Genomic DNA, 470,118 nt, shown 5'->3' with positions numbered 1-470,118 from the left:
AGTCCCATACTGACTCGATAGGTGCAGAGAACAGTGTCAAATAGCCGTGTGTGTATAGACTATCCTGTCGCAAAATGCGGTTAAAATCCTACATGACATTAATAGTTTGATTAAGGTGTTTACATGTCTGTACTGCACTTCAATAATGCGACTATACTCCACTCAGGCTTGTAGCCCGGGGGCATTCAGGTGGTTCAAAAGACAAAGGTCCAGAATTTGTCCCATACACCACATTTGTTCTTTATTGACTGCTAGGTTTTAAGACCAAGAGGAATCCTTTGTTGGGTGTCGCATTGGTGTCATATCAGCTAATAAGTTTTTGTTCAATGCACAAAATTATTTATGTGCAACATTCAGCTGTGCAAGAACACACAGTCTGACGTAATTGAAGTCATTTTTCATTACTGTATTTTTACTGTACTTTTTGTTTCTTATTTTCTACTGTATGTAGTTTTTAAATAGAGAAATTATTTTACAAGTAACTTTTATTCTACATCTTGGACTTTATTCCTAAAACAAAAAATGACCAATGAAAAGGTGTGAAGAATCAAAAGCGACCCATATTAAAATGAATCTATCATTTTGTCCATTTTCAAATGTGTTTTTTTTGGTTATGATGACCATCTGACAATCCATTTCAGCTAAAGTAGTACTTGAATGTAAAACTAAAACGCAGTATTTAAATCTCATAAAAAGCAAAAAGGTCCACCCCTTTCACAAGGCTGGTTATGGTCCTACCACATGTCTTAATTTAATTTCTGTTTAGTTCGATTATGACCCTAATCTGGTTATATTCATAAAAAATCTCTGTTTACATGGTAGACTCTTAATCAAATTATTGTCCTAATCGTATTTAATCGAATTATTGGTGTCGATGTAAACATTCTCAATGATCAATACAATGGTTTCAATACCATATCAACTCTTCCAAGGCTTCTTTAAACTGGATTTTTGAAAGACCTTAAGTCCAATTCTCCACACTGAGCACTAACACTGCTGTTTTAGGAGGGAGTTTGGGGTTAAATGAACATCTAATTTATTGTAACCAATCCGGCACGGTCAGTTTTGTGGCCTGAAAAATGAACAGCAAAAAATGCCCCGAGCAAACGACAGAAGCTGAAATCTCTTTCAGGCCAGTCTAATCTATGCCTATCCCTATCAGCAGACCCCCAAAAACATCTTCATAATGGATGAGTTTGCTGTTTCATCTCTTTAGCGGTGGCATGTTGTAGGGCCTAGGAGAGGCACTGGAATGAGTGCTTTGCATGCACTGATGTATAATTCAGTAAGCTCCTCCAGAAGGAAAGTTTGTTCCCTGGTCCTGCTAGGCTAAGCCAGGGCCCAGTGACGTCCATATGTGCACCACCGACCCTCAGGTAAAGAACATTATCGTGTCAGGGTGCTTTTCGCTCTCTTTCTCTTTTTGATTTGAACACATTTGTTCTCCATTTCCCTTGCTCTTCTAATCTTCCCTCTCTTTTTCTCTTGGATTTGGCAGTATCTTCTGATGGGCCGTCTCAAGAGTAGAGAGAGGGCACACAGTGTGATCCCAAGGCAGTGGCCTACTGGTCTGGGGGAATTTGGTTGGAATTGAGTCATAGCTTACAGGTCACAGGCCTGTGATAAGACGATCTGGATGATAAGACACAGGAAGTGGTCATGACACTCAGACAGGGTCCGTGTTGGGAGATGGAATCCATTAGAGGCCCATTACAGTGTTGTGTTTGTATTGATTTGTCTCACAAAAAGGGTTTGAATGGTCTCTTCTCTTTGGGTCTCACCAACCAAAGATGAAGAAGAGGCTGAGAAAGGTGGAGACGCTTGAGTGTGATTGTATGACTGTAGAAGAGTGACCTTTGGAGTCCCACATCTAGTCCCGACTTCTGTTGCGCTTCTTAAAGAAGAAGAACGGCGTTTTCTGTGGCGGACCCAACAGCATTGGCACCTGGTTCTTATGCGTGATCCGTATCTGCAGATAAGAAGGGAAGATTACTCTCTGAAGAACAGCAAATCTGAACAGTTGGTTAAATCCTTCTGCTTGTTAATTTACTCAGTCTTTTAAACAGTTGTCTTGCTCGCATTTGGCAAACGAGCTGACAGAAGTCACACATGTCCAGATTAACGGGCACAAATTTGAGAACGTGAGAGCTGACCTTGAAACTGAAATAACATCCTATATTCCCCTCTGCACAGTTGGGCAAATTAGAGAGGACTAAAAGCACAGCGGCACACTTTTTATAGAGTTTGTGCTGATGGAGAAGTATATATAGCAGAGGACATTGTGCTGGAGCTACGTGCAGATGGAAAGCTGCATGTTTATTTCACTCTCCTAATGACATAATCAGTCAATGGCAGTGTGTGACATGACAGTGTTTTAATTAACAGTCTGCTCGCTGGGATGGTTGAATGTACGAAGCTGAAACAATATGGAGGAGACTGTTTTCTGAGATAGAAAAATGGTTGTATCCTGAATTGATTGGGTTTGAAAGCATATTGGGTGATTATGTATCTTATACTGTAAACCCCACTGTTGTCATTACTAAAGATATTAAGTTAATATAACTTGACATTACTTAAAATAACAAGTTTTGGCTTTAAAACTTAAAACAGGTGTGTTTAACTTACTCATTAGGCAGCAAAAACTCAATTAATATTTTATGTTCTTTGAACTAAACATTTAAATTCATTTCAATGATTCACCATGTCTCTGTTTAAAATGATTGGTTGTGCTTGAACTTCTGCCTTGACCGTCGTGCTGATTGGTTAATATATGACACAAGGTGGTCATTTTGCTTGTTAGAAAAAGAAAAGTTAAATAAGTAAGTAGATATTTAAATGCTTATAAATATTTTTCTTAATTGATAAACATTCAAGGGCGACACGGTCACACGGTAAGTAGTGCTGTCACCTAACAGAAAGAAGGTCGCTGGTTCGAGTCCCAGTTTGGTCATTTGGCATTTCTGTGTGGAGTTTGCATGTTCTCCCTGTGTTGGTGTGGGTTTATTCTGGGTGCTCCATTTCCCCCCACAATACAAATACATGCGCTAAAGGTGAATTGGGTAAGCTAAATTGTCCGTAGTGTATAAGTGTATGTCCTGGTCCTCCAGGTTAGGGTTGAGCGTTTGGGATAATGATCCAGCTTGTAAAATTAGTTACGAAACCAACATGGTGCTGCTAAATATCAACTACAATATAAACGACCCTGGGAGTATGCAAGTAAGTAAAGAATATAAAAGTTTTGCATTATATAGCAAACAGTATGTGTGTAACATTTGTTTTTTAAATAAAAAGTCTTAAAATGTAAACAACTTATAAAAAACATCCCATAATGTAAAAATACTTTGTCATTTAATAAGAATATATTATTAACTTAATTAAAAAAAAAAAAATGTCAGATAGAACCTTATAATTTTAAGGTGACGATCTGTACTTGAACATTTTAAGTAATTTGTAAATAAACAATTTATGTTAATTCAATGAAGAGACCACATTTGGTCAACTTGATTTCATGAGTTTGTCGATTTCCCATTACATGAATTAACTGAGAGAATCACTTTCCTCAAATCGTTTGAGTAGCCTCAACTTAATAGGTTTACACTGTACGATTGGGTTTTATTTGTATGACTTTACTTCATGGGATTTTTAAGAACTGGCAGGTTCAGCAGTCTCTTCCAGAATCCAGAATATGCATGTATTAACATTCTTTGGTCATTTGGAATGTAGTATAGCATAATCATTGTGGTGCAATTTGCCGAACCAACAAAACCACTGGCAGGTTCAGCAGTCTCCAACCAACAAAACCAGCAATAAAAATAAAGAAAAAGACTGGATGTTACTAGCCAATTCATTTTGAGTTGCAATATGTTCTATAACCTGATATTGCAAGCAATTCCAAGGTCATGCATATTATCTCTAGCAATTGCATGAAATACTGCCATGCAAAAGCAAAAAGGTGAAAATAAATGGACAAATCTGAAAAATCCATGACCGTCATAAAATTGTGGGTAGGTATACTGAGTTAATTAAATCATTTTTCTAATTGTCTTATTGTCAGTGTCACATTTATAAATACATTTGTGGGGCAACTACATTTTTTAAAGTCACTTTTGATGATGATGTTGATGATGACTTTCACACTCTAGAAAGTTAAAAGTTTACCAAAAACTTCATATTCTGTTCTCATTTACTCTAGCTTTACTTGGTCCAAACTAGTTTCTTTCTTTGTTTGAGTTATTTTAAAGACAGGCAAAAACCTGTAACCATTGACTTTTATAGTATATGTTTTTCTTACTGTGGATGTCAATGAATACAGTTTTTGATCTTTCTTTAAAATATCTTAATTAATGTTCTACAGGAAAAAAAAATGCAAACAGGTTTTATTTAAACGAAAGGTGAGAAAACAGATTATATATATTAATTTATAGGTGACACAGAGGCTCAGTGGTTAGCACTGTCACCTCAAATTAAGAAGGTCGCTGGTTCAAGTCCCGGCTGTCCCAGTTGGCGTTTCTGTGTGGAGTTTGCATGTTTTCCCTGTGTTAAATGGGTTTTCTTCCAGGTGCTACGGTTTCCCCCACAATCCAATGACATGCGGTACAGGTGAATTGATTAAACTAGCTGTTCACAAGGTTGTTATAAATGTGGCCAATATCAGATTTCCAGTGTGAACAGATCATGATCCTAAACTGACCTGTATGTGCAAAAGTACAATTACGGACAGCACAAAATGTCTAGTTATGCACACAATGTGTGTACTTTATGAAGTACGCACGTTGTCAGATTAAGTTTAATATGATTATTGCACTTTTCACAAACAAATGTGGTTTATTTGATGAACTGTAGATGGTTGTTCTGCTACTACTAATGTGTATTTTGGCATTTGAAACCTAAAAAAAAGGCCTCTTGTAATTCAAAACACTGACCATGTGTGGCTTTGTGCGCATCTTTCTGACCACTGGTGAACTCATCAAGAGTAATGAGCAGCTGCAGATTGACCTGTGAAGGCTGAGTTTTTATATTCATATCATATTCATATCATAGTCTTTCATATTTGGTTCTGTTAATGGATTAATTATTAAAGTGAAATCCAGCTATTATATGTAGGCCAATGTGCTTTATTCAATTAATATTTATGCAATTTTTTTGGATATATTTTTTATGTTAAATTTAACTGAACAATATTTTTTTAAAGGTAAATGGTTTATGTTTGATTAACAAGTGTCAGTTTTGCGTAAATGCCCATTTTCAAAATGAACAACTCTTAATAGTAAAGTATTTGCCCTGTGTGTCATTCTACTATGCTGCTGAAGAGCAGATGATGTCGATCGAAGATTATGTAAAAGTCACATAAAATCCTACATAACTGATCACACTGCGGTCTGAAACATCGCAGTCGCCACACAACATCATAAGACATTAATATTAGGTTAGATCGTGACGTCAGGTGATTAAAATTCAATTTCTAGAGAGCGTTGTAGAATGTTATTTCGATGTCCAATAACGATATCAAATTACATTGATATTTGGTTGATTTTAGGTTGTGTTGGAAAGTGACCAAAATCTAACATCTGATACATGTCATAGTGGTAACGTCCACACAACGTCAAAGTGTAACATGATTAGACGTTGATATTTGGTTGATGTTAGGTTGATTTTAGGTTGGACGTTGGACATTTCCTAACAAAATTCAACATCCTCACGATGTTGGGGTACAAAGTCAATATGATGTCAGGGATCAGATCTGTATTTATTACTACATATGAAAGTGGCACAAATCTGAATTGAAAAGATTAGATTCCATGTGGTTTGGGCTGTTCACACTGTCACAACAAAAACAGATCTAAGTAACATAATGTCTGTTGTGTTGATGCATAAAATCTTTCTTAATCCTTTTGCACTTGTAGGGGAGAACAGTAGTGTTTACAAGCAAAATACATTTTTATTGAATTGTTCACTGTGGCAAACTGTTCTGAACTCCTGAACGAAAATTCACTTTGGCTTCATTTTGTTCAAAATTCAATCTGAGATTTGACTTGAAGGTATTAAGGCCTTTGGTTCTGTTTATTCACATTGTCTACTATGGCTTATGAAAGAGTCTGTGTTTCCGAAATTCAAATAAAAGAGTAAAAGAAAGCAAAAATCAAGTGAGCTGACCGTGCATGGCGGCTGCATCCACGGCTCTCCATCAATCTGCATGGGCAGCAGTCGGGACGTCCTGCGGACAGAGAGACAAGTAGAGAGAAAGAAAGACAGAGCTGTTACGGGTCAGGTCGTTGACCAGGCAGAACGCGGGCACGAGGCTCCTATACAACACTTTTCCTGGACGGCTCTGAACACTGCACTCTTTGTTCCCACAGCTTGTTCCCAGCCGGGCCCCTTACTCTCTAAACCAACACACTCACACAGTTCAGCACCTCCGTCCCCATATGAACACAATGTAACAAAAAGTTAGTTTAGTCTTTTCAGCAGGGCCACCACAAGTTAAAGCAACACCGCATGGGAGAATGACAATGATGAATGCCCTATTAACATCCATTACGGAAAGTATGAGGTCGCAGGCAGACCATCCTGTGTACAGGTGAGGAAACAGCAGCAAGAATTGTGAATAAACTCCTCACTCTTAAGGTCATTATGAGGGTTTAATGGAGCGAAGCAGGCCGGGGAAACACAAACTTGTGAACTAGCAGCTCAGACGTGATGAGTCTCCAACGGTTCATTAGCATACATCAGGACTGAGCAGTGTGTGTGTGTGTGTTTAGACATGCTACAAACATCATTATTCATCAGTGTGAGGCATCTAGAAAGTTAAAGCTGTTGGCAAAGCGAATGACAGCAGGTCAAAGGTCTGATTTATAGGCTGCATTGGCCAAGAGTGGACGTCTTGCAGAGGGGGAGGGTGTAGAGAGACGTTTCAGAGCCATGGACACAAGTGTTTGTCTATGAGCTGGACAAACACTGAACTCTTAGTCAATGTGTATGTGGATGGGCATGAACTGCTGACCTGATGGTGACATTGGAACACTGTGCAAGGCGCCGTCCAGCACTCTTCAGTCCTGTATAGATCTGACCCATTTCGATGGCTCCTTCCAAACCCACCACCTCCAGAAGCTGATCGCTTAGATCTGTTTATCCAGAAAAGAAGAAGACGGAGAGATTCTTATCATTCATGTATCAGCTTTTGCTTATGTGTTTTTACTAGATTTCCTAAAGAGAGAAGACAAAAGTCTTGTCGCCTAGCTACGTTTTAGGAACAACAAATAATAACTTGACCTATAGTTAATCATTTGGTATCAGAAATGGCTTATAAGAGAGGCAAAGGCCTCTAGATTATGCTTATTTTAACAAAATAAAATATGATCATGCCTTGATCTTTAATTATTTAATTAGGACAGTAACGTCTGACTTTGCTTAGACAACTTAACAGAAATTATGTACAGTATAGAATATAAGCTCATGGTGCAGTGGAAAAAGAATTAATATTGTGTATGACTCCCATGAGCTTGAAGGACTGCACCCATGCTCAATAATGTTCATATTTGGTGACTGGGCTGGCCAATCCTGGAGCAACTTGACCTTTTTTGCTTTCAGAAACTTTGATGAGGAGGCTGAAGAATGAGGAGTGCTATTTTCTGCCACTTTTCCAAATGATCAACTAGAAGTCAAGTTATTATTTGTTGCTCCTACAATTGGGATCAATGATAAGACTTTTGTCAGGTAGTGTATTTGAGTTGGTTACAAATTTTTGGAGTACAGTTTTTGACATCATTAAATGTTTGTAAATAGTAGATGATGCTATTTTTAGATGAACTGTCCCTTTAAGGTAACCTCTAAATACTCCAAAAGATGCTGAGAAATCAATGTAGCTATGGATAATTCTAATGTTAAACATAGAATTTACAGCAAAATATTTATAAACAGAATATAACTGGATCTATATCACATCTGCATCACCACATAAACACTAACACTAGGAAAGTAAATCAATAGTTTGAAGCATGAAAGAATATGTCAACACAGGCTCATTGGAAATACATACCTCTACAAAACTACATACGTACTTCAATATGTTTGACAGCAGTTTCTTGTTAAAACGAATGCTACAGGGCAGTAAGACATAGAGGGATTTGTTCCTTTTCACACTAATGATATTTATAGAGGCTTGTATTGACATTTTTTCCCACACAACACCAAATAAATACAGCAAAACAACTTAACAATGTTCATAGTTTAGACTCTGTTTTTCTGTCATGGTCAGTTTGCTCAATAGCTCACTTTGTTCGAGTCCTGTGTAACTAATTTGCGAATAGAGAAATTAAAGCTATGTAAAATCAAGGTAAAACTATGTGGTTGGGGTGCAATTTCATCTTGTGTTTGCTTAATAAAAAAACTGTTGGTTAGGTTTAGCAAAGAGTTTAGGTTAGTGGTTTGTTTGGTGACCTAAATGACATATCAAACCTTCTAGACCTGTACAAGAAGAATGTGTTTCTGAAACATCTAACAAAATGTACAGTAACATTTTGATGGTCCACTTGAGTATCAGTAGACTGTCTGCTTAACATCTGTTGATACTGCTTCTTCAGCAGACATTTAACTGACTATAAGAAACTTTGCAAGTACATCTCAACTTACACTAACCCTAACTCACTGTAACCCCAACCCAAATCCCCAACCTAACAGTCTACTTATAATCTAATGAGTATTAGTTGGCATAGATGTTCAACAATTGGACTATCAAAATAAAGTGTGACCAAATGTACCCTTAGTAATGCATTTCAAATTTGCAAAATGTGATTATTACTGAAATCAATTACTGAAATATGCACTGAAACATACCTGGCACAACGTACTTTATGTTTTTGCATAAATATAGACTGAGGCACGTATTTCCAATGAGCCTGGTTTGAAAAATGAGCACAGATCTAGAGGGTAAGAGCTGCTGAGGTCGGTGGTTAAACTTACTAGTAGGCTAAGCTTTAGTAAATGCTTGTAAAACATTGTTATCCCTTTACCCACTCATTAACTTTCTCTCTCACACACTAGCAAACTAGGGTCATGACAGCAAGTGTCCTATATGCGCAAACACACACACACACTGAGGAAATGACTAAATGTCTGTTGCAGAGTAGGAGAATCAGGCCAACTAAATGAGTGATTTATAAAAGCCTCTTTATTTCATAGAAGGCCTCCTTTGGTGACTCATTATTCAAGAGCCAATGCACTCAAATCAGTGCATGATGAAGAGGATAATACATGTAATTCTGTTTCAGGAGTATGAAACTCCTGCTAATTGAGGGATCTAATGTAAATTTAGCATTAATTACTCTTTTATTTTTAAATTAGCATTTCAATTATTAAATTTTCCAGTGTTCATTCTGAGTTTTTAGTTATGTTGTCATAATTTCATTACTTTCCATTTAAATACACATTTATTTAATATTAATATTAATTAATATTTAATATAAATATTGCTAATATATTTTTACTTGTACCAATGTATAATCAGTTGCCAGGGCCTGTAGTTTTTTTATTTCATGTAATATATACACACACACACACACACACACACACACATATATATATATATATATATATATATATATATATATATATATATATATATATATATATATATATATATATATATATATATATATACACACACACACACACACACACACACACACACATATATATATATATATATATATATATATATATATATATATATAAAATTTAATATTTTATATAATATTTACACTATAAATGATCATTTATTCATTTAGAAGGCAATTTTATTTAAACATGAGGCATACAACAAAAAATCTTAAAAGGAGTTATACTTTGTATAATGTACACTTTTCTTTCAAGTGTTAAATTTTTAAATTTTCATGAAAGAAAGCCACTGTTATATCCAAGAAGCTATAATCCTAAGAGACGAGTGCTGATCTTCCTGCAGTGCAATTCTGTTCAATGGTGATCTGAGTCAAATCCAATCAAATCCAACACATTCCTGCTGTTTTCTGTTATGAAGCACCTTTTCAACAATATATTGACTTTTGTTATGCATAACAAATCATAAGTAAGGTCATACAGTATTTGAATTTTTAATTTAGGTAGAACTATTATCTTATCTAAACATATATAATGGTGTTTAAGACTCATGCATTGTCAAATTATACACTTCAGTCTGAAAAAAAGGCACCAAGGTCCATCATATTTCACCAAATCCAACTCATTTGAACAAATGTGGCCTCAGGATTATTTGACTCCAGTGTTCTTATACCATTTTCAAAAGTGAAAATAAAACAAAACCAGATGAGAAGACACATGCGCTGACTCTAGAGTAGAGAACTTGAACTATAAAGTCATGGTGCAGTGGAAAAAGAAATATTATTGTGTATGACTCCCATGAGCTTGGAGGACTGCATCCATACATCTCTGCAATGACTCAAATAACTTGAAAGTGTTTTTGCAGGACTCCCAGTGTTCATCAAGATTCTTTATATTCATCTTTGAGGCCTCCTTCATCTTACCCCAGATATGCTCAATAATGTTCATGTCTGGTGACTGGGCTGGCCAATCCTGGAGAACTTTGACCTTCTTTGCTTGCAGAAACTTTGATGTTGAGGCTGAAGCATGAGAAGGAGCGCTATCCTGCTGAAAAATTTGCCCTCTCCCATGGTTTGTAATGTAATGGGCAGCACAAATGTCTTGATACCTCAGGCTGTTGATGTTGCCATCCACTTTGCAGATCTCTCACACGCCCCCATACTGAATGTAACCCAAACCATGATTTTTCCTTTACCAAACTTGACTGATTTCTATGAAAATCTTGGGTCCATAAGGATTCCAATAGGTCTTCTGCAGTATTTGTGATGATTGGGATGCAGTTCAACGGATGATTCATCAGAACAATCTACCTTCTGCCACTTTTACAAATAATAAATTAGAAGCAATAGAATTATACAATATATATAATATCAATGGAATATATATATAAAATCAATGGAATGAGGCATGCTACTACTACCCTGCAGTTCACAAGGCCGCATGACAAATCTTCTCTTTTACAATAGCTGACCCACATTCCTAGACAATCAGTAGAAACTCTCGCACAACATCCACACAACCCAGAATTCATCATCAGTTCAAGCCGAACACCCACTATGAGCGACTAGTCAAAGAGATGTTTTCATTTCACCCATGCTGGATCTGCCTTTAAAACTCAAAGCTCATCCAGTCTATGATTAACACAAAGGTCTCTGATGTGTGACATGTACTTAAAGGCACATCTGCAAACAGCTTATGTTTACTCATCAGTCCAGAGAGGCAGAGCTAGTGTGTTTAGATGAGGCTATATATGTTGTTTAAAGAACTGTAAACACTGTTAGTTATTTTACAATGTCACCCGACAGAATGCAGGCCCGTTTCTGCAACCCAGCAGGAAACTGATGCCTAGATTATTCCTGTCTCTATGACATCGAGATTTGTGCAAGGATGATGATGCAAGTTCAAGCTCCAGAAAGTCACTTACAACCAATGCTGACTGGAGAGAAGTAGTCAGACTTTGTTATACAAAAAAAGATCAAACAACTAAAAAGACCAGTTGTGTTATCAACTTAACATATTTAGATAAAACATTCATATTTTTTTTTCCATACTACTGTGAACTCCTATGAAGACTATATCATATATATTTTTACATGATTTACAGAAGACACCTAATGAAATGCCATTTATTCTGACAATAGTTTACACACCAAAGTATACTACATATAATACAACCATATTTAAAACAAGAGCCATTTTATAACATGTTAAGGATCACTGTGCACTAATTGTATACTAACTATACACTTAGCGGCCACTTTATTAGGTACACCAGTCCAACTGCCCGTTAGCGCAAATTTCTAATCAGAAGCATGAATCCATCCTGCCTTGTATCAACAGTTAAGGCTGGTGGTGGTGGTGGTGTAATGGTGTGGGGTATATTTTCTTGGCACATTTTGGGCCCATTAGTACCCAATTGAGCATCGTGTCAACACCACAGCCTTCCTGAGTATTGTTGCAAACCATGTCCATCCCTTTTTTTGACCACAGTGTACCCAACTTCTGATGGCTGCTTCCAGCAGGATAACACACCATGTCATAAAGCGTGAATCATCTCAGACTGGTTTCTTGAACATGACAATGAGTTCACAGTCCTCAAATGGCCTCCACAGTAAGCAGACCTCAATCCAAAAGAGTACATTTGGGATGTGCTGAAACGGGAGATTCACATCATGGATGTGCTGCTGACAAATCAGCAGCAACTTTGTGATGCTATCATGTCAATATGGACCAAAATATTTGAGGAATATTTCCAGTACCTTGTTAAATCTATGCCACGAAGGACTAAGGCAGTTCTGAAGGCAAAAGAGGGTCCAACCTGGTACTAGTAAGGTGTACCTTATAAAGTGGTTGGTGAGTGTATATAAATATATTAAACCTTTATACTTTCCAACTATTCTTAAAACCATTAGATTTAACCTGATTGTCAGGAGTCGTTTATTAATTTAACATGTATACACAATTTAGTATAATGATATAACCTTGTACAGATATTTTAATGAGTATGGATCAGAATAAGTGTAGTTTCATTTGTACATTTTCCAAAGGTTATCTCAAACAATAAAGTAGACATACAGTTGAAGTCAGAATAATTAGCCCCCCTTTAAAATTTTTCCCCCAATTTCTGTTTAACGAAGTAGATAATAGCTTTAATAACTCATTTCTAATAACTCATTTATTTTAAATAATATTTTACTAGATATTTATCAAGACACTTCTATACAGCTTAAAATGACATTTAAAGACTTAACTAGGTTAATTAGGTTAACTAGGCAGGCTAGGGTAATTAGGCAAGGTATTGTATAACGGTGGTTTGTTCAGTAGACTATTAAAAAATATAGCTTAAAGGGGCTAATCATTTTGTCCTTAAAAGGAAAATAAAAAAAAATTAAAATGCTTTTATTTTAGCCAAAATAAAACAAATAAGACTTTCTCCAGAAGAAAAAAATATTATCAGACATACTGTAAAAAATTTAATTGCTCTGTAAAACATCATTTGGGAAATGTTTAAAAAAGAAAAAAAAAATCAAAGGTGTCTAATAATTATGACTTCAACTGTATAATTACCTTTAATATGCCTCTAGTGCAAGTTGGCCATTCATTCCACTGTGGCGACCCCTGATAAATAAAGGAAAAGCCGAAGAAAAATGGAAAATAAACGGATAATTGACTCCTATTCATATGAAATCAAAAATTTTCTCAAAATTTACACCAAAATGGAACAATTTATGAACTGACAATGAACAGTTGTGTTTTTACTAACAATGGTTAATATAGAGAAATAAATACTATATATCTAAAATAAATGTGCAACTATAAAAATTGAATAGCAAAATTTTACAAAGTCTACATTATGCGTATTATCTGTTGTGTCAGAACCACATGCAGTACAAAATAACACACTGAAATGGGAAAAAATTATTCAGTATCACTGATATTGTAGGTTAAGATAATAAATTCAGCAGCTGTGAATATTGCATTTACACAGGAAGTAAGTCAGTGAGTCATTTTCAAGTTTAAATATTTTACAGAGCACATTTCACGGCACAAATAACAAAACCTCCTGTGGACATGCAGAGAAGTTCTAAACTGCGCAGAGACACTCCAGGAACTCAAAATCTCTCAACAAAAACTTATATCTGGGAGGAACTTTCTTTAAAGGGGTGGTTAATCAGATATTTTTCAATGTTTGACCATCTATAATGCATGTTAAAAGAAATGTTACATCTAGGGGTGGGCTTTATGTTGTGTTGAGCTGTATTTTACTGTCAGGAAATTTGTCTTGGACTCAGTCCACAAATAACAAAAAAGACAACACTTAACATTTACCAACAACAGTGACATTTAAAAGTACCATCAAGGTAGTTTACCATTTAAAATGCTAATGGATACCGGTATAAATGACTCCTTGTAATGTTACCTTTACATAAAGGAACTTTTATTATGTAGATTTTAGGACTTGTGAAGTCACCAACTCAGGAAAAAGCTTCTTGTGGTCCCTTCAAGCAATTTGCTGTGGGCCTTAAGAAGGAAAGTAAGTAAAGAAAACTTCCCTTTGCGTTGAACTTTCTAACTCGTAGCAATTTTTCTACAAGATCACACACTAACTAAAGTGAAATAATTTGAAATAATCAAAGAGCGCTTTATTTAAGTCCTTCCACATTCTCCTCTTTGTAATATTTTTACACACTGTCAAGCCTCTTGATAGTTTTCAGCATGTGGTATGACCTGTGAATCTCTTTTGTTGAGTCATGACCTGGCTGAAGAGAAAAAGCTGCCTGCCAGTGTTTATAAAGTGTTTATTGATTGATGAGGAGTGGAGAGGTCTGAACCTGCCTGACTATGCAGCTTTGCCGGGGGATATTGTGACTCTGCTCCTCTGAAAGGTCAGACAGGAGAGGTTTGCTGAGAGGTGAACATACCGTATGTTTTGCTTGGAGGGCCGCGAAGAGCCCCAATAGAGAAATCCGTGCCTGCTATTCTTTATCCACCTCCAAAATGGCACTATTTGACAAGCATGTCAAAGATTCAGATGCTTCCTGAGCTGTACACATCTACACAGCTAATTTCCTAAAAAAAAAATTATAGGACTGAGGTTTGAAAGAATAAAAGAGGCAGGTAAAAAGTAAAGATGTCCCGATCAGGTTTTTTTTTGCCCTCGAGTGCAACAGTAAATATTTTTTTAAAATCTAATATTAAAACAAATAGCACCTCAACTTAAAATACCTGACAGGCAATCCCAAATTTACATATCTCACAGTTTACTATGGCAACATTATCATCAACTTCATAATACCTCCAGACTGAAGACATACTCATGCTTTCCACTTCAAGCTGCTTTTGTGTTCTACTTAGCCATTATTTAACCAATAGCGTCTCAAAGTGACGTCATGCTGCACACAGCTGTTTCTGTTTATTATATATTCAAGTCCTGAACGGGCGGTAAAAGCCAATTCCGATCAAGTCCGAAACTGCGTGAATGGGCCCTATTTATGTGATGGGATCTGGACATCCCCAGTAAAAAAGACAGATTAGGAATTAAGGACTGATACTGTATAATGGTTTGAATGATGGATGACTCTCCAACACCCAAAACAGCAACAATTTCCAGCCTAACATGGACTATATACTCACACAACTCTGCAAATAATCCACCAACTTGTACAAAATTCTACATACAACATGACAACTTCAAAACACTATGCAATTCTGAGTGTGCCCCACACCAGTAAGTGGGTTTGACAAACCACCTTTGGAAAACACACTCTCTTTGTCATCTCTCTGACTTTTTACAGTTTTGCACATGTGCACCGGACACTTTCTTACAATTACTCCATATTAAAAAAAACAAACAAACCCAGAAAACATTTTGAATTTATAAAGTGTGCTTCACACAGGTGAGTAGGCTTAAACCACTTGTAGAAACACTCTTTTCTCTCTCACTCTCTCTAAGGCCCAATCCCAATTCTATATTTGTATAGTTGTACACCTTGGTTTTGATCTGACAAATATTAGTTTCAAGGTTTATCTAGCTCTTCCCCTTAGCCCTAGGCCTTCAAGATAAAGAGAATTGGGGTAAGTGGAAGAGCTAAGGGCTTACTCACACTATGCTATCCGAACCGTGCCCAGGCCCGTTTCCCAGATTGTTTGTGAAGTGCGAGTTCTCTGAATTAAGCTCAGGCATGGTTCACTTGGCCGGCCCTGGCCCGGTTGGAAGGGGTGTGGTACGCTTATTGACCTTATTCTAAAATGCGGAAGTGCGCCTGTTTTCGCGATTGTCTTAGAACTTCCGATTCAGTCGCCTATGGGAGAAATGACTAGGAATAATAAACGGCAGAAAACGTCAAACTACTTGCTCTACAAACAAATGTTTGCATGACTATACAGACCAAGTAGAATAATATAACAAGAAAATATCAAATTGCAACATTAAGCAGCGTAATGAGCAGTTTTTAACATCAAAAAATGAATGAAAGTGAATGAGACCGGAAGTCTCAAGCCAAAAAGATTCATATGGCAGCGCCCACTTGTCGGCGGAGAATAAGGTGAATAGTGTGAGTGTAAAACGTGCCAGAGCCCGAAACTGAAAACGAGTCATGACTTTTAAGGAACTGTTTGATTTGCATTTATTTATCATTCTTACTGTTCGATGAAGCAAACTGTCATAGATTATTAAAGATGCAAACCCCTCACTGCACGAAACCTGTACCTTCAGCAAACCTCCTAATTTTTGCAGCATGAGGACTTTATGATTGTTTATGAGCATCAAAAGAGGCAGATCTTTTTTGTAAAATATTTGACTGTGAGTCTGTCACTGCATCTCAAACGACTTTAACGATATAAAGAAATCTCCACTGAGCTGAGCGCTTCTTAAACTTACAGGCCCGAATGTAATGTGAGTTTGGGTCGTCAGGGGAGACCGGAGGGCGGACAACCGTGCTTTGGCCCGGTTCAAGGCAACTGTACATAGTGTGCGTACACCCTAAGGGGTAGAAGTGGAATTAGGTCAAACAGTTCCTTTGTGTAATTAGCAGTTCGGTTTGATTCACTAAATGCCCCCTCAATTGTAATTTGGTTTGGACAAAAGTGTCTTCTAAATGACTAAATGTAAATGTACATATTTATTACCTGTTTAATAAAAATTATATGTCATTTATTTAGGTAAAATAAGCATAATCTAGAGGCTTTTGCTTTTCATTAAAGCCACGTCTGAAACCAAACGATCACTTAGAAGTCAAGTTATTATTTGTTGTTTCTAAAACTTGGATAGGCGACAGGACTTTTGTTAGTTAGTGTATACGATTTGTATGGACCGTGGGAGGAATTGGTGCTCTTATGTTAGGTTTCTGACCAATCTATGGACTTTTCTGATCTATGGTCTTATTGTTTATGATTTAATTAGATGCACTAGGTTTTTAGCAGTGAGGAAAATAGTTCAAAGAAAAATTATTAACAATTTCACACTCAAGGCCTTTGGTATTTCAGCATGACAGTTTTCAGCTTGTGATATTTTCAGCTTTTGTGGGGTCGTGACCTGGCTGAAGAGAAAAAGTTGTCTGCCGGTATTTATAAAGTGTTTATTGATTGATGAGAAGTGGAGACAAAACACCACGGCACAGGAAGAACGCAGGAGAAACAGCAGAATTGACGCAAGCCAAGCATGACAAAAAACAACAAAGTGAACTGAAATATTAAAGGGAAAGTTCACCAAAAAATGAATTATTTTACACAAAATAATAACTATATCAAACAGAGGAGAACATACTAAGTGAGCCAATATGTAACCCTAGAAACAAAGGGAAACAGGAACTAATGCAGTTAAAAATATTTTTTCACCTAATTCTAAAGACTATTTGTGGAAACACTTTAATTTGATGATCCATTTGAGTATTAGTAGACTGTCTGCTCAATGTCTGTTGGTGCTGCTCCTTCAAAAGACATTTAATTGACTAAAAGAAACTTTGCAAACCAACTAACTGTAAACTAAACCCTAAAGCCTTATTTTTAATTTCCCCTGGCGCTGCACCTCTGGTGAGAAAAGTATGCGCGCACCTCACGAAACAGACAAAGCTTTTATACTTGATGCGTTCGCCGTTGTGATATTTTTTAAAGCGACAGGGGATGATCATAACAAACCCACCATAAAGTCAGACAGATAAACAAAGTAGAAAGTTTCTGGAACTACATCATATCATTAATATTATTGATGATTTTTAAACTAATTAGTTTTATCATTTTAATAAATTATTTTAATGATTATAAGAATTTTTTAACCATTCAAGATTATTTTTTTTAAATCAAACTTTGTTGCATCACTTGCTTTTGGTCATATCTCAGACAGTTCTACCTATTAAAGTTTATAAAAATATGAATGACAACAGAACATGGGTTGCTCTACAATATATTTTTATCAGGGAAAGAATAAACCATTATCCCCAATGAAGCCAAGAAAAACAGAGAATCAGTATATTGTAAACTGGTAGGTTCAAATATTCTATTCCAGTGATCAAAGAAGCAATTTGTTACTTCATTTTAGTTTTGTAACAATTAAACTAAAGCCTATGAATGGTGGAAAAACATAGTCTGTAATATTAAAACCACCCGGGTCTTCACTTTTGCAATGGCCTCTCTTTTTGTTTTTAACTAACTTATCCTTTAAGTTTTTCTAAACTTTTTAACAAAACACTTTCCTCTTTTCCCACTGTTGCAATTTTTAGCCAATAATTTTAGTCCATTTGGTTATTCCTATGATCATGCATGGACGGATCATAAAGTGTCTGTACAGTGGTGGCGCAGAGGATAGCACGTTCGCCACACAGCAAGAAGGTTGCTGGTTCGAGCCTGGGCTGGATCAGTTGGCATTTCTGTGTGGAGTTTGTATGTTTTCCCCCGAGTAGACGTGGGTTTCCTCCGGTTGCTCCAGTTTCCCCCACAGTCCAAAGAAATGTGGTACAGGTGAATTGGTTAAGCTAAATTGGCCGTAGTGTATGAGTGTGAATGAGAGTGTATGAATGTTTCCCAGTGATGGGTTGCAGCTGGAAGGGCATCCGTTGCGTAAAACATACGCTGGATAAGTTGGTGGTTCATTCCGCTGTAGTGACCCCAGATTAATAAAGAGACTAAGGCGAAAATAAAATGAATGATTTATATTCAACTCAAATCAAATGCGGCACCGCACATGTACGAATCTCAAAAAATGTAATGCGCTCAGCCAGCCGAAATCATGTTGCATGCACATAAAGCGAACCTTCACAAACGCAGCGATGATGTCACATTGGCCGACCGCACTCAAGCGAACGTGTCAAGTTTAAACCGGGCGTCACCCTAACCCCAACCTTACAGTCTACTTATAATCTAATGAGAATTAGTTAGCATGTAGATGGAATGTAACTTAAATTTAACAAACGGACCATCAAAATAATGTGTGACCCAATTTTAATTTAGTTTTGTTTATGTAGTTTTAGTTCAATTGTAAATAAGAAATGTTTTCTTGCCAAAAAGCTAAAATAAAATCTGTCTATTATGTCATTTATTTATTGATTTTTTTAGTTTTTAGGTTTACAAAATCAACTGATACTGTTTAAAAGATGATTTATAATTTTAAGGCTAGTACAAAGAGGACAGCAACTAACTGGGAATCAAGAAATATGGCAAGCCACATTTAAACTCAATCTGCTGTTTTATGCCATTTTCCATGTGTGTGTATTTAGAGTTGTTCGTTTTTTTGGCAAACAAAATATAGTCAAGGGGCATATAGACAAGGCGGCTCAGTGGTTAGCACCGTGGCCTCACAGCAAGAAGGTTGCCAGTTCGAGTCCCGGCTGGGTCAGTTGGTATTTCTGTGTGGAGGTTGCATGTTCTCCCTGTGTTGGTGTGGGTTTCCTCCGGGTGCTCTGGTTTCCCCCACAGTCCAAAGACATGCGGTAGAGGTGAATTGAATAAACTAAGTTGTCAGTAGTGAATGTGTGTGAATGAGTGTGTATGGATGTCTCCCAGAACTGGGTTGCAAATGGAAAGTCATCCGCTGTGTAAAACATATGCTGGGATAAGTTGGTGTTTTTTTTATTGCACTGTGGTGACCCTGATGAATAAAGGGACTAAGCCGAAGGAAAATAAATGAAGGAAATAAAAATGTAGCCAACCAGTTATTATGAAAATTCTATAAATCATTGTAAAAAGACCATTAATAATAAATTCACATATGATGTATGCTATATTCAACTGTGTACTTACTGTCACTCTTGTCTTTTGTTTCATGAAGCAAACATATTATTATCAAACACGCTGGGCCTTTGCTCTTTGCCCCAAAAGCAGCGAATAAAATAATAATACAGAGAGGGAGGGGAAAAATTGACGGGAGCCTTATTTTCCTCACGACACAAATGTTTCCCGCTCTGTCAGGTCTGGGCTTTCTTATTTCAGGCAGCGCATCACAGTGAGGCAGCGCTAAGAATAGCTCACAAACGCCTTCTTATGTAACCGTGTCAGAACGCATTGTGTGGAGGATATTAAGTGCGGGATGAGCAGGGTGTTGGAGGTATAGAATGAAATGACAGTGATGTAAACAAATTATATGACCATGTTTATTATAGAAAATAAGCTATAGTTGATCACTGCCATTTACTACTGTGGAAGCCCTTTCAAATGAAGTCAACATAGCATTTAAGACTACCATTCTGAAAGTCACTAGCACAAAAATGAACCTGCGTGTAAAGCTCTGGACATATGTGCACACAGGTGACTAATATTAATTTGTCTCCGAGTTGTTCCTGTCTGCGGTCACCTTGTGCTTGCTGACTAGAGTAGAGACCCGATGCTCTGCAAATCTTTGGAAACCTTCACTTACAGGTAGAAAAGTTTGAAATATGCAAGCTAAGCTGTGGTATTTTGTTACCAAAAATCTTCTGCAATTCAGAACACTGGTCCAGTCAAGCTAAAGGAACGGTTCACCCAAAATTTAAATTTAAATTCTGTAATCATTTACACACCCTTTACTTTAAAACTTTTTTGAGTTTCTTACATCTGTTAAACACAAAAGAAGATATTTTAAAAAGTTGTTACCTTGGAATTATAAGGTTCTATCTGCTTTCTGAATGATTTTGAGATAATGAGCTTCAAAGTTTTTTTTCATTCCATATGTCAAACAGCATGTGTGTAAGATTTTTATTTTATTTTTTTTAAATAAAATGTAAACAATGTATAAAAAACATGCCATAATGTAAACAAGTTGTCATTTAATATGTCAATAACTCAATTTTGACAAAAAATGTTAAATGGAACCTTATAATTCTAAGTTGTCAAGTGCTGGAAAGTGCCAGCATTCAACATTCTTCAAAATATCTTGTTTTCTGTTCAGCAGAAGAAAGAAATCCATTAAGGTTTAATATTACACGAAGGAGCATAAATGATGAGGTAATTCAATTTTGGTGTCATAAGCTAACCTTTTAAGTCATGTTTATTTATAATAAACAAAGATTGCAAAAAAAAAAAAAAAAAATGAGGCAGCTTTACAGCTGAAAAAAATATGGCAGTGTTATATATTAGATATAACTAGGGCCAGACGGAATCTGCTGATATTTTTTGCTATTTCTGCACAGAAGTTTGTTAAAAATCTGTGGATTATGCGGAATGATTTTGGGAGTATCATAACTAAAACCTTAATATATGAAATAAAAAAGTAACCTTATTTTAATGTTTACAATGCAAATATAATTAGATCCACTTTATTTGGTAAACAAAGCAAATCTCTCATAAAATACATCTACTAAAATAAATCATATAAATATTTTCATATTGGTCAATAATTTTACTGAAAATAATTTAAAAACTGAATAAATATAAATTTACACACGTTTACACAAGTAAATATACAGAATCAATGATGAGCTAAAAATCTGTGGAATTCTGCGTGCACAGATTCTGTGTAAGCCTAGTTATAAGATATAATGTATATTGCAGGGGTCACCAACATGATGCCCGTGGGCACCAGGTAGCCCGCCAGGTTCACATGAGTTGCCTGCGGGCCTGTTCTAAAAATAGCTCACCATAGCACCACATATGAGTAAGCTGTATCTAATATTTTTATAGGTATTCTTTTTAAATCACACTTGCATTGGTGTAAATTTGAAAATTACTTTAATTTATATATTTAAAAAAAACTTTAAAAACAATTTCAGACAAATGAAGTGTTGCATATTGATATTTATCTAACTTGTTAAATCATTGTTGACAACTACTGTGAGAAATCATTAACATGATCAATGTCTTCACATAGATAAATATTATTAATTATTAATAATAACATATAATTAAAAGTAAATTAAGAAAAATGTGTTATTTAATAACTGGTAGCCCTTCACAATAATCGGTACCCAAGAAGTAGCTCTCAGTTTCCAAAAGGTTGGTGACCCCTGGTATATTGAATGAATATTGATTAACCAAGGAAATGTTCTATAAACACCACCTACAGGCAGGGAGTGAAATTGCATTTTCATTTACCGTCTACTAGTTTTGTACAGTTCTTATGCTGTTCACACCTGATGCGGCAAAATGTTCACGCTTCTATTTATGTGCAAATAGTGCAATTTATCTGCGCGTAAATATACATATACGAGAACATTTTGAGTTTACTCTTTTCATTCGTGTGTCAAATTTCATTTGCGTGCCAAATTCACTAAACAATAGACGCAGATTTAAGTCATGGGCAGGGCTTCTGTCTGCCCGGTGACACTAGCATTGATGTTAAATGGCTAACATGGAATTCATTGAGGGAATATCTGTGCTTTATGAAGGCTGAACAGCGTCAATTCGTTTGGAGCTTTGTCTGAGTCTACTAGATCCTTTCAGAGGTGCACCCAGCTCTGTGAGTTCATCAACTTCTCCAGAAACTTCCCCTGGATCATGGAAGCTTTCAGCGATGCCTCAGACTAAGCCGAAACCAGTTTGATGAACTGTTGTCCAGTGGATTTCCCCCCGGGAACACCAACAACAGGCGCTATGTCACAATCACTCTCCTACAAGTCAAAGCTCATGATTAGTTAACATGGCTCGAATGTCTGCTGAAGTTCAGATTATTCAACACCACAAACACTCAACTCGCACTGCTTCATTCGCGCAAACCACGTCATTCACGCCATCTCATTCACGTGTTTCGCACCGCAGGATGTCTATTCTCGTCTTTGGATTGACTTGACATGTAAATCACTTGCGATTGACGCTTCATCCTTGTCTGGTGTGAACGCAGCATTAGACCGTATGTTTACTTCATATTTTATGTATAAAATAACTTAAATCACTAGACTGTTAATTTCTACCAAACCCCTAATACGTACTTGTAGATAGGGCTGGGCGATAATTTGATTATATCGATTAACTTGAGTGTGAAATTCACATCTACTTGTCTGAATGAAAAACATTTTCACCTTTACGTGTTGCTCCTCTCTGCGCTCCAATGAGAAAACTGCACGAAAAACTGCACACCACATCTTGAATTTTCTTCAACAGTGAGAAGTAATGGAGAAGACATTTAAAATATAAGACGTGCATATAAAAATGAAGTGTTGAATTGGAACATTTCCAGATAAATTACGTGACCTAGCTGCAAAGACGGTAAATAAAAACACTGACAAAACTCGCTTAGTGCACACTAATCTACCAGATGGAGCGACCCGATGCAAATAAAATGTAACCCACTAGCCCAATGTGTGTGAGAATAGATTTTTTTGTGAAAAAAAATCATGATTTAAAAAAAAAGGCTATATCGCCCCGCCCTACTAGCAGATGTCTGACATCTATATAGACTGAACAAAGACAATAAACCACAACTGTCTACTTATAGACTCGCCATAGACCAATGGTAGGTATTTACAAGCTGAGCACTTCCAGAAAGTTTTTTGAAACTCCTCAAAACAAATTCCCAACAAGTTTTAAGTTTTACTGATTTATTCTAAATCAACATTGCACCAGCTCGTTCTCTGACTTCACTCTGAAATACAAATTCAGGACCAATCAGAAGACAGAAAACTCTCTATTTCAGGTCTTTTTCTAATGAGAAGGGTCTGTGGGAAGCATCATGTGTGAGGACAGCAATTATTTCTTGTTTTTTCTGGTTCCCTCTGGCCTGTGCTGTCCCTTTGGTGTGTTGGGCCAGCAGAAGAGCAGGCAGATGGTGTAATGGTGGTGTGGTAGAGGTGCGGGGGTGGATGCTCTCTTGGCTCATGGACGGAGCAAGAGAGTTACCACTCAGAGCACAATCCATGGTCCACACTTACAGCTCATGGTCAACCAGAATGAGCATTCCTCCGCACTTCTCCTGCATTCTTCCACACAAAGCATTTTCTTTTGCACTCTTTGTGAGCACATGTCTTTCCCAAGGTCTTCTTTTACAATCTATAAGGCATTCTTTTTCCCTGAGACTTTCTAATGCACTCAAACATCTCTTGGTCTTTCCGTCACACTCTTAATTTCAAGTGTATTTGTACACTCTCTAGACCACATTAGTCTTAACTTAGCATGCTTTTTGATCAGGCTCTCTGTACTATTTGCTCTTTTTTTCAGCTCTTCTTAAGCATACTTTTATTTCATAGATCTTTATTAAGTCTTCTCTGGGGATGAATTTGCTAAATATTCTTTAAGGATAAAAGTGTTCTGCTATTTTTATTCTATTTTCCAGCACATTTCTACTTCAAAGGATCAAATACTGAAATAGAACTGTGAATATATTTGAACTCTGAACCACTGTCAGCGTCATGTACATTGTGTGAGCATGAGAAAATAGCTGCAGTTCATTTAATAGACATCAATGTTGCTAATAACATGGGTTTCTATATTTGGCCATTTACATTAAGCATTTACGATGAACTTTCAGCTGTCCAGATGTCATTCAATACTTAAGGTCAACTTCAATGATATCACCAACTGATCCAGATCATCTCTAAAGGGGGTTGCACACACTGGACGAGAAATACTATGATATCCAGAGATTTGTCTGAGCCCTATAGGCAAAGCTCTGCAAAAAAACCATGTCAGCGCATTAATAAAACCCTTCAAATGACCCACAATCCCTTGGTTTCTTTGTTCTTTTAGAACAGATGATAGTAAGTTGGAAAAGTCAGCAATGCAGTTTCAATCAATGGATCAACTGTGCTTACAGACTTTAACAAAATTTTGAAGCTATCATTGTACAGACTGCCAAAAAAAGTGAACAGCTGTCTCTATTACAACCAGTCATTTTGCTGAATATTTTGCGACTCATTCCCTCTGAAGAAAGTGTGTTCACACTAGAAAGTGACGTAAATATATACACTCTAGGGAGGATCAGGTTTTGTTGTATCTACTGCACAGTCTTTAACATTTGGGCACATTGGTTTCTATGAATATACAAACGAGTTTCTCCCACAGTTTCTAAGAAAACAGGGACATGGTGCAACTTATATTCCTTTTTTCACTTCATTTTAAAAGCTTAATTAATGCAAGGTCTGACTATTAAAACTGATTTACTCATGTTGTTATAAACTAAATATTACACAGCTACCTCTAAAAATAAAAGATACACACACTGTAAAAAGTTTTTTTCAAGCAGTTATTTATCAAATTAATAACATGTCTGTCAATTTAGTACAAAATTATTTGTTTTATTTTTCAATAAATATATATTTTAGTTCACAACATGATTAAATATAAATATTTTAACCAAGACCTCAACTAAGACATATTTGTTTAGATGAATGTAAAGGCAAAGCATTTATATTAAACACAAGCTTGAGTAGTCACATGCTGTGCAGCTCAACGGACTGTGAGGATTGTCAAGGAAGCACTGGATGGTTTTGAAGGTGAGTAAAATTCTATTGAATTAGGCTGATAATGAATATAAATGCTTAATGTAGACATTTTGCACTAAAGAGTTGTAAAGTTAAGTTAGCTTTCCAGTTATCTTCTATTATTGTGGAAGGGTTTTAAAAATGTTCCATACAAATGGTATGCACTACCTGACAAAAGTCTTGTCGCCTATCCAAGTTTTTGGAACAACAAATAATAACTTGACACGATTGTTTGGATTCATCTTCAACGCCTCCTCCTCCATCTTACCCCAGACATGCTCTATAATGTTTATGTCTGGTGACTGGGCTGGTCAATCCTGAAGCACTTTAACCTACTTTGCTTTCAGGAACTTTGATGTGGAGGCTGAAGTATGAGAAGAAGCGCTATCCTGTTTAAGAATTTGCACTCTCCTGTGGTTTGCAATGTAATGGGCAGCACAAACATCTTGATACCTCAGGCTGTTGATGTTGTCATCCACTCTGCATATCTCTGGCATGCCCCCATACTGAATGTAACCCTAAACTATGACTTTTCCTTCAACAAACTTGACTGATTTCTGTAAGAATATTGGGTCCATGTGGGATCCAATAGGTCTTCTACAGTATTTGTAATTATTTGGTGTGCAGTTTAACAGATGATTCATCGAAAAAAATCAGCTTTCTGCTACTTTTCCAAATGATCAACTAGAAGTCAAGTTATTATTTGTTGCTCTCATGACTGGGATCGATGACAAGACTTTTGTCAGGTAGTGTAGAATGGCATGCATTTTTGCAAGTTTGTATTCAATTTCGTCTGTTTTGGGGCCTTTCTGCTCTCTTTCTCAAACACTAGCTCCTGCTCTGCTTATACAACATATTCCTCATGACACACTTCATCGTCGTTCCTCTTTTCATTAGAGGCGTTCTCATTATGTCAGTATTGTGACATGTCTTAAAACAGCCTCATGCCACGGCAGATATTTTACAATCCATGCGACAAGCTCAAATGAACGATAGGTGTTAATTTTTTCATTGTTCATCATTTCATAACTTGTCATGACTCACATAGCAGAGTGGGCGTTGTTCAATGAGAGCTTTACTGATAGTCTGCCATGCTTCTCATGTATCACAGACTCACTGTACGGATGCGCAGTCGGCACATGCTCCATTCACTGACGCTCTGCATGCAGAAGAGCTCGCCAGTCTCCCAACCTCTGTTCCCATGCCATTCACAAACAAAGCTCCTCTCACAAAGCAGGCCAACAATCACAGCTCTCATGACGCAGATCATGGGAAAGAGCCCCTCGGGCCAGAAACATCTTCAATGATTTCGAACCCCCGAGGGGTGAGAGCCACTCTTCAAACGTCCATCACTCCTGCTAAAGCGAGAGCAAAGCTGTCGATTGGCTTTTCTGGCCGCAGTGGAAAGTGTCCCTTTCGTCCACTGAGTCACCGTGTTCCCACAATGCTTTTTGGGTGGAGAGTTTCACTTCTATTCCTGTCATGTGCGACGGTGGTGAGGAAACACAGCACAAATCATCCGTTCTGTGTTTACGATGCTCAGAGTGTGTGTGCGTGTGTGTTTTTGTTTGTGGGCTGTAACAATGAATGGCCCCAGTGCCCTGAAATAGACATCAGCACGAGGCAGTGTGTGGCAAGATCGCAGTGGGAAGGGTGGAGCAACTTGTGTACTAGCCATAAAGAGAAAGAAAGAGACGAGTTAAAGGGTGTGGGAAGCAGGTGAAAGGACATAATGTCCCTCTGTGACCCTGAAATAAAAAGAGGAAATAGGAAGAGCCGGTTTGAGATAAGAAATGTTGAGTTGCTGCTTAGCACACAAATACATCCTCATTATTTCTGGTATTCCTAAAGTGTTCAAACATGGAGAGCCAACAGAAATCTTGAACACTCTGACTATGATTAATGTTTTTGGCAGAAATGAACCTCCTTTCTGCCAAAATAGACATTTATTGTGATTAAGCTGCTTTTTCCTCATAATTATTTCATGTTTAAATTGAACTCATTACCATCATATAAATCAATCTCATCAAGTACCGTATGTTAATTCTAGAACTCATTACTTTTAATAGAGCCTAAATGTTTAGACATAAAATACAGGCCTAAATAACAAACTTTTAGGCTACAGTGTATATGATTTTGTATTTTCAGACGCTGCAACTGAATTGGTATTTAGAGACTTTTGTTACTAACATTTTACCAACTATCTTTCATGGTTTACTTTAAAAATGTATTTAAAGTCAATAAAATTAAAAAGTTCACTAAAATAATTAAAAGAATGAACTAATTTGGAAATATGAAATTATTAATGTTGCTCAAATGAAAAACAAACATTGATTCCAGTGTTCATTTTGACAGCAGATTTTGATTTAGTTGCAGTCTTTTGGCTAATATTCCTTTTTAGTTTTAGTCATATTTTAGTTTTCTGAATCATTTTAATTTTAGTCTAGTTTTAGTTGACAAAATTTCTGAGATTTTTGTCAACTAAATTGATTCTACTCCTATGATGATGTAATCGCATCCCGCATATAATGTAGATCAGTTATTTTCAAATGTGTGTGTCTATGCATCACACACCAACATTAATTGTCATTGGATGTTTTCAAAAAAAAAAAAAAAAGTTCCTCAATCACATTCTCATCTAATTTTTATTAGACTTCTGTAGTTTCCGTTGTTTGTTCATCCTGAAAATTATGACAAAATTTTTTTGTCAACAAAATGAACATTGATTCATTCATTCATTTAATTTGATATTTATTTTTTATTTTACCATTATTTAACTAGGAATTCTCATTGAGATGTAAAATCTCTTTTACAAGAGAGAACTGGCCAAGGTAACAGCCATTCAGTAAAACAATTTTAAAAATACATAAACACCACGTAACAACAACATTTTATCAGTAACAAAAACAATCACATGCTTCCAATACTGCTCTCTATATAATGCCTTTAAATTCACAGAAAGACACAATTTTATTTAGTTTTAAGTAGTGGTGGGCCACCATTGACGTTAACGTGCTGCGTTAACGCAAGACTCTTATCGCGCGATAAGAAATTTAGCTGTTAATCTATTCTCAAAGTTGCGTTGGGAGCTGGGTCTATTCTACGCAAGCTATTGTGGCTTTCACATTTATATTTTAGCGCGGATGTATACCTTACCGGTGAGCCGTCTGACAAAAAGTGCCCTTCTGAATCAGATCAGCAGGATGCCTGACTTTAACTGTAGTTCGGCAGTTTCTCTTTAACTCATAAACATTTCATTCATTCCGCCGTGACAAATGGGGTATTAGACGCAAATAGGTACTGGTGAGAGTGTTATGCAATTTAATAACGGATGCCAAATGGAAAGAAAATAAACCTCCGCATTTCGCAATGTGTGTGTGTGCGGTCCTTTACTGACAGCCTCATGTGTGGATCTTGTCGGTAGTATGATTGCAGTGTTTACTTCAGTAATGTAACTAATATATGCATACTTCACATGTCTTAATTCCATTTCTGTTTAGTTCAGTTTTGACTTTAGTCGGATTAAGGTCAGCAAAAAAAAAAAAAAGAAAAGAAAAAAAAGAAAGAAATTCGCTGTTTCGAGCTTATGTAGGCCTACAGTTCAGAATTCATGTTTACCTAAATAAACAGTTAGTAAACATGAGTGAATCTTATTGGACATGATTTATTTTCTTCAGCAATTATCCCAGTAGAGTTTCTCAAGCAGTTTGTGATGCATTTTGGAAACCGGAGATGAGCCACTGGTCTAATGCGCCACCTGGGTTGAGAAACCCGTTTTCAAAGAATTATTATTTAGGTAACACACATACTCTGAATGCCTTCGGCAGAATTCAAATGAGCATTATTAGTTTAGATTAATTCTGAGATTAATCTAGATTAAAAAACTTAATCTATGCCCACCTATAGTTTTAAGTCTTTTTGCTAATTATTCCATGCCCAAGGTGCACAACAAGAAAATGCAGTTTTTCCCAGCTCTGTATAATCTCGAGGTATATTAAAAAGCAAACACTTGGAAGAGCATAGCTGGTAATTCCCAGAGCTAAAACAAAGAAGAGTACAAAGATAAGCTGGATTTTTACCTAAAATAGATTTATAGATAGATAGAAATGGTGTAGTGGTTAGTGTGTCGACACATGCACTCCAGTGCTCGTGGCGACCTGAGTTCGATTCTCGCCTCATGGTCCTTTGCTAATCCTTCCCCTCTCTCTGCTCTCTATGCTTTCCTGTCAAAACTCTACACTGTCCTATGCATTAAAGGAGAAAACTCCAAATAAGTAATTATTAAAAAAATGTATATTTATACCATTAATATATATACCAGTGCTGTTTTCTGCGTACAGCTAGTGATGTCCAGCCCACCATCTCATAAAATGAATTGAATACAGGATTTTGTATTTGAAGTAAATTTTAGTAAAGCTTGATATACAAAATCAAGCCTTGTTATAAGATGCCTCATACATGTATAATATATCACCATAATTAAGCACTGATAAAAAAGTAGTTTCTAATTTAAAAAAAAAAAAAAACTAAAATTAGATTTATTTCTAAAATAAAAGCCAAGATTCTGTATCAGTTTACTAATCAAATGAGCAATGTGTACATTAAATAAATGCTTATCATCAATCCAAATACCTGAATACACTAATTGTTTTTCCATCAGATGTAAAAATACTGTGTTAAATGCAGATTTATTCATAAACGACACAAGAAATGCCTGTTTATTATGGCTAGAATAAAACGCAAAAGTGTGCTATTTTACTCTTTTTACCTTTTTCTCAGGTTTATACAGAAAATATTCAGTGCTACAGGCCTAACAACACCCTTGCTATTGCAGCAGTCATACAAGACATCCATTAGGAGCTGAGTCATGTGGAAATGATTGCGTATAGTGGGTGAGAGGAATTCTCTATTCACATAAACCTCAAAATACACTCCATAGAGAGGTGGAGATGAGGTCATGATCTTACAGAGGTAAACAGCAAGCCACTTTCTCGGAGCGTAACTCGTGCCGTGCGAACGTGTGGAGAGAGCCGCCATCACCTACATGACTGCTGAGCTCTTATGCTGAACTAAATAGAAACAAAGTCTAAATGTTAGCCTATAAGCAAGTAAAGGAATGAGTGATCACAGTTACTTTGGATGTGATTAAGCCACAGATCTTTACTGTATGTGTTGTATGGTTGAGTATTTGTGCCTGAAGGCCAGTTAAAGATTACTGATATGAGTCACACAGCAGCCCACTCTTTGTCTCTGTTTGTCTCTCTATCTGGCTACATTTACACACGTGCATTTGCTTTTAAAAATCTACAAGAATTTCTGCAGTTATTCCTGACTTCTAAACTACTCCAGTGTTTTTGACCCTTAACAATGGAAACTTTTAGAGTTTCAGACCCTGTTTTATTTGGAAAACACAAGAAAGCACATGCTGTATGTTTTCTTAACTCTTGTGTGGCCTTAGAATTCAGGACTCGTCTTTGCTAAACATCTAAAATAAGCAATGCAATTTAATTTAAATTCTCAAACCTACTCAGTATTTACAAAAAACTTCATCATTAATCTCAAACCCTGTGAATGTCTGGGTTTTCCTTCGTCGGTGTGCAGTATTTCACCAATATTTAATCAGTTGGCACCACTCATTTTTGACTAAAGTGTAGCAAGACAAAATTCAAAAAAGTTAAGCAGCAGATTCTTAGTGTTTTCTTATACACAAATAAATCTAAACATCACAGATGCAGCTGATATCTTACCATTACCATTACCTCTATGAGTATTTAAAGTTGTTTCCATGTTATAAAAATAGCAAAAACTGTAATCACCACTGAGCATCTTGCATGCAGACAATAAACCTTAGCAATAAGACTACCTTGGCATTGCAGCCTGCACTCTCACACACAAACATGCAGGAGTTAGAAAATATTACACAGCACAATTGAAATGGTCAGTCGCACTGCTCTGACAAATGATGGTGTTTTATATATAAACTGAAACTAGAGTGAAGAACAAGGCATTTTTCCTTAAACATATTCATACCGTAACATTTGGTTGTTTAATTAAACAGAAATAACAATAGTAGTGATTACAAATTTAATAAAAAAACAAATGTATCATTTAAAGAATCTGCCGTCTGTGTATTTTTTCTCTCTCTCAACAAAATTTAATAAATCATGTTGCTTTTAATTAATACTGTTATAAAAACTTTTAACTCAGTTTTGAACTTTAATTATATAATTTTTTATATGTAAGATTTTGGTAAAAAAAAAAAAAAACCTTTAAGTTCCAATTACCATTATTAACTACTGGCTTATTACCTACTTATTATTAAGTTATTTGGTTGTTTATTAACACTTGTAAAGTATGCCTTATTCTACGTCCCTAATCCTACTCAGCATCTAAAACCAACTACTACCATAATAACTATTAAGCAGCAAATAATTAGTTTATTGAGCTAAAATTCTTAGTTTATGGTTTGTTAATAGCAAAAAAACTTTATCTTAAAATAAAGTGTTACCAAAACTTGTATTTTGTTGGGTTCTGAATGCAGGTAACATTTACAAGATTTTAAGCCCATTTAAATGACCCTTTTTAGTGCAACTTGTCTATAAGAAGGCCCATTATTAATTGTGTTTATTTAATGATTATATATACAGTTAAAGCCCCCCCTGTTTATTTTTCCCAAATTTCTGTTTAACAGAGAGCAGTTTTTTTTCAGCACATTTCTAAACATAATAGTTTTAATAACCCTTTTGTAATAACTGATTTGTTTTATATTTGCCATGATGACAGTAAATAATATTTGACTAGATATTTTTAAGACACTTCAATACAGCAATAATATATATATATATATATATATATATATATATATATATATATATATGCTATTTATATTATTTATATATATATATATATATATATATATATATATATATATATATATATATATATATATATGCTACATGTTTATGCTATACATAGGTGCTATATGATTCTAGTCATGCTGTGTGAACACACACTTTATCTGAAAACTGTTAAACACCGTGTGTAACTGTGGGAGAATGACACTTCAATACAGCTATAATATATATATATATATGCTACATGTTTATGCTATACATAGGTGCTATATGATTCTAGTCATGCTGTGTGAATAGACACTTTATCTGAAAACTGTTAAACACCTTGTTAAAATGAAAAGCACTACAGTAAACATAGCCTCTCTCTGTCTCTCTCTCTTTCAGTCTCTGCACTGAAGCTCAGTTTAGAAGGGCCAGAGTTTCTCCATGGTAACAGGATTCATGTGAGTTCAGTCAGCGGAGTACAGAAGAGCGCGCACACACATGCACAGACACACACACATGCATAAACACACAGAAACAGATCAAAGAAAGGGAGAAGGAACAGGTGATGGACACACAGGTCATCAAAAAGACAGAGGTGCCTTAATACATCAGAGGGCATTTCAAAATCAAAACTCTGCTCTCAAAGGTCACGACCGCCATTTACTGACGTCACTTCAAAATAACAAAAACAGCAAAACAAAAACATCTCAAGGGTCTCACTTCCCACACAATGGTCATGATGGCTTTAAAGGAGAAGCCCATATATGGGCTTGACTATAGGCAGACAGGCAAAGCACAATTTTTGCAAGCATGTGCACTTCTGCACATACACTTCACTGCCACTGGTGGGATAAACTGAACTAATGAACGGTTAAACACTTGTATGTAATGTCAAAACCACAGTTTTTTATGTGCATATGGAATCACATCATAGTAAAAAAGCAAAAATATGTGAGGAAAGACACAACTGAGAAACCATTTTTGAGATTGCAATTATACAGTAATCAACATTTAAAGTGGATCAAACCTTTCACCAAAGTTATCCTTTACTATTAAACAACACCCATTTGTGTCTTTTGACCCCCATATTACAGTTCACTTAACAAGTGTAAGTGCTCCATGCTGCACACAGGCACGATTCGGTTGGCTGGCATTGTGAAAAAGTGGGCCAGAGCATGCTTCGGTTTGGCTCAAGCACGGTTCATCTGTAGTGTGAGTGCAAATCATGTCCGAGCACGAAACTGAAGATGCAAAGTCACTTATAAGAGACTGTTTCATATGGATTTATTACTCATTCTTACATTTCAATGAACATAAACATCACAGTTTATCAAAGATGCAAAGCCCTCACTAAACATCAGCAATACATGCAGCACAATGACTTGCATGAAAATGTATGAGCGTCAAAAGTGAAAGATTCAAGCTTCTGTCACTGCATGCCAAATGACTCAAAATAAAATAAAAAAAACTATGTAATAAATAAACTCATTCATTCATTCATTTTCTTGTCGGCTTAGTCCCTTTATCGATCTGGGGTTGCCACAGTGGAATGAACCACCAACTTATCTAGCAAGTTTTTACGCAGTGGATGTCCTTCCAGCCACAACCCATCTCTGGGAAACATCCACACACACATTCACACACACACTCATACACTACGGACAATTTAGCTTAACCAATTCACCTGTACCGCATGTCTTTGGACTGTGGGGGAAACCGGAGCACCCGGAGGAAACCCACGCAAAGGCAGGGAGAACATGCAAACGCCACACAGAAACGCCAACTGAGTCAAGTATCGAACCAGTGACCTTCTTGCTGTGAGGCGACAGCACTACCTACTGCGCCACTGCCTCGCCCCTAATTAATAAACTTTGTAATATATTTATTACATATACTACACAAATATCCTTCTAGTTCTTAAACCTGACTGGCTAATAGCCATGCAATATTCTACTAGCTTCAGCCCTTTTCCCATCTGGTTGTATCACTCCTCCCTCAACCTGTTCCACGTAGAATATATATATGTACTACCTGACAAAAGTCTTGTCATCGATCCCAGTTTGTAAGAGCAACAAATAATAACTTGACTTCTAGATGATCATTTGGAAAAGTTGGAGAAAGTAGATTTTCAAATGATTCATCTGTTGAACTGGATCCCAATCATCACAAATTCTGCAGCAGACCTATTGGAACCCGCATGGACTCAAGATTCTCACAAAAATCAGTCAAGTTTGGTAAAGAAAAAATCATGGTTTGAGATTCTCATACAGTACATTGTTTTGATCCTTCTCATGCATTACTTCAGTCTCCACATCAAAGTTCCTGAAAGCAAAAAAAGGTCAAAGTGCTCCAGGATTTGCCGACCCAGTTACTAGACATGAAGATTATCGAGCATGTCTGGGGTAAGACGAAGAAGGAGGATTTAAAGTTGAATCCAAAGAATCTTGATGAACTCTGGGAGTCCTGCAAGAACACTTTTTTTTCCAGCTTTCTAAGGGAGTCATAGATAATATTATTTCTTTTTTCACTGCACCATGACTTTATATTCTATCCTGTACATTATTTACTTTAAGTAACAATAATTTTGTCTAAGCAAAGTCAGACCTTACTGTCCTAATTAAATATCTAAAAGTCAAGGCATGATCATATTTTATTTTGGTAAAATAAGCGTAATCTAGAGACCTTTGTCTATCATATAGGCAACTTCTCAAACCAAATGATCAACTAGAAATCAAGTTATTATTTGTTATTCCTAACACTTGGATAGGCGACAAGACTTTTGTCAGGTAGTGTATATTAGAAAGGAAGTATGTATTTATATATATATATATATATATATATATATATATATATATATATATATATAATTGCAGTCTGAAACTGCCTTTGAACTCATGAGTTTTCAATCTTTCCGTAACCTTTCCCTTCACCAAGTCTCTCTAAGCCAATCCAAGGACAAACCTTTTGTATGTTGAATAAAAAACTGCAGCTTAGAGCTATACACACATAGATAGTCTAGTTTCCCCTTGTGTATATCCAACTACCTTCACCTTGAATGTTCAGAAAAATTCTAATATTATATACTGTGAGAAAATGATGACAAATGGTTACTTCCTTTGGACAAAACGGTGGCCTGATGAAGGAAGCTGATTCACTGGCACCTGAAAAAGTCTCTGCAGCTCTGACCTTGAGAATAACAGTGGATCTCTGACTGAGACAGCTGATGGTGACGCCAGGGTCCCGCAGGCTGGCGTCACACAGCCGAACGTAGTGACTTTTCCTCCCCCGAAGGACACTCGGTAGGATGGTGACACAAGCCTCTAGAAGTATGGGATCTGGGAAAGCTGCTGCTTCTGTCAGTGAGGCGCTGACACAGATATCGCTATCCCTTAATGCCGATTAACACTGCTAATAGTGCTTCACACTCTGGGATACGAATGCAGGAAGTCCCAAAGCACAGTGATACCGAACATCAGAGTAACGAGCAGCCGGAGAGACTCGTGCTCATTAGCGACGGTTAAGAGCAGATGTGAGTCAGAGCTGAATGTGAAACTGCTCCACATGGTGCGCTGATCAACCAAAGATGGCCAGTAATTTTGAAATGTATTAGAAAAGGCAGGAAATCAGAGGTTTAGGTCAATTTCGTCATCAGCTTTTAGATGAAGCAGCCAGAAGCAATTACTGAATTTAATTACTGCATGTCAAAGCTTTTAAGAATATTTAGCAGGAAACTTATGCTGTTTCAGGAATCACCCCCTATACCTTTAAATAGTGCCATATTTGGAAGAGCAGCCATTTCTAGTGGTGCCCGACACCATAGTGAAAGTTCATAAGTGCACTCATTTAATCCCACAATGCACCACGTAAACTCCATATACACTCGGCAGCTAGATCTCATGAAGAAACGTAACTATTTTACGTTTTGTCAGTTTAGTGGCTAATTCATATGAGATCAGTCATACGAAAATGTATAATTTTTAAAAGGAGGCATTGCACCAAACTACACCCCTAAACCCAACCTAGGCTCACTCTGAAAATGTACCGCTATATGCATTTCTGGAAAGCGACAAATACGTCCCAGGAGGAACGTTTTTTTTTCTTTTTTTTTTTCAGTTTTTGTTTTCGGGAGTCCACCAGAGGCCGCTGTGTGCGCTTTTTAAGATCTCAAATTTCACTTGTAAGTACCGTTTGGCGCCTGCTGTTTTCCCGTAAATCCACCAGAGGCCATTGTCGACTGACTGACTGAATGACCGATCCACTGACTCACCCTCCTCCTTCCCTAAACCCAACCAATAGTGTTTTTAACAGCACCGATTGACCTGTCCACCCACTTCCCTAAACCCAACTGACAGTTTTAAAAAGTAATCCAGAAAAAGAAAAGCCCTCGCCTGGTTTTTCCACATTTTGAGATTTTACCACATTCTCACCCTGTTGTTTACTTTACATTTGGCTTTGGTTTTATCTTACCCGCTTTCTGGAACCGTTCTTCACCAGACTTGAAACCGTCGTCGTGGTCCAATCCTCTTTGCATCTCGAGTCCATCAACATACATGGAAAGCTAACTAAACAAACTGGTAACAGCGTGAAATCTGTCCATACGGAGGTCAGTGGTCAGCTGGTAGATGCTAAAAGAAACAACATCATACTGCCCTGTAGCTTTCGATTTAAAGACAAAATGCAGCCATACGTGGCTCTGTCTACATAATTCACAATCTCCAGAAAAGTATATAGGGTTACATTTTCAGAATGAGCCTATGTTGCCTAAACCCAACCATCATTGGGGAATGAGCATCTTTCAAGGAGCATCTTTGAACATTCTTACTAAATTGTACAAATGAGATTGTACGAATTCATATGAATTAGCCACTATATCAAAAAGTTACGAATTACCATGAAAAAGTGTTGGAGAATACCCATAATGCACTGTGACACTGTGTCCTGACCACATGCAACACGATTCCATTGACAAGCAATTGGCTGTCAGCACCAAATGCGACATGACAGAAACATTTAATTACCAGCCACTGCGCTCCCAATGAAATAGCAAAGGCTTTTAATCCAATGAATACATATTAAACCTCTTTAACATTACTAATAGGCTACTGAGTGACTAATGTTGAGTCACAGTTCAGACTTTCATCTTCAAACCATCTGCTGGTTACTTTATTTTCAAGATCTGAGGTGAACTATCTGCTGCTGCTTCTTTCAGTAGTGTGGCCTGTCATGTAAATCGCATGTAAACTCACATTGGTAGCATTTAACACTGAATGAAGCACATAATCTGTACTTGAGGTGATCATTGTCATTATTTGCTGTTGTTCAGCTGTGATGTTGTGGATATAGAAAGCATTTCGAAAACAGAATTGTCACCATCGCAGATGATTACGTCAAAAACTCTAATTAACATGGAAAGATAAAGTACCCTTAATTGTGTGTTGCGGCGCTGCACTTCATGTAGGTGGGACATGGTGTGAGAGGTAGACCACAAGATGTCATTCCTCAAGTATTATTTAGGACCACCCGGAGGAAAATCACACAAACACGGGGAGAACATGCAAACTCCAGACAGAAATGTCAATTGGCCCAGCCGGGACTCAAACCAGAGTTCTTGCTGTGAGGCGACACTGCTTACCATTGAGCCACTGTGCCGCCATGATAGAAATCAAGTGTTAAATAACTATAACAGGGTCTGACCAAGAAGTTTACAACCTAACCTGATTAATCAGGGATATATCAACCAGCAAAGCACAAACAAAACAACATCTCTTCAAGTGCTCGTATTCACTCACTCATTTTCATTCACTTTGTCAAGTGGACTATATGAGTGGATTAATGTAGGGAATAGTGAATGAGGGTATAGGGGTGATTTCAGATACAGCACTAGATCATATTCAGAAGTCTGACTCACCTTGCACACAAAACTTGAGCTCCTTGGCATCGGTGACAGTGCTGCCAGTCATTCTCTCTGGCACCTTCTTACTCATGCGATTGTAATTGCGCCTTTTCTTGGTCTCGCCCCACAGGTTAGAGCCCCCGTGCATGCTGGGAATGTTGAGCACAGCGATGCCCTCCAGAGATGTGCTGCTGAGGTCCAAGATGATGCCATCACACTGGCAACACAACACAGAAAATATTAAACATTTCTGCATATAAAGAAAGTAGGTACAACAAGCAATTTTTTGTATTGGAATATTTGATATGCTTTCTGTAATAGAATTGAAAAGAAGTTCAGTTATTTGATACACATTTATGCATTTCTTTTTAAATATATTTTTAAAACAGTTTTTTTTTAATAGACAAGGAACAGACAGACAAACCCATCATGAAACAACAATCTGTGCAAAATGGAAAGCAAAGCATGAAACATGGAAAAATGGCAACATACAAGACATCTGACCTACAAAAAGACACAGCAATGGATGTAAAGAGAGAGAGAGAGAGAGAAAAAAAAACGTACAAATCTTCAGAAATTAAACAACACTATTAGTCTTTATGGTGTTTTAGAAAAAAAAAGACTGGATCCCACATTTTATCAAAATTTCGCAAAGTTCCAAGAAGTGTCGTTTTGTCAGCAAAATAATATCAAGAAAATCTAATATAATTGATATAATATATTAATTAAAATAATTAAATATATATATTCATTCATTTTTTTTTTCGGCTTAGTCGCTTTATTAATCAGAGGTCACCACAGCGGAATGAACCGCCAACTTATCCAGCATGTTTTATGCAGTGGATGCCCTTCAAGCTGCAACCCATAACTGGGAAACACCCATACACACTCATTTACGCATATACACAACAGAAAATTTAGCTTATCCAATTCACCTGTATTGCATGTCTTTGGACTTGCGGGGGAAACCGGAGCACCTAAAGGAAACCCACGCGAACGCGGACAGAACATACTCCACACAGAAATGCCAACTGACCCAGCCGAGGCTCGAACTAGTGACCTTGGTGTGAGGCGACAGCACTACCTACTGTGCCACTGCCTCGCCTTAAATATATATCTTTTTTCTAAAAAAAAAGATTTAGAAAATAAAGATTTTTTGATATATACCTAAAATGTAAAATGAGCAGCAATAATTTAAATTTGAACTTATTTAATGCATCTTTGAAGAATAATAATAACTTTTTTTTTAATCGGTAAAGTTTTAACTATTTTTTCTTTAATGGATAGAAAAGTGTAGAGAACTGACAGGGGAGCAGAGAGGATTGGGAAGGGGAAGGATTGGCAAAGAACCTCAAGCCAGAAATTGAACTCAGGTCGCTGTGAGCACCTTAGTGCTTTATGTCTGCACACTTAACCACAAGGCTTTGGCGTTTACTAACAATATTAATTTTTTTATTTAACAAAAAAACTAACAAGGTTTACAATTCAAATAAAAAAACTGTTTATTAGTTCTACCCTGAATGCCCATAATAGTTTTATTACATTAAAAAATGTACGTTAATGACTTCATATAATATGATATTAAAACATTAAAAGCTTTTTGCTTAAGCATTTGATTTATCATTTGGGTAGTTTTGAGAGTTTGATTTATTATTTAATCATTTAGGTATTTAAATTCTGATTTGAATTTTGTTAGAAAAAAGCATAAGAATAAGGAAACTGATGTAAATATGACGTGACAAAAATTTTATTTAGTACAGTCTTATAACTACAGTCAATGACCACATTCAGTAATTAAAGAATTCTTGTGGTTCCAGCATTAAAAACAACAACAACAACAACAACAACAACAACAACAACAACAACAACAACAACAACAACAACAAACAACAAACAACAAACATCAAACTGTAGAGCACTAATATATACTGCATGAGAAAAAATAGTTCAAATCGTTCACCCATAAAGGCATGATAAACCATAACATGTATTTAACTAATGGGAGTGCTGCATCAATAACAATCACATTCCAGACATGAGAGATGTGAAACTGGCCTAAAAATGCCTCCAGGCGATCCAAAAATAGAAATGCTGTACAGTATTGTATGATGTCAGAGACCACCCTGAATCAAACGGTGGGCGTCAGTACAGTGGAAAAATACACAAACTTCAAAAGACGAACACTGACATGTTTACGACATAATCAGATGCCTCAAACTGTGTGAGATCCCACACAAGAGAGGGAGAAGGAAACCACTTTCATTCCCTAATGTGAATTCCACAACTCCTAATGTTTTCATTTCTCTTTTAATTTCAGAACTGACCATCTGAGCCAAAGTCCCTTTAGGACAAATCAGTTCACTCAGTAAGCATGTGGGTAACATCCCCAAGCAACTATTTAATATTTACTGTTTCATGCTTTTATTATTATTATTATTATTTTAATAAAGTAATGCATTAATGTCAAGCCAGCGAAACATATAAAGTTGAAGTCAAAATTATTAGCCCCTCTGTTTATTTTTTTTACCAAATTTCTGTTAAAATGAGAGAAGATATTTTCAACACATTTCTAAACATAATAGTTTTAATAACTCTTTTCTAATAACTGATTTATTTTATTTTTTGCCATGATGACAGTAAATTATATTTGACTAGATATTTTTGAAACACTTCTATACAGCTTAAAGTGACAAGTTATTGTATAATGCTGGTTTGTTCTGTAGACTATCTAATAATTTTGACCTTAAAAAATTAATAACTGCTTTTATTTTACCCGAAATAAAACAAATAAGACTTTCTCTAGAAGAAAAAATATTATCAGACATACTGTGAATATTTCCTTGCTCTGTTAAACATCATCTGAAAAAAAAATATATATATAAAAAAATGAAAAGGGGGACTAATAATTCTGACTTCAACTGTACATGCATTTAGATTTGAGAGTATTTGTATTGGGCATTAAAAATAGATTTTAGATCATGTTTTAAATACAAGATATATTAGGTAGGTCTCGAGAGCTACACCTGGTAAAGAGGCAAAAAAAGAGACGGAGTGGTGGGGGTGTTCTTTCAAAACGAAGATAAGGTAGTAGGGCAAATTTGGTCTATTTGTTGTAAGCTTGAATCAATCTGATTGGATTATTGCTGATTACGGATGAGAGGCCAGCCACGATCAACCATATCACGTGCTCCTCTCGAAATTAGTTTGTAAAACTTCACTTATGAAATTAAATCAATTTAAATTAATTAAAGCTGTGAATTGCAAGGTACAAAAATATGCATTGAACATTGCTATTATTTATTTATTTTTAAATTATGTCTTGTTAATATTTGAATTTATGTCATTTATTTCTATAATAATTTTCCCAATTTTTTTTTACCATCTGTTGGATTCCCTATGTTTCAATATTTCATAAGTTTTTATGTTTACTTTAATTTGATATAGTTTTTTAAATTTAATTTTGATTACATTTAATTTTTTTTCTTTGTAGTTCAAACAACAACAACAACAACAACAAAAAAACAATAAATATAATTTAGAAACAATTTCATTTTAAAACCAGAAATACTCCTCACTGCCTGTGAAAGGCCATTATTCATTATGAACATGCAACCACGGGCACAAACTGGTCAGTGTGAAAGGATCACATGCTGGGAATGCTGTCAACAGTGTTCGCCTGCTACTGTTTGTGTTCAGATAGACGTCCTGAGGTTTTCCCTCAACACTGACGGTGCAAGAGCAGCCTGAGGTTTACTGTAGATACTGTCGTCAGCTGCATTCACCAATCACAGTTTGTTGAAGGAAGTGTTCAGTGGACACACTGACCCGGCGCACAGCTAAAAGACTGTGAATGTGGCTGTATATAATTACAACATTCGCTGTAAGCTAAAACAGGCCACTATTGATAGGCTGAATGTCCCGAACTCACCTCCACTTCAATAGTTTCGTTCAGCTTTTTACAAGTGGCTGAAATGGTCTCTGTGGTGCCGAACTCAAAGTACCACAACTTGTTTTTCATCCTGAAGAGAGAGAACAAAAATAGTTCAACGTTAAACAAAGGACTTAAACACGTTTTACACTCAGCCAATGAAATCTATTTAGTGGCAAGAACATGAATATCAGAAAATGGTGTGTGGAATGAATCTGATTAATAATTCACACTCATGAATATTCATACTCAGTGCTTAAATAAGTAAACATGTTTTACGGTTCTCATGAATCAATAATCGATGTCATGCATTAACCTGGAGATCAATTGAAGACAAAATTTTTAAAAAGTGGTGATGATCTCGTCATATTAATGACACGTATACTGAAGTGGTAAAAAAAAAAGAAAAAAAAAGATGACTCATTGTGCAGCTGCTCTATCACTGGAACAACAAACAAGATTGCGTTTACATACCCTGATGCTAATGCAGGCGTGAAAATAAATATTATGGGATGAACAGAGCCTTGGGCTGTCAACGGACAAAACAGACATCCACTCTCTGATCTAACTATATAAAAATATAATAAAAACACCCAAATGTTCATCATTTGCAACAACACATAACATAGATTTACACATGGTGTTTTTGATCAGTTTAGAAGCCTCAGATTCCACGGATACTTTACAAGTGAAATGAATACAAACCTCAAATCTACAACTTGCATTTTACAGTTAATTGATGTGACTCAGCCTACACTCTCTAAAGTATAGGTTTGTGAGCTGTCACTGGGGTGGTACCTTTTCAAAAGGTACACATTTGTACTTGAAGGATCCATATTTGTACCTCAAAAGTATATATTAGTACCTACAAATTTTTCAGAGGAACACTTTTGTACTTTTTAGATATGAATATGTACCCTTTAGGTATTGATATATACCTTTTAGAAATAATAATAATAATTCCTTACATCTTACTCTTAAAACACATTGGGGGGGGGGGGGGGGGGGGGGGGGAATATAATTACGATATGGGGAGAGCTAGGAGGCCATAATGGACAGACGCCAGTGGGCAGATTTGGCCAGGACGCCGGGGTTAAACTCCTACTTTCTTTCTCAAAGGACATCCTGGGATTTTTAACGACCACAGAGAGTCGGGACCTCGGTTTAACATCTCATCCGAAAGACGGCACTCACTGAGCAGTATAAAGTCCCCGTCACTATGCTGGGGCATTAGGAGCTACACAGACCAAAGGTTGAGTGCCCCCTGCTGGCCTCACTAACACCACTTCCTGGCAGCACCCTAGCTTTCCCATGTGGTCAGCCATCTAGGTACTGACCGGGCACAGCCCTGCTTAGCGTCAGTGGGCAACCATGTGAAAGATGCAGAGAGCTAGCTGCCGGTAAAAGTCTGTACCTTTAGATACAAATCTCTACCTTGTGAAAAGGTCCCACCTCAGTGACAGATTACATACCTTTATTTCTGAGTGTAACACATAATTTTAAAATGTATTTACAAAAACATACAGTAAACAGGCTGATATACTTACTTAATATTATCTAGAAGGATAATAATGACAATAGAAGTTCAAATATTTCAACTTAATGATAAACTGAGTGTTTTTCAACCATTACACGTTTATAATGAAATAAATGCTGTAAACATACCGGGTGATACAGTATCTCACATGTCACAGACACATCATGACTTAACAAGCGGACTATAGAGTGGTGCCAGAGACACTTAGAATGCAAATAAAATGTACATGCAAAATTATTTTGTAGTGTTTGTAAATGCACAGACTGCTTTCAAACTTGATCATTTTATTATGAAAGGTATGTTGAACAGCAAATTATCATATTATAGTGATTTCTGAAGGATCATGTGATACTTGAGGCCCAATTGCAATTCTACCCTTTAGCCCTTCCCCTTACTCATGCCCCTCGTTTTTCTTGTTTACGTTAAGGGGTGTCCCAACCGCTTTAGCTTGAAGGCGTAGTGCTAAGGGGAATAATATCAAGGGATAGCCCTAGTTGGAAATTTTCCAGGATCACTCTTGACACAAGCTACTGCACATAGAAGTCAGAAGATGCACAAATCTGTATTTTTTGTTATTGTCACAAATTTTGACAACAAACAAGCAGGTGTTTTAGAACTTTCATAATGGCGATCGTGTTTTACTGTCATGCTTTTAAATAACCCACTAAAATAAAAACTAGTACATTTCGCTATATATAACTAATAATAACTCCTGTATAAGAGTCCAACAGCATACTCTCACATCTGACACTTGATAACACTTGAATCCCCTGTCGAAAAAAGTGTAATGGCTGGGAAAGAGCTTTTTACAGTGTCTGCTTGGTATGATGTTAATGTTGTTTTCTTGTGTTTATACAGATGGAAATGGCTAAAGTAAATGCACAGTACACGTTAATCATAAGATGAACATAAAACAAAAGTTTCTATCTAGAGTTACTTTCAGGGACTTGACACTTGTAAACACTCGCTCCAAAGGGTCTACGCGGCTCTCGATCACATCCACACTCAGCGCTACCAAGCCGACCAATCACAGAGCTTGCAATTTGCGTCGTTGTGATGTATAGTTACATTTTTGAGAGGTGCGTGTGTGCGTCGCCGACGGCCATGGTGAGGGCTATGTGACCACGCGAAGGCTACGTGTGTGTGCATACATGTGCACTTGAGGCAGAAGTATAAATCAGCCTTACCTTATCCCTAGGTAAGGTAAAGCGAAGGGTAGAGGTAAGAAATATAGAATTGGGATTGGGCTTTAGAGTAATGATGCTGAAAAATCAGCTTTGACTTAACAGGAAAAAAAGTAGAATTTAAAAATCTAGACATTTTAGATTAAATGCAGCATTGGTGAGCATAGGTGTCAAAAAAACAACAGAGTTCTATTTTAAACTAGGCATGGGCTGATATAAGATTCTGACGGTATGATAACCTTGGATAAAAATATCAAGGTTTAATGGTTTCACTGTATTGTGATTACTGCTCCAAAATATATTCTTTTTAAATGTCTGGGTAAAAAACAACAACTTTTTTCCTCCTTTGAACACAATATATTTTATTTTGAGAAGCATTTTAAATATTTTGGAGCAGTAAACGTGTCAATCTAAATAATTAAAATGAATTATTGACTTCTGCTGTCTTCATTTGTTTAAAAAACACAGATTTCTTAACAATTTAAAACAGCATCTTTAGATATCTTTTCTGTTGGAGATACTGTTGTGCAAAAAATAATTATAAAATAAACAAAAAATATATATACATATTAAATTAAATAAATAAAAAATCCTACACATACCCTATTAACAGTATAGCAGAAAATTTTAAAAACTTGACTCTTCCAAACCTTGGTATACCTTGAAAACGGTTTTCGTCCCATGCCTACTTGGAAAAAGATGTGTTTTGCTACTTAAACTATTGCTGTTCCTATTAATTCAATTAAACGGCACAAAATGGAGTGCTTCATTTTTTGATCTGAGGTTTTGGTTAGGGTCAGGGAGTCTAAAGGCCAGTTTATTTTGTCACCCATTCCCCTTCTGAAATATTCAAACTCTACAAGCACTGCCGAGGCAGACAGGTGTGAGTGGACATGAGTGACAGTGAACTTGGCATCAGCTTCCATAGAGAAACCAGAGTCTCTATCAGCAACCTGAGCACAATCTGACATTAACACAGCCTATGACATCGAGAGGAGCCAGACGAGGACAGCACACTGAGCACATATACCACACACCCTCCACTAACACACTCAGAACATATAAGCAAGAAGGCTGTGAAAAGGCTGTGTTTTACCTTGATATGTTCAATATATTAACAAAAAAACTGACGTTGAACTCCAAAAAATTGAGTTTTTTGTTCCGAAAACCTTTTAAACTCTCAGTGGTGATATACTGCTGGTATTGTCTGATTGTAGTTTCAAAGGCTTTCTGACCCAACTAAATTCTTCAATTCTCCAGCTGTGATTCCAGATGATTTTTTTTGTCCACTCGAACTATCCTCTTAACTGTGTTTGGACAAGACCAACATGTGCGCTCTTCAAAGCTCATTCATAACACATAGAACTGACTTAATTATTGGCCTGATGTTGGAAATGGGCATATTCTGTGTTTTGGATGTTTTCTTAAAGCCACTTTCAATTTTGAGAAGCTCAATAACCTTTTAAAATAAATGTAAATTAAATTAATACAATATTAATAAAAACCTGCTCTTATTGAGAACAAAAATCTGCAAAAAACACAGTTTTATATACAGTTGAAATTAGAATTATTAACCCCCCTTTGATTTTTTTTTGTTCTTTTTTTAAATATTTCCCAAATGATGTTTAACAGAGCAATGAAATTTTCACAGTATGTCTGATAATATTTTTTCTTCTGGAGAAAGTCTTATTTGTTTTGTTTCGGCTACAATAAAAGCCAAATAATTTTTTCAATAGTCTACAGAACAAACCATCTCTATGCAATAACTTGCCTAATTACCCTAACCTGCCTAATTAACCTAGTTAAGACTTTAAATGTCACTTTAAGCTGTATAGAAGTGTCTTGAAAAATATCTAGTCAAATATTATTCACTGTCATCATGGCAAAGATAAAATAAATCAGCTATTAGAAACGAGTCATTAAAACTATTATGTTTAAAAATGTGCTGAAAAAATCTCCTCTTTGTTCAACAGAAATTGGGGAGAAAATAAACGGGGAGGGGGCTAATAAATCAGGGGGCTAATAATTCTTACTTCAACTGTATAAATAAAACTCTATAATGGCTCGTTTCCATCAAGCAGTATGATCTGATACAGTACACTACATTTAACAAGTATTTTTGTTTCCACAGTCAAAAGTTACGAATGATACCAAAATAGTGTATAGTGTGCCATTTGGGACACAGTGAATGATTAGTAGTACCAAGTATGGTGTAAATAAATTATTAATTATTAAGTTCTTAAATGAATGAAAACTGAATTTGGACTATGCAGTTGCCTCACAATTATGGCCCTGTTAAAACAGAAAGTCATGGTAAAACAATTTCCTGTTTCTAGTCACCAAGGTGTACTAAAATAATTTGAATTGATCAGGTTACCACACATATATCCAATAGCTTGTGTTAGAAAATAGGAATCAATAATATTTGTCTCTTTTTCTTTGAATCAAACAATTATTTGTATAGGTAATGAAAGAGTCATTTATTAACTGAACCTCTACTGTGTGTGAGATGCTGTGCATAGTAATTAGCATTTTGCAGAAGTAGATGAATGCTGGTCCAAAATTAAATTCAGAAACTTCCTGTCTGAAGAAATGTGTTAAAACTGAACACAGAGGACAAAAAGTTTTATGCTTTTTTTTTGTTGTGCAGAAAATTCATAGAAAAAGAGGACTTATGTCTGGGGTGTGGCCAATGGAGGAATGAACTATGAGTGACAAATGACAAATTCCACTAAACTCCACCTGTTAATATCAGCTGCCTATATAAGTTTAAGTCAGGAAAAGAAAGGTGTTGCGCACCTCCTTAATGTAACTTTTGCATTGCATAGATGATAACAGAATTCTGTGAATCCAATTATTCATTTGTATCCAATAGATTGTTAAGATTTTTGACATTGAAGAGAAACCTCTCCTGACCTTTTTTCTTGAACACGCATGGAATTAATAATATATTCCAACACTTGTTTGCAGGAAGCGGTATGGTACAGTACTATTTGGTAAAGGTAAACCTGCCAGGCTTGCTCTTCCACTGCCAGTACTACCCTTACTTAATTATACCATACTTGGTACTACTAATTATACACTGTATCCCAAATGGCACACTATACACTATGCACTATTTTGATTTCATCCACAACAGAAATATTTGTTTACAATAATGTTTCTGACCATACTGCTTAAAGCATATGGATACATGGATATAGAATATGGATATGGTGCTCAATGGATATGGATCAATGGATATAGGTGCACATTTGCACTTTAGACACTTTGGTCATGTTTACACTAAGATCTTGATGCCCAATTCTGATTTTTTGTCCATATCTAATAATTTTGCCCGTTTGTTTACACGTTCTTTTAATTGTGACCCATATCTGATTCATATGCTTACACTTGCCATACAATTAATGACGACACGTATGCGTAAAGGCGGGTTCTAGCATCTGCGTCACACTAGCCATGATGGAAGAAATTATCTTGCTTTTAGCTTTGCGAAATATGCAAAGTTCGCCTAACTTTTTTTGAGGTGGAGGAGATGGGAAAGGGCCATCCTTACAGCTTGCGCCTATGGTTTATATATGGTGTCATCCACAATTCAGAGAAATTTGTGGGTACGAGAGAGATCTCAGGTCTGGTGGGGGCAAATATTTGGGGTGGGGTTTTATTTCCACATATGAAGGAGGCATGAAACCGATCTCTGAACATCCGAATGCATACATTTTTTTTTCTTGTTTACACAGTCATAGAACAGAGCCGATCTGTGTCAAATATGAGCAAAAAATCTGAATTGGGTCACATTTAACTGGCAGTGTAAATAGGGGCTTTCTTGATCTCTTGGAAACATTGTGCATTTCAAATTATGCTTCATTCAGGTGAGTGGGCTTGACAAACCACCTGTTGAAACACTCTTCTCTCTTATGCACCTCACACTTTATGTAAACTCCATGGTACAAGAACTCAATAAGGAAAACGATGTTTACTATAAACGAACCACAATCATGTTGTACTGATTGCTTCAACCTTAAATGACTCTTGCACAATATTCACCTTTAAGAATTTTCTTGCACAATATCCAGCACAACATTGTTCATTCCCTGTAAAAGTACTTTTATAGCCTGTCTTATGTGTTAGTGTTAGTTAAGTATCTTATAGTATATGTTAAGTGATAATTAATTTATGTAGCACCATTGTCCTGCAAGACACAACATTTCGATCCTCTGTATGTTCACACAAGTAGTGGAATGACAATAAAGCTCAACTTGACTTGTCATAATAAGTCATAATAAGTCATAATAGGATTATTTTATATATATATATATAAAACTGTTGTTTGCAGTCTTTTTGTTAATATTTTGAACAAAATATCAAGAAATTTAAGAAAATACATTTATACTTTCTTCTTCATTCATATTTACGAAGGCTTCCAATAATAGTGGAGTGCACAATATGAGCTTAAAAGAAGAAAAACAACCTGACAAGACCAGGGCTCTATCAATTCTCTCTGTACTGTAAATGTGTTGCATTTTCACATTGGTTTTGAAACAGGGCAATTTACACTCATCAGATGGTGTCAACCAGTGACAAGGCCCTGCAAAGGGTTGTTCTGCTGATAATGACAACACCACTGTTTGCATAACAGACAATGTGCATTTGGGTCTATGCAGCGTCCACAAGGGATGGACACAGAGCGAGCAAACATCACTATCAACTATATAAGAACCTTAATCTGCTCAGGCACAAGAGTCACAAGTGATAGCTATATCTTGAAGCTAATAATGGCATAGTGTATTGTAAAATTTACGATTTTTATATCCTTGACAAAATAAGTACTTTTTATAGAGATATAATTTTCCCCCCTTAGAATGTTTCAAGTTTAAACCTGCGTTTTCTAATAATTCATGCAAGACCACCACTAGAATATCATATATATTCTATAATAATATAAATTTTGAAACATTGTAGCAATCATTTTTAAAACAAGAATTGCATGATAACATATAAAAAAAACTCACAATGCAGCCCCAAAATACGCATTAACACATTAATCTATTATTCAAACCATTAGGTTTGACACATTTGTCTGCAGGAAGTGTTTAACTATTAAAAATATTATAAAGTTAGCACTGTCCCTTGTATTGTATGATATGATATTATTCATTCATTCATTCATTTTCTTTTTGGCTTAATCCCTTTATTAATCATGGGTTGCCAGAGCAGAATAAACCGTCAACTTATCCAGCATATGTTTTTACACAGCGGATGCCCTTTCAGCTGCAACCCATCTTTGGGAAACATCCATACACACTCATTCACACTCTTACACTATGTACAATTTAGCCTACCCAATTAACCTGTACCGCATGTCTTTTTACTGTGGGGGAAACTGGAGCACTCAGAAAAAACACACAAGAACGAGGGGAGAACATGCAAACTCCACACATAAACGTCAACTGACCCAGCCGAGGCTCGAACCAGCGACCTTCTTGCTATGAGGCAACAACACTACCTACTGCGCCACCGTGTCATTGTATTATATTATATTATATTATATTATATTATATTATATTATTCTAAGTTGAATGACAACTTAACTAATAATAATATTTTGTACCTCTATTTTCACCCAAATAGTAATATAATTGTACAGAAATCAACTGTAATGTAAACGTAAACAACATAATATGATGAAGAGTAGCCCTGATGTCTTTCTCTTTGTTTTATTGAATTAATTCAGATTTGACAGTTGTTTATATGACAGTGTTTTGGATTATTAACTCAGTTTGCCAAGCTGTAATACAATACAATAACAATACACATTCCCATACACATGGGAAAACCACTCTCATACAGGTATGTCTCCAAAGCTCTGCCCACCTCTTCCTCAGTTTACACTCCAGTAATTTGCTACCTTCATTCTGTCAAATTAAGGGATTATGAACAGATTTGAGATCACAATTAGACCCGCACTGCGTTCACAACAGGGTCAAGCTGCCTAACCTCATTAGCTACCATCCATCTGAGAAGCTCTGAGAAAGAAAAAAAAAACAATTAGCCATGGTTACTCTTTTTCCTGGTAGGAGAATCATAACCTTAGCATTTTCTGTGCTATCAATTGCTGCCTGACAAAAGTGAGGATTCGAGAGACTGAAATTATCTTGACTAGAGTTAAAGGGTTAGTTTACCCAAAAATGACTTTTCTGTAAGAATTCATCTTCAGAACACAAACTAAGCTATTTTAAATCAAAGAGCTCTCTAATCCTCCTTATACATCCTTCATGTATAAAGACATTTCAATTCCAGGATAGGAACCAAAAACATTTTTAAAACATTTTATGTGACTTCAGTAGTTCAACTGTAATCATATGAAGCTCTAAAAACACTTTTGTGCTCCAAAAAACTGTTGTTTTCTCTTCTTCAGCAGGAGGTTAGGGTTCGCTTTTACTACATGCAGCACAACACACAAATATTTATATTAATGAAAACTTTTATATATTTTCAAAGCTATTTAAAGCTTATTTTAAGCTTAACTCTTCTGTAGTTACATTGTGTAATAATACCAACAGAAAATGAAAAGTTACTACTTTCAGTGCCCCTAAGGATAGGAACTGTGTGCCATAATGAGAGAATAGTTCTTCAATGAGTCGGGACCATTGCTGTATATGGAGGAAGTGAGAGCTCTCAGATTTCATCTAAAATACTGCGGTCACTCAATAATCATATATATATATATATATATATATATATATATATATATATATATATATATATATATATATATATATATATATATATATATATATATATAATTTCAAATTTTGCTCATCAGATGGAAAAAAATGTTTCATCAAAAAAATACTGTTGCTCTGAGCCCTTACTCTACATTAACTGTGTGATTTCTGCAATTATAACCATTGTTCTTGGTGTGAACAGTCCTTTATGTTAGAAATCAGTATACAGAGATGCAGATGTTAGGGGTCAGTGAACCAACACATTCCTCAAACACAATCACAAACACACACCCTGCTGCTCATCGGATCCAGATAAGCATCTCCTATAATCCCTTCAGAGGCTGATGACTTTTTGACCCGTGAGCTGATCTGGCTCTGTATCACTACAGCCATCAGTCACAACGCAGATCGGGCCTACTCCTGCTGATGGGGATGCAGATACTGCCTTTGACTGACAGCACATATCAGAGCCAATTTCAGGGAGAGGGAGACATAGATGGAGGAGGGCATTTGGGGGTTAAATATATGATGTGATGAGTCTTTTGCGATGGGAACAAGAGAAGAAAGCCTGAAGTGTGAACATATCCCCTGTAATCTGGCATGGCTGAGCATTAGGACAGTGAGGTCGATATGATTGCTTTCAGTCAGAACGATCTCTACTGTCAACAAGTTTGTGGAGAGTTTTAAAAATTCTTTCTTTAATGCTTTGTCTAAAAATATACTGTGCCTTAAATAACATTTAATAATAATAATAATTTGTGCTACAATTAATGTTAATTAACATTTAGAAATATTTATTTTAAATTACTTTTTCTTATCCCATTTATTGATACTATTTAACTAATTTAGTTTAGTACTAATACTACAAAACTAATCACTAATCAAGCAATAATATAATATAATATAATATAATATAATATAATATAATATAATATAATATATAATATAATATAATATAATATAATATAATATAATATAATATAATATAATATAATATAATATAATATAGCATTTATAAGTAACATTTATAATAATAAATCATAATATATTAAGAAATTATAAAGTAAACATTATTTTATTTGTAATTTTACCTGACTTTTATTTAAAAATTAATTTGATAATAGCAATTTTATGTACAATACAGCTATACACTCACCGGCCACTTTATTAGGTACACCTTACTAGTACTGGGTTGCACCCCCGTTTGCCTTCAGAACTGCCTTAATCCTTCATGGCAGATTCAACAAGGTACTGGAAACATCCTCAGAGATTTTGGCCCAAATTGAAAGGATAGCATCACACAGTTGCTGAGGATTTGTCGGCTGCACATCTATGATGTGAATCTCCCATTACACCACATCTCAAAGATGCTCTATTGGATTGAGATCTGGTGACTGTGGAAGCCATTTAAGTACAGTGAACTTATTGTCATGTTCAAAAGAAACCAGTTTGAGATGATTTGAGCATTATGACATGGCGCTTCAGCAGCAATACTCAGGTAGGCTGTGGCGTTGATACGATGCTCGATTGGCACTAATGGGCCCAAAATGTGCCAAGAAAATATCCCCCACACCATCAAACACCGCCACCACCAGCCTGAACCACCGATACAAGACAGGATGGATCCATGCTTTAATGTTGTTGATGCTAAATTCTGACCCTACCATCTGAATGTCACAGCAGAAATTGAGACTCTTTAGACAAGGGGTCACCAATCTCGGCCCTGGAGGGACCGTGTCCTTGCCTCAACACACCTGCCTGGATGTTTCCAGTATACATGGCAAGGCCTTGATTAGGGTTTTCAGGTGTGTTTGATTAGGGTTGGAGCTCAAAGCTGCAGGAAACCGGCCCTCAAGGAACAAGTTTGGAGACCCCTGCTTCAGACCTTTATCGTCTTGACCATGTCTACCAGCCTAAATACTCTGAGTTGCTGCCATGTGATTGGCTGATTAGAAATTTATGGTATAAAGCAGTTGAACATGTGTACCTAATAAAGTGGCCGGTTAGTGTATAATTAAATCAACAACAACAATATAATAATAATATTTGCTGAATGCAGTCAATTTCTATCTGGTTATATAATAATCATAATAAAAAATTAATAATAATAATAAAATAAAGTCTTATTGTTCATTTATTTATCAATTTAATATTCTAATCATCATTATTATTATTTAATTTAATATAATAGGTTGGGTCAATGGAAACTTTTTTCAGCAGTTCATCAAGTGTTAAGCTCACTCTGTTACTCTATACACTATAGTGTAATTCCTCGTAGCTCCTCAGTGTGTCTGTTTATGTGTCTCGTGATGTATGTGTGTGGGATGGAGGGTCAGGGCAGGGGGTACGTTCTGTCGGGCTGCTCTGTTGGCAGCAGTCAGAGACAGTGAGGAAGGGAAGCGTATATTTATCCCTCTTCACCGTGGATATGAAGCAGCAGGACCTTCAGCTTCCAGAACAGAGGCACGCTGGGCTTCAGCTGAGCCCCACAAACACACACATATGTGCACGCAGAGGGACCTGCGCACACGCACACATACGGTATCTGCACTAAAATACATACACACCCTCAATCACATATACATAACCTAGACACCTTCTTATGGGTTATGAAACACATGCGGACATGCTGAGCAGACAGACGGCAGCTCAGGTCATGACCATATTTGGCCTTTTCCTCTGTCGGTCATGTGATTTGAGGAGCTATTGTAACAGTACGCTTTCATCTCATGACATTTATTATCTTAATCAACAAATTTAAGCAAGGAAGAGAAAAATGATTGGAAGCTGGTGGGGGAGAATTCAAGAAAGAAGACTTGTTTTTGTTCTTTCAATAATATCTTATATATAAAATAAAATGGCATTTATGTTCAACTTTAAAGCAACTTTGTCTGGTGTTAAAATATGCTAAGCATTTTTTTCTTTGAACCCTTTTTCATTTTATTTTGTGATCATTGTGATAATTCTGTATATATTTTTTACATAATTGTTTGCAGATAGGTGTATTTTTCATTGGAATTGTAGCATTTCACCATCATTTATTTTTTGTGTTATCCTTTATTCTTTTGTATATTATATTATATTATATTATATTATATTATATTATATTATATTATATTATATTATATTATATTATATTATATTATATTATATTACATTATATTATATTATATTATATTATATTATATTATATTTTATTACATTACATTACATTACATTACATTATATTATATTATATTACACTTACTGCCACTTTATTAGGTACATCTGTCCAACTGTTCATTAACGCTAATTTCTAATCAGCCAATCACATGGCAATAACTCGATGTATTTAGGCATGTAGACATGGTCAAGAGGATCTGCTGCAATTCAAATCGAGCCTCAGAATGGGGAAGAAAGAAGATTTAAGTGGGCCTAAATAAAGCGAAAGCACAGGACAGACTCACATTTTTATATATATATATATATATATATATATATAGTGCATTTTACAGGTTTGACACGCAAAGCAAATAATCCCTTTTGTAATGTTTCTGCTTTTGAGCGCAGCAGGCCCTATTAATTAAAATTATGCAATTAGAATTATGCACAATAATCATCACACACAACAGATTTGCTATTTTGAATCAGCTTGTGATGCGTCTCCAAAAGCATCATCTTAAAAGAAAGGGAAAAGAAAACACTAATGTTTTACCGCAGGACAAATGAAAAGCAGACAAATGTGTTTTAGTGCACAGCAGATAATGGCATGTGTAATGGCATATTTGATTTTTATAGTGCAAATGACATGCCGCAGAGTAAAAAGGGATGTCTACCTGACCTCAAATAACTCTGAGTGAAAAAGCCCAGTGCTTTTCACAGATCAATGTGAAAATACAGTACTCTAACTGACTTGTCTGCCCAGCACTTACATGTTGATGATCAATCAATGGCTCTTCGAGGCAGAAACAAATGTATTTTAATGCACCCCCAGTCCTCACTAACAGCTGCACACAATACCGTATCATAGGGGCTTTATTCACAAAATATCGAATCTTCATTGGCATAAATCCTTCCACTGAGGGGTTTCCTTTATTAATTCTACCATGACAAGTACAGTGTAGCTTTAAGCATTGTTTACACTTGACTGTTTTAGTTTTAAAAGAAATAAGGCATCTTTCTGTGAAAATAGAGCATTTGGAAATCGCTGTTTTAATTTGAAAATGAAGGTGTTGAGTTTCAGTGTGAACATGCAGCAAAACAAAAACTTTTGAAAACTGAGATGTGGCTATCCACAGCCACTCTCTGGCTGATTGTGTAACATTCCCTGTTTGTCAAGCCCCCTCACATATGACCATTACGCAACTGGTAGACAACAAGTATGGATGCCAGCACAATATGCGCATGGCCAGTGTGCGAGAATGATGTCATGTAGATGGAGATAGTTTTTCTGACAAAGTAGTGAAAATGGCAGTCTGGGCGGGAAGAGTTTTTTAAAAACAAAAATGCACTAGTATAAATGATAAATGATAATGACGTATATGTAATCGATGCATAGTTCTCAAAATAAAATATTCTGTCATCATTATTTATTTAGCCTCAAACTGTTTGAGATTTTTTTCTCTTTAACGAAAGGGAAAATATTTCAAAAATAAATAGTGAAAAGCAGTAGCCACTGGCTTCATGGTATTTTCTTCTCCCTAATATAGATGTCAATCACTGCCCATTACCAGCATTCTTCAAAATATCTTCTTTTGTTTTCAGCGGAGAGAAATAAAAACACCATAAAGATCTGGAACCACTCACGGGCATGTAAATGGCAAGATCATCTTTTTTTTTTTAGTTAATTAAAAAGAAAAAATAATAATTAACTATTCATTAAATGGCATGTGCTGCAAGACCAATGTCATTCAACAAAGAAAAGAATGTCTTTTCAGACCTTCAGATCCAATATTATTAAATAAGCTTGCACAATTTACATACAAACAAGCAGAGATGCAACCGAAAACAATATGATGAAAAGCTGCTATCACTTCTGCCGTGAGTATTACAAAACTACAACAGCTTATGTGGTTTTGTGTTAGAATCAAGAGGAATGTTAAGAGAAATTTGCAATTTCTATAATATTTTAAACCTTTAAACCAGAGATGTCTGAACTATGTCTGCAGGCCCAAGGTAAGCCTTGATTTGGCCAACCGGCCTATCTGAGAAGTTAGTAAGAAGGATGGGGAGCATTGGGGAGAATACTTTTAACAGAGATTGTCATTTTTAATCTAACGTGAACATTTTATAGTTGAGCTACAAAAAAGCAAACTGAACTCAATCGTTTCAGTTAAATATTGTAAATGAATCAGATTTTTAATAATGTAAATATCGTCTCTCAATGAATAGAGGACGGTGCACAAAACATTGCTAAAAAGCTTGACTTGTGTAGCTATACGGCACACCATTGTGTATTAAATGGGTTTGTTTTTTGTTTTTACAGTAATAAGTTCATTTTAATATCCTAATTTTAAATATACTGCATGCATTAGTTCATATAAAGTTTTTTTTATATTAGGAAATAAATTAGAAAATTACTCATGGCAACTTTAATGTAATACAGTTTGCATTATTACCTTCAGCCCACAGCCCTCAATCAAGTTTGGTGTTTGGCTCTTCATAATAAAAAGTTTGCCCCTGCTTTAAACTAACCTTGCAACTTTAGGCCCCGTTTACACTAGTACGTTTTAGTTTTAAAACGGCGTTTTAGAATGAAAACGATCCGCGTCCACACTCGCGTTTTACCCAGCGTTTCTGAACTGCTCTCCGTCCACACCAAAACGCTGAAAACGCACATCACGTGACCACACAGACGCTCTCGGGCAAGCGCTGCAGCCCATGTACCCAGATGAGAGCTCTGCTAGTCGGACTTCTCATCAAGCATCTCCCGCTGGATCTAATCTCACTATATTTATTAAACGGGATATTTCATTCATCTTGTTGTCTTTATCTAACGACATATTCCCTGACTTTGGGCATTGGAATCTATTACTTGTTCTCAGGTAACGTGTTTTGGCTGAGCGCAAAGATAAGTTAATGATTAATGTAAGCACGTACATTCTGTATATTGACTTATCGCTTGCCTTTATTTCCTATAATGTATAAACTTATTGTATGTTATACTTTTAAAATGGCCATTATCGATTCTTAAAACTGATACTCAGCAAAAGAGAGGGGATGTTTCGTATTTTCACTGAAATTGAAAGGAGGCAGTTGTTATCGGCTCCGTTTTGTTATAAATATCCAGACAGTGAAGATGACGCTCATCTTATACAGCACGGCGCCTCAACATGTCTGCTGTCTAAGTTGCTAATATTAAAATGAAAATAGGCAGTTCCTTAAATCATGTTTACATTTTATTGTTGAGAAAGTGAAACAACGAAGCCAGGGTGATGTGAATGAAGTTATAAAGTACACTGTTCCCTTTGAAGATTTACCCGTGTCCTCGGTATAGTCTGCTTTTCCATATCAAACTGAGAAGAAGAGACTGCAGCCTTGATCAAACTTGCGAAGTCTGAACTTACACGGAGAAGATTCAGGACTGAACTGTGTGTTAGGCTACTTAATATTCAGGAAAAGCCCCAATCAGAGAGGCGAACGTCTGCAGCCCCGCCTCCGTTTTCAGATGTCTCCGTTTTCCATCATCCACACTGAGACGGAGCAGCAGCGTTTCAAAATGAAAACGGCCTCTCCAGCGTTTTCGAAACGCTCCGTTTTCGGCGCTCGAGAACTCCGGCGTAGTGTGGACGGTTGGCGTAACCGTAGCAAAACTTATGCGTTTTCAAACTAAAACGCATTAGTGTAAACGGGGCCTTAGACAGCTTTAAAACTCGTCTGACTAGTACACACCTGTAATGTTTAGGAGTTACGTCAGTAGGCAGAGAGTAGGTCGTCTTTAGTGGCAGTTTTTTCCAACACATTTGACCACATGAGCATTTACAATATGAAAGGATTCCAGGAAAATGTGTTTTTTATTTATCTCTTAATGTTTTTGTGGACAATCTGAAAACATTTCAAAGTCAGCTTGAAGCTGTATTTTGCATCGTAAACATGTGACTGGATCAACAAAGCAGCCAGGTTTAGACCAGGCCAAAGTGTGGGAATGTAATTCACTACAGTATTAAGAGAAACAAGAGCCCCCCATGTGCTCCACTATGTCTTCAGCTTTGCCTCTCACCTTCTTGCCATTGTTTGCTTGAGAAGCTGACTGTCCACAGAACAGGCATTGTTATTATAATCAAAAAGACAAAGACATCTAGGAGGGCTTTTTTTTCTTTTCTTTGAGGCAATTTGACACCTCTTAATCTAAAGCTTCCTCTGGCTGTCCCATTGGGAGGAGTGGACTCAGAGCCTCAGGTCCATTGTGCACTGGCGGTCATTAGCACCTGGGCTGCGGGTTCCCTGTAGACGGCTACTGATGCAGATCATAGAGCGAGACAAGTCACACATATTCTCCCTGCATATCACACATCACTGTGGGAATGTGTGGATATTTACACAAGCAGGTATATATAAACACACTTGACCTCTATTTGCATTTTACAGGCAAAACATAATATACATTTTTTTTTTCCCCCCAGATACGACTAGATTTTAGCCTATTTGGCCTCCATGATATAGATGGAAATCGTCTGTTTACTGGGGAGTCTTAATCTATCTATTTGTATCTGTAACTCAGGTCCCGTTCAAACATCTCGGGCTCTATTTTGACGGTCCATGCGCAAAGCGCAAAACGCAGGGCGCAAACACTTTCAGGGCATGTCAGGACGCGTTTTTGCTAATTTAAGGACGGGAAATCTGCCTTGCGTCGCGGCGCATGGTCTAAAAGGGTTGAGTTTATTTTCTTAATGAGTTATAGGTGTGTTTTAAGAATAAACCAATAAGAGTCTCATCTCCCATTCCCTTTAAGAGCCAGCTGCGTCGCGCCAAAAGCGCATTCGCTATTTACAGGACGCAAAGTAAGTCTAAGTGGAAAAAATGAGCATTTCACTAGCAAACAGTTTACAGTTAACAGTTTTTTAACAGAAAACTGTTAAACAGAGCATCTACTGCGTGAGAATGAGAGATAATGGATCACTTTCACTTTCGCTCTTGGATAGGGAAACCTTTACGCACAGACATCAATTAGTCTATAAATAAATAATTATGTTTGTTAAGCGCAAATATTCCTTTCCAAACTATTTCTAAATTCAGTTCTAATTTCCAGCAAACGAATAAATGAATAATAATAACAAAATGTGCTCAAAAACCTGAGTTATATCATAAAACACATGCTGTGCCTCATATGGTCTAAAACCTGACAGGTGGGCAAATCTAAGCTTGTTTTTAATAAAACAAATATAAATATGGATATAATAAATAATACTGCTAATAATAATAACATTATACAAAAGCAAATTGTTATGAATTAACTGAAAAAGCCGTGATTTTTCATATTTATGTAGGCTAGAAAATAATATGTTTTGTAATATTTTAATCCTTTATATTTATATCCTATATCTATTCTTACTATATCCTATATATATCTTTAATATTTAATTTTTTTCATATGTAAAGATATTTGCCTATTGCTCTTCTGTGCGTATTAAGCAGTGCGTAAGCGAGGCGCAACTCAGCACCGGAGTTTAGACCGGGTTTGTTTTGGTCTATTGAAAAATCTATTATAGTTTCTCAAAATAGCAACGCGCCAGCGGTCCGTCTCAGAACGCCTCCCTTTTTAGACCAGAACGCCTATGGGCGCACAAATGAGCGCTAATGCATTTGCTATTTAAACAGCGTAGCGCAACGCCTCAAAACGACTCTTGCGCCAAGCTGAAACTACCAAAAGACTATTGTGCCGCGCCTTGCACCACACTGCGCCGGGTGTATGATAGGGCCCCTGAAGTTAAGATGCATTTTGGTTGATCATATCACAAAGTAAATGAGAGAAAAACAATCATGTTGGACTCAATTTGATCTGTTTTAATTTGTTACTTTGCCCAAGTTTGAACATTTTCCAGTTTTATTTCTATTTATACAACAGTTCTGTCTGGTTCTCAAATCCGATTGGCTGATAGCCGTAAGATTTGGCTTTAATAACAGCACTCATATAGCCTCTTCACCCTTGTCTATTACTTCGCCCTTATAGAGTGACAGCAGATGAATAAGCTCACAAATATTGCAGCTGTTGGTCAACATAATATACTTGAGGCTTTTTTTAGGCATAAATGTAGTTGTTTAGATTGCAACTATGCAGTGTTTTTTTAATGAGAGTGCCTACTTTAAATATTTATAGTTTTGGAGATTGACAGAGTTCGTGGCCACCAGCCTTTCATACTAAGCAGAGCAAAGATGGTTGACACTCCACAATATGGTAACAGAGACCGCATAATAAGTCCTTTGAGGAGAAAAACAGCGTAAATATCAAATAAAAGCTGACCAATTCATTCTAAAAGAGGTAGGTGATAATCTAAGTCGATTTCTTTCTCTAGTATTTTGTAGTGCTGTATTTATACCATAGTAATTCTAGTTTTTTGAATGCGAGATGGAACTCACATATCAGAAATGTACGCATTTTGTGTTGGCCACTCTTTGTATAATCCTGAGTTACTTCTTGGTTAGCCATCTATTTGTTTCTAATGCGTCTCCTGTTTTTATTACTGCAGACTAGTTTGGTAAAATGAAAGAAAGAAGAAATGCCCGCACGTGTTTAGCATTTTTCCTTATTGAAAACACAACAGTAAACTGGTAGTGTTTGCTTTGCTTTTTTTTCATGGTTAATTATTATGATAGCCCAATTGCAACAGAGAAATACTAAAAAATCTATGTAGACTGATGGTGTTTCACACCGTTCAGCCTTAATAATCCTAAAATGTGAGCAAAATCACCTTTTTTGTTATCACTTTAGACATTACGCTAGAGAATCATTTAAACACTAGCTCTAAAGTGACATTGGTGAAGTAGCAATGGTTTATGCTGTTCTGACGTCAGCTGCAGATCACGGCGGAAGAAAGTAGTTCCTTAAGGCTGATTTATACTTCTGCGTCAAACGCTGGCGTATGCTACGGCACTGACGCATAGCACTTCGCCGTGGCCGTCGCCGTCACTGACGTGCACCTCTCAAAAAATGTAACTACACGTCGCAACGACACGTATCGTAAGCTCTGTGATTGTTCGGCTTGGTAGCGCTGACGAGTCTGGGCGGGACCGAGAGCTGCGCGAATGGCGCAAGCGATTGTTTACAAGTGTGGAGTCCCATGAAGGAGCTCCGGATGTAAAAGTTTTGTTTTGTGTTTACCTCATAGTTAAAGTTGTTGCACGTCCGCCGGTTCCTGCCTCAAAATAAGCGAGTTTGAGCCACTTGTACATCCCGGAAGTGTTCAGGAAAAGCAAAAAAGCAGAGAAGAAACTCGACACAGAGGAACATTTACACCTTACTGCCAACTAGAGTTTCGGAAGTGTTAATGCAGACCAACAGAGACAGCGTGCAGAAGTATAAATGCACAGCCATGCGGGTTGCCTGCGCCTTGGGTTACGCCGGGCACCTGACGCAGAAGTATAAATCAGGCTTTAGGAGTTTTAGGGTGCTTTCACACCTAGACTTTTGTTTCGGAACCTGGCACGTTTCCCCAGTTAGCGCAGTTTGTTTAGCATATGTGAATCCATCAACCAAGCTCAGATTCACGCCAAAACAAACGGTCTGGCCTAAATGAGGTGGTCTTGGCTTGACTGAAATTAACTCTGGAGCAGATTGATTGTAGTGAGAAAGCAATACGATCCGAACCAGGCTATGTCACAGTGTATTATGGATATGTAATAGGCATATATACGGCTATATGAAGAGAGAATTATGAGTAAGGCAGGATGTCATTATACCGGTAAATGTACGTTTCAAGTCAAATGCGATCAAACTGCAATCTTTTTTTTTATATCTGTTATTTGTAAAGCCTATAATGCAAAAGTCAACTGCTCTGTATGAGAAAGTCTTACCTCTGATTTATATTTGGTGACAATGTCTGAGGGCGTCACCATTCAAAATTAAAGTGCAGCTTTTCACTAATATTGTCTGCTGCTCATCGTCATAAATTAAAATAAGGACGCATGACAGCTGAGCGGGACTCTGCAAAATAAACTCTGAAACTCTGACCATGTAAGGAGAGTTTACTCGCAAGTGACTTGTTTTAGCTAGTTTGGTCCGTTTAGAAAACTTGCCTTGTGAAAGTAAACCGCACCAAGAGCAAAGAGCAACAATGTAACAATTTTAATCCCTGTTTCGGAACAAAAGAATCGATCTACAGGTGTGAAAGCACGGTTAGGGTACTTTCACACCTGTGCATCGATTCAGTTGTTCCGAAACAGAGATTAAAATTGTTACATTGTTGCTCTTTGCTCTTGGAGCGGTTCGCTTTCACACTGCAAAATTTCTAATCGGACCAAAAGAGCTAAAACAAGTCACGTGCGAGTAAACTCTCCTCACATTGGTCAGTGTCAGGGTTTATTTTGCAGCGTCCCGCTAAGCTGTCAGGAGAGGTGGTGGTTTGGTGGTGATTGACAGGGTGCGCGTGCGCGACGTGTCTGAGGAGAGATGCGGTGGGGAGGGGTGAGAAGGGTGCGCGACAATGTTTATTTGAGGACCGGGAGGGAGACGCGAGATTACTGGGAGATCATCACTCGTTTGCGGGCATCCGGAGACTCGCGAAACTTCCCGCCATACTCATAATTCTCTCTTCATATAGCCATAAGCCTGTTACATAGCCATAAAACACTGTGATATAACTGCGCTCGGATCGGATTGCTTTCTCACTGCAATCGAACCGCTCCAGGGTTTGTTTCAATCGAGCCGAGACCACCTCATTCAAGCGATCTCGGAGCGATTACTTTGGCGCAGAACAGAGCGCGATTGCCCTGTTTACATATGCCAAACGAACCGCGCTAACTGGGCAAACGAGATACGTTCCGAAACAAAAGTGTAGGTGTCAAAGCACCCTTAGACTCTCTGTGTTTGATTTAATTTTTATACACACGATTAAGCTGTCGAACTGTTCTATAACCACAATTTCACACTCGTAGCAGTGCGACATGACTTTATATCATCTCTAACCACTTGCATGCCTCCCACCAGTGGCGATATACAGCCATATTGCGCTGCTACAAGTGTGATGATGCTTATTTATTTTCTGATGTTTTTCTACAGAGTGAATTTGTTCATTTAACATTAGCCTGATTTACATACAGTAACATCTTATTTAGTAAAAATATGGTGCAAATGTATTGCTTTTCTGATTGTTAGTAGTAATTAGTCAGTGATTTTGGATTCCTTTAGTGATAAAGGAAAAAAAAAACATTTGTTTATAATAAAAAAACATCTAGGAGAAATGTCTTAATGTAGCATGATTCATAATTTGAAGCAGTATGGTGATTAAAGGTATAGTTCACCTAAAAATTTACATTTACTCAGTATTTACTTTCACACAAGTGGTTTTAAACCTTTGTGAGTTTCTTTTTCTTTTGAAGACAAAAGAAAATAATCAGAAGAAAGCTGTAAATACCCTTTGACATATAACTATACAATCAAAAATACAAACACTATGAAAGTCAATAGTTACTGGTTTCAAGCTTTCTTAAAAATTTCTTCGATTGTGTCCAGCAGAAGCAAGAAACTCAAACAGGTTTAGAACAAGTGACGGCAGTCTCTAAAAACGTATAAATAATGTCAGATATTTCAGTTTTGGGAAACTATCACTTTAAAATTGTTATCCTTTTCATCAAAGTGCATCATTATACAGGTTTTTTTGTGCCAATTTCTATAAGGGTGAATTATAACAGCTGGACAGAAACGTCACATAAACAGGTTCATAAGGATAAATCATGCAACTCCATGGCAACCATCATTTATGTACCATCTGGTGGCACGATGCCTCAGAGAGTGCATCCTCAAATCCTAAAAACGCAGAGAACAGCCCTCATTAGAAAGCCATAGATTGGCAGATGCACCGACCAGATATTCTAAATCCGCAGAACAAAGCAAAGCAGATGAAGCATTTGGTTTGCCAGTGTTTTGAATTGTGCTTCTGGCTGACTCACTCTGGGATTAAACACTCAACGGTTTAAATGGACTGAGGACATAATTCCATTTTGTCTTATTTTAGGTTCTCTGTCAGTTCATCAGATAAAGATAAATTGCAATCGAGCTGCATGTGACTAAACCTTGCAACTGTGGAGAAACCATGTGGGTATTTGGCATCACGTTGCCATGCTTATAATGCACGGTGGAAATCTAGGCGCATTAATTATGAATGACCGAAACATTAACCAGTTAATTCAGCCAGGCAGGTTCCATAATTCAGATTGTGTCATTATGGACTTATTTTTGAAAGTCATTAAAAAGCGCTGCTGCTGTGACAGTTTTTCCACTCTAATATGGTAAACTGAGTGATGGTGGGTGTGATTTATCTTTATATAAGCCCAGCATTCGCTATTGTACAGCAGAGCTCTGAATACAGGACACATTCTTCGTTGAACATGACCTGAGTGTCACTACTGATTCAACACACTTCCTGCAGCATGGTTTTAGATTCTGTTAGCAGAAAGACACTATAAAAAAACATATTTGAATGACACAACAGTTAGTTCTGGTTAGTTCCATGCTTGAGCACAGGGACTTTGCACTGTTTATATTGACAGAAAATTTGCCAGTCATTCTGCGAACACAGACAAACAGTGTTGGGAGTGATGCATTACAAGTTATGCGGGTTATGTAATAAAAAAAAATAATAATATTTGAGTTACTTTTTTTTTTTAAATTGTAACTCTTTTTTTAAATTAAAACAAATTACTGACTTAAAATGAACAAAGTCACGTTGAATCACGCATTCAATGAGAGAATGCATTCATTATTTTGAACACATCGAAGAAGAAAAAAAGTCTGGTGCTTTAAGACAGGAAGACTGTGTTCTACAGGTGGTTTGTCAAGCCCGATCAACTGTGTGAAGCACACTTATGCACCATATCATTATGTGATTGATTGTGAGCATGCTTGACTAAAAAGATAGGTCTTTAATCTAGTTTTGAACTGAGAATGTGTCTGAGCCTCGGACATTAACAGGAAGGATATTCCAGAGTTTAGGAGCCATAAATAAGAAGGCTTGACCTCCTTTAGTAGACTTTGCTAATCTAGGTACTACCAGAAGCCCTGAGTTTTGAGATCTTAAAGAGCGGGTTGGATTGTAGCAAGGCAGAAGGTTGGTTAGATAAACAGGAGCTAGATTATTTAAAGCTTCATAGGTAAGAAGCAATATTTTATAATCAATACAGAACTTAAAAGGCAGCCAGTGTAAGGAGGATAAAATTGGGGTGATATGATCATATTTTCTTGACCTGGGAAGAACTTTGGCAGCGGCATTTTGTACTAGCTGAAGTTTGTTAAAAGAGGATGCTGGGCAATCAGCAAACAGAGCATTACAGTAATCCAGCCTAGAAGTCATAAAAGCATGGACTAGGTTTTCTGCATCTGAGATGGATAGCATACTTCGTAACTACTTCGGTTTTTGTCACATGGGATTTGTGACCTAAATTTTTACTTTTACAGTAGCACTAATGCTAACTTTGTATCCCTTTAATTGCAGGTTGTGTTGTAAGACCTGCTGTGTACAGGATTTTGGCCCAACAAGTATACATTCTGTTTTATCTGAATTTAAGAGAAAAAAATTGTCGGTCTTCCAGACATCCTTAGCATCCTTAATACATTCACTTAGCTTAGACAATTCAGACACCTCATCAGAAGAGGAAAAGGGGATTGTCTGAATTGACAATGATTTTACTTAACTGATAAGACAAAATGTACAAAAGTAGCAAACAAACTGCTTTAAACTTTCATTATTCTGTATATATGGCATGTATAGCTCTGGGATCAGGAAGTACTCTGAGATAACAATATTCTACATTATTCTTTACGTGTGTTTTTGAAAGGTAAATGAAGGTTACATAGAGTGTTGTTATATGTGAAGCTCTTCTATTTTAAAGTTCTGAAAGAGATTAAGCCTCAGCAAAGGTAGGGAAAAGTAATGCAAAAGTAACTCAAAATGACCTTTACGCATTATTAAAAGAAACTAAGTAATACAACTAGTTACTTTTTGGGGAGTATCTCGATATTGTAATAAATTACTTTCAAAAGTAACTTTCCCCAAAAAGTAACTTTTTTCACTGCAGACGAATGGTGTGATACAAACAGCAGAAAAGCAATTGTATTAAAATGCTGGTTAATATTTTTGGGGCAGTAATTATTTTCATGAAAAAAACTGAGCAGACCAATATTACAGTTCTATGTTTTGTCTAAATAAATGAGGTTAAAGATCAACCTTTTAAATGCTGAAAGTGAAAACTTTCACAAAATTACATTTTCAGAAATTAGAATTGATTTTCATACTGGCTTAAGATACATTTGAAGTTGTTATTCAATTATTAGGATTTGAAATGACAAATTAACTACAAGTTGATGAGGTAATTTCGTGAACACAGGTGAAATGAGCATGGATAAATGAATAAATAAACAAATTTAAAGTGTAAAAACTAATACATTTCAGACATATGTACTTTAATTAATATACAAACTGCCATCCCAGCAAGCATTTTTTGTTTTTAAAAGATGTCTAATAGATATTTAATAGACATCTAAACAGCCGTCTTGACTAAAACAAGGCTAAATTTACTGTCAGTGAAAATCTAATAGACGTCTAAGGACAGGCCAAATCAAATAAACAGAAAGGAATGTCTACACATATAAAGTCTGTCTAGTCTGCCTATTTGACGACTAGTGTAGGTTTTGGCTATTCTTAAATATCTATAAGATTTTTACTGACAGCACAAGATTAGTCTTGTTTTAGCCAAGCTGTCTACATTTAGATGTATATTAGACGTTTATTAAACACAAAATTGCTTGCTGGGAATAGAATTTATTCTTGTGACAGTATAGTTGAATTTGCCATTGCTCCATCTTTAGAGTCACATGACTCTTAAAAAGTCAGTATCACTTTATTTTGATGGTCACTTTAATGCATTTAGTTGAATTTAAGTTACATTGCATTTCCATGCCATCAAATTCTCATTAGAATATAAGTAGACTGCTAGGTTAGGGTTGGGGTTAGGGTTAGTGTGAGTTGAGATTTACTTGCAAAGATTCTTATAGTCAGTTGAATGTCTGTTGAAGGAGCAGTATCAACAGATATTATGCAGAAAGTCTACTAATACTCAAAGGAGAAGTGATTGGCATGTAGTTGAAATGCAACATTTAGTCAACAAAATGTGCATTAGGGAGCATCTAAATAAAGTTTTACCAAAAAGTCAGTTTAATATTCTGTTTTGGTGCTCAATAACTGCTTTTATTATAAATTATTAGAGTTCACAAATGCCTTTTTATATAGACAGAATAGTGTAAAAGTCTAGATGAATGCTTCAAATGAGTTTTGTGAAGTTTTGTGAGGGTTTCCTAAGGGTGCACTGACACTATGCTATCCGAACCGTGCCCATAAGGCAAAATGAAATGTGAGTGCACACTGTCGGGGGTAAAGAGACAATCATGCTTCTGCATAGTTCAAGGCAACTGTACCTAGTCTGAGTATACCACACATTTAAAGTCATTATTTCTTTGTTATGAAATCTGAAATAAAGTATTATTAGACTTTTAATTTAATGCCTGAAAAATAGTTTCTGTTTTTTCACCATACACAGGCCTGGAGCACTCTTGAAACTGCTTGTCGAATCATATCAGATAATCCAACTAATAATTGTTCTCAATATCTTATGAATCTCAATATTTATGCTGCCTTGACGAGTTTTATTATTGAAAAAAAATGACTGACAATCTTAAATGTCTACAGCCTTACCAAGCAGGAACAATAACACTTAACAAAAAGCCTCATTTTTACACAGTGCTTTGCAGCCAAGGGCTACGCAGGCTTTTACAGCATTCCTCAATAGCGGGAATAGAGAACAGTAGAATAGACTTAAAGGAGATCCACATCAAAGGGAGCTCAAAACGACTACTGTAAAGTGCACCAGGGGCTCAGAGGGGCTTTCTACAGAAAAAAAAAAAAAACATCATACTTTATGGAGCTGTTAGAGCCGACCTAAAGTGCTGTTCTGGGGTCAGCTTTAGCAGTTTTCCTTTTACTGCTGGAAGACTGATGGATGCTTATTGTAAACTACAAATATCTCTGAGCAATGATGATTTTCACTACTGCCTTTTCTCATGCTGTATTGCCTCGCTAATGTCATGTTGATCTTTTGTGCCCGCTCATCTCAAATGTTTCTCTCGCTTTCTTTCCCATGATGACACAGCTTTTAGTAGAGGGCTCAGATTAGAGCATTTTTTTTCTACTCTTTCACTCTAAACAGCCTTCTCTAATAGGTACATGACCGGTTTACTTTCCACCGCTGAGGCAGAAACAAGTTGCATAACATTTAATTAAGAACCTCCATTCAGACTGATACTTGACTGATATACGCAGAGTCTGCTTGAGCTAGCAAATAAATGGAAACAGTCAGTCAGGTGCAATTGTGCTGCCATAACAACCAGTGGTGATTCATTTGTGCCTTAAAAGACGTCTTTTTGAAGGTCGAATTTCAAAAGTACCCTTCAAAATAATTTTATGTAAGGACACTGAACTGATAGAGGAAAGAAGTCTAAGTGTGTTTAGACATCTGTGAAAGACATTGAAAAAGAAAAAGTCAGCTCATGATGCAACAAAAACCTCTTCGCTAAATGGTTCTGTCAAGCCCTGTTTAGTCTACAAGGTTCAGTCATTGTGTAAGATTATGTGATTTTGTCTAGATAAAATCACGATGACTCGGGTACAAAAAAAAAAATCACAGACTACACATTGCTTAATCTATGATGCACATTCTGTCATCAAGAATTACATTCACAGTATTGGCAGTGTTGGGCAAGCTGCTTGAAAAATGTAGTGAGCTAAGTTATTAGCTACTCTACTTAAAATTTAGTCTAACTACACTAAACACTACCCTCTGGGAAATGTAGCAAGCTAAGCTATAAGCTACTTGGAAAAAGTAGCTACATCTGAGTTATTTTTGCAATTTTCATGTTCCTAACCATATCTTAGGGATCAATAAATATGTCAAATAGGCATAATTGTTCAGTTAAATTATTTACTGCAAATAATATGCTGCACTAAACAAAAACAAATTATAGTATACAGCAAAAACAAAAAAGTCCAATAAAAGGAGGTGTTACACGTTTAAAATACTATAGTAAATTATAGAAAAGGGAAATATTTAGGAATAAGCGTTATATTGAATATTCAATAACAACTTCTCATCAATGAATTACACCATAAAACAAAAAGAGGAAATTGTTTTTCTCGCTATCATATGGATTTACTTTCATCAACTAGACACGGGCTTCACAGCTCTGTGAATGTCGGTGCCACCATATTGATCCGCGATAGGTAAATTTAGCTTGTGTGGATGCTATTGTGCTGCTTGATTTAAAAAAATAGCTTCGCTACTGAAAAGCTATTTGATTTACAAAGTAGCGACGCTACCGCCACGCTACTGAGAAATGTAGTTAAGCTAGTAGCGTCACTACTTGTAGCTATGCTACTGCCTAAAACGAGTATATAGAATCACTTTTTAATGATCGTGTAGTAAAATCAATAGTAGCCAATTTTTGGACTTGATTTTGGATTTCAAAACTGATGGATTTCACCACCAGTGATGCTACCCTAATATAGATTTTAAAGATACGTTCAACCCAGGCTCATTGCGGATATGTACTTAGGTCTACATTTTTGGGGACAGGGAAATACATAACCGCAGATACTTCTGCTCGCAGTCTTTGTTTTTGCAAATCCACCAGAGGCTGCTGTGTACACTTTTTGATGATCTCAAATTTCTCTTGCGCATCCTTTTCTCATGTAAATCCATCAGAGAGTGCAATATATTCTTTAGCTGACCAGGGATGTGTTTCCCAAATAACAACATAACTTGTGGCTGAACTACCTAAGTACGATGCATCGTTTGGGAAAAGAATGGTGTAGTGACGAGTGTTTTCCAAAACTATAGATGATGCAGAACCATCATTTGAACCATGTTAGTTACAACGTAAAACTTTCATAAAGCCGTTCTAAACGTGGTGGAGTAACAACTTCTTTAGAGAAAAGCCCCATACTTTTTTGTGCAAATTATATTGTTTTACATGCACACGCATTTAAGATCCAATATTGACTTGGATAAAAACATGCACTCGTTTTCATATTAATTTAATTACACATAAACCCTCTTCCCTCAACTCAACCAGTAGTGTTTTCAAAGGCAATGCAAAAAAGAAAAGTTGTCGTGGCCACACGTTTTAAGGCTGTGTTTATTTATTTATTTTTTTGCTTTTGTTTTACCTGGTTTCTAGAACCATTGTTCGCCGAACTCGAACCCATTATCGCGCTCAACTTTGCTCTGCATACAAGTTCATCGGTGTATGTGGCAAGCTACTGGGCAAACTGGTCACATCAGAAAAGCTATCCATTTGGAGATAAGCAGTCAGCGGTAGCTTGAAAAGAAACAGAAGCCATTGGCGGCGTCATACCAACCCCACAGAGTTTGTTTTTCAAAGGAAATGGAGCCAGGCGTACCACTGGGTACATAATTTGCAGTCTCCAGAAATGTAGACAGTGGTACATATTCACAATGATATGTACCCCTGTGTTGCTTACAATGCTGTTCAACATACATAAATCCGTTAAAATCTAAAAAAAAAAAATTATCAAGGGTTTCATGACCCTTTAATAACCCTGCCGTAATGTATTAACAAACTAAAGATTTGCAATTAAGGAATTCAAACTTTGCTTTGCCCTCAAAGTGAGTGTACCAATATGTGTGCAATGTCAAATGAATCTTTTTTTAATATGAAATATGGATAAAAAAATCCACAAAAATTTGAGTGAAATTTGACGAAATACGCTATATGCACAGCTAGTGTTTTTCAGCCAACGATAAAGTTCCAGTGAAATGTTTATGTGACTATTTTTAACTTCATACGGTTGGATTTACAGCATTGATGTTGTAATGTAATTAAAATACAATCAGTTAAACGGACTTCAGCATTCATTTAGTCGTTCATGGGTAAAACAATATGAAAGACCATTTAAACGCAATCGCTGTCAGTAGCAGCAGGCTAGCACAGAAACTTGTCCAGTCTGAGATATACTTTATATCATATATCAATCAGGCAGTGAAGATTGATGATTTTTAAAGAAATAAGATCTTAAATGTGGTGATTTTGTAATGGTTAGACAGCTTACCATAAGTGCTTGGGCTGGTTGACTGAAAATGAAAAGTCTGTGTACACACAGTATATATCCCATTGGTCAGAATTGGGTGGGGCAATGAAGCATGAGTCAGCAGAATGCTGTGTCACTCATTATTTGTTATGACTGAGTTGAACACAAACTTAGTGAAGATATTAGTGGCATGTCAGATGTTCCCCATTCACCAATTTTACCAATTATTTCCACCTTTCGTTTCATTTGCGTCATTCATCTGGCGACTTTTATCAATTTGCCTTTTCTGCATATGTTGATTTATAAATATGCATCTTCTCTTACCTGCTGTTGAACTTCTCAGGATGTTTTTCTCTCATCAGATGGAAGCGATGGGCTATGGATGCATCCTGAAACAGAATACAGAGTGTTCTGGTTAAACAGGTTAACTGCTTCTCTCTGCTGTACATATAACTGTTGTCGGAGAGCCTGTCCTAAATCAAATTTTCAGGACTCAGAGGAAAACAGCAGCCCTGGGCCATACAGCACAAACATAAAACTGTTCAGACACGGCCCAGACCTTCTGGTATGCACTAATCACTCTTTAACTTTCAATATATTATTTCTTATGAAAAGGGCTGTCTTTGAAACCAAACAATTCTCCAGGTCTTCACCAATAGAACGGTATCAACAACATATTTACATTTTTAGGACTAAATCATAAATATACAAAAAAAAAAAAAAAAGAGATTATATATATATATATATATATATATATATATATATATATATATATATATATATATATATATATATATATATATATATATACATACATACATACATACATACATACATACATACAGTATATATATATATATATATATATATATATATATATATATATATATATATATATATATATATATATATATATATATATGTGTGTGTGTGTGTGTGTGTGTGTGTGTGTGTGTGTGTGTGTGTGTGTGTGTGTGTGTGTGTAATACAAATAATTAAGAATAAAGTAAATATGACTGGCATTAATTATATAACTGCACTTCTATATGTACACTTGCTCAGTTTGTTTTCATGAAATGCAGATAGAAAAAAAACATTTAAAAAGTGTGCATGAATTCATTTGAATAGTGAGTGCTGATTTTAATTAATAATTGTTCTTGAAAAATGAATTAAATGTTATATTTGCTATACTATCTTGCACTATCTTGGCAGGGTTTATCTTTTTATTTATTTATGCAAGTTCACTAGGACTGTTTTTTTTTTTATTAAAAGTACAATACAGCAGCAATGTTGTTTAAATATTACTTAATGGCAAAGCTAGATTTTCAGCATCATTGCTCAAGTCTATCACATGATACTTCCGAAATGATCATTATGCTGAATTAGAGCTTAAGAGTAACTTAGTAATTTAGTTTTATTATTATTAAAAACATAAAAATTAGTGTGTATGGATGTTTCCTAGTACTGGGATGCAGCTGGAAGAGCATACACTGCGGTTCATTCCGTGGATGAATAACAGGACTAAGCCAAAGGAAAAATAATGAATGAATGAAAACAAAAGGCTTAATTTACAGATTTGACAAATTGTCTGATGGGTGGACTACCTGTGTAAGCTTCTTTCTTCTGTTGAACACAAAAGAAGATGTTTTGAAGAATGTAGCTAAGAGTATGAAAAAGAGTAGACATTGACTTCCACTTAATTTTTTTTTCTGACAATGGCTACTTTTTTTCCAACATTCTTGAACATCCGGTATCTTGTTTTGTGTTTAACAGATGAAAAAAAAAAAACATTTGAAAGCTTAGTGTGAGTAAATGTTGAGGAAATTATTATTTTAGGGAGAACTGTCTCCCTGACCAACAGTTGGTTTGAGTTCTCTTCATTTATTGGGTTTTACTGTGCTCAAATTGCTTCATTGACTCAAATGGATTAAGTTCACAGTACTCATTAGGATTTGTTTTTGATATATATTATTTATTATAATTTTTTTTTATATACAAAGACTTTAATTACCCACACTGAATTACTCATTCTAATTTTTCTAAAGTTGTGCATCAAATGAATCTAAATAACCAGAAATAAACAAATTACAAGACAAACAGATATAAAATCCTCATCTTTTTACTGTCTGCTATTCTGTTTTATACCAAAACAGCAGTACAACACAATATCACAGAGCGTTTAAATGGAAACATATGGTCCCTGTTTAAAGGGGTGGTTTTCTCTCTAGAGCAATAAAACAACCATAACAAGAAAAGGAGAGCTGTTCAGGTATTAACAGGGCTGTGTTTGACATCAAGAGCATGTGTGAGATGTGTCTTTCAGCTCTGTTACTGTGGGCTGAGGGGAAGACAAACTACTCTATTCTGCAAATTAAAAAAGAAGAAGAAAATACAGTGAGGCTGTTGAAAACGGGTCGGCATCATCAAGAAAAAAGGTTTTCCAGGAATGCCAGAAGAAGAGATGAGGGGGAGGGTGAAAGTAGTATACACTAAAGACCAGTAATAAATAGCTTATCAAACTAAGACATGGGACATTAAAGCTTTTACACAGGTAGCGTGCACTTCATCATTGCTTCCCTGAACAAAGCCATTCCAGGGATTTTCTAGACAGGTTCCTGGTAGTGGATACTTCTGTCAGCTTAAAACATGGTTGATGGCTATTTAAGTACTTCTAAATACGGGAGAAAGAAGCATCCCACATTGAGTATGACCAGCAAGCTGCCTGCATGAACAAGAGTACACATTTATAAATCAAGCTTCAAATTATTTAAAACTGCATTTATTTGTATTAAATATAGATTTATTGATTAATTAGACTGAATATGAATAATATAAGATTAAATAACTCTCTGAAAATACATTTTCTTTTTTTTCTGACACGGGCAGGTGTAAATGAGTAAATGGGACCTAATCTGTCATGGCATTCAAATGTGTCTTCTTTGGCCACTTTTGACCACTTCTCTGATGAAATAGGGTCTGTGAATGGGTGTATGTACTGTATAGCCCTATAGATCAGTGGTTCTCAAAGTGGGGGTCGGGGCCTCCTGAGGGGTTGCAGGAAAATGAAAGGGGGTTGCCTGGTGATTTTTCAAAAATCCATTTATTTTTATTAAACCATAAAAATTACCATATTTTATCCATAACCTACTGAAGAGAAAAATCGTCGTTTATAGTTACTATATACTATATAGTTACTTTAGTAGCTTATAGTTACTAATTCTATTGAATTGCGACCCCTGGGGTAAATACATTATATTGAAGACACAGCAATAGCGTCAGATGCAGCAGATTGATTTTATAATACCAGGTTAAACTTTCTGGCACATTTACAGCCCTGACATACATTGAAAAAACTAAACGAAGAATATACTTGGGTCTATTGGTGTGTGTGCGCCATTGCATGCAAGGTTTCTGTATTTATAATCACCTCTGAAAATATTGGGGGTCGCAAGTCACTGGCATTGTCATTTTGGGGGTTGCGGGCTGAAAAGTTTGGGAACCCCTGGTTATATATATCAGTGTATATCAGTGTAATTAGCTATACTGTGGCAAATTTACAGTTCATTTTGCTGTGGTAATGAGTGTGTTTTTCAACATCTTTACAACAAAAATAGTAAATCAAACACATTTATTGAATACTTTATAGACTGAGCAATGTAAATAAAAATAAATCATTAAATATTAGGCTTATTTTAGAACACCAAACATAATTATATTGATGGTATTTTATTAATGAAATCATTATGAAGATCAACGGGAATTGATCACACAAAAAGACTGATCATCCAAAACATGCAGTATCATCCAAACAACATCCCTGTATTTTGCTTAGAATGCAATACAATTACTATTATTACATTAATGAGGTAAAATAATCACACAACTGTAAATCACACAAATCAAACATACCAGTTCATCACATGCACTGCATGAGAGATGCCATTTGAGAAGAATGAAAGCTATTGACAGCCTATTCGATAGGTCTCAGGCTAGAGTTTTGTAAAAAAAAAATCATGTTGCACCGGTTATGTGTAGTTGCAGGTTTTAGATGAGAAATCCGTTAGAGCTAATTTAAGCTAATTAGCTAAACTAATTTAGTTTGAACTAAGCTGCCAAATGGCCAGTTTAAAATTTTGTTACAAAAAAAATAGATGTTGCATGTATATATGATTTATTTGTATAATTCAAAATTTTTCAAAAAGTTTAGACATGAGTATGCTGCCTATATTTATGAGGTCCAAGGAACGATTCCAGGTTTTGATGAATAGGCTACTATGATAATGCTTTACATTTAAGTACAATCTTTTAATAGCACATCTTAATTTACACGTTGACATTGCACAGTGCAGTGTTCATTTTCAAACTATTTATAATGTTTAAATTGGCTGACAATAATAAATATTCTTAATAATAGGAACTGATCTGCCACGTTTTTGAACTGTGCAGACCTGTAGCCTCTTAATTAGGCCTACTATGCTACTTTTTATTGTGAGGTGGTACTAAAAAAAGTTTGAGAACCACTGATCTAGACAATTGAACAAAAAATTGCGTAAGGAACCTATTAATATTGTCCTTAAAATGGTTTAAAAAATAAATAAAATCTGCTTCATTCCTAGCCGAAATAAAACAAATGAGACTTTCTCCAGAAGAAAAAAATATTATTGCAAATACTGTAGAAGATTCCTTGCTTTGTTAAATATAATTTGGGAAATGTTTAAAAAAAAAGAAAAAAAATCAAAGGAGGGCTAATCATTTTGACCTTTAACTGTACATCACACACATAGACAAACAGTTTCAGGAATTATGCTGTGGAACTTAAGATGTAGGACAAGAGGTATCAAAGTTCATTATTAGTGATTTGTTTGAGTCACTTACCCCTGCTTTAGAAAAAACTAACCAAAATGACCACATCGACTACATCGAGGCTATTTCTCTGTCAATTCGAGTGATATAAACTTCAGTTTCCAAGCACCTGAAGGCATCTGACAGCACAAGTGATCAAACAGTGAGTGGTTTAGCAGGAACCCAGAGCAGAATCCAGCATGAGGAAAGCAGCCTTGATTAAAATCAAAGCAACACCGTGCAAACGCAGCAGCTAATTGATGAATCAGGTCTGCAACCGTAACTGATTATTTCTATATTTACACACACACACATAAAAGACAGAAGATCTCAAAGCCACCACATCCTTCAGCTAGACCCTGAGTGCACTGACACACACGTAACACCTGTCGCAGGGTTTCGCTGTGTAATATAACGATGGATCTCACCGTGTCGCAGACTCAGACAGGGAGGAAGTGTGCGAGGGTGAGATTCTCAGGGTTTGATAGCTGCTGGCACGTTGATGAAGCCGCGAGCGGACGGCTCTACGTTAACACCTGTGCTGGCTTCCTGCCTGAGCCTGCAGGTGCTGCGCGTCACATGGGAGAGAGTACAGGAAGAGTGAGGGCATAGGAGGTGACATGAACTTGCAGCCTGCACACATCCAGACCAATGATGCCCAGAGCTTTAAAAATGGTCCTTGATTAAGATTTGTCTATTTTGTTTTTTACTTTAGTCACTATGTAATTTTGCTGTTTAAGCATAAACAACATCTGCAAAGTTACTATAAGTTCAATGCAAAGAGAGATCTCTCCTTTTAACAGAATTCACTTTTTGAGGCCTACAACAAATGGCTAAAAGGGACAACAAGCTCCTTCCTGGGTTTGTGACATCATTAACCCCACAATTGACATAATCCCCACCTCCCGATGTGATGTTTCCTTTAGCACGCACTAGGCTGTTAGCCATTCAGAACAAACTGAGCAAGCTGAACAATCAGATCCCATTGTTATCCTCCTTACACTGGCTGCCTGTTAAGTTACATATTGATTATGAATATCGCTTCTTACCTATAAAACTTTCAACAATCTAGCTCCTGTTTATTTAACCAACCTTCTGTCTCACTACATTCCAACCCGCTCTTTAAGCTCTCAAAACTCAGGGCTTCTGGTAGTACCTAGAATAGCAAAGTCTACTAAAGGAGGTTGAACCTTCCCATTTTATTCCCAAACTCTTGAATAGCCTTCCTGATAATGTCTGAGGCGCAGACACACGTTTTCAGTTCATAACTAGTTTAAAGACCTATCTTTTTAGTCCAGCATACACACAATGCATCACATAACAGAATGATACATAAGTGTGCTCCACGCAGGTGAGCTGGATTGACAAACCACCTGTACGACAAACTCCTCCTGTCTTAATCCACCTGACATTTTGTAAGAAACATTCATATGCTTTACTACTATTTTCATTTCTAGCACTTCATTTGTGCATCTCGTGTTTAATGAACAGCAGCCAAGCTAATTATTTCTTCTTTTCTTAATTTCCATCTGGGGATACTCATCCCGAGGCCCCTAGAGATTATGCAGCACCATTGATGCAATCCAAGACGTGAAGAAATTATGCAAAGGTCTCCATAATCCTGGACAAGGCCGTATCCTGAGCAGATGCTGTAGCACTCATGGGGGAGCAGAGAGCCTGAGACTGATTCCTGAAAGACCACAGTGACAGGCGAGTCTTTGCATTGACCTACTCACACCTGCAGTTCTCCACAATAGACGTTCAGTGTTCTGCAGCCTCCAGTGCCTAGACTGCAGCTCTGCACAAGAATTTTGGCCAAAGGAGAAATGGTCGTGGCCAACTGAGCCTGGTTTCTCTACGTTTTTTTTCCTTCACTTTCGTCAATCGGTGAAGTTTGTTCCTTGCCACTGTCACCACTAGCTTGTTTGGTTTGGGACTTGTGAAACTGTGCATTAATCAATTTGCTTTTCAGTGTATGGACTTTCAGCAGTCAAATTTAAACCACACTGAACTAAACTAAACTAAAATTCAACTCTGAAAACTGGACTGACAGTTTCAATTTACAAGAATTCTATGTTAAGCTGCTTTGACACATTGCAAAAGTGCTATAGAAATAAAAATGAATTTTGTATTTCTGAGGGAGAACTAAAAGACAATTTTTAGGAGATTACAAACGTTGTAGATTATTGATAAAATATATGATTAAATTAAAACTTGCCAGTAAAATTTAACAGTTACTGCAATTTAATATCTTAAGATTTCTACTTAGCACATTTAGTAAGTTTACTTTAACAAAGATTTAGTATTGCTGAATGAATGTGCTGTTCATTGGTAGGGCATGATACCTAATCTATCATCAAATACATTAGTGTTTGTATAAGTAAACTTAACTAATTAAGCTGTTAATATGGAGAAATGGAGCGCAGTGGACAATGACAAGCAGTTGCTTGGCGATTTCCAAAAATCCAATTCATTTTTATCAAACTATTAAAATGACCGTATTCTATCTATAACCTACTGAAAAACAAAATAGTAGTTAATATTAGCATTGTTAACATGTTAATATTAAACATTAAAAAACAACATGCAAATAAAAAGCCATCTTTTAATTTAATTGCGAACCCTGGGGTGATTTCATTATAATAAAGACATAGCAATAGTGCAGATGCAGCAGATTGATTTCATGGCACCAGGTTAAACTTTTTGACACCTTTACGGCACTCACATACATTAAAAATAATACAGGCCATGGAGGATGGTCTTCAAATGGCATTCTCCAAAATTAAACGATAAATATACTTGGGCCTATTGGTTTGTGTGTGCCGTTGTGTGCAAGGTTTATAAATTTATAACCAACTCAGAAAATATTGGAGGTCGCAAGTCACTGGCATTGTTATTTTGTGGGTGGCGAAAAGTTTAAGAACCCCTGCATTAGAATTTGAGTAAGTTAATATTAAAAATTATGTAAAAAAATATGTAATGCTGAACAAAGTCATTGTTCACCATTAGTTCATGTTATAGGTAACTAATGTATTACCTAATATGTTAATATATGTGGTTAACATTAACACATAATAAATAAAGCTTAACAGCTTAATAGTTGTTACCCATTGTTAATTAATACAACCTTAATGTAAAGTGTTGCTGTAGGTATTACATGTGGTTTGAAACTTATTGTGTGAATATGATAAATTCTCTGTACCACGTAAATGTGAGATATACAAAATGCACACGTACCAAATTTGCCATCTATTCTGTCATGTGACCATGGTGTCAATTGTATTGCTGCACTTCCATTCAAAAATCCTCCCCTGTAGCCTTACGGGATAGTAAAATATCTGCCACATGCACACTTCAGAATGAAGTCAGAGAAGTCAGAGAAAAAAATCTTTAGTTGCAATTTATAAGCTAAATTTAAACAAACAAGTTAAGTTGAACATTACTAAATTCAATTTTATTTGTTGGTTTAAATGTAGCCCATGGTTTACAACCATTTTCCTTTAAAAGTTTTGTAAGTGCAATGAATCGTTTATTATATATCGTTTATTGTATAGTTTATTATTTTTTTTTTCAAACAAAAACATCACTGTACACCCTAACAGCAATTTGATGCGTTTCCCCAATTTGAACAGACTTTGTTTCAGTGGACATACATTAACATAGCCAGTAATTTATCTCAAGTCAATAGCCTTTGGCAGGTGTGGCAAAATGTTTTGCCCGCACTGCATTCATTGAGTTCTGCATAATGGAGTAATTTATTATTTCTTCCACCCCTGCTGAAGTCTATCCACACCTGTTATTAATGCAGCCAGTCAAAATATGACAGAATTGATAATGTCTACATGACATTAGTCGATGCAGAGAAAGCTCATGCAGGTGTTCCTCAAACTGGCACGTGTGAAACTGGAGCAGAACAGGATGCACTGTACCGAAAATCACAGTTCTGAATACCATGACCAACAGCAGCACTGCAGGACGCCACACTTTAAAGAGAAGCACTGATAATGACAGAAAAGCTCTGCTCTTCCCTATTGACCGTGGTCTGGGGTCTTTTGCAGTTTTAATTTAATTACGAATGTATTTTATTAAATGTATAAATGTAGGTTTTTAAACCTGTTAAAGGATTTCACGGTACGGTAATACCTCGGTATGAATGTCACGGTACGGTATTTATTGAATCATTTACAGGAAAAAACAAAACTTATGAAAATACTCCAAAAAAGTGCCAAAAGTGTCAATGACATACAAATTAGCCATCTATCTGTAAGCTTTGAAACAGGAACTTTAATTTTAATAACAAAAAACTATTAAACCATGTAAAAAAATAAAGTTTCAATTTAGTATTGTTGAAAACTCATCACATTCAACATTTAATCACACTCAGCCCATCTACCCAGATGAGAGCTCTGCTAGTCGGACTTCTCATCAAGCATCTCCCGCTGGATCTAATCTCACTATATTTATTAAACGGGATATTTCATTTATCTTGTTGTCTTTATCTAACGACATATTCCCTGACTTTGGTCACTGGAATCTATTACTTGTTCTCAGGTAACGTGTTTTGGCCAAGCGCAAAGATAAGTTAATGATTAATGTAACCACGTACATTCTGTATATTGACTGATCGCTTGCCTTTATTTCCTATAATGTATAAACTTATTGTATGTTATACTTTTATAATGGCCATTATCGATTATTAAAACTGATATTCAGCAAAAGAGAGGGTGTGTTTCGTATTTTCACTGAAATTGAAAGGAGGCAGTTGTTATCGGCTCCGTTTTGTTATAAATATCCACACAGTGAAGATGACGCTCATCTTATGCAGCACGACGCCTCAACATGTCTGCTGTCTAAGTTGCTAATATTAAAATGAAAATAGGCAGTTCCTTAAATCATGTTTACATTTTATTGTTGAGAAAGTGAAACAACGAAGCCAGGGTGATGTGAATGAAGTTATAAAGTACATGGTTCCCTTTGAAGATTTACCCGTGTCCTCGGTATAATCTGCTTTTCCATATCAAACTGAGAAGAAGAGACTGCAGCCTTGATCAAACTTGAGAAGTCTGAACTTACACGGAGATAATGCAGGACTGAACTGTGCGTGTAAAGCAGGTCGCACACCAGAAGCGACGCTCGGCGGCGCGCCGCGCAGCGCCACGCAGCGCCATGTATTTTAGAATTCTAATCATAGGTTTCTATCAGGATACACACACCGGCGGCTGTCGGCGGCGCCCGGCGACGGCTCAGGACGCAGTTTTTCAGCCGCGCCACAGAGCGCCATCTGATTAGTTTCATGTTAAATATCATTCGAATGTGCGCGTCTGGTGTGCGATACTTTAATCTGTCATGTACGCGCCGTGTCGCGGCGCCAAACGGCGCTTCTGGTGTGCGACCTGCTTTAGAGTTTTCCAGCTCTTTTCATCCCCGCTTCTAGCAGCACACTCCATTTCCGCATTACTGGATCTGTAGCAACAACAGACCGCATGGGATGATGGTCAAGCATGGGCTGATGGCAATTGTAGTTTTCGTTACCTCCCGTTCGCTTCATTCGCCTGAGCAAATTTTCTCAGAAGACCTATAGTTTTACCGAGTCATGCGACTTCGGTAATATCGAAAAAAATTAATATTGCGGTATGACGGTATTTACAATACCGTTACATCCCTAGTAATCGGTTACACTTTATTTTAAGGTGACGTTGTTACTAAAGTTGGGTGTAATGCGTTCCAAAGTAGCACCTTATTGTTTTATAATTACATTTTTGGTGAACGCAATAATGTAAATAATTACATTCATTTGAGTCATTTGATTACAGCTACTAAAATCAATGTAATTGCATTACTTACGTAACAAATGTAGTTTTTAAATCATGTTTTCCTTTGTAACATCAGTTGATAAGCATGCGCCTTTAAATTGCTGGAGAACGCAAACTGAAATCGTTGCTGTCGAGAGTGGCTGCTTCATAAAGTGGAAATACAGACATTACTTGATTTCAATGAGCATAAAAACAAAAATATTACTGTGAAATGCATTCTATGTACAGTCTCTAAAGAACTTTCCACTGCTTATAACTCGACCAGCAACTTATTCAAGCACTTGAACAGAAAGCATTCTATGACAACACTTGTCACCAAGGAGGACACTGGTGCCCAAAAACCAACCCATTCTGAAAATGTACATCTTTTCACAAATTCACCAGAAGCCACTGTATACACTTTTTGAGATCTCAAATTTCTCTCCCGAGTGCCTTTGGCGCATGCTGTGCTTTGGCGCATGCTGTTCTCTCGTAAATCCACCCGAGGCCGCTGTCGACTGACTGTTTGACTGACTAAATGACTGACTGACCGACCGATCGACTGACTCCCCCTATCCTAAACCCAACCAATAGTATTATAAAAAGCACACATTGACCCGCCCACCTACTTCGCTAAATCCAGAATTTAAAAAGCAATTAAGTAAAAGATAAACCCTCGTCTGATTTTTTACCACATTCCCACCCTGTTATTTACTTGTTAATTAAATTTTTTGGCTTTTGTTTTTGTGTTAGCCATTCTCTGGAACCGTTCTTCAATGGACTCAAACCCCATCATTATGTTCATCTACTCTCTGTGTGTTAAGTCACAGACATACATGGTAAGCTAACTGAATAAACTGATAACAGCCGGAAAGCCATCCATACAGAGGTAAGCTGTTAATCATGAAAAGGAACGGCATCAAACTGCCCCGTAGTGTTCATTTAAAAAATTAAATGCAGCCATATGTACTTCTGGCTACATATATACATACATATCACGTCATTTGTGCGCGCAAGTTTATTATTTGCAATAGAGGCACATGGCTTGCAAGCGCATATTTGGAGCATATATTGCTCGAACTTGCATTTTCCAGGCACACCAGTTAAAAAATGCAAATCACGCGACAATAACTGACCAAATCAGCTTCTTTGTGAGGTTAGTGAATAAGAGATTTTTACGTTTTTAAGTCTTTTGAATATGATTAGCTGCTGTGATCAGCCCATTGTAATGTTTTTTTTTTCAGTGAATATTAAATTACCAAAAGAGCTGCATTATATTTGTATTTTTATATGTATTTTTACATCCTTTTAAAGTAACTTTAATGTAAAGTAATTAGTAATCTGATTATTTTTAAAATAAGTTATTAGTAATCAGATTACAATATTCCAGTAGTAGTTAGTTATTTGTAACCATTACTTTGTAAAATAACTTACCCAACACTGGTTGTTACAGTCTAACTATTCATTTAACTAGTGAGTAATATTAATTAATTACAGATACTTACTATATGTTTGGGGTTAGAATGTGTGTTAGGTACATGTAATTATATGCATAATTCATTGTAATTAATTACTTTAGAAAGTGCATGGAATGTGTAACTACACTTTAAATTAATGTTACCAAGTAATCTTTCATGCAGCTTCAATATCGCTGTCATGTAAAGTGGGACACTAACAAAAGGAGTGCAGATCCAAATGCAAGTTTACTAAACAGAAGGGTCAGGCAAGAAACAGCCAACACAGGAGCAAACAGATACAGCAATCCAGAGACGTGGTCAATACACAGGCAAATGGTCAAAACGCAGGCAGCATACAACATAAACAAACAAACAAGGCGAGGGTCAAAAACAGGGCAAAGCAAGGCACGGAAAGGGAAATGTGTCGTAATGTTCACAGTGATATAACAAGACTCAGCCCTGATGTGTGTGTGTGTGTGTGTTTGTGTGTGCGCTGTATAAATAGTCCTTGTAATCAGTTCATGTGCAGCTCCCAGCCGTGAGTGTGTGTAATCTACCAAATGAGGATCAGGTGCATGTAAGCGGTGCATGACTGGAACCTGTAGTCCAAATATCGGTGGAATTGTAGTCCTTTAGCGATTTGCATGTTTACAGGCAATCTGCAGCCCCTAGATCGCTGGTGATCATACTGTATGTCGCAATAAAAGCTTCAGCAATGTGAATTTTATGCCTAATTCACGCATATCAATGAAAGTCCTTGATCAGTTTCAGAGTAAACTATGTATATTTTTATTTTTCAAAGGGTTTAGCTTCCCAGATACAAAAGTCCTGAGGGACGCTATGCTATGATTCAACCCAAATGGTGTGATTTGGAAAAAAAGGGACACCATGTCCTCTACTGAGACGTATCCTGTCCCTATGGAATGAAACTGGAGGCTTAACTGTTCTTGGCTTCACTATCTCAACAGGCTAAAGGTTGTGTATCGTCTCAAGAGATTGTATCATATACAGTTAGAAGGCTTCTGCATATGCACGGACAAACTTCAAGCCTAAATTCTGTCTAATAACAGATACTGTGCACCAGGGACGATGTATCTGTCGATGAGGTGAAGAGGTGAAGGGTATTTAGCGAGGTGATATTCAGGTCACCGTGACTAGTGCGTCCACTGCAGGTTATTGCAGCAGTGAGTCAGTGTCCATCTGTGCTCCTGTCAGCACGGCCGAGGCAGGTACATATGGGACGTATCTGGAGCACGTTCTTGTAAAAGTACACAAAAAAAGTGCAGGAGAATCATGTTTATGAACACATCTCTGAAGCGCATGAGCTGAATGGAGAGGTGGGCCCTGTTTTCCTTCTATCTTTAAGACTGGCCAGGTGTCACTCAGCACGGCCATTCATTATGGTGGTAACCTGGTCTGATTCTGGCAGCCCAACACTTCCTGTCACAGATACTTCCCATGACCTTCAGTCCGTGCCAGTACTACAACCCTCCAAACACACAAATACACACACATGCACAAACATATGCAGGCTCTAAAATAAACACTCTTATCATATAGATAAGGTTGAACCATCAAATAAATCATTCAAATGGCTGTTTGTTTTGCTACCTGGTGAGTTCTTCACAGCAATATTATAATACCATAAAATTGCCACTTTTTACATTTTCAGAAGTAAGTAATAGTAAAAAGTGTGGTACTGGGTAAACATCTGAGCTGAGAGTTGTACTGTAACTAAAATTAAGATGTTTTCACATTCTCATTTGTCCACATATCAGTTTAAAAATTATTATTGATAGTTTTTCTAGGAAAATAGTTGGAGATACATTACGCTGGTTAGAAGAAAGAAAGAGTTGCATAAACAAAAGCGTGAAGAATTTATGATGCAGCAACTTTCCTTTTGACCTCATGCACATGGTAAGGCAATTTTGGCTTATTCACAAAATATTTATGAATTATTCACTTTTTTGTGCAAATTTTGACTGCTACATAGTTTTAAAGGGCATGTATTTTACCCCTTTTTCAATACTTGAGATGAGTCTTTTTGTCTCCAGAATGTGTCTGTAAAGTTTCAGCTCAAAACACTCATCGGATTATTCATTATACCTTTCAGAAGTTTGTAATTTTTCAGCTCTGAGCATCTTGTGGCCTGTGCCTTTAATGCTAGTTCTCCCCGCCCACCTTTCACACGTGCATGTCAGAGTGTGCCTCAATTTCCACCTCGGCTGCGTCAGATAAACAGCACAGTGACAGACACAAAGGAACCAGATCTCATGTAACGTTTGTGAGAAATACTACAGTAAGAACTTTCTCAATGGTTATTGATTTATTTGTTTTGGAGTTAATTCAAGCTTTTCTGCAATGGACAGTTGGAAGCTCAGTTGGAAGGGTATTCCAGAGTTTAGGACCTGCCACTGCAAAAGAGTGATCTGCTTGTATCTTGACAGAGGGACTTCAAACAGGAATTGGTCAGCAGATCGCAAAGCTCTGCTGAGTTTGTGAATGTGCAAAATTTCACATAAATAAATAGGAGCAAGGCCATTGATGGCTTTAAAAACAAACATCAAAAGTTTAACATCAATTCTAAACTTAACAGGAAACCAATGAAGGGAGTAGAGAATTGGTCTGTAATCTGTTCACTTTTCCAACTGTTAGTTAACATGCAAGCAGCAGCATTTCGCATAAGCTGCAAACGATGAAGACACGACTGGTTAACTCCAACATAAAGTGCTTTACAGTAGTCCTAACACAAACTAACAAAAACATGGATGGCTTTCTCAAGATCAGCCTTGCTCAGGGAGGGCTTGACTTTGGAGAGAAGGCGAAGCTGAAAAAAGCTGGCTTTAATCACTGAATCAACCTGCTTATCAAATTTTAGACTACTGTCTAGTTTCACACCCAAGTTTTTGACCACATGGCTGAAGCAAGAAAACTGAGCCAGATGCACTGGAGATGAAATGGTTTACTTCTTAGAATTGTCAAACAGAATACACTTGGTTTTGTCTTCATTTAGGCAGAGAAAATTAGCCATCTCTTAATATCATTAAAACATTTGCTAAAAGAATCAAGTGAATCTAAAAAGTTTGGTGTAACAGGAATATAAAGCTGTACATCGTCAGCAAATGAAAAAAGACTAAAAGTGATTTAAAATAAGTGAACCTAAAGGCAGCATGTACAAGGAAAACAAAACAGGGCCCAAAATGGATCCCTGAGGCACAACACAGGTTAAAGGGGAAGGAGATGAAGAGAAGTCACCAACCATAAACTGAAAAACTGCGACCAGGTAAATATGAGTTAAACCAGTCTAACAGAGCCCCCTGAAGCCCAAGCTGCTGGGCCAACCATGAAAGGAGGACTGAGTGATCCACGGTGTCAAATGCAGCAGTAAGGTCCAGCATGACTAACAACACAGGTTTTTAGCATCAAGGGACAGGAAAATATCATTTTGAATATCATTTCTCAAAGATGTGATTTCTTTCAAGAAAGGAGTGCAGCTGAGTAAAAACAATGACATGATTATTATCACTACTAAGACATGTAATACGCTCCGGTCAATCAATTCGGTAGTTGGGGAAACCACACTCCAACATCACGTTGTGCCTCAAAATGGGGGGAATTTGGATTGTCAAGAAATTAAAAAATAGAGACTTGTTGGCTTTATATCACCCCAATTTGAATGTGGACACACTACACCTACACACAGTTCTGTCCAAACGATGCTTCCAAAAGATGATTTTCATTATAGGTGCCCTTTAAGTCTTGCATAATGTATTGTGAAGGTAATAAATCAGAGTATACTGATTAAAATGTATGATCACACTTTATTTTGATGGTCTGTTTGTTGAATTTAAGTTATATTGCATACATACAACTAAATCTCATTAGATTATAAGTAGATTGTTAAATTAGGGTTAGGGTTAGTGTAAGTTGACATGTACTTGTAAAGTTTCTTATCAGTTAAATGTCTGTTGAAGGAGCATGTCAATATATAATAAGTAAAAAGTCTGCTAATACATAAATGGTTCATCAAAATAAAGTTTTGCCAAATGTACAAAATAAATAAAAGTAGAAAAGCAAAAGAAAAAAGAAAAGAAAAAGAAAAAATGCTTCTAAATTTACACCGCAGAATTCCGTCATCATAATATGAATAGGGTCTCCTGAAAAAAAGTGACTATTTAAAAAGACCTTAAAATAAGCATGAGCAGTCCTGCTGTCCCATGGCAGTATGAGTGTGTCATTGGAGATGAAGGTGTGTATGAAACCACACCAGTGAGAACATGATGGCAGCGGGGCAGATCTCCAAACACCAGTACCACGGGGAGGGTGACAGACTGTTGTTGATATCAACAGAGGTGCTTCGATTTCAACTCCCAGGCCTAGAGATGCACATGGAAATATGTCTTTACTGGCTGCTGACGAGGTGTGTTTGCTGGCCTTAATTCCTCCCGAGGATTCTTTCCAGGGTGAATTAGATCCTATAGCAGGGCTGCAATGTCATACAAAGATGTCTCAGAAATCAGACTCACATGAATGCGAAACACCGCTCTCCCCTATCAGTTGGTTTGGGGTGAAAGGTCATGCAAAGAAGTTTAGCAGTTGAAGACTATAAATTACACAAGATCTTGTCACTTGCACAGATTTAAATAGGAAAAAGTGTAACTGTCAATAGGGCAAATAGACCCTTTTTACAAGACTGTTAGGACGCGTTTAATGGTCATCATCAGGCCCGGATTGGCTAATCGGGAGGACCGGGAGAATTCCCGGGGGGTCAAACTGTTTTTTGGCCGGTGTCCCTAGCCGCCTGCACTTTTTTATTTATTTATTTTACCATAGCCTTGCTTTTTTTATCATTTTTTTTACTGCTGCTCCACTCTTTTTATTTATCTTCTCGCAGCTCCAACAGCAGAATGCAGCATGCATGTTAATGATGACGTAATTATCAATCGACTCCCAACAGTGGCACCTTGTTCAGCAGAAAAATCATTTGTTAAAAGATACACGAGAGATAAAAAATTGAAAACCAGCAGCAGCGAAAGTACACCACATGAAGACAATGAAACGGCAGGTAAGATGACGTTAAGCTAGTTAGGAGGAGTGCAAAAAAACAATGTCTACAAACCACCGTTATAGTACCAAACTTTTTCTTGTACTGTAGCTCATCAGCAGCAGCTTCTTGTCCAGTTTGCTGCTAAGAGTGAAGAGTCAGGCCCCGTAACGTTACCAAGCATCAGTCATTGAGTGAATGTAGGAATTTAAATTTACAATAATATTAATAAATATTACACCTGCTGAATAAAAAATGCACTGGCTGAGACAATTAATAAAATCAGATGTTTATAAATTACTAATAAATCTGAGTTAATCAGTTGATCAGAAAGCGAAAAAGAAGGAAAAAAGATAAACATATAAAATGTCTGGCCGGTCTAAGGCTTGAAACTCTGGGCTGAAAGTGCTGAAAAGGAGTCTCACTCGAGCCCTGGTCATCATAATCTTAAATAAATCTGAAAGTTTTTAATATTTGGATTTCTTTAAATCGTATGGCCATTATATGCATTTATAAATGTATTATATCATCTTTGTGCCAACTTACAAAAAACGAATTATATGAGTGCAAAAAACTAATTATATAATATGCACTGTGTTTATAATGCAGTGTCTACAGGGCTGAAAATACATTTGATGTTTTTCTTTCCTCTGGCTGCCGTCATCAGTCTCACACTATTTTTTTTTTCTTTTTCTGAAAGTCTTGATAACACCATCGTGGAATTTTTCTTTTATTGTTTTAGCAAACAGGATTGTAAAAAAATGATTTGTTGTACTCTCACATTCACTGCACTTTAAGTTTACCCAACCATGACACCTTCTGCTACTGAGAAACCTGGAATTGTAAAAAAGATCAATGAAAACCTGTCTACTAGTACAGGAACCAATCATAAATCGCTTTAGAATCGCCATCAAGACCAAGTTGTGAATTACTTCAGAAAAGCAACATGATCAGATGATCATTATCCAGAAGATGATAATGCGTAACATGGCCATAAATAAGGTTGGTGTCGTGATCTCGTTCCTTTCGAGTGCGCATACGCATTAGCTCGGGAACCTGAAAAAAATGCAGATTTTATTTGATTCAAATGTTTAGTTGTTGTTTCATTTTATTGGTGATTCCAAATATGAAATGTAATCGTAAGCTTGGCAAACAATTTTGGAGAATGATGTTTACCCATTTAGAGAGAATAAAGTATGCCTGAGCATATCCATATTATTAAGATATTGACTGTCCATTAATAGAGTGATCTTGTAGTATGATCTTGCATCCATAATCCTACCCAAAAACTAAACCCATCTTCTACCTTAACTATTAATAAACAGCTACAGTTGAAATCAGAATTATTAAACCCCCTTTGATTTTTTTTTCTTTTTTTAAATATTTCCCAAATTATGTTTACCAGAGCAAGGATATATTCACAGTATGTCTGATGATATTTTTTCTTCTGCAGAAAGTCTTATTTGTTTTATTTCGGCTAGAATAAAAACAGTTTTTAATTTTTTTTTAAAACATTTTAAGGTCAAAATTATTAGCCCCTTTAAGCTATATATTTTTTCGATATTCTACAGAACAAACCATCATTAGACAATAATTTACTATACTATCCTAACCTAATTTACCCAGTTAAGCCTTTAAATGTCACTTTAAGCTGTATATAAGTGTCTTGTAAAATATCTAGTAAAACATTATTTACATTATTTATATCAGGACAAAGATAAAATAAATCAGTTATTAGAAATATGTTATTAAAACTATTGTTTAGAAATGTGTTGAAAAAATCTTCTCTCCCTTGAACAGAAATTGGGGAAAAATAAACAAGGGGGGCTAATAATTTAGGGGGTTTAATAATTCTGACTGTAATTAGTAGATTATCAAGCTAGTAGTGTTAGTTAATGATTTGCTAATACTATGAATTGTGATCTAAACCTGTTACCATTTTTGTATTGTAAATTGTCTTGTAATTGTCTTGTATTGTAAACTGTAATGTATGTCATCACAAGAACAAACACACAACCACATCTTCCACTAACAGACATAAATGTATATATTTGGGTTCCTGGCAAAAATGGATCCATCTATAAAATGCTGTATCGATTCTATTCAGAGTTATTGTATTCAACCACTGCTTATGATTCAATGTATTGTACAGGTAAAACTCGAGAAAAGTGATGAGAAGCACAGAAGTTGCACAATATGCTGCTATTTGTTTTTGTTTAGAAGGCAGTGATTCACCAATGTTCATTTTGCTTAATCCTTAAGAGATCTAAACCCTTACATTACACATGAACATAACTCAAATCACATACCACGGAGTCAACTTGAGGGTGATAATATTATGACAGAATTTTCACGATTGTGGAAGGAGTATCCCTTCATAACATTCCTTTCCTGTTCACTTAGCTATTAGTTCAGCTAGAGTGAAAATGAGCTCTCGAACTATCACAATTGATGAAATACGTAACCCTGCTAGTAGCGGCCCAAAAACTACAAATGCCATGGCAACCACTGTTGATAGTGACTGGAATATGTTGAAGGCTGAAACAGCATTACTAATGATTACATCAGTGCATGAGTCACTGCACTGCTTTACTCAGGTGTCAGTGGCGCCCGATGCGGAGCCATCTGTCCTGTCCTCCTGGACTCCCAGCACCATGTCCCTCTACTCCAGTGCCATGCCACGCCACACTGCACCACAGGATCGTGGTTTTACCTTACAATTCTGCTTGCATCATCTAAACACTCCATCAAACCAAAACAACTCGGCATCAGTCAACATGTATTAGGCTCTGCATAGCATTTAGGAATAATCAGTTATCAAATTACCAACTTTACATGCAGAAGTATTCTGTAGTTTACTTTTAATTTAACAGTAACACTTAGTTGTTCCATATTGCAATATATAATCACATAATAGCAATGGTCTCCTACATATTTAGCCATTATAACTGCTCCTATTTCCATTTTTGGTCTGAGATTGCAGAAGCATGGTTTGACTAGGAATGTACACTTTTCACCATCATACTGATAATTATTTAGTCATTCGGCAAAATTACAGTTTGAACCACTGTAAATAAACACCATCCTTACGATATACAAATTTCATTTGTGAAATAGTTTAAAACATCACCACCTGGAACTGTAGAGATAAACAGAGTAATGTTTGGATATTTAGAGTGTAGGCTTAAAAAAATCACATGAGCACATTTGAAACATGTGAACATATATAACATGTGGAACACACACAAAATTAGTTGTTTTGGAACATATTTATGCAAAAAAAAAAAAAAAAAGATGTATCACATATTTTTCACAAGAAAATGTTCCAAAAACACTTGGTTTGTTTGTGTTCCACATGTGCTTCATACGCGTCCAAATTTCCAAACATAACTGCTTATCTCTGAATAGTGTTTCACAAAATTGTGTTTCAAATATGTTAGTAACATGTGTAGCTCATGTGATATTCATGTTCTACATGTAATTTTAACATTTTAAGCTCATGAAGCTTGTCTGTAAGGGTAAAGTACCTGACAAAAGTCTGGTGTCAATCCAAGTTTTGGTATCAGATGCGGATTATATGAAAGGCAAAGGCCTCTAGATTACGCTCATTTTACCAAAATTAAAAATGATCATATCTTGATTTTTAATTAAACAATTAGGGCAGTAAGGTTTGACTTTGCTTAAACAAAAGTCTTGTCACTTAACATAAATAATGTACAATATAGAATATCAGGTCATGGTGCAGTATAAAAAGAATTAATATTGTGTATGACTCCCATGAGCTTGAAGGACTGCATTCATACATCTCTGCAATGACTCAAAAAACTTAAAGTGTTCTTGCAGGACTTTTAGAATTCATCAAGATTGTTTAGATTCATCGTCAATGCCTCCTCTTGCATCTTACCGCAGACATGCTCAATAATGTTGATGTCTAGTGACTGGGCTGGCCAATCCTGGAGCACCTTGACCTTCTTTGCTTTTAGGAACTTTGATGTGGAGGCTAAGGTATGCGAGGGAGCGCTATCCTGTTTTAGAATTCGCCCTCTCCTGTGGTTTGTAATGTAATGGACAGCAAAAATGTCTTGATACCTCAGGCTGTTGATGTTGCCATCCAACTGCAGATCTCTCACACGCCACTATACTGAATGCAACCCTGAACCATGATTTTTCCTTCACCAAACTTGACTGATTTCTGTGAGAGTCTTGGGATGCAGTTCAACAGATGATTCATCAGAAAAATCTACCTTCTGCCACTTTTCCAAATAATAAACTAGAAGTCAAGTTATTAAGTTGTTGCTCTTACAACTGGAATTGACGAAAAGACCTGTCAGGTAGTGTACATTTCAATTCCTAAGTTTGGCAGATGCAATAATCCAAAGTGATTTAAGTTGCATTAAAAATTTATATTTGTTTAGTTGCATTCCCTGGGATTCAAAGATAATAGTTTATACTTTAAGCACATTCAATGCAAACACTGCTTACAGTTTCAGTTGAGGATACAGTCAAATCAAATACTCTGTCTTTCATCTGCCGAACAAAAAGATATTTTGAAAAATCATGAGGTTCATAATAATTTTAATATTTTCATGTCCCAAAGATGTTCATTCACTCATTCATTCTTTTTCTTCTCGGCTTAGTCCATTTACTAATCTGGGGATTAATAAGCGGAATGAACCAACAACTTATCCTGCATATGTTTTACAAAGTGAATGCCTTTCCAGCTGCAACCCATCTCTGGGAAACATCCATACACACTCATTCACACTCATACACTACGGACAATTTAGCTTACCCAATTCACCTGTACCACGTCTTTGAACTGTGGGGATAACAGAGCACCCAGAGGAAACCCATGCGAATGCGGGGAGAACATGCAAACTCCACACAGAAACGCCAATTGACCCAGCTGAGGCTCTCACCAGCGACCTTCTTGCTGTGAGGCGACAGCACTACCTACTGCAGCAGCGCGTCGGCTGTCCCAAAGATGTACGAGTCTAAAAGCTTTGGAATTTCGAATAAATAAAATAAAAATATAAAAAAATATATAATACATTTTAGAGTAAACTATTACCTTGACCAACCAAATTCTAAAATGCACAGTACTACTAAAAACAAAACATCTAATTCATGAGCCTGTGTTTTCTTCCTAATTTTTTTTTTATTACTGTCTTGTGAGAACTAACCTCGGTGCCAAGCCATGCAAAGACCCACATGGCACAGTCAGTCCACCCACATCACAAGACTCAGGGTTCACAGTATAGGCCATTGTCCATTCATAGTCAGCACTCCTTCATGTTACCCGGCCTCTTCAGTCCAGCACACTGTATCATCAGACAGCCTGACCAAAAACAATCTGCTGTGTCTCTTTGCAGTGCATTTGCATTTTAATTGGCACAAGCTTTAAAGGTGCATGCTATTTTAAAGCGTAATATTTTGCTACAATTCCACAAGACTAATATAAAATAAACAAACTTTAAAATAGCTCCCCTTTGAATTTTTTTTCTTTTTGAAATATTTCCCAAATGATGTTAACAGAGCAGGTATGTCTAGTAAACAAATTTTCACAGTATGTCTGATAATGTTTTTTTTCTTCTGGAAAAAGTCCTCTTTGTTTCATTTTGGCTATAATAGAAGCAGTTTTAATTTTTTAATGAACCAATTTAAGGTCAAAATTATTAGCCCCTACAAGCTAATTTTTTCCGATAGTCTTCAAAACACACCATCGTTATACAAAAAATTGCCTAATTACTCTAACCTGCCTAGTTAACCTAATTAACCTAGTTAAGCTTTTAAATGTCACTTTAAGCTGTATAAAATTATAAAAGTGTCTTGAAAAATATCAAGTCAAATAATAATTACTGTCAAAAGGGTGGCTAATAATTTTTACTTCCACTATATTTATTTTTTTTTTTTCTTTAATTTTTTCTAGAATTATCATTAGCACCCTTCAATTACAATTTCCTGAGGCTTCTACAACAATAACTCATGCAGTGCATATCATTGGCTGATTAACACACATACCGTATGAGAGACAGTGGGACTCTTAAGCCTGGTTACATAACAGCCACAAAGTGTACTTGTTTTCATGCCACCTTGTGTAAAGCTTATGCCTCCTGCCACTCTTCATACCCATTTCAACCAGGTCAGGTGGTCTGTTTCAGGTCGCGCCACTATTTCTGGCCATTCTAAATGTGGCCTGACTACTTGGCACATTTCAGTGCGATATAACAGAACTCATCCAGCACACCTGGGATTTGGCGGATCATAATAGAATATTGGACATTTTTCAGAAATGAAAAGCAGACTTACTATTTATAGCAGCAGTTTCTAAAAACAGAACAGAAATTAATCATTAGCTAAACAAGATGAGGAAGATGGGCTCATGGAGATCGTGCCAGAGAAAGAGCAGAGATTCATCCGTTCATAACCGCCATCCATTGCCTCTGTGAATTTTACATTTCTCTAACTGTACAATTGTAGAAAGTTCTTGATCTATTTGTAAGTAAATAATTTCTTATAATAATAGACATTTGGCAAAAACATTTGTTATATAATCCCCACAAGTTGCTTTATATAAAGGAAAAAAAGATTGTGTAAGCACTTTGTGAAAGAAAAACCGAATCGACATTTAACTGTTCTTACAATAAACGCTTGATTACAGCAACAACTTGGGATGTAACATTTGAAAAGAAGAGGGTTGCTAAGCAACTGTGAGTGAGAAGGAGAATTCAGTGCAATAATAGAAGAGTCACAGGCATGAAACTGTTTCAGACGCAGCAAATCACATCAGCAAAGTTTCAACATGTTGCTGTTTCTCAGATGATGCTGATTAATTTCAGTGCAATATGACAAAACAATAGAAGCTTCTTTCAAAGAACATTTTGTATTCTGCTTATCTCAGAAATGCCAGTAATTATCTTGTGTATCTCACAATCCTATAAACACACAATTGTGATGTTGAGAAATACAATTGTAATTCTGAGGGAAAACATTAAAATTATCATCCAAACGGAAAATTCGGAGGAAAAAAAAGTAAATTATGAGAAATAGTTTTGAGAAAGCCTATAAATTTGCAATTGTGAGAAGTACAGTTAATTTATGGCAGAATTCAGTTTCTTTTCTTTAAATAAAGTCAGCAATACAAAAAAATAAAGTCAGAATTGTGAGATAAAAAGTTGTAATTACCATCTTTAAGCTATTTTATTTGCAAGGCACAAGCTAGCTTCTATAGAAAACAAAGTTTTATCAGTTACATTTAGCCGCATATAGGGATGTAACGATTCACCTGACTCATGATTAAATACAACTCACAATTCACAAATTTAGTCTCAAATTTTTAACAAAATTTGTTATTTTGTTATTATTTTATTAACAAAATTGCTATTTTAAAAACAACCCAGCCCCCAAAATACAAACTAAAGAAGACTTATTAATATAAACAAAATAAAACGGTGACTGGGATTTTACATTTTTAAAAAGAAATATCAGCTTATCTTTGATTTTTGGCATAAGCTGGGGTCTTTGCACATTTACAATGTCCCCCACTGATGAAGTCTTTCACTGGGGACTGAGATGGCTGGTGTGGAGAGGTAAGCCTTTCCTAAAGCAGAGAGCAGTGCGTACAGAGGTGGTCAACAGACCCTCTGATCCAGGCGACTGGCCACTGGCATGAAACACTGATTATGAAATGACTAATTATATAGTAGGACAAAGACAGAAGTTGAACGTGATTATGAAGGTGATTAATTAATATTACTTCTGTAATTAATTTGTATAAATATCAGTGTGATACACTTAAAAATAGATAATTTTGAACATTTTTATATATTCAATAATAATAAGAAAATGATTTAAATATGTATGAACTAATTTAAAAGGCTAAAAATAATCTAATACCTGCTTCTGTAACAGATTTCTCTTTCAGTCACTTTCATTAAAAAACACTGATACACCATGTAATCTCCATAGCATTCATCAGAGTAAGCAGAGCTGCAAATCATCTGTGGCCTCATGTATCAATGCTGCGTACACACAAAAACTTTGCGTACGCCAGGTTTCACGCTCAGATTCGCTCACGTTTGGATTTACTAACGATAAACAAACGTGTTTGAGTGTTTCATACATCTGAATTTTTTTCTGCGTACGCACATTTACAGCTCTGTGTGTACGCAATGTTTTAGTATGATTTCCACGCAAGTCTTCGTACATGAGGCCCCTGGTCTGCGTGGTTTGGCTTATTAATAGTGTTTTTGTGTATAGACGTCTGTGATAGCAGTTTTTCACTGTGCATCATATTTGTTGTTCTGTTAATCGAAGTAAACGTGTTTATGCAGTATTTGCACACAGTTTGTGTTTGTCTGCCGAACTTCACCACTGTCATTTTACTCTGCCGCCCCACCTCTTGCTCACATGCAGGTAAAGTGAGTCTGGGTTTGTAAACACAGCGCTTTGTTCAAAAAATGTCTCACAATTCGTTTAACATTTCGTCACATATTTAAATCGATTTTCAACTGACTCACAGTGAATCATTACATCCCTAGCTGCATACATACACACTTACTTATTTTTACATCCTATAGGGAGTTAGAGATTCTGATTGATAAATGTGCAGAAAAAAAGACTAGAGAAGATTTCTGTGATTTAATATTTACATGTTTGTTATAAATACACACTCAGGAGTCTCTTTGAGCTGTAAGCATTAGTGAAAAAGTGTATAAAGTTCTTACCACTCCGATGGAGAAATAGTTGTTGACTATGCTGTAGGGCACAGGGTCACCCTTCTCTTCCTTATCATCAGGGACAATGTCAATGTTCCAGCGGTCAAGAAGAACCTCAGTGCTGTGCTCGATATCCCTGAGGAACTTGACCAGACTTCCTCCTTCATAACCTGTCAATCACAACACAGACATGGTGTCAATATACACAACTTAAAAAGACTAAACTTTTAAAAAGACTTAAAAAGACAAACTTCATAAGTTCGCATTTAGATACTGCTTGACGCTATTAGCAGGTTTGGCATGCTGTCCCGTGACAGAACCCTGAGAAAATTGATCCGCCTGCTAAATAAGCATAAAAGGGGGCCTGAGATCACGTAGGTCTTGAGAGCTCCCCCTGAAAAAGGGAGGAAGAGGAGGAGATGGGGTGAAAGGTGGGATTCTTTAAAATGAAGATAAGGTAGTAGAGTGAAATCTGTCTATTAATTGTAAGCTTGAATCAATCTGATTGGACTATTGCTGATTACAGATGAGAGACCAGCCGTGATCATCATTTCACATGCTCAAAATTAATTAGTAAAACTTTACATATTTTCCTCTGTTTCAGCCACAGGCTTAAAGAAATGCACAAAAGTTGGTTAGTGTCTATGAACAACAGTGTGCAAGTGTCCGAACACAAAAATAAAAATGTAGCTTTTTCTCGAGCATTTCAGTATGCAAATATTTTAACTATAAACACAATCCACCTATAATGAAAAAACTGTAATAAGTCATATTGGTACTCCATGGAAGTGATGCTTAGTTGATGGTTTGTATACACAGTTCTAACTTTGCTATCCCGTTTTGAACTATGAGTTTAGACTATCAATATCTAATGATTTAAACAATTATTTCTTCACATTTAGACGCTTAGGCCAACAGGGCAAAAACAGGGCTTAGATTAAACCAGGACTAGGCCTTAGTTAAATTAGGCTATTTAAGCCACATTTATAAAAATGGCCTTAGTAAAATATAATACTGGTGTGCACCTGGAGATAAATTATGACACTGACATATTTTAAGACATCTCACCGCAAGTAATTTTGAGTTGATAAAGCTCAAACATGCTATTTAATCTTGACTAGCCTTAAACCTTATTTGTTAAACCAGGGGTTAGTGTTTTTTCAGGCACTGAGTTTTGTCCCTTAGTTCCAGTGAATGGAACTCTTGATGCTTCAGCATACCAAGACATTTTGGACAATTTCATGCTCCCATCTTTCTGGGAAGAGATTAGGTATGGTCCTTTCTGTTAAAACATGAATGTTTAGGCTCATAGCCAGCTCAGTGAAAGAGGGGGACTTTTTTTGCAGTTATTCACCTCATTTTCTATTTAATTAGACAGATTGTCAATTTTTGATTTACTAAAAATATTTCCTTCAGATTTATAATAAAAAAACATGATTTTTTTTATAAATACAAAGTTATTACATCATATACCATTAGAAAAAATGCAGCCTGTTGTCATTTATTAGACAAAAATGAAATTTGCCAACACATTTGGCCATTTGAATAAAAAAAATTCAAACATAATAATAATAATAATAATAATAATAATAATAATGAAGAGCTTTACGATTTTTTTATAGCCTTTCTTGTAATATTAGAAAATTCATGGATCACAACAATAACTTTAATAATGGTCCCTTTTGGTGCTTCGGACCATTTTACTGGTCAATTTTTCCTTTCATGAATAAGGTCCAAGATTTAGAATAAAAGTTAGACTACTTGTAAAAGTTTTTGTCTATTTAACTTACATCATATTCTGAATATTCTTAAAACCTTTGATGGGTTATTTGGACAATTTATGATGGCCTATCAGTCAAAAAAAAAAAAAAAAAAAAAGAAAATAGTGGAAAAAAAACTCTGGATCAATGGCCAATTCTGGACCTCTGTCAGTGGGGAGTGGATTTTTCGACCCACCCAAATCACTTATGGCTACGGGCCTGCTGTTTGTGTTAGAATTGGGACTACTTAGAGAATATTTGATTTTTTATTTTGCCTTTAGAGGAAACACAATTATTTATGGCAAAGTTTAAATCCTGTCTGGTCAGCACACTTTATTAGGCATTAGATTAGCTGCTAATTTGTGGCTGTTTGAACAAATTTGACCACAAGCATCTACTTTACATCACAACAGCAATCTGATTGTTCTTGATCAAAAGTCTGAAAGTGGTCAGAATTGGACAAGCTTAAAAGTTTTAGACTTTATATACACCTTTATTATGAGTCATACACTTGCAAATAGATTGATCAAAACAGTTTAATAATACAGTTTTGGGGGTTATTAAAATAAAATTTCTGCATCAAGCTGTACACAGGGCCGCAGTGGGTTTCATTTTAGAACCTTGTCCAAAAATGTCCAATTAATTTCTCCCCCAAAACTCTATTACATCTCCTATGGGCTAAACACCGTGACCTAGGAGAATTTTGTCTATGACTGGCAACCTTTCCAAATAACTGCAATTTTTTCCTAATGGACACAGAAGCTACTTCTTACATCACCATCTCTTAACAAGGGCCGCATGCTGTGCGTCAGGTGGGGATATTGACTCTTGCCTGGCAACCCAAAGAGCAAAATATGACATGTGATGACAACCAGGTGCCCGCTGTGCTTTTCAGGACCAGACATGCAGACAGTTCCAGCCACATGTTACATGAATATACACTCACATGTTGCCTCTTCATTGTCTACAGGTGAAACGTGTTTTAAAGTCAATCTACTTACACGGAGAGAGAGAGAGAGAAAAAAAAGCCTACCATGCAAATCAAATTAAGAAAGCATTCAGGCAAAATCTTACCCGCTCAAACAAACCACGCACATGCTCACACAGGAAACACCAATTAATTCGGCAGCCTCAACAAGACCATCCACACCTGTCTTACAAGCAGACGCAGGCTCACTGATGCATATCAGTCTATCATAACTTACTGAAAAAAGCCACATATCTAATCAAGAACGCATATATGTAATCACACAGGAATAAAAGAGTGCAGGCCTCTTGCTTCTTAAGTGATTGGCAAGACCATATATACACACTAAATATAAAGTTCTTTTATATCTTGTAAGGAATGGCTGTAACTGACTTATTTTTTCATACCAGCTGTTAACAGTGTTGTTGTCCTCTACCAAAATTAAAGCTGAAATAAAATAAAATCCAAATATATCAACATTTAGAAATAAATAACTAAAGTAGCAAAAATGAATCTAAAATCTAAAACTAAATGAAATAGAAATTTTAAAAACACAAAATATATCTGCAAAAATACATAAAAATATGAAAGCGAATTGATTATATGAAGCCACTAAAATGATAGACTTTCCTGAAATAATAATCATTTAGTTATTAAATGTCATTTAGTTAACCTCATTTTCCAAATTTTCTCTAAAAAATGTAGTGAATTTTTTGGATTCAATGAAATAAAGTAATGAAATGAAGTACTGAATAAGAATTTTCACGCTTGAAATACAAAAGCAAAATAAAAAATTACTCAGTTGATACATTCCAAATATTCAAAAGCTTTGATAATTTTAGGAGATGAACAGTGAGACAGAAATCTTTATCTAATGAAAAATTTGAGATCTACATTCTCCTAGCTCTCATTGACATACTCATGAAAGCTTATAAGAGTACAAATGATGGCCAGTTTGTAAACAAATCACTCTTTTGACGTGGTGTAGGGTGTATATTTAGTCCTAATATTCAATAACAACGAGAGTAAGCTGTACAGTACATGTGTGATCAGTGGAGAATAGTGATAGAGAATAGAATACTGGTCTGTGTAACGGCGTGCATGGATGAGTTTGTAGTTCACCAGCGATCTTGCAAGAGGTGATCGCTGGTGATCATGACAAATAAGTGTATTTATGCACGCACACTATAATTTCTGTTTTACTCCATAGAACTCCATTTATAAATATTAAATGTTTTTTTGCCCAGGCAAATCTAAAGGGTTAATGCTTCCAAAAAGTGAGCAACAGTAAAAATGAAACAACAGGGAAAACGACCAACAGTCAAAAATGCATGAATAATTGGTGTCATTGCTTTGCAATAATAAAAAAAATTGTTATAATGGAAGACAATAAAGGCAAAAACAGGCACGAACATAACGAAAGGGTAGTCAATTTGAACAGTACACAAAGGTTAAAGAACTGCTTTGTTTTTTTAGTGTGTCAAACCTTTTTTAACTATAACCACTAAGAAGCTATCTATTTAATAGTGTTGTCAAAACTGGCCTGAATGATTCATTTCTGACTCATCTTCATTTGTTCAGTTGACAAACACACTGGTTTCAAGTTGGAAACATAATAAAGACTGCTTTTACAATGCTTTGACATTATTCAGATGTTCTCCTTTCGTGCTGATGACAAATGAAGCCAGGATTTACTTTTTTTGTGAACTACCTTGAAGATTGGTGTGATGAAAAACACAGAATCACAATCCTAGTTTCGAGTGTGGTCTCAGCAAATCCTGCTGCCTCATTCATGTGACTGGAGCTAACTATGATGAAGTTTGATTATTACATTCTGACCTTCTGTACAGGGCTGTGCGTACAAATGTTTAAAAGAAAGCAGCCTCAAAGTCCTTTTGAAGGGTTTACACAGTATTGTATTCAGATTCAAAGAAATGAAAGGCTAATCTCAACATGAGTGGTCCTGCAAAGGAAAGCCCTTTAAGTTTGGTTTCAAAGGCCTTCAGTAATTCCCTCCAGCTGCTGATAGACAGTCTTGTTTTATCCTCACCTCCACCCCAGCGCAGACAGCGGGCCAGATCATTCCCCGTCCCCAGTGGCAGGATCGCAACCGGTGGATGACGAGCAAAACTGGCCTTATCTGAGGAGAAACAAAGAGAGCTATTAAAGGTGCTGTGTCATTTTCATGTTTTAATGTTTTTTTTGTGCAGAGTTCCTTGAAAAAAGTAAACACTGGGACTCAAAACATTGACATACAGTGGCAACGTCAGAGCAACCTTTATTTCTACAGTATGTTTGGGGTGGGGATATTTGTTTGGCCTAATGATGAAAGATATGGGAGAAAACCTGTTTGAAAACATCTGGTTTGAATTTTGTTGCCATTTAGGGTTCAACAAGGGCATCGTTGGTATTACTATAAATTAAAGTAGATATTTAAAGTGTAAATTTTATGATTATGTTTAATGCATTTAAAAGAATGTACACCGCTGTTCAAAAGTTTGATTTTGGTAAGATTATTTCATGCTTTAGATATATTATTCTCACCAAGGCTACATTCAATTCAATTTAATGTAGTTTATCTTTATTTCTATAGCGCTTTTACAATATAGATTGTGTCAAAGCAGCTTAACATGGAAGTTTTAGTAAACTGAAACTGTGTCAGTCCAGTTTTCAGAGTGGAAGTTCAGCTTAGTTTGGTTTAGTAATTTTCACTGCTGGAATTGTATTGTAACAACATTGCCATCCAATTATTATAATTTTTTTGTATTTTATACACTTAGTGTAACAGCTCTGCTGAATTTTAGTGTCTCATGAGCATTCAGAAATTATTCTAATATGCTGATTTGATGCTTATGAAACATTTATTATTTTTATTATTAATATCCGGGTTGAGTTGCCATGGCATTTCTTTTCAAACGAAAAAAGTTCAAATGAATAGCATTTTTAAAAATGTAATAAATTTACATGATACATTTGTTACAAAAATACATTAAATATAAATTACATGAAAATGTAAATTCAAAATATAAATTGTGTAACAATTTAAATACATCTGATGTCATGATACTCAATGCATTCCTGCTTAATAAAAGTACAAAAGACAATAAAAAAGACTGATCCCAAACTCTTTGTTTTCATCCACTGCAATACAACGACTGTAAATTATTACTTTGGAACTGAATATATCCTATATGTATCCCATGTTTAAAAAACAACCCTCCTTGACATTTACAGTGAGATCATTTTGGTTAAAACAGAAAAACAATGAGATAAGACTGTGTACTTACAAAATTTTTGGATGTTTTTTAAAACTATTTTATTGTTTGCTGAGGCAAAGAATATTTTTTTATTTAGTTAAAATAACCAGTCAGCAGTGTGTTATAAGTGAGAACAGCATTTAGATAAATTTGAAAATATGTGTATTATACAAATCTACAGCAACTTTGTGATGCTATCATGCCAATATGGACCAAATTCTCTGAGGAAGACTTCCAGTTCCTTGTTGAATCTGTGCCAAGAAGAATTAAGGCAGTTCTGAAGGCAATAGTACTAGTAAGGTGTAACTAATAAAGTGGCCGGATAGTTTATTATGTAATATTGAGAGATTTCAGTCTGTTCTTCCATTTGACTCGCAAACTTAAGGCAGATAACATTGGCTTTTGTGGTCTTCACACATTATTGTGAATCATTCCTATGTAACATTAATTCACAATAAATTTGTTTCTTTCTCTCTGAAGCAAACAGCAGTGTGTGCTACAGTATCGGCCGAGCAGAACCAACATGATGAACTGTATGTTTCTGTCCTCACGCTGACTGTCCCTGTGTGGCTCATTGCTGTGTGCACAGGGACTGCGGGGACGTTGTTTTCAGTGCTGGTCCGTATGGCGTGATGCACTGCCTAACCGCAGGGGCTCTCTGAGTAAGCGACAGCAGCAGACATTTTTTTATACCAGTCAAACTCGTGTGGGTGAACAACAAAAAAGTACTGATCGCAGAGCGGCTCTCTTTCAAAAGCTGCTCCTAAATCTTCAATTTAGGGCCGTCAGGAAGACAAACTCCCACGTGTGTCCCTGTCCTCCTCAATTTGCCAGGCTAAAGAGTCTCTGAAGGGATAAAGAGCACATCCCTTCTGTTCTGAGTTCAGGTTTTAGCACGATCGGCCAATTGCAATTTTGAGCCAAAGGTTTGGAAACCAAGCTGATTCTAAATCAGCTTTTAACAGTGATATCTGCCACCGCCCACACAGGTTCCTCTCCAGCGCTCGTCCATTAACATCAATACGGCTGTCAGAAAAGGGAAAGACAGGCCATTATATCTCTACTGTTAGCCTGCATTCACTCATATGAGTCAACACGCTTCCTAGAAACAATGATTTGTGAACAATTTATCTGACGGTTAAACGTCATGATTATATGTGCCTTAAATAAGAGCCAACCTCATTTCAAGGACCATGTGAAAGGACGTCCTTATGTTCACATATTTGCAGATTCATTCACTGACATGCTTTATTGATTTAGGATGTGATGCAAACAGCAGCAAATATAGAATGCAGTCAAGCCATGCAGTGCATCCTATATATAAACTTGAATGCAAATGTTGGCCTGTTTAAATAATGACTCCAGCTTTTCATACTTAAAGTAAGTATTGATCTGTTTTCTTGTTCACTTACTTGTTCAATTCAAACCAGTTCAAAGTTGATTCAGTATAGATCATAAACAGTGTCAGTTAAGCCAAAAACATCATTTATTCAACAACTGTGATTCAGCTATAAATCAGCACTACAGAAATCATTACGCCATCATTTAGTACAGTAAAATTCTCATGCAATAATGTCAGTGGTAATAATATGACTTAATATTAAGGGCTTACTTTCATAAACCTGCTTTTGACAAAAAAAAAAGCTACTGTTAGAATATATTTAATAAACAGAGAGACATTAGTGTGGACACAGTGATTTTTGTTGCAACTTAATTGCATTTGCATTAGTAGAAGTTTCCCTGCTAGATGTAAATTTAAGGGGACTTTTAATATTAATAATAATAATAATAATAATAATAATAATAATTCCTAACATTTATATAGCACTTTTTTGAGCACTCAAAGTGCTTTACACATAGGAGGAAATCAGTATCCAGCTGGATGACGCGACGGCATTTACATTGCGCCAGACCGCACATCACACAACAGCTGATTGGTGGAGAGGAGACTAATTATGATATGGGGAGGGTTGGGAGGCCATGATTTGGCCAGAATGCCGGGGTGAAAACCCCTACTCTTTTTCGAGGGACATCCTTTTTAAACACAAAGTCAGGACCTCAGTTTGACGTCTCATCCGAAAGACGGCACTCACTGAGCAGAATAGAGTCCCCGTCACTATACTGGGGCGTTAGAACCCACACAGACTGCGGGTTGTGCGCCCTCTGCTGGCCTCACTCACACCACTTCTGGCAGCAACCCATGTGGTCTCCTATCCAGGTACTGACCGGGCGCAGCACTGCTTAGCTTCAGTGGGCGACCATGTGAGAGTTGCAGAGAGCTAGCTGCTAAGTGCTAAGTTCAACATTCTGTCATCATTTACATACTTCCAAAACTGTTTGACTTTCTTTCTTTTGATGAACACAAAAGAAAATATTTTGCAGAAAGCTTGAAACTGATAACCATTGACGTCTATTTGACTTGCTTTTCCTACTATGGATGTCAAAGGTTACCGGCTTACAACTTTGTTCAAAATATCATCTTTTGTGTTCAATAGCATAAAGAACCTTGTTGAGATTTGGACCCACCTCAAGGTGAGTAAATAGAGTAAACGTTCATTTTTGAGTGAACTATACCTTTAATGGGAGGGGAGTGTTTAAAATAATAATGCTTGCACTAATTTGCTTTGTTTAAAGAAGATACACTATGCAAATTTTTCTCAGGTCAGGTCAAAGAAACCTTTGAACATTAGCTGAAAAAAACATTAGCCAGCTAGCTCTCTGCAGCTCTCACATGGTCGCCCACTGAAGCAAAGCTGGGTTTTGCCTGGTTAGGACCTAGATATGATTAAAGGGCACCTATTTTATTACTTTTACAAGATGTAAGATGAGCCTTTGGTGTCTCCAGAATGTGTCTGTAAAGTTTCAGCTCAAAATATCCATCAGATTATTTATTACAGCCTTTTGAATCTGCTTATTTTGCAGTCTGAATACATTAGCTGTTTTTGTAGCCTGTGGCTTTAAACCCAAAGCAGCTGAAAAAAAAAACAATGTTCTGTGGACATGTATACATGTTATTATAGAAACATGGTGCCTGCCAATTAATTTGGTGGGTGGGGAAAACCGCACTCCAACGTCACATTGCGATGGGCCTTACAATCACCGGGATTTGGGTCCTCTTTTAACGTCAGTACTAGAGCTGTGCGACTAATCGAAATCGAATCACAATCACGATTTGAAACGTTGTGATTTAGCTCATCGCAAGAGGCTGCGATATAAAATATATTCTATTTAATTTCCCCCACGCAAGAGCAAATGCATGACTGCCAGCTGTGTGTGACAGTCTTACTAGCACATTGAGTGAGCACACTTTCCTTGAGTCCAATTGCACAACCGAACTATGCAGAACACCCACAATAAAAAGAAACAAACAGGAAAGCTCAAACGAGTGGGATGATTGCGTCTGCTGCTTCAAAAGCATTAATAGACTTATTAATATCAAAGAAAAACAGCACGGCAGTAATATGGGAACATTTTGGTTTCGCAGACACCAAACAAAAACAGGTCATTTGTAAGAGCTATCCCAGAATTGTTCCCACGGCACAAGGAAATACATCATCTAGCACCTAAAAAAGCACCACAGGTGGCTAAAAATATATTTTACTTGTTCAAACTACTTAACTAAAATGAGCTGAAACAACACAATTCTTGAGACTTCATTGGGACAACTTAATTTTTTATGTTCAATCCACATAAATTTGTTAAAAGTGTTAAGTAAACTTAATCGTTTTGTGTTGGAACAACACAAATGAATTGTGTGGAACCCTGTATTTTTTACAGTTTCAGAGTTGTTTGCTAATATAAGCTAATATCTTTTTAGTTTAGTTACTTTTTAGTTCCTTTTTATAACTAACATTTACTGCATTTTAGCTAGAATAAGCTACAATCCAGATTATTGAGCTGAAGCTTGACAACAAATAATCGCAAATCAAATCAAAATCGCATTAGCTGTAAAAAAAAATGTAAATAAATAAAAATAGATATTTTCCCCAAATCACACAGCCCTAGCACCAACAGTATGATGAAAATCAACTTTTGTAATATGTTTGGACAGACCTGTGTGTATGTATAACAGGAGTGTCCAAACTCTGGGCCAGTGTCTTCGAAAGGTTATCTCCAACTTGCTTCAACACACCTGCCAGGAAGTTTCTAGTATATCTATTAAGAGCTTGATTAGCTGGTTTGGGTTTGTTTGATTAGGGTTGGAGCTAAACTCTCCTGGACACCGGTCCTCCAAGACCGAGTTTGGACACCCCTGATGTATAGTGTGTCCACAGTCAATATAAAATAACATCTGTCCTTATAAAACGTCTTCAAATATTAATTATGAAAGATAAAATTAATTTTTAGTAAACCAGAAATCACTATTCTTTTTCGCAACAGAGCAGCTGAAATGCAGCTGCATTTACATAAGTCTAATAACTCATTTGTGCTCCTCATGTGAGCCTGCTGTTTGTGCCATTTATGCATGTACTGTGTAACTGCAACATTGGTCTGATGGTCTATTAAGTCCATGTACCACTGTTAATTATTACAGCTTAGGAAAGCACTGATGCTTATATGTACTCACCAATACAGTCCAAAATCCACCCCACTGATCCATCGCCTCCACAGGCCAGCACACGGAAATCAGGCACATCTCGAAAAAAGTTGAGCCTGGGAGATATGGAAACAATGGGATGCTGAATTTACTATCATGAGTTTGGATGAAAGATTTTCTTGGTCTTATAATTAACGTGATCCTGTGGTGTGAAAAACCTTGCAGTAAAGCACTACCCAATAATCTACAGAACTGACAGTATTCTCCAGTGGCAGCGTACAGTTTGTTCTGAAGGACGCCACATATAGCATTTGTTTTTTCATTCACTGTCATGGGAACAAATCGCTGGAACTGAAAAGGCTCCTGAAGGCTCAACAAACAAGATGATTTTTTTTTATTTGCTACTGTATTTTTCACCCACGTTTGACTGTTACAGTGTGTGTCCTTACATAAACCCTTCATTTTTCTACCTATTGTTAATGTGCTGGCTTTCCTCAAAACACTAATTTTTAATTTATTTCAAACTATTATTTTTACTGAGATGAGTTTAAACTTATGGACTGCTTGATAATTATCAGTATCTTTAGACTTATGATTTATAGTTATGAGTTTTAGTAAAACTTAACTTGGATTTTATTCTGTAAGCTACTGATGAAATTTCTTCCAAATTTAAAATCATAAAAATGGTGCCTTTTACAGCATTTTTATATGCTTAATATCAAATAAAAATGTATGTTTTAAATTATACAATATCACAAAAAAAGAGGTCATGTTTATACTTATAACCTTACCACAATACCAATGTTTTAACATTAGAAGACTTAAAAAGTCAATATTTGGTGCATTCTTTTCAATCACAACAAATGAAAACATTTCTTAATTTTACCAATTGTTATATTTTTTGGATGAATCATATCTCTTTTTTTTTTCCCCCGCTGGTAAAGAAAAAAAGCGGAAAAGACCAGAAAGAAACACAAAGTCAAAGTCGACTAAATAATGCCACACCACACAAAATTGAGACGAAACTAGAAACTGAAAAGATGTGTGCAAATGTGCTGATTTAGAAGCATTTTTTGACATTGAGATGAAAAGTTCAATTTGATATTGTTGAAAAAGAAACTACTTAAACAATGTAATAAATTAAATGGGAGTTTGCATGTTCTCCCTGCGTTCGCGTAGGTTTGCTCTGGGTGCTCCGGGTTCCCCCACAGTTCAAAGACATGCAATACAGGTAAATTGGGTAAGCTAAAGTGTTCGTAGTGTATGAGTGTGTATGAGTGTGTGTGTTGATATTTCCCAGCGATGGGTTGCGGCTGGAAGTGCATCTACTGCGTAAAAACGTGCTGGATAAGTTAGTGGTTCATTCCGCTTTCCGAATTAATAAAGGGACTAAGCCTACAAGAAAATGATTGAATGTATGAAAGAATATATTAAATGTGAAATTTATTTGTGTATTTATAGTCAGTGAAACATTCTTCAGTATTTGTTAAACAACTAATTTGCTCATTGTCTATTTTCTATTAAAATCTTTAAATTTGATATTAGGCCTTGAAGACAAATAATTAATTTAATTCATGGGGCATATAATTCATTAAAAATAATTCAATAGTTCATATAAAGCATACAATTCAATAAATTTGACCATATTAATGACATAAAATTAACATCAGCACTGGAAAATATGTTTAGCACAGCCTTGTGTGCTTAATTTGAACATCCTAAACATTAAATAAATGTTATAAAAAGCAAAAAAAAAAAAAAAAAGTTTTTATTAAATTAATAAGCAGACTGATTGTATTCCCTGAAAAGTAATGCTTCAATTAATGATCTGCCAGATAGAACCTTACAATTCCAAGCGGGAAATGACTTTTCAGAATTAGAAGGTTCTATCTGCAATTGCCTTGTTTATTTTACCCCAATTTGCAAATTGAGAAGAATTTTGATCATTTCCACTTAGAGTACTTTTAGGGTCTCTGTCATGTTAATGCATGAAAGAGAACTGTTACACACTTATTGTTTGCTATACGGAAAGCAAAAACTTTGAAGCTCAATATTTCAAAATCATTTAGAACGCAGAGAGAACCTTGTAATTCCAAGGTGACGAGTTTACAATATTTTTCTATAAAATTTGTAAAAAAAAAAAAAAAAAAAAAAAAGGTATCAGATCTTTTATGGAAAGAATTATTATAAATGTATCAACTGTAAAGACAGCTTTTTCAAAGCTGTATTTTTTCTAATTATTATTACCCAGTTTCGTTAAAGTAAGTAAGTAAGTAAGTAAGTAAGTAAAATTTACTGATCATTTTAAATTGAAAATGATTTAAACACTATTGTAAGGTCCGTAGCCTAAGGGAGTTTAGTAGGTTCAGAAGACCCCCCCCAGCTAACAAAGGTCCAGTATTGTTCCATACATGAGCTTATTTGTCCTATTTTGTCCTATATTCCATCATAAATTATCAAAATAACCCATCGAAAAAAGCCCAAGCTGAATTTGCTGCAAGAAAAGTTAACTTTCACTGAATTGTTGTTATAGAGAAAACATTTTTATAGGTAACTTTTATTCTTATTCTTCAAAGAAAAAATTACCAATAAAAAGATGTGAAGCACTAAAAGCTATTAATCTATTAATACTAATAAGGCTATTGTTGTTATTCATAAACTTTCAAATGTAATTTTTTTTTACAAGAGAAGCTAGACAAATGGTGATCTATCTATCTATCTATCTATCTATCTATCTATCTATCTATCTATCTATCTATCTATCTATCTATCTATCTATCTATCTATCTATCTATCTATCTATCTATCTATCTATCTATTTTTTATTATTCACATGGCCAGATTCTGAGACTAAGGAAGGTTAAATGTGCTGGTCAGTTTGTTTTTTGCCTAAAAAAATTACATTAGGCCACGGTTTTAGATTTAAAACTTTAACAGAGTGCTGTTTTCCCCCTAGTGATACATCATAAAATAGCCTAAAAATAAGTAGCCTATTCTTTCATTTTTTTAAAATTCTAAATCTTTAGAAAATGTTTTAGGTACATCAAAAAGTGTGACCATCTGACAAGCTAACCCAGCAAACAAAATGTGCTTAAAATCACACTAAATTGCAGTACTTAAACCTCATAATTAAACAGAAAATGTGTCGCATAACTGCAAAGAGATCACTTAAAAAAAAAAAAGAACCAGCCCTTTCGCCAGGCTGCCTACGGACCTGATTGTTCTGCGTATACATTTATAATACAGTACAAACTTTTACACGTGTACTAGCAGTTGATTGGTTGTTGCTAGAAGCTCTGACCGGACTACATTGTGTTTTATTAACATGTAACCCAATCCCTGAACCTACCCTTCATAGCATTGTAAAAATAGCCATCAATGTTGCATAGTGTCACAAAATCTATGCTATCCCCTCTACACTATACCCAGTTGATCTGCATCTCTCCACTGTGCTGTAGAACTGAACAGAACAGAGGCTGAAGAAGACGTCACCCTCTGCTGGTCAGGAGCAGAACTGCAGTACATGGATGAGTCTAGGACATATCCTGCAAATTTACGCACATGTGGGATCTACTGTAACACTGAACGCAATAAAGCAGCAGAGCATTCACACAACTGTCTGAAATATTAATACTGTGTAACCTGTTTTGATGGGCTCTGACAATGCAGTATGATTTATGCATGCAGGACAAGAGCAAAACAGAAGACTAAATGTGCAACATCATTTACAATGAAAATGCAGTCAATTGGATTCAAGCCGTATAGCTTATATTTCTTACTGTATGGCATATAAATATAAGCAGTATATAAACAAGAACATCCTCAACATGGATGCCCATTAAAGTTCGATAAACAGAGAAACAGGAATTATGGCTGTGTGAATCTGGACAGACTTGGGCTGGAATCGTGTTTCAGGCTGTTTAAATGAGCTCTGCTCCAGATAAATTTGTAATGTTCCAGTGCCGTCTGTTAAAAATGGCAACAAACGCTGCTGTTGTAGAGATGGGCTTTGCGTAAACAATTCCCTCTCCAATGACACGAGCAACAAAGAACAGACACTTGAGCAATCTGTGTGAGTGTTATTCCATATAAATCCAAAACAGACTCTTCAGTGCTCTTTTGACCATTGTTCAGATCCCAGATCAATAGTTTTAAAATAAGAAAACTATATTCTTCTAAATTATCCTTTTTCTCAGAATCCTCTCTGCAGTTTCAGTAATTTCACTTTTATGGTAAACAATATGTTCTTTTTAATGCCTTTAATGTGAAATAACCTAACATAAACATAAAATGTTGAAATAAATGCAAATTTTATATATAACAGGTCTGTCTGGTTCTTGAATCTGATTGGTTGATAGCTGTGATTTATTTAATTAATATCAGCACCCGTACAGCCTCTTTACCCTTTGTGTATTACTCCTCCCACTTACAGCCAGCAAAATACAGACACAATTGACCTTATTCTAAAATGCGGAAGTGCGCCTGTTTTCGCGATTGTCTTAGAACTTCCGTTTCAGTCGCCTATAGGAGAAATGACAAGGAATAATAAACGGCAAAAAACGGTCAAACTACTTGCTCTACAAACAAATGTTTGCATGACTATACAGACCAAGTAGAATAATATAACAAGGAAATATCAGTTTGCAACATTAAACAGCGAAACGAGCAGTTTTTAATGTGTTTTAATGGAAGTGAATGAGACCGGAAGTCTCGTGCCAAAAAGATTCAAATGGCAGCGCCCGCTCGTCTGCGGAGAATAAGGTCAATAGATCTAAAGTTTAAAAGATGCTTGCTCAGCTGTTTAACTGTCAGCTTATGATTTCAATCCAAGGTGTAAGAAAGTAGGGTTTTTGAGACTTTTTTAGGCCTTTTTAAGTTTTGGTTTTGAAATTGAAGACATTTTAAGACCTTTTAATATAAAGTTTATTGATTTATAATAAAGCAAAGGGAATAAAAATGTATAATACCATTCAAAAGTTTGGATATGGTAGATTTTTTGTAAATGTTTTATTGTATTAAAACATATCTTATGACATTTTATAACTCTATATGATTTTGCAATGAATTACTTTTTATCAACTATTGTGATGACAACATTGAATTTTCAAAAGCCATTGCACAGCCTGTTCTGTGGTCTACAATTTTGTGGAAATGCACATTTTTCAATTCACAGTGTCATTATTGCAATTTAATCAGTTTAATGCCTCCTCAAAAAGTATCCATTGTAAAAAAAAAAAAATAAAAAAAATAAAAAAAATAGAAACCCCAAACTTTCAAAGAATATTGTTTTATCAAAACTTTAACAAAATTTGTTTGTCAAAAAGACAAATAAATAAATAAAACAAATAAACAGATGAATAAACTGTCTGTTGATCCTTGATCTATATGCTTCTGATTAGCTTAAGTGCTTAAGACTAAGGTAAATATGGTCATAATGCTGTGCTTGAGTGAAATCAGCAGTCACAGAACCCCCCATCCCCCCACCCCCCCATCTCTCTCTCTCTCTCTCTCTCTCTCTCTCTCTCTCTCTCTCTCTCTCTCTTTTAGTGTTCTCTGCTGAATGAGCAGTGCTCTGGTCGTGACTACAGAAGTGTGGTGGGAGGGAGATCTGGGACGAAAGGTTACAAACGACCACTGCTTAGCTTTTCTTCTGTATTTCTCTCTTTCTCTCCCTTCCTGAACCGCAGGATGCTGAACGGAATGTACTCTTGTGTTTTGAGTGGGTTTATACTATGGATGTAAGTGTACTTAGTGGAAGTGAGAGTGCAAGAAAAGATCTTTTCGATGTGTGAATTAATAAATAAAAAATATGTTTAAATTGCTTTCTGAGTGTTTATTCTGTTTTGTCTTTAAGTTCATCAGAGGTAACAGAAGACCAATAAAGACATACAAATGATAGTTTTTATAAATAAATATTACATAAATAACATAAACTTATTTTAAATATTGTATCTTAAAGGTACACATTACTACCTTAAAAGTCCAAAAATGTCACTTTTAAATAGGTACTGCCTCACTGATATCTTAAGTACCTTTAATTCAAAGTATAGTTATTGTGTTTACTAAGGTAAACAAAATAAATTTATTAGAGTACTTATTTCTTTGTTAATATTAGTTAATGAAATTCATATTCATATTAACTTATAGTGCTTTAACAATACATACGTAAATTTTGAACTATAGTAAACATTGTACAAATATTGTAAATGCATTAACTAGCATTAACTAAGGGACCATTATTTTAAAGCAACACCATGTGTTACTCTGATACTTTGAACGCACACAAGAGAACCAATCAGGATCATCTCAGTCAGCCTAAAGTGCATGACACAAAAGCATTAAGGGCGTGTCTGAATACCCCTTTTTTGCTCTTTTAAGGATGGAAAAATATTGTCTGCACCACAGCGCATAGTCTAACAGGGTTTCACTGATTCTCCTAAAGAGTTATGGGTTTGTTTTGAGCATAACAAGCATCAAACCAATCAGAGCCTCATCTCCCATTGCCTTTAAGAGCCAGTTGCGTCACGCCATGCTGCATTTGCTATTTACATGGTGGAATTTGTAGGTGGAAAAACTGAATGGTTCACTTGCGAGAAAACAGTTAAACAAACCATCTGCAGTGCGAGGATATAGAACGAGCCTCCTTCACTCGGCCTCTTTACTTTCTCTTTATCTTTGACTTTTTTACTCCTTTACTTTTGTGGATAAGGAAGTTTTGTTGTATGCACTGCACTGAAGACATCCATTAGCCTACATATTTAATTTTGTTTAAATATGATTTGTTTCAAAACTTTTTCTAAATTCAGTTCTAATTTCCAGCAAACGAATAAATGAACAATAATAAAGAAGTGTGGTCAAAAAAACAAAGTTCTATCCAAACACACGTCCGGATTTTATCCCTCATATAGTGACAGCTCCGACTGCTATACTTTTGTTTTAATAAAGTAGTTATTATTGAAACAAATATAAATATGCATATAATAAATAATACTGCTAATAATAATAACATTATACAAATAAAAATGGTCATGATTAAACTGTAAAAAGGCTTTTTAATAAAATAATATTTTTTGTAACATTTTAATGTAATTTTTTTTTCATATGGGAAGATATTTGTGTATTGCTGTACATCCTGTGTGTCTTAAGCAATGTGTAAGCGTTAAAACCCACATAGGCGCATAACTAACTTGCTCTGCGCTGGACTTTAGACCTGCGTTTAGATTGTCAATGGTGCGGTCTATTTCAATTCTTCAAAATAGTAATGCACCAACAATGCGCCTAAACACACCTTTATTTTAAATCAGCACACCCATGAGTCCACAAAGTGCCACAAATGGATTTGTTATTTAAACAATATGGTGCAAAACATGAAAATTAGGGTTGCGCTGGTCTGAAAATAGCAAAGAATTGCGACAAAAACCTCTTGCGTCTTAATTCATGCCTCTAAGAGTAATGTGTTTGCTGTTTGTTTCAAACTAATCATATTAAAATGAAACAACAAAATTCTTGATTTTTGGAGGGACAACTTTAGTTTTATGATCAATCCATTTTAAAATTTTAAATAACTAATAAACGAACTAAATTCCTTCATGTTGACCCAACACAATAATCAGTTGTGTTGAACCAAGCAGTTTTTAGAGTGTACGATGAAACAAATGTCCAAATTTCCAAACGAATGTCTCCTGAGCTCTGAAATAGCAACGTCTGAGCAAAAAAATGCTTCTTCAGGAGGGATCTCAGCAGTCGGCTTAGAATTAGATCAGACATGGGGTGGAGTACGTGCCAAACCAGTGCTTGCACAACATTTTTCCAGTGACTTACGATGGCACAGCAGCGGCACTGTCAGATTCCTCTACTGTGCTGCAGCTGAAACGACCCAGAGCTGGTCCATTGTTAGAGATGTGTATGGGTGATGAGGCTTTAGTACAATGTATTCACTTAAAGAGGAAGCCTCGTCCTGACTGACAGACTCACAAGAACACTGAACGCTTGAATGAATATATCTACACACCAGGGGGCTGCTTGAGTCATAGTAAATGTCTTGCAGGGCTCTCAGAGTCAGCTCCACTTTGCGAGTGGTTCCTCTTTAAGACTTGTTGATTGCAGGTTGGCTCACTTTATTGCAGGTTTGTAGCAGCAAAATGATAAGAGAAAGAGGGAGTCGTGCCAGAACAAAACAACGAGAATGTCAAACTGTTTTTGAGCAATTCCGTCATTACTCAAAAACTGTTTTTGTTCATGCACACTGAAATCTGACGGTGGCTTTTAGTTAGACTTACCCAGCCATAGGTCCTCCTCGCTCCAGACTGTACACCTGTCTAGGGTTAAGAAGGTACTGGAATTTCCGCAGCACCCTGATGGAGACAGATTGGGACAGAAAAGCATTAAAAGACTCACAGAGAGGAATGACATTTTTAAATGTGTAATCACTTTGAACTTTCCATTATGATAAAGGGCTTAAAGGAATTGTTCACCTAAAAATAGAAATTCTGTCATCATTTACCAACCCTCAAGTCATTCCAAACCCGAACACTTTCTTCTGTAAAAAAAGCAAATGATGAATTTTTGAATGTCTTGGCCACTTTACACAACACAACAGAGATGACATAGGTTTTAAAAAAGGGCAAGAAAGACATTAGTGTTATTAAGGATAGATTTTTTAAAAATGAAATTAAATCAGATTACAATTAAAATCCACTTTAACCTGAATTAAGTCAACCAGACTGAAAGGGTGTTGTAGACCTAAACTTACCCGACAAAATGAACACTTGTATTAGATTCAGATCACGTTAAACAAGCTGTCACCTTGAAATAATAAGGTTCTATCTGTGTTTAGCAAACAGTGGTGACACAGTGGCGCAGTAGGTAGTGCTGTCGCATTACAGCAAGAAGGTCGCTGGTTTGAGCTTCGGCTGGATCAGTTGGCATTTCTGTGTGGAGATTGCATGTTCTCCCTGCGTTCGCATGGGTTTTCTCCGGGTGCTCTGTTTTCCCCCACAGTCCAAAGACATGCGGTACAGGTGAATTGGGTAGGCTAAATTGTGTATGTGTACGTGTGTGAATGAGTGTGTATGGATGTTTCCCAGAGATGGTTTGCAGCTGGAAGAGAATCTGCTACGTAAAACATGTGCTGGATAAGTTGGCGGTTCATTCCGCTGTGGCGACCCCAGATTAATAAAGGGACTATGCCGAAAATAAAATGAATGAGCGAATAGCAAACAGTATGTGTGTAACATTTGTTTTTTAAATAAAAAGTCTAAAAAAGGAAACAACGTATAAAAAAGCATCCCATAATGTAATAAAATTGTTATAACCCAATTTTGACAAAAAAAATGTCGGATAGAACCTTATAATTCTAAAGTGACAATGTTTTTATAAAATGGATAGCTTCTGCCCTTTAATCTGATTGGGCGAGCAATGTTCTAAGCCGTAAAATACTCTTCAAACTTACAACCAGTGACTGTTGCCTGGCAATCATTCTGCTATCAGTACTGAGCAAAGAAACGGTCTTATTTTGTGAAGCCTGCTACGTATATGGACTGACTATTTTATAAAAAGCAATAAGCCATGTGAAGCCATGGTTTACATTAAATTTATTACAGCTAAGGAGGTTTTTCCACTCAAATGTCATGCTATGCCTCTTAGCTGTTATGAATTCACATTTTTTTGGGCTAAATGATTTATACTATGTCTGGCAAAAATATTATATTAACATGTTATGTCTTATGTAATGGCCAGTAGAGGAGCCCAAAGATTTATTAAATTTAATATTAAATGTAAATGTAAAACTAATAAAGCGCTGTGATTTACATGTCTGCTTACTATACATGAATTACCTTCACTGTGACCTTATCACAAGGGTTCTGTACATTTTTGTATACATTTTTAGAAAGAATCTGTAACCAGAAAAAAGGAATTCAGACTGTAAATTAATGCATTAAAACGTATGTGAAAATCAAAATGTTCTGTAAATCTGTTCATGAATCAAAATCATATTCTTCTCTTGTTTAATTCACTGACCCTTGTCGCAGCAAACAGTTCACTGGAGGTAAGGATTATTGTTATTGGATTATGCGACAAATAGAATACAATTTAGACATTTGAAGCATTTGCATGGCTGCAAAACATGGTTTAATTGTTTGGAATATGTTTCGAATGTCAACTTGGCATTTTTATGGTGGCTTACCATGCTTGATACAATAACTTGTATTCAACTGTATACACTACCTGAGAAAAGTCTTGTCACCTATGCAAGTTTTAAGAACAACAAATAATAACTTGACTTCTAGTTGATCATTTGGTATCAGAAGTGACTTATGTGAAAGGCAAAGGCCTCTAGATCATGCTTATTTTACCAAAATAAAATATGATCATGCCTTGATCTTTAATTATTTAATTCGGACACCAATGTCTGACTTTGCTTAGACAAAAGTATTGTCACTTAACAGAAATAATGTACAGTATAGAATATAAGGTCATGGTGCAGCAGAAAATATTATTGTGTATGACTCCCATGAGCTTGGAGGACTGCATTCATACATCTCTGCAATGACTCAAAAAACGTATCAATAAAGTCATCTAGAATAGCAAAGAAAGCATTCTTGCAGGACTTCCAGAGTTCATCAGGATTCTTTGGATTCATCTTCAATGCCTCCTCCTTCATCTTACCCTAGACATTCTCAGTAATGTTTATGTCTGGTGACTGGGCTGGCCAATCCTGGAGCACCTTGACCTTCTTTGCTTTCAGGAACTTTGATGTAGAGGTTGAAGTATGCAAAGGAGTGCTATCCTGCTGAAGAACTTGCCTTCTCCTGTGGTTTATAATGTAATGGGCAGCACAAATGTCTTGATACCTCAGGCTGTTGATGTTGCCATCCACTCTGCAGATCTCTTACACGCGCCCATACTGAATGTAACCCTTCATTTCTTCATCAATATTGACTGATTTCTGTGAGAATCTTGCTCTATGCGGGTTCCACTAGGACTTCTGTGGTATTTGTGATGATTGGAATGCAGTTCAGCAGATGATTCATCAGAAACTTTTGCCTTCTGCCACTTTTCTTTACAGAAGTCAAATTATTATTTGTTGCTCTTACAACCAGGATCAACAATAAGACTTTTGTCAGGTAGTGTATTCATTAGCAAGGCTTGTGCACTGTAATAAGGATTGTTCAACTTAATAAACAAACTTCTAAACAAGCTAAATTTTGAGAAATCACTGTGGACAAAGTTAATGCAAGCAGTCCCAAGGAAGCTGTGCAAAGTTTGAGAGTGTTTTGAATATGAGGTGGTTTAAAGTGTTTCATACAATGTTTCATGAGGGCAAACCCCATTTACAGCATGTTGACAGATGAGGTAAAGTATGCTGTATTTAAAACTAGAAAATCTAATCAAATTCTTTCTATAGTCTTACTTAGATCTAGTTTGTAGTCTAAAATACAGTATAAGACTACAAAATAGATATAAGACTATAGATAGAATTTTATTTGATTTTCTCACCAATAGTGAAAGTTATTTTTTTCTCATTAATAGCTGTTCACACACTTACAAAAAGTAATTAGCACATACTGAGGTGTAGACTATTTAATAAAGGTAAAGTTGATGATCCACATAACCATCAACAGATTAAAAGAAACAAACTCATTCCACTCATTTGGAGAACAGAAAATAGTGAAAAATTTGGAATAACAAAAATTTACCACTTAAATTTAAAAATAACAATTGTCTTCCCCCCCTCTCAGTTAATCAAAGAAATAATCACCAAAAGCAGGCTGCAGCTTTTATGTTGGAACAACACGAGGATGAGTAAATGATGACAGAATGTTCTATTTTGGTTGAACTGTTCCATGAAAAGACCCACATATGGCAGAACGATATTTGTCATCGTTCCTCTCCATTATGATAAAAATCCAAACGAAGTTGAGAATCAATGAAGTCAAAAAAGGAAGAAGCACACATACACAGATTGCATGCTGTTGCAGCAGCGCTCCTCGATAACCTTCAAGTAATAAAATGATTATTGAGGACTCTGCAATGTCCTTCACTTCTAACTGCATTAGCTACTCTGCCCGTTAGTATGCAAAGACGCAGAGAAAGAGAGAGAGGAAAATAAGACAGGCTGTTGGTTTGAGGTGCGTCACAAGCTATGCTTTTATGTGGGGGTGATAATTTGAGCACTTATCAACACTGAAGGCTTCATTCAATCCCTATGCAAAGAACAAAAGAGCGCAGTCAAGTGTCAAGTCCGACCAATGAGCTTTCAATATGCTGTTCAGGGTGAACATGGTGGAAAAAATACACTCGGTACAGTATGATTCAACGGTGATCACTCTGTTCCTTTGTTTGCATCAAAGAACCACCAAAATGGTCTTTCTTTTTTGGGGCCAGGGCAGTGATCACGTCTTTGTTTGAGCACATGTCTAATAATGGAGGATAATCGGCCAATTAATGGTATTTAAAACGATGTTGCTATGGTGATGCCAGCACAAAATCCCAAAACTGGTCTCCCGAAGGACGATGGGTGGGTGGTGAGAGCTGAAACAACACCCACATTCTTCCTCCTTAAACAGCATTACTGTCTCCTGCTTGCTTTGATGGTATTTAGGACACTGCCAGCAAGCGAGAAAAAGAGTGGGACTTTTGTTGTACATGTCAATGCAGATTCTGCTGACTTTAGATGGTTAGACAAATCCTCCATTTTGACAGCAGAAGGTTGAGGAATATGAAAAATGATGATGTAACAGTTTGAGTTTTATAGATGCTTACCTCTCACCCTGCCGACCACCACTTTTAGGATTAACCAGCACAAGTAGGGGATGGGTTCCGGGCAGAGGGGTGATCTTGAAGACAGAGAAAGAGAAAAAGTTACACACACAGACTTAGGTTAGACTTTATTTCCACATTTTCACTGCTGATTTAAATTAATTTTGCAACTACATGGCAATGATGGCACTTTTTAGTATTAGCAGATTGTAGACTTAAAGGGATAGTTTACACAAAAATGAGCATTTTCCTCACCATTTACTCACACTCAAGTGATGCCAAACTTTTATGAATGTCTGTTTTCTGTTTAACACAAAACAAGATATTCTGAAGAATTTCTGGAAACCTGTAGTCATTGATATCAGTATTGGGAATAAAAAACAAAAACAAACTTGAACTCAATGTCTGCTCCAACATTCTTTAGTACAGTTCAAACAGGTTAACAAGTAAAGGGTGAGTGAATGACGGCAGAGTTTTCATTCTCAACAATAAAATGAAAATATGACTTCAATTTTCCACCCTCTGACCATCCAAAACGACCTTTTTCTTTATTAAAATATGTGAACTAAAGGTTGATTCAGTCTTACTTCAGTATTGGAACACATTTCAAACTAAAACTGAACATAGATTTTTGATTAAATATGACCCTGATGAGTGGGGCAGGGCCAAGAGCTGGGGGAGTGGAGTAAAAAAGGAGTTTCACCTGTGTGCCACACAGGTTTCTAGTCCCACCGAGGAGCTCCTGAAAAGAGAGTGATGACAGTCCAAGAGATGACCAGTCATGGGATAATTTGTATTTAAGTTTTATTTGTTTTTGTGACAGTCAACTGTGAAGGGCTGTAGTTTTACTTTTGTTTTTGGTTTATATAATTATTAACAGTTTTTAAGCATCCATTAGTTAATCCCTGAGTATGGAGTTTGAACCTCAGTACAAGTTTTTTTTCTGTGCATTAAGATACATTAATTGTTCACTCCAAAAATAACAGCATGAGCTAATAAAGTAAAAAGTGTCAGTTGTGTTTCATAATGACTTTACAGATTTGATCTGAAACCGTGGTTCTTGGAGATTCATAAAATTCTAGTTAAAGAGATAGTTCAACCAAAGATGAAAACTAACTCATCATTTACTCACCCTAGCAGGGTATAAAATCTTTAGGGGGTTATTTTTTTAGTTTTTTCCTTCTAACTTTTCTTCAAAGGTAATAAATGGTTACCTGTTTTCAGCTTTCTTTAAAATATTAGGGGTATCAAAATTGTTTCTTCGATGAGGCAACGGTTCCTCTCCTCTCTGCTGTTACAGCAATACGTCTGGATACAGACACAAGCACGTGTCTGCAGAGCAAGTTTCTCCTTCTATCATAGATCAGCTGTGATCACTGCTGCCGCTTATCAGTGTCACTCATCGGTGTACAGCACCAGATCATTAGAGCCAATCACAGCCCTTTCTGTTGAGCACTTAACCAATCATAGGGGTGTAAGAACTCACTTGACAAAGCTCAGAAAGCGAATGGGATATTCACATTTGTTTGTTGCTATAAATACTTATGCCATTCTGTGAATGTACTTGAATTTTTAAAGGTATACATTTATCTGTTTTATATTAAAGGACAAAATTCAATTACAAATAATATATAATATATATTTATACATTTTAATACAAGAATTCTTGTGCTGTGAAGTAAAATATAAAACTGTGGATGAAAAGCATCGCCAATGCACCGTGATGTACCGAGATATCGAACTGAATTGTATCGATTGCATAATAATCCTAACCCACCGTGAGACCATGTAGGTTCACACCTCTACAAAATATCATCTTTTGAGTTCAAAAAAAAAAAAAAATAAAGATGTCAAACAGGTTTGATACAAATAAAGGGTGAGTAAATTATTTCATTTTTGGGTAAACTATCGCTTTAAAGTTATTAGCACATTAAGATCAAACAAACATACACATGCAAAACAAAATAAATACATATGGCTGAAGTGAAACCATCTGTGCTAAAACTGAACATTATTTACAACAATGTAGCCATTAAAAGTACGTTTTATAGTGCTCTACTGACTTTTTGCATTTTATGAACCACCAAATATCCTTTTTATGGATCTACTGAAGCAAAAATCACCTTCTTATTGGATGAACTGAGAATAAGCAAATTAATAACAATGTTTTGTTAATTTTGTCTGAACTATTCCTTTTATATCAATTTTTAATTTATAATCAGTCTTTTAATTATATGTAAGTACTCCAATAACATTTAGTTAACCTGTAGTACAAAAGTGAAGTCAAAAAGGGACCATCAAAATAAATTGTTATACAGATATTTTTAGTCTTCTAGGGGCTCACTTGCAGCGCCTGTCCATCACCGGTGAACTTGAAACACTGGCCGGTGTCCTCAGGACTGGTACTTGGCGATGATTCACCTTCACCTCTTTTGACAGCAGAATGACGGTCCTACAGATTTAGAGACATTACAGTATACATCAACAAACAGACATGGAGTAATACTCGTGTAGAGCCAAGACAAAATGACAACACAAATGTAATTTCAGGATAAGCCTGGCTTTTTTCTCTTTAATTTTAGCAAGCTTTATCATTGTAATATATTATAGGTCATTCTACAATGTTTTCGGATTAGTTCTTGTTATCAAGTTCATGCAACCATTTAATATTTTGGGATCAGTAAGATGTGCAAAACAGAGTAAAACATAAAAAATAAATACATCATAGTTTTCATAACAACATTAAGTAGTTTTTTCAGCAACTTTTCCCCAAAATTTATAATTAGAAATTATTCATGAGCAGCAAATCACCACCATTTTCAAAGGATCACAAAACAATGAAGACTGTAGAAATGACTGTCATCACAGTAATGAATTCTTTCAAAAATAGTGTTCAAAGGATTAGTTGATCCAAAAAATGAAATTTTACTCATCATATAATGGACCCTTAAGTGCTTGTATACTAAAAATATGCGCAGAAGATCTGTCACCAGTGTAGTGTTCTTTATTTAAAAAAAAAAAACTATTAATTTGAAGGTAGTCTCAGCAATTTGGAAAAGATCTCTTACAATCCACATGCTTAAAATTGCCATTCCTGTGGATAACAATGATTTTAGACCAATTGCTCTCACGTCAGTATAATGAAATGCTTCAAAAAGAATATGGTGTTAGTGCTAAGAGAGAATATTAGTAATCAACTTGATCCACTTTAGATTGCATATAGCAAAGGAGTAGGTATATGCAATGCCATTAATAGTCTGTTGCACTTTGTTTTAAGTCATCTAGATAGCCCTGATGCATGTGCACGTGTACATATCTTTGCTTTTACCTCAGCGTTTAATTCAGTTCAACCACATGTTTTTATTAGGAAACTAAAATAGTTAGGAGTAAATCCTACAATTATTGAATGGTATTGCTCCTTTTTAACAAACCGAACTCAGGTAGTCAGAGTAAATAATAGTTTGTCCCAAATTAAATATAGTAGTTCTGATGTCCCTCAGGGTTGTGTGAGCTCATCACTTCTGTTTACTCTATATACTAATGACTGCTTAAGCAGACAGCTACATAATTTTATTTTTAAATACTCAGATGATACAATAGTTTTAAGCTTGCTGGAAAAATAAGTTTGCCGTTTGTTTATTTTTCTGAAACTAATTAATTTGCTGTGTGGTGTGATGAAAACTTCTTAAAAGTTAATACGAAAAAAAAGGAAATAATCTTTGATCCCAAGTATGATGTCGAGCATTTACCAGTGTTTGTACATAAGAAATCACTCGGGTACAGTCATACAAGTATTTGGGGATTTATATGGATAGGTCTCTAACATGGGACACTGGATCTGTAAAAAGCTTTACAGAAGACTTTATTTTCTACGAAGGTTATAGTTATATGATGTTGACAAGAATATCATGTAATTATTTTATCAGGCTGTATTTGAGGGTGTCATCAGGTATGATCTATTTACATGCAATGGAAATCTTTCTGTAATCTTCCAGTATTCAAACACTCTGCGAGCAATGCACTCTGAATGAAGCAAGACAAATTCTAAACAATCCACCTCATGTACTCTTCCTATTTCATGATCTTTTACCTTCTGGTTGAAGATACAGAACCTTCCGCTAGTAGCAGAACAGACTTAACAACTCTTTTTCCCAGTGTCAATCAGACTATTGAACACTGATGGATAGTGTGCTTATGTTTTTCTTGTATGTAATTCTTTTGCATATTTGCTTATTTCTCTGTGAGTCCACAAAAAATTCCCTTTAAGGGACAATAAAGTATACAAACAAGCAAGCAAGCAAAAAAACAAACAAACAAACAAACAAACAAACAAACAAACAAACAAACAAACAAACCTTTTTTAGTTTCCTATTTCTGTAGAACATAAAAAAAGATATTTTTAAAAATGTTAAAAACCTGTAACCATTGAACTCCATAGTATGATAAACAAATACTAGAGAAGTCTACAGATTTCCAACATTGTTCAAAATTACTCATTTTGTGTTCCACAGAAAAACCAAGCTCAAGCAGGTTTGTGACAAGTTGAGGTTGAGTAAATGATGAGGGAATTTTCTATCTTGAATGTCTGTGTGAACTATTCTTTTAATTTCACAAAAATCATAGAAATTTTATCTTGCATATCATTTACTTTAAGCTGATGATGCACTCAAAACAATCAAAATATCATTCATTCATTTTCCTTCACCTTAGTCCCATTATACATCAGGGGTCGCCACAAAGGAATATAAAAATATAAATATAAAAATACCTTGTCCTGCCTGACCAAATTCTATAATGCTTAATCTATATCATACTTAAACAAACCTACAGCAACAACTGCATTAAATGCTATTAATAAGCAGGAGTTTATTGAGGAAAGGTTCTATTGTTGAATGTGTATTTGCCTACTCTTGTTACCATACAGAATGTAATATTTCATGTGCATTTTGTAGACGTAATAACTCTCTGAATTGTGATTGTTCATCTATAGATAACAATACCTACACACTTTCTAAATAAATATTTTATGATTTTAAACATGCTGGACTTCTGGCTATAGAACATAATTTGTTGTTTTGGGTTCACTGAATTTAATCATAAGTGTTTACTGGACGAGACTGAACTTACCAACACAACAGGGCAGATGTACGACGGCAGGAGTGTGTGATCTCTTAATGGACCACCATCACACTCAGGCTTCATATTGGATGCACACTTATTATGGAGCTGGAAAACATACAAATATAAACAAGGAATGGTGGTGAAACACACATCAGCATATTGGAATGAACTGGATCATGTGATTTTCTGTTTTATCCCTGCTAATCGGACACTAAGAAGACTTTAGATGTTAGGATCAAAGGGGACAGCGGGACCTGTACTTGATATTAGATTAGCTGCATTTCTAGAGATGAAACTGTCAAGAAAGCTGTAGGAGAAAGATGGTTCAGGGTGTGTGCAGGAGCATATAATGTGATAATAAAAATCATTATGCAGGAGAAAGCCTTTGAAAGAGTGATAAGTGCTGGCACTTATCTTTATTACCAGGGCTATCGTAAAACAATTCAGTCATGTCTACTGATTCTGAATGATATGAAAGCTTATTAAAGGACGCCACCAAGTGGCATGAAGATGTATTACATAAAAATAGGCTTTTTTGGAAAAAAAACAGACAAAATAATAAATTCAATATTGCTTATTTTTGTTCCTGAAATTTAGAAATGTTCTTTTTTTTACAGTCTTTGCTTGAGGTATCTTACACAGAAACAGTATTATACATGAATACAGTATTAAATAATATCAATAATTGAAGGTCTCTTTTGAATTTTCTACTTCTGTGGTTGCAAGGAATAATACTAAAACTAACGTAAGCATATACTCACAGTGATTTGACACCAAACACAGTGAAGGCCTGTCAGACCTTGATAGCACTTGATACTGCGGTGACATTTGTCACATTTTGCTGAGGAGTTGCCCTCCATCCAAACATGCTGCATAGCCTAGAGAGAGATTAAGAAATGTGTTATTTGCTGAGAATTATTTGTAGTTGTGATGCCTCCATATTATTAAACAACTGTCATTATTTGCAAATTACATGTAAAAACAGAAACAAGATTGACACAAAATGTCTTTAAGCTTCACACAAGATAGTGCTAAAGAAATTATAGCAATCAGTGCATGAATGTACTAAAACAAAAAGAAAGAAATCTTCACCACTATCAGTTTAACCCACAGAAGATAAATAGTATTTAATAGTTACATTAAAAACAACAATCTGCAAATAAAAAGCCATCAGCCTTTCTTTTTTTCATTGGGCTGCAACTACTGCGATGTTTAGAATCAGAATCAGAAAGAACTTTATTGCCAGGTACAGTATGTTCACACATACGAGGAATTTGTTTTCGAGACAGAGCATCTACACTGCAACAAAATTACAGAGACAGGACAAAAAACAGATAATAAATATATTTTAAAAATAGCATTGACTACAAATATACAAATTGACAAGTGTATGTACAGGTACAATTGAATTATATAGCATCCTGTTTATTTTTTCCCCAATTTCTGTTTAACGGAGAAAATATTTTTTTAACACATTTCTAAACATAATAGTTATAATAACTCATTTCTAATAACTGATTTAATTTATCTTTGCCACGATCACAGTAAATAATACTTTACTAGATATTTCTCAAGGCACTTCTATACAGCTGAAACTAGTACACCCAAATTTATGTTATAGAAAAAACTATATATATATATATAGTAAAATGTTGAAATTTGTTGGTTGTGATTTTTTTTGGCAAAATTTTGCTTGAATGTAATTGTATTATACATACAAACATATTTAATTGTATGTTTGTACATAATTGTATGTTTGGTTTAATAAATCTGTTTGTTTAATTGCAGCAAAATATATTGCCTATGTTCACTGAGAAATAGATAAAAACATTCATTTTCAAAATGGGCTGTACTCAATTATGCTGAGCACTGTATACAGGCCTCTTGGTGCGCAATGTTTGTATGTTTATAACCACTTCCAATGATAGTCGGGGTCACCAGCCACTGGAATTGTTGAAAAGTTTGGAAACCTCTGATTTAAAGCAGAACTACACATCACATATGTGTCGATCACACATAACCATGTTTAGTTATGCTAATTTTGTTGCTGTTGTTTTTTTCGAGTGCGAGTTTACATCTCTGTTGTATTTACAGTAGTTTCTACAGAGGTGTTGCATGATCTCACTCTTTAGTCATAATAATAATATAGTCTTTCCCCCCTCATTCTCAGTACAAAAAAGAGATGTCACACAGGATGTTCTCATAACCTTCTTGACATGTCCACAGAACATCACTTTGAGCTTAAACCGAAAGTAATGGGTCTGGGAAGTTGCCTTGGGTGAAAACGGAGCTGGGCTGCGGTTAGCAGATAAAATAACCATAAAGCAAATCTTTTACCAGTAATAGCAAACTGTGTGTTGTTAGAACTACAAGCTCTGTGCTTAACAGATCCATCTGGGATTCACAGTTTCACAAAACAAACCAAAAAAAAAAAACCTGTCATCTGATTAAGAAAGTGTTGCTCCTCGTTGCTTCACAGAAAACATTCAACTGTGAGGAAGTGTTAATTTGTAAGCATATGGTTGTGTTTTTGCACTCACATTGGTGTGTCTGCGGGACTTGGCGTAGGTGCTAATGCAAGGAGCAATGTCTTTGGACACACAGCGCTCGTGGACTGTGTACTTGCATACTGCCAAACAAAAGACGGGACTGTGAGAAATGAAGCAAGGCTGGAGGCAAACTAAAAACTACACACACCCTGGATTGACACATAAGACATGTAATTTTAGAAAAGACAAACAGACATACTAAACAACTAGTCACAAGTAGAACGAATGATATATACTGTGAAACAATATATAGTAATCGGCATATTTAAGTTCACCCCTCACAAATCTATCTTATAATTTATATTTTTTATAGGAAGCTGTACAATATTATATTTGTACATATACCTTAGATTAGTCAGTACTGAAGCCAAATCTGGAGTTTATCTAACAAAATAACGTAAAATAATGGTCTAGAAACTAGTACACCCAAATGTATATGTTATAGAAAAATATCAAATACAAATTTAAAAAAGAAAAAAAAATCAATAGAAGCAAAAAAAAAAAATGTTTTTGCAATATTTTGCTTGAATTTAATTGTATTATCTTTCAATTTCCTACTATGTTTGGTGACTAAAATATTATTTTAATAAATATATCTGTTTAATAAATCTGTTTTGTTTAAATGCACTAAAACACATTGCCTATATTCACTGAAAAATGGAGAAAAATATAAATTTTTAAAATGTAGTGAACTCAATTATGCTAAGCACTGTACATAAAACAGATAAATGACAAAAAGGCAGAGATAAATAACAGAAAAAGGCAGACAGAAGAAAAAGACAACCTAAAATAATGCAGGCAAATACATAGATGGAAAGTTAAGTACACACATACATAAAAGTACCTAGAACTATAGAAAAACAGACACACAGATACTCACGTGCGCAGCAAAGACCCTGCTTTCGTACTCCTAACAACATGGTGTGGCAGTAATTACAGTAGGCTGGCTTGTTGAAATGCTTCAGTTTCCATATATGCTGCCCATCTTCCTGTACATTCTGAATGTATGTGGAAGAAAAAAACAAAATGAAAACCCAACATCTTCATGTGTTGTTTCCTCTTTAGAATTCACAACTATGATACAAAACAATCCTTGTTACACATGTTCCATGTACGTACTATTGTAATTACAATTAAGGTGCTCTATGTACTGGGTGGGCCATTTATATGGATACACCTTAATAAAATGGGAATGGTTGGTGACATTAACGTCCTGTTTGTGGCACATTAGTATATGTGAGGGGGCAAACTTTTCAAGATGGGTGGTGACCATGGTGGTCGTTTTGAAGTCGGCCATCTTGGATCAACTTTTGTTTTTTCATTAGGAAGAGGGTCGACACATCAAACTTATTGGGAATTTCACAAGAAAAACAAAGGTGTGCTTCACACCATAGAAAATTGCCTTCACATGACCCCAAAGATAAAAGTCTAAGGGGGTCAGATTGGGAGACCTTGGGGGCTATTTAACTGGCCCACGACAACCCACTTTTCAGGAAACTGTCCATCTAGGAATGCTCGGACCTGACACCCATAATGTGCTGGAAAAACTCAGGGAACGTGCCAGCTTCAGTGCATAAAGAGGGAAACACATCATCCTGTAGCAATTTCAAATAGCTTACCCAATTCACCTATAGCGCATGTCTTTTGACTGTGGGGAACACGAGCACCCGGAGGAAACCCATGCGAACACATGGAGAACATGCAAACTCCACACAGAAATACCATCTGACGCTATGAATGCATGTTACACTTCCGACTGAACCATGTGTTTTCTTTTCTTATAATGCACAGAGTTTTGAGGTAAGGCACATTTTCATTTGCCATTCACTGACAATTGGACAGTCTCATCCAGTTCATCAAACTCCATCTTTAAAATTTAAATCTAAATCGGAATAAAACTGTCTCCTTACAAAAGCTGGCTTACATTGAAAACATATGATTTGATTCACGCCTTCTGATTGGTTCTTGAGATATAGCGGCTTTTTCTTGAGATATAGCGCTCAAGTGGTGTTTAGAGGCTTTTGCAAACAAACTGTTATTTGTGAATGGGCTGAAATTGGGATTTAGATGATTTGAAGCAAACATATTTGTTAAATATGTGCCTGAAACATTTGCTCAATTTCAGTAGCTCATTTTTGGCGGAAGTAAGTGGCATCTGAACTCTTCATATGTTTTTTGATATTTAAAAAACATCTGAAAAACAATGCTAAAGTCAGTTATTCTTCTTTCAAAATGTTTTGGTATGAGTAACACCGCCCACTGTCACTTTACCCAATTATATTTAGGCCCCCAGGTTGCCTTGGGGAAAAACAGCATATTTCATTTTAGTCATGAATGCCACTTTAATGTACTGTATGTGGACGTGGCCAAAAACGCGACTTCTGGAGGAAAGTAGAAGCCTCAGAAATGAGACTACATTAGGTGTTTTAAGAAATTAACAGATACAGTAAAATTTTAATGTGCACATTAGCTTACATTGTAAGACTTAATTTTTAGGCACACTTAATCCTGTTGGTGTTATCAATCTGGCAACCTGTCAGTGTGTACAGTGAAAAAAAACCTCCCCGATATTTAGATTTTGGACTTTAATATCTAGTTTAACCACTAGGTGTCAATCCTACACACTGTACCTTAATTAGGCATAATTACATGAATCTAACCCTAAACCTAACCTACATTTTAACCATAACCATATACTAAGTACATGCAATCGATTCATTATAGTAAGTAGTCAAATGAACAGTTACACTGTAACACAGACACCTTAAACCGAAGTGTCAACTTATTGTTTTCTTACCGTCTCCATTCCCAGCAGTACCAGGAGTGGTATGGTGGTCATTCCTCCTCGAATCCACTCTTCTAGTGTTACCGTCCCATCTCGGTCATAGTCAATCTCCTCCATCATCTCCTTTAGAATCTGCAGTATCACACACAATTAAAACAGGGACAATATTATATACAGTAGGTTGCACCATAGTGCATAATAAGGCAGCCTAGTGGTAACTGTTAAAGTGATTCATACTGGGCGCAGTTCTGTAGAGTCCCATTCCAGGTATTCTGCTACATGGACCATCTGGTTTATTATGCGGTCCAGCTCCTAAATTGAGAGGCATCAATTCTTTAGACATCATAGACTTTTCATAGACACTCTTTTTTCATTTAGCCTGATATTTATAGCTCCCTCTAAACACCAGGTCAGAAAAGATCAATACTATTGCAAGACCATCTCTAAATCACCAAAGCCTTGCAGAATAGAAACATAAATCTATTAGAGGATGATGGAAATATTACATCTAGAAGAAATTACAACACTATATAAAGTGAATGCATAGTTACAGTCATAAAACCGGAATTAACTGTAAAGTGACATGTCTCAAAATTTAGCATATTTTGAGTTAATAAATCAAAAGAAGCACTGCATACGGAATTAAAATGTGGTATGGACTAGTGTTTGCAAGTATTAAACAACAAAATGACTACTTGTAAAAGAAGTCTGTATTTTCCGCATGTTTGTGTGAATGAAATAACTACTTCATATCATCAAACATAAAAATTTACTTTAAGACATTGCGACAGAAGAATTACTATTACTATTTTAGTCAAATGAACCTAAAGGAGTCACACGATTTGCTACTGTTTTAATTTGAACATAAATCAAATTATATCTAAATATATATATATATATATATATATATATATATATATATATATATATATATATATATATATATATATATATATATATATATATATAATTATATTAATAACTATAGATATAATTAAATTAAATAAATGAATAAATGAACAGATAAATGAATGAATGAATAAATAGATACATAAATAGATAAATAAATAAATAAATAAATACATACATACATACATAAATGAATAAATAAATAAATAAATGAAAAAACTAATAAATACATAAACAAATAAATGAATAAGTAAATAAATAAATTAATAAATAAATGAATGAATGAATAAATAAATTAATTAATAGATAAATAAACAAACAAATAAATAAATAGATAAGTAAGTAAATAAATGATTAAATAAATAAATAAATAAATATATATATATATATATACACACACACACACACACACACACACACACACACACACACACACATATATATATATATATATATATATATATATATATATATATATATATATATATATATATATATATATATATATATATATATATAAATAGATAAACAAACAAATAAACAGATCAATAAATAAATGAATAAATAAATGGATAAATAAACAAACAAATATATAGATAAGTATATAAATGAATCGATATATAAATGAATAAATAAGTAGATACATAGATAGATAGACAAATATAAATAAATAAATAAATAAATAAATAAATCGATAGATAAATAGAAAAATAAATAAGTAAATAAGTGAATAAATAAATAAATAAACAAACAAATAAAAAGAATTAAAACACGCCGACATTACAGAAACTACAAATACTGTAATAGAGCTCTGAAAAATCCCACATTGAATGTGTACTGTGCATTAACTCATTGTTGTCAACAAGATCTAAACAGTGTCAAATGACTTCAACAAATATAGAGAAATTAGATATTATAACAGTGATGTAGGACTTACCGAACTGTCCAGCAGACCGTTGCCATCTGTGTCGTACAGCCTGAACATGACTTCAGGGTGAAAGAAACAAAAGATAAGACAGCGTATCTTTTTGAAGTGTTGGAAACCTTTGTGAAGTGCAGAACCCATGCTAGCACCTGAAGCCCAGGTTATCTATGAGCACAATAAGGCAGCTAGCGAGGATTAGCTTTGAGCAGAAATAACTATCAATGCTAAAGAAAGCTTGGCAACACTAACTCCAGGACATTTAAGGACAGAACTGGAGGTAAGCTTTTACAGAATGAGCGAGAATGATTCTAGAAGTCTCTGTCACTTTCACTCTCTATGTGTTTACAACAACTAAAACGCAGAACTAACAAAGATATGTGCTTTATCAATTATACATTATTAGTCAACGACATATTCATGGAATCAAAAGTGAGAGACAGCCATAATGATAAAATTTCTATTCTATAGAATTTCTATTCTTTTGAATATTCTTTCCATCAAAGAACTAAAAGTACTAAAAACATTTTTCCTGAGCCCCAAAATTAGTATACTACTATTCAGTGTTGGGGGTAACGCATTGCAAGTAACTTGTATGTAATAATAATACCTTCTAAGTAATGAGTAATGTAACGGATTACTTTTAAAAAATAAGTAATAATATTTGAGTTACTTTTTTTTGAAAATGTAATTAAGCAATTAGCTTTTAAAACATAAATAGCTGAATAAAATTAAAGGAGTCTTAATGAATTATGTCAAATCGCTATTTTGAACACATTGAAGAAAAGGAAAATGGGATTATAGTCTGAATGAACAGTGATTTTTACTCGAGACAAATAGTCCAAAAGTTGCAAACACGTTGCTTTAAACTTTCAATAATCTGTATATATGACATGTATAGCTCTGGGGTCAGGAAGTTCTCAGATAACATTATCCTAAATATATTATTATATTATTCTGTTTTTTAAAGCTAACTGTAGGTGTAGGTTGTACAGGGAATTGTTAATTACAGAGCTCCTCTATTAAAAAATAGAGTAAAAAATAAGTTCTGAAACAGATCAAGCCTCAGCAAAGGTAAGGAAAAGTAATGCAAAAGTAACTCAAAAGTAACGTAACGCATTACTTGCCATAAAAAGTAACTAAATATCACGACTAGGTACTTTTTTGGCGAGTAACTCAATATCGTAATGTATTACGTTCAAAAGTAACTTTCCCCAACACTGATACTTGGAGTTGCCATCATAAGTAAATAACATTTAAAACAAATATAAAGCTTGTTTTAAAGTTATTTTGAATGATAACAATATTACTGTATTATTATTTTTTTTTTAAAACAGCGTTGATGAGCTTGATAAAAATAATGTTGTTATACTTTTAAAAAGTGTAATGTAACACAGAATTTAATTTAATTTCATTAACTTGTTTGATGTGTGGGATTCAAGATAAATGATTTCACAAAGTAACAGAAATAGAATGTACTGTTCATATATTTAAAAAATACAAAAATGTTTAATATGCATTTCAACCACTGCAGCACTTTTAAAGAAAGAATATGAAGTCTATTAAATAAAATGACAGCCACCAAGAATGAGATGACTAATAACATGATTTCTGTGCTTTGGCAAAACTAGGTTGGGTAACATAAACTACAAACTATTTTTAGAGTTTTCTATTGGAACTTTGGCAATGTATTAATTATTGATGAATTGTTGAGAAATGTATAAACCATCATACTTAAACCTATGAACAAATAAGCAATTAAAATATACATTTTAAAATAATTTCTAACAAAGATTATGTATTTGACTAATTTACAATCAAACTTACACTCAAGCTTGTCCTCTGGCGTCCCTCGCTCTAGCAGGGACAAGTAGCATACAATGTCTTTAAGGAAGACCACTTGGGGCGATGGAGAGCCTTTTTGTGGAGACGGACTCCTCCGGAGGGATGTACGATTCTCAGATTGATTACGCTCTGAAAGAATGACAATTATATCAGTCCTATGAGTAAACACAACATAAATCACATCCAAATAATTATGTGTTCTACAGGAAGTGCAAGACTTTTTCTTTAGTTAGTTTGATTTTAATTATTCATTTACTTACTCAAAATATATTATAATGACATTATTATATGCATATTTACTTCTGGCTTTTAAAAAGGTCATGAACTGAAAAATCTGAATGACAATCTTTTGATATATAATTGTTATTGTACAATAAAAACTCATGCATGTTTGAAAACTCGAATTTTTGTTAGTTTAAAAACAGCTTATATTGAAGAAAATTTTTCATTAGGTCTAATGTGCCTCTTGTGTCCAGACGTTTTGCCTCTGTCCACACTATACAGCCTATAATGGTTCAGATAATCATGATACCTGACCATTCATATTCACAAAGCAAGTGCAAATTTTGCCGGCATCATTACTCTTGCTATTTAGCAGCTGTGTAATGAGGAAACTATATGCAATAGTCCAGAACACCAGGCAGAGAGTGATTGTAGATGGCCAAAAGTTTGTATTTCAGTCCATCTATATCAGAGGTGCTCAAACTTTCTCCTATAAAGGAGAAAGTATATAAAGTATATAAATAGAGGTTCCTTTAAATCCTATTAACTAATGCAGTACCTTTTGTAACATTTAATAAAAACATAAACAATCCCATTTATTTATTTATCCCATTTTGCTCGCAGATACCTTATGCTATGTCTTTATCTGTCAAGTGACAGTGTTTACATTTGAAAAGTCGGATTCATTTACAACATTTCAATGCATCATTTAATTTCAGTTAACTTTTTAAGTAGCCTAACAATTAAACAAAGAAACAAAAGGTTACATTAAATTCGAAACGACAATCTCTGTCTTTTCAGATGGGATGACAGGCCAAATCAAAGGTTACCATGGGCCAATTTGAAAATGCTCTGTTGTCGTGGGTTAAAGATGCTGAAGTAGTGTGGACACCAGGCTTACGTGTTTTAAAACAGTTTAAACACAAACTGCACTTTAAAATCAAAGCATTGACAACTTTAAATATGCAAAACTGTGAGCCAATCATACAGTAGCCATTGAGTTATGAGTCAACAATCTGCCACAACAATTCAAATGATGTGTTCTGATATGAGGGGTCAGAACATGATGACATTAAATAAAAAGATGATATTATAAGTAGGAAACTGTGCCAAAAAAATTCCGTCAAAAAACACCTTTACATTCTTATTCAGACCTATTTTTTTTAAGTAAAACTTTAGTTGTGAAAGGGATCCAGGACCCTCTGGTTATACATGCACATTGTGCAAGATTTGAAAACCTGTGAACAAACACCTGTGCCTCAGATCAGACACTCTTGGCATGGATTACATGTGTTTTATTTGTGTGATGAAGATCATGATTGAGACCTGGGGAGAGGCGCGGGGAGTTGGAGGTCTTGGAGAGAGCCAGAGCATTGCTGCTACTACTGCTGCCCGTTGGGGGTTTAGGCTGTGTGCCGGGTGAGCGGTGGGGGCCTCTGGGTGTGTGGCCCCCTGTGCCTGAGCGCTGTGAGGAGGAGCGGGATGAACACGGTGATGTGGTGGCCCCTGAGCCTGGAGTGATGCCCGCTGAGCTCTCAGCTGTATGACGGCTCATCGCGCTTAGAATACTCTTCCCATTCATACCTAGAAAAAAAAAAAACAAGTGCAAAAAGACAGGAACATGAAGATGAAAATATGAATTAAGACAAAAAGCAACAGAGCGTCATACTTATAAACACTCAAACAAATTGAAACTGGGTCTCATTCACTAACTGAGTATAAAAAACTGTGCTTGAACTCTACAACACAGAACATGGGTTGTAAAAATTAATCAAATTTCAACTTAAAACTAAGGAAAAATGGGCAACATAGTGGCTCAGTGGTTAGCACTGTTGCCCACAGCAAGACGTCGCTGGTCGCTGGTTGAGTCTCAGCTGGGTGTTCGCCCCCTTTTGGTGTGGGTTTCCTCAGGGTGCCCTGGTTTCCCCAACAGTCCAAAAACATGCGCTATAAGTGAATTGAATGAACTAAATTGGTCGTAGTGTATGTATGTGGATGAGAGAGTGTATGGGTGTTTCCCAGTACTGGGTTGCAGCTGCAAGGGCATAGATGTTTAAAACATAAGCTGAATAAATTGGCAATTTATTTCTCTGTAGCAACCACTGATGAATAAAGCTGAAAGAAAATAAATAAATGATGACTAAAGAAAAATGTAAATATTTAATATGTCAATATAGTTTTATTTTATTTTATATATTACGTTTAAAAATATTTTATGTAATTTATACAGCAATTTCTCCAGTCTGCAGTGTCATAAAAGGATTCTGTTGCTTTATTTTTTTTTCTTATCAGGATTGCTAGAATTCAAAACTCAAAAGAAAAACATTTACTTTACTTATGTGTCAATGGAAATATCTTTATAGTCTTGTTTGATTAATTTAATCCTTGCTGAATTAAGAATGATTTTTTTTTAAATAAACACATACATTCATATATTAAAACTTAAAAATGAAAACTACATTTTAACATGACTAAAATTGTATTTTTTTATATTGTTAACTCACAAAAACATCACAAAAAGTTTGCAATTTATTTCAAATAAGGTTTTTCTACTGACATTCGTGTGGCTCCCTGAGTTTAACATTTATTGAGTTTCACCTGCTTAAATGGGATTCATCAGCCTTAGAATTAAATATAAATTTGTGCATGCATTTTATCAATTTAGTGAGCATTTTGCATGAGGAACTCTTCTGTTTACATTAATAAGTATTTCTGTACACACATATTGGAACAATCTACCAGAAATGTACATTTTTACTTATGTAAAACGTGACAGGGCCTGACTTAAGCTTGTCGTCCTCCAAAAAAATCATACAAAACATGCATAAAATCATACGATTCATTGATAGAACGCATCCTTGATCACTGTCAGCTTCTCCGTCAAATGATGTCTCTTTCGAGTCATAGCGTTACAGATGTATTGCACGCATTGTGACTGACAGAAACACAGAGACCATTGTACATTTATTTGTATTATATATTTGTTGCATTTATTTGTAGAATTTATGTATAATTTCACGTTTTTAATCAACTGATGTGAATGATAACAACTTTAACCTCCTATTTCTGAAGTATTTTTTTTTCTAAATAACAGTTTGTATCATAACAAAAGTATTGAAGAGGTAGGTTCCATTAGGCTGAGGATAAGGACAATGACAGAGTTTGTACAGTGTAAAGTGTTTTTAATAAAGAAAAAATAATCTGAGAACCAAATGAAAGACATATTCCTTCATAGAACAATTCACAGAAATCAAACATCAGTCCAGATTACAAACTTTTGGGATGAAATACTTTTTGCTTACTGTATTATGTTTTTATTTCAGGCACAGATAATGCATGTCTCTGGTAGAATGTCCCTATTAGTAAATGAGACCCACTGTTCAGAAATTATATTGCTTATTACTGGTCAGTTCGCCCATGTACACGTTTCTTGGAGAGTTTAATTGGTAGAAACCAGAACAAGTAGAGTGACTCAGGGCAGAAATGTGTATTATCACACAAGATATTGAGGAGGAAGCTGATGGCATTTAGCAATTACTGACAAACATTGTGATCAACACCGCAGTGACACAGTGGTTGACCTGATGATACCATAGATGAAATCACATCTATCACTGACTGCTTTGACTGACATCAACACAAATAAACCAAAAGTGCTGCCAAGACACATCAAGACGACACTAAACAACACGGGGTGAAGTTTGAACACGCTTTGAAGGGAGTCACAGCAAGTCTCTGGCCAGTCAAATCACACCACGCTTGCTGTGATACCTGTTATGGGTGCACAGGCCACTTCTGTCTGTATAGAGATGCCTGCATCAATGGACTTGGGCTCTGCAGACACAGAGGTCAAAGTAAAGAGTGAAGTGGAGCAGGAGTAAAACAAGACAAACAAAGGAAATGGTTCCAGGCTTATTTATGAGAGCAGTCAGTCAAGACAGATTAATATGACAGGTTTATGACTGGTACAATGAGTGTTTACTACTAAAATGCACCAATTATGCTACTCTAATGATTCCTATATTGGAGATCTCTTACACAGGACTGACACACACCAAGTCGACAGTCAGCTGATGGGCTTCACTAGGTCATTGCATAGCGTCGGTGTGCCTAGTTGCTCTGATTTGTTGTTGAGAAACCAATCAGAGTGCTCTCTTCAGCGACGCAGATTCTACCCCCCCCCCCCCCCCCCCCCCACCACAGGTTCTGCAGATTACAATGTCCCGAATTGTGATTGCCAATCTTAAAACTACCGTAATGGTTTGTTTTGGTTCAATTTTGAATTTATCCAATCAACGCAAAGGCCGGGGAACCAGAGTGAGTGCTCCGACTTGGCCCCCCTGGTCCCACAGATTCTACATGCTGAATAGTAGATCCTATATACAGTTGAAGTCAAATTATAAGCCCCCTTTTGATTTTTTTTTCTTTTTTAAATATTTCCCAAATTATGTTTATCAGAGCAAGGACATTTTCACAGTATGTCTGATAATATTTTTTTCTTCTGGAGAAAGTTTTACTTGTTTTATTTCGGCTAGAATAAAAGCAGTTCTGATTTTTTTTAAAACTATTTTTGGGTTGAAATTATTAGCCCCTTTGAGCTAATTTATATTTCCATAGACTACAGAACAAGCCATCATTATAGAAAAACTAACCTAATTACCCTAACCTGCCTAGTTAACCTTTTTAACCTAGTTAAGCTTTTAAATGTCACTTTAAGCTGTATAGAAGTTTCTTGAAAAATATCAAGTAAAATATTATTTAATGTCATTATGGCAAAGATAAAATAAATCAGTTATTAGAAATAGGTTTTTAAAACTATTATGCTTATAAATGTGCTGAAACAATTTTCCCTCCATTAAACAGAAATTGGGGGAAAAAAAAAAATCAGGGGGGCTAATAATTCTGACTTCAACGGTAGATCCTTTTCACAATGACATCATGTCACTTGCTCCTGTTAGCAACGTAGTGTATTTTTAGCTCCGGTTTACCTTTGAATGAATGGGAGACTTCTCTATTATATATTATAATATAACATTGCACATTGTGATTTAATGTGACCTTTAGACAGTATCCTTCCGCCACGTACTGGGTGGTTTTAATTTTATATCTGTATACCTTTTCCCCCTAATTAATAATAAGTTACAAATTATTTAATAATCTAATAATACTGCATTAAATCATATAATTAAAATGCAGTCTTCTTATTGTTAGAAAACAGCTGTAGTGACAATCTAACCATATCTATAGTAAATATCAAGCTGACTGGGTGAGTTCTCTATGGGGAGTACTGTAGGTGGAAGTAAATATACATTCGCGTGGAGTGAAACCAGACACTGCATGACATTGTGAAAAGGGTCTATTGGGCCAACGAGCTCTGATGTTAACCCGATTCAGCATTTAGAATCAGTTTCAGCTGAAGAGAGCGCTCTGATTGGTTATTCAGCAAGGAATCAGAGCATGAGAACAAAAATTTAAGTGAGACACCCAAGTAAACAATTCAAGAAGGAACTCAGAAAAGCTGGCTGTGTTTTGCTACATTTCTCAACTATTTGCAAACCAATGTATAGTTGAAGTCAGAATTATTAGGCCCCCTGAATTATTAGCCTCCTGTTAATTTTTTCCCCATTTTCTGTTTAACGGAGAGCAGATTAAAAAAAAAAACATTTCTAAACATAATAGTTTTAATAATTAATTTCTAATAACTTATTTGTTTTATATTTGCCATGATGACAGTAAATAATATTTGACTAGATATTTTTCAAGACACTTCTATACAGCTTAAAGTGACATTAAAGGCTTAATTAGGTTAACTAGGCAAGATAGGACAATTAGGCAATTTATTGCATAACAATGGTTTGTTTAGGAGAACATCGAAAAAAAATTATAGCTTAAAGGGTCTAATAATTTTGATCTTAATTTTTTTTTTATAAAAAATGCTTTTATTCTAGCCAAAATAAAACAAATAAGGCTTTCCCCAGAAGAAAAAATATTATCAGACATACTGTGAACATTTCCTTGCTTTGTTAAACATCATTTGGGAAATGAAAAGAAAAGAAATTCAAAGGGGGGCTTATAATTCTGACTTTAACTGTATATTTTTAGATTATCAGACAAATTTACATGAGCAAATGCCTCTACGGTGGGTGGAAATTACTGTGATAATGTCACTAAATGCTTTGTCTCTGTATTTTATCATCCGTTTTCCCTTTTTTAGATTGAGAAAACAGACTACTGTTCCTCACAGGTGCGAAAAGACACATCTTCTAGCACAGATGCAGAATGTCATCTTTCATTTTTAGTCAGCTACTGTCTGCCCGGTGTCCAACACACTTTTTTATCTAGTTTTTTATCTAGTGTTAGTTGTTTGGTGTTGATTTGGTGTGTCTCAGCCCTTAGATCTATCCAAGGTAGAAAAAAAAAAAACAGTTTAAATTTTGCATAACATAAGCTAAAGCATCAGCTAGTTTCCTAAACTCTTTGTTCAAGCATTCGGTTTCTCTAAACGCCTTCTTTCTAAAAGACTACTCTGGTTTGATTGGTGGTCAGATAGCCCAATCTGTTGTGACTGGTCTACTGCTTGCAGTTTGTCTAAAACAGCATTTCCAAATGCCACTTCTCAAAGCTTTCTCAGCACACAATAAAAACTACTCACAAACCAAACCCTTCCAAGCCTCAGAGCGTTTTCACAAGCAGCCAATGAACCATTAGTTAAATGACGACTCAGTTCAGAATCGATTCTGGAGACAAAAATTCCATTTGTTCAGCACTTTAATCTTTGAAACTTTGCAGACCTTTTACATTCACAAACAGCTTTTTTACACTCTCCATGAAATGTTATATCTGATAAAAGCATAATGGGGTACTTATTATTTTGAAGAATGCTGGAAACCAGTAGCCATTAGCTGTTTCCAAAAGATGTGAATTAGATTTATTCACAAAACTGGAATAATGCACAAATCATTTGTGAATAAATTACGTAAATACTCTAGCAAAAAGAAAAGTGGAATTTGCTGTTGTAGAAGAAGCCAATTTAGACATTTTTCTTATACATTAAATGACTTGCACTTTAGAGGATGAATACAAAATGCAATGAACGTGGTAGCTTTTAGAAGCGTTTGGGAGCACAGCTGGTCAAGACAGTTCTGGGAGGTAATAATACTGAACCACTTTGATGACAGACTTTGGCTAAGGCATTTTAGAATGACCAAAACAACATTTTAGATGTTTTACAATGTGTTCGGTCTGCTGGTTTGCCCATTAATGTCCTATCGTGCCTATTTTTATTACATGATCTGTTAAACAAAAAACAAAAACAATAAATCAGATAAAAAGTTTATCATATTATTATTCCATAAAGCATTCAAATCTATGTGCAAAAATATAGTGGATGGAAACAAAGCTACTGACTTCCATTGTATTTTGATTCCCTATAGATGCCAACATGATTTTCCAACATTCTTCAAAATATATTATTTTGTGTTCAGAAGAAGAAAGATACTAGGGAACTACCTGAGGGTGAGTGAATTGTAAATAAATTTTCACTTTGGGTGAATTATACCTTTAATATTCATTGACTGAGTTGCTTTATTAACAAAAGAGTTACAGAAATCCCCGGCTGTGCTATGTTTTGCCAGTCCTGAGAAATCTTGGCACTAGATGGCACTGTTGGCAATCAAACTATTCCTCTTAATTACCTCAGGTCAACAGTGATAGGAGTGTGATTCAAACAAAAGGCCACCAGCATCTTTCCTTAAAATTGGAATCTTTCATCAAATCAGTTATTTTATCTAGTCTTGATAAGTAATAGCTCAGAGCCACAAAGTTTCTAAAAGGCAGACAGCAGGTTTCTCTGTGTAACACAAATGAGTGTGGGTCTCCAGATGCAAACAAGTTTGTTTTAGTCAGAAATAGTCTAATCTAATGCAAATGATAAAATAAGGTATTATCCAAGAGTCTGGCATCAAAGGTAAAAATGCTATATTTTAATTTAATACACTGTCCCTTAAAAGTTTGAGGTAATAACAATTTTATTGTATTTTTTTAAAGTAAAAATGGATCAGACTGCTTCACAGTGACAGTGAAAGATTTCTTTAAAGCTTTCTATCTACTTTTAGAATTTTATAGTTTTTACAGTAGGTTGCCCACCTCTTGGTTTATTGACAGCAGTGCTGGAGGTGATAACACAGAAAATTAGTGATTAGTGACCACAAAATAGTCCAGAATAGCAAGTATTTAATATTTTATGTATTAAGCCTTTAGAATTTTTAAAGAAAAATCGTTGAAAAGTTCATTTTAATTGTCACCGTGAGGAAGGCAGGTTTTGCCAAAATATGTAGGTGCAGTGCAAAATAATTTTTTAATAGCCTAATAAATAATTTTTATATTTTTTAATAAATAGTTAATAAAGTTTTTTTTTTACTTTTTCACTTACTCTCTGAGTACCTTGGATTTTAACTGTATTTTTTAATTATATTTTGCCCTTTTAACATTCAGCTAAATTAGAATTAAAGACACGCTGGAGTACTTTCTTTGAGATTTTATCAGATTTGTGTGCGTTGAGCATCATTTAAGACAATGTTAGCTCTTTTTGGCTTTAATTATGGGGAAAACCAGATAATTTTGACCTTTTGTCAGCTAATTTCATCTTCCGGTTTTAAAATAATTTTTGGGGCGGGATCAAAATCAGGAACAGAGCACGAACCTGCTAGTGGAGTGATGACATGTCGATTTCTCATTATTATTCATGGCTGAGTTTTCTTATCCTATGAGAGAACTTTGCTTCTTAATTATTTATGACTGCACGTGTTTTCAATGACAGACTAATATGGACAGACCACTCATCTGTGACGCGCACGACATGCAGTATTTAGCCATTCATGAATGGTCGCAAGTGTTTATTTCCATGATCCACAGAGTTAGTTGCATAGCTTTCTCTGCTATTCTGTCAGGGCCTATACAGCCAACCTATTTGTGTGCAGCAAGCATTTTTGTCAGGAGAGCTGTACAAGAATTGGAGAATGGCAGACTTTATCTTTTATCAGTTGAGATTGTTACCATTCAGACACATTGCCGCGCTGCTGTGCTTGCACATGTTTAAAATCCCCCAGATTACCGGTAGGGCTAATGGTTGGAATAGATATGGAAAGAGATCTGCTCCTGTCCATGTTTTCTGCATTCAGGGCCAAGATTTAGGAAGAGAGAAGTCCTCCAAATTTATAGTGTTTATGTAAACATGATTTTTTTATAATTATATAAAAAAATTGTGGTTATATTTTATATGAAATTACGAACAGCCTATCGTATATGTAAAGACTTTAAATTACGTTTTATTTACCATGTATCGATCTATGATTGGCTCCTGTACTAGTGGGAGAGGCTTCATTCACCATATATTCATTCACTATTACACTTTTCCCCATTCAAAAACATATGAGTGACATGTCTTGTGTATCCTTTAGTCTTTGGGTAGACTTGAATTGAAAGAGGGGTGTTTCATGAACCTTTAAAACATAAAGCCCTGAACAACTTAAGTATGTCATTTCAATTTTAAATAAATACATTGTAGAATGATTTAACAATATTTCATCCATATTTCATCATTTTATTTTGATACTTTATTCATTGTAATATGCTTTCTAAGTATTTAAAGTCACTCTCATTTTGACCCACTAGCATTTATGACAAAAGGTGTTTCAGCAGTTAATAATTCACAGCTTTTTTTCAGAACCCAATGACACTATCAAATTGAATATTTCATCCAGACCTCCACAATAAGTCATTTCGAGTGTAAAGTCATTTGAATAGACTATTTACCCAGAATTCCTGCTCCAGCTCGAGAGGTGTCAGGGGAGCCTTCTCCACCATTCTTGCTCTTGAAGGAGGTGAAGAGGTGTTTGCACAGTTCCTCGGGGATGTCATTCTCCAGGTAGGTGGTCATGAAGAGCTGAAAGCCCTCATAATCGATGGGCTGCAGGAGACAAGAGGACAAATGATGAGAAATGTGAAGCAAGTGAGATGAAATAAAGCCGTGAATAAGCAGCTCCTGCTCCTTTATGTGTTCAGCAGAAAGAATGTTCCTGTCTCAGGGCATGAATGACACGCTCAAGCATTTCATTAGGACACACAGCAACAAAAATACAGAGGGAGCCCACTGACACACATTGAAGTACAGTAAAACACATTTATATTCTGCTCATAGAAGCAAAATCATCAGAGGTTACACTCTAAAAATGCTGAATTGTTTCAATCCAGATTTGAGTCAAATTTAAACAAAGGGTCTGTTTACAGCAGCTCACTTCATGCGTTTTCTCTGAGCGCACAGCTATCTGATTTGTGAAAACTGTTTAATTTACATTTGGCTAAATGGATATGAATCTGAATCTAATTTTTAAATAGGATTTTATAGGTCATGTCAGCTAAAGCACCGAAAATAAATAATTTTATATAATTCTAATTTCTTTCCTTTTTTAAATATTTCCCAAATGATGTTTAACAGAGCAAGGAAATTTTCACAGTATGTCTGATAATATTTTTTATATTACTTTTATTACATATCATTAAATTTAATATTTTTAATAATTCTTCTGGAGAACATATTATTTTTTCAGCTAGAATAAAACAATTTTTAGTTTTTAAAAACAATTTTTTAGGGTCTTAATTATTAGCCCCTTTAAACTATATATTTTTTCGATAGTCTACAGAACAAACCATTATTATACAATAACTTGACTAATTACCCGTAACCTGCCTAGTTACCCTAATTAACATAGTTAAGCCATTAAATGTCACTTTTAAGGTGTACAGAAGTGTCTTAAAATATCTAGTAAAATATTATGTACTGTCATCAAAGATAAAATAAATTAGTTATTAGAAATTAGCTATTAAAACTATTACGTTTAGAAATGTGTTGAAAAAAATCTGCTCTCAGTTAAACAGAAAATGGGGAACAAAACAAACAGGGGGCAAATAATTTATGGGCTTTAATAATTCTGACTTCAACTGTATATATTTTACAGTATATAATTATTATTTTGTATTATTATTACTATTATTATTATTAACAGAAAAGCAAGCTATAAATATTATTTGCAATACAAATTATTTTATTTGCAGTTTTTACAAAAGGATTTGTGCTTAACTTAGGTTCATGTAAAAAACAAAAAACAGAAGGTACTGTCATTATAGGCCTAAATGAAAATCTATTTTTGTTGAACAAACATGTGCAAGACATGACTCAAAACTGTAAAGGGGTTACATTAATTTGCATATAACCTACTCTTGGGAAAACTAAACGTTGTGCCCTGTGAACAAAAGAAACATATATATATATATATATATATATATATATATATATATATATATATATATATATATATATATATATATATATATATATATATATATATATATATATATATATATATATATATATATACACACAGTTGAAGTCAGAATTATTAGCCCCCTTCAAATTTTTGCTTATTTTTTAAATATTTCCCAAATGATTTTTAACAGAGCAAGACAATTTTCACAATATGTCTGATAATATTTTTTCTTCTGCAAAAAGTCTAATTTGTTTTATTTTGGCTAGAATAAAAGCAGTTTTTAATTTTTTAAACACCATTTTAGGGACAAAATTATTAGCCCCTTTAAGCTTATTTTTTTATATCCATTGTTATACAATAACTAGCCTAATTACCCTAACCTACCTAGTTCACCTTATTAACCAAAGCCTTTAAATGTCACTTTAAGCTGTACAGAAGTGTCTTGAAAATTATCAAGTAAAATATAATTTACTGTCATCATGGCAAAGATAAAATATATTCATTATTAGAAATGAGTTATTAAAACTATTATGTTTAGAAATGTGCTGAAAAAAAAATCTTCTCTCCATTAAACAGAAATTGGGGAAAAAATAAACAAGCGGTCTAATAATTCAGGTGTGCTAATAATTCTGACTTCAACTTTATATATACATATATATATATATATATATATATATATATATATATATATATATATATATATATATATATATATATATATATATATATATATATATATATATATCAAGTTTAATGTTTTGATAACTTCATGTGTATTTTGGGTGCATTCAGTTTTCAATGGTGGTATGAGCATCGTCTGTTACAGTGACTGACTGTAATGTAATGTACTATAAAAATGTCATTTGTCATTTCATTTTCATAGGACAGATATGTAGATGCATTGGTTGCAGAATTTTAAAGCAGTTAAATGATTTAAAGGCTTCTTATTAGATATTACATCATTCAATGCGATTATGCATGACTTTATGGAGAGGTTTTTGACTTTACTTAAATGCTTTAGTTTAGTGTACTTGATCATTTTAAGGCAACTGGTTTCCTAATTTTTTCCTAGTAATGTGAACACTATTAAGAAGTTACTATTCGAACTAACTATTTGAGTCAACGGTACTGAAGTTTACTTTATTAAGAAGTTGTAACTACAAACTTTAAGTTATGCTGACTTAAAATAAATACACTACATATACATTTTAAGGCAATAGCTCAAAGTTGTTAATACATATAATTGTCAGTCAAGATTACTGTAATGTATTTAGTTCAACAAATTAATGTTCTTAAACATTGGGTTTACTTGTGTATATATTCTACAAACACATTCATAATAAATTAACTGGACTTTTATTAGTGGGAACAGCTATTGCTTTTACAGTGTTCAACCTTTTAACTACAGTTTGCTTTAACAACATGTGGTGCAACCGAAATAGCAACAAACATATAGTTACAAACAAGCTAGTAGTTAATAAGTCCCTATTGTGTGGACTTTACATTCCAGTTTGAAAAAGAATTTATGAACAGCTCGTGCAACCCTGCCCTAGTCTTCTAACAATAAGATAGCTCTCTGATCAGAAAACAAATACATGAAGTGACCAGATATAAACAGCTCCAAAGAGTCACATGTCTGTACTGTACCTTCCTTTTACTGATCTGATTAATCTGTAATTTTTCCCTTGTTAAAATAAAATTCCTCTAGTCTTCCATCTGATCTTGAAACAACCCAGTATTTTTTTTTCGGAGTGTGCAAAAACACCATGATGAAGAGGCTGTTAATACATTTTAAAGTAGCACAGACACACAGCTCACATTGAAAAGCCCCGGGCACGACCTTTGACCATCAGGAGACATTATTGCCCACTTTCTGGTTAGGCATGCAGTCTGTAGACACACTGAACCACAGAACATGCAAACCCAGAAGTTGACAGCTTACTTGGTTGAGCACATCTTGCTTCTGTGTGGCAGTCAGAGATATATGGAGAGGGTAGAGGAGAGACGGGTTATATATACACTGAAGCGCTGGTTTTGTGCAGAGAGATCAGTGATCGGTGTTAGCTTTCAGATCCTCTGCTCCTCTGACACTCAATGAATTCACATATTCCATCTTCAGTGCTGTAAAACGCATTAGTTCTCTGCTTTAGCTTAATGCTGTTTTGCAGGTTCGGTGGCAAGAGAATCACCTGGTCAATGTGCATAATAGGGGTTTACTATTTTAAGGTAGTAATTTGCTTTTGGTAACAAAACGAAAGAGAAAAAAATAAAACTGTACAATAAAAGATTTAATATGGGACAGCTTTTTAGCCTTTAATTAAAGCAATTGTACTGATCAGTACTGATATAAGGGGTTGGTAAGTTTGCTCGCCAAGGGTTACGCTACGTAGTATTTTGAAGAATGAAAAGTTCAAAATATTCAAACATTTATTCTGATTAGATATTCTTTTCAAAATTTTGCTGTTGTATTTTTAATAAAAAAGTTAAACACATATGCACACATGCATACATACTTTTGTAACAACAACATACTTATAAATAATAGTACGTATAAATGTATATATTTTAGCCATAGTTTTGGCCATGCAATATTATTGAACATGAAAACCGCTTATCAATCGATACCAGCAAAACTAAGTTGTGCTGAAAATAAAACCAAATTATATAAAAAACTAAAAGAAAATAGAAAATATAAGAAAAAATTAATTTAGCTATCAAAAACAAAACTTGAAAAAGACAAACAAAAAATAAAATATTAATTAAAACATAAATATAAATAAATATATAAATAATTATAAATATATAAATAAAAATGAATCTAAATATATAAATAAAGATAAATAAACAAACAAACAAATAAATATTCAAATAAATTAAAAATATAAATAAATATAAACAAATATATATATATATATATATATATATATATATATATATATATATATATATATATATATATATATATATATATATATATATATATATATATATATATATAATTAAATAATAAATAAATATAAATAAATAAATAAAAATAAATAAATGTAAATAAATAAAATTAAACAAACAAACAAACAAACAAACAAACAAATAAATAGATTAACAAATAAATAAACATAAATAAATAATTGCAATTAAATAAATAAAAACTATATAAATATAAAATATATATATATATATATATATATATATATATATATAATTAAAATAATTAAAAATAAATAAATCAATATAAATAAATCAAATTAAACAAACAAACAAATAAATAGATTAACAAATAAATAAACATAAATAAATAATTGCAAATAAATAAATAAAAACTATATAAATATAAATATAAATGTAAATAAATAAATAAATAAATCATGCATACATACATACATACATACATACATACATACATACATACATTCATACATACATACATACATACAAACGAAGTCAGAATTATTGGCCCTCTTTTGATTTTATTTTCTTTTTTAAATATTTCTCAAATTATATTTTACAGAGCAAGGAAAATTTCACAGTATTTCTAATAACATTTCTTGTTCTGGACAAAGTCTTATTTGTTTTATTTCGGCAAGAATAAAAGTAGTTATTCATTTTCTCAAAAACATTTTTGGGACAAAATTATTAGCCCCTTTAAGCTAATTTTTTTTTTTTCTATAACCATCGTTATACAATAACTTGCTTAATTACCCTAACCTGCCTAGTTCACCTTATTAACCTAGTTAAGCCTTTAAATGTCACTTTAAGCTGTACAGATGTGTCTTAAAAAATATTAAGTAAAATACCATTTACTGTCATCATGGCAAAGATAAAATAAATCAGTTATTAGAAATACGTTTTTAAAACTACTATGCTTAGAAATGTGCTAATACAATCTTCCCTACATTAAACAGAAATCGGGGAAAAAAATAAACAGGGGCACTAATAATTCTGACTTTAACTGTACATACAAACATACATACATACTGTACATACATAAATACATACATACATACAATAGAGGACAAAACAGTGAGCATGTCTGTCATTTGTTTACATGTTTGTAACATTTTAGTGAAGGATTCAGTAGTGTAAGAGGTGACTGCATGCAAAGCTGGACAAGGCTTGAGGGTCTGCAAACACTGGGCAGACGCACAGCAAAAACAGGAAGGTAAGAGTAACTGAACCCAAATGACTCACTTTGTCTCGGTATTAGCAAACATGTTTGTATGTTTTGGTGGAGTGAGTAGCAGTGTAACAGCCATATCTGTAAGAGGAACTTCCTGTCTGACATTCAAACTTGCAGAACACAGAAACTAAGGCAGTATCAAGTAATGCAAGAAACAATGAACAGTTTATTTAACCTTTCCCTGCCGCCACAGAGACTCTTCCTTTGACAAAGTTTACAGAGTCACTGTAATTAACCTGTTAACTCTCTTCCCCTATATTAACAACATAAATGGTTGTTTTACAGGAATGCTTTGTAATAAAAATGCAGAAACATTGAATAGATTATTAAATGAAGTGAAAGAACTTTTAAATTTAAACAGTTAAACTCTTATAGTAAGGGAAATGTATTATAGGCATTTATTTACAAATATAAATATTGCACAAAATAGTTTTGAATCTATAATTGCTATTAAATGAGATCAGAGAGTAATACCAATTGATTTTAGACATACATGCTATGTTATAATGACGTTGATACGAAGCATTTAAAACAGTAATTGCATTTTATTTAAAAAAAACTGGGAAAATGCAATTTGTATCCAATGATGACTGTTCCATCTGACCTAAAACATTCTGTTGTTGTGCCTCTAGACTGGAACAGAGTGTGTCTGTATGCATGTGCTGCACATATGGTGTGCAGCTAATATTCATGAAACCAAACTTCATTCAACCAAGTGAAAAGTATTTTAACACTAAATCATTTGTGCCCTGTATAGTGGACTACAGTTTTGTGCAAAAGTTTGGGCACCCCTGATAATCATCATAATTTCAAGCCATAGTCTGCTGATCCTACAAATCATTCAGTCATTGTTCTCCTGAAACATCCAACCCTGCCGTAACTTCAGGCTCGTGATTGATTCTTGAACATTGTTCTTAAGAATCTGCTGATACTGTGTGAAATCTATGTAACCTTTAACTCTGATAAGGTTTCCAGCACCTGTGCTTTCCACATATCCTCACAGCATGACGGACTCTCCCCTATATTTCATAGGGAGCAAGTTCTTCTCCTGGAATGTTGTATTCAAATTACAAATTGTCTGTGGTTGTGACTAAATAACTTGATCTTAGTTTCATCTGTTTACAGCAGGGATCACCAAACTTGTTCCTTGAGGTCCGGTTTAGAGATCTGCGCGGGACTAAATTTTGAATCCCGTTCCCGCCAGGCTTCAGCCCAAACCCGACCACTCCCACTTACATTCAGCATTTGTTGTACCGCTGCCCGACCTGCCCCATTTTTTACCCGCCGTGCCCGTTCCCGTTAATGAGATACATACGTGTGCTCGCTCACTCGGGAGTCGGGAGCGATATTGTTAGACCACCCGCTCCAGTCCAAAATTAAACCAGTTACCGACCGCTCCCGCGCTTCATTCAGAAATCTGGTCGGGTCCCGTGTCTCCCACGATACAGCCACGGGAATGCAGAACTCCAGTCCGGTGTCCTGCAGATTTTAGCTCCAACCTTAATCAAACACACCTGGACAAGCTAATCAAGGTCTTACTAAGTATACTTGAAACAGCCAGGCAGGTGTGTTGAGGCAAGATGGAGCAAAACCCTTCAGGGCACCGGACCTCCAGGAACGAGAGTGGTGACCCCTGGTCTACAGTATATATATATATTTTTTCCAAATGATTCAGGCTTGTCCAGATGAACCTTTGCATACCTCAAACGACTTTGCTTGGCACAATGCAGAAACATTACCCTTCCATTGAGCTGTTCTTTGTGAAGAGTGTGCTCGACTGTTGAACAATGTACAGTTCATTGACATTATCAGCAGCAAGATGCTCCTGGAGCTCTTTGGAGGTGGTCTGTGATCATTCTAACCATTCTTCGCCTTTGCCTTTCAGATATCTTTCTTGGCCTACCTCATCTTTCCTTTACAAGAACTGTTTCTGTGGCCTTACCTGTTCTTACAATATTTCTAACTGTGAAGATTTTAAACCTTTGTGATTGCTTTTTGTATCTTTTTCCTAATTCGTTTGATAAATGATCCTAGTTTTTAGGTCATTATGAAGTTCTTTTGAGATTCCCATGTTGCTACTTTCTGGAGTCACTCAAATCAATTTTGTGTTGTAATCAGTCAGCATCAAGTGACTACAGGTTTTGAAATCCACACAAAAGAAAGGGTGCCCAAACTTTTGCACAGCCTATTTTTCAGTTTCAATTTAATTTCACACATCTCAACACTGCTACACTACAGATTTCTGTCTGAAAAACATAACCTAATCTAGCTTTCTCTAAAAACTGTATGGCATATCACATTACTACGCAGTCACAGAGGGGTGCCCAAACCTTTGCATAAAACTCCATGTGTCATTCACCAAATTAACATTCACTTTATAGAAGACAGTAATTATGTGAGCAAGAACAGGAATATCAGCCACAGCTCATGCGTGTCATCAAGCCATCTGCTTGTGCTCACTACAAATGTGCAGAACTGTTTGCCCAGGCTGTGGATTTTAATCTCAAAAACAGGTCACCATTGACTTGCATTTTAACAATCGCCAAGGACCAAAGGTTTAGGTAATTGTTTTCTTTAATGTTCTACTGAATAAAAACTTTACATCTTCAATGGCCTGAGAGTAAGTAAATTAATTGAAATTTGACTTTTTGACACATATACTGTACATACAATGCAGGTGAAGTTTTCTTCAGATTCTAGACTAGAGAGCATTTGATTGGACAGAATATTTAATGAGATGCAAACATGCAGAGTGACATAATAAAAAATACCGAGCCATATTTTTGGATTTGAGAAAATTAAACGGTGTGAAATTTTATTGTTAATTTTTCAAAAATAATAATTATAAATTGTGTTTTTATTTATTTAAAATGTTGATGTTTTGCAAAACATTAGCTTATAGATAACCTTGACTCACATATTCTCTTTAAAACTTTTTGAACAATACGAAATTTATGATTATAAAACGTAAGAAAAGGAAAAAGCAATACAAAATGTGCACCAAATTTACTATAGACAAGCAATTGAAAGATGCTGTAGTGAAGAATATTTACAGCCCAGGCGAAGTCAGAAATTCAATCTGGGCTGTACAGATGAATGAAATACAGCGCTCTGTCACTGTTAGCACTGATGGCATGTCACCTCTATTTTGCAATCCTTCCAAGTTTATGATTTAAAGGTGGTGAACTAATGAACAATGTGAAGCATGCATTGTCACACCACAGCCAACCTGGCGTCAGCTTCAGACCCATTAAGTGCCATCGGTGCTGATTCTCTATTGATTCAGCCGAGGCTCTGGGTCACAACCTGTGGCGCCAGACCCCGAGCAGCCTCTTATTTATGTCAGTGCGGAAGAGAGCGGAGAAATATAATGGTGACACTCCATAAAGCAAATTATAGATGCGGCTGCCTGCTGGCTTTGTTGTCATGGCAATGTGATGCATGGGCTTTATGATGTCAGCGAGGACCTTCTCTAATAGCAGGCGATATCTGGCCACTTGGTTTCGGGGAGTGGATGACTAAGCATTTCCTGTAATGACTTGAGGCCTGAGTCAGGTTGTATTGGTGTTCTGTCAAGTCACAGCCAGAGGCTTCGCTGCCTCTAAACAGATCATTTAATCAGGTGAGATCACGCACGGCCCGCACTGTCATTACATACCTGCTCAGGGTTGTACTTGGAGAGGACACCATTTCCGTGAAATTCTTCCAGGACATCTTTAAGCTTCTTGGAGGAATCTGTGCAAGAGAAAAACACATTACAGGGAAAATCATTGGATATGCAGTACAGCTGTATACAGCATGTTGTGTAAGTGTAGATCAGCCTACAATACAGCTCTGGAAAAAATGAAGAGATCATTTCAATATGATCAATATTTTAATACACATGGGTAACACTTCACAGTTAGGTTCCATTTCCAATTCTTCTATCCCCTTAGCTCTGTCCCAATTCTCTTTAGCTTGAAGGCGTAGGAAAGGACTCCATACACCTAAAATAGAGATCTTGCAGGACCACACTGGAAACCAAATTACAAGCTACAACGACTTCCATGTCTGCACATGGAAGTCAGGAGATCCACAAATTAGAATTTTTGTCATTATTACAAATTTTATAACAAACAAGCACATGTTTTAATACATTCATAACAGCGTTCGTGTTTTATCATCATGGTTAAAAAAACAAAAAAAAAACATTAAAATATAAAACCGCTAAATTTCGCAATCTATAATCACTAATGTGCATAGAATCTGAATAGAATCTGTATAAAAGTCCTACAGTACAACATACTTTCACATTTGACACTGGAATACCCTGTCAAAAAGTCTAGTGGTCAGGAATGGGCTTTTTACAGTGTCCGCTATAATGTTGATGTTGTTTTTGTGTGTTTACAGAGATGAATATGGCCAGAGTGTAAATGCACAGTACAGTTACGATCTTCATGCTACATTATGACATTATATGATAACATGATATATGCCTTCACTGATTTCCTGAAGATAAATTTCAAATTAAAACGCAACTGGAACAACTACAGCAGTCGTGATCGCCAATCTCATATGAAGCAAGAGATCTTAGGGGTACATTTTGAGGGGAAGGGGTACAAAAATAGAATTGGGATTGGCCTTCAGGTCATCAATTAACTAACATGAACAAACAATGAACAACGTAGTATTTATGAATATCTGTTAACATTAGTTAATGAAAAAGCAGTTTATCATTTTGTGCTACTGTTTTTAACTGTTTGGTGTCAACTTGTAACTGAATAATACATACGTTAGTGAATGGTCCAATAAGCCGTTTTCATTTCTTTTAGCTTAGCCTTTATTTGAAAAGTTAATAAACGATTACGGCTCAAAACGGCTTTTTAGCAAAATAGAGCCCTTCAGTTTCATACAACAGCTGTCAGGCTTGATCTGTTATGACCACCACATGGATGTACTTTGTTCCTTAAATAATAAGCATACATTTAAATTTTAATAATGCATTAACAAATGTTGAAATATAACTAATACATTCTGTCAATAAAATAATTAACATTAACTAATGGAACCTTATTGTAAAGTGGTGAAGTACATTAATGTGTTAAAATATGGAATATTCACATTGACCTACTGTCATTTATGCAAATACATGATCTAAATGATAATATTATTTTAAATGAAATAAGTGATTACACATATGAACATATATTAGTAGTAAATGCAGTCAAACATTAATAACTTGTTTCCTTCTTTTATTCTCTTTCAATGGAAATATTTACATTCTCTAGATTTTAAAGATTTGGGCTCATCATTTAAGGTTTGATTTAAAGTGTTTAAAATTTACAGCCTAAATAATTACTTTACAAAAGACTAGTCTTTGCCTTCTGAACTTTTTTCATCTAAAAATACAAGCAATAATCAGCTCAACAACTTTTGCCAATTTACACAATATTACTGTTTCTTAGTCAACAACTCATTTAATTAGAATATGTTCTGAAGTATTAATTGACGCTTAGTATGCTTAAGACAAGAATAATAAATAGTGTAAAAAAATAAAAAAATAAAAAATAAATAACGGAAATCTGTTTTGTTAATTACTCCACTTAAGGTTTAAGGCAGGGGTGTCCAAACTCATTTCTGCAGGGCCGGTGTCCTGCAGATTTTACTCCAATGGCACCTTCTCTTTAGCGTCAACACTCCTGCAAAGATGTTTCTAGAAAGCCTAGTAAGAGCTTGATTAGCTAGCCCAGGTGTGTCTGATTGGGATTAGAACTAAACTTTTCAGGACACCGGCCCCCCAGGACTGAGTTCGGGCAAGCCAGGTATAAGGTTTATTTGTTCTTTGCATAGCAATGCCAAGATTAAATTTTTGCAGAAATAGCTGTACATCTATATACATTAATACAAAATACCAAAAAAATTAAAATAAATAAAAGCTAAATGAAATGAAAATTAAATACAAAGTTGCACAAATAAATAACCAGCATCCCCTTATTAAAGATCAAAATGGGTTAAAATGCAATTAATTGAAAGCCCCTAAGTATCCAACAGTCTAATGCCCAAAGGAATGGTGGAACAAGTACATGGTTTTGCCCTTGTTTTATATAGTGTTTGATTTCTTTGCTTCCTGAGGAACCAACCATTATTTTCACCTTTGTTGGAGGAAGTAGATCAAAAAGAGGATGATCACTCTGTGCCATTTCTTGTATTAATTTCATGGTGGCTCGCTCTCTTGTAAAACTGGTTAAGGTATTGATATGTTTGTAAATTTGTGGATGATTTTTCTTACTCTCTTTAGCAAATTACCCAGTGTGTATATACAGTTAAAATTCTTAAACCCCTTTTGATTTTTTTTTCTTTTTTAAAGTTCCTAAATACTAAAAATATGTTAAACAGAGCAAGGAAATTTTCAGTATTTTTTTCTTCTAGAGAAGTCTTATTTGTTTTATTTCAGCTAGAATAAAAGCAGTTTCATTTTTTAAAATCTAAAACCATTTAAAAATTATTAGCTCCTTTAAGCTATATATTTTTTTCGATAGTCTACAGAGCAAACCATCATTAAACAATAACTTGCTAAATTACCTTAACCTGCCTAGTTAACCTAATTAACCTAGTTAAGCCTTTAAATGTCACTTTAAGCTGTATAGAAGTGTCTTGAAAAATAAAGATAAAATAAATCAGTTATTAGAAATTAGTTATTAAACTATTATAGTTAGAAATGTGTTGAAAAATTCTTCTCTCCGTTAAACAGAAATTGGGGAAAAAATAAACAGGGGGGCTAATAATTCAGGGGGTTTAATAATTCTGAATTCAACTGTATACATATTTAATTTCAATAATGGGCAGCACAGTGGTTCAGTAATTAGCACTGTCGCCTCAGGGCAAAAAAACCTGCTGTTTCGAGTCCCGGCTAGGCCAGTTAGCATTACTGTGTGAGTTTGCATATTCTCATGATGTTTGCTTGGAAATTCCTCCGGGTGCTCCGGTTTCCCCCACAGTCCAAAGACATGGGGTATATGGAAGTGGGTAAACAAAAATGGCCATAGTGTATGAGTGTGTATGTGAATGCGAAGGTGTATGGGTGTTTCACAGTACTGGGATTCAGCTGGAAGGGCATCTGCTATAGGTAAAATATTTGCCGGAATTGTTGGCTGTTCATTCCACTGTGGCAAACTCCGATAAATCAGGGACTAAGCTGAAGGAAAACTAATTAAATAACTAATAATTTCAATAATATTTTACAATATTACTAGTTTTGCTGAATTTTCTCATATAATTGCAGCCTTAGTGAGTGTAAAAACTTATTTTAAAAACAATTAAACATCTTTTGTCAGATTTTGGTATGATCGATTTGATGCAAGGTGCTGTGGTGATTTGTAAATGGCGATGGGAGTCACAAGGCACAATCATGAGTAAAAGCATCAGCATCACTTTGTGAGCAACAAACTGAGCAACCAGCAGTAATAACAAGCAATCTAAAAATGATCCAAATTATCTGACTATAAAAGTGGAATTAGATTCTGCAAGTTGAGGGCATTTGCAGCAAGACAAATAAGTTAGATTTTTCTAGACATGTAGACAGTAACGTATTGAATGTCATTTGAAAACCAACATTTACTGCACTTTTGTGTTTCCCAGTCTGAAAGGATTTATCAATCCATTTATCTATAAATTATTAGTTTATCATACAATTTTGGTGGGTCTGATTGCAAATAAATTACATTACTAGCATATATCATCTGTAAAACAAATTAACAATGCATTCAGGATTTCCCCCAGACACAACAAATGCCATATGATTGCTCTTGGCTCGCTAAATGGTGCTTTACTGTCATATTGCCTGATTTCTTACCGTATGGGATTATTATGAGGCCCTTTCATTAGCAAATTCACTTGAAACAGACAATGGGTGTGTTTCATGAGTTTAAACACTGTAAATGCAAACCCAAATGAAATGTAGTTGAAGCTTCATGCATCGTTCTCCATAACATTTTGAAAAAGGACCTTGCATTTGCTGTCTAATATTGAAAACATTAGATGTATGGTGCAATCTGACAAAACAGGCTAATTAAGCGGGATAATAGCTGAGCAAAATGTCACCAAAGCTTATTAGCATTAGGACTGGAGAAATGAGCCTGCTGCCCCAGGCTTTTTATTTTTCTCTAAGCCTTAAATTGATTGTTAAAGACTTGTCTTCTGACTGCTGTCTGTGGGCAAGACAAGGTGCTTTCCTCATAAAAGATAATAATCTGCCCAATATGGAATTAATTTCGGTGTCATTGACTCTCTATCTTTATTAACATTTCTGAACCACATATGCTCAGTCAGTTTTAATCTTTGTAGGATTTTTAAGAAAATCTGCATTTATTGGTTATAAAATAACAACACGGGGCAATGCGGTGGCACAGTAGGTAGTGCTGTCGCCTCACAGCAAGAAGGTCACTAGTTCGAGCTTCGGCTGGGTCAATTGGCATTCTGTGTGGAGTTTGCATGTTCTCCCCGTGTTCGTGTGGGTTTCCTGTGGGTGCTCCAGTTTCCCCCTCAAGTCCAAAGACATGCTCTATTGGTAAATTGGGTAAGCTTAATTGTCCGTAGTGTATGTGTGTGAATGGAAGTGTATGGGTGTTTCCCAGTGATGTGTTGCAGCTGGAAGGGCATCAACTGCATTTCACGAGTTTACACTTGCATTCGTTTAAGTATAAAGCATATTTGGCGTGCTGTCCGGGGGGAGGGCTCTGAGCTCGAGGAGACACCCCAACTCGAGTTATTCCCCTTATCAGGAAACAAAGAGGAGTCGGGATTCGAGCGAAGTATCTAGCCCAGCCCCAGAAAGCTCCCCCCGGGAATGCAATGCAAGAGGTGATGTGACGGGGTGGTGAAGTGATGCTAAAGTCATGAGATGCTGAAGGTAAGACAGCTTTGGTATATATAGTGGTTGCTCAAGAACTGATATGATGATGGAATAATCGTCAATGACGTATTCGATACTGAAATTTCTGTGCATGCTCCTCCCGAAATTTGTTTACAAAACATCACTTCACGAGTTAACACTTGCATTCATTTAAGTATAAAGCATATTTGGCGTGCTGTCCGGGGGGAGGGCTCTAAGCTCGAGGAAGACACCCCAACTCGAGTTATTCCCCTTATCAGGAAACAAAGAGGAGTTGGGATTCGAGCGAAGTATCTAGCCCGGCCCCAGAATGGTCCCCAAAAAACGCTATTTGGTTACAGGTATGAGTGGTCGCTGCCCTAGCGGCAGTGTGTAATAAGGTGTGTGTCTCCCGTAGGAGCAGTCACTGCGCTTGCAGTGGTGCATAATTATGAGGTGTACGTCTCCCGTAGGAGCGGTCACTGCGCTTGCAGTGGTGCATAATTATAAGGTGTACGTCTCCCGTATGAGTGGTCACTGTACTAACAGTGGTGCATAATAATAAGGTGTGTGTCTCCTGTATGAGGTATGAGTGGTTGCTGCCCTAGCGGCAGTGTGTAATAAGGTGTGCGTCTCCCGTAGGAGCAGTCACTGCGCTTGCAGTGGTGCATACTTATGAGGTGTACGTCTCCCGTTGGAGCAGTCACTGCATTAGCATTGGTGCATGATAATAAGGTGTGTGTCTCCTGTAGGAGAGGTCACTGCACTAGCAGTAGTATGTAATAAGGTGCGCATCTCCCGTAGAATCAGTCACTGCGCTTGCAGTAGTGCATAATGATAAGGAGTGTGACTCCAGTAGGAGCGGTAACTACGCTTGCAATAGTACAAAATGATAAGGTGTGTGACTCCTGTAGGAGCAGTCACTGCGCTTGCAATAATACAAAATGATAAGGTGTGTGACTCCTATAGGAGCGGTAACTGCACTTGCAGAGGTGCATGATAAATAAGGTGTGCGTCTCCAGTGTGAGCGGTCACTGCGCTAGCAGTGGAGCGTAATAAGGCCTGTGTCTAGAGTGGAAGCAGCCACTGTGCTTGCAGTAGTACGTAATAGGTTGTGCGTCCCCAGTGAGAGCGGTCGCTGTGCAGCAGCAACCTTATAATAGAACTCCTTGAAGGGGTTATTGACCAGGATTAGGAAAGGTTTAGGGGTTGAAATGGTAAAAAGGGGGCAATGAGGGGGCAGTGCATTTCCACTGACTTTTCAGTTTAATTTCTGTGGAAATTATGTGGCCCAGGATCACGGGTGGAAGCGAAAGAGAAGAGTGGAGGGGCTGCTGGCGTTAGTGACGACAGCGGAGGCGGCCTCGCGCTTGGCTTGCCACGATAGACAGTGTTGACGGTGATACCGGTTTTAAGACGCAGCACCGGTGACATCACTTTTTCACCGTGACACCGTCCCCCAATTTTTTTTTTTTTAAGTATTCCTTTTTTTATTTAAATATTTATTTGAATTAAATGGGAAACATAATTCTAAATAATTCACTTAAGACGAGAGCATACACTTTAATTATCATCTGAACATAGCTACAATGCATCATATTTCATTTATCACATCAAGAGAACGAGAGAAGTCGAATTTACAGAAAGAGAATGGCGGACGGATAAGTGTCAAAACGCAATGCAAAAGCGCCTGTTTGGCTATATTTTGGGTTCAAACCAAATGCAAAAAGAGAACCTGAAGACGTTAATGAGGCAATCTGCAAACTTTGCCTAGCAAAGGTGGCAGCAGTTGGAGGAAACACAACTAATTTATACACTCATTTTCAACACTTGATGTTCAACTATGTGTGGGTCGCGGGTAGATAAAATCAATAGCCATAAATACGCAACGTATACTCTCATTTTAAAAATCACGCGACCATCATCTCACAGTTTAATAATAAATTATCTTTTTTATTTAGGCTAATAAAACAAGAGTGATTTAGCAATGCCGCGCCATTAATAAGCAAACTGCAGAGAAACAAAGCAACTATTGCGGCAACAGTCGTGAGCACTTTTTCTGAAGTTCAGCTCTTCTTTTTTGCAATTGATTATTATGCGTTTAATGTTAAAAAAATCAATAAAGAATAGGCCGACAAAAGTTTGGTCTAACCTGTGTGTGCGCGCGTCTTTTATCACTGAGGACTCTCTCTTCAAAAACCGAAAGTTGCTTTGTCTGTCTGGCAATATTTCGGCTTTTAATAAATGAAAAGTTAATTTAGATGAGTCAATATTAAAAATTGCAATAAAGTAACTGAGACGTGCGGCCACACATCGAATCTAAGGTCTGATCTAATCTCTCTCTGTCTCGCTGCCATCCAGCACAGACGTCTACAAATAAAGTCGCAAAACCTAGGCTGGTACCAGCTGACAGGTAGAATAGCTGAAGCCTTTACGAAACCTGTCAGAATACAGCAATGAAATTAACAGGCATAAATGTCTTTGAGCCAGAAAGTCTATCTAGGATATCTGTCAAAACGCAATTGAAGCCATGGAGGAGTTGTGTAGCCTTTAAATTATATTATTTCTAATAAAATGAAAACCAAAATAAACTATTCATTGCATTCTTCGTTTGATAAAAATAAAGCCTACGTAAAAAAAAATAAAAAAAAATCAAAGGGTGGCTAGTTTGTTGTAATGTGTTTTAATATTAATAAAAAATGCTGCCTTAAGTTTAACGGTTAGCCTATACACCGTCAATAGGCAAACTATTTAAAAAATATTATTTTACTGTGTACTGGGTTATAATCTATATTTTACAATAAAAACTAAACGTAGCATGTCTCGCTGTCATTCAAAACATGTAATTCATAACACACCAGAGCTGTGAACCTATCCAGTGTGTTAACTTAGGGCGTTGTAGGTCCATTTTACTGCACACCGAACTCCAAGGGAGATTATGTTACTCGATAGACAACATTAACTTGAGAGATTTAAAAAATAAAAGGTATTTTTTAAAAAGGAACTAAACGCAAATCTGCAACAAATAAAACTAAAAATAAAACCTCTTGCCAGTGCTGTGTGTATTCCGCCACTGACAGCGCACGCCCTTATGCAGCGCCTGTAACTGCCGCTTTTAAGAGAGATCAAAGCTGGTATCATAACCAAAAAGCAAGATCATATAGTTATAAATATTCCATTACAAAAGTTTCGAAATATTAATACATTTACATGTTGTTTATTGAGATTGTGTGATCTGTATATGATGTCTGAACTTTACAGAAGCTGTAAACTGACACGTGTGCAGGGATGTTTAGCTCTGACAAGGCGCTTTTATTCAGCCTGTAGTCTTTACATTTTTTTAAATAATGTTACATTTCTTAACATTTTCATTATTTTTTTTATTTATAGTTTATATATAAAATGAGTGCCATACATAGTTTATATATATAAAATGAGTGCCAACTTGTTTAGATGTGATCATTATGCAAGGATTATATTTCACATTCGGTTTATTCTTCAATAGCCTATAGATTCGTTAATAATGTTTTTTATAAACGGATTGTTCATAAAGACTAAGCTGTTAATATATAATATAGGCGTTTATGATTGTTATTTGTATGGTTCCAACTTCCACAGTTTTTTCAGCCTGTAGCATTGTTGTGTTTTATTCGTTATGTTAATAAAAGTTATGTGTCGTTTAATAACAGTGATTTTTATTTTTTTTTTTTTAGTTTTCTTTTTGTTCATTCAAACAATTGACGCCGAATTGGCAACTCGCGGTGGCACTTATGTCGGGGCCTGACAGAAAGTTGGGGACTAGAGCTGTTTGCGGAGGCATGCTCGCGCTACTGATGACTCTAGGATCACGGGTGGAAGGAAAAGAGAGGAGAGGAGAGCTACCAGCGCTAGTGACATCAGCGGAGGCGGCCTCACGCTGGAACTTGCGTTGGGGCCTGAAGAAAGTTGGGGGCTAGAGCCGATTGCGGAGGCATGCTCGCGCTACTGATGGCCATAGGATCCCAGGTGAAAGGAAAAGAGAAGAGAAAAGGGGCTGCCGGCGTTGGTGACATCAGCGGAGGCGGCCTCACGCTGGAACTTGCATCAGGGCCTGAACAAACCTGGTTAATCTGCAAGTGCAATGAAGGAAGAGTTCGCTTGTTAAGTGGTGACCTGTTGGTGACGTATGTAATACTGTTTCCGGGTCCAAGCCACCACTCATTTGAGTTGAGAAATTTATTCGCTTATGATCATTATAAATTCTTATCACACAATAAAGTTAATTTTATACAAAATCAGTGTACACAACCATGGCTTGCTGCATAACAAATACCAAAATCTTAACAATTTATAAAAATTAATCACTTTCTGCCCGTCAGATATGAGGTGTGTACGTATGTATTGTGATAGTGATTTCGAAAGTATTAAATCGCTTGGTAAACATTATAATTAACTTTTCATGAGTCTCCCCGTGCAGTAAGTTGAGAAATTATTTGTTTGTGATCAATTTTAAACATATTACACAATAAGATAGTTTTATACGAAGTCATGTTGTACACAACCATTTTTGGGCTTGCTGCATAACAAATACCAAAAATTTTAACAATTTATAAAAAATTAATCACTTGCATCATGTATGAGGCATAGGCATATGTATTGTGATCATGATTTTCGAATCATGCAGTTGAATAGAGCGCTTGGACCCGGAAGCTGCTTCGCATGACGTCACACTCACGAGCGGATAGGCTTGTAATTCTTAAATTTGGCGCGCCAAGAGCAGGCATTGCGGGCGCTATTAAGTGGAAATGTTCCGTGCCTGGGGGGTGGATGAGGCTGAAGCGGAGACTTGCTTGCGCTGTCATGGCGAATTGGCCGATGGTGGCGCCTCGCCTGTAGAGCGTTGGCCTGGCACTCGTTTGATCTGGGTCGGTGGTTTCCAACTGGGGAGCGGTATAAAAAATTAATAAATGAAAATAACTAAATAAGTAGACTAAATGTAAATTATATGGTTACTCTCAAAGAATCTTGGGAAAATTACCTTGGTGTTAGTATTGCAAATGTTCTAAAGTTGTCCTCATTTGTCAAAGTTCTGGTCCAGTGTTTTTGATACACTTAATGAAGCTATTAACATAAATCTAGACCCAAACCCCTTGACAGCCCTTTTTGGTATTTCAAGTTGACCTGACTGTTGCATCTCACCAGGTTATTGCTTTTTCTACTCTTTTAGCTAAACAAGCCATTCTTATCAAATGAAAACAGGTACTTCCACCATCACATAACATGTGGATCCAAGAAATTTTTAGCTGCATAAAACTTATTAAGATGTTTACTTGCAGGATCTCAAGACATGACATGCAACCCTGTTTTAGACTATATCAAAGGATTACCCTGTTCAGTTGATATCAGCTCTAATACACAGTTAATAACTAAAAAGAGGAAATATTGAATCCTTAATGTGAACTTTTCTTTTTTTACACTTATTGTAAACTTGCTCATTTATTGTTATTATTTTTAACTTTTTTCATTTTAAATTTATAATACATTATTAATAAAAAATTTAATATATTCATAATAATTCATTCATATTCATTCATAAATTTTAATTATTTTATTTTGAGGTGATAGTGGGAAAATAACTATCAACAATAAAGTCTGTAATTTTGTACTATGTACGTATGGTCTTGTTAAACACACAAATAATAAAAATAATAAATATTACATATTCACTACAAATCTGCATTTTTTTTTAAATGTCAGTAAAATTAAAAATATTTAAAGGCAAAAAAGGTTTGAATTGTATTCTGTTTTTCACACATATGACTTTAAAAGGGTTAAAATATAATGTATTTTAGATTACTTGTATGACTTTTTTGTTTTGAAAATTTGTCACTATATGAACCATGATTGTACAAAAAAGATTTTGTAAAGACTTCAGCATCGATGTTTGAAGGGAAAAAATAGCATGTTTGTAACTGTTGTAACTGTTTGTAACTAATCCAAACTTCCAAAATAATTTTCAAATCATTCACAGCACTATAGCTGTAGGCTACAGGCACTGGGCAGATTGACAGACACTTGTGATTGAAAACCAAACTGCAGCCACTCTTTAATCTGAACAAAATGAGTGTACCATAAACAGGTAACACCCTAAATAAATTGCTGTGGTGATTTCTGTGTTCGGAAAGACTGACATCACACTTTTATTATAACTCAGACAAGCTGTTAAAGTTTAGAGATCAAAAAGAAAATCTCAGTTTTTTGGACAGGAAAATTTAAACATACATGATTCATTAATAATTTAAAGAAATACACCAAACTGCTAGTGGCTACTGCTTGTAGTGAACTCATCTCCTTGCTGACAGACCTGTGTTTTAATAGTGGAAGATCTTATTGTCACGATTGTGACTGGAGTTTTAATTAGCAACTTATTATGAAGAGATGACAGTAAATCCATTGATTATTAATGCAACTGGATCAAAACAACCAAGTCCTTAGCAACTAGCTAAGCTTACACATTGCTCAGTGGTAAGAACTTCCCTTGAGGACAGCCTATTTTGTATGAGAGATGTTTTTTCGTGTGTTTTTCTAGAGTAGTTACATTTAGCCACAGGGTAATACAGTATATTGTTCCATTTACCTCACAACTGTCACTGAAACCAGTCAGAAATGTTATATATAAGGCTAGGATATAATCTTACAACCTTTAAACTCTTATTTTTATGCTGCTGCTGTTGTTGTTGTTTTTTGTACTGCAACTTTGTTTCTTTCTCTATTTCCAATTGAGTTAAATTCTTGTATGTATATATATATATATATATATATATATATATATATATATATATATATATATATATATATATATATATATATATATATATATATATATATATATATATATATTTATATCCTTCCCAATGTGAGAGACAGAATCTAAAAATAAAAATCCATAAATCACATAGTATTATTTTTTACCAATTTGTTTGTAAACTACTGTGTCAAATAAGTATTTGATCACTTGAAAAAGTTACATATTTGGTACAGAAGTCGTTGTTAACAATTACAGAGATCAAACAGTTTCTGTAGTTCTTCACCAGGTTTACACACACTAGAAGGGATTTTGGCCCACTCCTTCATGCAGATCTTCTCTAGATCTGTCAGGTTTCAGGGCTGTCACTGAGCAACACAGAGTTTCAGCTCCCTTCAAAGATTTTCTATTGGATTTAGCTCTTGAGACTGGCTACTCCTTGATTTTCCTTGCTTTGTGCTTTGTGTGATTGTCATGTTGGAAGACCCAGCCACGACCCATCTTTAATGCTCTGACTGAGGGAAAAACGTTTTTGCCCAATCTGTCACAATACATGGCCCCTTTCATCCTCTCCTTTATACAGTGCAGTCGTCCTGTCCCCTGTGCAGAAAAACACTCCCAGAGCATGATGTTTCCAGCCCCATGCTTCACTGTAGGTATGGTATTATTGGCATGATACTCATCATTGTACTTCCTCCAAATATGGCGAATGGAGTTAAGACCAAAAAGTTTTACTTTGGTTTCATCTGACCACAGGACTTTCTCCCATGACTCCTCTGGATTATCCAGATGGTCCCTGGCAAACTTCAGATGGGCCTTGGCATGGACTGACTTAAGTAGGGGAACCTTCCTTGCGATGCATGATTTTAAACCATGACGTCTTAATGTATTACTGATGGTAACCTTGGAAACAGTGGTCACAGCTCTCTTCACGGCATTGACCAGCTCCTCCCGTGTAGTTCTGGGATGATTTTTAAACATTATTATCATCATTGATACCCCATGAGGAGAGATCTTCCTTTGGGCCCCAGTCCGAGGGACATTCACAGTCTTCATTAGCCTCTTCCACTTTCTGACAATTGCTCCAACAGTTGTTTTATTTTTACCAAGCAATTGCCCCGTAGCCCCGTAGAAAAGTTCCCCGTAGAACTGTGAAGTTCTACAGTTTTGTCCCTGAGTCTTTTGACAGCTCTTTGGTTTTGTCCATGTTGCTATTTAGACTTTTGACTGACTGTGATGTGCACATGTGTCTTTATGACAGCTAAAGACCTCAAACAGGTGCTACTAAATAACAATCATGAGCAGAGTGTAGCTGGATTATTTAAAAGCAAAATAACAGGTCTTTGAGGGTAAGAAATATGGCTAAAAAGCAAGTGATCAACTACTTATTTGACAGTAATTTACAAAAAAAATTGTTTAAAAAAATCATCCAACATGATTTCTGGATTTTTATTTTTAGATTCTGTCTCTGAAAGTGAAAATGCACCAATGATGTAAATTCTAGACCCCTCCATGATTTCTAAGTAGGAGATATTGAAAAATCACATGGTGGTCAAATACTTATTGCTCTCATTATATATATATATATATATATATATATATATATATATATATATATATATATATATATATATATATATATATATATATATATATATATATACAGTATATATATATAGTGAGAGCAATAAGTATTTGATATATATATATATATATATATATATATATATATATATATATATATATATATATATATATATATATATATATATATATATATATATATATATATATATATATATATATATAAGCTGTGTTATAGCTAGATAGACCTGGCAATTCATTTGTTAGATGCAGTTAAGTTTAAGATTAATGCCTCATCTCACACCTACTGAATTCTTAATGGAAATGTGTCCAGTGTCCCAGAATATACTCCACATAATGCAAGTGCTATTTTTACAGGCATTATACCTTAAATAAGGCATGCTGGCAGAGTTCAGACTGAGAGCACTTCTGACTGATTATTCAGTCTTCACAGTTCTTCAAGGGTTTTTAATCAAATCTGTTACCAGGGGTCGCCCCCAACCAAAGAAAAGTAATTATCCTGACTTTATGAGTATTTAGATTTATTACCAGCATCATACAAGCCAATTAACCTCACAAAGCACAGATACATGCTCCAATTGGAAATTTCAAGCTAATTTTACAGTTAACCTCTTAAAATGGCGCAAAGGTCTCTTTGGAATTCATATTAGCCTGTGCTGATAATCACACAACAAAAGAGGCTATTGTATGTTACTATGTCTATCATTTTTGTCTATGTTTGCGAGAATGTCTGACAATTTGTATTTTATTTTTTATTGTATTACAAAATATTAATTAAATATGAATTCATACATATTTTAAATGAATACTTTTTACATTGACTATTACATAAAGCCAGTAGACGAAAGCATTTCAGCTAGGGCAGTTGATTGTGAGGAAGACATTCTTAAGAAATAAACTTCTTGAAAATATTGAAACCTCGTATAGCCTCATGCCACATGGTTCAGTGCGGATTAAAAGCAATATTTAACCATCTTCTGCACTGACAAAATTTTTTTACAAAAAGATATTTTTATACACAGTACAAAATATGATTTTATACAGTTTATGGAGATGATGATGCAAAAGACTCAAATCAGTACTTGTACACTGTTTTAAGCAGCGACTGACTTTATACATTCACAGCCAAGTCTCAAATCCTCATAAACTCATTCTGTCACTTTCCTTTGGCTTATTCTCTGCTTTATCAGGGGTCACCACAGCCAATTCCACTGTGAAACATATGCCAGAGACAATTACTTTGGCATATGTTTAACCAGAGAATGCCCTTCTTCTGCAACCAAGCATTAAATTACAACTCACAGTTCTGTGTAATACCCATGCACATTCCCTTCATACACTATGGCCAGTTTTATTTAATACAACTCACTTACTGTATTTTGCATGTTTTTGAACTGTGGGGGAAACCAGAGCACTACACGAACTCCACACGAACAAGTGGTGAACATGCAAACTCCACAAAGAAAAGCCTCGAAGAGGCGACCTTCCTGCTTTGTGGCTAATGTGCTAACCATGAAGCCACCATCTTGCGATCGCTCATGAACTCATTATAAAATAAAAATTCTGTAATTTAATAGTTTGATGACTCTCAAGTTTTTTTTAAACCTGTTTGAGTTTCTTAATGCCGAGTTCAGACTGCATAATTTTAGCCCGCCGGCAGGTTTTGAGAAATCATGGGTAACAATCACACAGTGTAAACTTTCAAAGACGTGATCTGAGAGAATTGCAGATGAGTCGCCGACACCTATCAGATGTTTGTCATGCTAAATATCTGGAGTTGCCACTAGTATGGTATCTGCAGGCCAGCGGAAAGTTGAAGGAGAAGTTAAGGTCTTCTTTTCGGTCTATTTGGACCCAAGAAATGCAGGAAAAACTACTGTAAATTTGACAGGAGCAACTGTGTCTGTTTGATGTGTCATCTGAGCAATATCACAACCAGATCCAAAAAGAAAATGTTAAGTGAGAAATTGCAACACAGGCTTATTCTGAAAATGTCCTGCATATTATATAGCCGGAGGTACATATGGCTGCATTTCATTTTTTTAAGCGAACGCTACGAGGCCATATGACGTCGGTTCTTTTGGCGCCTACTGGCTGACCACTTACCTCCGTGTGGAGGGCTTTCCCGCCACAACCAGTTTGTCCAGCTAGCTAGTCGTGTACGCTGGCTGACTTGAGACGCAGAAAGGAGTTGAAAACGACAACAACTGGGTTCGAGTCCGGGGAAGAGCGGTTTCAGAAATCAGGTAAGACAAAAACAGAATCCAAAAATTAAAATGAATGAGTGAACAACAGGGTGAGAATGTGGTAAAATCTGAAAATGTGGTAAAAATCAGACGAGGGCTTTTCTTTTCCTGGACGGCTTTTGTAAACCATCGGCTGAGTTTAGGGAAGTATGCATTATATCACGATATAATGTTCACGATTGATATTTATCATGATATTTGAAATAAAAATTTAAAATTAAACTGAAATGCAAATTTTACCAATAAACTATTTTTTATGTATTTCTTTTGTTTCAACTTGTTAAACTGAACCTTCTTTAATAAAATAAATTAAACAGGCCTGTCTCTGGAAAATAAAACAATTTAAAAACTTCTTAAAAAATATTATTGAAATGACAGAGTGTCACCGACTCGGTCCCAGACATTCCCCTCGCTGGCCAGCAGAGGCCGCCATCTCCGGACTTCTAGCATTACATCATCCACTTATGCTGATTGTGCACACACCTGTCCTGAATCTGGTTAACGACCCACGTACCCTACTTAAGCCGCACACAAACACTCAGTCAGTGCGAAGTCTTGTTCAGCCCCGGCCAGCATTACTGAGCGTTATATCCAGCCTGATCTCCTGTGTACGACTCCAGCCCGTTTCTGACTTTGCTTCGCCTTCTGCCTGCCCACGACCCACGCCTGAAACACGGACTCTGATTCTCACTGCCTGCCCTTGACCCAAGCCTGCTACACGGACTCTGAATCACGCCACTTGCCTTTGATCCATGCCTGGTAACTCACTCTGTGTCTGTTTACCGTCATTCCTGAAACCATTACTACTACTGTGGATGTGTGTGTGCACCCAGGTGCATATTGTGTGTTTGAGTGAGATTGTGATAAATAAATACTGCATAATGGATCCCTCCGTGTCAGTCTCCTCGTTACACAGAGACAAAATTAAGGAACAATTTAAGTAAAGGTGCAAAAAAAAAAGCTTTCTATTCAATTGAATTTAACAGTAAGAGCTTAAGGCTTTGCTTGGTCACTTGCGTTTTTTGTGTGTGCAAAAAAAAATCCACATTTCCAGGTATTTAATTAATATTTAGAGATATCTCTAATTACAATTGTGACTAGTCAAAACTCATTTAGAGATATCTGCAAATATTTTTCAATGGAAGTCAATGGAGGAATATGACTAGTCATAATATATTTGCAAATATCTCCAATCTGATTTCGTACTAGTACAATTGTAATTGCAGATATCTCTAATTGTCATTCTGACTAGTCGAATTATAATTATGACTAGTCAAAATATAATTAGAGATATCTCTAAATATATTTATGGATAGTCAGAACAAAGGTTTAAATGCTAAAACGGCTTGCCATACGCGTGCGTCTAGTCCGCCCTCTGTAGAAACAGCTCACGGTCAGCTCACGTCATGTGTGATTTTGCGGCCGCAATTACATCATTATATGAAGACCGAATGATATTTTATGGTGAATTGTACCTTATAAATACAGTATGTGACTCTTTTAACACCATTAGAAGGTATCCATGTCGCTGTGCAAAGTATGTAAATCACTGTGAAGACTTTAAAACTTAAGATGTTTGACCCAGTATGCGTGTCAAAAAGCGGACGAGTCTAAAGCAATGACTGTACAACCGAAATGTTGCCAGACGTCTGATTTTGAGAGGATGGGCCATCCTCTATTTCAGCTCCACTCATCTTGGTCTGCTAACATTACTGTGCTGCAATCTGAACTCACGTGTGACAGGAGGTAAAACTAATAAGAGAAAATGTACGTCATATCGTTATCAAATCGTCATAACGCCACGATGCATATTGTGACATTTTTGCATCACAATAAATCGTACAACGATAAATCGTTACACCCCTAGTACTTAATAACAAAAGATATACTATGTGACATCACATTGTTTCAGTGTCACTTCTCACGTGTGTTTGGTTGCGAGACAAATATTAGTTTGCAGACAGAGACAAAATTGTCAGCGATTCTTCCTATTGTAAAGTCATGCAGTGTGAAACCCCTTGTCGCTAAACCATCTTGCAGTGTAAACGCAGCAGCGATGGAATTTCACGTTTAGGATTAATCCGCGGGTCACATTTGTTTCGAATTATGAGTTGTTATCTATAAAAATAAAGGATCAACTATGATCCACAACACCCTTAGTTTTAGGAAACATAAAGACAGCTTGACTTTAATCCCTCTTTGTTGCATGGTATTTGGAGCAGCTGAGCTGAGTACACCTTCATGATACCTTAACCCAGAATTAGTGCAAACTAAACTTAAACCTAACTACCAAGCCAGCTAATGGCTTCATGGTTTCATGATACAGGCCCCTGATGAAGCCCTGCCAGTTCTACAACAGAAATCAGCTAGAAAGAATTACTGAAAGCCATTATAATAATAGACATGCTAAATTAATATCCGATCCCGCTTTAGCATCCAGTTTCACTTTCTTTCCTCCATCAAATCAATAAAACCACTCCATATCTCCTCAAAACTGTAACATCATAGTTCCTTTTCAAACATAAGTAAAGTGCCAAGTAGGACCATCACTTTTTAATATGTTATTGAAAAATTCATATGCCTGTTTAGCTTAGAAAGTGGTCTGCATCAATAACTGCATTAAACGTTGATAATCAATACTGATGTAGAGAGAACTAGCAACACATTGACACGCGCTACGTCAATATAGCCTACATTCCCAGCAGTGCATCCTAAAAGTCCAGTGGGTCATGGCAAATCACTTCCTCCTGAATAATATATTGAGCAAAGCATTCGCACAAACGAGGGAGATGAGCACTACAGTTATCGAAAAGCAAGGCCAAGGACCAACTAAATGGCCCGATAAAACCTCCCATCCATCCTTATTCCCAAAATCAATTGCAATCACCTCATCCAGGGGTCAGAAGAGAGGGTTTGTCTGCACTCAAGATACTCACACTCACTGTACTGCTGTAGTTGGGAGAATTCAGCTGGGCTCAAACACACCCAGTCTCCCATCTCGCCGATCAGGGCAGGAGAAAACAGGCCGATCGTCCTCAGGTCAGGGATGAGAAGGAGACACTATGATCTGGCATGGTCACATCTCCTTCTATTGTGAGCAGATGGCGAATTGGCTTCCCCGACGTGAAGTTGTGAAAGGACGGAGCGACGTGAGGAGCAGGACGGTGTGAAGGAGAGGTGCGTCGTGCCACCGGTTGGAGCAAATGATGACCTGTCAACCAGCGTGATCTGTAGAGAGAAAGGGAAAGAAAAAACAGATTTAGAGCACTCTCAAAGCTGACATAAAGTTATCGACTCATGTCAAGCATATTTATTACAAGGTCTATGAATGTAGCAAATGGGCCAGTGACAACAATGCCTGTGTGTCTGATATATCTTTATTGTTTCTCCAAGAGAGATCAAATGGAGATGAAATTTAGACTATAGGATGAGTTCTGGTTTTCCATATGAGTCTCTGTTTTAGGCCGGGGAGTTTTTTGGTGGATTGAAATATACCATGCCTGTGAATGTTCTGAATATAGACACTCCTGTGGTTTCAAAATTTTTACACAAGACAGTCCTCCTGCTCCTGTTGTCTTTAAAGGGCCATGAAACCCCCGTGTTTTCACACCTCTACTTTGGAAAAAGTCAGAAAAGTGGGCGTGTCCAGCTCTGTTTAGGGGGGAGTGTCGGAGGAACTAAAGTGGGATGGTGTGGGAGTGTCTATTTGGGCACGCGCCAGTTTCAGAGTCAAAATACACACACACAAACACACACACACACGGGAGAAAGTGATGGTGTTTACATGGACATCTGTAGTCGAATTGTTTGCCAAATTATTAAATGGTGGACTTTAACTGCAGTTTGGCTCTTTCATTCAGGGAATTCATTCATGTCCCTCGTGACAATTGAGATATTTGATTCGAGGAACTGCTCTAAGCGTATATTTTTCATGCAATGTTTGATACCGCATGGCGAATGACTCGGTGCAATAGTTAACTTGCACTCGGTGCAATAGTTAACTTAGTTCGATACGAACAAACTGAATAAACAAAGAGCACTGGTCGCTAACTTACCAAATCTGTAGAGACAGGACAATCACCAGCAACTAGAGCCGCGTCTTTATTAAGAGAAGACTACAAGCGAATCCGGATCTCAGCGTTTGCAGATGAGAACAGCTCTCAGGTAAACAATAATCCTCCTTAGACACGTAAGTTATTGTTGTCGAGCGTCGCGTACACTGTTAATCCACACGGTTTGGTTATTACTCAGCCTTACTCATGCATTAATGCATCACACTGTAAGACGTAATAAGACACACTCTGGTACAGGCATCCAGTCTGCACGCTGGAATACAACGCTATTATATCGTGGCCGCGACGCAGCTTCAAAAATTTGTTTCAAACCAGAAGTACGAATTTGCTTAAAATACTGCAAAAACAACCAATTTACACTTTTTAGCGAAATATAGGTGTCCTAATAGTGTTTTTAGCAGTGTGGGACACATATACGACTGTCAACAGCTCAAAAAAAATGTGTTTTGGTGTTTCGTGACCCTTTAAACCTTTTAACAGTCTTTGAACTAGGTATTTAGTAATCTTAAAAAAAGTAAAAAAAAATAAATAAATAATGAGTAACTAGGTTGATTAGGTTAAGTAGACAATATAGGTTGATTATTAGGCAAGTCATTGGACAACAATCAAAATAATCAATAATAGAGCCAATCAAATAAAATCATTTATATTTCATTCATTCATTTTCTTTTCGCCTTAGTCCCTTTATTAATCTGGGGTCGCCACAGCAGAATGAACTGCCACTTTATCCAGCATGTTTTTACGTAGCGCATGTCCTTCCAGCTGCAACACATCTCTGGGAAACATCCACACACATTCATTCACACACATACATTACGGACAATTTAGCCCACCTAATTCACCTGTACCACATGTCTTTGGGCTGTGGGGGAAACCAGATCACCCGGAGGAAACCCACGTGAACGCAGGGAGAACATGCAAACTCTACACAGAAACTCCAATTGATCCAGCCGAGGCTCGAACTAGCGACCTTCTTGCTGTGAAGCGACAGCACTACCTACTGCGCCACCATAGTTTTTTCTGTTTTTAAAGAAATTTAATATGACTATAAATTGATATTCTATTTTTATGCTATTAATATCAGCCCTAAATATCCTTTTAATATAAAAATTGATTTCATTTCAGCAAAACTAAAAGAAATGAGACTTTATACAAAAGAAAACATACAATAGGGAAATTTCCTTGCTCTTTTAAGCAGCACTTGGGAAAAGATTGAAAACGAATACAAGTATCATATAGGAAGACTAATCACTTTACCTTCAACTGTACCTGTTTTTGTGGTAGCTGTGATTACTGTTTAAGTTTAGTCTAAATATGTCTGTTTATATTCACTCATCAATGACATGCATACATATCTTTATTCATCATACGTTTATGTATATGTAAGTATGTGCATACCGGGATATTTGCACAATATCTCATTCATTTTCCTTCGGCTTAATCCCTTATTTATGAGGGGTTGCCACAGCGGAGTGAACCACTAACTATTCAAGCATTTGTTTTATGCAGCGGATGCCCTTTCAGCTACAACCCAGTACTGGGAAACACCCATACACTCTCACAATCACATGCTATGGCCAATTTAGTTGATACAATTCATCTATACCACAAGTCTTTCTACTGTGGGGGGAAAACCAGAGCACCCAGAGGAAACTCAAGCTAACACTATGAGAAAATGCAAACTTCACAAAGAAATGCCAACTGGCTCAGTCGGGACTTGAACCAGTTGCCTTCTCACTGTGAGGCGACAATGCTAACCACTGAGCCACCATACCATCTGCACAATATTTGCTTTTGAGCAATGAAAAGAGTCTAGAACATCTACAATTTATAAAATTATAGTTATTGTAAATGAAGTAAATTATTTAGCACAAAGGAAAACTAAATCTTTTTATGGACTACAACTTTAATTTTAGCATGCAAACATATGAAATGCACTAAAAGCTCAAAGGAAATTAAGTATGCAGTGACTACAATACGTGCAGTTGTGAATATTTCATTACTTACTCGCTGTATGTGGCCATTTTACGTCATATACATGATTTTTCTCTTATATAGAACACACAGCTGAAACCAGAATTATTAGCCCTTCTAATAATAAAGAAGATTTCTTTTAAACCCATTTCTAAACAATGGTTTTAAAAACTCATTTCTTAAAACTGATTTATTTTATCTTTTTCATGATGCCAGTACATACGGTAATATTTACTAGATATTTAGGTAACACTTTATTTTGATGGTCTGAGTAGTAGACTGTCTGCTTAATATCTGTTGATACTGCTCCTTAAACAGACATTTAACTGACTATAAAAAAACTTTACAAGAACATGTCAACCTACACTTACCCAAACCCCAACCTAACATTCTACTTATAATCTAATGAGACTTAGTTGGCATGTAGATGTAATGTAACTTAAATTCAACAAACGGACAATCAAAATAAAGTGTGCTGTTATTCTAGTGAAAATAAAACAAATAAGAAGTAGAAAGAAGTAGAAAGAAAAAAAAAAATGATAGTAAATACTCAGAAAAATTCAATGCTCTGTTAAACTTAAATATTATATATATTATATAATGTTGTATTATAATTATATATATATATATATATATATATATATATATATATATATATATATATATATATATATATATATATATATATATATATATATATACATATATACACACTACTATATATATAATAATATTATAACTACATGGTTTCCGCTGCATTTATTCTTCCATGACGGGGTGCCACACCAAAATTCATTCCCGCCACGGCTACATTACAGCTTCTCATTCAAAACAATCAGTCGTTGTTGTTTTTGTTTTTTTAATAGTTGGTTAGAAATCGCAACAAAACGTATTAAAAGGTGAGTGAATTATAACAGTGCAAACTTTTCTGTAACAGAAGTCGTGCTGTGCGTTGTTTAACCCTTTAAGGTTACATGCTGTCTGACTGACTGACAAGGCTGCGTGATGCGTAAGCCAGCAAACATGAAGTAGTTTTCAGTTATGATGAACACAGTTTCCATAATTATATTTTATAGATAAAGGTCTATGGTTCTGCATACAATGACTTTATCCATCTGGAGATTATAGCCGTTTCACATCTGCATTAATGCCATTCTGTAGGTCTATTGGAGACGTTCATAAATATTTAAATCTACTAAGTGTTGGAGACATACAGGTACTTGTTACATAAATGCACTAAACCATACTTCAGCAGCATTTATTTGAGAGCGCACAAAAAAATATGCACTTAAGCAGCGTATATTTGAGGGAGCGTGCAAGAATTTTGTGCATGAACAAAGAAATCAGCGTGCAAGCAAAGATATTCGCATGCTCTTATGAATGCGATATCCATTTGTAATACTGTGTTCACAGCATTTGTCAGTGAAATAACGCCATAGGTAGTTGGAAGATCTGTGTAAAAAGCTTACCGCCACAGCTAGAAAAAATTTGAGGAAACACTATATATATATATATATTGCATTTCCCTTTCTTCTTTATAATTTCCCTTTTTGATTACAGCAATAATTAACGGCTACATTTCTCTCTTTTGTTTACATTTAAGAGATTACACAATAAAACAAACGAAAAAACATGAACTTGAATATGTATTTAAACCAAACACAATAGAAAAGACCACTACACAAAGCATTTTCTGAGTAATAAATTTTTACTCCAGGGAGCCATGATCAAAACAATCTTGTTTATTTTGCCTTTATTTTTGACAAGGTGCACAAGTCGTACTGTTTTACCCTAAGTTGGACATTTGGTTCGCTCCAGTACACCCAGTTAAAACCGCATAGCAGCGCTTCTCCATAGAGTTCAAAGGGCCACTCAGCAAATGACTCACATGGGCCTGGCCTGCTTCTGTGCTCAGCACGCCACAACAATCAATGTGCCTCTCTCTCTCTGTCTGCTGAATACTCTCTTTCTGACTCATTTCTACTCTCTCCTTCTGTCTCGCTCCCTGTTCGGTCACTCCCAATGAGTTCGAGCAGAGTGAAAGATCAACAGCAGTTTGCCAGCACATCCATGGGGAGGGAAGAAACGGACAAAAAAAAATGCGCATGAGAAACTGCCATGATGAAAAGAGGAAGAGACAAAAATCAATGGAGTTGATAGGGCTGCAATGAGTTACAGCATGCCAGGGAGTAAGTTCATGCCCAGTGGTTTAAAAAGCACACAGTGACGTTTGCAGTACAGAAGAAAAAAATGAGCTAGAGGGATGCTTGAGACAAGTAATTCAAGCAAATTATACTATGTCATGTCAAAATCAACAAAAAAGGGTAATGCTTTAGATTGGGGAACATATTTTGCCTTCAATAAACTCTGTAGTTGTGATTCATGTTTAAGTATGCTGGGGAATCTAGAAATGTTTTCTGGTTTTCTGGTGACATAAGCGTTGTCAGTTAGTAAAGGGATACACAATTAGCAGCAAAAATGAGTTTAGATAGATTTGCTTTACTAAAAATGCAGCAAGTAAAACAGTAAATAAAATTATTAAAAAGTAATGAAACATCTACAGTACTTGATTTTAAATGTTGCTTGAGATTCTATTCAAGCAAATGAACTTGTGCACTATACAGTTCTTACCAGGTCTAGAAAATATGACCATATCACCCCAATTTTATCCTCCTTACACTGGCTGCCTTTTAAGTTCTGTATTGATCATAAAATATTGCTTCTTACCTATAAAGCTTAATGTAAAATAATCTAGCTCCTATTTGTCTAACCAACCTTCTGCCTCCCTACAATCCAACCCGCTCTTTAAGATCTCAAAACTCAGGGCTTCTGGTAGTACCTAGAATAGCAAAGTCTACTAAAAGAGGTCAAGCCTTCTCATTTATGGCTCCTAAACTCTGGAATAGCCTTCCTGATAATGTTTGTGGCTCAGACACACGTTCTCAGTTCAAAACTAGATTAACTAGATACCTATCTTTTTAGCAAAGCATACAAACAGTGCATAATCTCGGGTCAGGCTGTCTCCTGAACAGATGCTGTGGTGGTCTTGGAAAAGCGGAGAGCATAAGTCTGATTCCTGAAAGACCACAGTGACAGACGAATCTTCGCATTGATCTCATGGGCCAGCCTGAACACCACTGGTGACCTCCTCACACCTGCAACTTCTTCATGATGGACGTCCAGTGTTCTCCAACCTCTGGCGCCTGGACTGCAGCTCTGCACAAGACTTTTGGCCAAAAGAGAAATGGTCGTGCCCAACTGAGCCTGGTTTCTCTCAAGGTTTTTTCCTTCACTTTCCCATTTGGTGAAGTTTTGTTTCCCACCACTGTCGCCACTGGCTTGCTTGGTTTGGGACTTGTGGAGCTGCGCATTGATGGATTTGCTCTTCAGTGATTGCACTTTTAGCAGTAAGAATTAAACTACACTGAACTGATCTAAACTGAATATCAACTCTGAAAACTGGACTGAAGCAGTTTCGATTTACTAGAACTTCTATGATAAGCTTTGACACAATCTACATTTTAAAAGTGCTATAAAAACAAACATGAATTGAATTTAACTCAACTATAAAACCAAGCATGTTACAGAATTAAAATCCTTCCAGGAAATTTGCCCTAAACCATGCTTTTAAAAACAAATTTTTATGAGTACTGTCAAATTATTCTATTCGAGTCGACAAAACAGTAAATTAAATTATAATACCACGTAAATACTTTGTGTACAACTGAAACTTAATTCAAGTACATTTCTGAAACATAGTTTCTGTATGTAAAATGCAGAGATAGGGGACTCGAGTCACATAACTTGACTCAAGTCAGACTTAAGTCACAAAATTTAGGACTTGAGACTTGCTTGACAAATATCCAAAAGACTCGACTTGACTTGAACTTGAGTGTCATGGCTTGAGACTTGACTTGAACTTGAGTTAAATGATTCGAAATAAGTCGTTTTTGTTAAATACACAACCGTTTATTATATATTACATTTAAAAATGAAACAAAACCGAAAGTTCTAAGTCACGCATGCGCAGTATTTAGTTCAGAAGAACCGCTTTAAATGATTCATTAGATTCATTTAAAAGATTCATTTGCTATTAGGCCATCAGATAATGCAGTGATGAATAACGGAAGGCGCTCCGCCAAAGATAGCCTATTTTACGGGTTCAAAGATTGCAAACAAGACGGCTAATCAAAGTTTATACTATTTAGTATACTTTACTTGGGCAGGCCATCTAAGTATATTTAGTGACACAGTTTTTACAGTTATTATCATTGTTCTACACTGTTTTGTATCCGCCCAAACATCCGCGATCGATGTAGTGGAAAATCCTCTCCCGTTACTCGTTTCCTTCTGTGCGTGCGCCCATGAACTGTCAGCATCCCTGCCCTGCAGACCCAGAAAGAAATATTTGTGACTTAAAAATTCATCTGGCCAGGTTTCTAAATGTCCTAAATGTCCAGAATTTGACTTTTGCTTTCTAAAGTTGTCGTTCATTAATCGTATGTGTTTTTGCATTTTTATATTTACGCCTGCTTTCGCTTGGCTTTGCAGCTGACTGCTCACACAATCGCGAGAGAAACATAATTCATTCTTGAATCTAAATGACCCAGAATAACTTTACTGTATACTCGGAGAGGACGAAATGACTGGTCTAAACTGGCTGCAAATTATACCTACACCATTAGTAGTAGAATGCATTTGCCTTCTTTAAATAATCTGCACATTTAAATCTTGTAAATATGATTATTTATGAATATTTTTAGAGATATTCTATTTTTATTCTTTTTTTTGCCATTTATTTCTCATTTGCTTTAAATTTTATTAATTTGATGATGTCATTAGGCTAATACATAGGCTATTTCATATACATATCTAAAATGCTTTTGCAATCAAGTTTGCTTTGAACTTGAAAGAGAGAGAGAGAAGCAGATTTGACCTGTGAGCATAGACTGTAAAATATATGGACGTAGTATCCGTGACGTCACCCATAGGTTTCTAAAGAGCGCAAAAGAAGCCACAAGTAGGCGCGGCCAACCGTCACCATTTTGTTCGCACCCACGGCGGGATACCAAACAAGGGCAAAGAGGCGGAGAGTCGGAGCTACAGAAACCTGCTGGCATTTAGTTTAGACCTGGTTCAGACACACTTTACTTTGGGAGAACGCTTAATACTTTATCACCTGTGACTCGTTTGTATTCTGACCACTTGTGCTTGGTTGTATACTATATCAATAAAGTGTTTAGACTTTTAAAAACACTGCTGTAATACATTGAGCCACTAAACACTGTTCTTATGGGGTTTTTCAACAGGAGGAAAACAGGAACAATTACTTCCAAACACTTCAGATATAGTCTGTGTTAGTGAATGTAAGACTATTGATGAAATCCAGCATAACACTGTATGACAATGCTTCAGATGACTGTTCTAGAGCCTACAGCTAATCAATCTGACAGATTCTGAAGTGCATTACAGCTCTAAATATAAATATAAACGATAAATGATCTTAAATAAGACATATACATGTATAGAGATGGTATATAAGTATATAACTTTACTCACATGGGAAACGGAGGCCACGTGAATGGTTTGTGAGCACAATTAAGTGCACTCAGCATGCCATGCCATCTAATAATTGTAGGAAACAAGTCCAAAAGGCAGTTGACTGTGTAAAGCCACATAAAACAACACAGAAATACGATAAATATGCCGAGTTCAGTGGCTAATCTGCAGGATTCAGCTGAGGTGACGTGACGGCGACCAACGAGACCTAGCTGTCACTCAAGTGGCCACGCCCTTAATTATGCAAACTTAATATAACTTAATATAAAGGAAACGGATGAGTTATAAAAAAATTCACCCCCTCACAGTTGTCATGAAGGGTAATATTAGCTGTATTAACCAAAATCTTTTTTTGTACCAGGCTGTAAACACCTTTTTTTATGCTGTAAAGTTGGCCATTCTAACAGTGGGCTCAATTGAAATTTGCTCTGTTTTGGAGCCAGAAGCGGCCAGGACTAGCGGAATTTTGGATGAATTGCAGTTTTAGTTACTTCCGTATTGGCTTCCTGAGGGAGAGCGGGAGATTGCCGCTTGCCTGTGTGCGGTGCACATGCATTGCTCCTGAATAGGTAAGAGAAAATGAATGTTTTTTTTTTTTTTACTTTAACCCACTGAAAGTAAACAGTGTATAAAATTGTTAAAATAAATGAAATTATTGTAAAAAAAAATTATATGTTTTGTTTGTCACATATAGATAACTATTTATGTGATGTGGGTAAATAGTGTCTTTCAATGCGGTTACCATTGCAAGTATATTTCAAACCTGTGAGAAACACTGATAGTATTGTATTTTTAATATTTAACGTTTATGTTTTTGACATGTTAGGAGTCAAGTTTATTAAAAAAAAAAGATTGCATTAAAACAATATGTTAAATGCTATATTCCAGTTTTTTACTCAAATGCATTTTTTTTAAACTGTCGGGGGGAAATGAAGAATTAAGTTAGGCAAAACAAGAAACCATTTCAGACCATGGATCTCAAAACCATGTCTGTAACGTATGTGTGAAATGGGCTATATATATTACCTGGATTCTAAAGGTTCAAAATTGCCTTTAGAGTTCATTCTTAGCAATTCATATTTATAATCAAAACATTTTTATTGGAGTTATTGAAATGTACAAAATGTCTTCGAGGAAGATGATAATGTTTTTTTGTAATAAAAGAAAAAATATATCATTTTGATTCAATAATTTTTCCCCCCAAAATTGTACCTGTGCACTTTAAGATTGGTTTTGTGATTTAGGGTATCATTTAATTAAAAGTATAATATTTTAATGGCTTTGAAGTTAGCACACGCATTATATATATACTGTGTTAGATTGATTTGAATGTGACTTGCTAGACCAAGCTACGACTTGACCTGACTTTAAATAAGCAGTGACTTGACTTGACTTGAGACTGACAAAAATTGACTTAACTTGCGTGAGACTTGAAGGTTATGACTTGAGACTTGCTTGTGACTTGCACATGTGTGACTTACTCCCACCTCTAGTAAAATGTAATTAAATTGCATTTACCCAGTAAAATCATGTTATTTAACTGATGTCATATTTTGTATGGTTAACTGTTAGTTAAAAATAGCACCAGCACATCTGCATGTTCAACAGATTTATTTAGTTTTCCTAAGCTTGACTGTTAGGGTTTGACTTTGTGTAACAAATTACAGCCGCACAAGCAAAGGAAGCAAAAACTTATAAATGGATGACAGAATGAAACCACCAATAAAGTTCAAATTACAGCAGTCAGTTGTAGGTAATGAAGATAAAGATCTTAGTGTAGGTGAGGGAGTAACTGTATTAAAACACAGAGAAAGGCAGAGATTATTAATGAGTGGAATCTTGACTGTTATTACTCATATATACTCAAAATGAATCATCCAATTCAACTCAACTCAACTCTCTGCTTTGTCTACACAATTGCACTTTCTTGAGAACAGTGAATGGACAAAGAGATTAAAAGTGCTGTTATTGTGCCTAACTACTTGATACCACAGTTCTAAACACAATATTAGTTACACAATACATATTGGTATATATTTAATGTATTAAAACATTACTTATACATCTGAGCCAATGTAATCACAAATGTGCATACTGCTTAGAGGGAATAGTCAAGAATTCAAATCTCTGAACATTAGCATGACAGAAAGGGAATCTCTCATAGAGATGTCTCTATAGGGCTGCACGATAAAAAAATAATTAAATAAATAAATCTTTCTGCGATACATATTGCGATATTAAGTATAATTTTACCAGATGATGGTAAATGGCTCAATATGGTAACAATTCATAATTTTAGGACAATTTTTAGAAAAGTAAAATATGCTAAAATTAATATACTATATTAACTATATATATATATATATATAACTATACTATACTATATTATAAGTAAAATATGCATAAAATATACTAAAACAATCACAAACGTTGATAAATACAGTACAGCAAAGATACAAACTAAATAAACAGTATGTTATGGATTTATGGAAGTCTAACAGTATACAGTGCAACATGTAAAATGAACCAGTATAGTCTTCACTGTGTTTATACATAAATACAATTACAACTAAAAGTTACAAACATTGCTCATATCCTGCAATGTGACTATTGCAGATTGCGCACATTGCGATATCAATGCTGAATCGATATATTGTGTAGCCCTATTCTCTATGAATACAAGTATATGGTTTACACATTATTATTACCAAGTACTTTTTCTTTTAAAGTATATATATTGTACATAGTAGGTCTGATGGATTTTAAAAGAATAATACACAGAATTACATGGCACTCCTGCATAAAACTCATCAGCAAAACTAAGGAAACAAGATGCTAATTGAAAAATTGCTTTAAATTAATTTTGATTACCGACGGTTATCTTTGTATAATTAAATGATCGGTCCAATAATAAGGAATCATGCAAGCCTGTCTGCTATTATATGGAAATAATAGAAAGACTAGTAAGAGAGTAATAACCCATCAAAACATTGACATTATAGTATTCTGTAAGCATAGAAATGTTACAAAAGAAACCCTTTAGAGACGTCATTGATTTTCCTCCATAACTCATTTGTATTCAGAATGATTTGTTGGTGCATATACAGTATCAAGGGCATATTTTCTGTAACCATTTGTGAATTCAGAGCAAACTTTCTTTTTCTCTTGTGGAAAATTTCACACACACAGCCAAAAATAGACCTGAACTGTTCCTATGGGACACTGTCCAACGCAATAGCTCTGAATTACACACAATATTTTTGATTCCCAAAATTAAACTCTCCTTTCAGCCAGCCAAACATGACATCAATACACATGATCTAGGATAAATAATAGAAAAATGTGTCATAACTGTACTAATCCACTTGATAAACATGTGCCAAATCATTACAACAACACTGTAGCTGACAAAAATAGTTTGGAATTGAGCCCTAGTGCTCAATAGTGAGAGGCTTGAATTCTGGCTACTGTTAAAATGACTCTTATCCCACACTTAGATTCACAATTAAGCAAAGGTTAGCTACAATTTGCAAGGTGGATTAAATAACCAAGCTTATATTTTTTTATATTTCGCAAAGCTTTAGAGTGAGATTAAAACATTCCTCTGTGTGCTATTCTGGATGGGCTAAGAAAAAAGACTAATGTTCCTAAACAAAAAACATGTTTTAATTCATTAAACTACATTTAATACCTGTTACATCTTTACTCTGCATTCCACTCTGTCTAGTATATAGTCGTGTCCACACAGGCTTCAAAGTGCACTCAATCGTGGATGAGTGCAGATGGGCTGCGTTCCGCTTCACTTTTATATAAAGTCCCGAAATTCCCTAAGGATTTAGCCTCATGGGAATCCTTCCTGCCATTCTGAAGTGTGTTCCACTTGATGAAGTGGATAAGGGAAGTTTATATGGACTGATCCTCAAAAACCTTGAAATTTGGAGGGGCAAGTATACTCATCTACACTTCTGATGCCTTGAGATGCCTTGTTAAATCTCAAACTTAAGTAGAGGAGAGGTTTATTTTACTTAAATTGAGTGAATGAGCTATCAACAGAGTAACCTATTTTGCTTACGAGTTGTGTTGTGGATGAAATTATATTGGCAGATATGTACAGTATTTTGTTGTATTTTGAAGCTATAATGTAAAGTTAAAAGCAGTCATGAATAGCAAACTCTGCATAAGCAGATGTCCTATCGCTGAGCTTTAACTGCAATTTTTACTGAAGAGAAAGGACAACACTAAACATAGCGTTGTCCTTTCTCTTCAGTAAAAATTGCAGTTAAAGCTCAGGGACATGAAGCTTAAACATACATTAAATACAATACTCATAAGCTTACAGTTTTACCTCAAATTACCTCAAATTACAAATTTATATGACACATTTCACAAGAAATGTGATGAATTGACATAAGGTACAATTAAACATACCTCATTCCGCTTCAATGTGGCGCTAAATAAATTTATCTTTTGTATATCCTGCATTTTGCATTCTGACGAGCTCTAAAGTGGTGGTTGAGTTGTTGTTTAGTGACGTTTTGAAAACAAACTGGTGGAGCTTACTTTGACTTTTGCTATGGAGTAAAACGTTTTAAACCTTATAAATTGGCAGTCATAATTTTCTAAAACTTTAAAATTTGTTGAATGATTACTATCAGATTGTTTTTTTTTTTTTTTTTTTTTAAGAATAATTATTTCTTAAAATGTTTTTTTATATTATACCAATCCTGTTTGCACTAGTTTCATTTCCCTGCTACCTTCCAAACAATTTAAAGTGAATATTTTATGTCTGCTAAAATACATTAGAAATGTAAATTTATCATTCACCAGGCCACCCGCAATCCTTCCGGTGCTCCCGATGACCAGTCTGCAACAATCACTAGAGTGTGTATTGTCAAAGACTGAACTGTTGCTTGTACTTGCACTGCAGTGCACTGGTCTACAAGCCCTGCCTCTCCTCTTTAGGAAGGTTCTTGAATCCCCATGATGACAAACATTATGTCATGCTGACAGTTTGTGCACCACACATTTTTCCATGTAGGAGGTGAGAAAAAAAACAAATTCCTTGCTGTCTGGAACACATCATAAGTATACTTTGGCTTAAGTTTTTTCATGTCAAGCTTTTTAATATGCCCCCACTTCATACTCTGGAGAAAATCAAACAGAATGCTTTTGCCTCTGAAATCCAATTTATATGTGTGTGTGTGAATTAAGGTTATCTATAAGCTAGAGACAGCATTCACATTTAGAAAACCATACAAAACTTCTAATTTCTCACTTCAGCCAAATGACTTGCTGTGTATTTAAGCTCCACCGTAAAAAAATAATAATTATTATATATATATATATATATATATATATATATATATATATATATATATATATATATATATATATATATATAGTGCATCTGGGAAGTATTCATAGCGTTTCCCTTTTTCCACATTTTTTATGTTACAGCCTTATTCCAAAATGGATTAAATTTATTGTTTCCTCAAAATTCTACACACAATACCTCATAATGACAATGTGAAAAAAGGTTTTTGAAATAATTGCACATTTATTAAAAATAAAAAACCTGAAAAATCAGATGTACAAAAGTATTCACAGCCTTTGCTCAATGTTTTGCTGATGCACCTTTGGCAGTAATTACAGCCTCAAGCCTTTTTGAATATGATGCCACAAGCTTGGCACACCTGTCCTTGGGATTTTTTGCCCATTCCTCTTTGAAGTACCTCTCAAGCTCTATCAGTTTGGATGGGAAACAACTGTGTACACTGTACAGCCATTTTCAGATCTCTCCAGACATGTTCAATAGGATTTAGATCTGGGCTCTGACTGGGCCACTCAAGGACATTCACCAAGTTGTTGTGAAACCACTCCATTGATATTTTGGGGTGTGCTTTTGGTTAATTTCTTACTGGAAGATGAACCGTCACCCCAGTCTGAGGTAAAGAGCAGGTTTTCATACAGGATGTCTCTGTACATTGCTGCATTCAGCTTTTCCTCTATGCTGACTGCTCTTCCAGTTCCTGCTGCTGAAAAACATTACCACAGCATGATGCTGCCACTACAATGCTTCTGTCACGATCACCAGTGATCTAAGAAGATCGCTGGTACACACTCACATTCACATGAACTACAAATCCGACATGTTATGGACTATATATTCAGTCATGCAACACACACACACACACCTGCTCCAACTCATCATTGGTTGCAAACACTCACACAGCTGAAGTTGCTTAAAGACTGATTACTTGGACTATAAGTATAGCACAAACACACACAATGTTGCTGAGTATTGTTTACTGTATAGTGACATTACAACGTGTTTCCTTTGTCTTGCTTTGCTGTGTTTTTGATCCTTGTCTCGTTTATTTGTTTAATCTTGTTTGCTGCCTGCCTTGTGACATCTGCCTGTTATTTTGACTACAACTCTGGTTTGCCCCTGTATTGACCACTGCTTACCTGACCTTGCCAATTAACCTGTATTTGTCAGCGTTACTTCACTGTTTTGAAAAGCTAACATCTACACATTTTTCTATGTTTCACAGACAAAAAAAAAAAAAAAAAAACTAGAAGCATATAGTTAAGAAATTAATTTGATGAATTTATATTTAATTTAAACCATATTATATTATATTATATTATATTATATTATATTATATTATACAGAGGGTCATCAACACAAGTAATGCAATAAACATTATTTATCAAAATGAGATGAAACAAACATGTAATGTACAGTACATAACTGATAAGTAAAAAAAATAAAAATAAAAATAATAATTGCAACAAATAAAGCACAAAAAACAAAGCATCATCCAGGGAATTCCGTGAAATTTTGTTATTCACTGTATATATAAAGGAAATTAATTTAGTTAATGGGTTAGCTTTTTTTAATACCCTTTTTACCTTTAAAATGACTGCCATTTTGTTTACAGTGTTTTCATCAAAATTACTGAGCAATCACATGCTCTCTAATATCTAAATTCATCACAATTGCATTTTTCTGTATGGTGAATGGCACATAGAGGGTAAGCAATACAGACAATGTAAATATGCTTTCCACTATGGTAAATTAAGTCTACTGTCAAGTGAACCACATGAACACAGTCTGTACATACATAGCTGTGTGGTCTTATTATGGCACGACAGTTTGAATTGGATCATATGCGAGTTGGTGCAGGCCAAAAAACATATCAGACCAGTTTGAAGTCTACACTTCATGCTGTATTTTAAAGACATCTTAGCATTGCATTTATAGACTGCAGCTATCATGAGTCAAATGTACTTTAACTCAATGACACTGATTTGCAGATTTGTGATAGAAACTACATTTTCTCAGATATTTACTTTAAAAAGGAGAGAAAATTCCATCACGTCAAACAAAGCTGTGCAAGGTACTTCATTGATAAAAAAAAAATGTCTATTGAGAAACAGTTCTAAATTATTGAATGGTGCAATATTATATAAAGTTCATCATTATGATTGGATAAACATATAATGTCAAAACATTTATTTCCATAATGCTTTTACCAGCAATCACATTCCAATCACCATTTAAAGACAATGAATCAACAGATAATTTGTGACAAACAAATGAGTTATGAATTATCAAAAAAAAGAAAAAAAAAGAATGAAAAGAAAAAAAGAAAAAAAGAAAGAAAGTAGATCAGTGTGTACGTGTTGTTTTAATTGTGGTTAGTATGTTCTCACCAATTAGGACATGTTCCTTAATTCAACACTCCAATCAGTCAATCAGATTTATGGGATCATTTTAGAGTTTATGTTAAGTTTAGGCTTAGACCAAGACAGCTAGAGTTATGTATTTTCACACCATTGTTATCGAACTATAAATTCCCCTATATTGGGAATAATTTACAGTTAGGGTTAGGGATTAGGTATGGGTTATATTTTCCAACAGGAATGATGTGGATCATTGATCATGTGGATGTGTGATTAACTTGTGGAGCTGCTCATCGATGGATTTGCTCTTGCGTTCAGACTTTCAGCAGTGAAACTTAAACTAAACTGAACTGAATTAAACTGAACTTTAACTCTGAAAACTGGACAGACAGTTTCAATTAACTAGAATTTCAAGCTGCTTTGACACGATCTGCATTGTAAATAGACTATAGAAATAAAGATAAACTGAATTGAAAATTGAACATAAATGTTAGTCCAGGGTTTCTGCAGGATTCAGCAAGCTAAATTTAAGAATTCTTAACACATTTTTAAGACTATCATGAATGAAATTTTAGACTCGTACAGGGCAAAAAGCTAAGGAGTTTTCCGAATGGCCCAGTTGGAAAAAAAAATGTATATGCCCTATCAAACTTTATAATTAAATACATTTAAAAATACCTTCATAATAATTAATAATTTTAAAAAATAAAGCTTTTAGTTAATTCTGAGCAAAATATTTTAAGTATTTTAAGTTGTCTACTTACACTTTATTTCAACATAACCTTTCTGACAAAAAAAAAAATTGAATGATGTTTTTAAGGTTTTAAAACCTATAATAAAATAAATGTCTGCACAACAGTCTGTTATGGTCAGCTTCCTCAGCAGTAAATACATGGAGAACTTTTAAACAAATGTTATTGTAAGGAAAATAATTACACCATTATGGTTCAAGTTTTATTGAGATGGATTGTTGGTGATTGAATGGGTATTGGCCAGATTGGGTAGCTATATATATTTCTTTATTTAACCAGATAAAAACCCATTGAGATCAAGATCTCATTTACAAGTGTGACCTGGCCAAGAGGTCTGCAACACATAACTTACAAAAAATAATAATCAATAAAAAGTAAGATAATATAAAAATACAGTTTACAGTAACATTATAGTGTGTTAAAAACACATTCATTGAGAAATTTACTGTTGTTGTTTATTATAAAGGATAGAGCAAAATGATTTATTTGGGATAAGCTCAGACATTTTTTGTTTTGACTGAAGAGTAATGCAGGACGAGGGGGTGGAATGACTAAAGGGTCGCCTCCCCATTTCAGTTCGAACCCAGGGAACAGTCAAATAATAAGATTCACTTAAACGCGGCATACTGGCTTTTTGACTTATGAGGAAGAGAACTTGGGTATAAAGGCACAGGAGCCAGAAGAGCCTTGTAGACCTGAGTTATCCAGTGGGTGTACCTTCTTACATTCTGAGAAAGCCACTCAGCTTTGGCTTACAGTTCACAATGGTGAGTTAGTATACGCCAGCCTTTAACAAACCTCAGAGCGCTGTGATAAAGACAGTTTTAAAGGCTGAAACCATTTGGTTGAAGCATACATACATCATCACCATATTCAATCAATGGTAAAAATGTTGCAGACACCAAATGTTTATGAGGTTTAGGAGAAAAGCAGGATCCATTTCGATAGTAAAACCCAAGCTTATCTCTTAATTTCTGAACCAATATTGCTACATGTGCTTTGAAGGAAAGCTCCTGAACAAGTAAAAAGCCTAAATACTTATAGCTGGACAGAAACTTATTGCTGGATAGCAAGACCCTATTTAAGTCTTTTTAAGGCCTAAAATTTTGTCTTTGAGATTTAAGACATTTTAAGAGTTTTTAGGACACCGCGGACACCCTGTAATTCAGGATCACATGCTACTTGGCAAAATCAGACCCACCTGCGTGTGTGCTTTTAAAGTTACTTAAAAAAAATGAAAGATAATTTTCCAGTGGAATACAATCGCAAAGTCTATATGGTTATTCTCACCCCTAAACCAAGCATGGGCCAATTTGCATAAATATTGAATTTAAACAATCAGATATTGATTTGATGGTTCAAAAATCACCTTTAAACGTTTAAAAAAATGCATCTGTTGCTGTTTATCTAAAAAAGTAGGGATGTCCCGATCAGGTTTTTTTTTGCCAAATCTGAGTCATTTGATTTTGAGTATCTAGCGATACCAAAACCCGATCCGATACCTCTCTAATACATAAAAAAGAATAAAGAGGCGTGAAGAAACAGATCCAGCATGTTTCTTATTTTTTATTTTTAATATATTAATATATATTTTTATTTAATTCACCTTATTTTAACATTCAACAACTCTGTTAACAAACAGAGCACTTCTTTGAGGTAGCTTGACCAATCAAGTAATATATAACATAAATTCTTCACGTTTGGACTTTAGTGCAACAGTCAAAATAAAAAAACAATTCTAATATAAAAACAAAAAGCACCTCAACTTAAAATACCTGGCAGGCAACCCCAAGTTTACGCATCTCACAGCTTACTATGTCAATGTTGACATCATCAACTTTATAATACCTCCAGACCGCAGACATACTCGTGCTTTCTGCTTCAAGCTGCCTCAGTGTTCCACTTTGCTGCCATTTAACCAATAGCGTCTCTGCAACAAAGTGATGTCATGCCACAAACGTTGCTGTACTCTGTGTCACCCCATTACTATTGATGTGTCATAAAATAATGAGAATATAGACAGAAGTGATGCCTGTAACAGTAAGCAGTCACCGGCCGATTACCCTCACATGTTTTGGTCATGTTCAAAATTAACAACCTATTGGTCTAATACTTTTAAAATTCTTTCTCAAGCTCTTAATATAAGCATCACTCCTGACCCTGGCTGCCCTTTTTGGTTATCTTCCAACCCCAACTACACAAACATCACGACACGTCACTGCCTTTACCACCTTACTCGCCACGCGCGCAATTCTCCTCAAATGGAAACATGTGTCCCATCCATCATCAGAACACTAGATTAAAGAGGTTCTTTATTGCATCTATCTTGAGAAACTGAGACATTGTTTTAAAGGATCACTGAACTCCTTTAACAAAACATGAAGTCCCCTACTGTCAGTCATTGAGAACCTTTACATTTCAGGAACTGCTGACTAGAATTTCGAAAGGGAGAAAGAGAGACTTCTAGTTTTTATTTTACATTTTCTGCCTCTGTATTTACTCATATATTTATTTATTTATTTTTTTTTTTTGTATTTATAATTTTTTCAGTTGGCTTATTATTTATTTATCAGTGTCTTGATTTACCGTTACATACTTATTGAAGGCCTCAGAAAATAGCGAGGGGTGGGAGATGGCAGGGATGGTGCATAGGAGGTAGAAAAGTGAAGTTTGATTTAGAAGTTCTACAATTTTTTTTTTTTTTTATTGCTATGTATTTCATGTCATCTGTTTGCTGATAGGACTTCTGTTTTTCATAAACATTTGTAACTTTGTATAATATCTGAAAAAAATGCAATAAAAATATTGGAAAAAAAATAATAATGAGAATATACACACACACCTGTGCATATATATTTGAGTCCTGATTGGGAGGTAATGTCCGATTCCGATTGAGTCTAAAACCACGTGATCAGGCCGATTTCTGATCACATGATCTGATCTGGACATCCCTATAAAAAGACTACAGCGCCATGGGGTTTGATCATGTTATTGTAGAGCCTCAAACAGACAGGCTGAAAATTTAGCTGTAGCGAGGTGCTATAATAATTTCCTGCTGCTAGAACACTGTAAGAATCAAATCCACCTGTTCTGCTCTTATGAAACGAGACATGCTGTACTGAGTGCTGAAGGTGGCAAATGGGATGTAGAGTGAAGGTGAAAAGGTGAAGAAAAAGAGACACAACAGAGGACAGAAACTCTTAAGTCATAACCGTCAAGTGAGATGAAAGTTTTGTGGTAAAAATTTTTATTCTAGTATCACCAGACATCGGAAAATGTTTTTGATCCTCCCACCATGCAAACTGCCTTGCACTAAAAATGTTCCTTCCTGTGTGGGTTTCCCTCATTGCTCATAGTATTTTCTGCTGATATGCCTCCATGTTATTACTGTGTAGGACAGAATTCACTAATAGGCCAGTTAAGAAAACGTGTACATTAGGGGAAGGATGGAGAGACAAAGTTAATGGCCGTGGTGTGTGTGTGTGTGTGTGTGTGTGTGTGTGTGTGTGTGTGTGTGCGCGTGTGTGTCTGTGTGTTAATGGGCTGCTTAAGCCACGTGCTGATCAACAGGATGGGGCCTCCCCTCTGTGCTGAGAGGGATTCTGTTTGCTCACACAGTTGCCTGGCAACCTGACGTCATAAGTTTGCAGCAAGGAGATGAACTGAAAGCTGTTATGGGTTTCTGCATGTGTGTGTGTCGGTGCATTATGGGTTTTTGTGCATGCATCAGTACACAAAGAATACAATAAATATTCAGAAACACATTCAGAACACTATTACACAGAATTCTCATATGTCCTTAAATCTGATACATAAAAATATTAAATAAGCTATTAAAGATGTGACTTGATCTATTTACAGAAACCAATTTCGAAGTGTCCATTTACTGTATACTCACAAAACATCTTAATGGACTACTAATGCCAATTCATTAGTACACTGCTTTAAAAAATCTGGTATAAGTAGAACGGCCAAAATGGTATATGGGTCTGTATACACTTAATTTTAAAACTAACAAACTAACTAACCACCCAACCAACCAACCAACCAACCAACCATCCATCCATCTATTTATCTATCCATCCATCCATCCATCCATCCATCCATCCATCCATCCATCCATCTAGCTAGCTATCATCCATCCATCCATCCATCTGTCTGTCTGTCGTATACAGTATAGCTAGCTATTGTCCATTCGTCCGTCTGTCTGTCTGTCTGTCAGTCTATCTAGGTTTCTTTGTTTCCAACTTGATCTCCTCACTATATGTCTCCTCTCTGATGTCAGATGGTTAAAATCGTACCTTTTGATACTAAGATTAGGCTGCAGACATAAGAAAATGGTCACAGTAAAGCAATATAATCTGAATTATTGATGTGTCCTCTCACAATCCCAACAGTTGAACAAAACTAGTGTGATTTTCAAATTATTGGTAACATAGTTCCAGAATCCTTCATGCAATAATGTAAACAACTTACTCTAGATACAGTATAACCCAAGTGTTATGCAAAACCAACAATGTGCAATGTTTGTTTTAATATTATCCATTTTTATTTGGCTTAGTCTTTTATTTATCATGGGTTGCCACAGCGGATTGAATTGCCAACTATTCCAGCATATGTTTTTTATGCAGCAGATGCCCTTCCAGCCACAACCCAGTACTTGGAAACACATAGTGAATGTCTTTGGACTGTGTGGGAAACTGAAGCATGCTGAGAAAAACCACGCAAACACTAGGAGATCATGCAAAATAGCCCAAACGGAACTCGAACCAGCAACCTTCATTCTGTGAGGCAATAGTGCTTACCGCTTAGCCACCGCGCCACCATATTATTAATAATAGCAAATAATACAATAAAACAATAATATGATAATAAACGTTCTGTTTGACTTGGAGTTCAGCAATACACAAAAACGACAGTATATCATATCAGTCACTATTAGATGCTGTTATTGTGGGAAGCTATTTAAAGTTCTTACACAAATGGGAAAAAAATATATACTACCAACAATTAATCTATTCAAGTTGATCCACTGAAAAAATGCATTTGCTTCTGCATTTGGAGTGGAAGTCCTTCACTGTTGATGTCAGTTCGACAGCTTCAGTCGTATTATTTTTAAACACAGCTCTCTTACTGTTAGTCTGCAACGGGGGAATGATTTGCAAAAAGAAAACATCACCCCCTCATTTAATATTTAATTAGAGTTTAAAGTACATCAACATAACAGAAAAGAAATTATGAAAAAAAGTTTAAGCAACTTCTGGTTTATGTGGAATTCAAGAATGATATGTATAATAATAACAATAAGGAAATAGATCTAAAAATATATAAAACAAGAGAGTCTGTCACAGTTATAAAAACAAGTATACTTATTTGCAGCAGACTACAGCAGCTGGTTTTGCAAAACTAAGACAATAAACATAATAAAGATGTTAGCTAACACAACATTGCTATCGTTTTACACAAACCAACACATTTCCAACATTGAAAAGTAACCCTATGTTTTTTTTTTTTTTGTAATTTAAACTTTTTGTACAACCCTAAAGCTGTTTTAGGGGATCTATAAAAATCTTCTAAACACTATAATTTGGATTCACTTTAAAAAAAATTCCAGCTGACAAACAACAAAAACATTGACAGCAAATTATAATCCATTGTGCTTTAAAGAATGCAACCTTTAAAAAGGCAGACAAGAAAACTCCAGCACGTGCTTGTAATAAACAGGAGAGTTATCATGTCTTGGTGTGGATGCTACCGTACTACTGTAGCTATTTTTATGGTTATCTTTACATAGTTGTCATTGTTGGTGTGATTGGGTCTTAAATCACTGGTTTGGAAAAAAAGATTCCATTGTCCATATATGAAGTGATCTCTAAATGGACTCCAGTTAGACATCATAAATTATGTCAAAGCTGTGGTGCAGTGCAGGACATATATAGGAGCTGGTGGTTCATGGGAACTCAGGTTCAGGGTTCTCTCAGCTACATATTCTTGTCTAAACCGCACCATTCCAGTATAAATAAATGCAAAAATGCTCGGAAATGAATATAAACTATGTGACTCATGATCAATAAGATTTTTTGCAGAGTCAACATTTCTTACTTGCTCAACTACAAAATAAAATACTCATAGTCAATATTAAATTAAAAAACTAAACTATTGATGATTAATAATTGATGTATTATTAAAAACGTATCAATATTTTATATTAGCAATTTTGCAACAAATAAACATGTTGTGTATGTACCTCTTATAAACAAGTTTATCACTTCCAAGTTTATTGCAAATCATTTGAATAGTTTATTTATTTATGTATTCATTAAGATTTGTGTTTCTTAATCACATTACTGAAGAACAACCAACACAACAATGGAGAACAAACAAACAGGCATGTTTAAGATGCCTATTTGTCTGTCACACCCATTGCAGGTCATTCAATGAGCTGGTGATCTGAATCAGTTAGGTTAAGGTGACATGGAAAATGTGCAGAGCTGGTGGTCCTCCAGGAACAGGGTTGAGAAACACAGAGCTAGATGATGCTACTGTAGAGACTCTGAGGAAGATTTGGGGATGTTTTTGAAAAGATCCTTTTGAAATTAATACTGATTTGTATTGCTGCTCGATTTTGGGAAAAATCATAATCTTGATTATTTAGGTCATAATTGTAATCACGATTATTCAAAACGATTATCAGTTGAAGTCAAAATTATTAGCGCTCCTGAGAATTTTTTTAAAATAAACATTTCCCAAATGATGTTTAAAAGAGCAAGGCATTTTAACAGTATTTTCTGTAATATTTTTTCTTCTGGAGAAAGTCTTATTTGTTTTGTTTTGGCTAAAATAAAAGCAGGTTTAAATATTTTAAAACCTCTTTTAATGTCAATATTATTAGCCCCTTTAGGCAATATACATTTTTGATTGTCTGCAGAAGAAACTACTGTTATACAATGGCTTGCCTAATTCCCTAATTAAGCCTTTGAATCGCACTTTAAATTTGAATGCTTGCATTTTGAAAAATATCTAGTAAAATATTATGTGCTGTCATCATAGCAAAGATAAAAGAAACCAGTTATTAGAAATGAGTGATTAAAACTATTATGTTTAGAAATGTATAAAAAAAATCTTCTTTCCATTAAGCAGAAATTGGGGGAAAAGGGTTGCTAATATTCAGGAGGGCTAATAATTCTGACTTCAACTGCATAATTACAGTTATTTTCCTCCCAGCAAATGAAAGAAAAATAAAATACAATAGAATAAAAATATGAAACAAACTGTGCTTCAAGCATCTACTGTAAGAAAAACACTTTAGCTACAAAGGTCCTTCAGTCAAGAGCAGTGAGGGATTTTCTCCTTCTTTCTCCTTGTCACTTTAATGGTTTCTCTTTCACGTGTCTTTTGATCTTCAACTCGTTTGTTTATTACACAAATGAAGGTTAAAATGAATAATTAAACACCACATTTTGACACCTATTTGACCATAAAAGTGCTCACATTAAGATGACTTTAGATGTGTGTGCGCTCTGCTTGTCACAGAGTGTGAATAAGACCAAACGCTGACCGCATGCTTTGACTGTGTGTGCGCAACGCACACACACACACACATAAGCATGCAGTCTTTCAAGCTTTTAAGAGCAACAAATGTGTACAACTGAAAAAGGGGCGGTAAAGAATGAAATAATCGTTTATCCTGATTAATGGTTTTTCATAATCGTTAGAAGCCAAAATCGAAATCGAAATCAGATTTTCGATTAATTGCACAGCCCTTCTGATTTGGTACTAAAAACTTGAAATCTGACTGATATTAACGTAAAAAAATGTTGTGGAGCTTAATATTTGTAAGTGAAATTCATAAGATATTTTTTCTTCAGAATTTTTGGGTGAATAGAAAGGTTAAAGATGTCATGGAATGCATAGATCGAATACATTAAATTGTACTGTGATCTCAAAATAAAAGGTATATAAGGTATGTGCAAACATTCGCCTGAAATGGTTTTACAGGTCCATTTCCAAGCCTAAGAATTGGCTCTAATATAATATGGTTGGTTTTGACCATTTGGAAGGGTCATGAATATTAATGAGTTTTGACTCTTCCACAACTCATGCTAATGAGTTTGATGCTCACACAAAGACTTACAAACATATACACGTAATACAAATATTATAACAAATTGAATAGATTCCTTGTTAAAAGACAATCTTAAACTCAACTGGTGAAGAAGTTTATTTTAGCTAAAAGGATTGAACTTTACTTATGCCAACAGGAAAAAAAATGGCTTTCAAAACAAAGAGTCCCACATACATGTACATACTAAGTATAAAACAAGCTTAAATAAACTTTTAAATTTGAGGGAAATTATGTGGATCATCAAAGTGTGTGTTTCGTTCTGATTGACATGTTTTAATTAAAATTTTACACACAGGTTTACAGTTTGTAATTTAAATGTACTGGGGTGCATTTCTGAAAACCATCATTACCTAACTAAGGTCACAAGTTGCGTTGTTACAAACATGGTTCATTAATTTAGCATTTCCCAAATCAATCGTTCCAACGAACATTCGCAAACTGTGCTGCAAACTTGTACGTTTCCAACCACAACTGTAGTTAGAAGCATAGTTTCTGGCTGTGTTTTATTCCCAGTTATCACCAAACGCCTTCTTTTTTTTCCCCAAACGTTCTAACATTTAAACTACTATTGACCTATTATTTAAAAGCGGAATTTACATTACGGCTTCAAAGCTTGGGAAAACAAAAATGTATAGCATACGTTAATGCTTTTAATTTACAGTAGGTTATTTATTAAGAAATGTATCTGCACTATATAGCGATGGGTACGGAAACTTGGTACTTTGTCGGTATCGGTGCTAAATTATAAAAGACCGAAGTATCGATAAGCTCTGACGTTAATGGTTCAGCTATTAGTACTGGATAATTATTGCTTAACAAACATTACATAAAGTTGCATAATTTAACTGACCAACCTATTCTAATTTGCGATATTTGATTTTCGTCTGCACAATTGGCAATCTTATATGAAAAACATTTCTGTCGAACGCATCACATCTTCACAGCTCTCGGCTGTGTGTGCGCACTAAAACAATTATTTTCCTTCAAACCATTGTACATTCTTTTACAGGATTTTTTTTATTTAATTGTTTTACAATAAGGTTTTTATTTTATAAAAAAAAAAATACAAAAAGTACTGATTAGAGAACCGTTAAAGTAACAAACCAATAAGTAATATCAATACAGAAGCAATACCGTTAAAACCTTATCGATACCCATCCCTAGTACAGTATCTGTATCCGAGTAAATGGTTTTTTTTCCAAAACTAATATTGGATATTTTAAAAAATGCATGTAAAACAATATAATTTGCACAAAAAATATGTTTTTTTTTCTCTAAAGAAGTTGTTACCTGTTTAGAGCATCATTATGGATGTTTTACATTATAACTAACTTCAAATGATGGATCTGCGACAGATCAACAAGGTTTCGGGAAACACTCATCACCTCATTGTTGTTTTCCCAAATGATACATTTTACTCTAATAGTTCAGCCACCAGTAATGTCAATGCTTGGGAAACGCACCCCTGAACACAAGATATATCCAGATTTTCAACTTTTTGGCACCATTAATTAAACTAATTACTTGAAACACAAATAATTCAAATAATTGTAACCTTCAATAAATAAAATTCTACATGCTTTAAAAAAACGTACCAACCCTAACATTTTGAACCATAGTGTAAACCATAGTGTATGTAATTGCAATACATTACAAAAAGTAAAATATTTATGCTTGTATGACATGAACAGGACCAGTGAACACAGAATGAAGTAAAAAGCTGTATAAAATATCTTGCACACACTGAATCCTTACTGTTGCACCTTGAAGGTGTTTTTCCCTCCTGAATCACAAACTAGTCGAGCTCAAGCAGCTTCATCTAGATCAGACTGGGACACAGAGCACTCTGTCCAGCAAGAGACTTGTTCAGTGAATGCAGATTTTACCTAGAGTTATATGGCCTCTCAGTCCCATTAAACAGTATGAGCCTCATTATTCTCTCTCTCCATCCGCTCTCTCCTGTCTAGCAGTGAAGAAATGCATGTACCTTATTCCATTTGCCTCTCTGTCTCCAACTGACACTCCATTATCCTCCAGCCCTGGAGTATTTATACCATTCCTTCACATCCTTTTCTCTGTAGCCATCTATATTAGATCTTTCTCCACATTTCTCTCTCTTCCTCCCCCACTTTTCTCCAAACCATACCAGCTTTGTCCGTGATGCATCTCCTTTTCATGTAAAATTGATGTGACCATCCTTTTACAAGAACTGCCTTATATTTCACTCTTTCTCAGATCCATTATTAAACTCTTTCTGATGTAATAAGTAGAGGAGTTTGCATCAGACTTGTAGAAACGAGCAATGTGAGAATGATCATTTGTAATGTAGGCACAGCTTCAGTGTGACAGAGATGTGATGGGCTTCTGCACGGCCCACGATGGAAAAGAACTTTGTGAATGTGAATCAGTGTACAGATAAAACAGAAAAGTCAGCAATTGAGCTGTTGATACTGGCCTACAGTATGAGCAACTTCTCTCGTTTTCTGTCCTCCTCGCAACACACCCTCTGTGCCAGACGCAGAGTTTCCTATATCTTTATTAATCATATTTGTGTCATTTGCTAAAGCACTACAGGAAATTATTATAAATGGTAATTAGCAATAGAAAATCCACTTGGCCACCCGCCCTGTTCTAGTACTGTCACGACCTTCCTCCCACTGAACATGAAATGTTTTAACAACAATTAAAGAATGGGCTAACCGTATGCCTGTTCTGCTCTGAACAGTTATTTTAGTAGCACTTCATTTTATGCTGCAGTTCCATATGTACATATAGAAAATTACTAAGTATTAGACCTGAAACTACCTCAAACCTAAAAGAAACCCATGTGGTAACCTTATTTCATAAGAATACTTAGATAAATGCAAATACACTGACTAAAGACTTGTTGTTGATCCCAGTTGTAAGGGCAACAAATAATAACTTGACTTCTGGTTGATCATTTGAAAAAGGGGCAGAAGGTAGATTTTTTTCAACGAATCATCTGTTGAACTGCATCCAATCATCACAAATACTGCAGAAACCCCATTGGAACCCGCATGGACCCAAGATTCTCACATAAATAAGTCAAGTTTGGTGAAGGAAAAAAATCATGGTTTGGGGTGACATTTAGTATGGGAGCATGCAAAAGATCTGCAGAGTGGATGGCAACATCAACAGCCTGAGGTATCAAGACATTTGTGCTGCCCATTACATTACAAACCACAGGAGAGGGCAAATCTCTTTAGCAGGATAGCACTCTTCCTCATATTTTAGTTTCCACATCAACGTTCCTGAAAGCAAAGGTCAAGGTACTACAGGATTGACCAGCCCTGTCACCAGATCAGAACAATTTTGAGCATATCTGGGGTAAGATGAAAGAGAAGGCATTAAAGATGAAGCCAAAGAACCTTGATAAACTCTGGGAGTACTGCAAGAATGCTTTCTTTGTCATTCCAGATGACTTTATTTATATGTCATTTGAGTCATTGCGGAGATGTTTGGATGCAGTCCACCAAGCTCATGGGAGTCATACGCAATATTAACTCTTTTCCACTGCACCATGACTTTATATTCTGTACTGTACATTATTTCTGTTAAGTGACAATACTTTTGTCTAAGCAAGGTCAGACCTTACTGTCCTAATTAAATAGTTAAAAATCAAGGCATGATCATATTATGTAAAGTAAGCTAAATCTAGAGGCCTTTGTTTTTCACATAAGCCACTTCTGATACTAAATTATCAACTAGAAGTAAAGTTTTTATTTGTTTATTTGTTTTTCCTAAAACTTGAATAGGCGACAAGACTTTTTTCAGGCAGTGTCAATGCACACTAAAATAAATGGATATTTCACAAACTGTTGCACATTAGCAGAACAAAATACCTGAATCTTTAGATAACCATAATCGATAGTTGCAACAAAGGCTCATAGTGAAAACGTACCCCCGTATACATTTCTGAAGAGCACAAATTATGTAGCTAGAACTACGAATGGCTGCATTTCGCCTTTAAAACAAATTCTAAGGCGTGGCACGATGCCGTCAAAGGCTTCCGTTTCTTTTCCTGCAACCAGCTGACTGATTGGTCAGTCAGTCGGTCAGCCAGTCAGTCGACAGCAGCTTCTAGTGGATTTACATGAAAACTGCAGGAGCGAACAGCACTCACGAGAGAAATTTGAGATCTCAAAAAGCATACACAGCGCCCTCTGGTGAATTTGCAAAAACAAAAACTGCAAAAAAAATGTACCTTCTAGGAGTGGGTTGGATAACAAGGCAATACACATTTGTGGTTTATCAACGCACAAAAATGATAGTTCGGATTTAAATTTATATACAGAGTTGGCTGTTGCAGATGTGGTAAGATATGTAAGTTTGTACACTTATGGAAGCACAATATGCTAACAAATTACTTTAGCTCTAGAAATATCGTGCTCCCATTGTACTGCCTTCATTTACTTGGTGCAGGCGGTTCCTGGTTCTGTGTCTACAAATGTAGATGACATCTATTTATTACAAAAACAACTGTTTTATTAGTTCACAACAGTGGAGACACATGAAATCTGGTGCTAGCTCCCTAGTTCTGCAACACTAGCTGGCTAGACAGACAAATGTGTTTCGTTATGAAGAGTCACTCAGGATCAATGTGTCAGTGAGTAACTGTCTGCATCTGTGTTTTGTGTCTGTGCACAATACTTTCATATGAGTGTGAAGACCTCCCTTCAATTAATTTGCTACTATAGACTAACCTGTTTAAACCTTGCTTTTGCTTAAAAAATCCCTTTGGTTCATTCATTCCTATTATTCACATCGATTTACCATTAACACTGATCTTTTATGAACAAAAATAAGCAACCATTTTGTTACCTTTATAACTTTTACCTATACAATTCTAACATAAAAGAAGATGTTTTGAAGAAAGCTGAAAATCTGTAAACTATTGACTTCCATAGTAGGAAAAACAAATATTATGAATGTCAGCAGTTACAGGTTTTCAACATTTTTCAAAATGTCTTCATTTATGTTTGACAGAAAAAATAAACTCATAAAGATTTGAAACAAGTAAAGGGTGAATAAATTTACTGAAATGTTTATCTTTAGGTGAACTATCCCTTTAACTCTACATTTACATCTGCATTTTCATATTGTTAATAATATAGTTATAAACAAATATTCAGCAATCAAAACACACCATGTTTTTTCTTCTATGAGCTTCAAGTGAGAGGCCAGTTTGTGTCAGTGAAATGACATTATCAGGTCTCCTCCAGCCACTTCCTCACAGTTTGATAATGTGACATCTTTAGCTGACACTTTGTCAGAGCTCTTTCTGACAGCTTTATGCCAAACCACAGAGACGCTGTGGAGAAGTTGAGACAATTTTTTTTTACCCCGTACCATATCAAGCATCGGCCTGTGACAAGCAGCGGTGGGTGGCTTAGTGAAACTGGCTGATGAGCGCCAGAGTTGCGACCCAGTCACGCCATTTAATTTCTTAAGAGTTTCCGTTTATGGATTTTAGTATTTTTGTGCCCCTCACTAACCTCCCATTCCCAGCTGTTTGCCCTGTCGCTTTCGTCGGATAGTTCATTCATCACAGCTGCTGTCTGTGTGAGTCTGTGCACCGTCCCGCTAGAGGAGGGTGATGTTTTTGCTGTGGCTGGACAGCAGTGCACTTCTCCCTCTCTGTCTTTATTACTTTTAGAAGTACTGTCCTAATTTGGCAGTGTTCTTCCACACATGGAGAATAGTGGTGGTCATAATCAGATAAGGACTATGAAATCTTCCGGCTGAATTATTTAAAATACTGTTTTCATTAAATTTCAGGTTTTAAGTTCTAGCAGCAAGGTACTCTGTGATCTCTTTGAAACAGTAATAGAAAATTTTTTTTGACATTGTATGCATTTTGGGGGGCAATGGGGAGGGGGGAAGGGGAGACATAAAATGGTACGTAATTAGTTTTTCAGAAAGTGTAGAACTGTTGCTAATTTTACTGTTTAAAGGGTCATGAAACCCCCCTCTTTCAGTTCAAGTCTACCTCAGAATTAAAAAAAAAAAAAATGTTCCATGATGGTCATGAAGCTCTGCGAGCAGAGGGAGGAGTGGGTGTGGCTGGGAGAGCAAGGGCAAAAGAGGAAAGCAAACTGTATGAGCAAATCTGTATGATTTTAAACATGTGCGAACACAGCAGCACGGATAAGCGATGTGTCTGAATGGTAACAAACTCAACTGATAAAAAACAGTCTGCCACTCTTCAATTCTCGTACAGCTCTCCCGACAAAAATGCTTGCTATACACAAACAGCTTTTCAAAAACAGCGGGGAAAGCCATGCAACAAATCGTGTGGATGATGGTAACAAACACATACGACCCCTCATAAATGACTGAATACTCTGTATTTAGTCACGGTCTCATAGTTTGTTAGGTCTGTATTCGAAAAGCACATGCAGTCATGAATAATTAAGAAGCAGGGTCTTCTAATTGGACAAAAGAACTCCGCTATGAATAATAATGAGAAACTGATGCGTCATCACTCGGCTAGCAGATTTGCGCTACTTCTCTGATTTTGATTCAACCCCAAAATTAATTTTAAACTTGAAAGATGAAATTAACTCTCAAAAAATTTCAAAATTATCCAGCTTTATCCACAATTAAAGCTAACAAGAGCTAACATTGTCTAAATTGACACTCACCACAGACAAATCTGTTAAATTCTCAATACTTGAGACTCTACTTGTCTAAATTGACAGTCACCACACACAAATCTGTTAAATTCTCAGCACTTGACTACTCTCAGTACTTTTTTGAACCTTTAAATTGAATGTACAGTACATGCCTTGTGCTCACAGAAATACTGATTTACACTTCCCTTCATGTGTTATTGTTGTTTTTATTAGTAGTAGTAGTATTAGTTTTATCATAATTTTTGTAATTATGGAATATGTATTTATTTTAAAAAGAGTGCCAAGATTTACACATAACCTGAAACCGCAAATTTATGGATATAACTACAAAATTTTCCTCCAAATAAATACGCAGCACTTCAATGTTCTACATTTAAAATGTTCAAAAAAAATGTTAATTTATGAAGGATCATGTGAACCTTCATGGTGAAGGAGCTGCTGGTATGTTGGCACCGCAAGAATAGATTACATTTTAAACTAAACATACATTTGAAAAATTGGTACAATGAATTTAAGAATACTAAAAGTGAAAAACAAGCAAAGATATTAAGATGGGTTAAACATGATACTCAATTTAAACCAGCAAAACTAGATCTACACTTTAAACAATGGAGTTTGCAAGGCATGACATCCTTCTGCCTCATCACTACTAATAATGAATTAGAAAATGTTCAACAACTTTCGAATACATATAACTTAGATAAACAAGATACTTTCAAGTTAGAGATTATTTCAATAAAAACATACAAGATTTTGAAGACATAAAAACAACAGTAGTGCAGGTATTTATAGATAGTTACAAAAATCAAGAATTTAGTATCAAGAATTTATTCCTGTCAGACATTAACAAAGAAATACTCAGCAATGTATATAAAACAGAAATGGGAAAAGGAACAAAATAGGAGTGGTTAACTATTTGGGAAACACATATGATCACAATTAATTCAGATTCATGGAGAGAATTTATTTGGAAAAAGGTTCTTCATGACACCTAAAATAAAACACTTTCAAACTAGAGATCAAAAAATGGTGAATGCTGGAGAAAAGTGGAAATGTATTGGCTGATCATTTCCACATATTTTGGGATTGTAAAATTAAACACACCTATTGGCAAGACTTGAATAAAGAGATAAATGCAATAATGGCATTGAATCTGGAATGTAATTTTTAAACTAAGTACCTGGGAGTTTACTCTTCAAAAATAGCCAAAAACAATGCATATCCTCTTGATTCTCTGCTAACAACTAACAAAAAGGCCATAACAAAGAAATGGCTCATGGAAGATCCTCCATCTGAATGCCATGATATTGTAAAAGAGGTGTATGATATAGAAGTACTGACACTTTTCTTGAGACTACAAGCCTATAAAATTTTTGTATACTGGGATAAATGGCTGAAAAGAAATGTAGTGCTTTAATTTTATTGCGGTGCTTTTATTTATATATCTGGAGCCTGTTGATTTTTGATACGTAAACCTCTAACAAAATTTTATATAGCAACATTTTATCAACCATAAATACTTATGTAAATAAAATTGTATTCGGTGACCTTTGACACTTGCATTGTATGTCTTTTAATATTTCTATTTTCTTTTGAAAATGTATTTTTTTCTGAACTGTTTTGAAAAAAAAATTAAAAGAAAAATAATTAATTCAATAAATAAATAAACATACATACATACATGCATACATAACATTATAAAAATGTTTTAATACTCTAATTTGACTCAATATAAAATACTTTAATCTGATAGATATTTTGAATTAGCTTTTATTTATTTTATTTTATTTTTTATCTTTTTTTCAACTTTTATGTTTCTACCTTTATTTTTTGTTTACTTTTAGCCAATCTACTCCTACTATTACTTCATCAATAATAATTTATGGTTTTAACATTTTCTAAGACCTAAGGTTGCAGGGCCTAAAACATACATCCATTTTGGACATTTTTAATAGTTTCTGCTAAAATTTAAAATAGCATTTGCAGTTATTTTATGAATATATGTACACCAATAACCCACAAACTTACAATACAACCTTGCTTATATTTTATTGCTGCGAACAAGCTGCTGAAGAAACACTGGAACTAAAAAAAACATCACGCCAGAACACTCAACTTGAGTAGAAATTTTGTCTTACTGATGTATGCACTAGGGGCATTTAGGCATGGATTTTCTTCTGGGTCTTTTTTGGTATTGCTGTCTGTACAAAGATGATTTTTTTTCCTATTGATTTCACAGAAACAGAATCATCATAGCTCCCCATCCAGGCCTAAGAGAAGACATGAGCATTTAACCGGTATCTCCAGATCCCTTCTTTCTGATACAGCTTCATGTTTTCTTCTCTCTCATCAAGCATTCCTCAATAGCTCTCTAACTATGAGCTGCCACAAAGTAATCTGTATGATGTTCACACAGATATAATTGCTTACAGCTGCATTTACCACTTACAGTACGCATAGAAAAGTGTATGACTGAGATTTAGCATAATATTATTAATTGTCCAATGTAATGGCTGGTAAAACAGTACAAAAAAAACAAAAATTAGGCAATGCAAAATGTCTTAAAAAAGGCTTTGGATGATGTGGTTGACCATGAAAAGTGAACAGTTTATTTTCAACACCTTTTCTTAGTAAATGTTTAAATGATGTAAGGATGAATGTTAAAGTGAACATATAGTTAAATATATACATATAATAATAATAAACAAATTTTAATTATATAATAATAAAAAAAAATAAAAAAACTTTTTTAGAAGTTCTAATCGAGTCCCCAGTGCATCTACCCAAAAACATAAAAAATGTTGATGCCAATCACCTAGAGGGTAAGTGCGCCAACATATAGCACTGCGGTGCTCATGGTAACAGTAACATGAGTTCAATTCCTGGTTCAAGGTCTTTTGCCAATCCTTCCTCTCTCTCTGTTCCCCACAATTTCTTGTCTTTAGTCTCACCTGTTCTTTCTAATAAAAGATGAAAATCTTGTATTATCTATATTATCTAACCTAATATAAATGTCTTATGATGTTGTGTGTCTGCAGGGTTCACAAACAAATTCTGGGGACACCGATTTATTTTATATCTTACAAAAAGGGGCATAATACAGTGGATAAAATAAGTATTGAACAGATTAACATTTCCCCCAGAAAACCTACTTCTAAAGGTGCAGTTGGCTTGAAATTTTCACTAGATATCAGTAGCTTACCAAAGCAATCCATATATAGAAATAAAACAAAACTAGTTTGTTTAGAAAATAATTTGTGTGCAATTCAATGAAAAGACACAGAGGAAAAATCATTGAACACATGAAGAAAAGTAGATATAAAAAGGCATGGAAAGCTCAGACAGCAGATAAAGTCTTTCAGAAGGCAACCTTTCCCTTTGTCAGTGCAAAATGAATAATAGCTGCTTCAGTCCCAACACATAAATCAAGCTGAAATTAATTAAATAATTAAAGCTGCTAGTATGGTCAGCCAATTACCTGCCTTTTATTCAATATAAAATAAGAACTAAAGATCAGAATTATAAAACGAGATCCACGGAATTATCAAGATTTTTAGACGCAGATGAAGTACGGGGGCGGGGGGCGGGAGGGGGGTTAGGAGCACCTGGGCAATGGTTGCAACGCTATTTTCCATACAAGAGGTTTCTTAAAGCTGTCATAATCAAAAAAGCTATTTATACGAAATATCAAATTTAAATAGTTCAGCAATCGCTTCTTGAGTCATTCCATACACAACTCTTTTTTTCAGATTTCTTTTTGTTTGCTTTGGTATGTTTAAATTATATGGGTTTTTATTATTTATTATATTTTTTTATATATATTTCCAGAAAAATCAATTATTTTATCAGCTGTAAGTCCCCTTTAATGTTGCACAACAGCCTTACACAAAATGACAGAAAACAAATCTGTGTCTCAAATTGGTATCATGCAGCATTCAATTACACATCCATCACTTTTGAAAATATATATATTTTTCATTTTTTTTCCAGCTCATATTTGCAAGAACATAGAATAGCAAATAAATTGAGCCTTTCCCATTCCTTAGGTGACCCTCTGAGCTGAAAAAGCATGAGCAATCTTTTCCTCCTTCCCTCTCTCTTCTCTCTTCTCCTGGGGCCGACATGCTCAAAAAATCCTGCGAGTATTTACAGAGGGGTTGGATGTCATGGCAACAGGAGGGTTTGGTTCGAAATTGCAATGCAATGACATGGAAAAGCCAGGCAAGACCTGCCCTGATTCCCAGCAGAGGGAAACCTACTGTCCTTAAATCCAGACTGAATGTTTCTGAACATCATGAACAGAGCACTGACAACGTGACCAAAGAAGATACGACCTAAACGATCCTTTTCAGATTATATGAAACTATATATATGATACTATACATAAAAATATAAAACAAAATTTTTCATTATTACCACTTTATTAAATGAAAACGACCTATGTAGTGTGTAAAGTAAATGAAAACATCCAGCTGAGGGTTAAATCTAAAAGTGTGCCATGTTTAAAACTATTGATTCTTAAGCAAAATAGTCAACTCGGAGTCGAATAAATGAATGGTGCTGGGTTCGGATCTTTTGCCTGAACGCATTGACATCAATATGGTACATCACCAAATATGAAGTACCGGTTCTGGTAAAACAAGAATGTACCTTTCGTCGGACCTGTGCTATTGAAGGAAGGACCAGCAGAGGCTACTATGAATGAGACTTTGTCAGACTTTGACAGGGACTTTGTCAGTAACTGTTATAGTTCATATGGATCAGTTTCTCCTTCCTCTGGATCATAACACACAAGTGTCATTAAAATTGTTGCCCCAGTTTGTGTAGTTTGCAAAATATGTGTTTAATTGTGTGTTGTAACTTGTAATTGCTCCGAGCGGCTTGTAATCACATATCTATTATAGATGAGTGCTTGTACTGTATCGCTCAGGTTAAATCTTTAAAGAGCTATTCACATTTTGCATCAAAAATCATGTTAAAAACGCAACTTGAGCATCTTCCTTCCTTCCTACACATGTGCGGTGTGGTCATTTTTAAAAATAGTTCAGCTTTTGCCACTGTGTGGATTAATACTGAATGTGTCATTGTTATTACTTGGGCGTAAGGTTAAGAGTACAGTAGTATGCCGGTGTTTAACTGCATTGCTTTGTTGCATTCCTACATTGGGCCCTCAAATATACTGTATGCTGCTTCATAGCCGTGGTCGGCATTTCTCTGTCTCAACAGACCGGGTCATCAGACCAATCACAGCAGGTTAACTTCACGCAAAGGAGGGGTTTGGGAGCAAATTAATTGCTGAACATAACAAAATATGATCTTTTATAATGCAAAATAGGAGCTCTTTAATGCTAATATTAGTACATGGTTGCAAAAACAACAGTAAATTAACTAACACCAATGTGTGCAAATACCTACTTGCGAATAAGAAAAGGAAATGCTCTAAGCTACTGAAAGCCACAGGTTAAGAAATAACCTGTCTATAGCACTTTATATAGTGTGTCAAACCAGCATTACAGAAATAAACAGGAAATAATCAACAATAAGGTACAAACTTTCATCAGTGCCAAGCAAGTTCAATATAACAGGCTCATTAAGATCAGCAGAATGTTTAGTATTATGTTACTGATAAATAGGTCCACAGGGAAACTGCAGGGAAAAGTCTATTTATTTACTTGTGTGAATGTGTATAAATTTATAATAATTCAGTTTTTAAATTAATTTGAGTAATATTCATTCATTCATTTTCTTTTTGGCTTAATCCCTTTAATAATCTGGGGTCGCCACAGCAGAATGAACCACCAACTTATCCAGCACATGTTTTACACAGCTGCCCTTCCAGCTGCAACCCATCACTGGAAAACATCCATACAGACTCACTCACACACATACACTACAGTCAATGTTAGCATACCCAATTCACCTGTACAGCATATCTTTGGACTGTGGGGGAAACCGGAGCACACGGAGGAACCCCACACGAACACGGGGAGCCTATACAGGTCACACTTTACAATAAGGTTCATAAGTTAATTTTAATTAATGCATTTACTAACATGAATAAGCAATGAACAATACATCTACTACTGTATTTGTTCATGTTAGTTAACGTTAGTTAATGAAAATACAGTTGTTCATTGTTCATGTTAACTCATGGTCCATTAACTAATGTTAACAAGCATGGACTTGGATGTTAATAATGCATTAGTAAATGTTCAATTATGATTTATAAATGCTGTACATGTGTTGTACATGAAACGCATTAACTAATCAACCTTATTGTAAAGTGTTACCAATATACGAATTCCACACAGAAATGCCAACTGATCCAGACGAGGCTTGAACCAGCAACCTTTTTGCTTCTTGCTTCCTGAACGTGCTACCAACTGCACCACCGCGTTGCCATTTGAGTACTATTATTGACTAATATAAAAATGTTAATATGATTTACTTACAATACAGTTTGTAAAGTAATTTTTTCTGTATTTTAGTTGATATATCATACTGTATGAGAGATCTGCTTTGTTATTAAGTGGATCTAATTGGATTTGCATTATAAACATTAAATAACAGTTTAAAAATTATTATTTTTTATTTCATATTTTATGTTTTAAGTTCTGATTAGGGATGCTCATTTCAGTTAATTTTGCTAACCGACAACCGCCGCTCATTAATCGGTTATTAACGGTTAACTGGTCAGAATACTAATAACTTTTTTATTAAACAAATTGACATGACTATTTTGTGTCTGACAAATTAAATATTGCATTTTAAAATACTGATTTATTTTTATATGCTAGCATATTAATAATAGAACAGAACAACAGAGCATTTTCACGCACCTGTAGTGTTTAGCACAGAAGAACAGAATAAACTAAATAAAATGAATAAAATAAATAGGACTGCCCTAAATAATTTTTCCCTTTTATAATTAATTTTTATATTACAAATCGAAAACACTGACTGATTCTTTTTAATAACCGGCATAGGCTACTTTTTTCTAATCATATTTTTGTCTTCCGTCAAATAAAATAGCAGACTTCCTCAAATCACCTGCTCCACAGAAAATATGCCTTTATTTAATGCCCCGCTGTTATTATTATAATCACAAAACCTTTTAACACTTTTAATAGAAATCATTAATATAAAGAATATGTCCTGATATATGGTTTCCTTTCTCTCTCTCGCGGTTCAAGTGCGCGCGCTGCGTGATGAAAAGTTGTTGAATTTTTGTAAACAGTTTTGTTGTTTAAATATGATTTTGCATTAATGTGCATACATGCTTTATATGCTGTAAAATAAAAGGTAAAGCCTATTTGTTGCGTTTATGATGCAGATCCAGGTCAACATCAGCGCTTTTTTTGGCATCAACACGTCTGTTTCAAACAGCAATATTCTTCTTCCATTTTGCTTCTTTGGCAAATGTGTCTGTAGCCACGGGTTATAAGTTATCGTCCCGCAAAGTTAAATATGTCTTGCAGTAAAACAAGAGGCCAACCACAGCTAACGTGCTTTTTTTTTCATTCCAAAAACGCGAGGCACACCTCACTGACTTTATGTTGACAAGGAAAAAAGAAGAGAAGAAGCGCGGTCCTCTTATGAAACGACTGAATCAGCTGGGTATCAATTGTGCAAAAGTGTTGCTATCTGTGTTGTTACAATTGTATTATTTAATACTATTGTGATATTCAAGATTTGTACATTCATACAGCTCAGGATAACTTAAAACAGCGATTAGACCTTCAGAGCGGCATTAATGCGTCCTGAAGTAAAGCGAAACGGCTATAAACTCCAGCAAGATAGAGTGATTATATACAAAGTCATACTTTATCTTTAAATAAACTATAACTATAGAAACTGTGTTCATCTTAACTGAAAGCTTCTGCGTGTTTGCTGGCCTCACGCATCGCGCACCTGTCAGTCAGTCAGCACGTAACCCCAAAGGGTTAAACAGATAGCGCACAGCACTATACGGTTACAGAAAAGTTTGCGCTGTTATAATCCACTTAACTTTTAGTACGTTTTGATGCGATTATAATCCGCTATTAAAAACAACAACAACAATAACTGAATGTTTTGAATGGGTAATGTGGCCGTGGCGGGATGCATTTTGGTCTCCGCCATGGAAGAATGAATGTAGCGGAAACCAAGCTCTTTAAAAGTTCTCTGTAGTTGTCTTAACTACACAAACTGCTGCTCTGGGATGAGCCGCGTGCAAAAGATGCCCCTCTTAACGCAAAGGCACATTCAATCGGCCCCTTATGCAGTCAAACTAAAAATATATCAAATAATAATTTTAATCGTTTAACTGATAGCATTAATCGGTCACAAATGCACCCTTTCGGTTAACGGTTAATCGATTATTTTGAGCATCCCTAGTTCTGATACTCCCAAAATCATTCCATATAAATCCACAGATTTTTTTTACAAAATTCTCAGCTGAAATAGCAAAAAATGCCTGCAGATTCTGTCTGGCCCTACTGATAAAACAGTTTAGCTCAGTATGAGTGTAAATGTTAAAGGATGTGATTGAACTGTAGCTTAAAGGTATAGTTCCCCAAAAATGAAAATTGACTCATTTATTTACTCACCCCCAAGAGATTTAACATCCTTATGAGTTTATTTTTTTCTGTTGAAAACAAAAAATTCATCATTCAAATAACCAATGGCTTCCATAATAGGAACTACTGTAGAAGTCAATGGTTACAGGTTTGCAAACATTTTCAAAATATCTTATTTTGTGTTCAACAGAATAAAAAATACTCAAGGTTATTTGAGGTTAGTGAGTAAATGATGAGAGTATTTTCTGATTTGCGTGGCCAATCCCTTTAAGCCAAAGGTGGAATTATAAAATCCAAGTGCCAAAAATGCTTCAAATGACAACATTAGGACAAATCACTGTGCTTTTTGACCAGACAGGAACATATTCATCTAAGTAAGAGCAGCATAGTAAAGTTGAGAGACAAGCCAAAGACAACAGTGTGATCAGTGTGTGTTTATTCAGGCTCTCCTTTATTGCGGATTCCATTAATATACTCTGTGGCTGACTGCTGTTTTTGACCTTGAGTAGTGTGTCATGAGTAATCTTTTCACTTTCATACACGTGTGTCTTTTTATAATAACCGAGAGCATGCTTCATTACTGAGTAAAACACCACAAACGTGTACACAAAACATCCAGCCTGCCCTGTCTGAGGAATTCACTAACATGGATCACATCCTCAAGCAGATATACTGTAATGAAAAAAAGCTTCAGCTGGGTAAAACATACACACAGCTCAGAGATCCTGTTGAGACGTGAAGACCCTGTGCCTTTGGTGATTACATGATGAGCCATAATTAAGCAAGCCGACTGGAGATTCACCAGCGTCCCCCATCCACAGCACAGCACAGGTTTGCAAAGAGAATGAATCATCGCACACATCGAAATTGATTGCATTCCCTCACAACAGAGATTGTGGGCTGCCCCGGGGCATCAAACAAGATGCCAAACAAACCCCGTTGAGCTGTATTTCCCACCCGTATCAACAGAATCCATCTATCCATCATTCGTCGGCATTGATCTCTCAGCTGAGTGTGAAATATAAACACCATTCGCACCCAACTCTGACATATCAGGCAAACTATGACAATGAAGACCGTGAAAAAAGCGCAGCAAGCAGGCAACATCCTGCACGTAAACTCCACAAAGCACAGGAAACACTGGTGGTGCAACTGAGACAAAAACCAATGCATAGATAAAGCGCACCAATTCATTTGAGTTCAAGCTGTCAGTGTTGACATAAGAGAACAGACACGGTGAGTGGAAAACAAGGGATGTGCACATAGACAGAGAGCAGAAAACAGATGTGCATTAGAGAAAATGGACAAACGGTACCCTACCTCTGCTTGTTCAGGTGACGGTGTCCGTCAAATGCTGATCTGAGTGCTGTCGGAGGACGGACAGGCTCACAAACAAAACGCTATAGGGAGCAGAGCTCAGGCAGAGCTGGAAGCAGCTCAGTCAGCGGCAGAAACATCCCTCCCCTTCTGCATGAATTAATTAAAGCTCTCCCTCGCTCTGCCTCTCGTGATGATTCTTCAGTGCTGTACACAGCGCTGGCTGTAGCGGATGAAAATGTCCCTGCACTTTCTTTTCTGACAGGCTGTTTACAGAGCGCTCTTTGCCGTGGCTCTGCTTCTCTGTCACTCTCTTGCTGTGCACACGCTCGCTCTCATCAACACTGCAATATCAATGTGCTTCTCATAGGGACAGCCCTCCCCCTGGTGAACAACCCTAACCAAAACAGTTAGTGCATATCCACAGTCTTTTTTTTTTTACAGGAAGCAATATAATGTAAACAAAAATGCTATACTGCCCATCTGGAAAGAAAAATAAAACAATGTAACATTTTAAATAATTTGAACTTTTGACTGATTTTGAAAACAGCTTTAAATTGGCTTTTAAATTTTTGGTTTGTTTGTTGTTTGCTCATTAAATGTACTTAATATTAAAGTTAGATATATTAGTCTTTCATGTCTCATTTTACAATTCTATAGGTCACGTGGTATTTGTGTTAAAAAACACTTGTGCCTTTTCAAATTTCGCAACTTACATTAAAACAGTTGCGTCAGTTCATCAATCTGCAGAGTTTGCAGCCACGTTTGTTTATTTTAAATAACATTCAGTTGTTCCACCAATGGTTTTCTTCTCTTTAAAAGATTTTAACCCTTGTGCACTGTTCAAATTTACTGCCCTTTTTATGTTAAGGTTGAAAACATTCACTAAGGCCGTACTCACACTAGGTACAGTTGCCTCGAACCGGGCCATAGCACGCTTGTCCCCCTTCCCGTCTCCCCTGACGGCCCGCACTCACACCACAAACGGGCCTCGGCTAACTTACGTCATTGCTGCTGCGCTGTTCAGTGAGAATCGCTCTCTCACTCAGCAGCACAGTGGAGATTTCTCTAGTTATATTGTTTCAGTCTTTTGCTATGCAGTGACATGCAGTCAAATATTTCGCAAAACAGTCCTTAGGGATGCTGTGACACTCAGTCAGATATTTCGCCGAACAGATCGGCCACTTTTGGTGCTCATAAACAATCATAAAGCTCTCGTGCTGCAGGAATGAGGAGGTCTACTGAAGCCGCGCAGCTGTCGTGCAGTGAGGAGTTCTCGTTTTTAATAAACTACGGCAGTTTGAGTTCACTGAACAGTAAGAATGATTAATAAATCCATATGAAACAGCCCCTTAAAAGTCACGTCTTACTTTCAGTTTCGGGCTTTGGCGCGTTTTGCACTCACACACAAGCGTACCGTGCCAAAGCCCAAGGGAACCGCGCTCAGGCACACCTCTTCCAACCGGGCCAGGACCGGCCAAGTGAACATGCTTGAGCCAATTCAGCGCACTCACACTTCTCAAACGATCCGGGAAACGGGCCAGGGCACGGTACGGATGGCATAGTGTGAGTTGGCCCTAAATTAAACTGCTGTAAAAATGAATCAGAATTTATTTATTTATTTTTTGGAATAGATCTGTTAATCAATCTCAGTCCTGATCAAAACTACTAAATGTTTTAAACAAATTGCAGAATTTTAACTTTTTAATTGCCAAATTCATATATTATGTCAATGATTTGGTTAAAAAAAAAAAAAACACAAAATGATGTATTTTCAATATAAAAAAATAATTGTGGACTGGATTTTTTAAACCAACCTTTTATCACAGTATGGACATGTGAACAATTAGTAACAACATTAGCTTCGATGCATTGTTAGATTTTCATTTATTCTCCCTAATTTACTGTTGGTGGCTGTTTTTGCCTCATTGACTTCCATTATAACCACACTTAATGGTGCATAAATACACAGTCTCTGTTTTTGTTTATTGCATGTAGTTCTGAGGGCTCAGTTGCATGTTTTGATTTTCTTAGGCCCATCAAAGTAAGTATGCAAAGATCACTTTCACACACACTTTAATTTATTGTTATACTCCAAATAAAATCCAGAAAGTAAGCCTTTTTTGCACAGGCCTATCTAAAGAGTTAATGGTGCCAACTGATGATCAACAGTAAAAATGACAAAATTTACCTCTTCCCAACTGGGAAAACCACCAACAATCAAAAATGCATGATTATATGATGGCATGGTTTTGCAATCAAAATAATGTGGTTATAATGAAAGTCAACGGGGCAAAAACAGCCACCAGCAGTAAATTAGGGAGAAAATATGAAAATTAATCAAAAACACTGCATCAAAGGCAGTGTTGTTTCACACGTCCAAAAATCCAGTCCACAATTAATTTTATATTAAAAACACATCATTTTGTGTGTGTTTTTTCACCAAATCTGTGACATCATTTATGAATTTGGCAATTAAAGAGTTTAATCTTGTAATTATGTAAGCAATTTAGTGGTTTTGATCAGGACTGTGGTTGATTAACAGATTTATGCAGATTTTTTTATATTCTTAAAAAACTTCAAAGCATTTTCTTAAAATATGTGTAAAATAATATTTGCCACCAAAAATCATTCTGCTAGCTGAAACATAAAAATGGTTATGGCATAATTAAGACCCTAAATTCCCCCAGAGTGTTGAAAACATCCCTAACAGTACATAAGCATTTTCTGGAGCCACATGTAATAATGTTGTTTTGCCTGTATATATATATATATATATATATGTATATATATTCTGACATTAAAAGTGCCATTAGCCATACAAAGGACCAGCTAAAAACCCACTTTAATGTTCTACAGAAGAAAAACAAGAACTTACATCTTAGAAGGCCTGAGGGTTTGAGATGAAACAATATTGGGTGCATCTCTTATAGCACTGCTGCGCACCGCTATTTGTTTGAATCTTATTTCATATTCTCTTTCAGTCCCTGGGCAATGAAAACCATTCTATTTGAAGCATAACAGGGCATGCTATTTTGCTCTCTTCTATTCTTATAATAAATAACATGCTATATAACCCTTCTTATTTTGTGGAGCCAAATACAACCACAAAATTTCATCATGCTACTATTATATGTTCAAGTTAAAGTTCACAGTTATTTGAGATCAACTGCAGATCTATAATTACTGTATGTACCACTCTAACCTCTAGGTGGGAAAGCATAATGTGGCTGGGGTTCACAATGCAGTTCCACAACAATCAAAGCCACTGTTCACGAACACAAGATAACAAAGATCTAATGGCACTAAAAAACAACCCATGATGGTTCCTGAAATCGGAGGACGACTGTAGATTATTTAACAAAAAGTCATTAAAGACTCCATACAATTATAATGAGAGCTTTTTTAGGCCTTTAATCCATGTCTTTTAACATTAAGGTTGTCTACTTGCTATTAAAATTATGCTGACAAACATTTCTCGAATACGTAATTATGCGTTGAAAATTTACATTTGTTCTCTTCTCGGCAACATAATGCTCTAGATCAGAGTTGTCCAAACTCAGTCCTGGAGGGCCAGTGTCTTGTATTTTTTAATTCAACTCCAATTAAACACCTGAAGCAGCTAATCAAGCACTTTCTAGGCATGCTAGAAACTGGTGTGTTGGAGGAAGTTGGAACTAAACTATGCAGGACACCTGCGCTCCAGGACCAGGTTTGGACACCCCCACTTTAGATTAGGGGTTTTCAATCTGTGGGGTGTGCCCCACCAAGGTGCGTCAGCACCTATTAAGGGGGGAGCGAGAATTTGAGGTGTGCACTCGAGTAAATTATGATGAGGATTTTTATCCGTTTACTAGACTCAATCTGAATAACGTTAGTTCCACAACTATCAGGCACCTATAGAGTTTATGCGTTCGGTTAAAATAAATGCAAATAAAATGAACCAGGTGCTTTTTAAAATGAACGACTATGAATGTAAGTAAAACCGGTGAGCTGTCTGACAAAAAGTGCTAAATCAAATCAGCAGGATGCCCTTCTGGATCTTTCACTTACTTCGAAGACACTACTGACTATGTTTACAAAGACATCTGTAATCTAGTTATTTGCCTAAATCTAAATTAGACAATAATATAATCAAGGTGTTTATGTAACCAGGCTATCCAGGTTTCCCAGAGTCTCATGTAATTTTGGGTGTTACATCTTTAATTTTTTTAATTTAACTGCAGTTCGGCAGTTTCATTTTCACTCATTAATATTTCATTCATGCTCCTATGACAAACTGGGATATTAGACACAAATATAGAGTAAGGACTGGTGGAAGAGTATGGTTTTGGAATGCAAATGGAATTTGATGGAAAGAAAAAAACTTCCACAATTTGTGATGTGTGTCTGCGGTCCTTTACTGACAGCCATGTATGTGCATCTTGTCGCAAAATGCAGCGAAAAGTCCAACATGATGGTAATAGTTTGTTTGACTGCGGTGTTTACTTCAATAAGGCCACTAATATATGCATACTCCACATTAAAGTCAAAGTCAAAGTCAGCTTTATTGTCAATTCAGCCACATGTACAAGACATACAGAGAATCGAAATTGCGTTACTCTCAGACCCAAGGTGCTTAACATTAATATAAAATATATATATAAAAAATAGTAGAGTTTAAGAAAAAAAAGAAAATGTACAGTATATACATTGCACATAAATGTGGTCTAAAAAATATACATATGTAATAAAAATTGTAAACAATACAGTGACATTAAGGGCAATCATCCCTATGTGACATCAGCAAAGATCTATTGAGTGTCTCTCTACTGTACTCATAGAAATAAAGGTTTCAAAATGGTTTTTTTTACACTGGTGCCAAAGAGGAACAATTTTGGGTTTATACTGAAACTAAACTAACATTTGTATTGTTGGTGTACAGAATATTTTAATAATCTAAATTAATCTAATATTGTTAATATAATAAAAATCTAAAAAGCCAAGTCAGTATGAACTGCCTATTAGAGACCAGTTTCTGTTAGATACACAAGGTTGCTAAAGGTTTGAATATGTATTAATGAGTTGCACTCATTACAGAAAGCTTGTCAAAAGCCTGATTAGGGCTGGGTGATATTGCAAAAAAAAAAAATAGAAAAAAAGATCACAGTATCATTATTAGTTTATTATCATTATCAGTATCGTTATTGAACACATGTCTTAATTCGATTTCTGTTTAGCTCAGTTATGACTTTAGTCAGATTAAGGTAATCAAAAATCACTGTTTACCTGGTAGACTCTTAATCAGAGCATTGTCTTAATCATATTAAAATCTTATTAAAGTATTGTTGCCCATGTAAACATACTATATGTTCAACTCAACCACACTGTCTATTAGCAAAAGACATCAGGCCTAGTGCTGGGTGATAAAATCGGTATGGGTATTTATTAACCAAACACCATTGTCAATATCGATTAAAAAAAGTTTGATATCGATATGATGGCTATAGTTTTATTAAAATGTGTTTGCTGAGCGTGAGCCTTGGAAGGAATGGTGTAAGTTAGTCATTTCCAATGATAGCCCAGCCACTTGCTCCCCATCTGAAAGATTTTTAAAACTAATTTTGACGTCCAATTTTTGCAAAAATGAAAGGACATTGAATTGTGCACTTTTTAACTCGAAAGCTGCTAAAAATGCACTTGTCACTTTAAATTAATTAAATTGCCTTTCTGGCCAACATTGTATATACTTTTTACTTGAAATCAATTAGAAATTGCACTTGGCACTTTATACGCACTTCTAACATTGTATTGTTGTTATTTTTAGAATTGTTGCCTTTTTACCTTTTTATCTCTTCTTGTTATTATTGTTGTTGTTTTCAGACAATTAGGACTATTGTATTTTGTACAATGACAATAAAGATTCTGATTATGTCTTTCTTTTTTCATTCTTCTATAACCTGTTTTAACATATTTTAATCTGTTTTTATTTTTCATATTTGTCTCTTTTATTCCTGTTTATGTAATAATAATAATAATAATAATAATAATTCCTTACATTTATATAGCGCTTTTCTGGGCACTCAAAGCGCTTTACACAGTGGGGGGAATCTCCTCATCCACCACCAGTGTGCAGCATCCACCTGGATGACGCGACGGCAGCCATTTTGCGCCAGACCGCACAACACACACCAGCTGATTGGTGGAGAGGAGACAGTGATGCAGCCAATTGAATATGGGGATGGTTAGGAGGCCATGATGGACAAAGGCCAGTGGGCAGATTTGGCCAGGATGCCGGGGTTAAACCCCTACTCTTTTTCGAAGAACATCCTGGGATTTTTAACGACCACAGAGAGTCGGGACCTCGGTTTAGCGTCTCATCCGAAAGACGGCGCTCACTGAGCAGTATAGCATCCCCGTCACTATACTGGGGCATTAGAACCCACACAGACCGCAGGTTGGGCGCCCCCTGCTGGCCTCACTAACACCACTTCCGGCAGCAACCTAGCTTTCCCATGTGGTCTCCCATCCAGGTACTGACCAGGCGCAGCCCTGCTTAGCTTCAGTGGGCGACCATGTGAGAGTTGCAGATAGCTAGCTGCCGGCTAAAAAATGAACTGTAAAGCGCTTTGAATTGCCACTGTGTATGTAATGTGCTATATAAATAAACTTCCCTTGCCTACATTAAAGTTTGCTTTGATTGTTCAGCATTTACACTTTACCATTGGACACACTTAACATTTTATTTACCAAGTTTAAGAGTCCCTTTAACACTTATGTTTACTTTATTATAAAGAGATGAGATATTTCGTTTAAATATATATATATTTTTTGACTATTAAAACTATTTACATTGGTATAATGTTTAATTAAAATGAAGTGGGTAAATAAAAATAAAATCCTAATATTTCTAAAGGAATTGTAAAAAATATTCAATAACGATACTGATAATGATAATAAACTAATAATGATACTGTGATCTTTTTTTTTTTTTTTTTTTTGCAATATCACCCAGCCCTAATCAGGCTTTTGACAAGCTTTCTGTAATGAGTGCAACTCATTAAAACATATTCAAACCTTTAGCAACCTTGTGTATCTAACAGAAACTGGTCTCTAATGGGCAGTTCATACTGACTTGGCTTTTTAGATTTTTATTATATTAACAATATTAAATTAATTTAGATTATTAAAATATTCTGTACACCAACAATACAAATGTTAGTTTAGTTTCAGTATAAACCCAAAATTGTTCCTCTTTGGCACCAGTGTAAAAAAAACATTTTGAAACCTTTATTTCTATGAGTACAGTAGAGAGACACTCAATAGATCTTTGCTGATGTCACATAGGGATGATATAATAGTCCCTCAAAGGACGATGGGATGAGACCGGTGCTTATCATCCGAATAGGGAAATAAGCTCTAGCACCATCGCTCCATCACTTAATTTGAAACGCAGACAAAGGGACAGAAATAGCCTGGGAGAGCTCCTCCTCTGCTTCTATGATCAGAAGCAGACTGTTTTTGTCTGGCCGGACTTTCACCAAAGTATGCCATCCCCTTTTCATTTTGAAAAAAAGAGAGCAATCATGAAATATCTGCTCCAAAAGACCTTTTTAGGTAAGTGGTTTCAATCAGAGGGCATGATCCGACCCTGAAGCCTGTGGCCTGCTGAAGGACACTGAGTGAAAAAAAGATCACACTCTTTCCAGTGAAAAGGCCAGTATTGAGATGAGTCCTTATAATGAAGTCAGATTAGTGTGCATACAGTAGGCAGTGTTTAGGAAACGTGCAGGAGTGTCAATGTTTGTGTTTCCACCAACAGAGCCCTGAACTTAACAGCAGAACCACACATGCTTCTTGCAACTGCACAACTGTGCAGAAAAGTCATAAAAACCCAACAAAATGTGTCGGATTCACATGGCGAAAAACAGACTGCACACAATATGTTTGAAAAGTTAGGAGAAATGCATCAGGGAGAGGAAAATTTATGCCGGTCTACAGGGCTGCGAAATGTGTCTGTTCTTTGTCTAGTGATGTCTCTACTAGTGAGGGGACTTTCCCTTTTGCTGTTAGAGAAAAAAGGTGTTGCCTTGTGCCAGCAGAGCATGTGCTTTCACTTCCTGTCTCTACCTTTTGTCCTCCTTGCTTCAAAATACAGTGAAGGCAACACTGGTAAGAATCAATGTGCTACGACTGCATGTGTACTTTACAATGAATTTGACATTTTCTCAAACAATAATATAAATATATTTCAATAATGAATAAAGTTACCACAACACCTAATATAAGACTGTTCAGTGCGTTTGCCTGTCTCTTTGTAACTATTTTCAGGAGCCACCAAATTAGGTCAGAGGTCATGGAGACCTCAAGTGGAACTGAAGGGCTTGATGATTGAAAACAACTGTAGAACTGTTTTCCTATTTATATTGCTGTGTTAATATTGTCTAAAGGGATTTTGATATAATAATTATTATTATTATGTATTAATTCTGTTTAAAGTTATTTTACTTTTTATTCAAGATAGACTTTTTGTAGTAAGGATACAACTGCCTGAATGTAGATTATACCGGTTTTTAACCCGTTTTGATAGACGGCTGAGAGTACACTCAGCCTTGGGTAAGAAACAGATTGTATGTTAAGTGTGAATGTATTCTATTTGATTGTGGATTCTTGTCACAGGTCTGGAGCCAGCTCTAATCAATCTAGTGGATGTCTGACGTGTATATGCTTCAGATATTGTTCAGAATTGTACGCACACACACACACACACACACACACAGGGAAATTTTTCTAGTCTATCTGTGTTTTAACCAATCAGGTTAAAACGCCTATATGCACGATGCAGTTAATGACATTATGTGAGAGTATGATTGATGTGTATTTGTGAATGTAAGGAGAGCAGCCTAGGATCTTGTTGCAAATAAACTTCAGTAAACTTTATTTATTTAAAATCTCTCTTTCCAGCTCTTCTTCATCTGACAGACTGGTCATTATTAGGGGATAATCATGTTTATTTGAGTTAGTGTTTTTATCTGTTTCAATTAATATATTTATCTGACAGTAACCGTCCTTAGACCAGCATTAAGTAATTATGTTTCCATCCACCTATTTATATAAGCATTTTGGAATGAGTAGGATACATTTTTATTCGGATTAGTGAAAATGTGCATGAACTAAAATGGAAACACATTTCCTGAATAAATTCCAGAATGCTCATCAAAAAGTATTATTAATTGATCATATGATAACAAAATTGAGTGTGATGAGACAATTCAATTCATGTTCATTTCTATAGCGCTTTTACAGTGTAGATTGTGTCAAAACTTAACTTAGCTCAACATAGAAGTTCTAGTAAATTGAAAGATGTCTGTTTAGTTTTCAGAGTTCAGTTTAGTTCAGTTCAGTGTGGTTTAAATTTAACTGCTGAAAGTCCAAACACTAAAGAGCAAATCAATCGATGCGCATCTCCACAAGTCCCAAAATCAAGCAAGCCAGTGGCAACATTGGTGGGGAACAAACTTCACCAATTAACAAAAGTGTTCTCGTTGACTCATTGGAAGGAAATGGTGGTTTATTTGAAAATGTTTTATGCAATAATTTTCTAATTAATCTAATTTTCTAATCTAGTTTTACGCAATAGTTTAATTCACATCTTTGAATAGAAACTATTTGTAGTTTACATTTTTTATTTTTTATGTATTTTCTGTTTTCATTTTATTTAAAAAAAACACACAAACAAACAAAAGCAAACTAAATGAAGTTTTAGTTTACTAAGAGCATTATACAATGGGGGAAATAAATATTCAACTCGTCACCAGACACCAGCTGAAATCTTTCAGTATTTCTTAAGCAATCGTCTGCCCTTTGTTATTGTAATTTAATATTAACTGCTTCAGTCCAACCTTTACATTAGTAGGATGATGAAAATAAAACCAGAGTGGACATTTCAGCAAGACAGTGATCCAAATCACAGCCAAGGAAACTCTCAAATGGCCCAGCCAATCACCTGACCTAAATAAAATAAAAATACGAAATAAAGATCAGTTTGGATAGGTGAAACGCACAGAACCATCAAGATTTTTACACTGTTAAAGTCTGTGAAGTATTCACACCTGAGCAAATTATGTGACTTCATTCTCCATATGAGAGGTGTCTTTAAGTTGCCTCCACCAAAAAAAGCTTATACATATACAGCAATACAAAAAGCAATACATTTAAGTAGTTTACTATTTTCAGAACAATTTTTATTCAGATTTTGTTTGTTTTGTTATAATTTTATGTTGGTATTGTTAGGGTTTTTACCAAAAATCTGGTTCGATATCATGTCATGTTTCTGCTCCTTTACATTTTTTTTTTATTTTTTTTTTAGAAAAAAAAAACATAACTTGTTCAATTTTCCCCCACTGTATTTTTATTTTTTCATTTATTTATTTGTTAAGTCTACAGAGAAAAGAAAAATGCAGTGAATTCCTTTGGCCACTATAATTGTATAGTGTAAATATTGTGAAATCTTAATTAATAGCACCGTTAGTAGCCATTTTTAACAAAACTCAAATTAAATATCAATTTATAGCACATTACAATGCTTTGATGTTTAAATTAACATTTAGCATTCAATGATTTATTTAGTTTAGATCTTTGTGTCTGTCTTTGCAAAATGAGCAAACAGGAATAGTGTTCTCAACTGCACAGAGCTGAATCTGTGAGTGAGTGACCCTGTTGTACATGTCTATGGGGAGGACAGCAGGGTACAGGCAGAGAGACCCTCACACACAGATCCAGAGGGACAAGAGAGAGCCGGGGGGTGGGATTCACTAGCTATTTTTATCTCTCCGGCTGTCCCATCTCCCCAGTGAGCGGAAACACTGTCCTTCGCACCTAACCTCTGAGTCCACGGGGACCGGTCACCTCGTTCTCATCATGAGAGCAAAAAAAAAGTAAAGCGTGTCTCGTTTTTTTTTTTTCCTTTTACAGTGCAGTGATGCATGAATCAGACAGTCTGGAGCACTATACCAGCTGTAAAACCAAGACTGTTCATGTTCTTATATCATCGTATGTCAGTTAGTAAAAATTGCCTTGTTGCACGTCTTTCAGAGCAACACAGAGGGCTATACTTGCACTAAGTGTGTGTGTGTGTGTGTGTGTGTGTGTGTGTGCGTGCGTGTGCGTGTGTGTGTGTGTGTGTGTGTGTGTGTGTGTGTGTGTGTGTGTGATGTCACTGTGTAGGTGTGAATTGTAAGACATGCATAAAGTAAATGCCTCTCCAAATCCCTCAACCAGGTAAGTTATAGGAAGTATAAAAATAGACGCAGCAAAACCAAGAGCCCTGATAGGCTGACAATACTTTAAGGAAACCAAATGAAATATAATATTTTTTACCAGTAGATGAAGGTCAGTTTAATTTTAATTTTTAATTTTAATGTGCACTAAACAGCAGGTTAATCTCATTGCTTTTACTTTTTTGCAGTTTTTGTTGTCCACAAATCCACAAGAGGACGCCGTGTATGCTTTTTCAGATCTCAATTTTCTCTTGCGAGTGCCATTCGCACCTACTTTTCTTACGTAAATCCACCAGAAGCCACTGTTGACTAACTGACTGACTAACCAACCAATCCATACCCCACACTCCCCCTTCCCTAAACCAAACCAACAGTATTTTAAAAAGCACCTATTGATCCACCCCCTTCACTTAACCCAACCGCAATGTTTTGAAAAGCAATCCAGAAAAAGAAAAGTCCCTGATTTTTACCATGTTTTCAGATTTTACCACATTCTCTCCCTATTATTTACTTGTTTATTTTATGGCTTTTGTTACTGTCTTACCTGCTTTTTGGAACAGTTCAACTCCGCTCTGCACCTCAAGTCAGCCAACATACGTGTCAAGCTACCAGACACTGGTAACAGTGGAAAAGCCATCCATAAAGAGCTAACCAATCAGCTAGTGAGCAAGAAAAAGAACGGCAACATACCGCCCCATAGTGTTTGTTTTAAAGACGAAATGCAGCCATACATAACTCTGGCTACATAATTGGTAACCTCCAGAAACGTATATAGGGCTATGCTTTTAAAATGAGCCTATGTTGGAAATGTTATGTGCAGTATTGTTTTGTGCATATGTTAGATTCGCAGCCTCTGTTTACGCAAACTCGCTTCATTGACTCTTACATCATGAGTCAAATTAATGATGCCTTTCACTGGTTTTCACTTCAAGTTAAGACAAGTAAACAATGTTCTTTTGAGCTTTATATTCATAAAAAAAAATCATATTACCGCTAGTTAATTTTTTTCTGAAAGACCATGAGACTGGAGTTGACTCCAGAATTTTGTTTTTATCAGTCAATAAAGCAATTAATTACATAAAAAAATTATTTATTTTAAAATCATAAAATTTATATCACAACATTACAGTACTTTTTTAAATTGATTTTTTTATAAAAAAAAATAAATATGCCTACTTCTTAAGCTTAGGACTTTTAAAGCATTTTTTAAAAATCGTACACATCCCTTTTTTTAACAACATGAACTGTTATTAAATGAGTAAACAAGAATTGAAGTACTGAATATCATCAGCAACAGGAAGCGAGAAGTTCTAATATAGAATCAAAATGTATAGTGTAAACACTGCAATAATTACACATTTCCTCACTATTAAGTAGCTACAGATGTGGAAACTAAAAAAGCAAAAAGACTGATTAGAAATGTCCTTATGGCTATTTTAATACACATGTCTGGCCTATAACTATTTTTTTCTCTCTAGTTTGAAAAAAAAACACCAGTTACACAACCACCAGTGGTTTCAGTGGACAAACAGTCCTGCATTAATGCACATCCTAGAGTGTGACAGACAACCATGTGGCTCCATTACTTCTCTGCCCCATAATGAGATCCAAAGCTGCATCACTGGGCTGGCAGGCTCTTCCCCAGAGACACAGGACAGGAAGAGGGGGAGGAGATGAAGAAGCACAGCATAAAACAAATATAAAAAAGCTGACAAGCTTACGTTTCACAAAAAAACATCAGACGTTTCTAAGAACATTACAATTGCAATTATTTGCCAACATCAACAAAGATCTAAAAAAAGAGAGCAGAATATCCTGCTTTGAATTTGCAACCACCACTAAATAAAACAATTACAGCTTTTAGCGAATAAAGAAAATGTCTCGATAAAGCACTCTTATTCAAACAGAATCACAGGTACTTTGAAAATTGGCTAATTTCTGGCAACACCATAGTGCAAAACTCTTTCACACATTCACAGCCTGAAACTGCATGTTACTGACACCCACCCACTTGCACGTCTAAAGGTCACCCACACGCGGTAAAAAACCCACTGCATCTTATTCTTTTTAACTTAACAGGACAAACCTAAGAAACAGACTAGTTTCCAGTGAGCCACCTCTGTTTTAGGGCAGTTTACAATATATTTTACGTTAAAAGCAGATTGAGAATAAAACACACGTGCACCAATGAGCCATTACGTCATACTGTTCTTGAAACATGTCTGAATGTATGTAGGCAAACAACATATATAAACTGTATATAAACCCAATAGAATGTATGAAATAATAATATTCTTAAGAGAGTAGGCAAAAATGAACAAGATGTACATCTTAAATTCTGTAATGAGCACATACAGCATGCAATTTACTATTGAGTGATGCCATTGAAAGCATAAGTGAAGTAATGGCTTGCCTCATGTCCTGAGGTTAAACTTTGCAATCACTCCACAATGTCATGACCTGTAGTGTCTAGTCAATTATAACCCCTAATTGAAAGATTCTGCAATTTGACTATTGCGAGTTTGCACATTGCAATATTGATGCTGAAACAATATACATGCTGTGCAGCTTTAACTGATGCAAAATGACGATCTTTATTCATCATTGTGTAAACAAGTGTAACTAAAAATATCTTCTTGTTACAACCTAAATGAGCAGAAGAGCATCTCTAAACATATAACACATTAAACCTTGAAGCAGATGAACTACTGCAGCAGAAAAGCACAACGGTGACGTTCTTGTTACTGTAGCAAAGAGCAGGAAACTGAGGACATCATTTGCATGGACTCAACAAAAATAACAACAGAAGATTCAAAAAGAGTCTTCTGATGAGTCTTTATTTTGCTGTGACATTTAGATGGTCTTTTCAAAATCAGGCATAAACCACATTAATTCTTTATAGTTTAAAAGCCACATCCTACCTGAATATTATAGCTGATTATGTTTATCCATTTTTGACCACACAGTACCCATCTCTTGATGGCTATATGCAGCTGAACAACACCCCACATCACAAAGCTTTTGAATGTGGTGAAGTGGGAGAGGCTCTTCTGTTTACGACAGCCATGCACACATTTGCAAAGAGCTCTGGTTTCCTTTACAGGGACCTCCTGCTCTAACTTTACCATTTCCCTTGATGCAAGCAACAGCACTAGCTTTACTTGATATGTAAAACCCTCCCATTCAGTTTGAAGTTGTGACATTATATGGATTTCATGCACTTCATTATAAACAGACTCCGGGAATAACACCAGCACAGCACTGACAGGGAATCTATTTGCAAATCTATGCCCTGACTTGAGAATCAATGTCTCTGACAGCTTCTTGATGAATGTTTAACATTAGCGTTACTACGCACACCGTACATGTTCTACCACCTCTATTAGCATGCAAATGCACACAGTATTCTACCTTCAAGAAGCAAGGGAATAACTCTCACTCATATGTTTCCATCTTGAGAGGTTTGTCTTTAACCTTTAGACTGATATTAATTACATAAATATTTGTGGAAAAAAAGATGTTATATAGCGCATTTACAGTGTATGGCCATACACCCAAAGCATTTCACAATCATAAGGGTGGTCTCTCCACACCACCACAAGTGTGCAGCATTCACCTGGATGATGTGACGTCAGTAACAGGACAACGGCGCCAATGCGCTCACCACAAACTAGCTTCAGGAAGTGGAGAGACAGTGATAGAGCCAATTCGGTGGATGGGGACGATTGGGAGGCCATAATGGTAAGAACCGAAGGAGGGAGTTTGGGGGACACCTGGGTTACACCTCTACTCTTTTAGTGCCATGGGATTTTAACATCTCATTCGAAAGATGGCGTCCACTCACAGTGTAGTGTCCCCTTCATTTTTACTGGGACATTAGGATAGAGGTCTGCATTTTCTGCACTTTTCAAATAAAACATTGTAGTGTTCAGTAACTCGAAGAGAGAGAGATAGTGTGTGTGAGAATGAGAGAGAGCGTGCGCATCCGCCATGGTGCTGTGTGTCACTTGTTATAGGCTGTCTGGACTCTGTAGCATAGAGCTGGGTGTTTTTTTGAGAGGCATATTTAATCGCTATACATTTTACACTCTTCCTTGGCCCAATATATACCCTGCTATGTGTATAGAAAGAATGCTGATATGATACAGTTTATGAAACCAAAATTGGTAGTTGGCAAATACATTGAGTGGACATGTTTGTAAATCTGACATTGAAAGAGTCAGTGCTTCACCAGCCACAAACCTCACAGCACGTCAAGCGGCACTCATGTCTCATCACAAAGGGGTAAACAAATCTGACATTTAGCCTACAATCCGTGCAGAACCTACACTTTTATCTGTTATCTTTCACTTTTGGTAGTACACAATTTTAACATGAGATTTTGAAAACCTAAATTTAGCAGGAATGGTCGAGTTGGGTCGGGTAGAAAAGAGTAAATATACTCGCAGTTGCAGTTGGGAGCGGAATAAAACCTGGCGGGAGAGGTACTAAAAATTCAGTCCCACGCAGATTAGGACTCAAGCAGACCGCAGGTTGGGTCCCCCTACTGGCCTCACTAATATCACTTCAAACAGCAACCTTTTTTCCTATGTGGTCTCCCATCTAGGTTCTGACCAGGCTCCGCCCTGCTTAGCTTCAGTGAGTAACTGGTCTTGGGCTGCAGGGTAATGTTGATATGGCATAATACAACCAACTAAATATAAAAGCTGATGAAACTGATTCACATTTGCTAAAGGCACAAAAAATGAGGAAAGAAAAGAACCAAAAAAAGTAATAAAATTTTTAATTCAAATCTGAACGTCTACCACAATTTAACCATGGTGAGCTATCATGCCCACATGTCAGCTTTTAATAATTCAGCATTAGGTTTAAATAATTCAATTTGGATTTCAAAAGTAGATATTGCATTTGAAAATTTAAGGACATGAGAAATGATTGCAGCTGGGGCTCTGAATGTCTGATTAGTTTTGCTGAATGCAGCATCTGACACATACACGATTAAACTTTAATTACCTAATAAACTGCACATCCACTTAACAGACTTTAAGGATTTTAATACCACATAATAATACAGCCTTTTCATTTAATCTCTCTTTATGCACTGTACAATTACAAAAGAAAAAATTATCATGATTTCAATTCAAAAATCTTTTCTTTTTTTGCCTTAGAAAGCTCCAGGTTGCACACTTGGGATCTATCAAGTTGCTATAAATAGATGACTAGGTAGTTCATCCTTCCCTGATAAGCACTGTTTGCTTTCGCAATAAAACAAACTGGGCTCAATGAGCTCCAGTACATTATTACTTTTCCACAGCTGCATCATTTTACTGCATGCCTCAAGCAACAACCTCTCTGTTTGCTCACAATCACGTGGACTGGTAAGGTAATTGGTTTTACTTTCAGAATAGCACTCACTGTGCAGATGGGTTTTAACCCCTACGAGAGGTCTGGCGGAACTTGTGTTTATTGAGGCAGATCCTACTGCGGCAGTGAGAAAATCAACCATGTTAAGCATCTGCCATAAGAATAATCTGGGCTAAATAAGCAATGGATGGAAAGCAGGGGTTTAAGACGGCAGGAGGCACAGAACAATCTGACTCAGTCTGGATGTGAGGGTGGGTGTAAAGAACAGGGTTTTCAGCAGGACATCACTGTGCAAAGGGACAAACCCACTGACACCTAATCATTACACCCACCACTGGCAGATATGCTGTTACTGAGGGTGGAAATAATTAAGTGGAGCTGGCAAGTCAAGAAATGCAATTTGGGAATAGCTTTTCAAAGTGCAGCTTACCTTGTGCCTGTGGTGGAGCAGCGGAGGCGGTGCTTTCCTGTGGTGTGCGCCGATATATCACTGTTCACTTTCTAAAGTTGAACAAGAGAGAGGAAAACCATACTGCTTTTTGATGTCTTGCCACTGAAAAAAAAAAAAAAAAACTTTGGAACGTTCCCTTACAAAATGAAAGGCTGAGCTGAGTGTACATGCATTTCAATTCCTTGTTATATTCTGCATTTTTAATGAACTGCTTCATTGTTTAATAAGCTGCTTGGTCTGCTTCCATGGAAGTACGGTTGTTTTTCTTTGTATAGGGTCTTAAAAGGACATCAATTAATAATTGAGTTCAGTTTGGTCTGCTCGTCATGTCATGCACAGTAACTAGAACAAAATGTACCTATTAAACTGATTTGAAGTAAACAGATTAACAATACAAACTGCTTGTATCTATTGTACTTAAAAAGATTGTTTGCTGGTTTGATTGTTAAGGTGGCAGGAGGCACAAAAACTGCTTTAAAAACTTAAATTTATGGTACGTATATTACATGAATGACAATGTCATCAAAACAATCCCTGTTGTCATTTTGCATTCCAGGCTGGTTGGCGATGCCCCTTTGTCATGACCTAAATGGTTTTTAAGCAACACATTCAGGAAGACCAGCTGAAACAGAAAAGCAACATAGGTTAGCTTAGAATTGCCAAACAATTCTTTTTTTGGGGGGATGTTGTTAGATTAAAGAAAGCCTATGATGAAAATAATTTTTTGTAAGCTGTTCAGACAGAACTGTATGTAGGTATAGTGTCCACAGTACAGCTATAAACAGGCCAATGAAAGTTAGGCCCGATAGGGCCCAAGCCTGACAAAATTCGGCCTGAGCCCAACACGTACATTTTGATTGAAAGCCCAAACCCGTTTACAGCCAGACAATATTTAAATGTGCACATGCACAAAGCTCTTTTGCCATTTTTCAAGAATGAGTTTTCAAGAACAAGTTATACAGGTATGTGTTTTAACATAATTTATTCAAAACAAATGTATAGGCCACATAAAAGTTGAAACAAACAAATAAAATGTCATCAGTAACATCCTAACATCTTAGCACTATAAATAGATGTAGGCATACACTTAGCCACTCAATTGGCCAGCACACCAATAAAGTCTTTTTAAGGCAACGGTGAAGCTGAAAAATTAAAGAAAAATGCCAACAATTAGCCTATATACTCTGTCTACATTAAGCATTTATGGTTTAATTAATATTTAGTTATAATTTGCAAGTACTTTACTCCCCAAGATTAGACATTGTAAATGTGTTATTTTGGAGGAACACTTTTTGAAATAACTGTTGCTTTAGCGCAGTCCTGCGCTCACTGATGGTGCGCCCAGCAGCACTGAACAGACTTTCACTGCTGCTGCTACTTGCAGGAATGCATAGTACTACTGATCAGGCTAAGTTTTGGGTAGGAGTGCTTGTTCATCTTCCACCAGGCAAGAACATCCATTTCATTTCATTTTCAATGTCGCGAGTGACCTCGTCCTTTTCTTTGTCAGCTTGCTGTACATTTTCCCATTCCGCAAAATTCGCTCTTTTTGACTTCTCTATCATCATTTGCTTCACCATTGCAGAGATGGGTTTTGATGTTGTAACAAATGATTTGATTAATTTCTCGCACTAATCGAAATCGCCGATGGCCGACAAACGTCGCAATGCTGAGCCAGCATCGCGATCCATCGCCCCGTCCCACATTTATATTGATATATAACTTAATTTTTGCATGTCATCTTAATAGCAATAACGGCCTTTTCATGTGCTGTGTTAAATGTTACATATAGCTGCCGCTTGCACGGCTGACAGCATCGTGAGGATTAAATGAAGGATTATACAGAACCTCTCACGCTTAAAATGTGTAGATTCAGTGGCAAACACTGTTACCTGCAAACCACCCCGTCCCAAAGACTTTACAGTGAATGGCTTTTGTCATTTTCATAGCGGACTGGAAACACTGGAAATCTTTTATCCACTCTTGGAAAAGTGTAAATAGTGGATTAACATTCAGCACATGATCGCTAATAAGATGTGCCATTATTAGTAACTGTAGGTAAATCAGTCAGTGTTATTTTCATTCTCTCACCTTCAGCGCTTCAGCTACATTTTCGAGGTGTAGCTCCTGTCATCTGAAGGCAAAAAGGCATTGACTGAGTGATTGACGGCTGACATTAACTAATCATTCGCATTCAGTTCTAGAGCAGTGAGCCAATAAGAAGAGCACAAAGATGGGGCAAGTACTGCAGGCTTTTTTTTTTTTTACTTCAGCAAGTCCACAATCACAGAATAACTGTTTTAATCTATTCCTGAGTGCTGAGTTTGGTGTTTTTAGGTGCAAAGACGCATTTTGCATAAATGTCTCCTAAATCTCCAACCGAACTCTCGTCTCCTCCACCAGCTGTGGGAAAAGCTACTAGAACCACACTGATCACTGTGCCTATTCATGCCAGAGTCCCGCGGCAAAAAAGTGACAGGTGGTCATTTGTTTGTAACTTTATTTATTTTTGGTTTGGTTATGGGTAAAGCAAAGACCATGTGGCTCAGGTAGTGAAAATGGTAGGCTACAATTAATTAATTCAGTATGAATTAATTAATATTTAGCAACCAACCACTCCCCCCGCCAATGACGACGATGGCATCATCCATCGCGATGTTTCACATTAGACATCGTACAATGCCAAATTGGTCAACATCGCCCAACCCTAATCCAAATCCCTACCATTTTGAGGCCCCTGTAATGTGACGTAGGACTGCAGTTTCCCTGCCCACCGAATTGATTGATAGCTACGTATTAACATGTCTCTGTAGTAAAGCGTATAATCATATTAACCAGACAGGACAAACAACCTGGATTATAAAAGACGCTTCAATCCTGGTTTGTGGACATTAAATCAGGTTTGTTTTGTACATTGTCATGACAAGATATTTATACAGCAGTGAATTTTATTGTGCGTGTGCATGAACTTCATAACAACGTTGTGTTTGACTCATCCTTCTCATCAACTACTTAACTCCACAAAAAATACATTAAATAATAATCACTGGGAAAGTTCTTACTGTAGTATTTCTCACAAACATTACGTGAGATCTGCTTTCTTCATGTCTGTCACTGTGCTGTTTATCTGACACAACTGAGGCTGAGATAGAAGCACACTTTGACACGCACGTGGGAACGGGGGGCGGGGAGAACTAGCATTAAAGGCACACGCAACAAAACCAGCTACATGGTGCTCAGAGTAGAAAACTCCAATATTCTGAAAGGTATAATAAATAATCTAATGGGTGTTTTGAGCTGAAACCTTACAGACGCATTCTGGAGACACAAAAGACTCCTCTTAAATCTTAAAAAGGACATAAAATAGTGTCCTTTATGAAACAAAGCACACAGACAGAGAGACACAAAAAATATCCAAGAACTACATTCCCTGACAAATGAAACCAAGTAATCATTTAACTTGATCCCTAACAAGCAACATCAGAAAATCAAAACATTTCATATAGCAACCGATCATAACCGAGGGTGCTCAGCAACTATATTAGTTAATGTTGCTCATGCTGAATTTTTTCTTATTGTGAATGATATAATTACTACACCATCTAGCTTAAAATGAAGCCAAGGCTAGTCTGGAAAAGACCTTGTATTCACGTAAGAAATATGCAATAATAACAAGAAACCAAAAGATCATGTCTGCTAATGAGCATGTCACGCGTATGTCATTAGAACATTTCCTAAAAGCATTTCCTTCATTTCCCTCTCCCTATTATAGCCATATTCCAGCTGCCCTGTGTTTATATCCACCTTGGACACCTCTCCTCCTTGTAAATACGGTGCTAATGTTATTAACATGCCTCCAGGGCTAATTACAGAGAACTTAATTAGCAGCCAGAGGAAAAATAAAAGGCAACATCAAACCAAATGATCCAATGTGTTTTCACTGCCTCGATTTTACAGGTTTACCAGCAGTGAATTCATTAAAACAACAGAGGCAACTTATAAAGTTATGTTGATACAATTATGATGCTCAGGTTTTAATGTAAGCACAAAGCAAGGGGAGAAAAGAACAGAATGAAGTCCAAACCCAATGACACATTGGCAGCTTAGTGATAGAAACCTCCAAGATATCAAAGAGGCTTGAAATGCTAGTAAGGATTTCAATTCACAAAAAAGAAGCATAAGCAAGTGTATTTTAGCCACAATAATTCATCTTCAAAGATGATGTTAATGCCAATGCCGATGATGTTAATACTATTTTTTTTTATCTTTTTTTCACAATAAAATGAAAATTACCTAATTTATTCTCTCTTATGTGGTTTAAAACTTTGAGTTTCTTTTTCCTGTTGAACACTGTGGAAAATATTTTGAAGAATGCTGCTTGTTGTGACCCATTGAGTCCCATAGTACAAAAAATACTATGCAGACCCAAACTGCTTGTTTTTCACGATTTGTTTTGTGTTTTTTGCGATAAAAACAACTAATTTTGTGTTGTGGTAATTTCCAGAAATTTGCAAACAATTTTGGGTCCCACTTTATATTAAGTGTCCCTAACTACTATGTACTTACATCAAAAAATAAATACAATGTACTTACTGAGTTTATAATGTATTTGAGAACACTTGTGGTGCTTTTGAGTTGGGATAGAGGTTGGGTTATGGACAGGTTTGGTGGCATGGGTAGGTTTAAGGGTAGGTTAAGGTGTAAGGGATGGTCAACAGTGTATTTACAAATGTAATTACAAAAGTTAATTACAGATGTAATTACATACATGTATTTAATCAAGCATAAGTACATGGTAAATACATTTATTTACACAATAAGTACATTGTAACAAACTATTAATTACTATGTAAGTACATATTAGTTAAGGCCACTTAATATAAAGTGGGACCCAATTTTGTGATATAACAAAAAATAAATAAATAAATAAATAAATAAATAAATAAATAAATAAATATATATATATATATATATATATATATATATATATATATATATATATATATATATATATATATATATATATATATATATATATATATATATATATATATAGCCCCCCTGAATTATTAGCCCCCTGTTCATTTTTTTTCTCCATTTTCTGTGTAACGGAGAGAAGATTTTTCAACATGTAGAGAAGATTTTTTTTAACACATTTCTAAACATAATAGCTTTAACAACTCATTTCTAATAACTGATTTATTTGATATTTGCCATGATGACAGTAAATAATATTTGACTACATATTTTTCAAGACACTAATATACAGGTTTATTAGGCAGGTATATTAGGCAGGTTAGGGTAATTAGTACAATTGTATATATATGAAGTCAGAATTATTAGCCTCCTTTGAATTTTTAATTGTATAATGTAATTAGTTTATGTAAAACATTGTATTCCCCTCATTGTCAGTGTAATTTTGCTTGCCTGATTTGTTTGGAATGAGGAAGCACAGGCAGTGAGTTTGTGTAGGGAAACCTTACTGTGCTGGCACCTTCCTCCAGTGTCTCAGCAGTTTTTAATTAAAATGCTCCATTTGTGCCACCTATGCTGGTTGGCTGAGACACTATAAGAGAATAAATTGCTGCCCTCATTTCTAGGCAGATGGCCAGGATTTCACATTTTGCAGCCTTTTGTTAACATTTAGGGGAAAGACATACAATTATTACAATTGACTTACAGCGATGTTACTGTCTTTCAAGCTGCTTTAACTGATGGCAAGCTCCATCGAGGAAATGATACATTTGTAGCATTTTGAACATTACACTGCTCAAATTTTATATTTAATTTCTGCATTACCAATTGAAAAAATTAAATAAAAATCAACAAATATTTAGCTTTAGTGCAAATAATAAAATGCATATAAAGGTCAAAATTATTATATCTAAATTATCTGATATTTTCTTAATTTATTATTAATAATAATAATAACAACAATAATAACAACAATAGCAATAATAATAATAATAATAATAATAATAATAATAATAATGTCTTCATAGGTTTCAAAAACAAAGATTTTTTTTTACAATTTAAAATGGCTTTTAAAATCTTTTCTGCTGGAGATACTGTTGTCCTTAAAAACAAAAAATAAAAATAAATAAAAAATCTAACTTATACCTTAGGAACGGTAAAGCAGAACATTTTGACAGTTTTAAAACCCTGAATTTTTCAAACCGCAGTATAACTTGAACACGGTTATCGTCCCATGCCTATGTACCACAAGTATTACCAATATTGAATAATATTTAAAAAAACAAAAAAGCACACATCATCTACTGTATATCCTAGCATTTTTATCTGCAATTTCAAGGTGCAGTAGGTCATATGCCAAAATGTTAACGGTTAGCATAATAGTTTTGAAAATACACTCCCTCCCCTGCTGTCCAAAAACATGACTACTGAAACGCGCACCGTAAAGATGACAATAGACAATCCACTAGATCATGTCACTCGCCAGTTAGAAAACTTTATAGTACTTTATAATACAATTATAAAGAACTATATAACAAAAAACTGTATTATATCTAACACGTTTTCAGTTGTTTTGCAAGCAAAATGTCATAATGTGCAATGTTTCATACATGCAAGTATCGCAGGTCTCACTCTCTTACGTGCTTTGTCCTAAAGCAACTATAGTGGTTGGCTGGCGGCGTGCAGGAATTACAGCAGTTACTAAGCTATACTTACATGCTATTTCAGACTGAATATTCAGAGTAGCATGGTGAACAATATAGGGAGCGCGTCATAGTTTGTCATTGTTCACAAATGAAGCTATGTCAATATAAAACCAACTTCAGCTAAGTAAAGCAGGTTTAGCGGAATATCGATATTCACTCATGTTTTGTTGTTAAACTAAATAAAAATCTACATTATCTATTCTGTAAAAGGTCCTTATGAAACTGAAAATAGTCACATTAACGTTTTGCTGGAAGATTTCAGTGGCTGAACACCACTTCTGTGCATATAACTCATTAAAACACAACAAAATCAACAAAAGCTTTGCAGGACTAAAATAGTTTTAAAACAAAACATTCCTTGTCTAAAATAAATACTTCAGCCATGCTGTCGTCCTTCCACCACTGTGCAAAAGTAACTCCAATATTATTTTGGATTTTAAAAAGCTTTGATTCAGCATTTGTTTTTACCACTGTCACTCTCTCATGTGCATGTGAACGTGTGTGTTCTAGGGTTGGACGATGTTGACCAATTTGGCATCATACGATGTCTAATGTGAAACATCGCCATGGACGATGCCATCGTCATCATAGGAGGGGGTGGGGATGGTCGCTGAATATCAATTAATTCATAACAAATTAATTAATTGTAGCCTACCGTTTTCATTAACTGGCCCACATGGTCTTTGCTTTACCCATAACCAAACCATAAATAAATAACGTTACAAACAAATGACCACCAATCATTTTTTTCCGCAGGACTCTGGCATGAATAGGCACAGTGATCAGTGTCGTTCTATTTTTCATTGTATCGTTCCATTTTTCATTGTTTTTACTAAAAAATCCTCACCGCATGCGCAGATTTAGGAGAAATTTATGAAAAGTGCATCTTTGCACCTAAAAACCGCAAACACAGAACTCAGGAGCAGATTAAAACAGTTGTTATGTGATTGTGACTTGCTGAAGTTTAAAAAGTCTGCAATGCTTGCCCCGTCTTTGTGGTCTTCTTATTGGCCCACTGCTCTAACTGAACGTGAATGATTGGTTAATATCAGCCGTCAATCCCTCAGTCAATGTCTTCTGCCTTCAGATGACAGGAGCTACAACCTTAAAAATGTGAAGCGCTGAAAATGAGAGAATGTAAACTACACTGACAGATTTACCCACAGTAATAACTTAAGGCTGATTTATTGTTCTGCGGCAAACGCCGGCGTATGCTACGGCGCTGACGCATAGCCCTTTGGCCATCGGTGTCGCTGACGTGCACCTCTCAAAAATTGTAACTACACGTCGCAACGACGCGTAGCGCAAGCTCTGTCATTGGTCGGCTTGGTAGCGCTGACGAGTCTGGGTGGGACCGAGAGCCGCGCGAATGGCGCAAGCTGACGCGAGCCCAATGGAGCGATTGTTTACAAGTGTGGAGTCCCGTGAAGGAGCTCCTGATGGAAAGTTTTGCTTTGTGTTTACCTCATAGTTAAAGTTGTTGCACGTCCGCCGGTTCCTGCCTCAAAATGAGCGAGTTTGAGCCACTTGTACATCCAGGAAGTGTTCAGGAAAAGCAAAACAGCAGAGAAGAAACTCGACACAGAGGAACATTTACACCTCACTGCCCACTACCGTTTCGGAAGTGTTAATGCAGACCAACAGAGACAGCGCGCAGAAGTATAAATGCGCATTGGATGCGCCGTGGGTTACGCCGGTCACTTGACGCAGAAGTATAAACCAGGCTTTATTAGCGATCATATGCTGAATGTTAATCCACCATTTACACTTTTTCAAGAGTGGATAAAAGATTTCCAGTGTTTCAAGTCCGCTATGAAAATGACAAAAGCCATTCACTGTAAAGTCTTTGGGACAGGGTTTGCAGGTAACAGGGTTTGCCACTGAATCCACACATTTTAAGCGTGAGAGGTTCTGTATAATCCTTCATTTAATCCTCACGATGCTGTCTGCTATGCAAGTAACATTTAACACAGCTCATGAAAAGACCATTATTGCTATTAAGAGGACATGCAAATAATAAGTTATATATCAATAGAAATGTGGGGTGGGGCGATGGATCACGATGCCGGCTCAGCATTGTGAAGTTTGTCGGCCATCGGCGATGGACGATGGCATCATCTATTGGCACAACCCTAGTGTGTACGCGCAAACGGCGGATCTGTCTGCATAAACAGGGGTGTGCAGATGTACAAATCTACATTTTATGACAGACATTTTGAGCTACTTATCAGTATTATGAGAATTATCTGCCTTACAAATTTTAATTGTATGAACATTTTTTAGTTTTATGACCTACCTAGAATATAAAAATACATAAAAAATCATTTAGATTAATCAGTTCTATCGGAATGTAAAGAGACTTTCAACCAGCACCATAAAAACTGTTTTTGAAGAAAATCATCTACGGCATCTATCTATTTATCATCTATGAAATATTATCTATCTATCTATCTATCTATCTATCTATCTATCTATCTATCTATCTATCTATCTATCTATCTATCTATCTATCTATCTATCTATATATATATATATATATATATATATATATATATATATATACAATTTATTATTTATAAAGCCAATTTGATAAATGTAAATAGTTAAAGAATTCAAGAAAAAAGAAAAAATAAGTTTGCAAATGAAAACATTTGTTATTCTGTAAATGCCAAATAGTACTATTTTTATTTGAAATTTAAAATAAATTTCACTAGACAATATAAATGAATGAGGAAAATCACCTCATTTATTTAGTATCAGAAACTGATCATCTTGAAGTTTTCGCTTAATTTATTGCCACCCTGCCCCCTCCAACAAACACACACACACAAACACACACAAACACACACACAAACACACACACAAACACACACACACACACACACACGCACACACGCACACACACACACACACACACACACACAAACACACACACACACACACACACACACACTTCAGCTTAAAAAAATAGCAATTACTCATTCAGTGAAGCATTTTCTTGAGGCCATTTTACACTACCACACTGCATTTAACACAATTAGCACCTCCCCTTGACATTTCTCTGTTTCTCTCAAAGGCTTTCCTTCGGTTGTCACACTTAACCATGGCCCAATGTTGACAATGTTCTATATTTTACAAAGGGTTTCCTCTCTCATTATCTCTAGCCAGAGAAAGGTCAGAGTTTCTTTGTTGTTTTTCCTCACACAAAGACACTTCTACAACAGTGTTGCGAGACCTTCAACACAAATACAGAAGCCTTGGAACATTTGCTTGCCATCAGCCATCGAAATAACGGTAAGCACTGTGGGTGCTTGTTGACAGCCCAGACAATTATACTCCTTACTGCCTCACATCACATCATCAGCTATGTACAGCAGTAAGTGCAGATTACTGCGTTCCATGAACACGAGAGATGACATCTCATGGACATCTTTCCTACTCTATTCCAAAAGTACATCTACAGTATGACAAACCATACCAATCAAAAAAGTACAATTTTGGGAAAAATGGTTCTAAACAATACCAAACTAGGCTTCTTTGATTTGTAAAAACATAGCAGAAGCAATTTGGTCCTAAACAGAATCCTTTTAACATTAAGGGTGTAACAATTTTCAAACAAACAAACAAAAAAACAAATAAATAAATAAAAATAAATAAAATTAAAAAATAATACAATTATGGCATGCCTCCCTACGTTTTCAACCGTGATACATCTCATCCACCTACCCCACCATCAAGCTTCCAAAATGAGCGCCCGCACCCCTATTTACCACCCTCCACTCATACAGGACATTAAAACAGGGCGGAAAGAAAATATTTATTTACATGAACGAAACTAATTTCTGTGTATTGGAACTGGGCTTGATGAATGATACAGAATGATCCAGATAACTCTGGAGCCAATGAGAGCAAAGTTTATTTTTTAAAACACAGATGTTTCAATCAAATCTATTTCGCTTTCAAGAGTCATCAAAAGCTCCAAATTAATGAGGATGCCACATATAATCGCAGCCAAAGTAAAAAAAAAAGCAGTGTAAACACAACCTCGCATGAGAAGTGTCTCCCCATAATGTGTCTGTCAGATTAGTGGTCGATTATTATTAGTAATTAACAGAGATTATTTGTGTATTTTATCCTAATATATGCATGCAGCATAGAACTTCTTAAAAACAAAACAGCAAGATGTGTTTAATTTGTAAATAAAAATGCTAAAGAAAGCTACCTCATGGGCGGCATGGTGGCTCAGTGAGTAGAACAGTTGCCGCAAAGCAAGAAGGTCACTGGTCCCAATGGCTGGGACTCATATGACTGCGTGTGAGAAAAAGAAAGTGTATGGGTGTTTCCCAGTGCTGAGTTGCAGCTGGAAGGGCATCCGCATTAAACATTCCTTAGTAATTGGCTGTTCATTGATAAATCAGGGACTAATCCGAAGGATAGTAAGTGCTTTATTTTCATTAACTAACATTAGCAAAGATTACTAAAATGTATTGTTCGATGTTTGTTCATGTTAGTAAATACTTTTAAATACTACATGATACCACAAATAACTTGTTTACAGTTTACAATAATGCTAATTAGGCATCCTCAATTAGGATCTTCAAATATACCACATGTACCACATGCAGGGCGATATCAACCATGTCTCAGACTATGCGCTGTATATGGTATACATTAAAGCTAACCGATACTGGAAAATATGGGATTTGCCATATTGTTTATAATGATATTTCCTGATATAACTAACTTTAAAAATATTAATTAATATAATGATCATCCTAATAATCTAACAAAAATTATGTCAAGGTGTACTTCTCTGTGATATGGATATTGCATATACTCTTATGTTTGTGATATTTTGCTGCCCTAAGAAAAATGTGTTTTGCAAATAAATTGCACAACAGAATTTGCCATGAACTGCCTTGGTGATGTAAAAGGCTCATCTATGAATTTCAATACAAACTGACCCTCTGAATAACAGTGCATCTTGCACCCTGAGCAACTGAACATTCCCTGAATGATCACATACGGTGATTACAGTGCAAAGATGAGAAGAACATACCCCTGAATCCTCAAAGGTTTCCTTTGCAAGAGTGCATTCATTTATGGAAAAAGAAGGTTCTGTTGTTATGAAAAAAGTCTAAATTATACATGGCATGGAAACTTTAAAGACATAGGTCATGTTTAAGGTCAGTTGTATGGCATAGATACCAATCTGGCTCATGCTGTTATGACAACGCCAGAAGAAACACTGTGAATGGATCTGTGCCTGTGTATATTGTGTTTAGTATCAAGAGACATCATTCTGTCAAACACTACTGAATATCCATGAATGTCCTAATGCAGCACAATACTACACTACAAAAAATCTGCACATCAAATCGACAACAAAAATGTTGCATGGAAAAAGCTATTTGTTTGTCCTGTTGGAAGGATTTCCTCCATTTGAAGCTGTGGATGTATTAAGGAGAAGGGGGCTGGTGTGTCATTCTTCAGTCATTGAAATGCAGAGAGCAGCTTAACTGCACTGTGCAGAGGAATGATGAAATAAGAGCTAAAAATAGCAACCTCCCAGGATCCCCCTTTGCCCAGCACTGTAAACACCTCATTCTGGAGACAGTCCTGGGAAAAGCACTACACGACTAAACCTTAAAAAACAACTGTTCTCGTTTTTAATTTATGCATTTCTTACACATAGAAAGCTTTTGCAAATATAAAACAACATATTTTTCAAACATAATAAAAACAATTTAAATGGTGACATTACTACATGTGTGGACCGCATTAAGAATAATGATGCTGTTTAGCTTGTATTGTTACTTACAAAGCTTTTTACAGGGTGAGAGTTTGCAATTCATGCCAAGGTTACAAATGCATGCAGACAGTACATGCAGACATTTTTATTCTTCGTAATATCTTAAATTGTTTTTCTCAATTTATGTAAAGTTCCAGCATTAAATTATTTCCAACGCTCTTTCAAATTCAAGCGAACCATCAAAACAAATTAGGCTACTTAACAGCGAGGTAAACAAATGAAAATGCTTTCGCAACATTTTGACCATGAATCAAATCGCTAGTTGAAGTCCAAATCTAGCACCAACCATGTGATATCAGCATAATCTCGATTAACTAATAAAGGTAAGAACCTACCCACGGATCGATTCATTGTGTCCAAATCTCCCCGCCGATCTGGAGTCGTGACTCAGGCTGTTTCTCAAAACCTAAAGCGACCTGCCTACCTAGAGTCATCATGTGCACGTGCAGCATCAGAGGCATCGTATCAGTCAATGGACGTTTAAGATGCAGCTCCATCGCTCGTTCGTTCAAACGGGGGAAAGCATTATCAGCTTTATATTTTTATCAACCTTCACAATATTGTGGTTTTACAAAACAGTTATTTGTTAAATGGTCTGAATAACTGATAATTTCAGTCATTATAAGTAGCGAAATTCATCTCCATGTAAAATGGCAATGTATTTCTGTACTTAAATTAGCATTTTCCATGTGCAAAGTTTGGAGGAAAAAGGAAAATGAAATTGTATAATTTTCATTTGCCATCCATTTCCAATCACACAATAATTGTAACGCGTTTTAAATTGCGAAATAGAAGTGATAGGTTAACTCTGCGTGTGAAAAGCAGAAATGTTAGCAAAACGATCAATTATGTTAGTTCTGCAAAGTGAATTTAGTCATGAGTTTTCGTCATAACGGCGTATATATTTGTGGTGAAATTCAGCCTTTTTTCCAAAGCATTAAATGTGAATAAGTGGTTTAAATGTATTTTTTTGCATTGACACTTACTGACGTTTTTGGTGTTGAATGTGCAGTCGATGAGGTTTTGAAAATATGATCAGGACTGACCACGCCCACCATCCGTCAATCATTGCTTAAAAGCGGTGATAGGCGAAAGTAGTCGCGGCTCCCTATGGTGCATCCTACGGTGTAGAAAATGTAAATACAAAGATAGATCTGTAAGGGGCTATAAATAAGTTATTTATGATGAGCATAGTGTTTTTGAGACAGACCGTTCAAATTTAAAAATATGCCGATGGCAGAGCTCCTTGAATTTATTAGATGAAATACAGGTTAAACAGGTGTTGGCGTTTCTGAAAGTTTGATGCGCATGTAGAGAACAAGTGCTATGCTGCAGTGTCTTGCAGGATTTTGTTAGATTTCTGAAGTCGCTGCAAATGGAATAGTAATTTTATTTTTAAAGAGATAGTTCACCCAAAACAATTTACTTACAACTCGAACAGGTCTGTGACAAGTCAAAGATGACTAAATTTAGTCATCTTTGACTTGTCACAGACCTGTTCGAGTTTCTTTCTTCTGTTGAACACAAAAGAAGATATTTTGAAAAATCCATAGTTGTTTCTCCTACTGTGGATATCATCATGTTTCTAATAATCTTCAGAATTTCTTCTTTTGTGTTTGACAGAAAAAAAGGATAGTTATACAGATTTAAATCTAGGCTGCATGAGAGCAAGTAGATGGTAGCCTAAGTATTTTTTTCTATCCCACAAATTAAATAAATCTACTTAAAAATTAAATGAAATAATAAAATACACACACACATACGCGCACACGCGTTAAAATCACTTGTAAAACACATTTGAATGCACATGGAACATGGTTTTGCAACATTTTCATCTGGATACAAGTGATCACATAACTTTTAACATGAGAATGTTCTAAAACCACAAATTTTATGATTAATTAGCACTAAAAGAACATTCACATTTAACCTTTATTTATTTGTCAATTGAGAACCAGTTCTCATTTACAATGATGACCTGGCCAAGTGGTAAAATAAAAAAGCAAAGCAGCAGGGACAAAAAACAATAAAATTTCACTAATGCAAATAATAATATATAAAACTATTAAAAAAAACAAGCACATGGATCTTGTATTGACTGGATTGAACTTTTAAAGGATGATAGTGGAATAAAAGTGTTGAACTTTAAGGTTTGCAGCAGATGATTTCAAGCATCAGCAGCAGAAAACTGAAAAGAGTATAGTGACCAAATGAACTGCGAACTTTGTGTATATGTGTTTTATATACTTTTGTGTATATATGTTTTTGATAGTTAAAAAGTGACTATAAATATAGTGGAGTTTTCCGAATTAGAGTTTTGTAAATGAACAGAAACCAATGAATTTGTCGATGTGATTGAAGAGAAGGAAAATTCAATAAACAATACAGTGATGGGTATTAAATGGCTCACCAGTAACAAAATGAATTGCTGCATGGTACTGAAAATAACATCCAGTTTGTGAAAGAAAAGTTTTTGAAGCTGATCTGTAAATTAAATCCCCATAATCCAAAATTAGCATTACTGTTTATTTGACCAAAAGGTGCTTTAAAGAGTGTGTAGAAGAAGATTTGTTCCTGTAAAGAAATCCAATACAGGGTTTTACCTTTTTGAGCACTTCATGACAGTTTACCATCTAACCAGATTCCAAGATATTTTTAGCAGTCAACATAATCACTTTCAGTACCGTCCTATGAGGAAATATTAGGAGGAAACTCAACGTGTGGTAAATTTATATTTCAAACCATACATTTTGTTTTATCAGTATTTAAATCTAAATGAAGATTTTAGGCACCTGATGCTTGCATCTTGCGTAAATATTGTGGACAAATGGCATAACTATACTAATACTTTAATAAAAATTAACCAAAAAGATGATTCCAACTGACCACAATTACAGTGTGAGCTGGGGAACAATTATTTTTAGTAACAGTGTTTCATCAGACTGCTGTTTTGTCTTGCAAAGGAACAATGTAATGTTATGACTCACCACCGTAAAAACCTAAAATTCTCCAACCATCATTTTTAAGGACTCCAACATTTTTTTTTCTCTCTCCAAATGATAGGTGGTCGTGTGGTTTGAGTTGAGATCTTGTGACTGCCAGGTTTAGAAGGCAAGAATATTGGTTACCATGGAAATATTTTCTCCTGCCGACGTCATCACGCAGTCACTCTGGTGGATCCTCTACTCCAAGGTTTGTTGTTTATCAAGAAGAGCTAACAGCGCCTCCTAAGTTTACAACTACATACTATCTTTGAAAAGTAGAATTTGTAAAACAAATGTCAAAGTGTTTTAAAAAGGTCTGATGTGGCCTGTTTAATATTACACTGACTGTACTCTCCCCAAAGCTGCAGGTATACAAGACTGAAATACATTTTTGTAAATACACAAATAGTACATTATAATGATAACCACTTATATAATAACAAAGTGAAAGGAAGTAAGATGCACCATTGGCAGTGTTTTGTTATGAATATTCTGCCCTCCTATGGTGAAAATGCAAAGTACAAGCAAATCCAAAAATCTACTGCATATTTTTATTCTATTTTATGTATATGATAAAAAAATTATGTGACAATGGCTGCCGATTACAGGGATTATGAAACTGAAGTATGGTAGTAGGAGTTTAATTATTTAGGGATTCAGAAGCCGCCTGTATTTGGAACAGATTTTATGGCAGCCCTAGGTGGGTCATCCAATGTACCTCAGGCCGAGGCCCATAATTAAGATCCCAGCATGCTGTTCTGAGCCAGGTGTACCACCAGTCTGCCTGTCATCACCAGAAAGAAGAGAGATTGCCTTTAGCGCACCCCTCCAGCCTGTTCATCTAATAATAAATCCAAATTTTCACCTGAATTTTGATCAATCTTGATGGACAGAATTATTAAGGTTAAAAAACTAATTGTTTAATGTGGATAATGCTCTTTTGTAATTTTACAGTATGTGCACCCAGATATCAAGTGTGAATCTACTGCCTTTAAATTATACTCATCTCAAAGGATTCCAGGTTTTGTTTAATAATTTATACTCAGAGAGGGTTAGGATACAGGCAATTAGTCTATAGCAATTTAATGAGATTATAGGAACTGCATGGCCTTATTTGTTAAAGAGTCAAGATTTTACTACCACTGGTTTAATAGAAAGCTTTTACCACAAAGTACAGGCATACAAACTTTATTCAAATCTTTTTTTTTATCTAACCTTCTGCTATCATTGTACAGCGTTGTTGGATTTTACAGTGCCCAAGGCAACTATTTAAATATTATTACTGTAGAAACATCATGGCTTTTGTGTAGATGAATATGGTGTTTTCTTTTCTGTACCCCTGCCCCCTCTTTCCCCTCAAACTCATCTCCTTATAAGGCAGTTGTCTTGTCTGGAAAGTTTATTTTTACATTCTTTTCCAAGGATTAAAGTAATTCTTTTCAGCTGTGGACCTGTATTACAGACTCACAGATTTAAAAATAGCCTTTGAGGAATGTGATCCTGAAAGCAATAAGAAAACTCATAAATTATGTATATATATATATATATATATATATATATATATATATATATATATATATATATATATATATATATATATATATATATATATATATATATATATATATATGTGTGTGTGTGTGTGTGTGTGTGTGTGTGTGTGTGTGTGTGTGTGTGTGTGTGTGTGTGTGTGGTGCATTTAAACAAAATAGTTTTATTAAACAATTAAGAAATAAAAGAAGAGTTTGGCCACCTAACATATTTAGGAAATTAAGCTTTTAGTGCTAGTTCTACCAGGAAGACCCAATGTCAAGTCACTCAATCAGTTCCAACAAATTGCCAAGAGACACAAGGAATATAAATTGTCCATTTATTTCATTCATTTGGTTGCAGGTACCAACGCAGACGTTCACCCACCATCCTTCCATCACCAACAGGTTGGCCCTCTCCGTTCCTGCCTTCTTCCTCGGCAATCATATCTAGAAAATCTTCCAATTCAAGCTACAGGGTCTGCCAAAGAAATCCGATGTTTTGTTAAATTATACTTTTGTCAAATAATGTGCATCAAAAAAAGTAATTCAATATCATATTTATCTCCCTGGTCTTTCTGGTAGAACAAAAACGATAATACATTTAAATTCAAAAAAGTTATTGCACACAAAAACTACAAACTACAAAATGTTATATTGTTATGTTTCACTAAATTTCTCCTGTTTATTAAAATTGTATATAATATTTATCCTAAAAATATCCATTTGTGTGTCCTAATGTTCACTTAATTCTTCTGTTGAACACAAAACAAGATATTCTGAAGAATTTTGAAAACCAGCAGCTAATAATATTACATCTTTAAAATATCTTTGAAATATTTTATTTTGTGTTGAACAAAGAATGAAACTCAAACAGATTTGGAACACTTGGAGAATGAGTAAATGACAGAATTTTCTTGAGTGAATTATGCCATTACAAATAAAATCATAATTATTGGCTCGCCAAATAATGTTTCAGTTCTTTGTGTAAATTCTATAATTATAAAACTATCTAAAAAATAATTATAAAACTATCTAAAGAACTTTTTTTCTGCTTTGTGCAAACAAAATGTCCTCTAATTATTAAATGTTGTTCAATGGAAGCATCAATGATAATAAATAACCTGCCATTGACAATTGCATTATATTTGAACTTCTTTAGATGCCTATAGCTTATAATTAACCCCTGCCAACTTTAAAGATGTCTCCATCTTATAACAGGGCTTTACCATTGCAGCAGGGGTGTCTCCACAATGACCTTGCAGTTCCCAATGATAACTGCCAGCTAATTAACACCTGCGCATACATTGCCAGCCTGTTAACTCATAGCTGTACCACATGGTAGCAACTGATGAATCTTGCACAAGATGCAAAATATTAAAATAACTGAAGCAGGCGATAAAGATAGAACCCATTGAGAGCTGATATGGACTACATTTTTTCACCTTCTTCCTATAATTTCCCTTTGGAAAATCACTGGGGATAAAAATACTGATTTCTGTGAAAACTCTTTTGATTGTGACTGTTTGTCAAGTAACTCTTATTGCAATAGTTACATGTTAGGCTGTAAGGGTTAGAAGAATAAGTTGAGATGCACTTTGTCAGTAGAATGCTAGATGACAAGTGACTATCAAATTGAAGTGTTTAAAGCAGATATTAAACAGAAAGTACAATTATACTCTAATGACTGAAGTAACTGCAAAAGAGTCTAAATTGTCCAAAGGAGACCATTTATCAGTATAAAGTGTTCGCAGGGTTTCACATAAAGAGAAGTTTGGGGCAAATAATGCCCCACAAATTCAAGATGCAAGGATGTAAAAAAAAAAATTCCCCTGCACAAATTTACAATTACAGTTTGAGCTCTGGTAGGTCTCAAGAAGTCCCCTGCTTGTGAACATGTTAGGAATAGCAAAGAGATATAGCTGGCAAGGAGTTTGTCTTAATCATGATCCTCTCAAAATTAGTTTATAAATAAGCGTGCAAAGTGATATGTTAATAAAAAGTAGCCAGCCCTCGGCACAAAAATTCCACAGACTCCCCCCTAAAAAAATTGAAGACTGGAGATGGGGTGATTAGTAAAACCTTAGTGATCTCAGAACTGAAGAGCTGGTGGGTGAAGAGTGAAACGTTAACAATCTTCAAACTGAAGACCGAGAATGGGGGGTTCCAGGGCCCTTTTCCCCACACTTACTACGCCCCTTATTTATACATTTGTACAGATATGTAAGTGCATCTAAGCATGATGTAAGAGATTAATTTAGCTGTATACATTTTCCTGTGAGCTTTTATTTGATTTTCTCAGTCTAGACTAACTAGACTATACCCAAAATATGTGTTGTGCCATTTCGCTAAACACAAAAGCACATTATTACCCAAATTATTAAGAAAAACAACATCTTCTTTAGTAAAGGTAGATTCCACATGCAACTTTCCAAGACACTTCAGGACAATGCAGGTTTCTTGTATTTAAAGAAGTGGTTGCAGCATATCAGCAAATTAGTTACATTCCTGCGAAAAAAAAAAAAAATTCTATCATGAAAATTTTGCAGGCTTTTGATCAAATTCATTTAACCATGGAAGATCAAGTTGTTGCATGTGGTGTGGCTTTGCTTCACTTATCCAATATGTCCATATGTCTGAAATATTCTGAAGCAACAATACTGTTTTGTATTGTCCTTATAGATGTGAGAGATGTGTTTTTTTTTAAGAAATGCACATCAGCATCAGTAACTTACTTTTTAAAATGTATGTCCATGTAAGAAAACATTGTAAATAATTGGAAATTTGGCGACCTCAATAATCAAACCTATGGGTCAGAACCAAGTTCACAATACTGTGTAGTCTACTCCTTTCCAGCGGTGGACTTCAACATTCCGATTGCTTGCTGCAGAACAGCATCAGAGCTCATTGACTTCCAAAGTATTTGTTTTCCTTCTATTTAAATGGTTAAAGGTTTCTTTTGTGCTCAACAGTAGAAAGAAACTCAAACAAGTTTAAAACAAGTGGAGGATGAGCATGGGCGTTGTTAGGCCTATTTTCTATATTTTTTCTCAGCCCCCCTAAAACTTTTACGATTAGCTCATAAACTGTACACTAAATTATCGCCTCAGTCCCCTTTAAATTTGATAAGAAAACAAGAATTCAGCTTCTTCCTGTGTTTTGTTTTTCATATGATCAGCAAACCACAGCCGTGGGCAGCGGAAGAACGAGGTGTGTGTTATCATTAAACTGTTATAATATCTGCTTATTTGCAGTTCTTTGATATAGATAACCTTGTATAACTTGTATCTTAATGTCATGGAGGAGCAGTTGGGTTATCTCGGTGTTCACCTCATCAGCACAGCTGTTTCCCCCAGCAAAAAATGTAACTCTTAACAAACATTTCACTAATTTTATTTCAAAATGAACTACCAGTATTAAACACTTTACAGTTCATGTGCCATTAACTGTACCATTCAGTCTTGCACAGAAAGGATTAAACACAGTGACAGAACCATTTAGAGAATGTACTCGTTTTAACTGTCATTTAATCAGAAAAGTGGCAGTTTATTTATTTAATACATGGAAACAAAAATGCACTTGAATATAGAAAGTGGTTTTACCACAGTAAACAGGTAGGTTGAGCCTAATTGGCTTATTTAAAACTCAAATGGTTATGCCTCTCTCTGTAATACCTTGGAAAACTATTATACAACCAATATTAAACATTTTATAGTGTAATACTACTTAATTACTACTTTTAAATGTAATATTAAGCTTTATATATAATCGACCCTGGGGATGAGTAATGATGAGAGAATTTTCATTTTTGGGTGAACTATCCCTTTTTAAAAAAATGATAAATACGACTGCCACAAGAGGGCGCTGTCAGGCTAGTAGAAAAAGCACCGTTTAACTGCTAGTAAGTGAACTTTGTGAACTCCTTTCATTCAAAGCTGGATGCCAGTGGAGGAATCTGGATGCTGCCCTGTGGGCCCACCTTTGAAAAAGTGCTTGCTAGGGGCCTCTGTGCAGACAAAAAAGAGAAGAAAGAAACAAAGGGAAAAACCCTTTTGTTTCAGCATACCTTGTCCCTCTCGGGCCTGCATCAGCATTGTGGACATTTGGGTATGTGCTGGACACTCACTGGAAAATCACTAGCGTCATCAACTATTGTATGGGGAGCTTTAGCGGGGACTATTGACCAGCAACTGCCCACACAACCCACAGCTCATGCTCTCCGTCTGTGTAAACACACAAGCATTCATTCTTTTTAACATACAAATGCTTAAAAACATGTGTGGCATTTATATTCATGTGAACAGGTACTAGAAGCAAAAACAAAATTCCTGAAAAACAAGCGTCAGTAAAAATAAATGCTCGAAGAGGCAGTTTTTAAAGCATTTTAGTCTCTTTCATCATCTCAGTTACAGTATGTACAACATAAACTCAAGTGGGTTTTTGTGCAACTGCATTTATGGTTTATATTTTAATTCACACTCAATTTTTTTTTTTAGGGTTGATATTAGACCACTCAGAAACTTTGAGCCAACAGAGGGAAGTATTGAGCAGCAGGTGGTGAAAGCTATGAGACAAGAATTATTGAATCAGTTACAAACTCACATACACTGTATATATTTAACTTTATTAATCAATGAGATGTAAGATATGTTGATATATATCAACATGTCTTACATCTCATTAATTATATATATATTCACTTTGCTTATTTTACTTTAGGAAAATACTTTTATTTTGCAAGGAAGTTTGCAAAGTTATAAATGATGTCAAATTTAAATCATATATGTTTTTGATTTAGCTTTACATCAATTAATCTTAAAAAAAAATTATCAAGGGTTTCAAAAATAAATAAGTGAAAGCAGTTTAATTTTTGCTAGGCGACGCAATGGCGCAGTAGGTAGTGCTGTCGCCTCACAGCAAGAAGGTTGCTGGTTTGAGCCTCGGCTGAGTCAGTTGGCTTTTCTGTGTGGAGTTTGCATGTTCTCCCTGTGTTCGTGTGGGTTTCCTCTGGGTGCTCTGGTTTCCCCCACAGTCCAAAAACATGCAGTACAGGTGAATTAGGTAGGCTAAATTGTCCGTAGTGTATGAGTTTGTGTGTGAATGTGTGTATGGATGTTTCCCATAGATGGGTTAGGGCTGGAAGGGCATCTGCTGCGTAAAAACGTACTGGATAAGTTGGCGGTTCATTCCGCTGTGGTGACCCGGATTAATAAAGGGACTAAGCCAAAAAGAAAATGAATGAATGAATTTATGAGCTGAGCTATTTTAAACATTAATAATAATTAGAAATGTTTATTGGATACCAAACCAGCATCTACATTTTGAAACATGTGAAACTGCTTTGCATTTACAGCTTTGCCATTACAGAAATAAATAAAATTCCATTATAAACCATATTGAAATAATAATAATAATAACAACATTAATGAAAAAATATAGAAAAATAATAATTATTATTATATTAATAACAACAGCAATAATAAATAATATATTTAAGAGACTCATTTTAATTAAGAATATTTTAAAATATGAATGTTTTACTTTATTTTGATTACATAATAAACTCTTTCTAACACAAACTTTTACAAAAGTAGAGTATTTATTTATTTTTCCTTCTTATTATTGGTATATAAATACTTTATGTGAAGACCAGCTGATTGTGAGAGAAACAAAATAAAAACGAGGAGACAGGAGATTCAGGTGAGCTCAGTGTCATTTTTTATTAAATATTTAAGGAACAAACAACTACACACTGAAAGACCTAAAAGTCCTGAATACGGCGGATGGAGCCGACAGTAGGATGCATGGCATTCCAGTCAGTGAAGCAGCGATACTCGCCTTTCTCCAACAAGTACTGACGTCCCCTGTAGTTTGGATGCTCAAAGAAAATCCAGGCTCCATCCAAAACATTACAGGAATGGACCTCGCGCTGACGGAAGCGGTCATAGAGAGAGGGCCAGTCCTCACTGCTCTCCATGGTCTGACCCTGGAAGTCAGGCCGCTCATACAGACGGATACGGAAAGAGCCAGTATGCTACAAAGGAGAGAGTTTATTCAAGAACCAACACAAATACAGTTATTATTTTGTAGGACATTTAGAAAGACAAGATGAAGCAAGTTTCATAAGCTTAATGCTAAACTATGTGATTGATATCTGTGCTTTAGATAAATAACACAGCTTTTATGTCCAGATGATCATATCTAAAGGTTCTTAAAATGACACCCATTGGGATAATAGTCAACAAAATACATATTATTCATGTTGTTAGAGAAGATTGTTGCTTAAGCCAAACCATGTTTTGCTGGGAACAATAAAAGTAATTCTAATCTGCTTTATCTAAGTGCCAGTTATGAATGATTGGTGAATGATTAGTGACTTTTGTTTTACTTGAAAAGAGGAATACAAATCACTATCAGCCAAAGCTACAGCTGTGATGCATACACCCATGGATGACTTACATTTCGCACCATACGGCAAGACCTTATAGTGTCATTGTAGCCCATCCAGCGCTGATAATCAGGATATTCTCCCCTAGTTAGGATGTACTGAAAGCCCATGTAGTTTGGACGCTCATACAAAACCCAGGCCCCATTCTCGACTCGGATGGAGTTACAGCGGGTGAAGTGGGACGACAGCTCTGGGCAGTCCAGGCTGCACTCAAAGGAACGTCCCTGAAAGTTTCTGTCCTCATAAAAGACAATCTGTGTGGAAGAAGATGCAGAAACAAAGTTAAACCAAAGAGTAAACAGCAGAGCCAGGTTATGCATGCAAGATATTTCATACTTTTCCCATTCTGTCCATGTTTTTGGCTAATTTCATTCCTGCATTTGAGGTATGCTGTGAATCAAAAGGGCAATGAGCGAGATTTATATGTTTCACATTGAGTTGCTCTGCCAGGCAAATCATTGTTATATGAATGGCTACACCAATTGCATCATCAACAGCTGATACTGCGATTGTTTCTAGACTGTTCCTGCATTAATGCACTGGCCATTGTATGGAATCCTGACCCGTTGTTCCTGCAATGGCTGAGTCTAGAAAATATTTATTGGACTAATTAAATTGTTTTCCAGCTGCCGGTCCTGGCATAGTTCAAGCAGCACTGGCGTCCAGCCACAGGCTCATATTGTATGAGGGATAACGCATCTTTTACAATGAACCCATGCATTTGTGTATGGACAACCCACCCCGAACTCTGGTTTACTGTTGGACAACAAATTGACTTAAAGTTGCAATTAAAATTTAACTCCTTTAATCTGCAAGCCTTTTAGCTTCTGTTAACATTTTTTTTCTGTAAAGACTTCTATGAAAACATCAGTAAACTAAGATGGTTTACAAATTGAAAGATTAATAAATAAAAGTTTTCCTGTCGTTTTCAATGGCAAGATTGTGGGTTTAATTTAAATGGAAGGCAAGAACTGATTTTAAAAAATGTGTGCCTTCAATGCAATCTAAGTCACTTTGAATAAAAATTTGTGTGATTTTGAAGCCATAAAGTTGTTTTAAAAAACCATGTACAGAAAATAATTTATTCATAACAACCTCCAATAAATGTTGCATCTACAGTTGAAGTCAGAATTATTAGCCCCTCCTGTTTATTTTTTCCCCAATTTCTGTTTTATGGAGAGAAGATTTTTTCAACACATTTCTAAACATAATAGTTATAATAACTCATTTCTAATAACTGATTTATTTTATCTTTGCCATGATGACAGTAAATCATATTTTACTAGATATTTTTCAAGACACTTCTATACAGCTTAAAGTGACATTTATAGCCTTAACTAGATTAATTAGGTTAACTAGGCAGGTTAGGGTAATTATGCAAGTTATTGTATAATTTTTGTTTGTTTGTTCTGTAGACTATCTAAAAAAATTTTGCTTAAAGGGACTAATAATTTTGTCCTTAAAATGTTGTTTTTTTTTAATTAAAAGCTGCTTTTATCAAAGCCGAAATAAAACAAATAAGACTTTCTTCAGAAGAAAAAATATGATCAGACATACTGTGAACATTTCCTTGCTCTGTTAAACGGGGGATAATAATTCTGACTTCAACTGTATGTGCTTACAATCGTCTGTTACCTCTTTACTAAGCTTCAATGGATTTTTATGTATAATTAGGTAAGATTTTTTGACTGTCAAATCCATAATTATCAAGCTTCAGCCTATGCACCATAAAAAATCCTTACCTCTTCCAATATGGCCTGATACTTCAAAGAACTATCAGTCCAATCTTATGAGGAAGCGTAACTATTTTAAATTTAGTTAGTTTAGTGGCTAATTTGTATGAATTCTTATGAGTTCAGTTTTACGAAAATGTTCGATTTTAAAAATAAGGTGTGGCACCAAACCCCACCCCTAAACCCAACCATTAGTGGGGAATGAGCAAATGAGATTGTACAAAATCATACGAATTAGCCACTAAATCATAAAGTTACGAATTGCTGTAAGATTGTGTTGGAATTATTGATATCTTCACTTCCTCAGCATGTGTAATTTTAACAAAAGACCTCGGAGATGACCTTTAACAATTGACCTTGGAGATGGTGTTCTTTTGCACATAAGCAAAAGACTTTGGCTCTAGATTGAGAACAACCCTGATCAATTTGTGATTTTTATCATCCACAAAACTGCCAGGCACATGTTTCGAAATTGTTCGAATCCTATTTTAGTCATAGACATTCTAATATAAAAAAACAGTTTTAAACAGCTTTTGTAAGACCTGTTTTGGGTTGACCATATTTGCTGTTTAGGTTTAATTCATGTATGAGATAATTGCATTATTTGCAACAGTTCAAGCTGACATCTGTTCCAAAAGCTTAAAACATTGTTCCCTTCTATAGAAATATATGGTGCAGCTTTGGATTTTTAGTAAAGCTTACATTTGTAGATTGTTTTTCAGTTTGTTGTTCAGTCTTGAGGTGTTAATGTGTTCAATATATATATATATATATATATATATATATATATATATATATATATATATATATATATATATATATATATATATATATATATATGGGCCATGAATATATATTATGAACAGCAGCTAATTATTTTCTTTGCTCTCTATTTCCACCAGGAAATGTCTATACCGAGACCTCTAGAGTGTGCAGCACCACTTAATCAGATCCATGACCTGTGAAGGGATAATGCTGATCATCGGAGGACTTCGAGGCCAACACATACACCTAAAACACAAATATTTTATTCACCATGTAGACATAACATTTTTTTGGAATTGCAGGTTAACTATGTTTATATATGATGTCTGCTCTATACACAACTTCTTAACTTCTGATTTTGCTTGTAATTGTAAAGCTGCTTTGAAACAATAATTATTGTGAAAAGCCCAACAAAAATAATTTGAACTGAATTTAATGAACTGAAGTCAGAAATTGCAAAAAAAAAAAAAGTTTTGCACTTGTGTTGTTAGTAGATTTACCTGTCAGTACACATTTTTTATCATGTTTTTTTTTCAGTCTAATATGACAATATAAAATGAGCTGCACTGTGAAATGCTTTTGCATTAATTTGCCATGTAGTTGCCCTGTTTAGCTTACAAAGAAGCATGCTATTCACACTGTAAACAGTGCAAGCTACTGTAGCATCAAATATAACGAACAACAAATACCTTATTCATATTTAGTGGATATACAATATTAATGAACGATTTGTAAATATACATAATTAAGAATGTCCTGTCATTGGGTAAAAACTGTCCTCTGAAAAAACCTTTTGCACATAAAATAGTTTAATTCATAATTTTTAATTTATGATCAATGGGTGTTTTAGGTTTAATAATCTTTTTGATTTGCATCATGGGATCTTTTGATCTGACCGTTGTAACAATTGTCTGACATAATATATTGTCTAAAAAAATAACCTTTTTGCTTGTTTTATTGATTTACAGATATATTTTATTCAATATATTGTTATACATTTTACACAACATAGAGTTGAAATGATATTATCAGAGGTTGATGGAGCAGATAATAAATACTTAATGCAATTAAAAATCAGAAATGTGGGAATGTGGGATAATTTAACATTAGGAAACACTGTGAAAGGTTTGCAGATATGAAGACCCAATTACAGCAATGAATAGAGAACAAAGTGTTTATTGACAAGGCACAGTCATATAACCATGCAATGACAAAGTCCAAACAAGTGCAGGAACACAGGCAACCAGTTAGGCAGGAATGAAACAGCACAGGAAGGAAAGGAAGTCTGAGCAGCATTAGATAGACCCAGGACTTGAAACATGATGATGGAAATAGCAGACAGGCAGGCCACGGAAATCCCAGACTGAGCAGAAAAAAAGATGCAGGAGAGGACTGGAAACAGAACAAAACTAACAAACTAGACAAGACAAAATGCAGACAGTAAACAAACAAAGAGTAAAAAAGGTAAAGTAATATGGCAACACTTTATTTCACAATTTATGCAATTAATTACTGGCTTATTACCTGCCTGTAACTGTGATATTAACATTTTTTGGTAGTAATAATGTATGATCCACCTACTAAGTATTAATAAGCAGCTAACTAACAGTTTACTGAGTTAATAGTCTTAGCATGAGCTGTGACTTGAAATAAAGTGTTACCAAAATAATACTACTAATATAAAATAATAATAAAATTGATTAAATTATATATTTTATAATATAAATCGCAGTTTTCCCAGTGTTGGGTTGCAAATAGAAGGGCATTCTTTGCATAAAACCTATGCTGGATAAGTTGGCGGTTTATTTCGCTGTGGCGACCCCTGATTAATAAAGGGACTAAGCTGAGTAGGAAATGAATGAATGAATTTATATTACAGTAAACATACAGTATTTTCACAAATGTACAGTGGATCATCTGTAAGATTGGTGTGCAGAGATGTGAAGATAAGAATAATTGCTTTTGATTGGCTTTGTTACACTTTGTAATTTCTTATACATTATTATTGGAAAAGTGCTAGAGCTTTTTGTTATTGTTTGTATGATTCCTGTCCGAGTTAACTCTTCATAGGGTTTGGGTTTGAATCCCAGTACTCATTTGAATTCAAATATGAAAAATCTTACTTATAATTGTACAATTTATGTTCAAAAGATGCAAAAACATGTATAAACTCACTAGCTGTCATACACTGCTTTAAAAAAATAAATGTAGCTGTAAACCAGCTTAAATAAAGAAAAACTCAAAGGGAATGCCTCTTCAAATATGTTTATTTTTTAAAGCTTTTCAGTAGTATTAGTGAGCAATTTTCAATTTATCAGTCTGTGGTGATCTGGCGAATAGAGCCCACAGTGGGATGCATGGCCCCCCATTCAGTGTGTCGTCTGTACTCTCCCTTCTCAAGGAAGTACTGACGGCCACGGTAGTTTGCATGCTCGAAGAACACGCACGGAGCTTCATGAACTTTGCAGGAATTGATCTCTCGGCAGAGGAAACGTTCCTGAATGGACGGGGTGCTTTCTGTCACTTCCCATGTTTGTCCATCAAAGTTGGGCCTCTCAAAGAGTTTGAGCTTCAGATCTCCAATTACCTGGAGGAAATAAAAATCACATTACTGTGAAAGGCCTAAGCACACTGTTTACTTTTGAATACCGACTTACTGAGAGTAATTACATGTGGTGCTGCTAGACTTACATGCCTGACTAGACGACAAGATCGGACACAATCGTTGAAGCCAATCCAATGTTGATAATCTGGATATTCTCCTGGACCCAGAATATACTGATAACCCATATAGTTTGGCCGCTCATACAGGACCCAAAAGCCCCCTTTTACCCTTGCAGAATTGCAGCGGCTAAAAAAAGAATGAAGGTCACTTGTGTCTCCCTTGCACTCATAGGATCTTCCCTGGAAGTTCCTGTCTTCGTAGAACACAATCTGAAAAAAACATCACTGGCAGTTAAATGGTGCAAAAACATTGTGTGAGAATGAGGGACAGTAAGGGAGACAGAGGCACTTACACTCTCAGTAGCCATTGTCAGAAATGTTGGATGGCAAACTGTGCTGTAGTCTATTTATACCAGCCCCAAACAAGGGCAGAGGTTGTAAAAAAATTTAATCAGCCAATCAAAAAAAAAAAAAAAAAAAAAAATCTAAGCTAATTTTATTGTTCTAAAGCACTGAATCATAGATTCGTTCAACAATAAAATTGTTAGCACCAAGCATCCTAACCTCAGCCAAAGAACCCCAACCTCGGGATTGTACAACATGCCACTACACACTAAACTACACACCATCAGCCTGATTTTGGCACTATTCATTTGACATAAGGGGTATCAGTGGTTTGCAAACAACAACTGTTTGGTCTTAATCATTGACTTTATTTTGTATAGTGCAAGATCTGAGATGCTTTACAATGTCCTGACTGAAAAAAACTAGCATGTTTTTAAAATTTATTTTCGGTCTTTCAAGACCACCTGTTTAAACAGTATCCATAAGGTTTCATCTGTGACAATGACAAATGGGAATACAGAAGCTCTTTCGAACAAAGCTTTGAGACATTGTAAATGAAAAACAAATTATGATTTTGGCAATGATAGGTGGAAAAAAAGTTTCTTCGAGCATTTGCAACACAATACATGCCAGTATAATGTTTCTTTGAAGTTTGCTAATGAGCAGGTCAGCTAGAAATACATTGTTGATGTAATCAATACAATTCAATTGTGAATTTTTGAAGCAATGCCATAGCAATATTATTTTGGATTCCTAAAAGAACCTTTCAGTGAGTACTTTTATCAGTGTGAGGAACATTTTACAACCCAGGCTCATTCTGAAAATGTAACTTTATATACATTTCTAGAGAGCGCCAAATACATCCCAGGAGCTATGTGGGGGGGGGGGGGGCAGCTGTGTATGCTTTTTCAGATCTCAAATTTTGTGTCATTCGCGCCATTTACTCACGTAAATCCACCAGAGACCGCTGTTGACTGACTAAATGACTAATTGATTGACTGACCCACACTCTTCCTTCCTTAAACCCAACTAATAGTTTTTCCAAAAACACAGATTGACCGGCCCGGATTTAAAATCTATTCTGAATGTAACTAAGAGCCAGTGTAAAGACCTGAGGACAGGTGTGATGTGCTCTGATTTCCTGGTTCTGGTCAGAATCCTGGCCTGGGTGAGCTGCAATTGTCTGACTGTCTTTTTGGGAAGGCCAGTGAGGAATCCATTACAGTAATCCACCCTGTTGCTGATAAAAGCATGAACAAGTGTCTCTAAGTCTTCACTGGAAACAAAGCATCTAATTCTTGCAATGTTTTTGAGATGTAGTATGCTGATTTACTAACTGCTTTGACATGACTATTGAAACTCAGATCTGACTTCAGGGTCACACCAAGATTCTTGACCTTATTTTTTGTTGTTTAACCCTTAGTGCCAAGGTATGCATTTACCTTGAGAACCTTTTCTCTGTTCCCATACATAATGACTTCAGTTTTTTCTTTCTATAACTGAAGAAAGTTTTGGCACATCCAATTGTTAATTTCACCTATGCATTGGTAGAGGGTGTCAATGGGGCTGTAGTCATTAGGCAGTAAGGCTAAGTAGATCTGAGTGTCATCAGCATAGCTGTGGTAGGAAATTTGTTTTTTTTTTCTCATTATTTGGCTCAGAGGAAACAAATAAAGGTTGAACAGGAGAGGTGCCAGAATCAACCCTTGTGGGACTCCATATGTCATGGGTGTCACCTGTACTGACATGCTAACCTCTCCCTTCAAGGTAAGATCTGAACCATTTGGGGACCATCCCAGACAGCCCAACCCAGTTTTCCAGCCTATCCAGAAGTATGCTGTGATTGACAGTGTCAAATGCAACACTGAGATCGCACAGTACCAGCTCTGTTAGTTTGCCTAAATCTGTATTTAGGTGTATATCATTGATTATCTTTATAAGAGCACTCTCTTTACTGTGATGTGCTCTGAAACCAGATTGAAAATAAACAGGCAAACAGTCAAAAGGCAAGCAGCAGACAACGTAAAACAAAACAAAGCAAGGTTTAAACAAGGAAGGCAGGGCAAGGAAAATTTGTATTAATGTTCAAAAAATGGTTCAACAAGACTCAGCACAGATGTGTGTGAGTGCTCTCTTTATAGTCTATGTAATCAGCTCATGAGCGGCTTCAGCTGTGAGTGTTTGCAATCAGACAGGATCTAGGCCAGGTGTGAGTGGTACATGACTAGATCTTATAGTTCTTCTGCTGGCAGATTTTTAGTTTGTTAGCGAACGGTGTGCTTAGGTTGGAACGCTGGTGATCGTGACACCCTTAAAATTAGTTTAAAAGACAAAATTCAGTCATACATATTTCTGGCTACATAATTTGCGGTCGAGGCGATGCAGTGGCGCAGTAGGTAGTGCTGTCGCCTCACAACAAGAAGGTCCCTGGGTCGCTGGTTCGAGCCTCGGCTCAGTTGACGTTTCTGGGTGGAGTTTGCATGTTCTCCCTGCGTTCGTGATGGGTTTCCTCCGGGTGCTCTGGTTTCCCCCACAGTCCAAAGACATGTGGTACAGGTGGATTGGGTTGGCTAAATTGTCCATAGTGTGTGTATGTGTAAATGTGTGTGTGGATGTTTCCCAGAGATGGGTTGCAGCTGGAAGGGCATCCGCTGCGTAAAAACGTGCTGGATTAGTTCATTCCGCTTTGGTGACCCCGGATTAATAAAGAGACTAAGCCAACAAGAAAATGAATGAATGAATAATTTGCTATCTTCAGAAATGTAAATAGGGGTACATTTTCTGAATGAGTCTATGTTGACAATTTAGTAACTCAAAAAGACTTTGTCAACTTTAAACAACCTTGTAAAATGGAAAGGTTCCATGAATGATGGAATAGTTCTTCATGAAACCATCGAACCCAATTAAAAACCTGTACAGACAGCCCTTTTATTTTACAGCCATTAGAGCTTCACAATTCTTTGACAGTGCCTGGCACTTTTAATATTGCTTGCTAATAACTACACTACAGATATAAAGCGTGCATTTGATCCAAGATGTATCATGTTGTAGTTGGCTCTTTAAAAAAATTGGTGTGGTAAAATTTACTAAATTCTTTGATGTATATATATATATATATGATGTATCAGACAGCAAGCATGACACAAGGAAAAAAAATGTAGTTTAGAATTACTATTTAATTAATTAATTAACATTTTTAGATTCTTTTAGCAACTAAGAATACAATAACACTCAAGTTTCCAGTTTTGGTCACACTTTCATCAGTAAGATGTTCTGCAATTATTACATTATGACCTATTGGCGTAGACTTTTGCAACAGAATCATGGCAATATCTTATTAATTTGGTAACAGCTCCGCCTACTGATCAAAAGTAACTGTACTGTAAACATTTCTCCTTGACATTTAAATCATTCAAATCTTTTGTAATTGCAAGACAAGACAGCTGTCTTTAAAACATATTCACTGCTGACTCTAAACTTAACTAGTAATTCGCAGAATCTTAGATTCAGGTCTGAGCTGCTAAGTTAAAAACACACCTGAAAATTTCAATAAGTTCAATGCAACGCATTTATATTTGCATAAAATCTAAGCAAACATAGTTTTACATTATGCTGAAAATATGTTACTAAAATAGCATGCTTCTCAAAAAAGGACAAATAGTGTAAAGGGTGCAGTAAAAAATGTCATCATTACTTTCATCTGCATGTTTATACTGTATGTAAATACTTTCCGCACACTGTACAAGTGGAAGTGTTGAAATAGCTATAGTTATGAACAAAAGAAATATATAAAACATATACATATACTATACCTGCAGCTGTCTATTGTTAGAAAAATAAATTCTCATATGTAATTAATTTCACAACTGCTATATTGTTAACATGGTCACACTTTACAATAAGGTTCATTTGTTAATGTTAATTAATGCATTTACTAAGATGAACAAACAATGAACAATACTATACATTTACTACTGTATTTGTTCGTGTTAGTTAACGTTAGTTAATAAAAATACAGTAGTTCATTGTTAGTTCATGTTAACTCATGGTGCATTAACTAATGTTAACAAGCATGGACTTAAATGTTAGTAATGCATTAGTAAATGTTCAATTTTGCTTAATAAATGAAGTACATGTGTTGTTAATGATTAGTTTATGTTAGTAAATCCATTAACTAATGAACCTTATTGTAAAGTGTTACTGTGAACATAATAAACAGAGCAAACAGGCTAAAAAATGAAAGGGGAGCATCTAATGATAGTCTTGTATCTAAAATGTATGTGATAAAATAAATAACTATTATTTTAATTAATTAGAAGATTTTTGTTACTTTAAGGAATTCGTTTGACTTTGTAACTCCTGCCTGATCTGATATCTGTGCTCTTTCACTCACCCACTCACTCACTCACCCACTCTCTCTTTCTGTTTGTCTTTCATTCTGTTTGTTTCATGTAGGCTGTGATAGCACAATTTAAATTAACAAAAATCACAGACCTGCTTGATCATCAGGTTCCAGGGTATTTGAATGACAAAAACCATTATCAGCCTATAAAGTATAAAAGGCAACGGTCAGACAGACAGCAACTGGACAGAATCCCACGAGGACTAGCAAACATGGGCAAGGTATGTATTGAGTTTATTTACAAATAAGTTTTAGATTATGTTCAATATTAAGCTCTAATTACACAAGTAATGCAAACAAAAAGTAATAAAAATCTTTTCTTGGTAGATCATCTTCTACGAGGACAGGAACTTCCAGGGTCGCTCCTATGAGTGCAGCACTGACTGCGCTGATATGTCTACCTACCTCAGCCGCTGCAACTCCTGCAGAGTGGAGAGTGGCTGCTTTGTGGTCTATGATCGTCCTAACTTCATGGGAAACCAGTTCTTTATGAGGAGGGGCGAGTATGCTGACTACATGCGCATGGGAATGAGTGACGGCATCAGGTCCTGTCGTGTTGTACCTCAGGTAACAAGAAAAAAGTCTAACTTGTAATAGTCATACAGTATAACTGAGTGCATTTTGAATCAATATTTCTTTTCATCTTACAGTACAGGGGACCCTACAGAATGAGGATCTACGAGAGGGATAACTTTGGAGGACAGATGTACGAGCTGACAGATGACTGCGATTCCTTCATGGACCGTTACCGCATCTCTGACTGTCAGTCCTGTCATGTGATGGACGGCCACTGGCTCATGTATGAGCAGCCTCACTACAGAGGCAGGATGATTTACTTCAGGCCCGGAGAGTACAGGAGCTTCAGGGATATGGGATACAGCAATGTCAGATTCAGCTCAGTTAGAAGAATCGTGGACCTGTGTTAAATTCACAGTCTGAAAGCATAAATGATAATATAAGCAAAGCAATAAAACTCTCAACATGCATTTATTTTTTGTCTGTCGTTTTGCAATATTTTCACCATTTTATTATCTGTCAGCATACGCAAACTAATGGAAAACTTAAAACAAAATTAGAATGAATTTGATATATCCATAATGATCACAATTATTAATATCTAGATTATAAAAATACATCCGATATGCCCATCTTAGCGAAATCAAATGTTTATTATATAATGTTTAGCAAATCATTGTTTGCTGTTAAAATACCAATTTAATCAATCATTACACATTAAAACACATTTATTAAAATGTATACATTAATAATTCTGGCTAAATTTCAACTGACCATAGCACAAAACAAGATTTGAAATTAATACTTGCCTTATCCTTGTGAGTAGCACTCACATTTGACGTAAAGGCCATATAAAGTATCAGTCTTGAAAAAACACTAAAGGCCACAGTATACTTCAAACAAAGTCCAAAGACATGTGCTATAGGTGAATTGAATAAGCTAAATTGGCCCTAGTGTATGTGTGTGAAAGAGTGTGTATGGGTGTTTTCCAGTGTTGGGTTACGGCTGGAAGGGCATCCGCTACATAAAAAATATGCTGGATAAGTGGGCAGTTTATTCCACTGTGGCGACCCCTTATTAATAAAGGCACCTAGCTGAAAAGAAAATGAATGAATGAATAAATAAACAACCAAAACATGAAATTCATTGATTATTTTTTAATGCATTCATTAACAACAATACTTGCTTCAAACCTTTAAATAATGTATCAAACCTTGAAATACACTTATGAATAATGTCATTCAAATGTATATGTTGTTTTTATTGAAAATTTGAACGGCTTGATCAATTTAAGTGAACAGTAACATGGACTGAATTGTTTAAATTAGAATTGACTACATGACCAATAGAAAAGTATGTTGTAAACAGTATGAATAGAATTTAGAGGTACTACATCTATCATTTGTCATCATAACATAACCACATTAGTTGCATTGCTTCACTCACAGTCATGAATTCTCTTGTGTGGCATCATGGGATAGACTAGCATCAATTGGATGCGCACTACAGAATCTTTCCATAAGTTGTAGGTCATCCAGGTACTTCTTACCTACAGATTTCTGGATACTATGACTTCGGACATACAACTTTAATCACATACAGTTTTTCACATAGTAGGGAAGTATGTAATTTTAGATGCAGCCTATGCCTATACTTAACCTACAATGTAAAAACTGATTAGTTGACTGAAACTAATTGCTTTTAAATCAATTAGTTGACTCCTTAAAAAAATGAGTAAACCAGTTGCTTTAAAATGACTAAGCAAATTAACTATATGCATGACTATAAAAAATGATCTCAACAAGTTTACTCAATTTGTTACAGGGTTAGGGTTTTAGACTTATACAGGGCTAAATGCTAAGGATTTTTTTCAAATATCCCAATTGGAAAAGATTTTCATTTAAAAGTTTATACATTTAATAATATAATAATATTAATAATTCATTCATTTTCTTTTCGGCTTAGTCCCTTTATTATTCTGGGGTCGCCACATTTAGCCTTCCCAATTCACCAATACCGAATGTCTTTGTACTTGTGGAGGAAATCGGAGCACCCAGAGGAAACTCACGCAAACACAGGGAGAACATGAAAACTTCACACAGAAATCCCAACTGACCCAGCCAAAGCTCGAACCAGCAATCTTCTTGATGTAAGTATCAGATGCATCAGACCCCTGCTGTAAGGGTCAGTATCTTCAGCAGTAAATAAATTGAGAACTTTTAAGGAAAAAGTTACTGCAAGAAACACAATTAAGTTGTATTTTTAAAAACAAAAGGTTAAAGGTTTTATTGAGATTGGGTTTGTTGGTGATTGCATGGGTGTTAATGGCCAGATTGGTTAGCCATACATGAGCAAAGGAAAATTAAGACCTGTTAAAAAGGAGTTAAGGAGTTAAAATAATTTTACATCCTGGTTTTGTTTTAATATATTTTTTGTTCATTTCTCTTTGATATTCTAAATTGTTTACATGTTTATTTATTTACAAAACTAGGCCTCTGCTCTGTGATTTAATTCCCTAGTATTTAAAAACAGTCTACATCTTAAATGTGTGTGCCTCTAATGAATGATTTAGTCAGTTGTACAGCAACTGAAACACCAGAATATCAGCTCTCTATCTGTCCAACAACTGAGAAAAAGCCACAGCTGGCACCGGTTCAGGTGCAAATGGTTCTGGCAACTACTTGTAGACTGGTTTAGAAAAAATAGGATTGCTGAGTAAGAAGTTCGAACAATAGGCTATAGATTTTTAGCAATCAAGTTGAGTATAAAAGCAACACAGTAAAACACGGACACTATAGAACAAATGCTAAATCATGGGAAAGGTAAGAGCTTTCTATGCTGATTATAACAAATGATATTAATTGCTTTGAACTGGATTACTACTATAACCAGACTGATTTAACAATGTCAGCTGTAAACCGAGGAATACAAAGACATTGTGCTTTCAAATAAACTTGTGAAGTAAAGAGAACTATTCTGTTGTAAGCATGTAGCATTGTGTCTTTCCAGATAATATTCTATGAGGACAGAAACTTCCAGGGTCGTAACTTCGAGAGCAGTGGTGACTGTCCTGAGTTGACCGCATACCTGAGCCGCTGCTGCTCTTGTAGAGTGGAAAGCGGCTGTTTCATGGTCTATGAGCACTCCAACTTTATAGGTCACCAAATGCTAGTGAGAAGAGGAGATTATCATGATAACAAGCGAATCATGGGTATGAGCACGAGCGACTGCATCAAATCTTGCAAAATGATTCCAATGGTAATTCTAAACTTACTATATTTATTTATATTATCAAGTAAATTGATGGCATTAAATTACTAAATTATTCAACATTTTCCTTTCAGCATAAAGGAACATTTAGAATGAGAATCTTTGAAAAGGAGAACTTTGTCGGACAAAAATATGAGCTGATGGATGACTGTGAGTCAATCCAGGAACGCTTTTATATGTCTGACTGCCAGTCATGCAATGTTACACACGGCCACTGGCTTCTGTACGAAAGGCCCAATTTTGAGGGCAGAATGATATACATCAGGCCTGGGGAATACAGTACCTTCAGTGATATGGGTCTAGGCTCACTGAAAATTGCTTCCGTCAGACGCATCATGGAATCCTGTTAAAGAAAATTACAGTTGATTCAGGTGAAGATTTTCAAGAAAACAAAACAAAAAATGAAAGCATAATGCCAAATATCACATTTATCAGTGAAAACAAAAGTCTTGTGATATAAGACCACATGCTATTATGATGCCTATTAGTTACTTGAAGCGTAAGAAAATAATTAAACGCCAAATATCAATTTGACTTTTTGAAAACCTCAAAATATCTTTCAGTACTCATTTAAGCACAATTAATTAAAGGATCAGAATGGAGTACTGCAGGAAGCTGCAGAAAGCTAGAAATAATATGATTTGTGGTTCTTTAAGCATGGGCAAGCTTGTGAAAGCACTGTCAGTGACAATGAACCTAAAGGTCATTCAAGCAAACAACCAGATATAGCGATCCAATGCAACATCAATCCTCAAGTGTTGTTTGATGCTTCATAAAGACACAAAGCTAAACTCCTGGTTGTTATTTAGTACTGTTTTCATTACAATCTTTCAAATAAATACAAATTTTCAATCACTGTAATGTCTGAGAGTGTCTTTATGTATGTGCATGTATATTCCTGTTTTCAGTAAGTTTTCAGAACTATTATTAGTAGTAGTGGTAATTAAAAATAACATTGCTTCTTGATCATCACATTAGGATATTATGATTTCAATTATGTATGAATGAAGACCTGAGTAATAATGCTCAATACTTAGATTTGAATGAAATTAATTTGTATTAGTTTCAATTTTATTAAAATAAAAATTATCATCAGGTGGGTGCAATTAGAAAAATGGGGGTTAGGAGCTTGAAAACGGTTCCAGTATTATCAAAGGGGTCTCTTCAGCAGAAAAAGATTGGGAACCACTAACTGATGATACAATGCTTTGCACACATACAATAATGTCATCTATTTCTGGAAGAAAGACACCATCACGGTGACACAGTGGGTAGCACAATTGGCTCACAGCAAGAAGTCTACTGGTTTGAGCCCTGGCTGGGTCAGTTGGCATTTCTGAGTTTGCATGTTCTCCACATGTTGGCGTGGGTTTCCTCTGGGTGCTCCGGTTTCCCCCACAGTCCACAGGTATGTGGTATAGGTGAATTGAAAAAAACTAAATTGCCAATAGGGCAATGCAGTGGCGCAGTACTGTAGTTAGAACTACGAAAAGTTGATCTGTGTTTCAACAGAGCTACTGGAGAATCAGATCTTGGTTGATCTGTTAATTTCTCACAGTCCTCAGACTAAGAACAGAGCCTTCTAAGCTCTAACTAGGCATGCTGGATACTCATGACTTAATTTTATGGAGTGTCCACTGAAAGGATCCTATTCTGATGAGGGGGAGATTACAAATCAGCCCTTCTTCCACTCTTAAGCCGCCTTTCCACTGCACACAACATTCGGACACGACTGTTGGAATATGCCATCTTATGGCAGTCACATATAATTTTTTGTTTTGTTGTGCACCATAGGAGAGAAGCTGATTCTCGCTGTGTCCGAAATAAAGGAGTGCAAAAGCAAGAGCTTTTATTATCTTGCTTTACCATGGTTGATTGAATGAATACTAGAAACTTATAGGCCGCTAAAACTTTTTGGAGAGAATGTGGAAATATTTTTTTAATCACTCATTTCTGAATATAAATGTTTTTTTTAAAAATACTTTTTTTCTGATCCGAAAAATAACGGAAGAAAACATTATTTCTCATCTCTTGCACACCTACTTGCACAACACTGGATTACATCACATTTGGTCGACCAACTCAAATCAGATCCGAATTTTCTGCATACAGAGATGATCTAAACTTCACGCAGCTCTCAGACTACTATCTATTGGAAATGAATGACTTCTGGTCTGTTGCTTGTCGTGTGCAGTGGAATGTTGTGACAAGCTGTGTGTAGTAGAAGGTGCACACACAGTGTGACCCACCCTTCCTTTCCCAACATGGAACTTACAGTATCTGTATATTACAAACACAAACAAGTGTTTACAAAGTTTCACCAAATGCATTTCTCACTTTCCAATGATAGGAGATGTGGGTGCCTGGTTGTTGTCCCAGCATCCTGCATGGGCGTAAATCTGATTTAACAGTAGGGGGGGGACAATAAATATAAAATTTCTTTCGAGCATTTTTTTGAAGGGGACACAAATAATACAGCCAAATTGTAATAATAAAGACATGTCCCCGCAGTTAAAAATGGTTTCATCATTATTATTATAGCATGGAGACTACATCATTATGATTATTTTTCAAAGTTTTTATCAGGTTCAAAGATAAAGCAATTTTTTTCTTAAAAAACTATTTATGGCATTGTTTGTTGTGTTGTTTACAGTCAACAGACTGACTCCTGAAGCAGAATAAATGCAGGAAAAGACAATTTCCATACTCATAATAACTAGTTTACATTACACTTGTTAAATTGACCGATCATATTGTAAATAGGCGAGCTTGTGAAGTTTATCTGCTAAACAGCCACAACTCCAAAAACATTTAAAAAAAATGTTCAACCCCAAAAGAAGTGTCATTATCCCTTCAATAAAGCACAACACCCTTACCTGACACTGTACATCTGACTGACCCTGCTTTGCCTGTTCCTCAATCATTTCTTTCTCCTCTGCCTGTTATTGATATTGTGACATTAGCATTTTCTCATTCACTCATTCTGAAAGCCAAATTGCTTAATATGTGAACTTTTTGTACTTGGCGTTTAGCTGCACTGAAAAATTATCTTATGTCCATTTTCTGTCAATTTTCTCTAATGCATGACACTGCCAGGCAAGTTTATTTATACTGTAGCACATTTTATACACAATGGTAATGTGCAAAGTGCAAATGTGCAGTGCTTTACATAAAGAATGTAAAACTATCATAAAAATAATCGCACCAATATAAACAAGGACATTTTTTATTTCAAATTAATTGAGTTACTTAAGAACAGAATAGAAACTGATTATACAAAAACGCAGTGGGGTTAGACTGGGCGTAGCACGGTGCTCATTTAGCAAATACACAGCTAAACAATATGCTAATTGTGGTCGTTAATGTTAACTTAACATTATGCCAAGTCGTCACAAATAAAACAATGCATGGGAAACGACTTTGGCGTTGCAACAAGCTAACGCTAACTAAATAAGTAATTTTTACCGCTAATACAGCAGATTCATGAACAATTACGTCGGTAATCAACATTTTTGCTGCAAATAATTTATGAACGAGTCTTTATTAACTACATTGAAGAGAATCGCTTTATTTAAGTTGGATAATATATCCTACTTACTTACCGAAATTCAACATTTACTTAGCTGCAGCCGCACACCTGAGGTGTGCTTGTGTGTGAGTAGGTGAGAAGAGCTGGCTAAGCATGCAGTGGATTGAAACACTCTAAAGAAGGGGAGGGGGAGCTCAACTGTTTCTAAATGCATTTTAAATGATGAATTCGGTTTTCTTTCTACTCAACAAATTATTTTAGGTATATTTATATTTTCACAATTGAGAGGTTTTTTTTAATAATAATTTTTTTTTGAGGGGGGGACAACCCTTGGATGGGAAGGGACATGTCATGACATATTATAAAATTATATAAAGTTTAAATGTCCAGACTGAATTACCTACTGTGAAGAAGCTGCGCATAGAACTCCTACCACATGTTTTCTACTATACGAAACGCACAGAATCAGAAATCAATGTCAGCAATTTTGCATTGAAAACCCTAAATAAGTGGGTTCACTCGCAGGGGAGCACATTTGAGATAAAAAACCCAGGTTGATTTTCTGTGCATCTCTCCCAAAGGACTTTAATAAGATTACTGACATTTGTAAAGATTGACTTTTAATTCATGATGTTAATGCTTTATTTCCCAATAATTGCAACTAATTATTATTCACAACTTTTAATCATTGGTGAACCGCCTGCCTATGTTCGCTCCCTCCTTTTCTCTCAGCAATTCAGAGGAAGCACTTCAACACAGTCTCATGGCAATTCGTAACTTTTGATTTAGTGGCTAATTCGTATGATTTCGTACGATCTAGTTCGTATAGTTTAGTATGATTTGCTCATCCCCCAATGACAGTTGAGTTTAGGGGTGGGGTTGGGTGCCAAGCTTCCTTTTTAAAATCGTACAATTTTAAACAACTGAACTCATCTGAATTCGTATGAATTAGCCACTAAACTGAAAAAAAGGCAAAATACTTACGTTTTCTCAAGAGATCAGGCTGCTTTTAACCCTTATTCACACTAGTGAAGATTTCAGATGATGTCAGTTACTGATGCAAACATTATTCAGAGACAGAACAATAACTTTAGTCTCGAGTGAACCAAAATTACCTTTTTTAAAGCATGCAAAGGTGTAGGCTAAGAGCTCACTATTTGGCTTGGGAGAATCAAATCATCATATTTTCAATAAGATCATTGAGCTTTAAACATTACGTCACAGGTAAAAGGAACTATGATCATTTGAATCCTTCACATTAATTAACTTTAGGTCAGAACTAGCAGACTCAGTCTGTTAGTTTAAATCTGGTTTAAGGACACATCCAATGCACGTAAACCACAAATGCAAAACTTTCAAACACTTCCCAAAATGACAACATAAGAAGAGAGGCACCAATGCATGTTAGCCTATTTGTCTCTCCTTATCCTGAAGTCTACATAATCTTTTATCTGGTCCATATAAAAAAAAGATGATTGTCAAGCACAGAGGATGACAACAACACCTTTCTTAAACATGCAAAGGTAATAGGGCTCACTATTTGGCTTGGGAGGATTATCAATGAAAGTGTTACATCACAGGTAAAAGGAAGTATCATCAATATGGAAATATTTTTGTGCAGTATTATACATTTTACAAAAACATGCAAAATACGCAAGCACACACATAGACAATTGCATATGTGGTTTATTGCTGACTCTATACGTGTAATGTATTTTATACTGTAAAAACATTTTTATACTGTTTTATACTCCAAACTCTTATTATATGGTTTTATCCCTAGGCCCTAATTATCAAAACAGCAAATTAAGTATGATTTTTAAGCATTTGAATTATGAGTACACAGGCCAAGTCCTCATAAACCACCTTAACAGTGTCTGATCATCTAGTAGCCAGCTGAAGAAATTAATTAATTCAATCATTTTCTTTTCAGCTTAGTCCCCTAATTAATCTGATGTCACCACAGCGAAATGAACCGCCAACTTATCCAGCATATATTTTACACAGCGGATGTCCTTTCAGCTACATCCCATCAGAGTCAGGAAGAAGTATAGAGTCCCTATCAAAATGTTGGGGCATTAGGACCCACACAGACCACAGGTTGAACACCCCCTGCTGGTTTCACTAACCATCCAGGTACTGACCGGGCTGCCCTGCTTAGCTTCAGTAAGTGACCATGTGAGATTTGCAGAGAGCTAACTGCCAGCATAAATGCTGAAAATGTATGGAATATTATATCATGCAAGTTCTTTATACAACATCATGTTAGTTAACATGAGTTAACAGTTTCATTTCAAGATAAAGAAGTGTCCCAAAACAGGACAAAGCTATTCTGAAACTCACCATCAAGCAATTTTAACATAATGATTTGCATACAACAAATCAATATACAATATAATTAAATAGCAAGTGAAAGAAATAACATTTGATATAACCGGATTGCAACAGGAGAATACTAAACTAGAAGCTTGCATAGCACAGATTATAGAGGAAATAGACAGCCAATCTAAACTTGAGTGCAAAATAGAAAAATCCAGAGATGCAAGAGAGAGAGAGAAAAAAAAAAGTAAAAATGTAAACTGTGTGGCACACTTACTGTACCAGTCATGCTGACAAATATCCCTATGGATCTCACTTTGCATGGAGAGCCACCATGTATTTTGCTGGGTCAGGAGCTTACCCACAATGCAGGGTACATATTCTTTGGTATAAAAGTGAGCGCTTTAAATGGACTGTGTCAGTGTAGCTGGCACAACCACACGGTCCTGAGGAGCAACAAGCAAAACTGTGACTATGGGGAGAGTAAGTTATGCAGTCTAACAGCTTCAATAACCTATTAACTGAACAACGGTTTAGATGGATAAAGAAAATATTTACATGGATATGTATGGATAGATAAATAAGATTAATGATAACTTAGCTAATGAAAACATTTGAGCAAATAGTTGTTTTTGTGACTGTTACTAACTTTGTCTTTTTAGGTCATCTTCTACGAGGAAAGAAACTTCCAGGGTCGCTCTTATGAGTGCACTGGAGACTGTGCTGACATGTCCCCTCACATGAGCCGCTGTCACTCTTGCAGAGTGGAGAGTGGCTGCTTTATGATGTATGATCGTTCCAACTACATGGGAAATCAGTATTTCTTTAGGAGGGGAGAATATGATGATTACATGTCTATGTTTGGAATGAATGACTGCATCAGGTCCTGTCGTATGATCCCTATGGTGAGTCTATTTTAATGAATTTGCAAATGTTCTTAAACTTTAAAGGGTTATGAGAACAAACTCATTAACATATTTTTCTCTCAGATTTTCTAATTGTGCAACTTAAATACTGTATGACTGACTTCTTTTTAAACTACAGCACAGGGGGTCCTATAGAATGAAAATCTATGAGAGGGAGAACTTCACGGGTCAGATGTACGAGATGATGGATGACTGTGACAGCATCCAGGACCGTTACCGCATGTCTCACTGCCAGTCCTGTCATGTGATGGACGGCCACTGGCTCATGTTTGAGCAGGCCCACTACAGAGGCAGGATGTGGTACTTCAGGCCTGGAGAGTACAGAAGCTTCAGAGATATGGGAGGCATGAGATTTATGAGCATGAGACGGATTACGGATTCCTGTTACTAATGTTCCAAGGTTTTATTAAAATTTGTTTCAATTAATTATTTGCCTGATTGTTTATCTTAACTATTCAGTCATTTTTATTTTAGTTCATTAAGGTATTTTACAACACAAACACTCAATTTCTATTTTTCATGCCAATTTTGTATGACTAATTAAATGATTAAAGTTCAGTCTTTATACTGAAAGCAAAGGTATATTTACAAACATCACTTCCATGCACCAAAGTGTTATGTGCACTAACTAAATGAATAAATAACAATATAAATAACAAAATTAAATAATAATATTTTTTATTATTACACATATATAAAAAGACTTAATGGTCACTAACCATTGTACAGTATACTGTAGGCTAAACTGATGCATGTTTATGAAGGCAGTACTAAATTGTAATTTGTTTTGTGAAAAAGACAACTGGACACCGGTATTTGAATGGATGGAGGATTAAGACAGAAGTAAATATACATCACAAAAAGAAGAAAGGTTAGGCATATGGCTAGCAAATTGATTTCATGGTCGTTTCTTTTCTCTTTAGTTTTAGTGTATTTTCCATGTGTAGTGCCTATAGTCTATTCAGAGATCACCTCAGTGGAACAAATCACCAACTATTACAGCATGTATTACGCAGCGGATGTCCTTCTGCAACCTAGTACTGGGAAACACACACACACACACACACACACACACACACACACACACACACACATGTATACACATATACACCATGACCAATTTAGATTATTCAATTCACCTATAGCCTTTGGAAAGTGGGGGAAACCGGAGCAAGAACCCACTCGAACATGGGGTGAACATGCAAACTCCACACAGAAATGCCAACTGACCCAGCTGGGACTTGAGCAAGCGACCTTCTTGCTGTGAGGCGACAGTGCTACCCACTGAGCCAAATAAAATATTGAAAAATTTGCCACAACAACAGTGAAGTGATCCAAACACAAATCTGGATTCAACTCACAACTCTCATACAGTATTTGTTTTTAACAGGATAAAAAGGTAAGTTGCATTAAAGGTACAATAGGAGAAATTGGAAAATGTTGACATTAGCCTGATAGCTCTTAAAGCAAATCACCATCCAAAACCATGCCTCACAACAACATCGCTCTCTCTCTGAACCTTTTTTCCGCGAATGTATCAATGACGTAATGATTTCTGCACAAACAGTGTGCACAGAGCCAATTACAAATATGGAGTTACACATTTTGACAGATGAATGAGGACAGTGCTGTTCAGACTGAACATTTTGATTGACAAACTTTTCTTTGTCCTACACCTTAGACAGAATAATAAATACATTTGGACTACTTTAATTAATGTATCAACTAGAATTTAGGTTTCTAAATTTTGCCACTCTTTTGTTTGTGTTTTTTTAGGTCTCCAAAATCTTTCCTTTGACTTCAAAATAAGGCAAGTTCTCAAGTTTACTTCAATTTGGCATTTCATTTACTTTAATAAGGTTAAATGTTAACCCCTAAATCACTGTTAACTTCTTTTTTCTGTTTTAAATAAATCAGTGTTCAAATACCAAATGTCGATAAAAATGTTAACACCATAGAAAATCAACAATTTTCAATGAAATAAAATAGATAATTTTATTTTAATCTTCAAATGTTTAGTCTTTTTAAAATGACAGATTTCTTTACATAGTCCACATAGATATTAAAATGTATTTTGTCTGTTGGGAAAACGTTGTCTCCACCTCACAGAAAGAAAGTTAAGGCCCAATCCCAATTCTATTTTTGTTCCCCTACCCCTTCCCCTTGGCCCTTAAAACCAAGTGTGAAGGGGAAGGGCTTCAAAATTCACCCCTAAAAAATGGGACAGCAGCACCTCCATACATCATCATATGTCATCGTGATCTATTGCTTCAAATGAGATCAGACGATCGCGACTGCTGTAGTTATTTTAGGTGCGTTATTTTTTGTATTTCTTATCAGGAAATCGCTGAAGGCATATATTATGTTATCATAACGATCTAATGTGGCAATAAGATCATAGTTATACTGTGCATTTAGAGTGGCCATATTCATCTTTGTAAAAACACCAAAAACAACATTAACATAATAGCAGGCACTGTAAAAAGCTCATTCCCAGCCACTAGACTTTTCTGACAAGGTATTCAAGTGTCATCGAGTGACAGAATGTTGTGGAACTTCTGCACATAAGTTATTATTAATTTTTTTTAAGCATAACGGTAAAACACGAATGCGGTTATGAATATATTAAAACATGTTTGTTTGGTTCTTAATAATGACAAAAAATACTAATTTGTGCATCTCCTTACTTCCAGGTTCAGCAATACTGCCATTGTGGCTGGTGTTTTCTGGGAAATTTTCTTTCCCCTTGGTTTCGAGTGTGGTCATGAAAAATCTTAGTTCGAAGGGTTATTCACCCCTTCGCCTTAGCCCTACGCCTTCAAGTTAAAGAGAATTGGGACACCCCTACCCCTTGACTTGAACTTGCAAAACAAGGGGTAGGGGTAAGGGGAAGGGCTAAGAGGTAGAATTGGGATTGATTGGGTTTTAATTTGCCCTCCTACTGTTCGCAAAGTTCAATAAATGTGTGCTTTGTTTGACAGACATTCCAAAAACAGACTCAGTCAGCTCACAGTATATTTTTATTTGAATGAAATCATTTGATTTAGCCAACTTTCTAACAATACGTGAATAGTAACATTTCCATATGAGATTGGGTTTCTCCTCACTAGTCCATTCTACTTCACTCTATTAATCTTATTTGTATAGGTAATGTTGGTCTGCAGATTTGGCTGTTATTTTTTATTTTTTTGTAAAGAAAACTAAGGATGATATACAAAAGAAGATCATAAGGACATAAGCATGTTAAAATCTTTAATATGAGACAATATGTTTAAATTGTTCTCTAAATCTTACACAGAAAATATGTGGATAAGGTAAGTGCAAAATCTTCTCCAGAAAGTGTTTACATGCTATTTACAACTCTATGAATTGGTCTGCTCTGTTTCTACCTTTTTTGCAAGGGTTATGAATAGTAATGCTCTCATGCTCCTGTCAGTTTCTGATGTTATAGTCACACTTTATTTTGATGGTTTGTTTGTTGAATTTAAGTTACATTTGATCTACATGCCAACTAATTCTCATTAGATTACAAGTAGACTGTTAGTTTGGGGTTACGGTTAGGGTTAGTGTAAGTTGACATGTACTTACAAAGTTATAGTCGTTTAAATGTCTGTTGAAGGACCAGTATCAACAGATATTAAGCAGACAGTCTACTAATACTCAAAAGGGCCATCAAAATTAAGTGTTTCCAAAATCATACTTTGTTGTTTTAACAAATTGATCATATGCCTTGCCAAATGATAATTGCTTGAATTTAAGTTTTGTAGAAAGTCACATTAGCTAGGAGCAAATGTGCTCTGCTAGCAAAATGATAACCTAGCCTGCTCCTAATGAGGAGTTCAGATTTTAGCCCTGATTTTTGCATGCCAACAGGTTGTGAAATAGCAGAAAAATGCCCAGAATTGGAAGCAAATCAATACTTGTCAGTCTGTGTGTATCCACTTGTCACTGATCCATTGTGTAGTGTGAACAGCAGCAACTGAACACTTCCCTTGAGTCGTGCAGTGAAAACAAAGATGATTGGACAACTTTGCTTAAGTTGTGTGTTGTCCAAATACAGGCTAAACTATAATTCAATGAATTAATAAATTTATTTAATCAGCTGAATGAATTTATAATCCGTCTTTCCTATATTTATCGTTCTGACAAGCTGTAATGAGATATGAGATTTGATTACACGAGTTACTTGTTTATATCTCAGAGTTGCTGAATAGTAAACTGTGGTGTACTGTAGTATAATATACCATGTAGTAGAAAGGATGATTTGGTAATACTGGGTGAATTATTTATATCCTTATAGTTGTTGTGTTGGGCGTCACGGCGGCCCAGTGGGTATCACAATCACCTCACAGCAAGAAGGTTGCTGGTTCGAGCGCCAGCTGGGTCATTTGACATTTTTGTGAGGAGTTTGTATGTTCTCCTCATGTTGGCATGGGTTTCCTCCGTGTGCTCAGGTTTTCCCCACAGGCCAAAGACATATGTTATAGGTGAAATGAATAAGCTAAATTGGTCATAGTGTATGTGTGCGGATGCAAGAATGTATAGGTGTTTTCTAGTGTTGGGTTGTGGCTGTAAGGGCATCCGCTACGTAAAACATATGCTGGATAAGTTGGCGATTCATTCCACTGTAGTGACCCCTTATTAATACATGGACTTAGCCGAAAAGTAAACAAATGAATGAATGAATGAATGAATAAAAGTTGTTGTGTTACCATATCAACTGTACAGTTACCACATCAGACTAAATCAAGTACTTTACTACAAAATTATCTTCTTTTCCATTTCATAATACGATTATTTTGCTTGTTTTAAGGAAAAACTTAACACAAGACATAGCTTAACTATAAAATAGCTTTTATTTAGGAGTTTTTAGATATTTGGGCATGTATTATGGTTCAAATACATAACAGTATTTACTATCAATTACATTAACACTTTGTAATGTGGGTATACAGGAAATATTTTAAACCACCTCAAACTTAGAACATAAGGAAATTTGTTTATGTACATTATGTTTATTAATATGCTATGAAACATTGTGGCCAGTCTAATGCTGTTGATGATACAGAGTGTTATGTAGTGGTCAGTTTTATGCTCTGACTCATATTTTTCTATGATCTTTTGTTTAAATAAGATTTACAGAAAATAATGAGGTTTGAGGCTCATGATATATTTTTCCAAGTACTGATCATTTATTATTCAACTATGCCTAAGGATTTTATTTCACTAATGACTGGAGAACATCTTTCAAACATATGCCAATTAGATTATATTATTCCAAAAAAGATGCTGAAAGCTCAGTAGACTTAACATCCAGACAGACATTTGAACATTTGTACAAAACACAGAGTAAATTTCTTCCACAAATGTAGGGTCAGAAGTATTCTAAAGAACAATTGACTGCAAAATGACAAAAGAATGTTTTTTGGTTCTATTTTGGCCTCTATGCCAACTTGCACAGTCAGGAATTGACTAACAATAGCTACTGTGTAGTCTTTAGTCTTGGTTTAGTATAAAGGTACAGGTGACAGCAGTTAGTCAACAAGCAGAATTGGCTTCAGATTCTCCTTTGTGGAACCACCAAGGATCATCTAACGCAACCATGATGGGCAAGGTAAACATCATTGCTGCTAAAGTTTACATACAGTCAACTACACTTTTTTGAATTTAAATGTTTTAATTTAAACAACTAAAACAATAAATTTGAATTTTCAGGTCATCTTCTACGAGGACAGGAACTTCCAGGGTCGCTCTTATGAGTGTATGGGAGACTGTGGTGACTTCTCCTCCTACATGAACCGTTGTCACTCTTGCAGAGTGGAGAGTGGCTGCTGGATGATGTACGATCAGCCCAACTACATGGGAAGTGGATATTTCTTCAGGAGAGGAGAGTATGCTGATTACATGTCTATGTTTGGAATGAACAACTGCATCAGGTCCTGCCGTATGATCCCTATGGTAAGATCTATTTTATTATGTATGCATTTATTTGCTTATTTGTTTTTTGATAAAAATATAACACTAAATTGACTTCTGTTTCACTACAGTACAGAGGATCCTACAGAATGAGGATCTACGAGAGGGACAACTTCATGGGTCAGATGTACGAGATGATGGATGACTGTGACAGCATCCAGGACCGTTACCGCATGTCTCACTGCCAGTCTTGCCATGTGATGGACGGCCACTGGCTCTTTTATGACCAGCCCCACTACAGAGGCAGGATGTGGCACTTTGGGCCTGGACAGTACAGGAACTTCAGCAACTATGGTGGCATGAGGTTCATGAGTATGAGGCGTATCATGGACTCCTGGTACTAGTGTCCCTAGTGTACTAGTAATGTCTTAATAAAATAAATTGTCACCAACTTTGTGCTTTGACATTGAATACTACATACGTTTACCTGACAAATGCACACAAAATACACCTGAACTAAAAAAGCTCACCCACTGTAATCTGGTTTATTCCCTTAACAGGGGTTATTACAAAAGGAGGAACCACTAATTACTCTAACATACTTTTTAATCAGTTGATGCCCTTCCTGCCACTACCCAGAAACCCAGAGAGTACAACCCACAGTGCTGGGAAACACCCTCATAATTAAAAACATTTAATTTTACTTAAATTAAGTTTAATTCATTATGACAATTTTCTCCAAACAACTTTAGTGCAATTTCAGTAGATTGACAGCAATATAATAACAGTGGCTATTATCTCCCATTACAAATATTTGTTGCTTGATTACATCATTAATGAAAGATGGCAGAAAGTGACCCCAGAGATATTTATACAGAGAGGTCAGATAATAATAATAATAATAATAATAAAATATATTAGGTAAATTGAGTTTTTATTAAGCAAAAAAACAGCATTCCACATGAGGACATTATGCAGCAGTGGTCAGATTTCATTGAAAGTCTGGGTATGTAACCAGCTAGTATATTTGTATATTTTTTTCAAATATGTTAAGAATTCATATTATAATAAAGTACATTTAGCAAATATATCAGCACAAATAATTATTCACGGCTTTCACACAAAATAAGAATAATTGTAACTAAACCTATGCTATTATATTTTATATGTTGATATACTGTAACGAAAATTGATTCAATGTGAAGTAGGATATGAATGAAATTATAGGTTGTTACAATCAGTGTTTTGTTTCCAATACAATGAGTGTTTTCCAAAATTGGCCAATATTGCTAATAAGATTCCACATTTATGAAATTACTGTTACTGTTCCTACAACAAGCTTTATTGTTATTAAATTGTAATGTCATTGTTCTTAATAATTGAGCTTATTTAAATTGCATAACATGATAGAAAACCCCAAATTCCATATTTCCAACTGTGGTTTTGTGCCTGATTTGACACCTTTATTACATGGTGTCCACATCTGTGTACTGTTAAATAATTTTTAAATAAATAACATTTTCTGCTGTATGTTCTCTATTGTTGCTTACAATGCCATTCATATCATGTCTAAACATGTGGAAAGTGCAAGAGGTTCCACTTTACTCTATTTGCGCAAGCTTGCTGAGCATTTACATTTTAAATTAGTTCACAAAGTGAAGTTTATTTATAATCTAACTTCGAGAGGATCACGTGCTTATGATTGCTTGCAGACGGCCCCACATTATTCAATTTATGATTTATCAATCAGACGATTCCTGAGCCACTATAAATACCCTAAGTTCCATATAACACCTTTCTTTGTTTTGAAGAATCCCCCTTTCCATCCCTACTCCTCCTCCTTTCCTAGATGGGTGACACGGTGGCTCCGTTGTTAGCACTGTTGCCTCATAGCAAGATCGTCACTGGTTCTAGTCCTTACTAAGCCAGCCCAGAGGTGGGACCAAGTCATTGTTTGGCAAGTCACAAGTAAGTCTCAATTCATTACCCTCAAGTCCCGAGTCAAGTCCCGAGTCAAGACAGGCAAGTCCCGAGTCAAGTCCCGAGTCAAAGGCAACAAGTCTCAAGTCAAGTCCAAAGCCCTGCAGTTTGATTTTCGAGTCTTTTCGAGTCTTTTTAACAGAAAAATAAAATATATACAGATTAGGTATGGTTGTAAGATCTGTATTAATTAAACAAACCTTTTTTTATGAAAGAACATTGCTCAGATATATAAAAATACAAATGCAATTTTCTGAAAAAGTACTGAACAGTGCTGCGTCTCGTCTCCACAGCATAATGCACAAGAACGAGTTCCACCAAAAAAAGACTCCATTTTGCCTCACATGACACAGAAATTGCAGGTCTACTGCTGTCTAATTCATTAAGTTTAGTTGTGCTATGTTATGTCTTCGGTGATCAACTTGTGATTAACCAAAATTACATAACCTCAATGTGGTAGCAGTAGACCAACTCCTGTATATGCTGCAAAGTTAAATTGAGTGAAATTGGAATTTTGTCAATTGAATCTCGTGTGTGCTAAAGAGATGGAGTTGCAAATCCGTCTAGCAGCAATGTAAAATGGTAGCACATATTGTTAATGAAGTAGGCTACTTCATACAAACAATAACGTTGTTTTCTTCACATAACGTTGAAGAGCTTTGCTCTCTACCTTGTGTGATGCTCGTGCACGGATTTCCTCTGTTTGTGGACAAAACTGATTGCGACTTCTCAAATATACACTGCTCACGCGCAAATTTTCTCTTGCTCTCAAATATGCACTGCTCACACACAAATTATCTTGAGCGCTCTCAGAGATTATATGCAGACTCACAATTTGTGTCGTGTTCCCTCTTCCTTTCATGCTTTTAGATATGATTCATATTGCTGCACTGTTTAATAACAATACCCAAAATACTAAAATAGACTTACATGTTAAATGTTTAATCTAATAAACCATAACATTTTTGGTTGTTTTATATGATGAGATATTTTCAGTTTCAAACACTTAAAGACAGAAAATAGACCAGTGGTGCCCCCCTGAAAATTTGCTTAGGGGTGGCCAGAAGAGGCCAGCTACGTCAGTGGCACCAATCAATCCACAATAATTTAGTGGCTGCTATTTATTTATTGAAATATTGCATTGTATTGCATTTATGTAAGTAGATTTAAATAAATAATGTCAACAGCAAAATCATATCGGGGTGGCTAGAGTTTACACAGGGGAAACATCCCTTGTAAAGGGTTTTACACCACTATAAGGCACCACTGGAATAGATGTTGGATGTAAAGAATACATTTTATTTTAAAAGCATTTAAACAAAAACTAATGCAAGCAGAAATGTAACTGTGATAAAATAAGGAAACACTTGATAAGGTATTGTAGCCTACTGTACTATTCACTCTTCAAATAAATCTCACTATCAATCTCATTTTATCATGGCAGCTAAAATAAAGTAAACTAGTGTCTGCTGGCTTCCACTTTGCTGATGAGATTGTGGAGGACATTTTCCATGTCATCCTCTTCATTTTGAGGAAAGCTGTTCCACAGGGCCCCTGAACACGTATATTGGCATGTACTGTGTTTTGAACAGTAGCCTACTACAGTAAAGAACTTCAATTGATCAGTTGTGGTAATACTATAGTTGCTATGGTAACACAAGTGTAATATAAACAAATTACCCAGTGCTGTATTATTTTACAATATAGGGTATTTTAAACTACAAATCACTACACTTTACTGTAGTAAAACTACACTTTGTATTTTATCTGTTCACTATTGTTAATACTACTATAATAAGTACAATACAAGTATACAACAAGTATAATACTCAAAAACACTAGAATTTATTAAAGAATTTACCTTAACCTTTTAGTTTTTTGTGTATTGTAAATAAATAGTAAAGCAAGAAAGAAACCATATCAACATTCTTGGAATAACCCTTCGCTAAGCCTCGCCCTCCTTAGTTACTGTTGCTACGCCTGTCAAGCTTTCATGCCTGGCACATCTATTACAGTGTGTATGTGCTGGTGTCAGACATTCCTAAGGATTTAATTAGTAATTTTTGACAAACAGGTCAAAAATGAGGACTGCAGTATACATTACAGGGGTATATTCACAACATAATAGCAACTGATTAGAGAATAATTTTATCAAAATTGAAGCAAGGTTAGCCTAGCAACCTCATACGCTGAACATTCAACAGCATAGTTCATGCACAGCAGGAGAGGTGAAATTATAAAATAATCTAATAACCTAAGAAACTGATAGATTTGTGCCGAATATTGGCATCATTGACCCATAACAGTGTACAGTACCTATTACTGTCAGCATGTTTGTGTGCTCTTTATCCAGTTTTTATTCAAATTTGCAGTTAAGTGGAAGAAAAAAAATTGAAATGCAAATCAAAGTATAAATAACAGAAGTGAACAAATAGATATTTCCTACCAGCAAATATTAGTGTATGTATTTATATGCGTTACAATGGCAAGGGTTTAAACTAAGCAGTGCTCATAATATCGAGTGGAAAAAAAGAAAAAGACCGCTGGTAAACATAACCTGCTTTTTTTTTTTTTTATAAGAACACAGTTTAGATCTGTTTAGGATAAGAGGAGTGTGAGTTATTGCCACCTATCACTGAATGTGATTATCGAAAACAAAATCAACTTAGCTGTTAACTCCTTTACCGCCCCTCACACAGCTTGATCCACGCTGGCATTTCTCCTCTTGGGCTTTAGGTTTTGAAAAGGGAAAAATCCCACCACCCAGTCCAAACTTTTAGGATAGCGGGTGTCAGATTTGCACAATCCAATAATTGCGCAACGATTTGGCTTGTTTCCCTCGCTCGAAAGCTTAACAGAGCCCCTGTCCGTAGCCACGATTGGTAAGCCGCGATTGGTGGGTGGCGGTTTTTGGGCGTGGCTTAGCGAAGGGTCAGTTTAAAAGGAGGATCCCGTGAGAGCAAAAGCACTAAAGGTATGAGACGCCATCGTAAACAAAAGTCAAGCGAACGCAAAGAGACTGAATGCACGAGAGAGAGAGAGAGAGACAGAGAGAGAGGTTTATGTTGTATGTGAGAGAGAGAGAGAGAGAGAGAGAGAGAGAGAGTATTGGCACGCGAGTATTGGCTCGATCTCAAATTCAAATTCTCTCTGCGTTCGCTTGACTTTTGTCCACTCCGGCGCCTCATAGTAGTCACGTTGGATACTGTCGAATCAAAACAATCTACCGTGCTTTGATTGGATGTCATGCCGAAAGCGCGCATGCTGTCACACACACACGCACACATAAACGGGGAGAGAGAGAGAGCGGTCCATGTCAACATACTTTTTTATCTTTGGGCTTTTCATGGGAAGCAGCAAGTCTTTACAAGTCAATAGGGGCAAGTCCTAGTCAAAGTCCGAGTCATTTATGTTCAAGTCCAAGTCGAGTTGCAAGTCTTTTTATATTTTGTCAAGTCGAGTCTAAAGTCATCAAATTCATGACTCGAGTCTGACTCGAGTCCAAGTCACATGACTCGAGTCCACACCTCTGAGCCAGCCAACGTTTCTGTTTGGAGTTACCATGTTCCCCTTCGGTTGGGGAACTCCAGTCCTATAAGTGGATTTGATCTTTGTGAAAATCCACGAAATGGGAGGATTCGGATCAGAAGCCGCTTGTCTGGAGAGTATTGAACGGGTCAATGAATTAAATGAATTGGCAGCGTAGGCTTGCGCAGGTGTGCTGCATTGCCAATTATCCCAGCATATAAGCACACCTGGAGCGAGCAAACGCCATCCTTTTCGCTTCAGATCCTTTCTGAGTGAGTCGATGAGGGTTCCTCTTGCTATTCAGCACTTCAGAGCGAACGAGTGTCTCCCGGTCCAGAGTGGGTTTTCGCGGCGGCAGACGGTCGAGCTGGGTTTCTCCCTTGCCTGCGGTTCTTTGGGTCCGGTCCTCCAGAGCAGTGCGTATTGTTGCAACTTTTCTAAAAGAGCAACACAGTCGTGCAGCACGTCCTTTTCAGGATGGCGCTCCGCTTGTGCGTTTCTGGATGCGGGGGGTTTCCTGGCTTCGGATGATGGACACGATCACTGCATTGCATGTTTGGGGCTCCAGCATGTTAATGCAGTGCTCGCGGGCGGTTCATGTTGTCATTGCGATGCCATGACTGTTGCACAGCTAAGATCGCGGCTAACTTTCGTAAGAAAGCGAGCCACCCCAGTTGCCTCCTGTTCTAAAAAAGCAGCGGGCGCTCGGGCAGATCTGAGGGTTTAGTGGGAGATAATCCGCCGCCCACGGGCTCGCAGACCTCTCACTCCTCACGGCGCTTCATCCAAGCTTCGGGCAGTGGGAGTGATCCGTCTAACCAGATGGTAGCTCTTACGCTTGCTGACACCGGAGATCAGATGTCCTCTGCGGCATCGGAGGGTGGGCTTTCACTGTCCGATAAAGATCCGGACCCGCTCGCCCCCTCCGGGCAGGTGAGTGCCGTCAAATCAGATCCTGAAGCGGACATGTTAGCCGTGCTTTCCCGGGCTGCTTCGGCCGTGGGGTTGGAGCTGGTTCATCCCCCAGCTTCGCTGCTGGACCGACTAGATGGGTGCTACGTAGAGGACTAGAAGGCGAAGCCTTCGAAGCCTCTCGTCTCCTTCTTCCCGGAAGTGCACAGTAGGCTCACGCAGTCTTGGAGGGCACTTTTCTCTGCCCGTGCTGAGCAGCCTGGCCCTCCGCCCTCACCGCCATTGACGACGGAGCTGCCAGGGGGTATGAGGCGATCCCGTCAGTAGAGCGCGCTATCGCGGTCAATCTTTGTCCGCGTGGCGCCTCTACGTGGCGGGGTTTGCCCCGCCTCCCATCCAAAGCCTGTAGGTTGTCTGCCTCCCTCGGAGCCAGAGCTTATAAAGCTGCGGGCCAGGCTGCTTCTGCTTTGCACGCGATGGCCACCTACCAGCGCTACCAAGCGCAGGCGCTGGCCGAGCTGCACGAGGGCGGGTCTAACCCAGGCTTACTACATGAGCTGCGCACCGCGACCGACTATGTTCTTCGGACTACTAAGTCCGCCGCGTGTGCGCTGGGGAGGACGATGTCCACATTTGTGGTTCAGGAACGCCACCTCTGGCTAAACCTGGCCGATATGCGCGATGTTGACAAAGTTCGCTTTCTTGACTCGCCCATATCCCAGGCTGGCCTGTTCGGCGACACCGTCAGTGAATTCACCCAGGAATTCAAGGCGGTGAAAGAGCAGTCAGATGCGATGGGCAATGTCATCTATCGGCGCGGCCGTAAGCCCACTCCGCCCGCCGAGCCATCCACCTCCGCTGCTCCTCGCCGAGGGCGGCCGCCAACGAGTGCTGCTACGCCCCCACCTGCGCCTCCGGCCAAGCGGGCGCAGTGTATACCTCGAAAGCAGGCAGCCCCCCCTGCCCAGAGCGCCGTTAAGTCCGGTAAACGAACCGCAAAGCGTCCCTGAGACAGGCCATCCGGAGAAGAGGAAACTTGCTCTTTCCCCACTGGGGGGCGGGGCCCCGATTACAACGGTACTTTTCAGTGCCACCAAAACATCAATAAAAGAGCACTTTTCCCCTTCCCCAGATGTGACAGCACAAACTCTGCCAGTCCGGGACGCGCTGCCTTCCGGCTCGCAGATTCTACGTGCTTCGCCAGTGGCTCATGAGTGCTGGGGAGGGGTCTCCCTTCCCTCAGCCCTCCAGCCCTCCAGCCCCCTCTCCAGAGTCAGGGTGCGGAGCCAGAGCGAATCGCTCTCCTCCAGCTCTTCCGCGGGACCCTCGTGCTTCCCGGATCAGCACACCCACTCCGCGCTGCCCCACCGCTGATACGTCAGCGATTGTAGCAATGACTACATTAGCGAGGGCTCTGCCTGCCTGGTTAGCGCGGGCCAGCCCCTCGCGGTGGCTCATACGCACAATCAGACTCGGTTACGCGATTCAGTTCGCGAAATGGCCCCCCAAGTTCACGGGCGTGTATTTCTCCAGGGTCAACCCCCTGTCCGCCCCTGTCTTGCGAGAGGAGATTGCTGCCCTCCTGGCGAAGGGTGCAATCGAGCCAGTTCCTCCAGCCGAGATAAAGAGTGGGTTTTACAGCCCATACTTAATCGTACCCAAATAGAGCGGTGGGTCACGACCAATCCTAGATCTGCAAGTTTTGAACCGCTGTCTGCACAAGCTGCCATTCAGAATGCTCACGCAGAGGCGCATTTTTCAATGCGTTCGTCCTCGGGATTGATTTGCAGCCATAGACCTGAAGGACGCGTATTTCCATGTCTCCATTCTTCTATGCCACCACCAATTTTGCGTTCGAGGGTCGAGTGTGGCAGTACAAGGTCCTCCCCTTCGGGCTCTCTCTGTCTCCGCGGGTCTTCACCAAACTCGCGGAGGGTGCCTTAGCGCCCCTTCGGCTCGCGGGCATACGCATACTCAATTATCTCGACGACTGGCTGATTTTAGCCCACTCGCGGGAGCAATTGATTATGCACAGGGACAAGGTGCTTCGGCATCTCCGTCTACTGGGGCTTCAGGTCAACCTAGAAAACAGCAAACTCGCCCCCGTGCAGAGGATCTCTTTTCTCAGGATCGAGCTGGACTCGATCACCATGGTAGTGACCTCTCCGAGGAACGCGCTTGCCTGTTGCTGAACTGTCTGAGAGAGCTCGACAGCAATCTAGTGGTCCCACTGAAGTTCTTTCAGAGGCTCCTGGGGCATATGGCATCCGCAGCCGCTGTCACGCCGCTCGGATTGCTCCATATGAGACCACTGCAGCACTGGCTTCACGATCGAGTCCCAAGTCGCTTATGGCACGCGGGCACACACCGGGTCTCTGTTACTGCGCTGTGTCGCCGCGCACTCAGTCCTTGAAACGACCCCTCATTCCTACAGGCCGGTGTGCCTCTAGGACAGGCGTCCAGCCATGTTGTTGTTTCAACGGATGCTTCCAACAAGGGTTGGGGGGCCGTGTGTCGCGGGCATGCAGCTGCGGGCCTGTGGAAGGGTGCCCAGTTGCATTGGCATATCAATTGCCTAGAGCTGTTGGCAGTGTTCCTCGCTCTCCACCGCTTTTTACCGGTGCTGGAGCGGCAACACGTGCTGATCAGGATGGACAGTTTGGTGGCGGCAGCGTATATCAACCGCATGGGGGTATGCGCTCTCGTCGCATGTCTCAGCTCGCCCGCCGTCTGCTCCACTGGAGTCACCCGCGGCTGAAATCACTCCGCGCCATTCACGTTCCAGGCACGCTCAATCGTGCAGCCGATGCGCTCTCACGACAGCTGTTACGCCCTGGAGAGTGGAGACTCCACCCCGAGTCTGTTCAGCTGATATGGGGGCGATTCGGGGAGGCCCAGATCGATCTGTTTGCTTCCCCCGAGAACGCTCATTGGCCTTTGGCCCAACCGGACCTGGATATCAGAGCTCTCACTCCTCGCGACGGCCCTCCCCTGGCGGATCCCTTTGAGAGAGGACCTACTCTCTCAGGGACAGGGCACCATCTGGCACCCTCGCCCCGATCTTTGGAACTTCCACGTGTGGTTCTTAGATGCGAGGAAGACTTAGGTAACCTACCGACTGCGGTGGTTAATACCATCACTCAGGCTAGAGCCCCCTCCACGAGGCGCGCCTACGCCCTGAAGTGGAGTCTATTCACTGAATGGTGCGTCTCTCGCAGAGAAGACCCCCGAAACTGCCAGATTAGTGTTGTGCTCTCTTTCCTTCAAGAGAAGTTGGACAGCAGGCTGTCGCCCTCCACTCTCAAGGTTTACGTGGCTGCCATCTCCACTTATCATAACGCGGTAGCTGGCAGCACCGTGGGAAAGCATAACCTCATCATCCGGTTCCTTAGGGGTGCTAGGCGAATTAATCCATCTCGCATCTCCCCTCTTGGGATCTCGCCCTCGTTCTCACGAGTTTGCGAGCAGATCCCTTTGAGCCACTCAAATCAGTATCTCTAAGATTTCTGTCCCTGAAGACAGCTCTGCTGGTCGCGTTGGCTTCCATCAAGAGGGTCGGGGACCTGGAGGCATTTTCGGTCAGTGACTCGTGCCTGGAATTCAGGCTGGATTACTCTCACGTCATCCTGAAACCCCGCCCGGGTTATGTGCCCAAGGTTCCTACCACCCCCTTTAGAGATCAGGTAGTAAACCTGCAAGCGCTGCCCCCGGAGGAGGCAGACCCAGCCCTTTCTTTACTTTGTCCAGTTCGCGCTCTGCGCATTATGTGGACCGTACTCAGAATTTTAGATCATCTGAGCAGCTCTTTGTCTGTTATGGCGGTCGGCAGCAGGGAAGTGCCGTATCGAAACAAAGGTTATCCCACTGGATTGTGGATGCCATTTCACTTGCTTATTCGAGTCGAGGTCAGCCGTGTCCCCCGGGAGTGCGTGCACACTCAACTCGGAGCGTTGCATCCTCTGGGGCTTGCTGCGGGCTGGGCGACACCCAATACATTTGCAAGGTTTTACAATCTGCGAGTGGAGCCGGTTTCCTCAAGGGTATTAGGTAACCCTTTGGTGATGGAGGAAACAACTTGGTAGGGTGTTGAGACACGCTTGCTGCACCATTTTCCCTAACACAGAGATACGTGCGCCTTTTTATCTGTCAGTAAAGTTCCCCGTCAGGTCAGCACTGCAGATTCCTCCGTGGTCCCCAGCACTGACTCAGCGGAGGAGTCACTTGCTGGCCCACTACGTTGTAGGTCTGCCCGCTGGTCAGCCCGCGTTTTGGGTATAGGTGGCTGCTATGCGTGATCCCCACTAGGCGATCCCATATGCTTATTCCGCCACGGTTAAGTCCCCCCCCCCCTGGGCGGACCCGTGTCTTCCCTCTCCGCTAACCACTCTTTTGCTATGCGTACTCCCCCTTTTTAGGGCTAGTCCATATGTAAATTCTGCCATCTATCCCCCCTTGGGTAACGGATGGCCTCCGCAGCGTCCTCCCTATCGGGATTGCACGCTTCCCAACGTACTGTCGTATTTTCCTAGAATTATCTAGATGCTCACGACTTCCCAAAAAATATATCTAAATCCGTAAGACTTCTGTTGAAGTAGGATTAATTAGGGCCAGGGACACGTTGGAGGACCGCGCCTCCCATGATGTGGGTGCATCACGCTTGCTTGACTATCCCCTCATCGGGGGCGTTGGTGAGGTGCAGTCATTACGGCGCTTTCCATAGTTCTCACATTTCGTGGATTTTCACAAAGATCAAATCCACTTATAGCACTTGAGTTCCCCAACCGAAGGGGAACGTTCGAGGTTACAGAAGTAACCCTTCGTTCCCCGAGGAGGGGAACGGAAGTGCTATACTCCGTCGCCATAATGACTGTCCCTTAGCTGTTTGAAAGTCTCTTCAGCTTAAAAGGATGGCGTTTGCTCGCTCCAGGTGTGCTTATATGCTGGGATAATTGGCAATGCAGCACACCTGCGCAAGCCTACGCTGCCAATTCATTTCATTCATTGACCCGTTCAATACTCTCCAGACAAGCGGCTTCTGATTCGAATCCTCCCATTTCGTGGATTTTCACAAAGATCAAATCCACTTATAGCACTTCCGTTCCCCTCCTCGGGGAACGAAGGGTTACTTCTGTAACCTCGAACGTTCTCCTTGTGCTCACGTGGGTTTCCCCCGGGTTCCGCCCACCATCCAAAAACATGCAACTTAAGTTGATGACTAATCCAAATCAGCATCATAGACATGCTCCTAATAAGTAGTCATCTCTTAAGAGCAATCACTATCTGTTGATTAGTTACTACAGCAGGGGTTGTCTCAAGATCTACCTGAGCTTAAACTTTCTCTTTCTCTTTCACAAACAGGAGGGCGGCACGGGCTCGATAATCTTCTTTTAAGCTCAGGGCTTGGGACAGCATGCCAAACAAGCTTTATAATCAATCATCAGCTAAATGTGAACTCTTGAAAGGCATGATATGTGAACGGCACATACAGCTTTCATCTCAGGTTTCCAGCCATTTCCAGCCTGGTCTTAGCTGGCCAGTCTGGGAGATGACCAGCTAAAACCAGCTTGACCAGCCTAGCCAGGCTAGGAGTCCAGCCAAAACTAGCTATGTCCAGCTTAAACCAGGCTGGTCAAGCTGGTTTTAGCTGGATTTAGTTGGTCATTTTCCAGCCTGACCAGCTAAGACCAGGCTGGAAATGGCTGGAAACCAGCCTGGAAATGGCCAAAACCCCTTTATAACCAGGCTGGTCAACCAGCTAAAACCAGCCAACCAGTCTATGCTGGTTTAAGCTGGATTTTTCAGCAGGGCAGTATTGACAACAGTCAATTGACAACAGATTCTACATCAGCACAAATACATCTCTCACTCAGATGTCTCTTTAGTCTTGTGATCTGCAATACTTCACATTTTTCTGTCAGACATTTGATAATAATCTTTTTTACTTTTGAAACGTTACTTTATATGTGCTTACTGGAGACCGTAACATTCCATAATCAACATTTACAGCGAAATAAAATAGACTATAATTTAAAGCCTTTTTACACCTTCAGCAATTCTACAGTGCACTGTACAGTAGCTCAACAAATACGAGTTTAACACAAGGAACTGTCTTTGGTTTAATACTCACATTTCAAACCGACCGTTTCCTCTTCCTCCTTCATGCTGCGGCTTGCTGGAGTAGAAAGGTATCCACCTGGCGTACTTTTTATGGTTACTAAAGTTTCAAACGTACTCCTTTTCTTAAGGCATGTTTGCTCCTACTATGAAATAATTAAGCAGGCATTTTTGAACGCAAATCAGGTATAGATGCGGTGAATCTCGCAAAGGGGGTTTCGGTTTCGAAGTTCAGCCTCCACATCGCTAGAGCGGTGACGTCACGCCCCATCCCCTATTGGCTGAATTTCTCTGAGAGCCCACGTTTTGGTTGGCAGATACACAAGTCACCTTTGCACCAAATGTCACAGTGATGTTTGGTGCAGAAGAGCGAGAGAGCAAAACGTAGATTTGCAAAAACATCGCTTGAGACTCATAGCGGCAGATATTTGTGTTCGTGCTTAAAAAAATAAATCAAACATTTTACACGCGTTCAGCTCTCTTAGTGCGGATACACATTCTAATCTACAGATGTGCAGGTTTTGTCTGTGACTTCACATTTCTGGATGCATGTGTGTGAATGTGTTTTGCACCATACACTCTCAGAAAAAAAGGTACAAAATTGTACCTTTTAGGGTACAAATGGCCCGTCACTGGGGTGGTACCCTTAAGGGTACAAATTTGTACCTCTATTTAAAGGTACAAAATTGTACCTTTTTATATTATATAGCATTTTCAGGGTACTGACCCAGGCATTTTGATCCTTTGGTGACTGCATGCACAAATAAATAAATAAAATATTTTGGTTTGCAGATGTCCATTTTTATTTATTAATGTAGAAATATTTCATTACAACTCACAACTGAATGTGTAAAGAAATAAAATTACACAGCAAGTATAAAGCAGACATGTAAAACAGAAAGAACAATTTAGATAAGAATAAAAACTAAATAATCTACACTTAATACAAAGACCACAGAATACTGTTTAAGATTTATAAACACATTACACAGGCTACATCAAGTACTGCAGTTTATAAAGTCCAAAGTGTTTGTCTTTAGTCAGAATACTCGGTCATAATAAATAATTTGTCATCAAAATTTTCTCTGTATTTCAGAATGAAGGCAATGTTTCTCTGTAAATTGCTTCAACAGTGCAGAAAACCAAATACATCAGTAGCCTCTTCCTCAACATCAGTAGATTACTCCTCATCATCCTCAAGTGGAGTTGTAATTTGTTGTAACACAATGTGTTTATGCTTTTGATAAACATGACATGTAAAGCACTCATAACTGGAAAATGTTCTTTGATAGTCATTAGGACCACAAGTTATTTAAAAATTAGCTTTATGCATGAATGATAGCAGTGTCTGTGCTGGATTAACTTGATTGTGATTATCCCAAGAGCATGTAGAGAAACAAAAAACAAGGTTGATCACTCTGGTAACTGGAGTAGATCGAGGCTTGTCACCGTCCACAGTTCATTCAAAACATTCCACTGCAGAAACATCAAGGTGTTCTTCTTATAAGATGGATATGTCAAAAATGTATATTCGTCCACATCATTAGCCCGGCCAATCCCAATCCCATCAACTCTGAAGACTGCCGTGACTCGTCTTGTTAACACAGTTGTCCAGTCGGTGGCCTCCTCCTGTACTTGAACTGTTGGATGTGGTGAAGATGGTTCACTGTAAATGACAAAGCAATAATTAAATTAATATCAGTCACTCTATCACTAATGAAGAGAAAATCAACATGCATAGAAAGTAAAATAATTAATATTCACCGATTTAAAAAAAAAAAAGTATCACAGATTAAAAGACTAATATAAATTTAATTCATTCATTCAATTTCTTTTTGGCTTAGTCCCTTTATTAATCTGGGGTCGCCACAGTGGAATGAACCACCAACTTATCCAGCATATGTTTTATGCAGCAGATGCCCTTCCAGCTGCAACCCAGTATTACGAAACATCCAGACACACTCATTCAAACACACATTTATACAATACAGACAAATAAGCTTACCAAATTCAGCTATAGCGCATGTCTTTGGACTTGTGGGGAAACCGGAGCACTTGGAGGAAACCTTCACGAACACTGGAAGAATATGCAAACTCCTCACACAAATGCCAACTGACCCAGCCGAGGCTCGAACCAGTGACCTTCTTGCTGTAAGGTGACAGCACTACCCACTGCGTCATCCTAATATAAAGAATATCAAGAATTATAAAATGCATTTATCACAGCATATACAAAACAGAAAACAACATACGCACCCAAGCACAACGAAATGTTGAAGTGTCTCGCTTAACAAGGCTGGCAACATGAGAAGTGCTGCTGTAAAATCAATTCCTGGAACATGTGGCATACAAACAAATATGAAGGGATCCATACAAAGCTAGGATTTAATAATATTAATCAAGTGGAGAAAGTTTAGAAAGAGTACCTTAGAGTCAGGTCCATAGCATTCTTAAGTTGATCTCTCATCTTTCGATGAATACCTAGAAAATAATTTTAAACACGTGGGTGTACATTTATTGTTGTTTGTAAGTAAAAACCTACAAATTTAAAATAGTATGTAAGCCATTAAAACCATGGTATAGATAATGAGACATACTTACATCTTGTAACTGAGCCATGCTTTCATATGACCTGCCTTCATTGGTCTGATGCTGTTAGGCTGCATTCTGTTGTTCAATCTTGTCCTGAAATACAATTGGAAACTTTATAAACTTCAGGAAAGCAATAAGATAAAGCAATAACTATTTATTTATAGTATTTTATTTATATATAAGTATAACGTTAAACGATAGTAAAGCACCAACAATTCTGGACATGAGAGTTTGTGGACACTCCTCAACATTAATGTAACTTAGACACTGAAACGAAGATATGTACAAGCATACACACGCCACGTTTGTAACTAGCCACGTTTACATAATCAGTCGCTTTGCCGGTGACAAAATTGTGATTTTTCTTCACAAAATGGCGGTGTATATAACTGTCTAAAATTACATTTCCGCGGTCAACCGTGGCTAGAAAATGGCCTCAAAATATAAAACATTATCGATAATTACAAATTCCAGTATTAATAACAAAAGGTTTTATATCAAGGTATATGAAGACTTCAGTCGCGCCAGCTCCGGGCCACACCGCACATTACTCACGGCCCGATTCCGGTGCACGGTTACGGCAGCGTCGGCTCGCTTCTGCCGCCGCATCTGGCCCGAGTAACGATTCAGAAGACGGACTCGGGCAGGCGAGAATCTAGCCGCAACTGGCCCGAGTGTATTTTGCTATCTGGGTTGCGATTATATTCCGCCGTGGCAACACTTATTAATAAAGCAGTTACGTAACATATAAGGCGCGAATACGTAACGTAGGCGATAAAGGGAGCTTTTACACCGAGAAAACTAACAGCATATGGTACTCACCGTCTATAACGTTATGTCCCTCAGTGACTTCGATATCACATTGTATTAACTTCTTTAATAAGCTGCAGACATCTTAGCAAACTCCATCCTGCAGGCCAACGTACACCAGCCAGCCCGGAGCACAAAGCGGGGGAAAGCCGAGACCAGAGAGTCAGACAAAATCAACAGAACACGGCTTCACATGTAAAAATGAGACTGAAAATATATCTTTAATACATTCTTACCTGAAAAGTGTGGACTCCAAAATAGACTTTTCTTTGAAAAGCGTGCGAAGTTCTGTGTAAACAGCCAGCATACTCGACCGACCGCCTCAGTAACAAACACTACTATAACGTCTCATCAAGCCAAATTCTTAAAGAGACAGCAACATCACCACCTGTATGAAGATGCTGTCACTCTGCATGGTTCTTATTCTACATCCCATATACTATAGGGACTTAAACAGTTAGCAAAGACCAGTATTTACGTTTTTAATGATTAAAATTACATTTAATTATAAATTAAATTATTAACATTTTTGAGACAAAATGTAATTTAAATACATGAAAAAAAATTAATTATTAAAATATTTAATTCAATCAATTTATTTATTTATTATATTTTTAAATTATGTATTTTAGTATTAATGTTTAGTATTAATACATTTAAATTAGTGTTATATAGTGTCTTGATCTTATCATGAGCTGAGGGTACAATTTTGTTCCTATAGGGAAACAAAATATATAATTGTACCTTTAAAGGTGCCAAATTGGTCCTTTACGGTACAATTTTGTATCCAAATGTGCTATAAAAGGTACAAAAATGTACCTTTCAAACCTAAATCTGGACATTTGTACCTTTATAGCCCATTTGGGTACAAAATTGTACCCTAAGGACCAATATGGGACCTTTAAAGGTACAATTTTATATTTTGTTCCCTCTAGGAACAAAATTGTACCCTCATTGTACCTTTTTTTCTGAGAGTGTATTCACTGCAACAATTGTAGCAAAGAACATGAGCGGATGAGTTTCTGCATGTGTGATTCGTCCGATGGGATTTGTGCACCTGTACTTAAGGATTTGTGCAGGTGTATATGTTGAGTTGTGTTTGTTGGAGATAAAAAATAACTACTCATTTGCAAATTTGCTCTGCAAGTACAAATTTACTGATACACATGTGTGGCAACTACAAATTACACTTTTACAGCTGCTTGGGAGTTTTGCACCAAAAATACCTTCATAATGGACCATAAATATCTAAATTTGATGTCAGAATTATAAGCCCTCCTCTTTATTTTTTTCCCACAATTTCTTTTTAACAGAGAGAAGATTTTTTTCAACATATTTCTGAACGTAATAGTTTTAATAACTCATTTCTAATAACTGATTTATTTTATATTTTCCATGATAACAGTACCTAATATTTTACTAGATATTTTCAAGACACTTCTATACAGCTTAAAGTGACATTTAAAGGCTTAACTAGGTAAATTAGGTTAAATAGGCAGGTTCGGGTAATTAGGCAAGTTATCGTATAACAATGGCTTGTTCTGTAGAATATCGAAAAAAAAAATTGCTTAAAGGGGCTAATAATTTTGAACTTAAAATGTCTTTAAAAAAACTGCTTTTATTCTAGCTGAAAAAACTAATAAGACTTTCTCCAGAAGAAAAAATATTATCAGACATACTGTGAAAATTTCCTTGCTCTGTTAAACATCATTTAGGAAATATTTAAAAAAGAAAAAAAATCAAAAAGGGGCTAATGATTCTGACTAACAGTATGTGCATGCGCTTTTTGATTTAAAATAAAATTTTAAAAGTTACCAACAAACTTCTTTCTTATTGTCCTTATGATGTATTATTTGCAAAGCTGTGAAAATAACTAATTGAGTCCTTTTTTAAACGGAATTTTGGAACATTATAAATCTTGGAAAAATTGACTAGCTGTAAACACCTTCTGGATGCACTATATAGTTGGGATTAACATGCTTTTAATGATGACTTCAGATAAACAATACAGAAGATACACAACATAACAGTATGTATTGCTGTTAATACCTTAACTAAAACATGTTCAAATATTTAATGCACTGTGAAAAATAAATGTAAATATATGCTTTAAATGTAGTTCCAATAAATATCAAACAAAAATAAAGGAATAATGGAGTATATGCACACAGACTTTTACATTTCATTCAGCCAGCCCAAGCACTTCCGGTGAACTGTCGAACTGTGAACTGCATTACAAAATTGTCATGTTTAAGATTTCTTAAAAAATCACTGATCTTCACGGCCTGATTGAAATACAAATTAAAGTGGGTCTCAGACTGCACAAGAAGAATTCCTTTTTTTGCACCATGTCTTTATATATATATATATATATATATATATATATATATATATATATATATATATATATATATATATAATATTCTGGGCTGTATATAATATTCTGGCCAATGATTTGGGTTGTTTTGACACCAATCTGCTGTTGGATTATTTTAACGCAATCAATTGTGTTGTTAAGGTTAACCCAACAATTTGAGTTACAAAAATATCTAATTTGTTGGGTTATTTTGCCAAAAAGTGGCTTAACCACTAATATATCAAATATGTATATCATTTCCTCCAAAAATAAAAACTGTAGAAATGAACACGGAGGTAGATAAATCGCTTTTACCTATATATTGATCAGCTAGGAATCAGACGTTTGTATAATCAAATTAAGAGTGCAAGTAAAATGGATAAAAAAAAAAGACACGGAGAGATAATTTGATAAAAAACAACAACATTGTGTTAGAGCTAGAATAAACTTTATAACGTAAAAACAACATTACATACACATAACCCGACAAAGCATCAAACATTTAACCCAACTGGTTGAGTTATTAATAAATAACCCAATAAAGGTTCAAAATAACCCAACAAAGCACCAAATATTTTTAACTCAACTTTTGGGATAAATAAATAACCCAACGTTTTTTTACACCTCATTCACACAGGGCGTCAGCTTCAACGCTTCCCATTCACTTTGATTCTCATTTACCTTGTGGATTCGTCAGCGCCGATTCAGAGGCGTTGCTTGGTGCAAAAGTTAGGACTTGCTCAACTTTTCAAGCGCCGATGGAAGCGTCACCCAATCAGATCGCTGTATGCAAATACACCAGCTTAGGCATGGGCCTATTGCTGACTAATTGGCTGACGCTGCTACGACTATCGCATCAGCCCCAACTTCAGAAACATCCTCTGTCATGGGTTGACGCTGAAGCCCCATGTGAAAAGGTTGTTAGAGTGTAGCTGTGCATATAGTCCATTGACATCAGGCTTTGAATTACCTCCACCAAATCGTACTACAGCTATGAAGAAACGCTCTTATCTTAAACTTCTGTAACTAAACATAGGTTTTGAGTTGGTAGAATATATTTCAGCATTTTATAGCAGACTAATGCTGTGATTAATGAACTTATGAGAAAGACATTAATTATGATTGAATTGCAGAGGTTTGTAAGGGTGGCTGAGAGAAGTCAAACTCACTGCAAGTTAAGAAAACACATAATAATAATAATAAAAAAAAAAACAGATTGAGAAAACATCTTGACATGCACACAAAAATTCATACAACACATCCAAGTACAGAAACATGCTGCAGGTTAAGAAAACACATACAGTACATGTCGACTCATGCACTCCGGTGCTCACGGCTACCCGAGTTCGATTCCCACCTTGAGGTCCTATGCCAATACTTCCCCCCTCTCTGCCCCCAAAACTTTTCTGTCAATACTTTCAACTGTCCTGTCTATATATATATATATATATATATATATATATATATATATATATATATATATATATATATATATATATATATATATATAAACCATACGTAAAAAAAGATAAAACATCTCATAAGTTTGACAACACAAGCACATCCAAATTCCCATAACACAACCATTGAAAGACCTCATCATTGAGAGAGAATGTTGTCTAAATGATAAAGACATTTTAGTGGTTTTTATATGCATGTGTTTTCATGTGTGCCTATTTTGTCAAATTGTTTGAGATGTCTTTTATTGATTTGTTAGTTAACTTACAGCATGTTTGAGCTCTCTTGGCCACCAGTTTCTCTAACTCTGAATCTAAAATTTAAGTGTAAGTAAAGTGCCTTTGTTACAGAGACTTGAACCACTGATAGGAAACTAAGCTGTAATAATAGTCAAACTAATGTACTATACGTCACTGGTCAAAAATGTTTTACTAATAAAAATACCCTGAGCAAATTTGACAAGACAACACATTTCTGTCTGTATTGTTTCCATTTTGTGAGTAAGTGAGTAAGAGGATGAGAGTAGTTTTCAGTAGTTGATAAAACTTCAATTCAAAAACATGAAAATAGCCTGCCAATTCTATCCATTTAAATGCTTGGCTGATGTTTAAAACAAATCTTTGAAGTAACAGATATCAGTGATATGGCTCAGTGATATGGACTTGTCTGAAGCTACTTTGGCACTTATTTTGTCTGAAAATTACTGCACACCTTAGAATGTTCATCGACCAGTCAAAATTAAGCATTCAACAGTCCTGTAGTATAAATACATAAAAAGCCTTTGTTGTGTTAAACTTGCAAAGTCAGGAGCTGAAAGACAATAGACATAGTGTAGTCTTTAGTCTTGGCCTTGTATAAAAGCACAGGTAGCAGTCAGTCAACAAGCAGAATCAGCTTCAGCTTCTCCCCTGTAGAACCACTCAACAACAACCAAAGCAACCATGATGGGCAAGGTAAACCCCAGTTAACATTTAAATTCAAAGTAATACTCATTTTTAATTGCATTCATAAAAATATAATCCAATAAACGCAAACTTTGAATTTCTAGGTCATCTTCTACGAGGACAGGAACTTCCAGGGTCGCTCTTATGAGTGTATGGGAGACTGTGGTGACTTCTCCTCCTACATGAACCGCTGTCACTCTTGCAGAGTGGAGAGTGGCTGCTGGATGATGTACGATCAGCCCAACTACATGGGAAGTGGATATTTCTTCAGGAGAGGAGAGTATGCTGATTACATGTCTATGTTTGGAATGAGCAACTGCATCAGGTCCTGCCGTATGATCCCTATGGTGAGTTCCATAAATATATTGTTTTGAATTATTCAATTCAAGGCGTTGAATTGATACAGAATTTAGAGATAATTTTTAAGTCTTTCAAAAACATGCTGTTTTTGAAAAACATGCCAGACAAAACACAATTATTTAATATTTTTTTCCCACTACAGTACAGGGGATCCTACAGAATGAGGATCTACGAGAGGGAGAACTTTGGAGGTCAGATGTACGAGATGATGGATGACTGTGAAAACATCATGGACCGTTACCGCATGTCTCACTGTCAGTCCTGCCATGTGATGGACGGCCACTGGCTCATGTATGAGCAGGCCAATTACAGAGGCAGGATGTGGTACTTCGGACCTGGAGAGTACAGGAACTTCAGCAACTTTGGTGGCATGAGGTTCATGAGCATGAGGCGTATCATGCACTCCTGGTACTAGTTTTTCATAGTTTCAATAAAATAATTTCCAAACAAAAGTAAACATTGTGTCTCGATAATTAGTATTCCACAAAACACAACAATGTCTTTGTTGTATTTACCCCAAAGACTTCATCACTTCATCACATTTATTTAGCATCACTATAACTATTTGCAGTACTAACTGTCCTGGTCAATAAAATATATTCATCAGCACAATTTTCTCTCACACACATGTACTTTGGTATAACTATCACTATGAGAAATAATTTAATGATATTTTCTATCATCCTCTAACTCTCAACTCACTTCAAAACACAACCTTCAAAGATAACTGTCTGCATTTTACAATTCTTATAACACTTTTATTAAATTTTTATCTTTCTGAATTATTGCTAGGGTTGATATCAAAGTGAAGGACAAACATTTAAAAGTTTTTCATTAATTAATTCAGTATTATTTACACTTATATGCACTGTAAGCAACACAGGCACAATGTGCCCCCATTTACATTTCTTGAGAGTGTGGATTATGTATGGCTGCATTTCATTTTTAATATGAACGATATGGGGCGGTATGACACCGCAGATGGCTTTTTCACTGTTACCAGTTTGCCCAGTAGCTTGTCATGTAGGTTGGCAAACTTGAGATGCAGAGAGGAATTAACCAGAATGATGGGATTCGAATACAATGAAGAACAGTTTCAGAAAATAGATAAAGCAAAAAGCAAAAAACAAAACGAAGAAGTAAACAACAAGGTGAGAATGGTAAGATGTGGAAATGTGATATAAATCAGGTGGCCGTGAGGGCTTTTCTTTTTCTGGATTGCTTTTAAAAACACTGGGTTTAGGAAAGAGGTCAAATGGGTCAATCAGTACTTTTGAAAACACTATCGGTTGGGTTTAGGAAAGGGGTTGGGTGGGGGATCAGTCGGTCAGCCAGTCAGTCGTCAGCGGCCTCTGGTGGATTTACGTTAGAACTGCAGGCACGAATGGCACTTTTGAAAGAAATATGAGATTTAAAAAAACATAAAGCGAACTTTACGGATTATTGGGCGTTAAATCTATTCGCACCAGTGTCTATCACCCACAAACAGACGGGCTGGTGGAAAGGTTTAATCGCATGCTTAAATCAATGATCCCTAAATTCATTCACGAGGACGTGAAAAATTGGGATAAGTGGTTGGAGCCCTTATTATTCGCTGTGTGGGAGGTTCCCCAAGCCTCCACGGGGTTTTCCCCCTTTGAGCTTCTCTACGGCAGACAGCCCTTTGGGGTTTTGGATGTTGTTAGAGAGGCTTGGAATTATGAACCTTCACAGACTAAAAATGAAATTCAATATATCCTGGACCTACGAGCAAAACTCCACACACTGGGGCGGCTCTCTACAGAGAATTTGCTCAAGGCCCAGGATGACCACACCGGCATTATGATAAGTGCACTTAACTACGAAAATTTTTACAGGGAAATAAAGTCCTTGTACTACTACCCACTTCTAGCTCCAAATTACTCGCCAAGTGGCAAGGGCCGTTTGTGGTCACACGACGAGTCAGCGATCTCGATTATGAGGTAGTTCGTTCAGATAGGGCTGGTTCATGTCAAATATATCATATTAATCTGCTAAAACAGTGGAGGGAGCCGGAGGAGGTTATGCTGGCTACGCTGGTTACAAATGAGGATGACCTGTGGCCAGAGAGCACTGGCCGACTGCGGCCGGGTGCTCTGGTCACCGGGGGCAATCATCTCTCGGCTGGCCAGCTCATCACTATCCGGGACCTTAAACATGAGTATTCTGTTGTGTTCTCACCCCTGCCCGGTCGAACCAATTTGATTCAGCATCACATCGAGACTGAACCGGGCATGGTCGTTAGGATCCGGCCGTATTGCCTGCCTGAACACAAGAAAAAAGTGATTCAGGAAGAATTGAGTAATATGTTGAAAATGGGTGTAGTAGAAGAATCCCACAGTGACTGGGCCAGCCCGATTGTCTTCGTACCCAAGACGGACGGCTTGGTCCGGTTCTGTGTGGATTATAGAAAAGTCAATGCGGTATCAAAATTTGACGCCTGTCCAATGCCGCATATTGACAAGTTGTTCAACCGGTTATGTGCTGCTCAGTATTACTCGACATTAGATTTAACAATGGGATTTTGGCAGATCCCCTTATCTCCAATATCCCGCAAAAAAAAAAAAAAACTTCACTACGCCGATTACACCAATTTGTGATGCTTCCGTTCGGGCTGTTCGGGGCACCTGCAACGTTTCAGCGCCTGATGGATAAAATACTCGGCCCTCACGCAGCATAAGCCGCTGCTTATTTAGATGACATCATCATTTACAGTAATGACTCACAGCGGCATATGCAACATCGAGGGCGGTATTGTCGGTTCTGAGACGGTCCGGGCTCACGGCCAACCCACGGAAGTGCGCAATTGGGCGAGTGGAGCTAAGGTATCTGGGCTTCCACTTAGGTCATGAGCAGGTGCAGCCCCAAATTGATAAGACTGCAGCTATTGCAACCTGTCCAAGACCTAAGACCAAAAAGGAAGTGAGACAATTTTTGGGGCTGGCAGGATATTATAGGCGATTTGTCCCCAATTATTTGGCCCTTGTCAGCTTATTGACCGATCTCACTAAAAAGAAGGGACCGGATACCGTCCAATGGTCGGAGCTCCTGATTTTGCTCTCCCCTTTATTTTACAGATGGATGCATACGATCGGGGTCTGGGGGCGGTTCTCTCCCAGGAGGTGGCAGGAGTGGAACGGCCGGTGCTGTACATTAGCTGCAAACTCGGTAAGAGTGAGGCTAAGTACAGCACCATAGAGAAGGAGTGTTTGGTGATAAGGTGGGCCGTTCTCACTCTTCGCTATTACCTCCTGGGCAGGGAATTTGTCCTCTGTTCAGATCATGCTCCTCTCCAGTGGCTCCACCGTATGAAGGATACCAACATGTGGATCACCCGTCGGTATCTAGTGTTACTGCCTTTTAAATTCAACATGATCCACAGGCCGGGGGCGCAGATGGCTGTAGCCGACTTCCCGGCGGCTAATCAGCAGGCCAATCAGAAATAATAAATAACACCTGTTTATTCTAGTGATTGAGCCGGAGAGACACCCTTCTTAAGGAGAAGAGAAGGAGCAGCCAGGAGAGAAGGGAGAGAGCACACACACACACACAGCTACTGGTGTTGTGCACTTATGTGAAAAATAAAAACTTTTACTTGCCTTATATCGCCGACCCTGTCTTCTTCACACACAACAACGAACCTTTACTACATCACCACTATAGAAACTCAATTATAGATCAATAAAATTCCCATCATCACAACTGAAACATTTATATAACAAGATAACAAAATAATATTCTACTCAAATATATTAATTTCTTGTAGACAGGCCCGGCCCCAAGCAATTTGGCGCCCTAGGCAAGATTTCAGGTGGCGCCCTGTCGCATCGCAGTACATTCATATACTCATAAGAAACTAAATAGCTTTGTCTTGGAGATTCTTTTATTTAAATTAAGCAATTGTACATTTACAATACTTAGAAAGAAGGATTTGCACCGATGGGACTGAGAAACCTCAGCAGCGCATCTTAAGACAGAAGAGGAGTATGCGACACCAGTCTAATAATATACACGTGATTTCAAAAATAAAATAAGATGAAATAATATTAATAAAAAACCTAAAGATACAAGCATGATGTAGACTACTGTATAATACACTATGTACTTTTTCTGATATAAAATTATATTAGTAATTCATATAGGCCTAAGTAACAATTTAAATTAATTAATTAGCTAATTAGCAGAATGCAAAAAAAAAATGAGTAAATTGTAGCATAATATACCATGTGGTAATGCTAAGCTATGCTCTAACACTACAACAGTATTTAAGTTTAGTGGAAATTACTTTTTTTTTCTTCCCCCATTTCTGGCGCCCCCCTGGACGTACTGCGCCCTTAGCATTTGCCTATACTGCCTATGCCACGGGCCGGCCCTGCTTATAGATAACATTGGTATAAACAAATAAGGAGATTACATGTGCTTTAAAATTTACCAAACAATTTAACATCATTTTATTCTTTATTATTATTAAGTTCATTTTATTACTGTACAGCATTTTGTCTTCTCAGGTCTTCTCACATCAGTGCTGTCAGAGGTTAATAATGTTACTAGTTAGCACAACATTACTGGAAAATCGATCAAGATTAAAATGATTCATACAAGACAACAAAGAAAAGTGTATACATGTGTTTTAACTTGCCAAGAGTCTCATCTTCACACCGAGTCTCCTCGCCAGTCTGCCCCTGCCATCTGTGTGACTGGAGGAAAAGACCAGCTTAACTGATGTAAACAACTTAACTCTATGGACGGAGATATTCTTACAGAAACATACATGTGGCTTTATATCTTGCAAACAGCATTATAATACAATGTAGACAGTCTTTAAAAAAATTAAAAATAAAAATCTACCTTCCATTCTCAAGGTGCTTTTCCATCTTCATGATTTGTCTTTCACAATGCTGCTGCTGGTGTGTGGGGATGTTTTCCATAATCATTTAGTAATACTAAATGCATCCCTGTTGCTTCCTTGAGTTAGATAAAAATCTAAATTGTTTGCCCTTTTAATTTATTTTTTCATTTGTCCATGTTATAATTTTATCCCAACTCCCATACCAGCATTCACCTATGAAATCTTGTCCCAATTTCAACAGGTTGAGGAGTACAAGTCTAGTTAAGATAAGCAGTTAAAACATGTGAAGAACTGGAGCACTGGACCCTCTGACAGCCGTAGGCAGCAGCAAAAAAAAAAAAAAAAAAGAGAAAAAAAAACAAATCAGTAAAATCGAATAGTGAACGCATAGTAATTATTTATTATTTGTTGCTCGTTATTTGGTTAACATGGTTATTTATGTTAATAAAAATGGCAGACCTTCTGCAATACAATTATTTAATGCTACAGATGTTTGTAGTAATGATTTTTAATGCCTCTAGTCATATATCTGAATGCTGGCAGAAATAAGGCATGATTGGTTAAATGCTCTAATATAAACATACACTACTAGAAATAGCACAACCAGGAGAAATGCTATGAAATAAAGAGAAAGAAATATGAAAAGAAAAAACATAAACATTCATGGAAAATAGATATTTATATATATATATAAAAAAAAATATATATATATACTGTATATATATATATATATATATATATATATATATATATATATATATATATATATATATATATATATATATATATATATACTAAATTTGTTAGAATGTTTACAAATATATAAAAAGTATATAAAATATATACATTATTTCTGTATCATTCATTCATTCATTCAGTTTATTATCGGCTTAGTCCCTTTATTAATCTGGGGTCGCCACAGCGGAATGAACCGCCAACTTATCCAGCAAGTTTGTTACGCAGCGGACGCCCTTCCAGCCGCAACCCATCTCTGGGAAACATCCACACACACATTCACACACACACTCGTACACTACGGACAATTTAGCCTACCCAATTCACCTGTACCGCATGTCTTTGGACTGTGGGGGAAACCGGAGCACCCGGAGGAAACCCACGCGAAGGCAGGGAGAACATGTAAACTCCACACAGAAACACTAACTGTCTCGAGGTTCGAACCAGCGACCTTCTTGCTGTGAGGCAACAGCACTACCTACTGCGCCACTGCCTCGCCCATTTCTGTATCATATATATATATATATATATATGTATATATGTATGCCTCTTTACCCTTTGTGTATTACTCCGCCCACATACAGCCAGCAAAAAGAAGACACTACAGATCCAAAGTTTAAAAGATGCACGCTCCACTGTTTAACTGTCAGCTTATGATTTAAATCCGGAAGAAAGTAGTTCATCATACAAAAGGGTTTTTGAGACTCTCCATGTGTATATATATGTATATAATAAATATGATACAGAAATACTGTATATATTTTATATACTTTTTATATATTTGAAAACATTCTAACAAATTTAGTATATATATATACATACAGTTGTCGTGAGAATTATTGGCCCCACTTTGATTTTTTTTTTTCTTAAATATTTCCCAGATGATGTTTAACAGAGCAAGGACATTTTCACAGTATGTCTGATAATATATATATATATATTTCTGGATAAAGTCTTATTTGTTTTATTTCGGCTAGAACAAAAGCAACTTTTAATTTTCTAAAAAACACTTAAGGTCAAAATTATTAGCCCCTTTAAGCAATTTTTTTCTATTGTCTACAGAACAAATTATCGTTATGCAATAACTTGCCTAATTACCATAACCTGCCTAGTTAAACTAATTAACCTAGTTAAGCCTTTAAATGTCACTTTAAGCTGTGTCTTGAAAAAAAACATCCAGTCAAATATTATGAATTGTCATCATGGTAAAGATAAAATAATTCAGTTATTAAAATTGAATTATTTAAACTATTATGATTAGAGATGTGTTGACAAAATATTATCTCTGTTAAACAGAAATTTGGGAAACAAATAAACAGGTGGCTAATAATTTAGGGGGCTAATAATTCTAACTTCAACTGTGTGTGTGTGTGTGTGTGTATACACACACAATATATATATATACACACACAAATATCAAGTTCTTCACAATTGATGTAGCAGTAATGACTTTTTAAAATTACAATTAGTAGTATTTAAACAGATGTAAACCTGCCACCAATACAAAGAACTATACAGGTGTTTGAAATAGACAATGGGTTTTTAAACAGTTTTTTCTTTGTATTGAGAACTAAATACCAATTCTTAGCTAGAATGACCTCTATGTCAACTTGCACTGTCAGGAATTGACTAACAATGGGGGCTGTGTAGTCTTTAGACTTAGTCTTGTATAAAAGCACAGGTGACACCAGTCAGTTAACAAGCAGAATCAGCTTCAGCTTTCCCTTTTGGAAACACTGAGCATCAGCCAGCGCAACCATGAAGGTAAACCTCATTCCAGGACTGTTTCCACATGGTTAAACTCCCACATGTTTTATTTGGTTTAATTTACTTTACATCAGTAAAATAATAACTTTAAATTTTCAGGTCACTTTCTTTGAGGACAGGAACTTCCAGGGTCGCTCTTATGACTGTATGGGTGACTGTGCTGACATGCACTCCTACATGAGCCGCTGTCACTCTTGCAGAGTGGAGAGCGGCTGCTGGATGATGTATGATCAGCCAAACTACATGGGAAGTGGATATTTCTTCAGGAGGGGAGAGTATGCTGATTACATGTCTATGTTTGGAATGAACAACTGCATCAGGTCCTGCCGTATGATCCCCATGGTGAGCTAAAGTTTAAGCTTATATAAGATACAAATAAATCCACCTTTTTGTGCATAAAATGTTCTGCTTAATAAACTTGAAAATGATGAACTCTTCCACTACAGTACAGGGGATCCTACAGAATGAGGATCTACGAGAGGGAGAACTTTGGAGGTCAGATGTACGAGATGATGGATGACTGTGACAACATCATGGACCGTTACCGCATGTCTCACTGCCAGTCCTGCCATGTGATGGACGGCCACTGGCTCTTTTATGACCAGCCCCACTACAGAGGCAGGATGTGGCACTTCGGACCTGGACAGTACAGGAACTTCAGCAACTATGGTGGCATGAGATTCATGAGCATGAGGCGTATCATGGACTCTTGGTACTAATGATCTGGAAACTTAATAAAATAAATATTTTTTAAATTAAATCTCTCTCTTGAAAATGAATTTCCCACCACCACCAAAAAAAAAAAAAAAAAAAAACTCAATAATCTAAGAATATTATCGTTATCATCGACATCATCATGCAACAGGCTTATCTCAGCAGTTGTACTGTAACCCTGTATACTTTAGTGTGTGTTTATTTTTTCTAGCATGGGGCTGTTTTTGTGTTACCCAACTGTTAGGCCCAATCCCAATTCTATATTTTTTTACCCCTTCCCCCTCTCCTTTTCCCTTGGCCCTTTAAACCGAGTATGAAGGGGAAGGGCTTTACAATTTACACCTAAGAATTGGGAGAGTACTACAACACCTGCACACATCATCATATGTCATTATGATGTCTTGCTTCATATGAGATCAGACGATCACGACTGCTGTAGTAATTCCAGTTGTGCTATTTTTTGGTATTTATCTGCAGGAAATTACTAAAGGTATATCTTATATCAGGAGTCACCAATCCTGGTCCTGGAGGGCCAGTGTCCCTGCAGGGTTTAGCTCCATCTTGCCTCAACACACCTGCCTGGATGTTTTAAGTATACCTAGTAAGACCCTGATTAGCTTGTTTAGGTGTGTTTGATTAGGGTTGGAGCTAAAATCTGCAGGACCCCAGCCCTCCAGGAACAAGTTTGGGGACAACTGTCTTATATAGTCATAACGATCTAATAATAATAACGATCTAATACAGTTGCCATATTCATTTATATAAACACACAAAAAACAATATTAACATCAGTTTTGGGAGTAATGCGTTACAAAAGTAATGTATTCACTGTTAGACCTTACTGGGTTTTTTTTACAGTAGAATACTGGCAACACTGTTGCCAGCCACTCACTGTAAAAGTTCGGTTACAGTAAGTAACTGGCAACAGTGTTGCCAGTTAAATACTGTAACTGAACCATTACAGTGAGTGGCTGGCAACAGTGTTGCCAGTTATTTACTGTAACTGAACCGATACAGTGTGTACCTAGCAACAGTGTTGCCAGTTAATTACTGTAATAGAGCAGCAGTGGTAACTAACTGGAAACTGTGTACAGTTAATTACTGTATTGTAGCGTTACAAATCACAGCATTATACTGCATACACATTAATAGTATGTCATATATAGTTATTGTAGTGTTACTAAAATTAATCAGTATTCTTAGCTGTTATTAAAAAATAGAAGGCATAACATTTTTCAGACAAATTTATTTTATTGTTTTGGCACCAAACAAATAAATAACAGAAAAAGTATAACAAAATTAAGAAATCAGCAGATATAAATATTGTCTTGCATATTACAGGTCTTCACAGTAAGGCTGCGGTCACACTAACGTTTGAGCATGCAAAATTCTGTCATACTGCACTGCGAAGTGGAACTAATCAAAATAATTAGAGATTGAAAAAGCAAGCCAGAGAAGTCATGTTTTGATCTTTGATTGGTATCAAGCAATCACATGATGTGATTTCGCATGTCAGCGTTCTCCAAGCTTGACGTTTCCAATGCTACGAATTATGAAATTTGTTGCATGAGCTATCATTCCAGGTCTGCAGTACTCACATGCGTATGAATGGAAGTCTATAGGGAGAAAAGTGCAGTGTGACCGGGACTTTAAGCTGTAACTCTAATTAAACACACCTGATCAAACTAATTTAGGCTTGTTAGAAATCTACAGGTAATGTTGAAGCAGGGTGGGTACTAAAGTTCTCCAGGAACTTGGAGTTTGACCCTCATGGTATATACCAGGGGTGCTCAATCCTGTTCCTGGATATCTACCTTCCTGCAGATTTCAGTTGCTACCCATATCAAACACACCTGCCTGTAATTATCAAATGGTGTTCAGGTCCTAATTAATTGGTTTAGGTGTGTTTGATATGGATAACAACTGAAATCTGCGGGAAGGTAGATCAGCAAATGAACAGCAAAAACACAACATAATTATTTTAAATTTTAAAGTTTTAAATAATTAAAAACTGTGTCAAATCTCAATAAAAAGTTTAAAATAATTATAAAAAATAAAAATTAAGTTGGCAGCACCGAAAAACCAAAGGATCCAATCTTTTATTTTTATAATTATCTCATGACAACAAACTTTTCTATTGTTTCTAATATAAATTCATAGGTGGAAACACTGCTCTGAAAAATACTTGGCAACAAACTCACAACCTGGGACCTGACAGGGGAGCTTTTGTGTGTGGATGGCTATGTGTATCATGTTTTTGTGATTCCCTGTGATGATGTGCACATGTTACCTTACTGAGATGATGGAATTTAATTTTGGCTTAGCTGCCAGAAAGATACATACCACTGTTAGCATCTGTACATTATGGCAGTATGCAATATCCAATAAATACATACACTTAAACACAAGTAATGTAAGAAGTTGTATGAGGAGAGGCTAACTAGCTAACAATGTAGCTTTCAAGTACACAGTTCAAGATAACAACAATATATCTTAAAACACAGCCTTATTTTAGAAACCCTCAAAAACATTTGAACACATTTTACTTTTTGTAGATTCTTATTTAAAGAGCCCATATTATGGGTTTTTGAAAATTCCCCTCCATGTAGTGTGTAACACAGCTCTAAGTGAAGTGGAGTATCCAGCTAAGGCTTAAATCTGTTAGTGTACAGTGTTAAAAACGGTTGATTCATCTAAAAAAGAGTCGACTCATAGTGCTTCAAACGAGTCGCCTTGATACGGATTCATTAGGTGTTTCGCCATGACGTACGAACGAAACCAAGTTATTCACGTGCACGCGCAAACCCGGGAGATTTCAAACCTGAGGCCCCGCCCTCTGACGCAGAAACCGAGACACACACACACACACACACCCACAAACACACACACACACACACACAAACATGCCGGTCGATTGAAGTCACACTGCAGATGGATATATTGAGTCTCTACCCAAAGATGAAACCTCAGCATTATAGCCAAGCAGTTGGAAACTACTGGAAACTTCTGGAAGCTACATGCTACAAAGAATACTTCATCAGCGTTTGTTAAAGGAAGGATCAGTAACTTACTGATAGACGTCAGGATGGGTTTCTTCCTCCATTTCTCAAGTGTAAGTACGTGCGATTAAAGTTGCCTCGTTGACTCTAGCTTGCAAATGTATTTAGTTGTGATTTGTTACTTGTAACCGCGTGTACTGTATCAGGTTAACTGGCTATATTCTCTTATCGTGTGCAAAGTCACGTTAAAAACGCGACGCGTGCTGCGTTAACGGAGCTCCGTGGACGGGGAGTAACGTTAGTGTGTGTGTCTGTGTGTGCGTGCGCGCGCTGTCGTCCGGAGGTGTGTGTGCGTGTGTGTGTGTGTGTGCGTGCGCGTTGTCGTCCGGAGCAGGGTTAAGTGTGTGTGAGTGTGTGTGTGTGTGTGTGTGTGTGTGTGTCTGTGAAAAGAGCAGAGTGAGAAGCTAGGAGATCTCCTCAACTGTTTTTGGAGTTTTTGCTCAATAAAATAGTTAGTCGTCTGTATTTTCAAGTCCATAGTCTGTATTTACATTGACCCACTGGCAGCTAAAATCCACGCCTACACTATCGAGCGTGTATGAACTGTGATTACTTTTATATTGCTGATTAGCTGTTTGGCATTTCATTCTCTGACTGAAGGCAGTCGACCAATCGCAACAGACTGTCATCGGTCCAATCAGCGCAGATTAGCTTCGCGCTAAGGAGGGGTTTGGGAACAAATGAATCCCTGAACGATTCATACAGGAGTCGCTGGGATAATTAGGTAAAAATAAATGCAGATTATAAGACCATGAACGTGTTTTTTGACCTTGCATGCATATTAAACTGTTGTTGAAGACCCTTAAAATCAAGATATGACCCTATTTCATGTATAATATGGGCTCTTTAAAGCCTAATACATATCAGACTCTACATCTGAATTGATGGACAGAGAATAGAGCACACTCAGCAGTAAACAAATCAAACACCTGGCTCCCTTAAAGGGCCAGCATTTTCTGAAAACTCTTTCTAACACCTTTGTGTTTAGAATAAGACGGACAGCCTGTGGGAGTGTGTGGTGATGCCTAAATCATTATTTTCTGCCTTTAAAATGCACGTCTCTATAAAAAGCAACATAAACCATCAGAGAAGATGGGACAGTAATGGTTGAACAGTAATTTGCTATTTATTGTCAGTTACTATCTGTAATGAGTACATAAAGTAAATTACTGTAATTTATTTTTTGCACTACACAATTTCATACAAAGTCTACTCCTTTTACAGTAAAATAATATGTGTTAATAAATAATAAATGTTTCCTTTTAATACAGTAAAACACTGGCTATTTTACAGTTATTTACTGCACAATCTACAGAGTAACAGTGCAGTTATACTAATTAAACACACCTGATCAAACTAAATCTAAAGGTAGTGTGTTGAAGCAGGGCTGGAACTAAATTCTGCTGGGCTGCGGCCCTTCAGGAATTTGACATCCCTGGTTCATAGCATATTTTCAAAGGAATTCCCTACATTTATCACAATCATGCACATATCATTGAATAAAAACAATAAAAATATAAAAACACCTAAACCAATTAATTAAGACCTGAACACCACTTGATAATTACAGGCAGGTGTGTTTGATATGGGTAGCAACTGAAATCTGGAGGAAGGTGGCTCTCCAGGAACAGGATTGAGCACCCCTGCTATATACCATGAGGGTCAAACTCTAAGTTCAACAGCGCAACAGAGTTTAGTACCCACCCTGCTTCAACATTACCTGTAGATTTCTAACAAGCCTTAATTAGTTTGATCAGGTGTGTTTAATTAGAGTTACAGCTTAAAGTCCCGGTCACACTGCACTTTTCTCCCTTCAGACTTCCATTCATACGCATGTGAGTACTGCAGACCTGGGATACAAGTTCATGTGACAAATTTCATAATTTGCAGCATTGGAAAGTTCAAACTTGGAGAACGCTGACATGCAAAATCACATCATGTGATTGCTTGATACCAATCAAAGATCAAAACATGACCTCTCTGGCTTGCTTTTTTCAGTCTCTAATTTTGTTTAATTCCACTACTCGCTTTGTTTAATTCCACTTCGCAGTGCAGTATGACAGAATTTTGCATGCTCAAACGTTAGTGTGACTGCAGCCTTACTGTGCAGACCTGTAATATGCAAGACAATATTTATATCTGCTGATTTCTTAATTTTGTTATACTTTTTCTGTTATTTATTTGTTTGGTGCCAAAACAATAAAATAAATTTGTCTGAAAAAATTGTATGCCTTCTGTTTTTAAATAACAGCTAAGAATACTGATTAATTTTGGTAAGACTACAATAACTATAATAATATAACATACTATTGTGTATGCAGTATAATGCTGTGATTTGTAACACTACAATACAGTAATTAACTGTACACAGTTTCCAGTTAGTTACCACTGCTGCTCTATTACAGTAATTAACTGGCAACACTGTTGCTAGCTACTCACTGTATCGGTTCAGTTACAGTAAATGACTGGCTACACTGTTGCCAGCCACTCACTGTAATGGTTCAGTTACGGTAAATAACTGGCAACACTGTTGCCAGCCACTCACTGTGATGGTTCAGGTACAGGAAATAACTGGCAACACTGTTGCCAGTTACTTACTGTAACCGAACTTTTACAGTGAGTAGCTGGCAACAGTGTTGCCAGTATTCTACTGTAAAAAAAACCCCGGTAAGGTCTAACAGTGTACTGTTAATGTCATTTTTACCTACTTCATTTGAAGTTTTCCAAACAAATTCATTGAGTCTCTGCAAAAATGTATGTACGTGCTGTTTAAGATATTTTTTAAATAACACATTTTTACTAGTTATTTAGCAAAATACTAATATTCAGCTTAAAGTGCAATTTAAAAACTTAACTATAGGCTAAACTAGGCAAATTAGATTAATTATAGAAAAGTAAACAAAGTTATAAAAATGATTGTGATAATTTGGTTGCTCTGTGTGAATATTTTTGCCTTTAAATGCATCTTGTCGATATCTTTACCTTTTAATTAGCTCTGTGACATTGACATTGGTCGACTCTTAATACTCAATGTTAAAACATAAAAGGAACCAAAGAAAACACAGAGATGGCTGCAGAGAAATTTAGCTTATCATCAATGCATTGTCTCACTTTCTCCTCAATACTGACCATACACATACCAAAACTGAACTGTATATATATATATATATATATATATATATATATATATATATATATATATATATATATATAGCAACATAAAGCATCAGAGTACATGGGGTAATAATAGTTGAGCAGTAATTTACCATTTATTATCACAGTAACTATCTGTAATGGGTACATAAAGTAAATTACTGTAATTTATTCTTTGCACTACAAAATTTCATACAAATACTGCTCCTTTTACAGTAAAATACTGTTTCCTTTTATTACAGCAAAACACTGGCTATTTCACAGTTTTTTAATGCATAATCTACAGTAAGGGTTAACAGTGTTACAGTAACATATTACATTTTCCTGTAACGCAGTAGTGCAAGGCAATGCTAATACACTTTCAGTAAAATTTTACTCAGTACATGTTCAGTAACGGGTGCGTTACTACAAACTTTTCGCCCGCAAGACATAAACAAATATAAAATTCAACCGTTCTATTTCCTGTTTGTGGTTAGTGAACATACGTGTGTGTTGTCATTAAGCTTCCTCTGGCTATTGGACTTTTTTACTTTGAATGCGAAATTTCAGCCCCTGAGCTCGAGGTCCAAGGCTATTGGCTCAGCCTGGTTCGCAGTATTGTTAAGCTGTAATGCACAGGGGAAAAGTGGCAAATAGATAAAAATGGCAGAAGACAGTACATTCGCGAGATGGACATACATGCATATGGCGTTATTTCACTGACAAATGTCGTAAGTGCAGTATTACGAGTCAAGAGTGCATTCATGTAATACGAGCGAGTAAACGCACCGTCTTTCCTCTGTTCGTGGACAAAATCCCTCGCCTGCACTCAAAACACTGGCTGGGGTGCTCACGTGCAAATGATCTGCTCTTGCTCCGTCAGATGATGCAGACTTACAATTTGTGCCTTTGTGTTTCCTGCTTTTTTTGTGCTTTTGCTCTCCAGAGATCCTCCTGTTAAACTGTTATCCCAAGAATATTGAAATGGTGTATATATTGCTACACTGTTTACCTACAGGTTAGGATAAATTCTATGATAAATACTAGTGTTTCTGAGTGTTAGGTATACTGCCTATCTTTTAGGCTAATATTATTTACAACTTTTTAATGAATGCTTCATCATGCTGTAGTGAACTGATCAAATGAAATGCAGTGTAGTTTTACTACACTACAGTAAAGTGTGGTGAATTGTAGTATAATATACCTTATATTGTAAAAAAAAAAACTGCAGCATAGGGTAAATTGTTTATATTACACTAGTTGTAACACTAACAACTATAGTATTACCACAACAGATTAATTAATTACTGTTCAACAGATTAATTACTGTTCAAAACACTGTCCATGTGTGTTCAGTTCATGAGTGCTCAGGGTCCCTGTGGAACAGCTTTTCCTCAAAATGAAGAGAATGACAGGGAAAATGTCCTCCAAAATCTCATCAACAATGTGGAAGACAACTCAACCCAAGTTCGTTCTGAAAACGTAGTCCTGCGGACATTTCTGGAGACAGCGGAATACGTCCTGGGAGGTACGTACGGCTGCATTTAATTTTTTTCAAGCGAACGATACGGGGCGGTGGGATGCTGATGCTTGCCGGCTGATCGCTTACCTCCTTGTGGAGGGCTTCCCCGCTGCAACCCGTTTGTCCACTCAGCTCACCGTGTACGTTGGCAGGCTTGAGATGCAGAGAGGAGATGACCACAGCGATCGGTTTCGAGTCCGGGGAAGAGCAGTTCCAGCAATCAGGCAAGACAAAAACAGATTCCCAAAAATTAAGTGAACGAGTTTCGTAACAGGGTGAGAACGCGGTGAAATCCGAAAACACGGTAAAAAAAAAAAAATCTGTTTTTTTTTTTTTTTTTTTGGACGGCTTTTGTTAACTGTTGCTCGGGTTTAGGGAAGCGAGTGGGCCAATCGGTAAAATTGGTTGGGTTCAGGGAAGGAGGAGGGCGGGTCGGCCGATTTGCCGGTCGCGCAGTCAATCATCCGGTCAGTCGGACAGCGGCCTCTGGTGGGTTCATGCGAGAACAGCGTGGGCGCGGATTCGCAAAAACAAAAACTGCAGCCGTACGTCTCCAGAAACGTCCGCGGGACTACGTTTTCACAATGAGCCTGGGTTGAAGACAACAGAGCTATTTCACTTTATTTCAGTTGCCATGATAAAATAAATTTAATAGTGAGATTTATGTGAAGAGTGAATAGTACAGTAGGCTATAATACCTTATCAAGTGTTTCCCTACTTTCCATTAGTTACATATATAGTTATATTTTTGTTTAAATGTTTTTTTTAGTTGTATGGTGCACCTTTTGGATGTTTAATAATTTAAAAAAAAATAAAATGTATTTTTTACATACAACTTATATTTTCTCTGTCATTAAGTATTTGAAACTGGAAATATCTCATCATATAACATACAGCCAAAAATCTCATGGTTTATTAGATAAAAATTGAATATGTAAGTCTATTTCAGTATGTTGGTTATTGTTAATAAATACTGTACTAATATAAATCACATCAAAAAGCACGAAAGCAAGAGGGAACACAAGACAAAACTTGTGAGTCTTCAAATAATCTCACTGAGCGAGCAGGGAACTGAGAGTGCGCAAGAAAATTTGTGCATGAGCAGTGTATATTTGAAAGAGTTTGAGAAAATTTGCACGCGAGCAGTGTATATTTGGAAGATCACAAGCAGTTTTGTCTACAAACAGATTTCAGAAACCGGTGCACAAGCATTATATTGAGAAAGCTATATTCATCATGCTTACTTTGTGCATGACAGTTTTGTGTTGAGAACCACGTGAATTTAAAATGAATAGAATAATGGCAACAATAAGAAAAGAAAAAAAAATCTGCATCTTGTTTACATATAGGCCTGATGTGTCTAATATGAATATAGTCAAGCTACTCACAGATATTGCCAGATAATCACTTTACCTCTACCATACTTTTAACAGACTTTGATCATTTGTGATTCTGACTGTCCTCCTTTCTTGCATTGTCTTGAGCCTTCACATTGCCAATTATATACTATATTGTTATTAGCCTGTTATCATATCAATTTCTACTGGATGTAAAGTGCTCTGCAGTGCATTTTAGAATGTAAAGTTCTAATTCTGTAGTTATCTTGGTAAAAGTACATAGAAAGTAATATAAGAGTAATGTAACATTACAATTTTGAGACAGTAATATTTTTATGTTAGGGATTACTTTTAAATAACAGTAACAAGTAATCTGTAATGTATTACAGTTTGGAAGTAACTTGCACAACACTGTTCATTTAGAACAGTTGTACTACAACTGTCATCTAGCAAAAAGCAAAAAAATCCAGGCAATTTGTGTTGATAAAATCGTTTAGCAGAAGTGACTTAGGCTACGTTCACACTGCAGCCAAACCACATGAAATATGATCTTTTCAGTTCAGATTTATGCCACTTTCATATGTAGTATTATATCAGACATAAATGATGTTTTGCAATGCAACCATAGTGTGAACGATTGTGTCGGATTTCATGTGGCTTTTACATAATCTGCGAGCGACATGCGTCCTCATTCTGTGCTGCAAATATCATCTACTCATCAGCAGCACAGTAGTATGGCGCACTGGCAATTACTTTACCACTGAAAGTTGGTTGTGCATTTTGAAGAAAAGGCAAAACTTGTGCTTGCTAGCCAATTTGGCTAACGATTGACGCACAGGTTGATTAGGAAGCTTAAGAGCATCGATGGTGTTGTGGATAGGGGATCCGTGTGCAAATGAAGGGGTACTTTCATTTTAGGGGGATTTTTCTCTTCGAGAGAAAAAAGGGCAGGTGCTCAAGCACACAAAACCCCCTTCTGCACGTGTCAGTTGTTTATAACGAAGGAAAATGAAATAGCTGTGCAAACGGAGATAAACCATCTCTGCCTTCACAGTTAAGTCTGCGGCTGCTCATTAACCCTTGATGAGCTCACCACACTGGTGATCAGAAAGATGCGCACCAAATGTCATAAATCACAAATGATCAGTGTTTTCAATCACAAGTGACTTTTAGGTTTCAAATGCTGAAATACAAATTGCAATAGCAGAACAACCATTTACAGCTCATGAAATACACCACGGTAGTCTGTGTAAAGGGCAATAATAATATCAAGCATAATCTGACAATATTTTTCATACAGTATACACACTGTGTGCATAATTAGACATTTTGTGCTGTCTGTAACAGTACATTTGCGCAAGCAGGTCCATGTTCTGTTCACATTGCAAATCTGATATCGGCCACATTTATAACAACAATGTGAACTGTTATGCAAAAAAAAAAAAAAATCAGATCTGAGAAAAAATCTGATTTGAGCACTAAACCTTGCAGTGTGAACGTAGCTTTTTTGTTAAGTCCAATCCAGATAAATCTGAGTACTAAGAACTACATACCAAGCCTTATAGCTAGAAAGTTCTCTATGCCAACTTGCATAGTCAGGAACTGAGTAACAATAGGTACTGTGTAGTCTTTAGTCTTGGTCTTGTATAAAAGGACAGGTGACAGCAGTCAGTCAACAGGCAGAATCAGCTTCAGCTTCTCCCGTGTGGAACCACTGAGGATCAGACAACGCAAACATGAAGGTAAACCTCATTCTAGCACCCATTCCACACAGTGTAACCTAAAAATTACTTGACTTAATTTAACTTTTCATAACAAAAACATTATATTTGAATTTTTTAGGTCACTTTCTTTGAGGACAGGAACTTCCAGGGTCGCTCTTATGAGTGTATGGGCGACTGTGGTGACTTCTCCTCCTACATGAGCCGTTGTCACTCTTGCAGAGTGGACAGTGGCTGTTGGATGATGTACGATCAGCCCAACTACATGGGAAGTGGATATTTCTTCAGGAGGGGAGAGTATGCTGATTACATGTCTATGTTTGGAATGAACAACTGCATCAGGTCCTGCCGTATGATCCCCATGGTGAGCCCAATGTTAAGCTTATATAAGATACAGATTAATGCAGTTTTGAGCGTGAAGTTTTCTGCTTAATAAACTTGAAAATAACAGACTTCTTTTTCACTACAGCACAGGGGATCCTACAGAATGAGGATCTACGAGAGGGATAACTTCATGGGTCAGATGTACGAGATGATGGATGACTGTGACAACATCATGGACCGTTACCGCATGTCTCACTGCCAGTCCTGCCATGTGATGGACGGCCACTGGCTCTTTTATGACCAGCCCCACTACAGAGGCAGGATGTGGCACTTCGGGCCTGGACAGTACAGGAACTTTAGCAACTATGGTGGCATGAGGTTCATGAGCATGAGGCGCATCATGGACTCCTGGTACTAGAGTTTCAATAAAACAATTTCTATACATTACTAAAAATTCTGTTCTGAAAATTTGTCACATAAGACTTGAAATTTCCACAATTATTATAATAAATAAGTTACTAAAACTTTTATGTGTAGTAATGTGTTGAAAAAAAAATCTTTTCTCCATTAATCAGAAATTGTGAAAAAAAAAACATAAATAAACAGGGGAGCTAATAATTCAGAGGGCTAATAAGTTTGACTTCAACTGTGCATATACATACATATATATATATATATATATATATATATATATATATATATATATATATATATATATTAAGGGTGGAGCCGAACCCGAATACGGTATTCGGAAAGGCACGAATAGCGTGTTTTTACGAATACTTGATTCGAACAAGTACTTGAATAAATATTTGTATTCGGGAGCAAGAAAACCACTACATCAAAAAGCAGCATTTCCTCATGAGACCACAGTGCATGCCCACGTGAGTGAGTGAGTGAGTGAGTGAGAGAGAGAGAGAGAGAGAGAGAGAGAGACACGCTCAGTCGGCATGTCGGAGGGCGGGGCGGAGATAACAGGGTGTCTGGCACAAGCTTCTCCACAGCAACAGACAGAAGGCTCGGCTGAGCGAAAAAAATACTTCACTGCATCACTATTTTTGTTAAATAGATTTTTGTACCTTAGTTGGGTTCCAAAGGCAGTTTATAAACTTGTAGCGAAGTTTGATGGGGATATTCTATTACGCTGCATTATTGACGTCTGCAACCGGGTGTTCTGTTTACGCAACGTTAGCTCTGTTAGCGCGGTAATTTAGACAATAGTCTGTTGACAGAGTAACGTTAACGATCGTTTATAAAGGTTAAAGCGATACTTTTGCAGTTGTGTCGAATAGTATGCACTTATGGGAGTTATATGGTACTTCTAAATTACTGCAGCAAGATATATGCTATAGGCTAGTTAACCTTAACATAGCTTCCCGTCACTTTTTATTAACTTGAAACTCCTCAAAGACATTTGGGCACCCATAAAAAGTGAAAAAGAGTGCTGCTGAGCCATTTCTTGGTCCTCCACCAGTCAAAAGAAAAAAAAACCTTCAGGTTCTGTGTGGAAGCATTTTACAGTCAGTGCTGCTGCAGATAAAACAAAGTGATACTGTATAATGTGTGCAAAAGTGAAATCAGCAGAGGCAGAGATATTAAACATCTGTCAACATCTTCTATCCATAATCATTCATTCATTTCTTTTCGGCTAAATCCCTTTATCAATCTGGGGTTGCCACAGTGGAATGAACCACCAATTTATCCAGCATATGTTTTATGCAGTGGCTGCCCTTCCAGCTGCTACCCAGGACTGGGAAACATCCATACACTCTCTTTCACACACATACAAAAGGGACAATTTAGCTTACCCAATTCACCTGTATTGCATGTGTTTGGACTGTGGGGGAAACCGGAGCACCCAGAGGAAACCCACGCCAACATGGGGAGAACCCAGTCGGGGCTCGAACCAGCAACCTTCTTGCTGTCAGGCGACAGTGCTACTCACTGTGCCACCACGCAACCTTCTATGTAATGTATTATCACATGCACTAAAAGCATCCTCTCCTGATACTGTCTGTAAACCCCCACAAGCATCAATCCCCTCAATCAGCACAGCCATGTTCTGCTAAATCCTCCACAACCACCAAATCATCAACACAGCCACATTCTGCCCCAGCAAGTCAGTTTCAAGCATAAAAAAAAAACAAACAAACAAACTTTGTGTCTTTTTGTGGCAGGCAGATGATAATAGCAGGGCTGTATCTTTTAGTATTATATAGAATACTTTTGTTCTGCCAGATCTCCCAGGCAGGGTTTTATTTAGATTTATTTTGTTAATTTTAGTTTTTGGAATTCTGTGCATTGGAAAGAAGTTCTTTCAGGAGAACAACAGTTTTTTTAAGTATTATTTGTGTTTATTCTGTCTATTCAGTGTCCTTCAACAAGAACGGTGGTGGTGGGGTTCATAATATTCACCTTGGTATTTTATTAGTTGTTGGTTTAACCATGGATGAGATAATGGCTTCTATGTTATTATCTTTTCAATGACATTTCTTGTCACATGTTCAAAAACAACAGCCAATAATGCATATCTATAATTTATATAATGGGTATAATTAAACAATACTTTCACTATAACGTAAATTAGAAGTGTAATAGAAAAAATATATTTTTTTGCGCCATTTTGAATTTTACTCGAATACAAATACAAATACAAATACTTTTCCCCCCTCAACAAATACAAATACAAATACCGGCTGCTCCGCACATCCCTAATATATATATATATATATATATATATATATATATATATATATATATATATATATATATATATATATATACACAGTGATGTGAAAAAGTGTTTGTCCCCTCACTGATTTATTATTTTTCAACATGTTTGTTACACTTTAATGTTTCACATCATCAAACTAATTTTAATTAGTCGAACAAAACCAAAGTTAACACAATATGCATTTAAATTTTATTTTTAATTAATAAAGGAAATTAAATTTCTTTAGCCACACACATGCCTGATTACTGCCAAACCTCACAATTAAGAAATCAGTTAAATAGGACCTTTTTTACAAAGTACACTAATATATCCTCAAAGCCTAGACATCACGCCATAGAAGAAGATCCATAGAAACTCAAAAACAAAAAACAAAAATTTAAATATACCAACCTGAAAAGGGTTATACAGCCATTTTTTAAAGCTTTGGGACTGCAGCGAACCACAATGAGAGCCTTAAACATGGCAAAAACATTGAACGGTAGAGAATGTTCCCAGGAATGGCTGGCTGACTACAATTATCCAAAGCACAGTGACAACTCATCCTAGAAGTCACAAAAGACCCCACAACAACCCTCACATGTCTCAGTTAATGTGAGTATTTATGAATCCACCATAAGCAAAAGATACCAGGCAAACCAGTTCATAGAAAAAACACTTAACAAATAGGTATGGCTACTGAGATTGCTCGAGTGAAAGAATGTTACCACTGGGGACATCGGTGTATTTCACACAAGCACACAGAATGCTCTGATACTAGAAAGACATGACCAGCAGGGAGCAGTTATGTAACACACTGAACTAAGGTTCATTTTTTACATGTATTAATCCATAAGATGAATTTGGCTAATAAAAATTTGATACAATCCTTCTGGATGAAATTTGAATATTCTTAGTTTCGTTCTTCAAATTTCATCTGACAGTTGTTGTCAGAGCGTCTGGTCTGGAAGGTCAAACCTGTGTGGGAGCAGGCTTATTTCAGATAAACTGCATTACACTGTATTATTTCAAGCAAAGATGATACTGAAAGTATGTTCTAACTGTATTTGCATGCCATTATGTGTGGAGTAACACCACATTTCAGGAAAAGAACAGCAAACCAACAGTAAAATATGGTGGTGGTGTTATGGTCTGGGCCTTTTTTGCTGCTTTAGGACCAGGGATACTTGCTGTGATAAATGAAACCATGAATTCTGCTGTGTAACACAACACCCTGAATAAGAATGTCGTCCATCTGTTAGTTACCTTAAGCTGAAGCAAACCTGGGTTCTGCAGCAAGACAATGATTTAAAGCACACTAGCAAGAATGGCTGAAGAAAAACAAAATGAAGATTTGGAAGTGGCCTAGTTAATTCATGACCGAAATCCAATTGAGATGCTGTGGCATGAGCTTAAAAAGGTAGTTCATGCTCCTGTGACGTATGGCAGGAGGGCGGATGGAGAAAGACCCCCGAATAGAATAGAAATACAATAGTTTACCCAACTATGCCACTTTGAGAATTTCACCCAAAGAATTAAAACAGACGCCCCACCTATAAAGCCATGCACAAGTTCACTCCACCAACCAAAGTAAGCGACATTGGCACAGTACAAAAATAATTTCTCAAATCTTGAATAAAAGCACAATTAATGTATGGGGATTTTGTTCAGAAAGCCAATCGTCTGAAAGATTATGTAAACGGACCAATGTAATGCCAAATGAAATGGCAGCGTCAGCTTGCGCAACTGATGCTTGTTGCAATCAATTGAGCATAAAAGCACAGCAAAAGCAAGAAGACACTAACTTTTTTAAGCTGAAGAGACAGATTTCTACAGCTAAGGAACAATCATTATGGCAATGCAATATTACATTTCCGTTCCCCTCCTTAGAGAACGAGGGTTACTTCAGTAACCAGAGTGTTCCCCTTCGGATGGGGAACTCCAATGCTATAAGTAGATTTAATCCACATATGGGGAAATGTCTGGAAAACGCCATTATGACTGCACATTACATTTGCCTCTGATGAGAGGATAGCCAGTCATAGCATGAGCGCTCCTGCATCATAGAGAGGGTCGCGGTCTTTTAACGTGATCCCTGGCCCCTACTTATCCCACTTCAAAGAAGATTTACGGATGTAGATATATTTTTCAGGAGCCCCAAGCATCTAAATAATTTCTAGGAATTTAATACGGCAGTACGTTGGGAAAGCGTGCAGTCCCGATAGGAAGGACACTGCGGAGGCCACCTGCTACCCAATGGGGAGATATGATGGCAGAATATATGGACTAGCCCTGAGAAGGAGGAGTACACCTATAATAAGATGGTTAGTGGAGAGGGAAGACACATGTCCGCCTGTGAGGGGGGACTGCACCGTGGCTGAATAAGCATATGGGATCGCCTGGTAGGGATCACGCATAGCGGGCACCTATACCCAAAATGCAGGCTGACCAGAAGGCAGACCTACAACGTAATGGGTTAGCGAGTGACTCCTCCGCTGAGTCAGTGCTGGGGGCCTTGGAGGAAACTGCAGGGCTCACCTAAGCGGGGAACTTTACTAACAGAGTGAATAAGTGCACGTATCTGTGTTAGGGAGAATGGTGCATCAAATGTTTTTTAACACCTTAACCGAGTGGTTTCCTCAATCACCAAGGGTTACCTAATACCCTTGAGGAAACCGGCTCCACTCGCAGATTGTAAAACCTGTATTACCCTCTATTAGTTGTCACCCAGCCCGCAGCTCTACAGATGTCTGTTACAGAGGCGCCGCATACACGCGCCTAAGAAAATGAGAAGCTTCGAGTGGAGTGCGCACGCACTCCTGGGGCACACGGCTCGCGAGGGAGATGGCATCCACTATCCAGTGGGCCAACCTATGTTTTGATACGACACTTCCCTGCTGCCGACCACCATAACAGAAGAAGAGCTGCTCAGATGATCAAAAGCTCTGAGTGCGGTCCAGATAAATTCGCAAATTCGTCTGCCTAATCCGTGGGCAGCGCTTGCAGGCTCACTACCTGGTCTTTAAACGGTGTGGTAGGAACCTTGGGCACATATCCATGGTGGAGTCTCAGGACAACATAAGATTAAGCCAGCACAAATGACAGGCACGAGTCACTCACCAGAAAATGGCTACAGGACAGAAATCTTAAGGATACTGAGTCGAGGTTCGAAGAGATCTGACACAGGCTCGTGAGAACAAGGACGAGATCCCAAGAGGGCATGAGAGAGGGGCGGGATAGATTTATTCGCCTAGCGGCTCTGAGGTACCGGATGATGAGGTTATGCCTTCCCGCGGTGCTGCCAGCCACCGTGTCATGATGAGCGGAGATGGCAGTCATGTAACGTTGAGTGTGGAGGGCGACAGCCTGCTCTCCAGCTTCTCTTAAAGAAAGCACAACGCTAATCTTGCAATTTCAGGGGTCTTCTTTGCGAGAGATGGACCATTCAGTGAATAGACTCCACTTCAGGGCATAGGCGTGCTCGAGGAGGGGGCTCTTGCCTGAGTGATGGTATTAACCACCGCAGTAAGTTGGTTACCTAAGTCTTCCTCGCATTTAAGGACCACACGTGGAAGTTCCAAAGATCGGGGTGAGGGTGCCAGATGGTGTCCTGTCCCTGAGAGAGTAGGTTCTCTCTCAAAGGGATCTGCCAGCGGAGGGCCGCCGCGAGGAGGGAGAGTTCTGACATCAAGGTCCGGTTGGGCCAGAGGGGCGCAGCTAGCAGCTAGCTAGGCCTGCTCCTCATCCTCCCTGGTCTTGCACAGTAACTGCACGAGAAGGCTCAATGGAGGAAATGCATTTTTGCGCATGCGTCAGGGAAAAAAGCAACTGGCAATGAGCGTTCTTGGGGGAGGCAAACAGATAGATCTGGGCTTCCCCGAATTGCACCTTTATCAGCTGAAAAGACTAGGGGTGGAGTCTCCATTCTTCGGGACGCAAAGGCTGTTGGAGAGCGCATCGGCTGCACGGTTGAGCTCGCCTGGAATGTAAATGGCGAGCAGCGATTTCAGCCGCATATGACTCCAGAGGAGCAGACAGCGGGCGAGCTGAGACATGCGGTGGGAGCGAATACCCCCCATGTGGTTGATATACGCCACCGCCGCCATGCTGTCTGTCCTGACCAGCACGTGCTGCTGCTCCAGCACCGGAAAAAAACGGTACAGAGGGAAGAACACTGCCAACAACTCTAGGCGATTGATATGCCAACGCAACTGGGTTCCTTTCTACAGGCCCACAGCTGCATGCCCACAACACACAGCCCCACAGCCCATGCTGGAAGCATCTGTTGAAACAACAACATGACTGGACGCCTGTCCTAGAGATACTGCGACCTGTAGAAAAGAGGGGTCGTTCCAAGGGCTGAGGGCACGGCGACACAGCACAGTAACAGTGACTCGGTGTGTGCCCACGTGCTGTTAAGTACAGTCCATAGGTAAAACTATTTATTGATTTTAAGGAAAGGATCTGGGTTTTTAGTCGACAGGACGGTTTACGACCACTGGCTCCACGAAGTCTGCCTCCGTGACACCTTTCGTTATTTAGAGCTTGTCCAGAGAGATGGACCTAGAGACTTCAAAGTCATTCCGGTCTCCCCCCCTTCTTACAAACACACACACACACACACACACACACACACAAGGACATTAGTCCAAAAAGAAATTGGACTGAGAAATCCTGGATCAGCACAAAACTAAAATGTTATGTTTGTAAACTTTTTATCTAATTTCTGGCTTTTCTTACCTGTACAACCCCTCATATAACCCGTATGCCTGGTTCCTTTAGGCCTTTTTAGAGCATAAATAATGTAAGGGTGTGGGAATTATGTTGATGTACTTTTAAACCCCCCCCATGTTTGGTACCGATGGGTTTCTGCTGACATTTTACAACAAATGATGCATAGAGCATGATCATAATCACCACTGCTTACATTCTTTAATGCCCTGAATTAATGCCTCTCCGCATGGTTTGTGTGGACACTCAAATTTGCATATGAGCAGCCTCGAGACAAAGGAAGTTTTCCGCTCAAACTTTGCCCTGAAATCATTGGTCGAGCATGTTGAGAGGGCGGGTAACAGAGCTTACGCTTAAAAGCTGGCCCCTCCCCAGGCTTGAGGCAGAACGTCCGAAAAGAACTTCCCGAGAGATTGCCCCTCTTGAATGCCTTCGGCGAGGATGGCTTGGCCGACGGAGCGAGCTTATGGTCCTGCCGATAGATCACATTACCCATCGCATCAGACTGCTCTTCCTGAGTAAATTCACTGACGGTGTGGCCGAACAGGCCAGCCTGGGATATGGGGAAGTCAAGAAAGCGACTCCATGCATATCAGCCAGGTTTAGCTAGAGGTGGTGCTCCTGAACCACTAATGTGGACATCGTCCTTCCCAACGCACACGCAGTGGACTTAGAGGTCCGAAGAGCATAGTCGGTTGTGGTGCGGAGCTCGCGAAGCAAGCTTGGGTTAAACCCACCCTCGTGCAGCTGGGCCAGTGCATGCGCTTGGTAGCGCTGGTAGGTGGCCATAGCAAGCAAGTTGAAAGCAGCCTGGCCAGCAGCCTTGTAAGCTCTGGGTTTGGGAGGCTCTGGAAGGGAGAGGAGGCATACCCCGCCAAGAAGAGGCGCCATGCGGACAAGGATTGACTGCAATGGCGTGCTCGACCTAAGGAATTGCCTCATACCCCCTGGCTGCTCGACCGTCAAGAGTGGTGAGGGCGGACGCACAAATGAAGAAACTCAAATTTTCATGCGGCTATTTACGCGCGAATAGCGCAATTTATCCACGCGTGCCGCATCTGGTGTGAACGCAGCATCAGAAGGCTGTATAAGTCTCTGAAGCGAAAAGGTTAGCGTCCTCTTGCTTTCGCTGTGCTTTTATGCTAAATTGATTGCAACAAGCATTAGGTGCGCAAGCTGACGCTGCCAATTCAATTTGGCATTTCACTGGCCCGTTTACATATTATTTCAGACGATAGGCTTTCTAAAAGAAATCCCCATACGCGGATTAAATCCACTTATAGCATTGAAGTTCCCCATCCCAAGGGGAACCAATATTCCAATATTGCAACGTTGACATAGCTCATTCAATCATAAATTGTGCCCAAGGGCCAGAGCTCACCAGCCAGGGAAGGTGGCCAGACTGCACTTCCTGTAAGTGAACACACTGCACTCTACGGTGTAAAGGGCACACACACACTCTGTGATCACTACACACAGTGGGGAAAATCCTAATAATCACCTATAAAATTAATCTTCTGCCCACATATTTTTCGGCACAAAAGTTATGTATTAGAATTTACAATGGAAAACAAAAAACAATTAAATCCCTTCTTAAACAATAAAAAAGAGGAAACAAGCCTAAAGTTGAATCTTAAGCCAGATTAATTACTGAAGTAAGGAAAATAAGCCAAGAATCAATAGAATAAACAAAATTAAAGTATGAAGAGAATCCAGAGCCCCAGTAGGCCTTCACAAAAAGGCACAAAATGTATGGAAAAAACAAATCTCAAATCAAAAACAAGCTGGATGAATAAATTAAAATAACAGAAACAAATGAATTAATTAATAAATCCAGCCAAAACAAAAATTTACTTAGGATTTTACATTATAAGAATGTATACAATCAAAACGAACCAAATAGGAGAAATGGGACCCAAACACAAGCAATAATGAATAAATAAACCAACAAAAAAAATTGGAATTAGTTAAATAAACTATTTTTGTGTAAACCAAAATAAACCCAAACACAAAATAAATCCGGAAAACAGAAAATAATTTAGGAAAACAGGACAGCACTGCAGCCACAAAACAACGCTGAGCGCCCAACAGGAGCTCACTTTACAGATTGCCACCTAGCTTATAAACAAAGAAATAAAATCATTATGGTATAAAGTGTAAAATCTCCTATTAGACAATTTACAACTACATGTGAAAACCTACCGCTTACCGAAGGGGATCAAGGTTAAATCAATAGGCAGGTATCACGTAGCTTTCAGTCACACAGCTGGCACAGCAAAACAAACACAGCCGGAACAAAACAAAGGAAGCGGGCATACATCGTTCCAAGATCGATAACATGAACAACAACATTAAACTACAGAGACAATGCTTCCTTACCTTTTCCAGTCTCTACACTCACTTTAGCCTTGGCAATCACAGCAAAACACTTTAAGCAAAGCAATATCCAACCATGTTAGTCTTTCAAGTGCCCTCGGCAGGTCCTGGAAGTGATGGAAGAGCGTTCAAGGCACCGCAGGCCATCAGGTGACGCCTTTCAGGTATCAAATGTTTTCCCCTTTTTATAGCCCAAATGCCGTTTGGTGATAGAACGGAAACAAAGACCCAAAAATTAATGACGTTATGCCACACTCCAAAACCCATCAATGTAACTGAATTACAACAAATCTGCAAAAAATGAGTCGGCCAGAAACCGTCCACAGACCTGTAACAGACTCATTGCAAGCAATTGACAATGTTTCATTGAAGTTGCTGCTGCTAAGTGTGGCTCAACCAGTTATCAGGTTTAGTGGCAAACATTTTTTTTCACACAGGGCTATGCTGTTTTGTTTTATGTTTTACCTTAATAATCAAACCTTAATTTTAAAAAATGCATGATGTGGTTACTTGTGTTATATTTGACTAATATTTAAATTAGTTTGAGGATATAAAACATTAAAGAGTGAACAATAAGCAAAAAAACAAATCGGTAAGGGGCAAACCTTTTACACCACTGTGTATAGATATTGATAAATCATTTATTAAGTAGTATAGGTAAATAAAAATGTAAACACTGCAAAATGTTTTCTCACAAACTCAAATGACAGCCAAGACAAATGCACAAAAAAATTATAAATAGCATAAATAAAAATAAGTAATAATAAAATAATATCCTTTTGAGGGCAATCAGTAACGGCAAAACAAATAAATGTTATCAAAGCTGTGCTCTTTTGAAACTCAAACAAAAAACAACATATTTCTTTAAGCACAAAAGATGTGATTGCTGTCATAAGGGAGCATGGTCGAGAGCCATGGGAATGGAGCGAGGCAAGTGGTGATGAGCATAACCTGGCCACTATGGGGAGGAGCTCTGGAAGGAGGATGACAGAGGAAGTTTTAAAGAGTACCAGGCCGGGGACAACATGTTTGGTTAGGTTTCTATCTGTCCACCTAAGTTATTTTTATTAAAACGTTTAAAACATTTGCTGGTTCATGTCTCCTTTTCTTTAATTTATAGAGTTTTAACTATTTTTTAATATGTAATCATGTAAATTTTGTGGGATCTATTTTTGGTGTTTTTGCCTTTATTTAGATATGGAAGTATGTAGACAGGAAACAAAGTTAGAGAGAGAGAGAAAGAAATATATTCCCATGAGGATATTGACATTGTTCCTTGAGAACCCCACCTCAAATGGAAACCTTGAATGCTGAAGAACCAATGCCTGAGTTGATTTAGATCTTGAACCAGAGTCTTCAATGAACTAAGAGAATCAGCTACAGGCTGCAGCCATGTCCATCACCTAGGAGCTGTTGCTTTGTTTATCTGACAGCTCATCATGGTCTTCTGTTTAATTGACCTGAATAACACTGAGCACATTTGCACTCTTGTGCCCTCCATCAAGACTCCTGCTCTTATGGCCATATGCAACTGTCTAGATGTCCCAGACCTTTCCGGACACCTCCCTCTCTTGCTGGTCCCCTCCAGTATCAAGTGCTTCCAGTAGTTCCACTCAGCTTCCCACTGCTTTCTCCTCTAAGAACTCATAAAAGTCCTAGACTCAAAAAACATTTGTTGACATTAAATGACCCTATTTAAGGATGAAAGAGCATTCCCAAACTACTAAAAAAGTATCACTTTTAATCTCCATACCTATCTATTTCAAAAATTTAAAATATAAATATAGCTGCAAGCAGCGATTATCGGGGCAGAGCAGCCTACCGGCCACATCATAGACAAGCACGGCAACAAGCTACAGAGCAACTATAAAATTCAGCATGATCTGAGACAAATTTGGTGGAACTTGGGCTAACAATCTAAAGAGTTCAAAACAACAGATTTTCAAACTAATTTAAGATGGTGGACAGGAAGTAGTATAAAATCTGGACTAATTTATATAAGTGATCCAAGGAATCTACAAGACAAGTCTCATGACAATAGACAAAACTATTCTAAAGTTATTTGACAAAGTTTGTATGATTTCCTCAGATGTAGTTTGGCACCATGCCACATTTGTCAGTGCAGTAAACAAAATTGTTACAGGAAGTTCAGTTAATTAAGGCATAATTGGTATCAATATTCTCAGGACAACTCAAGGAATGTATCAAGACAAGTTTCATAACAATAGGCAAAATTAGTCAAAGGTTCTTAGCATTTTTAGAAATTTTGTTATAACATTTTACCAAAAGGTGGTCCTGTGATGAAACATTCAACCGCATTCAGGGCACAGTCCCGAACATACATACCGAGTTTCATAACAATTAGCAAATGCGTCCATAAAACATACGATTTTTTGACATAATTCAAAATGGCAGACGCCTACAATGGCTTACCTATGAAAATCTGACTTTATTTATTTTGAGTTCTGGATGTAAAGAATTGTATAAACTTTGGACCAAGGGTTAAGAAGTTATAAGCAGAAAAAGCCATTTTTTTGTATCTGAGGACCACTAGGGGGAAGTATGCTGAAACGCTACAGCTCACTTCAGTCCATTGTTATAACACACACCAAGTTTGGTGTGAATCCATCAATCATTATGGAGATAACACCTTAAGTCTTTTTTCTTTAAATTTTATTTGTTCGCAAGTTAATCAAAAATAGTTCATCTAATCAACTTTAATAGCATAACTTTTGGTCAACATGGTCTGCAAATCAAGTGATTCAATTTTGGTAAAAATTGGACAAACGGCCTAGGATGAGTTCATTCAAATAGGTTTTATAAAAAATTCAAAATAGCAAAAAAAAAAAAAAAAAAGTATGATGGAAAATTATTTTATAGAGTGCGTTTGAATTGGCTTGAGCTAGGGAGTCAGAGGAAAAAAAAATGTTGTTTTTTGTTTCTATTTTTTATTGTAGCCCATTCGGTTTAAAAGTTCTAACGATAATCATAAGTGTAAATTTGGACAAGTGGTAGCACTAAAGAGTTTGAGTTAAAGAGTCCAAATTTGCTGTAGTTGAAGATCAGACAGTCCTCTACCAATGTGCCAAAGTTTGCGCAAATGCCACAAACAGGTCAAAGGCTGCCATAGACTTCCAGAGCGGAAGAAGATTCTGGAAGAATAAGAAGAAGAACAACTGGAATGGATACAATAGGTGCCTACACACCTTCAGTGCTTGGTCCCTAACAAAAATATGATACATGTAAATACTGTATATATAGAATTGCACTACTATTTTTTAATAGTTTTGTAGGTTTGCTAGCATAGATACAATTTCATCTAGCTAAGAAATAATACTTTTAGTTATATTTACTTGTACATCATCAATACAGTACTGTAAAAGAATAAAAAATCCAAATAATTTTGAGTACTAAGAACTATATACCAAGCTATAGCTGTCAGGGTTCTGCCACTCTGATCTTGTAAAATCTTGTTTTGGTGGCGGATCTCTGACACTACTCGTGTCCGGTCCTGTTTCTGTCTCTGTGTGCGCGCGCGCCGTCGTGGGTGTACGCAGAGTGTGCGCGCTCCTGCTTGACGCGGCCGCGTGCGCGCTCTGCGTCCCTCAGACGCGTGCGCTCTTGTACTCGTGTTTGTGTTTTCGTCTGTCAGCAGCATGGTGTTTCATTCCCAGCGTCTCAGTCTTGTTGGTTTCGGTTTTGGTCGGCGCTGGGATGAAGCATGCATGCTGCATATGTGAGCGCATGGTGAGTTCATTCATCGTGTGCTCGTGTCTTGCGTCTTTTGTCAAAGCACGTGGCTCGGTGTTTACATTGTGGTCACGTGCTTTTGTCGTGTGCTTCAGTGTTGTGTTATGTGAGCGCATGGCTTGTATTGTCTCTCTGTGTCATGCGCTCTCCCGTCTATTGTCTAGTCCCACCCTCCTTGTTAACCCATTATTAGTTTGTCATGTTCACCTGTGTGTCAATTTACTTTTTGCTTTATAATCCCCCTCATGTTTTCAGTCCTTTGCGAGTTCGTCATTATATGTAGTCGATGTTTACCTGTCTTGCTGTGTCCAGTCCTGCCTTGTTGTGCCTGCCCAGTCAAGTTTGTTTGTTTGATTTATTGTTTGTTGTAGTAGTGTTTTAGTAGTGTTTTCCCCCTCGGGGTTGTTTATTTTTGCCTTTTATTTTATTTTTTAATTAATAAATCCTACTTCACTCTGCGCTTGGGTCCTTGCTCCTTTTTCCCTTTACCGGAACGTGACAGTACGAACTCGCCAAAAATGAGGACCCAGCAGAGTGAAGACAGCCCCTTCTCCAGCCGCATACTGCAGCTCATCAGTCTGCAGTCGCTGCGGCAACGTGGCATGAAGGTGGAAAGTTTTGCGGCTAAATTTTGTGTGGCAGCAGAGGGGCTGGGGTTTAATGATCAAGCCCTGGTGAACCTCCTTAACTATGCCCTCGACAAGCCCCTCAATATCCAGCAGATGCTGAAATTGGGAGGGCTATCTTACCATCAGTTTGTGGAGCATTTGGTTCATCAGGCTGCTTATGGCGAACATCCCAATCCCAGCTCTCTGTTGCCCTCTGCTCTGCAGCTAAAGGAGAGAGTGATCCTTCAAGAGAAGAGGATCCCTTACACCAGCGCCACCTCCCAACACATGTCCAGCCCGCAAGGGCTGACCCGCACTCAAAAGCGGAGGTTAAAGAGGAAGACCTCTGCTGCAGTGCCGGCTCCAGCCCCAGAGCGCCCTCCAGTGTCGGCTCCAGCCCCAGAGCGCCCTCCAGTGTCGGCTCCAGCCCCAGAGCGCCCTCCAGTGTCGGCTCCAGCCCCAGAGCGCCCTCCAGTGTCGGCTCCAGCCCCAGAGCGCCCTCCAGTGTCGGCTCCAGCCCCAGAGCGCCCTCCAGTGTCGGCTCCAGCCCCAGAGCGCCCTCCAGTGTCGGCTCCAGCCCCAGAGCGCCCTCCAGTGTCGGCTCCAGCCCCAGAGCGCCCTCCAGTGTCGGCTCCAGCCCCAGAGCGCCCTCCAGTGTCGGCTCCAGCCCCAGAGCGCAGCTCAGTGCCGGTCCCAGTCCGGCTCCTTGCCCTGTCGGCACCACCCAGACGTCTTGCCCTGCCGGCACCACCCAGACGTCTTGCCCTGCCGGCGTCAACCAGACGTCTAGCCCTGCCGGCACCAGCCCGGCTTCTTGCCCTGCCGGCATCAACCAGACGTCTTGCACAGCCGGCACCTTCCAGACGTCTTGCCCAGCTGGCCCCAGCCCGGCTCCTTGCCCTGCCGGCTTCAGCCCAGCTCCTTTCCCTGCCGGCACCACCGAGACGTCAAGCCCTGCCGGCCCCAGCCCGGCTCCTTGCCCTGCCGGCACCACCCAGACGTCTTGCCCTGCCGGCGTCAACCAGACGTCTAGCCCTGCCGGCACCAGCCTGGCTTCTTGCCCTGCCGGCATCAACCAGACGTCTTGCACAGCCGGCACCTCCCAGACGTCTTGCCCAGCTGGCCCCAGCCCAGCTCCTTTCCCTGCCGGCACCACCCAGACGTCAAGCCCTGCCGGCCCCAGCCCGGCTCCTTGCCCTGCCGGCACCACCCAGACGTCTTGCCCAACCGGCTCCAGCCTGGCACCTTGCCCTGCCGGCACCTACCAGACGTCTTTCCCTGCCGGCACCTACCAGACGTCTTTCCCTGCCGGCACCTACCAGACGTCTTTCCCTGCCGGCACCTACCAGACGTCTTTCCCTGCTGGCACCTACCAGATGTCTAGCCCTGCCGGCCCCAGCCCGGCTCCTTGCCCTGCCGGTCCCAACCAGACGTCTTGCCCTGCCGGCCCCAGCCCGGCTCTTTTCCCTGCCGGCCCCAACCAGACATCTTGCCCTGCCGGCGCACCCCAGATGTCTTGCCCAGCCGGCCCCAGCCCGGCTCCTAGCCCCGCCGGCTCCCCTCTGGTCTTCAGCCCCGCCGGCTCCCCTCTGGTCTTCAGCCCCGCCGGCTCCCCTCTGGTCTTCAGCCCCGCCGGCTCCCCTCTGGTCTTCAGCCCCGCCGGCTCCCCTCTGGTCTTCAGCCCCGCCGGCTCCCCTCTGGTCTTCAGCCCCGCCGGCTCCCCTCTGGTCTTCAGCCCCGCCGGCTCCCCTCTGGTCTTCAGCCCCGCCGGCTCCCCTCTGGTCTTCAGCCCCGCCGGCTCCCCTCTGGTCTTCAGCCCCGCCGGCTCCCCTCTGGTCTTCAGTCCCGCCGGCTCCCCTCTGGTCTTCAGTCCCGCCGGCTTTAGTTAAGTCGCCTCTAGACCAGCCGGCTCCCCACAGGCCTTCATCCCAGCCAGCTCCCTACAGGCCTCCTGCCTTGCTATCCCAGGCCGATCCTCCTTGGGTTGTCCCTCCTGCTCCACCTTGGAGCATGCCTCTGCCACCCTGGACTGATCCTCCGGCTCCACCCTGGTTCCCTGCCGGGGTCCCTGACCCATTGCACCTGTCCTGGACTGTCCCTCCTGATCCTCCCTGGTTTTGCCCTCCCATCCCTCCCTTGTTTGTCTTGTTGGGTCTGACTTGGCTCCCCTCCCTCCCCCCCTTCATGTCTTGCCTGTTCACCTCCCTGTCTTGTGTTTGTTGATGTTGCCTGTTTTGTTGTCTTGTGGTGTTTCTTGTCTGTCTTGTACCTTGTTGGATGTTCCCTTTAGGGACGCCAGGTGGCGTCCCTTTTGGGGGGGGGTAGTGTCAGGGTTCTGCCACTCTGATCTTGTAAAATCTTGTTTTGGTGGCGGATCTCTGACACTACTCGTGTCCGGTCCTGTTTCTGTCTCTGTGTGCGCGCGCGCCGTCGTGGGTGTACGCAGAGTGTGCGCGCTCCTGCTTGACGCGGCCGCGTGCGCGCTCTGCGTCCCTCAGACGCGTGCGCTCTTGTACTCGTGTTTGTGTTTTCGTCTGTCAGCAGCATGGTGTTTCATTCCCAGCGTCTCAGTCTTGTTGGTTTCGGTTTTGGTCGGCGCTGGGATGAAGCATGCATGCTGCATATGTGAGCGCATGGTGAGTTCATTCATCGTGTGCTCGTGTCTTGCGTCTTTTGTCAAAGCACGTGGCTCGGTGTTTACATTGTGGTCACGTGCTTTTGTCGTGTGCTTCAGTGTTGTGTTATGTGAGCGCATGGCTTGTATTGTCTCTCTGTGTCATGCGCTCTCCCGTCTATTGTCTAGTCCCACCCTCCTTGTTAACCCATTATTAGTTTGTCATGTTCACCTGTGTGTCAATTTACTTTTTGCTTTATAATCCCCCTCATGTTTTCAGTCCTTTGCGAGTTCGTCATTATATGTAGTCGATGTTTACCTGTCTTGCTGTGTCCAGTCCTGCCTTGTTGTGCCTGCCCAGTCAAGTTTGTTTGTTTGATTTATTGTTTGTTGTAGTAGTGTTTTAGTAGTGTTTTCCCCCTCGGGGTTGTTTATTTTTGCCTTTTATTTTATTTTTTAATAATAAATCCTACTTCACTCTGCGCTTGGGTCCTTGCTCCTTTTTCCCTTTACCGGAACGTGACAATAGCTAGAAAGGTCTCTATGCCAACTTGCATAGTCAGGAATTGAGTAACAATAGGAGCTGTGTAGTCTTTAGTCTTGGTCTTGTATAAAAGGACAGGTGACAGCAGTCAGTCAACAGCCAGAATCAGCTTTAGCTTCTCCTTTGTGGAACCACTGACAGCACAAACATGAAGGTAAACCTCATACTAGCACCCATTCCATACAGTGAAACTCAAAAACAATTTTGCTTGGTTTAACTTTTCATAACAAAAACATTACATTTAAATTTTTTAGGTCACCTTCTTTGAGGACAGGAACTTCCAGGGTCGCTCTTATGAGTGTATGGGCGACTGTGGTGACTTCTCCTCCTACATGAGCCGTTGTCACTCTTGCAGAGTGGACAGTGGCTGTTGGATGATGTACGATCAGCCCAACTACATGGGAAGTGGATATTTCTTCAGGAGGGGAGAGTATGCTGATTACATGTCTATGTTTGGAATGAACAACTGCATCAGGTCCTGCCGTATGATCCCTATGGTGAGCCCAATGTTAAGCTTATATAAGATACAGATGAATACATTTTTCTGCTTAAGATTTTCTGCCTTATAAACTTGAAAATAACAGACTTCTGTTTCACTACAGTACAGGGGATCCTACAGAATGAGGATCTACGAGAGGGAGAACTTTGGAGGTCAGATGTACGAGATGATGGATGACTGTGACAACATTATGGATCGTTACCGCATGTCTCACTGCCAGTCCTGCCATGTGATGGACGGCCACTGGCTCTTTTACGATCAGCCCCACTACAGAGGCAGGATGTGGCACTTCGGGCCTGGACAATACAGGAACTTCAGCAATTATGGTGGCATGAGGTTCATGAGCATGAGGCGTATCATGGACTCTTGGTACTAGCGTTTCAATAAAGTAATTTTTATGCAACACTAAAAAATCTGTTCTAGAAATGTGTCACTACTTAATGAAAACAAAAAAAAGGAGAATCGTAAATAATTCAAAACTATTCATATATGTATGATATCCACTTGCAATTTTGCATGATAACACTTTACAAAATGGGTGCACAAATATGCATTAATTAATGATTAGCTAATGTACAGATAATTATGACTTAATGTATAACTCATGAGAAATGTATCAGTTTATTAATGATTACTGCAGGAACAACAAAAGAATAGTCTATTTGTTTCACACGTTATGTAATCTTAGCACAGATGTAACGTGTTCCCATGGAGAAGAATGAATAAGCACTCAACCAGCAGAATTCTGAATTTACTATAAGCTGTTTAGAGATTTGGCTGGAAGGCCAGAAAACAAGACATTACAGTAGTCCAATCTTGATGTAATAAAGACATGTATAAGCTTTTCCCCATCAGCAAAATTAAAGAAAAGATTTGAACTGTGTAATGTTCTTAAGATGACAAAAAGAAATCTTTATCAAAAGTTCAAAGTTGAGGATCAAAGATGACACCAAGATTTTGCATCTAAAATGAAGGATGTACTATTCTCAAAGAATTTCCCACAATAAAGGAAAATTCTCTGATGAAAAACACAGCTATTCCATCCAGTGCACCAGTTGAAAGAAATGCTAGCCAGGGAAGTCTAGCAATTTCTCCAGAGGTAAACAAACTGTCTTACTGGTTAAGGTTTAAGAGACGTCTTCTTATGTAGGCTAAAACTTAACTCAAACATTCATTCAGGTCCTTGCTAGTAAGCATGTGTTGTTGTTTGATAAAAATAAGCACACATTTGCACACATTTGTTATATTTCAGAACATTTATGTTATATAAACTGCATAATGTTTCTGTTGCGATGGAGAGACATGTAGACAGGGGTTCCAAACACAGCTTTATTATGAGAATGGTCAAGCAGGAAGAGGTTGAAAACCAGCATTAACAGCAAGAGAGAACTAGTAGCATAATTCATAACACAGGTAAAAAGTTCAGGGCAGGCAGCAAAGAATCCAGAACACAACATAAACCGTCCTAAAGTCAAAAACACAGGATGGCGAGAAACGTAGAAAACCACTTACAGAGTTGTATCAACAGCTATACAAGACTCAGCAGTGTATGTGTGAATGTGAGGTGTTTAAATAGTCTTTGTAATCAGTAATCATAAGTTTCAGCTACAGTATGTGTGTGTGTGTGTGTGTCAGTGTTCGGATTGTTGTCAGATGTGGCAGGAGTTGATAGGGAGTTCAGCAGGATACATTAAGTAATCTCCACTGCATGCAACACCGCTCACAACAGTGAGTGATCACAACAGTTGCATGCTGTGATTTTTTTAAAATTACACATACATACATAAAACATATGTTGATAAAAGAGCAGATTTTGCACTGTAGTTACAAACAGCTTACTTTCCATAAGTTGCTGACATGCAACTCTTATATTGTGGTTAGTTTATAAATTGCTCTTAGATTTAATTTTTTAGTTTTTTAATGCTTAACATTTATCGTTATCTATGGACCTTTTTCTTGACTGCTGCATGACTGCTGCGCCACAGTGACCAGCGTCTTCCGGTAGAATGTTTAGAACTTCTGTTTACAGCATTTACAATAGGTAATTTGAGCTCCGAAAATGGGTTTCAATAGCATTTTGAGTGGATTACATTTCAATTATCATTTCAAAGCTGTCCAAATGTGACTGTATATACACATCAGTTGGCGACTGGAAGTTCTTAGCATCCCTACACAAGCAAAGCATAATGGGCAATTTTGCAATCTAAGAAAAATGTCTGTAATAGTAATAGTAGATTACTAGTAATTGAGATACTTTTTGAATGAAGAAGCTAGTAACTGTGACTAGTTACTATTTTTCACTAGCATTAAATTGAGAGGGCAGTATTTACTACAGGAAAGGGGATCTTTTAGTGTCTTAAAAAAGAGCCTGTCTAAAAAGTTAGAGGGAGCGTGCAAGATTCTAATGAGTCATTAAACAAAATTAAAAATAGTGGAGAGAGCTTATCAGCAAATGCCTTAAAAAAGGATAACCATCTGACCCTGGGCTTTTCCCATTCTGCAATGCTAATGCGTCTTTGATGTCCTGTTCTGTAAAGGGCTCATCCTACCTGAAAGAGGTGCCAGAATCAATGAAAAAAATGCTGTGGAACCTACCAGTGTGCAGAGCCACTGTGCATTGGTAGGGGTATAATTAGGCTCTGATTTAGTAGCCTCACTTACATTTGTTATTGATTTTCAAGCAGTAGAAGTTAGGTTCAAAGATGTATTGATTCCATCAATGCTAGATACATGTTCAATTGTTACAACTGTAACAAAGAGTTGCTATAAGAACTATTTTGCTAACCTTGTGAATTTTTTGAGAAGGAAATGGTTTAAAATTGTCCTATTTGGGTTATTTAAATCTGAAAATGACAGTTTTTGGAAATTGTATGCCAGCTATTGGTCTCCTGGTGGTAAAAGATCCTATGGGTTCTCAATTACAGTATAGAAAAAATTAAAACTTCGAATTTAATATGTTGAATGTCATTAAATACTTCTACCAGTAGTTAATTTACCAGCATGGTTCTAAACTTTTTGATATCCCTAACAAGCAGAAAGCTACTCCTGGATGGAGACTGGCGTTGTGAGGCTGAATAAGCTGTAGTAATTATATTGGAAAGATATAAAGTGAAAGTAACTTACAATTTTAGTAGAACCACTACATTTTGAGGATGGTGGGTAACCAGATGAGTTGTTAGTATCTTCAGTTGAGAGGAGAATTTCTTATGAACCTGTAACCAATGTTCATTTTTCTCATGCTTGGTTGACTAAACGTAAGGGTTTGCAAAAGTTGTACAGCTAATATAGTGGCTAAACAAGACCAACAAGCTGAGTTATCTGGGAGGGGTATAAATAATAGACCTTTGACTTTTGTAACTTCTCAACAAATTAAGCGTGTGAATAAAGAAGAAATAGATTTCCCTCTTTTGGAAGAGTATGAGCAGTTGAAAGGCAGATGTTTTTTTTTTTTTAATTTAAGTTTGCTATGTCAGGGTGTTCCAAGTAGATACCTCAAGAAATTCCTCTCTAAGATAAAACTCCAGTCCATCAGCCTTATCACTGCATTCACCCCTTACAGTATGAAGATGCAAGGGCTCATACTTAACAGTCGTTGGATAGCTGTATTTTAGAAAAAGTGCTATTTGTCACTAATTGTGTTGGTACAAAAGAATGATGGGGAACTTAAAATGTATGTTGATTATCAGCAGTTAAATACAAAAACCAGAAAAGATGATTTCCAATTGACATGGATAGAAAAGTCCTTAGATGTTCTTTTTGGGCGGAAAATGGTTTTCAACATTATACCTAGCTAGTGGTTATAGTCAGATTGAGGTTGCTAAAAGGGACAAGGCAAAGACGGCTTTTTGCACTTCATTAGGATGCCCTTTGGGTTGTGCAATGCACCAAGTTCTTTTTTTAGTGCCTCATAGAATCTATGTTTAGAGACTATCAATATTAATAAGTTCTGATTTTAATTTAGTTTAATTACAAAATATAGGAACATAGCACTATTCTGCCTAGCTTGCTTTACTGAGGTTTTATATTTGCACATTGGTTAATTTTTAAATAATGATAATCTGTGACACAGTCCCTATATTCTTTACTGAGCTACACTGAATAGTCAGTGAGAAATAGCATGCAAGTATGACTTTGTTGCAAAGTCTCACCTCTCAAACTGTTAATAATACTGTAAGTGTAATTCCTGCACCTTGGAATTTGCGAGTAGGGGACTTTAGACCCTCTAAAAGAAACATGCAGAATTATAGTTCTATGAGTTTTTTTGGACTTCAGTGGGCAGTGTCTGAAATATTTGGAGAATACCTGTTAGGTACATCTTGTACAGTGTAAACTGACAGTAATCAACTGCAACACAGCAAAACTGGGTGCAGCTAAAAAGAGGTTGGCTGCCCATTTAGCTACATTTACATTAACTTTGAAGTATCAGCCTTGGATTTGGATGCATTGTCCGGTAAATAAATAGAGCCACGGAAATCTGAGGCCCAAGGGGAAGGAAGCAATATACAGAAACTGTGTGTTATCGTTCAGTGACTGGTACTCTTCCATGTTGCTCAGGTGCAGATCTTGCCTTATTGCAACAGCAGTATCCTGTTATAAGACCTTTTTTGCTACATTGAAGGAGGATAGATTTCCCAGTTCATAGGTGCAGAAAGAATTTGGGGTAGAGATGAAAGAGCTTATTTGACAGTTGAATTGCAAAATGAAAAGAATGCAGTGTTGTAAAGGTGCATTTATGTTCCAGAGGGAGGTAAGGTGGTTCACCAACTTGCTCTGCTACAGTGTGGAATGTATTTTCTGGTCTTCATGAAAACTATGGACGTCAAGGTGTGGAACACACTTGACAGATGATGTGGTCACACTATTATTGGCCATATATGGGAAAAGACATAAGGAAGTGGTGTCATAAATGTAGACAATAGGTGTGTCTTATTTCAGAGGCTGCATCCTCCGAAGGATGCAGACTTCAAAGGTGAGTCTTTTGAAGTCCACACAGGCTGAACCGAGCATTTTGAAATGAGACGATGTAACCTACAGAGGAAGGATCTTGTCACTGTAACAGCTGCTGTGTAAGGATGGCTAAATCTCTCCATAATATTAAACTCTGAAAACTGTTATGGAACTCCACATGACACAAGAATGAAGAAGGTCAGGCACTAAAACAATAAACTTTTTAATCTGAGAAGATCAGCTAGGAAACCAGTTTGTTCAGGTTGTCTTGCTCATGCATCCTGAGCCCCTCTCTTTGCCTTGGACTATACCTTTTGCACAAGACTAGCACCACAGAATGTCTATGTTTTTAATTTGGTGTATCTTGTGGCTCTATATTCATGTTTGGTATCATTTTAAATGTCTCTGTATGATTGGTAAAGTGGTCTTAATTTCACTGTAATATGTTACAATCTCCCTTATATCTGCTAATTTGGGTTTTGATTTTGATACAATCTCCACTCCCAGATGCTCCACTCCAGGGAAAATTGTCTTCAAATCAACTTATGACCAGGCAAGGCTTTTGGTGAAGCTTTTATTGTCTTGAATTGATAGTAATTTGAGTATTTAAGGGAAATGTGCAGAAGTGTCTGGGGGACCCAAAGAGTCCAGAGTTGTACCTAAAAGGAGCATATTAGTACCCAAATGTACCTAAAAAGTACCTTTGAGGTACCATTATGGGACCAGGATTAGTCATACATTCAGACTCAATGGATGGAGCATAGTCACAGCATTAGAGACCTGTTGATTTCTGACAATCACTGACTTAGTATGATATATTCTAGTGACTAAATCAAACTTTCTTTAAGTATGAGCAAGCATGGGGCAGCCTATTATTCATTCATTCATCGGCTTAGTCCCTTTATCTATCCAGGGTCGACACAGCGGAATGAACCGCCGACTTATCCAGCAAGTTTTTACGCAGCGGACGCCCTTCCAGCCACAACACATCTCTGGGAAACATCTACACACACAATCACACACACTACAGACAATTTAGCCTACCCAATTCACCAGTACTGCATGTCTTTGGACTGTGGAGGAAACCCACGCAAACACAGGGAGACTCCAAACTCCACACAGAAACGTCAACTGAGCCTAGGCTCGAAAAAGGTGACCCAGCGACATTCTTGCTGTGAGGCGACAGCACTGCCTACTGCGCCACTGCTTCACCCGCAGCCTATTATTACTTAAAGGAAATTAGTTTACAGTTATATTCTCCATCTAAGTACCTGTCACCGACTCGGTCCCGGTCATTCCCCTCGCTGGCCAGCAGAGGCCACCATCTCCGGACTTTTAGCATTACATCATCCATCTACACTGATTGCGCATACACCTGATCTGAATCAGGCTAACGACCCACGTACCACTTATAAGCCGCACTCAAACACTCAGTCAGTGCGAAGTCTTGTTCAGCCCCGGCCAGCATTACTGAGCGTTATATCCAGCCTGATCTCTTGTTTACGACTCCAGCCTGTCTCTTACTTTGCTTCGCCTTCTGCCTGCCCACGACCCACGCCTGATATACGGACTCTGATTCTCGCTGCCTGCTCTCGACCCAAGCCTGATACACGGACTTTGATTCTCGCTGCCTGCCCTCGACCCAAGCCTGATACACAGACTCTGATTCACGCTCATTGCCCTCTACTCATGCCTGGTAACTCACTCTGTGTCTTTTCATCGTCATTCTTGAAACCATTACTACTACTGTGGATGTGTGTGTGCACTCAGGTGCATATTGTGTGTTTGAGTGAAGTTGTGATTAATAAATACTGCATAATGGATCCCTCCTTGTCAGTCTCCTCGATACAGTACCAGAACTAGCGAGGATGTGTCCGTGAGCAGATGGAACTGGCCAGCATACAGACTCCAAGTAACTTTGGGTAAACAATGAACTATTAACTAAAAATAAGGATTTATTAGATTAATCAATCTAAATCAGGTGAAATCACAACCTATTAGTTAATCAGCTTGAATTGGATGAATCAAAATTTAAATAATAAATTATTATTTGAGATTAAATTCGGAGTTGGAAACAAATTAAAATAATTTTTAACCAAATAAAAATATTTATTTTCACATGTGCTAAAAGGTTTACATGCAATTAACCTTCGCCCATACTGTTGGTTCCGTCATAGGACTAATAAATGGACCCTTAAAACTGTTAAGCACTAATAAAATTTGTAATGACTTTTCCTAGTGATATTAAAACTTGTTTAAGCAATTTGAAGGCAAAGCAAGGTTTACAGAAGTTGGAAATATATTTCCTTTGGTCCATACATATACACATAAAAATGTAAACTCAATAAAATCACTCTTTAGTTTGACATGTCATACTCTTCCACAGGTTGTGTCCTTCATTATCTAGTAAATAAAGGACACATTTTAAGGCTGTGTTTGAAGGAGCCTTACATGACATAGTCATGCTGTCTTCGAATTTTTCCATCTGAGGACTTTGCTTGTTGATGTTGTATTGGAAAAGAAGGTACAGGAGGTAGAAGAACAGCCAATAGAAGACCTGTTTAAAAAAAGCATCAGGAGTTGTTAGAAGAGCCTTAAAAGCATGTTAGCAGGCAGCTGGAATCTAGGAGGCATCTCAGAGATCAAAGTCATAAATCCAAGATTACTGTTATGAGCATGCGGAAAGTGAACTGGTTTAAACATGCAACATGGTGTGAGGCGCATAATAAGATTCAGGATACGTGGAATTCTACTCTATATAGAGTGGTTCAGCATCCTAAGGAATGAGGAGATTCTTATTTTATTATACCAGTGGATCAAGATAGTCCAGCACAGCAGGTAAAAAACTGAACCTAGAAGTGTACCAAGGGCTGCATTAGGAGCTGAATAATATGAATTAATAAATTACAAAAACGAGAAGATCACAGAGCTCATACTAAACAAAAACAAATGAAAACTGAGAGAAAAACAAAAAGACAGCTCAAAACCTTTTTTTTTTTTTTTTTTTTACATATAAACAATGTTATATAACTTACATTTATTAATGTCCCACTTAAAATTTACACAAGCAAAATAAAAAGGGTCTAATTTTGAACTGAAATTTGTGATGATAGCTCGTCAGAGCAAGCATACACATCGCTACACATGTATGTGACATCTGAAGAAAAATTTGTATACATGAATCTGACACATTTATATTCAATAAATGTGCAGTAATATATAGTGCATAACTATGGCAAACAAATATTGTCTCAGGGTGGACTGAGTGCGTGCATGAACTATACATCCTTACAAATGGCAAGGTTGGGATGAGATAATTTGTTTACTTGATTTCTCCAGAGATGCACATCGGTAATAGCAGTGAAAATCCTGGGCTCAGGGCGCTGTTACAACTTCTAAGTACAAATAAAGACATTTTAAAAGTGATGTTGACTCTGCTCCTTAATTATGTTTTAGAGAATGTTTTATTTTTATTAATCAAGGTAACTCTCTGCTCATAGGGTGTAAGCTCAACAGTTCCTGTTCCACCACCTGTTCTGTCCACATTTTGCTGGTGTTCAGTAGTTTTCTACTTGACTTCCACCTTTATATCAGGCCATTATTTTTCAAGATTAATTTTCTGATCCCACCATGTTGACAGATTCTTATTTTGTTAATTACTAATATATATATTATATATTTGTTTTTACCTCTGATAAGAGGCTGTAGATAGATGATAGACTAAAAAGGATCCAACAAGGTTCTAGTGATTTCCTTCAAGTAGACCAAGACCAGACTTTCAAATGATTTCATAACTCCCTGTGATAGAAAACTGAACCATAAAAATATGAAAAAGAGAAATATTGTATTTATTGAATTGCACTATGATTTGCTAGAATAAATTAATTGTTTTTTCTAGCTAAATACCTCTTTAAATACTTTTAAAAATCCAAATAAATCAGAGTACTGAGAACTACATACCAAGCCTTAACTAGAAAGGTCTCTATACCAACTTGCATAGTCAGGAACTAAGCAACAATAGGAGCTGTGTAGTCTTTAGTCTTGGTCTTGTATAAAAGGACAGTTGACAGTAGTCAGTCAACAGCCAGAATCAGCTTCTCCCTTGTGAAACCACTGAGAATAATCCAGTGCAAACATGAAGGTAAATCTCATTCTATCACCCACTCCAAACAGTAAAACTAAAATGATATATTTCAATTTGTTTAAATTTTCATAACAAAAACATTATATTTGAAATTTTTAGGTCACCTTCTTTGAGGACAGAAACTTCCAGGGTCGCTCCTATGAGTGTATGGGCGACTGTGGTGACTTCTCCTCCTACATGAGCCGCTGTCACTCTTGCAGAGTGGACAGTGGTTGCTGGATGATGTACGATCAGCCCAACTACATGGGAAGTGGATATTTCTTCAGGAGGGGAGAGTATGCTGATTATATGTCTATGTTTGGAATGAACAACTGCATCAGGTCCTGCCGTATGATCCCCATGGTGAGTTAAAGTTTAAGCTTATATTAGATACAAATAAATCCCCCTTTTTGTGCATAAAATGTTCTGCTTAATAAACTTGAAAATGATGAACTCTTCCACTACAGCACAGGGGATCCTACAGAATGAGGATCTATGAGAGGGAGAACTTCGGAGGTCAGATGTACGAGATGATGGATGACTGTGACAACGTCATGGATCGTTACCGTATGTCTCACTGCCAGTCCTGTCATGTGATGGACGGCCACTGGCTCTTTTATGACCAGCCCCACTACAGAGGCAGGATGTGGCACTTCGGGCCTGGGCAGTACAGGAACTTCAGCAACTATGGTGGCATGAGGTTCATGAGCATGAGGCGTATCATGGACTCTTGGTACTAGAGTTTCAATAAAACAATTTCAGCCCAAAATTATGTTTTGAAAATATTTGTCACTATTTTGTCAAAAGAATAGAAAAATGATAGTATATGTTATTTTAATACTTTTATAACCTAATTAACCCTTTAAATGTCACTTTAAGCTGTATATAAGTGTCTTAAAAAATCTAGTCAAATATTATGTATTGTCATCATGGCACAGATAAAATAAATCAGCTATTAGAAAAGAGTTATTAAAACTATTATGTTTAGAAATGTGTTGAAAAATCTCCTCTCCATTGAACAGAAATTGGGGAAAAAATAAACGGGGCTAAAAATTCAGCGGGGTTAATATTTCTGACTTTAACTTGTTGTTAATTTGTGCAATGTGTTGGGTAGAATCAAACTGCCGAATCTAAATTTTGCCTAGTTTATCTCCAAATGCACAATACAAATGACAAGATCTCAATAATGCTCCAGTTGCTCTATAAAAGGTTAAAATATCAAAATATCTTCATAAGTAATTCTTTGAATTCAGGATCAGGTGCATCCATACATCTCAACTGCAAACCTACCAGACCTTTAGATATGGTGGTGCTCTTTTTGTGTGGCGAGCTACTAAGGCAAAATGAGATATAAGTGAGAATAAAATAAAATAACTCTTCATGCAGGTAGGTACGGTGGCCGAGAGAGCTTAACATGCTGCCATTTAGGAAAAAAACATGCAATTGCACAAAACATCAGCAAATTAAGAAAATATTTTCCGTTTGACAGCACATGTCCTGCAAATCCTCACAATGCACTATCACTACACAAAGAGATCAGAACACAATGGAAATATTTCAAGGGGACCCAAAAATGTGATGGACATTGCTGTGCCATGACTATTGCTCAGTGAAGTTTATATTAATATCCAGATTTCCGACTCTTTGGTATATATTAGCCTAAATAGCCGTGTCCATCAAGTTTTAGGGTCTCCTTGAAACATTTCCTTAGTGCTGTGAGAAAATGCAGCTCGTTTTCATTAAACGTTTGCGTTGTGTAAAAAGTAATTGTAATTGCATGTTTTCTTAAATTGCAGCACGTTAAGGTCTCTCAGCCACCACACATCTGAAGAAGGTGAAACGGAATCTGAAAACAAATAAAACATTATCAGACATCTTAAAAAAGAAAATTAATTAATTAATTAATTAATTAAAAAAAACGACAAGATCACAGCGTGTATTGCTAAACAAAGAGAAATGAGAGAGTGAAAAAGAATAAAGACAGCTTATAAACTTATTTTTACAAAGACGCAATGTTATATAACTTACATTTATTAATGACCCATTTAAAATGTACATAAGCAAAATAAAAAAGCTGTCAGATTTTAAAATGCAGTATGCAGTAATAGTCAATTTTCCTAATGCAATTGGAGCGATCAACTGCATATACATCGCTACATTTGTGACATCTGAAGAAGAATTTGTAGACATGAATCGGAAATATTTTTTATTTAATAAATGTTCAGGTAATATGCAATGCACAAATGTGCCTGACAAATATTGTGTCAGGGTGGCCTGGGTTAGTGCATAGATTATACATCCTTACAAATGCCATGGATGGGATGAGATATTTTTCAGGTGACATATTCTCCAATGACTATAATAATGAACATCGGGGAGAGCAGTGAAAATCTTGGGTACAGGGCTTTCTTACAACTTCTAAGTACAAATAAAGACATGTTAACAGTGATTTTGAGTCTGCTCCTTATTTATGTCTTAGAGAATCTATTAGTTTAAGTAATAAAGGCAACTCTATGCTTAAAGGGTGTAGGCCAGGGGTGTACAAACTCAGTCCTGATGGGCAGGTGTTATGCTGAGTTTAGCTCCAACTTGCTTCAACACACCCGCCAGGAAATTTCTAGTATATCTAGTAGAAGCTTGATTAGCTGGTTCAGGTGTGTTTGATTAGGGTTGGAGCTAAACTCTCCAGGACAACAGCCCCCCAGGACCGAGTTTGAACATTCCTGGTGTAAGCTCCACAATCTCCACCATGTTAACGGCATCTTATTTTGTTATTAATACCAGAGGACAATGTTCCAATTAAAACTTTTTTTCCAATTTCTACCACTGATAATAGATGAAGTGATGTTATTAACATATTTAAATGTATTTATTCAAGGGAACTTTTTTCATTGCTTGTCAAGTGCACTTAATTTCATGCTGATTGAGATGTACAAAGAGAACATTCGTGGGATTTTGTATATACACAGAGTTATATACATTTTATTTTTCTGGTGTGTAAACACATTTACAGCTGTTTTTGAAAAGTCTTTGTACAAGAGGCCCTAGGTCTGTTGGAGTGTATCAGGATGTAAGCTGCAAACTGATTGCTCTGCAGAAAAACTGAAAAGGTGTAACGGAGGGTCTGACACAGAGGGATCCATTTGCAGTATATTTATTAAACAGAGTTTAATAACAAACAGCACACAGATGTTAAGCGTGTGCGAACTCTCATAAAACACAGTTGTAGTTAGTCGAAGGGCTGGCGGCTGACAAACACAAGGTGAGTATTCAGGCATGGGTCAAAGGGAGGCAGTGAGGAACAAAGTCGGAATGCAGGCTAGAGTTCAGGGCAGGCGGCAGGCAAAACAGAGTCGAGATACAGTCCAAAGTTGTCAACGGGAAAGCAGGCAAGAATCAGGAAACGCTCAGTAGTGTTAGTCGGGGCAAAACAAGACTTCGCACGGAACTGGAATGAGAGTGTGCCTTATATAGGTGAGTGTGGGTCGTTAGTGGGATGAGGAACAGGTGTGTGTGCTTATCAGTTTAACCCTCTGAGGTCGAAGACCGCGTATACGCGTTTTGACCTGTGGTGGCGTCAAACTGCTGAAATGAGCTTAAATAACACTTTCAGTTTTGATCGTACAGATAAGATCAATACATCAATTGAATTTGTAATGTGTCTACTTTTTGTTGTGTACACTCACAACAACAAACGTGTGTGCTTTTGCAAAATAAGGAAAACAAACAGTGTAGGCATTTTGTCTTTTCTCTCTCCATGAACTGCTTTTAGAAACGCGTCGGTAAAATGCGCTAAAACTCCGCGAATACAAAACGCACACAGATGAGAAATGTATTTCTAGAAAGCTTGAAGTGTCTACTTTTAAATGCAGCTATGCATGTTGAAAATAAACATTGCTTTGTAGGAGTCCATCTATTAGCTCAATGACGAAACTAACAGCATGGTCGAAGGTTTAATGCATGTAAGCCTTTTCTAGTGCTTATGAAAAGAATTTTATTATTTATTAGAATTTATTTATATTAATTTATTCACTCCGAATTCAATCTGACTCCAATTTAAATGATCCTAAAATTTAGATAATATTTCTTATTGTAAGAACAGATCACATTCATCATTTATGATTTAATTTAGAGTTTTGATATTTTCTGAGGTCAGATATTCTAATTGTACGTTCATTAGGGACCTACGTCGCTCAGAGTTCCACGCCCCGGGTTTGCGTTTCTTCTCACGGACAATATGTCGGCACTCTGAAAATAGTCAGAGGATGCAGGATTAACTATATTTGAATAAGCTGGTCGCAGTAACGCTTACCTAGTCTTAAAAAAACAGATCCTTAGCCAAGCCCATACAACTTGCTATTCCCAGTGGTCGAATGATTAAAAGGTCTACATGTTATCGGCACGCAATGGCTACGAATAATCAAATGCGCCAATTAAATCAATTGCGATTATGCCGTACGATAAGGGTAACGAGACTCCACATAATCTACTGGATACAATTAATTCGCAAAACTCCAGAATTAATCAAAACTTAAAATTTTATTTGTCAGGTAAAATTGTATTCTGCCAATTACATAATAAATCATCAGGAAGCCAATTCAGAGATGAGACTGTAACAATACAACATCCATTAATCAAAGATAAATCAAAGAGTTAAGAGATGCATACCTGACCACAGAAATACATTGCAGCATAAGTCTCAGACATGCTGCAATGGGGTGTCTTTTTACAAGATCTCCCCCTGTCCTAAAGCACATCTTACCTTATATACTCAAGTCAAAACAAACAGCCATAAATTCAAGACAATAGAAGTGTCACAGAAACCCTGACCTGGTCAATTTGAGGACTTAACCATCTCTTAGGAGGGAGAGCAACTTATCAAGATCTTATAGAAGTCAAAAACCAAATCAACATATACCAGTAAAATATTACTGTAAAATTAAGACCACTTTACCAATCACACAGAGACATTTAAAATGATACCAAACATGAATATAGTGATGCAAGATACACCATATTAAAACCTTGAACATTTTATGTGAAATGTGCTCTAATCAGAAGGTAACATAAGGGTCAAGAAGGGGGGTTTAAGTGGAAGGAGAAGGGTGACTTCTTCGCATTACCCCCTGCTGTTGAGTAGCTCTGTTTCTCCAGCCTGTGATTGCATTGTCAACAGTGATTTGAATAGAACAGTGGAACAGTTGGTTTCTTCATCACTTCTCAGATTAGAAAATCTATTGTAACATTGCATCTTGTCTCATGAAATTCGATAACAGTTCTTATGGTCTGATATTTTGGATCCTTACAGCTTTATAAAGTAATCGGTATGAAACCAACGCTATGTCTAGTTTCTCAGTCTGATCTCATTAGTTTTAATGCGACCACGCCCACGAGGCATTGTTATTACAAGCGTCTGAGGCGCGAGCAGACTGTGGTCAGAAAAACACGTCACTAAAATGAAAGGAAACTCGGCAAATAGTCAATAAAGATGATGATTTATGATATGTATATAAAGCTTGATATGTCTACTTTTGCATTAACCAATTCAAGTCGAAAACAAATTATCTCTATTTATGTAATCCGTATAAAAGTAAGGACTGTACGGATTCTCCAATATCACCTCATCACAGCAGTGTGGTCCCGCCTCTCAGTAAGCGCGCTTCATATGTACATCCAGATGTGAAAACAACGGAGGTAAAGGACCAGCGGCAAAGAGAGCTAAAGTAGACAAGAAGTGCTCCGAGTTTGCTCAGTAATGTGAGTAATGTTGGTCTGTGTAATTCCGACAAACTATTAGATGAAGATGTAGCCTTCAACTTCACAAAATGTTTAAAAACGCTACAAAAGTGGACTAAGTAATCTGGAGTCTCCGCTGATGTCAAGAAGAAGGCCAGCGGTTGCAATGAAATACTGCCTTTTTCCTGCACTGCTCCTCATCACAGGATACCTGTCTGCAAGGTTTCATTTCTAAGTGTCCTTTGTAAGTTTATTCTTTAAATAATTACTGTGAATACCGAATGAGAGGTAGATAACTTGCGCCAAAAGTTGCTGTGATGCAAGTGAGTGTTTAAAAGATTTCATTATCGCACATGGTGTTTTTCACCTGCTTTCTTTTGCTCACAGTAATTTTTGTTAATATGGATTAATTATCATTCTTAAAAATAACATTGCTCTAATATGAGATTACCAAAACTAACTCAGAGTCTTGTTGTTATAATTCAAACTTTGTATATACTATTCCATATATTTATGGTGTATTGCTTTTTTAACCAAATTAAAATGTTTGACAATGTTAAAATAATATGTTGCATTTCGGCATGTTTTTGACTTATTTATAAACTATTTATAGACATAAAGTTAAATAAAAAATATCCTGGATTTGAAGAATATTTAATAGTTTAATTTATAAAATTGTGAATGAACTTGACTGTTGATGTCTTAAATAATAATGTCAAATAACCAACATTTCTCAAAATGGATAAGTCTAATTTTGCTACAAAACTCTTAATTTACAAAAAAATAAATAATAATAAATAAAAAATTTAAATCAGTAGATTTGCTATGTGTAAGTTTAAAAGTTTGCAGAGTTTTAAAGAATGCACTGACTCTCACAATTGTATCTTCAGGTATTTTGTGTGATTAACATATTTTAAATAAACTGCAAACAAAAAAGTAAATAAACTTTCCTCTGATTCCTTCTTGAAACTCTTATCTCCTAGTCACATACCTGTCTGATGGCTCATTATGCAGCTCATTATGCAGGTCTTTTTCTTCTCAGGTGTGACTCACTGCATAGTAATGATAGTTCACACCTTTCCGCAACGAATTTCACTCAAAAAGTGACTTAGAAATTTTAATTCATTATATTGTTTTCTGTGAGCAAGTGAACAAGATGATTCTCACACCATTTTGAAGCAAAAACACTAGGCTACAAGATCCAGTTCTCAAGAGTCTTGTGAACAAATGTTCTCTGTGTTTCACGTTCTTGTTTCAGTGACTTCAAAATTTTAGTTTTTCACTAACCACGCATAAACATTTCTTTCTCAAAAACCCAAACACATACAAACCTGCTGTTTAGGTATTATTGTAGCCCAACTTGTGCTGTTTACAGTGTTATCACACTTTAGCTATTTATTATATATGTTTTTAAGATACTGAAAACAACACAAATGTCAGTGCATGTCAAAACTTCTCCAGAGCCCCAAAACACCCTCAGACTCCAGAGGGTTAAGTGGATGATGTAATGTCTAGAAGTCTGATGATGATGACCTCTGCTGGCCAGAGAGGGGAATGACTGGGACCGAGTCGTGACAGAGCCCCCATCCTGCAAACGGCTCCTGAAGTGAGGGGCGCCATGATGCCGGGGTCTACCACGGGGGCGAGGGGCCGGCATCTCCGGATGTAGACGATGAAACTTACATAGCAGAGATGGGTCGAGGATGTCCTTGCGATGTATCCATGATTGTTCCTCCGGGCTGTACCCCTCCCAGTCGATGAGATATTGGAGTTGTCCCCCCCGGCGTCTGGACTTCAGGATCTCATGGATTTGATAAGCCTCCTCTCCGCCAATGACGATTGGTGGGGGACCCTGGCCACCGGCTGCCACGTCCCTATCCACCTCAGCTGGGGCAGCAGCAGGTTTGAGCAGTGACACATAGAAAGTGGGAGAAATACGGTAGTTATTGGGTAGTTTTATTCTGTATGAGACTGGTGAAATTTGTCGTTCAATCATAAATAGACCCACATACATGGGACTAAGCTTTTTGCAAGGGAGTCTGAGGCGAAGGTCTCTGGTGGACAGCCAAACCCACTGTCATGGGGTGTATGTGGGGCTAGGGCGTCGGTGACGGTCCGCTTGTTCTTTAAATCTTCTTACAGCGTGAGATAATGTATGATGTGTATGGGCTGCATTCCACGTCTCCTCGCATCTTGGTATGGACCAATGATCTAGGGCAGGGAGTTTGGATGGTTCGCCAGAATAAGGGAACAGGGGGGTTGAAAGCCCTGGACAACTTGGAAGGGTGTGAGCCCCGTGTATACTTTCCTTAGCGAGTTCTGAGCATATTTGGCCCACATATGAAAACGGCTCCAGTCCTCTTGATGTTGGTGACAGTAAGTGCGGAGGAAACCCCCAATTTCCTGATTGAGTCGTTCGACTTGTCCGTTAGATTGGGGATGATATCCTAATGTGAGACTGATATTGATATTGAGATTTTTTAAAGAAGGCAGACCATACTCTAGATGTAAATTGGGGACCTCTGTCAGACACAATGTCTTCGGGCAATCCTAGTAACAGAATACATGGTTGCACAGGAGTTCAGCGGTTTCCAAAGCTGTGGGGATGATAATGAGCCTGGGAATGAGCCTGCATGCCTTCAAAAACCTGTCGATAACAGTGGGTATGGTGGTGTGACCCAGAGAGAGGGGAAGATCAGTTATGAAATCGATGGCAACATGGGACCAGGGGCGACGAGGAATTTCAAGGGGTTGAAGGAGCCCCGCTGGGTTGTGACGGGAGGTTTTGTGCATGTTACAGGGGGAACAATTCTTCACAAATTTAATGACATCTTTCCTTATGTCTGGCCACCAGTAGCGGTTTAGAACGAGGTCGAGGGTGCCTGCAATGCCCGGGTCACCGGCACATGTATATGGAATACTCAGCTGGAATACTGGAGCATGTATATGCTCCAGAAGTTTGTTTCTCAATGGCTGGGGTACAAAGACTTTATCCTCGGGACAGGCGGGTGGAGTGGGATGTTGATTGGCGGTTTGGGTGATTTCAGTGTCAATATCCCAGGTGATGGGAGTCATCAAAATGGAGTCAGAAATGATGGGTTGTTCAATCTCCTGATTTGGTTCTTTGTCAGAAAGGCGGGAGAAGGCATCAGCCTTTATGTTCTTGGAACCGGGAATATAAGTGACTGTGAAGTTAAAGCGTGTGAAGAATAAAGCCCATCTAGCCTGTCGAGGGTTAAATCTTTTGGCTGAGCGAATATATTCCAGGTTTTTGTGATCAGTGATTACCATGAATGGGTGTCGAGGTCCTTCCAGCCAATGCCTCCACTCTTCCATAGCTGCTTTCATTGCGAGGAGTTCACGATTGCCCACATTGTAATTTCTCTCCGCTGAATAAAGCTTGCGTGAAAAGAAGGTGCAGGGGTGGAGCTTGTTTGATGTCACTTGTCGTTAAGAGAGTATAGCGCTAATGCCTGCGTTCGAAGCGTCTATCTCCAAGACAAAGGGCAACTTGGGATCTGGGTGGCAGAGAATAGGTGCAGAGGCAAATCGGGCTTTGAGGTGTTTAAACACTCGTACTGCATCGGGTTTCCAGTTTAATCGGGAATTGCCTCCTTTAACCATTGAAGTGAGCGGTGTGGCTACAGAGCTAAAGTTGCGTAGAAACCTTCTATAGAAATTGGCGAACCCCAGAAAGCGTTGCAGTTTTTTGACTGTATTCGGCTTTCGACAAGGATATCAATGTATACAATGACCCACTGGTTCAACATGTCTCGAAATACCTCATTCAAGAGTTCACACTTAGATATTGCTTGACAACTGTTAGCAGGTTTGGCATGCTCTCCCGGGAGAGAACCCTGAGCTCGGAGATAGTTGAGCCCAGGATTCCCGCCAGGTCCATAGAGCATGTGAGGGGAGTACAAGATCAGGTGGTTCTCGAGAGCTCCCCTTTTTAAAGGAGGAGAAAGGGGGTGGATGGGGGGTTTCTTCGGAAAACGAAGATAAGGGAGTAATATCTAGCTAGGCTATTTATAGTAAGTTAGGATAGATCTGATTGGCTAACTAATGAGTGTAGATAGGCGGCCAGCTGCAGTCAATTATATCACGTGTTCCTCTCGAAATTAGTTTAAAAACTTCTCTTCAAGAGTTCACACTTAGATACTGCTTGACAACTGTTAGCAGGTTTGGCATGCTGTCCCGGGAGAGAACCCTGAGTTTGGAGATAGTTGAGCCCAGGGCTCCCGCCAGGTCCATAGAGCATGTGAGGGGAGTACGAGATCAGGTGGTTCTCGAGAGCTCCCCAAATGCATGAAGCTCGGGACAGCAGCTGTGTATTCGAAGAAACTCCCCAAAAGGCTTGAAATGCTATATCCGGCTGCTGGATATAGTTATTTGAAAAGGAAATGTAAAGAGGGATCCTTGGAGCAAAGGGTGAAACAGGTTCCTGCGGGAACCCGAGTTGGCGTGGGCTGTGAATACTCCTGCTAGAGTAGAGACTCGGGGAGACCCCTGCGGGGGTCAGAGCCATGGGGTGGACGGGAATCCTGCTGGAGTCATTAAAAGGGAAGGGGAGGGAAGGAGATAGAGCTGGGAGGTGGCAGCACAATATATAGTTACATATTTATATGACATATAGATATTGTAACGAGCGCACACATGCCACGTCGCCCTGGTTGCTAATTCAACCCAGCTGGACCATCATCAACACAGGATCGCTTACAGCTGGACGTCATCAAGCAGAGAGGCATATAAGCCAAGCCCACGCCAGGAGAAGACGAGCTTCATTCACTCTATGACTCCATGCGCTAATGCTTGTCTCTCTGTCTCTCCACAGCAGACTCCAGCTCGTGACGATCCCACATCCGACTACTCACTGTCCTTCACCTACTTCCCGGAGCACCAGAGCACCTCACCTTAAAGAAGAGCACCGCTTGCACACCCTACACTTTGTAAATAAAGCACCCTCCGGGGAATTGTCTGTAAACATATCCAACTGTGTCGCTGTTTTCCCTCTGCCTCGCTACAATATATAAATATACATATTTATATACATATAGATATATAAATATATAATGGGGTAATCTAGGGCCTTGGGGGGGGGGGGGGGGGGGGGGCGTTTTTACTGACTCTTGCGAGAGTCGAAGCTCTTGGCTCTCCTGCGGGAGAGAGAGCTGTATGTGCCATCTCTGGCTGGAGTCAGTAAAAGGAATGGTCGGTGAAGCCCCAGCTGGAGGGTGAAATGGCAGTTGGGCGATGACCCCTGCGGGGGTCCGGTGCTCGGGATTAACTCCGCGGGAGTTAGAGCTTGAGGGTGACAGCAATATATATAAATATATATTTATATGCGTGGGTGAGTGTGAGAAATAAACAAAAATAAAAATAAATAAAAGCTAGGGCCGGGGAGGGTCGGTGACATGACTTGTGTCACAGCTCGGGGTTGGGTGAGCTATTTGGCTGGCTCCGGTAGGAGTCGGGAAAGATGAGGGGAAGGTGAAGACTCCTACTGGAGGGTGACGGGCAGTATAGGTGCTCTGGGGGTGTTCCTGCGGGAACAGAGCATGAGGGTGACAGCACTATATATAAATTAATATTTATATGCGTGGGTGCATATAGATATAAATTTATACATATAAAATCAAACATAGAGAAAAATAAATAGTTCTATACTATATGTCATCATGGAATGACACATAGTATAAAAAGCTAAGGCCGGTGCAGTGAGATGATTCCTGCGGGAATCGAAGCTCGGGGTAACGCCCCTGTGGGGGTCAGAGCCCTGGGGGGAGCAGGGTCCTACAGAAGTTAGAAAAGTTGGGGGGCAGTGAAAACTTCTGTGGCAGTGGCGGGGGGGTGACAGGGGGGCCTGGGCAGGGAAAGAACTCCTGCTGGAGTTAGGTGAGTGAAAAGGGGGAGAAGGCTGAGTGCAAATCAGCTGGAAGGAAGAAAGGAAGTTAGATGGCTGGGTCGTGCCCGCGCCCTTGAGAGACTGGGTAGTTCCTCTGCCCTCGGGAAGCTGGTATGGTTGGGTCGTATTCTCTCCCTGGGCTAGGCCCATGCCCTTGGGTCCTCTGAGCTTCCCTGAGATGGCTGTGGCTGAGTTGGATATAGGATTTGAAGGCGTCGGAAGACCACCTTCCTAGTGTTTGTATGTGTTGTAGCGATAGCCCTTTGTGTGCTGCTGTGGTGGCGGCTCCAATTCTGAATGAGTAACTGGAGTATGAATCTGGTGGGAAGCCTGATTGGTCTTATGACTTTAAGGTGTTTTTGGAACCAAAAGAAACATGTTACTGGGTGGTGTGTGTCGTCTATGAAAAGGGGGGCTAGGAGACTTGCGCTTAGTGTTTTCCTATAGTGTATGAAGCTAGGAGTATTTGGAATGGGCTTGTGGAGGAGGGAATATTGAATATGGAGATGCAATGTCCTTTCTGGATTGATCTGTTTACTTTGCTTGATGAGGAAGGAAATTGTTTCCTCGGCAATCAAGGTCAGATCTTTGATGGTGGGTTGGATAGTGGGATCGAGATTTAGTGTTTCTGTAAATTCAGAACATCTGAGAAATCCGAAAAAGACGAGAATATACATTACATCTAGAGTGTGGTCTGTATGAAAGGATAGGTAAACTTTTCTGATTGTGCAAATGCATTTGGAGAGTATGTTGTGTGTGTGGTGGGCAATCTGGAATATGAGGGGAGGGGGGGGGGGGGGGGGGGATTCTGAAAGCAATAGAATCAGAAATGGAGCCGTACATGAGTTTGTGGAAGAATTTAATTCCACTTAAATAATTCTTGATGGCATTGTATGAATTTGTTTGTAAGAATCCAAGTATGTGATGTATAGACTGATGTAAGCGGGGAAAACAGAAATGAAGTGTTGTGTGGGGAATGGAATGTGTGGATATATTGAGCAGTGAGAAACTGTTAAGGTGTTCTGGGGTAACTTAAAATGTATATATGAATGTTGATGCAAATTGTGTATGCTGTGGTTATGGGATTATCATCTTAAAAGGAGGGATGGGGTCGGCTGCGGCTCAGCTTCTAGTACCGGTTTCTGGAAATAAAGCAAAAAGAGAGTCAGTGATTTCCTTATGCAACTAGGAACATGTACAACAGTTATCCCCTACGGAAGGGGTGGCGTCTGTATAAAAAGGATGTACTGAAGATGAAATTGGATAGCTAAAATTAATGGGCTTCTTTTCCAGCGCTTAAGGAAGGAAAGCATAAAGCAGGCTGCATGCTTTAAGCGCCGCCTGATGGTTACTAACCTTTATGAATTTATTTCTTCTTGTTAAACCAGGGGTCGCCAACATGGTGCCCGCGGGCACCAGGTAGCCCACGAGGATCTCGTGTGTTGCCCACAGGCCTGTTCTAAAAATAGCTCACCGTTATGCCAAATATTTGCATAGATGTATAAATAAAGTGTTGCACATTGATAAATTAAATACAGGGTATTTCCTACCTTGTTAAATCATTGTTGGTAACTTTGTGAGAATCATTAACATGATCAGTGTCTTTACATGGATGAATATTATTAATTATTAGCAAAAACATAAATTATCATTAAAATTAAATTGAGCAAATTTGTTATTTGAGAAGTGTTTATCAAACTGGTAGCCCTCCACATTAATCGGTACCCAATAAGGAGCTCTTCTTGGGAACCGAGAGGTTGGTGACTCCCGTGTTAAACGTAAAAGACAACATTTTGAAGAAAGCTGAAAACCAGCCACAATTCAGGACACGTCGTATTCTTCCGCGCCCAGAGCGCTACTTGTACATTTAATTAGTTTATTTTTAGATAAGTATGAATGCGTGTGTCTGGTGTGCATTAGCCTACTATTCCTTGTCATGTGCGCGCTGTGTCACCGCGCCGACAAGGAATAGTCAGGCTGAGTTTGTTACGGCCAAGATCGGATATAGATACTTTCTCATCTACTCCGTGGATTGATGCTGCGAGATGAAGGAGGTGAGTGATGAAAAGGCATCCCTGCGGGATAATGTGCATGTATGTTTGATGTTCTAAGATGGAGAGCAGTTTGTGCTTAGCGTGATCTTGTTTCTTTCAGAATATAAAAGGGAACAAATTTGTCGATTTATTCAAGTAACCTATGGATGCTTGAAATTCTGCCACTCCAATTGATGCTTAAGAATTCTATGGAAGTGCTTAAGCTGGAGGTGCTTCCGCGATGGGAATGCAAATATTAGAAAACTGGTCACTAAATTTAGCTGGAAGATATTAGGGAAAGAGAAACGGGAAACTTCTAGTAGATGAATTACATGCGAACGCCGTAGTTATTGGCGAGAATCCAGCGGATCATTTTTAAGGCATAAATGTGTGTGCTACTTCTGCATCCGAATGTTAAACGGACTACGAAATATAATTGTGATCTCCGATTGATGCCAGAAATCAGGTATAGGAAGGCGGGTGTAATGTTGATTTGCAACCAAGCGTTGCAGCCGTCTAGATTAATTAGAGAGATTGCTTGGTTTATATTGTGATAATTTAAAGCATCTTCATTAGGCAGAATCCTGCTGTTAATGCTGAAAAAGGCAGAATTATGAGGAGATGAAAGAGCCGTTATTAGACGTTTTTAGAAACGTTCTAATGCCCATTTCAGTAGGGCTGATATGAATGTGCTTAACGGGGGAGCGAAAGAAAAAGGGGGCCGATCATGAATTTATTGTCAATCTCTTCTTGATTAATTGCTCTGTGATTTCTGGTTCAGCGTTGGTGGATGGCTAGCGAGGTTATGGGAAGAAAGCGCCGAGATCGGCTGTGATCCAGTAGACAAAACCTGGAATGAGAAATTAAAAAATTAGGTCAGTTTGCAAACTTAATTCAGTAAAGCTTAAACGTATTGACAAAAGTCGACAAGTAATTTCTGTTTTCACTAGACTTATCACTTGGCTGACAGCATATGCGTCACCGCAGTAGCTGCAAGTGTGTAAAAATTAGAGGGGGAAAAGCAGTGATACGCAAGGTAGAGGGGCGGGGTGCGTAGCTTGTAGGTGGTAAGGATCCCTGGAAGAGGAGGGCTGGAGTTTGCACTGGAATCGGGAGCTGCAGGCTGGAAGAGGTGAGGTGGAAGTCCAAGAGTTGTTTATTGTCTGGGAGATTAGTTTTATTATCTAATTTTATTCAGTTTTATTCTGTTGTTATTGTTTTTTGTCATTTTCGTAGTTGCTGACGATGGTAGTAATGGTGGTGTGGTGTTGTAGTTGAAGAATAGTAGGAGATGTGGAGGATCCGGTTTGTCCGTGAGTAACATTCGGAGGAGCTGGAGCGGACCTGTCGTTAGCTTCTTCGGAAAACGAAGATAAGGGAGTAATATCTAGCTAGGCTATTTATAGTAAGTTAGGATAGATCTGATTGGCTAACTAATGAGTGTAGATAGGCGGCCAGCTGCAGTCAATTATATCACGTGTTCCTCTCAAAATTAGTTTAAAAACTTCACTTTATGAATGCTTGAAAGACAGAGGGACTATTTGCCAGGCCGAAGGGCATCACCCAGTATTCATAGTGGCCAGTAGTGGTAGAGAACCCGGTTTTCCATTCATCACCCCGTTTTATGCGGATGAGGTTGTAGGCACTACGAAGATCAAGTTTGGTAAAGTACCTGGCTGAACGTAGTTGTTCCAGAGCGGCTGGGACCAGAGGGAATGGATAACGGTACTTAACAGTGATTTCGTTCAGACCTCGATAATCAATGCAGGGGCGTAAACTTCCATCTTTTTTTTCCACAAAGAAGAAGCCTGCAGAAGCCGGTGATGTAGGCGGGCGAATATATCTTTTTTCCAGCTCCTTCTTAATATAAGCTTTCATAGCTTCTATTTCTGTTTGAGAGGAAAGATTCTCCCACGAGGGGGCGTGGTGCCAGGCAGTAATTCAATGGCGCAATCATATTCACGGTGAGGTGTAAGTTTAGTAGCTTTTTTCTTACTGAATGCCTCAGCGAGATCCTTGTACTCATCGGGAATCAGGGATTTTTCGGGAGTCTCAGAACTGGCAACAATGGTATTGAGCTGGATGGGAACAACAGAGCACAGACAATTCCAATGACAAGATTCACTCCATTTATAAATCTCACCCGTTTTCCAGGAGATGAGTGAACTGTGGATTTGTAACCAGGGCCAATCAAGGATAATGACGTGTTGAAGAGACGTGGTGATGAGAAACTTCATTTTCTCCTTATGAAGCGAGCCTGTTTGAACAGACAGTTGGTGAGTGCGGTAAGTGAAATTTCCATCCCCTAGGGGGCGTCCGTCTACTGCCGTGATTGATGGAGGGGAATTACAAGAAGTTAGAGGAACAGCGTTTGTAACCCGCACGATATAGAAACCAAGGAGATTACAATATTATACTATCAACTTTGGACCAAGTTATCAGAAGTTTAAGTTCGCTCTGGAGCCAACTTTGCAGCAAGACAAGGGAAATGATGACACAAGACAGGAATTTTTGTATCAAAATATATATGATTTATATTGTAAATATTAGTGAGAAATTAAATAAATTAAATTAAATAACAAACTAATTATTCTCAAATTTGGACTTTGAAATGTATATTTCCCCAAATATAAAGTAATAAAATAAAATAAAGGCTTTTCACACTATGTCAAGTGTTTTCTTCACAAAAACAAAATGTAAAAGGTAAATATAAACAACTTCAGCACTCCTCAGGTAAGTAAGACCATAGTAATAATTGAAACACTTCAATTAGGAAAAAAAACGGCTAGAAAATTGAACCCAGAAAATAATTTCTTGTCAGATACCAAAGTGATTCGGCAAAATAATTCACTAGTCCATCAAACAAATATGATTGATCACCTGTTTGGTTGTGAAATGTTCAAGTTCAGTTCAATAAACTCAAATGTTTATAATGCACCCGTTGCAGTGTTTTGTTTTAACACTGATTAGTAGCTCAGTTCCAGAAAAATAGAACTAAATATGACTCTGGCTTCCAGTCGTTCCTGTGTCCGATAGACGATGGAAAATATAAACTCAAATTTCCTACCAATCAGATGAATTGGGAAACACGAAATATTGGTTCCATAAAACCGGGCGGCTCGCCAGTTTCCACCAACAGCGAATGTCCTCCAAGATGGCAGAAACAAGAATACTTTGGACTTCTAGAACTCCACACTCCAAATGTCAGGTGTCAGGATCACGAACAGAGAAGATGGAAAAACAAAAACAGAGGAAAAGAACACACAAAAAAAAAACCCAACCTTGAAAAGACAAGGTGGAAAGGCACCATTAATTTCCATTCACCTTTCAACAATAAATATAAATCAGTGCATACAATCAGTTCTCACATAAACTTAACCAATTTAAATAAAATAGGATAAATGTACAATAAAGTATCAACTCTCATATTAAACCACATTATCTTCACTACAATTGAAATTTCGTATTTGTATATAGCTATTAAACTGAAAAAAACATCTTAATAGATGCACTCACATTCTGTTAGCATGCTAGTTTAAGCACACGGTTAGCAAAACACATGTGAGCCATTTGCACATGCTAAAAGAGCACATGGACAACTGCAAATGTCCGTTTGTAACACTAATACACTTCCCAAAAACATTTAAACAGCAGATTTGCTCTTAATCCGCACTTAGATTCACATTAATGTGCATTTTAACCATTTAACATACATTCAGACTATATTCATGAACCATTTACACCATAAATGACTTATAACAATCACTTTTAGTGAAATACAATAATATAAAATTCACTCACCAAGAAATATAGTAGTTATAGTTGAAGAAAAAATCACTTATGAACCAAAAAAAAAAAACAGCCTAATCAGATCTGTGCTTCAGACGATTCCTGTCCTTGGTCCAAACGCGATTGGGGGTTTGAGTACGGACAATAGTATATTACAACAACTAAATCAAGTTTCAACTGCTTGTTTTACCTCTAATTTCTCAAATTTTACAGCTATACACGACGCGGGCCGCGAGCTCGCTCCAGCTGTTCACGTTTCTCTCGTTTCACTCCTCTCTCACGCTGTGATTCTGCCTCTCTCTCAACTCAACGCGCGCAGATGACGTCATTCCGGGAGGCGGAGCTAGTATTTTTTTCACTCGCAGTTAAATAGATGCATTTAATTTTATCTGTATTCTACGATTATATAATGTTTCTTTTTTTCTTTTTGATAACATTGTGACTATTACAAAATACAAATAAAATAATTTTACATGTACTCCAGTTATTGTTCTTATTTATTTATTTGGTTAAAGGGCTTGATAAGGACTACAGTAACCTGGGTTACACCCTCCCCTCTCGAATACATGCAAGTCCCTTTGCATTGCACAGCAAACAGTATTCACAGATGACGCACTGGAGCAACAACTGACTTCTCTAAAGAAGAACAGAGAGCTGTATCAAGGCCTTGTAACAAAGACTGTATAACTAAGGTAAGTGGATTCCCTAACTGGGGATATTCAAACTTCTTGGGAGGCCGTCGCTCCCTCTGTGATCGTCTGAGTAAAATATCATCCGGTTCATTACAAGTGGGTTGCTCATTCTGCAAAATTTCAGTATGTCCCACATTGCTGGGTATCAGATTTTGTTCAGTTTCCCACTCAAAACTATCTAGCACATTCTTGGCTGTTTGATCAGGGGACTCACTCCAAAGCTCTGAGGATTGCTCTGACTCAGAGTTTTTCTCAGTCAGGACAAATGGCACAGTGTTACTTGACTCAAGTGCATTGGCATTTTTTTCTACTTCAATTAACTCATTTGTTTCTTTTTCCACAGGTTCCACACCAGGTAAGTGTTTCTTTGCAGATTCTTCTGGATTACTTACTACAGATTCCGGAACAGACACGTCTTCCACAGCAGGATCGAGGACTGTTAAGCTAACACCAGACTCCCCAACTGGTATGTACTCAGGACCAACAATAATTTGAGTTTCAAAACTTAATGTTCCTTCTGGCACATTACTGACGATGTGTTCCTCCTCAGATTCTGAGTTTTCGGAAATTAAGTCTGATTCCTGCATCTCATTGTTAAGGGAAAATCTGGTTAGAGGCTTCCTGGCTGGTTTCTGTTTTGGTGGTTCTACAAGCTTATTTGATTGCAAAAATCCACAGGGTAACAAGAGGTCACGGTGTAAAGTTCGTAACGGACCATCCTTTCCTTCTGGTTTGACAGTATACACCGGTAGGTTATGTGCTTTCTTGACAACAACATGAACATTTTGCTCCCATTTGTCAGCTAATTTATGTTTGCCTCGCAAACGCACATTCCTCACTAGAACTCGGTCACCTTCTTCCAGTGTTAAGGCAACTACATGCTTGTCAAACCTTTGCTTGTTACGTTCAGCAATCTTTCCAGCATTTTTGGTAGCCATCTCATAACTTTCACGTAAACGATTCTTCAAGTTTTCCACATACTGTGAGTGAGACTTGTTGGGAGTGTCCACTGGCAACCCGAATGCCAAGTCAACAGGAAGACGAGGTTGTCGCCCAAACATGAGCTCGTAGGGAGTATATCCAGTTGTGTCATGCCTGGTGCAGTTATAGGCATGCACTAGGGGTTTTACATACTCCTTCCACCTAGATTTCCTCTCATTTTCCAGTGTTCCAAGCATTTGGAGCAGTGTACGATTAAATCGTTCCACTGGATTCCCCCTAGGGTGGTATGGGGTTGTTCTGACCTTGTGTATTCCTGCAACCTTACACAGCTCCTTGACAGTACGTGACTCAAAGTCGGCTCCTTGGTCACTATGCAGCTTCTCGGGAAACCCATAGTGTATTAAGAAGTGGTCCCAAAGACTTTTTGCAACTGTTTGGGCAGTTTGGTTTCGAGTAGGTATGGCCATAGCATACTTTGTAAAATGGTCAGTGATGACCAGAATATTCTTAGTGTTGCTTTGGTCCGGCTCTAAGGATAGGAAATCAATGCACACCAACTCAAGGGGCCTACTTGTTTGAATATTAACCAAAGGAGCTGCTTTTTCAGGAGGTGTTTTCCGCCGAACACAGCGTTCACAGGTTTTTACCTTCTGTACCACTGCATGAGACATTTTCGGCCAAAAGAATCTTGTCCTCACAAGATCCAGTGTTCGTTCAATACCAAGATGACCCATGTCATCATGGAGACTCTGTAATACGGTGTTTCTAAGTGAGGTAGGTAAAGCCAACTGGTATGATGAAGCTCCGTGTTCCTGCCTCTTTCTGTACAGAACATTACTCCTCAACTCAAGACGCTTCCATTCCTTTAACCATAAGCTCACAGCAGAAGATATTTCCTTTAACTTACAAGGCTTAACCCCACTTTCCACTCTTTCAATGACAATTTTCAACTCTGGATCCTTTCTCTGCAACTCTGCCAAAGCAGCTTGTGAGAGATGAGGGAGACTTGGGAGACCATGTTCATCCTCATGCTGGAACTCGTATGGAAGGACATCCACACAGTGGGTAAGAGACTCAACCAAAGTAACCGAAGGGATACAATGGAGTCCTTGGGGTGACCCAACTACTTGATGCTTTTCGCAGATCGCTTTCACTACTTCTGCCATCACAACAGGTGACTCATCTTCTGACTCCATAAGATGGTGCAAAGTGAATTGCCTAATCCTTTCCCTCTCTTTTAGTGAGGTTAGGTCATCCACCAGCTCACCATGTGGCCTTCGAGAGAGACCATCTGCATCTTGGTTTTGACTCCCTGCCCTGTACTGCAGCTTAAAATTATAAGTCGATAGACTGGACAACCAGCGGTAACTGGTAGCGTCAAGTTTTGCCGAAGTTAATATATATGTTAGAGGGTTGCTATCTGTCACAACAGTAAATTCTGCACCGTAAAGGTAGTCATTAAACTTGGAAGTTACAGCCCATTTTAGCGCTAAAAATTCAAGTTTATGTGCAGGGTACCTGCTCTCACCTTTAGTCAACCCTCTACTAGCATAAGCTATGACTCGCAGCTGCCCCTCTTGTTCTTGGTACAAAGCTGCACCGAGCCCGGTGGTACTTGCATCGGTGTGTAGCACATAGGGATGTTTGGGGTTTGCAAAGCCCAATATAGGTGCAGACGTGAGATTGTCGATTATGGAGTCAAATGCATCCTGACAGTCTGTAGTCCATCGAGTGTCAAATTCCGCTTTGGGATTGAAATATTCACAGTCTTTCTGCTTCGTGTTACAACTCTTTCTAAGAGGAGGATATCCTGCAGTAAGGTCAGTTAACGGTTTAACTATCTTTGAAAAGTCACGCACAAACCTCCTGTAATATCCAGCGAAGCCTAAAAAGGACCTTAGCTCTTTTAGGTTTCTTGGCCTTGGCCAGGTCTTTAAAGCTTCTACCTTTGCAGGGTCTGTTTCCACCCCATTGTGAGAAACAATGTGGCCAAGGTACTTTACTGAGGTTTGGAAGAACCGGCACTTCTCAGGTGACAATTTCAATCCATACTCCTTAAGTCGGTTTAGGACTTGCAACAACCGGGACTCATGTTCCTCTAAAGTATCAGAAAAAACAATGAGGTCATCAATAAAGACAAGTGTTTATAATGCACCCGTTGCAGTGTTTTGTTTTAACACTGATTAGTAGCTCAGTTCCAGAAAAATAGAACTAAATATGACTCTGGCTTCCAGTCGTTCCTGTGTCCGATAGACGATGGAAAATATAAACTCAAATTTCCTACCAATCAGATGAATTGGGAAACACGAAATATTGGTTCCATAAAACCGGGCGGCTCGCCAGTTTCCACCAACAGCGAATGTCCTCCAAGATGGCAGAAACAAGAATACTTTGGACTTCTAGAACTCCACACTCCAAATGTCAGGTGTCAGGATCACGAACAGAGAAGATGGAAAAACAAAAACAGAGGAAAAGAACACACAAAAAAAAAAACCCAACCTTGAAAAGACAAGGTGGAAAGGCACCATTAATTTCCATTCACCTTTCAACAATGAATATAAATCAGTGCATACAATCAGTTCTCACATAAACTTAACCAATTTAAATAAAATAGGATAAATGTACAATAAAGTATCAACTCTCATATTAAACCACATTATCTTCACTACAATTGAAATTTCGTATTTGTATATAGCTATTAAACTGAAAAAAACATCTTAATAGATGCACTCACATTCTGTTAGCATGCTAGTTTAAGCACACGGTTAGCAAAACACATGTGAGCCATTTGCACATGCTAAAAGAGCACATGGACAACTGCAAATGTCCGTTTGTAACACTAATACACTTCCCAAAAACATTTAAACAGCAGATTTGCTCTTAATCCGCACTTAGATTCACATTAATGTGCATTTTAACCATTTAACATACATTCAGACTATATTCATGAACCATTTACACCATAAATGACTTATAACAATCACTTTTAGTGAAATACAATAATATAAAATTCACTCACCAAGAAATATAGTAGTTATAGTTGAAGAAAAAATCACTTATGAACCAAAAAAAAAAAACAGCCTAATCAGATCTGTGCTTCAGACGATTCCTGTCCTTGGTCCAAACGCGATTGGGGGTTTGAGTACGGACAATAGTATATTACAACAACTAAATCAAGTTTCAACTGCTTGTTTTACCTCTAATTTCTCAAATTTTACAGCTATACACGACGCGGGCCGCGAGCTCGCTCCAGCTGTTCACGTTTCTCTCGTTTCACTCCTCTCTCACGCTGTGATTCTGCCTCTCTCTCAACTCAACGCGCGCAGATGACGTCATTCCGGGAGGCGGAGCTAGTATTTTTTTCACTCGCAGTTAAATAGATGCATTTAATTTTATCTGTATTCTAAGCTTATATAATGTTTCTTTTTTTCTTTTTGATAACATTGTGACTATTAACAAAATACAAATAAAATAATTTTACATGTACTCCAGTTATTGTTCTTATTTATTTATTTGGTTAAAGGGCTTGATAAGGACTACAGTAACCTGGGTTACACGTTGTTACGGGCAAATGCCATATCCATGAAATTACCAGCAGCTTCTGAGTCAACCAGTTTAACAGTATGAATAGTGGTGTTCCCGAAACACACTGAAATGGGTACAATAAGAGCATTATTGTTCTTAGAGAGAATAGAGGTTGCACTCACCGAAAGTGTCTTGGAGTTTGGCCTATTGGGACATTTGACCTTAGTATGACCACAAAGTCCTCAATATAGGCACAAATTATTTTTTATACGTCTGTCACGCTCTTCACTGGTTATTTGGGCTCGACCTAGTTGCATGGGCTCGGCAGGGCATGAGGGAACTGGAGAGGATTCTTGACTGGGACAAGAGAGAGGAACATGAGGGGGTCTGCGAGAACGAAGCAGATTATCCTGCCTGATGGATAGATCAATGAGCTGATCGAGCGACTTCCCATCATCTCTACACGCTAGCTCAGTTTGTAATTCGGGGTTCAGTGCTTTTCGATAGAGGGTCTTTAGGGGGTCATCAGCCCTGCCAGTTTGCGCTGCGAGTGTGCAAAAGTGCAAGGCAAACTCCGCAGCTGGTTGATTGTTCTGCTGTATGGAAAGCAACACTTCACCTGCGTTTCGTCTTCCTTCTGGGTGATCAAACACAATGCAGAAACGCTGAAGAAACTACTTAAACATGGGGAAAGTGGGCGTGTTCTCAGGCCAAACCACAGTAGCCCAATCCAGGGCTTTTCCAGATAGCAACGAACAGACAAAGGCGATTTTACTGTTCTCATCAGAAAACATGTGGGGTTGTTGAACGACAAACAGCTTACATTGTAGGAGGAAACCTTAAAATTTACTGGGCTTACCATAAAACTTGTCAGGGAACACCAGGCGAGGGCTGGAGTGATGTGGTGTAAAGGTTACCGGAGTTTGACTGGGAGAGTAACTGGAGGTGGGTTGCGCTGTGGAGGTTACATTCAAACCTCGCAATGTTCTTACTAGCTCCTCCGTCAGTTGGGTTAGATGGGAAAGCTGTTGTTGATGTGTCGCTAGTACCTAGGCTTGGACGGTGAGTTATGTGGACAAGACCTGCATGGCTGCAGGATCCTTGTTTGGCGAAGTCTTCTGTAATGGAGGGTCTGACACAGAGGGATCCATTTGCAGTATATTTATTAAACAGAGGTTAATAACAAACAGCGCACAGATGTTAAGCGTGTATGCTTATCAGTTTAAGTGGATGATGTAATGTCTAGAAGTCCGGTGATGATGACCTCTGCTGGCCAGAGAGGGGAATGACTGGGACCGAGTCGGTGACAAAAGGATCCAACAAGTTTCTAATGATGTCCTTCAATCAGACCAAGACCAGACTTATAGTACCAGTTAATACATTACCTGACAAAAGTCTTGTCGTCAATCCAAGTTTTAGGAGCAATAAATAATAACTTGACTACTTGTTGATCATTTGGTATCAGTGGCTTATATGAAAAACAAAGGCCTCTAGATTACGCTTATTTTACCAAAATAAAATATGATCATGCCTTGATTTTTAATTGATTCATTAGGATAGCAAGGACTGACTTTGCTTAGATAAAAGTCTTGTCAGTTAACTGAAATCATGTACAGTATAGAATATAAAGTCATTGTGCAGTGGAAAAATACTTAATATTGTGTATGACTCCCATGAGCTTGAAGGACTGCATCCATACATCTTTGCAATGACACAAATAACTTATTTATAAAGTCATCTGGAATGGCAAAGAAAGCATTCTTGCAGGACTCCCAGGGTTCATAAAAATTATGTTACTTTATTTTCAACGCCTCCTCCTTTATCTTACCCCAGACATGCTCAATAATGTTCATATTCGGTGACTGGGCTGGCCAATCCTAGATCATTTTGATCTTCTTTGCTTTCAGAAACTTTTATGTGGAGGCTGAAGTATGAGGAGGGCTATACTGCTGAAGAATGTCCTCTCCTGTGGTTTGTAATGTAATGAGCAGTACAAAAGTCTTAATACGTCAGACTGTTAATGGTGCCATCCACTTTGCATACCTCTTGCACGCACCCATGCTGAATTTAACCCCAAACCATGATCTTTCCTTCATTGAACTTGACTGATTTCTATGAGAATCTTGGGTCCATGTGGGTTCAAATAGGTCTTCTGCAGTATTTGTGATGACTGGGATGGAGTTCAACAAATGATTCATCAGAAAATTCTACCTTATGCCATTTTTTCTAATGATCAAGTCAAGTTATCATTTGGTGCTTTTACAACTGGGATCGACGACAAGACGTTTGTTAGGTAGTGTAGTTACAGACATAATAGTTCTGTAGTCATTAGTGATTCTGGGTTTTTAAATTGGCAGTAAAACATATTCAAAACATCAGAGAGTTGATGATACTACAAAGACTGTACTTCCGTATAAATAACTCACTTGCCAATACAAATGCTGATATTAGAGATCAATAGACTGATATATTATTTACTTTTTCTCTGCAATATGCTGATTGAAAGTTGACAGTCCAATATCACATGCTAAATGAATATTTGTATACTATGCATAAATGCCATTAGTTTGACATGTTCTTTGCTTGACTTTGTAATTTACCTTTAGGCCCTGTTTACACTAATGTGTTTTTTTATTTTAAAACGCATAAGTTTTGCTACGGTTCAGCCAACCGCCCACACTACGCCGGAGTTTTCGAGCGCCAAAAACGAAGCGTTTCGAAAATGCTGGAAACACTGCTGCTCCGTCTCAGTGTGGATGTGGAAAAATGGAGACATCTGAAAACGGAGGCGGGGCTGCAGACATTCGCCTCTCTGATTGGGGCTTTTCCTCAATATTAAGTAGCCTACACATACAGTTCAGTCTCGCATCCTCTCCCTCTAAGTTAAGACTTCGCAAGTTTGATATGGAAAACCCTTCGAGGACATGTCCGGTAAATCTTCAAAGGGAACAGTGTACTTTATAACTTCATTCACATCACCCTGGCTACGTTGTTTCACTTTCTCAACAATAAAATGAAAACATGATTTAAGGAACTGCCTATTTTCATTTTGATATTAACAACTTAACAGACAGCAGAAATGTTAAGGCGTCGTGCTGCATCTTCACTGTATGCATATTTATAATAAAACAGAGCCTATATAACGTCACTGCCTCCTTTCATTTTCATTGAAAATACGAAACGTATCCTCTGCTTTGCTGAATGTCAGTTTTAATAATCAATAATAGCCATTATGAAAGTATAATGCCGAATAAGTTGATACATTATAGGAAATAAAGGCAAGCGATAGACAAAAAGTTTAATTAAATATCATGTTTAGCAAATATAGTAAGATTAGATCCAGCGGGACATGCTTGATGAGCAGTCCGACCAGCACAGCTCTCATCTGGGTAGATATGCTGCAGCGCTTGCCCGAGAGTGTGTTGTTAGTTCACGTGATGTGCGTTTTCAGCGTTTTGGTGTGGATGGAGAGCAGTTCAGAAACGCTGGGTAAAACGCTAGTGTGGACGTGGATCGTTTTGATTCTAAAACGCCATCTTAAAACTAAAACGCACTAGTGTAAACGGGGCCCTATATAGTATCTGCATCAGTTTCCTGTCTCTCTGTGACAGAAAACCAATCCATAAGAGCATTAAAAAGAGATTCTATCATAATTTAGAATTGCACGATAAATTGCTAGAAAAGATTGTTTTTTTTTTTTTTATCTAGCTAGGAAATAATACTTTTTAGTTATATGTACTTTTACATCACCAAAAAAGAGTACAAGAAATGCAAAAAAATATATATATTCTTTCAAAACAAATTTGAGTACTAAGAACTACATCCCAAGCCTTAGCTAGAAAGCTCTTTATGCCAACTTGCATAGTCAGGAACTATAGGGAAGTAACAATAGGGACTGTGTAGTCTTTAGTCTTGGTTTTGTATAAAAGGACAGGTGACAGCAGTCAGTCAACAGTCAGAATCAGCTTCTCCCTTGTGAAACCACTGAGGATAATCAAGTGGAAACATGAAGGTAAACCTTATTCTACCACCCACTCCAAACAATGAAACTACAAAATTAATTGACTTAATTGAACTTTTCATAAAAAAAAACATTATATTTGAATTTTTTAGGTCACCTTCTTTGAGGACAGGAACTTCCAGGGTCGCTCTTATGAGTGTATGGGCGACTGTGGTGACTTCTCCTCCTACATGAGCCGCTGTCACTCTTGCAGAGTGGACAGTGGTTGCTGGATGATGTACGATCAGCCCAACTACATGGGAAGTGGATATTTCTTCAGGAGGGGAGAGTATGCTGATTACATGTCTATGTTTGGAATGAACAACTGCATCAGGTCTTGCCGTATGATCCCAATGGTGAGTCCAATGTTAGGCTTACATAAGATACAGATGAATGCATTTTGAGGGTAAAGGTTTCTGCTTAATAAACTTGAAAGTAACAGACTTCTGTTCCACTACAGTACAGGGGATCCTACAGAATGAGGATCTATGAGAGGGAGAACTTCGGAGGTCAGATGTACGAGATGATGGATGACTGTGACAACATCATGGACCGTTACCGCATGTCTCACTGCCAGTCCTGTCATGTGATGGACGGCCACTGGCTCTTTTATGACCAGCCCCACTACAGAGGCAGGATGTGGCACTTCGGTCCTGGACAGTACAGGAACTTCAGCAATTATGGTGGCATGAGGTTCATGAGTATGAGGCGTATCATGGACTCTTGGTACTAGTGTTTCAATAAAAAATATTTCTGTACCACCCTACACAGTTGTTCACTTTGTGTGATTTCTGTACATAAACATTGGTCACTCATCAAATCTGATTTTAAATGTGTAATTTTTACATTAGAACCTAAAACTTTAAAAGACCCGCGGTCTAAGGATGTTTTGAGGGACTGGACAAGCTCTGATATGCCCTGACATCTGTCCTTTTTTCAGATGCTTCTAAACATAAAAGTGACTAAAGTCGAATACCACTGTAAACAGCACATCCTGAGCTGCAATCATTCATAAGCCACATTTATGTACAAGATTGTGTTTTTGAGAATGATAAGTTTATGCGTTGTTAGTGAAAAATCACAAATTTTAAATCACTGAAATAACTGTTTGGTCACAAGACTTTTAGCTGCTGAGTTTAGCTCCAACTTGCTTCAACACACCTGCCAGGAAGTTTCTATTATATCTAGTAAAAGCTTGATTAGCCGGTTCAGGGGCCTCATGTATCAACGCAGCGTACAAACAAAAACTTTGTAAACGCCAGGTTTCACGCTCACGTTTGAATTTACTAACAATGAAATGAACGTGAAAATGTGCATTGTTCCACACTAACTTCATGCCTGGCGTACATGCATTTCTTGTGTGTGTTTGGCAACTCCTAGAGGCAATTGTGTTAAATTACACAATACAAAGTATCTTTGAGCCGTGCAATGGCAGCTGTATGGGACGAAATCATTTGCATGTCTAGCAGGTATATAAGGTTTCCATACCATGCAGTTGACCAGCCAAACATTAAAGCCCAATTTGCAGCAATCGCCGGTTTTCCCGATGTAATCGGAGAGATCGACTGCACGCACATTGCTATAAAGGCGCCATCTGAAGACAAATTTGTATACGTGGATCAGAAACATTTCCATTCAATAAATGTGCAAATAATATGATAATTGTGTTCCTCATGATGTAGAGAGAAGGCAAAATCTGATAGACTATGTAGTGGGGAAAAAAGAAGAATGTGTTCATCAGACACTGGATTCGATCCGGGTTCATGAACGACAGCGTCAAAACATGTTGCCATTCAATTTACGAGCTATACCACTCGTGCTGCTGATGTACTCCATCTTTAGCTTTGTTGTCTCTGCCAATCAAACAGGCAGAAATCACTGAACTAGCTCATTCCAATTACAAACTTGCAAATGACACCGTTTTTCTACAGTCTACCTCCGATAGGAGCACCTCCAATGTACATTCTGTTCAAAGTTTCTCTTTTTGCTTGCTTTTGCCATTGCTTTTTCGTTTGCTTTTGCCAAGGTAGAATCATTAGCATATTCATATGGGGAGGAGGCAGGGAGGGGTTTTGCGCTTATGCATGTGCATTTGGTTTCACGTTAATTTGGATGTACAAAGAGAATATGCGTGGGATTCCGTGTACGCAATGTTTTAGTATGATTTTAAAGCAAGTCTTCGTACATGAGGCCCCAGGTAGGTTTGATTAAGGTGGGAGTTAAACTCTCCAGGACCCTGTCCCTCCAGGACCGAGTATGGACACCCCTACTCTAGAGAGATAAACTGTCTAAAAAGTAAGATTTGAACCAGGTCAAAACATTGTCAGTATCACCAAAAGAGAAAAAGAGTAAAAGAGCAAGATCAATTGTGTCAAATTCTGCAAATCTAAAAGATCTAGAATTGAAAAACTACCAGCCATCAACAGATAAATAGTAACCTTAACTAAAGCTGTTTTAGTGCTATGTGGTTTATGAAAACCAGACTAAAGGAGTTTAAAATGTTGTTATCAATAAGATAAGTATGCAACTGAGAAGCCACAATAAGCTCACAATAAGACTTTGGCTAGGAAGGGTAAATTTGAGATGGTCCCAAACTTAATGAGATTACTAACATCAGTTTTTTTTTTTTTTTTTTTTTTTTTTGAGGACAAGTGTATTGGCAGCAATTGTAAGTGCTGCAGGAAACATTCCACCACATAAGGAATTGTTAATTATGTTTAGGACAACTACCCCTAGACTAAAAAGCAAGATTTAAACAGCTGAGCTAAACACCAGAGTGGAGATGTGGTCAATAATGGAAGTAGTGGCTTTCATTAGAGAGACCTTTTTGCATAGAAAACCAGATCAGGAAGGAAAATTTGAGAATTAGGAGTCAGAAAAGTGTGAGATGCCACAAACAGAAAATATGTGTGACTTGGCCACTGTCATTGTGGACATTTTAGAATTTCAGTTATCCAGAGATCTATTACAAAGGTGTTTAGAAACTGGTCCATTGGAAGAGCTATAACCATGACAACTTTGTATATAGTATGAACATAGTATGTTTGTGAAGATTACTTTCATTATTTGAAATCATTTGTGAAAAAAAAAATTCAAAGTAGAATCATTATTGTCCACATGAATGTTAAAATTATCCAGGTAAAATAAATTCAAGTGAAGAAGGATTACAAAGAGGCCCTCTGTAATTTCACCACATTTCTCAAATATTTGCAAACAATATGGATTATTAAATATTAAAACATATTTGCCTGAGCTATTCAGTAACTAAAAGTTGCAAATCTCTCTAAAATCTTTCACAAAAAGCATTTGAAGCAACAGGGATGGTTTTAACAGGAGTATTAACAACAATGTATAACTGAAAATATTTGTTTTGGGTGTAGAGTGATTTTTAACAATTTTTAATCGTTTTTTTCTTATGGGGCTTGAGTGAGAGAGTAACATCTAAAACACTCTGCCAGGCAGAATTTAGGTGACTGAGAGGTTAGTCAGCCTCTCATTTTAAAACGCATAAGTTTTGCTACGGTTACGCCATCCGTCCACACTACGCTGGAGAGGCCATTTTCATTCTAAAACGCTGCTGCTCCGTCTCAGTGTGGATGGGGGAAAACAGAGACATCTGAAAACGGAGACGGGGCTGCCAACAATCGCCTATCTGATTGGGGCTTTTCCTCAATATTAAGTAGCGTAACGTTACACACAGTTCAGCCCTGCATCCTCTTCTTGTAAGTTCAGACTTCGCAAGTTTGATCAAGGCTGCAGTCTCCCCCTCCTCAGATTGATATGGAAAACAGACTACCGAGGACACGAGTAAATCTTCAAAGGGAACAGTGTACTTTATAACTTCATTCACATCACCCTGGCTACGTTGTTTCACTTTTTCAACAATAAAATGAAAACATGATTTAAGGAACTGCCTATTTTCATTTTGATATTAGCAACTTAACAGACAGCAAAAATGTTGAGGCGTCGTGCTGCACATATGAGCATCATCTTCACTGTGGATATTTATAACAAAACGGAGCCTATAACAACTGCCTCCTTTCAATTTCAGTGAAAATACGAAACATACCCTCTCTTTTGCTGAATATCCCTTTTAATAATCGATAATGGGCATTATAAAAGTATAACATATAATTATATAATTATAGGAAATAAAGGCAATCGATCAGTCAATATACAGAATGTAGGCTACGTGGTTACATTAATTATTAACCTATCTTAGCCAAAACACGTTACCTGAAAACAAGTAATAGATTCCAATGACCAAAGTCGGGAAATATATCGTTAGATATCGACAACAAGATGAATAAAATATCACGTTTAATAAATATAGTGAGATTAGATCCAGCGGGAGATGCTTGATGAGCAGTCCGACGAGCAGAGCTCTCATCTGGGTAGATAGGCTGCAGCGCTTGCTCGAGAGTGTGTGTGAGTTCACGTGATGTGCATTTTCAGCGTTTTGGTGTGGACGGAGAGCTGTTCCGAAACGCCGGGTGAAACGTTAGTGTGGACGCGGATCATTTTCATTTTAAAACGCTGTTTTAAAACTAAAACGCACTAGTGTAAATGGGGCCTAAAACAGGACTCATGCAGTCAAGACTATAAAGCAAATAAATGCATCTATTAAAACAGACCAGCAACGGTCTAAAAAAAGAGTCAAGCAAAATAGTCACTACGACATCACCATACTTATTTGGGGAGGGGAAATTAAAAAAATATACAGTCATCCGGAACCAATTCTGAGAAGGGAGTTAAATCACCAACCTTAGTCCATGATTCAAACATAAGATCTAAACTGTGCGTAATGAAGAAGTTTAGCAGAAAGTCTTATTCACCAAAGATTAAGCATTTATTAGAGCCATGTTTAGCGAGCGCAGGTTACCAGTTACTCTTTCTCACTAGTGACAGCGGCCGATGCAAGGAAGACCATTTAAGGGCACAGGAGGCAATGATAAGAAAATTATTTATAAAAATAATCATAATTAATGGATTCCTTTTGTGCGTTTAGCTCCTGGTTTTATAGAGAACAATGTAACAATGATTTGTATAAATTTATATGATTTGGCTTGAGATATTGCTTTGTGTGCTTATTTTGTTGAATGTTTGGTATTTTGACTTTCAAAATAAATTTGTTATATTTTCTCTAGTTCTTATTGAGGTTCATAGTGCTTTGTTGTGTGATGAATTTACAGAATGAAAACCATAAATAAAAGATGAATCATCAGTGGAAGACTTGTATTTAACCAGTACACTACATGTGACCAATACAGAATCTTAGAAATGCATAGAAAAACAAACAAGAAAGGAAAGAGATGAATCTTAGAACTAAGAACTACATAACCAGTAGTTCTTTAGCTAGAAAAATCTCTATGACAACTTGCATAGTCAGAAACTGAGTAACAATAGGGACTGTGTAGTCTTTAGTCTTGGGCTTGTATAAAAAGGCAGGTGACAGCAGTCAGTCAACAGGCAGAATCAGCTTCAGCTTCTCCTTTGTGGAACCACTGAGGATCAGACAACGCAAACATGAAGGTAAACCTCATTCTAGCACCCATTCTATACAGTGAAACTTTTAAAATAATTATTTTAGTTTTTTAACTTTTCATAACAAAAACCTTATACTTGATCTTTTTAGGTCACCTTCTTTGAGGACAGGAATTTTCAGGGTCGCTCTTATGAGTGTATGGGCGACTGTGGTGACATGCACTCTTACATGAGCCGCTGTCACTCTTGCAGAGTGGACAGTGGCTGCTGGATGATGTACGATCAGCCCAACTACATGGGCAGTGGATATTTCTTCAGGAAGGGAGAGTATGCTGATTACATGTCTATGTTTGGAATGAGCAACTGCATCAGGTCCTGCCGTATGATCCCCATGGTAATTTAAATTTTGAGGATTTATAAGATAATACTTTTTTTTGACTGTTAAAATGTTGTTGTCTGATAAACTTGAAAGTAACAGACTCATGTTGCACTTCAGTACAGGGGATCCTACAGAATGAGGATCTACGAGAGGGAGAACTTCGGAGGTCAGATGTACGAGATGATGGATGACTGTGACAACATCATGGACCGTTACCGCATGTCTCACTGCCAGTCCTGTCATGTGATGGACGGCCACTGGCTCTTTTATGACCAGCCCCACTACAGAGGCAGGATGTGGCACTTCGGTCCTGGACAGTACAGGAACTTCAGCAATTATGGTGGCATGAGGTTCATGAGCATGAGGCGTATCATGGATTCTTGGTACTAGTGTTTCAATAAAACAATTTCTATACAACACTAAATATTGTGTTCTGAAAATATTTCCCACTATCTTATGGAAAAATACAATAAAGTTCAAAAGACATATGAATAATTTAAAACTACACATGCCTGTGTGATATTCCCTTTTATTCGTCACAAATTAAAATCATATCTTCACTGTCCTCAACACATCACACAGTGAGGACAACTTCATCAGCGTTTTGAATGTGCAACTTTTAATTTCTGTTTTACATTAGAACCTAAATCCATCACCTAGAAGACGAACAAGCTTTTACTTTAATAGTTTGACTGACGATTTGAGCTAATCATCAGAGGTGGGACCAAGTGGTTGTTTTGCAAGTCACAAGCAAGTCTTGACTATTTTCATATAAGTCTCAAATCAGGCTAGACTAACAGGCAAGTCCAACTCAAGTCCAGAGTCATCAAAATCCAGCTTCAAGTCATCAAACTTTAGATCAACGTTGTTAATTAAGGCCTCAAACTTTAGCTTTAAGTCAACACAAAGTCATTAGTGCTCAACTAAATTATTATTTTTTGTAATAATCATATCAGACATACAACTTATAAGAGGAAAGCAGGTAGAATATGTTTGACATAGAAGTTGAATTATTGAATATTTTTGACATGGAATTATTAGCCTCTCTGAATTATTAGCCTCCCTGAATTGTTAGGCCTGCCTGAATTATTTGTTTTTTCCCAATTTGTATTTAACAGAGAGATGATTTTTTTTCAACACATTTCTAAACATAACAGTTTTAATAGCTAATTTCTAATAACAGATTTATTTTATCTTTGTTATAATGACAGTAAATAATTTATTTATTCATTCATTTTCTTTTCAGCTTAGTCCCTTTATTAATCTGGAGTCACCACAGTGGAATGAACTGCCAACTTATCCAGCATATGTTTTACGTAGCAGATGCCCTTCCAGCCACAACCCATCACTGGGAAACATCCATACACACTCATACACATACACATACATTGCGGTCAATTTTAACCTACCCAATTTACCTGTACCACATTTCTTTGGACTTGTGGGGAAAATCAGAGCACCCGAAAAAAATCCACACAAGGATGAGGAGAACATGCAAACTCAACACAGAAACACCAACTGACCCAGCTGAGGCTTGAACCAGCGAATTTCTTGCCCTGAGGCGAACGTGCTACCCACTGCGCAGTCGCCCGAGTCGCACCGAGTCGCCCACAGTCAATAATATTTTACAACATATTTTTCAAGACACCTCTGTACAGCTTAAATGACATTTTAAAGGCTTAACTAGGTGAATTAGGTTAACTAGGCAGGTTAGGGTAATTAGGCAAGTTATTGTATAACGGTGGTTTGTTTTGTAGACTATCTAAAAAGTATATAGCTTAAAGGAGCTAATAATTTTGACCTTAAAATTAATAAGTTAAATTAATAAATTAAATTAATAACATTAATTAATAAAATAAATAAGACTTTTTCCAGAAGAAAGAAATATTATCAGACATACTGTGAATATTTCCTTGCTTTGTTAAACATCATTTGGGAAATATTTTAAAAAGAAAAATTCAAAGGGGGCTAATAATTCTGACTTCAACTGTAGTTGGCAATAGTAAAACTACTCAATTTCAGTTTACAAATTGTGCCAAAATAGAATAAGCAATAAAAAAACTAAATAATTTAGTAGTAGCATAATAACAGAAACAACATTTAATGCAGAAGTCAAACATATACTATAAGTATATTTATAAATTTAACTAAAAAGTAAAGAAAAAGGGAGAACGTTTATTTTGTGTTATAAAATGATAATTACATATACAATACATGTTTCGTGACATGAACAGATATTTAAATGAGATTATTACCACTTGTCCACTTCAGATATTGATGTATTAATATTTTTAGCAAAACAGATTGCCAATATTATTCCTAATTCAAAATTAATTATGTTGGTCAGCATCCAGGACAAACACATGCAAATAATATAGAGGGTACTACACTGTCATTAGTAAATTGAAGAAGAGTAGAAAGAGACATGCACAAGAGAATCAGCTTATGACCATAGAGCAGGAAATCAGAAAACTCATTATCATAAAGAGCAAACCCATGAGAGAGTACAAAATCTAAGGTATGGCCCATTACATGGGTAGAGTCTTTTATCCATTGGACCAGACTAAAAGAGTCAATAAAGTTAAGAAATTCTTTTGATAATGGTTTGCCTGACAGCAATATTGCTAATAAACAATGTGAATTGCTGTATGAAGTCCTTTGCTGAGTGGGGGGGCAGTAAAGTTACAGTCGAGATGCAACAGCTAGACTTTAAAGCTTGCAAATGCATCTACTGAAATAGACTAGCAATTGTCTAAAGAAAGTCAATTAAAATAGTGACTACTACACCACCATTCCTATTTGGGCAGGGGGAATTTAAAAAAATTAGTCATCCAGAACCAATTATGAAAAAGGTGTTAAATCCCCAACCTTAGTCCATGATTCAGAGATAAACATAAGATCCAAACTGGGCATCAGGAAAAATTTAGCAGAAAGTCTAATTCACCAAAGATCAAGCATTTGTTAGAGCTATTTGAGCTAATCCCCTGCAGAGAAAGCGATGCTTTGCTTTGTGAGTGCAGGTTAGCAGAGTTACTCTAAATTACTAGTGAAATTGACCTATCTAAGAAAGGCCATTCAAGGAAACAGGAGAACGGGACTGGAGGAAAACAGGTTGAAGCCTCCTCCCCCGTATGAATATGCTAATGACTCACTTTGGCAAACCAAACAAAGAAGCAATGGCAAATGCAAGCAAAAGGAGAAACTTTGAAGGTAGACGGATAAAAACTGTGTTATTTGCAAGTTTGTCCTCCGGAATTAATAACAAAAGAAAGAAATTAAGAGGGACATCTGATGCTGGTTGTGGGGTCTCGTTGAACACCTCGTTGGAATGAGGTAATTAAGTGATAGTTGAGCAGTTGTCAGCAGCACGAGTGGCGTAGCTCTTAAAACGCATGGCAACATATTTTGACGCTATCATTCATGAATCCGGTTCGAATCCAACGTCTGATGAACTTATTTTTCTTTTTTCCCCATTACATATCAGATTTTGCCTACTCTTCATCACGAGGAAGACAAGTAGGAATCATTAATAAGTGTGTGTATTATGTTAAGCACATTTGAGCATCACATATTAGTTGCACATGTATTGAATGGAAATGTTTCTGATTCATGTAGCATATGCAAATTCATCTTCAGATGGCGCTTTTATAGCAATGTGCGTGCAGTAATCGCTCTGATTAGATTGGGAAAACCGGTGATCGCTGCAAGTTGCACTTTTATGTTTGGCTGGTCAACTGCATGGTATGGAAACCTTATATACCTGCTAGACATGCGGATGATCTCGTCTCATACAGCTGCCAATGCACGCCTCAAAGATATTTTGTAGTACGCAATTTAACATGATTGCCTCTAGGAGTCGCCATTGGAAATAAAACAGACGCACATTCTCACGTTCATTTCATCGTTAGTAAATGCAAAAGTGAGCGTGAAATCTAGCGTACACGAATTTTATGTGCATATGCAGAGTTGATACATGAGGACCCTGGTTACGTCTTTAACCCACATTTCCCGAATAGGGATCGGAGACGTTGTCTGGTAACAAACTATGGGAGTATGCTAGATAACCAATCACTCTGAAGAGTAAGAAAACAGGCCAATAAATGTCAAATGAATTGGCGAAGCTCAGTTCCAAAGCTGTCAGTGATTAGACATTATTGGAATTTACCAGCTGGTGGCTGAGAAGTGAGCATTAGAATTTTAACCTGATGAAGAGCTGATCACTCAGCTAACAGGTAGAGACTCGGGTGCTGTGACAGTGGAGACACACGTCTCTGTTCCACGTAAACCGAATGTTCCCCTTCATTGAAACTTCAACGTGTGTCTGGTAACAGACTATTAGAGACTGTATGGAAAATGCCACAGCAACTTAGCCCGTCACGCTCCTGATGTGAAGTTTGCCAATCATAGCGTGAGCGCACAGGCAAGGGAGGAAGCTGCGGAGGCCACCTGCTTCCCAAGAGGGGAGACTTGATAACAATAAGAACATATGGACTAGCCCTATGGAGGGAAGAGCTACACATGATAGGCTGGTTAGCAGGTAGGGAAGACACAGGTCTGCCTGTCAGGGGGAACACTTCATGGCTGAAATAAGCCTATGGGATCATCATTGGGGACCGCACATAGCTGGCACCGAACCTCAGCATGTGATTAGACCAACAGTGGGCATACCAGACATCATACTGAGCCAGGCACCTGGCTCTTTTGCTGAGTTGGGTGCTGGGGGCCTAGAAGAAATTCTTTAGGGTTCACAAAGTGCGGAACTTAGTAGCAGAATAGAGAAACCGCACGTATTTTCGGGTTAAGGAGCATGGCGCAGCAAGCCTTTTTGACACCGAGACTAATATCATTCTGATTGACCAGAGTTACCCAGTAATCGGGAGGAAACTGGCTCCATTCGGGGATTATAAAATCTCGTAAGTGTGTTAGGTGTCACCCAGCCTGCAGGTCTACATAATCTGTTAAAAGGTGCCATGTACTCACGCCAAAAAGGAGGCACCGCTCTTTTAAGTATGCTCTCTCTCCTGGGGGACACAGTGTGCCTCGGCACACAAAGCAAGGACGATAGCATAACCTATAAAATTGACCAACCTCTGTTTTAATACGGTACTTCCCTTCTGCAGATCATAACAGATAAAAGCTGCTTAGAGAGGTATGGTCTACGTGTCACATTAAGCGCAGTGCAAGGACATTTGAAGAGCTGGGTCTGCCTCTTCCTCAACAAAACTCAAACACAACACTAATCTGGCATGTCCAGGGTTCTTCTCAGAGAGAGTGGCTCCACACAACAAATAGACTACACTACAGGACATAGGCTAGCCTATAAAGGGTGCTCTAGCCTGAGTGACAGTGTTAACCATCAACTGATAGGTCATCTAAGTTCTCCGCGCTGTGTTTAGAAACCATCCATGGAGGTTCCACAACTTTGCACGAATGCCAGAGGGTGCCTGATCCAAAAAAAAAGAAGTGCTTCATCCGGGGAATTCATCAGGGAGGGAAATTAAGAGGAGTGTGAGTCCAGAAACTCGGTTCCGGTTGGGCAAAAGAGGTGCATGGGCCGAGACCCGCTCCTCATCTTGTCTGACTCCTTTGAAAAAGGCAGAATTTAGGTGACTGAGATGTTGGTCAGCATCCAGGACTATCAACGGTAGATCCAGAAATTGATGAGAACATGTTTCTATAAAACATTAATTAAAATTGGCTCTAAACATAGAAGAATAATAGAGAGACAATGTTACAGTGTCATTAGTAAATTGAAGGAGTGTAAAAAGAGACATAAACAATAAAATCGGCTTATGATCGGAGAGCAGGACCGTTTCAGTCGAGATGCAAGAGCTAAACTTTAAAGCAAATAAATGCATCCACTGAAACAGACCAGCAACAGTCTAAAAAGAGAGTCAAGCAAAATAATCACCACGACATCACCATTCTTATTTGGGGAAGGGGGAATTAAAAAATATACAGTCATCCAGAACCAATTCTAGGAAGGGAGTTAAATCACCAACCTTAGTCCATGATTCGGAGACAAACAAAAGATCCAGACTGGGCATCATGAAGAAGTCATTGAGCAGAATGTCTTGTTCACCAAAGATTGAGCATTTATTAGAGCCATGTTTGGCAGGGAAATTTCCTGCGGAGAGAGCAATGCTCTGCTTTGAGAGCGCAGGTTACCAGAGTTACTCCGTCTGACTAGTGACAGCGGCTGATGCAAGGAAGGCTATCCTAGGACACAGGAGGCAATGATGAGAAAATTATTTATAAAAATCATAATTAATGGATTCCTTTTGTGCGTTTAGCTCCTGGTTTTATAGAGAACAATGTAGCAATGATTTGTATTTATTTAAATGATTTGCCATGAGATATTGCTTTGTTTGCGTATTTTGTTATTCGTGTGGTTCTGTGACTTTCAAAATGAATTTGTTTTATTTTCTCTAGTTCTTACCGTGGTTCATAGTGCTTTGTTGTGTGATGAATTTACAGAATGAGAACCATAAATAAACGTTGAATCATCAGTGGAAGACTTGTTTTTAACCAGGACACTACACGTGACCAATACAGAATTTTAAAAATGCATATGAAAACAAAGAAGAAAAGAAAGAGATAAATCTTAGAACTAAGAACTGCATAACCAGTAGTTCTTTGGCTAGAAAAATCTCTTTGACAACTTGCATAGTCAGAAACTGAGTAACAATAGGGACTGTGTAGTCTTTAGTCTTGGGCTTGTATAAAAAAGCAGGTGACAGCAGTCAGTCAACAGGCAGAATCAGCTTCAGCTTCTCCTTTGTGGAACCACTGAGGATCAGACAACGCAAACATGAAGGTAAACCTCATTTTAGCACCCATTCTATACAGTGAAACTTTTAAAATAATTATTTTAGTTTTTTAACTTTTCATAACAAAAACATTATACTTGATCTTTTTAGGTCACCTTCTTTGAGGACAGGAATTTTCAGGGTCGCTCTTATGAGTGTATGGGCGACTGTGGTGACATGCACTCTTACATGAGCCGCTGTCACTCTTGCAGAGTGGACAGTGGCTGCTGGATGATGTATGATCAGCCCAACTACATGGGCAGTGGATATTTCTTCAGGAGGGGAGAGTATGCTGATTACATGTCTATGTTTGGAATGAGCAACTGCATCAGGTCCTGCCGTATGATCCCCATGGTAATTTAAATTTTGAGGATTATAAGATAATAATTTTTTGACTGTTAAAATGTTGTTGTCTGATAAACTTGAAAGTAACAGACTCATGTTGCACTTCAGTACAGGGGATCCTACAGAATGAGGATCTACGAGAGGGAGAACTTCGGAGGTCAGATGTACGAGATGATGGATGACTGTGACAACATCATGGACCGTTACCGCATGTCTCACTGCCAGTCCTGTCATGTGATGGACGGCCACTGGCTCTTTTATGACCAGCCCCACTACAGAGGCAGGATGTGGCACTTTGGGCCTGGACAGTACAGGAACTTCAGCAATTATGGTGGCATGAGGTTCATGAGCATGAGGCGTATCATGGACTCTTGGTACTAGTGTTTCAATAAAACAACTTCTATAAAACACTAAATATTGTGTTCTGAAAATATTTCCCACTATCTTATGGAAAAATACAGAAGAAACATGAAAAATTTAAAACTACACATGCCTGTGTGATATTCACTTTTTGTCATCAATAATTAAAATCATATCTGCTCTGCGATCACATCACACAGCGAGGATAACTTCATTGGTGTTTTGAATGTACAACTTTTAATTTCTGATTTAGATTAGCACCTAAATCTGTCACCTAGAAGAAGAAAAGGTCACAAGAAATTCACCAGCAAGTTTTAACTCTTTCCATTCAAGTCCCAATTCGAGGTTGGCAAGTCCAAGTCAAGTTGAGTCATTAAATTTATCAACTAGTCATTAAACTTTAGATCAAAGTCATCAAAAAGTCATCAAACTCCTGTTCAATCATCAAAAGTAAAGTGCTTTTAGCCCAACTTAAATTATCAGTGAAATAAACATATAAGACAACCTCAAATCACAAAAAGCTTGGATGGTATGGAAAATGCAAAAAATCAAGGCTTTTTTCAGTTTGTTCATGACAATTTGCTTTTATAATGTTATTATTAGTAGTAGTATTATATACTATATGCATATTTATACTTTTTTAATTAAAAACAAGCTTAGACCATATGGGGCATAGCATGTGTATTTGGAAATAATTTTTTTACCACACTTCATTATTGTTGTTAATTTATTCGTTTGCTGGAAATTATAAATGAATTTAGAAACAGTTTTGAAACAAATCTTTGCGCTTAACAAACAAAATAATTATGTAAATGCTAATGGATGTCTATGCGTACAACACCGTTTCTTTATCCACAAGAGTAAAATTAAAAGTAAGGAATGAAGAGGCTCATTCCCTCATTCTCGCACGGCAGATGGTCTGTTTAACTGTTTTCTTGCAGGTGAAGTGCTCAGTTTTTCCACTTACAAAGTCCGCCATGTAAATAGCAAATGTGCTATGGCGCAACGCAACTGACTCTTAAAGGGAATGGGAAATGAGACTCTGATTGATTGATTCTCAAAACACACCTATAACTCATTAAGAGAATAAGCTCAACCTTGTTACACCGCAGAGCAGATTTTTTTGTTGTTAAAATAGAAAAAGTGGGCTTAGATGCCCTTCATGCTTTTGCGCTCTGGAATTTGCTTCTGGATTGTAAAAATAGAACCCCAAGTGTTTCAGGTGTAATTTTGTCGCATTCTTCCTGCAAACAAGTCTTTAGGTGGGCAACAGTACCGGGTTTTCGTTGTCGCATTTTGTACTTCAAATGTGCCACACATTCTATATTAACAACACGTCGGACCGCAGGCAGGCCAGTCAAGTGCCTTTATCCTCTTCCTCTACAGCCAGGACTTTTTAATGTATGTATTATATGGTTTTGCATTGTCTTGATTTTACATTATCCTTGGAAAAGTAGGCAGCATATTGTGCTCCAAAATCTCTATGTACTTTTTAGCGTTAATGATGCTATCACAGAAGTGCAAAGGGCACTGACACAATCCAATACCATGATAGACCCTGGCTTCTGCACTTGTCCCTGGTAACAGTCTGGATGATCCTTTTCTTCTTTGGCCTGGAGCACACAGCGTCCAATTCTCCCCTTAAGAAAAAATAAAAAAAATAAATGAAATACTGATTTATCTGACCACAGTACACATTTCCACTGTGTGATTGTCCATTTCAGATGCCTCCAAGCTCAGAGAAGTCAACAGCGCTTCTGGACAGCGTTAACATAGGGCTTCCTTTTCACAAAGTACAGTTTAACTAACATTTGTGAATGTAACTATGTATTGAGGTACTTGACAAAGGTTTGCCGAAGTAGTCCTGAACCCATGTGGTGATATTGCCACCTAAGGAGATTTTGGCTGTTCAACTTAGGCTTGCACCATTATGCTGTACACAATGAAAATCCTCCAGATTCTTTGATTCTTACAATTATGTTACTGTGTATTCACACCGAAATGAGCTATTACGTGGTTCAGGGGCAACCAGTTGCAATGTAGAAGTCCACCATTTGAGAGGATTCTTCTTAAGTAGGCTTTGTGAACTTCTGGATTTCCAGTTATTTACAACGGTTTCTTACAGGGGCATACATACATTTTTTTTTAAATTACTGGCAAGTTACTGATGTGCATAAAAGTTTATATATATATATATATATATATATATATATATATATATATATATATATATATATATGTGTGTGTGTGTGTGTGTGTGTATACGCGCAATTTCCAGAAGATTTCCAGGGAGACTTGGGATGTCTGGGATTACATTAACGTTAGTAGCCATTTTGCGAGCTAGTGTAGCACGTGCCTGGAATAGTGTTTGGAGGTTGGCTCTTTTGTGTCGGGGGTCCAGGGTTGCTGGGGCAACGGGGGCGGAGCCAGCATGAGCAGCCAGGCTGACACAGAAGCTAGCAAGATTGCTAATGAGTGCATGCTTTAATAAAGTGATATTCTGAGTTCAAAAGCGATGGTCTACTGTTTACAGGGAAGGCAGCAGGGAAGGCAGCATGTTGTCTCCCACGTCATTTGGGATGCCATGTTAAGCGTTGTTGCATTGAAAACATTATATTTTGTACTTATTCCCTTTTATCTTTTTAGATGTTAGTCTAATCGTTCGGTTTGTAATGCGTACCGAAACGAAAGTCTCAATACGAATACGCGTATCGTTACACATTTAATATATATACTGTAGCGAGTATACCAATACCACATCGCCCTGGTCTAGGATTCACCCCAGCTGGCACATCATCAGCACCGGATCGATCTCAGCTGGAGCTCATCACGAGGAGAGACATATAAGCCAGCCCCACACACGAGGAAGACAAGCATCATTCTAACATGATTCTCTTCACTTTGATTCTATTCACTTTGTAAATAAAGCACCCTCCGGGGACTTGTTTGTAACCCAACGTCGCTGTGTATGTGTTTTCCCTCTGCCTCGCTACAACTGGTGGAGAATGTGGGCATAATAGAGGGAAAAATTCAGAAAAAACACTTACTAGTAAGAAGAAATAACCGCTGAATTTTTCTTTGTGTTCCAGACAGGCATCCGCTCTCTCTCTCCCACTCACGCTCTATCCTACACGGCTGTCACTGTAAACCATGTCACTGGAAGAGGTAGTACTCCACCTAGCGGAGATTTCCAGCAAGCAACAAACCATCACTGAGCAGCTCACAGCCAGACAGGACAGACTGGAACAACAGCTCTGCCAGGCGGCCAGACACAACCCGATTCCTGAAATGAGTGCGCAACGCTACATCATAAAACTCAGCGACCTGGATGATATAGACGCATACTTGCACACATTTGAAGTGATTGCCAAGAGAGAATGCTGGCCGAAGAAAAGCTGGGTGAGGTTGTTGGCTGCATTCCTCACTGGAGAAGCTCAACGAGCTTATTTCGCACTTGAGACACCTAAAAATTAAGACTATAAAGCGTTGAAGAAGGAGATATTAGCCAGAATGGGGCTCTCCGCAATCAGCGCAGCGCAGCAGTTCTCACAGTGGTCTTATGATGAGAAACAGCCGGTACGTACCCAAGCAGCTCAACTTTATCGTCTGGGGCGATTATGGCTGTTGGGAGGAGATACCTCGGCGGTCCAGGTCGCTGAGAAAGTGGTGGTAGAAAAGATGATGCGTGCGTTGCCTCAACGTTTACGCACCCTTACCAGGATGAGAAACCCTGAATCGTTGGCCACCCTGGTTGAGGCGGTGGAGCTGGCTGAAGCTCATGTTGCCAGGGATACGGGGGAGAGAGCGGCTCTGCCACCTCGAAGGGTGAACGCACCTTGGCGACTGGTGGAGGGCACAGCGCGGCCAAGCAGCAGACCAGCGGTCCCCAGCCAGATGGATGAGCCGATGCCCACAGAGACGACAATACACTCGACCCCAACCTGGACAGCAGGTTGCGTGTTCCACCGCAACATCCCTCCCGAAGCTCCCACCTGTAAAGTCTCTCTGGAAGGGAAAACACAAACAGCCACGTTGGATACAGGAAGCGCCATCATTTTGGTTTACCCCAAAACCTTAAAACACCATTATGAAGGTAAAGGTCGAATCCCGATCACGTGTGTACATGGAGATACCCACTATGTACCTGCACAGAGAGTAACCATTGCGGCTAAACCGGGCAGCTGGCACATCGAAGTTGGGGTGGTTCCAGATCTTCCTGTGCCCCTCCTCCTGGGCAGAGACTGGCCGGGGTTCACCAAACTCCTCGCACACCATCATGCTCTATCGGCTCGTCCTAAGAAGAAGAGCAAAACACGGGCTCATCGAGACCGCAAACCAGCATTGATGGCCACCCAGAGCGACAGAGGGGGTGAGTCATCAACATCAACTAATTTGTATTTTGATCTGTTTCAACAGATAACCGCAGAAGGCGTTTTCGGGAGAGCGCAACGAGAAGATCAGACGCTCAAACACTGCTGGCCACAAGTGAGAGTTATAGATGGTTAAGAACAGTTTCCCAGCCCTCACCCCTTCCCACATTTTATTGTACAAAATGGTCTGCTGTACTGTGTCACAGAGAGGCCGGAGAAAAAGAAGAAACTACTGGTCGTTCCGAGGACCAAGAGGGAGACTGTTCTGGAACTGGCACATACTCACCCGATGGCAGGGCATTTAGGAGCGATCGATTCCACTGACCCAGTCTGGATGGAGAAGTGAAGAGATATTGTCAGGTGTGCAACACCTGCCAAAGGACGTCTCCCCAATGACCACCCCATAACCCTCTAAAACCGCTACCCATCGTTGATGTGCCCTTTACCCGCATCGGTATGGATTTGATAGGGCCTTTGCCGAAGTCGGCCCGGGGACATGAACACATCCTTGTTATCCTTGATTATGCTACCCGATACCCAGAAGCGATCCCCCTGAGGAAAGCCACCTCATCTGCGATCGCGAAGGAGCTGTTTCTGCTGTGCAGTCGACTGGGAATATCAGCGGAGATACTGACCGACCAGGGCACCCCCTTCATGATGATCCTAATTACCCACCACAACCTCAAAGTTCCTTGCATCATGGAAGGGACCGTATACGGTGGTGGAAAGGGTAGGGCCGGTAAACTATCGAGTCCGTCAGCCAGGACGAAGACAAGAGGAACAACTCTATCACATCAATTTAATGAAGACTTTAGTTGCAGCTCCAGGCCACCTAGTCGCCTTTACGGAAGAGAGCCCCCCTATCCTCCAAATAGGTGAGCAACTCTCACCTAACCAGAAGGCAGAGTTCTTCCCTTCGGGCTCAACGGGGCCCCAGCCACATTCCAGCGAATGATGGACATCCTGCTGAGGCCCCACCAGCCATATGCAGCAGCATTTTTGGACGACCTCATCGTCCACTCAGAGTCCTGGGAGGAACACCTATCCCGGTTACGGAGGGTGCTCTTAGATCTTCGACGGTCTGGGCTCACAATTAACCCCAAGAAATGCCACCTGGGACTAGCCGAAGCCAAATACATCGGGTTCCACATCGAAAGAGGTCTCATACAGCCACAACAGAACAAGGTCAGGGCACTCCAAGAAACTCCACAACCCACCACCAAGACCCAGGTGCGTGCATTTCTGGGTTTAGCGGGCTACTATAGATGTTTTATTTCCTAACTTCTCATCCATAGCCAGCCCATTGACAGACCTGACCAGAAAGGGGCAGCCAGAGAGGATAAAATGGGGCAAGGCAGCGGAAGACGCGTTCCGGACCCAGAAGATGGCCCTCACATCCTCACCGGTACTGCACGCACCTGACTTTGGCTGCCCTTTCATCCTCCAAACTGACGCTTCCGACTCGGGCCTGGGCGCGGTCCTCTCCCAGGTCCACGGCGATGTAGAACACCCCATCATGTACGTGAGTCGGAAGCTTACCCCCGCAGAGACCCGGTATGCAACGGTGGAGAAGGAGGCCCTGGCGATTAATGGGCAATCCTGGAGCTCAGGTATTACCTTCTGGGCAGGAAATTCATCCTGGTGACTGACCACGCCCCGCTACAATAGATGGCAACAGCAAAAAACAACAATGCTGGTGTCACCAGATGGTTCGTGTTGCTCCAGGATTTCAACTTCGATGGGAATGTAGCGAGTATACCGATGCCACGTCGCCCTGTTCTAGGATTCATCCCAGCTGGCACATCATCAGCACCGGATCTCTCTCAAATTCGTTCATTGTAGGCTTTGCATTGAGCTTTGCATTTTACATTCAAAGATGCTTGAGATGTTTATGTTCACACAGCTACATTACACATCAACTAAAGTTTAAAATATGATATCGTAGTGGACCACCCCTTTAAGAGGTTTCCATGGGATGTTCGTGGTGACCTAATCGCATGGCAGCGTGGTGTCCGAGCAGGCGAACGGGTGCAGAAGCAATAGCATGTGCAAGTCAGCTAACGCAAAAAGCAAAGTTTCTTTGTTGTAGGGTGTTTTTAAGTGACCTGTTTTGGTCCATCCCTATGGCACTGTCTTTCAATGAGCAGTTGCCATGAAGGGCAGGGCCACACCCTATACCGAAGTAGAAAAGGTCAATAATTAACAGACTGCATTTAGATTTCACGTGGTAAAACTCTTGCAAGATTGAAACTATCTTACATCAAATGTTACAAGATGAATACTGTTTGTCCTACCAGTTTCTCATTTACACCAATGTATTGCAAATGTCACTAGTTTTCGTTCAATACCAGACATTATACATTTCAGACACATACAGATCATTTTAGTTTGCTATAAGGGTTAAAACAACACATTGATTACCCTGGTTGTTTGGAATAAACACAGCATATGAGTAAATCTGTGGCATATTATTCAAAGATAGATCCGCCTTAGATCTAGCATTTTAAGAGATTGTCTTTCATTCATATGCATTAATTTCTCTTTGTCTCTACAAAATTGTACATCTGGCAGGATGTACCATATTACTAACGCATGACAAGGAGTCATTCAAAAGTCTTGTGAGACGGTTCCCGCTGAAAATTCTGTAAAGGCTCTTTGTTGGATTTTATGAATCATTTGCTAGTAAGCTGAAGGATAGTAGAACATCTGTGGCCAAAGTATTAACGCAGCCATTCGAGTCAATTGGCGCTCTGTTAATGGTGATGGTATAGGCCAGGGATGGGCAAACTTGATCCTCGAGGGCCGGTGTCCCTGCATAGTTTTGTTCCAACACTAGTCAAACACACCTGAACAAACTAATCAGTGTCTTCAAGGTCACTTGAACTCTATAATGAGGTCTGTTTGAATAGGGTTGGAGCTAAACTATGCAGGACACTGGCCCTCCAGGAACAAGTTTGCCCACACCTGGTATAGGCCCTTGAGCCAGTTCAATGACAGACAATTTGGTGCCCGATATCCAAGATTTCAGATTCAATTTTTGCTGTTCTCTGCTGTTTCTTAAGCTTTAATCCATTGTTAATAATTTTCTAATATATTCAGATATCAGAGACACTGAAGTAACCTAATAATGAAAGCTTTGATCACAAAATTAAGTAATACTTAAAAAAAACAATTACTTTATATCAAAATATTTTAACACCTTTTATTTAAATTTTTGCAGAAATAATTGCAACACTAGCTCCTTTCAAATTTTTGACTTGTTCATTTGATAAAATTAATAAATTAATAACAAGTGTAACACACGTCACCTACTGATTAAAGCAGCATCTGATCACAGTGGTCTTACGAGGTCGTAAGGATCATAGTTCCAACTTATTCCTGACAGTGAAAATGAAACAAACCTTTTACCAAGCATCGATGTATTTGTTTATAGGGGTTCACAAGTTCAGGTGGATGTCATCATGATTAGCATTTTATTGACGAAGGCATATGAGCTCTGGCGAGTGAATTCTGCATTGCAACATTTGTTTTCAAAAGGAGTTGGTTTGTTTAAAGTGCACACTCAGGTTTTATGCAGATATGTCTCTCATGTCTATAAGACAAATATTCATGGATAATCAGCTGTTTTTTTTCCAATGAGTTTCCTCATCACATTGGCAAAAGACACTAAAAGAGAAAGTACTCGTCTGTTTCACTAATTTTACAAAAAGATTGTTTTGTTAAAATTATGAATATATATATATATATATATATATATATATATATATATATATATATATATATATATATATATATATATATATATACCCTTTACAGTTTTTAAATTTGTGATTGTTTAAATAGAATATGACAGAGTATTTTAAGATAAAATGTGTATTCAAATATGGATCCAAATACAGTATTTACTGAGAAAATAGTCAGACAGGCAGGGGTCGAAAACCAGCACACAGAGCAAATATAGGCAGATATAGGCAGATCCAAACAGTAAATAAAAAAGGCCAAAAGGTCAAGACAGATTGCAAGAATTAAAACTGTATTTATCATCTCAGTAATTAAACATGATCAGCTTCAGCCGTGTAGGTGTAATTAATAGGTCACTTGAAATCGGTTTGTTACTGCTGGGCATTATGAGATATGTAGTTCGGGTGAATGGCAGGGAGTGTTCTCCAGTGATCAGCCAGGAGCTGGTGATCCCAACTGAGCCTCCCCTCTAGGAGTAGATTCCAGACACTAAATACAGTCCAGGAGGGAGGTAGAGTGGAGATGGACAAGAAGGAGGGATGAAGGGCCATATTCATGCAGCAGAAGTGCAACTGGAGCATGATGCGAAGAAAGCCCTGGAGTGTTGAGATGTGAAGGTCCTAGAGCATGGAGCTGAGGAGGCCCTGGATCAGGAGACATTTAAGGATCAGATAACCCTAGTGAGTCAGGAGGATCTGAAACAGGAAGCACTGGCACGTCAGACAACCCCGATGGATCAGGAGACTTTGAGTTAGGAGAAATTGGCAGATCAGCATGTAATGGCAGCCACTCTTGGTGGATTGGCACTAATTATTTTGAGGACAGAAGAACTAACATTAATTATATTGTAAGTATGAGCCAGGAACTCGGTGGGCGGATTGTTAGAAAAGTGAGCGTGAGGAGAAGTGAACATGATGGGCATTGATGGAAGTCTCCTCCATGGGAAAGCTGACTGGAGTAAGACCTGCATTGGCTGAAGTGGACACATACCAACAGGAAGTGCGAGAAGAACACAGGTAAGCCTATTGTTGCAATGGTGTCCTTACAGTGTGTGACTGTAGGGCATGATGGGATATGTGTTTCGAGTGAATGACAGGGAGTGTTCTCCAGTGATTCGAGGGCTACACAGCTGGTAATCACAACAGCATTTAAGAAAAATAGGATAAAGAAAGTGATATTTCTATCTTAGCTGATCATTTTGAAGATACATGTAATTTAAATTATTATATATTGGAGAAAATTTTGCTGCAGAAATATTATTTGTTTTTCCTTACTCCAAATCATATAAAAGCTCATTTCTGGGCGACTCAAACTGTTGGAGATACTGCAGCTCACAGGATGCTAACCATTTTCATACATTTTGGGGATGTCCTAATAACAAAAGTTTTAGAAAGCTTTACCAAAAGGTACAAAAAAGATATTAGAAACTTTAGTTGATTTCAGTAGGGCACGCTGCCAATTGCTCTGTTTAAAGAAAAATAAATATACAAATAGAAATGTCTTAGTTTTATAAAGGAATTCGTCCACACTATTCCACTTAAAACGCACATCACATAACCAAACATACTCTGGCATGCGCTTGCAGCACATGCACACATCTGAGCAGGGCCGCTGCTGGCCAAAAGGGTGCCCTATGCGAAATTTTACTGTGGTGCCCCCACAGAGGAAAAAAATCACACAAAGATTTAAACATGTAATTATTTATTTATGTACATAAATATGCATCTAAAGACTCAAATTATACTTAAACATTCACATATTTACATAACAAAAATAATAGTTTACATCAAAGTAAATACTGACATGTCTTCTGCAAAAGCATTCCAAATTTCAAACATTTACAAAAGATAAGGAATAAACCCTGTCTGTACCTGTATGGACGGTCCTCAGTGCTGCATCCTGTACTTGTACCTGTGCAGCTGCTGGTGTCTTTGGAGCAGTGCTGGTCAGGCCACCTCATCTTCTTTTGTGGCAAACTTCAGCATTGACCTCCATGTACAATACAGAAGAAATTAGTCATTTAAAGAAAAACTCATGACATACCATTAAAACAACGGGCTAGTCAAGCACTCTTCATGATGTTTACAAACTACAACCAAAATGTGGATTTAATTTACACTGTAATCTATGGTGACAAAAGCTGACCCTTGCTTTCGTTATAAATCAAAGACATTTGTGTTTTTCAAGAATTAATTGCTGTAATTAAAAAAAAAATCTTTATAACATTCAGAAAAAATAATCATTAATGAATTCATATAATAAAAATGGTTTCTGGCCTGTGATTTACAGTAATTTGACTCATTTTATATAATTGATCTTTCAGAAATCACAGAATATTACTCAGTTTTGTTATTTCATACTGTAATGCACAAAAAAAGACTAAAGAGACTTTATTGTCATTGCAGTGATACAAGCAATAACAACAGCAGCAATGAGAAATGTAAAGAAATAGATAAAACTATGAACAATGATAATTGCAGTCTGCAAAGAATGAAATAATATAAAATTATATACACATAATAATAAACATAATAATAACTATAATAATAAATAAATATAATAATAAATAATACATAGAGTGAAATAATTGTGCAGTGCATGTGTATTTACAGTTGTTGGCGTGCAAGCAGAATTGTAGAGTACTGCACAAGTTAATAACAATAATTGAGTTTGTGTAATTATCAGCAACATGGGGAAGAGGGGCAAACGCGAAGTCATAGAACATGGCCTGTCTAAAGCACAATGCATAGCAGTTGTGGCGAAATTTAAACGTTAGCCTCACTAGTATAGCCTACTTGAATAACCAAAAATAAGTTTTCCAGATTCACGGAAGTTACCTGAAAGTGATTCACGCGATTCATCTTGTACTCTCTTCCTCTTCTCGGCTCCAGACGGCTGTTGTCTTTTCCCGGGCATGAACCTGCAACTTGCATCTATTATATTTATATGCAGCTGGCAGCCGCAAGGATAAAAGGACCGGGCCTCGCCACGCGTAAGCGGCTATGCGCGTGCACGAAAAAATTACGTCACATGTTTGTTTATGCGTACATCATAAAATTATTTTTTAAACGTATTTAACAATTTATTATCAATATATATTTGATGTAAACTCAGTTTATGTTGATATTAGTAAATAAATATAAAAAATAAATAAAATTTGAGCAGCCAAGATGGTGCCCCCCTCCGGAGTTGAGGCCCTACGCAGCCTGCATACTCTGCGTGTAGGGAGCGGCGGTATTGCATCTGAGCTCCAAGCAGTCAGCGGGTGCTTTGAGCAAAAATCCCCAGAGACCAGTGCACGTACAGTTTATCAAGAATGTACCGCTGGATCATGTCTCATTATAGTTGTTAAACATGATATAAGTTAATCTTTTCTCTATCTAACGACTATTTGGTCTTTTGAATCTATCAGGTAACGTTCCAAAGCATCAGTACACTGCTTTAAAGGTTTAGGACACTCTGGAGAACTTTTTTTTTTATATTAACAGATTTGTTAGCACCTGTCAGCTTTAATTGTGGGGAAAACTGGGTAATTTTGAGCTTCTGTCAGCTAATTTCAGCTTCCGGGTTTAAAATGATTTTTTGGGCGAGATCAAAATCGGCGACGTAGCGCAGTACTGCAAGTGCAATGATGACGCGTCGGTTTCTCAATATCTCTAATTCCGTTTCGACTAGTCAAAATTATGTTTGAAGATATCTGCATTGCTATTGCTCCTAGTCAAATCTGTGTGAGTGACGTAATTTCCACAGCTCTGCCCACAGATCCTCCCCAGACCTTTTCACAGCGGAATTTAACACCGGAAGCGCCCTTTGAAGCAATAGCTGCGTCCCAAATGGCACACTATACACTATGCACTCATGCACTATGTACTTATGCACTTACACACTCAACAGGAAAGTATATGTATGTAGTGTTGTCCCAAATGGCACACTAATGTTTTTTTACTAAGCGGAAATTCAAACCGTTTCCCTGATGAGGTTTGACGGTTGCCAAATCATTGAAATAAATGACCAAACTATCAAATAAAACCTGCCGTGAGTATTGCCGCATTCACCATCGGGAGGCGCTATAATCACTCTCGTAGGAGAATTTTGCTTTCACCATCCAAAATAAATAAAGTTATTCAACATGTGCGTCCGATAGCTCCGCCCCTTCCGCTACGTAAGCAAACCTGCGGTCGTTGAGTGCGTGAAGTGTCCATCATTCCACACTTCATTTTAGCGGCTCAATGAGTGCATCATCCGGGTAATTGAAGTGCTCTTATTATTTTTAGTGTTTTCAGTGTGAACGCACTACTTACACTATTTATACTACAAAATGGCGTAGAATAGTGCATAAGTATGCGATTTGGGACGCAGCTAAAGTATCGATATTTCTGGATTCGCTAAGAGCCGCAGAGACATGACAGCCTCGGGACAGCGGATGACTTTCTCACGGTCAACTTTGCCATAATTTGGACAGGAAGATGTTGTTCGGTGAATGTGTAAAACTTCCTAAATAAAAAAACAGCATTTAAGGTGCACAGCCAACAGCATAAGATCTGCTCATTCAAGCCATTCGTACGCAAGATTAACCTGGCTATTTAACATCCAGCAGGATGAGTTTTATGTCAGTAGTCCCGTCTGCATACTGTGCTAACCCCCTCCTTCCTTTTTTTTCAGAGTCAGATATCGTGAATGGCGAGTTAGTTGTGCAGGCGAGTTGCTATCGGGCAATGCAGGAGCCCCATTCATTACAGGTTGTTTAATGCTCGTAAGGTTTTCTCAAGTCTGAAAACACGTTAGCTCCTACTCGTGGATAATATTCATTTTTATTATTTATTTGAAGAACAGCAAATAACATTTTACAATACAAAAATGTACATGCCAGGGGGTTATTATAAATAAAATACAAAATGTAATATAACTATAATGAAATACATTGTAGAGTTCACACATTTTAAAGTGGGTCGAGTTTCTTGTTTAGAGAGTTGATCCTGGTATTATAAAAGCATATTTCAGTCATCAATCCCTTAAAATCTGGTTCCATATTAGTAAATTTACATTTATGAATGTACAATTTTGTTAACAACATAAGCAAATTAAATAAATAAAACTATTTTCCTCTAGATTAGGATAATCAAGCCCATGTACATTTTTCCATAATGATGAAAGAGGTTTTGAACACAAAAAAAATTTTATTAATAAATTTTTGCACCTCACCCCATAAGCTGACTATGTACAATATCAAAATAAGTGTAAAACTGTCTCCTCTTCCTTACAAAAATACAATTTATATCAATCCCACTTTTAATTTTTTGCAAACAATGTTTTTCTGGATAAAACCTGTATATAAGTTTATAGGATATTTCTTTAATTCTATTTCTAACATGATATTTCTGTGGTAACAGCCAAACTTATTTAATTCACCCTTTAATAAAGACATAAAATTGGATATAAGGTACAGTAATCATTTCTTTTTGGAAAAGAGTATGAATAGCTCTATCATTACTTTTGGTATTTAGTAAAACAAAATTGGCAGACATAAGATTTAGTAATATCAAAAGACAATGCATCAGAAGGATTGTCTTATTAATACATCTAAATAACATGAATGAATAAGATTTCTCTAAATGAATTGAACCAATAACAGTAGAAAACTTGCTGGGTTATTGAGATTTTGTAAGCAAAAAGGACTCCGTTGTAAGAAAAGTATACCATCTTTTAGAGCCAGCCCAAGGCATAAGCGAACTAAGCGGCTGCTTAGGGCCCCGTGGCCACCAGGGGGCCCCCAAGAGTGCTTGAAATTATTGTGTGACTTTCGTTTTAGTTTGTTAATTTGTGGATTAGTGGTGGAACAAAATATATGCCTATTTATAGTGTTTTTTCTGACCGCGATACATACTCAGGCGCCAAGATATTTACCTAAATTTACAAAAAGATCGGATTTAATTAATCAGTTTTCAACACCGACTGCAGCAGATAACCGCTTTAGCTACAGTACACCCAGCCGCCACCAGGTGGCGTTTCCCGTAATGGCGTATCATAAAGCAGGTCGCACACCAGAAGCGCCGCTCGGCACCGCGCCGCGCAACGCCAAGCATTTTAGAATTCTAAACATAGGTTTCTATCAGGGTACACACACCGGCGCCGCAAGACGGCGGCTGTCGGCGGCTCAGGACGCAGTTCATTTTTCAGCCACGCCACAGAGCGCCATCTGATTAGTTTCATGTTAAATATCATTCGAATGTGCGCGTCTGGTGTGTAATACTTTAAACTGTCATGGACGCTCCGTGTCGCGGCGCCGAGCGGCTCTTCTGGTGTGCGACCTGCTTTAGACATACACCAGCGTCATGTAAACCACTGAGTCTGAGAGATGAGCCATTGCAATGGAGAATATCTCAGGCATACAGACAATTTCTTCTGTCCAAGCTGGGCCAATGTATTTGTGTGTTTCAGACATCCAGCTCCCCCGTTTTTGCCACTAGTTTCTTTCTAACAGACACGCTTTTACTTCGCTATATCGCTCGCGCGTGCCCGCGGCCAGTGCAACTTCTTATGCGCTCAAACTTTTTAACTCCGCCAAAATATATAAAGATATCAATAGGACATGAACATTTAATTAGAAACATTTAATTGCGTTTATTTCACTCTTACAGACCATGTCAAAATCTTGTAGATGGTATTTTGGCAAAAAATGTCAGGGGAATTACTTAAATATGTGAGTAAATAACTAATGTTCTCCACTGTTGAAAACATACGTGCTCAGAGGAGTCTGTGCTCACCTCTCAGAGCATTCTGATCAGTTGAAAATTTTTTTATTAAAAATAAACCAGGGCTAAGCATAAAATGTTTCCATGTTTACATAAAATTAGTTGGTCAAGTTGTAATAAGTGTATATAAATTGCAATAAATTACTATTTTGGCAGTTTTTTTCTTAAATGCATATTCCACTAAATTGAGATTTTGCTGCTGTGATAGAGATGTGCTCTCTTCAGTCATAAACTGCTCTCTGCACATCAGCAATTTTAAGCTTGTTTGACAGATGAGCACTTGTTTTACATTGTTGCAATTCTATAAATGCGTGTTTATAAAAGAAATTCATCATAAATTTTTGATGCATTTTCCCCCTTCATTTACCAAAATTGTGATATATTGTGGCTGGTTTTCTTGTGATCTGTCAATATATCGCAGAATCTTTGATATCGTGATTGAAGCAGCAGTGCCCGGAAAAGCAGCAAAATGCTTTTTCATGAACTTGGCGATTAAAAAAAATAAGCTTCTGATTTATACAATTTAGAGTTGGTAATACACTGCAAAATTATTTTCTTTCTTATAGTTTTTGTGTGATTTTGTAGTCCAAATATCTAAATATTCTTAAACCAATAAACATTTTCTAGAAAGATTTTTAGTCAAAATTATGTGAATTTTTCATTAAAAAAAGCTCAATAATCTGACAATTAGGGTAAATAAAAAAAGATTGTTTTATATTTTAAATAAGATTATTTTACTTATCTCATTGGCAGATTAATTTGTTTTACAAAAAAAAATCACTTAATTTAGAATTATTTCTGAGAACTGAAATTTTTTGTACATATTTATCAATTTGATTTATATGCGAGTATGTCTAGAAAATGCTTCCTGATTTAGTTTGATTTTAATTTAAATAGATGTTTTAAGTTATTTGAACTACAAAATACGGTCCCACTTTATATTAAGTGTCCTTAACTACTATGTACTTGTATATATATACTTTTTATACTATGTATAAAAAAATAAATACAATGTACTTACTGTGTTTATAATGTATTTTAGAACACTTGTGGTGCTATTGAGTTGGGATAGAGGCTGGGTTATGGACAGGTTTGGTGGTATGGGTAGGTTTAAGGGTGGGTTAAGGTGTAAGGGATGGTCAACAGTGTACTTACAAAGGTAATTACAAAAGTTAATTACAGATGTAACTACATACATGTATTTAATCAAGCATAAGTACACAGTACATACATGTATTTACACAATAAGTACATTGTAACAAATTATTAGTTCCTATGTAAGTTAGTTAAAGCCACTTAATATAAAGTGGGACCCAAAATACAATATGGTTTTTTTTCAGTATTAACATTTATATCCAATTAAAAAAGAAATTATCTTTATTGTCACTATGTTTGACTGTTTGGCAGCGTCTTGTGCCTGAATAATAATAAAAATAAGTATGTTATTGGCTACTTCCAGCTGCTTTTGTTTCTGCCAGCCCATATTAATGTTTTGTTTTATTTAGATTTTTGGCAAATAGTCATATAAAAAGTTGGATCAATAGGATGTTGTTTCTGCAGAATAATATTTAGAATTGTCTTAAAACATATATTTTATGATGTAAGCAACACAGCTACAGCGAACAAAATCAATAATGTTTGTTTTAAATTTATAGTGTGCGAATTATCAAGGATTGATGATAATTTATCATATTGTTTGCACCAAAGGGGCCCCAAACAAAATCCTGCTTAGGGCCCCCTGAAGGCTTGGGCCGGCCCTGCCATCTTTATTATATAACTGACTAAACAAATAATTTTGCATTTTTGCGAGATTTGCATTTGTATGAATTGTCTATTATTCCAAAATAACAACAAAGTGGGGAGAAATCATGCTTATAGATAAATGACCATAATGAGCACTTGTTTGTAGAAGGCAGATAGCTTAATTGGAGTTTTGTCTCTATTATAATTACTCATCAAAATAAAACTAAGACCACCAGTCTTTAATAAAACATGATAATCTCCGCTTTGAAGTGCATACAGCATACGAACGTACTCCCGCATATAACTTGAAACGACATTCAACCCCTCTAATAATGTCATCCATGATTTTCTCTGTCCCGCGTCTTTCGGGAGATCTTGGTCATTAAAGTAAGGGTGTTGTTTTCTTGAGTTGGAGCAGCCGAGAACGCAGGAATCACAGCGATGAGATGACCCTGCCATTCTTTCTTAGTCCGTCGCATTGAAACCGTATGTTGTTGGGACGCTGTTTCGCTAACACCGGAACCAGAAAGTGTGAAAAAGGCCTATTGGCGCGCTCGAATACCAAATGCGTAATAATTTAGGCGGGGTTTAGCAAAGCAGGTGATTTGAATATACAATACAGACATCTACAAAAGAGTTTTGACTAGTCACAATGTTAATTAAAGATATCTACAATTATAGTATTCCTAGTCACAAAGCTCAATGCAGATATCTCCAAAGAATGATCCTCCTAGTCAAAACTTTAAACGAGATATCTCTAATTACATTGCAGATATCTTTTAATGAGTTTTGACTAGTCACAATTCCATTTCAAGATATCTACAATTGTAATTCGACTAGTAGTAAATTAATTAGAGATATCTTCAAATATATTTGTAGATATCGCTAAATATGACGAATTAAAGATATCTCTAAATGTATTATGACTAGTAGAAACTCAGTTAGAGATATCTCTAATTACAATTGTGACTAGTTGAAATTCATTTAGAGATATTTGCAAATATTTTTCAATGGAAGTCAATGGAGGAATATGACTAGTCATAATATATTTGCAGATATCTCCAATATGATTTCGTACTAGTACAATTGTAATTGCAGATATCTCTAATTGTCATTCTGACTAGTCGAATTATAATTATGACTAGTCAAAATATAATTAGAGATATCTCTAAATATATTTATGGATAGTCAAAACAAAGTAGTAAATGTTAAAACGGCTTGCCATACGCCTCTGCATTGTAACAAATGTAGCAGGGCATTAAATAACTGTTCATTTCTTTGCATTTTAACTTTGTAAACTATAAACTCATGCGTCTCCTCACGGTTTGTCTCATTTTGTGAGCTAGCTTAGTTCGCTCACGTTCTCCCCTGCTGGCCACGCCCACTCCTGCCCGATGCTCGCGGAGCTCCACGCCCATTAATCATGCATCTTTTGAAAAAATTCTGAAGTAGACTTTAACCGAAAGTGGGGGGGTGTCATGGCCCTTTAATCTTATGCTTTCATGCTGGTACTTACTATCTATAGCGAAAACCTCAGATACTGTTGGTTGGTTCCTGTTGGATGTGCACCTTTTTTTACCAACAAAGTTTGTTGACGCTATTATAACGACATAGATCACTCTGCCTATTCATGCCAGAGTCCCGCGGAAAAAGTTATTGACAGGTGGTAATTTGTGTGTAACTCATCTTTATTTATTTATGATTTGGTTATGGAACGAAGACCATGCATGTCAGGTAGATGAAACTGTAGACTACTAATAACTAATTTATTATGAATTAAATAATTATTCATAAATAATTAATTCATCGCATCATACAATGACGATGCCATCGTCCATCGCGATGTTTCACAGTAGACATAAATATATTGTTAGATATTATAAATAGAGGATTGGATTGATGTTGTTAAAGCTAAATTTATTATGGAGAAAAATACATTCTGTGTAAATGACCAAAAATATATTATTTTGGTCCAAATGGATTGAGTATACAACTCCTATACAACTTAATAAAATTCTGTTATAAAATCTAAAGTATTTCTGTAAGAAATACTTAAAACACAAACACTATTTTTTGTTAAAAAAATAAGTCCAAATATGTCTCTGTACTAAAAGCTACATACCAAGCTTCTGCTAGAAAAGTCCTGTGCCAACTTGCATAGTCAGGAGCTGAGTAACAATAGGGACTGTGTAGTTTTTAGTCTTGGTCTTGTATAAAAGCAGAGGTGACAGCAGTCAGTCAACAGGCAGTATCAGCTTCAGCTTCTCCCTTGTGGAACCACTGAGGATCAGACAACGCAAACATGAAGGTAAACCTCATTCTACCATCTATTCCATAACATGAAATTACAATCATTTGCCTATTTAAAATTTTCATTCCAAAAACATTATATTTGAACTTTTTAGGTCACCTTTTACGAGGACAGGAACTTCCAGGGTCGCTCTTATGAGTGTATGGGCGACTGTGGTGACATGCACTCCTACATGAGCCGTTGTCACTCTTGCAGAGTGGAGAGCGGCTGCTGGATGATGTATGATCAGCCCAACTACATGGGCAGTGGATATTTCTTCAGGAGGGGAGAGTATGCTGATTACATGTCTATGTTTGGAATGAGCAACTGCATCAGGTCCTGCCGTATGATCCCCATGGTAATTTCAATTTAGACCATTTATAATAATATTAGTATTTTATATATATATATATATATATATATATATATATATATATATATATATATATATATATATATATATATATATATATTGTATGTTACATTTTTCTGCCTGATAAACTTGAAAATAACAGACTCTTGTTGCACTTCAGTACAGGGGATCCTACAGAATGAGGATCTACGAGAGGGAGAACTTCGGAGGTCAGATGTACGAGATGATGGATGACTGTGACAACATCATGGACCGTTACCGCATGTCTCACTGCCAGTCTTGTCATGTGATGGACGGCCACTGGCTCTTTTATGACCAGCCCCACTACAGAGGCAGGATGTGGCACTTTGGTCCTGGACAGTACAGGAACTTCAGCAATTATGGTGGCATGAGATTCATGAGCATGAGGCGTATCATGGATTCTTGGTACTAGTTTTGCAATAAAAACTATTTCTATACAACTCTAAACATTGTTTTCTGAAGATATTTTCCACTATCTTATAAAAATACAAAAAATATAAAAATAAAAAGAGAAATGTGAACAATTAAAAAAATATAAATGTTTCCATAATATAACTTGTCTGTCCCAGCACATCACACATTAAAGACTTCTTGTCTTCTTGAAGATTTCTTTACATCAACAACAACATTTGTTACTTATAAAATTTGTTTTTGAATAAGCTGCTTTTGATTTCTATTTTACATTAGAACCTTTAACTATCACCTGGATGAAAACAAGTTTTCACTTTAATACAGATGATTTAAGCCAATACAAATCTAAATGCAGGATTACAGTGATCCCTCGCCATAATGCAGTTCACCTTTTGCGGTCTCGCAGATTTTTTGTGTGCGATTTGACATGCTTTTTTACAGCGCATTGTGTTCTGCGTCCTGATTAGTGCATTGTGTTATACGTCCAGATTGGATGTAGACCATTGTCAATTAATCTCCTTCATGCCGTGTCTTCTGTACAATACAGAATGTGCTCAACTTGCCAAATTGACATAAATCTTTGATCACTAGCAGTATGACTCTGAAGTGTTGTACTAGATGTTTGCAAGATTTCTCCCCAATAAACCCTTTAATGTTGATGAAACATTCTGTGCTGTCGAAGGCACCCACAGTAGGACCCAATAACCCAATAAAGATGCTAATCATCACACAAAAAGTTGGACTTCTGGACATGTTAAAGGAAGTTCCGCGAGTGTTTAAACAAGAGGAGAAAGTGTGAAAATGTTTATGCAAAGAAAATAGTGAAAGTAAGAAGTTTTACAGCCTTAAAACATCTATAACAATTGTAAAAAACAAAGTGGACTACTTTGCGGATTTCACCTATTGCAGGTTATCTTTGAACGTAACTCTTGCGATTAATTAAGGACCATTGTATATACTATCATTATTGTTTTCTTGTATGTTTATAAGAACATATTCACAAAGTCTCATAAAATCTTGAACAATCAAATGCTCTCTAGGTTTTGACATGCCTCGTCCCATTGGTGATTGACTCAGATGGCGTCTTTGATAGTTCATACTGTAAGATTGATACTCACATGAATGAGCTCCGATTTGTCTGCGATTTCAGGCATTTGTCAGGCGATTTCTCAAAACCTGTCGGCAAATCAAAATCAGGGCTAAAATCATGCAGTCTGAACTCAGCATAAGCTCAACCACTTTCACTGGCAGAGCTGTGAGAAAACAGCTCTAATACTCTTTGTCCTATTCTCTTATAATATTACCAACCCAGGCTCATTCTGAAAACGCACCTCTATATACATTTCTGCAGAGTGCTAAATACATCCCAGCAGCTACATTTTTTGCTGTTTTTGTTTTCGCCAATCCACCAGAAGCCGTTGTGTACGTTTTTTGAGATCTCAAATTTCTCTCACGAGTGCCATTTGCGCCTGCTGTTTACTCGTAAATACACCAGAGGCTGCGGTCGACTGACTGTTTCACTGAGTGACTTGACTGACTGACCTACTCTTTCCCTTCCCTAAACCCAACTAATAGTATTTTAAAAGGCATAGATTGACCCGACCACCCACTTCCCTAAACCCAACCGACAAATATAAAAAACAATTCTGAAAAAGAAAAGCCCTCGTCTGATTTTTACGACATTTTACCACATTCTCACCCTGTTATTTACTTGTTTATATATATTTTTTTATTCTGTTTTTCTCTTATCTGCTTTCTGGAACCGGTCTTCACTAGACTTGAACCCCATGGCTGTAGTTATCTCTTTTCGGTGTCTCAAGTCCACCGACGTACATGATGAGCTACTGGACAACAGCTGGAAAGCAGTCCATAAGGATATAAGTGGTCGGCTGGTATGTGTGAAAAGGAATGCTGTCATACCGCCCCCTAGCTTTCATTTAAAAAAAAGAAATGCAGCTATACGCACTTCTGGCTACAAAAATAGCGTTCTCCAGAAATATTTGTCTATGTATATAGAGCTACATTTTCAGAATAAGCCTATGTTGCATGTTACAGTTGAGATTACGCCAAACGTATAATGGGTGGAGTGCCCTCTATAATGCACTGTATTAATAACCAGAGACACTTTTACTGTTTACTGTTACTGTTTGGCAATTTCATTCCGCTGTGGTGACCCCAGATTAATAAAGAGACTATGCCGAAAAGAAAATGAATGAATTTTACTTTTTGACTGTTTAAACACCACACTCAAACTCATTCTTTGACTTTTCTTAAGCTGTTGCTACATTACAAAGTGTTTTCTTGTTTGTGTCATTTTTGATTCCTTGTGAGCTCCTAGTATGACCGCTTCTGCCACAGCCATCTGACCCACCAGAACCATCTATCCTGCCAACACCTCCTGATATAGTTTTTCCAGACCTGCCAAGTAGGCCCTTTTCACATGACATCATGCAATGTCTGCTTGGATTCTACGCAGTTTATCTGTACACAGTACTACCAGATAATTCACCTGTATATTCACTGTGGCAAAGGGGGGCATTGCCCCCTCAGAAAGAATTTGTGCCCCCCCAGTTTTCATAAAGGATTGTTCACTCAAAACTGAAAATTCTTTCTGTAATTAATTACTAACACTCCTGTCGTTCCAACCTTTAGAACACACATTTAAATATTTTAAAATATATGACATAGCAATTAAATTATGAAAATTGTGGGATTAAAGCTAGTTCTATAGTCCAGAGATCGGTCCCCGGTCACCCGAAAAGTGGGTGACATGATACGAGCAGCTTAATTCATTACATGTTTTAGTTAACTAATTCTTTAAACACAACTCTCTTGAGCTCTAAAAGGAAGAAACGCAGAAGAAATTTACTGTTAAATTAATTTTAGCATAGATGCAACTGCCAGTCATTTTCACATTAGTTATTCGAGAAGATGTAGCCTAATAATATGTTTTAATAAAAACAGTAGGCAGTGTTTTCCCACAGTAGGTTACTCTATAAATTATATTTAAATGTATTAATTAATATTGTTATTAATATGATTACTATTAAGCTAATATTGACAAAACGCAGAACCCTTTGAATGTTTGCTTTCATTTTGACATTGCTAAAAAGCACATTAGTTGTGTAGAGAAACATCCCATTATGCAGCAGCAGTCAAGGTATAACATTTAATAAATGCCTTTTGCGTTTAAAAATGATCGGCCTGCGAAGTCAAGTTTGTAGTGTTATAAATGGAATATAGTGCTTAGGTGGATTTACCGCGGATCAACCGAGAAACCTCTCACATGCTGCAGGTATAGGCTGAATGATAATCTTTTAAAAATATGTAATTTAGGCTATACTGCTATTTGCTTATGCAAAATTAAACAACATAAAATATATTGTAAACCTATTTTGAGAGCTGAAATACAGTCAGCATATCGAGTTTGTTTTGACTTGTAGCTCATGGCCCTAAACGAAAATAACCTGAAAACAAGTTATTAAAATAGGCTTAATAAATAAATAACATGACGGGTAGGCCTAGTAACCTAATGGTTTATGATAGTTTACAAATGACAACCAGACAATATCACGAAAAACAAACTTATGATAGCCTAAGATAAATCTTTATTTTTACATTTAAAATGATAAAAAAGTTATACAGCCAGAGTTGCGTGTTATCTGTGCCAAACTAATTTTCACGATAATAACTGTGAATTTTGGTATCTTTTTTAGGTATTTTTCTGTCTACAATAATGCCTTAAATTGTAACTAAGTAATTGTTTTAAATGACATTAGATTGTAACATTTAGCTTTCCCTAACACTGATGTTGGTTGGGTAATGGGCTACGTGAAGCGTGATGACTCGGTTAAGCTGATTTCACTATATTTATTTACCGGTTAAACTGATTATACTGATTAAGTTTGCTGGTTCGAGCCCTGGCTGGGTCAGTTGGCATTTCTGTGTGGAGTTAGCATGTTTTCCCTGTTGGCGTGGGTTTCCTTTGGGTGCTACGGTTTCCCCACAGTCCAAAGCCATGATCTATTGGTGAATTGAATAAGTTAAATTAGCCATAGTGAATGTAAGTGTTTCCCAGTGATGGGTTGTGTCTGGAAGGGCATCCACTGCTTTAAACATATGTTGGATAAGTTGTCAGTTCATTCTTCTGTGGCAACCCCTTTTTAATAAAGCAACTAAGCCAAAAATTAAATAAATGAACGAATGATTAGTGAAACTGATTTCAGGTCAACATGGTGGCTCAGTGGTTAGCACTGTCACATCACAGCAAGAAGGTTCGCTGATTCATGGTGAGTCAGTTGCCATTAAATTAAGGAAATAGTAAACTAAATTAATAAGCCAAAACGTTGAAAATATATTATTTCCTTAAACAATAGCTTACTCCTATTCTTAATAACTTGAGGAAAGTAATCATTTTCAAACTCAGAAAGCAGTTCAGTATTAAAAGAGAAACATTTGGACACACGCCGAATAGTTCTATTATTGCAAGGTGTAATTTTCAGTTTGTTGTAAATTTTCCTGAGAAGAGTCCCATTCAAATGTAAAACGGGAAATACTAATACACTGGTCTGCGAAAAAAATATCATTGTAAAAAAAAAAGGTCTTTTAGTTTGACCCAAGCTCATCTCTCATTTAGGTCCAACTCTGTTTCATGCTCAAGCCCTGCTTCCCTGTGGGCTGGTTACAGCTTATTATAGGCACAGTAATTAGGGTTAAACAAAAAAAAATAAATCTCTCTTTGCTCTCATACAGATTACATAATTAAAGAATATTTCTTTTCAGTTGAGTTTGTAACAGGGAAGTGACACTGACAACAGGGGTGCGGATTCAAATGTAGGTTTATTAGAATGGTCAGGCAAGTAATGGTCAACACAGGGGCAAACAGGTGTACAAGAGCAATCCAGAATCACAGTCAATAGGCAGGCAGATGGTCAGAGGCAGGCAGCAGACAGAAATAAACAAATAAACAAGGCGATGATCAAAAACATGGCAAACCAAGACAAAGGAAAACGCATAGTAATTTCACTTAAACAGATAATAAGTCTGAGCAGCTTCAGCTGTGTGAGTGTTCAATCAATGGTTACTTGGAGCAGGTGAGTGTGTTTGTTGCATGACTGGGATCTGTAGTCCATAAACTGGCAGATTTGTAGTTCATGTGAATGTGAGTGTTTACCAGCGATCTCTGGTTGTTAGATCGCTGGTGATCCTGACAAAGTTACAACATTTCAAAGCAGACATTTTCAGCTTTCACCAGACACAAGATTCAAGTTTGTGTTGGACTTTTTTGCTGAGTTAGTTCATTTTATAATGCATTTTAGAATGTACTTCGAGAAGAGAGTGTGATGGCAAAAGCACACATTTTTAAATTTATTATTTCATTTTAGGGGGCACACAAATAAAAAGTTTTTCAAGTAAAACTTTAAAGTGCTAATTATGTATACAACGTATCTGTATGATAAAAATAGACAGAGTAGTTTGAGTTTTTTTTGCACATACTTAAAAAAGGACTCACCCACGATACAGCATACCTCAGAGAGGTTAAATGAGTACTAATTGCATGTGAAAGGTGCAGGCAATAAGTTTTCTCTGCTGTCATTTTTTTTCAAATCTCTGTCTACATGAAATTGCAGAAACACACAGGGATGCATGTTAAGGACACTCCAAATCAACAGGTGGCGATAAAAGCCTTTTATGCTGAGTTCACACCAAATGCTGAACTAAGTATTTTAGCAAGTACTCTGCATACAAGTCAATGCTAACATGAAAACAGAGGCAAATTACCATCCCAGGGTGTGAACAATGTGGAATATGAGACACTTTGCCATGATCGTGGAATTTTCCTCATCCGTGACTTAAACTCAGCCATGTTGGCCAATCAGAAAAGAGAAAATATTCTGATCTCATGAGAAAACTCCAAGAAAACTCCAGTTGTACTGACCACACAACCCCACTGTACTCAGAGTTTTGGAAATGTTTCACCCTGGCTGGAGTTTATAGAAAATGTTGGTATCAATCACCTGATACTGCGTTTTCTGTATAAATTTGGTGGTTTGAAAATACCCTTGCTTGTGTGGACAGGGCCTACAGGTCTGATCTGTTCATCATTACCTTGTAATTAATTATTGTTTTTATCTATTATTGGACATTTGTTACGCTTGTGATGTTTAGTCATACATAAAAATGAAACTGTAAATGAAAACAACAGCTATAAAATCTATTATTATCATTAAAAATAATAATAATGAATTAATATAAATATGAATTGTTTATATGTTTTTATTACGTCCATAAATTTGATAGATAATGAAAAGTCTTATTATTATAACAGAATATTTGTGTAGTGCATAATAAATCTGTACATTTTAATATTTAATGATTTTTAAAGATAACATAATTTGTGGTTTAAAAATATTAAGTAAAAGCATATTTAATCCCCAAACCCAATCAAACACACCTTAAGCAGGTAATGCATGTTTTCAGGTTTTCTTGATAATTACAGGCAGGTTTGCTGGAACAAAGTTGAAACTGAAACATGCAGTATGTATCCCTCCAGAACTAGTGTTGGTAATCTCTACTGTAAATTATCACTGACATTTCTCATTGTTTGTCAGATTCACAACATTCTTCTAAGCAATATCAATTTCAGAGAAAATAGTCTTTTGTACTAACAAATGTGAACACTAAGATCTACATAACAAGCTTTAGCCAGAAAGCACTTTGTGCCAATGTGCACAGTCAGGAACTTACCAACAATAGGGGCTGTGTAGTCATTAGTCTTGGTCTAGTATAAAGGTATGGATGACAGCAGTCAGTAAACAAGCAGAATTAGCTTCACCTTCTATCTTGTGGAAGCACAGGCAGAGCAAACATGAAGGTAAACCTCACATCAGAACCCATTTCCATGTTAATCAGATTTTCGATTTGGTATATTTCACTTTAAATCGCTAAAATATTTACTTTGCATTTTCAGGTCACATTTTACGAGGACAGGAACTTCCAGGGTCGCTCTTATGATTGTATGGGCGACTGTGGTGACTTCTCCTCCTACATGAGCCGCTGTCACTCTTGCAGAGTGGAGAGCGGCTGCTGGATGATGTACGATCAGCCCAACTACATGGGAAATCAGTATTTCTTCAGAAGGGGAGAGTATGCTGATTACATGTCTATGTTTGGAATGAACAACTGCATCAGGTCCTGCCGTATGATCCCTATGGTGAGCTCAATACAACATACAAAACTAAAAATATATACTTTATTTGAATCTGTAATGCTAAATCACAGTACTGGCTTTTCTTCCACTACAGCACAGGGGATCCTACAGAATGAGGATCTACGAGAGGGAGAACTTCGGAGGTCAGATGTACGAGATGATGGATGACTGTGACAGCATCATGGACCGTTACCGCATGTCTCACTGTATGTCCTGCAATGTGATGGACGGCCACTGGCTCTTTTATGACCAGCCCCACTATAGAGGCAGAATGTGGTACTTCAGGCCTGGAGAGTACAGAAGCTTCAGCAATTTTGGTGGCATGAGGTTCATGAGCATGAGGCGTATCATGGACTCTTGGTACTAATGTTCTTTAATAAAACAATGTTCATACAACAACAAGTTCTGTTCTGTAATTAAATCCAAACATTTATTAAAATGTAAAAAGAAAAAATAATATGTTTAGGAGAAATTTCAACAATTAAATTTTTCACACATACTGCAATGTATAAAAGAATAAGAAATGAGTGAATGGTTAAAATACTACAAAAGATGTAATGGTCTGTAAAGATATTTTGTAAATGTCCTACTGTAAAAATTTCAAAACTCATTCATTTTCTTGTCAGCTTAGTCCCTTTATTAATCTGGGGTTGCCACAGCGGAATGAACCGCCAACTCATCCAGCACATTTTTACGCAGCAGAAACATGTACACACACTACAGACAATTTAGCCTACCGAATTCACTTGTACCGCATATCTTTGGACTGTGGGGGAAACCAGAGAACTCGGAGGAAACCTAAACAAACGAAGGGAGAACATGCAAACTCCACACAGAAACGCCAACTGACCCAGCCTAGGCTGGAACCTGCGATCCAACGACCTTCTTGCTGTGAGGCGACAGTACTACCTACTGCGCCACTCTGTCACCTATATCAAAACTCAATTTTTGGTTATTATGTGATTGATAAGAAATTAATTTAAACAAATTTAAACATGTTTCTCAGTAATTAGATCTTTTTGAAACCTTGGAATTTAGATTTGATCATAGGAATAAATAATATTTTACATATCAAACTCTATTACTTTAAGTAATAGTTCATGACGTATTTATATATTTTCAAATAATTACAAATGTTAATTAGCTTCGAAATATGGCACTGCACTGATTCCCTTCAGATTACTAAAGAACAGTGTTAACTCCTGAGTTTTCATGTCTGTGAGAAAAATATTCACGAATATTCAGCTCTTTTTTCCTGACAGGTTTGTTGACAGGAAAACAAAAAAGACAAAGTGTGCCCTGTCTGTTTAATTTTGCAAAAACATTATTTATTAGTGATTATACGTATGTACAAATAAAAAACAGACATTTTACAGTTTTTATATCCATGCTTGTCTTATCAATACAATCAAAAAATGTGTTTAATTAGTCAATCAGTCTTTTAAGCTCGGTTTAGCATCTGCACATCATCAAGTTTATGGAGCATGAGATTAACTACGCATCCAGTTTCTGCACTGTTAAGCCAGGGAGAGTGTACTTATTCAGTCTGTTTAAGTTTTATTGTATCTATGCCAAATCTACTCTAAATTAAAGTCCCAACAGAACATGCAGCATTAATGCACTTAAGAAACACTTTATATAACAACGGTATTGCAAAACATGATTTACCCAGCATTTCAAATAATGTATATTTTTATCCCTGAAAAAAGAAACAAACATTAAATTGATGTTTATTTAATACGATAATAATCTGAATAATGGCAATATATTATTTATTTTTTGTTTACCAAAGTAAGTCTTTTATTCATACCTTCATCATTTAAAGCAGGGGTCACCAATCCTGTCACAGAAGGGCCAGTGTCCCTGCAGGGTTTAGCTCCATCTCGCTTCAACACACCTGTCTGGATGTTTCAAGTATACCCAGTAAGACCTTGATTAGCTTGTTCAGGTGTGTTTGATTAGGATTGGAGCTAAAATCTGCAGGACACTGGCCCTCCAGGAACAAGTTTGGTGACCACTTATTTAAAGTGTTGTTCTACTATTGACCTTATTCTAAAATGCGGAAGTGCGCCTGTTTTCGCGATTGTCTTAGAACTTCCGATTCAGTCGCTTATGGGAGAAATGACTAGGAATAATAAACGGCAGAAAACGTCAAACTACTTGCTCTACAAACAAATGTTTGCATGACTATACAGACCAAGTAGAATAATATAATAAGAAAATATCAAATTGCAACATCAAGCAGCGTAATGAGCAGTTTTTTATGGCAGCAAATCAATGCCAATATTAATCGAACGCAGCGGTGATGTTTGCGCGTGAGAAGTGAACCGTGAGCAGATTACAGGTCTACACGCGAGAAAACTACAGCTCGCGAGCGCACAGGGGATCTTCTAGCGCGCGCTCAACTGATTCAGCGCAAGAAAACAAGTCCCGCGCGCGTACATCATCATCTGTGCGCACGATGTACGCTCTCGCGTCATGCCTACAGCGCGCGCACGATCAGTTCTCTCCGCTCGCTCGCTGGTTCTTCTCTCTGCTCGCGCGAAACATTTTGGATTTTTGTCAGTCCTGGGGCGGGACTTGGTGTACTTGTTATCTCTAACGCTATTGGCTACTCTGCCTTTCCAGAAGTTAGCTGGGATTGGGCGCAGGTTAAAAGATCACGCCATTAAATATACAAATTTAAATATACAATTTGCAAGTCATAATCATAAGAAACTTTCTGAGAACTTTATGAACTTTATGAGGGTTCAATCTCGAGAAACAGTCAAATAATGATAATTAATCTTCTAAAATAATGACTTGGATTCTTGTAACATGACTTTCTGAACCCATTTGATTTGTACCGTGCAGCACTTGTCTGGTTTGTTGTATTTTACTTCATTATTAACCACAACAGCAAAGCTCATTATGACACTTGGGGATGATCTTTCTATGAAATATTGTCTTCAGAAGAGTTTATTTGGTTTTTAGATCTTTCCATACAATGCATACTATATGTGCAGTGCAGCTTTGTATATTATTATAATTATTAACATTTTTTGTAATATAGATCAGTGGAAAAAAAAACAAATATATATATATATATATATATATATATATATATATATATATATATATATGTGTGTATATATATATATATATATATATATATATATATATATATATATATATATATATATATATAAATATATATTATTATTATTTTTTTTTCAATCTCATTTTTAGTTAATGATTGAATAACCTGCATATAAAGACTTCAATCAAAAATGATTAGCCCAATCAAACAAAGAATACAGTGACAGACATTCAGATGGGTGTTTATCGCCACCTATTGAGCAACAATTTAATTTCTACAATCTTCGTTTGGCTTTACTTACTATCCATTACATTATTCCAATTCAGAGGCATACAAATACCCCTTTTTTATACAACATGCCAACATCTTAAAGGTCACATATGCAGTTGAAGTCAGAATTATTATCCCACTTATTTCTTGTTTTATTTCGGCTAGAATAAAAGCAGTTTTTAATTTTTTAAAACCTATTTTAAGGTCCATATTATTAGCCTCTTTAACCTATTTATTTTTTTAGATAGTCTACAGAACAAATCATCGTTATACAATAACTTGCCTAATTACCCTAACCTGCCTAATTAACCTAGTTAAGCCTTTAAATGTCACTGTAAGCTGTATAGAAGTATCTTGAAGAATATCAAGACAAATATTATTTACTGTCATCATGGCAAAGATAAAATAAATCAGTTATTAGAAATGAGTTATTAAAACTATTATGTTTAGAAATGTGTTGAAAAAAATCTTCTCTCCATTTAATGAAAATTAGGATAAAAATAAACGGGCCTAATAATTCAGGCGGGCTAATAATTCTGACTTCAACTGTATAGTGGAATAACAGACTAATGGCAATTTAATTAATTTACTATAAACCTTTGTACTTTATGCACTTCATGCATGTATAGCCTATTTTGTATACTATTGTCCATCCAATTTATTCTGACTTGTTCTTCATGGAAAATGAGTCAAGGACAATGAGTCTAAGAAAAAAAAAAAGATTTTTATAAATTTGAACACGTGAGTTCATGTTCATAAATTTGGCTTGATGTTAGCGTTACTATTGGATGTGCCCTCAGACTGTCATGTCATGTGTTACCTGCTTCCCATATTTGGACATATGCGAATAAATGTATTCCGGTTCAGCAGAAAACCGAGGAGAGACGTGAGTTATTTTACCTCCGTGTAATTAAGATTATATACCGGTTACCATACACGAAAATGGCTGCGCCAACAGGTTATGGGCCCAGGAGAGATGTGAGTAACCGATGGAATAGATTGTGTTTCGACGGAGATGAGAAAAACTATGAACTTTGGGAAACAAAGTTTTTAGGAGACATGCGGTTGCTAAGATTGAAAGAGACGGTGCTATCAGAGGCCTCCGCACGTGCTGATGATGATGAAGGACCTGATAAAAATGAAGAAGCCTATGCAGAATTAATCCAGTACCTGGATGACAAAAATTTGTCACTTGTCATGAGAGATGCCGCGGATGACGGTAGGAAAGCTCTGCGGATTTTACGGGCCTACTTTGCTGGCAAAGGGAAGCCGCGAATCATTTCTCTGTATACCGAGTTAACTTCTCTTCAAAAGAAACCAAGTGAGAGTGTCACAGACTATATTATAAGAGCTGAAACCGCAATCACAGCACTAAGAAATGCAGAAGAAACCCTTAGTGATGGACTTCTAATTGCGATGATTTTGAAAGGTTTGCCGGACTCGTTTAAACCGTTTGCAATACATATCACACAGAGTGATACAGAAATAACGTTTGCTGAGTTTAAAATGAAGCTGAGAAATTTTGAGAGTACTGAAAACTTCTGCAATGTCGCCAGTGAAGATAACGTGATTAAAGCAAATGCCTCCCCCTCGGGACGCAAGGGGAGAGAAGGGCTCGCATACTCGGACATTACGTGTCACAACTGCCAACAGAAGAGGCACAAAATGCGTACATGCCCAGCCTTAAACTGCAAACGACAGTGGTGTAATTACTGCAAAAGCTCAACACACAAAGACGAGAACTGTAGACGAAAAAAGAGAGATGATATTAAACTGGCTAGCGACAAGAACGATGATGAGGAACACACATTTATCTTCAAAGCCAGTGACTACAGATCATACAAAATACAGCGGAAAGGGCTGATGGTCGACACTGGCGCGACCTCGCATATCATTACTGTTCTTAAGAAATTCAAACAGTTTGATGACAAATTCCAACCGGAGAAACACTACATTGAGTTGGCGGACGGAACAAAGGCGAGTGGAGTTGCGCAGAGAAGAGGTGACGCAGAGGTGCACTTGATTGACAGCGCGGAACATAAAGTGAAAACGATACTAAAGAACGCCTTGTATATACCATCGTATCCACAAAACATTTTTTCTGTTAAAGCAGCAACAACAAACGGACCTTCGATCTGCTTTCAACTAGGACAAGACAAACTGACTCATAAGGACGGTACAAAACTTAGCATACATGAGTACAATAGACTGTATTATCTGAACACTGTTAACGGAGATGGTGATACTGATAGTTGTAACTCATGTTATGATATCCAAACCTGGCACGAAATTCTTGGGCACTGCAATTATGAAGACATTTCCAAATTGCAAAATGTAGTGAAGGGGATGAAAATAACAGGGAAGATTGATAAATCTAATTTAAATTGTGAGATTTGTACACAGGGTAAATTTGTACAGAGCCGAAACAGGGAGCCTGATACAAGAGCTAAAGTTGCACTCGAACTAGTGCACACAGATCTAGCTGGTCCAATTGACCCAGAAGCTAAAGACGGCTTCAAGTATGCTTTAGCATTCACTGATGATTACTCTGGTGCAGTATTTGTTTACTTTTTAAAAGCTAAAAGTGACACTGCAAGAGCAACTGAAAAGTTCATTGCTGACACAGCACCTTATGGGCGCATAAAGTGTGTTAGGTCAGATAATGGAACAGAGTTCACAGCAAAAGAGTTTCAGTCTCTTTTAAGTAAGAATGGTATACGCCATGAGACTTCAGCGCCATATTTGCCCCATCAAAATGGGACTGCCGAGAGAAATTGGCGAACACTTTTTGAGATGGCAAGATGCATGATCTTAGAGAGCGGCCTGCCCAAGATGTTGTGGACCTACGCGGTAATGACTGCTGCAGTAATTCGCAACAGGTGCTACAATAGCCGTATACACCAAACCCCATACTATGCATTGACTGGGAAGGAGCCTGATCTCTCTAAAATAAGAATATTTGGTTCAGTATGTTACGCATACAAACACGACAAAAAGAAGCTGGATGCTAGATGTGAAAAAGGGATTTTTGTAGGATATGATAAAAACAGCCCTGCATATTTGATTTATTATCCAGACACAGGAAAAGTTCTGAAGCACAGACTTGTGAAATTCATAACAAGATGTGTGGCTGATCATCAGACACAGACAGAAATCACAATGTCAGATGATGATTCTCATAGAGAGAGATATGTATCTCCCCAGTCAACACATAACATTACTACTGAGACGCCAGAAAAGACAACTGAGACAGAGAGTCAGAGTAGTGCTCAAACTGAGAGTGGTGAACAATGCGCACGTTATCCTAAGAGAAATAGGAGAGCCCCACAGTATTTGACAGATTATGTATCTGATGTGGAGAGTGATGATCAGATTCTTACTAATGTTGATTACTGTTACAGAATGTGCGATTTACCACAGACTTTTGAGGAAGCTATGAATTCCAATGAGTCTAAGATGTGGGTTAAGGCCATGGAAGATGAAATTAGCTCACTACAAGAAAACAATACATTTACCCTAACTACACTACCAGAAGGTAAACATGCAGTGGGGGGTAGATGGGTCTACTCTATTAAGAGTAATATAGATGAGACAGAGACATACAAGGCCAGATATGTTGCTAAGGGCTATAGTCAAGTGATGGGTGTAGATTACATAGAGACTTTCTCACCAACAGTAAATATCACATCAATTCGAGCCTTAATGCAAATGGCAGCACAATATGATCTTGAACTTCACCAAATGGATGTGAAAACGGCTTACTTACACGCTCCAATAGATTGTGAGATTTACATGGAGCAGCCGAAAGGATTTGTCAAATCAAACAGAGGTGATAAACTAGTCTGTAAATTGAACAAATTACTGTATGGTTTAAAACAATCAGGAAGAAATTGGAACAAAATGTTACATGTATATCTCACTGAAAATGATTTCATACAGAATCTGGCTGATTACTGTGTGTACAGTAAGCGAAGTGGTAAAGACAGGGTGATCATAATAATCTGGGTAGATGATCTCATCATAGCTGCTAGTGACAACAGTTTACTTAAGGATATGAAAGAAATGCTGACTTCAAAATGAAAGATCTGGGAAAGCTCAAACATTTTCTGGGAATTGATTTTGATCAAAGTAAGGGAACTGTAAGGGTAAACCAGAAAAGATACATATTGCGAATACTGGAGAGATTCAATATGTTAGACTGTAAACCCAGATCAACACCATGTGAGCTGAAATTGGATTACGACAGTGATAGTGATCCTATTGATCCTAGAAGGTATCGTGAGGCAGTAGGTAGTTTGATCTACCTAATGACATGTACTAGACCTGATCTAAGTTGGGTTCTTAGTAAACTATCACAGTATTTGTCCAAACCAAACGAACAGCTCTGGTCTACGGTTAAACATGTTATGAGGTACTTGAGGGGTACAATTGATCAGGAGCTATGTTACAAGAAAAGTGATGAAAAACTTAAACTTGTGGCATATTGTGATGCTGATTTTGCCTCAGATCTAAATGACAGAAGAAGCACAACAGGGTACTGTTTCAGCCTTTCTGCAAATGGTCCTTTGATCTCATGGAAGTCAAAGAAACAGTCCACAGTAGCTCTATCGACATGCGAGGCAGAGTATATGGCACTGACTGTAACTACACAAGAAAGCATGTACCTTGTACAGTTATTGGACAGTATGGAAAATGACTGCATGTATATGCCTGTACAGATTTTTGAGGACAATCAAGGTGCCATTGCACTATCAAAGAATCCAGTGTGCCGTCAAAGATGCAAACATGTGGATGTACGGTATCATTTCATTCGATCGGCACTGAGCGATGGAAAAGTGACTGTTGAGTACTGTCCCACAGAAGACATGGTAGCCGATGTCATGACTAAACCAGTGACAAAGTTTAAGCTGGAAAAATACAAAGGTTTTTTGTTTGGTATGTAAATCGAACATTTGTGTTACTATATACAGTTTGTGTACTGTACAGTATGAGTGCAAGTGGGGGTGTTAGTGTTACTATTGGATGTGCCCTCAGACTGTCATGTCATGTGTTACCTGCTTCCCATATTTGGACATATGCAAATAAATGTATTCCGGTGCAGCAGAAAACCGAGGAGAGACGTGAGTTATTTTACACCCGTGTAATCCGATGGCTCCCTCTGGTGGTCACACGAGGAACGTTCATGAGTGGATTTCACAACAGAACCCTCTCCCTGCGAGCAGCTCCGGAGGCGAGTAATTTGTCGGCGACGGGGTCTTCCGCGCGGTCGGGGGGCCGGCTTGTCCGGTTGTCTCTGATGAAATTCTAGGGTGAGCGTGGGATCGAGGATGTCCCTCGCGTTGATCCAACTTTGTTCCTCTGAACCGTAACCCTCCCAGTCCACCAGATATTGGAGGGCGCCACCCCGACGCCTCGAATCGAGTAATTCTCGAACTCGATAAGCCACCTCGCCCTCTATGGTGATGGGGAGCGCCTGTTCATCGTGTAGTGGTATTTCCTCTCGTGGACCACCAGCGGGTTTCAGCAAGGAAACATGAAATGTGGGAGAAATGCGATAATGATTAGGGAGTTCAAGACGAGATGATACTGGGGTAACTTGACGGATACTTTTAAAAGGACCAACATACCAGGGATTAAGTTTTCTACAGGAATTTCGGTTGCGTAGATCTCTGGTCGATAACCACACCCACTGTCCTGGCATGTATCGATGACCTGTTCGCCGATGCCGGTTGGCTTGCAATTCCTGTCTTCTCACCGCTCTTAATAGGTGTGTGTGAGTTCTGTTCCAGATCTCCTCACTTCTTTGGAACCAATCATCAACTGCAGGCAATGTAGTGGGTTCTCCGGACCATGGAAATAGGGGCGGTTGATATCCGAGAATGCATTTGAATGGGGTTATTCCGGTAGAGGGTTTGACAAGGGAATTTTGTGCATACTTGGCCCCAAAAGAGATAGCGATTCCAATTTGACGGATGCTGATGACAATAGGATCGAAGGAAGCGGGTATTTTCCTGATTTAGTCGTTCGGTCTGTCCATTTGACTCAGGGTGATATCCAGAGGTGAGGCTGACGTTGATATTTAGGTTTTTACAAAAAGCAGCCCATAATCGTGACGTAAATTGGGGTCCCCGATCAGAGACGATATCATCAGGGAGTCCATAAAAGCGAAATACCCAGTTACACATCGCCTCCGCTGTCTCTAGCGCGGTGGGCAGTTTAGGCAGAGGAATGAGACGACATGCCTTAGAGAACCGATCAATGACAGTGAGCACCACCGTGTTGCCCTGAGATACCGGAAGATCGGTTATGAAATCTAGAGCGATATGGGACCAGGGACGTTCAGGAACTGGGAGTGGTTGTAATAATCCGGCTGGTACTTGATGTAAAGATTTTGTGGTCTGGCAAGTGATGCAGTTCTTCACGTAGCCCATGGCATCCTTCCATAACACTGGCCACCAGAAACGGTTGGAAACTAGATTCTTTGTGGCTGTTATACCTGGGTGACCTGCGCTGGGGTTGTCATGCACTTGCTTTAACACCTCCTGTCGAAACTCCGGTGGTACAAATGTCAAACCAGCAGGACAGTTTGCAGGTGGGGGATTGTCGTGATTAAACTGAGTAATCTCCGTGATTAAGTCCCATTGAACGGGAGCCAGTAGTAAATGATCGGGTATAATGGCATCAGCCTGCTCAGCCTCGTTACCCCTCTCCTCCATTCGTGAAAGTGCGTCCGCCTTGGTGTTCTTGCTGCCCGGACGATAAGTTACAGTAAAGTTAAAACGAGTAAAGAACAAAGCCCAGCGAGCCTGTCGGGATTGAGGCGCTTGGCGGTGCGCAAGTACTCAAGATTTTTGTGTTCGGTTAGTACGGTAAATGGAAAAATCGCTCCCTCTAACCAATGTCGCCATTCCTCCAGTGCAAGCTTGATAGCTAGGAGTTCCCTGTTACCGACGTCATAGTTACGTTCTGCACTGTTCAACTTGCGTGAGAAGAAGGCGCATGGATACATCTTCTCGGGGATGCCCGGGCGCTGAGAGAGTACCCCCCCTACTCCTGTGTTGGAGGCGTCCACTTCCACCACAAAAGGTAGTTCGGGATTAGGATGACGTAATACTGGAGCGGAGGTGAATCTCTCCTTTAGCACTGAGAAGGCCTGTATAGCTTCGGGTTGCCAGATTAATTTAGCATGACTGCGTTTAGTCATGGAGGTGAGGGGAGCTGCTAGGGTACTGAAGTTTCTAATAAATCTTCTATAGAAGTTTGCGAAGCCTAGGAAGCGTTGTAGCTGCTTTAAAGTCTGGGTGAGTGGCCACTCTTGCACTGCGGTTACCTTTCTCTCATCCATGGTAACTCCTTCCGCGCTGATATTGTAGCCCAGGAAAGACACACTTGTCAGATGGAACTCACATTTCTCGAATTTTGCATAAAGGTGATGGTGAATAAGCCTCTGTAACACTGCTCTTACATGTTGGATGTGTTCCTCCACAGTATTAGAGTAGATCAGGATGTCGTCTATATAGACAATTACCCATTGATCCAGCATGTCACGGAAGACATCATTCATAAATGCCTGAAAAACGGATGGACTGTTGGCCAACCCGAAGGGCATCACGGTGTATTCATAGTGCCCCCTGGTGGTGGAAAACCCGGTCTTCCACTCGTCTCCCTGCTTTATGCCTATTAGATTATAGGCAAGTCGAGTTTGGTATAGATTTTAGCCTGACGTAGTTGTTCTAGGGCTGCTGGTACCAGAGGAAGGGGATATCGATATTTGACTGTGATCTCATTGAGACCACGATAATCAATGCATGGACGCAGATTACCATCTTTTTTCTTAACGAAAAAGAAGCCGGCCGCCGCCGGTGAAGTAGATGGGCGAATGAATCCTTTTTCTAGTTCCTCCTGGATGTAGGAGTTCATGGCTTCTGACTCGGGCTGAGACAGTAGAAATATTCTTCCCTTGGGAGGTATCGTGCCTGGCAGCAGCTCAATTGCACAGTCATAGGGGCGATGAGGTGGTAAGTGAGTAGCGCTTTGCTGGCTGAACACCTCAGTCAAATCAGAATATACTGTTGGTAATGTGGCAAACTCTTGATCTTGAAGGGACGGTATATTTATTGTCTGGACAGGAAGCTTAGTGATCTCATCAAGGCATTGATGTAAACAAGTTGAGCCCCACTGCAGTATCTGCCCCTTCTGCCAGGAAATGTGAGGGTCGTGCCGGCGCAGCCAGGGTAAACCGAGAATTACAGGATGTCTAGATGGCTGAATTATATAGAAATTGATCCTTTCCTTATGCAGCGCCCCGATTTGTAAATTAAGGGATTTTGTGACATGCTGGATCCTTCCATTTCCAATAGGACGTCCGTCTAGCGCTTCCACTGCAAGCACAGATTCACATGGTAGCAACGTTAACTTATGACGTCTAGCAAATTCCCATGACATAAAATTACCAGCGGCACCTGAATCAATGAGGGCTGTACAATCAATACCCCAATCCGCCTGAGACATGCTTATTCGAATAGTTAAACTTGACATGTTAGAAGATGATAGACTCACCGATCGAGCTGGACGGACCGTGCAATTAATGCGTCGATGCCCAGATTCTCCGCAATATAGACAGAGATGGTTCTGCAATCTGCGTTCACGCTCCTCCGGAGTTAATTGAGTGTAACCGAGTTGCATGCGTTCGTTCTGCGTCGGTTCGAGATCAGGGAGGCGTCGCAGCTGCGGTACTCTGCGTGCTCTGATAAGATTATCCAGTCGGATTGTGATTTTAATCAATTCACCAAGAGTTTTACCCTCTTCGCGACAAACCAGTTCTGACTGTAATTCAGCAGACAGTCCCTTACGAAAAAACAGCTTAAGAGGGTCCTCACCCCAGTTTGTTTGGGCTGCCAGTGTACGAAAGGCGAGTGCATACTCAGCTGCATACTGCAGCCCTGAACAAGTGTCAACAGCTGCTCTCCGGGGCTCTTCCCATCGGCGGGGTGTTCGAACACTGCTCGAAATTGTGTCAGGAAATCCTTAAAGGATATAAAAGTGTTACCCTCCGGCTTCCATATAGCTGTAGCCCATTTCAGGGCTTTTCCAGAAAGCAGAGAGCATACAAAAGCGATTCGGCTGGAATCAGTGGGGTAAAGAAACGGTTGTTGATCAACAAATAATGAACATTGCAGTAAAAATCCCTTACATTTGGAGGGATTGCCGTCAAATTTATCGGGGAAAGCCAATCTGGGATTTACTGCAGACTGTGGCAGGGGATCGAGGGGCATACTGAGGGGCGGCGGAGGAGGAGGAGAAGGAGCGGCCGAGGGGTTAACAGGTGCGACATGTAGCCGCTGTACAGCTTGAACAAGCTCCTCGGTTAAAGTGGTCAGTCGTACCAGTTGTTGTCGATGAAGGGCTAACTGGGCTCCTTGAGTGGATAATTCGGACGATAACTGTAGTAGAGTTGCTGGATATCCTTGCGGCGAAGTTTTCTGTAATGATTCATCAGGCATTTCTGGATCCATTTGCACACTTTAATAACAGTAAGATATCACACGTGGAAACTCACAAACATCAGATAGAATTGGAACTTTCCAGTAGAATAGTCGAAGAGCAGGCGTGGGTCGGGGTTAGGAGAGAGTGATTGTTAACGAGAGACAGGCAGAGATTCGAGGCAGGCGGCCGGCAGAAGGAATCAATATAACTACGCAGTGGTCAGGGCAGGCACCGAGTGAAGGATGTGTGCGTTTATATAGAGAATCTGAAATGGGTTTCAGCTGTATGTAATCAGTCCCAGCCGAGCCTTGGGGAGATTAGAACTCAGGCGATGGCTCCCTCTGGTGGTCACACGAGGAACATTCATGAGTAGATTTCACAACAGGTAGAGTAGCCAATAGCGTTAGAGATAACAAGTAAACCAAGTCCCGCCCCAGGACTGACAAAAATCCAAAATGTTTCGCGCGAGCAGAGAGAAGAACAAGCGAGCGAGCGGAGAGAACTGATCGCGCGCGCGCTGTAGGCATGACCTTGCTCGCGAGAGCGTACATCATGCACAGATGATGATGTGCACGGGCGGGACTTGTTTTCTCGCGCTGGATCAGTTGAGCGCGTGAAGATCCCCTGTGCGCTCGCGAGCTGTAGTTTTCTCGCGTGTAGACCTGTAATCTGCTCACGGTTCACTTCTCCTCGCGCGCAAACATCACCGCTGCGCTCGATTAATATTGGCATTGATTTGCCGCCATAGTTTTTAACGTCAAAAATGAATTGAAGTGAATGAGATCGGAAGTCTTAAGCCAAAAAGATTCAAATGGCAGCGCCCGCTCATCGGCGGAGAATAAGGTGAATAGCCTAGGCAAAGACAATAAAGCTCTCTTTCATATTTTTCTCCTCCAGTTTACTTTCAACATTCTTTCTGAAAGATTCTTTTGTTTCCGTCAAACAGCCCTTTAGTGCTGTCAGGTCACCATCCCTAAATCCCCCTTTTTCTTATTAGGGAGGTATTTAACATCCCCCAAGACTTATTGTAAGGGTAACAGAGCACAATCTTTGTAGTGACAGCAGTGTCAATGCAGAAGTTCAAACAATCAGTTGTGCAATGAGTGACTGCCTCTAATTCCACCCCAAGTGTGTCCTGCACCACACCCCAATCAGTAGTCTCAAAACAGTTTCTCAAAGCAGGAAAGGTGCACATAATAATTGGTTGGCTTTTTTACTAATGGCTTGTATTTTAGTTGAAGATGGATAATAGTGTGATCTGGTTTTCCCAGTGGATGCAGGGGGTGGCACTAAGCATCCTTCACATAACCATACATGATATTAGCATACATACATAATATACATGATGACAATCGTCCAAATTTTCTCATTGTGCAGTCAATACATTGAAAAAAAAAGTCTGACACAGTGAACTCCATTTGGTGGCTAAAGTCATCTGACATGGCAAAAAACTATAAGTGTGTTGAGCTTGAAGCCTGGCAACTGAAAGTGAATCATGTCACATGCAGTGTCAAATAGAGCACTCGATGAGACATATACACATAGATAACAATTATATGTGAGAACTCTCTTGGCATCTAATACAGCGAGAGACTAACCAGGTTTAACACCACATCTTTAAAGCATATGGTCTCCTAACTGTAACAGTCTGGGTTTGCAACCCTATTGTCATTCATTCATTTATTCATTTTCTTTTCGGCTAAGTCTCTTTATTACAGTTTTTCTCGATTGCTTGGATGTAGTTGTCAACTGAAACTCCACATTTTCAAAACAGTTAACACACAGGCCTAAACAGCGGCACTCATGGTCAAAATGCCGCATTTTGCTTGCAAAAGGCACATATCGTGTCAAAACATTTAACATATGCAACAAAAGCTAGTTTTACCTTCAAACTACACAACTTGCAAACAAGTATATGAGCTCTTTCAATTAATCATTACACAATGGACAACAAAATACAGAACTCAAAATGCACCACCATTGCTTGCCATTGTAGCTTATAGCCAATGGCATTTGTTGTCTCTATTTGGGCTGTCAAATTCGCCTTTTTGCAAAGAATTGGATCAAGAATAAGATGTGCTTTGATTGAATATATATTGAATTCATGACATTTTTCAAACTGTGGCTGAAAACTGAAATACTGCATATAAAAAAAACAGACAAAAGTAATAAAATACTGTAAATATTAGAGAAAACACATGTAAACTAATATACAGTCAAATCTATTGGGAGTATAGGACATAGCCATATTGACCTCCTCCATCAATGCTGGCACAGAACAACACAGACCTTCCATCGTTTTTATAAGTTTTGCAGAATGATGGCTAATTGAAGATTTGTGTGAAGGAGTGTCAAACCGGTGCTTCAGTGATTTCATACTGATGTTGGTAGTTTTTAATAGATAGGAATAGATGGATTCTGTTTGGTTACCAAAACTAAAACAATGGAGTTTGGACTGCTTGAATGACATCTGTGTTAACTGTTTGGAAAAATGGTGGGGAAAATGTGTCAACCCAATGAGAAAGGGTTTACACATTTGCAAGACCTGTCCTCTGCTCTGCTGGGATAGTGATAATGAAAATGAAGAGAAACCTAGTTTCTTTAACCAGGTCAAAGCAAACAAGAAAAACTGTAATCCGGGGTCACCACAGAGGAATGAACCGCCAACTTATCCAGCACGTTTTTACGCAGCAGACGTTTTTTCCAGCTACAACCCATCTCTGGGAAACATCCACACACACTCATTCACATTCATACACTATGAACAATTTAGTCTCCCCAATTCACCTGTCCTGCATGTCTTTGGACTGTGGGGGAAACCGGAGCACCGAGGAAACCCAAGCGAATGCAGGGAGAACATGCAAACTCCACACAGAAACGCCAACAGACCCAGCTGAGGCTTGAACCAGTGACCTTGCTGTGAGGCGACAGCACTACCTACTGCGCCACTGCGTTTCCCACCTCTGTTGTTCATATACAAAATGAATTCACCACCTTAAATTTTTACCACACAATTTACCATCTCTGTCTGAACAACTAAACCTGGTGACTCCAAGTTAGCATGAAGGATGTTGTAAGTTAGCCACCTCTTTTGCACAATAAACCCACTACTTTCTGTGTATAACTTTTAGTACATTACCAGAGCAATTGGTTCCTCAGATTGTTTTGCCAGAGTGTTCACATTACCCATCATTACTGAATAAAATGAGGGTTTGTATCTCCATCTCTTCTCTTGATGCATGGCTTTCACTTGCCTGCTCTGTGCCCATGATAGCACGACTGCTCCTCTGAGTAATATCCATGGGTAATTCGCTAAAACATTCCCCTGCAGAGGGAGCAGCAGATATCTGGTGTGAAAAGTTTGCTCCTGCCACACAATAGCATTAAAAGTTCCATATCCATATGATAACTGCTGTCAAACTACTGTGCTCAAAGTTCCATATTCATTACATAGAATAAAATACACAGGCACAAAAACAAACATTAAAGACTACAAGACATTGCGCTGGGGGAACTGCTGCCACACACGCCGGTGCATCTGTATCAGCCTACTCCAGAGGCTCTGGAGGCTTCTACTGTATTCAGGCTGTCCTTGTATTCAATAACTGCTCCGTTGGTTTGACTGATGTTGAACTGGGGTTGTGACATTTTCTGAATCTGCAAGGGAGCAATCTTCCAGGAGGATGAGGGTGAAGACAGACTTCATAAACATTCATGAAAAAAAAAAAAATGTAACCAAACCTATAACCACTTTTAAAGGTCCGGTCTTCTGTTAAAGGTAGATAGAGAAACACTGACGGAGAATAAGAGATCCAACTTTGTTTTAAACAAGTCTGGATAATGAAATAAAGAATCTAGCATGTTTGTTACATGTTTATGACTTGAGAAGGATGGTAACATTTTAAAATGAATTTTAATGTGTTAAACTAAAATGTGTGAGATATGTAACGTTTAGTTCAGTTCCAATTTATGAATAGGCTACATCATTGCTCTTCATTCAAAAGACTGCCATTGATGTCTGATAATAAGTTAAAGTTCATTCACAATTTGTTTATATAACTTTAAAGCATAACATGTAATAATGTATGCATGGTTTAGAAAAAAAAATCGATTCAGTACTAAAAGAAAACAACAATTGTTCTGTTACTACATGATCCTTCATGATAACAAAAAGAATGTTCTGTAAAACATTACCAGCATTTTATGTTACTTATCAGATTCCCAATGTTGTTGATCAGATTCACACGTTCTGACAAATATAAATTGTAAGAAAATGTTTTTTTTTGTACTAACAAATGTGAACACTAAGATCTACATGCCAAGCTTTAGCTAGAATAGCCTCTATGACAACTTGCACAGTCAGGAATTAACTAACAATAGCTACTATGTAGTCTTTAGTCTTGGTCTAGTATAAAGGTACGAGTGGCAGCAGTCAGTAAACAAGCAGAATCAGCTTCAGCTTCTCCTTTGTGGAACAACTGAGGATAGACCACTGCAAACATGAAGGTAAACCTCAATCCACCATTTCTAAACAGTTCACATAGCTGTATTTTTTCCACATATTTTACTTTACCTTAATTAAACTTAAATCTTCACCTTTTTTAAAGGTCACCTTTTTCGAGGACAGGAACTTCCAGGGTCGCTCTTATGAGTGTATGGGTGACTGTGGTGACTTCTCCTCCTACATGAGCCGCTGTCACTCTTGCAGAGTGGACAGTGGTTGCTGGATGATGTACGATCAGCCCAACTACATGGGAAGTGGATATTTCTTCAGGAGGGGAGAGTATGCTGATTACATGTCTATGTTTGGAATGAACAACTGCATCAGGTCCTGCCGTATGATTCCCATGGTAGGTTCAATTTTGAGTTTGTTTAAGATCATGGTGAAGTTATTTAATTGTATTTTAAAAGTAACAGACTTATGTTCCACTACAGCACAGGGGATCCTACAGAATGAGGATCTACGAGAGGGACAACTTCATGGGTCAGATGTACGAGATGATGGATGACTGTGACAACATCATGGACCGTTACCGCATGTCTCACTGCCAGTCCTGCCATGTGATGGACGGCCACTGGCTCTTTTATGACCAGCCTAACTACAGAGGCAGAATGTGGCACTTCGGGCCTGGACAGTACAGGAACTTCAGCAATTATGGTGGCATGAGGTTCATGAGCATGAGGCGTATCATGGACTCCTGGTACTAGTGTTTTAGTGTTTCTATCAATAAAATAACTTCTAGAATGATAAATCATGTGTCTTCAAAATTAATGCCACCATTTTCTTATATTATGCAAACACAAGCTTATACATACAAAGAGATAATTAAAAGTCAGAAACAAGTAGATTGCAACTGGATTGCAATATATCTTGAGGTCACATGACTAGAACTGTTCCTATACTGGGATCCCACCAAAAACAGAGCACACCGTTACTTGCTCTAGTTAAATCTTGCCAGATATTTTTCACGCCATGATTTTCTGCTCAAGCTGAATAATTTGGGCTTGCACAGAAGACATAAATTAGGTAAACCTCACGTCTTCCATGCATTCCACAGCATGTATTCTGCATCAATCATGTAGCACTGTGATAATTCTCCTATATTTGAGCATTTGCAATGACATTGTATATAGCTTGCTTGTGCAAATAGTTAATTGCAAATTTGTTGTGTACCCAGCATTGAAGAGGTGGTCCAGAATGAAATTTTAAGGCTTGGTTGTATTTATAAGTTCCAAAAGCAATGTGTGCTCATGCTTTACTTGAAGAAAATCACTTATTTAATAAATAAATAAATATATATATATATATATATATATATATATATATATATATATATATATATATATATATATATATATATATATATATATATATATCTTACTTTGATTATATGCAGCTACTCAGCTAACAGGAAAACGACAAAAGTCCCGCCCTCAAGATGCTCTGATTGGTCAGCTAACGTAATGTGCTGTGATTAGCGGATTGGCTCCATGTCACCACCTCACGTCCCTACAAGACTGTGCTTTTGCGATGTGTAAATACTGCCAGTCAGAGCAACTGTTAGCAGTGTTAGCTGCTTGAATCAGACAGGAAAATGAAGAGCACACAGCTGAACTTCACGCCTGCTCTCTTAAACAAAATCTGACAAGTGTCTTTCACATATATTTGGGTTATAAGCATGTGTAAGTAAAATTAAAAGTTCTCATGTCTCATAGGCATTTCATGCGCTGCTGAAGATTGTGTGTTAACAGCGGTTTGACTGATAAATATGAATTTGTAGCTAAAATGTTAATGGTGCCAAACAAATAAAAATACTTACAGGTTGTGGCTCACAATTTACAGCTTTGTCGGTTGGAGTAGTTTTTAGCTGAATCCAGCACTGTACTGGGAGATATTCTGGAAGCTGTATTTGTCAAATGGGATATATATAAATTTTATAATTCTCTGGAACATGGTTAAAATTAAATTATTAACACTTCTCTGTCTGTTGTGTCCAATTACAGAAGCCAAATACAGAAACAGAACAACCTCTGTGGAAATAGCAGTGTTTGGACACCATTTTAGCTTTCTCTAATGTACCATTGCAGCACCTTAAATCATTCCCCTTTGCTGGGCAGGGTGTGTGTGTGTGTGTGTGGTGAATGCATGTAACCAGAAGCCCTTGTAATCTCACTGGCCTGGATATATTTTTTTGTAGTCCCCAAACTTTGTTCGTAGTAGGCTTTGCTAAGTTAACGCTGTAAAAGTCAATGTCTCCCTTTGCATTGAACTTTGAGCATTTTACATTCAGAGATGTTGTTTATGTTCACAAAGCTTCATTACACATCAACTAAAGTTTAAAATATGTAGTGGACCACTCCTTTAAGAGAATTTGGTGCCATAATAAAACATGCTCTGCAATATAGAGATGTATGTTTACATACAGTAAAAGCTTTCTATTGTTTGCTTGTACCTTTTTTTGTGAAATTTAAATCCAGAATAACTACAATTGTGGGTCACTTTAGTGTTTAGTAGTTTAACTTAGTTACTAACAGATGTATACATCAGAGAATGGTTTTATTTTGTTGAACTTTTTGGATATTTTGGTGCATACAGGTTAACATTCTGTTCACTAAGTTGCATAGTATTTGCAAATAGTATTTATAGTCTAATAGCTACTATTATCAAGAAGATAATTTCAAACCTTTAATCCTAATTTATTCCTTGTTTTACATTTATACTAGTTTCTCTAATCCTATTTGGTAATTTAACAGATGCTGCACATATGTATGTACAGGGGTTGGACAATGAAACTAAAATACTGGCCAATTTAGTGCTGGAGGTTTTATTAGTAAATTTGTTCAATCTAGTGACCAATCTTAATCAATCTTCACATTCCAGAAGTAAGAACAGACAGTTAAAATTTGAGTACAAGAGTATTAGCACAGATATTTAAAAATATTGCAATACACACAACATTATGGATGACATATCAGTTCAAAAGAGGAAAAATAATTAGTGCGCATATTACTGGCGTATCGGTGACCAACATAGCAAGTCTTTGTGATGTATCAAGAGCCATTGTATCAAGGGTAATGTCAGGATGCCACCAAGATGGACAAACCACATCCAACAAGATTAACTGTGGAAGCAAGAGGAAGCTGCCTAAAAGGGATGTATCCAAAAAAACAAAACCACGGGTGCCCAACTCACCGCAGAATTAAATGTGCACCTCAACTCTCTTGTTTCCACCAAAACTGTTCCACAGGATCAATATACATGGACGGGTTTAGTGCCAATGTGAAATGTCATTTTTAATGGTCACAACAACAAAAACCTTGGGATCTTCAAAAATCTTCAAACTTCACTGTCTTTCCCACACCAGGAGGAGTTACTGTGTGGAAAAGCCCTAAAGAAGCATACCACCCAGACTTTTGCATGCCCAGAGTAAAGCATGAGGGTGGATCAGTGAGGGTTTTTGCTGCAATATCATGGCACTCCCTAAGTGGTTAAAAAAAATTGTGTCCTGAAGACAGTTTTTCAGGATGATAATACACACATAGCAAGACTGGTGACATAGTGGTTTGATGAACTTGAAAGTAAAGTTGAACATCTATGTCCTGCACAGTCACTGAGCCACTTTGGTGTGTCTTGGAGGAGCAGGAAAAGTCAAAAAATATTTTCCTCCACCAGCATCACATGACCTGGTCTATATTCTGCAAGAAAAATGGCTCACAGTACCTCTGGCCACTGTGCAGGATTTGTATCTTTCATTCCCAAAAAGTTGTGCAAAAATAAAAAAAAGTTGTAAAAAATGTACATGTTTATTGCAGTAAATGAGAGATTGTAACGAGGAGACTGACACGGAGGGATCCATTATGCAGTATTTATCAAGCTCTCACTCAATCACACAATATGCACACAAGTGCAAACACACATCAACAGTAGTATTAAAGGTATCAAGGCTGGCGGCAAACAGACACAGAGTGATTACCAGGCATGGGTCAAAGGCAGGCTGCGAGAATCAGAGTCCGTGTATCAGGCTTGGGTCGAGGGCAGGCTGCGAGAATCAGAGTCCGTGTATCAGGCTTGGGTCGAGGGCAGGTAACGAGTATCAGAGTCCGTGTTTCAGGCTTGGGTCGAGGGCAGGCAGAAGGCGAAGCAGAGTCAGAAACGGGCTGGAGTTATACACAAGAGATCAGGCAGGAAATAACACTCAGTAATGCTGGCCAGGGCTAAACAAGACTTCGCACTGACTGAGTGTTTGAGTGAGGCTTATAAGGGGTACGTGGGTCGTTAACCAGATTCAGATCAGGTGTGTGCACAATCAGCGTAAGTGGATGATGTAATGCTAGAAGTCCGAAGATGGCAGCCTCTGCTGGCCAGCGAGGGGAATGACTGGGACCGAGTCGGTGACAGAGATTCAATATTGTTTTTATTTTTATTTACTTATAAATAAAATAATCTTTGAGATACAGAACTATATTTACATTTATAACATGATACTGAAATTATTGGTAGGATTATCCACTTTTAACCAAGTCTCTGTTACAAATAAAATACCCAAAACATGGGAGGTAATAAAGTCAACACAAGAGACTTATTTACAACTGATAGAAAAGCCTTTTCAACACTAAATTAAAATTATTATTACTTATTATTATTACACTATTATTATACAGGTTAGAAATATCTTGATTTCTAGCAGAACCAAAAATTTCATTAACATCATCAATCTAGTCCATCCATATAAAAGTATATCTGAGAGGCAATTTGAGGCTGAACATTCTAAGAAGTTAAACTACATCTCTCCATAGCAGTAGACATATTTGGCCTACCTTCCATTTTACCAAACTTATGAGAATGTGTGCCTTTGGCTAATGTCCCTACACTCAAAAAAATCTTGTTGCCAGTATCCATTTAAATAACGTATGGATTCCCTTATTGCAAAAATCTATGAACAAAATATTGAACACTTGACATAAGATGTCTAAGAAAAGTGTTTTTACACCCCAATGGAATCATCATAATCTCACTGGCCAATCTTATCAGAGCTTCCTCAATTTCATCATTCTGAATAAATGGAGGTAGATAAGATACCATAACACTAGCCATCAGAGCAGCAAGATGTGAAATAATAAGTAATGATCACCATTTGGAAATATACTGTCGCTTATCAACCAATTTACTAAATTTTCCTTTTCAACAAACATCACTATGGTTTTATTCATTCAGAATGGCAATGTAAAGTTTTCAACTGCAACTCTTTCCCCAATTACTAGCAGCATATCTTTGAAAATGACTCTCCGTTCCAGTACACACCTGGTTCTAAATTCTATCTTTACAAATGTATCCATAAATCTGAGACTTTATTCACTGAAAAAAATACCAGAACTTCAAAATAACAAAGGTTTAGAAGAAGTTCCAGGGAAAGTGCTGGCCTAAATATTAAGAGCTAGATACTACGCTTTCTAACAGCTTCTATGCCAACATGCATAGTCAGGAATTGACTAACAATAGATGTCCTTTAGTCTTGGTCTTGGTATAAAAGCACAGGTGTCCACAGTCAGTCAACACAGAAAATCAGTTTCAGCTTCTCCTTTGTGCAATCACCAAGGGTCAGCTAAAGTAACCATGATGGGCAAGGTAAAACTAAAATTTCAATTAACATTCTTAAAAATTAAACCAAAATAAAATGGAGATGGGGAAAAAATAAATCACTAAAAAATAATTATTTTCAGGTCATCTTCTACGAGGACAGAAACTTCCAGGGTCGCTCTTATGAGTGTATGGGAGACTGTGGTGACTTCTCCTCCTACATGAATCGTTGTCACTCTTGCAGAGTGGAGAGCGGCTGCTGGATGATGTACGACCAAACCAACTACATGGGAAGTGGATATTTCTTCAGGAGGGGAGAGTATGCTGATTACATGTCTATGTTTGGAATGAACAACTGCATCAGGTCTTGTCGTATGATCCCCATGGTGAGCTCCATAAGCGTTTTGAATTTTGGGGGGAAATTAACTAATTGTCTCAATTTAATTGTTTATATTTATGATCAACATCAGTGTTGGGTTATTTAGTGAACAATGGGTTACCATGATAAGGATTAAAATCCACTGTTCTAGATTTACATGTTGTTTTGTCCAGTCTAGTAAACTTAACTTGTTATATATATCTTACAGTACAGAGGATCCTACAGAATGAGGATCTACGAGAGGGACAACTTCATGGGTCAGATGTACGAGATGATGGATGACTGTGACAACATCATGAACCGTTACCGCATGTCTCACTGCCAGTCCTGTCATGTGATGGATGGCCACTGGCTCTTTTATGACCAGCCCAACTACAGAGGCAGGATGTGGCACTTCGGGCCTGGGCAGTACAGGAACTTCAGCAATTATGGTGGCATGAGGTTCATGAGCATGAGGCGCATCATGGACTCTTGGTACTAGAATTTATTTGAATAAAAATACTTCTCTAAGATATTAAACATTGTCTTGAATATAATTAATGCCACTAACAATAAAAACAATATCCACAAATACACTCAAGTGAAGTGAATTGTTAAATAAAATACATGTCATTTAAAAAATGCTCTCCCAATCAGAGATCAGCTGTAACATTAAGTTTAATCTATTTTATTTTAAAGTGCAAGTGAAATAAAAATAATAATGACAAAATTGGGTTCTAGTATCAATACTTTAGCCTCAAGGTTATCTATAATCAGTGTGCACCAAAACAATGACAAGATTAGTAATCAGAAGTTTGCAGTTTGTCAATTTCATCAAAAAGGATTAACACATTTTTTATGATCTTTCTTCAGCTTAACATGAAATCTTCTGACCAATCAAATATATTCCACCTCTACAGGACACAAAGGCAGCTGGCATTGATCATTTATTTATATGTAACCAAGCATTGTTCAAAGAGGTTAATTTCTTAATAGTCAGTTCTTAATATCGATATGGGGCCCATTTTTTTTTGGAATAAGAGTAACTACTGTTCTTTGGCAACTCAGGTGCAACATGCCTTCTGACAAGCTGTCGCTGAGTACCTCAAGAAGATGCTCTCCTAGTTCTGGCCTAAAAGCCTTTTAGAAATCTTCACACTTTGCAGGGCCTAGTAAAGTTTTTCAATGGTCAAAAGCTTTCGAGATCAGTATTAACTTCCTTTGAGAAGCTATTAAAGAAGACCCTTTCCAAACAACAGCCTGAGTCAGATTGTGATTAAAAAATAACTGCTCTCCTTCCAATTTCTGCAGAGTTTGACAAAAAAACTCTTCAGAGACAAAAGATCTTTAGAGTATAGTGCATGAATAAAACACTTCTGCCCATACCGTTTTCCAAGCTGAAAAAAGTTTTTGGTTTGTGCATCCATCTGATCAAAAAAACAATCAATCAACTTTTTGGAGCAGGTTTCCATGTGTCGAATATTACCAGAGTATTGAGCCAGATTTTGAGATTTAAGTAGGCAATTAATAGAAAAGTAATCAAAATCAACATTCAGAAGCTATTATCTATCTATTTTTTCCAGGTTTACACGCATCACTATATTCCAACACCTAGCGGGATAGACTTAATCATTAAAGTCAAAACCTTGACTAGAGGCCGTATTTCATATTTATATAATTTACTCTCTTTCCAACTATCGAATCTATCCTAAATAAGATTAAGATGGATTGGGAATCAGAACTTCAATTAAATTTCTCTTAAGATTTCTGGGAGGAGGCCTTAAATGCTTTAAATTCATCCTCTAGTTGCGCCAGATTATCTCTCATACAATTTCAGGTCCTCCACAGACTACACAGTAGCAAAGAGAAACTCTCAAAGCTCTCTCTTTACAAATTAGATAACAAATGTAATAGGTGTTCACAGACCCCATGCAACTTCACTCACATGTTCTGGTCGTGCCCCAAATTGTCTGAATTCTGGCGGTATTTTTCAAGGCAATCTCAGAAATATTGAACATTAATCTAAACCCAAACCCTCATATCGCTATTTTTGGAAAACCCCCAGATGATTTTCGTCACAAACATTCAAAATAATGTCATCGCCTTTTCATCCCTTGTTGCTCGCAAAAGAATTCTTTTAATGAGGAAATCACACCAACCACCCTCAAACAAAGTCTGGTTACATGACATGTTAATTGTTCTGAAATTGAAGAAGATTGAGTTCTCTCTCAGAGGCTCATCTCACAGGTTTTATACTCATTGGAGGCTACTACTAAATTATTTTGATGATTTAACACCTCTGGAAGTGATTATTTAAGAAATAATTTTCATGGTCGGAATTAGTTTTCAACTTAGCATTTTTTTCTCTGGAACTGTCATGCCCTAAACTAGATTCATTGGTCCAACCTCTGCACAACTAAAACCATAATAACCAAGAAGTAGGTAGCACATTATTGTTGATTTAACTAGTTAATGTTTCTACTTTATTTTATTTATTTGTTTATTTATTTATTTATTTGAAATTATTTATATATTTATTTTAAATTGTACTATTATTGTTATTTTTATTTTATTTTGGCATTATTATTATTTTTTTATTATTATTATTATTATTTGTATTATTTTTTCTATTAATCCTTCTTCTGTTATATGTTTTACAAGACAAGTGGCTATGTGTATGTATGGGTGGGATGTGTGGGGGGTTTAAGGGTTAAATGTTTACAAAAGTGTTCAAAAAGGGGAAAAAAAGCAGAAATTGGACATTCTATACGACGAATGATATTCACTTTTGTTCAATAAATAAAGTTTAGAATTCTTCCAGGTAAATTTTTTTAATTACTTTCCCTACCACATGTGAAGTCACATGACCCCGCTTTGTAAAGGCATATGGGGATAATCCAATTCAATAAGCCAATCGTGTAATTCACATTAAAATTTTTGTTTACCTATTTAGAAGAGATGCTGCTCATGTTCCACTTTTGAAAACAATGAAAAACATTGAACATTCCCTTCACTGGTCTTAGCGTGCTGTTGACCTTTGCCTTGTTTTTTCGTGTGTGTTGTTTTGCTGCCTGTAACGACCATTTTGACTTTTTACATGACTAAGCTTCTGGATTATGCTCATGCATCTGTTTGTTCTTGCTTTGACCATTGCCTGACTGACTCAGAGTTAATAAACTGCATTTGGACTTTCACCTCCTCTTTACATTGACTTTATGTTACAGAAGGCCTGTGTGTCTAATTTTAGACCAGAGAAATTAATTATTGTTAACACATTTTAGAAAATAGATTTTTATTTACATTAAAGCAGGAAACATTAAAGTTTCAAAAAGAACAATGAATTCAATGAAAGAGTGCAATGACCATAAAGACTTTAAATTATATATATCTGGCTAAGTAATACCATATCAGTCTTGTTAACATTACCATTCATAATATCGCTTTTGACATTATTTGAAATTAGGTAGTTATACCCTATCAGAATTAGTATTAAGTAGAGACAACCTAGGAAATAGGGATGACCTTATTTTATATTTTTAAGCAATTGACCCACTGGCAATAAAAATTCATTCATTTATTCAATCATTTATTTTCCTTTGATCTAGCCCCTGATTTATCAGGGGTCGTCAACTAAATGAACTACTCTGTCATATGTTTTATGCAGCTGATACCCTTCCAACACAATTCAACTCAACATAGCAGCATGCTGAGAAACACCAATATACTCTCGTTCACACACTCATACACTACAGCCAATTTAGCTCATGCAATTCACCTATATCACTTGTCTTTGGACTGTGGGAGACATTGGAGCACCCGGAGGAAACCCACACAAACACAGGGAGAACATGTAAACTCCACAAAGAAATGCCAACTGATCCAGCTGGATTTTGAACCAGTAACGTTCGAAGTTACAAAAGTAACCCTTGCTATAAGTGGATTTGATGTTCAAAATCCACGTATTGGAGGTTTCGGTTCAGAAGCCGCTTGTCTGAAAGAGTATTGAACGGGCAAATGAAAGCAATGAATTGGCAGCGTAAGCTTGCGCAGGTGCGCTGCATTGCCAATTAACTGAGCATATAAGCACACCTGGCGCCAGTAAACGCCATCCTTTTTAAGCTGAAGAGACTTTTAAACAGCTAAGGGACAGTCATTATGGCGACGGAGTATAGCACTTCCGTTCCCCTCCTAGGGGAACGAAGGGTTACTTCTGTAACCTCGAACGTTCCCCTTTGGTTGGAGAACTCCAGTGCTATAAGTGGATTTGATGTTCTAAATCCACGTATGGGAGCCATTGAAAGCGCCATAATGACTGCACCTTACCAATGTCTCCGATGAGAGGGCAGTCAGGCAAGCGTGACGTACCCAAATCATGGAAGGCGCAGTCCTCCAACGTGCCCTTGGCCCTAACTTATCCCCACTTTAAAAGAAGCTTTACAGAATAGATATATATATTTTTTGGGAGTCGCTAGCGTCTAGATAATTCTAGGAAATACGACAGTATGTTGGGAAGCGTGCTATGGGAGGACGCTGCGGAGACCATCCGTTGGGGGACTTTAACCGTGGCGGAAATAAGCATATGGGATCGCCAGAGGGGATTGCACATAGCCGGCACCTATACCCAAAAACGCGGGCTGACCAGCGGGCAGACCTAAGGTAGTGGGCCAGCAAGTGACTCCTCCGCTGAGTCAGTGCTGAGTGCTGAGTCAGGGCCTCGGAACAATCTGCAGGGCTCACCGAACGGGGAACTTTACTGACAGACGGGAAGGTGCACATCTCTCTGTGTTAGGGAAAAAAGGCACCGCAAGCATGTTACAACACCCCACCGAGTTGTTTCCTCAATCACCAAGGGTTACCTAATACCCTTGAGGAAACCGGCTCCACTCACAGATTGTAAAACCGTGCAAATGTGTTGGGTGTTGCCCAGCCCGCAGCTCCACAAATGTCTGTTAAAGAGGCGCCGTGTGCACGCGCCCAAGAGGATGCAACGCTCCGAGTGGAGTGCGCACGCACTCCCGGGGGACGCGGCTGACCTCTGCTCAAATAGCACATGAAATGGCCTCCACAATCCAGTGGGATAATCTTTGTTTGGACACAGCACTTCCCTGCTGCCGTCCGCCATAACAGACAAACAGCTGCTCAGAAGATCTAAAGTACTGAGTATGGTCCACAGAAATGCGCAGGGCGTGAACTGGACGGAGTAAGGAAAGGGCTGGGTCTGCCTCCTCTGGGGGCAGCGCTTGCAGGGTTACTACCTGATCTCTAAAGGGAGTGGTAGGAACTTTGGGCACATAACCCGGGCGGGGTCTCAGGATAAAGTGAGAAAAATCCGGCTCGAATTCCAGGCACGAGTCACTGACCAAAAATGCCTCCAGGTCCCGACCCTCTTAATGGAGGCCAACGCGACCAGCAGAGCTGTCTTCAGGGACAGAAATCTTAAGGATACTGAATCGAGTGGCTCGAAGGGATCTAAACGCAGGTTTGTGAGGACGAGATCCCAAGAGGGCATGAGAGGGGGGCGAGTTGGATTAATTCGCCTAGCACCTCTGAGGAACCGGATTATGAAGTTATGCTTTCCCACGGTGCCGCCAGCCACCGCGTCATGTACGGCAACGTAAACCTTGAGAGTGGAGGGTGCCTGCTATCCAGCTTCTCTTGAAGGAACGAAAGCACAACACTGATCTGGCAAGTTCGGGGGTCTTCTCTGCGAGAGACACACCATTCAGTGAATAGACTCCACTTCAGGGCGTATGCACGCCTCGTGGAGGGGGCTCTAGCCTGAGTGATGGTATCAACCACTGTGGACGGTAGGTTACCTAAGTCTTCCTCGCGTCTAGGGACCACACGTGGAGGTTCCAGAGATCGGTGCGAGGGTGCCAGATGGTGCCTTGTCCCTGAAAAAGTAGGTCCTCTCTCAAAGGGATCTGCCAGGAGAGGGCCGTCGCGAGGAGGGAGAGCTCTGATATCCAGGTCCGGTTGGGCCAAAGGGGCGCAACTAACAGAACCTGCTCCTCATCCTTCCTGACCTTGCACAGTAGCTGCGCGATCAGGCTCACAGGGGGAAACGCATACTTGCGTGTGCCCCGAGGCCAGCTGGGGGCCAGTGCATCCATGCCGAGAGTGCCCTCGGTCAGGGAATAGAACTGGCAATGAGCCTTCTCGGGGGAGGCAAACAGATCGATCTGGGCCTCCCAGAATCGCGCCCAAATCAGCTGAACAGACTCGGGGTGGAGTCTCCATTCTCCAGAGTGAATCTGCTGCCGTGACAGCGCATCGGCTGCACGGTTGAGCATACCTGGGATGTGAATGACGCGCAGCGATTTCAGCCGCGGGTGACTCCAGAGGAGCAGACGGCGGGCGAGCTGAGGCATGCTGCGAGAGCGCATACCCCCCATGCGGTTGATTTACACTGCCACCACCGTACTGTCCGTCCTGACCAGCACGTGTTGCTGCTCCAACACCGGAGAAAAACGGTGGAGAGCGAGGAACACTGCCAACAGCTCTAGGCGATTGATATGCCAATGCAGCTGGGCACCTTCCCACAGGCCCGCAGCTGCATGCCCGTGACACACGGCTCCCCAGCCCGTGTTGGAAGCATCTGTTGAGACAACAACATGACTGGACGCCTGTCCCAGAGGCACATCAGCCTGCAGGAACGAGGGGTCGTTCCAGAGGCTGAGGGTGCGGCGACACAGCGCAGTAACAGAGACTCGGTGTGCGCCCACATGCCATGCGCATCTTGGAACTCGATCTTGAAGCCAGTGCTGAAGTGGTCTCATATGGAGCAGTCCGAGCGGCATGACAGCCGCAGCGGATGCCATATGCCCAAGGAGCCTCTGAAAATATTTCAGTGGGACCACTACTTTGCTGTTGAGCTCCCTCAGACAGTTCAGCAACAGGCGAGCGCACTCTCCGGAGAGGCGCGCTACCATGGTGACCGAGTCCAGCTCCATCCCGAGAAAAGAGATCCTCTACACCGGGGCGAATTTACTCTTTTACCAGTTGACCTGCAACCCCAATAGGCGAAGATGTCGGAGCACCTCGTCTCTGTGCGCAGTCAGTTTCTCCAGCATGGGCTAAAATCAGCCAATCGTTGAGATAATTGAGTACACGGATGGCCGCGAGCCGAAGGGGCGCTAGGGCACCCTCCGCGAGTTTGGTGAAGACCCGCGGAGACAGAGAGAGCCCGAAGGGGAGGACCTTGTATTGCCATGCTTGACCCTCGAACGCAAACCGCAGAAACTGACGGTGGCGCGGAAGAATGGAGACATGAAAATACGCGTCCTTCAGGTCTATAGCTGCAAACCAATCCTGAGGACGAACTCATCGGAGGATGCGCTTCTGCGTGAGCATTCTGAACGGCAGCTTGCGAAGGCAGCGAATGTAGTGGTTTTCTTGGTTTTTCTCTTACTAAATCAAACTCAGTCTGGAGGTTATGAATATCAGAAGAATATACTTTATTGTCGACAACAAAGGAGAAATTTCAGGAGACCCCCAGTAGCATCTCTGTCTGAAAAATTCTGACTCACTCAAAATTCTAACCTGTTTAAATAGTCTTCTACACCAGTTTTTTTCTTTGTTCTCCATATGTTACACAAGATCCCTCCTAGTTTAACCCTTGACCCCAAATTCCACCTCTGTCATCTGTTTTTCCCTTATTTCTACATATGTCACACAAATTCCACCTAGGTTAACTACTGACCCAAACCTGGTAACTATATATCTTATCCATCTATACGTCTCTGTTTACACATGTGTTGCTCTATTCTTATCCATTTCCTGAGACACCTTAGTTGCTTACTCAGGCTTTCTCCCGCTCTCTTCACATCCCCTTCTCGTGACCCTTAGTGGTTTCCTCAGGCCCTTTCCCCTTACATAACACTTTAATTGTTTTAATGGTAGGCAAATCTACAAACAGATTATACACATATAATTTGAATATATAGCTTAACTTCACACTTTAAAGAGTATAAAATCCACTTCATATAATCCCTCCTCTTAAGACTTCAAGTCTTAATCTTCTTGCTTTTGGCCCATAGTGCAACTCCATGATCTAGCCCTTAGCCATACTATCTAATGACAAATATATGTCACAGTATTATTACAAATGACCAAATCATGTAATTGCACTTTGGAATAGAATCACGCCAAACCTCTGTGTCCTGTTCTGACGAGGACACAGTAAAAGACTTGATTCTATTTTGTTATCATAAAAAGTAATATTTTAAGCATACAAATGGTTATACATTTGCTTCTGGGGGTCATGATTATTTAACATACAGTAAAGAATAAAACTAAAACAAAAAATAAACATGCACAATCTCCCAATCTAGGGTCACAACACAATATTCTAATCTAACACCCACACACATAATCCGTAGAGTACGTTGATCTTCAACTCAGATACTTTGCGTATCGTAGAGAGCCGCCGTTTTGGGGTAGAGGTTACTAGCACTTAACACCCAAGGCATGGATCCTCTTCATCATCCTCTTCTTTATCTAAACTATCAAAATTTTTAGCACTAGTTCATCTTTTTGACCCTAAATCTGGCACATACTTGCGAGCATTCTTTGTTTCATTCTGGCCTTAAAAAGTGTTGAGAGAGACTTTATGTTGAGAGTCTGTAACCGGAAGTTATGATTATCAAAGCTTGACCCTGTGGCACCTTCTGTATATCTCACTCAGATGTATTATCAGAGTTACTTATTTAACTACTCTGATAAACTCCTCCTGCCACACTTTGCACTTCATTGAGCTTCAAGAGTTTCTGCCTCCTCTGTTTCCCGTTAGCTTTCTCTTGCTGGAGCTTTTTCCTTTGGCTGTCTTGTGCTGTGGTCCAGATGGTATCCAGTTGATGGCATCCCCTTTGGCAACCTTGGCATAAGGTCCATTTCTCCTGACTTCACTCACTTTCTCCAGAACACCTCAGATACTCGATCACCGGATTAATCTCCTTCTTCTGGTCCATTCTGGTTTCCTGTACAGATATTGCTTTGCACATGGCAGTTAGTTTTCTCATAAAAGACCAAACTTCTTTCCAATGCATTAGAAATGTTCTCCAAACATTCCAAACGGTTATATGCAAAGTTATTTGTGAGATTACATGCAAGGGTCGACCCAATAGTACTTCATGCAGTGTTAGTTGCTTGTTTCTGTCAGTTTTCATGCAATCACTTATTAATGCAAAACGTATATTATTTTAACACATCTTGTTAAACTAGGCCTTGAGGGATCATCTTCAGCTCTTTCAATCATTCCTTACAATTATGTGTAATTGCTCAATTTTCTTGATTTCCAATTCTTTATCAATACATTTACTCATCTATTCACTGAATCACATATCCACTTATTTATCTACTTAATTACCTTTATTTACTTTAATTAACTTTCATTGCTCTAATTTATTTATAAATGTAGACACATTATTTGAACTTTCTTCAGAGGCTATTCCAAATCTGAGACTTCTCTTATCTTAAATGTAATAACTGTTCCTTCTTCCCTGCTCTGCTGATGGAATTACCTTCACTCAACTACCAAAACTGTCATGCCCAAAAGTTTGTATCTCTTGCCCTAAGCTAGTTTCATTATTTCACAACATCCACAATCAAGTTCTTGAATATCCCCTTAGGCCTATTGCTGATCTTTTACTCACATTCTACTTTGAACAAATGCCACATGTGTACAACGATTCACTAATCACTGCATTCAAAAAGGAGATTTTTTTCAAATAATTTTGCTTGCTGCTTAATTTTCCTTATCATTTCACTCTTGATTCAATCCATGTACATCACCAATGACAATATCTAGAAATGCTGTTGTATCAACAATCTGTACTTCCTATTACAAAAATCATACCTATCTTTTTTTGCTTCCCTTTGATGCTACACATGTTCATAAAGACTAGTACGTTGTTTATTTGTACTATAATCTAATTAAGGTTGCGACTCTATACTATTGTTAGACCTTGTAACGAACAAACGTTACATGCTTTAATTGTTGTTTTAGTTTCCTGTGATGTGAGAAGCACTGGTTGCAATATTACTACAGGCCACTAGGTTGCACTAGAGGGGAGTGAGAACTGGATATATTCCAGCTCACCATAGAGCAAGTGAGTCGTGTTTGGTAGAGGGAACCACATGGTGAACTGAGGCTACCGACCCACTCCGGTTCTGATTGTTTTGAGAACATTATTGTTGCTGCTCAAATACAGGACCTGTTGTCCTAGAGATGTTCAGATGAGGTGTTTGTTGGTGCTTTCAATGGACTGCAATGATTTGGTTTCAACGTTCTTTATGCTTCTCATTGGCAAATGAACTATATGTGTACACTTGGAATGACGGTCAGTGACTCTTAAATTCCTCATCATACTACCGTTTTCCCAGTGTGAGGAAGTGGATCTTATTGCATCGCACTCAAATCCATCTACGCAACATTCACCCAACTATCTATATCATTTACAAAGACTGTTTACATTCAATGACTGCTTGGTTTTGGTTATTGATTACTTTTGTTTGTGTGGACTAAATACTGTATACACATGTAGAGAAATTAAACAAGAAGGAAAAAGGGAAAAACAGGCTTGTGAAGTTTATTTTAATTTCAGTATGTGTGAAATAAAAATTCTGTGAACTCCCTCAGTGTAACATCTTGCATGCATAGAGGTGGTGTTACAGATGGCGCCCGAACAGGGACATTCGTGAATTGTATTTTACGAGGTCCTTTGAATTATAAAGAGATATTTCACTGATACTGAAATTCTTCACAAGCAAATATTACAAATTTACAATGGAGGACAGAGCAGCTAGTGTGGATTATTCAGATGAAGCCTTTACTCATCTCAGAGATCCTGTAGCTAATCTTATAGATACTTTTAGTGAATTGTATCTAGATTCAGAAGAAGAAAAAGAAAGTAAAGATGAATCTCCACAGCAGGGACAGGAAGACATTAGTAAAATTGATGACTTTCCATCACCACCCCCACCCCTTGACTTTCATGATGATCAATTACAGTTTGAGAATGATGAACATGATCAGCGTATACATAGCATTGAAAAGCACTTGGCTGATCTTGAGCATAGAGTAAGCAGTTTTGTCACCACTGAGACACTGAATGCAAATTTAAGAGCATGTGAAGATAGGATTAACTACTATGTACAGAGGGAGTTAGATCGTGTTCAGCAAAAATGCTATGCTAAAGTTGAGGATTTGAGTAGGAGTATTGTGGATTGCTTGAAGCGTAGAGACAAACAGCTAGAGCAACAATTTAAGGCTATCAAACCGATCATGTCCACTCCTATGCATTCCAGCATAGTTACTTCTCACAAAACATCTCAAACACCCTCTAGAATTGATGCAACTCAAGACACCACAAAGCAAGGCACTTACCTTTCTCCATCGTCCTTCCCAACCAGTATTAAACTTGAACTGCCTACTTTTGGAAATGCAGATTCAGAAGACCCCCTTGATTTCATTGAGCGGTTTGAAGAATATGATGAACTTCGACCTCTACATCATGAAGAGATGTTAGCAGCTTTATCTGTAAGTCTTAAAGGTACAGCTAAGAGTTGGTGGAAGGCTGAGAAGAGCAGTATTACAGATTGGTTGTCATTCAAAGAAAAATTCCTTTTTTCATTCTTGAATGAAGATCACAAGGAAGTGGCTGCTCAGAAATTGGCTGATTACAAACAAAAAGTCAATGAAAGTATAAGAGACTATGCTTTTAACTATAGAGCAATGTCACTGAAAATAAACCCTGCAATGTCTGAATCTGAATTGGTACAAGCAACATTGAGAAACTGTAATCCTAGATTGGCTTCATTATTAAGAGGAACAGTGAAAAGTATTGATGATCTGGTTCGTCTCGGTACACAAATAGAGAAAGATTGGTCAGAAAGTAGGAAAAGATGGAGTCAAGGAAAGGAAGAGGATCAAAAGAAGAAATCTTCAGCGGTGAAAGGACAACCAAATAGGCTCATGCTTATTGACCCTTGTTTGTGTGATAATGTACTACAGGCTCCTGTTATCTTGAATCTCTCATACTTCAATGCTGTAATTGATACAGGAAGTACATTTTCTTTGCTGCAGAAGAAGTTGTGGGAGAGATTGAAGAAAAAAGATGAGCAATTGACTAGAAGTGATCAAACGTTCATGCTCGCAAATGGACAGAGTCAGAAAACTCTAGGTAAAGTATTATGGGCATGTGAAATTTATGGAGTGAAGCATGAAGTCACCTTTCATGTGATGGATGATGACAGTTTGGCTGTTCCTGTTATATTAGGCTTGGATTTTCTCAAAAAGGCTAAGGTAACCATCGACTTTAATGTTTCACGTATCTACCTACCTGATGCTAACAGTAGTCACCCTGTATGTTTTAAAAAAACAACTGAGCATGCTGCTGTGAAGTTTTATGCTGCACAGGAAGAAGTTGGAGTAAGCCACGATGAGAGGTTAAAACTGATTGACCAAGCCTTGGAAAATTCTCACACTACGACCAAGGTAAAGAGTCAATTAAAAGCTCTTATGTGTGATTGGCCATCAGTATGTACTAATAAACTGGGCCGTACAGACCTTATCAAGCATGTGATCAAGACCACTGATGACTTGCCTTTAAGAAAGAGACCATATAGAGTTTCTAAAGCCAAGAATGATTTTATTGAAGAACAGATACAGGAGTTGCTTCAACAAAAAATCATCAAACCTTTTACATCTCCTTGGGCTTCACCTGTGGTAGTGGTAGAGAAAAAGGATGGGGGATCTAGATTATGCATTGACTACCGAGGGCTTAATGCAAAAACTTTTCTAGATGCTTATCCTATGCCTCAAATCACAGATATACTGGACTCTCTTCAAGGAGCTAAGGTGTTCAGCACGTTGGACTTAAAGAGTGGATACTGGCAGTTAGAAATGGATCCTGCAAGTATGGAAAAAACAGCTTTTGTCACTGCTTCGGGGCTATATGAATTCTCGTCTCTTCCCTTTGGCCTTAAAAATGCAGCTGCGTCTTTCCAACGGCTGATGGAACAGGTACTGAGAGATCTTAAAAACAAATGTTGTATGGTTTATATCGATGACATTATTGTATACTCACCCGATGTACAAACTCACCTGAATCATCTTGAACAAGTGTTTCACAGCCTACACAAAGCTGGTCTCACACTTAACCTAAAGAAATGTAAGTTCATTTGTGCTTCACTTGACTACTTGGGCCATACCATCTCAGCAGATGGAGTCAATGTGAATTCAGACAAAGTGGAGGCTATCAGAACATTTCCAATTCCCAAGACCTTAAAGGAATTACAAAGATTTTTAGGACTGGCAGCTTGGTACCATCGATTTATTCCTGATTTTTCCTCCAAAACAGCTCCCTTACACCTCTTGAAGAGGAAAGATGTGAAGTGGAATTGGTCTGATGAGTGTCAACGTGCCTTTGATGTTATCAAAGATGAGCTCACTAGAGCACCTGTGTTGTGTACACCTAACTTTGACCTTTCCTTCAAGGTACAGACTGACGCAAGTGATGTGGGTTTAGGGGCTGTGCTCACTCAAGAAGTGGAAGGACAAGAGAGAGTTATTGCCTATGCATCTCGGTTGCTCAGAGGGGCTGAGAAGTCCTATTCCGCCTCAGAGAAAGAGTGTCTGGCAGTAGTGTGGGCAGTAGAGAAGTGGCATCATTACCTTGAAGGTAGACCGTTTGAGGTAATCACTGATCATGCTTCCTTAGTCTGGCTTTTCCAACATCCTAAACCTTCATCTAGATTGGAAAGATGGACAATCAGACTACAAGGATACCATTTTACTGTAAGATACCGAAAAGGTCAGTGTAACATAGTGCCCGATGTGTTGTCCAGGAGAGAGGAAGTGAACTCACAGGCTGTATTACTGCATACACCAGCCAAAAAGAATTTTAGTACTGTCTCATGTGATCTGCCTTTGGACTTATCACAAATTGCTTGTGAACAGGAAAAGGATACCGAATGCCAAGAGATCATGGTTAAAGCCAAAAGCCAGAGAACCACAGATCTGAAGAGGACTCATTATATTTGCAAGAATGGAGTCTTATTCAGGAGCATTCCAGATTCAAAGGAAGGCCAAAGACTACAGGTTGTAATCCCTGAGAAATTGAGAGAGGTAACTTTGTCTTATGCGCATGACAGTCCTTTAAGCGGTCATTTGGGTAGGTTCAAAACTCTTATGCGACTGCTAGAATTTGCATATTGGCCATCCATACGTACTGATGTTTGGGAACATTGCAAAATTTGTGAGAAATGTCAGCGGTACAAACCTACAAACCTAAAACCTGCTGGTGACCTACAAAGTGTGCCCATAGTTGAACCTGGGTATATGCTGGGTATGGACATCATGGGGCCGTTTCCACGGAGCTCACGCCAAAATGAGTATCTACTAGTTATAGTGGACTATTTCACTAAGTGGGTAGAGGTTTTTCCAATGAGAACTGCCAAGTCTAACAGTATTGTACGGATTCTCATAGAAGAAATATTCACTAGATGGGGAACCCCAGCCTTTATCGTATCCGACCGAGGTAGGCAGTTTACCTCCAACCTGTTGGATCAGTTATGTAAACAGTGGCAAATAACTCCAAAACTCACCACCGCCTATCATCCTCAATCAAATCTTACAGAAAGAGTCAATCGAAATTTGAAAACCATGATTGCCATGTTTATTGAACAAAACCACCGTACCTGGGATCAGTGGATATACGAGTTCAGATTTGCTCTGAATACTGCTTGGCATGAAAGTACTGGTTATTCACCTGCTGAGATAGCACTTGGACGACAGTTGAAGGGACCCCTACAGAGAGCCTTGCACAATCCTCCAGATCCTAACCAACCAGCATATAATACCCTAGAACGCCAAAAAATTCTATATGATGTAGTCAGAGACAATGTAGAGAAGGCACAGAGTAAGCAGAGGAAGTATTACAATATGAAGAGAAGAACTCAGAATTTTGAGGAGGGAGATTTGGTATGGGTAAGAACTCACCCTCTCTCTAAAGCTGATGATGCATTCATGGCTAAAATTTCTCCTAAATGGAAAGGCCCAGCTAGGATTGTGAAAAAGCTAGGACCGGTAAATTACAAGGTCACTATGTTATCAGATGTTGCGCAAGTAGATACTTATCATACACAAAACTTAAAAATTTGGCATGGTGCAGATTTTTAAAAAAAACACGGGGAGGGATGTATGTAACGAACAAACGTTACATGCTTTAATTGTTGTTTTAGTTTCCTGTGATGTGAGAAGCACTGGTTGCAATATTACTACAGGCCACTAGGTTGCACTAGAGGGGAGTAAGAACTGGATATATTCCAGCTCACCATAGAGCAAGTGAGTCGTGTTTGGTAGAGGGAACCACATGGTGAACTGAGGCTACCGACCCACTCCGGTTCTGATTGTTTTGAGAACATTATTGTTGCTGCTCAAATACAGGACCTGTTGTCCTAGAGATGTTCAGATGAGGTGTTTGTTGGTGCTTTCAATGGACTGCAATGATTTGGTTTCAACGTTCTTTATGCTTCTCATTGGCAAATGAACTATATGTGTACACTTGGAATGACGGTCAGTGACTCTTAAATTCCTCATCATACTACCGTTTTCCCAGTGTGAGGAAGTGGATCTTATTGCATCACACTCAAATCCATCTACGCAACATTCACCCAACTATCTATATCATTTACAAAGACTGTTTACATTCAATGACTGCTTGGTTTTGGTTATTGATTACTTTTGTTTGTGTGGACTAAATACTGTATACACATGTAGAGAAATTAAACAAGAAGGAAAAAGGGAAAAACAGGCTTGTGAAGTTTATTTTAATTTCAGTATGTGTGAAATAAAAATTCTGTGAACTCCCTCAGTGTAACATCTTGCATGCATAGAGGTGGTGTTACAACCTGCTACCCTATTTTCTTTAATGAAAAATCAATTTTCTTATTTATCATCTTATCAGTTATTATTGCATCTGGAATAGATACAGAATCTTGTTAACACTAAACCAATCATCCCTAAAAAATGTATTTCTGTCTTTTACTTAGCATGAGCTAGATGTACCTGCAGATAACTAAATCCTACACGTTAAAATATCCATCACGAAATATTCTAAATTCTTTTATGCATTCTAACGTATGTAACTATGTAAATCAGCCTATTTACTTTAAGTGTAACCAAGTGTCTACCCTCCTCTGATAATTACCTGAACAGAAATCAATTACTTTAAAATATTTGACCTCCAAAAGAAAACATTTAAATACAGTGTGTGTTATGAACCTCTGCTGAGAAATTCTCTATCACTGATTGTTCTTAAGTCATAAACTTTACAACATCTAATTTTGCCTGTTTTGACTAATGCCATCATCAAAAATTAAAATTTAATTAAAATAAAATAAAATCCATTTTATTAGTCACCTACACAATCACAACCAAATTGAAATTGACTTTAATTAGAAATGCCATAACATATCTAAGTATTTCTCTTATTGCTATGTTCTCAAAAGTTTCAATAATGCCTATTCCAGCATAGCAAACCTGCATCTGGTTTAATTTTAATTAATCCTCCTTATGCTGGTTAATTTTGTTTTCCCTTAATGTCCTGAACTGTTAATCATTATTAAAATTTGACACCTAAATAATTTCTTATTTCTGAGCCATTTCTTATTTTGCATTTTATATTCATTACCATTTTTCACTTTTCAGCATTTTCAGCTCCTAATTCCGTCCTGCTCTCACATCAAACTGGTTATTCATAAACTTTTGTTGTAATTTTTTATCAGTTGACTGAAAAATCACTGGATTTCTTTATAGGTTCCTCTCTAGCTGATCTGATTTTTCTCCTTTAGTCCTTAATTCTTTTTTGCTTTTAATTATTTCTTCACATATGTAAAACAACCTATTTTCTTTTTTTAAACACTTTTCTCTTTCAAATATTCTTTTAGTACATTTAGAATAGTTACTTTTTGACCTATTCAGTATTGTGAATTCATTTCACTTTTTTTTTTTTTCATTCTCTTCAAGTATAAATCACTTTTCTGTCTTAATCTCTGACATAATTTTTTCTCTCAAATCTTGGTTTAGTTTATTTAAAATAAGTTTTCCCTAATTTTAACCTAAATACTTAACTCCAACTTCTAACCCAAATTATTATTTTTTTAAGTTATCAAAAACTGTCTTTTATTATCTTTTTTTATCACCACCATGCATTATAATTTATCCTCTTATGTTCAATAATCTCTATGAGTTAACCTATGAAAATGAACCAAAATAATTTAACATTCTTCATAATTTATAATTTCAACATTACACATTTAAAGTTTCATCGTACATTATCATCTAAGACTTTTCTTAAATGTTACATGATACTTTTCTTTTTATCATATTGATAGGAGTCTGATTTGATACAAGAATGGGTAGCTACACTTTTGCTCTTATTTTTGCCCTCTGAGTGGTCACATTGTACTCAATTTGGACTATAGGTCGACTGCTTTGAGATGGACTGCCAGACTCCCCCTCCTCACACCCTGAGTAGACAACTGGTTCATAGATTGGTGCAGTCTTTTCTGTGGTGTCCATATCAGGGCACAGTGTTTCCCCCTTTTCTCTTTGTTGGTTTCTTTACTTTCATTGAGCTGATGTAAAGTTCTGGTGGAGAGCTTTTTCTCTTTGATCAGTTCATCATTAGCTTGTTTGCCTCTTTTTAGTGTCTCTGAACATAAGTAGCCTTTGCAGTCCTCAGTAATTCCTGGGCATGCAGTGCCTGCCTCACTGCTTTCACAAATGTCCACAGTCCATTGTGTTTTTCAAACACCTTTTTCATTTGCCAGTGCACTCAGAGATGTATGGTAGGTAAGAGACCACAGTCCCCCAAAGTCCATCCCTATGTCCTTTTAAGTATTATATGGAATTTAACTCATGACCTATAAAAGTCTTTCCTTCTTTCCCATTTTTTCTTTTCCATCAAATGGAGACTCCTCTCATCTATTTTCATCCCCTTACGGTTTTAACAGTTTATTTTTCTCTAATTCATAATCATTTTATCATATGTAAATATGTTTAATTTTCTATTTCTTTAGTGTTATTCTAATTAATTTCTTTAGCTCCATATTATGCTTTACTTTACATTTCTCCTCATCTATGCTAGTGTTTCTCTACTAACCGGTCATTTTTACATCGAATTTTAATTTCCCTAACATTTTCTATACTCCGTTTCTATTTTCTCACTGCTTGCATCAAATGTTTCTTTTGTTTGCCATTTGTCATTATCTTATATTTTATTTTCTCTGTCACGTATTTTAGTATTGCATTTTTTATTTCCATATCTGTTTTTCCATACCTGATTTAATTCAACAATACTACTTGGTGGCCCAATATCAGGTATAACTGTTCAAAATCATTACTGCTATAGCTCAAAGTTAATATTATTAATTAAATTCACATATTTATTTACTAAAAGCATTTTTCATTTTTAAAGTGCAATGCATACTTATCAATTTAGCTTCTTACTGCATAAACTTTTAAATGTATTTATCTTTTAAACTCACTCTAACACATTCTTTAACATTTACCTAGCTTCTATGATTTTCATCTGAATCACTTTACTACAAATAGATGATGGCTTAGATCTTATATAGCTGATTTTGAGAAAGATGAAACAAACATTTGTATTGCCCTTAAATACAAACAAATTCTCTAAAGTCAATTATTTCTTCAAATTGTTACTGCTTTTTACTTTTTATCTTATCTGTTCAATGTGCCTATATTGTAAGCATATTTTAAACGTCTATTTTTATCCTTGAAACAGTGGACTTATTTTTTCTATTTCTATTTTATTCTTTTTCCTTTCCGTAATTTGAGTTTTTAGCTCTTAGCTTTTCTTATACATTTTAAAGCTTATTTTGTTACACATTTTATAATTAAATCTTCAATTAATCACTATTCATTTTTCAAGTTTTCTTTTTCTATTTTATTATCAATCAAAAACTAACTTATATGTTATTTATCCATACTTATTTAGTAAATCTATTTGTTTATTAATACATTCTTTTACTCCATACTTCCTTTATCTCCATATATATTGATCACTATGGCTTCATTTATTCTTTTTCATTAGTAGAGTTTCAAACTCTTTTCTATATAATATAACTCTATTATTAGTATTTCCTCATTTCATTTTTCTTACTATACTACTTTATAATTTATCTATTCATTAATAACTTATATTCTATCCAAATTATGTTAAAGTCTATGTCATTATTTTATCTATAGTTTGATCTCCTCTCATTAACTCTCCTCTTCTCTGTTTCCCTAGTGCTGTAAATAGGCAATCTATTGTTCACACATGGACACCATAAATCTCTCCCTTACCCCCCTCCTGGAGCAGACTGTCTTTCACCTGTTGCTATGTAAAGAATTTAAGTCCACTCTGCCTATTGTTCTTTTTTAACATATTCAAACTTAAAACACAAAGATAATTTCAGAAAAATGTTTATTCTTCTGCTTTTTACTCTGTGTCTTTCAAATGCACATGTTCCATTAGTTTTAATTTAGGAGTCTCCTTTCTTTCTATCATAATCTCTTAAACTGCATCAATCACTTTTCTTCTTGCTCTTTAAATCACACCACACATATGCAGCCCTCCTTTTATATTATAATATACTATAATCATTATTTTAACCTACTCTTTTTTGAAAACATACTTTTAAACACATTCACACTTCTAATCTTATTACTTTTCCTCTTCTCATTCACTCCTCTCCTCCACTCAGTGTAACAGGAGCTGCATCCCCCCATCCTCATTCCATTCAAGGAGGAGGAAGGCAGTCTTCTCTGCCCACCAATGTGGACTATTTTGCCACAATCTGAAGCAGCAAATACACAAACACTTCAATTAAATAAATACTCTACACTACACTCCTCTTGAGAGACCTGTCCGAGCAGCCCTCTAACCTTAGAGCGGTAACCACAGGCTTTCGCCTACCCATGCAGCCCTTTGTTTATCTCATTTAACAAAGTGGTATCGTAGGTCTTAGCGCGCATCTCTCTACTTTAATCTGCTTTAATCTCTTAACCGTTACCACACATTAAGGACTCTCACTTAAAACTTATAAATGCTCTATGCATATCTTACATCATTACTAATTTCCCAAATCTGAGTAACAGTTACTAGTTAATGTTTATCCTATCCATCAAGGCCCTCTTAGGAAAACACAGATCATTTGCATGCAAATTACTCTTTTTCTTCTGTTATTCAAAACCCCTTTTTTCTTTAATATCTTTTTTACATTTACTTTTAATTCTTTAAAGCTGGAAAAACAGTTCAAGTGTATTTACCTGTACAAGCAGGTCCTGGCAGAAAAAACACAAACTAATAAGCATAAAATCGCTTACCGTTTTTTATTGTGGCCACATATTTGTGTTTTCTCTCCAGTCCAGCATGCACAGTAACACCAGTCCTGCTCCTTTCCAGCCCACCCAGGGACGCCAAATGTAGTGGTTTTCTTGGTTTTTCTCTTACTAAATCAAACTCAGTCTGCAGGTTATGAATATCAGAAGAATATACTTTATTGTCGACAACAAAGGAGAACTTTCAGGAGACCCCCAGTAGCATCTCTGTCTGAAAAATTCTGACTCACTCAAAATTCTAACATGTTTAAATAGTCTTCTACACCAGTTTTTTTCTTTGTTCTCCATATGTTACACAAGATCCCTCCTAGTTTAACCCTTGACCCCAAATTCCACCTCTGTCATCTGTTTTTCCCTTATTTCTACATATGTCACACAAATTCCACCTAGGTTAACCCCTGACCCAAACCTGGTAACTATATATCTTATCCATCTATACGTCTCTGTTTACACATGTGTTGCTCTATTCTTATCCATTTCCTGAGACACCTTAGTTGCTTACTCAGGCTTTCTCCCTCTCTCTTCACATCCCCTTCTCGTGACCCTTAGTGGTTTCCTCAGGCCCTTTCCCCTTACATAACACTTTAATTGTTTTAATGGTAGGCAAATCTACAAACAGATTATACACATATAATTTGAATATATAGCTTAACTTCACACTTTAAAGAGTATAAAATCCACTTCACGATTCAAAACGCGCAGATCTAGGATTGGCCGTGACCCACCGCTCTTTTTGGGTACGATGAAGTACGGGCTGTAGAACCCGCTCTCCATCTCGGCTGGAGGTACCGGCTCGATTGCACCCTTCGCCAGGAGGGCAGCAATCTCCTCTCGCAAGACAGGGGCGGACAGGGGATTGACCCTGGTGAAATACACGGCCGTGAACTTGGGAGGCCGTTTCGAGAACTGAAGCTCGTAGCCAAGTCTGATCGTGCGTGTGAGCCACCGCGAGGAGCTGGGGGAGCTGCCTGCTTCCGAGGTGCTCTACGCGCTCACTTCGCCAGAGGCATGTGCGGGGGCGGTGCAGCTCTCGTAGGTGGGCGCCTTCGGCGAGGAGCAAGTATGGATGGCACGGCGGGCGGAGCGGGCTTACAGACCCGCCGATAAGACATCACCCATTAGACTGCTCTCTCACCGCCTCGAATTCCTGGGTGAATTCGCAGACAGTGCCGCCGACCAGCCTGGGATATGGCCGAGTCAAGAGAGCAGACTTTGTCGACTTTGCGCATATCAGCCAAGTTTTAGTCAGGGGTGGCACTCCTGGACCACTAGTGTGGACATCGTCCTCCTCAAAGCACACGCAGCGGACTTAGTAGTCCGAAGAGCTTAGTCGGCTGCGGTGTGAAGCTCGTAAGCCTGGGTTGGATCCACCCTCGTGCAGCTCGGCCAGCACCTGCGCTAGGTAGCGCTGGTAGGTGGCTATCGCATGCAAGGCAGAAGCAGCCTGGTCTGTAGCTTTGTAAGCTCTAGCTCCGAGGGAGCAGAAAACTTACAGGCTTTGGATGGGAGACGAGGCGGACCCAGCCAAGAATAGGCGCCGCGAGGATTAACCGCCATCGCACACTCAACCTGAGGAATCGCCACATACCCCTGGCCGCTCCACCACCAAGAGTGGTGAGGGTGGAGGGACACGCAGCACGAGCAGAAAAAAGTGCCCTACAAGTCCGTGTGAGCCTACTGTGCACCTCCGGGAAGAAGGGAACGTCCCTCTAGTCGGTCCGGCCATGGAGCTGGGGGATAAACCATCTCTAAGCAGCCCAGGAAAGCACGGCTAACACGTCCGTTTCAGGATCCGTTTTGACAGCGATCACCTGCCCGAAGGGGGCGAGCGGGTCTGGATCATCATTGGACAATGAAAGCCCACCCTCCGATGCCGCGTGGATGTCTGGTCTCCGGTGCCATTGAGCGTAAGGGCTACCATCTGTTTTACGGATCGCTTCCCCCGATCGAAGCTTAGATGGAGCGCTTGGAGGACCGAGAGGTCTGCGGGCCCGTGGGCGACGGATTATCTCTCGTTGAACCCTCAGATCTGCCTGAGTGCCCTCTGCAAAGCAGGGGACAGCTGGGGTGGTTTGCCATTTTGCAAAGGCTAGCCGCAATCTTTACTGCGCAACAGTCATAGCATCGCAATGACGACATGAACTGCCCGCGGGCAGCGCATTAACATGCTGGAGCATGTAACGCAGTGCCCGTGCCCATCATCCGAGGACAGGAACCCACAGCATCCAGAAACACACAGTCGGAGCACCGTCCTGTGTTGCTCTTGCTTTGTGAAGTTGCAACTTTATACGCACCGATCTGGAGGACCGGACCCAAAGGAACGCCAGGCAAGGGAGAAAACCCAGCTCGACCGTCTGCCGCTGCGTTGTAGACATTCTGGACCGGGAGAAGCTCTCGTTCGCTCGGCATCACTGGATCACAGCAGGAGGAACCCTCATCGACTCGATCAGAAAAGTCTCTGAAGCGAAAAGGATGGCGTTTGCTGGCGCCAGGTGTGCTTATATGCTCAGTTAATTGGCAATGCAGCGCACCTGCGCAAGCTTACGCTGCCAATTCATTGCTTTCATTGGCCCGTTCAATACTCTTTCAGACAAGCGGCTTCTGAACCGAAACCTCCAATACTTGGATTTAGAACATTAAATCCACTTATAGCTCTGGAGTTCCCCAACCGAAGAGGAACCTTCCTTCTTTGAGTAAATTGTTAACCACTGAGCCATAGCGCTACCCTTAAATAATCAATTACCAAGCAATAAAATTATATTTATAGCCCCTTTCAAAGACTGAAATTGCTGGTTACAGTTTGTTACCATCATATCAATGAGTAAAAACAAGACTTTTCAGGACATTTTTCTGCTTTTGTGATTCAAAACAGTAAATAAAACGTTTTTTTTTCTTTTTTTTTCTTCTGTGTTAACCACTTAAGCATATTTAAGTACTTACTAAATGTAGGCTAAATATTTAAAATATAAATATATATAAATATTTTAACATACTCTCTCCCCATATATATATATATATATATATATATATATATATATATATATATATATATATATATATATATATATATAGGGCAAAAGTAAATTCTCAGTTGATCTATCCATCAACCTATTAGGTACCTATGATACCTATCTTAACTAGTCTTTATTTGAAAAATAAATGCAAAGACATTCCTGACAAAATACTAAGATCTAGATACTTTGCTTACTAACAACCTCTTTTCCAACTTGCACAGTCAGGAATTCACTAACAATTGAGAGGCCCTGTAGTCTTTGGTCTTGGTCTAGTATAAAGGTATGGGTAACAGCAGTCAGTCAACAACGAGAATCAGCTTCAGTTTCTGATTTGTGGAACCACTGAGCAACAGCCAGCGCAACCATGATGGGCAAGGTAAACTTCATTTTTAGCTATAGCTTGTAATTTACTATATAATAAGTGACAAAGAGTAATGAAAAAAATACTAAAAAGTTTAACTATGAATTTTCAGGTCGTTTTCTACGAGGACAGGAACTTCCAGGGTCGCTCTTATGAGTGTATGGGCGACTGTGGTGACTTCTCCTCCTACATGAGCCGCTGTCACTCTTGCAGAGTGGAGAGTGGCTGCTGGATGATGTACGATCAGCCCAACTACATGGGAAGTGGATATTTCTTCAGGAGAGGAGAGTATGCTGATTACATGTCTATGTTTGGAATGAACAACTGCATCAGGTCCTGCCGTATGATCCCTATGGTAAGCTCAATCCCACAAAAAAAGTTAAATGTTCAAAAAAGTAATATTTTATGTCATATGTTAAATCCTGGAACTGACATTTCTTCCACTACAGTACAGGGGATCTTACAGGATGAGGATCTATGAGAGGGACAACTTCATGGGTCAGATGTACGAGATGATGGATGACTGTGAAAACATCATGGACCGTTACCGCATGTCTCACTGCCACTCCTGCCATGTGATGGACGGCCACTGGCTCATGTATGAGCATGCCAACTACAGAGGCAGGATGTGGTACTTTGGGCCTGGAGAGTACAGGAACTTCAGCAATTTTGGTGGCATGAGGTTCATGAGTATGAGGCGCATCATGCACTCCTGGTACTAGGATATGTTAATAAAATTGTTTCTGTACAACAATAAAAACTGTTGTAAATGTTATCAATTCCATTTATAATGAAAAAAAAACTACAAAAATACCCAATATGTTTGTTGACAAAAAATAAATTTAAAGAAATAGCATGCCATTTTAGTAAGTATTTAAATAAACATTTATTTACAGGTGATTCTTGTAAATCTATTATAATAAAGATGCTAATACATACCTGTCAACCCTCCCCTTTTTGGCAAGATTCTCCCATTTTTTACCATTCTATCCCACTATCATATGGGTTAAGAATTTTCATTTAATTCTCCCATATTTTTAAGTTTTCTATATAAAGTGGAAGTAACATCAACAACTGAGACAATCTCAAATGTGATATAATGGCAAGAGCTGTTTTAGGCAGAATTATGCTTCTGCTTTATTTTGACTTAAAAGTACTTTAAAATGAATATAAACACATTCTCTTCCTTTCCATTAAAGCCATATGCTGTTGCCATTCCTATGTCACCTCTGAGTCACCATATAGTCAATTCATGTAGCAGTGCTGACTAATGGTCACTCTCTGCTGTGATAAAAACACTGTTCACCAAATAGCTTCTGTACACACAATTTGAAGAGAAGGTGTGTATTTGAACAGACAAAAACACATAATATGTCAACATGTATCTCTTGGCATGTTTTATTTTTTGAACACAACTAATTTAATTTTAAATGAGCATAAACATACATGAAAGTAGTTGAATAATTTCATTAATAATATGTGCATTCTTAAAGTGAAACCTCTGTTATCAAAACAAAAGGTTCATTAAAATGGGAGATTCATTTGTTGCTCTACACTAAATAACTATAAAAATAATTGTTTAATCAATATTTAAATATTTAAATTATACAGTGTATTTAAAAAAATGAGATTAAGAGAATAACTTGATTAAATTTCTGTAAAAGTCATTGATTTTAGGCTTCAGAATAGGCTAAAGCTTCATTCATTAATTTTCCTTCAGCTAAGTCCATTCATTCATAAAGGGTCATCACAGTGGAATAAACCACCAACTTATCCAGCATATGTTTTACAGTACTAGGAAACACCCGTACACTTTCACATTCACACACATACACTACGGCCAATTTAGTTTATTCAATTCACTTATATCCCTTGTCTTTGCACTGTAGGGGAAACCAAAGCACCAACACAGCGTCGCCCTTTATAAATTTAATAACATTTATTTATTATAGGTGTAACATCCTGTATTGTATTCCAATTTTAGAATTTTTTTGTTTGTTGGTTCTGATTTCCATGGTTTGTAGTGTGGTGTTGTTTTCTCTTTCTCTTTTGGTTTTTGTAGTCTGCAGGCACACGCGCAGATAGGGTTCAACCTGTGCAGTGCACATGCTCTGTTTTCTCTTGGATAAAAAGTGCCCTTCAGAAATGAACTAAAGTGGCCCCTGTTCTTTAGTTTGCGACCATCAACCAGTCCACCAACCCCAACCACCCCTCTCTCCAACCCCCCATCCCTGGTGCCTGGGTAAGACTGGGCCGCATCAATAAAAATTAAAATAAATATATTCGAGAAGATTGGGATTTTTAATACAAAATAAGATTAAAATGAATAAGATAATAAATACATCAGTAAATAATAATAATAATAATAATAATAATAATAATAACAATAATTAGATTTACTGTTATTTGCTGTGCTGTTGTTACAGAAAAAAAAACAAGCAACACTGTGTTGTTGTCATTTGTTTTGACTACTTTTACATCATATAGAAATATATGCAATGTATACTGTTGAGGCAATGCAAATACAATGCAAGTAGCGCGATGCAAATGACCCACAAATAACAGTGTGACCCTATAATGGTTAACGGGGACTATTATTGCCGATGGACAGGTGTCAATATGTGACTGCAGATAACTATATTAGGCAGCAATGAGTTCCTTACTATTCTTTTATTGTTTTATCACGTTGATTTAATTTGTCAGAGAGAGAGAGAGAGACCTCACATTATGGGCCCTATTTTAACGATCTAAGTGTAAAGCCCAAAGCTCAAGGAGCAAACGCATTAAGGGCGTGTCTGAATCCACTTTTGCTATTTTAAGCACGGAAAAAACACGCTCTGCGCCGTTGCATATGGCCTAAAAGGGTTGTGCTTATTTTCTTAATGAGTTATACTGTAGGTGTGTTTGGAGCGTGACTTCCATTAAACCAATCAGAGTCTCATTATCCATTCCCTTTAAGAGCGAGTTGTGCGCATGGTAAATTCGTTATTTACATGGCGGGTTGCGGGAAGTCTGAACGCTTTAGTGGCGAGGAATAAGATCTGCTTGTGCTCGATGTTAAAGCACACGAGCAGATCATCTATGGAACAAGTCGAAATCTGGTTTAGAGGTGGGTGCATTGTTAATTGAACAAAATAATTAAAAGTAAAAACAATTTGTACAAAACACTCAATGTTTTTATGAATAAATGGTAACGCTTTCTTTTACAACCCGCAAAGTACCGCGTAAGTACAGTGAAATTACAGTGTACTTTTCTGTACGTACTGTGTAAGTATAATGAACGTATGTGTAGGTATAAGGGAACAAACCGTAATGCTTGGGTAAAAAGGGGGTAACAACCAGATGTTCATCACGAAAATTACCGCGTAAGTACAGTGAAATAACGGTGTACTTTTCTGTACGTATAGTGTAAGTATAAATAACGTTTACGTAGGTATAAGGGAACAAACTGTAATGCTTGGGAAATATGGGGGTAAGAACCAGTTATTCAGCATGAAAGGTACCGCGTAAGTACAGTGAAATAACGTTGTACTTATCTTTAAATTGCAAAAGAACAAACCATAATGTTTGCATAATAGGGTGTAACAATAAGATATTCATCACGCAAAGAAGTATATTAAGTTTACGATGTACTTTTCTTCAAGTATTGTATACATATAATGAATTATGCAAGGATGGTGACAACCTATTGCTATCTGCAAATGTACTGTACATGCACCTGCATGAGTACATTAGTACTCTTATTCAGTGCTTGGGTTTTATATGGGGTGTTTAATGAATAAAAAGTTTACAACCTGTGAAATTATAAACCCTTTTTGTATACTGTATGTATTTTAAATCTGCAATTCAATATAAAATATATTTCCATACACTACTTACCTTATGTTTACTCGTCGATCTCACCAAAGCCATCAATGTCTCCATAACTCACTATCAACAAATTGTTCCTCTCTTGTTACCTCCTTGTTCCCTGTACTTACAGGGTAAATACCACATTTGAGGGTTGTAAATTAAAGTGAAGCATTGTTCCTCCCTTGTTACCTGTAGTTAAAGGGTAAATACAACATTTGTTCCCCCCTTGTTCCCTTTAGTTTACAATGTAAAATCTTGAAGGCAGTAAAATAAATATACAAACACACAATATATTTCTTCTTTACTTTGTAACCTTTATTTTAATAAATAAGCATTTTAAAACACTTCATATTAATCAAACATTGTCTTGTCTATCATTGCCTATACTTATTCATTTTCTCTTCGGCTTTGTCCTTTTGTTAATCTGGGGTCGCCACAGTGGAATGAACCACCATCTTATCCAGCATATGTTTTACGCAGTGGATGCCCTTCCAGCTGCAACCCATCTATGGGAAACATCCATACACACCCATTCACACGCATTCACTACGGACAATTTAGTCTACCCAATTCACCTGTACCACATGTCTTTGGGACTGTGAGGGAAACTGGAGCACCCGGAGTAAACCCACGCAAACGCAGGGAGAACTCCACGCAGAAACGCCAACTGACCCAGCCGAGGCTCGAACCAGCAACCTTCTTGATGTGAGGAAATACACTACCTACTGTGCCACTGTGTTGCCACCCAGCTGCAACCCATCACTGGGAAACATCCATACACACTCATTCACACACATACACTACGGACAATTTTAGCTTACCCAATGTCACCACATATTTTTGGACTTGTGGGAGCACCCGGAGGAAACCCACGCTAACATTGGGAGAACATGCAAACTCCACACAGAAATGCCAACTGACCCAGCCGAGGCTCGAACCAGCGACCTTCTTGCTGTGAGGCGATTGTGCTACCCACTGCGCCTGCCTATACTCAAACAGCAAAATAACACATTATTTCCTTCCCCCTTTTTTTCTGGCATCTCTTGCTTGGCTTCCTCTTCTGCTCTTCTCAGCTTCCACTGAGGACTCTGATGGTGAGTGGCTGATGAAATCCCATGGGTCTTGCTGCTCTGCATTTATATAAAATATATGAACAGACATAAAGGCTTTTAGTAAGCTATAGACATGTTTATTTTCCTGTTTAATGTGTGTGTAGTGGTTGTCCAACAATTTCACACACTAAACATTTACAGATACCATACAGACACTATACATTACTATCAAACAAAAGTACTATCATCAGATCATATGGGAGATTGTGATCATTTATAGTGATAATAATTAAAGCGCAGAGGGAAAAGGCTTAAATATATGTGCAGGCATTATAGAGTTTGAAGTAAAGATTATTTGCAGTTCAGTGTACATATTTAAATTCTGTGTTACTCATTAAATGGTAAGTAAATGTAACGTTAGGGTGAACTACCCCTGGAGTTATTTTTTGATTAAGTACATGTCTTAACCCATCATTAGTCCTAAATTATCTCCACCATTTCTGTGTGGACAGCAGGAAAGAAGCTCTTAACATTTGTACATTTCAAGAGCAAAAGCATTTCAGCACCTAGGACAGCGCTGTGTGTCTTAAAAAAGATATTTAAACAAAATGGTTGCCATCATATCCAGAGGTTAAAAGTCAAATGCAATGTTTACACAGTTTGAAAGTAAAACAATTCAGCTTACTTGCAAGGCTACATGTGAGGCAGCTCTTTTGCCAGCTGATCTCTCTTCGCCCGTGCTGCTGCTTGAGTATTTGGATTAATTGGCATCGGCACATGCAGTTCAGCTTCACGCCTTCTAAAATCCTGTAATCTATCCTCATTTATGTCCAAGAGACATCCATGACGTATGGCAATGTTATGCAAAACACAACATGCCACAAAGAATGCTTCGGCCTTTTGAGGACTGTACTGCAGTGTTCCCCCTGACTTGTCTAAACACCTGAAGCACATTTTTACCATGCCAAATGTATGTTTAATGACAGCTTGTGCTTTTGTGTGTTTGCGATTGAAAAAAACAACTCACTCACTGTTGTAGGCATGATATACAGGGTAATCAGCCATGTCTTTATTGGATGGCCATTGTCCTCTAACAGCCACCCGTCCAGGGGTGGGTCACCCTGGAAGACTGCAGGAATGACAGAGTTGGCTAGAATAAAGGAGTCATGGCTTGATCCAGGATAATTTGCAAATATATGTTTAACTGCACACATTGCATCGCAAATTACCTGGATGTTGATGGAATAGGTTCCTTTGTGATTAACATAAATCAGAGCGTTCTCAGACGGGGCATGTAGTTTTACCTGAGTACAATCTATTGCACCCACAACACCAGGAAACACAAATCATTAGCCAATTTCATGCATCTTTACTGCAGAAAGGTGAGCTAATTTGATGCATGCAATCGTTATCCATTATGTCATGTAGGCATATTATATTTATGTACACAATAGGCTAATAATCTTTTATTATTACATATTCATTCTTTTTTTCATATTTAAACATAACTCGTGCTGCATATCATGTGTGTGAAATAAGCAACATGTCTATGTGCATTGGACCTACCTATCACTAACGCATTCTTTAAATAATCAGATATAACCTGCGCTGGACTTTAGACCAACTTTCAGTCGATCTATGGTGTGGTCTATTGTAGTTGTCTCAAAATAGCAACGTGCCAGCAATGCACCTTAACACGTCTTCTTGTTTAGACCAGAACGCCTACGGGCGCACATATGAGCGCAAATGCATTTGCTATTTAAACAGCGTAGTGCAAAGCGTTAAAACGACTCTTGCGTCAAGCTGAAACTAGCAAACAACATTTGTGCCGTGCCTTGCGCCGCATTGCATCGGGTGTATGATAGGGCCCTAAATCTCTAAATGCCATTTTTGTGTACTTCCAAGTGAAAAATAGTAATTAAACAACTTACTCTGTGTAATTTTCAAGAAGAGCCCACAGTTAACTCCTCTGTCATGTTCTTTGGCTGACTTGACTCGTGTTGCTCCTGTCAAACACTATCCTGATGCAGGGAGGCGGTTTCAGCTTCTCGCGATCTAGTTTGTTCAGACTCATTATCAAATTTACTCGTGGTTTTAAAGAAATGAAAATGAGCTTGATTGCCTCTTTGCAATTTTGAAAATATGACCAGAGTTTGAAATGGCCAGAGTTTATTGTCATAATATCTTAGTGTTGAAAAAGT

At 37.4% G+C, this 470,118-nt stretch overlaps 20 protein-coding genes and 2 long non-coding RNA genes across 72 annotated transcripts; 17 read left to right on the top strand and 5 right to left on the bottom strand.

Moving 5' to 3' along the window:
- Window positions 1-755: 755 nt before the first annotated feature.
- On the bottom strand, window positions 756-247,664 carry dgkg (diacylglycerol kinase, gamma). Of its 47 annotated transcripts, none has more exons than XM_073912619.1 (28): window positions 244,900-245,017; window positions 232,052-232,174; window positions 173,233-173,524; window positions 154,472-154,548; window positions 148,579-148,599; window positions 145,126-145,279; window positions 139,084-139,146; window positions 136,639-136,896; window positions 135,073-135,219; window positions 133,261-133,310; window positions 131,652-131,726; window positions 131,427-131,546; window positions 129,510-129,627; window positions 128,621-128,709; window positions 126,842-126,958; window positions 126,087-126,185; window positions 123,304-123,411; window positions 120,963-121,036; window positions 116,477-116,551; window positions 108,228-108,313; window positions 102,454-102,543; window positions 97,686-97,846; window positions 72,149-72,213; window positions 42,088-42,178; window positions 38,175-38,376; window positions 7,001-7,121; window positions 6,154-6,214; window positions 756-1,969 (listed from the first exon to the last, which is right to left on the bottom strand). In XM_073912619.1, the coding sequence occupies exons 3-28, from the start codon at window positions 173,291-173,293 to the stop codon at window positions 1,871-1,873; spliced, it is 2,682 nt and encodes an 893-aa protein (XP_073768720.1). In that variant the 5' UTR covers window positions 173,294-173,524; window positions 232,052-232,174; window positions 244,900-245,017; the 3' UTR covers window positions 756-1,870. The 47 variants fall into 47 exon arrangements, with proteins under 47 accessions (XP_073768720.1, XP_073768721.1, XP_073768728.1 ...); XM_073912620.1 differs by having other exon boundaries at window positions 232,052-232,122; XM_073912627.1 differs by lacking the exons at window positions 148,579-148,599; window positions 244,900-245,017 and adding an exon at window positions 245,551-245,631.
- A 7,108-nt stretch (window positions 247,665-254,772) lies between these two features.
- crygs3 (crystallin, gamma S3) lies at window positions 254,773-255,910 on the bottom strand. The gene is made up of 3 exons (NM_001012390.1): window positions 255,862-255,910; window positions 255,537-255,779; window positions 254,773-255,111 (listed from the first exon to the last, which is right to left on the bottom strand). Exons 1-3 carry the CDS (start codon window positions 255,895-255,897, stop codon window positions 254,839-254,841), a joined length of 552 nt encoding a protein of 183 aa, NP_001012390.1. The 5' UTR covers window positions 255,898-255,910; the 3' UTR covers window positions 254,773-254,838.
- A 3,362-nt stretch (window positions 255,911-259,272) lies between these two features.
- On the top strand, window positions 259,273-266,420 carry crygm3 (crystallin, gamma M3). Of its 2 annotated transcripts, XM_068223364.2 has the most exons (4): window positions 259,273-259,487; window positions 265,488-265,655; window positions 265,762-266,001; window positions 266,085-266,420. In XM_068223364.2, the coding sequence occupies exons 1-4, from the start codon at window positions 259,455-259,457 to the stop codon at window positions 266,358-266,360; spliced, it is 717 nt and encodes a 238-aa protein (XP_068079465.1). In that variant the 5' UTR covers window positions 259,273-259,454; the 3' UTR covers window positions 266,361-266,420.
- Window positions 260,273-261,058, bottom strand: crygs4 (crystallin, gamma S4). Its single transcript, NM_001013275.1, has 3 exons — window positions 261,041-261,058; window positions 260,715-260,957; window positions 260,273-260,610 (listed from the first exon to the last, which is right to left on the bottom strand). Exons 1-3 carry the CDS (start codon window positions 261,053-261,055, stop codon window positions 260,338-260,340), a joined length of 531 nt encoding a protein of 176 aa, NP_001013293.1. The 5' UTR covers window positions 261,056-261,058; the 3' UTR covers window positions 260,273-260,337.
- Window positions 266,421-268,743: 2,323 nt separating the features above from the next.
- crygm5 (crystallin, gamma M5) lies at window positions 268,744-270,078 on the top strand. The gene is given in 3 exon segments (NM_001007058.2): window positions 268,744-268,772; window positions 268,960-269,208; window positions 269,295-270,078. Coding segments are annotated over 3 exon segments (534 nt in total). The 5' UTR covers window positions 268,744-268,763; the 3' UTR covers window positions 269,571-270,078.
- Window positions 270,079-275,514: 5,436 nt separating this feature from the next.
- crygm2f (crystallin, gamma M2f) lies at window positions 275,515-276,420 on the top strand. The gene is made up of 3 exons (NM_001110106.1): window positions 275,515-275,551; window positions 275,731-275,973; window positions 276,113-276,420. Exons 1-3 carry the CDS (start codon window positions 275,543-275,545, stop codon window positions 276,383-276,385), a joined length of 525 nt encoding a protein of 174 aa, NP_001103576.1. The 5' UTR covers window positions 275,515-275,542; the 3' UTR covers window positions 276,386-276,420.
- Window positions 276,421-281,542: 5,122 nt separating this feature from the next.
- crygm2d1 (crystallin, gamma M2d1) lies at window positions 281,543-282,361 on the top strand. The gene is made up of 3 exons (NM_001020681.2): window positions 281,543-281,608; window positions 281,710-281,952; window positions 282,042-282,361. The coding sequence occupies exons 1-3, from the start codon at window positions 281,597-281,599 to the stop codon at window positions 282,312-282,314; spliced, it is 528 nt and encodes a 175-aa protein (NP_001018517.2). The 5' UTR covers window positions 281,543-281,596; the 3' UTR covers window positions 282,315-282,361.
- A 12,872-nt stretch (window positions 282,362-295,233) lies between these two features.
- LOC137496470 (uncharacterized) lies at window positions 295,234-297,119 on the bottom strand. The gene is made up of 5 exons (XR_011016833.2): window positions 297,046-297,119; window positions 296,871-296,925; window positions 296,701-296,776; window positions 296,450-296,626; window positions 295,234-296,110 (listed from the first exon to the last, which is right to left on the bottom strand). It is a non-coding gene; the product is annotated as an uncharacterized lncRNA (long non-coding RNA).
- Window positions 297,120-302,542: 5,423 nt separating this feature from the next.
- Window positions 302,543-303,437, top strand: crygm2d2 (crystallin, gamma M2d2). The gene is made up of 3 exons (NM_001044866.2): window positions 302,543-302,613; window positions 302,709-302,951; window positions 303,107-303,437. Exons 1-3 carry the CDS (start codon window positions 302,602-302,604, stop codon window positions 303,377-303,379), a joined length of 528 nt encoding a protein of 175 aa, NP_001038331.2. The 5' UTR covers window positions 302,543-302,601; the 3' UTR covers window positions 303,380-303,437.
- A 3,967-nt stretch (window positions 303,438-307,404) lies between these two features.
- On the bottom strand, window positions 307,405-309,199 carry LOC141376114 (uncharacterized). 3 transcript variants are annotated; one of them, XR_012385319.1, is made up of 4 exons: window positions 309,122-309,199; window positions 307,831-308,139; window positions 307,606-307,671; window positions 307,405-307,507 (listed from the first exon to the last, which is right to left on the bottom strand). It is a non-coding gene; the product is annotated as an uncharacterized lncRNA (long non-coding RNA). The 3 variants fall into 3 exon arrangements; XR_012385317.1 differs by having other exon boundaries at window positions 307,413-307,507; window positions 307,606-307,679; window positions 309,122-309,193; XR_012385318.1 differs by lacking the exon at window positions 309,122-309,199 and adding an exon at window positions 308,894-309,074 and having other exon boundaries at window positions 307,425-307,507; window positions 307,606-307,679.
- Window positions 309,200-310,263: 1,064 nt separating this feature from the next.
- crygm2d10 (crystallin, gamma M2d10) lies at window positions 310,264-311,093 on the top strand. The gene is made up of 3 exons (NM_001109860.1): window positions 310,264-310,330; window positions 310,433-310,675; window positions 310,780-311,093. Exons 1-3 carry the CDS (start codon window positions 310,325-310,327, stop codon window positions 311,050-311,052), a joined length of 522 nt encoding a protein of 173 aa, NP_001103330.1. The 5' UTR covers window positions 310,264-310,324; the 3' UTR covers window positions 311,053-311,093.
- Window positions 311,094-321,658: 10,565 nt separating this feature from the next.
- On the top strand, window positions 321,659-322,825 carry crygm2d21 (crystallin, gamma M2d21). Its single transcript, NM_001123293.1, has 3 exons — window positions 321,659-321,839; window positions 321,940-322,182; window positions 322,288-322,825. Exons 1-3 carry the CDS (start codon window positions 321,834-321,836, stop codon window positions 322,558-322,560), a joined length of 522 nt encoding a protein of 173 aa, NP_001116765.1. The 5' UTR covers window positions 321,659-321,833; the 3' UTR covers window positions 322,561-322,825.
- A 16,795-nt stretch (window positions 322,826-339,620) lies between these two features.
- crygm2d3 (crystallin, gamma M2d3) lies at window positions 339,621-340,350 on the top strand. The gene is made up of 3 exons (NM_001080061.1): window positions 339,621-339,629; window positions 339,730-339,972; window positions 340,078-340,350. Exons 1-3 carry the CDS (start codon window positions 339,624-339,626, stop codon window positions 340,348-340,350), a joined length of 522 nt encoding a protein of 173 aa, NP_001073530.1. The 5' UTR covers window positions 339,621-339,623.
- An 8,814-nt stretch (window positions 340,351-349,164) lies between these two features.
- On the top strand, window positions 349,165-349,784 carry crygm2d7 (crystallin, gamma M2d7; the record flags this gene model as incomplete). Its single annotated transcript, NM_001045107.1, is given in 2 exon segments — window positions 349,165-349,407; window positions 349,512-349,784. Coding segments are annotated over 2 exon segments (516 nt in total), but the record flags the coding sequence as incomplete, so codon positions are not given.
- Window positions 349,785-375,619: 25,835 nt separating this feature from the next.
- On the top strand, window positions 375,620-376,432 carry crygm2d4 (crystallin, gamma M2d4). Its single transcript, NM_001089431.1, has 3 exons — window positions 375,620-375,678; window positions 375,780-376,022; window positions 376,127-376,432. The coding sequence occupies exons 1-3, from the start codon at window positions 375,673-375,675 to the stop codon at window positions 376,397-376,399; spliced, it is 522 nt and encodes a 173-aa protein (NP_001082900.1). The 5' UTR covers window positions 375,620-375,672; the 3' UTR covers window positions 376,400-376,432.
- Window positions 376,433-381,018: 4,586 nt separating this feature from the next.
- Window positions 381,019-382,058, top strand: crygm2d9 (crystallin, gamma M2d9). The gene is made up of 3 exons (NM_001123318.1): window positions 381,019-381,198; window positions 381,302-381,544; window positions 381,647-382,058. Exons 1-3 carry the CDS (start codon window positions 381,193-381,195, stop codon window positions 381,917-381,919), a joined length of 522 nt encoding a protein of 173 aa, NP_001116790.1. The 5' UTR covers window positions 381,019-381,192; the 3' UTR covers window positions 381,920-382,058.
- Window positions 382,059-388,449: 6,391 nt separating this feature from the next.
- crygm2d5 (crystallin, gamma M2d5) lies at window positions 388,450-389,064 on the top strand (the record flags this gene model as incomplete). The annotated part of the gene is given in 2 exon segments (NM_001044863.1): window positions 388,450-388,692; window positions 388,792-389,064. Coding segments are annotated over 2 exon segments (516 nt in total), but the record flags the coding sequence as incomplete, so codon positions are not given.
- An 18,828-nt stretch (window positions 389,065-407,892) lies between these two features.
- Window positions 407,893-408,779, top strand: crygm2d20 (crystallin, gamma M2d20). The gene is made up of 3 exons (NM_001082939.2): window positions 407,893-407,957; window positions 408,055-408,297; window positions 408,473-408,779. Exons 1-3 carry the CDS (start codon window positions 407,952-407,954, stop codon window positions 408,743-408,745), a joined length of 522 nt encoding a protein of 173 aa, NP_001076408.1. The 5' UTR covers window positions 407,893-407,951; the 3' UTR covers window positions 408,746-408,779.
- A 6,782-nt stretch (window positions 408,780-415,561) lies between these two features.
- On the top strand, window positions 415,562-416,350 carry crygm2d12 (crystallin, gamma M2d12). The gene is made up of 3 exons (NM_001100442.1): window positions 415,562-415,618; window positions 415,715-415,957; window positions 416,049-416,350. Exons 1-3 carry the CDS (start codon window positions 415,613-415,615, stop codon window positions 416,319-416,321), a joined length of 522 nt encoding a protein of 173 aa, NP_001093912.1. The 5' UTR covers window positions 415,562-415,612; the 3' UTR covers window positions 416,322-416,350.
- Window positions 416,351-433,230: 16,880 nt separating this feature from the next.
- crygm2d19 (crystallin, gamma M2d19) lies at window positions 433,231-434,041 on the top strand. Its single transcript, XM_021478899.2, has 3 exons — window positions 433,231-433,295; window positions 433,397-433,639; window positions 433,725-434,041. Exons 1-3 carry the CDS (start codon window positions 433,290-433,292, stop codon window positions 433,995-433,997), a joined length of 522 nt encoding a protein of 173 aa, XP_021334574.1. The 5' UTR covers window positions 433,231-433,289; the 3' UTR covers window positions 433,998-434,041.
- A 4,799-nt stretch (window positions 434,042-438,840) lies between these two features.
- On the top strand, window positions 438,841-439,821 carry crygm2d6 (crystallin, gamma M2d6). The gene is made up of 3 exons (NM_001002138.2): window positions 438,841-438,915; window positions 439,011-439,253; window positions 439,455-439,821. The coding sequence occupies exons 1-3, from the start codon at window positions 438,904-438,906 to the stop codon at window positions 439,725-439,727; spliced, it is 528 nt and encodes a 175-aa protein (NP_001002138.2). The 5' UTR covers window positions 438,841-438,903; the 3' UTR covers window positions 439,728-439,821.
- Window positions 439,822-462,954: 23,133 nt separating this feature from the next.
- Window positions 462,955-463,773, top strand: crygm2d16 (crystallin, gamma M2d16). 2 transcript variants are annotated; one of them, NM_001103134.1, is made up of 3 exons: window positions 462,957-463,028; window positions 463,126-463,368; window positions 463,463-463,767. In NM_001103134.1, the coding sequence occupies exons 1-3, from the start codon at window positions 463,017-463,019 to the stop codon at window positions 463,733-463,735; spliced, it is 528 nt and encodes a 175-aa protein (NP_001096604.1). In that variant the 5' UTR covers window positions 462,957-463,016; the 3' UTR covers window positions 463,736-463,767. The 2 variants fall into 2 exon arrangements, with proteins under 2 accessions (XP_068079587.1, NP_001096604.1); XM_068223486.1 differs by having other exon boundaries at window positions 462,955-463,368; window positions 463,463-463,773.
- Window positions 463,774-470,118: the final 6,345 nt, after the last annotated feature.

This window comes from Danio rerio, chromosome 9 (assembly GCF_049306965.1).
Source record: "Danio rerio strain Tuebingen ecotype United States chromosome 9, GRCz12tu, whole genome shotgun sequence".
Classification (NCBI taxonomy): Eukaryota; Metazoa; Chordata; class Actinopteri; order Cypriniformes; family Danionidae; genus Danio; species Danio rerio.
This window is presented reverse-complemented; position numbering and strand designations above follow the sequence as displayed.

What these genes read in the sequence shown, in the direction of transcription:
- dgkg (XM_073912619.1), bottom strand. Translation starts at nt 173,293, where the DNA reads ATGGGAGACTGGGTGTGTTTGAGCCCAGCTGAATTCTCCCAACTACAG. An exon ending in AGCAAGATGTGCTCAACCAA is followed by an intron (nt 145,280 to 148,578) that starts GTAAGCTGTCAA and finishes TGTCTCCTGCAG; the next exon opens with CCCATCGATTATGAGGGCTT. An exon ending in GCCAGAGGACAAGCTTGAGT is followed by an intron (nt 133,311 to 135,072) that starts GTAAGTTTGATT and finishes TTCACCCTGAAG; the next exon opens with TCATGTTCAGGCTGTACGAC.
- crygs3 (NM_001012390.1), bottom strand. Translation starts at nt 255,897, where the DNA reads ATGAAATTAGCCAAAAACATGGACAGAATGGGAAAA. An exon ending in ACATGGACAGAATGGGAAAA is followed by an intron (nt 255,780 to 255,861) that starts GTATGAAATATC and finishes TCTTCCACACAG; the next exon opens with ATTGTCTTTTATGAGGACAG. An exon ending in CTTGCCGTATGGTGCGAAAT is followed by an intron (nt 255,112 to 255,536) that starts GTAAGTCATCCA and finishes TCTCCTTTGTAG; the next exon opens with CATACTGGCTCTTTCCGTAT.
- crygm3 (XM_068223364.2), top strand. Translation starts at nt 259,455, where the DNA reads ATGCAGACAGTAAACAAACAAAGAGTAAAAAAG. An exon ending in ACAAACAAAGAGTAAAAAAG is followed by an intron (nt 259,488 to 265,487) that starts GTAAAGTAATAT and finishes TGTTTCATGTAG; the next exon opens with GCTGTGATAGCACAATTTAA. An exon ending in CCTGTCGTGTTGTACCTCAG is followed by an intron (nt 266,002 to 266,084) that starts GTAACAAGAAAA and finishes TTCATCTTACAG; the next exon opens with TACAGGGGACCCTACAGAAT.
- crygs4 (NM_001013275.1), bottom strand. An exon ending in CTTGTCGTCTAGTCAGGCAT is followed by an intron (nt 260,611 to 260,714) that starts GTAAGTCTAGCA and finishes TATTTCCTCCAG; the next exon opens with GTAATTGGAGATCTGAAGCT.
- crygm2f (NM_001110106.1), top strand. An exon ending in CCTGTCGTATGATCCCTATG is followed by an intron (nt 275,974 to 276,112) that starts GTGAGTCTATTT and finishes TTTAAACTACAG; the next exon opens with CACAGGGGGTCCTATAGAAT.
- crygm2d1 (NM_001020681.2), top strand. An exon ending in CCTGCCGTATGATCCCTATG is followed by an intron (nt 281,953 to 282,041) that starts GTAAGATCTATT and finishes GTTTCACTACAG; the next exon opens with TACAGAGGATCCTACAGAAT.
- crygm2d2 (NM_001044866.2), top strand. An exon ending in CCTGCCGTATGATCCCTATG is followed by an intron (nt 302,952 to 303,106) that starts GTGAGTTCCATA and finishes TTCCCACTACAG; the next exon opens with TACAGGGGATCCTACAGAAT.
- crygm2d10 (NM_001109860.1), top strand. An exon ending in CCTGCCGTATGATCCCCATG is followed by an intron (nt 310,676 to 310,779) that starts GTGAGCTAAAGT and finishes CTTCCACTACAG; the next exon opens with TACAGGGGATCCTACAGAAT.
- crygm2d21 (NM_001123293.1), top strand. An exon ending in CCTGCCGTATGATCCCCATG is followed by an intron (nt 322,183 to 322,287) that starts GTGAGCCCAATG and finishes TTTTCACTACAG; the next exon opens with CACAGGGGATCCTACAGAAT.
- crygm2d3 (NM_001080061.1), top strand. An exon ending in CCTGCCGTATGATCCCTATG is followed by an intron (nt 339,973 to 340,077) that starts GTGAGCCCAATG and finishes GTTTCACTACAG; the next exon opens with TACAGGGGATCCTACAGAAT.
- crygm2d4 (NM_001089431.1), top strand. An exon ending in CTTGCCGTATGATCCCAATG is followed by an intron (nt 376,023 to 376,126) that starts GTGAGTCCAATG and finishes GTTCCACTACAG; the next exon opens with TACAGGGGATCCTACAGAAT.
- crygm2d9 (NM_001123318.1), top strand. An exon ending in CCTGCCGTATGATCCCCATG is followed by an intron (nt 381,545 to 381,646) that starts GTAATTTAAATT and finishes GTTGCACTTCAG; the next exon opens with TACAGGGGATCCTACAGAAT.
- crygm2d20 (NM_001082939.2), top strand. An exon ending in CCTGCCGTATGATCCCCATG is followed by an intron (nt 408,298 to 408,472) that starts GTAATTTCAATT and finishes GTTGCACTTCAG; the next exon opens with TACAGGGGATCCTACAGAAT.
- crygm2d12 (NM_001100442.1), top strand. An exon ending in CCTGCCGTATGATCCCTATG is followed by an intron (nt 415,958 to 416,048) that starts GTGAGCTCAATA and finishes CTTCCACTACAG; the next exon opens with CACAGGGGATCCTACAGAAT.
- crygm2d19 (XM_021478899.2), top strand. An exon ending in CCTGCCGTATGATTCCCATG is followed by an intron (nt 433,640 to 433,724) that starts GTAGGTTCAATT and finishes GTTCCACTACAG; the next exon opens with CACAGGGGATCCTACAGAAT.
- crygm2d6 (NM_001002138.2), top strand. An exon ending in CTTGTCGTATGATCCCCATG is followed by an intron (nt 439,254 to 439,454) that starts GTGAGCTCCATA and finishes TATATCTTACAG; the next exon opens with TACAGAGGATCCTACAGAAT.
- crygm2d16 (XM_068223486.1), top strand. Translation starts at nt 463,087, where the DNA reads ATGAAAAAAATACTAAAAAGTTTAACTATGAATTTTCAGGTCGTTTTC. An exon ending in CCTGCCGTATGATCCCTATG is followed by an intron (nt 463,369 to 463,462) that starts GTAAGCTCAATC and finishes CTTCCACTACAG; the next exon opens with TACAGGGGATCTTACAGGAT.